Source organism: Calidris pugnax, unplaced genomic scaffold (genome assembly GCF_001431845.1).
Source record: "Calidris pugnax isolate Ruff unplaced genomic scaffold, ASM143184v1 scaffold32, whole genome shotgun sequence".
NCBI lineage: Eukaryota > Metazoa > Chordata > Aves > Charadriiformes > Scolopacidae > Calidris > Calidris pugnax.
In genome coordinates this window covers 3,665,754-4,242,469 of record NW_015090783.1, presented here as the reverse complement: position 1 = coordinate 4,242,469, position 576,716 = coordinate 3,665,754, and the positions used below count along the sequence as shown (strand labels likewise).

The 576,716-nt window shown below is 39.4% G+C and overlaps 5 protein-coding genes across 12 annotated transcripts in view; 2 read left to right on the top strand and 3 right to left on the bottom strand.

Moving 5' to 3' along the window:
* TMEM132D (transmembrane protein 132D) overlaps positions 1-150,673 on the top strand; it is a 297,592-nt gene extending 146,919 nt beyond the window's left edge. For both annotated transcript variants that reach the window (XM_014960817.1, XM_014960809.1), the window contains 6 exons: positions 51,791-51,974; positions 105,772-105,915; positions 141,701-141,906; positions 143,036-143,309; positions 144,729-144,920; positions 147,818-150,673. In XM_014960817.1, the coding sequence (XP_014816303.1) occupies positions 51,791-51,974; positions 105,772-105,915; positions 141,701-141,906; positions 143,036-143,309; positions 144,729-144,920; positions 147,818-148,999 (2,182 nt within the window). In that variant the 3' untranslated portion in view covers positions 149,000-150,673. The remainder of the gene's footprint in view (positions 1-51,790; positions 51,975-105,771; positions 105,916-141,700; positions 141,907-143,035; positions 143,310-144,728; positions 144,921-147,817) is intronic.
* A 23,914-nt stretch (positions 150,674-174,587) lies between these two features.
* Positions 174,588-296,949, bottom strand: GLT1D1 (glycosyltransferase 1 domain containing 1). Of its 7 annotated transcripts, none has more exons than XM_014962705.1 (16): positions 296,526-296,949; positions 265,587-265,627; positions 248,830-248,914; positions 239,500-239,625; positions 236,246-236,358; positions 225,387-225,535; positions 221,788-221,893; positions 216,496-216,547; positions 212,039-212,075; positions 211,563-211,619; positions 201,407-201,502; positions 200,271-200,320; positions 191,376-191,419; positions 189,780-189,900; positions 182,070-182,168; positions 174,588-175,166 (listed from the first exon to the last, which is right to left on the bottom strand). In XM_014962705.1, the coding sequence occupies exons 4-16, from the start codon at positions 239,542-239,544 to the stop codon at positions 175,020-175,022; spliced, it is 1,116 nt and encodes a 371-aa protein (XP_014818191.1). In that variant the 5' UTR covers positions 239,545-239,625; positions 248,830-248,914; positions 265,587-265,627; positions 296,526-296,949; the 3' UTR covers positions 174,588-175,019. The 7 variants fall into 7 exon arrangements, with proteins under 7 accessions (XP_014818191.1, XP_014818184.1, XP_014818200.1 ...); XM_014962698.1 differs by lacking the exon at positions 211,563-211,619 and adding an exon at positions 211,299-211,355; XM_014962714.1 differs by lacking the exons at positions 211,563-211,619; positions 236,246-236,358 and adding an exon at positions 211,299-211,355.
* SLC15A4 (solute carrier family 15 (oligopeptide transporter), member 4) lies at positions 237,251-263,508 on the top strand. The gene is made up of 8 exons (XM_014962685.1): positions 237,251-237,894; positions 245,912-246,207; positions 247,063-247,231; positions 248,314-248,391; positions 250,394-250,562; positions 253,523-253,678; positions 258,484-258,642; positions 262,074-263,508. Exons 1-8 carry the CDS (start codon positions 237,325-237,327, stop codon positions 262,220-262,222), a joined length of 1,746 nt encoding a protein of 581 aa, XP_014818171.1. The 5' UTR covers positions 237,251-237,324; the 3' UTR covers positions 262,223-263,508.
* Positions 296,950-302,161: 5,212 nt separating the features above from the next.
* LOC106898998 (transmembrane protein 132C-like) lies at positions 302,162-452,439 on the bottom strand. Its single transcript, XM_014960623.1, has 8 exons — positions 452,042-452,439; positions 395,108-395,254; positions 355,970-356,153; positions 330,633-330,776; positions 314,545-314,750; positions 313,847-314,120; positions 312,640-312,831; positions 302,162-303,822 (listed from the first exon to the last, which is right to left on the bottom strand). The coding sequence occupies exons 1-8, from the start codon at positions 452,389-452,391 to the stop codon at positions 302,623-302,625; spliced, it is 2,697 nt and encodes an 898-aa protein (XP_014816109.1). The 5' UTR covers positions 452,392-452,439; the 3' UTR covers positions 302,162-302,622.
* A 482-nt stretch (positions 452,440-452,921) lies between these two features.
* LOC106899280 (transmembrane protein 132C-like) lies at positions 452,922-513,193 on the bottom strand. The gene is made up of 2 exons (XM_014961038.1): positions 512,679-513,193; positions 452,922-453,877 (listed from the first exon to the last, which is right to left on the bottom strand). The coding sequence occupies exons 1-2, from the start codon at positions 512,752-512,754 to the stop codon at positions 452,922-452,924; spliced, it is 1,032 nt and encodes a 343-aa protein (XP_014816524.1). The 5' UTR covers positions 512,755-513,193.
* Positions 513,194-576,716: the final 63,523 nt, after the last annotated feature.

The following is a 576,716-nucleotide window of genomic DNA, read 5'->3' as shown; positions in this document are numbered from 1 at the left end:
CAATAGTTACTGTGATAGAGCAAAAAGTGGAGGTCTGGTGAATGAACCTGAGAAGTCCTGGGAAAAATTCTGATGATTCTTGTGCTCACATAACTAGAGACTACGTTATAATGCTTACATGGGAGAAGGCAGAGTTATATTATTTGGCATTTCAAGAAGTTCCCAAGATGCAAACTTGTCTGTGATGTGCTGGTAATTAAGCTTGTTTTCTTTGATATATACTACCTTCTATAAAATGAGGTTCTATAGCACAATATACAGCATGAATTTGCTAAAATGCCAGGAGTTGTCTAGAGGGAGTCTTCTGAAGATATCATAATTGCTCAGATTAAATGATCTGCCTCTGTAAAATCTGCAAGCAATAAATAATGTTACGCATTTAATCCCCTTTCATTGAGAGTTCTTGGCCTGCAGAACTGGGAATCAAATAGTTGGAGGGAAACAGTGTAAGCCTGAGTAATTTGCTGACAGAAGTCAGTGACAGAGAGGGCAGATCACTCACAGATACTCCGGGCTTTTGTCTTCTCTTCTCTCTTTCTCCCTGGCTGATATGCAGGTGTGTCATTTCTGCCACCTCTCTTGCAGAGTAGATGCCCTTCTTTCTGTGAAGTATTGAAGTAGCTACAGGACGTTTCCAACAGTCTGGATAACCTCATGCATATTTCACGTCTATTTTTACCCTGATGTTATCTAGGGTGATAAATATAATTTTAAACTTGAGGAGTAATAATTTCCCTTAAGAACCTTAAGGATTCGTCATCATCATGCTCGCTCTGTGTTTATGGCGCTTAGCCTCAAGGCTCAAAATAACAATTCCAGTGGGACAAAACCAGTTTGCTACCTATTACAAGAGAGACAGCAAGTAATCTGTCTATTAAAAATCTAACATTAAATGCAAAAGTGTGTCTTGTGAATGTATCTCTAAATGCACTGTTGATTTTCTTTTCCTTGGAGGAAATCTTGTAAGAAGTAATACTAATTACTGAGAGAGTTGGAAAGTGTGTGGATGACTTAAAATGTGAGCTGAATCTGAAAATATGCCTGTTGTTCTTGAGGCATGGGGATTCCCATTTTTTGGATGAAAAAGGTCATTGCGAGATACAGTGAAGTGTGCTTCCATCAGAGACATAGAAATTATACAGGTATTAAGTTAACAGAATTACGTAATATAGATTCTCATCCATATAAATCGTAAAGCTAATCCTAAGTAAAATCCTACTGCAAGTACAAGGCTGAAGTTCACTGGGTATTTGGTTATTTTATGGCTTCAACTCTTAATGTATAGATTTATTGATGACATGAACAAGCTAGGATTGCAATATTAAAGATGTATGGGTGGTTTATATGAACTGATGATACAGATATAACTCATTCTCTGATTATTTCACCTTGGTTATCTCTTGGCCTTTTAACCCCTTCTAATGGGGTAAGATAGGGCTGTTGCCTCAGCTTGATAGAGGGGCAGAGTGGACATGGGCTAAACTTTAAGGACAGTTCTGACACTAATGCACAACATCATCTATTAGGGTTTATACGCATGCAGTGAAATGGGGTTCCATAGCTAGGTTTAGGATGAGGTCCTTGTAAGTCAACACACTGAGCAGGGACCTGCACTGAGCCAGACATTGAGGCAATGCAAAAATCACAGATGCATTGTTTTTTGACCCACTGTAACTGCACAAGCCTTAGTAACTCGCCCTGGGTCATGCAGGAAGTGTGACAGAGCACGAGTTAAATGGAGATCTTCTCCTCATGTGTCAGCTAATCCCTTGAGAGTCAACTTGCACCAAAGGCTGCTTTCTTTTTTCTGCTCCGGAAAAACTTTCCATCCCAGGAATTTATAGAGTTCTCGGGTATTGGCAGTGTGTTTTACACCTCTTTTTGAAAAGTTTCTATTGAATTCCATGCCAATAGAAAAAATTGGGCTTTGTTAGGATAATAGGGTGCATTGTCTTTGTGGACATCATTGATTCCACCGTATGTGCACACATATGTATGTAAAAATTAGCAACAGGACGAAAACTGAGGTATAAGATTCTATAGGCGAAGCTGTCTGTGTGGTCACTGGATATTTTGGGTTACATGAAAGGAGTGTGTAAAGTGATTCATTCCTCCCCCTGTGTGGTAATCTGCAACAGCGAGCAGTGTTTCCACCTCTACCAACATAATCCATCTTCTGCAAATGTTTTCCAGCCTAAGGTGTAATCTGGAGTATAAATTTTTAGTGTTCGGTAAAGCTGTTTTAAAGTTCAATGCGCTTTCAATTCACACCTCTGTTAAAGTCTGAATCTTTCAATTTTAATTGCATCCTCATTGTGTAAGTTTATGAATCATGTGTTTTATGTATGATATTTTGACACGAAATTGAGCATGAGAGTGCATAGAAAAGATGTTAGGCAAAACTCCCTGTTAGAGTGTGTAGGAGAGGGCAACCAGGCTATCTCTTCTATGGCAAGTAAGGGAGCCAGGACAATTGGCTTGTTCGGTGATTCTTTGGAAAAGTATAGGAATCATTACACAGTACATTTCCTTTTGTTACTCGGATCCTTTTCCACGCAAGAAGTATGATTTTATATTAGGTACACTGCAAGTTTGAGTACTGACAGCTCTGCTCTTTTGCCTTTGATACAAGACCAGCCTGGTGATGATACAGTCACAATCCACTAGCGAATGTAACCATCTGGTAAAGAGCCCGCCTACCACTTACTCTGCACTCAAGTTGACGATACAAAGAGGAAGAAGGGATCAGTTGGTTGTGACGTCTCTGTGGTTGAAATTCATTGCCAGAGTGGTAGTTGAGGGATTGCCTGCACTTATGTAAATGTGTTAATATTATTCTTAGTTTCAGGGATTACCTGAAGCTAATATTCAAATGTGCAATTAGCTGGATGAATGACTACTGTCTCCATCCTTTCTTGACAAAACTTTTTTTTCCTGGCATATTGCAACAATGCGTGCCTGCCTTTTGCTCAGCTTTAGCTGAAATAGTTGTAGAATACCTTTGATCTTTACAAGATATTATATTTTTTTAAAGTCTTTATTCACTGGAATTGTTCCATAATCCTAGTTTTGTGAACTTCAGCGTGGAGACCTTGGAAAAGCAAAGTTATTCAATTTATGCTGCTGAAACTGAGACTATATTACTTTCATCTTCTATTTCTTACACTGCCTTTCTAAATCAACTGTAAAATCAATCCCAGAGCATCTGTTTCTGATACTTATATAATTCTCATTTCAGCTATACCTTAATGCACCAGACTCTCCATAGGTTTGTTTATAGTAGTCTTGGCAAGTGCAGATGTGCTCTTACCCTGTATTAAAGTTGAAGGCCATCATACCAAGAGAGACCAAGTAATATATGTCTATGTGGCACAGAGTAGTGCCTTGTGGAGATAAATGGGCCAATTTGACTGCAACGTGGTGCCACATGCTCATTCAGCAACTGCTCACTGAACAAGCAGCATCTTAGGAAATAGTAGTGTATTGTATTGTGCATGGTGTCTTACTGTGAGTGCAGAAGAATGTAAACTGCTGTGTGGAACTTCTTCATTTTTAGTGTATTTGAATCTTCCATTTAATCTTATACTAGAAAGAAAATAATTAGCTTGAATAATTTTCAATCCAATTAATCTATTCCTAAGTGGCAAATATTGTACCTGGAAACAGGTCGATTATGAAGTGTTTCCTCTGAGATGCATTTTCCTGTTAATTGTTGAAGCAATTAATTTCTTACAGACACATGCAGTTCTTTGTGTGAAGTAGTTAAGACAAGGACAGCACAAGGCTTAGAAGAGAACAAAGGATGACTATAATAATATATTAAGATTATTACAGAATTAATAAATACAATGTATGTACAACATGTTATGTATGTTGTACATACATTCTGCATTTGTCGACATCCATAACAGAGAAGCTTTCAAAAGTTTCAGAAATTAGGACATCTTAGAATTAATCTTTCATGCATATTCATTAAAACCAGTTTTACTTACATGAACACATGGTACTTTTTCCATAGGATTATGGGCAGAGAAGAGTCTGGCAGACAAACTCTGACAAGTCTCTATATGATGTGTTTTTCAAAATAACATCTCCCCCCTGCCCAAGACTTATAACTTGGAAATATGTGGGCAGATTTTTGAGGGGAAAACAAAGTGCAGTTTTGCAATTTGGATGCAAAATCTAAATTTTATCTAAATATCCAAATGATACCTCCTTTGCCCATTTTTAAGTCCTCTGTAAAAAGCGTAAGAAACAGCATAATGCTCTTCTATTTTTAAAATGTTTATTTCCAATTCTAAACATCTTTGAATATGAACAGACAGTGCTCCTAAACTCTACTGCACAAGGCTAAATGGCTACAATTTCAAGTTGGTTTTCCCAAAAAGTTTAAATCTAGCGACACCCCTGACATGAAAACTTATATCTGAGTAGCTTCATTTTTGGCAAGCTTGTCAGCTACTGAATGGGGGACTGGACAACAAATCATTTGGAAAGGTCTTTAAAACGTTTGTTGCTATCAAGTGCACAAATAATATATTCCCATACTGTTACTGGTATCTCTGTTCTATGTTAGAAGTACACATGCAGATTCAGTGCATACTGTCTATATTGCAATTCTTTTTCAGTTCTATTAGATTGAATCAGGTTTGATTTTATGCACATGCAATACCAAGAACTCAAAGAGAGGGGTTGTGGGTATATTCTACATTTGTTTTATATATTTTACTGAGATAAACCCCTGACTTAGTCCTTAAGAGTCTCAAAGAGAATTACAATGTCTTGATGAAAAATTACTATTTATTCAAAAATCAAGACTTTGTTCTCATAAATGACATGAAAATAAATCTTGTTTGCAGTGGCTCTAAGCAGCAAATGATCAAGGATTTAGCTGTCTCTAGTGCATGGGGCTAAGTGCACAGTTTCAGAAATGTAGTATTCCCATCCAGCCTTTGAGATGGTGGGAATCAGCAATTGTTTTGTAAAAGCAATATTTTTGCTCTTTACTTTAGGTTGCTAGTTTTGGCACTCTCATTATGCTTATGTAACTCTCCAGTAAAATATCTTCTCTTCAGGGGTTTAAGGGATTAATCTTTTTTATGAAAAGAAATGCTGCTTCTGCTTCTTGGATAAACCACAAATAAAGATTTTGCTCTACAGTTTTGATTGCAACTTGTAAACACATTGAGAAAGTCCTAATGAACTGCTAATGATAATCCAGATGCTTCTGTCAGAAACATAGAAATCATAGAATTATTAAGTTATAAAAGAATGCACAATTATCAGACAGGTGAAAACAACTCTTAGTTAGGGGAAATATTTACTGGCAAGCACAATCTGCTGGCCAGCTGGGGTGAAAAATGATGCTCTTGTCCCCCTTTCACTTGAGAGACTAAATATTTCTTTTTCCGTAAAAAAAAAATACAGTAAATGGAACTTTTGAAAAAGTGGAGAAGGAAGAATTGTGCTAGGGGCAGAGTAAAGAAAGCAAATATTTGGATGGAGACTAAGAGAAAAAGCAGTATGTTTATTATGATGATCATTACGATTCAAAGACAGGAAGGCCTAAATTACATTATTTGATTTGCAATTGGCTGCCTTTCCCACCGTTTCGGAGTTTTCCTTTTAGCTGAGGTGCCAAAGAGAAGGATTCCTGGGAACGAAGGCAGAGATGTAGCCATTCGCTCTCGTACTGAACAAGGCAAAATTGTGTGTGCTTGAGCCTTTATTTGGTTCTCTTCTTTCTGTATTTACCTTTTCTTCAGAGCTGTGTCACAGGTGGGGTGTCATCAGGGAAAACGTGTAGTGGGCGCTACCAAAGCATCACCAGAACACTGCCCAAGGATGGGATCATTCTGTGATTCCTGGCAGCACAGGGGAGAGTTAAGGTTCAGTACCACCACATGCATGAACCTCATGGTCGAGCGGTGAGGCACTAATCTTCCAGTAAAAGAAGACAGGCTGTTAAGACCTGCCTGCTAAACTAAAATCAGGGCAATTACTAGCTACAGTGTGGCATGCTGTAAGGAAGGTTAACCAGAGCTATTTCAAACCATGATCTCCTGAGGACAAGCAACCTGAAGGTTGTTGTTTAAACATCTGGCTGTGGGGCAACATTCCTAAATACCATTTTTCAGAGCAAGTTCTAAGTCGCTTGGGTGCTGTGGTTTTAAGTAGCAAAAATCTGTACTTAAATCCATCAGAAAAGTAGCTTTTTTGGTCTGTGAGTGTGCAGAACTCTCTTGTTCTAAAATTAGAAAGTCAATTTGTCTGTTAAGCCAAGGGAACAAGAAGCTCTACATGCCCTCTGAAATTAGCAATAAAACGAGCTGTATTGAACTCATCTATAGCTTAACACCTTCAGGGCAGTGGCTGAAACCAAGATAGACAATATTTCTCCAGGCTGTCACAGTTATTTTACAAGAGGAAAAGGAGGAGGGAGAGAAGAGACTTGCTTTGGTCTGATCTCTAAATGCAATAACCAGCTGAACTTTAAAAATCATCCAGAAGATTAAAGGACACTTCAAACAGTCTACTATGTTGAGTTTTAATTTATTCTGCTGAATATCTCTTCCTTAATTGTCACAAAACTAAGACATTAAAGCTAAGAGTCATGTGCTCTGTTAAAAGGTGCTGTTGCTTTAGAGGAAGGTGTTACTGGAGAAAAGGAATGAAGAGGGAGGTCTTTCATGTAGAATAGACCTAGAAAAAGGAATTGAGACAATAATTTAATGCTTTTGATTTTTGATTTTCTGTAGGTAGTACTTGGGAAGGATTTAACATTATTGTCGGTATGCAAGAATCTGTATCTTTTTTGTTATAGTAGAAGCGAGTGTCATAGCAAAGGGTGGTTCTGAGAAGTATTAAGTAGGTATGATGACACTGACCATAAGCAGCTTGAATTCCCACAGTCTTCAACAAAACTTGAGCCTAGAGATGTGAGGATTTGGAAAACTTCAGAAACTTTCAAGGAAAAAATGTGACGTAGTTGCAAAGAAGTGCAATTTGCTGCTTTTTTCCCCCCGAAGGCCTGGGTAGAAATTTGAAAAGAAATTAGTATGGCTGCATACCAAGCATTAGGAATTATTTCTATGACTAATAAATAATTCAAATTAAGTTGCATATATGTATGCATTATTAGGTGATTGCAATTTCAATATATTGCAGATTAAATTCAACTGAAATTTGTGCTGTGCTAACCACATCTCAGTGAATGTGCATAAAGATGTCAAGTTAATTTTTCAAGCTTTTTTCTCCTAAAATACGAGATTTTTTCTGTCACTACATTAGGTCTTAATTTACATACTGTTTCTGCTCTCTGTGTTTATTACTTTCTTTTTTGTTTATACGTCAACAATATTCATGCTTTCTATTTTTAACATAATATTCCTCCTAGTTTAAAAAGATGTCAACAGGCAAATATATATATTCAAGTACCTAAGCATGCTGTGCAGATCCTTTGCTAATAATAGGTGTATGATGTTTTTTTTTTCAAAGTAAAGAATTTATGCTTATTTATGTCAGAAATACAGTTAGCAGTACTATACATGTGCTAACTCAAAAAAAACATTTGTCATTTTTAATGAAGTAAATAAAGAAAATAACTGTAGCTAGGTCAATTTTTCCTGAATGTCATTGTTTTTCCTTTGAGGAAAAAAGGGGATTTTAGCCAGGTTTCTGGAGGAAATGAGCTTTCTGCTACCGTGCTGCCAGTGCATGTGTGTTTTAAATTTGACAGCAGCATAGCTGACTCAAAGATTGTTATATTCTTATATGTTTTATGAAAATATGCAGGCAGCAGAGGAAAAAGACATTAGAGACTCCCCAGGCAGCCGAATTCTTATCAATAGCCAATTATGGAAAAATCTTCAATAAGAGCTTGTACTTTCTTGGACACAAGAGTCAGTCAACCATGAGACAGAGCTCTATAGGAAACAAGCTTTTACTTGCTCCATCCTCATGGAGCTTCTTCTTTTTCATGCTTATGCAGTTTCCAGAAAATCTTGTCTTTGTAGTGCAGACCTGGCTTCAGTGCATAACAATTGTCAGTGTGTTGTAATGTTGAAAGGGCCCTTTGTCAAAAATAAGGTAGGCTGGATTTGTAGTTCAATAAAGGTTCCACTTTGATGTATCCTAAAAAGGGAGGAAGGGGGGAATTATCAACCTAAAATGCTGTACGTGCCTAACCAAAATATTAATGGTGTGAAGCTAGAAAACTAAAGCTGGGGTCTTGGATAGAAACAACAGTATAGCTTTTTTGTGTGAGTGTAGCCTATGACCTAGAATAACAGTAATTACATTGGTGTTTTAATTTAAGTGTTCCCAAATCTTCTAGGCTTTTTATCACCAGGATCCATCCCTGAGCCGGGTAAGCTCTGCTGGAATGCAGATAGTCTAGGGAATCCTACAGTTGGATTATCTTTACCAAGCACATCTGGGAAGGCTGGAGATGAGGAACTGGTAGATGAATAGTCATGGAAGCAACCACCAGATACCTGTGGGAACTCAGGGAGGCAGATGTCCATGGAGCTGCTACAGTGTGTTTTACAGTGGGTCCAGAGGTCCACTTCATCATCGCAGGCTCCACACAGACACAGCAAACTGTTTTGAGAAGTTGTCTCTTAGACAGTTGAGACCTGTGACCACAGGCCTGTGATGCCAGGCAGTGAGATACTCTGGGATGTGGAACTGGGAATAAGCTAAAAACCATGGCTTTGGAAGCCAGATGTAAAAATTCTCTTTCACTGGAATGCAAGGGAGACATTGCCATTGCTCTTGGCTCTCCTGTTCAGTGCCACCACAGGTTTGTTTGGAGGGCTGTGTTCTCCACTAGATGAGAACCTGTCTAACACTCCCAGTTCCAAGGGCTGAATCTACCTGGCTGCTTAACAAGGAGCTACAGCTGCATCCTGATCTGAATAACATCTTCAGTACTCTGTGCAGCTGCCCTTTGAATCCTCTCTGCATTTTTCCATTAATTAGATGTATTTATAAATACACGTCTCCTCGTAACACACTCAAAGCTGAGAGCTGATAAAATGTGGTTCGTTATATTCCTGCTGTGAAAAGGTAAAGGCCCAGTGAAAGCATTTTGCTATAAGGACAGCCACTGGCCTCAGCTGAAAGGTGTCCCAGCACATGTGCAAGGGTCACTCCAGGCACCCCTGGATGAAGGGCAGAGGAGCTGTACGGGGTTGGGATGAGCAGGGGCAGTTCCTCTGAGGTGAGGATGTTTCTTGCTTACACCTCCAGCTGGGGAATTAGTTTGCTTCTCCCTGGGTTTCTCAGGAAGATGCAAAGTGCAGCTGCCTCGGAGCATGGAAGCAGGTGCTGTATGTGGGGTTGGAGAAGCATTGGGCTGGCTAAATGCCTGCTGGGTGTAACAGCTGTGCTTGGTTCTGCTTCACAGGAAGGGAAAGGACTAGATAAGGCAGAATGAGCCCTTCGGAGGTTAATACTGTCTGAACCCCACAGTTCCACCTGAACTGGGATGAACGTAATGGTGTTCACTTTGAAGAGTATACAAGCATTAGCTGTGGCACGGAGGCACGCCTTGCTACCTCTCTTTGACTCCAAAATCTAAACTAGAAATTTTCTCAAGAGGAAGATGTCCCAGTATGGAAAATGGAAGTAAATTCTTCAAGGTTAAAAAGTTCTGTCTAAACTTTCACATTATTGCTCAGAAGAATTATTTTTGAAAGTTAATAAACCACATGCGTTCACCTCATATAGCTATTTCCCTCCCTAAACAAATTGCTTTTATTGTCAAAACTACAAATTGAGGCATTGTGATCAATACCGTCATTTTATGAGCTGTCAGTAAAGGGACTTGAAGATGCAGCTTTGCTTGATTGTCTAGGAATAAAGATTGATCAGCCCCGTTACTTCTTCTGTATAGATCCTCAGCTGATTCACATACAGTATACAAAGCACAGCACTAGCACCTCATCCCTCTTCAAAATCACATAGTCAATAGCTTTTCCTCTGTGCATTTCTGCAAGCACTTGAGTAGTACAACCCCAATTAATATGTTAAGAAGGGCAGAGAGGAGGAACATGTTTTGGTGTCGGGGTCTTTCCCTGACAGAAAAATGTGATTTTAATTCCAAACTTTTCTTGGTCCATTTCACAAAAAGCATGGAGCCAAAACTGTTAGCTTTTTCTCTTATGTGTTTTCGTTTATTGTTTTTTAAATGAAGACAAGAAGAAGAAGAATGCAAGATGATAACAAAGGACTGCTGGGCCACAGCAGCTGCTGGAGCTTGTGAGGCATTTTGGGACAGCCGTCAGTGTCGTGCTGTTCCCATTGCATCACTCAGAGGAGGCTGTTTTAAAGGAAAATGAAGTCCTTGTATACACCATTGTCAGAGAGTTTGCTGAACTTAATTTTATTTCCAATAAAAAAAAAGGAGTATTGGCTGAGCTGAGTTACTTTCATTGCATATATTCAGTTATGAAATATAGTTGCTATTTATAACATAGGTAAGTTAGCATGCTTGTGCATAATACAGCTCACACGGTGTCCACAACTTCTTTAGAGCTTAAGTTAGTTAAGAAATTATGTCTCAGCCACAGATTTGTAAACTGGGAGGGGTGGTGTGTGATAATCTTCCTGTTCTTTGTCTGTCTTATTAAAATTGTGAGCTCTTCAAGGCACAGATGTTTTATGACGTGATACTTGGATCTCGTAAAATAAGTGATTGATTTGTCTCTGTAGGTGCTACTCTCACCCAAAGAATCTGATCACCTGGGACTGGCTAAGTACGGATGAACGTTTAGGTAGATAAATAATAATTCACAAGGAAAACCAGAATGTTTAGGAAAGAAAACGACTGGTCAGATGTATAGGAGTAGTGCAGTGGGGTGTAGCACAGAATTTACTAGCAAAGAGTAGAGGAAAGGGCCTGGGACTGGGGCACTGGGCTTGGCTCTGCCGTGAGGATGTGGTGCTACAGCTGAGCTGAGCTAATGGCTGTGCCGACTCAAGGGGTGAGCACATTCCCTCCCCTCCTGCTTTTTCTTTGTGGCCTGACCTTACAGGGAGCTGCTTCAACCATCTAAACTGCCAGAAACCAACACTAGAGAAATATTAGAAATATTTTTAGTTCCCCAAAATGGCTTATTGAAAACCCCATGTGCATGCCAGAAGGAGGGGAGGAGCTGCAGGAGGTACCAAGAACAGCGAGTCAATGGGTATGGCCCTGCCAGCAGCGGCTGAAAGTTAGCAGCGTCACACTCGGCGTGACCTTAGACAAGTAATGATACATTCGTAGCTTAGTTTTATCACATGTAAGAGTGGGGACAATAATACTGTCTAGCTCCTAAGACTGAGGTGATAATATTAAGCATTACATGCTTAGTGTATATAAAAGCTTTTGAAGTCCTTGGATGGAAGGCTTATAAAACACAAATAGACAGATATAGTGGACGTCATTTTGTAGCAAATCTAACAGTCCTGCACTTAACTATTGGTTTTTACTGAATCTTTTCCTTAGGCACGTTAACTTTGCTTTTATAGTCTATCAGGAGGCACTGCATTTAGCTCTCCCCGTTCAAGGATCACTGACCTATAATCCTACTGAAATGGAGTGTAAAGCCCATGAAAATTTCACTGCATTTGCACTTAAGTGGCATATGGCCATGGTGTTAATTAAAAAAAAAGGGAAAAAAAGTGATAGTCCTCTAGTCTCCATGGAGACTAAGCATACTGAAAGGGATGGGAGCATAAAATATTTTCAATCTTAGGTTGAAAGGCAGAGATCAAAAGTTGTTCTGGTTAAAATGCTGTGCAGATGTCAACATGCCAAGCTGAATGATAAGGCGTTTTGCACAAATACTTTTCAAAATGGTTTGGATATGAGATGAAGAGGAAATTTCCTGTACCATTTCTAATGGGTTACTGGAATAGATCTTGATGTATATTGTCTGTGCCTTTGTCAAATTTCTACCAGAATGCATACACCAGAAAATATAATAGCCATCCTGGCAATAAGGAATTCTTGTTTTACAAGGTAACATTCAAATTCTTTTAGAGGATTATAAAAACCAAATAAAAGAAGATCCAGCAGAAATTGAGACGTTCCATGTGATTACGATGTCTGGCTTGTAAAGAAACCTATAAAATAAGCTTTCCCTTGCCTTAGGAATGGAAAATCGAGAAAGAGAACTACATGAAAAATATTTCCCAAAATGGAATAGCAAACTTGTTTTTGTTGATAGCTAGTAAATTTGGTTCAGTGCTATTTTTCAGTCATTTGGCAAACAGGAAGTCATATCTGGGGAGGGAAAAGATCATGTTACTGGTTAAATGTGGAATGGACGTCAGGAAAGAATCCACTTTGTAACTTTTTGTTCCCAGGTGAATATAAAAGAAACATATTGGTGACATCCAAATAGCATGTTTTGCACCACATTGGATTCTGCCATTGAAAAATCATTAATTTGACTTTTTCCATCTCAAATAGTCTCATCCTCTAGAATGATTGGCACATAATGTTTTAAGGTCAGAACTGTGACAGCTAAGTGGCTTGCTCTCCCTCTGAAAAGTAAACTGGTCCTTCTGTGAACAGCAGAACTTCAGAAACCTGGTTTGTTATGGATCTGTATCCTACATTTTTTCATCCTCATTTCCTTCTGCAGTGCTGCTAGTATTATACATTCCTAACATTCTTCTCCTTCCGAAATTCCTAGCTCCTTCTCATGTTTCCTCATTACAAGCAAAATAAGTGGGTAATATCTCTTGCTGAATTGGCACGGATGCTGTTGGGATGGGACTGACAGATAAATGAACTGACAATTTGCCTCCGTAAGATTATTTCCATGGGAAAAGCGGGTTAAAACAGAACAGAACCATCTGGCTGTTCTTGTTGCTTATGATTAGGAAAGTATATTGAGTCCTCTGTAGCTGCTAGTGGACAATGCTAGTTTCCTTTATTTTTTTTACCTATATGGGTCTGTTGCTACATGTTCTATAAATATGGCCAAAGATGTCTGTAAGTTTAGTAGACTGAGGGGAAAACAGAGAAGCAGAACTATTGGTTGTGATGTTTGTGCAGAAAAATCCTCCTTGCTGACTTTGGAGTACTCATTTATCGAACAAACATGGGAGGCAGTTGAGCATAAGCATGAAGGATTTTGTTGTCTTCTCTTTGGGTCTGTGAATTTGTGTGTCTTTTGGGTTTGTGAATTTGCTTGAACAAGGATTGCGAGACTGAATCTTATTACATTGCGATGGAGTTTTGTCAAAGATATAACCAAGCCAAGATTTCTTTATTAAATTATCTTGAGTATTATTTAAAAAAAAATAAAATCAAAAAAGGCCCTGCACTCTTGCTGCCTTTAGACTACAGCTGAACAATACATCTCTTTGGGAAGACAGGAAACAAAGAAAACACACACAAAATGCAAAAATATATTCAGTTCGGTATTGCTCTCTGCCTTGAAATTGGTTTCCTCTCTCAATAAACAACTGAACAGATGGAAAGGGTCTGAAACAAAGGGCAAACATTGCCTAACAAAAATGGCTAGTTCTTGTTATCTGGAGATTTTAAGTAAAAATAAATGAAAGACTGGCTTGCAACTTAATGAAATATGAATTTTTAAAAAAAATATGACATTTTTGAATTTTGTTTTATGAAATGTAGCAAACTTGAAATGAGAGAGGATATTTTATGATACAGCTGCTGGCACTACCAAAAATACAGATGGTTTTGATAACTGTTACAGTGTCTCAGCAGCCAATGCAGCTTTTTTCTTGTCGTGTTCTGTGGGGAAATTTATCTAATGGTCTGGTTTGCCTTGCCTGTTATTTTTGGTCCCTAGAGTCAAAACCAAGAGGTGATTCCCTAAGTGTCTTCATTTGCTTGGAATAATTAAGTAGCAAGCATTTTTGTCTGTCATGGATCCTGTTCTGTGTTTCTTTGACCCTGTAATTGCACTGGCATCGAGACATGGCTCAAATTTAGGGGCCAAGTTTTGCAAGCAACACTTTGGAAAGTAAGCCTTTATTTCCCAGAGGCTGAAGAAGTAAATCTACCTTTTTAATACCTTTTTATTTGTTAAGGTATTTATATTGAATCTGTTTATTCTTTCCTAACTCCCTTTAATAGAAAATAGACGTGTATTTAATTTAATAACAGCATCTGGGTCAAAGGAATTATTTCATGCCACCTCACAGTTAGTAGGAATTAAGATATTTAATTTTGAAGGCTATTGTGTATGCAGTGATTTCCCATTTCAAAAAGAATAATTAGTGCTATTGTTAAATTAATTGGGTTTATCTTTGGTCAGCTTTACATCCCAGAATGATTGAAGAAACAGAATAGTTTAAGTGTTTTCTTTACTTAATCATCACTATAGTAATGGCTGTTCAGTTTTGGCACACATAAAGTCTTTGGATCAATGATAGTCCAGTTGCTTTGATTTTTGTGATTAGCCTGATTTGAAAATGGGAACTGCATCTAGCATGCACCTGAAAAAATGTATATGCATTCAGCTTTTTTTGTGGCTTTAATCATACAGCCAAATTTTACTAAATTTAATTTAAACATTAAATATTGTTGCGTATAGGATAGATTCAAGTGGAATTTACTGTTAAAGTTAAAAACCCCAGGAAAACCTCGACTAGTTTATTATTTTTTTTTTAAATTGTGATTTTGGAATAGGAAAGAGTTGCCTACCCCTCCTCCCCCATCCCAAACCCCACCTAAACCACTGCTTCTGTGGAGATTAAGGCACAGAGCTTTTAAAAAATGCTTTACTGTGTTCACTTATAACATTAATTTGTTTGCCAAAGCTCTAGCTCTGACTGGGTGTTTAATTTTATTTAAAGGACAGTGTGAATAGCCTCCGGTGCTTAATTTAGAATTTATACAATTTCCCACTTCTCTTGGATAAATCCTAGTGAAGGAAACATCTTTTATAGGTAAGGAGAGTTGTGGTTTCCACTCCACTTGTAGTCATGTTTTATTTAGAACATTCTATTTCCTCTTCTCTTGGTGTAGTATCTAAATTCCTGGTCAGGCAATTAATTATATTAGATGCATTAGATTAAAACATTTTAACGTTTTTTGGTCAGAGGAACAACATTTAATGAATAAATTCAGTATACATCTTCTCACTGGGAGCTTTGTGCTCATTTTCTGCCGGTCCAAAATTGCAGGAGCTTTTGCAAGGTCTTGATGCAAATGTGCTGCTGCTGAAGGCACTTCCATTGTCACATTTCTATACATATTGGAAGCTCTTCAATGGCTCTGACGGTATATTTTTCTTGTTTTCTCCTGTTCCCTATCTGGTTTAAAGAACTTAGTACTGAATGAGCCACAATAAAATGTCAATTTGTAAAATGATATGTAAAGCACGTTGTGACTTACCGTGATGCTACTTATCCCTTGGGCAATAAGTTCACTCTCAGATCATCTCTTTTCTGGGGGCCACCAATAGCAGTTCCTTTGCCTTTTGGCTAGCAGAGTTGCATAGAAGGAACTAAACTACTTCTCTGCTGTGGAGAGTTGCTAAATGTCGTCTCAAGCAGTGGAGAGAAGCTGTACTCTTGAATCCGAGGGTTTGGGAATGCAGTTACCCAGCTGCATTGGAGTTTGGGAGTTCTTCGGGGAATGAGTGAAAGAGGAGGAAACAGAGGAGATAGGGAGATGTTACTGCTTTCGTTGCTTTGAAGAGAGTAAAATTTTATAAGAATTGAGGTGTTTATTATTTATTCCTTCTTCCCCCACCCCACTCCGCAACTGGCTTCCTGAAACAAGTAGCTCTCTCTAAAACCTAAGTAAAAAGAAGGATGTAACCCCGTGCTCTGGCACATGCCAGGGAACCGGGAATCAACACACCTGAGTTCCATTAGATGCTTTAGCCACTACCACTGCACATGATTGAGAAAAGTTATCACACAAATTAAAAAGCCGCATAATGAAAATGTGGGAGGGAGGATTAACCAGCAGTGACCTTTTTCTTGACAATGGGCATTGTCTCATTGCTCACACCTGAACAGAAATTTGAAACTTGCTTTGACTGGTCTGTTATATCCATATTGATTTTACAGTTTTCCTTACAATTAACAGATAAGGTGCTTTTCTACCTCCACTCAGCATGTTATTTATCCTTCCTAGACAAGGGTTATTACATGCTGTCTCTTTTTCAGGCAAAATCCAATAAATTTTCTGATCTCTGCTGTAAAACTGGGCCAAACGGATAGTGCAGAGGAGTCATCTGTCATGATTCCGTCTTAGTGTCTTGCAGGAAATGAGTAGCTAGGAAGAATATACCAAGGCTGAAAGATGGCATTTCCTTCTTTTAGCTTGACCTCAAAGAACCTGGTCTCAGCCAATAAAGTTTGTACGGTGAAATTCACAACTTCTTTCTCTCTGCCCAATTGTTTCATTTTAAAGAAACTGAAAACCCTACAAACTGTTTGGGATTCTGTTCTTTGTTTGAAATATTTTGTGGGCCTTTGGATGGAAAAACATATCACTTCAGCTAGCATTGCACCATTCATTTTGTTGCATTTCATTAGTATGCACATACTTAGTCCCCTCTTGATTACTCTTGCTGCAACACAAGAGGTGGTGGGAGACCAGTCAGTGAAACTAACATTCATCTTGTAGGCAATAGATAAAACTTTGGTAAAGCTAAAGAAATAAAAGTGAATGCCCTTCACAGAGCATCACAGACTGGTGTGGTTAGTCAAGAAGAGAGACTTCATTTTGCTCAAGTTTTAGAAGTGTGGATTTTGCATAATTACTATTCTCTTATCTTCACATCTTGACAACCTATTTCTATAAGGCTGACCTACAATGTACCTTATATCCCTTCCCTAGCTCCCCATTCCTGAAGTATTTATGTATAGTCTTAAATCTTACTGGCATCGGTAGGACTTGAACACTTCTTGAAATTCAGCGATGATACTTTCTTGAAATATTTATTTTAAATTAATCCATTTAAGGAGTGGATTTAAGAGCATGTTTTAAGTTTGGATTGGGGACAAATTGAAATAAGAACAAGTATGAGATGCGAGCTATGGTATCATGACTATGAGGACTTTATGTCAAGAGGTACTGATAAGGATCTCTAGCTAGAGTAGGTCATTGGACATCCGTTGCTTAATAGGATGACGCTAATTTACAGAAAAGGCTGGGTAAAATACCAGCTAAGTCAACAGGCTCCCCTAGATTTATGTATGCTTTGGATTGGACTGCAGCTGAGACTAGGGCCATTTGGGCAGGCAGCCTTGGAGCACTGAAATAATGTAGGGTCTTATAATAAAAAAGATAACGATTTTCTAAGGTGAGTAGTGATTTTGGTTGCATCAACTTTGTTTTTTCCAAATTAGGTACTGAACTGAGATCTGATTTTAAAAGATGCTTGAATGCTATCTTCTGGGGGCAGGGTGGTGGTGGAATAAAAAGTTCGGTCACAGTGTCCCTGGTCAGGCACATGAATCATTAGTTCCTTTAACAATCTTGACCAAACAGAATTGAAATCTTTCCCACTTTTCCGTGCTTTCTCCAGTTTCTCCTTTCATTGCTGTTCAGCAGTGGTGATACAGAACAGACAGAAGAAAATTTTCTCCCTATTTCTTATCTGGTTCCAGAGTGACCAATAGGAGATAAATCTGTCAAGTCTTAGACCAGACCACTATGGCAGACTTTCTCACTGAGGAATTAATACCTCTGGGATCACAGTAAGAAAGCGGATCAGTCAACTTCAAAGTTGCACAGTGACAGCTTTCTCAGCTCTTCTCAGAGGTTCCTGCTTGGCAGGTTACCTACAGCTGGTTCGAATTAGTGGACATAGGAGCTTTAAATGTATAAACATAGAAGCGGGGAAAAAAAAATCTTTTCCACAATTATTTAAAAACTAAGCAAGAAGAGATGTTGAATTGTGAAGGTCACCAGCACTGGCTGAAATCTTTGACAGCAATAGTTCCCCATCTCTGGGGATTAATGTATTTTAGATTCAAACTGATAGATAATGCTGCATTCAACATATTGGGGGTATTTGCAGTATTTTAATAGTAAGCTCAATAAGACAGGCATTTATTTCATAAAGAAAGTTTATGCCAGTCTGGTCTAACAGCCAAGTGAGCTGATTAAAGTTTGGCAGACCCTATTGACATTTTTAATAAAGAAATCACTACAGCAGCATTTTTCCTGCTTAAAGCAACAAGAGCAAGAGTAGTAAAGAAATAAAAGCTTTAGAGAGAGAAAGAAACTGTTGACAGCAGCTTTTAATCTCCTATGTTTAATCAGTAGTGCTCAGCTTTTGCCACCACTGTAACATATAAAACAATAATACTGGTAATATATTCATTATCCGTCATTTACTTGAGTGCCGGAAATTAGGAATGTGCAGAGGCTAATTCACACATAATGTTGAAAGAAGATGGACAGTCTATGGACAGTGCAATGCCACGGTTGCAATAAAATAATTCTATGGCAAATTTGTTCTAGACCTCCTAATTGGCCTATTGACTTAGATTTTCCAGTCTTATTCACGTTGCAGATTTCCCAGTGGGAGCTTCATAATTTGGATCCTTCATGTGTTAATTCCTGTGTAAACCATTGCTCAGAGTGTATTGCGCAAACCCTAATCCACAGCGGCTCTACAAAAATAGATCCTAACCTTAAAGCTTGCTTCTGAGCTCTGAAGGACCCCTGTCACCTCCAAGGTGACTAAACACAGGAATAGGAGGCCAGATATGAATACTGGAGTTGACTTTCACAATCTAGAGGTGAAAGGATACTTTATGTTCATACCTTTAGGTAAGTTAGACATCAAGGATCATTTAGTTAATCCATATTCTATTACAAGGAGAACTAGATTATTATATTAATTCTGAACCCATCTGAGGTTTTCCAGATATTTTATTACCGTGAGAAAAAAATTTACAAATCTTTAACAATAAAACATGCTTATCCAGAGTATTTTGATTGAATACTGTCATGATGTAAAGCCAATTGTTTACTTTGATAGCAAGGAAAGCATATAATATAGCAGAGGACTTGAATAACTCTCCAGTGGATCAGGAAATATGTCACCATGTGTTGCATCTGAAATTGTTTCTGAATTGTGGGCAGAGGATCTGTCTTGCATCTAGTTGAAATTCTGAAATGGAAACAGTTGATATCATAGGTTTATTTAAGTCTAAAAAGCAGAAATAAAGTGAAGATAAAAAACCAGCTAGCAGATTAAGTATACCTAAACAGATACTTTTACTATTGTAATTCCACCTTCAGTAACTGGTTTTTAGCACTGGACATTATTCAGTGTGATGATATTTAAAGGACCTAAAGTTTCAAAGGGGCTCAGAACCCATTGAATTAAAAGAGCTAAATATGAGTTTTAAAAGATATTCCCATGCCTGTTTTTATTGTTACCTACTTTGGGATAGCCATTGCTATGTTTATGTGGCTAACGAGGACATCTCATTTTGGCCACTTAGATTTTTAGAAGCTGTTTTTATGTTTTCTCTTAGATAGTTCTTCAGATTTTAAATGAATTCCTGGGAATGTTATGAAGTCATATCCTTATCCTCCTTAAAGCCTCACCTTAAACACTCTCCAAGCTCACTGCCAGCTTATGCAGCTTGTGGGTCTGTCTTAGACCCAGGCCTCTCACCCTGCCCTGTATCATCCCCCTGCTTCCCTCCATACCTGTGTACAGCCTTCCTCTGTTCTTTTATCATCCCATTGCAGGTTCCTGGGGCCTGGAAGCATCTGTTGCACTGCTTGCTACCCCACCTACTACAGTCTGGTGGCTGTATCATGTTCTGCATGACCTCTGCTGAAAAAAATTAATAATTAAGTATGTGAATGTCCACTACTACAGAACTGAGTTAAATATGTCACTTGGGCATCCTCCTGGGAGCACGTGTTGATGAGAATAATTTTATGAGCAACATTCATCAGATGCTTTGCACTGCTCCTAATTTTGCTGTAGAGAGTGACGGTATTTGATGTTAAATTTGGCTTTGGCTTTATTGTATTTATCCATCACTTATTAGGTCATCATTTTCCTTAAAATAAATGACATGAAAATGAAACACTGCAGAAGACAGACTAGGTTTTCAAATTATAGGAGTATTTATTGTCCCTTCCGTTCCATGTGTCTGTTTTCCCTTTACTCTAAAGCTGTATAGGGACCAAGGAAATGTGGAAAATAGCATATGAGTTCTCCAAAAGTCTGTCACCCACGTGATACTTATTACTTTCCAAGTGAACCCTTGGCTGTCTCTGCTGCTGCTGTATATTTATGATTGAAGAGTGCTTCAATCATTTCTAGGTAACTTCATAATAAAGTTGTTCTGACCAAATACTCTATATAATGGGCAAAGATTTATGTACCGCAGACGTGTATGCAGCAGACAGACAGAAGTAACCTTGAAAATCTTATCATTAAAATATATACCTTTTGGCAAATACCTATGCCAATAATGCTTAAAGAACTGGCAGATCTTATATTTGAAGTAATCTTTGCATATGCAGGTAGACCAATTTTCAGTGCCAGTGACTTCTTGCTTTGGATGAACTTTTGTACATGTGTTATGTGACAGTTTACATGAAAAAGTGATTTTTAATGTGTATGGTTTAGCACTCTCTAACACATCTCTTAGCTTGGAAATTGAGTTGTGTACAAAAGATGCAAAAATCAAATCTAAAAATATATCCAAGTGTCAGACGAAATTAAAATTCATGCTTCATTAAATGGGAACAGTACAAATAAAAGAGGTCTTGGTAGAAATAGAGATGCTTCCATTTAGCATTTTAGCAAACTGGGACTCTGGAGCCTCAAATCTCTTTATAAATGCCCATGGTGTTGAGTTAATGGCATTGAGCAGTAGGGTTAGCTCTTACTTTCAGTATAATTCCTAGTTTGCCAGAATACCTGATTTCACTTTTACAGCAGTCATTATCGCGGATCTTCAAACTGAATTTAGGCTTTATACATTCCCTTTATGTTGTATCATCCATCTTCTTCCTAAGAGTTAAAACATATGCCAGATGCTGTAGCACACCTGTGATTTGCAAACTGTTACTCTTGTGTGATATATAAAGTACAATTTTGGTCTGCCGGTGTGTATAATGTGAACATATACACAGCATCTGCATCTTCTGTGACTGGTTAGATTCAGTGTAAAAGTAGTGGCTTACACATACATGTCTGTGTTGAGTTTTTCTTACACTTTCATGTTTAGTACTCAGCCCTGCTTTAAAGAGGATTTCAGAGAAATAGCTTATTTTGTATCAAGTACTGAAAGCTTGTGCAGACTGGGAATCTTTGCTGTGGTCCCAACAGGTTCCTGAGCCCCGGAGCAGAAGTGCTGTAGCTAAATGTTCCACTCTGTCAATTTTGTGCTGTTTCAGCAGCGGAGATATCAGGAGGTCTGAGTACGTATCTGAGCTGAGGGCCATAGCTTCTTTAAAGTATAAAATCCAGCAGTGTGCTTTTTGAAATGGGCATGTTGACTTTTGACACAAAAGCATCGATTTCCTTCCTCCCCTTTGAGTTCAAGTTTTTACATTTCCTTGATTTCTGATATTTTGCAGATTTTTTTACAAATGAATGTGATGGTAGATAAGAGTAACTCAATGGTGAGAGTCAAAGACGAATGAGAGAGGAATACAGAGGAGGTTAGGAAAGGAAAAGGTGATAGGAGCATTCTGGCAGTGACATAAGGGACATCTGTACCAGATAACACAGGAAGAGATTTCAATCCTACAAGGGAATCATAAGGTTTTCTGTTCCTGTCTCTGTTACTTGCTAACCTTCACAACTCTGGTCAGAAGTCCATTAGTGTCTTTCCTTAAATCCGGGGGACTTTGGATCAAACCAGTTAACATAGTTCAACTGGAATACAAGTCCCAACTAAGCACAGCCAATGGAATGGACTTTCGACTTGGTGGTGGTAGCTCTCTGATTCCTCAGGAGAGCTTTGAGCCATGGTGTGGGCTTGGATGTACTTCATACCAAGTCTTTCTGTACCTGTTTATGCCACACGAGCCTGCCAGCTGCTGGGGTATAGGAGTTCTCTGTGAGGGGAGCTGCAAGGAACGATCATCTAAGGATTCTCTGTAAATTATAAACAGACTTGGAAAATTGGCTGTAAAATGTGGGAAAAGAAAATTGACTGTAAAAAGTGGTGACTGTAAGTGTCACCACTCTTCAGTGGTGAAAGGATATTTTAGCCCTCAGTGCATAGAGACGTCTGCTGGTGAGCAGGTGCTCTGGAGGCTGGAGAGCTTTCCTCTTCGACAACAGCTGTAATACCGTATTTTATTGCCTTGGTGAATTCCAATATGCATTGTCACTGTGCTTTGTGAAATATTGCAACTATCTGAGGCCAGGGCAAGTTTTCCACGGAAAATGATAATGTTCTTCTTGCTTTATTTTAATTAGTATTTTAGTGGAAGTGAGAAATTTGCTGATTTATGTAACTCTTTAAACCAGGGCAGGGCAGCAAACTTCAGAGTAATTTATTTCTTGACATATATATTGCAGTGATTTTGAACGTTTTTTGCAGCAGTTTGCAATCCTTTTCTGCAGAGCAAAATATTCACCTCAGACAGTGTAATTTCATGAAGTCATCACTGCTTTGTGAGCTTCATGGTTATTTGCTATTTTTGCAGCCTCATTTGGGAATTTTTACTATATGGCATCATGCAGACATGTTCATTTCTATCTTCTGTGCTGAGGTATTTATGCAGATTGTTTTAAGAATATGTTTTTAACCAGTTTAAGGAAAAAAGTCTTAATTTTAAATAATGATAATTATCTATGAGCTTTTTTCTGTATGCGAATATCTTCTATGAACAAAGATATAACTTGGCTTTTAGCAACTGGTAACAACAAAATATGAATCTTATCTAGTTTAGACCATTTCTAGACCACTGTATATTTTTCCTTACAAGTCATACTTCTAATACACTAATCAATCTAAATAGAAAAAGCAAATGGGTGTACTTTGTTGGGACATTGATCTAGAGCCTGAGAAAGCCAACAGACCTAAGTACAAATATATTCTACCGGCCAATACCACTCATAGTACTTCTGTGCTTAGAAGTTAAGTGAAACTCCAGGCATCTCCACTAAAGCCACTTGGAGAAGAATGTACTACTCTCTGCTCTATTGCCAAACTCTCAGGTACATCATCTTTATCTTAAAAGGTTTAACAGTTTTCCCTGAGCGCTGTTAATTCCTGTCCTTCGTACACATGCAGGGGAGTTAGGTGAAGGGTCTGCTTCTGTAGACAGGCAGACCGCCAGACTCCTGTCTGCAACTTCAGCAGCTTGAGTAACTATGTCTCTGCTAATACATACTGTCCATCCCACTGCTTGCACCTTGACACAGGCTGCCCAGGGAGGTTGTAGAGTCTCCTTCTCTGGAGATATTCAAAACCTACCTGGATGTGTTCCTGCCCAACCTGCTTTAGCTGAACCTGCTTCTGCAGCAGGATTGGACTAGATGATCTCCAAAGGTCACTTCCAACCCCTAGCATTCTGTGATTCTGTGACCCTGATAAATGAGGTATTAATATTTGAATAATAATTAAAAAAAAGTTACATATGTAGTTTGCAATGAACGTAAATTCTCATTGTCTTAACTAGACATTCAAATGCTCATGCTCAGCCATCTGCTTCAGCTTGGCCTCTCCTGACACTCCTTTAGCGTTTCTCACTGGGCTTTACTTACTCTTGTGGTTCTGTGTGGATGGAAACAGTTTTTATCATAAATCCTTTAAAAGATAAGGAGCTCAAAAGTGATCTTTATTAATTCCAAAGAAGATTGAAAACAGACAGCAAGTAAAGAAGGGCATGAGGGCATTTTACACATCATCAAAGCTGTGGCAGAGTGATGCTAAGGAATAGCTGATGAGAGAACATGGAAAATATTTAGTGTTCAGATACAATATTGGGTTTTAAACAGTCTTGAAATGTGAACGTCAGAGGAGGATCCAATTTCCCATGTCACTGTTGTTCTCATTGCAATAAAGATTTGGGGGCTCAACCAGGGACTTAATTGTGACGGACCCCTATGGGAAATAGAGACTAAGCTGGCTCAGTCCCAGATGGCATAATTGTCCCTTGAGATAAAAGGATACTTGAGTTAGTGCTGAATGTGTTAATGCTGAGACTAGAAACAGTGTAGGTATGTCAGTGCGATGCTAATTAATCTTTCTAGTTTCCCATTATGTATTTGCATTTCTGTTAAAACAGTGAGTCTCCCTTAATGTGGTTATCACCGTAACATCTTGGGCGGGTAGAGAGGTAGAAATGGGGAGATGAGGCCCAGAAAGACTCCATGATTTGTCCACTGTCACGGGAAATGTAGGATATATTGATTTATTAGCAGAATGATGTAGTGACTTAAAGACCTCGATATTGCTGATCTACAGATTCCTAGATTTAACTCCCCTTTTAAAACATTTCTGCTTTGAATAGTGAACCTCTAATATTAGCATTTCAGGAATCCATATTTATTGTTCAGTTCCTGGCTCTATTTTTATGGACAAAAACTGTTTTTGAAGTGTAAGGCAGTGGCCCCTACTACAGATAGAACTGAGAGGGATCTAATGAATAATATAATAGATTAATTTAAGCAATTATATTTTGAAATTGTAGACAAGAAATTAAGCATGTGATTTTAAATCAATTTTAAATGCAACATTCTAGAAAAAATATGCTTGTCGTTAGGGTGATGGAGACAGCAGAGACTAGTTAAAGGAAAATCTTGGTGTATCATAGAGTTGTTTGTTGCTCTGGAGTCTTCATCTTATATGCCCAATTGTCTCATTCTTCCATGATCCTTAGTGGGCTGCCACAAATGGGAAAACAGGAGGCATAGTTCCCTCTAGTGTACAGCTGCTGCAGGAGTTGAGCTGTAAACTGTTTTGCAGACTTCCTACCTGTTGTTTGTGAAAATGTGGTTATGTGGTACTCATTACATTTTCTAAAATTTGGCTTCAGCATCCTGTCCCCTCAATACATCAGCTGGTAGGAGCCTTCTCTGATGATGTCCTATTTCTATCATGATGGATTTTTACTGCTTACGAGGATAAATTTTCCCCAGTCTACCTCTGTTGGCTCTTATGAGTTTGGAAGATATTTGTCAATGCTTCCTTTCTCTCTCTCCTGTAATTGCAGTGTAACTGATGTTGGGCACTTTTTAATTTGCTTGTAGATTCTGGTAAAGACTGTATACATGGCACACTATTATTTCAGTATAGCTAAGATTTGTAGTAGTTACTAGTACAAATAATTTCACATTCTCACCTGGTAATGAGGATGCACTACTGGATCTGAATGCCTCCACACTTAGAGTATATTTCCCTGTGGCATTCATCTACCCCAGGAAATGAGAAACATTATTGTCCTTGTTTTAGAAGAGAGACTTGGATGTGTATTTTTATGATAGGAAACCTTCAGCAGTGTTGTAGGATTGAGAAATTCCCACTTCTTACCCAGCTGTTTGTATCCACACTGTGCTGGGACCAGCCTTTCTCCCCATGGTCCCGTTTCATGGACATACCGTGTTGAGCGCCCATTCAGTGAACTGACCCATGTTAAAAATAACCCTTTTTTGGCAACTTCCATTTTTGATTCACAAAGTAACAACTTTTATCATGACCCTATGCCTAGAGGCTCAGAGGAGCAGAAAGATTTTGGCCACAAGGTGCAGGACACACTAGGTTTGGCTGTGAGGTTGACCTAAATTTCCTCCCACCGATGCTTATCCCCAGGCTGCAGTCACGGTCCTCTCAGGATGGCTGGCACAACTCTGTGAGGCCGCAATGTGAAAGAAAAGGGGTACTGACAGTGATCATTTCAGTGAGCTGAGCTGAAAGGCAGCCCCAACATTGGCGTCTCTTGAAATGCCCCCCTGAGATGAGACAGACATTTAGGACTTCCAAGTCCTAGTCTAGAACACAATCACCAGCCTTACTGACTTAAGTAGGCTCAGCCTAGCTCCGGTGCGGTCACAGTCTTAGGCTTGTTACACACAACTCCAACATGAAAATGTGCTTAACCATAGGCATGTGTTTTTCCAAGAGGAGATAGGTTTAAGGATGTAATTTTAAACTGCTTTGTGCCTTAACCTCATCTTAAGTTGAAACTATTTACATGGCTTAAATACTTGCTTAAAATCTTTGCTGTCTTGGGGCTTTTCTGTGTAGCAAGCGGGAGAGAATTCGGCATCAGCTAATTTGTTGAAGTTGAGACGGGAGGTCCATGGCAGGACCTGGAGCAGAACCTGTTTCTGCTGAGTCAAATTCCTCTACTTAGACAAGGTTCCTCCTTCTTTATGGAGGCGAAAGCAAACTTAGCACCTTGTCACTGCAGAACGCTTACGATTCCTCTTTGCTGGCACATGAACAAGTCTAAAGAGTGAACACTTGACCTCCTTCCAGAGAGTGTTAACGGTAAAACTTTTTTTTCTACAGCCACAACAACAATTGGCATAGATTTGTAAGCACTTAGGCATCGCTTTGCCCTGGCAGTCGGTGAAGTCCTGCTGGGAAGCAGCAAATTCTTCTCTATTTGTCTTTTCCTTTTGGTTCCGCATCTGACCTGATTCTGGACATTAGCACCTGATGCCCACTTTGAACTGCAGAGGTTTCCTGCTGCCACTGTGTGGTGAGGGAGATACAGGTTAAGTGGACAGACTGCTTTGTCCCACTTGGCTTAAAAATGTGTCCAAAATTAAATCGCTGTATCAAAAAAACATTTTTTTGAAAGCTTAACTGTGCTTATGTAAAGGTTTTGCTTGTGTAAAATGTCATGAAAATCAAGTCTCCTATGGCATTACTGTGCTAAGAAAAGAGCGGTTTCTCATGTAGATTTGGCATTTCCTTGCTGTTCCTCCTGTGTAAAAAGAAAAAACAACCAAAAACCTCCATGAACAAACCCAAAACCCCAGTGTACTTTATTGAGGGCAGTACTATAAATTAAAAATACCTCTGCAACTTTAAGGCTCGTGGCTGGCAACCAGTTAACATTTTTTTGTGGTTCATGAGAAAGATTGGATCTCGGGTTGCAATTGTCTGTCTTAATACTCCACATTGTAGTAGGTATTAATGTGTAATTGCATTTTGGACGCAAAAATGAAGATGTAATTTACAGGGCTGTGTCATTTACTAATTTCTTGCTTAATGACAGTAGCCTGGGCTACTCTGACAGAAGGTACACACACTGCTGAGCGAGCTGCTCTTCTAACAGTGCCCTCATTATACAGAAACTCTGCAGAAGCCCAGCTATGAAGAAGGTTTCATTGAGGGTTTGTAAAAAGGTTGTGTGTAACCTGCTACCATCCTGGATTTTTACTGTCCATTTCAGTCTCCTGGCGATTGTTTTATAAGTTTCATTCTATGAGTAACCGAGAGCAGTGTCTCTTTTGGGGATATTTTCCTCAACAGTTAAGCACTGAGAATAATGTTCCCTCTGGGTAGTCTCAGCAGTCTGTTTGGGAGCATCACATTGCTTCCTTGCAGGGATATAGGAAAGAAAATAGTTGCACAGCAGGGAATGTGCCACATGTGATGGTGTTATTTCAAAAGAGGCTTGAGGAAGATTGATCTCGAGTTTCACCCACAAGGTGAAAGTAATTCCTCTTATAAAAGAAGGACAACTCCACAATAGGATTGCTCATAAAAGAATCTGCATTCCCTCTGTGTGTATGGGTGTGTCATGCTGCTTAATTGTCATTCAAAATTGAGCTTGCCCTGCTCATATCCTTTCACATAAGACGTTTATTAACTTAGTTTATTAAAGAGAGAGGGCATAGAAAAAATACGTGCCCCGTCCATTTACAACAAACCACCTGCAGGCTCGCATACCTACTGTGGAACTCCTGAGAACGCGTCCATTTACAACAAACCACCTGCAGGCTCACATACCTGCTGTGGGTCTCCTGAATAACAGATCCTGTCTTGGAGGAAGATCAACACCACTAACAAAAGCTTCTACTCTGTGGCAAATATCGCACTTATTTTTTCAGGATATGGCAAAAAGCCATCCTGGAGTGGAGCATGCCGTGGGACATCTTACGTGCCTAAATGTAATGTTGCTCTTTGCTGTTACATGAATTCTTCTCTATCATTCTTCAAACTATCAGACTATTTTTAAGATATTGCACTTAACAGTGAATTCCTTACCATCAGGAACTTTTACCTTGATATCAGTCCCCCTGGAAATGCTTGGAAAAAAACAACCCCCACATGTTCTGTGCCTAGAATGATTAAGTTTAGAAGCTCGGGGCTTTTGAAGGCCCCTGTATGTAACAGGACTGCCTTACAAAAGACATCTCAACATGAGGACTTTGTCCTCTGTGGAGAGGTTTTTGATTGCTCTCAGTGTTTGACAGGGAGAAGTGTCAGGGCACTGCAGGTTTTGGAGGAGCAGACTTTATCCAACAAAACAGAACTTCTGTGACTCATGCTCAGTATACACTGGTGTGACACAGAGCGCTCTGTAGGTACCTGTGCCTCACTGAGGTTTGACATCTATCCATACGGGGGGCAAATCTTGCAAGAACCTGTTGCAAACAACTGAACAGGTCACCAAATGTGCATAGACCAAGCAAAGGTCATGTCACATAAATGTGTCATGTGCTGGTATTTTCCTGGTTGCCATTTAGTTCATATAATTTATGGTGATGTTACATGTTGTGCTAGTAATAAAAAAATCATGCATTTTTATAGTAATAAGTGAATCTTAAAAGACACTTCAGCTCAGTGTTTGCAGTTTGACATAGGCTGAGAGGCCAAGACATCAGGCGCATTATGAGCTTTACACAGGGTGCCGTTTAGCACAGCACAGTTCAGCAATGTTTCACTATCCGTTAATAAAATCTGAAGGTTACACATTGTTTTCGTGATGTCAGTGACAATTTACCACCACAAATTATTGAAAGTGATAATTCAGTGGAGTGATTTATCTACAGTGTGCTCTTGTGTTCAGGGAGGGAGAGCGTAGCTCTCATGTTGTTTAGCTGCTGGCACAAAATGACTAGCAATTGTCAGAAAGCATTCATTTTTCTCTCTTGACATTTCCTCCTAGCAACATGTAGTATATACATTTCCTATAAATTATAAGGCCTTTTTTTTCCATTCCCCTTCAAATTCTTTGTGAGGCAACAGCAAAATATTAAGTACAGGGAAAAGTACGCACAAGCATGGAGCAGGCGTATGACCCCCAAGGCCGGCAGCGGAATTCCTTCTGCAAACCCCCAAGCAATGTTTCAAAGGCATTCAGATTTAACTCTCATCTGTTCTTACCAGCAGCTCTGAAGGGGATTAAAGAGCCTCTAAGAGTTTTGCAATAGCTCTTGAGAAGCTAAGAGCATACAAAAATCAAGCCTTGAAGCCGAAACAAATAGCATTTCTTATACCTGAATGGTTTTAGAATTGGTGTAATTTACAAGGGAAAAATAGAAAAGTGAAGGCAAGAATGTTAATAGATTTCACAGTATTTTTTAGCATGAAATTATATAAAAAATTGAAGTCAAAGGTGTTTATATGTTCATATATGTTCATGTATGTATGTATGTAAACCTTGCATTCTTTAAACTTGAGTGTGCAGCTGGTGATTTACGGAGTTGGGTAAGTGAAGGATGAGGTTTCAGCTTAAGGTTGTAATTTAAAATCAGTTCCAGATATCATTATTCTTTGCTTTCTAAGGTACCAATACTGTGTTGGGTGCTTTTAAAATATTCTGAACTATGAGGATGTCACAGATTGAAATCTAGACAGACAACTGAATTGGGTTTAGTGGGAAAGGGGAGGATTGGTACAGAGTTTATATATACAAGCTGAGTCACATTGTTTCACAGCATGGCAGAATAGTCTCTGAAAAAGACTTTGCTGAAGACAGGATAGGTCACTATACATTAGAGCTGTATGATGAGCACACTTTGTGGTTTAGCTACACCAGCCCCCGCAGCGGAAATTACTCAGAAATGGATTCCATTTTGTCAAGATAAATATTTGAGGTGGGCATGGGACAAGAAGATTTTAATAAATGTTGTAGCTGGATCCCAAATATATCCACCCATCCTTGCTAACAGTGTCACTAAAAATCAGTGCTATCTTTCAGCAGCTTTTCCATCATGAATGCAGCCTATTCTGCTGCAGAGTGTGTCCTAGAGGCTAAAGAAACCACCTGAGTATACTAGTCCTGGCAGGTGCACTTTCCTGGTCAGTTCTGGAATGTCTTTGACTATGTGTAGGGAGAATCTTCAGATAAAGCAGTATAAAGAGAATTCTCCAAATCACGTTTACCTATTCATGGTTTCACATGCCAGGCAGCCCCCAGCTACCCTGTCTGCTGTAGTAGAGATGACACTGTGTAGAAGAGAATGGGATCATCATAGCAGAGACCTTGGGTTGTTTTTTGGACTTTCTCAAGAGTAAATGGACTGTAGTGAGTAAAGGTTACCTGCAAGGGCACCATGTGTTGTGTATTATGAGCAATCTGTGTTGTGTCTTATGAGCAATCCAGAACTTAGTATTCCTGTTCCCCACAATCTTGTTACAGTCCAAAAACTTAGGTGCACTGTAAGCTTTTTGGGCAGCAACTGGCACTTTTCAACAGTATTGGATCTTTTAGCCTGTGATGAGCGTACAAAGAAGCTGTAAGGAAACTGCCACTGGACAGTATGCCTTGAGCATCTTCCAGGCTATGGCCTTACAAAAGTAGGTCATATACATGAACTGTATGTTTCCAGCTTACAGTCAGCCTCAGACTCCAGTCTGGCTCAGACTACAGTGGAAAATTATTTTGACGCTATAGATCTTCCTCATCAGCAACCTGTATAATGCAGAACTTTAGGATGTAGCAGCTGTATCCAGAAAAGTGGTAGCCTCAGAGAACAGTGGGTGTGTGTTGTTCTCTGAGTGCCCTTGAGTGCAGTAGGAAGAAATTCACTTCGCAAAGGCTTGGTCTAAGCTTGCCCCAAGGTACAATACAACAAGGGTTAAAGACAAAAGCATTCTGGAGGACAGAAAGGCTTACCAGATGGGATACTTACCCTCTAGAATTTCAGTTGAAATGTATCCCTGGTTCCTAGATGAAATAGGATTGCTTAAGTCGGCTCCACTCCTCAGACAGAAGAATTATCAAAGTTCTTATATAAAATTTATTTCTTTTTAGACTTTCTTTTGTATCTGCATGTCTGAATATGTTATTTCTTTTGACATCTTATGCTAGAGCTAACATTTTATCATTCCAGAAGAATCCAGTATTTTTAGGCTTTTGAACAAGGATTACTAGTTTGTGTTGTAAAAGGAACAAAGAAGAAGAAAAAACTCAACAGTCATACTCAACAGACTTCTCTCTAAGGAAGGGCCACCCAGCTGGAATGCTTGTGGCAGAACATCTGGTGGATAGGTTGATCCCAGCTTAAAACAGGGTCTGAAAACATTTCCAATGTTCGTGCTAGAAATTGAAAGACAGATACAAGATGAAAATACTACAATGATTATGGTAACTCCTCTGATGTTTCATTAAAACATTTTAAAGCATTGTCTTGATCTAAATGTTGAGGTCTCCTAACACCATCTTATTTCCTTTTTTCACACATACATAAGTGGTGGTTGCATAACACTTGGCTAACAATTTCTCTCACCTCTCACTGCACTAGACTTGAAGGAAATTGCTCTTTAAAATTGAAAGTGTCAAAGGTTGTAAAATCGCCCTCTGAAGGTCCTAATGCTCAGTAAGCCACTCAGCTCATGTACTGTATTTTGACCTCCTTTTTATGTATTTGTGATCCCGGATACAACAGCAGTTGAACCCTGCTGGAGCTGCTATCTCCTTTGTCTGAAGTCTGTGATCAAATACAAGTACTTTCTGCTGCATTATGAGCTTCTCATCGATACCATGTTTCTTTACCCTTTTTTCTTCCTTTAATATTCTACTCTGTCAAAATATTAAACCAACATTTATTTAGTGTAATTTATTTATGTCCATTTAAAATCAAGTTTTCCCTAAGTATGACTTGGTGTGCCTTTATCTGGGTTTATTTTTCTCTAAGCTATGTGTGTGGTTTTTTCAGCAGAAGCTAGCAGAAAACAGTTGTTTAGGCCACAAAGGGATTTTCTTGTCTGTTTTCACTAACTTTTCTATACTGTGCACTGGTAACTTGTGGAAGTTCCCAAACAGGGCTCTTAACATCATCATCAGAGGTTGTAAAGGAAGGCAACTTCCCATCTGCCTGTCCTGTGCAGTGTCACGCATTCTCTTTGTGAAAGAGATTTAATCCTTTCAAGTAGTGGTGCCACCTCAGCAGGTCAGTCTCATTCCAAATGTACTATGCACTCAGTGCTGACTGTGATATTTCAAATTGAGCTGGGTGGATATAGGAGATTTTCCCCCTCTTAGAGAAAAGGTTCTTGCTCGTTTTATGTGCTTTTAGTAGATACACCATCGGTTACACCTTGAATGGAAGTGTAGATACTATACAATAGCAGTATCCTGCATTTTGATCTGTTAAGCTATATATACAACTCGTAGCCTGAAGTCTTGGATGCTGGTGTATTTTATAGAAGTACTTGCTTAAAATCTAAGCCTTTTAAAAATCCTATTTGCCTGCTGTAGTAAGTACGCTTGAGTTGCAGATTTCAGTGGAAATTATCTTGATAGATAAGAGATCCAGGCAGAAGCACAGAAAATCAGCAGACTCTCTGGGCCACCTGAGTTCTTCATAGAATGGAGTGAAACTTGATTTTCTCCTGATTTCAGTCCAGATCTCTTGTCAACTATTGCAAGTAGTAATGAAGAACAAGGTGGTTTTATGCATTCTACAGTAATTTTTGAAGCTAGAGACAATTTCCTTTCTGTGTTCATGTAACATAAAGGGCCTTTTTTGAAACATTTGTTAGGAATTGGGAAGAAACATCACTATGTCAGTAAATGAACCAAGAGATCAGGAGACATGAGATAACAGCTGAGTACCTTAATAGCCAGCCTGCGGTATTAATTTCTGCTCTTCTTCCTGGTCTTTCAAGCTGTATCTATCCTACTTTCAGTTGATAGAGGTAAGTTGTGTCGGAGATTGTTGTGTTAACCCAGTCATATAGATATTTCAATCATCTAAGGCTGTAGAATGAAGAGTCCAGCTGATAGTTTCACCTTTCACGTTGTTTCCCAGCACCTACAGAGAGCCCTGCAGCATTTGGAAGTGCTGACTGGTTTTAGCACAAACCTGACAGAGTTTGGGAGCTTCAGGAAGGTTTCTGACTGTTCCTTCTTCCACTTGGACAAAAAGTTGCTGCAAAATTTTAGAAAAGCCTTCTGGTAGAAAAGACATCTCGAAAGGAGAGAAGAGTTGCTGGTAGGGGAAAGGATAATCTTACAAAGAAGTCACAATAGCTTTATGCCAGAATGCCTCCACTAATCTCCAGTGGGTCCCTTCCTCACTTAAAGCAGGCAGGAAAACTTCCAAAAACATTTTTTTTGAAGTAATGCATGTTTTTGCAAACTAATAGTTAATTAACATTCAGGTATTGAAGTAATGCATGTTTTTGCAAACTAATAATTAAGGACAGAAGATGAAGGGAGGAGATGTATGGAATTGTAATGATGTATGGTTTATGTCTGGAAATGACCCAAGGATATTGGGTCATAATATGAAGAACTGGATGGAATCACAGGCCTGAGACCTGCTTTTCCTTAGGGTGACAGTGTGCTCAAACCTCATCCCTAATGCCAGTGCAGCATGGTCTGATGGATATGACAATAGTCCAGGGAGTCAAGACTATTACAGTGGAAACTGCATCCTCGTTGAAATGGTAGATTTCCCATTTATTTCAGCCGAGGACTGGGGTTTACCTCTTTTTCTTCCTCATCTAGTAATCCGCTCTGGCACCTCTATTCCGTCGGATGGATTGCTGTGCAGGCTGCCAGCCCAGCAGCAGTTCAAGCTGATGGATCGGCACAGCACCACGCAGAGCTACTGGCCTCTGTCTCCAATATAAGAGAGGGGTACGAGTGAGGTGCCAGGCAGGGCTCCCTCCCGTGCCTGTGCTGCTTCTACCCCTGGAGACAGACCCTCACCAGTAGCTCAGGGTGTATGTGCTCCACTGCGGGCTGCAGAGCTCTCAAAAATCGTCTTACTCAAGTCGCTGCTTTCTGTGTTTTCTGGTTTCTGTAATGTGTGACATGCCTGTTGCTATCCCTGCATCTTCATAAAATTCTTTAAGATCTTTTAATAAAAGAGACTAGAGGACCTCAGTGTTGTGGTTATCATTACAACTATCAAAACATATTATCTAAAAACAAATTTCAAACTCATATGTCAAGGTCTGTAAACATACGGGTAGAATCTCAATTTTCTACATTATTGCTAACTTGTTTTTTTTCCCCTCTTTGTCTGTCTCCCCCCTCCAGTGTTTGAAATAAGAATTGCCTCTGCAAAATGCAGGGATAAGACTGCAGCTGGCATGTATGAAGATTTCTTTTGCTCCCACAGTGGGGTGTATAATTGACAGTAATGGCTGTAAAATCCAGAGCTCAGGGGCTAGGGTTTTTTTCAAGCCATCACTCTGGAAAATACAGGGTTTGATCAATGGCTGAGAATTTCAGACTGGTATTAATAAACACAGAATGTTAAAGATCTGCTTTAATAATAAATAATCTAATTCAGTTTATAATCCTAACTGTTGTTTAAAAAGAAATAAGAGTAATAATGAAAACAAATTACCCTTGATTTAAATATTAATCTTATATGGTAATTGTTCCTGAATAAATATTTCAGTTGCAGAGAGTGGATTGTATTGTCAAACATTGGAAACTGTGCTGTGACTGAATTCAGTGTCCTGTATTTACGTTTCGTAAAGAAGAGCTGAAACGCTTTGAAAGCTTTCTTCTGCTCTGCCTGTTCTGTGTGTGTCACTGCGTATTACGGCGTGCCGCCGTGAGTGATGTATGCTAACTGAAGGGAGGAAAGGACGGTGAATTGGCACAGACTCCTCGCTGGGGTTGCTTCAGCCAGATCAAAATGATATATATCTTCATAAAGCCAGCAGCATTCACAGCACTGGGGGCTTTGTATTGTCGAGGAATGTGAAGCACAGCTAAAAATTCGCTCTGTTGTAGTTTTAGGAGGAGCTGGCGTAGCTGATACTGGAAGTTAGTGCTACTAACCTAACCTACTTATAAAATTATGTGCTACTGAACTTTTCTTCTTTAAATAGAAAACTTAGGTCTCCGATCGTTTAGAAAACTGCATCATCAGATATTTCTTTTATTTTTATCATTTCTCTTTCCTTACCTAATCTTGTGAAACTTCACTGCATTGGTGCAGACCAGAATTACCACCTAAAATGTCCCCAGATTTGAAGGGCTTCAAAACAAACTAATGGAAGACTTAATATCTTTAAAATAAAGACTGACAAGAAGACCGTTTTTCCAGTGACATATTGTACATTTGAATGCAATGGAGTGAAATAATTTGGCTAGAAAAGAACTCAGTCTTTGAAATCTTAACTCTGTTTTTATGAACTACCATGGGCTTTGCAGCTCGTGGAGACTAGGAAGGTGTGATATAGAAAAACTGACCATTCTTCAAGGTAATCCTCTCTGATGGATGTACTGCAAACAAGCCTAATCTATTAATGTAAAAGGATGAGGTTCTGCTTTTGTAGCATCTCAGTGATGAAGACTTGTTTTTTTGAAAATCCTGATTTAGCCCTGAACTCTTCTTTCTGGCCTGTTATGAAGAATTTTCACTGACAAACTTCAAAGCCCTGAATAACTTGCACAGGGTCGCTCACCAAAGGAGTGACAGAGCCAGGCATCTCATGTGCTCTCAGTTCAGTGCTTTATGTCAACAGCAATGTTTCATGACTCTGAGGCTGCTCCTGTTGTATCCCTGCTTGGGAAGGGTCCCACTGCCATGGGATCCACTTAATTCAGTCTGCTTCTGGTGCTGAATTTCATCTGGAACTTCAGCAGTGATATAAGATAAGTGGAGGTTTCTCTTTCCATCAGCTATGTATTTGGCTGTATTTTGCGAGACAGATGAGAAGAGCAAAGGATAAGTAGATTTTCAACGTAGGACTTTCTGAAAATAGGAGCACACTTTAATTTACAGTCATCAGTACTGATGGAGCTGTCACTATTTTCATACCTGTGGGAGAAATGTCTGCTATGCAACTGGTAACTCCTTCAATTCTCTTCACAAATGGCTTCCAAGTTGTTTCTACTTCATCTTTTCTCCACACAATTCATCTGCCCACTTCTCACATTTATGTAAAAACTTCGGCATCAATCCTTGACTGTTTCGTATTTGACAATATTTTTTTCCTTAGCATTGATAAAATGTGCACCAGAGATTTAGATATGGATTTGCTCCTTCTTGTTTTATATGTCCACAAAATTTGCAAAACATGATGCTTCTTTTGTGAACAGTGGGAATTCTAGATTGTTAAATATGGAAATAAGAAATAGAGAAATAATTGGTAGCTCTTTTTCTTTTGGAATTGTCACAGAGAAATACGATGGATTCATGTTTTTACAAGACCAGAATTTACAGTTTCAGAATTACTGCTATTCATTTTGTGTCCTAGGCTGCTGTGATATAGAAAATACTCATATTGCCTTTTAAATTTACATTAGCCATGCTAATCATAGTATGCAACCCATCGGATACCGAGTGTACTCTACACTGAGAAGCTTAGTAGTGAAGAGAAAGACTCATCTGTTCATGATAACATCATGAGCTATAGTTTACTGCTTTCCTTATATCGTCAGGGTGTCTGGGAGCAAAAGTGTAGGTCATGCTCTTAATTATGTGGGAGACCTGTTTCAAGGGTTCTCTATTCCTACAGGGGTCATTTTCATGCAGCGTTGAACAAAGGTCAGGAGTAATTCTCTCCACGTATAATTTGGTGAATTTAGTGAGTTGTACTGGTGATTTTTCTGATAAATGAGAGCCTAGCTCAGCAGAGTATTAAAATTCATTCCTATTTAGCAAAGTACTTACACATATGCTTAACTTAATCTCAAATGAGATTGAGTCAGAGAAGACTCAAAGAGCTTGCTTCAGTGGTTTGCTGAGCACGGGTCAACTTCTGAACTGGAACTTTACAGAAAATCAGAGAGCTGTAGAAGTTAAGGCTTATTTCAGTGAGCAGCCAAAAGATAGAAGCCTGGTTTCTATGTGTTTGCTTCTTAGGAATGAATGGATGCATGGATTCTTAGGGAGTGTACTGCATCCTTTCTGTCAGAGGGATTAATCACTTGGTCTCTTCTCTTCTGCTGCTTCCTGCTTCCAAAAAGCCCAATAATTCTTAACCTCTGTCCTTCTGACTAGTTTTGTTGAAATTGGTCTAATGTTACTGGAGAGAATGACAGACATGCAGATATACTGATTGCATAATCCCTTTTTTATTAAGGAACTAGGCAAAAAAGGCTTGTTGCAGGCATATCTGCCACCGCAAAAAAAGTTCTTTCTAAGCATTTTATCCTATCTAATTTTAAACCATTTATCTGCCATTTCCTTTTGAGACTCTTCCACCGTCCCTTTGCTTTGAATTTGGTCCATATTTCCTGTTGTTTCTAATTATACTCTCCTGCCTACCTGCTTTAGCAATTTTCTCTCCTTGACACTTAAATCCTTGAAATATGTTGGAAAGTTAGCACTTTCTGTTTCTTCTGCCTTTTAAACCTCACCTACTGATTTTTTTTCAGAAAATCACCAACCTACCTTCTGCTCTTCTTGATGTTACTTCAAGTATTGCACATTCAGGCCCTCTGAAAATCTGGCAGATTATTTCTATTACTGTTTTTAGAAAAACTTGTCCATGTCCTTCAATCTTGTGGCTATTATTTGTACCTAATCTTGCTGTACAATGAAAGCATAACTAAAGTCAAGCGGCTTGAGTAAAGCAAAAGGAAAACCATGCCTAAAAAGCTGCTTATATTCATAGACTGTAGTGATAATTTTAGCAGTGCTATGTTTTAATTCTTCATGTCATTTAGTTGCTTTTATTACTCATAACAGCCGTCTGTTGGATTTTGCCACACATATTCCAAGAATCCTGCTAGTTATGAGGTTTGAAGTATGTGGTCTATCCGAATTTTCCATCTTGCTTGCTTGGAGGAGATATTTTAAGTCTATATTTCTTGATGATTGTGTGTTTCAATTAATACACCCTTGAGGATTTTCCGTTGCAGTGAAAGAATAGTAGTGTGTGTATTTGCAATGGTTTCATGTTAGCCTTGCAAAGAAAGAGAGTTTACTTTCAATTAAGATGTTAAAGACTCAAAATTGTACTTTGAAACTGTAATGCAGTAGAAGTAAGAGTATAAAAGAAAGAAAAGTCAATAATTCAAGCAATCTATTATTTAGGTGTCTGCCCTGCTTGTGTTTTGATACACAACTTTTTCACTTCTGATCTCATTGTCATCTTCTTGTGAAGCTCTGCTATTCATGGAGGGAAATCTGATTCAGAAATTTCTATAAGGGTGGCAAATTTTGCAGTGCCTCTGAGTAGAAATTGATCTTCTATTACTGCTTTTCCCCGTTATGTGAATGATTTATGAACCTGTTGAAACTATTAATGATTACTAGCATTACTGATTCATAATTATAATAATTCAGGTCTTTCTTACCTTACCTTCAGTTCAATAAAATCAGTATGTCTTTTTGAAAAGCTAGATGTACAGCTTTCAGCAGTCAGTTATAAAGACTTCTAAGTATGGTCCTGAGATTCTTATAGGTAGAAGCAATGCAATTTGTACTGCTGCCCAGCCCCCAGAGCTGGTGGTTGTTTCCCACAGAATTTTCTTTTAAGATCCCAGATTAGTATCTTCAAACATTTCAATAAAAGTGGCTTTAAAGCCCAAATTGCATTAGATGGAAGATTGCCACATAGTAAGGAAACTTTTGTGACGCGAGATGTCCATCGCATAAGCTGATGGCATGAGATCCTCACTCTCGTTAGGTGGTATTTCTTGTTCACACCGACATGTTTCCTGAGTATTTAATGAAGCATTTCCCTAATTCATGATATGTCTGTTTTTCTCTATCCTTCAGTTTTCCAGTGATTAGTTTGGTCATGTTATCATTTTCACTGAAAGGGTACTTTACTTTTGGAAATGGTAAACAGTTGTAGTTGCATTCTGACACAGTGTATTGAGATAAGGTAGTCAGAACCTGTCGTTTCTCAGCCTGCCTACTTAGGTCAATGAATATTTAAAGTCCTCTTAAGTTCATCTGTAGAAATGTAATTATTTTGTTTACAGCTATATTGGGGTAGGGAAGGAGTTGTTTGGCTGGAGGTGATTTGAGGACAGAGAAACACGAAAGGAATAATTTTGAATGAGGGAGCTATTAACAGCCATTACGTGTTTCCAGAAGGTCTGCAGAGTTACTTAATGTTTTTCTATGAGCACGTGTTGTAGGAAGTGGAGCTGCATTTGGCCATACTGTCCATTTCAATGTCTGCAGTATGCTATGGTCTGTTTTCTCTGAGCAACGGCACATAGAAGGCTTCAGTTCCAGCCAGGGTGGCTCCTCTGACTGCTTTAACCATTAGAATAATCAGGTTTGGAAGAGCCTTTCAGGGAAAAAGCGATTTAAAATCCCTAAGTACTTTTAAAATGGAGCTTGATAAGTTTATGAAGAGATTATATGATGTGGTGGTAGCAATAGCAGGTGACTTTCCATATAGACCAAGGTCTTGTCCAGACCAGCACATAAATGCAGCTCTGTCTTCCTTCCTGTGCTGAAAATTTTTCATCTAGAATGAACGTTCATAGCTTTCATATGGACAGCTGGTCTTTGTGTTTGCTTTAGCAGTCCCTGGACCATTTGCATAAATAAGATTAGGATTACTTAATAAACAATTGCTGATGGCCAGATAGAAAAGATAGACCTCATCAAAGGATGGTGACTGGTGCACTGATGTATATATCAGTGCAAGTTGTACCTGTTATCTATCCTGGGGTTAGTTTTCAGGTCTTGGTACACCTTCTGTTATAGAATTCTGTGCAGCATAATAGTCAGAGTCATAATGTGCCCTTGCTATTTTTTTCGTTGTAACTCCTCAGAGAGTACCCAAGGACTGCCCGGATATACATGTCCCCTTATATCTCACCAATCCTTCTGAGCTCAGGTGCACCTCAGCATCAGGCTCTGAGTGGTGAAAAGTCAAGTGCGTCAACACGGGATGTAATGAGACCCAAAATTATGACACTGCTTGACTTAATGGAACAGTTCATGTTAATGGGAACATGAGTTCTGTGAGCTTTTGAACTCACACAATTTTTAATGTCACAAGTACATCAAAAACTGTGATTTGATTTGACAGGGCCTAGGACTCAGCTGCAGACCTGTATCATCATCCTGTCTGTATGATTTCATCATGGCTATCAGATTATCCCAAGGTGTGCAGGGGGGAAACATCTGCTCAAATACTGAAACTGTACCAGGGCTGGAGCAGGGAAGGGATACTGTACCTTTATCATTACAGCCAAAGTAATTTAATGAGTGTACCTCTTAGCCTACCACGTCAAGGTTGAAATTTGTTGATAAAGCAAACCAAATGCACATACTGCAGTGATTTTCCGGAGATATCTGTTCCATACTGTCAACTTTAACATGTATAATATATGAAACAGAGGTCAGTATTTGCATACACACAGTCATCTCCAATTGATAAAAATTGGTAGGGAACAACATGGCTTTATGCATGTCCATATAATTCCCCAAATAGTTATATATTTTGCCAAACTTTTAATATTTATATTATCAATCAGATCTTAAGGCCCTTTCCTGTATTGTATGGGTTTTTTTCATGGGGGTCTTGTTTCCCCTTATAGTAGAGCAGATAACAAGGACATTGATGAAATAGATGCTGCACGTTAAGCAGTTGTTGTGCTGAAGCTCAAAAGTGCTGTGCAAGTATCAAATGGATTGTGAAGGTGAATGGATGAAAAGCAGAAGTGGCAGTTTTCCATTTCATGCTGGTGTTCAGATACTGTTCTGCTGTCGGATAGGCAGTCTTGGAAATAGCCTGGAAGAGCATGGTGTTTAATTTTCCAGTTTTAGTAAATGTAGCCTCTTGATCTCACCTTTCTTAGCATACATCCAGGTCCATTATTTTCACCACAAGAATTTTTTTGTGAAAGAAGCTTTCTTATCATTGCACATTAACACTGTCTTTCAATTAAACTTGGACATAGGCTGTAAAATCACTTGTGGTGGAAGAGAACAGAAGCCTAGCAGACATCAAGATGAATTTTAGTAATTTTGTCATGGCCAAGTTTCAAATCTTTAAGATCTGATGGAAGAGAAGACTCGGTTCTTATGCCTGAGTGTGTTCCTTACACGTGGGTGTTAGTATGAAGTGCAAGTTGAAGTGCTCAGGCTACCCCAGCATTTCCATAAGGTCACAAAGAAGACTCTAAACAATATGCCTCTTTGGAAAACCATGTGAGAAAATTTAAGCCGTTCAAACTTAATCCAATGCTGAAATTGGCCCTGCTTTGAGAAAGGCGTTAGACCAGATGGCTTTCAGAGGTCCCTTCCAACCAAGATTACTCTATAATTCTGTGCTTTAAAAGTGCATTTCAGCCTAAAGTTTTTTCAAAAAGCTGGTGGGAGGGGGGAGAAAAGCAATGTATATATTCTCTCTTCTTATTACTTAAAAATAAGAAAGAAAAGAGATTCTGGAAACTTATTTTATTTTAATATTAAGGAAGCTGGAAAGATTTTCTTTTTTTAATTCTAGACTTGGCAGATACTGAACATTTGGGTAAAGAAAACATCATTTCTTTTTTACTTGAAAAGAACTTTGCACTTTTGCAAGATGTACGAGTTCAGCAGAAATAGTTGCTGAATAGTTCACAGCAGAGGAAGTTCCTATAGTTGAGGATACTAATCTCAAATATTGAATATGCCTTGGCAGATCTCTCCAAAGAGGCCACTAATTTTGAAATATATTGAGGCCTTGAGTCTTGTGAAATGTAATGCTGGTTTTATATATAATTGCATTTTTTGAACCAGTGTGAACACTAATAAGCAAGTGATAAAAAAGGTATCTTGGAGACATGAATGGAGCTACCTGCTAAGATACTGGATCTTCCACTCTGGATTTAAGACTACAATTAAATTTAAGGAAAGTAAATTTACAAGTAAATTTAAGGGCAAATAATTTCAAAATCATTTTGTATTCCAAAGTTAAATGACCAAGATGGGCATCAAGGAGAGCAGCTGATGTCTGAAGCATGGATCATAAAGCAGCAAAATGCTGCATCTCTGAGGTGAATCAAAAAAAATAGTAACTTAGCCCGATAAAGTATCACTTTTAGAACTTTTAGACCAGTTTCTCAATGTTTTCAATCTGGTGATTCCTTGCTTGAGCCTTTTAAATGTATTACATTACTACAGCCATGGTAAGCTTATATAAGAGATTTATTGTGTATTTCAGAAGATGGGCAAGAACATGCAGTCATGAAAGGAAATAACAGGTGGAGTTACGGGAGGAAGATTTTTACTCTTCAGCCCTTCACAGCCCCTTTGATTGCTTCTACCCAGGACTATGATCGCTGCCTGGAAAATATGGTTGTAGGGCCTGTGATAGGCACTCTGTGTAAGATGGAATTTAGGCTGTTTATACTATTCTGCAAGTTCCCTTTTGCAGAGGGGTGGTTCTCACAAGACCAGAGTCAGTAGCTGGATTATCTCTTTGTTCAATTCAATTTTGCTTAACTGTAATTGGGCTAGTTTGACAGCAGAGTATTGAGTTAAATGTTAGACCCACCAAGTGCCTCCTGTGAAGACAGGCTGAGAGAGCTGGGGTTGTCCAGCCTGGAGAAGGCTCCGGGGAGACCTTATAGCGGCCTTTTGATATCTGAAGGAAGCCTATAGGAGAGCTGGAGAGGGACTCTTTGTCAGGAAGTGTGATGAAAGGACAAGGCGTAACAGTTTTAAACTGGAAGAAGGGAGATTTAGATTAGATACTAGAAAGAAATTCTTTCCTGTGAGGGTGGTGAGGCACTGGAACAGGTTGCCCAGGGAAGTCGTGGATGCCCCATCCCTGGAAGTGTTCAAGGCCAGGCTGGATGGGGCTTTTAGCAACCTGCTCTAGTGGGAGGTGTCCCTGCCCATGGCAGAGGGGCTGGAACTAGATGATCTTTAAGGCCCCTTCCAACCCAAACCATTCTATGATTCTATGACACATAGATCCATGGGAGCCAGGGACTTCCCTTGGGCTTGTGTGTGCTCATCATGGGAACAAAGCCCTGTCGCCTTTGTTAAACAAAATTCTTGAACTCAAGGGAAGCTTTCTTGTATAGTGCATATGCAGATAACTTCATCTGTATGGTTGCCTTTCAGAGATAAATAATTACTAAAAAAGGCTTAATCTGAATTCAGAAAGTCTAATCCCATATATATTTGTGCACAAATATAAATTCGCTGTTCATGTATATAAGGGGTTTTAGGTGGATAAATATTTGTAAGATGAGGAATTAATTTTGCTGCAGGGTAGCGTAGAGAGTACAGTGCTTGATCTCATGTTTTAATACGCTGGGTTTACTCAATAGCAAATATTTGAAGCACTGGCCCTGTAAATTTTTAGTATGAAAATACTGGATCTTGTTCCCTGCTGATCAGTGTTATGTTAGTGCAACTCCTCCCACTTAGCAAAAGATTTCTTTCATTTTCAGGAGACAGTGATAGTGAACTGATAGTGACAATGTTAACAGTCTGGGAAATATCTAAGACTTTTTGAGGAACACTCAAGACTGGTATTGATCTGAAGGTTTAGGTCTGGAGGTCATGATGTAAGAGTGAAATTCCTACAGTGCTGCAAGTCCTGGGCAAACCAAGGGTATGTAGTCAACACGTCACTTCCATGTGTACTGAAGTATTATTTAATTGAGGTCTTTATACTTGGTTTTCCTACCTGTAAAATAACTACTATGTTATCTTTCTTCTATTTTTTGCTCTTGTCAGTTAAGACAACAATCATCACTTTCTGCAATTGTCTCGCAGAGGGTAGTCTGAGCCTTAGATTAATCTTATAGAAACTTTACCAATTAATAACTATCATTTGCAGCTATATGCCTGGTTTGCTTTTTTGCAGTTTTATCACACTTAGATGTTATATTTATTGTTATTTTTATACTGAGGACAATAAAAAACAGCAGGTAGAGAAACCCAGATTGACAATGTATTTGCAGTGTTTTATTAGACTTGGTACTGTCAGTAAAACCATTTTCTTAGCCCTGCAATTCAATCCCACCTGCATAGTAACTGCGGTTTTTCTGCTGTTGCCTCATGATTGGGCTGCTTCAAAAGTACTCGATGTTTACTGACTACTGTGTTGAATAATTTATTGAATGATTATTAGACTGGATGTAATAAAGTCAGTGTTGATTTACCATTCCCTTAGCATAATGTGGTAAATGATCACTGGATTCACTATGTCAAGAGATGCTCAGAATGATGGTTCTGAACTGAAATGCTGGCTTGGTGGGAAATTACGTTTTAAATTTGTATTATATTAAAAGGCTTACTAATTATTACCCACTTTTGAATGGTTTATTTGGGAAAAGTGCTATTAACAGCTGGAAAATTGTATAGTAAATAATTTACTTGAAAATAGCAAAAAAAAAGTAAAATAAATAATTCAGCAAATATTTCTCGACCAGCACTGCTGATGTCATGCTCTATAGAGATGGATCAATTTTTAAAAATAACTTTATTACATGATTAGCAGACTCATTTTTTTGTGATTTTTCTTGCTAGTTGGTTCACTTCTTACACTGATTCCTGAAGAAAAATGACTTTTCAGCCTACCCATCGATGAATTTTTAATAGTAAGATGACAATGAATAAAATTAAATTTTAATGTACTGCTGTGTGTATCACCTTATCTTGATATATCAATGGTGAATAATGATCTTTGCAGTAATGTAGTAAGCTAGATTCTGCAGATATTGTGGTTTTTAGAATACCCTCTCTGACCTTGGGAAGGTCAGAGCCTGAAGCCACATGCCTCACTTTCCTTCTCCTTTTTGTTATTTCTTAGACCAGGAGCAGGGACTGATGTGCTGAGTATGTATATACTAGTTTGCTAGCAACATATGGTGCAGGTATTATTGCTCCATATTGTTTGGTTTTGTTTTAATAAAATTCTAACTTTTGGGGTAAACTCAGGGATTTTATTTTTAACTGCAAAGGAGGGGTGGAAATCCTGCTAGTCTTGCTGGCTGGATTCATACCTATGAAATGGATTTGGGAGATCAAGCATTGGATACATTCAGCACACATTCTGGAGTCGAGCCAGCTCCTCAGCTGGAGAAAGGCAATATCATGCTGTTAACTTGTTATGTTTAATGTCAAATCTTGCAATATTTGATTTTTATCTTAAATCCTATTTGTAGGAATAAAATAGTTCACTGAAATTCTGCAGTTTTTATCCCGTATAAAAGTTTTTCCAAAAAAAGAATGGAAAATATTAATTGATTGCACTCTAGCTCAGAAAGCAGAAGGATTCATTAAAATACAGAATGTCTCTTTGCTTGCAAGGTTATTTTGATGGCTTTTAGCTTGTTTTTTTTTTACATGTGACATTCATAAAAGGACCCCAACCCAGAGGCACAGAGCTTCCAAAGACTGCACATGAGTAGTGGAATGTTTTTCTCAGCTTTGTCTTCCTGTATTGTATTGAAGAGTTCAAACCCTGCCTGAAGCAGACAGGTTTGTGTGCGTTGTTTTAGGGTAGACCTGCACAGGAAACCTAAAGGTAGCGTGCTTTGATTGCTGAAGGTAAAAATAAAATACACAAAAAACATATAAAAAAGCGATTAAATGTGGATGTAAAGTTTACACCTATCATCACCTCTTGCAGAGGGACTTTTAAATCATCCCTGGCTGAATTGGAAGAAGTTATCAGTATTTCCAAGTGATGGCTTCTTGTGCAGTGATGAGCACCAAAGAAAAGCCCAAGTAAATTAGCCTACCATAACTCAAGGTTTTTCTCATTCTCTGCTTTTTATTCCTCAGATGTCAGTATTATGGTCTCCTTGTCAGTGATCCCACGTGTTTTGCTTACACATCCAATACACATAATTTCCAGGATGCTATCAAACATGCCAAGCACAAGTAGTTTATTGCATTGCAAGTACCTGTTTATGCAGAAGAGATGTCATCTCTATCTCCCTGGCAAATATGGAGAGGAATGCAAATGTGTCCCCTTGCCATAACAGTTTGACTCTCATATAAAAGCTTCTTATGACAAACAAAAAACCCTACAAATTTTGTTATGCTTTTTCCTGAAACCATACTTGTGGGTATTTGTTGAGAATTCAGCAAAGACTAGACAGGCAATCCTTTCTTGGTGAAGATAAACTAAAAGATTATCAGGATACTTTCTTGACTACTTTAAATATAGGTGGAAAGACTGACTCAACTGAGAAGGAAGTTTGAAACTGGGTTGGGGTTTTTTTGGGCTATTGTCTATACATATTGTCTATGTCTTCGTTTCCCATTCATCTGGATTTTTCAGGGTTTCTCACAAAGCACCCAGGTACTCTAAGCCTTCATTCTTTTTTTTTTTTTTTTATATTATGCTTCTCTTATCTACATTTCATAGAAGTTAATTTTCTACTTTTCTTTCTCTCACATCCTTCCGTAACAGGTCATTTTTCTTTTTCTCTCTGTGATTTTTTTTTTCTTAATTTCTTCTAATTTCCTTTTTCTCCCACCCAAAATCTATTCAGGTAGGAAGACACTGTGTTACTCAGTTGCATGCTCCCAATAGCATTGCAAAATGGATAAAGTCCACAGACTTGTGGCACTGCTGGGATATGCTGCTATAGAGGAGCATAAGTGTAATGCTTGTGTGCTATAGGGGAGCTCTAGGGTTGGAGAGAGATTCTCGAGTGGAAGGGAAGGAGGTACAAAAAAGCAAATATAACGAAGGAAAGGCTGATTCTCTATTGGTTCTTTGAAGTCCCTTTGACCTCCTCATGTTTGGTTAGGAAACAAGTACCCTTTAGTGATAATATTAGTAGTAATGGCTTGCAATTCCAAAAGGGATGGACACAAAAAGTTTGTAAAACTGCTCTTAGTGAAATTGTTTAAATTCTGAAGAAAATACCATAGAAAAAGCTTTTCAAAAAAACTATATCAAAAGTAAATTGTTTCAAAAACTGTGGAGTTCTATTACTAAATGGCAATGTTTTGTTTTCACTGCTCTTTGTTATGCCTTTATTCTACATCTCATATTTTTTAATATTATTTCCTACCACACAAAGAAGAAGTTATATTTAACACATATTGCCACTGTTGGCTCTGTGCGGTGGCACGACAGATGACAGCAAACCTTTTTGCAGCCCAACTGATAGAGCTGGAAATAGCTACCATGGTATTTTTATCTGGTATGACAACATAACATATTATCTTACTTTTACCCAAAGATTTTTACTTATTTTAAAAATCACTTCATTTCTGCAATAGTGGTTATACACCACTTTCTGTGTAATAAATCATCTTATACACTTTGCAGTGTATAAATCATCTTATCCCTGTTTTTATGGGAAAGTAATTTTTGGTTTAATTTTCTCTCCTGTAAAATGAGGATAATAACGGTTTTCACAAACTCGCTCAGGTCTCATGGGGTCAGCTGTGCTGTTGTTTCTCCTCTCTCATGATAGAAAGTTTTTCTAGTTATCCTTGGAAACGTTTTTTTTCCTTTTCTGAGCACAGCTGTTCCACCTCTCAGCCTGGCCTGTGCAGCATTTTAGGACACAGACTCTCTGCAAGAGATGTGCTGGAGACCTGGGTCTGTGTGTGGAGGTAGAACAGAATAAAGATTATCTTCTTCTTCTCTTCTCCCCAAGGCTCTTTCATTAACATTCCTGTGATACATCTTATTTAGCATATTCATGGCTTTAGGCTTCTTGTGTCCGTTATAGCCTTCTAAAGACAGTGGTAAAACTTTATATGTTGTATTATGAGAAACATTACATGCCCGGTCGTTTTAGTAGGTTCAGAGTGAATCTGGTTTTGTGAGCATTATATAAAGATCAAAGCCGATACCACAGTTAGTGAAATCAGGAATGGGATACTTGAATTGACTAACACTGCCAACATCCAGTAGCTATTCTTAGATTTACAGTCTCCTCTTGAAAATTGTGTCTTGTGGGGGCATATCATCCCTAGAGACCCAGAGGACTGGCTGGTTCTTTCTCTAAAGAAACTTGACCCAATGGTACAGGTGTTTGCAACAGGCCAAGGGCCTTGACACAAGCCTCTCGAGTTTAAATGGACTCTGAGGCCAAAAGGGCAGAAGAGAGATATTTTTTTAAAAAAATTGCCTCAGTCAGGGATGTGAGGAATGTGTCAGAAGCAGCAGGTGCATAATGGCTCTGTGGAGGTAGGAATTACTCCCCTGGAGACAGGACAGAGTTTCCCATTGTTCTTAATTTGTCAGAGCTGTTTGATCTTATGTTAGACAGGAAATAAGAGGCAGATTAAGAAATACAGTACAAATGTGCCTGTGTTGTCCTGGCTGACAGGAGAAAAGATCAGACTACTCCATTCTGATGAAGTTTTCTTTTTTTTGTGTCTTCCTTGTCTTCAGATTGGGCTGAGATCCTTTAAAAATGTGTGTACGCGGCACACAGCTCAGCAGGGCTCTGTTCACCAGGAGAGTTTATTGGCACCACAGTGAACTCCATTACAGTTTAACTCGCAACTATAAACAGCAAAACCCCATGAGAAGGATTTGAATCTAAATTAGCACCAAGAACTGTTTTGCTTTGACCACTCTTCAGCTCGGCTTGGATTGCTGTTGTGAACCTTTGGGTTTGTCTGTTCTAAACATTCAAATCGTGTAGCCTCCCATATTGTAGCTAACACTGTTGCTGCACTCTTGATAGTAATAATGGTTTTGGCGTTAGCAAAGACAAGCTGCCAAGAGGCTATTGCATTACAGTGAGCATAAAGTGTATGTCTACCTTGAGGAGGATTAGGCAGTGCATCATTTCAAGTAGGTGTGGCTGACTGCCCTATGGAAACATTCCTGTTGTACCAAGCAGCCTTGACTTTAAAAGAAAAGCCACACGTAATTTTATGTGACTGAACTCCGGTGATGAATACTACTTGTCAAAATTTCTCCATTTACATTTTTAAACTGTATTTTGTGAAGGGTAACTTTATGGCTTCTCTGGTGAAAGATTTCAGTTGCTAAATACTGCTTAGGGAGGCTGTAGATTGGGGACGCAGATCCATGTGCAAGTGGGGACTTGCACATGGAAGGATCATCATAGTGGGTGATGAGTAAAGTAATTAAACAAAAGTTCCTCACCTGGTGCAGGCAGCCTGGGTCTGATCGTACGTCATGCAATACTTTCACATTTTTTTAATACAACTTTAGCAGCAGTAATGACATTCTTATTGATTGTTGAGATGCTTTGTAATCTTGTCATTTGCAGGTGTTTAGTATTTCTAAGAGGAACTAGTTCAAATAATTTCTATCAAAATCGCATTTGGTAGTGAAGTGGGGAGGTTTTTTGCTACAAGAAAAGCTTAATTATGCTACCTGCTTTGAAGGAGAAATGAAAAGAAATATTTTCGTTCTTCTGGGATTACTCATCCCATATAGGAGCTGTAGTTCAAGAATATAAGGACCACAATCCATTTCTCTCTCCCCATCTTTTCCACTGCCTTTCACTCCCTCCTTTGTTTTCCTATGTCCTGATCACTTTCCTCCTTTTCTCCTAATCCCCAACATACCTGGAAAACATTAGGCTGATTGCCTTTTTTGACAATCATTAGGTTTTTCTATGGTATAGTGCCCTGTATATTCTGTGGTATTCTCCTCCTGTGCGGCAGTCCCTCTCTGCTGTTTCAGGACACATTTCTGGTGACAGCACCAATTCTGCAAAGCCAGTGACTGGTAGTAGCAGACACCAATGCAATAACAAAGACAGACACCCTGAATAGAATCACAAAACCAAGGTTCATTATATGAAGATTGAATTAGTTCTTTAAACACAGAAACTGTGATAGAACATACCATACAAAACAGGATCACTGCCAAGTATTTATAGGCAATGCATTGCCCATTCCTGCTCATACAATTAAGGTAACTGAGTTTCAATAGTCACAGCTGCATAAAGCAGCTTTCTGAGCCTACCTAGGTTGGCATGAAATAAGACTGTATTCGGTCCTAGTTTAGAAATTGTGCTCCTTTTTTTTTTTCCCTGACATGAAGAAATGAGAAATTGAACACAATGTGTTCGATTTTGGAAACACAGAGGCTCCTTTCAAATTCCATCCAGGATAGCAAGGACTCAAAACATCCATTAAAATCCAAACCTTAAAGATGATCAAATTAAACTCTTCAAGCAGTAACATTGGATAAAGCATTGGATTTAGCCAGCATGATAAAAATATCTGAGTACTTTGGGAAGAACCCTAAACTGGGGCTGTTGTCATAAGTGTTCTTCATAGAAAAAATATACCTAGTGTTAGCTCTTCTTCCACATCAGCTGGGAAAACCTGCTGTGTTTTAGGCGTGTCCTGGGATTCTCTAATCAGTTGCTGAAATGTTTCCTCTTTCTTCTAGCTGCACTCTCCAACATGAGTGGCTTGTGACACTTCAGTGTTGTGCCATTCTTTCTCCCCTTGAGTATTATCCCACTGAAAGAAATTCTGCTCTTTCCCCTCCACACAAATACTGAAGATCTGTTTGGCCTTCAGTGCTTCAGAAATAAAAGCACTGTCATTCTCAATGTCCCCTGGATTTCTGCACTGCTAAGAAATTCTGTGTTCCTCAACAACTTTACAGTAAATCAACTATTTTCTTGCCTACATAAATGCCACTGGATTATGGAGCTTGCCTCACAATGGAAACTTAACTGTATTGCTTTCTATACAATAGCTGATTTTATAACAAGCTTTGCAGGAATTTCACCAATGAACTCCTTTCCAATTTTCCCTCTTTACATTTCTATTTTAAGGTATTCACTTAAATGAACCATGTAACTTTAGGAAGGACAGCATGTAAAGACAAAGTAGACTTGATAAGGTATCAGTAACCCCAATGTTGCCATACTATCCTGAAGAATCACATCTAGTAACTCTTTGTTCTTTTCCAGTACTTTTTAAGGACCAAGGAACCTGGCAGGATTGGCCAATACTAAATAATGCAGTTTTGTAACTCTCTTCTCCTGCAACAAGATAAATTAGCTGTAAGTCATAGTTTAGCAAAGGACAAAAAGAGCTCTCAGACAGACATTCACAGTAAGGTAGCAGTATAGCCAAAAATTAATTTCAAGTTTCCCAAATCTCTGCTCCCTGCTGCCCTGGTTCATGAACTTTGACCTTTCTTCCATGCCTCCCTTTTTCAAAAAGCAGAAAATACTTCTAATACAGTGGTTTTCCATTTCAGGAAGTGATTCCTTTTAGATTTGCTCATGTGTTGCTTTAACAGGGAGGAAATACAATGTGCTTGTTAAGGGGTGAGCCTCATACTTAGGATTTTTTGTCTGTAGCTTTAGTTTTGCCTTGATTTGTTTTTGTTTCTCCACCTGTAAAGTGGATTGGTGCTTAGTGATCTGTGTTACTAAGCCACTTGAATGTATGGGAAATACCCTGAAATGTTAGGACAAGTACAAATGATTAATTCATTATTATATCCATCATCCTACCAAATCCTCTCTTTGGAAGAGCCTTAATCCAATGTTTTATTAATATAAAAGCAATTATATTGCTGGTTTATCAGTCATGTGAATGGAACCTTTCTTTTTCTCTCTTTCTTGCAGTGCGGATGGTTCTTCCTCTGAAATAATGCAGATTGATTTTGAAATTGAAGACCTAACTGACCTGCCTGGGACCCAGCTCATCACATGGCAGGTAGAATATCCTGGAGATACAACATCTGATCTAGGAATCTCCAAGATCTACGTAAGCCAGAAGGACCTGGTAGGAGTTCTCCCCTTGGCTATGGTAAGAAATTGTCTGGCATTCTGCAAGTTTTTAATATTGCTTTACAACTCCAGTGTGTGACAGATGCAAATAATCTGCTGAAAGGGGTAGGGAGACAGAAAGTTTCAGCACCTTGAGAAATTGATACTAACTCCTAAATTTTGCTTCATTCAGCGGTAAAACCACTTGAGGGGAAACCATAGCTTCCCAAGGAAGGCCCAGTCATGCTCTTTGACAATACACTCACTTCTTAGTGGCAGAAGTGGAGTTCATGGCATTCCCAGTATTCCAAACTCACTCCTCTTGTTGCATGCAATAGTATACTTGGACACTCAGTTCAACGTAGTGTACTTTTACATTTGGTCCAGTGTTTAAGGAATTCCTGAATCACAATTCTTTCAGTTTTTGAATTTTGGCTCCATAATAATTTGAGAGTGCAAAGAGAAATAAAAGTCATGGCGTGAGTTCTTAGTAATTTTTAATGACCTGGAGAACACAAAATAGAGTACATAGCCAAGTGTCTGGTCTACATAAATGCGTTCAAATGGGTTGCCTCACCAGCACAATGCAATCTATAGGGCCTGAAAAATACTTGATTCTTTAGTCTTGGTCGTACCCAAAAAACCTGTTAGATACCTAACTTCCAAGTGCAAACAGAAATTGTGTGCATTTCCTCTTCTATCCCCTTCACATTTCTTCATCTTTAGGGCTGAAGTATACTTGTCTATGGTCTGGCTGTGCCTCATTTTCATTCAAGATAATCTATTAGAAAATATTGACGCATTATTATTTAGCACTGAGAGAAAAACAAAAATCAATCTCAGAGCATTTAAAAAAATGTAACCTGTCTGTTTGCCTAGTGATAGCCAGTTAATTATGCCATTATTGAAAGCTGAAGGTGTTCTCCGTACTTCCAGACTCACAGAACTGGTACTAGCTATCGTTGTTATTTACCAACTTTAGAACTACTCAGATATTGTGATTCTTTATTTCACCAAAAATATTTGTTTTCTTCTGTAATGGCTCATGCTTTCATTACCAAGGTGTAGATCACAGTTGAAAAAGCGCTCTCTATCTGGAATTCTGGCCACTTAACGTCTCAGAGTTGTATATCTAGTCCTTTTGTTTTGCATGGCTATTTTAATGGGCTAGTTCCAATTATGGATGATCTCAACTGGCTTCTTGATAAGAGAAGAGGCTTTCAGGTATGCAGATGTGACCCTGATATGCAGTCACTGGAGTGTTGAGGGATAAGGCTGTAAAGGTGGTCTGATTTACATAATCTGAGATGTGGGGGGGTTTATTGACTCCATCCCTTAATGGAAAGATAACAGATTGCTTCTCTAATGGTTCCAGTGGCTACAGAAAACACTAGTTCTTCTCATACATGCCCATGATCATTTTAGTTTCAAGAGATACAATGGCAAAAAATAGTTTATAAGAACAGAGATAGATTCTCCTGCTAGTTGCTACAAATCAACTCACCCTCTTCATTTCCATTAAATGATGAAAAAAAGGCCCATTTTCCAGAAGCACAAAATTCTGTGTTCAAAGGTCACATGGAGTCTATAAAGTTATCAGTAGGTGGCAATTTATAAGGCAACAGGTGTTGGGATAATGGGTGAGAAAGAAAGCAAAGATAAATGACAGGGCTCCTCTAATTACTGAGAGACTGGGAATAGTTTTAACCTTCTTTGCATTTAAAGGAGTGTCAGGGAATAAACTCTGGAGTATCACAAATCTACAAATCTTTGTAGTACTTCACTTTGTGCTTAGGAAATATGATTCAGGTGCAGACCCTTCAAAACATGTAACTTAGTTTAGTTATGTACTTCACGTTTCCCAGTGATCTTAGCAAAGCCAGCTTGTAATTTACACATTTAAAATATAAAAAAATAAAAGAAATTATTCTTCCATTTAGGAAGAACCATAATGAAAACAAAGCGTTATATTATTTCTCTGTTTCTGGAGACTGGGTTTTATTTGGGCTAGTTTTGCTGGGCTTCTTAGAGAAACATGAAATTTCATATTTAGAAGCACCAAACAGAAATGCCGTTACAATTTCAATTACAGGTTAATTTTTCAAAAGAACAATTTTGCTGCTTTAACATCAGGCAGAGCTTTGTTTTCTTAATAGACTAGCATATACCACATCTGCACCATCTTTGTTTTCTGCAGTATTTTCTGCTAGCTATTATGGATTTGTAAATTGAAAAGCAGAAGTTCAGCAAATTTAGACCTTCCTGTTTTCTTTTTTTGAGTTAGAAAATGCTCCAAAGGAAAGACTTAACTGTATATATCAGTGTCAGGACATGCTGGAAATGCCTACCTTCTGCTGAAGTTATTAGAACATTTGCTGCACTCACCTTTCTCCAGTGCTTTTTTTTTTTCCTATGGCATATTAGCATTTCAGCTTCTGAGACCCCTGAAGGGCCATACACCAATAACAAAACAGCAACGCAGGTCACAGTAGAGCACTCAAGGATATTGATGAGAAAGCTGTAGGGTGTGTTTTATGGATGTGTGGGTACCATAAAGGCTGATATTTCTGACACTTTAATAACACCTTTTCTAATTTTAAAGTGTAACAGAACCTGTCTTGGTAAGCTGTGCATGGGACCCCAGTCATCCCTTGTTAGCAGAATGGGAATGCCATGGGAGAAGACATTTAATTTGAGAACATTGTAAGAACGTGTGAACACCTGTTTGGATATTTGCAATGCATGATCCTTTCCCTTAAGCCTGATGAAATACAGGCAAAGATGTTTATCCAGGGTTATAAAAAATTATTGACCTTTTACCATGATTGCTTTGCAGTGGCTTATTGCCACATTGCAATGTCTTGCCTTGCTGACAGAAACTAAAACATCCACCAAACCCTGTGGGACAAGCAGATTTTTGTGTGGTGTTATGTTCTTCACCAGCGCGGTTTCCACTGTAATTTGTGAATTTGTTGCATGGGCAGGCACTGTTCAAAACTCTCCCCATTTCCCTGACAGGTTTCCCACTGCAAAGTCTGTGTGTCCAGGTAGTGTGTGGCCAGGGAACTGTAGAAGAGGGTTCTTAAGAACATGTTGATTGGTACAGGAATTATAGAAACAGAGTGCTTTCTTCTGAATGGAGAATTCTGGACAAGGAATGCCAGAGGATTATTCCATGGTAATTACTGAAATCTTGGTACTTTGAAAAAAAAATTATCACAAGTAAATAGTGAAGAGGCAAAAACCTTCTATGTTATTCTTTGTTGTCAACTAACGTACATATTAATTCTCTTAAATGCCGTTCTCTTAACATTCACCTGTTATAGAGTATCCTTTGAGACAGAAACCCTAGCACCTCTTAAGACCTTTGAAACATGGTAAAAAAAGGCATATGGTCCATTTGTTCATTAACTGTCTTGAACATACTAAACTGCTGTGGTTCTTCTGAGTTGAGGACCTGCAATGTAGTGTGACAGCCAGTGAGACTAATATGCCTGAATCTTCTAGAATATGACATTATTTTTTGTTGGGATCCTAAAGAATCAGCTTTCGATTCCTCTTTGACTTCTTTCTGGTATTTATTCCCTATTTTATTTCACTCTCATTTTGTTAGGTGATAAATGGTACAGGTTTAATCCCTCAAATCGTACATTTGCTGCTATTGATTATTGTTGCTTTTTAAACATTCTGTCAGCTCTTTCATAATTGTGCTGTTCACCTTTTGTTGAACCTTAATGATTAGGTGAGGATGAGAGACAGATGAGCTCTGTAGCCATCTGTGTACATACAAGATAATCCCCACTGAGAAAGGCAGAGGGCAGATATGACATGCTAGTAAATGGATAAGTTGAAATCTGTTCTGTAAATAATAATAATAAAAATGGTAAATAATAAAATACTCGGGCTGCTTCTTAACTGAACTAGGTCTGAATCTGTAAATCACCTGTGTATATGCCCTAAACCTATTCTATCTGTGCCCTCCCTTTATTTAATAATTTGATAAGGAATCAGGACAAAACACCTATTTCATAAATCTCACAGGGGGATATGTTGGTCCCAGGGTTGATAAATCCATTATTAGAGTAGTCCTTTCACTAGAGAATACACAACGTTAACTTTACTTTTTTCTAGAATGCAGAAAAAAAAGAATGTATGCAGGATGCTCAGTGTCCCTTCAGAAACGTCTTCAAAAGGTTGCAGGTTCCTGACTTTCAATTTTTGATAAATTCTTGTTCCTCATAAGTGTTTTAAATTTCTAAATCAGCAAGTTAATAGTAGAGTCAGCCTGGCTCACACAAATGTAGCTACCCTGATATTTAAGGCATTATTACTTTTAAAGATATGAACGTGGGCCAGATGTTTCAGATGGTGGTAGGACATGAAACTGATGAAGAATCCAGGTGGTTAGATGATGAGCACCCTTGGTGAAGAAGAACTGTGAATCTGGATTGCCTTCTTGAGAGACTCCCCAGGTCCTTACAGGTGACCTGATCTTGCTGCCAGATATAATGGACTGCTTGTGTCATGTGTGCAACTAGGAAACAGCAGAAAAGTTTGGCTTTCTGGAGCAAGAATCCTTTGAGTGCTGCAGAGTCATCGTAACAGTGGCTGAGTAGCCCTAGATTGCCTCATACTAATCATGATATTAATATTTGAAAGTTGATAATTCAGCTTTCTTGCTCTCCAGAGAATCAAACTTGCTGGCAGGCAGGACAGCTTGCCTGGCACTAGGGCTGAATTAGCAGGTTTCACCTTACCGGGGACAGGCTCCTCAGCAGGACGGGCTCCCTTCAGTCTTTACCAAACTCTTGCTGAAGACACTGGGACAGCCCTGAGGTATGTCTATAATCTAGTCAGCATCAACCTAAGAAATAACCTTATTATTAGAGAACTGATATGGACAGTAAGAAAAGATGGGATTTGAAACTTGATTAACAGTATAGTGGTGAGGTTGCTGTCTGCTTGGCAGAGGCAAGAACTCCAAAAACAACCTTCCATCCCTCCGAGCCATATTTGAGCAGGCAAAGGTGGATGGTGAACAGTGAATTACAGACTTGTATCAGCAACTGAGCTTCCATTATCTCTCTGGTTTTGGCCCATTATTTATTATCCTCAAGCAGTGCAACATCGGCCTCCGAGACAGTCAAGTGACATGTAAGGCAGAGAAACATTTAAATCAAACGTAGAAAGAAACTCTGAGAAGAGACTCCTGATTTATAACAGGCTTAAACAGAGTCAGTGACCAAAGTCCAGCTCATTGCTTTGCAAGAAAAAGGTTGTAGTGAATGCAAAGAATTACACCTACTCATCTGACCCTGCTGAGGAGTCCCAACTTGACGAACCGTCCCTGTCCTCAGAAACGCCCTCAGCTCTGCTCTTGCCAAGGAAAGCTGCTTTGGTGGAGGTCAAACTGACCTATTTTTAAGCTGCAAATGAAAGTGGTTTAAACAAACTTAGATGAGCTGATAGGAAGAAAGATCACGTTATCCTTCATCTCAGACAACTTAAGAGGTTAGTAACCTCCAGGAAAGGGTCACTGGTAGCATTGGAGCAAAATAACCTTTTAAACCAGTGCTACCATTTTTGCAGTGTTTGTGTCACCACAGCTGCTATTGTATGAAACACAAGTGGAATTAATTTTTTTTTTTTTTACAAGGTCAGGTCAATAAACTAACTGTGAAATGTAAATGTTTTCTTTCTTAAACAAAAATATTTTATAATGCACAGCACATAACAAACTTCATATTTAAGGTGATATTTTGTTAAAAGATCTGTTTTGGTACATCCTAGCCCAGTTATCAAAGCAACATTGGCTGTAAACGCATTCTCTCACTGCAGATGAACATACTTTTGTCCTCAGACCCATTAGAGCTATTTTGGCTTGTGAGAAGTTATATTTATGGCAGTCATATTAAATAAATTGTATCCAAACCTGAACACCAGTTTAACATTATACCTTATAGATAATTTATTGTTTCAACTTGCTCCTGATGTTCTTTATAAAAATTTAATGAAAATGTTGACAGGAAATAAACTGTTCTACATACCATCAGCAGGGTAAATAGACCAAATAAATAAATAAAATCAATTGCTGAAGCAAAGAGGCTATCTATTATATAGGAAGCTTTTCTGCATTAAAATTATTTCTAATAATTACAGGAATCAGCTGTCATGGCAGTGCCAGTCACTGCTGGAATTTAAAAATGCTTAGGGTATTAATGCCCTTATAAATATATGTATCGGAAACATTTAATTTTTAGTTATGCTGTTTATGTTCTGTTAGAGACTGGATACGCAGCTCAGTCTGAGCTACCAGAGTGCTCAGAGCTGCACAAACAGCTGTGTTTAATTACAGCCTCACCCTGAAGAACTCAGAAGCCAAACAGAGAAGAACAATGATAAAAATATAAAGAAAAAATTGGTCCCTTCCTACAGAAGAGGGATGGGGAACACGCTGAAGTTCCTCTTGAAGTTAACCAGACTGCCTTCTCTTAGACCCAGGGTTTCAGCTTGGCTCTTCTTCCCCATTACAGAAGGTGTGATGGGTGGATCACACACCCTGGAGCACAGACCTAGTTGTGCAAGTGCCATCATTGTTGGAGCTTATGGTCCACGTGTAGCTGTAAAGATATGGCTTGGAGCTTATGGTCCACGTGTAGCTGTAAAGATGGCATGGCGGTCCCTGCCTCTTCCTTAGACTCTTAATTCTGCTCTGGTGCTTTGCAACTCCTCAGGCTGGCAGAGTGCTGCTGCTGCTTGCTTTTGGGAGCTGCTCAGGAGTCCATGCTGGGTACTGGAATAGGATATTGGAGGCTGTTACAGCTTTCTCTCTATTATCTACAATCTTAAACTGATGATTAGGATACTTTTGGATGCAACTAATGCTTTTCTGTGAGAAAGCCGAAATGTGAATCTACTGTGTGCATGATACAGATCAACAAATTGATTACAGAGAGGATCTGCTTTTGGCTGTGGCTGGTCTGGGTTCTGCCTGGTAGCTCAGAAGACAGGACCACATCAGTCAGAATCAGCTGCCCTACTCAAATCTAATGAGTGACTATTTCTAAACACTTCCACTAACAGTCAGCTTTATGAAAAAGAAAAGAATGTCTAGAGAGTAGTTAAAAGCTTTTACCTCCCTAATTCATAGCTTTTAAATTGCAGTTACAATATTCGGCAGGTTTTCAAATATTTAATTAAGACATTACCCATTTCTGAATAGGGACCTTTTAAATCAAAATGATTACTGAATCACAGATGAAATCTACTCATGGGAAAGGGAGAAACCTTTGGATTATTGTGATATTGCAAACATCCATTTTCTTTTTGTGACTATATCCTATTGCTTCCTGAAATTAGGTAGGGCAAGGTCCTACGATTTTATATTGTGAAACAGACTTCCCATTCTCCCAGTAACATCTCTTGGCACCTACCAGTTCTGATTTTAATTCATCTTTCTTGAAAATAGGTATTAAAGATAACTACAGGATACCAAATAATGTCCCTTGCCATTGTCTAAGTGTTTATGCCCTGGAAATGTTTTTTTTTCTCCATCTCAAATGATACATTTTGGTTCTTTTTCTTGGCAATTTTTGTTTGGTTGGTGAGGGGTTGTTTTGTACAATGGCAGACATTCATCCTGTGACTGAATTTTATATCCAGTTTTTTCTTATGCTCGGTTGTTTTAGGCTGAAAACATCTTACCTGATGGCTGAAATTCTTGCTGTCAGTCCCCATGCTTAAACTTTGTACTGTGTGTGACTACATTTCCTTCCACTTCTTTTTCTTGAATCCTTGGGTTTATCTGGTGCTTCTTATTTAATAGTTCAAACTCCTGTATTGACAATGCCTCCCAAACTGATACTGTTAGCAAATTTTAGTAGTATTCTGTTTCATCTTGTTCCAGGGTCATTATTGACAGCAATAATAAAACAAAAATGAAAATAAAAAAAATATCTGTCCCTAGGCTTCTTCTGGAATACTGTTGTATCAGGCTAATTCTGGAATATTGCTGTATCAGTTCAGAGGAACAGGTTGTCTTACTGTCAGTCTCACAGCTTGCCTGGATCCCAAAACCTGCTCTTTGAATTCTTTCTCTGCAGTTCAGGCAACTTCAACTAGAAGGATTTTGTATTCAAAAGCTTGTTAATCAGTCTTTATGCAATACATGAGTCAGATTAGATTCTGTTTCGCATTCTAATAACTGTAATGAGTCTATACAGCTAATAGGAGAAAATGTTTCGTCCAGTAAACATGTAATAATCTGTTATGCTTCAGAAACTAATTGAATCACAGGTATCTGAAGCTACAAGGCATTTTCCCCATATGTAGATGTCAATTATTTATGGTTTTTCAGAGCATGTGATATTGGCAGCTGTCTGTACCCAAACGATGAACCAGGCAGCTGAATAGTCCAGTTGAGTGTGACACTTCTGGTATTCCTATGTGACTGCTCAAGAAATGAGTATACTCAATTGCAAGGGGGCTAATGTATAGGGATCATTTTCCAATTAGAATTGCCTGTTAAAAAATGGCTTGGTTTGGTCTTCATCTTACTATTACTACTGCTGTGCTAAACGTTGGCCTTGCTCTGGCAGGCTTCTATTGTCGAACTACCAACAAACTGACGGATGTGGGAGTCACTAGCATGTAGCATTTTGTTTTGTATACAGAGAATGAAATGAGGAAATAATGCAAGCACTTGGCAATCAAAGATGCCTTATCTCCAGAATCCAATAAATGCCATATTCTCTGGATTTTTCCTTTCAGAATTAATGACAACCCTGGGGTTCTTAACATTTGAAATAACAAGCAATAGCTCTTTCCCTTTGCAATTAGGCATTTCGTTGACCTCTGGAGCATGCAATGAAACAGTAACTGTGTTCATTGTAACATCAATGCAGACGTTTTGCTCCTTAAATTCCCAAGCACTGAAAACCATCAAGCAGGTTTTCCAGTTTAATCCAATTCTTTTTCTGCCAAAGGTTACTACAGGCTCATGGAAAAAGATCTTGATGATGATGTTGTTGTTGTTGAAGAGGTTAGAAATCTTGTTTTTGTATCTGGAGCTGCAGTTGCCAGTGACTAATACTGTAATCACCTGTAATAATAGAAAGCAGCAGTCACCCAGTTTTTGTCTGAGTAGGGGAATGAGTAATGAGGGCTTGGACTGGCTGCTGGCAAAGCTGCTGATGGCCACACAATTTGATGTGGAACATTGAAAATTGAGTTCCCTAGAGAAGCAGGAACAAACACAAGGGTATTTTTCTTACGAATTAAAGCCTAAGAAAAATGGCTTTGCATAACAGCTGCTGTTTTTTCTTAAGTGCAAGTTACATATGTTTTTCTTGATTAGACGCGTGCAGTTGAGCTGGGTGGAAACAAGCCCAGTCCTTCAGCCCTGACAATCTTTCTGTGTAGCTCTGAAGCTGTGTGATGCTATGAAATGTCAAAGGACCAAAAAAATATGAGAGATCTGAACTTAGAACAAATTTCACCCAGAACTTGTCCCTGCTTCAATGGACACAAAATTTAGCAGTCCTGGCCTGTTTTCACACTGCTGTAAAGCCATTGATATTAAAAATGTTATGACTTTAAAAGGGAAATACTTTGGTGGTGAATCAAGTTTTCAGAATGAAGGTCTCATAAATATTTGAAATTTGATAATTTTTGTGTAGTCCAGTTTCAGCCAGCTGAAAGGGACCTCATTTTCAGTAGGAAAGTGCTTTGAGTGATTTTAAAGTCAGGATGTCTTAGGGTGTCTCATGTGGAATGCCCAGAATTACCAGTAATCGCTGGAAATATTGCACCACTTAATTAGGGTTATTTATCCAGTATCTTTATATTTTTATGTTAATCAGACTCAATTAATATTAAAGAAATGTCAAAGTTTTTTTGCTGAATTAAAAAAAAAAAAAAGCACCAACAAAACCCAGGAATAGTGTTTGCTTACTTTTATTGAAATACAGTCAGATTGGGTTTGTGGAAAACAGATCACTGCTTTCTGTTCCTCTTTTGTTTCAAGTCAAGTTTCACTCACGGGATATTCTAACACAATGTTGCCATACATCGTAGTAGTAAATATTGCAAAGCAATCCTTAATTCTGACTGCTAAATTGTTTTCACTGAAATTCAGAAGATCACAGAAAGTTTTTTCCTATGCTCATGTTTGGCAAATCTAGTCACATCAGGATTCAGAGTTTACACTGATTTAAGAACATTCCTTCAAATACATATTCCTTGAAGTGTCGTGTGTCACCTCCCTCTTTTTAATCGGAGAATCTTTCTAAAGAGTTTTTAGAGTCGCAGAGCAGCTGAAGTTGAAGAGAGCTCCAGCCATTAGATACCCCAATGCCCTGCTCAGAGACCCAGTTGCTCTGGGCTGTGTCTACTTGAGTCTTGAACATCTCCAAAGACGGAGATCCTACAGTCTCTCTGGGAAAACTGGTTCAGTATTTGATCACCATCACAGTAATTTGTTTTTCCATGTATCTGAATGGAATTTCTCATGCTCTAACTTGTGTCCTGTGCCTCTCATCCTATTGCCATATGAGCTTAAGAACAGTCTGGCTTCATCTTCTCTCTATCCTCTGATCGACTAGCTGTAGAAAGCAGTAAGGTCTCCTGTTTGCCTTCTCTTCTTAAGGCTGAACAGACCCAGCCCTCCCTGCCTCTCTGTGTACATCTTGTACTCCAGCTTGGGCCATACACTGGCCTTGCTCCAGTGTGTCAATATCCTTGGCTTGAGCTACAGCCTCCATTGGCTTCCCACCTCTTAATTGATGTGGTTATGGAAAGATTTTTCCCTTTTCGCATAATGAAAGGGAGGCTGCCTTAATTGGTTCCCTTCAGATTAGTGATTTGAATAAAACATAGCTGAAAAAGAAGTAGCAAATTTCTCCCTACTGAAATAGATCCACCACCACTGTGGTGCTGCTTGAGCAAAGCAGGCGGGGATCCCTCTTTTCAGCTTCTTGACATTATTTTTAGATGTGTCTTGTGATTTTTGAGGTACCATTTGGGGGTCAAGGGCTTCCCTTTTTTCTTTTTATTCTTTTTTTTTCTTTTGAGGATTAAAGCTTTTGAAATTATTTATTTACGAGCCATGAAAATCTCCCCAAAATGGATTTTAACAAGTGTGTAATTGGATAATTTGACAACTGGTAAGCTGAAGCCCCAGAGACCAGGAATTACACTTCACTACAGAATAGTTGTTCTTCATGTAGAATTAATTAGATTTCCTCTAGATTACAAGTAGTAAGAAGAGTAGTCAATTAAGAGAATTATTCTCTGACTCTTCCATCCTTCTTTTAATTGCCAGCCAGTGGTATTAAGAATTCCTTTTTCTGTGTGAGATGTCCTCAGGGGCAGGATGCCAGAAAGAGGATGCAGGACAATGGATTAAACACTGGCCCAGGATTCAAAAGAAATGACCGCTGGCTTTGTGTGTGACTTACTCCTCTTCTCCCCCAACCTGACTCCAAACTGGGTTAGTACAAATGCCTGGACTAGTTAAAAAGTGGAGGCAGAAGCCACGCCAGGCAGTGTGGCTCCTGAAATGACAGCTGCAGGAACAAATATTGGCAACAGCCTAAAAGATCTGGAGGGAAGCTTAAACTTTTGTCATGTGTGAACACGGACAGGGCATGGACAGCTGGACAGGGTGGAAAAGCATTCTGCTCTGGCCAGTCCTCTCCAAGAGCAGGGACCGGGACACACAGCTCTGGAGGAGTTGCCTTTGTGGTGATTTTGTTAGTTTTGGTTTTGTCATTGCTTCGGGGCTGTGCAGAATGAATTTGACAAGCTGGATTTATATGCAGGATGTTTCTGAACCGGAAAGTGTGTGTACAAGGAGATCTTTGGTCTTGTACCTCTTCTTTCTCCTTTCTTTCACACTGGCGGCTGGAGCGGCTTTCTCTGTGGGATAGCAAACAGCAAAGGAGGAGCTCAGAGGAGGAAATGATTTTGTTTAGAGAGGGAGGGATAAAACAGAGCAGACAACTGTGATTCAGATGGATGCCTGAGTCATATGTCCTATCTCCGGAGGCTCTTTCTGATATAAGGCGCCTTACACTGTGCCTAGGGAGAAATTTAGTCTGTGGACTGTGCAGAGGGATATTTTCAGGTGCTACTTAGTGTTGTCAGGAGGAGCAATATGAACACATGGCCTCCAGAAGAGTGGTCCTATTCATCTTGGAAGAAGGACAGTAGAGACTTGCCTAAAGGTAGATGACATGGACCCAAATCACACAGAATTAAGAACTCAGAATTTAATGTTTACTGAATGTGGAGAAAACAAATTTATAAGAGAACATTTTTTTCATTTTTATCGTGACCTTCAAAGAAGGGCTGAGGGAAAAAAGTGAAATAGGAAATTGTATAGCTGAGATTTTGGACTACCTGATGTTGTTTTATAATCACTGATGTCATTTCTAATTGTGAGAGTACAGAAAACCAACAACATCAAAATGTGAAGTGCTCATTTAAAAAAACTTGACATTTAAAGAGACTAAATTGTAGGCATATAAGAAATGTAAATGTGAAATAAATAAAAAATCTGGTTCTGTTTCATACCACTTACTAGTAGCCTATCATAAAATAACAGAATCACTACCCTGGAGTGGGATTCTGCAAAATTACTACCCTGGAGATACAGTAGTTACAGTTCAAAGTGACTTTTTTCTGCAAAGCTGAACTTCTATTTCCTAAACCCGTCAGCTCCAAACAGTCTGAAAGTAAGTATTTAAACCACTCTATACCTTGCATAAAAATCAGTCCTGACAATTTGAAAATAGATTGAAGGACTTTCAAATGTTTTGAACCAGCAGTAAAAAACAATAATTGTTAAAATATATAGAAAAGTAGTGCAGTTTCATGAAGAACAGTAATCTGCTATAGTGATAAGAATTTTCATTGTACCTCATACTAAAAATCCCAAATTCTGCTTGTAATATTTGTGAGGCAAATTACCTTTGAATTTAAAAATAATTCTCTCTGCTTCGGTGGAATAAAGGTGTGTTGTTTTCACATATGTATTTTCTCTTTGATCTTAAAAAGATGTCAGAAAGTGGAGTTAAGTTTCCTTGTCATAACTGCGTACAATCTAATATATGTATATAGCTCTTTGCTGATTTGGTGATAACAGGAACCTCTAAAAATAAAGTAAAAAGCTTAGACATGAGGGGAAAAACAAAGCATTTCAACATTTAAAACAGAGAGGAAAAAACCTGAACATATGTAAAAATATGTAAACGTATACATCTAATTTTGTCATAAACAAAACCAGAAATGAATAGACCTGTACCTGGCATCCAAGAAATCCAAACTTCAGGGACTCTGTTGAGCAGATGCAGTAAAAGCTAGTATCAAATTGTGTAGTTTAGGGGCATGGTTTGTTCTGTGGTCTGTTAAATGATTTATTAATTTCTTATTGTTAAAGCAGCAATTCTTAGCTTTCTGTCTGTCCCAGCCCCAGTCTCTGTTCCCCTGGCTTCTACAAAATGAGTGGAAGGTGTTTAGGAGAAAGAAAAAGTACAGTTCCAGTTATGTTCTTTTCTAAATATCATTTCCATATTAAACCAGGAAGATTTACCTAAAGAATGAGAAAGCATATTATTGGTTTTAGCCAGAATATATGGACTATTCTATGAGTTTGAAGATGTTTCCTTTCCTTGTTTCTGTTTTCCTTCCCATGTGTCTCCACAGCTTTATTAAATAGTATGCTTTCTGAGGCAGAGACTGCTTTAAATATATTATTTATGTGTAGTGTCCATAATAGCATGGCTCTGGTTTCAGTGGGCTATGCTGGGTTACAATATAATGCTAAGAATAATATATGAGCAAACTCAAGTAACGGAGATTGTCTGCATGCTCAGTTTTTGTAAGGAGACTTGAAGAAGTAATTTAGGACACTAAGTATGAGACCTGATGAACAGAACATGTCACTAGAATTCTGAGCAATAAACTTAGGGCGGTGGGGAAGCCAAAACCTTCAGTCCTCCAAAATAGTTTCAGCTTTTTCTCATTGTCTGACGTGGAAATGTGACGGTATCCAGCTTGACAATTGTTTCTATTTTGCTTTTGTTCTGGTTGCCCTTATCCTGGTCCAGCACAAGGCTGTTCTGTGTTGTCTGCTACTATCTGTACTATGAGAGGAAAACCTAATTTGATTAGTCGTCAGGCAGGAGTTTTACCTTTTTCATTTTAGGAGGGAGATCTGCCAAGTTAGCCTGGTTTTGTGACATTTCTATTTAAATGTGCAGTAAAATACAAAAAGAGAAAGGGTTTCCAGCCGGAAGAAGTGATTCTTCGTCCAGGGTAAACTTGGCCAAATTGGTAGAGGCAGAGGAAAGCAGTGGTTCTGCAGCGCAGCTGAGAATGAGCCTTAGAGAAACTGAGGTTTTGTTAACATCTGGGACTGTAAGTCATAAAGAACTGGGCTAATAACTGAAAAAGGTTGGGAAACCCCTGCACAAAATCTTTTCCTTTCACTTCCGTACATCCTGATAATCCAGATTAGCAAAACAGGAGGAAGCATCATCAGGGATCTCTTAGGAAATGTAGGAGGCAGATTTTACTGCCTTGTACATGTCTCTAATGGGGTTTCATAGTCTAGAAGACCTCAAAGATTAAGGTAAGAGGATATGCTTTTCTGTTTCTGGTGATAAAATTGCACAAGGACATCAATGAAGAATGTAATCTGCAGAGAAACACAGAAAATTCTAGAGTAAGGGAAAAATTGAAATTGTTTTCCTTGGATTTGCCATTTATTAGGGGCACTGAGGTTTCTGTCTGGAGCTCTACCACCTTTCCCTGTCCTGTTATAAGCAGAGTCTGAATAAAACAGAAACCAGCAGTCTTTGAGACCTTGAGATCTGACCTGATTTCATCACTGTAGTAAATTCCCTCCGGGCATTGTGCACCCTGATAGCCAGTTTTTTTCTGCTTTTATATTGCCAACAAACCACACCTTCATAGGATTGTTAGACTGAATGGTCCTGCATGCCCACACAAACAGCTGGGCAGTTGTTACCTCTGCAACGTCTGGCTTAACAAGAAGTGCTCTTGCTCCTTTGTCAGCTGGGTTTGATCTAGTACTGTCAAGAACAAGATCACCCACCTTGTTATCTCTGGTGTACAGCAGGTGGTTGTGCTCTGATCGTGTGCTCGTTTTCTATTCATATTCTTTTCAGATTTACAATTTCCGTGTTACTTTCTGGAGAGTCAGGTATGGAGGCACTTTAAACTTCAGTGAGTTCATAATAGTGTTTTGGTTCTCTTTCCAATAAGGACTCTGTTGAGCAGATCTTAATTGTAAGAATTCTTGCTGCTGAGATGTCTGAAAGCAGTTAGTAAACATGAATCCTTGAAAAAAAGACTTAACAACTAGCCAAGCTGTTTGTAGATCAGTAGCATGTTGTGGTAAGATGGCTGTAGATACACAAGCTATTTGTTTATGCCTATAAATGATTGTAGATTAACAAAGTGAAGGCTCTTTTTGATATTCCCCCAGGGTGAGAAGGCAGCTATGTCATTAAAAAGCAGTTTGGCTGTACGAACAGCCCCAGTTTCTGCTGGTAGAGCTATACTAGATCTTCTTGATACTTTTCATATTGTTGAGCAGCGTACTTGTCAGAAGGGCGTCGTGCAGGTCTCTACTTCATAGTCCTAATATTGGACAGTCTTAGAGAAAGTAACAACAAAATTATCCTTAAAATAACCAGAACATTTATATTCAGTCACAACAACTCCATAACATATAAAACTCAAATTACAAGTGACATGGATTTAATAGTGTAAAAAAAGCAGTATGCCATCTCTGAGAAACTACCTGAAACTTTTGATTGTCACAGGTTTTAACCAAGACCAATTAGATAATTTAAAAAATGGAAGGGAAAAGCACTGAGATAGAAGCATATCTTGATAGCATTAGGCTCTGAGTCAGAAGAAGGTAGTTTTAATTCTTTGACAGTGGCTTTCTAAGTGCATGTGAGTAATTCTATCAAAATGCAGTTGTTTCAAACCCAACTGACCCCTCTGTGCATCCACTTCCTCCCTTGTGTAACAAAGATACCATAGGAGGTTTCCTCCTCTCTACAGGAGCAGTACAACTTTTTGTCAAATAACATTTGTAAAGCAGTTTGAATTCCTCCAGTAGAAATTTTGCAAATGCTGAAAATGGGAGAATTTGGATGCTCTGATAAACTGAATATACTAATTGATTTATCTCTATCCTTTATCTTCCCACTGCCCTCTGCTGGATGGCTTATCTAACCTTCCCATGGGTGGAATTTCATCACACTTCAGTGCTTGCGGAACACCTGGGAATGTCTTCTTGGTTGATGTCTCTTACTTGTCTGTTTTGCAGTATTCCTGGTAGAGAAAAGGACGCCCAGTCATGCACTTTCAAAAGTCACTACAAGCACTTAAAAATATATATTTGCATAATTCCTTTAGTAATGGGAATTACTGCACAGAAAGGACTTAGGATGGTAGCAAGGAAAAGGAAAGGTGGGAATGCAACAGTAACTGAAGTATGCTCTGTTAACAAACTGACATTTTGAAGTATCTGCCACTGGGCTCTTATCTCCTCTCTTCTTTTTTTCTCCCCCACCCTGCTCCACCCCTCCCAGCCAGGTGGATTAATCAAGAGTTTCTTCATGGACAAATCGCTTAAAGAAACCATTTAACTTATTTCTTATTTTTAAAAATCTTAATACTAAGAAACATTAAAGAATGCTTGCAGCAAGTGCTTAGAGGATCTTAACAGAATCTAATGTTACATTTACTTAATAACTATATAGCAGACAGCACTTCTGTAATCTTTGGTACATCTTATGAATTTTAATGATGATTACGCTCGCAGTCTTTTAATTGTATTATAGGGTGGAATTCTTAGTATGACAGACTCTCTCTAATGCCAGGTAAACAGCTCTCGTACATGGTAAATGCTTTCTGACTCTTTCCTTTCTTTCCACTTGGGTATTGGCAAAACTCTGTGAAATGTGGCTACGCAGAAGTGAGCTGGCAGGGGAAAAGCTGTTTGGGAGATGGGATGAGAGAGCGCCAGCCTGGCACCTCAAGAAGCAGTTGGTAGCATTGGTAACCTCCCTCACCCCCAAATCTCAATCTAGTATGGGGGATCCTCAAAAGAATTTCCCATTCCTCTTTCCTATTTAAGACTAAAACCCACTTGAGAAATCTTCCCCCATTTTGCTGCATGTAGGTAGAAAAAGCTTCATGTGATTTTGGAGTATTTCTGGACACTGGTTAAGTGTAGTGAGATGCTGCCCTAAGCCATGGAAGATTTTGGATCAGCAGCTTTGGTCTGGGCTGCGGTTTCATGTTTCACTTCAGGCATTTGACAAATAACTTCAAATGTCAACTAAGAAAAACTCCTGTGGAAAACAAGTGTTAGTCCAGCTACATCTAATGCAAACACTTTACCTTGTCACTGTATCTTTGAGGGCTGTGAAAGAAGAAAACTGTCTGTTAATGGGCTCCATTTGGTTTATTTAAAGAAAGATAGATCTCTTGGGGTTCAAAGAGCAGCTTTTGTTTTCTTGCTGCTTCTTATGTCTGTCTGATTCTCTTTCCACATACACTTTCTACCTTTTGGTTGAAAGTCGAGAGAGAAAGCCATAGTGAACATTTCACACCTTGCCTGCATAAACAGTTCATATTGTTGGAAAAATCCCCACCACTGAGCAAATGTAATTATTTATGTAAGAAGAGATCCACAGGAGCTGTACTACTATGTGACTACAATTCTTTATATCTGCACAAATCACTTGCAGCTGCCCTCTTCTAAGCTGTTCACGAGGCATTAGAGGAAAGGATTGATTTTCAGATTTCACTGGAAAGAAATGAAAATGAGTTTATTAATAAAGGTATGAGTATAAGAGCTTGAAGCCATAGCCTATTGACTTGTTCTTCCACCTGAACGTATCTACAGGCAGAGACTATTGGCCTGCTTTGTGTCTCGCACTCGAGTCAGAATCATTCCCATTTCGTGTGTGTTTATGTGAAGAAAATGATGCCCCACTTCTGCCATGGATATCGGTGTAGAAGGGTACAAAAAGATCATCAGATGGGCTTCAAAATATATTAAAAATAATCTTCCATTTGTAAATTGTCTGGACTGAAGAAATGAATTGGAACAGACAGACAGTGTTTTGCACTTACCTGAACTCCCTCACGCACCTTTTCAGACCAGAGAGTGATTTGTTGCCTTTCTGCTCCAGCCACAGCAGAAGAGCTGAGCGTGTCTGCCTGTACCGCTCCAGGTGTTCAGGGAACACTCTCCAAGGAACTTGCCGAACCTGGGAAAGAGGGATTGCCTTACTTTGTGTTGCTTTATTCTTTTAATTTCTTGGTACTCTTGACTCTGCAGAAGAACCAGATGGGACTGTCTGTTAGGGCCCTGGGGGGGTACTAATAGGTTTTAATGGTCCTGATTGCTGTTACATGGGGCTCCCCTCAAACCCCTGCGCACAGAAGCCCCATTTCAGCTCAGCCTGAGTTAGTCAGTCAGAAAGAGCATTTAAGAATCATGGCATTTTGCATGGAACATGGAAGTTATAAATATATTTGGCTTTTTTTCCCTATCTGTAAGTGCTGTTTTCTTTAGCACTTTTAGACGATTGCATATCTTGATTTTTATAACCGCGGCTAACTTATCTGCAGTGAGCATCACTGAATCTGATGAAAGCTGCCGTTAAAGACATCTGAATGAGACATAATGACCACAGCTTTTCCATTGCCTTTGTCTGTAAAACTTAGTAAATGGATAAAATGTGGTTTCTGGTGTGCAAGAAAATTGTAGCTGTATAATTAGTAGAGGCTGAAAATGTTAGATGGAAGAAGAAAATTATTTTAAAAGATTGAAGTTGGTTATTTTTCTTCTCCTGGGAGTGTAATTTATGTTGTTTCTTGCTATTGGCATTCCATATGAAAACATGAATTTAGCTTCAAAACTGTCTGTATGTTTGTTGCAGTTATATTCCTATTTCTAAGACAAAACCAGGAGAAAAAGTAGTACTTAATATTTCTCTGAATTTTTCTGCAAAACACAAAAATTGTAATCTAACCTTGGCTTGAGGAAGGTAACATGAGGAGGGGAAGGGGATGGCCAAGGAAAGAAATGCATTTGCCTGTAGTGACTCTGAGAGACCTAGAGGGTACAGCAAAAGAAACCACAGTCACCTATCAGTGTCGGGCAGGTATATCCAGAGAGTGCTGGAGAGTAGAAAAGGGAATGAAAAGAAACTCGTGTGTGTATATATATATATATATCTATATATCTGTATATATATGAGTTACATCTTGGTAACTCTGGCTGTAATTGCTCATCAGAGGCAAAACTGTTGCTGGTGCATTGTCTGTTAAAATGCTTATACATTACTCATGCACTAGGGAGATATTTAACAGTCTTCCTCTCATACGGGTTTGAGTTTTACTGCTCCTGTTCTTGCCTGCTAAATATCTCAACATATAGATACTGTTATTGATTATTAGAGTATTTCTTCTAATTTCCTTAAAAATTTGGAATATGTGTTTTCAGTTATAAAACAAATTGTACTGCATGCATTATTTTTATTATCAGCTTTAGTTATGTTTTCAGGTGCTTGTACTCAGCAATGGCAACAGATCTTCTGGGACAGGCGTTTTGTAGATGAGGTTTCTATAAAAATAATTGTGGAATGTCATTAAAGGGTTATAATTACAGTTTGCCTGCAAAGAATTTGATTAGTGAAGCAGTGCAGAGTTTAACACAGCCAGTTGGTGTTGTTTGGCATATACAGAAGGGAATGAACGTATTGAAGACTCTTGAAGGGCATGAACTATGACCTGAAAACATCTTTATTTTAAAAAGCAGAAATGAACATGTGGAATGTTTCTCTTGAGCTTAACTGGAGAATAGATTGGAGGATTCAGAGCATCTGAAATCCATTTCTAGAGTATATCGATAAATACACTGTTCTTTTGGAGTCTTCTTAAATGGACCATATTGAAAGGCTGCACCAACAAAATCCTGCGCTTACGCAGGCAGAATAGGTAATTACACTCTGCAGTGCCTGTTTAAGGGCACAGGTACTCATTTCGCAAATACTAATGAGCCTATGCAAATGCTGGGTGCAAGGAAAAAAACCCAGCATCCTTTGAAAATTCATCCCTTTGGACCAAATTCTGTCCTTGAATATGCACACAGAATTCCCATTGACTTTAGTAGGCTGTACATGAATACATTTGACAGAATTTCATCTTTAGAATTCCCTTTCTTTTCCGCAGCTTCCTGCTTGGCTCTTGCGTTAAGTTTTTATTTTCTTTTGGTTTAACTAACCAAAATATTCCTGCATTGCTGCATTAAAATTAATTTTCTTGGGAACATTTACTGCTTAGTTTAAACTTATTATTCTTGAAAAACATTTAAATGAGATGCCTACCATAATAAAATTAATCAGTTTATTTTATTCATTGTGTATTCAGCAGGTAGCTGATACAATAGCTTTAGAAATTGTGCCATGTGTAGTTACAACTGAAAGGAACATTGTGTTTTTCAGAACATAGACATGGAGCATAGACAATCTGCTTAAAATCTCTAAACTCTAATCAGGAGCCACATATGTGAATTTGGGCACTAACCTTTTATTTTTGACCACTGGCTCTGTATATTAGATTCTATTCGGCTAATGAGAAATAGCCTAGTACTTGAGTGAAACAAATGAGCTGGAGCCAGCTGGTAGACTAAAAGAGATTGATTTTTTTAAACCACTGACTCCCACCAGTATGATTTGATGCTACCCCACCTCCAGCAAGGCTTGAGATCTTGTTAGACTTGTTCACTTTGATGAACATTTCAATCAACAACTGCTGCCTTACCGCTGCCAGTTCCAGTGTCTATCTCAAACCATCTTTTGTGTTTTGTAAGGTGACCAGCTAAGTGAGCTGGCCTGTTCTTCTATTAAGGGTATAGTGGGGTAAACAGAGGCCTTTCCTATGATGGATTAGGCTGTGAAGTTATTGTCTTACATTAATTTTCATCTATCTGTGAGATAAGCTAATCTTATTTTGCAAAGATGACCGTTTCTAATCACCTGTCTTTAAGGTGCATCATTTAAGCTCATAAAATTAGAGGACCTTTAATACAAAAACTATTTTTATTTTGCTATCAGTCCTGCCTCCCCTTTCAGTGTGAGGAGAGCAAAAAAGGAAAGGAGATGTTTCCCATCCCATTTTCAGCTAATATTTTAATACTTCCGTTGAAGAGTTACATTTTTGTGCATCCAGCCTGACTCATAAAAACAGCCCTTGCTTTGCTTTCTACTTTCCTGCTCACTGGTAAACTTTTATTTTACCTTCACCATTTGCTGTTTTCTTGTTGTCTTTTCTTGCTAAAACTAACCTTTGCTCTCGAATATAGGCAAAAAGGAAAATTTCAGGTGACATTCCCAAGTCCTTGGCTTTTTCAGTACCTGTTAGAAATTAACATAAATTTTGCCTATAGCCTATGAAATATGGCATGTCTGTAAGCGGTCTGCTTTTTCCCCCATATATGAAGTCAGATTTGAGCACTTAAAATAGAATCCAGATATCACTTGGTATGAAGGGATGTCCCATTCTATGGCATCTTCCTTCTGGTTTAGGTAAATGGCAAATCTCCTATCGATATCAGTAGTGCAGTGGTGGGTACTCCACCTGGTTTCCATAATAATATCTTTAACATTGGAATGAATATTTATGTGTCTATGTGCTTTTCAGAATGTTTATGTTGGAACAGCATGTAAACTGTTCCTTTGACACAAGCCTGTTTCTGATCGGAGTATTAAGAAAGCAGGTTGTTTAAATGCGTCAGTTATGATAAAAGTTCCTGCTATACAGCAAATATGGAAATGCCTCATTTATTTGCTGATGTCAGATTTTTAGGAATACCCGCGCTATATTGTTACCATCATTACAAAGCCTCAACTGGGAATAATCAGAGTGTCTCACTCTCTATGACAATTTTTGGAAAGCAGCTTGTGATTGACTATTTAATGAAGCAGAAAGTGGAGTTAGGTTTGCATTATAGGAGAATACTGAAATGAAATGAAATCTCATCCTCAAAAGGAAAAACCCTAACTTTCTAGCTCCTCTTCTTCAGATGTCTTCATTTAAATGCAAATAGCAGCTTCATCCACAATGAAATAAAAAAGCCTCTTTTTTTCCCTGGGAAACAATAATGAGGGTAAATTTAAGTCATTTCATTTTTGTAATAAGATAATCCTTTTCAATGCTCATGGTAATATTATGATAAAGGTTGATTTTAAAATTATTATTTTTGGATAGGAGAATGTATTTTTGGCTTTCTTAGAAGCAGGAATTCTGAATTCACTGTAACTCTGCCTAGGTGCTGCTCCTGGGGTCAGTAAATTCAGGGATCTGATCTAGATTGTATTGACCCTAGTGGGCAGATACTCCATAATATTATCTGCAACTAAATTTTGTCCTACCTGCACTTTTTCTGGCTGATAAAAATGACAGTATGGTACTTATGGGATTCCTTTGTGATATTTGTACACAAGCAGATTTCATCAGCCCAAGACTGGTTGCACTTGTCTAATTTATTGACTTTAGCTGCAGTAGAGGATGGCAATATGTCAAGATGACTATGAGGTTCTTGAACAACTGTTGTGGCTTATCATATACTTTCACTCAACATCTCACTGATTCTGGTCCAAGCTGTACTAAGGATGTCCAATTACTGCTAGTATGGACAAAAGAAAATTAGTTTGTCCGCTGTATTTTCTGACACTAAAGTTCTGTATCTTGTAATGCATGTTCCTTGTAACACTGACAGGGAGGGTGCACACCTGTTTATAGGCGTAGGTGCAGTGATTATATATCTGATAAACTGCTGTAGCATTTAGCTGTTAGCATGAGCATTTGACAACTTTATCTGTCAGTTCTCCTTAAAACATGTTACCTAAATCTTGTTATCTTTCCAAACTCTGAGCAGCTTCAAAGTACTTTCTCCTTAAAAAAATACAAGATAAAAAGTTTCTTTCTGTAGTATCTTAGTGGAGTGAAGTCCAATGTAGATAATATGCAGTGTTGGAAGGAAGTTAGATCTTATTTATAGAGGAAAATTAATATTATTATTATTATTAGCATAATACTCACAACTCAAAATCTTTCTATTTAGCCGTGAAAGGTTCAAAGGAATAGGGTACGGTAGCATACAGGTGTATGACAAGATCTACCCAGCACTCCAGAAATCAAAACGTACTTTTATTAATGTATCCTTTGTTTATAAAAAAGAAAATTATTAATGTAACTATTAATAGATATCAGAACACTTGTTGATATAGCTACTGAAAGAGAGTGGGCTCCCTGCTTATTTCAAGGGATTGACCAGACTTTACCCCTATGCGTTTGGGGGTATTTTTTGTTTAAGAATAAGCAAATGCCAGCCACTTTCTGTAACTGGTATTATGAGTATTTGTAGTATTAGTTCTAATAGTATGATTACTATCAGCTATACATATAGTGTTTATTTGGTTATATCAAGCCTTAGTTTCACTCTGAATACATGTCTTTAAGGATAGTTCATGTTCATGGCAGTAATCCCTGACTGCTTCTTCAGAGTGGTTTGAGTTCTCTGCCATGTGTTTTGAAGTCCCTCTAAGCACAGCAAGAGGGCAATAACATACAGTATGTCCAAGATGGTCATTGCAGTATTCTATAGAAGTATACTACCTGCATTTTGCTTTTCTTTCTATTGCATATTTTTACATTGTTAGACTTTAATTAGAACATTAAATACATAGTTTCCTTTTATGAAGCCAGAAGGATTTTCTTTGCAGTGAAAATGAGTGGTTCAATTACCCTCCTACTAATGGATAAAACGTAATTAACATTGTCTTGAGGCTAATTTTCATTTATGCTGCCATTCTTCGTAAGCTGAACATCATTCTCTGGAAAAAGTCAATGTGTCACTTTTATTAGCCCAGTTTGCACTTTAACACTAAGAAAATTAGTTCAAGATACATTAACGTACTTAACTTCAAATTCAATGAAATGATCCGATGACAGAAGATAACTCTAACATGTCCTTTATGAAGTCATGCAGTTTGGTTGTGGGTGGGCTTGATAAATGGGATAGTATTTACATGTGTGCACTTTGTGACAAGGACAGAATGTGAAAAGCATTTCCAAGCCAGCTGCTGTTCATAAACCTACCAAGGTTTACATCCTTTCACATGTGAACAGGAGCCAGAAAACCTTTTTTAGGTGGAATTTCTTTCCATCAGTTGTGTTATCTTCAAAGGCTACAGCTGTGCAATTGTATCTAACTTTTGAGGCATGAAAAATATCAACAATATCTGCTCTATCCTTGTAGCACAATTGCAGAACCATTTGCAATAGATTTTGGGGCATATTTTAGTGCTTTAGAAGCCCATAAGGAAAACCACTTCAGAAATACGGGCAGTGGACCAGAGCCTTAAATGATTTTTTTCTTCTCTGTAGGTTTTTAAGTAGCTAGTCTGTGCTGACATGAGAGAGACAACTGGGACTTCTCTGCTTTCACACTGGGATTTTACACTTAGGTGCTTGTTAGAAAGTACAACCCCACACTTAGTTCACATTTTCCATTGCCTGCTTTAATCCAAAAGCTCCCAGTTATAGTCCTCTCTGGGCCCCTAACCCAGTACCTCTTTTCCTTCCCTTTGTTTGGGTTTAGCACTAAGAGACTAGTTCCCTGCTACGGAAAATGCTATGATGTAAATAAGAAATATATATCTGTTGAATTACTGTTACAGATTCTTTCTAGCAATTATTCTGATTGCTGCTGCTGTTGACAGTGGTTCACCCACATCCTTAGCTAATTATTGGACACATTTCCCCATAAATGATGTTGTGGTGAGATGATGAACCTCCCTTCAATCAGTCCTCCCCAAGAACACACTCCCAAAAAAATGAGTGACATGGGAGACCTCTGAAATCTTCATCTTCTTCAGAAGTGACTGCTTGATGCTTGATTTTTTGTTCTGATTGCAAAAGTAACAATCTGACCCTGAAGCATGTATGTGGAAGTCAAGTTTTTTGCCATTGTTTTTCAGTTCTCACATAGCTCCCATGGACAAACCTTTAGCATCTGCAAATCCAAAACAATAATAACCGTGGTGATGAAGAGAGACTGCGGTGTGATTATAGTTTTGCTTTGCCCTCTATGGGGAGCACCTTTTTATAGCAATAACCTCTCTGTGTGACACTGTAAAAATAAGTGGGATAGGATGAAGGCATACCAGGTGTGCAGAGGGAGATAAACTCAAATAGTACTATATTATGACAGCAAAATCTACTGGTTCTTATAGAAAAACATGCCTTTAGAAGAGAGCAGACATTTCCGCAATGAAAAGCTCAGCATTTTTACTTCCATTTCCACCAGAGACTACAGAAGCAGGAGTGAGGACTGTAAGGCAGGTGCCCCAGATGTTCACCTTCCCCAGCCCTTGGCTTCAGCAGGGCTGAGTGACCCACTACAGGCATTATTCTAGCCCTATGGAAAGTCAGTGATTTGGGGAGAGGGGGTTGCCATTCTTTTAGGTACCCAAGATCAGGGTTTGGCATTAGATTCTGCAGAATATGGATGAAACCAGTCCAGTATTCAGAGTGAACTTACAACATGCCTTTGGTTTTGGCATTTAGGAATAGTTCTGTGTCCATCACCTGCCTCTAGTGTAAGAAAACCAAAAATAATCACAGAGCTATCATGAATGCAAAAATAATCGTTATTGCTAAACTGTTCTTTCTCAACATACTTTCAAGTCCATTTTGCCTTGGATAATTATCCCAGTGAATAAAGCCCGGAATCTCCAGGATGAGTTAAATCAGTCTTGGACCGGCTGATTGCCTGCTGTAATCAACCAAGGGTCTGATTTCAGGTTGCTTTATATAACAGTGAGATGCAAGTGGGTCATCACAGGTTAATCGGTGCGACAGTGATTAATAGTTGAATTAAATGTGAAAAGGCCAGGAAGGGTATATCTAACGCAATGCTTTTCTTCAGTTGCCTCCTCCTCAGGCTGTGTGGGAGCATGAATGCCTAAGTGGGTTTGTCCTTCAGTGTGGTCCCTACCATGGTTGAGGATAGCATCTTCAGTGACTTGGCAGTGGAAGGTAGAGCTATAGGATTCAACCAGATGAATCCAGTCTTTTTGGTGACCTATGTTTCAGTTTGGAAAACTGTCTTTCTCAGTATAGAGTGGACATGTTTGTGCCAAAGTCCTGTTGCAGGGACTCAGCAATTGACCCAGGGAATGGAGAGCACTTCTCTGTCTGTCCCAGCTCACAGTTCTGCTCTGAAGTCTGAGTTCTGCTCTGAATTAGAGGATGATTTGAGGATGAGTGAAAACCTTTCTGAGGATCCACTAGGCTGATGAGTGGGTGTGAGGTGTGGACTCAAATGCAACTGAGAAAACAGGATAGGAAACAAAGGCAAATTAAGACATACTTTTGGTAGCAGTGTATTATGGTACTAGCCTATCACCAGCACAGGTAGGGAGATGTGTATATGAAGACAAGTTCCTGCCTGGATTCAGGTTGCATCCATAGGTAAAACCCCAAGTAACCTGTAGGTGAGAAAAAGAAGAACACCTGGTAATGGACATTGTGAATCAGTAAAAGTAAAGTAAAGTAAAAGACAGATACCAAATCTTGTGCTCTGCAAGAGTAGTATAATGGAGGAGATGAAATCTCTCTGGCTGGTTTCACTGTGTGGAAGTAAAGCTTGTAGGTTCAGGAGCAGGGAAATGTTACAAACACATACGGTTGGGTCTCCATCTGGTTCCCATCTCGAGTCTTTGAAATTGCCACCTGCACCACATGGTGCCTTTCCGGGAGTAGTAGAAGAGTAACCCACAGATTTGCTGCCGTCCAAATCAGTAAGCCATAAAGGGTAACTTCTTAATTAAATTTTGGCAAAAAACACAATAGCCACTAGGTATGTGGCACAGAATAAAGCTTAAACACAGCTGCTTTATTTTAGCAAATTTTCAGTGGATCTAGCTGTTTAGGTTGAGCATGTGTTTTACTGAATTAGGCCTGAATGTATGACATCTATGAAGAAAAAGAGCAAAAGCACGTAACTCCAGAGATAAGACACAGTTTGCACCGAAGCACTGATTTTTCTTCCTCTTTTCTGAATTTGAATTTAGTTAGAAAAAGAAATATGTTCCTAAAAAAACCCAATCATTATGTCATTAAATATATATATATGCTAGTAACAAGGCTGTGAGAGGCCTGGTTGATAAAGTTAACATGAAAAGACACTTTCTTCTGTAATGCACAGCCTGGTCCTGTGTACAGATTGTGTTAAAAAACAGTTTCAAAAGACACGTTTGCTGCTCAGGACCCAATCTCAGCAGGAATGCTCAGCCCACCTGCCCATTATTGCTCTCATTAAATCTGTGTGCCCAGTCTCAGCATATTTAAAGCTCTGTTGGTATTTCAATTTAGTAACCATCACATGTAATACATTGGCCTCTTTCTTTGTATTGCACAGAGGTTATCAGTATGCTGTGGACACTATCATATTTTATGATATATCTAAGAAAACAACAGGGTTTAAATTTGATTGAACAGTTTTGACTGAGATGCTAGATTAGCATTTCAAATACTTTTTTTTGTACTAACCTCTTGGGTAAGCCCTAATTATTTAAAAGTAAAACGCGTTCAGAAATAGATGGCATCGCTAATTGAAACAGTCACAAATGAAAAAATAATGTACATGCTGCAAGTTAACCAAAACAATTTGACAGTCTGTGGGGACTATTACAGCAATCAGAGGTAGATTAACTATGGGGAGGAGCAGGGGAGATCAAGGAGTCTGTAGCAACATATACTAACTAGGATCCAAAACACATTTGTTACAAAATGTGTATGGGCTACTCAGTCTTTCTGTTATCTGATGTGTATTGTTATTGTACATTATTGGCATGCTACATAATTTCATAATTGTATTCCTCAAAAATTGCATTCTATTTTCCTCCTTTAAAAAAAAAAAAGGCAACGGTAATAATCAAAAGAAATTTAATATCTTTGGGCACTGAAATTCTGCTTGGTGCTTTCAAGGAGCTGAATTATTCTGAAACAGCCCTTCAAGCTGGAGTTTGAAAATTATCTGTTAAGTCGGCAAAGTAGTGTCTCAGACTAGTTTTAGGTCAGCTTTAGGACTGTTCTGTTCATCCCATTTTGCAGTAGGTTGCATTACTGGTTAGATATGGATCACCATAATCACTGAGGCACCAGTCAAGTGTCTGAAAGTCTCACCCTCCATTTCTTCCTCTTTTTCTTTTTTCCAGTAAGCATACAGGCCACAGTGGTTTTAGACATCTCATTTGAACTGCAGCTTGAATACAAAACATAGTCCATAATTCCTGCACTAGCTGGGAGCCAGGGCCATGAGGTATCTGTTTGAATACAGTTTGAAGTCTTCATTCACGCGAGCTGGAAGGTTTCTTACCTCTGTGATCTCCTTACTAATGATTTTCTCTTGATTCAAAAGGAAAATGTGACCAGTACTGATGAGGGAAATCATAATACTTATTCTATCCCAGGAACACCCAGAAGTTTAACTAATTATGGTTTATAAAACTGCTAAACAAACAGTGCAGAGTGAGCCCTATTTTGGATCTGTGCTAAATAAGTTGTTACAGGGTTCACAACTGAAATGAGAACTGTTAGATTCAGCAGCTCACAGCAGCTACATCCAGGGGTTGTCAGAGAAGGACAGTGCATCCCTTGGCAGGGAATTCAGCCAGCCCCACCTCCTGCCGCTCTCGATGTACAAAGTAGAGGGGTGACAACATCTTGGATCCAAAGGATCATTCTGGCCAAGCTCCAATTTATTAATTTCTTTCCCATTCTATAGATATCCTCTTTTCTTCAGGAGCTTTTTGCCCACTTCTGTGCTCCTGCTTTGGCTCTGCAAGTGCACTATTTCAAGCATGAGCCAAAAGCCATGGGAATAAAAGTAGAGCCAGGAGCTTTAGTAGCAGATTCCCTACAGCTGAAAACACCTTTCTGCCAAGTAGCAAACCAACATTGACAGCTCTGTATTTCAGAACTGAAGTTGTATTCTTCACAGTATTTTGGCTATTAGGAATTGTTAGAGATAAGGCAAAAAAATGTTATGGGCTGTACTGTTGAATTCTATCCATCCTAATGCAGTTTCAGAGCAAATCCCTCCATGTCATGTAAGTAGAGCATTAAAGGAAACAGCACTCAAGATGATGCTGTAAAATGTGGTTTAATACCACAATCATTTATTATGTTCATGTTGTATCTTTCATAATAATAATGAATTTGAAAGCAAATGTTTATGCAACATAAACCTAGCTTAAGGCAGACTTTAGAGTTTAGAAAGCTCAAAATGCTGCTCAGAATCTCTCATAGGCACTTACAAAACTTAAATTCTCAGTGTAGGATTTTTTTCAATGAAATGTCTTCCTTTTCCTCCTTTTCCTCTGCCTGGGTGACAACCCTTCCCTGAGGTGGGAGAGAGATGGATATTTTTATAGAATCATAGAACGGTTAGCATTGAAAGGGACCTTAAAGATCATTGAGTTCCAACCCCCCTGCCCTGGGCAGGGACACCTCCCACTAGACCAGGTTGCTCAAAGCCCCATCCAGCCTGGCCCTGAACACCTCCAGGGATGGAACACCCATATCTTCTCTGGGCAACTTGTTCCAGTGTCTCACCACCCTCTTCTTTCTCGTATCTAGTCTAAATTTCCCCTCTTTCAATTTAAAACCATTACCCCTTGTCCTGTCACTACATTCCCTGATCAAGAGTCCTCCCCATCTCTCCTGTAGGCCCCCTTTAGGGACTGAAAGGCCATTATAAGGTCTCCCTGGAGCCTTCTCTTCTCCAGGCTGAACAACCCCAACTCTCTCAGCCTGTCCTCATAGGAGAGGTGCTCCAGCCCTCTGATCATTTTCGTGGCCCTCCGCTGGACCTGTTCCAACAGGTCCATGTCATTCCTGTGTTGAGGACTCCAAAGCTGGACACAGTAATCCAGATGGGGTCTCACGAGAGTGGAGAAGAGGGGCAGAATCACCTCCCTCAACCTTTTGATGCAGCCCAGAATGTGAAGCTTTGCTTTTTGACCTCCCTGAAAACCTTAGGTTCTACCCATAAATCCCAAAGTACCCAGCAGTCTTCAGGCTGGTGTCTCTTTGGAAGTCTGAGTGGAGTTTTGGTGACTTTGCTTTAAGAGACTATATCTGTTGAAGGCTTTGATAGTCCTCTGTCTGCTCAGCAGTGCCTGCATTGCTACCAGATGGACATTCCCAGGGCCTCAGGTGGTGGGAGCCTTTTATAATACAGATTGCATTTGGCCAGAAGGAGAAAAATATATGAGGAATCTCTTAGTATCACTAGAGGGATTTGTCTTGCACATTTTGGTTTCTCCCTTTTCATGCATGCTGGAGCCATTTCTGTTTCTTTGCTTCTATAGCTCCAAGCTGAGCTCTGAAGTTGTTGCCATTCCCACTATCCAAAGCCATAATCTTTCTCCTCACTGAGGTGTCTTTAGTGTTGAATGTTGAGGACAGACTATGGGAGAGCAGTAGAATATCAGAGGAAGACACTGCAGTGGGCATTAGGGAAGCTTAGGTGCTGGTATAAAGTAGACTGTTTGAGACAGTATTCAAGCTCCTGTTGAATTTAAAGAGGTTGAATACTGGAGGTTCAGGAAAGGCGACCTTATTCTACTTTTCCATCATTATAAGGTGAGCCAAGACCTCCAACCAGTTGTGCAATCTACTGGTGGGTGTGTTCTCTGAGCCTGACCTATACATGATATAAATCTGTTGGTGCTGGTGTTAGAGAGCAGGCTGTAGTTTTTAGTATAGGTCTATAGTTTGGTAGCAATTTTGTTGATTCTTGTAGGGACCCTCACACATCCCTCTGCCAGTTTAGGAAATCACTGAAAGCAAAGTTTTACCCAGAATACATTGCAATTATAGAGTCTGAAAAAAATTCTGTGCCCCGTTGATCCATTTGTTGTATTCACAATACTTTGGTCCTTACTCGGGCAAGGCAGCCTACCTAGCAGAACATGACGGGTAGGATTTTTTCCTGAGTATCTCCTATGAGATCAGGACTACAATCTGCAGAGCACTTTGGGTTAGAAAGGAGCTGTATAAATTTAAAAATTCATGTGCTGCTTCCAACTCCCACTTGACTTCCTGGGGCTTCAGCAAAATTCTTCTGATGTTGGAGAGAAGTGAAGACAGAGAAGTTTCCCATGCAAATATTTGAGCTCTGGTGCTGAAAGTATATGTCACCATGAAGCTATATTGACAATTAGCAACCCCCCTGCCTCTCCCATATCAAGTCTTATTAAGCTGAATGGCAATGGATTATATTTTGTATAATGAGGCATGATCTATCCCAAGTATTTAGCATAATGGAAGAACAATAAATCATTCTCGAGTTGTCAGCATAAGACTTGGACGCTTAACATTAGGTAAATAAACAGTGCCTCATTATACTCAGGAGTTTGTGTGAAATCAGGAGGCAGGAATTGTATTATTGTGTTTCCAATGGTTGATAATTATTTTAAACCATTGGAGTGAATAGGTTGTAATTCATTTGTACTTCCCTTTTGTCTGCTGTTGAAGAAGACTTGAGAAATAGCCATGCTTGTAAGCACTGCTGTGTGCCTGGCACTGATAAATGTATCAAACTCTAGCATGACTTTATCTAGAAAACAGATTTTGATAGCTTGCTAGGATTTAGGTCATTGGATAATTCAGTGCAAACTGCAAATCTTAATGCTATTGACAAAAGACAGAGCACAAATAGGCAGCACTTTCTATAAATCTCAGACCTATAAGTAGCTCTTTTCACAGATTTATAGTAAATGTCCTTGAAAGCTATCAAAAGAAATGAACATCCTGGGTCTAGATTGACAGGTTGGCTTTTCAGATTCCTTGCATCCATGTTGCACTGTAAGGCGTGTTGTAAAAGACCTGCTCTATAATGGAGTGTGAATCTGTGCAGAATACAAACTTTCTAGGATTCAGATCTAACCTCCTTGTTCTCATTTCAGCTGGGAAAGAGTTAGTTTTCTTTCTAGTGATTGCTGTGAAAGGAATGTCAATAATACCTATTGAGTTTAGTTGTTGCTAGGTGATGTTTACACTATTCAAGGGCTGTTTCCAGCTTCCCATAGAAGCATAGACAGAAGATGGAATGGCCAATGAAATATTCCATATCACAGATGTCACGTTCAGTATGTAAATGGGGGTTGGCCAGGGGGCAGGGATTCACAATCGCTGCTCAGGACAGTGCTGATTCATGGGGCAGTGTGAATGACCTGTGTCATTATTATTATTTTTTTAATTACAGTTATTTTTTCTTGTCTGTTGTTTCTATTTATCTATCTTCATCTCAGCCGCAAGGTTTATCCCTCCCTTTCCCCTCCTTCTTTTTCCCCTCTTCTCCTACCCTTCTTGAGGCAGAGGCAGGGGATGGAAGGTGAGCGAACAGCTGCATGATTTGAGTTGCTGACTAGATTTCAACCATGACACCTTCTCTGGTATACAAGGAGAACTTCTCTGAAATTGCTAGGGTCACATGACTACCAGACTAATTTGTCTGGGACTTGAGTAAGTTCCTCCTACTCATCTTTTTAAATGTTAAAATATTAAAGTGAGAGGCTGAGATGGATTTCAGAAACCCAGGAGACTGATTGGTTTGTGTGGGGAAAACAGAGGAGACAAAGAAAATGGGGATTTCAAAAGGAGAGGGTAACATTATATGAAAGGATATATACTTTTCTGATACATGCATACATACCTTGTTTTTGTTTAGCTTTAATTAAACAAACAAACAAAAACAGGGGGAGAACTGTACTTCAAACAAAGATAAGCCAGCCGTGTCCCTCTTCTAGATAGTCACTTCCTAAACCATTCTCTCAGAGACTGGTCATCTTTTCCATGCTAGGAATAAATTTTAAATATTGTATATGATTTCAAAGTTTCTTTCCTTTTCTTTTCTAGAAATTCAGGTCCTGTCTTGCTTGAAACACTCTATGACAATAGAGAAGCAGCATATGTCACACCTAAATAGAGAGTGGAGACTGAGTGACAGACAGTGGTTGTGCTCAGACTAATCTAAATCCTGGTTTCTGACATGCTTTAGTTAACACTCATTTAATTCAACTGTGTAACATAGAGGAAAAAAAAATAAGTGTCAACCTCAGCACCCTACTCCACCAGCTGTAAAATTTCACAACACAGACATTATGTCTTTTGTCACTAAAACACATCCCTTGGGGTTTAGTGCCATTTTAATGAAAATCAAGAGGATGAATACCTTTGCATGACTTCAGGAGATAGGATTTAAGACCTGTGGATTTGTAAAGGGAGCTCTACTCATTAATCTAAAGTCTTAGATCTCTTACCTTAGCAGAGATAGAAGACTATACACATGAAGAAAAGCACTCTTAGTTTCAGAATTGGGCCTGTGTTTCCTTTGGAATTAATGAATTAAAGTACATCAGGGAAAACTGTTACTATAACAGTTACTATCCTCCCCAAAATGGGGAGCTCTGAAAATCCTACTCTATCAGTTCAGAAAACCCATACTGGAATCTTAACTTTAAAATGTGGCTCTGAACGTACAAAGGTGAGAAAGCATGTATGAGGGCTGTCACTTTTTTAGCAGTCTGGGCAGAAGCATCTGGGCTAGAAACATGAGTCAAGCACATCTTCGGGCACAGTCTGCTGATTCAAGAGTTTATAGGTTTTCTCCAACAGTAGCCGTCAAACAAGACCAGCAAAGCATGAAGTAGCTTTTTCTTCCCTTCTGCCTTTGTTCCAACATTTCTTAAAAAGCACAACTTTCAGGCAAATGCACTAAAGACCTTTATTTAAAATGTTAAAATAATAACATATATTTTTTAAAAATGCTGAAATGCCAGGACTTTAAAATTATTGTCAAAGAGAGTAATAACTGTTTATACTGTCAACTAATGAATCTATGCTCTCTTAAGTTTTCAACTAACTTTTAGCAGTAACTTTATATTCAATCCCTGGAGTTACACATCTGTGTATTATAGGAATTGCTCTAATATTTTGACAGATGGGGAAATCTGGGGATATAAGTACCAGTATTAATCATTCTGTCAGATTTAAAATCAATTCATGTATATTTTCTGCTTATTCTGTGATAGTGGAAAAGTTACCTGACTTGTGATGCATATTTCAGAACTGTTCATTTCACAGGAAAAAAATGATCAGAATAAGACTAGTAGGAGTGCTATGTATATATTGTCTATAATAGCTGTGCTCCTTGTGATCAAAGGCATAACTTCTCATTATGCAATTACATAGTATCATGATACTATGATCAAGAGATGGCAAGAATTTCATCAGATCTGAATAGGCAGGGTGATGACAAGGTGTTTATAGAAATTGATAGTCTGACCTTAAATTTTTCGGTTTTACCATGAGCGTGCTTGCTCTTTTCTTCTTCAAATGCTGTAATTTCATTTTCTGAGATTCTTTAATTCTTCGTCAGTCATCATTTACTTAGAGCTTGAAGGCAGAGTTCAGGTGTCACCTCTTAGTCAGGTGTAACTATGGTAACAAGGCAAGAATTTAGATTTGTGGTCTTCCAATGCCTAGGGTTAATAATGACCCCAATGTTGGCAGCACTTAATATCCCCAAGCAATTACAGAAGGAATTGAAGGAAAATGAAGGAAGATGAATGAGGATATTGATATTGATAATTCTGGACATCAGAGACCAGTTAGGAAAGAAATTAAGTCCTCCTGTGATACATGGGAAAGGCAGAAGTTCAAATTCCACTCTTTTCTGAAGATCAAACATGGACAGGACATGGCCTGGCCCCGTTTCCCTGCAAGGGCCCGATTTCAGCCTCCTTAGACCCCTCTTCTAGGAAAGGGAAGGGCTGGGCAATCATGAACCTAGTTTGGAGATGGCAATGTGCTGAGCTGGTGGTGAGCACTTGAGAGGACAGACATATCAGTGCTCAGGTGTCTTCTGATTTCACTGCAGGCTGCTCTTCTGAGGCAGCTTAGTCTGATTTAACTGCTCAGTGCCACCCTGGCCATCTTGGTCAGGAACCTCCATACCATTGCAGCCTGTCTGTTGGCTCAGCACTCATCAGACCTGAAATGGAGCCATTTCAGCTAAATCAGCAGAAAAGTAAACCCAATAAAACAAGCATAACTCTGCTGGCTTAGCAGGACCAAATGGTCAGCCCAGGGGCTGAGGAGCAGGAGAGGGGGAGGTCTGTGGCAGTCAGCATTTGCGTCCCCCAGGAAGGCCTGTTGTGTTCCTGTTTCACAGTCTAGTAACGTAAAACTCTGATCCCACTTCTGCAAGAGAAATTGCTCTCGGGCATCAGCTCTGCCTGTTCACTGCCATCCATCCTTGGCTCATGCTTCTCCTTTTTCCAGCAGGGATATCAGATTCATGGCTTCTTGTCTAAATCGCAAACCATGAGCTTTTAATCCCCCTGTCCTCTGAACTGCCACGGACCTGATGAAATATTCTTGACAGTGTGCTGGGGCTGGAGTCATGAACAAAATGCCCCATCTAACCTCCAGCATGATGCTGCTTAACTACAACTGTCACTTTTGCACATTGCAGCACATGGAAATATTTTGTGAGATTCATTCCACTTGCAGGGAAGCAAAGCTCAGCTTCAGCATTCATCATGGCCAGCTTTGGGAGATGTCCATGTCCAATATGAACATCGCCTCCTCTTTGAACAGCACTCTCTGAGACGGCGATAAATATACTACACCTGGATCTGATACAAAGTTCTGGTAGGATGTTAGCAGTATTAGTAGGCTTTAAATGCTTTGTCCTTCTGACTTAATTAGAACTAGATTGTATCAGTTCATTGTAAATGAGCTTCTTGCACTGATCTTTGTTTTCACTTTGGGTACAAACCAACTTTTGTCTAAAGCTGCTGTGTGTCTACTTGTAGTCTTTAGCAATCATAAATATATCTGTTCCTGCTTAAAGTCTCTGCACACCACCCACGCATGGCCTGGAGAAGACCAGATGATGATGTGAATATAGATTAAATTGGATTTTAAGAATTACTTTTCTGATTGCAATTTCTGGCCCTCCTGATGAAGTGGCCTGTCTGTTTTGTTTGTGTTATCAATGGGAATGCTTTGAAAATTGCTCTGGTGCTGAGGAGAGCAGGAGGAAAACATTGCTTTACGGTAAGCATTTTAAAGAATGTTTACACCCAGAGCATCAAATTAATTTCCCCGAAGAACAGGCTGAGCTGATCAAAACCAGAAATGATCATTGGTTTTGCACATATTTGAATACAAATAATTTCGTTTCAAAAAGTCTGTTAAATGCAGCAGCTTGTGATTATTTCCATATTTCCTCAAGCACAACCTAATTATTTTCTTAGGCTCCATTTTCTTAGTTTTGTTACTCATGGAATAAGCTGTAGAATCCTTTGCTCTGGGATGCAGGCAGGTGCAGAGGCAGCTCAGTGGCTGGGCAGAATCAGGGCACAGCTTGAGACCTGACAGTCCCAATCTTAGTTCATTGGGGTGCTAACCAGTGGAGGTAGAGCAGTAGCACATCATTCTTGTGTCTTCATTTTTAAATTTTTTTTTCTGCAAAGCTTTTGATTCTCAGTTGAAGTCCTGTGGGAATCCTGATGGAAAAATAGTTGAAAGCTTCAAAATCTCTAGAAATTCTGCCAGATATTTATGGAATCTCAGAAATTCTTTTGCATTTTTAAGAATTGACTACCACTGGCACCCATATACTTAGTTTTTCATATGTTTTGGGTTTTGTTGTGTGTTTGTTTGTTTTTTTTAATGTGTGCCACATCACAGTAGTTAGTGAATTGCATTACAGTTACCTAATATCCTACAAGGCCAGACAATTATGATCTTTTTGCTAATCACAGGCAATCGAGAAGCTTAGAATTCATAAATCTTCAGGCCTTTGAGGGCATATGTGGTTGAGGCAGGAGTCAGTGTCTAGGTTACCTCTCCTTCCTTTGGTTACACGCTTGATAATTGCTGCTCTGTTCCTTAAAATTGTTCTGAACCTTGTGTGTAAGAGAGGTGGTGTCATAAACAGCAAAATGGACTGGAGAATTTGAGCACATCAATTACAAAAATGTGAATTCATCTTTCCTGAAACCAAAATCTGTACCATTTAATGCAATTCAGACCAAAACCCCTCAGTATAATCCCAGTCCTCTGAAAGGCCTAACAATTATTACGGAAAACCTTCCAAATTAAGGAGAGCTGAATATAATGAACACAAAGGATGATGTGCCAGTTGGGTGCTTCTGCTCTGTACACTTGTCATTTAGCTAGCAGGTCAAACGGGAGAGCACTCAATTCTCTAAGACTCACCTTCATAAAAATGTTAGGTACTGAAAAAAACATTTAATTTGATTATAGGTAGCTTTACCAACTTCTTCCACTAAGCCATACGCTAATTAATAGGCTATTTTGTATCTTTTGAAGTCAAAGCAGGTATGTATGCATGCTAAAAATGGAAAACCCTTGAAGGACAGTTTTGGGGATTAGGCAGGGACTGTTCAGCTTCTGGCTGGAAGGATGGCAGCCTGTGGCAGAGCAGCTGTGTCGGGTGGTATCAGGCCCATCTGTGTTGGAGAGAGTGACACGTGCCTCTTATGTGAAGCCACCCTGGTTGTGCTGCAGTAGTGAAACAAGTTGTCAAATGGGAGATGGTCATTCCAGACGCAGTTCAGATCCTTGTTACTGGCCTGTTGTGACTGGGAGCACTAAGGGGTTGTGCTTGACCCCAGGATAAAAGGAGAGCTCCAGTTCGCTCTGCAAGCGGCTCTAGAAGTAGCAGTGAGGGGTGGCAGAGGTGCTACGGTCAGGCTGGGTGGCAGCTGGAGGACAATGCACAAAATAAAGGAGACTTCAAGGGATCCCTAAAACACAGAAAAAGTGTGGCTTCAAAAATCCATGTATTTGTCACAATGTGATAGCTTGCTAGATAGAGGTGCTGGCACTTTGCATTTTACATATTATGTCGCACGCTGTATCCAAACAATAATTTCAAGAGAGGTTCTAAATACTGTCAATATCCTCTCTCCATAGGCAAAGGTAAGTCTAATTACAAGGAAGTTAAAGTAGAAAAACCGACATTTTCAAAGCAAGGATCAAATTCTGATGTGAATGGTTCAAGTATGACACCTAAATTCATGTCCACACTCTGAATTATAATGAGCCTGATCACTGAAAATTCTCAGCACGCAATTCCCAGACAGCTCACTTGTATTGAATTTTAATGGAGTAAAGTCACTTAATTAGGTCTGTAAATATGGATTTAGGTGAGTAATGGTACACAAGTTTGAGAATGCTGTGCTTTGGTTTTCCAGTAGTCTTGCAACAAATGTGGGATGCTGCTGCAGCCAGCACGTGGCCTGGTCAAAAACTCATCTGCTCCCAAAGAGACGCAGTCAATATGTTATTGGTATTTTTTATCACAAAGCTTCTTGCAGGAGGGACTGCTTTTTGGCCAGAGGGAACAAAAATAAAGTCATCATACAGAAATCATTTTATCAGTGTAATTCATTATCTCAGCATAATCATAAAGTATTGTAGAGATAGCTATTCTAGATTTTCATTAGTGAGGAAGAGGGAATTAAGTTCTTGCCCCCAATTAAAGATGAAGCTCTGTACATGTCCTAACTTAAACCATGTCAGTAGTTTCAGTGAGGTAGCTGAAAAACAGGAGACTAATTATTGAAATGACCAAACAAATTAGTATCAGGTGAGTCACACGAATAAGAGGAGGTGATATGAGAGCAGTAGTACTAAGAGAATGGGGTTACTTGGCAGACAGCAGTGTTCAGGATACTGAAGACAGTATTTTTGTAGATAATTACGTAGAATAAATAAGCCTCATATGGAATCTGTTCACATGGTTGTGGAAAAGCGGGCTTTAAGGTCTGAGCATTAGAGTTTAATGTGAATGGAATCTCTAAACAGAGAGTTGACAGTGTTAACAAAGGTAATATTAGATTTGAATGAGAAACTTTGTATGGTTAATTAAAAATCAAAGACACAGTTACAATAGAAGTAATTATACAGGAGTATTAAATCAGTTGCAAGTCCAAGCCCATAAAAGAATTAATCAGGAATAATTTAATATTTGATATTGAGGGCTTATATTTTCCACTAATGCCAAAATCCATTCCATTAACCAATACAATTCTTCAAGTCTATCTATAAAACGAGTCCCTGAAAGCAGGACAATAGCTGAACAACACTGTGGCAAGGAGTTTTAATTCTGCCTTTTAACTAAAATTACAGTAAATAGAGTACTGTTTCTATCTAGAGAATCACACTGGCTAAGGCCAAAGATTTTTCTGATCCATTTGCCCATGTCCAAGAGTGGCTGATAGCAGATGCTGTGGAAATGATATAAAGGCAAAGCAAGTTGCTTTCAAGGGCATATAACTCAGCATGTTTGGGATCTAGAAGCATGATCTAGTTCTTTCTTCCCTTAATTTATGTAATTGCTCTTTAAATTGCAATGGAGGTCAATCCGTGCAAACATTCCTTTTTTCTGTGGCAATGAATTCATTATTTAGCTATATTATATGTAAAAAATTATATGTAAAATTTACATTATATGTAAAAAAATCATCTTGTGTTTCTTTGAGACCTGCCATCTGATAATTTTCCCCATTTCTTTTGTGGTGTGAAACTGTGAATCTCCTGTCTCTTCTCCCTTTCACCAGAGCACTGATCACCCCATGGATGTCTCTCATAGCCTCTCTCAGTCATCTTTTTCTTTCATCAACTTTTTACTCTTTTTGGAGCCCCTCTCAGTTGTCCTAGACATGAACAGCAAATAATCATGGAGGTTAGAGAGGGAAAGCAAAAAGGATTATTTACTTTTTGTGAAGAGGGAGTTGAAGTGCTGGGGGCTTTAGGGGAAATTCCTAATATAGAAAGAAGAAAGTCATAAAAGAAGTATAGAATGATGGGGAAATTGTGGTTACCATCTAACCACTGATAAGTTACCAACTCAGCTCAAACCAGATCTCACTGAAAGTCAATGTAAGCCATCACGCTAATTCTGATTCTTGAAAACAGGCTTTTGTTGAGCAAAACTGTCATTTTATCAAGGTAGGTCAGGAGCTTTGTGCAACGTTTGGCTGCAGGGACCCTAGCTTGTAGTAAATTTTGAACAAACAGGAAAACCTAGGCAAATAGAAGCAAAAGTCAGATTATTTCAATCCCATGTGTCTAGCGGCACCTTGAAGAAGAACCAAGCTTTTATTGCTGTCATCTAAAGATTTTCTTCTTCTTTTTTAGCCCAATAAATAAGCTTGTCACAAACCAGTACCGAGCCTACTGCAACCGTTTATCAACTCAGCTCCTGCAGGAGCAAATGTCTAGAGGCAGTCTGTATAGCTGGTAACAAGGTGATAAATGGTCGCACTAGGCTCAGTGTTGGCACCTGGAGGCAGTTATTTATCAGATAAAGCGCTTTATAAACTATCGATAAAAGGCTCCATACCTTCCCCTTGCTTCCTAACTCTAAACTTACCTCTGAACAAGTTATCTGGAAAAGGCTCATTCCTCAAGCATATCTTTCTTAATTGTCAAAATTTGCAAAAATGACTAGGACCTTGAGATGCTTTTAGGTGCATTTGGTTAAGGTTATGGACCATCATATCACAGCAAAGTAGAAGATCTGTTAGTTATCAGGTTCACACTCATTAAAATCAGTGAGAATTTTGCTGTTGAAGTCATCAGATCCAGTATGAGTCCCAGTCCTTTCTAGACATCTGACCTGGGAAACAGCCTCCTATGTAGTCATCTAATACTGCAAATAATAGCATTTGTTGTCAGTGTGAGTGTTCCAGCATAGAACTGTTTAGGTTCACAACTTCATAATCATTATAGAGTGATTAGTTCTAAATATATTGCTATATTCATATGATTTTTCTCAAATTTAAAATGAGAAGAAGCTGAAGAAAGAAAAGGAAGCTGTTACTTTTGCATTGAGATCAGAAGAATTATTGGATACAGATCTCTGTATCTCATCAGGTTAGGAAAATACTTCAAATGTCTTGAGTACAAAATATGTAATTTGATGTCAAGTGCAGATTTATTTCTTTGAGGACATTGGGCTGACACTAACATAAGTTCTCTACCAATCATTCCAGAAGGGTTAGACATTAAACAATTGTTGCAGAACATACAATATAATCTTAAAGGCATTGAATCTGCAGCGTACAGGATATTATTACAAAATCTTAAAGGCATTGAATCTGCAGCGTACATGTTCCCCAGGATATTATTACAAGACTCTTCATGTCTTTTTTCTAATGGCTTTTTGGATTCCCTGCTCTCAGCCTGCCACAACCAGCTTTACAAGTGTCCAACCGCTCTTTTTCTCTGTTATTAATTTTTTTCTATTGTAAAGCATTTCTGATCATTCTTCTATCTGTCTAACTGCTTCTTAAGTTTATTGCTTTTCTGTGGTGCTGTTAGGGATTTTATTTCCCAACTGGTATTACTTTTTAACTACTCATGTAAAGCTGTATCAGTTCAGATTCATGCAGAAAAAACAATTTGTCACAAATCTGCAAAGGCTAAATGATCAAAGCAGAGCTTGCAGGCTCACTACTTTCTTTCTCTGCCTATTTCATCAGACCTGAAAATATTCTATCTTCATTCAGATTCTTATACTGCCCTGTACTATAGCCTTATGTATGGCAGGGGAAAGATATGTAGGGTCAGTTTCTGGGTATATCTGCAAGATCAGCAAAGTTATATCTGCAAAGGATCTGGCAGTAGTTGTTGTCACAGACTAATCACACAGAAAAAAAAACAACAGAAAAAGTTCTAAACCAATAGTTTGGTTTAGAAATCCAGGCACGTAACTATCTTTATGGGCATGGGATTTCCAACTAGGGAGTTTTCCGGAAATAAAATTTTGATTGCTGTGTCATATGAAAAAAAAAAAAAAAAAGTGTCTAAATTTCCCTACCAAGACCAAATGCAAAGAGATGGATTTTGGGGCTCCTCAGCTGTAGAGGTGGCAGTGTTATCACCAAAGGTATGTGTGGATAAATGGCACTTACCTTCCTTTGTTCCTAGAAATGCAGTGTTAATACCCTTGTCAACACATGGTGTGACACAGCCAATGGATGAGTTTACCCATAGGGGCATGAGGGTACAGCTTCTGTAGCCACCACAGGCAGACACCAGCGTCCTTATTCAGTCACTGTCATGCATTTTTTTTTTCTAAGGACATACTGTGACCCAAATTCTGCCTTGGGCATCATGGTGTCCTCATGAAGGTCATGGTCACATGTCTCAGAGCAGACTTTGGCCCCATTTGCCATATGGGAGCTTGAACATCATATTTTTTCTGAATGTCCCTTTTATTTATTTTTGTGTTTCTGTTAAAAGTTCAAATGAAGAGCTAATTACTAACCCAGCAGAGCCCATTGGCTGCAGGCTTCCCTGCAGCTCTGCCGTTAGTCTGCTCATGAATGAATTTTTGGTTTTGAGGCAGGTTTCCAGAGCCCCTGTGATGGTCCCAATTTAGCTCAGGCTGCTTATGGCTTGACATTCCTAAATATGAATGTGCTACGAAAATTACAAGGCTAATCTGTGAGGAAACATTGGAATGGGCAACTTAGTCACCTCTCCTCTGTGCAGTGACCAGGAGAGCATGAGTTCTCTTGTTCCTTATGAACTACTTTCTTCTCTTTAGAAATGTGAAAAACTACTTTGGTCCCTGCTCTCTGGCTCTGCCATGGGAGCTTATATTAATCGCCACATTGGGGCAGAATTCATCCTTGCAAATATGCTTTTTTCTCATTGTCACTGGATCATTTTCTCCTTGTCTTCTCACCATGCTTGGTACATCATCCATGTTGCTATCAGGATTTTCCATGTGCAGCAGGGGAAAGGGGATGGCAGAGCTCCAGGGATTGCTCCTGGCTTTGCCAGTGGCTTGGTGTGGAGTTGGGCAGCTCTCCTAACCTTACTGCTTCTCAGCTTTCGCCTCTGGGAAACTGCAACGGGGATAGCAGAACTTTTAAAATTATGTGAAAATCAAGTCAGAGTGGATGAATGTGTTGGGATTGTTGTTACTATAGGCAGTGCTAAATGGCTTTCCTCTCTGAGGAATACTTTTTAGACATGGGGGGAACTGAATCTCTCTATATTTTTATAAGCACCATATATGCACTTTGATTTACAGGTTTTGCTGACAGATCTTGCTTGACCTCACAGGGTTAAACCAAAGTTGTCAGAGATGGGAGGAGAGGAACAAACATGTCTGTTCAAGACTTGCAACATCCTGTAGTCACTATGGCAGAGTTAATTTTAAAGAGGGTTGTAAAGTAAGTAGCTCTGCAGGTGCCATGGGAAAATGCACGGACGTGCTGGTGGAACAGGTGACTGGTGGGCATTAAAAGCTGGGAAAATTGTAGGAGATAATAGAGCAGCTTGGTAGAATGCAACATGGACTTTGAGGTGAAAATGAGGCATTTGCATTGTGTGCCTGGGTTATGGAGATCTTTAAGTCCAAAAGACTAAGTGGATGCTGTGGGTTTGGTGCTGGAGCTTAAGGCAGCGTTTGGCAAGTCAGCAGTGGAGGGGAGTCCTCTGTGGAGACCTGTAATAAGGAAGGCTGCATCTGTGCTTCTGCCCATGTCAGTGGGTTTCAGATGGGTCAGTGTAGACATGTGGCTGACAAAGGAAACATGAGTCACTGAGGCAAACTCATAGCAGTAGTTTGGTATGTGAAAATAATTGAATGTTTCACAGCAGGGCTTCAAAGTACAAACAAAACTCTGCATAAAGCCCTGGCAGACAGACCTTAGCAGATGCCTCATCACACATTACAAGATCATACTGAAGTTGTTTTCAGGTGTGAATTTGTTTGTTGATAAAACAACAGAAAAATCTAAACTTATTCAGAAAATAAAACACTGAGTCTCCTTTTGTTCCATCTGTTTTGCATATCTCGGAGGACTCTGACGGGGCCTGATTCCCACAGGGCCCAAGTCTGGGGAAGAAGTTTTTTCCAGAAACCTGTAGCATAAAGACACATCATTTATACCTCTGTGATAAGCACTTAGGAATATGTAGCTACTGTGATCATCGACTCGTTTATGCATTCCTGATCTATAGTATCAATAGTTGCGGTCAGCGCAGAAACAGGCTTCATCCCACATGTGATTATGTGGGAGGGAGAGAACAGTTAATGGAGTAGGAGAGAGAGCAGCATCTCACTGCTAGAACAACAGCTTCAATTAGCAGCTGTGCCCAGCATCCATCGCAATGTTTGCTACGTGTACTGTATTATACAGAAATTTAGCAAAGTGAAGTGGGACGGTACTTTTCCTGTATTTTCTTTAGGCAGCAGCTAACCTTTCCTGAGGTGGGAGTCCCCCTCCTTCCCTGTCCCCTTCCCCTGTTCTCTGCCTCAGGCTCCTTCCCACTCCCCGTCTCCCTCCCTTCCCAGCCTGAGCTCTCTTTCAGAGAGATTTGCTGGCTGTGACACTGCAGAAATGTGGTTTTTGCCAGAGCAGACAGTGAGGGCTGGGGCAGGAGGGAGGCATAGGGTGGCACAGAGCCCTGCCCCTGCCCGATCACCCACCCTGGGGACAGCCATGGCCGCAGAGAGGAGCAGAGTGTGCAGTATGCAGATACTGTCACTGTCTGGCTCTGGAAAACAGAGAGTGACAGAAAAAAAGCTGTCAAATTTCTCTGCTGGATATTTCTGCACTCCAAGGGTTGCTCTAATCTGCTCCCTGTCGGGCAGGCCCCAGGGAGCTGTGTGGCAGATGGGGAAACGGTGCCCTGGCTGGGTCCCTTACTGTTCCCTTTAGACCCCCGAGTGCACAGGGGTTAGCACAGTGTCGGAGGTGGGAAGACTCATGTGCAGCTCAGAATACAGCCTGGAAATGACAGCAGCAAGCTGTGAAAGAAAGAGAAGAAAAGAAAAAAACATATTAAACAAGGCTCGTGATTTGTTTTGGGATTTTTAATGCTTTCCTCCATGAAAGCGAAGCTGTTTCAGTTGCTTTGACCCCGGTTGTTCTGGCTCTGCTACACATCACACCAAATATTTACTCTGCTAAATTGCATTGCTAGAGTCTCATTGGCATCTTTTCTTTGAAGTGATATCCTAGAGTTTTCATTTTGTTGCTGGAAATCCCTACATCACATCCCATAGTCCACCCCTCACAGAGCCAAAACCCCTGCAGGCACCAAACTTCTGCATTAGGCTTCCTAACTGCAGGCCTGAGAATCAAAAGAGCCTTCACGCTGGCACATCAATCCAGGAGCTGAGATACTGACCCCATGTGTGAAATTTTGATTGGGTTTAGCTAATTTCGCATGACATGTCCCTACCAGTCTCCCCAGTCGCAGCAATTCAGCAGCATCAGACACAGTATATTCGTGTACCTTAGGCCAGATCTCCCAGTTCTGCTTCTCTGAAAGGTCTTCCTTTGACAATCAGACATGCCTTTCCCTCCTGCAATGATGTCTAAAAGTGCTGGCAGCCTGCTTGGGAAAAGCAAAGAAGAAATCCTCCCCAAGTTTGTTTGTTTGTTTGCTTTTAAGAGCAAACCTTGTTGATTATGAGCTAAAGCAGTCTGTCGAGAGACCAAAATCAAGTACGCACATGCAGCTTCATGGAGTTACAGTTTGGAGCCTGTGAATTAATTAGCAATTTCTCTGAAGAACTGCAGCCTGACGATTTGCAGACTTCATAGCTCTCTGACTTTGATAAACAGACAACGTACATGACAGTTTCCTGGGATCACGGTGTCCTGCTTAGCACTGCAAACCACCAACACACCAAAGGAAGACTTGCCAAAAGTAAGCTAACACAATTCCTAAATGTTAGACATCAAAGCATTAAAGGGACTTTGTCATTTTAAACCTGAGACAAATTAAAATTTGTGTTTACTCTATAGCTAGGAAAAAAGTGAACTCCCGGGAGAGGATTTGACTCCTCAGCTATTGGAGTGTAAAGGAGATCCAGTACAGCTTGGGGAGCTTATTGATAATGTTACAAACTGTCCCATTGCTAAATAGTTCATTATTCTCTCTAGATAGTCTTGTCTGTGTGCTGCCTGCTCCCAGAAATCCTTAGCGGAAAACACAGGCTTAAAATAACACCTTCTGCTCCGTGTAGTCAGTGTTAAAAACGTTAAAACCTTATGTGCCTTTATGCCAGCAGCAGGGCTGTAAGTAACAGTTAGCACTGAAAACAGAGGCAACATCCCATCACCCCTGCTTTGCTCTTGCATTTGTTGTGGGCTTGCCATGTTTCACCTTCAAGAAAACTGTTACCTATTGTTAGCTGGTTCAGTAGCTTAACCTCAGACCTGAACTGTGGACTGGACACTGCACAAATACCAAGAAAAAAAAAGATGCCTGGTTTGAGCGATTCCAGTCTAGATGCACGAGGCAGACAAAGGTAAGGAAAAGAGACACGACAGGCAAAGGCATTTTTCTCTCCCTCAGAGTGAGGTGATTTATTTCCTGGCTTTTTCATCACTTAAAGATGTGGAATTGCACCCCGTGATAATAGGCAGTGTCCACAAGCTGGGGTCGCCCAGTTGTAACAACATACAGATGTGAAACAAGGGAATTTCCCAGCCTGTCAGGCAGCCTAGCTTCACTGGGGCAGATGCAGTAGCACATGGATTTTGCTTCTAAGATGCATTTGTTTCCTTCTTGAGCTTTTTACTGAGCTTCACAGGCTGCGTAATGAGAGACCTCTCACTGCTGGTCATCCTATTAATGATCCCACATTCCTTTGTAACACTTACCTGTTATTTTGCTCCTTCTCTCCCTATTTACTACACATAGCACTTTGGGTATGTGTCTCGTATTTAGCTTTTCTCCCCCTCCGACTTAGCAATGATAGATTCTGTCTACACAGAGATGAAAGTTCGTTACTAAGAATATAAAGTAGCTAAAAGGCTTTGCAAAAGTTAACTCAGATTAAATATAATTAGGTATTTTTTCCTGAATGCCTCATGTGTGACAGTGGGAGGGGCAGACAGTTCCTGTGATCATCCCATGTTACTTTATTTCCCTACAGCAGCATCCAGTCATTGGCTGTTCTGTTTTTAACTGGAAAATTGTGATTACTGTGCTTTATGCTTTGTTTCACTGCTCTTCTTTGCCAAATCTGCTCACTCCACGAGCATTGATTCTGCCCCACTGGAGGGGGAGTGAGAGCGTGGCTGGAGGTGAGTCACCCCACCATTGCATAGCAGTCCAAACTTTTCAAGGATCACAGACTGAAAAAGAAAGAATGAAAAATATATTCAGACAGTGATTCTGCCACCCATTTCTTTCTAGCCAATGGGTTTGCAATCACATTTTGCTACTAAAAAATAATCCATTTTTCCCTCTCTAGCAGCTGTGTGGAAGACTAGGTGTCAGCAGGTAGATATATCCAGAGAAACATGCATTTAGGTTTCTGTTTATGCTCCTTTTTAACCCTGTGTCAGCACATCTGATTGTGGAGCTCTCTTGCCTGTACCAAGGAAAAAAGGAAACTGATTAAGTAGCAAGTGCTTAAATTAAACATGATTAACTTGCTTTTATATCCCTGTCCTCTCTCCCATTCCTAGTGACTTCAGTTTTCACTCTGTGCAAAGAAAGGTGCATATCTTAAAGCAAACAGCTAACTTGGAAGTTCATGGCATTCTTTTCACATTTTTGCTTTCAAATTTCACCATCATTTCTCATTCTTGCAGTATTTCAACTTGTACTTGCAACTCTTCTATTTATATTAAAGGCCTCACAAATTATTTTGTGTTATTTCTGGCCACAGTTGCTCTATTTCTTTGGACACAGAAGAGTTGCAGCTAATTTTTCTAATTTTTGTAGTGCATTCTAAAGGCTCAGAAACCACAGGGCAAATAAAGAAATCTGAATTCTATTTTATTTATTTAAAGCTTTCAGATGAGCTACTATGATATTTTAGGACTGAACTCAGGCTGTTCACAAGCTCAGAGCTGACAATAATGTGCTACAACTGAGAAAATTTGCTTTGGAGCATTTTCAGTTCCTCTGCACCACCATGTATCTAGCCCCACCAGCTGCTTCTAAAACTTGTACTTCAGCTGCCATAATCTTATCATTAAAGGTGGATTTAAGTTTTAAGAACCAACGGACAAACCTTTGTACTTATGACGAGAAGCTGGGAGATGACTCTGCATTTAAGGTGCAAGCTCAGCTTTACTCCAGCGTTGTGTACTAATCCGGCATAATCGAGTGTTAGATGATGTGAACTCACAGCAGCTCCTTTAGAGAGATGCATCCATTTGCTGTATTGTTCAGCTGCTGCTTTCTGACTTTTCAAATCCCTTCTATGTTGTTGTTTTTGTTTCCTATCCTTGCAGTGGAGGAAAAAAGCTGAATTTGACCATATCCATGAGGATGTCAAGCATTTAGACTTTATTGGTTTAGAAGCTTACTAAATTTAAACAGAAGCATTAACATGGCCTTAGGCTCTCTTGACAGTTATAAACTCTTCCTTGGGGGGATTTCTGTAATGCTTTCTAATCAGCTTAAGGAGTTAATTAAACAGCTGTCACTTAGCTTCTTAATTCTGAGACTTGATGCTAAATAAGATTTGAAATTAGTTATGCATGGCTGAAGCATGGATTCTCTGATATAAATAAGATGGCTGCTAGCTGAAGAGGAGGAAAATCTAGGCCTCTCTAAAATAAGTAGTGACAAGGTTCAAGGTGGTACCCTGGCTTAATGCTTTACAGGCTGATTAATAGACACAAAAAAAAAAAAAGAGGAAAATGGAGGATATTAATGAGTGCCAAATGGGACGGATTTTCAGGCAGCTATTCATTTCCATTTGGTGGCGTGCCCTGGACTTCAGGAGATTTCAGTGATCATTTTATTCTCTTCCCTATTGCAGCCCGTACATAGTAAACCCAAAAGCCAAGATACTTATTGAAAACAAAAAGGAACATGCTTGATTTTAAAAGTTAGATATTTAGCCTGCAAAAATATATTCCACTACTATAATAAAAAAATGTAAGTGGAGTTCTGCTGTACTTATAAGACATGTATTATAGTGTTGTGAGGACTTTTTAATACCTTTTTCCCTGTGTATTGTAGTAGAACAAGTACTTCTCCTGAAGGGTATGAGCTGCAGATCAGTCCAAGTTATTTTGAGGAAATATGTCTGCAGGTCTTTTTTGAAAACAAGCTGGTGCCTTGCTCGCTGCTGCTTGCAGTGTTATGAGGTTTGTGAGGGCTAACAGGGATTCAGTATTAAAATGATGAGTTGAATCATGGTAAAATGTTTTTGGAAAAGAATACTGACAGTTAGTACTAAACTTTTCTTTGTCACGCAAAGCTAAGCATGAGTTAGTTGTGTATTTATTTCTTTTAAAAGTCATTATTAATACAAACATTAGGAAATACTGTCTATACAGAGAGAACTAGGGGAAGAAAAAGAAATTCCTTAAGATTTATAACAATATTGTTAAAGTCCTTTCTTTCACCCCAGGAATTATAAGGTAAAAGATGTCTGAAGGGAAATTGAATTGCAGGGAAGCTACCAATTAAAATTGAAAAAACTAATAGGTATTCACTTCTGCATTTCTATTTAAATAGATGCTTACTGTGTACATCTTCTGAATATGTTTCTGCTGGAGAGCTTAATATGCTCAGTTATTTAATATAAATCTCCTCAGTAGGCAAAGAACACTCACTCTAGAATCTTCTTTAAAAGTATTACTATTTTTTTAACATGGTAGCAATTTCAGAGTAAAGATTACCTGATCTCCTATATCTATTGCATGGAGAAAAAAGGTTTTCTCTGATTATTGTTTCATTTTATTATTTGGGGGGTTCAGTGTATGTGAATTATAGACATATGCTACCTAAGAGAGAAAGTTCAGCATCTTTTTAATAGCTGCTCAGGGAATCAACTTTTAGCCATTAGAATATTTGGCTATAGTTTGCAAACACATAACTATTCCCATCCTGCAATGCCCTGACATCTTATCTCCTATAATCTATGTTAGTTATGGATAAAAAACATAATATTTCTTCAAAAGATTCCTTTATCACTTAAGCAGCAAAAAGCAACACTTTTAAATTAGTAACTATTTAGATTTATAGCTTTACATGCTGAGACTCAGAACTATAAATCTCTGTATAGCTAAATAGGTATCATGTTTGTTTCCTCCAAATGAAATAATTTTTATGTGCTTTCACCAGGGGAATATTAAGCCCTTTCTACCCATTAAATAAATGACTGAAGAAGCATTTTACTCTGCCCCTGCTGTGGAAATTGGTGTAAATGGTTATTATGCCTCTGTGTTCAAGGGGGAGATGCAAACCAGGTGCCTAAAGAAGTCATCCTCCGAGTCCATAGGTGTAGACATACTGAAAACTGCAGTTTCTGTTTTAGATATTTACAGAGTATCTGTTACTCCAGTGCAGCTTAGTGCAACTTCAGACCATTGACAGCTTGCTTTACCCTTCTTGTACTTCAGAAAGGCATTAGGAGGATTTGTTTTCCTGGGACAACAAGTAGTTGCTGATTAAAGGTCAGAAAACTGCCACCAACATTTGCATGAACTCCAGGCATTACTTCTAGCCCCCCGTCCCGTCCTGTCCCTCAGCTCCCTCATTTCTTTTGCAGAGAGAGGGGACAAAGATTGTTTTATGGCTAAGAATCAGCCATACTGTCACATGCTGCACATGGTGCTGCTATGGACTAAGCACAGTTCTGGAGGCACTTTGTTTCTGAACATAGATCTAGAATATAGATACAGACAAAAACTATAAAACTTTGAATCTGGGGTCTTAGATTTTGGATAGAGACAACATAGGAATTTGCTTCCTTACCTTAGAATTAGCTACAAATATGCTCATTTCATACTCATTTGAGTACTCTCATTAAAGTTATTGTGTTTATTCACACAATTAGGTTAAGTACAGATCTGTCAAGCAGTAGTCTCAAGGGAGAGCTCTGGGGCAGGACCTGAGACCATGTTACTGAGCTTTAAGCCAACTGAGACTCTGGACATGCAGAAATTCCCTGTGGATTACATGTGCTACGCACATGCTTTTAGAAGGCAGCTGAGAGGGAAAGCAGGATAGTGACAGTGAAACAGCTGTTGCACTCAGTAGCCTCTTTTGCATGTGTTTTCGTAAAGTGTCAGGTGCCAGGTAGAATATCCAAAGCCTTGGAAACACTTGGAAAATCAAGAAACTGGAAAGAAATTCATGAAGCTTGTGAGAATCATTCTCAGTTACTAACTCTTAGCGGGGGAAATTGCATTTGCCTTTGGTAAGCAGACCTCATTAATCACACTGTTTCAAAGGCTTGGTTATTAAGCTTCCCTTTGCTATATGAAATAATTGCAAGGGTCATACCATAGTGTATCAACTGGAGGAAAAAGGCCATTCCTGCTTGGAGGAGCAGGTCATTTCAGCTTGGTACAAGATGCAAGTAGCTAGGCTTGTGGGATGGCCTCAAATAGTTCCAGTGGAATGAGATTCATGCCCAAGTGTTTGCAAAATCAGGACCTAATGCCTGGATTTAGTAATTATTGTGGATGCTTAATAGCACTTTTCTGTCAAGCTGCCCCTATTTGCAGCTCTGTGGAGCCTATAGGAGGGTGGCAAAAGTATCTAAATAACCTGCATGCAGGAACTCTGCTGCAAAGCCCAGATGTGAAAAAAATGATAGAACCTGGAAACTTAATTGTAAATCTTTTTGAGATCTCAGTTGCCTGAATAATATATTCTCTACTGAGAACAAATGTGCACTCAAGACAGAAGGACCTTACAGTGCAGGCAGATATTCTCACCTTTGTATGAATTATAATTTCAAAATATCTGAAGGGCTTTTGTGCTGAGGGAGGGAGAGGATTTTCTTCTTAAGTTCTCTTTTTGTGAAATCCTATTTCACCCTCCCCTAAAGATCATGGTGAGGATGGGGAAACTTTAGCAAAGCAGCTATCAAAAGACCAGGAGATTTTTTTTTCTTTCTTTCTTTAAATATTGCTTTGAGTCTGAGTAAAGTGTCTCTGTTTCTTTAAGTAATAGGAAAAGGTCTTTTTGATCCAACTCCTTTAGATGAGAGAAATCCCAGCTTCTCTTCTTTAGCCCAAGAGGCAGTAGGGGGAGTCGTCATCTTCTGGTAACTTGGTTTCAATCTCCCACTTTGTTGTCTTCCACAAGTAAAATCAGGTCAGTCTCAGAGCTCATAGCGTGAGCTATTTAGATAATGAGAAGTTAGCACTTGGGGGGCTTTGGAAGTCTTTATATCACAAGAGCCAGCTAAAATCAAGAGCCTCTTGTTCTATGGGATAGTCTGTGATTTGCAGGCAGAGTTCTGAAAAGCTCAGAGGCCCTTCCAGGAACAAGCAGTGTCTTGCAATGAGAAGCAGAATTCAGACACCAATTTGCACTCTCTGTGTATCTTGGCACAAGGCAGTAATATCTGCCGTGTGAGACTGATGTGACACCCAGGTAACTGAGAGCGCTGTTTAGTCTCGTGCTCTTCATATAATCAGAACTCAGTGCTTTTAAATTAGAAGTGATACATCAAACAGAAGGAATGCATTTTGCAGTAATCATCATCATGACAGTGACATACCAGAGGCAGAGCTCATTTTGTTTAAAGAGCCCAGGCCCTTCTCAGCATCTTTCCTTTTTGGGAGAGAATGGTTTTGCATGAGCCTCATTAAAAGGTAAAGAAACAGTTGTGAGCAAGTGGTTGCTCACCACTACCCAACAAGAGCTAGGTCCCACAAAACCTGATGAGAGTCTGATTCCCCACAGTCCTGTGGTATGTACAGTCATTTATACAGGACCAGAATAGTGGCACTTTTAAACTAATTCCCTAGGAGGCAGAACAGGGCAAACCAGATCGTATCTGCCACGACAGGCAGTGCCCATTTTAGAGGCTGTGAATTGGGAGATGTAGATTGAGTCTATCAAGACTGCATCCCAAAGAGCAGCCTAAAGCCTGCCTCTAAGACTAGAGTTGCTTCCATACACGTGGCCAGCCTGAGTGTCCGACCACACATGCAGTCAGAGGCCATGCTAGAGCACACCCGGCATGCCAGATGGTTTCATGTGCTATCAAGTGGCTTTTGGAGCAGCTATTGTCCCTGTGCAGGCTGTCCACAGGCTGGAAGTTAGAAAGTGTGCATATTGCAGAAGACACCCTCCACTGTAGGGACTTGTAAAAGATCACCCAGGAGATTTGGGGAAAAGTAGGTTTCTGACCATCCTCAGTCCAAACTTGTTCCCTAACAATTATACAGTATTTCTTTGGTCTAAATGTTTACAGTATTTGTCCAGTAGTGTCATAGAATTTCAGTATTTGTAGGAAACATTTCAGAAAACAGTTTTGTGGGTAAAAGAGCAAGACTTAAGACATTATTTTTATGTTATCGTCAAGATCATTGGTGAGCTCCTCAGTATGGAGATTTCACTATCGCTGGATGTAAGGTACATCTTGTTTATGTGGTGCAGGGTCATTCCTCAGGTGTTAGGTTGCTCTGACACTTGATAAGCATTCATGAAATAGCAATTAGGGTATCACAAATATCTTAACAGCCCTGAATCAGAACTGGGAGTTTGGTTCCAGGATTGAAGGGAGGAAATTTGTCTTTCCTACATGCTGCACTTGGCATAGCCATTACAATTAAAGTAAAGCTGAATTTAGGTGGTACTAATGAATTAACAGCAAAATATATTAACCAAGGGGACATTTTTTGGTCTCTTAGGAAGCAGAGATCCTGAATACAGCTATTCTCACTGGGAAAACAGTGGCTGTCCCTGTCAAAGTGATCTCTGTGGAAGATGACGGGACTGTGACTGATCTTCTGGAGTCTGTGGAGTGCAGATCATCAGATGAAGATGTCATTAAGGTAGGATCATACTGCTCCATTACACAAAGGCAGAGGCCCTGCAAAACAGTGGTGTTCTCTAATGTGTCAAGTTCTTTCATCTTCCTAACTGTTCTACTGCTAGGAAACAAAGGTTTATTGTTGCTCTTACATATAGATTGGTTCAGTGGAGCAATAAAACAAACAGAAAATAGCACATTTTCTGTCCTTCATGTCAAATACTTGAAATTGTCTGTCATTTCCGACTTTCGAAGTATTTTTAGAGTCCGCTCTACCTTTGCCTTTTACTTTTCAGCTATATGGGCTGTGTAGGTTCAGGAATGTAGTCAGCTGATGTTCTAGAAAAGGAAGTAATTCCTCTGAAGTTGGTTTGCCACACTGGAACAGGAGGTGTATGACACAAAGTTTGGTCTCTTTTTGGTACTGACCCAGTAATGTATTGCGAACAACATCAGCTTTAAATCTGGAATTTTCTTTGGTCACAATTGCTATTAGGGAGCATGTTGGAAGGAAACATGTTGGCCACCAATTGTGGACTGGAAAATACTGGATAAGATGCTTGACCAGTGGATTTACCCTGTACAACAGCTCTATAGTCTAAACTTTCTTGAAAGATAAATGACAGGCAAGAATATACTTCTACTCTCAGGTTTGACTCAGTGTCCCCTGGTCAGTGGTGAGGAGGGAGCTTGCAGGAATGCCTTTAAGAGCCTTTTTATTACTGAAATGTTAGAGTCAGACTGGACACCCAAGAAAGCTTCTGATTCTTGAAGGCTGTCAGCTTGTACCAATATTACTACTAAAAGCTTGTAAGAAGTCCTGCATATTCCTGCTCAGCTTGGTTAATGGTTAACACATGTCAGTGGTACTGGAAGGACAGTCAGCAGTGGTGATTGTGGGAGATCGAGGAAGGTATTGCAGCATGGTGACAGAAATGTTGGCTTGTCTACAGCAGCTATTGTCTTTTCACAAACTCATCTGTGGTTGTCACTTGAGAAGAGGAAACGATAATAAAAGTTAAAATTGAATTTTTTTTTAACATAACCAGCTTGTCACAAAACGATTACAAATACTACAGGCCACCCCTCCAGCTGCTGGAAATCACTGTTATCCCATTAACTTTTGTGAACTGCACCATATTGAGGACTTGGCCTTTGTGAAATTTGCCTTAGCCTAAAGCTGACTGGAATGCTAAGCTTTCTCCCTGTAACGTTAGCTCATTTAATTTGGATTCAAACAGCTGAGGGTAGCGTTCAGCTCCAAAGCAAGCCTCCCTGGGCCCCATTAGCTGAAAAACACTCTTCCTAGTGGACATTTTTTGCCTTTATAGGCAAAGATTAGTGTAGGTATTTGGTTGTTACTGCTGTATGGGAAACTGTTGGAAGTTTGAGACATACCTGCAAGTTCAGTAACTTTATGTCACAGAGGGTGTGAGAACTTGGAGCAGGGTAATTAAAGAATAGAGCTGGGTATATGTATTAATGATCTCTCTTAGAATCATAGAATTTTCTAGCTTGGAAAGGACCTTTAAGATCATCTAGTCCAACCATCCAAACAGATTTTAATAAACAGATTTTTTTGAGCAACCTGGCCTAATGCGAAGTGTCCCTGCCAATGGCAGGGAGTTGGAACTCGATGATTTTTAAGGTCCCTTCCAACTCTAACCATTCTATGATTCTATGAATATTTTTTGGTCAAAAAAGCTGCAATTTTTACACTCATTGGACTTGTTTTAAGTAATTTCATCATGATAATTTATTATACACAAGATGAACCCAAGCAATTTCAAAGTCCAGCATTTTTTATATTTTCCTTTTAGAATCTACTCAGGATTTCTGTTTACCAGAATAACCACTATGTCAATATTTTCTGATTAAATGTGTCTTTCTGGCTGCCTTAACAGAGGCAATTTTTACTTCTGTGAAGCCCTTTTGAATCTGGTAAATCTGCCAAATACAGCAAACTGTTGGACTGAATCTAGGGTTAAAAACAGAAAGAAACTATTTGGCGTCCTTGTGTTGTGGACATTAATGGACTAAGTCTTCACTCATTAATTCACTCCTTAACTAAACTTTTAGTTTTTTCAGAGAACTGGAAAAATAGTTTGGAAGCAAATATATCATTTGGAAGATATTTTGAAAACCAGTTTTGTTTTCTGAAGTTTTAGTTCATTAGGATGATTTGGCATGTTCACTGGATATTTGTGTAATGGTTTTGTCTAATATAGATCTGCAGCAGTTTGTAGTATACAATATGCTCAGCTCTAACCCTGGCGAAGAGGTTAAATTGGTAGTAATGCTTAAGTGTATGTCTATTATTAATTGTAAGTACATGGATATACTAATAAAGGCTCGTGGGCTTAATATTATTCATATATACACCGTTGCACAATGATGCTAATGATAGGCCCTATGTCAAAACAGGAAATCACTAGTCAGAGATCAAGACTTTCGGGGCTTCTGCAAACATCCCCCTATAGCTCGCTCCTCCGCAGCAGGAAGGCAGGTTTCAGCAGCATTAAAATGGGTCACCAGTTTAAAGTGAGCTCTTAATTGAAAACGTGTCTCCGAGTTTCCAGTTTACCTGCTCTGTTTCAGACCAAGCCTTATTCACAGACATCTTATCTAATGAAGATAAAGATATATAATTACTGGCCAGCCTTCAGCATGCAACAGTAATTAGAGTTTCTGTTCTCTGGGCATTAGAGTAGTGAATATAAAATGGAAGAAAAAGTCTGCTTAAAATGCCCGTTGAAACATAAAGATTAAGATTACATTTCTTTGTGTCTTTACTGTTGCTGTTTTTCAATGCATCTGTCATATAGCATCTAACAGATTGATTATGTCTTCATGGCTTAGCTTTTATTCCTTTTTTTTTTGGTGTTGATTAATGATGAGTTTAAGTTCATTTTCCTTGCAGAACGAGGATACCTCATTCTTCTTTTAGTTTCAGGGGCCGCATTTATTACTCACTTCTTTCATCTGAGACTTCAAAGAGCTGGACCACATTCTGCACTGACTTGTTTTCTGCCAAACTGCATCTACTTGAACTTGGTCAAATAAGTCAGGACAAAATTTAGTCTGTTGAAATAATATTTTTATAGGAAAATGATTACCTGAAATAATTTGGTCCACCACGACATAGTAACCACACCAAAAAATGGAGGCATGTTATAGTTCTGTTTTGCAAAAGTGGAGTCTGAGACACAGAAAAGCTAATGTGAGAATTTCGAAGTGCTATAAAGAAGTTCTGATTATTGAAATAGATGGTAAAACTCCTACTGACATCATGGAAAAGAGACTGGTGAACAGCTTTCTTTTTTTTTTTGCTGAGTTGTTTCTATGGATCAATTTCTCAAGGTTATTTAAATCAAGAATGAGAGAGAGGAAAAATCAACAGCTTTTAACCTTTCATTTTGAAAAGACATTTCCATTTTAAAATGGCCATTTTTTCAGGGCTCAACAAAGCCTAAAAGTTTCCAAAGCAACACTTTCCAATGCTCTCATTTTCAATTTGATGAGTTAATTGAAAATCTGCATTTTGGTTGCCCTGAAATGAAAACACCTTTAGGTTCATTTTGTTTGATCAGTTGACTAAAAGTTCCAATATATTCTCAGTGCTGTCCAGAAGCTGCTTGCCAGAAGTCACACAGTGAATGGTGCCAACACTGGGAGCAGGATACAGTTTCTCTGGCTCTTTTGTATATTACACTGGGTATTTTGTAGACTACTCCATTCCAAATCTGTGTTATCCATAATTATGTGCTTGTCTAACAAAATGCCTTTAGCTCATTTCTTTCCAGAGCATCTTGTACTTTTCTTAGGTCTTAGGTAAGGATGCAAACAGGAGGACAGTCATACTAATTTTGTCTGTATTACAAGGAGACTCCCGGGGCAGAGGGAGTGAAAGGAGGGTTGTTACTACTGGTATCCTTTGCGTAACCAAGGATTTGTCACAGAGCTGTGGGGCTGTGTCCCCCGGGCAGAGGCTGTGCAGGGTGTTCCAATGTGGCCTCCTGCTCTGAATTCCCCTTTCCCAAAGCGGCAGGTTTATAACCAGTTCTGGCCATGGGGCAATCGCAGGACGTTTGTCCTTGTCCTCTGCAGAGTCTTGTCTTTCTGGCTTTGCGTGAGGAGCACAGTGGTAATGTTTTGTCCCTGCTTGCTGTTTGTCAAGTGGCTCTGGAGTTGCAGAGCCAGCCTGCTCCAGCCACAGCTACGTGGTAGGAAGTTACTGCTGGGCGAGCCAAGGGTCGGTAGCTGCTTTGGTCTGTATTAGAGGGCAATTTGTAAAATATTACTGCCGTCTCTCAGTAACACTAAGTATGGTTTTATCAGCAGCAAAATAACTTCATTTTAATCAAGTGACAGGTTTTGCAAAAAACCCTGAAGCATCAGAGTATTTAAAATAGCCTGAAGCAGACTTTTTAAAAACATTAAACTTTTCACAGCTGTTTCTCCTCTTCCTTACGCTGGTGCACTTCAGGGAAAAGTTGAATACTTCTAAAGTCAGTGGAGAGACAGCGTAAAAAATCAAAGGGAGAAGATAATCAGGACCAGAATTTTATCTGCTCCTTAGTTTAGCATTGGCAGTTCCAGTGCCGCAGATTTCACAACCATATTGCTAGTGGCAGTCCATTTGATATTCTTGTTACAACACATTCTTGGGTGCGTGTGCTTACACAAGTTTTCAGTTCCAGCTTTCAACTGGAAAAAAAATCCCCTCACGGCTACAGGTCAAAGGCGTGGGCTCCCAAAATGGAGGTACTACAAGGACACACAAAAACTTTAAAACCAGAGGGTACGAAGAATCCCAGTTTCCCCGTGATCTCTCGACTTTAAGGGTGATTTGTGATGTGTGTTGTGGCTTGATTGAGTCTAACAGCTCACCCCAGTCTAAAGGGGGAAGTCAAGTGTTCACCCTTCCCTGGTGAATTGGGGGGGGTGAAGGGTGGAAGGAGGAGAAAGCATCCTGCAGAGGAGGATGCAAAGCAAAGCAGCAGAGAGGGAAGAGTGAGGAAGAGCAAGCCCCTGCTTCAGAAGCAGTGATCTATTAAACTAACCAGAACGTGCAATACCATATTCAGGTGAGGTTGTCACATAGGTTTTGGTCTCTCAGGATTCAGAGGAACCAAATAGAAAGCAAAAGCAGATGTAATCACCATAGTTTGTTGAATGATATCAAAATAAATACTTTCCCATCAGCAAATGGGATTTTGTCTAGATTGAACATTTGCGAAGAATATGGTTGTATAGGGCTGAATTTTATAATGGGAAAATAAATCTCTGCCTTGAGGGTTGGGTGAAGATCAAGTTCAATCTGCCATGGTTTTCCACAATATAATGTGGTTTCTCTCACCAGCTGAACTGCCTTATTCCATCCCAAATAATTTTGATCTATCTTGAAACAAACATTTGATTTAAGTCAGCAAATGGATGTTTTTATTTTCTGCAATGTCTAAACATTTCATTTGATAGAAAATGATGAAATCATGTCCTGTCATTTCAACTCAGTTTCAGTATTCCTGACATCAGAATCTTTTTGAACTTTTCACCTTAGGATGAAGCAACTGTAAAAAAGAAAATACTTTTTTCTGATCTGCTCTAGTAACCAGGAGACAGGACACACTCAGAAAAATACACTATCAAAAGTAAAAGCTGTTATAATAACTGTTGAGTTCAGTCCACATGCTGTTAATGTTGATTATAAAGGAAGCGGGAACAATTTTAATTTCTCTCTGGTATGAAGAGCAGACATGGCAAAGATGAGTTCTGTATGTGGAACTGATATGAGTCCCACATCTCCCAGGAATCACCTGAAACTCACCTAAAGCTGTTGAAGTTACTGGATTTCTCTCTTTCCTATTCTGCCAATTTATCATTTTGATGTGAATCTTGAGAAATAACAAAGTTTATGTGGAGTTGTTTGCCTTTTTGTAACCATCTGTACTGAAGATCCCCATGCAACTGGGACAGTTCCTGTTGACTTTGGTTTCTTTGTATTTATCAAAGGCTATAAGCAAAACTTCTCTGGAACAGAAAAGTCCAAATAATTTCTGTATTGAGACTTCCTCAAAATTCTACAGAAGATATCAAGAAATCTGGCTCTTTTTACTTAATGGGAAAGAATATGTGTTCTTCTAGAGCCAGGGATGGTAATTTCTTTCTTTCTGTGGGTATTTCTGTTCCTTCTTGGGAAAGAATATGTCTATTTCCATAAAGAGAATAAGGAAAAAATCTAAAGAATATCCAAATAGTGATACCAAAGAGGATCTGAGTGAGGAATTATTTTGAATAATGGGGCAGAGATCATAGCTTCCCTTCTTATCAGCTGCTGATCTAAATTGTTTAGGAAGAGACGTAGAGTCAGCTAATAGTCAGCTGTGATTGTGAAAAGTAAGAAGAAATTATAATGACTGGATTTGCAGAACAGTTTTTTCTCACAGGTAGATAATTTTGAGTTTCAGTTTTTATATTTTGTTGGGTTTTTTTTTCCCTGGAGTCAGAGAAGAGTTTGTTTTTAAGAAAGTAACTTCGAAATTCTGTAAAAGGTTATTTAGTCTCAGAGCCTGAGTGTTTGCATGAGCTGACTGAGCAGATCTTGTCACTTGCTGAACCCAAAAGATGAATGTCCCTAATGTATGAAACAATTGCTAAGGTGCAATTCTGTGGCTGTTTAAAACTAACTAACATGGAGCTGCCATCCCTGCCTTTCTGCTGGACAGGAGTGCAGCTGAGTGAAAGTGAATCAATTTATATTTTTTTTTGGTGAATGAGCTGTCTGCGTGCTCAGCTCCCTCCTCCCCGGCTGAGTTCATTTCAGATGCTCAGCACTAGGAATGAAGTGACATCAGAGGGGAATCAGTAGCTGAGGGTGAGAGATGGCCAGGAGTGCTTCTTTCTATTGTATATTCACTTAAATGGCGTGTGAAATTTTGGCTTTGCACAGGCATTCCCATGCTGTCTCATCATTAGGCACCATCCATGGAAAAGGCTTATCCTGGTCTTGTGCCTGTGAATCCCCCCAGTGAGGATGCTCAGCAACTATCATGAAGATCTTCTAAGTGGCTCACCTGAGCATCAGAGTTGCACAGTGAAAGATACCCATGTAGGAATGTCAAAATCACCCTGCCTTTCAAAGGGGATTAGGGGCCTTACTTTTTTTAGCTGCTTTCAAAACCCAACTCATTGTATACTGAATCCCAGTACTGAGAAGTGCTCCATCATCTCAATGAAAAGAGATTGGTTGATCTCTAGAAAAAATGTGCCGAGGAAGTAAGGAACAGACAAGCTGAATACAAAGGGAAATTAGTTCTCTTCTTTCTTCCACCGGGCTAAGCCAGCAGGGCATTACTGAAGCACATGATGTTACACTGGTATAAATGACAACTAAATTGGGCTCAGATCATCCAATAACACCTGCCTCTAAAACAGGAACTTGCATTAATCATTATAAGTTGTGATTCTTTCTCTTTAGAACTTCCCTTTAGCTTTTAAACTCTTTGTGTTCTTCAGTTCCAGTCACTGTCTGCCACTTTCTTTTAGAAGATGTGGTATTTATAGCTCTTTGTGTATGCTCTAAGCCACCCTCCAGACTGTGACACAAAACTGTGTGTTGCTTTATTACTGTGCAGTAAAAAGTTAAAATATGCCATATAAATTATTGTCTTCTCAGCCCAATTTAGTGTTTTTCTGGACATATCAGATACAGCATAGCCACTAAATTACTTTGCTTTTGCTTATAATTTGCAGGAATGTCCACGTGTTGTATTAGCTATGGAAGGGATTGGTCTTATTAAAATAAAAATATACGTGACAAAATATTTTCACCTGCCTAAAACATGCTCAGATCCCATGACTGTATAATCAATATATTGATTAATATTAAATGAAGATTATGTTGGTGATCCAGAGTTAGTAGAGAAACTGCTGGTTAGATCAGAAATATCCTGAATATCAGCTATGGGATAGTTGGAGAACTCCTAGAGTTATCAGAGACAGTTGGAAGAACAAGGGGCTTATTTAGGACATACACATGTGAAGGAAAAAAAGAGGCTACAGGTGTTAGGAAGGCTGAGAGGTCAAAAGGACATAACGAGCCCAGAATTTGTAATCATTTCCAGTTCTGTCCTCTTCATTGATAACAAAGAAAGGAAGTATGCTCTAGTGGTTAAACCCGGGTTAGGATTTTAGGCATTGCAGATTCTAATAAAGGCTCAGTCTGCATACAATATATGATTTTTGATTTTTTCATTTTCTTTGCCTGTGCCTTAATAAGATCGGATAACAGTTGGATAACCCATTGGATGGATTTTCAGATGCTGCATTGAAATGCGCTGGTGAAAGCGTGGGATCTGGCATATTCTTTCAGTTGTGACATTGGTGTGCTATTGTGATCTTTGGCATGTCATTTATTTGATCTGTCTCAGCATAGACACATACAAAAGATACATAATGGTTCTGAATTACCTTGACAGATAAAGAGCATTAATACTAAATCCTTCAAAAATCCTTTGAGATCTTTACATAAAGTGTACTCTCTAAGCATCTTCATTATGATTGTTAATATACATAACCCTAACTGGGACAGAACACAGACTCTTTAGGAAGCACTCCTGTTAAATTTAACTTAATCACAGCACATAAAAATTACTGTCATGATAAAATATTGGCAGCTGAGTAAGGATTTAGAAAGATTTCCAGATTTCTTATGTAATAGAGTCTGTGCAGGTCTGCTGACTGAAGATGTCTTCCCTTTTACCCACCATCTGGACCATTTTGCATTACTCTATAGGACCTTGTTGAGGCAAGTATGTAACCCTTGTTCCCTGAAGCTTAAAAGGCAAGGAATTTGTGTATCAGGCCCTAAATGAATTGAGTTAGGCAAGGTAAGTTTCAGACCTTTGTGCCTGAAATGGAGTACTCTTCAAATTATTTTTCTGTTCTGTTTTAGGCAGGTAGTCATGCTCACTATTTACCAGACCAAGGGTTAATTACTAAGGAGAGAAGAAATGTAAACAGAAATGTAGAGGGTGAACAGTTGTCTTTGCTACCTTGGAGGGCGATACCTGAATTTCTGAGTGCTGAGCACTTCTAAATTCAGGAAGGAATCTTGGGGATCAATGTCCAGCTACAGCTGTAGTGGTGAGACATCTATATCCACAGAGCAGGTTTTCTTGTCTTTCTTCCCTTCTATATATGTGCAGGAAAACCAATCTGAGGACAGTGTATGGGAGGTGTCTGTTCACCTTTGGATATACTTCTTCCTCCAGTGCTTGACGCCATTAGCTGCTGTTGTCACTAACATTCAGCTAGTGATATCCAGCCCACTCATCATCTTAACTCAGCCTTAACCACTCCTCCTGCAGTTCTTCTGTAGTGGCTATCCAGCGTTTCCATGCTGTCTGTTGGTGCTGCTTTTGTTATTTTTTGTGCTTGCTGTGTCTTAAATATTTTTCTCTGTGTTTCTGCCTTCACCTATCCTTTGGGTTGTTAGTTTTTAACGTTCTTATATCAGTCCCATTGCTAATCTTTCCTGAAAGTTCCAGAAAATGAAACATCTAGTGGTATCCTAATGTCTCATAAACACCATAAGCTGCATGTCGAGATCCTGCAGTTCCTTATTTAAGATTTGCAGAAGTGCTCAACTTCCACTTAGGGAGCTAGCTGAACTTCAGCAGAGAAAATGTGTCCTATGAAGGGAAAATGAATTTTTTCTAGATATGTTTTTGGTGTGGCGTAATCAAATTTTAAAAAATGTAAAAATAAATAGCTCAGAATGAGGATGGTTTGGAGGCAGATGTTTTTGCATTGTCTCATTATGTCAAGTGCAGTGTAGTCCTGGCTTGTGCTCTGAGCTCTTCCCTGGTTTTGCATCATGATTTTTGGCTACCCATTTACTTGTTCTCTTTGTGATCACTTATAAAATTAACATAGTGCTTCTGAAGAATTTCCAAGAGCATGACAATATAAACAAGTAAAATACATCTGAAAAGTACTATGAGATGTCAGAATACAAGGAATTATCCAAGTCCAGTATATTATAAAAAACAATTACCTGTAACAGTTCTCAAGGTTTACACGTGGCGGGATCTGACCTATTGCCTTTTCTAAGATTGTAGCACAGGTGTTGTATTTGTTTGCTGGAGACATTACTACTATTATTTTTCCCACATCAGCCACCCATAGAAATGCTGAACAGCTTTCCTGGGCTTTTTTGTTTCAGCCTTATTTTGCAGCGTTGCCTTGTTTAACTGGTTATTAGATGATAAGCCTGATTTTTGAAGGTATTTAGGCATTCAAATCCAATTAATTTAATTGGGAATTAGAAACCTAAGCACTTACAAAAACTGGTCCTAATGGCTCTTCAATTTTAGTTAAAAGTATAACTGTGTATTTAGAGCAGGTGGGTATTATAGAAAGCTGGTATTTTCTCCCAACTTATATAATCTCTTCCATATAATAACTATTAAGAATAACCTGATTATTTGCAAGCAGGTAATGATTTTGCAACTGTAAAGGCGTTTTGTTTGAGTAAATTTAGGGCATCTTCCTTAGACTTCAGGATTTGTGTGCCTTCAGCAATTTCTTTTAGCATTTGTGAGCATGTGAAAAGCTGTTGTAGTGTTTGAGATTTTGTGCAAGACCCGGAGCTGATACCAAAATGAAACCTATGAATGTGACGTTCCATTACATGCTCCATTTCATTCTACTAAAAGCCAGAGAGGGGAAAGTGAAACTTCAGTAATGAAGGAAAGTATCATTTGCCCTGGTGACTAGTCATCTAAAGGCACAATACAATGTCTGTGTACTAAACTACATTTTATGCATTGTCTGTGAACATTAGGTTAATTGCACTTGAGTATCACTAAAATAAAAAATCAGGGCCAGTCTCACATGCACACGTACAATTTCTGCTAATGATTGGATCTCATTTCTGCCACTGACAATCCAGAGTTAACCCTGTGTAGTTAATGGGATTGTTCTGCAGTTTATTTGATGAAGAGAAGAGAAAGTCTAGTCCTTGTTGGGAATTTTTTTTTTTTCTAAGCACAAGTCTCACTGTCACTGGATGGTTTAGTTTGGCATTGGCTGGATGCTGAAAGCAAAGATCAGCCAAGAGCCATTTTTAGCTGCTTCGGTGCCATAGCCATAAGACAGCCCATGTTTCCTTGAAAGTTCTTCACACATTTAGATGATGCTGAGCTGAGTTTGAAGCTCGTAACAAATGTTGAAAGCAACGGTTTCCCTAGGGCTGAGAGTTTCATCACAAGGATTTCACACAGGCCTGCAGACGGGATAAGAAAGCCCCTCTGGCAATACAGTTGTATGTACTATACTAATTTTTGAAGACACCTTGACAAGTAGTATTCCAAATTCTGCCCTTTGTTCCCAGGTTAAACAATGTGTGTGTCTAATCTCATCTCCTTCTCTCTCTCCTCTAAGTAGATTAAGCTGGGCTGCATTCATTGATATTTATTTCTTTGGAGCTCAGGCTGCTAAGAAAGCTGTACATAGGTATGAGTAACCTCATCCTGTACTTTTTAGTATTCAGATCTGACAGTTATCATCTGGTCTCCAGCAGGGCTAATTACTGATAAGAGTTTTCTTTATGGGCTGGCTGGTTTGCTTGTTGCTGTTGAGGCTCTGAGAAACTGAGTGCATAAAATGAGACATTAAATGTCATAAAGTGTGCCCAACACAGAAAAACTATAGAAAAGATAAATCAGCAATTACTAGGGGAGGTGAATGAAGATGATCACAGAAGCACATTAGATGAGAACAGACTTCTTTCACTCAAAAGCACAGGAAACAAAGAAAGAAATAAACTGATACTGTGCTGGTGGAAGGGGGATCCACAGTGGAAAGGTCTTGGTCTCTCCCACTCAGTCATCAGCAAAAGATGTTATCTGCTTTACACACTGTCAAGGGTGAAATGATAAGCTCTTCACAAACTTCTAGTTTAAACAATTATGTTTAATCATGTACTTTTGCTAGAGGTTGGTATAATAGGTCAAGACGTTGTCAATCGTTTAGGGCCATAAGCTGCCCCTTATTTTACAGTGGATATCCCCAGATTTGGTAATAATTAGCTTTGTCTGATCTGTCATTTACTCTAGTTTTTTTTTAGTGAAGGATTAGAAAAACAACTTGATTGTAAGGCTGGAGCTTTCAATGTGATTTAAGGTCACAGAGCTTGTAGAGTCTAATAGGAGGTGAGCACTCAACTTCAGGTTTTATTGGAAAATGTAATTCAAGAGATGAGTTTAAGTGCATGATCAGGATGAAATCTGCACTATCCCTGGCAAGGTCTGACAGTAAGTAGGTGATGTCCACCTACCCAGAAAAACTCTCATCCACCAGCCAACTGCAGTAAGCAAGTATAGAAAATTCTGCTCAATCCTCAAACTTATTACTCAGCTATAATTACATTTTCCTTTTAAAAAGGCTTTACATACAAAGCCCTCTGTTGAGACCCACCTGGAATCTGAAGCACACAGTTGGAATTAAGAGAGGCACATTTAAGTCTTCTGGAACCTAATCCCTGTGTAGACCAGTTTGCTGCTAGCAGATTACATAGGTGCTTCAGGGCTACCCTAAGTTTTAATGAGTTTTAATGTGCTAAATCATAATGAGACCAGCACTCAGGCAGGTAGACCAGATCTGGGTGGCCAAGTTATACCTGAGTATATCTCTGAGGATACTTGGAGGTACTCCTTGCTCATCAAAGAAGGAAAATAAGATTAAAAAAATAAGGAAAAAAACCCACTGAAAATAATCTGATTCTGCCTGTAAAACAGAGATTAACGACTGAGAGTGGTTTTGCTACAAAGATATAAACCAGTATAAAATGAATGCCAACTTCCTAGGGGATGGGACACCACCGTGATCTCCCACTGTCTAATTGTCTGTTCCACTAAACACTTATCTAGCTAGCCTGGGGCTTTTTGGGGTTGCATCAAGTCTCTAATTTGTTAGAGTCATATTTTTCACTGAAAAATATTCCATGAAATGCAGGAAAGAGCAGTTTCTAATTAAACTCCTGCTTAAATCCATTATAACTTCTGAAGTCATTGGGACAGGATAAAAGAGTTGTAATGATCCCAATATGTAAATATAGATGTAAAGGTTTGTTTGGAGGGATAGAGGTTAGAGGCCAAATATCATGAAACCCAACACAAAGCTTCTTAGTTGAAATTGAATCAGTGCATTAGTTATCATGGATTTTCATAAAAATAAAGTAATAATGCACATTCATGTTTCAGTTCATAAATGTGAAGTGACAGCCTATGAGTTAGCCACTGAAATGATATTATAGACCCAAAAAAGAGAATAACAGAGAAAATTGAGAAAGCAGAAGAGAGCGTTGAAATAGAATTGGGCATTGGCATAAATATAGATCATGAAAGGGAGGTTGATTTAATGAAGGATATGAAAGTCAGAAACTCAGGATGTTAAAAAGATCATCATCTTGTCTGGTAAAAAATCCCTACGGCTACACAACTTTTAGCTGAAACAGCCAGATTTACTTAAAGTAGATGATCTTTAAAATCATGTGAGAAATAACATATTACAAGGGAACATGCTTCTGCAGAAGACACAGTCTATTAAGAAGTTGTGTAGAAAAGAAAGAAGCTTATGTTGATCCATTGGAAAATTATCTTTACTCATAAATTTTGTCAGAAGATTTACAAGTAGATACAGGAAAGAGAAATTGTTGTAATCCAAAGAGCCTAAATAGCAACATTTACATACTAGTCAGCTTTGAGAGTTTGGAAGAAAGTGCTCCTGGTGAAGTTAGTAGGCCAGGCTAATTCTGTGGATGGCATTTTGTACATAAAAAGCAGGTAGGACAGACACAGATGCCATGTGAGGAACTTCTCCATCTAAGTGTCTGCTAATGTGGAAAGATTTATTTTAGCTTGTGAAAGCCTTTCAGGATTCACACATACCCATCTATAAGTGCAAAGAAACTAAAATCTCCCTTGTCTGCACATGTCTGTGGGAAGAAGGCTCAAAGATCCAGATGAGACTGTGCTAAGATCTCCTTTCAATATCTGAGGGTGATAGAACAACTCTTTTTTTTTTTTTAGTACTGCTTTATGCACAAAAACATGGAAGCCAACAAGTGTAGCTTGGTCCCTAGCAGTCCTATAGGTGTGAATAACTACACACTGAGATTTTGCAACTATCACAGTTCTGTTGTAAATATCACATCTTTCATTTTCCTTCTCCCTCCATTTTATGGAGTCCTGCGTTTCAAACAAATTAAAAGGAAAGTATTAGGGACCCTTTTAACTTTTGTATCTCAGACCACTGAAGTATGTGTGTATGTACTCAGAGATAGGGTGAGACACGGCAGAGAAGAGCCCAGGGAGGAACCACATATCCTGTAATCAGCTTTTCTCTGTCTATAATGTGATTTTGCATGGTGAGGATCACCTCTGCTTCTGAAAACTAATCTGAATAATCTTAGCAGTTCTCTCATAGCATCTTCTTGAGGCAGACAACCCTGATTCACTGGAGAGCAAAATAGGGAATTTCATAACTCATGTAAAAATCTCACATGAAATAATTCTTGGAGACATTCAAAAGGCTTTGTGGAGCCCACCGAGTGCTCCCTCTTTCTCAGTCTTATGGGAATGGATGAGTGGCAATCATCAGATACATATAGCCTTTTTCATAGTAGGTCTTGAAGTTGAGTGCAACTGAGTGATGGCACAGGTGGGCTTCCAGCAGGAAAAGGGAGGAGAGGGACAGGACGCCAGCAAACCTTGCAATCTGCCACTTTGAAGCAGCAATGACAAGTGCATGATTAGTGAGCACAGGGATACTAAATGGGCCCAGTCTCTGCTCTGTTTTAAATAAAAATGGTAAGTTTATGAGCAGCTGGAATTGCGATACCAGGTTGAGCTCAGTACAATTACAGTTATATTTAGTCCTCGTCATCAGTTGTCCACTCAACCCACTGATGAGTGTGAAGGACAAAACCAAAGTGAGCTCCTGCCAGCTCTCTGGGCTGAGAGCTTGGCATTAATATGTACATTTTCCCAGGGAACTTCACATATAGTTAAGCTGTCCAGTTTGTTCATGTTGTGTGGAAACCAAGAGGAGAGGGTGCAGATGCCCAGCTGCTCCAGGTGCCCGCAATGTAGGCCAGGGTATGCTTATGCAGGGGACTTGTGCATTAGCATAAGTGAAGCACTAAAGACTGAGTATGTCTGGCACAGCATCGACACTAAATACATGAGTGTTGCTGGGTTTTGGCCATGAGGTCTTTATAAATGAGCAAGTGTATCTGTGAAATGCCAGAGAAGATCTGCCAGGCTGCACTGTCATATCACTTGCATGCCCTGTAAGTGAGTGAAATGCTTATGTGTCCACCTAACTCTTGAACTAGAAATTCCTGAAGAGCCTCACTATAAAAATGTCTCCACTCATCTTCCTGGGAATTTCTTAAACTTAAGAAAGTCATCTTAGCACCCTGCTAAAAGTAAGCAAAACAGCCCTGCTCTTTCATGTAGGTGTATTTGAGGGACTCAGACCTCTAACATAGTTTACAAATGTGGATGTTCATTGCTAAACTAAAAAGCACCAGCCTCATGAAATGCACTTTCTTTGCCAGCATTCTTTGCCAGCTTTCTTCCACCCCTCTAGCTGTACCTGCAAATGTAAGTGCTGAAGATCAGCTGGTGGTGTGGTAGTACTTCTGGAAGTACTGCTATTGGGAAAACAGTCTGCATCCCCTGGGCTGATGTGTATGGTCTGATTCTGAGCTTACTTAGACATGAGTGAGTCAATGCCTTGGGTTTGTTGTAAAAATTGATTGGTCTTAAGCTTGTGGCTGGGTATCTGTGTGATTTGTAGCAGAACGAGAGATGATCCAGGACTAAGGCTCCACCACCTGCCTCATACAAATAAATAACAATAACTGAATGTAAAGCACTGCTAATTCCCCTCTACACTCCCCTATGCCACATATGCTATTTTTGAGAGATCTTTTCTTTTAGAAGGTTCATTTGTGCTAGGTCATATGTGAGTAATAGCAGCTACTCTTTCAGGGAGCAGTGATGATGTAACAGGTCTCTAAGCACTGCAAGAGCCAGTGAATCTGCTGCTTGACAATTCTGTTACATGTTTTCATAGATGTTTCTTTGGAGGTGGGTATATCAGTCTTTGAAAGGAGATGCAGGTCTCTCCAGGGCACCGCAGAACTTGGTACACATCCTGGTGTTCAAAGTCCCTTTCTTATGCCTCTGAGTTTAGAAACTGGAATGAATTAGACAAACACAGAGTAGACACACATTCTTTGTGATGCAATCCTGATTTCCAGAGGGGAATTTTCAGCATTAACTAGCAGAATTTGATGTCCACTTCTGATCATTTGGGAACTCAACACCCAAGTCCTTCCAGTGTCCTTAAGAATCCCATCATTGTTACACAAATCTGGAGGATTTTGTTGACTGATTATAGACCATTCTTCAATTACAAGGCCAAATCCAGATTAAAAGAATTCATTATGGCTTCATCTATTTTCTTCTTCATGTCTTTGTTGCCTGCATCCAGAATGCATGCCTGGACCCGCTCTGCTTCTTCCAGCCTGTGCTGGGAGAAACAAGCTGCTGACTAGGGCAGTTCTTCCCTTATGTGTCCAGATGTCATCCTAGGCTTCAAATAGGAGTTTGCTGGAAGAGATCCAGCTGCTGAGTATGGAGTCCCACACCTGCTCATTCCTGTAGCTTCTGCACCCTGCTGTCTTCTCATGAAACACAACTTCACCCAGGCATCTTGATCAGTTATGCAACTTTATTAGCATCATCAATTCCTAAACACTGAGAACATGCAAGATGTGGCAATACAAGATGATGGCATACTTTCAGATGGAGTCTCTTTCCTGTATTCTGGGTATTCTTTCTTCTTGGTTGTTTAAAGATAGTTCAGATATCAAGGTTCAGGACTTACCCTGATTTAGCAGTAGATAGATACATGGCATGAGTGCTTGTAAGGATGGAAAGAGTGTGAAAGCATTTGGAAGATCAAAGCAGCATGACTCCCATTGGAGTCAGTGGGGAACAAGCAGCTACAATCTTACAAAATTCTTTCAAATTATCCTCCACCTTTGATTCCCCATCCTCACTGAAACCAGCTCCTGAAATGTTTTATTGAATGTGTTCCTCTTGTCATTTCTTTGAAAGTGAAAGGAAGCTCAGAGGAACTGTAGGCTTAGGTTAGCAGCAAGATCAACTGCTTTTCACTTGAAGGCCAAATGGCACCTGGACTGCACTGCCATGTAACCCCATTAGCTGCAATAGGGCTGACAGGTTGAGAGCTAGAGTACAATTTGGCTTTTTTTTGTTATGGTGAGAAAAGCACGTGTTTTTCTAATCTTATACTGACCCCAAGCATGTTTTAAGAACTGTATTTGCTTTGCTGACTGTTAGCCCCAAGCACATTGTAGCCTAAATTCTATATACCTGGTCTGTTGTCTTCTGCATTGTAAGAGCCTTAGACATAAGACAGACATTTGCTCTTACTATGTTTATTACTGTTTCTTTTAATACATTTATACTGTGATGGCACCACATCTTCCAACAGCACTGAGTGTCAATGACCAGGAGGTACAGTTCCCTATCAGAGATTGTCCTGTGACAATCTGAACAGCTAGGAACAAAACAGTAATGAATAAATGAAATGAACACAAAACAAAACCGTTTGTGAGGTCAAATGGCAGAGGTGAAATAGGAACTGCATCTCTTCGATCCTCACCTGGACTTCTATCCATTCCATGAGTATGTTTTCTGTTTCATATTTTTTTCTAAAATATGTCTGTAAGGAAATACTTTCTGGTCTGGTTTTCCTATTTATGCTAATTATCACTATTTTTATGGTTTGGTTGATTATTCTCAAACCTTAGAGTAATGAGCTTCATTTCTAGCCCCAGATAGCATTCCCCAGCACTTTGTGATCATGGGAAATCTATGTAAACATTTCATTCCTTCATTTGTACAATGAGGATAATATTATACTATCTAAATACGTATTTATATGGAAAAATACACACAGATACGTGCCCATATTTATGTCATAAACACTGAGACTTCACTATGATGTGCTGTACAAAGTGTAGTTGAGGATTAGATAATAGGAATAGTTCAAATATAAAATGTTTATCATCATCACCATTGTTGTTATTATTTTATTAGACTGCACAAGGAAAGAGACACGGAAATGAAACAGTATTGATCCATAGTAATTTAACTGGTCCTAAATTAGGCCTTTGTTTAGCTGTATTGGGAAAACAGGATTCTTTTGCTGCCATCTTTTTAATATGTTTTTTCCTTGAATTTTCTTGATTTAATTAAATGCAATCAATTTTCAGGCAATGGCTTGTCTTGCACATCAGAATACTTTGCAAAGTGACATAAATTATCACCAGTATTGCTATAAATACAGGTGAGAATAATATAGTTAGCATTTTATCACATCTTATAAGGAAAGAAGAAAGCATGAAATAACGTTTACTTTGTGCCCTACAACCTTATTTAGTTGCATTCTAGCAACATAAATTATGTCGCTACAAAGATTTTAGTTCACTCTAGGTCATCACAAAGGGTGCTGAACACTGTAGGCTGCTTTTGTGTCCCATCTAGAAGTTCAGAAGAGCTTTAAGGCTTTCACATGGGTTGCAGTGTTTTGTCTGTTAGCGTGCAAAATGTATTTTCTAGTACAAAAGGATATCCTTTTCTTTCGTGATCACTATTGAATCTGAGGAACAAAGATGAAATACCTGTTTCCCTTTTTACCCAGAAACCCCACATTTCTTGTGGCTAATATGCATGGACTACAGACAGGAGTTGTACATTGTGTATCTGAATATAGGGCTTAAAAATCACTGAAATCTTCAAACTGAGCTGAAAGGAAGAGTATGTCCAGCTATGGAAAACATTCCTGACAGCCATTTGTCTCAGCAGATCTTAAAAATTACTGCAGATGGTAATTCTGCCATCTTCTAGTCCTCAGTGATCCCGAGAGTTGGAAAGTTTCTGATCCTCTCCAGCTCAAATCCTTTTTTTCTCTGCTGTCACCAGGCTGATTTTTCCCTCCCCTGTATTTAATTGGTTTTACCCAACTTTATACTTTGCTCTTACCTTTCTTGAATTGCATCTATTTATTTCAGACAATTTTCTACACTATCAGGATCATTTTGAATTCTAATCCAGTTCTCCAAAGTATTTAAAACCCCTCCCAGCTTGGCATCATCTGCGAATTTAATGAAATTAATTAAATGAAAATTAAATGAAAGACTCCCATTGACTTCAAGGGGCACTGGAGTGAACCCAAACTGTCTTACATCTTTAAGAAGTGGTTCAAGTGAAATACACTTATTGCTTTACAGGCTGTTTTTATAAGGGGAAAAGACAGATGCATGCTGAATAATTCAGGGTTGTCGCCGCTGACTGAGAGAGATTTAACTAATTTGTCAAAATAATGACCTTTGTTCACGGTGGGGAGCAAGTGGTTTTGGATTATCTCTGTCCCCAGAGAGATGCTGGAGGAGCCTGGGTTTAGTTCAGCCCCACCGCAAGGGCCTGGTTCAGAGATGTAAAATGAAAGGTAAGCATTAGCAGCAGCGGTGTTTGCAGATGGTGGGAGGCATGTTAGAAGGATGATGATATTTTCCTTTAAGCCTGATGGAAACACCACTGCTGCTGAGTCTGTGGAATAAATTGGGAATATCAGGATCACTCCTGTCCTGTTCCTTGTGTATATGTGCATGCACACGTGTGTACACACACATGCACGCATCCCTTAATTCACTGCTGTTTCCTCATTGAAAGGAAACCACTAGGCATTGAGAGCTTGACATCTTCCTTAAATGAGTGCAGAGAAAGAATGTACCTAGCAGAGGGGGAAAGGACAGCCAGCCCTGCCTGGAGCTTGGTTGATAACCAGCGAACTGCAGAGAGGAGTTTGTTAAAAATAAGTGTCTCGGGCAGTGAGACCCCAGCCATGCCAATCTGATGCAACTCATGCAAGTGTGGTCACAAGTCTGACCTCAATGTGTCACAGCTTACCAGTGTGAGGGGTGACGAGCTCACCATCTGCCATTTTGCAATCCAGCATGAAAACTCATTTGTCTTCAATTGTCCTGAAATATGCAACTGGAGAAAGAGGAGGTTCTGTTAGTGGGTCAAGCGAGGACAGAAATACCCTTGTTGCTCAGCATCCTTGTACACAACTCTAGGGGGACAGATACTCTCTCCAGTTCCAAAACAAACTTTGCAGTGACTTTTACAACAAGTGTTGTTTGGAAAACATTCTCTGGCATTTCAGCCTGTCCGTGTTGGCTGATGCCAGCTTTCATCTGGCACTTGTGCATTATGGCTGCTGATATGCTGTTGGAGTACAATCCTGCTTATATATGCTTCTCTGCAAGTAATTTTTGGCTTAAAAAGGCATAGGTCTCTCTGAGAAATTTTTCATGCTTTGCTGTTGCAATTTTTTTCTCCAGTCACTGCAAGGTGTAGGCCAACTTTCCAGAACCTGCCATGAAAGCATGAGTTCGTGTATATTGCAACAGATTTTTCTTTTTTCTTCTAAGTGGTAATGTTGAATATTGGAACACTTGCCAGAGGAATAGAACTAGACTTTGCCTGTGCAAACTCAGTATCAGAAAGAGGACTGAATCTTTAAGACTCTTTGTAGTCATCCTATTACCAAGATGGAAATCTCTTTGTCCTTGTAGCTCTAACTTCTAAAGCCTGCCATTGCTAAACATATTTCATCTCCTTCTCCCTGTGTTTGAGTGACTGAAATGCAAAGCCCTTGCTCAGGATGGTGTCCAAGTTACACAAGTAATTTCAGCAGCATTTGGTCATTGTTCTATTAAGTACCAGCTGAGACATGGCTTCACTCAAGGAGTTGCCTGCAGATCTGTGTTTGAGGGACACTGAAGTCTGAGAGCACTGAAGATTTCAAACTCCTCTCCTTTCATCTTGACATTCTCTTCTCACTGCAGGGTCTTTTCATTCACTTCTCCTGTGTGGCTCCCACCTCCTTTAAGCCTGTGGAGGTCTAGTCTCATACTTGGCTTAGGTCAGATCAGTTCTCAGTGGTATCCCTAATTAAAATTTATGTATAACCCATTACTAATTGGAGAGAAATTAGAAGAGCAGGACACTTTTTATTTGAGGGCAGAAGTGCTGGGCTTTACAGTAGGATCAAAGCTTACCAGAGTCAAAGTCTGAGGTTTGGATTAAATGCTTGGCCAGAAATATTGCATCCTTAATGCTCCAAGCATTAAGGTTTTCCTATGAAGTAGAAAGTGCTATTGTCTCCACTTAGTGGATGGAAAGAGGCTCTACTAAAGGCTGGATCCTTCATCATCAAATTCAATGTGTTGCTGGAGGGCTCGACGTGACATGTCTGTGATGTCCGTGGCATGCCATGGCTTATGGCACAAAGCCAGCGAGTCTACTCAGTGCTGTAGTCTATGGAGGAAGGTATGGAGCTAATTTATGTGGGCACAGCACCAGGCGTATGTAACTCTATTGCTTTTAGTGCTCAACTGGTTAGATATGTTGTAAATCTCTATAGGTCTCCCAGCTTGAGGACTGGCATGCCCAGAGTCAATCCAGGTGCACCTTGCACACGTGCATTTGGGAAGACTTGGCAGAGGAGCCAACATAAGCAAGTCTCCCCAGTTCCATGTGACTGCCTTCACTACTCTCCTGTCTTCTTTCCTTTATGGCTGTTTTTGTCAAGAACACGGGCCAAACTTTATAATCCATTTGCAGAAGTCAAAATGTCATTTCTGAGTCTTCGGTAACCACCTGTCGCAGCAGCACAAGCAGCGTAATTAGAACTGACAATGCTTGTCTAGAGATTTCTTGGAAGCTGGAAAAATGAGAATGTTGTCAAAAAAATAGCAATGCTTCCAGTCTGCAATGCAGTGATGGAGATGAAAGATGAGTGATTCCAAGGAGGCAGAGAATGTATCAGCCCAGTACCTTTTTCTAAATAGTTTAGAAGTTCAAAATGGTCTATAAGGATTTGCATTTCTCTTATACCCTAAAGAAAATGTATTTTAAGCTGACTTCTCTATTTCTCTCTCTCTACTGGACCAAACGAACAGCAAGTTTAATAGCAGTCATGCTTAATGCGACAATAAGGGTGGTGATTTCTTTTGCATCAGTTGATGTGAAAGAATTCTTACATTTTATTCATTTTTTAGTAATTTTCCATAAAATTATGAAAACCCTTTAAAAGACGATCTTATTTTTTCTAACAGAGAAAAAATAGATTTAATTGGAGGCAGTGTTGAATCATACTGTGTTCTCAGTTCTAAGTAACAGATACAAATCTCAGAATATGAGATGAATGGTTTGTTGGTGGCCAACAACTTCAGTGGTCTTCAGTTCTCACATTTCAGGGCAGAAACTAGTTAGCTGTAGTGGTAGGGATTTCTCTTTAGGAGTTGTTTAAAAGATCTATTTGTAACAACTGTCATCGTGGCTGACACCTTGAGAATTGATCTAGGGACCTCCTGAGTTAGGAGCTCAGTCTGAAACAGGGGAGCTGCGTCCCGTAGCTTGCCCATCCGTGGGATCTTACACTCTCTGTGCGGCTGGGCGTGCGGAGGAGCTGCGATGCACGCTACCCAGCACATCATGCATGCTTCACTTCCATCCCACCCACACCCTCGAAACCGGCATATATGTAATAGTCATTTGAATTTGCTCGTGAAGTAGAACTCTCCTTTGCACTTGTACAATATATCAAAAAAGACCTGGTAAGGATAGATGAGAAATAACTGGAAGTGTGTCTCAGGGTAATGAAGAGAAAACCAGGAGTTCTTTAGAAAGACAGGCTTGTTAATGTAATTGTGATATACGTGATGGCAGTGTCAAATAAGAAAACTCAACGTAGCCAATGGAAATACTGTACCATGCAAACATTGCAGAGATTCAGACAACCCGATCCTTACATCTGCCTGTGCAATTATACTGTATGGTTATCACCCCAAAAGAAAAAGGTACCACGGCTACTGAAGCCACAAGAGGCCATGAAGGCAGCAGCAGTGTGTGTACCAACAGTAAAAGTGTGGTGCTTCCACACGTATGGGGGCAAGGGAACTCCTGGCTGCAAGACCAGGATCTGCCCCGGTTTTGAGTAACAGGGCACTGTGTTAGGAGGAGAGATCTGGGATTTTGGGATTCATTTCTTGGCTGGGTCACAAATGTTCTGTGAAGCCTTAGGCATGTGATTTGATCTCTGTGTGATTCAGCTCTTTATCTCAAACAGTAAATAAAAGTCTGTTTTCCTGCCTTGGCTAGGTGTCATAAGAGCTTTTTGAAGGGAACATCACTAGCTGGGTATCAGGGGTCTCACCTCCTCTGTGGCTATAAAGTGCTGCTACCACATGTTAATGAAACATTTTTAGGAGGAAGAAGTGTTTGGATTTGGTGATTATCAAAAAGGAATGATCTCCATGTTGCAGAAACCGTGCCTCACTGAGGAGTAACCTGTTGCAAGGCTGCGGCAAAGCAAGATGTGGGATCCTCAGTGGTGGATCTCTGGTACACTCAACCCCGAGCAGGGAGGGGGAGTTCAGAGGCTTGTTCATTTGGGACTAACCAAGGACTCGAGCATGTGTGAAAGAGAAATTTCCCCAATTAGAAAAGACTCAGTAAATAGTCGCTGTTAATAGTCCAGCTGTGCTACCAGCACAGCTCCAGCTTATGAGACAAGGACAAACCTTGGTCTCTGTGGGAGGACAAGCCCACAGCTTGCTAGAGTAAAAGGGACGTTTTGGGAGGCTGCACTCTCCCTGGGTGGCACAGATGAGAAGCCTTTTTTTCATGCAGGGAAATCTTTTCTTAAAAGGACATTTTTCTTTTGTGTAGAACAAGCAGCATTCGAGTAAAACATTTTATTTTATTTTTTAGCATTGATCTTCCAGCTGTATGTTTGTTGTTCTAGCGGGCAACTGAGAATGACACACATACTTTCTGTGGTCAGCATATGAGGGCATAAAACACATACCTGGTAAATTCATCCAAATATAGATTTGTTGCTTAATATAGTACAAAGCAGTGTAAAATCAATAAGTATTATGGTAGCCAATAGAAATATTTTTGGCCATTTGTGAATGAAAGAAATACAGTGAAAAAAATGTGATGCCTTCAACTGAATTGCTTACTGGATCCATTGCCTGTGGAACAGAAAGGAGTTGGCAGAGATTTTAATTTCCTATAGACAAGGGGAGTACAAAGTATCCTAGATATGACAATTGTATGCGTTGCACATCTAGTTTTACTGTCATGATAATTATAGACAAAATCAAAGTTACTGACTGCAGGTTAATGCTGCAGGTTGTTTAGTTTCACAGTCTGGGTCTGAAATCAATGTGTGGGTGTGCTGTCGGGAGCGCTCCAGCCCAGCCTGCTGGGAGCCGGGCACAGCGGGACTGCTCCACACCAGCACTGCCAGTGCTCCTTCACCTGCCCTGTTTGTATTTGGGAGACATTCAGCATCTCCTAAGGTCCATCAGCTGCCCTGGGAGAATATGGGAATTATTTGAAATACTTCACCTTCCTGTGCATTTGGGCAGGTCTGTACTGCCCACAGTTCTGCCCATTTTCCTCTTGACTTGCTCCCAAAACGGGGGTCTCACACACAGTCTGAGCAGCCCTTAGAACAGGATATTTCAGGCTGTGTGCATCTTGATGACCTTCCTCTCCCCAGCATTGCTTCACTGACTGGACCTGACAAATCTAGAAGACTGACTGTCCCCGTTATAGCGCAGTTTTAGTGTTTAGCCCATCCAATTTGTCACATTCTTCATCATCTCTGCTTCACTTGGAAGTCAGGTATTTATTATCCGGAGACAAATAAGCAGCCTTTGTCTCTCCCTTCTTTTCAGAAATGTGAAGCAAAGTTGTTGTATTGCCATTACTTCAGTTTAAGCTTTACTGGAAGGAGGGGAGAAATGCCCTTCTCAGCTTAGTGATAAAAAGCTTGGGGTCCTGGATGTGTTTATCATTCTTCTCCCGCCTTTGGATGGCTGCAGTGAGTGATACAGAATGCATGTAGTTTTCAAATCAAGAGAGAAATAGGAGGATGTAACTTAATTAACGTAGGCAAGAAAGTGTTGTCACATTCATTACAAACAATTGTGCCTTCTAAAATCTAAAGCACGAGGTGGTGGGTTGAGTCCAGCAGGTTTCTGGCTAGTCGTCAGACAGTACTTGCCTGTCTAAAGCTCTCCGACGTGACAGTGCTGACATTCCCGTGTCCTGCTGATTTAGAGGAGCAGACACTGAAGCCGTCTCGTTCTTTTGCTTATCCTGTGCTGGCAGGATCACTGCTCGCTGAATATCAAGAGCAGCAGGTGGGCAGGAAGTCGCCACCTTTCTTTTCCAGCTGGAAAGCAGGAATTGCAGCCTAGCCAACAGCGAATGAGGGATGGCCAGAGCAGCAACGGGAGTGGAGAACAGCAGGAGTGAATGAAGCCATTTGATTTCTGGTTGCATTGCCTGCTTGCCAGGGACACAGTTTCACCCGACGCCACATCCCACAGAACTGTCGTGCCCTCAGTGTGGCTGTGATCCACGGTGTTTCCTGGCACAAGTGGAAAAAAATGAAGGACTGTCTTTTAACTACAGATAAATTTTAAGCAACAGAAAGATGTACTTGTGTAATCCTAGCACCTGAGCTCTTTCTTGTTTCTTATAGATTAAGCTTTGCAAAATCCCTGTAAAACAAGGGAGATAGTATCCTCATTTTACAAATACATCAAAGGGAGATTAAAGCCCAGATTCTTGAAGAGATTTAGCCACCAAGCTCCCCTTGAGTTCAGTGGGAGTTAACACTTCAATATCCTCGAGAAAATGGATCTCAATAAATTACACACAGTCATCTAATAAGTGTGTGATGGAGTTGGGAATCAATCCCAGACTTTCAGAAAGGTTGTTCTGTGCCTTTACGTTCATTCCTGCAAATGAGAGTAGCACTATTCACTCCAGATTTCATGTGATTGGATTTTAATTGAGCAGTTTCGTTGTGATGGTTTTGTTTTGATTTGTGGCCCCAGTTGATTACAGCTTATTGGGGAAAATTCGGCAGGATACATTCTGTCAGAATGTGTAGTTCTGTAACAACTTCATGAAATTATGCTACTTTCCCTGGAATTTCATCTCTGACAGAAAAAGGAAGAAAAGGATGCTAGCAGGTTCCCGTTGTGTCAAAGAAACATCTTGTTTTGACATTTCCAAAATGAAATGTTTTGATTTTTCATTTTAAAATAACTTTTTCCTTGATGTTACAGTATTTTTACATAATTTTAATCATTTGAAATTGAAATGAAACAGTATTTCATGACCCAAAAGTGAAATCAAATGTAGGTGTCTTGAAAGCCCTCCTGAAATGGAGCATCCATCCTCCAGGCAGCTCTACTGATGGTCCCGTGAGAGCGGGGGCTGCTCAGCACCAGGAACTCATGGCTCCCAGGTGACTCCTGGCTGTCCTGAGCACAGTGGCTCAGTGGGGACAAGGAAAAAGCCCTGTACAGACTGCAGGGAGCCCTTAGGCAGGTGCTAAATCATGGGTGAGGCCAGTGTGTACAGGGGTTTCTGTGCAAATCCACTGCATGAATTTCACTGTTCTTAGGAGTGGAAACGGGTGCAAAAGCAACACGGAAGGGAGAAATCCACTGAAATCTTGCATGCCAGATCTTTATTTAACAAAACAAAAGGTGATTCCTGATGAGAGACTTTTAATGAGGGGATTTTTCCGTTAGTAGCAGCAACACACTGCAAACATTGTGTCAGATCCATAATGTTCACAAAGGAAGTATTAAACTTGCAACTAGAATTGGATGGTTGCCCAGAATTCTAAGTCCTTTTAAAATGTGCTGTTGAATATTTCACTCAGGTATATTTTGCTGAGAATAATATATTGATGTTTGCCACAAAGCTATAGAACAAGCTAAAAAAATTCTTAGAAATTAATTGGTATCAGAGTTCTCTAAATCAGTATGCTCTTACAATGTGCATCAGGTGGATTAGTGCAGTAAAAATATTTTTCACTTGTACAGGTCTCTGCTAATATCTCTTTATTGCTGAACTGCCTCTGGAGTCGTGCTAGGTGTGCTTCCATCATGACACTATGGAGACGCCTGGCAGGAAACAAGCTCTTAAGATGCTTAGAAACTAAGGGAGATGTTTCTATCTGGTAAAAAAGCAGTATTTTTTGGTGTCATGCTGCTATAGGAAAACCACTGCAGAAATGTGTGGATGCTTTGAAGGTGTGGACCTTCAAAGTTCAGAGCACCCTCTGGTTTTTCTGAATCTGGAAAGTTCAGATGTGTCACTTGACATCTCCTCTAAAAAAGCCACAACCTTTCTGCACAGAGTGGAGGACCAGGTATAAAGGTCTTGGAAGGTATGATGCCTTGTGAATAGAGCTCATCATTTACTAATATATTTTCAGATTTTTGCAGATACTTTAATTCTCATAGTCAAAACTCAAAATATTTTAAATGAAGACCTTATGCAGTGTAAATCCCCCAGATGGGGAAAGCTGTCAAGGTGATGCTAGATTTAAAATATGTCTGGAATCCAGTCACTAGGGTTCAAGCCAAGCCTTTCTCATTTCAGCAGTTGTGGAGCAGCCTGGCCTGGGACACTTGCCCTGCTGAATGTGCAAGTCGCTGAGTAACTGAGGAACAGGGAGAGCATCCCTAAACTTGATGTGATACCCATTTGCCTTTATTTTTTCTTTCTGGGGAAAAAAAGCAATCTTTCTTTTCTCTGCCACACAGGAGGTGCTTTAATTATTCCTCAAGAGCAGCTGTTCAGTAGTTGTTCCTAATTCCAGCAGCATCTAGGGTGGTTAACAGATCTGCTGCTGCCATCAGATCTGAGGACAGTGATTTCTTACCCTCAGGGTCCTCACAGCATCCCAGACTAGGACAGGTCCCTTCTCAAGACGTATAGTGGGCTTAGGGCTGATCTACCCCCTGTGCTGCTTCTTCATTGCAGTCATTTATCCCTGCCTTGCATAATTTCAGGCTGGATTCAGTTATCACAGTAACGAATCTCACTCCAACACTGTGGGTTAAGCATGGGTGATTAAAGGTGACTCCGCCTCCCCTGAGTCATTTATAAATGACTTATAGAGCTAATAATGGCCTCATCCTTTTGTACCTTGGTACACAGCTTGTGTTCAGGAGTCTTTTATGGCTCAAATGAGCTGCTTTTGCTTATTTATTTCCCTCCTCATTCATTTTTAATGGCTATAAGAGACTCCCCCATTCTTCTTCTGGCAGCAATGATTTAGGCAGGACTCATTAACATAACTTACGTTACTAAATATCGCCATTTATGCTGGTAGACCAAGGAAAATGTGTGCAGTGCAAAATCAGAAGAGATCCCATAAGCTTGCCAAGGTGGCAGGGCTGTGTTTGAAGTGTATATTATAAATGGAGAGTGCTTGTATGGGGGAAGGATCACTTACAGAAGCATGGATTTGGGACAGATTTCCAGAGTGTTTCCAAAATACCGATTTTATGTGGAAATACCAGAGACTTACTTTCCTAATTGGCCACCCTTGAAATGTCTAAACCAGAACTGCTCTAGGTACATCTTATTTTCAAAGACTTATTAGCTGTGACTTTGTAAGAATTCCAACAGAATTACTGTAGCAGAAAACCAGTTTCCTGTGAGAGTTTTACCGTTATCCCATGGGAATTTAATAATGATAATGAGGTGGGGAAGGGCTGTTACAGCTATTTCTGAGAGCTAACAGTGAAATGCTGAATACCTCTTCTGGGATTTATGATGTTTATTCCCCTTTTCTTCCCTCCTTTCCTCCCTCCCTCCCTCCCATTAGATTTTTGGATTCTATTCAGCCCAAAGCTAACATGGAGTTTGTGGGAGCAAAGGAATAGTCAGCCACACAAATTCATATTTACTGTAGACAGCCTCTGCAAAAGGGTAATGGGAGGAGCAGTAAAATCCTTTTAGGAAAGGGATGGGAACAATGTTCACTGGAGAATTGGATGCAGGAGGCCAGTCTGATAAGGAACGTGTGGGATTTGTGAGTGGGCTTATTGCTTCTCTCCATGTTTTTACCAGGCTGGCTGAAGTCCTGCTACTAGAAGGCTTCATAGAGTTTAGCCTTTTCTTTCACGGATAGTCTAGCAACCTGTGAGATAAAATAAGATAAATTAATAAAAACTAATTTCCCTTGCTTGTGATCACACCTGTAGAGCATACAGAATGTGGGGTGTTTCAAAGGACAGCACTGACTTTTTTTGAAGTAACGTAGGCTTTTTCAGTAAATGTAAAAAAAAAAATCGTGCCTTGGACCAGCAATATCCCCTTCCTTTTCTGATCAATATTTGTTTGCCAAGGAAACAGTCCTGTGCTAAATTGGCACAGCAGCATCATTTTCACAATTGCAAGGCTACCAGCTGAGTTTTGGGCACAGTTTTGGGGTACCCAGTGTACGGAGCTGCACGTGGGGCTGAGGAATGCGTATTTACAGCGTGGATTTTGTGGTAGGTGACTTAACTCTATTCCCATTTCTGACAATAGGACCGGGGTTTTGAATTAAATGCAATACTGAGCACGTTTGAAATGTTCCACTCCGCACATTTTGTAGCACTGATGATTGAACTCGACATCCAGCTTGCCAGAAGCCACGTGTTTGGTATGTACATGGCGCACTTAGAAATCTAATTCCTAATTCTGAGCTGTGTTGGCAATAAGGCACCTCTGACCTCTGCTGCCCTGGCGCGCGGAGATTAGATGTGTGTGTGTGTGACTCAGAGGAAGCTGTCTTAGTTGTTCACCAATGTAAGAAAAAGAGGTGGAACTGCAGGAGCCAACCGAAACCCAAAGCACTTTTATAACCTACCAAGTTCATGCCCCAAAAAAGCCATTCAGACCCCAGTTCCCTCAAGAGATAAAAGTCCCCTGCATTGAGAGAATTTCTGGAGCATCTTGTGAGCACTAAGTACAGCCTCCCTTAATTAATGGAAGGCAGCTCAGCGTAGTTGTGTGAAAAGCTCCTGTGACACAAAGCCCAGAAAGACTTTAGCAAGAGAGCACAGCACCAGAAGGGTTTAATGGCATTATAATGTCCTTGAATTACAGTGGCCACAACACAGAGATGTATTCCAGCAGTACATTAGCAGTAAAAGAAAATCTACTCTTTCTCTCTTGAGCCCGTGTCACCTTTGCTGAAAACTGGAGTTGCCATCCCTGAGATATCAAAACTCAAAGGCAGGAGAAAAAGATAAGGAGATATGGGTGGAAGTCCTTAGATTTTGTAAAAAAAGCCAAATCAGTTTTCCCCACAAATCGCCCACCTTTTTCTAGCCCCTTTGTACTACCTATTGCATTTTATAACGTGGTTAGTAGTTTTCTGAAATCTGTCTGTTTTGGGACCGAGCTCTTGCAACCTCATAATTCCCTTAATAACTGTCGAGAAGCTGTTTGTTGATTTAGCACAGACCCTCTCTTTCACTCGCACACTCACACACGTATCCGAGGGTATGTGCAGTCGCTCCATTCATGCGTTTAATAAAGTTGAACCGCAGCCATTTCTGCTGTGTGTGCCGAGGCGTGTAAGGCAAGAACTGTAGTACTGGGAGGAGGGCTGGTAGTTAAAGGCTGTTTATAAGAATTAACGCTAAAGAAAAGGAGCTGCTTGACAGGCTTGAATTGAAATCCATTACAGATTGAAAAGGAGACATGCAGGGTCAGAGAAGGCAGTGGCAGCAGAAGCTTCTCTGGAACGTGGAGAAACCGTGCGAGGGGGGACCCGGTGACTCCCTGTGCTGTGTCAGCCGTGGGGACTGCCCAGAGGCTGCCAGCTGCTGAGCTGCATTTGACGGGTCTTTGCTCATGTGCATATTTGTCCTGTAGAGGCTCGGCTGAGTCCGATCAAGCTCATTTCACAAAATGTTCACTCATTTCCAACAAACAGCTTAGAAAACTCAGTCTCAAAAGAGATAGAGAAACCTCAATTTTTCTTCTTTCTCCACAACTTTTTAGTGTTTCTCTTGTGCTGGAAGATGAATAGTTCGGATGTGTCTGCAGTAACACGGGCATGGCTAATCTGCCTTTCTATTGATGACCTGTTTCTGAATGTCCTGGCCTGATTTATGAAAATGTACTGTACTTTGCACCGTGTTTTGATGTTGCTCTGTTAGGACTGCATGCAAACTGCAGCAGAACAGTGATGCTTATTCATTCAAAGAGTGAAGGGCTGGCTGGGAACTGAATGAGCTCATAGTTGTTGCTATCTTCACTTACAGAAAAGGAAACAGGAGAAAGTGGGTATCCCAAGCCTAGTTATTCTTTTCCTGATCATCAGTTTATTTTATAAATCATAATATTGAAATCACAAGGGTCATGGTATTTATGTAACCATTCACATATGAGGGTTTTAGGGTAGGTTCTTAGTTTAACTCTCCTTTCTGTAATAACCCCTGATAAAGTTGGAACTGAGATTGTTTGCCTGCTGAATTTTCTTTTGTTATTGTTTGAGCATTAGTGAATTTTAAATCTGAGAGTCTGATTCCCATCTCTTACTGGCATAATTCAGCAGTTACCTCTATTGCCTGGGAGAGTCTCAGCCTTGCTCCAGCCCCTGTTTGCTGAACTGCTCTTCCACACACACAGAGACATAAAAATAACAGCAAAATCCAATTGGTGCTGTCTAGGTGTGCTTAAAAGCCACTGCCGAGAGGGAAGCCTTACCCCAGGTGGGAGGATGCTTGCTAGAAGCCCTGATGCAAGTGCAGAGGAGAGGACATGCAGGGGAGGTAGGAGAGGTCTGCTGGGGAGCAGGGCTTCAGGGTGGAACCCGACAGAGCTCTGCTCTGCAGAGGACACTGCGGTGGTTGGAAACAGCCCTCAAGTGTGATTTCTGTGCTGTGAGGCACAGAGGTTTACCTGTTACCTTAAATCAAGGTAATAGGAAACAAGGAAATGGTTTCAGTCCTAGGTTGATCACTCGTGGGGACATTTAATTGCCTAATGTGTTAATTAGCTAAGATTCACGAATATGAGGTGTTGCTAGCTGAAGCAGAGGTGGTGAGGAAGCCCTGTTAAAGAAAATCCATGTCTTCAGGCTGTTCACTTACACATGAGGTCCCGCCTGCAGAGCACAAAGACAAGTGGAGGACCTCAGGGCAATCAGCTCCCAGGCTGAATGTTTTCCTTGGGGCCAGTTTGGCTTCAGCTTTGATCTGTTGCCACTCAGGTGGAAATCAGCGCTTTGGGACTCAGCCTGTTTTATTTCTTGCTGGCATCCCAGGGAAAAGAGGAAAGGTAGAAAGCAGCAGACAAAGCTTATTAGCATTTGACGGGTCTTTGCTCATGTGCATATTTGTCCTGTAGAGGCTCGGCTGAGTCCGATCAAGCTCATTTCACAAAATGTTCACTCATTTCCAACAAACAGCTTAGAAAACTCAGTCTCAAAAGAGATAGAGAAACCTCAATTTTTCTTCTTTCTCCACAACTTTTTAGTGTTTCTCTTGTGCTGGAAGATGAATAGTTCGGATGTGTCTGCAGTAACACGGGCATGGCTAATCTGCCTTTCTATTGATGACCTGTTTCTGAATGTCCTGGCCTGATTTATGAAAATGTACTGTACTTTGCACCGTGTTTTGATGTTGCTCTGTTAGGACTGCATGCAAACTGCAGCAGAACAGTGATGCTTATTCATTCAAAGAGTGAAGGGCTGGCTGGGAACTGAATGAGCTCATAGTTGTTGCTATCTTCACTTACAGAAAAGGAAACAGGAGAAAGTGGGTATCCCAAGCCTAGTTATTCTTTTCCTGATCATCAGTTTATTTTATAAATCATAATATTGAAATCACAAGGGTCATGGTATTTATGTAACCATTCACATATGAGGGTTTTAGGGTAGGTTCTTAGTTTAACTCTCCTTTCTGTAATAACCCCTGATAAAGTTGGAACTGAGATTGTTTGCCTGCTGAATTTTCTTTTGTTATTGTTTGAGCATTAGTGAATTTTAAATCTGAGAGTCTGATTCCCATCTCTTACTGGCATAATTCAGCAGTTACCTCTATTGCCTGGGAGAGTCTCAGCCTTGCTCCAGCCCCTGTTTGCTGAACTGCTCTTCCACACACACAGAGACATAAAAATAACAGCAAAATCCAATTGGTGCTGTCTAGGTGTGCTTAAAAGCCACTGCCGAGAGGGAAGCCTTACCCCAGGTGGGAGGATGCTTGCTAGAAGCCCTGATGCAAGTGCAGAGGAGAGGACATGCAGGGGAGGTAGGAGAGGTCTGCTGGGGAGCAGGGCTTCAGGGTGGAACCCGACAGAGCTCTGCTCTGCAGAGGACACTGCGGTGGTTGGAAACAGCCCTCAAGTGTGATTTCTGTGCTGTGAGGCACAGAGGTTTACCTGTTACCTTAAATCAAGGTAATAGGAAACAAGGAAATGGTTTCAGTCCTAGGTTGATCACTCGTGGGGACATTTAATTGCCTAATGTGTTAATTAGCTAAGATTCACGAATATGAGGTGTTGCTAGCTGAAGCAGAGGTGGTGAGGAAGCCCTGTTAAAGAAAATCCATGTCTTCAGGCTGTTCACTTACACATGAGGTCCCGCCTGCAGAGCACAAAGACAAGTGGAGGACCTCAGGGCAATCAGCTCCCAGGCTGAATGTTTTCCTTGGGGCCAGTTTGGCTTCAGCTTTGATCTGTTGCCACTCAGGTGGAAATCAGCGCTTTGGGACTCAGCCTGTTTTATTTCTTGCTGGCATCCCAGGGAAAAGAGGAAAGGTAGAAAGCAGCAGACAAAGCTTATTAGCACATAGGAGAGTTGTCTGGTTTGAGAACAGCATTTAAAATACAAAAAGGCAACAGGGGTAAGTGTAGTGCCAGCAAGGAACAGATAAATTCTACAGAAGGAAGGTAGCCCATGAGGTGAGAGAAGGAGCACAGGTACCAGGCACTGCCTGAAGGGCTTCTGGCTTCCCACCTGTCAGACTGGCTATTAGATGTTGCAGGTTGTAAGTACAATGTAGTTCTTGCCCCGATAATATTACACTTACATTAGTGTGCCTTCTGCAAGGATGCAAGAATAACTTCTGCTCTCTTGCTGCTGCCAAGATATGCTGCTCCCAGGAGGTGAATGTGCTTATGCCTCCAGCCTTCCCTGTAGCCAGTTCTGCAGGCTCACATGAAGCTTCTCCCGGAGTTTTGCAGAGTCTCATCTTCCTCAGCTCAGGCTGGTTTGGGCCAGCGTTCGGTAAAGTGGGTATTACACCAGTGACACAAGCCCCAGCCAGAGCCAAGGCTCAGCTGTGCTTGGCTCCCTGCTGGGAGGTCCTTCCCTTGCGTTGCACACCCCCAAGCTTTTGAGGCTCTTTTAGCCAGCAGCTAGGTTTTCTTGCTGTGCAGCACAATGAGATTGGATCCTGATAGGAGCCATTAAGAGCTGCTGTAAAACATGCTAACATGAGAATATCCCAAAAACCAAGAATTCTGCCTATAAATAAACTCCTCAGTTTCCTGCTGAAACCAATGGCAACTATAAGATTTTGACCTTAAAACAGGCATTGCTTACAACAGAGGCATTGCGAGAATCATGATAACCTTTTTTGGTACATTACCTAAGCTCAGACAAGCAAGGATGGAAATAGATTTGCTATGGATCTGTCTGTAAGGGGGGTTGTTGTTGTTTAAAGATAATAATATTAGGAATGCAAATTATCTTATAGAAGCTGGTGATATTTAAATACGTTTTAAATTCATTTAGCATTTAAACAGAGAAGTATAAAATGGCATTAAATTCAGATGAGGATGAGACTATGCATTCTGGAGTCAGAAATATTAAATACATCTGCAGAATGGAATAGAAGGTCTGCCTGGTAATGGATTGTGGAAAGAGTTCAGGGTTTTAATAGATCATTCCTTCAGATCATCAGCACGGTAAAGTGGTAGTTAATAAATTATTTGACGTGTACATTTACTCATATATTTTAACTATCTGTAATGAACAGGTCCTGTCAGCTCACCTAGATCCTTGCAATAGCTGCTAAATCGCTTGAGTGAGATTTAGTAACTCTCAGCAATATTGATGTCCAGAGCTGCAGGTAGTAAATAAAGTGACATCAGGACTAGCTTGAGCAGAACATTGTGCAAGACCTTGTCAGGCTTGCAGCAGAGAAGAAGCTGTTTGGCCCCAACGAATACCACTGGCATCAGTGAGCTCTTGCTTATGATTAGTTTTTGGTTAATATGACCACCTCATGCCCCGGCATCTGTAATGGGACTCCTCAAGAACTCTTTGTCCCAGTTTGGGGTTGACTAGAGAAATTTTTCCCCTACTCAGTTCTGTTTACCGGCTGTTACCTGTTTCTCCCCACAGGTATGTGATTTTCCTGGGACTGCACACAGAGGAGGATGATAGTACAGTCTGACTGAACGTTGGGGAGAGGAGAAGAATCCTCTCCTGGTGCCATTACACTAGGGCTGTCCTAGTGTTGGGTTGGAATTAAGAACAGAAAGAAGCTGTTCTTTTATCTTAGATTATACTGGAAATGTTTATAACGGAAAAAGCCTGCCTGTTAAAATGATGCCAAATTATACAGCCTATTAAGGACACACCAGGCACCTTTCTTGTTATTCCTAGTTGTCCTCTGAACTTGGAGATAGTTTAAACCTACATCCTTTCTCTTCCTCCCACTCACTCCAGCATCTGATGTACTTCATAATTTGTGAAGAGACTCATTAATTTTTTTTTCTTTCTCCTTTTTTCAGGTTTCTGACAGATGTGACTATGTCTTTGTCAATGGGAAGGAAATGAAAGGCAAAGTGAATGTCATAGTTAATTTTACTTACCAGCATCTGAGTGCCCCTTTGGAAATGACAGTTTGGGTTCCTCGTCTCCCGCTGCAGATAGAGGTTTCTGACACAGAACTAAATCAGATCAAGGGGTGGAGAGTCCCCATCATCTCTAATAAGAGGTAGGTTTCAGTAGAGGATGTTCATTCTGGGCTGTGCACTTGCCAAAGACCTGTCAGGGCCAGTGGATCTGAACATGCTTTTTGGCCTTAATGCAATTCTGGTGTAAACTTGAAGGTCACCAGACATTTATTCAATAGGCTCCTGCACTGGACTTATGAGGAAAATGGAAACTTGAGGTTGTATGATCTTACACTGGAAATCATTTTCCTTTTATAGCGCTAGTGACTGAGATGGAAAGAGCCAGTTGGTCAAGTGAGGCAGTCAGCCATGAGGCAGTAGGAAGACATCAACAAGTACCAGCTCTGGCAAGGCTGGTCAGTCTGCAGCCTGGTTCACAGGTCCTGCCAGTTAATTTTTAATTTGTTAATGGTCACAATTAGTAGATATCATATCACTGTAAGGTCGGTGGCACTGATCAGTGTCCCAAAGTCAGGATACTGATGCGCTAGGGCTTTAGAGAAAACATCCATGCACACAGGTCAGTGGCATGGGAAAGACAGGAGAGAGGGTGGATCCTAGGCAGATCTGGACTGTTTGTATCTGTTGTCAGTGTCATTGTGAACCAGAAGAACAAACTGATAAAGTAGATACTTGCTATTCCCACCTACCTATGAAGACATAATTTATTACCATGTTTCTGTTGGTATCATAGCAAAGAGATGGGGGTTTTGGTGGAGACGTGATTTCAACCTACAGAAAGGAATGTGTATGTGGATGCAGACAGAGGAGATCTCCATGGCAACACAAAGATGTTTATGGGAAGATCCAGAAAGAAAAAAGTGTGAAGGTCCTGAAAGTAAGAAATTACATGGAAAATAATGAGAGATATTTGGAAAGGACAGTGTGGTAGCAAAGCTAGCAGACCAGTTGGTGATTTCAGCAGCTGTTTGGGACGTCTAGGCAGCCTGAAGGTCTCAGTTTTGAACAAGGGAAATGGGATAAAAGTGGGGGAACATGGCTGATTTCAGAGATGCACAGAAGGAAGCAGCTTCAGCAAAACCATGGAAGGGGACAAAAAGCCCCTTGTTCCAGCGACTACTCTGCAGTCCTCTGTCAGCAATAACTCTCCTGTTGCAAGCTTTCCCAACACCAGTTTCAACTAATTTTTGATTCTTGATGTCCTACCAGACCAGCCAGAGACAGCGATGATGAAGAAGAGGATGAACGTAAGGGAAGAGGTTGCGCCCTTCAGTACCAACATGCAATGGTGCGAGTTCTCACGCAGTTTGTAGCTGAAGCCTCAGACCCTGGTGGCCAGCTGAGCTATTTACTGGGTTCTGACTGGCAGATTGACATTACCGACCTGGTGAGTGACTTCATGCAGGTGGAGGAGCCAAGGATCGCTAAGCTGCAGGATGGACAGGTTTTGATTGGGCAGGAGCTTGGAATGACAACAATTCAGGTAGGGAAAATGAATTACTTTTTCTTTTCCTCCATTAACCCACCATCTTGGGAAACGAGGTGTTGATGAGGTGTACAGCAACAGAAATTGGAGCTATGAATTTCTGAACGGAGCAGAACTGCAGTAAGGACTGGAAGACACAGAAGAGATGGTTTTCTTGTCTTATCTTGTGCCCTGAAGTAATGTAGATTGCAGTTTTAGTAAATTTAGTCTAACCTGTGTCCTTGGAGGTGGTTTCTGATTATTTTTTCCTAAGGGTTTTTTTGAACCGGGAGCCAGTATATGGGCTCTCATAAGGCATGAGGCTGGTGAAACAGCTTAGTCTTCTCAAAGCCTGCACTGTCAGAGCAAAGGGTAAAGTGCCTCAGTGTCCTCGCTCTGAAGTAACTCACCTAAACCTATGCATTGAGTCATTGGCAGCTTTTCACATGTAGTTCTTCCTGCCATGCAGAGAAATACTGGACTAGAAAATGGGGTCCCAGAAGAAAAGAGAAAAAAAGAATTCATCCAGTGGTACTACAAAGTAGAAAACATGTTAACAAGCATTGGCAAAACAATCTAGCTCTCCAAACATGCTCATCATCCCAAACTGTCAAACCACTGAACAACAACCATGCCTGTCAATAACATAGGTTGTCAGGGCTGGAGAAACAGGATTAGAGATTCTGAGTTTGCAAAATCTGTACAAATTTTCTGAATGACTTTCTAAAACTCTGGGACTTACCATGCTCCAACAAATGCACATGAAACTGTGGAAAGAAAAATTCAAGCGAAAAAAGCTGAGAGCAAGTTATGTTTAAAGAATACCTCTTACAAACTGCTTCCAAAGTGCTCTGTATCCTATATGGATCATTAAATTCAACTTGATTGCTAATGAGCATCTTTCGATGTCATGTACCAGTACACTGACCTCCGTGCACATTTTTTTAACCAAAACAAGCGTTTCCTGTCGATTTTGTATGCAGTAGCATGAGTGTTTATTGTAGCAATTCATTAGCTTGCTTTCTATAGGATAGAAATAAATGCCAATTATTTTATCGATTTTATATAAATCTACAGACTGCATGTTACCTGTGATAGCATATATATCATGATCATTAATAAAATAATTGTATTTAATATAAAGATTACATTTTCAAATAGTTAATACATCTGAAACGTGGTTATTGTAGCATAGAGGTGAATAGTGTAGCTGATTAGAATTACATGGGTAAAAGATGTTATAAGCACCATGTTATTGCAGAAGAGTTATAAAATGTGACTAGCCATTTTTTAATCAGATTTTAATAGTGTCTGTCTGCTAAGAGTAATTCTGCCATTAGCATAAATATTGCTTATCTGTGTTACAGTAGCTCCATGTAGCCATTTTGCTTAGTGCTATGCAAAATGGCTGATGCTAACTTTGTTTTTTCTTTTCAGATATTGTCCCCCCTTTCGGATGCTATCTTGGCTGAGAAGACAGTGACAGTTCTGGATGAGAAAGTGACAATAACTGACCTGGGAGTGCAGCTGGTGACTGGATTGTCGCTTTCTCTGCAGCTCAGTCCGGGAAGCAACAAGGCCATCTTTGCTACAGCAGTAGCACAAGAGCTGCTCCAATCTCCAAAGCAGGTACTATTGCCCACATGTGTTGTGTTTTGGAAGGACACCACTCTGATTCACTGTAGCCGACATTATAAGCTGATGGAATCAAGCAGATTTTTATTCATAGTATGCTACAAAAACATTTTCCTTATAGTCACTGTTTTCTGAAGGCCACCAGGTGCCCTAACAGAAAAACAAAGATCTCACAAAAATGGCACTTGTACACAACCCCAGTCAACAAACAGGCATACTCCATCTGTTGTGGCTGCATCCCATAAATAACACTTGCAGCTCAATGATGTGTCATATTAAGCAATAACTGTCCCCTTACACCCCCCACTTTCTGTCCCATCCAGCACTTACTAGATCAGAGGAGATATTGCCAGCTAGATTGCCGAGTTCAGCCTTCCACCACAGACAACCAAACCAACCCTTTAAGCACATCTTTAAAAGAGAAAGTGTTTTGCATAGTGCCAAACTCTTCTTCCTTTAGTTACTTTCTGTTAGTGTTTCTGTGAACACCCCTTTCATTCTGATTCATTACTAGAATATGAATCAGCATCATTGACTCATTTCCTGATTCATGATTTCATAAAATAGTTTTTGTTTCCCTGTTATTCTTAGTCCCTGTATTAGGGAACCAAGAGTTATCAAGGGCTTTTGGACTTTGCTATGTCCTTGTCAGTCCCTGCTTGATATTTGTCCTTGTGCTTCTGTCTACATTTGAAATTTAAACTTTTTTTCCAATTCAAATCCATCAACATGGGACTTACATCACGGATGCACTGGGCCCTTAACACTTAGAGATGTTCTGAGCTTTAAAGGTAAATGATCATGACATGCACGTTTGAAATCTGGCTAACTGCTGAGGTGCTTTAATGCATCATATGGTGTTATCCTTGGGATGCATGACGAGAAATAATGCAGAACTACTGTCTTTATAGGGTGATAAAAATCAGGCTCCTATAGTATTCCAGGAGTTAAGAAAACAATGCCAGGCAGCTAGAAATAAGGCCAGTGAGCTAATCCATTGCTGACATGGGGAGTTAAAAAAACTACCTTGAAATCAGCCCCAAAGCTGGGATTGATGGCATTTAGTCCCAATATGCTGCTCAGCACTGACCTTTCAGATCCCAGAAACAGAGTTTAGATGGGTCCCTCTTTGGATGCAGGGATACAGTCAGAGCAACACTGAGTTGGTATTAAACCAGCAAGGAAGATGTGCGCCCTTCGCCCTTCAAGGACTGACTCCCTTTTGAAAGTCATCTGATTCCTTCCATTGCTTAGTACATGATTTTCAGAGCACAATCCCTATAAGCAAAGCAAGGCAAAATTATTAAATGATTATGCAGGTTTAAGCAACACAGTGGGAGGATGAGAGCTGATGACATAAATTCTATGCGGCCTTCAAGAAACATCCAAAGATTAATAAACACAAAGCCAGGATTTATAACAGTGTCAGCAAAGTCTTAGGGCTCTGTCCTGAAATAGAGACAGAAGCAAATCTCCCATTGAAGCACGGGGAGCTTTACTGCTGTAAGGATTTCACAATCAGGCCAGTAGATTATGCATGATACAATCCCAAAAGGCTCGAAGCTTATTCTCCGTGATCTGAACAGGTGAATGACTATGTGCTAGAAACAATTTGAAAGATAATGGTAGATATATATTCTCTGTATATATGTTGAGTTAGAACATAAAGACCATCTGTTTGAAAAACAGCTTGTTTAAAGAAACAAGACTTTTATAATCACACTATCAGCAAGTAGGGTTATTAATCTTTTGGTTGGGTGTTTGTCTGTCTGTCAGGCTCTCCATCAGAGCAGGATGATACCAACTCTGACTAGACAAGAGCTCATGACATTTTAGGCACCAAAGAATCCACTCATCAAGCCAGGAGTCTTTCTGGTGTGAATTCTCCAGTGTCTGATAAGGTGTATCTCACCTGAAACAGAGCCAGTCAGACCATCAGAAGCAGGAATTAGATTCCAGGAGAGGAATCTGAATTTTGTCTGTAAATGATTTACGTGTGGATGCCAAGTTTTTTTCAGGTAGCACTGCAATTTTTAATAGCTGTTTGAGAGCCCTTAGAGGGCCTGATTTTCAGAAATTGATGTTTCTGAAATATAAGAATAGAATATAAGAAGCACATGTTTTCTGAAATATAAGAATACTTTAAAATGTTTCAAGTTATAAACCAAAAGTCAAGGTTCCCAGGAAAGCTGCACCATTACACATGTGCAAGTATAAAATTAGTACTCAGGTCTGACCTATTTGCATTCCATAAGCCTCCATGTACTCTGATGTATACAGTCTGCATTGCTGTGACACAAGATTAAACTTCATTATTGTCTTGCTTTTAATTGCTAACAAGCATGAAAATTACCCTGACTATTTCCTAAAGAAGAAACTGATTGTTTTCCTTTGCTTGTACAAAACACTTGCTTGATTTGAGAGACAAAAATCAAGGACTGAAGGTATGGAGCCATGTATGAAACTACTTGCTGTATTAGATATTTTTTAACATGTGTTGTGTGTAACGAGAGGAGACTTTGTATTTTAAGCAGTTTAGAAATAGTGTAATTTTTTTTCATTTAAATATATAACAGTAAATGATCTCAGTCGCTGGTAATGCTTTCTGACATGCAATTTATTACGGTGCTGAAGTAGATTCTGCAGAGCCCAGGGGATACAGCTCCTTTAAGCACCTTTGGGGAAACAAATCTTATTATCAATGAATGTTTTAAACTAGTATTTCTTTTCACATCTTGGCAAGGTATTAATTTTATTGCTTTCCCTTTTTATTTCTTTTCTGGTTATAAACGGTATATGGATCTTGCGAGGAGGAGGGAATAGACCAGGGCAGAACATATTTCCCTCGATGTTTCTTTTGAGTGCGCATTTATTTGTTTTATATGTTATAGGAAGCAGCCATCAGCTGCTGGATCCAGTTCAGTGATGGATCTGTCATGCCTCTGGATATTTATGACTCCAAAGACTTCTCCTTGTCAGCTACATCTCTGGATGAGAAGGTGGTCTCTATTCACCATGACCCCAAATTCAGGTGGCCTGTGATTGCTGCTGAGACAGAAGGCCAGGGGACTCTGGTGAAGGTAGAGATGGTGATCAGTGAATCATGCCAGAAATCCAAAAGGAAGAGCATCCTAGCTGTTGGAAGTGGTAGCATTAAAGTCAAGTTTGGGCAGAGTGATGCCAACCCTAACATCAGTGACAGTAAGTACAGGGGTGCTGGTGTCCACATAGAAAATCATGCCAGTGACCGGCGTCAGAAAACCACTTTGCAGGAAAGAGCTGGCCTCGATGGCCGATACTACAGCTCCTCAATGGGCCAAGAGCAAGGCAGAGGGACCACTACCCAAAGGTCTATTTTAAGTAAAAAAGAAGACAGAGAAAGCCTCCTGGATGATGACAGTCACCTGCAGAACATCCCAATAGACTTCACAAGCTTCCCTGCACAGGTAGATCTGCCAAGAAACAATGGAGACTTGGAAGAGAATGACCTAGTCCAGACCCCTAGGGGACTCAGCGATCTGGAGATAGGAATGTATGCTCTTCTGGGAGTCTTTTGCCTGGCAATTCTGGTCTTCCTTATCAATTGTGTCACTTTTGCTTTAAAGTACAGAAACAAACAAGTTCCCTTTGAAGAGCAAGAAGGCATGAGCCACTCTCATGACTGGGTTGGGCTGAGCAACAGGACAGAACTTCTGGAGAATCACATAAATTTCTCATCCCAACAAGATGAACATATCACAGCCATTGACAGAGGAGTGGACTATGAAGAGAGCAAATATCTCCTCAACACAAATGTGGCCAAAAATATTAATGGACAGTCTTTCAGGTCTACTGAGTCCACATACACTGAAGGAAAAGAACAGAAAAGTGAACCAACTGCTTCTCCTACCTCTAAGAGGAAACGGGTTAAATTCACCACTTTTACCACCATCTCCTCTGATGATGGGTGTCCAACTGTCAACTCAATCTTGATGAGTAGTGAGGATGACATTAAATGGGTCTGCCAGGATATGGACCTGGGGGAGTGCAAAGAACTTAAAAACTATATGGAGAGATTACATGAAAATGTGTAATGAAACACAAAAGACTTGTTTGGTTGGTTGTTTGTTTTTCACTCACCTTCTGCCTTTAATTTTGGGTAGTGGGGCAAAATGTTGTATTGATAACAAGAATCAGCTGGTGGATAATAACTCAATGGAGCCCCAAGAAGCCACCCAAAAGCAGCTGGGAGAGCAGAGATCCTGGACAGCTCTTAAAATCCTTCTCTGTGCTCAGAGTGAGAGATGTGTGTGGTTTTTTGATGCATGGTAACATGAAAAAAACTTAGCAAAATAATATGGTCTCATTCTCTGAGCTTTCCCAGGAAATCAATAAATATAACAAACTCCAGTGCAGTTTGGATATTACAAAGTTCACACAGCTCTACTGTTCAATATTGCAAGCTTTGGTTAAAAGCAAAAAATTGGTCTCAGAATAAATAGATCCATGAAGAGAGCATGTCATTCAAGCCACATGCAGAGAATATCCATCCAGTAACATTAATTTAAAGCTGAGAAAAACCAACAGTGTGAGCAAAGCAGCTCCCAGAGCTGAAGTTATGAGTTTCCAAAGAATCTGGAGGGGGAAAAGGAGTAACTGGGCTGTTTACAAACCAGCATGTTTGCCTCCCAAGTACTGAGAATGGATACACACATACAGTTAAAACTGAAACTCTCTTTTTAAGTAGATGCCAAGATAATAAACTTTGCCAGCCAATTTTCAGTATTTCTTAATTTGTAAAATAGGAGAAGATATGATCTATACTCAGAATATCACTCATATAAAGGAAGATCTGTTTTGGAAAGTTTGAGAGAACAAGCTATTTTTAAAAGCCCACTTTATTTGATTGTCCTGTTTCAAATTTATATTCCCAGCCATTTCCCTGGAGCGCTCCCCGTCTGGTATCCTGAGGGCACTTACTGGCATCAGGCAGCTTTGGAAGCGTGTGGCTTCTTCCTTCCCTTCCGTGCACACTCGCTTCTCCACAATGTGCTCTTGCCAAGCACAGGCACTGCTGATACCACGCTGGTACTTGCTTTACATGCTGTCATTTACCAAAGTTGGCCACTCTCTCTTGGGTAAGTGTAATTTGTGCTGAACTTAGACACCAACAGCAGCTGCTTCTTTGTCCATCCCCTTCCCTGGGAGAGGTCAGGTTGTTCAGTTCCTTCTGCTCATGCATCTTCAGAACCCTGCTCAGCACGTTTAGAGGGCACTCGCAGGTCACAGAGGAGTGCTGCACATTCAACATTGAAACCTGAACAGCTAAACTCAGAAGATAACATTTGTTTCTCCTAGAGGTGATGACTATCTTTTGTTTTCCTCTGATAAGGATGTACATATGATAGGATTTCAGTGATTACCCTTTGAATCCAATGTGCCCTCCAACCCTAAAACCGTGACATTTTTTGTGAGGTCCAAAAGCAGTCTCCAATGACCAGTGGCAAAGTGCCAAAGCGCTAACTAAAATCCAGCTTATATTTCAAGTTTTCCTTTATTTTCCAGAATGAGTTCTTGCCCTTCTTTTATTATTAAGTCTCTTTCTGTCATTGAATCTAGGTTGCTCAGTTTAATACACACGCTCCCTCCCACAAACACTTAGATTGAATCCCTCTATATTTAGAATGTACTGTAGATTGTAAGAATGTAATATATATATATTTATAAACATGCCAACTGTGAATAAAATTTGCATTTTAGTGGCTTCATCTTTTTTCCTACTCTGAATGCCTCTTTCCTTTCACTGTCAGAACGTTTACCCTAAAAGAGACTGGCAGCAATATGGAGACTTGTCCTTTGATGAAACGGTGAATTAAGGCTCTTGGCACAACCTAGTCACAAAGTTTTACACTGTGCGATGCTGGGGGGAGAAGATCAACAACATGCTATGCTACAAATGTATTTGCACCAAGTCACCCTTCCAAGATTTAAACTGTTTGCAAATAAATCCACGTGCATATTTCTAGCTTGAAAGCCTGATATGTGAGTTTCTGATTTTGGTGTGATTGGGAAGATCCACGTTTGGTTAAATGCCTTTGAAGACACTTCTAAAAGAGTAAGTTGGTGTAAATAGGGCAAATGTGCCCAAGACTTTGGAGATAAATACTTGCACATCAGATGGTCTTTGCTTTCTTTCAGCATCTCTCATCAAGGCCTGGATTGTCAGTCCTGTGCAAGCTCAAGGACAAAGTGCAGCAGCGAGGACAGCAGAGAGCAGGGCTCAGACTAGCTCTGGATGAGCGCTCAGGTGAGGGAACCAGCCATGGTGCCGTAGCAAAGCACTGCAGCCTCCCAGCAGGTTCAGCAGTGTTCTAGCCCACAGTCCTATCTCCAATTCTGGAGCTATTTTGGGTGCTTTTTGCACATCACTACATCCTGTCCTCAGAGATGTACCCTTAGTAATGCGGAGGTCAGGGTAAAAGTGGTCAAACCTCAGCTAGCAGTCTGTGCCCATGAGATGTGTGCACGCAGGCAGGGTTGCCTTGGAAAAACATCACTGCATGGCCAGTCTGTCTCCTTCAGAAAGAGCAGGTACAGGCCACGCTGGGAACAGGCTGTCAGAATTGCTTTGCCAATGAGCTGCTATGGTAAATCCAGATTTCTGCCTTAGCTGCCTCTGGGGAACATGAAGAACTAACAGGAAGTTCATCTGGTAGCACAAGCCTCTGAAATGTTCTCCTGGAACAAAACAGCCGCCAGCTACAATGCTAAGGATACTGACGTTCAGATTTATGCCTTTCTGCTTGCTCAGAGGTCCCTGCTGTCTCTAACAGCTGTAGCTTCTTATCATCCATAGGGCAATACTATAAATAATACCTAGTATTTAGAGTGTTCTTTGCCCACAGATCTCAAAGGGCTCTGAGCAAGGTGGATTCCTTATTGACATGGAGAACACCAAGGTTAAGTGATTTGCCCAAGGTAACATAGGAAATCTATGGCAGAACTAGGAAGAGACATCACTCCCCCCACACCCTTAAATGTATCAGTCACTGAGCAGGATCCTGAGCTCTGCTCAAGGAGAAGCCAGAGTGGGTTGTGGCCATCTCTATGCAAGTAAGCACTCTTAATTAATCTGCTAATAGCAGAACAAATCAGCTTCCTATAGAGATTTTTGTATGTATGTATGTATCTGTCTGTTGTGAGCGGGGGGATGATGGGAGGGACTTTGTGTACCTTCACTTTTCCCACAGCACAGGACCCAGACTTTTAAGTGAGAGCTTCTGCCCTGTGAAGCATCTCAAGGGGTAAAGCTTATGTTTCAGACAGTCAGATGCAAATCCTATTTGGCATATGAAGGGGGCTAAATTCTGCTCCCCATCATAAAAACAGTGGTGGTTTTTAGATGCTGCATACACATAATGATTTGCAGCTGTGGTTCCAATTGGCATTTTCTTGAGCCTGATAAAGAGCCCTGCTGATAGCAAGCAGTCTCCTGTGAGCTTTATTAATTACCTTTTTTTTTTTTTCCAGTTGCCTCCTTATTTTCATGCTTGAGTCTTTTCATGTGAGTAGCTAGGCTGATAGACTGAAACAGGCCTGTTAACAAAAGAAAATGTATCTGATGCAGTTTGGCTCTTTTTAGAGACATTATGCATAAATACAATCAGGAGTAGAAACTTGATCGTCATATAAATCAGGTAAGCTGATTCTTTACTATCTTCCTTCATTTTAAAAGCTTCCCCTTCAGCAGTCTTAAATATATAGTAGTGTAGACCAAGCTGCGTTGATGCACCAGTAAATTAAAAGTCTGAGCAATGCAGCTAAATAATTGGTTTAGAACAAGAGTTCTATAGAGGTAAGTGACTTGAAAAACCAGGATAAGTATTAAATCGATGTGCAGCCTTCAATAAGTATCTCTAGAAACTACTTTCACACCTCGTTTCCATAATGAATGAGATGTAAATGAAATGAGCACACTAGAGACACACTAGTTCAGCTCTGAGTATGTTCAGCTTCTCCAAGCCTGTCCGCTCTCATTCCCATGTGGTCTCTGGGGCTGCTTCATTGTGGAAGACCCTTAGCAAGAGCTAAAGGACTCGTGTACTACAACTTAGAAGAGTCTTTAGCATGTGTCACTTAGGAGGCAGTGTCGGTTGGACTCACCTGTGTATTGATCAAACAAAGTCCAGTAAGCATCACTGAGGAATTAACACAGGCAAGGACCTATCGCTGCCAAATGTTGTGTTTAGAAAATACCTCGAGCTTTTAAAAAAAATTCTCAGAGATTAATTTATTTAGTCCTTGAAAGCCCAGGAACTCTGTCACATATTTCTGTATGTTTCTTGTGGTACCGTATCCTATCCATGCACAGCGTTAGAGCACTGCAGTGACACAACTTATTGCCTATAGAACAATGCCTACCATGTAAAATCAGTAATAACAAGATAATGTACCTATTTGAGGCAGGAGAGGCTTGTGTCCTGCAGGAGTGGCTTGTGTCCTGCAAGAGAGTTGGTGCCATGGTGCCAGCCTGAGCTCCCCACACAGGGGTAGCAGGACTAACTGTTCTTCACTGCCATGTCTTGTCTTCTGGGGACAGGTAGGAGATCAAGAGAGCATGAAAATAAGTTAGGATATCACTTGCAAAGTGCCGAGGAGGTAGGATTTGTGTTCTGCTTCCTGTTCATTTCTCTCTGAAAACACACAGGAGAGGCTGCTTATGCACTTAACACCAGGTAGATGTTTAAGCACCTTTCTGAATGGGTGTTTGGTCTCCAACAGTCATCATCTTCCTCATGCATAAATAATGCCTCTTTTCTGTGGAATTAGTGAGTGTTACTGTGCTGCTTGGCTTCTTGGTGAAAGCTCTAATAAATGAAGTTCAAAAGTGGCAGCAATAAGGACCTGAGAAGACCAGAGCACCTGGTACATCATGCCCATAATCAGGAGTGTTAGAAGGGCCAAGGTTACAAGAGTCAAGCAAGTATGCCTGAAACTGGATCATTTTCTACCTTTTTGCTGATTTGATATGAAGACCTCTGTCAACAAATCCTTCATTATGCAGGCTCCCTGCTCAGGCTCTGTGAGGAACAGCAAATTAAGCAGCCCACGTATGTAATATTAATGGCCAGAGAAGCAGCACTGCTACTCTGTTTGTATGTACTGCCAATGCTCATGAAGAAATTCCTGTCATATTGTAAAGATGGCTGGTAGATTACACACGACAAGTTCCTGCATCTATCTCCTTAAAACAGCCCCCGGAGCCTGGAGGGACGCATCGGTACTGAACCACATTTGTTTGCACCATCTATGAGAACTCATTTTCTCCTTGTTTCAGTGGGTGCAAATGAGGCCTCCTGTTGCATTTTCCCCTTCTGCAATCACAAACGTTTCTCTAAGGCTGGTTGATGCTGTGCCAGCACACTGATGGTGGCTGGATATTAGTTATGTGGAACCTGAGTTCTGTGGCACCTGATGGATCTCAAACTGATATTTCCAACACCAGAAAATTGCAGCTTTGAAGTGTTACAGGGACTTCACTTATTATGTTCAGACCTTTGTTCCTAGTAATTAAATTAGAGCTTCCTACAGTCAGTTACCATATTAATGACCTAAAAACCAATCCAAAGAGCTTCATTGCTCAGCTCCAATGATAGGAAACTGCAAAGATGACTAAGAGTCCCATTTTCAACATTTTACTGTGCTCAGTAAGCATAGATGAATAGATTGGAGGAGAAATAATGATAGGAATAAGGGGACTATACTCTCTATGAGCACTGTTTAGCTTAGCACTCACTGGATGTGTCCAGCCGCCTTCAGCAGAAGCATGGGTCCAGTGGTAGGTACAGATTTTCACTACAGCTTATCCCCCATCTGTTCCTGCATGTTTGTATCTCAGCCTGCTTACACAGTGCCAGGAGTTGGTCCTGGGAGCCCCAGCTGCATCCCTGCCTGGCGATGCTCAGCAGCCAAGCACAGACTAACCTCCTTTCAGGGAGCCATCAAAATCAGAAGTTTCTCTGAGCAGCTCACCCCTTCTTCCACACTTGTGCCATGCCATGAGGCCCCACTGCAGAACTGACAGGTATCACCACCTACCTCTGCCCGTGTGAGCATTCAGGGCTGCCCAAGATCTTGGATATCTCACTGGGTATTAATAGAGAAGTGTGGCCTTAACAGCAGGCAATAGACTGGGCCCCAGGAGCTTCATTTATTCTCAAAGCACTGATTATTCAGGTGCCTCTTCTTTCTCTGTTGCACCTTCGGGATTGTTTGCTTAGATGAAAGTCTGCAGGACTGTGCCCTGCCCGCACTGCTGCACAGCTAGGCCATGGTCTTTGCTGGAACGTGATGTTGCTGCTGCCCCAGGTGCTCCTGGCATGCTCCCCAGCAGGATGAGCCCTACCCATGTGCTCTGTTCCCAGTGTGATCCTCCCACCAGTACGGATGTATCTCATGCCTCCCTGTTTCTCCAGTAAATCCTTTGATTGACTGCGGACACCCATCTTCCATCCTGTTGTCATCAAGCCAAAAACTCAGATCACTCTGCTCCTCTCTGCCATTAATAACCTCTTACGGCTTTCTTTCGTCAGTCCTTCTTCTCAGGCCTAATCAATAGCTTTGCTCTTAGCGTTTGGCATTCCCTTCTGTTCTGCCACTCAGGATACCAAGGTCAAATCAGTCCCTTTTCTATTTTTCCCTTAAATAAATAGTATCAGGCTGCCATGTCTTAACACAAAATATTTTGTAATATTGAAAAATCCCAAGTATCGATCAGATCTAGTTCTGTACCTAGCTCTCTGCTCAGCCTTGGCTGTAGCCTTAATACAGCACTCAATAACGTGTCTCTTGCGAGCCCAATTCATACAGCTGAAGAGGCATTTTTGGCAGGCTCTGTGCAAGCTCAGAAAATTTTTTTTTTTTTTTTCATTGCACCACATAGACCTCACACAATCACGCCAGCCCCTGAAGAGCAATAGGATTTTAATCGTCTCTTCTAATTGTTTTGTCCCCTGGTCTAGTACAGAGCTGGTGTGCCCCACTCCTAAAGCACCAGTGATGAAGGACTGTAATTGAAGAGGATGCTCTTCTAACCCAATTTTAATATGATTTGTGATGCTACTGGGGATGGTTGCTGCAAAGCAGCAGCAAAGAGGGAGGACAGACAGACAAGCTAAGCATCATTACTCAAATCAGGCCTTAAACCAGGGAGAAATTTGAGGGTTTTTGGAACAGGAGCCATGCCAGAGTGCAGAAAAAATTGCCAACAGCTAAATTGTGCCACTTTGTAGCTCCAAAAAAAAATCCATCATCCTCACCTCCTTCAGAGTCACACCCTTACATCTTGAAAGCCTGGTTCAGCTTCTCACCCCCCCAGCAATGGCCTGGGCTATAAACAGCCTCCCCCGTGTTTGGGGTGGGCTCAGAAGCTCTGTAGGGGATGGAAAAAGAGAAGGCAGTAGAGAGGGGGAGAAAGGAGCAGAAGGGGATGTAGTGAAGATGAGACATGGGGGTCATTTTGTAGCCTGACCTGTTGGGAAGGGGGACAGTAATAAACACTGCCATTTCTGGGCTGTGTGAGCTGTAAGCAGCCTATCTGTGTTCTGTGGAGTGCCCAGCCTACCCTTGAAAGCAGACACGAGCTGTGAGAAGTGTTGCAGGGTTTGCAGGGAGCCCAGTGTCCCCAGCACAGTCCTCACCTGCCTCCTGCCTGCCCCTGCAGAGCTCCCACTGTCACAGTAAATGTACTCAGTGAAAAGGTGCTGGTTTAATTTCAAGGTCCCAGTCTGCTACTGGAGAGGGCTGGTGCTTGGGTGTGTTTAACGTGGCTGCAAAGCACAAATCTGTGAGGGAAATGCCCCACTCATTAGCGTTACCTGCTGCTTTGGCTTTGGATGGAAGCAAGTGGTGGGAGATTGTAATTTTCTATTATAAAGCAACAGGAAGCCTTAAACAATACATATTCATGTATTTCTCTGACTGTGTATATACATATATGTATGCCTTATGTATATGCGACGTAGACTTATGCTGTCCTCTTTTTTAGCCTTAATTCATCATTTGCTTACTACAACTTCCCCATCCCCCATTTTAATATTTTCACTTACCGTACTTTGAAGAGCTAGAAATAGCTTGTCAGATTGAGACAGCTCTTGAGAAGTTTAATTTTCCTAATGCTTGTTGGAAATCCCCTTTCTGAATCTGCAGGAATATTAAGGTTCTTAGCATGAGCTGTGCAGAGAGGGAATTTGCAAGTAAAGCTGTCAGTGAATTGCAATTGGGTTAGGAGAGCCTTGATGGACAGCACTGATGGGTGCAGGATCTGTCTCCCAAGGAGGGAAGGACTCTTGCCGAGCCTGCTGTGGGGGGCAGAGCTGGGAGGGGGTGGGTAGGTGCCAACAGCTTATTTTCTCTCTGCCAGCCCTACAGGGAACATCGGTAGTCAGACAAAATGAGAGCAGAGGCACAGGCAGCGTTTACAAGCAGAGGTAACGGTTGTAAATGGCTTTTGCTGCTGATTCCCCACCTGGATTTCTAATGTCCCTGTTCCTGGCTGTCACAGCTGGTAGGAACTTGTTGCGCCCTGACTCCTGGTTGCCAGTGCTCCTGCCAGGGTGGTCTCTGGGGAAAGGTGCTGCAGTGTCCCTGGCTGTGCCCCTGAGCCCATACGGGGATGGCTGGGAAGCCTCTTTCTGTGCCAAGACTAAAAAGCGTGGGGACAGGGCTAAAAGAAGCTTGAAGAAAAGCCATAGTGACAGCCGTGTGCATTACCTGAGTGTTCAGTGCCATTCCCAGAAAGGTAGTACTAGTGTGAAGGAGTCTTCATATAAAGAGAGGAAATAAAAAGGTATTTTGCAAAGAGACAGAGAATAGCAAGTGTCCCCTAGCTATTGGCAGTGGCAGAAAAGCACAGAAGGGGTAACCTGTCAGTGTCTGAACCCTTGTGCTTGGTTCTGTGTCCAAATATAGGTCCCTTTTCTGCACAAAACAAGGAGATACGAATAAGCAGCCACATTTGCAAAAGCAGGACCCTAGCAAGGACCCCTGCTGCCACGCTGAGCTCTGGGGTCTCTGCTGATTGCAGCAAACCCAGAAGTCCCTCAAACCCAACCCAGTGCAGGTCCAGGGCTGAAGGTAAGGCCAGTTGTGTCTGCTGCTGGAGCCAGGCCCAGACCAGACTGCAGATGGGAGCGTTGCAGGGGCAGGCCTGGTGTTCTAGCTTGGGGCCATTTCTGCTGCATGCTATTGCATATATTTTTAATAAAAGGCAGATAATTTGTGAGTGGAAGTGCCAAGCAAGTGTCTTCCTCCTAGCAGGAGGCCGGCAGCTCTGTTTGCTGATGGCTGTCACCAAGCTACTCAAAAGCACCATGGCTCACACAGCAGTTCAAAGATGTAGGCGTGCAATCGGCCTGTTGTCCTCTGTCCTAAGTGGAAGCAAAATAGTTAAGTGAGATCAGAAACGCTGATAATTCCTCCTCCTCCTCTTTTACCACCTGCTATTTTCTTCCTGAGTATCTGGACTCAAAGAATTACTGAAATTAAATATAGCAATTCAGGCTGGCCATTGTTCCCTGCTCTGTAATGTGCTGGAGGGGCACCTTTGTATTCATCCATCCATCCCCATCTCCTCAGATGTGCTGCTCACACAATAGTTATTGTTGTAGAAGGGACCTGGAATGAGCTCTTGCATTATTCACTTCATTTATTTTGATACAATATTTGGAGCCACTTCATTAAATTCTCTTACAATGTCCTGTCATATTTTTTTTTCCATCTCCTTGCCAATGCCTGGCTCATACAGATAATATAACAGCAACAATATAGGGTGTGGGGAGGTGGGGCAATAGACTTGTATTCTATAAAAGGGGCTAGCTATGAATCATTTAACTTGACTTACTGATCTCAGGATTCACTTCCTTACTCCTTCCCCTCCAAAAAGAGTACATCTAGCTTGAAACTCATCATTTGCAGGTAGCAGTAAATACTCAGGACAATTAAGTCTTGAACAAAGCAAAAACTGTGTCTCCAGATTAGGTTTTGCAACCACACATGCTTTTCATTTTAAATATGTAATTAAGCTTATTTGAGTAATGGAGCTAGTTCTGTGTTTACCTAAGATGTGTAAACAGATATTAGGTTTCACCTATTTGTTCTTTTATTTATCTTTGCTGTTCATCATCCAAAGCCAAAATACCCAAGGAAAGGTATGTACTTGTCTGGACTGGAAAATAAATAGTAATCTGGAGGTAATTCTAGATCTCAATGAATTAGAAACAACTAGCTATAATTTTGCTGCTGGAAAATATGCTTTCTTGGAGTGTCCCTGGCAGTAAAGAGCTGCAGCAGAGGAGTCAGACTCTGAATGCCGGTAGCAATTAAGCCAGTAGGTCTCAAGCAGGAGCCACAGAGATGAGGAAACCATAGGCCATAGGAATTGCAAATATACTTACCAACCCTTGTGACAACTAATGTAAACATGAGGCTGAAATGACTAATTGTGGTGATGGGAGAGGTAAAGACTTGATTATGTATTATTTTCTGTGATAGTAGCACTAATAAAAGCTTGTCATTTCCATAGTATGTTTTTGGCACTGCAGAGAAGACTCTGGCCACTGCGACACCCAAGAGCTGGGGGTGCCCGCTCTCCTCCCAGCCTTTTATTGCAGCCTTTCTGCAGCAGCATAAATTTCCTCCTGTGACGGATGAGAGCCGCTGAGCCAAAGGCAGCCAAAACTCTTTTTCATCCTAATTGCTCTGCGGCCCGTTCTTCCTTCAAAAAGTGCCTTTGCTGAAATATTGCAGCGACCATAAATTTTGTATGTATTGAAAGGGTAGCATGATTATTTGGCTGTTTAGACTATATTTGCCCCTAAATGCAGAGCACGGTTGATATCTGAACCTTGTGTGTTGAATCATTGATTGCATTTAGTCAGGAGGCTGGGACAGCTTTTTGGAATCAAGTTATTAACAGCAACTTCCTTTTAAAGGTTATTGCTAATTATTTGCCGTCTTGGTGGTGCCAGGTTTTTCCAGTCTGGCAGGAAGGGCTTGGGGCTTGCCGTTTTCCTAGAGTCTCCTGGAAGTTGTGCCCGCTGCCTGGCACCGGTGGTTCAATGGCCACTGGCAGCTCCAGTTGGGGATGGCTCAGGGACGACAGCTCCGATGACAGAACAGAGAACCTCTCTTGCAAGGGCTGGAGAGGAGGACCCTGGTCACCTTTGGACCTCTAACTACAATGTGGCACATACAATATATGAAAGCATCTTAGGATTTCTCTTCCAGTTTTTTTGGAGGATCTCCTCATTGAGATGTTTCAGCATCTTGGGCTGTGTGTTTGGGGGAATGTGACGTGATCACAGTTGCTTTTGCCAAGAGAGAGCAAGGAGCAAGGCAGTAATAATTTCCACCTCTTTTTTGTTCTTCCTCCAACCACATTGGGTGCTATCAGAGCTGAGCTCTTCAGCTGCATGAGGCACCAAATGTGAAAGGCAGGGCTGGCCCAGGTGTTGTTACAGCTAAGTGAAGCAGGGGGAGTTTCAGCTCATAAAGTTTTCATTTACTGTGTGGTTAGTTCTGGGGTTTTTAAAAATTTTTTGCTTATGGAAATGAATATTCAATATAAAACAAAATGCTTTGGTTTTGGGAATGTCTTACGAGAATTTTTGGAGAGTTGGGGGTTTTTTTTTGCCTTTTAAATAACCTTAATTAGGTAAAGCTGGACTCAAAAGGCTTCATTTGCAACTGTTCAAATTAACTTTTTCTGGTGGAAATAATAGAGGTGGGTGATTAAAATTACTATTTTATGCTTTTTCGGTAAGTAAATTAATCATCCACATGTTAGTTTACTTCAATTTAAATTACCATAGAGGGACTAGGAAAGGGCTAATAAGGCACACAGCCTGCGCCCCCAGCCTCCAAAGGCAGCCCGATTTCCAATGGGCAATTTGTTATGTTAATAGACTGACATTAAAATATTTGGTGTGGAAGAGAAGAAAGAACACTTCACTGGTTGCAGCATAAACCAGTTTTTGAGTCATTCATAATCTTTATGTAGAAGTCAATTAAAGATCATACTGGAAAGCAGAGGTTCATGGGGCAAAAGTCTGCTCCTGATTTATCTGTCATATAAACACTGTTTCTCAGCGAAGTCTGTACAGGGTGATGTTCCACGGAGCTTTTTTCTGTGGTGACAATTATTTTAATTACTCTAGTGACAGGTGAATTCTTTACTAGTTTTTTCGTGTATACAATATTACTATATAGTGGCTACTTGTTTTTTTAAAGCCTTGTGAGCCGTATCGTGGCTGGCGTCACTTTGCAGCTAAGCCTTCCCGCAGGCTGCCCGGCACTGCCCGCCCACCCCTTTCCAGGCAAGACTTAGAGATGCCTGATGGGACAAACGGGAGGGAATCACAATGTCACGGGCATATACCCTGCTCCCCAGCAGTACTTATCACTGCAGCAAGGAAACAAACCAGCCCCCCAGGTAAACACAGCCCAGGTTTGAGGCCGTGAGTGCCAGCGCAGTGAGGAAGGTGTCAGCTCCCCACTGATCAATCTGTTTTCTTACACATTTTTGCTTGGACTCCCTGGTCCTCCTGAGCTGGTGCAGCTGCAGACGCTGTTTTCATCCTCACTGAGCTGTGATCCTGCTGATTTGTGCCTGGAGCATCTTTAACCTGTGTGCTCCGAACCGCCACCACCGCAGCAAACGGCTGATCCCACAGCCCCCCACCCCTGAGCCCCCCTCAATAATGGGCCTGGTGTGGCACAGAGAGGAGAGTGGGGTTGATTGTTCTCCGGGTTGGGTGGTGAGAGCCGAGCAGGGGAGGAGCCCTTGGGCTGGGCCAGGCAGTGTGGGGGGCACAGCCAGCCCCCATCCCAGGGCAGGGCTGTCTGCGGGGTTGTGAGGATGGGGGGAATGCAGCCAGGCAGCACTGGCAATACCTTTTCCTGCTAATTATTCTTTTAATTACAAATGCTTGATTTGGTTGCAAGGAGTGTGGGGGGCACAGCCAGCCCCCATCCCAGGGCAGGGCTGTCTGCGGGGTTGTGAGGATGGGGGGAATGCAGCCAGGCAGCACTGGCAATACCTTTTCCTGCTAATTATTCTTTTAATTACAAATGCTTGATTTGGTTGCAAGGCAGTTTGATTTTGGGAATATTCTCTTCCTATTATTACAGCAAAGTGCAAGGCTTTCAACTGGTCTCTTGCCCAGCAAACACCATTTTATTAAGTCTGTCTTCTTTTTTTTTAACGACTACCAAGGCATTAGGTGGGTTAGTCCTTTTTTACCTCTCAAGCCATAGCATTAATCGCTGCTGGTGGTGCCCTCTAACTCTGTGCTGATCTCCACAATCAAAAGTAGCTTTTATTACTGTGTCCTTTTGATAAGTTTTGTTTTAGTCTACTTGGCATCAGATGTTTTCTAGCAAAGAGTTGAGGTTGTTAAACAGGCTTAAAAGGCCTCTGGCAGCACCCCTGTGCGTTATCTCTGCTGTGGATCCAGTTTCCAAAGATGCAGAGCAAGGCTGTGCACCGTCTGCTGTGCACTGTGTCCATCCGTCACAGATGGACAGGGTTTGTGTTCTTAAAACCCATCTGAGAGGTAATTCCCTTCTTGGTTTTGGAGCTGCAACATTCAGGTTAGCAGCCATGCACCGATGAACTGGAGAGAGAACTTGGTCCCAAGCAGCTGCCTGGAAAGTGGAGCTCATGAACATGCATGGAGTGAGGAGCTGGCTGACAGCCTGTGCTGCTGGGGCTGGAGCTCGGCCAGAGGTGGAGTGGGTGTCCAGTCCTTCAACACCTCCTGAAGCCCATCTCCTCAACAGACCTGTCTGGTCTGTGTGGCTGTGCTGTATTTTTCTGTGTCTAACAGGTATTGGGCAGCAAAAAGGAGTTAGAAATGAAACATTTTCAGAAGTGTGGGACTTGATCTTCCTCTTTGCTCCAGCCATCACCTCCCAGTCACGCTGGCTCAGGAACTGGAGAGGATTCAGAGAGGGGAATGATTAAAAGACAGGAAAACATCTCAGAGAGAGAGAGAGTCAAAGAGCATGGTCTATGCTGTGTATCAAAGGGAGTTTATGTGGTGCTTTGATCACAATGTGTAAGTACTTACGTGGTGAACATAAATTTGAACAGACTCTTCAATCCATAGGCAAAGACATGACCGTCAGGGTATGAAGCTGGAGCTGTACAAACGCAGAGCAGGAACAAGTTTCTTATGGTCAAGTTACCAAGGATTGCAACAGGTTCATTGCTGGTGTTTTTAGATGATTTTCTGGAAGCAATGTTCTGGTTCAGGTGCTGCCATGAGGCTGGACGTAGGAAGTCAGGTCTCTGCTCTCCAGGAGTTTGAATTAGATGACCACGGTGGTTTCTTGTAGTCTCAAAAAAATAATCTGTCAGGCTCTGGGTAAGGCTGACTGTAGAAAAAAAGGCAAAAAATAATGTCCTCAGCTCTTTTTCAGCTCTAATTCCTTTGAATAGGACCTATGTTATATCTAAGGCACACTGAGGACTGTTTTTAATCTAATGCAAGTGCACGGACTGCAGTCACGTTATTTCTCATTTCGCTGAGGTTAACTGAGAATACGTTTCAAACAGTATATTGCTCATTGCCCATGAAAAGCCCTGACATGGAGTTCACTGAAGTACGCTGCCCACAGACTTCAGTGAGTGCTAAATCCTTCAGCACTAAATTCTAATTTTAGTTACCCCAGAGCACATCCGAACGGTGCTACCTGCAGCACTCGCTGGTTTTCAGCATCACCGTGTTCGAGCAGCTCAGACTTCCCTGCTACTCTTGCCTCGCAGGGTTCCCATGAAATAGGGGCAGTCGTCTCCTGCACGAGCTTGGCCACACCAGGCAGTCTGTGCTGCAGCCAAGAACTGAACTCACATCTCACAAACACTAGTCCGGAGTCATAAAAGTGGGCTTATTCTTTATTTTGGAGTAAACAGCAAAAATTCTTTAGTTTGGAGTAAACCACTCCAGTCTGGCCATAGTTCTTTTTATATAGCATTGCTATGTATTAGCTTTCCTGCTAAATGGCTTGTTTTTCAGAATATTCCATTAGCCTTTGTTCTGTTGGTGGCTTCTACTTGGTAGTAGGGATAGAAACTCATACTGCCATCTTCTGCTTTTAATCTGAGTCAAGCGGTGGGGATGAAATTGCGTGTTTTGAATAATTCTGTGTGTTTTCTCATTAGAATACTGAGCCACAGCCTTAACCTTCCCAGTAGTTCCTGGCAGTTACAGCTGAGTTATTTGATTAAAATATTATTTTTACCAGCTACTTGAAAGTACTGCAGCAATCTGATTTATTCTCATTGTTAGTGCTTGTTTGTTTAGTCTTTCAGACGAAATGAACTTACCATTCATTTAGTGCTAATGCCAGGAGAACTATTGTATTCAAAAATAATGGAGCATAATATGCTGCAAAACATGGATATTTTGCTCACACAGTTGCATATATACACAATGGAAATAATTCAGTGGCTTAGGGTGCTAATCTGCTTCCTCTGTGAATGGGTAGTTGCAGCTTTTGTATCAGCCCACAGTCATCCCCCGCACCACAGAAGCGGGTGGTGTATCCAAGGCCAGAAATGGAGCCTTTTGCTCCAGGTTTTCGTGCCGAGTGTTGTCACAAATAAATGAGAGTGCACTTGTCACAACAGTCTTGAAAGATACAGAGGAACTAAAGAGATGGAACACTTAAAAATCTTCATGTTTAAAGCAGTAGTTAGTGTTGAGGCCCTCACAAAGGTCTGATTTCAGAGATGTACCGTGCGGCCAATATTCTTAATGAAGTCGGTGGGAGATGGGGTTTCCACTGGAAATCAGGCCCTGGCACTTTGAAGCAAAGAAACACACAAAAGCTGCTTGTGCCCTGCCATCTATTTGGTATTCTGCATTCCCCAACTCCGAACTCAAGGTCTAAGCCATTAACGTCCTTCCAGAATGTCTTTGCAGGGCTTATTCTCTTTAAGAATTTTTTTTTTTTACATTTTGTAACAAGATACTGCCAGTTGACATATGTTGCTGAACATGTAGTTTTCACTTGTTGTATGGATGCTCAGTCACACTTAAAATTTAATGTAATTGAATTTTAACACTACCATAACAAAATCTGACTTTTCTTGTTAAAAGTAAAACCTCACTGATTTCAGACTACTGCACAGGAGGTTCTAACCCTGGAATATGTTTCAGGGAAAACTGGCAATAAACAAAGGGGAAAGCATCACCAGCTTATCCTCATTATTGCATTGACATTAAGGGGCTCATCTATTTTTGTCCCTTCCAACAGGTGAAGCAACATGGTTCTATTTAAAATCATGTTTATCCTGCTCAATCCTTAATGGTTCAAAGTTAAAGTCCAGAGGTATAATATGACTTATTTTGTCTTATTTTCTAAAGCAGAGATGCTACACAAATCTCTCTCACCGGTGCAGCCCAAATATTCTCCTGTGTGCCGGAACTTGGTTTTAATCCCTCCCCATACACATGAGGGTGTACCCGATTTTCCTGTTCTGGGCAGATCCCTACTTCAGCTGTAAACTCTTCTGACATTTCTGACGGAGATAATTACAGTGCTCTGGGGGACTTTTGGCCTTACCAAAAATAGATGGGAACAGGGAGACATGCATTTACAGGCAAAACTAAGATACCGGGGAGAACAGCATCTCTATTGTATGACAGCTTCTGAAAGAGCATCATGAAAGTGCCTGTTCATCTCCAGGATTTCAGTCTTTTTTTGCTTCTTGGGATTAAATTTCTGTCTTTCTGGAAATCTTCCAATATCAAGGCACATTAATGGAAGTCCTTGCATGAACATGTTGTTTGTGTGACAACTGTAGTGGAGCAGGAATGCATTTTACATCAGGTGATCCAGTCTGACACCTCAAGAAGATCCCAATAAACGTGTACTGACTCTTACACCCCTGCAGCATGCAAAGCTAAGGATGGATACAGGTTGCTGTGGGATTTGAGATCAAGCCATCATGTTTTCTTTGCTTAAAGTAGAAACTTGGTTTGCTCGGATTCAGGAAACAAGCTTTTCTTCAATTAATAGTTACCTGTTGTTAATTTTTATAACCCAATCATTGCGTTTCCTTCCCCAAATGTTATAGCAAAAATTGGTGCATTTATTAATAGTTTTAAATGTATATAAATACAGAAAAATTAGTAACAAAGAAACAAATTACAGTTGATGGGAAAAATGCAAGTTGGGCTGTAGCTCCAGCCTGGGGAATGCTCCTGTGGCTCGTGCTGTGCAGCTGCATTGGCTGGGTGGACACACGGCGTTGAGTCAGCACGGCTGTACCCCGTGTCACACACCCGCCCCGTCTAGAGCAGGAGAAACTGTGAGGTGTTTGCAGCTGGTGTCTCTGCTGTCTAAAGGTGCAGAGATGACAGTAACCCTGCACAGCCCACATGCAGGATTTTGGTTTGGCCTGGAGAGTTTACAAGGATTGATTGAGAGCTCCCTTGTTCCCAGTATATCTTTGTCAGAAGGCGTACCTGAATTTAGGGTGGAATTTATCTGACTGAGATGTGGTGTCAGAAAGGTCTTGCCCTCCTTTCAATGGAGACAAATACCTTCAGTTCATACCTTCATCCTCACCAAAGGCTGCGTTGATGAACTATCATTTTGATGAGGTCTGGACTCTCCACTGACTGTAAAGGAAATCTCGACGGATAGTTTTCTATATTTATGAAATCCTCACATGAAGGTGAGATTAATCTTGCTAACCGTATATTAGTTTGGAGGAAATAATTTCCTAACTATTTGTCTTCAGAAATTTGCCTGCTGAGGATTAATATCTCTTCCACGGGTCCAAGATTCTGCCCACTTGTTTTTTTGCAGGCAGGATAAGTGCTTGTTCCCTCTCTCTCTCCAGCAGAACTGCCGTGTGTGTCCATCACTGACGCCAATTGCAATCTGCCACTGCCCCTTCTTGCCAGACTGGCTCAGACATGTCACCCTCATTTGTTCTTTGCCTCCAAAGTTCATATTCAGGAATTTTCCCTCTTCTGAGGTAGGTCAGTGTTGCATGAAACCTTCCCATTTTCCCCTGAGCTGCCCTTAGACTCTACAGATGCCAGCTGAACCTCTGCACATCTCCGTTACATGGCTTTTAATGTACTGGTTCAATTAACTGCCTGGGGCTGGGACTGGAGACATGAAACGACACATAAATAGGAGTCATCCACAAGAATTAATGACTGCTGCTCAAAAGCCACAGACCTGAGCATCAATTTTTCCTGTTTAAAAATGGGATTTATCTTTACAGGTATTCACAGCAGCATGAGGTAGGAGTGTAGTGACAATAGAGACTGAGTCTCTTAAACTGGTCCTTCCATTTAAAGCCTGATGAAGCTGGGATCTTCATCTTACAGTGCTGAATGACGAAGCTTTGTTTCAATGGGATGAAAGCAGTTGGGCTCAGCAGTCTCAGCCTGGTTCTCATTAACAAGTATTTGCATTCAGCCCCAACAAAAATCCCACCAGTGTGGTTCACTGGGCTGCGGGGAGATCACAGTCCAGGGCCAGATGATTTATTCTAGTTCAGTGAATTACTTGCTGTGTGATATATTCCCTTCCACGCAGTATTTCAATCCCCCAATCTGCTCCGTTGTCTCCTGATAGAACGTTTAGAACAATATTGCATTGCAGTGGCAAAACTCAAGTGAGTACTTCAACAATATTAGCAGGCTGGAGCTTCTGCAGTGACCTGTGGAGGCATCTGCGGCCATCAGTTGTCAGGAGATCGTGGCCTCAAAGAACAAAGAGTCTAAAAGGCACCTTTTAAGAAAGGGAAAAAAAAAAAGTGCTTGGTTTGCAGCCTCACCTGCTGGAGAAGGGAATTCTAATTCTTAAAATTGGTCTTCTCCTTATCCTCAAAACAAATGCAAACTTCTTGAAAGACATCAATACTAATCCTTCAAAACATCCCCTGCTTAGCCGAGAGAGGGGTTGAAGATACAGCTCTTCTTTTATTTCTGCTTTGGCTGACTTTCCCGTTTCATTTATCGTTCTCCCCTGTTATGTCCACTGCTCCCACCTCTCAGCAGCACAAAGTGCCCTGTGCTCTGGGCCACTGCTGCAAAGGGCGTCCCACAGCTGAGCCAGGTGAGGTGACTCAGTCTTGCTGCTGAGCTGCCTCTTGGCAAAACCGGAGCTTGGCAGTTGGTGGGATAAAAGGACAGATGTAGCTTCAGTGTGAACAGTGTTACCTTAACAATGATGGCTGGGAGACTTCCCCCCGTGCAAGCTTAAACACATCCTGATGTTTTATTCAAACAAATGACACGCAGGGACAAATGTTTTAAGAGTGGAGGGGACAGAAAAATAATCTCATTAAGCTACAGAAAAGTAACTAAAAGTGGTGGAAGATGCAGTAGGTAACTAGACGCATAATACTCCAGGGACACCTCGCAGCATTTCCCAAGGCTACGACAGTAAGAGAGGTAATTGGTAAGAAACAGTAAATACAAAACCGAAGATGAGCTACAGGCTTTGTGAAAGACTTTAAACCTGTTCTGAATAGAATCATTACTAGGGTCGTACTGAGATCAAAAAGAGAGTGAAATGGTATTAAAAGATGATGAATATTCAGAACATGTAATACTAATGTTCTCCTATTTCAGAAAATGGGTATTAAATTTCCCCATTGCTCTTACTTTGCTATACTTTCATACAGAAAAAGATGCACCTTTTTTGCCTGACTTGCAGTGCAGTCTGTAAATAGCTTTATTGTCCCTAATACTTGGCCAAGACAAACTTCTCTTAAACAACATGACAAAGTGTGAGCTAGCCTTTAATACCTTTAGTCATGTCAGATAGCACCTTGTAATCCAACAGCTGCTGATGCTGTGCAAGGAGCAAGAGGTAATGCCACCATGGGGTCAGTCTGGCTCTCTGATTTCAGCAGTTGACTTCTAAATAGGGACAGGAGTGCTAGTATTTTGTACCGGTATTTGAGAGCATTACTACTTCATTAGAGTGTGTTACCTTTACAGCCTCACCTTGCTCTTCAAATAACTGTTGTTGTTGCTGAATTACACCAGGTACGTAAACAGGGATTGTGGAGCAAATAATCCCTGCCATTAGTATTGATTATTTTCTACTGCAGCCCAGGAGACCGTTGTGCTAAATGCCATGCACCTGGGCCGCTGCCTCCTCCCACCTCAAAAGCTCCCAGCCCGAGTGCCAGAGCAGGGCTGAGCACTGCATTTGGATGACTCAGGTATGTACTGCAAGGTGTGAATGTTTGTATATGTTAAGCAGGAATTTATGTACATTTTTAATGTGATTTTAGGTGACTTATTGCTTAAGCATATTTCTAAAAGAAAAAAAAGTTAGGAAAGAAGCTAGGAGGCTGTAAGAGACAGCAAAAGCCATGCTCAAGCATATAATCTTTTGATATATTACTCAAGTTAAATTAAAGATTCCGTAACTCATTGCACTTCATTAAAGCCACTAAAATAACAGTGCAATATTTCAATGGTGGGGGTTAGTTTTTGAAGCAGTATAGGGACAGTTACTTTCAGTGCCTGATGTAACTTGATTGAATCAGACAAATGGAATAAGTGACCTCTATCTAGCAAGGTCATAGTTACAGCTGGACTTCTGTCTTAAGAAGCTTTGTGCTGAAGCACACAAGACTGGATGCTGCAATGTAAGAAGCATACTAAAATACCATAAAAGAGGTGCTGCGACTTGCTTCTGGAGTAGGAAGGGTTAAAGGGTGCTGTAGGGGTGTCTTACGTGCTCTTCCAGGTCAGGTGTCCACAACTGTGATATCTCAGTAACCAGATGTTCTCTGCTGTTCTTATTAAAATGTATTGTTTAATTTTAAACAAATGTTTCAAATTAGCTTAATGGTAATGCTCTAGGGGAAATGAATTTCTAGAATAATTTTTCAGGCATTGGACAAAACAAATGCTGGCCTACATTTTTGGAAAGATGAGAGATTTCAAGTGCCCTCAATATTTAATACCTAAAATTAGATGTCATAGGAATGATGATATAGTTACTTGATGAAAATACGGTTCATTTAAAGAGGATTAAATTGCACATAAAAATTATCCACCCTTCTAGACAATGTAGATTGTTTTTAAAAACTAGAAATCCCGGTTTTATCTTACAGTTTGCTCTTCTCTTGGTGACCATGAATCTTTTGTTTTATGGTAGATCCTTTACTCTAGAATTTTAAATGCAATTAAGACTTTGGAAGATCAAGCCTTTCCTCTGGCTATGTCAGGCAGAATTAAAGGTCCATGGCATCTAGGAACGTTGGGACGCGTGTGAGGATATACGAGGGAATTGCAGCTCAGGCTGTAGAGACCTGCTCTTATACGGGGTTTAAGTTTCAAACATTAAAGCAATTGGGTTTGGCTAACCAGCCAGAGGAGGGTGGAAGCAGAAATAAATTCTGAAGTGATGAAATTACTTTGGACAACTTAATGAAAAAAAGTGCTCAGATCCCACTGAGCCATTAAATGATTGATTTCCACATGGAAGCACCCATCTCCTCTGACAAGCCTTTGACAAAACTGTTTCTTTATTTTCACATGGAATGGTTCTTGACCAAAAGATTAAAAAGACTAAGGGGAGAAAGGGACAGAATGGGTTATGAGCCCAATAGTCAGGATTAAAATATGTTGAAAAAGAAGTCTGATGTACTTGTGCATTCATTAAACATACAGGTAGCATTTTCAGATGTTTGGATTGCTTAATACTCAAGCTAACTTGATGGTAAATGATTGGCTGAAGGACCAAAAATACTTTTAAGTCTTCCAATATATAATTTAACATTTTCTTTTCATAGTTGTCTTTAAGTCCTGATCTGTCAAGAAACTTAAAAGCAAAACATCAAAGGTAGTTTCTCCAAGATCACCAAGCAACTACCTCTTGCTTATTTGGAGCTCTGAGGCTCTGTTAGAACTTAAAATCACAATGTTAGTATCAGACTGCAACTGGCACCCAAAGGGCTCTGAATTCCAAAGTGACATCCCAAAGGGCTCTGTGTTAAGCTGGTGACTCAGCCAAGGAACCAAAGCGATCGTGGCTGAACATGCAGGAGTCCTGCAAACCTTGGCAGCCCTGGTAACTGTCATAACAGCCGACTTTTGCCATGTGCAAAAGCTGCATTTAAAATGTTAATGCTCTAAATGCAACATCCCGTTTGGAAAAAAGTCTCATCAGATATAGCCTTTTCTAAACTATTGAGAGAATGTTTATCCTTACAGCCATAGCCATACTCTGGTTCCTTCCTCCGCTGCTTTTTGTTTCATTCATAACTTCTGAAGTCTGAAATACTTTAAATATTTCTAAAATGAGCTGTAATGATTCCAAAGAGAAAAGTTTAACTTTGGGGTTTTTTTAAATCCTTAGATAGATATATCTAAATCCTTTCCCCAATTCTATCAGTCTACATCATTTCCCTCCACGCACATTGCATAGCCCACCCCTGAGGCGTGCTGGTTATTGGGAAAATAAGCTAATTCCGATCAGTAGGATCTGTTTTCCAAAGGCTGGGGTTCAGCGCCAGCTGTTGATTGTGCTTTTGGCAAAGGAGAAGAGTCTGCTGAATTCTGTGTTCACTCTCGGAAGCGACGATCCCCTTGCTTCCTACGGCACCCCTTTGTAAGGGGTAAGAGTGGCTGCCTGTTAGTGCTCTCCCGGTGGGCAGGAGCAGAGGGGAGTGTGGTGCTGGCTCCTCTTGCTGGGGAGAACACCAGAGCCAAGACTGCAGAGGTGGGAGCTGGTAAAGCTTTACTGGTTTAAGCCAACAGTAACGTTTTGCCCAGGAGCAGACAAAAACGGGAGGACCTAACTCCCTATCAGTGTTCTTAGGGCAGACACTGGTTAAGGCTGTAACAAGAATGTAGAAACTCGCTCTAAAAATTGGAGTATGTATGCTTTAGAGCTAATTAAAATGAAATCCTAATTCAGGAAGCGCTCATTGCACACACCACAGGCCCTAGCTGGGTTTTGCCACACACTACCAAATTGTCTCCACTTCTGAAGTAATCGTGCCAAGAAAGGAAACGGCATAGTAGTACCCATTGTCCAGGTCCACTGCTTTCATTCAGTTCCTGTGGATTCAATGGCAGAATTAATTGCACAATAAAATGCATGTAATTGGATTAATTAACAGTACATTTCAAGGTCTTGAAATACAGAATTAGCCACGGGGTAAATGCACAATGCAGGTTTTTCCTGCAAACAGAACAAATGCTATTTTTCGAGCTGTATCTTTATCTCATTGAGGTGTGCCTTGCTTAAAAAGCTGCTAGGATAGAAATGGGGCATTGAAGGGGGAAGATAAATACTATAATTAGGGCTGCAGGACAACAAAAGGCTTATTCTTAAATATAAAAACATTTGAGTGAAGTTGCTTGAAAGATAATTGTACCTAAAATTGCTTGCATGAGGTCTCATATTTTCTTCACAAGGACTTACAAGACTCATTGAATATTTATGGGCCCGGAACATAAGACTGGATGAAATTTAAAACATAAATTCAATAGCAATTTATTATGATGAAATTCCCTAGCAGTTGTCCCAACCTTTCAGCCTTAATAGACAGGCTTCATGTTGCAGAACACAAGCCCATGTGATAAATGATATCAAAGCTGAGTGCCCTTGATTGATGAATGCTGCCTCAGTTGATGACTGTAAAACAGCCCCAAGGGCTGATCTCGCTACTATTTTAGTTGTTTTCATATTTTTTTTTTCTTAATGCATATATTGCAGAAGGATTGTTTGTGCTTCTGGTATTGTTATCACATGCAAATGAGCATGCTGTTTCCCAGATGCAGATTTTGTATTTATAGATTAAATACAGCCTGAAAAATCGTATGTTAATTACATTCTGAGGGTATAGCAGAATTTCTCACTTGAACATGTTTTGTTTTGCTGGAAATAGCGCAAATTCCAGATCAATGTATTTAGTTGCTTGAAGCTTGGTAGTAAATATATCGTGCTTTAGAAAAGGCTTCCTAATCGTTACTATTACTAATCATTTACCATTAGCTCAATGCTTAGACTTCTATCCCACATTATGTGCTTGTTTATTTGTTTTTAATAATCTGTATTTCTCAAAAGACAACCAATAGTATAGGAAGGGGGGTACGGCAATGGCTAAGGATGAAAGCCAAACCAGCAGATTCTCAGCGATACGCTGGCACAGGAGAGCTGTGAGAAGATGTTTTGAGAGGAACAGGACTCCCTGTAGTCGCCTCAGCTATAAATGGGGTTTTTTCCTATTTCCTATAAAGGTCCCATACTACATACGTCATGCTGAAAATCCAGGTTGTAGGGGTTCTTCCTGTGGTATATAATTTTCTGTGGCCAAAAAAGACACCACAATCCCCTGAGAGGCCTCACTTCTCACTGTAATGCAGGTGGCTCAAGGACTATGGCTCCTCCTGAGGTAGCAGGGAAAACCCAACAGGCTGGTTACGTTGCAGCTTTAGAAACTGTTCAGAGGTAGATGTTGGCTGGTGGCTTTTATGCTTAGAACTAGCGCAGATGTACTTACGTCCCAGCACGTCAAAGGACATGCCAGAAATAATTAGGAAAAATGTGCTCAACAGGGAATGTAGCAATTCTTGGATTTCAAATCAGGCCAGTTTTGCCCTTGAGGATCGTGTTATGGAAGGCGATGCTGAGCAGAAGCCCGTTACAATAAAAGGGGGGAAATTTAGGAGAAGTCAATATATGACATTCAAATTACTTTCTTGTTTACTGTCCCAACAGTTGCAAAAGATCAAAAATAAAGAGGAAAGCTTAAAACACACAGTGAACTTCATGATGACAGAAAAGTCTGACACAATGGCCATTCAAATCAATAGAAAACATCTCACTGGTTCTCACTGGGGCAGGATCAAGTCTATACAAAGCACATAGTTTCCTAATAACAAGCAGTTAAAAATAGGACCCTCTCTTTTTTTTTTTTTTTTTTTTTTTTTTTCTTTTTTATTTTCTATAAATGTAAGTCCTTTGACTAATTATTGATTCAAAGATATGTCCATAATCACTGACCTGGAAGGAATTATGAGTATGGACTTCAAGCACAGATGAGTCTCACTTTTAAATAGCCTGCTACCCTATATTACAATATATTCTGAAAGCCACAAACGAGAATGAACAGTACCAAAATACATGGTAAATTGAAAATACCTTTCCCCACCCACCCCCTTTATCCCTTTTTACAGCTTTTAGTAAATAAGTAAATCACAGAGGTACCAAAGAAACTGGCAAACTAAGAGGTAGTTTCCATAACAAAGTGTCTCTGCCTGCAAGAAGGTCTTGCTGCTGCGGGCAGCGCTCTGCAGTCCTGGAATCTGAAGCCACGGCCGTCAGGTGCTGTGCTGACCTTCTGGCTCCAGTCCCAGGACCCAAGAGAAAATGCAGGATAGAACCGTTTGGCCATATCAGCTTACCTGGGCGATACAAAACATGCCCTATACTCCACACCTTCCCCAAGTATCAACATTCCATTTGCTTTTTTGGCCCCCCCTTATCATTATGTAGTCAACAGATATGTTGATCTTTCACTCTTAAGAAAGCTTTCATCTTAATAATTTTATACTCTGTTTGTTTACATAACTAATCTTGGCTTTATGAACATATATGTGCATGTCACATGGACCTGAATACATTCAGATTGCTATAATTGGAAAGAAAAGTGCTACTGCAGTTTGGTTAAGATGCAACATGATCAGAACATTTGATGCAAGCTCTATGTGGTGAAGTGCTCCACTGAGTACAAGAAATCATCCTCCCTTTGAGGCCTTACAACAACAAAAATTTTGTGTCTGCTCAAGGAGTATATTTCTCTTATGTGATCGTACAAAATGATACCGGTCTGAGATGAACTGGTGCACTAGAGACAGTGTGCTGAATTAGATAAAGCTGACAGGTTGAAGTGGCAGGCAACTCCTGTGATGTTGGTATGTTTGAATAGAATAATAATGTATGTCTTACTATCTCTTCTAAAAAGAAACCAAGAGAAACACAAATCTAATTACATATCCATCATTAAAGTGCTCTACACAGACTGCTGGGTATCAACCACAGTGTTGCACTTCACTGGAGTCTTAGGACAAGATCCTGATAGGCTTTTCTTTCACTTTCCCATGAGTGATGTTTCTTCACGTAGTCTTTGGCCCTTGTTACAATTTCTCTTTCCATAATGGGGTCATTCATCAAACTCTTGGACAGCACAACAAACTCCTAAAAAAGATAAAGAAAAGAATAAATTAGAAGTTCCTCGAAGTTCTAATGATACTGAAATAGCTTGTACCGATATCTTGATTTTGGTAAAGCACTTCAGCTGTGAGCCAATATGTGAAGCTGTTCAAAGTAATTTTTCAAGGTCGAGTACCATAGTTTATTTATAAACAATGATCAATAAATAATTATTTTATCTATTATTTTATGCAGCCCACCAACTAAGAAGTTTAAAATCAAAGACAATCCCAAGAGTGTTAAGACAAATATGAACAACAAATTTAATGACACAGAAAGTGTTTGCCTACCCAGGTGTTAGAAAACCAGGCTGGTTATAAATTAAATAATTCTCCTGGTCTCCTGCATGGAGGACAACTGACATCGGATGTCTGATCTCAGCTAAACTTATATCTCATTGCTACTTTGACACCTTTAGTTAATTTTATGGTAAGACTAAAAATTTCACTATGTAACTATAGTCACAGTATAAAGGTAAGAGCAGGCATGCAGCAACAAGCTCTTCCAGAGTAGTTGCATCTGGGCAGTTGTGTTAGCTCAACAAGCTCTGCAAAAAAAGTCATATATTAATTTCCTTTAAATTTACTGGGTAAGATAGTAGACCTCACAGATTACAACTATCCCTTTGCCTGCTCCTCTGCCACTCTAATTTAGTTCTATGGAAGAGAAATTGTGAACTTCAAACATGTGAAAGGCGATTTGATGTCTGAACTAATCTATTCTGAGCAGCTGGTCTAATTTTCTATCAAGAGACAACTTCCAATACTTCAGCTTGATTACAAATGTGCTCAGATCGTTGCAAAATAATGTCTTGGTTCAGCTCAAAAAAGCAGATAGCTATTGTGTCAATGGAAAACCAAGGTAATGCACTACTACACAATTGGTAGTGAAGATCACTGCATGGGGACGTGGGGGACAAAAAGGATGGGAGGAGGAGATAAATTTTTACACAATCTGGCAGCTGGGAAAGGAAATACCATAAATAAGACCAGAGTTCATATCAACACTAGGTTAACTACCAAACTATACTTAAGAGCCTAAGTACGCAGTGTATATAAATACATACACAGATAGAAAATCTTTGGTTACCACAGAATCAATGTTGCTGTTGTAATGCAAGTGATGGCTATGCATAATAGATAATTATAACGTGACCCCTGGGAAACACTGGTATGTGAAATCACATTGTACATGTTATATCACTCCTTTGCCACTCACTGACAAGACAAACTATCAATATATGCATTACTACCATGAAATTTAAATAGTCAGAAATGCACATCAGTTTTGTTGGAAAGGTCTGTAACTACGTAATAGAACAAAATGATTTTCATACATGCATATTAACAATAACCTCTTATTTTACATAAAATCAGTAATGCTTGTAATCTTTGCTCTGTCCACACAGCACTGAAAGAACAGCCTCTGGCATAGCCTTGAGGGCCACATGCTTTGTACCCAGTCTGCTTTCCTTCCACAACTACCTTGCATTCGGGTACATGCTAATGTAACTAGTGTAGTCAGTTCCTTACTTGGGACCCATGTGCTCTGAAGAGGTGTTATCTGGTTGCCTGGAAGAGAGTCCCTAAAGAAGACAGGTGAGGCTGGGCTAGAGAGAACCCTGAGGCTGAATCTATCAGACACTCAGACACAGCCAATGACTCCAACTTTAGAGACGTGGCCTTTTCCTTCCTCCATATCTGCCAAGAATACAGAAAAGGGAAGGTGGGAAAGTCTTGTGTGACTTATGCTGGCTTCATCCAATTGCCTGCATAATCACAGTAATAAATACTGTTCACACTGAACTACATTCCAACTTTAATTTTATGCTCCTGTGGAGGATTTTATTTAAAGTAATGTTTAAAAATAATTTATGTAAATTACCTAAGAACAGAAGCAGCAATGTAACATTTCTTGACAGGTAGTCCTATTAGCATTCTTTTAAAACGTGGATATAGAGGACAAAAACTTGGAAACATGTAAATGATAGAAGAAATTAGATCCTTATTCACAGTTACAATACTTAATGCTGGGGATAATTTCAGGAAAATGCCAACCTGAGTCCAAAGCTTAAAAGCTGAGAAACTGCAGGAGGGAGAAAGAGCAAATGGAAAAATACCAGGAGACAGAGAATAAGGACTTCTCAGCTTTATCCCTACTTCTTCTACTAATCAAATGTGACCACCTACAAGTCACTTGCAATCTGACTGGAAGCCAATGGGAAGATTCGCTATGACTTATCTGGGTTTTGCCTCATACCCTTTGAGCAGCTGGCTTAGCTTGTTTTCAGTTTTTGATGCTCAGCTTTAGATAGCAATAACTTCATTTTTCAGGTGTCTCCCTTAACTACAACTGACTTGCATTTCAGTTACAGTTTTGTGGTAAGTCTGAAGCAAGAGCTTGCAGAATGCAGACGTTCAGAACTCAGAGCTCTTTCAGAAAATCGAGCATTAAGTTTTTCTGTTCTAGAAGCCTATGATATACAAACTACTTCTGGTTGCTAACATGTCTGTTTAACTGCTGTTATGCTGTATTTGTACCCTCACACATTTGTACCCTCACACATTATGTTGTAGAAATGAAATAAGCTTCACTTTTGGTGAAAGAGTGACAAAATTCACAAATATTCAATTATCAAACATAAGGGTAGGCACTTCAGCAGCCAAATGAAGGAGGTGCTAACTTACTAGTTGAGGAACACCCATATTTCTAATAAGCCTTTTATTCACATACAGAAATGGGTATAATTACTATACATGGGATAGAAAAACACAGTGTAAAAGTTGAACATCAGTAGTTAGCCACAACCCAGAAAAAATGGGGGAGATCATCTTAATCAGCATTCAGAACTGATATTACACGTGCCCTTTTTATGGGTAGTATTTCACTCCAAACACAGGCCTTTTTCAACAGCATCATACACTTTTCTCCTGGTAAATTGACCAATCATCTTTAAAGTAAATGTCAGCTTCCCTATATAGTACCTAAAAGAAATTCTGTGTAATATTTTTCAGAGACCAGAAATACAGGTATGTGGGAGAAAAAGCTAGAAAATGAGAGCACTGACTAAAAAGAATGAATATTCCTTCAGCCACCACAAGAACTACACCAGTGTCACAGCTCACACACAATGAAAATAAGATGCATGGTTAATATATTATTTATATAACGAAAGTTGAGTCTGCCATTATACCATTTCATATCAGCTTCAGCAGATAAAAGTACATGATTTTTAAACAACAGAGAATGACCCCAGGGAAGGCAAATGACAGATGTATATTTAGAATTGCAACAGATCTACCTAGTGGCAGGCAATGCTCAGAAGTCAGCTGGCACATCTGTGTACTTCACAGGGCAATGGGCCAGCATTTCTAGGGGACTATGAACAGTCATTGCTGGCACTGCCAAAAATTGCAAATTAGTTTATCCAGTGTGAAGGTTCAAAGGTCTAAAAACTTCAGCAATATTCTGGCTTGAAGCCCTACTAGAAAGGGCATTGCCCTGTGTTTGGCAGAGCAGACCAATGTACAATCAACATATTGCTGCCTGTTCTCAGCTGAGTTGCGCTTCCCTCCTACCACTTCAGAAGTTTGGCTGCTACCAGTAGTCTTCCCAGGTCCTGCTTGCCCTCAAACTCTGTTTATGCTTGCTCTCGCTTTTGCTGACTTTGAAGTTTATTCACCTCCTTCTGTTTTTTTTTTTTTGCGCCTTCTGTGAGATTTTACAGATGCTGAACAAAATTTTGAAACTTAGGATGCTGAATAACTCTTTGTGTCTTCCTTTTTAAGTCGGTTTTGCGTTATTTATTGCCCAATAGCTGCTGGCTATTCTTATCTCTCACTTATCATTTTTTTCTTTCAGGTCCCATTAACTCAGTGTCAAATATTCCATAAACTTGCAAATTCAAGTAGTGGCAGGATCAAACCATGATTTAAAAGTAATGTGCACAGATGATGTAGTATCAAGGACAAAACGTTTCTTAGCTTTCACTTTTACATTAACTGGTTCCATCTGAGTGCTGTCTGCAGTGACTGGCAAGGCTTCCACTTCCAGTTCTGAAGCCTCAGCCTATGTGCAAATGGTTAATGATGACTACAATTATGCACAAAATTTCCTACTTTCCTGTAAGCCACAAAAGCTCACTTTCAGCAAGAATAAAAGAAGAAAACCAACAGCATTCACAATTTAAAACTATTCTCATTGTGTAATGGTCAATTTATATCCCTCTAATTTAGCTTTCAAAAGATAAGATAGGCTGCAGACCAGACGCAATTGCTCGTATCTAAGCTAAACATGTTGTAAAGCTTTCCCTCCCCAGATCAGTAGCAACTTGAAAATAAGCAATGCTTTCTACTCTTGCCCTATGATACAGTCTGTATTATCACAACCAGATAGGATCCACTGAACTTTTAGCAATAAACATTTCTTTGACATTTTCTTAAAAAATCTTTGGTGGCCCAGATTCTTCAAGACAGAGACAAACTTCCCCAAGCAGCTGAATACAATACTAATCTCCCTGTATGATTAAAAGCATTTTCCCTAACTAGCCTGATGTAACTGGGGTTACAGCAGAAAATAGTTTACCAGATATCTAAGATGTGAAAGCACTCAGAGTAACAAAAAACCCAGAAAACCTCTTACCAGAACAAATGCTTTCCCATCCCTATTGTCAGATTGAATCTTCTAAGGCAGTATTCAAAGTGCCATGGGCAGACTGTTCCTTCCTCCAACAATGAGAATATGAGGAATACCTTGAACTGTATGTGTTCAAACTTAATTGCATTTCTTTGGTCTCAACCTCTGATAGACTGTGTACAGTGGTTTAAAAACTGTATTTGATATGGTTTGGGAGATAAGGAACAAGAGTAAATGGTTATCTTTGAAACCGTGAGTGATGATGATTGGCATTCTGAGCTCATCGCTGCAAGAAGTAGTTTTTCAACAACTCTACAGTGGGATTAGAGTATTATCCTGCAAACAAATATTTTCCTGACCCATCTGCAAATTGTGATAGTTTGACACCAGTGACAGTATAAAATGGCTTCTATCAATCACATGAGATACGATTGCTGTTTTACAGAGGAAGCAGGGATATTACTTGCCTTTCTAAAATAGGGTACCTGCACAAACATTAGTGATTCCAGTACAAATATCACCTAGGAGCATGATAGTTAATATGGTAATGCAAGTTAACATCTTCACTTAAAAAATACTATGGACTGCTGAGATAGAATAACAGCAAAAAGGGGGGTCAACAAGCAGCAGCAGAATAGGGGGGTTTCTGATGTTTGGCACAGCACATTGGAGAGAAGGAAGCTCAGGAAGAAAGAGTTTATATAAACTAAGATTATAACGTTCTGGACATATTTACAGCCTATGATGCTATTTCTGATATAAAACCAAGTCCTCAGCCATTTGTACAGAGTCACTGATACTGGGAACTACTTCTGTGCTTAAATTTGCACTTTCCTCTAAGTGAGGAAATAGATAGCATATTTTTAATTCATCTTCAAAAAAAAAAGAAAAGAAAACTGATCTTATTTGATTCCAGATGAACACTTGGAATGTTGGATGCTTGGAGATCACAGAAGAGACTTCTTACAAGGATGTGTGATGAAGCTAATTGGGTCTGGTATGAATAATGTATTTGAATTCCAAGCCAAATGTAACCAGCATGTTGAAGGAAACAACAGAATGTATCAGAATTAATATCAGGAGAGCCATCAGTCTGCGTGTTCAACATGATCCTTGAAGTTTTGAAGAAGCATATGAAAGTCAATGGGCTTTTTGCAGGGAATACATGTACAAATAATTTTATAAATAGCTTTATATCTCAGCCTCCACTAGCCTGGAAGTACCTCATTTCCAAAGGATATTGCAGTAAGAGGGAATACTTCCACAGCAAAATAAATTCCAGAAGTTAACAACTTTTTTTTTTTTGGAAGCAATGAATATACCAGGAAAAAAAAAAAAAAAAAGAAAGAAACAAAACCATGAGCTGCAAGAATTTTTCTATTAAAAAAGCCTCCAAAACTAACCCAGATAATTCACCTTCCTGAAACACAGCTTAATAGGATGCATTAATCACACATTCCTCAAAGTAAATAAATGAGATACATTTTCAATTTACAAAATTATCGAATGGACTGTTCTAGCAAGGGGTTTTTAATCTTGAGTTGGACAAAAACCACTATGGGATCTGTGTTTGAAAGTCATCCACAACATGTACAATTATGTAACAGCAAAGCCATAATACAGGAAAATAAACGGAAATTAAAATTTCCAGCATTTAAATATGGGTAGCGTTCCCTCTCTCCCCACTTACTTATCTTCACAGAAACTCCATTCTAACACTTTGATTAATTTTATTCAATAATTATTTTCTGTCCGAGAAATATCTCGGACCTAGTAATGCTTTATATTAACACTTACTGCTAGAAATTATAGATAAAGTATTATCTAAAACTTCAGTTTCATAGTTCTCTTTCAGTTAGCTACTGCTTGCCTAATAGGAGTTCATATTTCAGTTAGTACTTGAAAGGAAATACGACGTGTGCATAGCATCTCTTCCAGGGTTTGCTTGTGGAACCTCCAAACTGAGGTGCCACAGGTCGCTGAGCAGGGAGCCCCACTCAGATGGCAGGCTCTGAAGCAGCACAGGCTGGAGAAACATTCAGCAAGGCTGACACCTAGTAAAAGTTTAGCGAACTGCAAAGTGAATGAGAACAGCAGAGTTTCAAGAAAGGCAGTCAAACACCCAGGTTTTTAGAAGAATCTGAGAAAAATTGCTGAGAGTAAAAGCCAAGTTTCCAGACAGACACAAGCATGTAATGGAAAATGAACCTAACCTTTGGAAGGGAAAGGTTTAAGAATTTGTTGTTTTCTTACCTGGGGATCTGAAAATAGCAGTCCTGTTTCCTTATGTTTTATTATTGCTGCATTTCCAGGAATGTTTCTTGCCAGCACTGGAATATCTAAATCCATTGCCTAGAGCAATATAGACAAAGGAAACAATAGTTTATTAGGACGAAGGGATTATGAGATGTTAATGATTACAATTTTAAAATGAGAAGCAGAAACAACAAACCAAACTTCTTTCCAATCTCTCCAATTTTTTAGTTGAAAAACACTAAGTGTTCTCCCATATGGAACTTCTCTGAAATATTTTGTTTATATTTTTCTTAGTCTTGTAACTTTGAACATACTATCAGAAGCAATCAATCCAGAAAGTCAATGGATAGCTGGTTTCATCCTTTATATTTCCACCTCAAAGTATGCAGTTTGTTTGCCATTGGAAACTCCTGACCTATGGCAGGCTTTAAGAGGATAAAATTAAGGTTCAGATCAAAGGTTGGCATTGTAACTCCTACTGTTATTGCGCACAGAGGAGAAGATTAGTTCATAGCACAAAAAGCCAATTCTCCCCAACAAAGTATCTGTTCTCTTGTTCCATTAAAATGCACTTTTTGCAGATTTTCTACAACACGTGCAGAACTGGAGACGTGGGCAGCTCAATGAAGGTGAAGGCGACTGTGAAACCACCAGGCTCTTTCTCCTTAGTTCTGATTCCTATAGGTCATATAGGACTCTGGAAAGAGTTTTTCTTTTGGCAGCATCTGTTACTGTAGCCTGTCTTGGACTTTGAGTGTTTGGGGATTGGGGGGAAGTATGCACTGATGCAGCTTCTGCCTGAGCTATACCAAGGAGGGGAGAGAAAAGGTTATGCTTTCAAAATGCATTACGCTTTCAAAACGTTATCTACAGAGCTATTGGTACGGGACTCCTCAGAGACCAAGGAATACATCTGAAGAAGTAGGATTTGATTCCACAGAAATTATTGGCTGGTTGGTTGATGTTTTTATTCATTTATTTATATGTGCATGTGTGTGTGCATGTATGTATATTAGATAAAAAAAGGAAAGGAAGTGTGTCTGAACATGGTAGTATTTCAGGTTGCCTGCAGAATCGGGAGCAGAGTACAGCATCTGATTCATTCAAAGCTAGTAAACCATTTCCAAGAGACCTAACACGTGGTAACTTTTAAAAAAACAGCTTAGATTTTGAAGTAACTAGTGTGCAAACCCTGGCCACTCAATTCATGTGCCATTCATGCATATCCTGATCTGAAAATTTAATTACTATTGATGAATTTGGAAGTCTTGAGATGCACTGACTGTAAAATCAGAAAAACTCATATTGTACAATTATCTCAGTATCAAACAAGAGAAAGAAATTCCTTCCCCCAAATCTTCATGTTTCACATCACTATGTTTCATAGTGATTCCCTGTCACTTCAGAGAGAATGCGTTTTTAATTACTGTCATTACACTCTCGGATGGGAAGCAATTTTGCTGCAGTCTACATAGCAGGAGAACAAAACTCCAAGGAGAAAACCATGCTTTTTTATAGTTTGGAAAAAACTGAAGACAAAAATACCTGGCTGATAATGCACAGAACCAATTACGCTTCGAACAGTGAGGGACTGCTGTGATTTAGCAATGTGTCTTAATAGCTTAAAATGTCAAAGAGAAACCCTGTTTAAATCACCACTGCAGATGAATTTACACTGGACATAGAAATTCTACAGACCTTCTGGCACAAACATCTGCTTTGCAGTAGTTAGCTCTAAAAATAATAGTAACCCTTAACGAAATAACCTGTTCTACACATTGTATCAGAAACTGTTGGGTCAGCTGGAGGCAATTCAGACAAATAGGTTAATGAAGTGAACACAAATCAGAATAAATAAATGGGAAGTATAAAAATGAATTTTTCTAAGTGTCCAAAGTTGAGATACAGCTTTTTCTAAAATAAAAAAGTCATTTTGGTGAGAAAAAAAATACAGTTTTCATCATCCACAAATTATTTTGTCATTTACTCTGATTTCACTGTTAAAAGAAGAAATCTGTTTTCCAAAGGTAGGTTTACAAAAACGTATGATAACAGTATGTACTTACCAACACAGCAAAGTTCATAGAACTTCAAAGTTCACCCAGGAAATGAGAGATACCAGTGCCCCAAGCTGCCTGACTGGTTTTGAGTCTGCAGGTGGAGGAAGTTCCTTTTGGCTCTAATTACCCAAATATTGTCCTAACAACAGCATTCCCACAGAAGCATCAACATCTCAAAGAGAGACAGAATTTCTGATTCAGCTCTTTTTCAGCCCTTCCTATTGACAGGCTTAAATGCCCTTGTGTTCACTCTGCTGGCTGTTGACCTCATTCAAACACGTTCAGTGAACAGGGAATGAAGATATTTTACTTGAACTTCAGAACTGAAAATCAAGAGCTTGATAGTGGCAGTGAAGTGTGTCAGCATTCATTGTCACCTGCCTATGGCCCTCTCCTCACCCCTTTGCATTTCTCCTTTAAAAAACCAAAACTGTAAGAGTATTTCAGGTCTGGCTTCTTTCCAAACAAGCGATTGTCCATTCAAGGGAAAGAGCACCATTAAAAAAAAAAGAAAAAAAGAAAGAATCAAAAAAGAAAACACACAAAACACAGCACAACCACCCCAGGACTGGCAGTTGAAGTACTACTATTTCCACAACTAGTTAGCTGGAAGACAAAGAGGAGTTTGAATACCAGCATGGCAGAGGCAGTGAGCAGTGGACACTGTGCCACTGGACTACACATCAATAGTGATCGTCAAATCTGTGGGTGAGTGCCCTGTGCCAGTTCTGTGCTGACTGACCCTAACGGTGTGGTTCCAGAGGCTGGCAGAGTATTGCTGTACTGCAGTTGGGATTGGACTGTAGCACACATTTAAAAAAAAAATAAAAATTATCACGAGATATGTTCATTCACTTCTATTTCTGAATGCTACATAGTTGATGACTCATTGAAGTTGATCACTAAGTTTATGTTTCATTTTCTGTAATTTCTGAACTCTAAAGAGAAAGACATTTGTTCTGTCTCATAGAGTTGGAGAGCAGTAACTGCTACATAAGAAAACTTTCAGGTCCCAAAACACATAGGTACCAATGAATTATAGCTACTGAAAGACAGAACAGATGGCCAAATACATAAGATGAGGGGCTGGCTTTATACCAGCCAGCCTTAAACAAATGGATTTGGCTGTAAATAATTACTACATGAAGAGGCTTAGAATTTAATTTAGATACTTAGTCTATTTTTAAGCAGTAAAAAGAATCATTTGCATTGTTGAAAATATGTATAAATTATTGACCTAGGTTCCACAAATAATAGCATAAAATAACATTTTAGTCCATTGGCCATCTGTTTTGTTACATTATTCTGACTGTGAATGTGTTTTAATGCTATTTTAGAAGGATGCAGGGTGTAAATTTCAGCTTTGGAAGCATATTACACAATAAGCATTTCTAACCAGCAGTATAGGGCTTATAGAGTAAATACAGGTTTTATTTACTATTTTGTCTTCCTGATTGTCCCTCATTTTCTTCCTCCAAGCCTATGCATCTTTTGTTGCCCCCTCTTCAATTTTACTGCTCTACAACATCCTTTCTAGGCCTGTACTTCAAATGTTGTCTAAGACTGGATTTTGCCATACAGCAAAACAGAGTCTGTCCATCTCCCTTTTTAATGGTGAATTTTTTTAATTGGCTTTTGTTCTTTGTAAAAGCAAAAATATCTAATGATTTTTACAACAGTTGGGATACTATTGAGAGCACAAAGTACTGTGACGGAATGGTGCTGGAGTCAAAACCTTTTTCTTTCCAATTATATAGAGAACGCACTAATTTTTCCAGTAGCAATGCCTGTGTCACCATCACACACCCAGGAACATACGGAACTCCTGAGCTTTCTGAGGAAGAGACATATTTAAAATGCTTGTTATAATGCTTGTTTTCTCTTTTTCAAATGCTAAACAGAAAATAGATCTGATACGGCAAAATCTCTGAGATATCAGTACTAGATGATATTGGTCATTAGTTATGGTTTCTAGTTCTTTCATACTTTAAGGCAGGTGGAAACAGATATGATTATATATTTATCTCATTTACCTATTATATATTTATCTCATACTAAAATACTGTTTACAGATTCATGACTTTATTAAATTTTGAACTTTCAAGAGAATGGAAGTTGCATTTCCAAAATCAAGCAAGATGCTTTCTCCAGCCTAGGACCAAAAGATTTCTATACGTAGTTTTTCGCCTTATTAATTTAACAAGATCTCAACAGATGGCCCTTCCTACTGCTGGCCATCTCAAGGAGGGACTTGATTAGATTGACACTTCCTCTGAGAGAGATTTTTCAGTAGGATATTTTATAAGCATGTCATCAAATCCCACTGTACAATTGTCTAGTAAACAGACATAACATTCCAAAACCCTTATAACTTTAGAAGAATTCAAACAGGTGTGAGGTAGTAAAAAGGGCAAGCTTCACGTAGTTTCTCAAGAGATAACTAAACACCTAATTCTGCTTCTAGAAAATCCTAACTCAGCTGGGACCGGAGCTGTTGTCTCACAACACCTGTGCCATGTTTATTAGTCTTTCCTTCCTATAATGCGAGATTTCTGTTTGCACCTGTAATTGGTAACTCATTTGCTTGTAACCAGCAGGCACCTGACCTAGCATGCTCAGGTTTCTGAAAGTGTGCCAGCTCTCTTTATCGCTGTTACACCACCTCTGTGATAAACTCCAGGTTATGAGTCACCAGTTCAGAGATGAGGCTTTCCTTCCTCCGCTATGCAACAACAAGGCAGGACTGAGCCTGGTGAAAACAAATGGATTACGTATCTGGTTATAGATTTATTTTTTCTCCCTGTGAAGAGAATCTCTCTGCAGGAGATCATAGTTTCCAAACAGGAATATTTCGCTTTTTTAGTTCTCTATAATAATTCTTAGATAACTGTATAGAGTAGGTGCAGCACCGTAACACCTACACAAAAGGAGAGCAGCCACGGGCTCCCATCTCACTCACCAGTAGCCCCGTGCTTCTCACTGAACGGGACTGTGAGAGCAAAGCTCCACAGCAGCACTGTCCCTGGGCGAGCAGTTCAAGAGGCAGCACCACAGCACAAGTGTCTTATCGGAGAAACTACGGGAGGTATTTCAGGTAGCTGCTCACGTCCCGGTGTACCAGGATAAAATGAAACATGTAATGGTAAAATGTGAAGTCTGACAGCTCAAAACCTCATGTGTTTTCTCATCTGCTGATTCTCCCCTTGTACTGTAACTTCTGGTAGAAAAGCAAGGTAGGAAGTGAGGGTTCCAGGAAGAAATATTCCACTTAGGAATATTTAAGACTACATCTTATTTTCAACACATGATTATACATGGGCACAAACCAAAGCTGGCCATTAGGTTTAAAATTATTCCACCAATGTAATAACAGAAGAAAGGAGAACAAGATCTTTTCTTCTTTCTTTCATGAAAAAGTTCTCATGTACAAGGAAGTAGCCAACAGCCTACCAGAGGTTAAGTCTTACACTTAGAAGAGAGAATTTAATTTTTCCACTACGGTCATTTGCCAGTTTATTTTAGCATGTTTAGTTGTCAAACTCAGATTAAGACAGATTAAGATTTAAAGGTAGATTAAATGCTGATTAACTTTGTTTTTAGCAGTGTCTTCAGTAGAATTAAATGTATCAATCAGACCAGCCTAGGACATGACATACAAAGCTGCATGTAAGATAAAAAAGCAATACTAACTAATCTACTATATATATAAAAATACATATATATGTAAATAAATTCAGCATGAAAAATTGAAATACTTCTTGATGATTCATCCTAATATATACTTTTTTCTAATGTAAGAAAAACATCAAAATGGAGGAAGCTAACTTTGCAAGTGTATATAAAGACATCCTGCATAGAATGCTGGGATAGTCTTCTAATTTTTAGAGACAGAAGAGAAATACAACAGGAAGTTTTTACTATTCTGTTCGTGTAGCAATTTTCAGTGAGAAAAACAATTGTTGGAGGAGGTTCTTTTTTTTTTTTTTGAGAGAGAGATCTGGGTATGACCTAGGAATAAATTACTTAACATAACTGTGTAGCAGAAACTTAAAGGGACAGCTTTCCACCACAGGTGGTATTTGACTATTTAATAGCCCTGTAGGATAACTGAGAAGTTCAGACACACAGAGAAGAACGCTGCAAAAAAACTTTCCTTGTTGAGTCAGTTTATAGTTATCAAATTTAAACTTATCAAAATTGTAACGTCAAAAGAGAAGAGAAAAAAAATCAATAATTCCTAAAGCAGGAATTCAATGTTACCACTGAAGTAAACTAGCATTATCTTTCTGCTTTGAGTTCCCACATATTTGTTAAGACACTGAAAAGATTACTCCCTCTCCTGATAAAAGCTAAGAAAAACACCTTTTAACTGCTCAAATCTGATGGGAAAATTTTGGTGAAAACTATATCAATTTTCTCATCACTCCAGAGTTTGCATAATGATTTGTACCCAGCACACTTGCACTTCTGTTGCAGATGCTGTGTCTCTTAATGGTCTTTTCTGGTTTGCCTTTTTTCCCCGTCTCTAACTCACTGACACTCTCAGGAAATAATTCACATTGATTTTTGGTCAACTGTCATGCGAGTAGTCCTAAAGGGAACGTTTAACTGGTCAGGAGGAGGTGACAGTTACTTAACTTTTACTTCTCTGTGTCACTGACTTAATTGTGGCTGCATTGGTACACTCCATTTCATCTCAACTACTGAACGTACAAAATTTGTCTATCCTGCCACACTGACATCTTTGGAAATGTCACAGTCTGTAGTAATTGTTGTTTATAGAGTATTGTTGCTGTGAAACAGCATCTGGTTCCACCTCTGAGCACTGGCATTTTAGAAAGAAAACACTTACTTGCTATCTTACCAGCACCTAACTTTCATAATTCTTACAGTGCTCACTTAGTTCTTTAGTTTGAAGGATTTTCAGCTGTTTGGAAGAAAAGCATGCTGGAAATGCAACGTGATTACTCATTAGAAACAGACATAGGAGAGTCTTTAACACAAATCATGTCATAGTTTCTATGATCTTCTGAGATCATCACGAGTTGCCAAATAAAATGGAATAGTAAAAGGTGTCTGCCCAGAGAACTTACATTTCAAGTACATTTATTTTTTTCCTAGAAGGCATTTGATATAAGCAGTGTCCTACTTTGACAGGTATGAAATAAACCTGGTTATTAATTTTCAATACTCATGGCAAAAAAATTAACCAAGTATGTCATTCATTCATTAATCATTTCAGAATTAAATATCCAAATACAGCTCTTAGATTGCTTTTTGAAAGGATGTAAAAATAAATGAAAGTCTATTCTAGCAGCATTATAAGGAAGTGAATGTTGAATCAAGAATAGTGACAACCCCAATAAATCAGAATGATTCTTATATCTCAGGTCTGTATTGTTAATTTAACAAGATTGATAAAATTACATTCTGTCCTTCAAAAAATAAATAGACAAAGCATAAAAATCTGTCAGTTCAAGGGAAGGAAACCTTAATTACTAACACTTGCAAAAAGAAATATTTTAGTTTTGTCTCCACCAGCTTTGAAACATGGACATAAAATGTTGACACACGTTTCCAGTGATAAAAGGTGATTTCAGATTCACTGTAACCTCACTGAAAACCCTTACCGCTAAGATGCAATTACCTCCAGAATTGCAGCAGACATCCCCTCTGAAATGGAGCTATTCACCACAGCAAAGCACCTTTTCATAACAGCGTGAAGATCATCTTGTGGTATCTCCTGTAATAAATGTACTCCAGGTGCCCTAGAAATAAAATGCACACAAATAGGGCATCTCCTAAGAATGTGCTCTCACAATTCTTCTTAAAACTTAGGGCTATGATGGAAGGTGGTCAGAGTAATTCAGGCACAGTTTTGATGCTAACAATCTCTTGCCCATGGGCAAGCTACCTCACCATGTTCTCATTAGCTTTCTACCTATAAATGTGGTTATAAACTCCATAGAGTATGCATTGCTGTCTGCCACTTCATTATCTGTTGTTCTGAAGTTTTGTAGTTGATCACTAAGCACCGTGCTTTGTTAACCACAATCAGTCTCATAAATGAAGGAGCCGAGTTCAGTGGATAGGAGTGCAATTTTGCCCTAAATAATTTGTGTAATACAGGGAAGATGCATGCAGAGATTTATGAAAAACAGTTTAAACACTTAGGGAAGTGGAGAGGTATCATCAGAATGGTCAACTGCAGGAGATGCTGACTCTTCAGGTGATGGCTTTTGGGGAATGGAATGCAGTTCTGAAAGATCTCTTCTGCTTCCCCTTTTATTATAAGCACTCTTCTGTTCCTGAAGAGTTACATGCCGTCTTCTTCCTCAGATTAACAACAGTCAATCAAATCCAGGGTGAAGGGTGGAAAAATAAGGTAATTAGGTGTTCAGTCTCAGATGAAGTGAGTGAGATCTTTAAGATTGGTGGCCATTTTTGAAAAGCCAGCATCTACTCCGCTTGATGAGTCTGCTCCCGCCTCTTCAACCTCAACGTGAGATTACTAAGCCAGATGGAAACACAAGTGCATTTGACATCAAGACCAGCTCCCTGTCAACTAGAATTTGCTTTTCTGATTGTGTAGTAACATCCAGCTTCTGTAGAGATAAATAATTATATCAACTGGAGTATAAATGTATGATTACAGGAGTCATGTTTCCCCTGATAGAAAACAAAAAACATTATCTCTTGCTCAAAAAATGGAATTGCAAACTACATATTTTATGCAGATTCTATTATCAGATATTATCAATCAGAGATAATACATTTTTTCTTTCCCAGGCAGAGAATTCTAAGTTCTGCAGACACACAAAAACCCCTCATTTCTCTAACATTTATAGCCTTCAATCAGGAAGGCTATAAACTAGGGACAGAAAAAAGCTATACAGGGTTATCTTGTCCATCTACTCATTTAACCACCAACAGCAAGCATGCAAATCCAGGATGAGAGAAAGAATGAAAAGACCCAAAAGAATAATAAATATAAATCACACTAAATCAGATGTGATTTACGGCAAAACATGAAGAGATCTTCTGGTTATTCTAAAATTTAAAATGTGCAGAATACCTAGTCTCAGAATGCCAAATAATCAGTACACATTTGTTGGTCATAGAGAGAGCTGTGCATGTAAGTGCATTGGTATATACAAAAGAGCATTTACAGACATGATTTAAAAGCTGGTCAGCCAAATGCTTTCACTTGGAGCAGATAAAAGGCTTAATATTAACTTCTTACCTTTTAATTTTTTCTTTAATTTCACTTGCAAAAAGTGGATCAACCTAGAAAGGAATATAAACACAGATATATGGCTCTACTTCAGCACTATGGCATATGTTTGAAATACCCAGAAAAGAAAAATAAACTGTAGCATATTTTTTTACTAAAATATTTACATGCGTTAATGTGCTGAGCCTTAAAATCAAACCACAGACCTGTAGCTTGGTAGTTACATTTGACCCTTCAGACCAAGGCTCTGGTGAGTGATTGGCACTTGGAATGCCCAGCTGGAGAGTGAGCACAGAGCAGAGCATGAATTGACTACTCCACTCTAAACCTTTAAGTGACTGCTCTAATGCAGCATAGCTCTGGGCTACTGTCAGAAGGGGAGGTTCCATTTCTTCTTCCCTGACATCCCTCTGGCTGCAGGTTCTAATTACAGCTGGATCGATTTAACATGAATGACTGTTTTCAGATGACTCTGCTAAGGCTAACGTGATTCAAATGACCAATTTGACAACTTACGGTCTGAGTGAGGAGCAATGCACTGAGGTGCCAAGCAATTGTCTGTCCCTTCGTGTATGGAGTAACCAGTGTGGGGAAGGAAAGTTAGTTTAGTTAACACAGGCTTTAGTTAACACAGGAAGCAACGTAAATTGAGACAGTCAGAGAGAGGTTATGTACTGACAGAAACATTAGTTTGAAAACCAATGAACACAAAATTCTAAAATATAGTCTATCATGAAGGTATGCCAGAGGTATTAAAAAATTGTCCAAGCTCAGCAAATAACTCCAGCAGGTTTATTTACAAAGCTTAACTACGTCTGCTATTTTCATTTAACATGATTAAAAGAAATAAACAGAACTTGGAGATCTTTAACTAGACATGAAGAACAGAACTAGACTTTTTTTTATTAAGGTTGAATGACTGTATTAGATTAATTTATGGTAGCTTGCACAGGATGCAACAGTTTTAAGTACTGGGAATAACCTAGTATTATTTTTTTTAATGTATGTTAATATTTTGGGTTTTGTGGGGTTTTTCATATTAAGAGATAGAGAACACTCACAAAGCACTTTAGAAAACTCTTTTGGAAAAAAGTCAGGATTTATTTTATAACTATGACTGAGTACTTTGAACACAAGATTAATTATTTCATGAAAACAGGGTTTCATAAATTAAAAGATGCAAGCGAATCACTCTTGCACTAAGGGATCAATTTGTACTGAATGCGAGAAATAAATGGCTTGCTCAACTCAACTACTTATGAAAGTAGTTTTGGTAACAGCAGGGGGAGGAACAAGTGCCCTTTCCTGAAGCACCACCTGATCCTGACAACAGACTATGATCCATATCCATACACTAAATGAGTATGTCATGTCACAGGTTCCTTGGGTATTTCATACTGAACTTCACAATTGCTATTTCTATATAAATATATTTTTGGCTTTTCCCCTAAAGTACTATTTTGATGCTGAGTTCCTCTCATGAGGAACTATACCATTTCCATTAAAATCAATGGAGTATTTGTAAGTGATTTAATGAGCAGTGAGATATGGTCTTTTGCTCTTCTGCCTTTAGAAGGATGAGAAAAACTACAGCCTACGACTCATAAAATTTGTAAGATATTAATTTCTATCCCATCTACATCTGTGGAAGCCAAGAAATTGCCATCCGCCTCATAAACAGAACAATCCTTTATGCTGTATTCTTCTAGTGGTAGATATTCCAAGAAGCCTGGACTGAACATGAGAATTCAGTTAAATTATTACTTTCAGGATGGGTGTAGCAATGACTTAGAGAAGTGATCCCCCTGAGCTACATTTAGGAACTTGAGGGGGCACAGTTATCTAACCACAGGCTCAATGTAACAGAAATTAGATACAACATAAGCTGTTCAGTAAGTTGGAAATGCACTTAAAAGACGTGAATGCTTCCAAAGCCAACTGACTATGGCAGGATGCCTAGGAATTTAGCAGTCTCAGAAAAAGCTACTGAAAAGAAAAGAATGTTACTTCCACCCAAAATGTCTCCATGATTGAGTTCTTCTACAGGTGGAGTATTTGTTTTCAGAGTATATTTTGTTACCTCTCAACATAGCAGGCAAATATTATCATCAGTTACCTATAATCTTTTGTTAAAAAATCACCCATCCAGAGGAATAGCCTTTGGAAAACTGCAAATTTCATCAATTTAGCAGAAATCAGAGGAAAGCAGCTTGCGTTGTATGAACAGTTTCTATCAGAACAGATGAGATGAGATGACACATGGAAAGAGAAGTGGCCACATTGCAAGGAACTACACCTCACAGGACCAGATATGCCATTAAGGAAGTTCTACTCTGCTGACAGGCAAAGAAACATCTGAGACATGTTTGACAATGCAGAAAGTCACAGATCAAATGATGGACAAAAATGAAGATGCCTGTTAAACACAGGGTCTACCATGACCAAAATCTAGAAAATCTTCTATAAACACATTACATTAAATTGCTGTCATATAAAAATTAACTCGGAGAGAAGCAATGGTCCAGAAACATCTTCATTATAACATTGGGACTCCTGTGGCCCTCGACTTTGTGGGTAAAAAGAGGTCTTTGTACATTTAAAGTTGTCAGAATATCACCCTGAGTACTAAAGAGTGAAAAGCTGTATCTGCAAGCACATGCAATATGGATAGGAAGAATTTTCTCAATTGCTCAGGTTTGTGTAGTTTTGACAGCATCGCTGTGAAAGGAATCAGCTTTACTCACAGCAGCAGGTGACCCCACATTACAATTTTTATCTGATCGATTGTTGGATAGGCTCAGCAAGACCAAGCTTCCCCTACAACTGAAAACACAACTGCTGTCTGCAATGCAACACAATCTGCCTGCAGCAAATGCACCAAAAATATAAGATCCTTGGGAACAGACTAAATTTAGCCATTCTGTATCATCTTTTCCATAAAGTAAATGCTTAAGGAAATTCAATGTCTTCTGGCTTAACGTGTAGCTCTACTGCTGCAATTTAGGACAAATAATAACTCATAAAAAATACAGTTTTAATTCAGCTGAAACAAGTTGGCAATTAGGATCTGAATTAACAAAACTTCAGGTCTAAAAGAAAAACATATAACATTTTAAAGACACTTTGGAACAGCTCATTTCACCATTTCTAAAAAAAAGTTTCATTTTCAGGGACTTTTTTTTGAAGAACAAGCAAACAAAGGATTACAAGAATTGTAAGCTTAATAGAAGCAGTAGCTCTTACCTTTCAAGAAATATGTCAGTGAGTAGGACACTTATTCAGGATGTAGCTGGCAGAATTTCATATTCCTCAGCAGGCTAAAGAATTTGAAATTGTATCTTTGTCTCCTATCTGATTTTCCTAATTATTGTGCTCTAGGATATTCTGGACCAGGTTATTAGACTTCCTGTAGCTGCCTAGTTTAGTTGTGTCAACAGCTGTTTCATTTTAGAACTAGCCCAGAAAACATACAGTAGGTAACAGCCATCCATTATGAAGAGATGGGCTACGTGACCCTATAGATCCCTCCATCTTGTGGAGGCAATTATGCAAAGCTGTCTCAATGGGCATGGCAGAGGTTGGACAGAGGACAAAATAGCTGTCAATGGAAAGCAGCATCGTTACAAACACAGCAACATTCTGTACTGCCTACAAGTACAATTAAGAATTACGCAGAGAGCACAACGTGGGCTTCAAGAGGTTACCCAACAGCTGGACACAAGTTTTGGGGCCTTAACTTTTTTAGAGTTTCATAAGCTTCTATTCTTGGAATACAGAGCTGCTGAAAATTAGCTATTCTTTTGAATTTCATTATAAAAATGAACAAAAGGAAAACTGGAAGAGGACCCAATCCTTCAACATTACTTAGATTGAAGCATTTGAGATAATCATGCATAGCAAATGCAGTCAAAAGGTTACAATCTTGTAGAAGCAAAGCAGGAAATAGTGTGTGGGCTTTTGTTTTTTGTATTCTTAATGAATATAATCCTACTGTGTTGGTTTTTAAATATTCACAATAAATGTGACTTGTTTCATAGACAATGGCACTGATTTTCTTAAGATTTTGTGGTTTGAGAAATAACATGAATAAGAAGAGTACAGCTAAATACTAATACAGCTGAAATTTATTTTCATGCTTTAGCAGTATTTTAGTACTATGGGAGAAATATGTTTTTAAATGGTTTAAGGAGGTTCAGTCCTTGATCCCGCCTATGTACTGCCACAGGGTTATTTCTGGTAGCTTACTGTAAAGATGTTAGCTTATGAAAAAGTGAAACAAATTTAAAAAGACGACTGAAATGTTTAAAATCCTCACTGGAGGCAGCAAGTGCATCTTTTGCTTCTAAAGCACAGCTTCATTACACCTGCTCTAGATTTGCTTTCCACACCAGTTCACTTTCAAATCATTTTGTGTATCAGTGTGGAAAAAAATGCAGATAAAATAGAAATGTAAAAACAGCTTTTTAAAATAAAATCCTATGTCCTCAAATTTACAAAGAAAAAAACTGAATGAGAAAATAGAAAAATAGTTATTTGCCCATTCAGATTCTATTTATTTTCTTATAAAACAGACTGTCTGCAAGTTTTCAGGCTTGTGTGAAGAGGAATCAGATGCAACAGAGGCACACAAACACATTACCCAGATGAAACAGTGAAGCTTTTAGTACCTTTTTGGCATCAGCAAGAGTCTGTTTCATAGGACACAGCTGCCTCCTCATAACTTTTCCACTGGTTAGATTAAGGCTACAGGCTGCCTTTTCAAGACTTCTGCTGCTATGGATATACACGTAGCACAACTGATTTCTTTTCAAAAAGACCTGCAATTAGTTTTGTTAGTTTAGCATGAAGTATGTTCCCTTGACAAAGGTACCGTACTAGAAGCAGCAGCAGCAGGACAGTCTCCCTGCAGCTCCGCCTGGTCCCTGTGCAGTGCTGTGAGAAGCTCTGGGAATGCATTTTCAGGGACTTTTTTTTGAAGAACAAGCAAACAAAGGATTACAAGAATTGTAAGCTTAATAGAAGCAGTAGCTCTTACCTTTCAAGAAATATGTCAGTGAGTAGGACACTTATTCAGGATGTAGCTGGCAGAATTTCATATTCCTCAGCAGGCTAAAGAATTTGAAATTGTATCTTTGTCTCCTATCTGATTTTCCTAATTATTGTGCTCTAGGATATTCTGGACCAGGTTATTAGACTTCCTGTAGCTGCCTAGTTTAGTTGTGTCAACAGCTGTTTCATTTTAGAACTAGCCCAGAAAACATACAGTAGGTAACAGCCATCCATTATGAAGAGATGGGCTACGTGACCCTATAGATCCCTCCATCTTGTGGAGGCAATTATGCAAAGCTGTCTCAATGGGCATGGCAGAGGTTGGACAGAGGACAAAATAGCTGTCAATGGAAAGCAGCATCGTTACAAACACAGCAACATTCTGTACTGCCTACAAGTACAATTAAGAATTACGCAGAGAGCACAACGTGGGCTTCAAGAGGTTACCCAACAGCTGGACACAAGTTTTGGGGCCTTAACTTTTTTAGAGTTTCATAAGCTTCTATTCTTGGAATACAGAGCTGCTGAAAATTAGCTATTCTTTTGAATTTCATTATAAAAATGAACAAAAGGAAAACTGGAAGAGGACCCAATCCTTCAAATGAACAAAAGGAAAACTGGAAGAGGACCCAATCCTTACAATCCCATTACTTAGATTGAAGCATTTGAGATAATCATGCATAGCAAATGCAGTCAAAAGGTTACAATCTTGTAGAAGCAAAGCAGGAAATAGTGTGTGGGCTTTTGTTTTTTGTATTCTTAATGAATATAATCCTACTGTGTTGGTTTTTAAATATTCACAATAAATGTGACTTGTTTCATAGACAATGGCACTGATTTTCTTAAGATTTTGTGGTTTGAGAAATAACATGAATAAGAAGAGTACAGCTAAATACTAATACAGCTGAAATTTATTTTCATGCTTTAGCAGTATTTTAGTACTATGGGAGAAATATGTTTTTAAATGGTTTAAGGAGGTTCAGTCCTTGATCCCGCCTATGTACTGCCACAGGGTTATTTCTGGTAGCTTACTGTAAAGATGTTAGCTTATGAAAAAGTGAAACAAATTTAAAAAGACGACTGAAATGTTTAAAATCCTCACTGGAGGCAGCAAGTGCATCTTTTGCTTCTAAAGCACAGCTTCATTACACCTGCTCTAGATTTGCTTTCCACACCAGTTCACTTTCAAATCATTTTGTGTATCAGTGTGGAAAAAAATGCAGATAAAATAGAAATGTAAAAACAGCTTTTTAAAATAAAATCCTATGTCCTCAAATTTACAAAGAAAAAAACTGAATGAGAAAATAGAAAAATAGTTATTTGCCCATTCAGATTCTATTTATTTTCTTATAAAACAGACTGTCTGCAAGTTTTCAGGCTTGTGTGAAGAGGAATCAGATGCAACAGAGGCACACAAACACATTACCCAGATGAAACAGTGAAGCTTTTAGTACCTTTTTGGCATCAGCAAGAGTCTGTTTCATAGGACACAGCTGCCTCCTCATAACTTTTCCACTGGTTAGATTAAGGCTACAGGCTGCCTTTTCAAGACTTCTGCTGCTATGGATATACACGTAGCACAACTGATTTCTTTTCAAAAAGACCTGCAATTAGTTTTGTTAGTTTAGCATGAAGTATGTTCCCTTGACAAAGGTACCGTACTAGAAGCAGCAGCAGCAGGACAGTCTCCCTGCAGCTCCGCCTGGTCCCTGTGCAGTGCTGTGAGAAGCTCTGGGAATGAACCTCATTTTGTACAGGATTAGAAACACTTTGGTGGCTCAGAGTCATCTTTTCCCCTCTCCCTCACCATTTTAGAGTGCAGTCACTACTGTTGAGGATCTGGCCACGGGAAATATTGTGCTAGCAAATATTTAGGTAAGGGTATTGGTTAGACCAAGATTTGGGAAATATTTATCTTTCTCTTATGGTTCTGAAATTAACCATGCATTTTGTGGTTTTGCAGTTTTTCAGCACTGTACTTAATAGAAATCATAAGAACATTTATAGGTTTGTGGATTGATCCTTTCCAATGGCCTCCATTTCTGCAGGTGAAATCAGACAGATCTCAAAGTGGAAACAATGGTAGATATTCAAACATGAATAAGAGACCATCAGAAACTGGCAGAAAATCTCTGCAACACTTCACTCCCTTTTACGCATTCAGAACAGACTCAGACTTGGCTAACATGGTGCATGCCTCCCTCTTCAGAGTTTAGTCTTGTTACTTTCTCAGAAATCATGCTACTTGATTTAAAAATGGGGTGGGGTTAGGAGGGTTCAATAGTTTTTCTTGTTTCATGCTTCATAAGCCCACATGTTCAAACCTTTCTCCACAACTAGAAGAAGATTATTTCTTAATAATGACTGTGATAGCTTTGATTTTAAACTCTTTCAAGGAGCTGGAGTTTCATGAAAAGCAAACCATTGCAGAGAAACTCATGACATTTTGAGAGGGCAACCGAATTGTACGTTTTCTCTAAAGATAGTTACCAATGAGAGAAGAGCTGCCATCTGACTGACTGACCCTGCTGTAAAGAGAGAGAATTAGAAGTTGTAACTTCCAAATTTGTTAAAGAGATTCTTTATGACTTTAGGGGGGGAAATGAAATTTCTCATTAATATTGGCCAGCACTTTTACTAAAATACCTATAATTGTTTTGGAAGGAATGATACCAACTCTAAGCTTGATCTGAAATGTGGACATATAAGGACAAATCAGTTTCTGATTTTATTTATTTTAGTCTCCTTCTCTCTCAGGTATCTGTATCCCAGGCTTTAGTGCACTCAGACTCTAAATGTGTGACAGACTTCACCGAATTTATTTGTCAGCTCAAGCTCTGTCCTTGCTGTCTGGTATCAGACAGAAACCTGACATCATTTTGCACTTGCTGACAACTGTTAATTTTGCACAAATTGAGACTACCAGAAATGGCATCAAAATCTAAATTAGATGGAACAAAGACACAATCCTTCACGTGAACAAAAGATAAGAACAAGGATAACAAGCATCTGATATCACTTCCACAGTATTAAAAATTCTTATTAACAATACTTACTAAAAAAATTCACCTAGTTTGCAACTGTTGCCTTTTAAGATATTTACTAATTATTCATGCAGAAGTAGGCACTTCTAGTATTTTATTTGCATTAGTGACTGCTGATTCTCTAAAAAATTTTGCACTATCCCACAGGTATAAAAACCAGAAGCCAGTCTTAAAATCCAAATATGTTTATACTTTTTATCTTCAAAAGTTGAATGAGTAGTGAAATGAAACCCTAAAAATTTTGCTCTAAGAGACCATAGTAGATGAAAAGCATTATCAAGTCATGTGCTTGAGCTAAGCATAAAATTATAGTAATCCAGCTGCAAATGCCCTTTATAAAACTAGCCCAAGCCTCCTAAACAACAACAAAATAATAATCGGTATATGTAAAACAAATCTTTGGTTGCTGTACACAGTTTTAGTTCTATTGCTAACAGTTTGCATTAATAAAAACCTAACTGAATAGAGGCGGGCTACCTCAGAGCACTTTCCTCTCAGGAAAACCCTCTTACCTACTTTCCCTTTTGCAATGCAAAAGCTGAGCACACGCTGAGTGAAGAGGCCTTTCAGCTGACAGAAGAACCCTGAATTTTGGAAGTCGGAGCACTGGAATGGCTTCCACCTCCACAGTTCAGACCTGTTGTGAACAGCCTTTGTAACAGCTAGGATCGTACCCTATCTCTGTAATAGCTAGAAGTCCTCAGACTTAGGTTCAGTTTGGAATAAATTAGTGCAGTATCTCGGATGTGAATAAACAGAAGTATTTAGGAATAAACATACAAATAAAATAAAAAATATAACAACAACTTACTGCAGGTCCAATTATGACCAGATGAACACTGGGATCCTTTCTGTGCCAGTCTAAAACAGAAGAGGAACATCTTTTTTTATTAATCAAAACTATTAATTTTTTATTTAATTTAATTCTTTCTCTGAAATCAATATAAAGGGCTGCATAAATGAGGAAGAATTAGGCAAATACTGTATTACTACTAAAAAAACTAAATGTGTGCCAGATTTCATACCCAGTCTTCACATTACTCAGAATTCAAACGATTAGCATATCTGAAAGTTAGTATTTAGCATTTCTGCTTCATGCAATCTCTTATGATTCAAGGGCTATTTAACTAAGCTCAGATATTAATTTTGAATAGTCTCAGGAGAACAATACTCTATAGAATGCACTGGCTCTGGCCACTAAGACAAAATGAATTTTTCCTGCTATGTAAAGAAATGTGTGGGAGCAACTACAACCATTACAATTAATACTTACTTATTGTGTGCGTAAGAGAAATCTGCCACTCTTCCAATACCCAAATAGAACAAAACCAGTTACATGACTTTAATAAACTACATTTGTTACTAAGTGTCACAAGGTGGTAAAGGCTTAGAAAAGCAAACTGTATAGTGAAGCCTAAATTTCCAACTTGGAATATCTGAACCTTTTACAGACACGCACACAGAATCTGGCAAAACATTCACCTACGCGACTACAAGAAAACTTCAGCCTAGTTTACAGTGCTAATCCATAACGATGGGTGGTAAAATTTTCTTGTAACTTCAATGATATTAATTAGCACACATGCAAATTGGTGTAATAGCCACAAGACAGTACGATAAAGAAAGTTATTTTGAAGTAGGTGAGCTCTTCTTTTGCCTTCCATTAATACTGAATGTAACAGCAAAATAGTTTTTCCAGCAAGTAAAATCATCAAATATTGCTTTGATTTTAAAGCTATGTTATTCTCAGCAGGCTGGAAAAGATGCAGAACAGAAATAATGCATTGAACAGATCAATGGCTACATGAACATTTCTTAACAAAAATGTAAATATATTATGAAGTTTTCTGCAATGAATAAATCAGCTTATGCCAAACTTAGAAACATTAGAAGAAATTCATCTGAATCCAGGGACAAAACAAGGGTATTCAAATAGCAGGTACCTACCTGAAAATACATTTACTAAATACAGAGGATCTTTGACTCTTCGAAGACCGCATATCAAAAGAAACACGTGTAAACTGTCTGTTTCTGTAGGAATGTCTGTAACAAATAATTTTTAAAAGTCTGAATGCAGATTTAAAAAGCTGAACACTCCAAATTATTTCATAAATGAATATATACAGTGGTTAAAGCACAACAGGGTGGATTCTGAAAAATTTCCATTATTGTTCCCTCTGTTTCTTGCTCTCACATCAGTCCTCAAATCAACTCAGTGGAGAACTTAATCATGCACATCATTTTATAGGGCACAGGAGTTTATTTGCAGAGGCAGTGAAAGTGCAGGATTTGGGGAAATAGCAGGTAGTTGGCATTCTTGAACACCAGAACCCAGCTTGGACTGATGGTGCAACTACACAAATCAGTGTTTCTCAATTTTTCTCTCCATAAAAAAAAAAAGAAAAGATGCATCCATATTATAACACCTGTGTCAAGGATATTGCCAGGGATTAGAGCTCTTGATCTGACACTTTTTCTTATAAAAGATCAGGTAAATGCCCCACAGTTACCTACCCCTAATATGCCAGGACTGCTACAGAATAATTAACTAGAAGTTAAATTATTGCAAAGGATTTATTTTAACCTTGCTAAGAAACACAAATGAAAAATAATTTGAGAAAAAATCTCAACATGGAAGTTTTTAACACTGAAAATTTCTCTTGCAAATACATAGCAACAACCCATAAAGAATAATTTTGTAGGCTATATTAGAAAAAAGATCTGATGTATGGTATTGCAGTTGCCATTGGCTTTATGGCAGCACAATTAATTCAGAACATACTAATGGAGAAGGGTCACTGTGTGATGAACTTTGGTAAAATGTGTTTATGATAAAACAACGTAATTCACAAATTGCTGAACAAACACACATAACAACAACATAATTTAATAAACACTAGAGAGGTTGAAATGTTCACATTTGATTTACTGCCCTGAACAAATCAGTTTGCTGTCCTTCAGTTCACCTATTTATTGAGCTCATGGCAAGGATGGATGACATGTATTATCTAACACCAGGCAGTTCAACAAGGAGCATCAAACTGCTGCTCTTCAGCAGCTGGCTGTTTGTGGGACATTAATGCACGGGTCCCACACCAGGGTATGTCACATACCTGCCAGGAGGACTGTGCTGCATGGTCACAACAACTTGTCTGTGGGATTTAAGATTAACAGAGGAAGGCAGCAGGATAGTTGTGGTGGCACAGTGATCTGCTGCTGCTCAGCACCACAGAGCACCCTCCTTTGAGGCCTCCCCTTACCTTCCACTCTCCACCAGCTGCAGAAAAAACTCAGCTGTTTATACATCATCACTGACTTCCTGCAATTTGTAATTTAAGATCATCCAAATTTGGTACCAGTTTACAGTTCTTCACAGTGTTGTATAACTATGCAGGGTCTGGTCCAGGTCCTGGATGGAATATGCCAGGAATATCTCCCTTCACATTGAGGAACTGAATTGACATGTGCTCTGCATCAAACTTTTACTTTGTCAGGGAGGGAGAATCAAAAGAGTGGTGATTCATGCTATAGTCAAGTGCTATTGCTTTGAAAACTAAAATCCAGTTCTGGGACTTTTAAATACGCCCTGTCACAGGATTCACAGAATCATCTAGGTTGGAAGGGACCTTTAAGATCATCAAGTCCAACCATTAACCTAACGCTGCCAAAACCACCACTTAACCATGTTCCTCAGCACCATGTCTACCTGTCTTTTAAGTACCTCCAGGGATGGTGACTCAACCACTTCCCTGGGCAGCCTGTTCCAATGCTTGATAACCCTTTCCGTGAAGAAATTTTTTCTAATATCCATCCTAAACCTCCTCTGGTGCAACTTGAGGCCATTTCCTCTTGTCCTATCACTTGTTACTTGGGAGAAGAGATGGACCTCCACCTCACTAGAGTCTCCTTTCAGGGAGCTGTAGAGAGCGATAAGGTCTCCCCTCACTACTGAGTCTGTTTCATTTAACTTAAACAGCTTCAGCTGTCAAGAGTGGTTGCAGCAGACACGGTAAGTAATATTTTACTGGTTATTGGACCAACAAATAATTTGTTATTTATAATACACAAACATTTGGATTGAAAAAGCCATTCTTCTTGTGCAATTGGCCATTAATACTGTTTGCTTTTAAGACGTGGCAGTGGTTTCAATTCATGACATAAATTCACACAAAACAAATTACTAGAAAGTGTCAGCAAAAATTCAGAATGCATTTTAACTATCCATATGGCACAAATATTCATTTTAAATTAAGAACTCCCACCTATCAATGTTCATCTCTGGGTATTTTGGAACAAACTTAAAGTTAGCGCGGAAAGCTCAGACGGCAGTGAGAAGTCAGGTCTCCCCATTCTGACATAGAGATTATAGAATTGCAGCACTCCTGCTGTGACATTACCCTAATCGGCATTAGTTATGCTTGAAATAACTGCTTCTTTTTATCTCTTAGCATCTTATTGTTTCAATCTTACAGCTTGCAGTCTTCTCATTTTATTAGATAAGGGTTTAAAGTGCTCTGACAATGAAAAGCACTAACAGACCAATTCTGGACAGTCCTGACTGCCGTTGTGCTCCTTGTAGGAAAACCTTAACTCGAAAGAGAAACAGGAAACTGGCCCCACAGACAGTAATTGTACTCTGTAATTTGGATTTTGCCATTTAGTCCGTGTGGCATTTAAAAGTACTTCTCCCAAGAATCACATCAATAACAATCTAATTATTTCACTAGTGAAATTACCTAAAATAATATTTATCAATGAAAACAGCCTGCTTATTTGAACTTTATTATTTTGAAAAGACATTCATAACATTGAACTCTCGTGGCAGACTATCCCCTTCATGCAAGTTTACAAAGCCCTACTTGTCTATGATGAATTTTTTTGCACTTTTCTCTGAAATAGCAGATATAGGTAAACTGGACTACAGACTGGATCCTACATAGCATCTCTAAAAGCTGTCATAGAATGGATAGTCTAAAAAGGATTTGCCTCTGCCATTCAATTTAGCAAACTGAGAATCAGTAGTAGTTTTGTTTTCTTGTATACTGTAGATCTTAGCCATCACCCAATTCATTTTTTACAGGCAGACCTTCCCCACTCAAGCCAGTAAGAAGCATTGAAAGGCATTCCTGAGAAGATTGCTTTACCAGCATGTCACTGCCACTGTTTAGTGCTGGGAGTTTCCTCTCTGTCTACTTAAGATCAGACTTCAGTAGCACATGTGTACCTTGTTAGCTTTCTGCTCCTTCACTGAAAATGGTTAAATTCACATATCAAGATGATGCCTGCATCAGTGTTTTCCCACCTGTTGCTTTCTCAAGCCTTGCTAGCACCCCTGCTGTGTAAAAAAAACCAAAAAAATAAAAAGGGTAGCCATTTGTACAATAAATGGCTATCATTTTAGTATGCTTTGTCCTCACAAGAACGCTGAAAAAGGGAACATATTAGGAAAATAACTGCAATAGCCACATTTACCAGCTACAGCCATCGGCTGGGTGAATATTTATGTTTGAAAGATGACATTTTTTTTTTTGTTTTCCTTGAGCTTAAGCATGACTTTCAGTATGTGAATTTTTGCTACCATTCTGCCTTTCCCGGACAGGCTACTTAATCTGTAAAAAGATACTACTGCCTCACGTGACTCAGTCTGAAATGTAAATACATCAATATGTCACAATCAGCTGATTTGCTCTTTTGATACATTCACTGTGTCACTCTCTTGTTTGAACGACATGCAAACACCCAAATAACAAAAAAATGCTTGTCTGTTTCTCCCCATTTCTGTTAGCGTTACAAAAGCAAAGATTTGAAGCAACACACTGTGCTTCATTATCCCTTAGCTCTGTATCCTTCTGTTTGCTTTGCAAAGAGAATGCAAAATGGAAAGATCTGTATATAATCACTGGCAATAATAAAAAGACTGCAATGTCCACGTTTTCCAGCCATCCTTCAAAATGACTACACACTAAATGCAAGTCAAGTCTTGCCACTGTAATCAATGTCTCCTTCAGCGTCAAAAATAATTGTTTAATGTCAGTAAGAGATGCTCCCTAAAACATGTGCTGTCAGTATTTGTCTATGGCTGTAGTCTGATTTGTTACATTGGCTTTATCTATGAAAAACAGCTGCACATTGGCTACAGCTAGTCTTGAGCCTGCTTAGCAGGTCACTTGTTTAGCAAGATGTGAGAGGTCAAAACAAGAACAGTGATTGACAGGATTATGAAAAACTCATTCCCCTCCTCAGCTTGACAGTATGCTGTCCTGATATGGCACACAGGACCACGGGGATGGTAACAAATGAGCTGCAGGTGAGCTGAAATGAGACAGACACAGTGAAAGATTAAGACTGACACGGAACTCCCACCGTGATGCAACTCCTTTTCCATGATGGAGCAGAGGTGGTATTCTGCTGCTCAAAATTGAAACACTGCAATGTAGCACCAGCACTTAAAGTGGAATTGCATGATCAAAAGGGTATCCAACTGCTGTGCCAGCGTATTTGTTGACAGTATTGGAACCTGGCACAAAATATATTGGCTAATAGATGAAAAGTGATTAATACTCAGGATTCATGTTCTCCTGCTGGCTGTGATTCTGAGTCATGGCGTGGCCTAGAGAAAGTTTGTCAAATCTAGACTTATCCATTCGTCTGCAAGCAGGTTTAATAATTGCTTGACATGAAGCAATGGCACTGGGTTTAACTTTTGGTAAACTGTTTTGAGGTCTTCAGTTGCAAGACAGAATGAGAAAAAGTGGAAAACATTTTCATAATGCAACACTGGAAACAAGCAGTTTATTATTTAAGATTTCATTGGTTCCTAGTTTGTTCCTTATCTGAAACTGTGTAACTGTCTCATCAACTATTTTACTATTATGAACACTATGACAGTTTACACTTCGGCCTTTATAAAAATCTGTACTTAGATGCCAGGATAGAAAACATGAGCTCAGACAACTAACACAAAAGCCTAAATCATTTCTGAAGCATCAGTAAGGATATTTTCCTATGAAAAGGAAGAATGAGTAGAAGTGTTGCCTAAACAGATATTGAAAGAGCAGATTTGCTTACCTCCATCCCTCTTGGCACTATCAGGAAAAAAGTTTAGCAATCATAGATGTACAGTAAAAATAAATAAATTTCTGCAAATCTTTAATCTTACTGAAAAGCTGCAGGCCTCTAAGTGAATGAGTAATATCAAACATTAGTTTGCTGAGAGGTAAAGCAGCAGTTTGAGAACATCTTATGTGAGCCATTTTCTCACCACTTGCTCAAATAAAGAAAATCAAAATCTTTTTCGTATTAAAAAGCCTTCATAGTGCTTCTGTAGCATGTTTTTGAAATCTCTAGAGAGGACAAAGATATAATAAGGAACAATGTGATTTGTCATTCGAAGTTATTATTTTGGACCTGAACCAACAACCTCACAAAGCCAAAGTTCTTAAAATGTGTTCATTCCTTTACAACTTAAAATCCAATTTGTACTAGAGGTTAAATATATTTTATCAACTATATCAATATTGGACTTATAGGTTACAATTTAGTATAAAAAGATTGTTCATTAAGAAAAAAAAACAGTCTGCCATCAAAACATTTCTTACTAATATTAGATAATCAAAGATTTTAAGATTCATTTTCCAACCGCTGATTTAAAGTTCCTGGTTGTGTTCTGTAGACCTTTAGAGAAAAATATCAATTCCATATTATTTGGGCTTAGCCATCCATTTTTGGTTTTGCTCAGAAACAAAATATAAGCTATGACAAGATGGTGAGGGTGAATAACCTTTCTCATTTTTCTTTCTGTTCACTTTGAACCACAGCAGGTCTTCTACTCCTCTTGAAAATTGTTCATCTATCCATCTCCTGTGCATCTGAAAGTATTAACTGATATCCTAGAAAAGGAAATCCATAGGTTTATTGCTGAGATTTCAGTCTCTAAGACAGTTATTTTATTTTCTTGAGTTTGAAACATAGACAGATTTGTCTAACCCTGATGTGTATTTTTGATATTCTAAGTCTTTCAATCTGTAGCTATTCTTTACATTCATCTCCTTACACACAGAAGAAATACCATACTTTAGCTCTTTCAGTCTCTTGGCATCAAGAGTTTGATTTTGTGTCTCTTTCACAAGTCAACTGTTAAATACAAGCTGCTCAGACCAGCTAAGTTTTCCAGCTTGTTTGCCATGCCAGTGTCCTACTGCAGTAGAGCTTCAATGTGCCATCTTACTTTATACTGACTCTGAAGTTTCTGTAATTGAAGTCACTGATGACATAGAACTTTGACAATTATTAGCCCAATTAGATCTTATTTCAGCAACATCTTAACCACCTGCAGATTTCAAACAATTATTAATGCTTTATGAAGTCGAGCTTTTATCTTACAAAGCAATTTGTTTCTTAGAAATTAAGGGGAAGTAGAGGTAATAACTATATCCAAAGTGTTTATACTGCTATTCACTTTCAACAGTGAATAATTGCTGGAGTGGCTGACATGTCTGTGAAGACAACAGAATAAACCTGTTAACTTCCAAGGGCAGGCTACTCATCCAGAAAAAATTTGACTACAAAATTCTCCAGCAATCCTTTTTTCTCGTTTCTCATTATTTCTAACAGATTGTACAACAGAAAACCTCTATGCTTTCATATCTGTTCAGGAACACAATTTATTGCTGCTATCATATCATTATTTCTATGGTCAACTATATATCTCCACAAACTTTTACTATTTAATTTTTCTTATGTGGGTCTTTTTTCCAGCATAGCTTTGGGAGAATATAATGCCTCTGTAAAACCCTGTCTGTGTCATGACAGGTTACGTAAACTTTTCAAGCTCTGAAAATAGCTGTGCTATGAAGCAGAAATTATCCGAGAGTAGAAAAATCGAACTACAAAAGTATATTTGATAGTGCAATAAGCATCTGATCTTATGACTCTATGTCACCCTCCAGAAAAACAGTTTTTTGTCTTATCTGCTGGGTAAACAAGCTTTCTCAGTTTATTAATATAGACTTTGTTAGTTATCTACATCTTCTAATCACATGATGTTGAAGTGTTTATTAGGGTTTACATCTTACAAGCTTCAGCCACATTCCACTGAAATCAAAAGGAGCCTTTCATCGCAGTATAATGACATCAAGCCTGCCTGTGATCTGAAGTAGGTGTGCTCCACCCTTGAGCTAAGTTGTTAGAGATCAGTCTCATTTTTCGCATTTACTTAGACTGTCTTGTCGGTTTCTGTCAATCAATTCACAGCAAAAGTCTGAACTCTCATTGTCTTTCTCAAGTCTATAGATAGGCATCTAAAATTACTAACAAACTGATATGCTGTATATAGATTCCTGTATTATAAGGTCAGAGAAAAACATTGTGATCATCTGATCTGACCTCCAGACTGACACAGGCTGTAATACTTCCCCAAATAGTTGGAGTTACTAAATATACTAAAAACATTGTCTTCTTGATATCTGTGTTGAAATCCACACTTGGTTCAGCATTTTGGTTTGACTACTGTTGCTTACAGTCTCTCATCCTCATAAGGCAAACTCTGTGAAGCTGACTGTAAGCAGAATGCAAATTAACTTTAAAAGCTATTTGTAGATTTAGCCAATAAATGTCTTAACAGCCAGCCACTGAAAATACGGCAGCAAGGAGCTAGCACACTAATGCTACACAAACATCACCTCTGCAACACCCAGGTCTGCTGCTGAGAGCACGGAAAAAACACTGTCATGATTTTTGTAACGAGGTTGTACCGCACCCATAATAACAACAACAAAAAACCTTTCACAGCACTGCTTCAGTTTGTATTAGCAATTGCTATTTATGTTAGCGATCCAAACTATCAAATGAAATGTACGAAAAGCTGGGATTCCTTAGCTTTTGGCTTAATACCATTCACGTTTCGAGGCTGGGGGAAAGTCTCCCACAGTAAAACGTATTTGATGCATTCTGCTACTTACTTAAATCTACCATTAAATTCTTCTTGAAGCCATTACACTGATTTAAAGAGACTAGTTATGTACTGGTGTTATACTTAACACGACTCAAATGTTAAGGTTTTTCTATGACTGAAAAAAAAAAGTACAAAGAATATTCATTAGAAGTCTGTTCTATGAAAAAAAGGTCTTCAAATATTCTGAAGAGCTTTTTTCATTTTAAAGAATAGCTTGACAATGTATGGCCTGATCACCAAGGATGTTTAACACCTTTATTATAATTTGCATTGTAAGGCATGTGCTTTTCTTTACACTCAGTCCTGGGAATTCTCAATTTAACGAATGTTCAAGGATATTACTACAGGCAAGAGTTATCTGGAGAAATATTTTCCACAAGATCATTAAATGCCTTTAGACATGGAATAGAACTTCATGGAAAAAAGTGTTTAAAAAAAAAAAGATCATAAATGCCATGAGGTGAACAAGATTGCACAGCTTTATCTGCATAAAATCTAGTGATATTTTCAAGTGCACTTCATTGTGCAAGCCCACGCTATCAAAATCGTATTCTTCTGAGCAAAACTGCCTTCTGTTTTTGATAGTCTCCTACTGATTACTTCATTTTAGTAGAATTTTAAAGATTTTGAAACTACAAATCCCCAGAAAAATAATTCATTGGGAACTCCTAATTAGTCTGTGGTAAGTGCAAAGGTACAGCCAAAAAACCTGCCTCCATGTGCATTATTAAAAGAAGTGGAAATTATAGGCTGCTACCAGAGATGGTCATAGACACAAGACTGGTAAGAGAAATGAGATGAAATGGTCATAAAAAACAATACTGAATAATCTGATGCCAGTTTTCAAGTTATTATTTAACAGGCACAGATGTTAGAGTCACATTTTAGTTTGCTTTTCATGTACATTATGAATTATTTTACACTTTTGCATTAGTACACATTAGGCAAAAAACTGTCTCTAATATATTAGATGAAATGCGCTTTAGGGGGAGCTTCCCCCTCCTCAATCTGTTGACTGCTCTTTTAATCATAAAATGGTTGGACATGAGAGACTCAGTCAACACTAAGGCTGTGCTAGCAAGTGACAAATCATTTCACTTCAGAAAATTATTAATCTTAGTGGTGCTGTGCTTGTGTGCCATGATTTACTGAGAACAAAATAATCTCACAATGCTCAATTTAAAATTGGACACCAGTTTTGAATAATGGCATGCATTTACTGATGTGATAAAGCAATTGACTAGTAAGAACTCATTTGTAACAGAGGGAACAGCTGCACTATCAGAGATCAGGCTGATGAATATAATACTGAAATATTTTTACCATAGTAAAATGCCTACAAATTCTTCTTTTGGGGAAAGGCAGCTGGGGCAATTAAAGCATCTCCAAGATCAGGTGACTTTACATTAGGTCATCTGCCTTACATGCCATTACTTTGGTGAAAACAGAGACAGGCTCTAGATCAAGACCAAATAATGAAACATCAACACATATTTCCTTTCTTCACCACTTCTTCACCTCACCTGCTCTTCTGCAAAAGACATCCACAGTTACTATCACACGGCTGTAAAGTACAGCACGTGCAGCTGGTGGTGCTTTGGTCTAACCTACCTTCTCAAGGACACTGACCCATATGTCATGACCATCTTATCTTTTGGTGCAATTCAGCCCTGAACAGACCAGAAATCCAGAGGCACTCTCGGTAGTTTAGTAACCAGACTAATCTGATCAATATTCTGCCTGAATCTAATACTAGAGCTTTTTGGTTTTCATATTATTAATTCATTTTATTACATAATGAGTTAACATTCACATTCTAAATTTCTTTTGCCATTGACATCTACTAAGAATAAATATAGTGAATACAGAAAAAAAAGCAAGTTTTACCTGCATTTTGTAGAAATCTATACCAGTCAAATGTCTCACTGGGGGTAGTCTTAATTCCTGTGTTGAAAAAAAAAAAAAAAAAAAAAAAAAAACAGACTAATCTGATCAATATTCTGCCTGAATCTAATACTAGAGCTTTTTGGTTTTCATATTATTAATTCATTTTATTACATAATGAGTTAACATTCACATTCTAAATTTCTTTTGCCATTGACATCTACTAAGAATAAATATAGTGAATACAGAAAAAAAAGCAAGTTTTACCTGCATTTTGTAGAAATCTATACCAGTCAAATGTCTCACTGGGGGTAGTCTTAATTCCTGTGTTGAAAAAAAAAAAAAAAAAAAGAAATAAAACATGTTTCATTGGTCCCTGGATCCCCTCAAAGCATTTAAAGGAATTTGGAGTTTCAGAGAATAATCATTCAGCATCAAAACTTCCATATGCTTTGGAGAAAGCTCGGTGTTACCTTAGATGTTACCATATCTTTCCGATTCCTATTGTAAGACATCCAGGAAATTTTTTTTTTAAAAGCACCAAATGTGTTGAAAGTCTAGGCTAAGAGGCCGAAATACCACCTCAATTAATGTCAATGGCAAAAAGCTCAACTTCAGTGGAGCCAGGACTTCAAACCCCATACCCATTCCCAGGGTAAAGAAGACAGATACATAAACATACAGGTACTGAACATGTGATTCAAATAAATTGAATGCCTTAGTCGACATTTTAAAACTCTCACCTTGTGTTTGAACATATATTTTCTTCCTAGCATCTGGCTTTAAAGAGAAGAAGAAGAAAAGTAACTTTCCTAGTTCACCATAAAAAGTCTCTTCAATCTGCAAAAACCCAACTAGTATAATAAAATGCACAACAGCAGGATTTTCTGTCGACTATTAAAAATGAAAACAAACTATTAGAAAGATAGATGTAAGTAACACCAAAAGCCAACAGTCACCAATGTAAATTACATTTACTAGGAGCATTTACAGTATCAATGAATCAATTTTGCAATTAACACAATTACCAAGTTAGTACAAACATATTTTTTAGTTTATTTCTGTATCCTTTCTTATAATCATTAACCCGCTTATTGCATGGGAAATTGAAATATTTCCCTAGAATAGAAAGATTTTCAACTACAGAACAGCCTTAATTCAAAAAAAAATGTTAGTTTTGAAAGAAAAATTATATCTGGTTTTGAAACTACAATCTACATTTATCCATAATAGAATTTTTAAACACATCAGGCATGAAACAAACTACATTTACCTCTAACCTTTTCTAAAATTGCTGTCAAATATATGTAGACTTGTCTATATAGGAAAAATGGACAGTAGCACCTATTTCAGAATATTTCCAAATAAAAATTGCATAAGAAATTATTTAGTAAAATTACACAGTAAAAGAGGTAATGATCACATTTCCAAAGTTACTCCTGAAGTACTGCTAAGCTAGTTATTTAAGTTAGGTAATTAAGCAAGCAATTTCTTATTTCAGTATCTTTCTTACTCCAATCACGAATTGTAGAGTACATTTTTTTTTTCACAAAAACATCAAAATAGTCTTAAGATCTTTCCACATTGAAAAAAACCCCCAAAACTAACAAACCAACAACACTCCCCAGTAAAAAAAGCAGAACTTTTTGAGCTCAAAGGTTTTGTGCAAAGCTTTGAGTTCAGCTGTAGTTGTTCCTAAAGCACTGGCTGCAATGCCTGTAAAGGAGTAAGCTAAGGGAGGTATTACTCAGCTGGTGTAATCTCCAATAGGTTTGCTCAATATAACCTTGAATGTTTCAGTTTGAAATTATAACCTTTCAAGCAGTTCCACTAATGCGATTGCTTAATTTAGCATCATAGCCTCCAGAAATGACCAACCTTCTTTAGAGCACCAGTCTTTGCTATCTTGAGACTACATTTTGCCTCCTTTTCGGTGCCAATTTCATTCCGTAGCGAGGCACAGTCCTTGCAGGCTGCGACTCTCCGAGTCACTATTCGCCTGACATCGCTCTTTCTAAAGTGCAGATGGAGAAAGTTCCCCTATCACTCCTATGTGACTGTCCCTCCAGTCCACTGCTCAGTTCTAACTGTCTATTTTAGTTGTTGAAAATGAAATGGAAAAAGAAATGGACAGAAAAGAGGTCATAAAAAAGTGAACAGTCATCAAGAAGAGTTTCACAGATGGGAAGGAGGTGGTTTCTCATCAGAGTGTACTAACAAAGTCACAAAAACTACATGAGCAAACAGCAAATCCACACATAAATGAAGGGGAAGCAGGGAGAATAACTCTGATTATGCTAGAGTAGAAGACTAAGGATATTCTAGGGACTTTATCTTTCAAAAGCCCTATGAACTTTAGTGTTCAAAGCATTTAAAAATAAGATAAAAACTGTTTAATAGGTTATTACATTTCTTGGTCTTTTTCTTACCTATGAATAAGTAGCATTTTGAATTATATTGGATCTTTCAATCCTAAAAAAGCCTGGCAAACAATGAGACAGCATTGCAAGCTGGAGGCCAACTTCAGAATTTAAATTGGCAGGACAAGTGGGATTGCTGAAATTCAGCACTAGGACATAGATGCAACAAAACAGAAGGGGGCAAAGAGCAGGTGGAGCAGAGGGCAGCTTAAGCCAGCCTTGCCTCCATACCTGCCGTGCTGTAGAGTTCTGCCTCAAACACTGGTGGGTGAAGATAGGCTTTTAGTTCCCTAAAACCACTAAGTTTCAAAAATAAGCTTAAGTTAAGCATCTGGTTTCATGCTCTGCTGGACCTTTAATGGCTTACGGTGAGTAAATATAATCCTGCCAGGGCTTGGATCATCAAGAAGAAAATAGCAGGAACACTGTGTAACGAGGCGTACAGATGTATTCACACTTTATAGATCAATTTTCTGTTATGTTCTTTATTTTAAATGGTCTTGAGGAGAATGGAAAAATGAAATTCAATGCTCATAAAACTGGTTTAGGTAATTCTTATGCACCAATTTTACACTACTGAAATAAAACACTGACCGTAAGCACAAGATCTTTACAGTATTTCAAACTCACTTGGAATACAGATTATTACGAATGCTGTATTGTGTACTTCATAATTAAAGATAAATTATCCAATGCAATAGAAAAGAATTTGTTGGAAGATACAGCCCTAGAGCACAGTGCAATTACTTACATGTTCATTATTTAAATTCTTAATTGACTGTCTCAGTAATAAAGCACGTTAGAAGAATAATGCAGTTCACATTAATGTGAGTTAATATGTAAAGAGTGTTAATATTCTATGACCTAGCTATGTAAAGATATATTCATGTTCTTCACTGAAAGTAAATGTGCTGCATTTCCTCTCACCCTTTATATGAAGTTACAGCTGGAAAAAACCCCAGCATTTAAGACACAGGTTAGCAGGTGGGATTTCACCTTAGGACTTCACAGACTTGCCTCCAATTTTCTGCCTTCACCAAAACACTGAGTGTGTCTCATAGGCCTGGAGCACAAAGGTGTTGAGGTAAAATCAAAGTTAAGTACTTAAAAACATTAGAGGTGCTGACTTCAAAGAGATTTCAAAGTTTGTTTCTCCTCCTTATACTCTGTTACTTTTGTCCTTTTCTTTCATAAGATCTGTGACAGAACCTGCCCCCTTTCAGGTTTACCCATCATGAAGTTCACTGTAGTAACTATTAAAACCAAGTTATATTTCTAATGTAAATACCAGCTCCTATGTCTGCTTATGTATCCTATTAATGCAAATAGATTAAAAAAAAAAAAAAAATCAATCCATGTTGAAACAAAGTATTGAATATTACATTGATCTGTTGTGCAAGCTCCACCTCTAAAGTGATTTTTTTAGTCAAGGGTGTATTAATGATTGTATTATAATGCAAATTAGAATTGAAGAAATACCAAGAAGCTAGTTTCTGCTTCTTGCATTTATTGTTCAACTTTAGCTGATGTTTCACAAGCTGAGGTGAGTGGAGCAGCTGGAAGAGGGGGGATCCTGCCTCGGTCTTTTTATCCCAGTGTGTCGCCCCTTACTGTCCACCAAATAGTTACTGCTTACCCTTTGCTGGATCTGGTGCTCAATGCAGCTCTCTGCAATCCAGCATAAGTCCACCAACAAGTTAGCCTGAAATCTAACCTTGCATGGAAAATCAGCTGGGCCATCAAGCTGGATCAGCAACAAGCCCTGCTTCCTGGTGTGGAGCTTTCCACAGGTTACCAGTGCAGCCTGACACTATCCAAAAGCGCTCTCTGGACTCAAACAACTGGCAGCTCTTTATTGTCTTACATTGCTCTTTGGAAACTGGGACTGAGGACTGTCTACTTCAAGGATTTGTCTCAGTTTTCTCCACTGGCAGTCTGCCATCAACTCAACCACCTAAGGGTTGACTCAGTCTATTTTCAAACAGAAGCATCAGATACTAAAAATAATTGCACTGAATGCCTGAAGTAGACTTGCAATACAGCAAATGCAATGGTACCCACTAAATAAAGAGAAAGAGAACTGCCAGTTCTCTGCTGGCAAAATATCTCCTTAAAATACTTTGCCAAATACATTTAACCACTATACTGTTGGATTAAAATAATTTTATTCAGTATTTTTCCATATATCGTTCAGCACATTGTGGTTTGTTTTATTTTCAGGAGGTGAGATGAGTTTTAAGAAAGTTAAGTACTATTTATGTGCTACATATCCCTCAAGGCCTAGTCACAGGTCTGTATATCACATATTGCTGGGCTTAGCATAACTTCAATTTTTAGCTCCACCGTTCACCTTAAGAAGTTAATTCTATTTCCGCTGTTGACAAAACAAGTATTTTCAAATTATTCTTCCAAATTCTTTATTGTAAGTAAAGGTGTTTAGTGGAATTTTGGTAACATAAAGTTTATTAAATGATGCAAAAAGAAACAATATATGCATATGGCATCAGGAGAGACTCGATAACAACAGCAATGATTAGTTTTAAATGTTACAGAAGCACTTCCTAAACTGCTGTATACTCTTTTCAAATACTAAACAGCTTTTAAATGCCAGATCTATTTGACCTGTCGAAATACATAAATATTAAAAGCTTTCTCTGAAAGTAAAAAGAGGAATAGAGAATATGAAGATTATTAAAATTCTCTAGCATTATTTAGAATACATTTTAGGAGAATACATACTTGATAATACTATAAGCATCACCATCATCATGTAAACATACCCACTCTGCTGCTGCCAGCTCCTTCATTTTCATCGTGAAAGCCACTGCAAACCTAGTTAAATGGACAAAAATAGTTGGGATCATCTGCTTAAAGTGTTTAAATATAAAACCAGAAAAGTACTTCAGAAAAAAAAAAAATCTTTATAAGAACAAAGAGCAGAGGCTTATAAAAATGATTATAGATGTAAAGACAGAAAGCAGGCTTTCTATTTGTTTTAGCAGAAAATACTGGTAAAAAAATGGTATCTCTTCAGGCTTTACAACTTAGAGCTCTTGGGGAGTTAAAGTAAGGATTTTTTTTAAAGTAAGATAAAATGCAATAATGGCAACATCCGCCCATTTATCTAGATTAATATATACAGCTGCAGTAGTGAATTAGCATTTCCTGCTTCTACATCACTGTAAGTTGTAATAGCCCTCTTCACAGCCAGAATGGTAGGTAAGAACAGATCTCAAGTCCAGTTAATTTCATACTATCGTTATTTGACAATACCCAGTCCCACTATTGGCAACTCATTGCAACCGAGTTTAAGTCAAATAAGCAGATGGATTTTTTTTAAACCTTTCCCCAATGTTCTCTCCTTATTTCTAAGTAGTCAAAGCTGTCAATAAGAAATAAACATCTGAGAGACCAAAATGTTACTCGCCAGGAAAAATATAAAAATTAAATAAACTAAAAAGGAAGAAAGATGATCCAGTGACTAGGCTTTAACTCTGGAATCTCACAGACTTAGGACACTCAGCTCTGTATCTCTGAATGCTCGGCATCTGCAGTGGAGATGAAATTTGCAGTCCTGAGTTAGATACCTGATATTCTTTTTTAATAAACAGGGAGGAGTTAGCTGTCCAGAAATTAGATTTACCACAGTCACTGTTTCAGGCAAAGTAACTGCTACACCGGCAGACATAATACTGAAAGGCACTTTGACTGTTTTCTAGTTAAGACTTTTTCTTAGGAGAATGAACTGTAGAATAGTATATAAACACCATCTACTCCTCCTCTGTAACATATATAAATCATAAAGCCAAAGTAAGAACAAGCAAACAAAAGTGTACTTGAATAACAATGGCTATTTTTCGTCTGGGAGGGAGAAGACAATTCTATTCCCAAACTTACTTCCACCTTTTCTCTTACGGCTATTTATAACAGCTCATCTGGACTTCTGCTTACGTGCCTTTGAGAAATGGATGTAGTACACGATCATTCCACATAACAGAAGAGTTATGTCAGAGACCATTTAAAGCAGCACTGACATGAACAGCTTTCATTTTTGGGCATCTCATTACTGAGAGACTTCAGCCACAGAAGTCTGATTTCCAGATGTAGCATATAAACAAGTTATTCTTACTGGGAGTTTGGTGTAATACCAAGAAGTCATATGAGATATTTTTATGGAGTTAGAGTTAATAAAGAATCCCTGTTCAGAAGAGATCTTAAGAACATACTGGGCTTTAATGTAGTTTTTAAGTTGTGATGAAATATAAACACATGCTTTGACTGTTTTCAAATGGAACTTTAGTGTTAACTAGAACAACAAATGGCACTATTTCTGAAGGCTATCAGTCCTGTGGAATAGAAATGCTTGAATGCCTTCTTCATGTGAAACATAATGTGTCTGCTCACAAAGTCCTCTTTTTTCAATTGCTTTTATAGATATTGAATATAAAACAGAGGTTATCACATAGTACACTTATGATTCAGTGTTTCTTTTTCATAGAATTAATGTAATGTTTCTGTCCTGAGCCAACCCTATGACTTCTCAATGGTTAGAAGTGAAACACATTGCTAAGTCACAGCCAGAATAGTGCTTTTCATTTAGACATTATGCTATAATTTGAGGACATGAAATCATAATCATTCATTAAAAGTTACATAAATGCTGAATTACAACTCCTGCTTTCTTTTGCTGAAACAAACCTTATTCCCATACACTTGTTTTGTAGTATCTGCTTTATGGTACTACAATGAATTTCACATATACAACTTGACAGCTTTAAGGTTATTAAAGCCTTTGCAAATGCTTGTTTTGTCAAGTTGCACATGCTACCCTTCCCGGTTTTTGCAATTATACTTTCAATACATCACATTAACAAGCAGAAAAAACTGTTGCTCCTAAGTCTACAAAATACTGTTCAACAGAAAAAAACACCCTAGAGGAGTACAACCACCATTTAGAGGAATGCGATTAAAAATGAAACACTCATTAGAAAGCTAGACAGTGTTCAATACTGTGCTTTATGGAATGTGGTGGTATATTGTACTAGACAAGTAATCTACAATTCATGGTAGTTTCTGCTTAGAACCCTGCAATCAATAAAGAAAAAAAAAATCAATGTTTCTTTTAATAACTATGCAATGAATAATACTAGCGATAATATTGAAGAGATCCTGTAGCAGAGAAAATATTATGAACTGCATAAGGGTGCAGTAATGCATTTTGAAAGATCATAGGAAATCCAAGCTATTAAACTACACTTCAAGATCCTAACTTAATTATTATTCAAAAAAACATTCAGTAAAGCACAGATTTTGCATACGCTATATCAGGTATATTTGTGACAAATCGTATTTTAAATACAGAACTGGATCAAATGGACACACTCAGAGATTCTGTTTTTATATAATTTTCATTTTGCACAGTGCAGAAATTTAACCGGCACATTATATTTTTTCTCTTCCTTCAACCTGTTTAAAGAATAACTTGTGATTATTTGATAACAAAAGTAAACAAGTATATAAATTTTCTCTTGAAGGGGGCTGTTAAGTTGCTTTTCAACTACAAGTCACACTAAGACATAAGAACATGCCCTAATGATTTTTCAATCATTTTGATTAAGTACTGTCTTTAAAATCTCTTTACCTACCACATTTTATAGGGTACTATTGACAGAACAGCCTATCTATGCCAGCATTAAGTTAGCTAATAATAGCTAGAACGTACAGTGGTGTTAGCAAAGATAAAACTATGAAATATAAGCCTGCTGCAGCTTCTGCGTGTTATTTCCTCATTGCTGACATGAGTCAAAATCCATACTGCCATATCTGACCCAGTGTAGTTATCCATCTCAGCCGGAATGCCGGGATGAGGATACCCTGAGCAAGCTCTGTTCAGCAAGTATTTCAGCTCTGCTTAAGTATGCAAGCAGTACCACTGGATTTGGTTAAGATGTTCCAGATGCTTAAATTTTATCACACCTAGTACAGTCAGGGACCCCTTTTGCTTACGCAGAGCTCAATTCTGGAGTGATGACTCTTCAGGGTACTCAAGTCACCAGTCACAGTATAGTTCAATGAGGCTGAGTGACCTGCTGTAGCAGCTTACTGTCATTAAAAAAAAAAAAAAAAAAAATCCTTCCACAAGCTGACTTTTCTTATTAAAGTGGTAGAAAACTAACCCAGGGGTGGGAAAAAAAGGACAATTTTACACCATCTAGTGAGTTAAACTTGCTCAGAAAGCAGTCCAACCCTGGTACAAGGAAGGATGGGTCACACAGACAAAAGCAAGAGAAAGGAGAAGACGAAGGGAGGTAGCAGTAGAACCATCCCTGCTATCATTGAGCTATTACACTGACTGCACACAAAGTGACAGCCTTAGCCTCTATCTTGATAAGACTTAGGCTATCTATTAAATTAATTTCATCCATTGGAGGATTTACATCCATAAAATGGTTTAATTTCCAATAAGAAAAGGGTTTATTGGCCCACCATGGACGTGAGCAAACACTGCTGAATAGGCCTCTGGATCAGGCAGAAGTAAGCTTCTCTTCTGGGACCTTGAAACAACGAGAAATGCTGCAAAAAGCTTTTGGTTTTTTAGTTATTTTCTCTGATTTCTGATCAGCTCTAGAATTACATTTGATGACTACACTGACATGTCACTGGAACCTTTCTGGACTTTAAAACACCCTGAATCTACTCTCTTGTCAATTCACCTAAAGAAATGAGAGAATTTGCTTAAAGACTTTTTTTCAGTCTCTGGTTCTTTGTTCATGTATCTAGAGAAAGGATCACATTAGCAGGAAAAAAGAACAAAAGCTCTTTATTCTGGAGTCAGCTGCTTTTCAATCAACCACTGTATCAACAACCTAAATGCAAGGCCTCTGAGAACAGGTTTGATTCTGTGATGCAACACAATGCCAATTATTTCTGGTTGTTGTTTCTCTTAAGTCAAACTGCTGAGCACCTTGGTCTGTATGTGCAGATAGCACTTAATGCATAAAATATGTTAGTTCCAATACAAAATATTTTTTAAGTTTGAATACAAATAACATAAACCAGAATCTATTAAGAAACAGAGGTTTTGAAAGAATACAACTCGGAGCAACATTTAGTACTTCTGGCACAGGGCCTTTGCAAACAGGATCCAACCTTGTTTTGGTTAATAATATTACTACAGCTAAGATTGAATAAGAATACTCAAACCTCCACCGCTAACAAAGATTTGCTATTGACATAACCATACCTCCGCCACTAAATCACCATTAACCACCTCCACTACTAAAGATTCACTATTTCAATACCAAATATCAGTCATTTCATGGTCAGGATAGTTCTGTACAAATGAGGTTTGTATGGATATTGTTGAAGATACTTAGATGTACATTTCTTTACCCGATTCTCTGCAAACACAAACAGTCTAAAATAATTTTAATAAGAAATTAAAATTTGATTGCATAAAATTGTGTCCATTCCAAACACGCCAAATAAACCACAGTCAAGTTGCTACAGCCTACAGTTATACTAGCCATCAAAGGCTCTACCCATAAAGTAGATCATTCTATAGAGCCGTATGCTGCCAAATCCCAGGTTAAGTGTTCTGGCTATTATTCCCATTTCTTTTACCTGCCTTAGAATTTTATATCCTCATCACATGCATAGTTCTATTATTCTAGAAAACAGTTATGATTCAGTAGACAAAGAACAGGATTAGTTAGCAAGAGAATAGACTTCACTAGCTCTTAGTGGGATTTGAGTTTGAAAATTCACAGCCCAAGAGACCAAGTTTCAGCAGTCCTTCTGCCAACTCCTACATGGACAAATACAATGAAAGGATTGTAACATATAAAATGAATAGACTGCATACAGACCATATTTTATGAAGAAAATCTTTTACTTCCATTACTGAATCATAAAATAATATGTAGAGATCATAGGGATTTCAAGTAGTCTATCATTTGTCTGATGGCCTACACATCTCCCAGTGATTCCAATCATTTATGGAACATTTCCTAAAAGATCTGCCATTACAAAAATGCAATTTCCTGTCATAAACCTTCCAGACATGCTTTTACCTGGCTTCTTCTAGCACTGCTCCCATTACCCGACGTTTCTCTTTACATTTGATATCTTCATTTACATCTGTCCCACCAAAGATGATTCCAAAAGGAATTCTGCTATCTGCAAAGCAATGACTATGATGAGAAGTTGGGCAACGTGTCAAGGTAATGACTAGAAGGGGACATTAAGAGTGAAAAAGTATATTGATAATACTGTATCATATATGTAAGCAAAAGCCTTTGAAAAAGGAGCCTGGAGAAACTTGAATTTTTATGGGTTTGGCACTGAAAATCCCATAAAGTAACTATGCAATTTCACAGCATGTCAGTCTGTTGTGTAGCTATGAGATTTTCTTTGCCTTTTCCATGCTTTATAAAACCAATCAATTAGTTTCTACACTTGGCAGCCCACCAAACGGCATATATATTTTAAATGTTATTCACATTTTAATAAGATGCATTACTGCAAAGTTTGGTCCCAGGTATCTGGTCTCAGCCACTCATTTGCTACCCCCTCAGGCATTCCAATAGAGTGATTTGGGTGACCATCCTGCAAAGCTGGTTACGGAAATTATTTTGGGTTTTTTTTTTGTTTGGTTTTATTTTTTTTTTAAAAATTGACTTCCAAAGCCAAATTTACTGCTACAAAAAATGTAGATAGACTCACACCATCGGACAAGGTCACTGAATTAAATAAGGCTGTATAGGTGAACCTACAATAGAACCGTTGTTTCACCTAATTCCATTCCAAGAGATGGATCTGTGTTTATAATAGGTTGTTCCAAGATCTTCTGTGATCACCCAAGTTATGAAAGTTGTTTTAGGATGCCTTGCAGTGCTCAGAACAGCAAGAGCAGAGGAAGGCATGTTGGCTGTGGGACAGTCTGTGCACAAGACCTCATCAACATTCAAATTGTAGACTATCAACAAAAGCATATGTATCCTATGCTGTGGTGCCTGCAGTCTGGTAAACGCCTAGTTTTGACACACAGTACTACAATAAATTCATCTTTGCATAGGGGTAAAGCCACCAAAACAGGGTCGAATAGCACTTCCACACTAACAGCAGCTGGACTTAAATGGACAAGGCCAAAGGCTACGTTGATGAAAATACAAAAGCCAATAGTAGTGTAAGATTCCTTTCTAATAGCATTTCTTTGCTTGGAGTCAGGTTATTTTTAGTAACTGACAAGTCACCAGCAATGTTCTCCCCTTAAACTAATCAAGATAGCAGACAATAATGTTTACTGTTGATTGTTTCAGCACTGAAAGCGATTAAGTGGTCAGTTTTACACCACATTAAGCTAACAAATAACAGACTCAAGGTGGCTAATTACTACAAGCAGAACATAGTTTTAAATTCCAAATGGGACTGCAGTTTTTCAAAAGAAACAATTTCCAGTAAAGCAGTCTAAAAATCCTGCCATTAAGGTAACCAATTTTGTGGATTTTGCAGATTTCTGTTAGCTGCAACAGATGAAACCAAGGTTTCCTCTGACTGTGAAGACAAATAAGCAGTTAGGCTGCATTGCCACTACACACTGTGTATCAAGAAAACATGCATTGTTTTTTTCCCTTTTGCTGTCAGATGGAAGGGGAGAGGGATCAAGGACTCAGTAGACAACACTGTCCTCAGCACTGGACCACAGAGCAGGACACAGGAGGTTACTGTGTTGATGGAGGTTCTTCCTTTTGGGAGATAATATAACTGACCTTGAACGTTCATGGCTGTGGAAACTATTGGTGATCCTTTCTGTAGCGATCCAGAGTCTTAGGGGTGGGGCAAATTATTGGTTAATCAAAATTCATGGTTAAAACCAAGCAAATTAGACAATGTTAAAAAAAATGGGGAACGAAATAAATATGTTGATAAAGATAGAAAACATAGTGTACATTTCCCATTTATATTTGAAAATTAAGTGAGCTGTAAGATAAGGATTTATTAGCATTGCTAATTTGCTCACTAATACATGAAAGAACAAACAGAAAGAATTTAAGATTAATTGCCATTCTGGCTAAGTTACTTAAAGACTTTCTTCAGCATTTTTAGATAGTGTATTCTAATGTTTGTGAAGAGAATTAATGTGCACTATCAAAGCACTAATCTTCAAGAGACTGGCTTTCTGTAATACAATATAAAATATGTATTGCCCTTCTAACAAATAAAAAAAAGTAAATAATATGTCATCTATTACATGTGTTGATCATATATCCCCAAAAAAAGTTTCCAAGATGAAGCCCAAAAGATGGTTATAGGGTAATAATGGTAGTATGACTGTAATGACTAAATTTTTTAAGGTATTTCTTAATATAGGGTTTGGAAATATTAAATGTTACAAGAATCAGGAATGTCCTTCGAATCACTTTTTTTCCTTCAAGAAGTCTACAATAACTTTTACATTTTGACTAGGATCATCCCAGCAATCATACTACTTACTGTCATGCTTTTCACAAATTTCTGGTTTATTTGTCTTTCAGTTATTGCGGATGCTTTTTGGAACAGTGTGACTGACTGACTTAAATTATTGAACTTATGTAAATCATTGAAGTATCAGGCTTTGTAGATTTGTGGAATTTTGAAAATCTAATAGCAACAGCATTCAGGCAAGGCTATGCAAGTCAAAACACCAATAAAGTTTTACAGTAAAAATTTAAAATCCAACATTACTTTTTTTTTTTTTAAAAAAAAAAAAAAAAAGAGAGTCTAGGTCTTGTCGCAAAAACAATCATCTCTACATTCCGACAAGAGAAGTCTTAATACACGTTAGCAGAGATCATCTTACAGAATTACTTTTCTACTCTAGGATCCCTATTGAAATCAGAGCTCCATTGTAGATAGACAAGCACAGCAGACAATAATTCAGGCTTTCTGAGCAAATTGTGGGGGGACTTCTGAAGTCTGAAAACTAGCACAACGCAACTTATACTGAGATCTGATGAAAGTATCAAATTATGTACCTTTGTCCAAGTGAGTAGATTTGTATAATATGAATGTGATCTCAAACACGGATACACACTTGCAATTTCAGTAGGTGATAGTGTCCGTAATTTTGAAAGCCAGTGCTTCTGGTGTATCATTAATGGCAGGCTAAAATTTTGTTCTACATGGCTAGATACAATAGAAAATTTTATTATTTGTCTGATAACATCCTGTCTGCTACAGTTTAGCTGACATGAATGACACCTCAAAGCTATTTCATGTCCAAAAAACCCTGACTCATTTTTGAGCAGAAAAATCAAATTAGCCTCTCTGCTTTCTTCTTTTTGACCTCAGCTATACTTAGCCAAGCCATTGTCCTCTGAAAGAACACATTTGCTGAAAGTATCTTAACGTTAATATAATGCTCTTATCTTAATGTAGTTAAAGTACTTAATTATGAAATGGACTATGTGCTTTAAAAGTACGTTTATTTAGTTCTCTCCTCTCTGGATCAGATCTCCCACTGAGAAAGATTTTCAGCATTTCTGAACATCTGTTGAAGTTGATAAACAGAATAACTATATTACATGTGGGTTTATACATTTATAGCCATTTATTACTGTTTGTATTCATTCTCTTCTCTTTCAGTACCTTTTTAAGAGGTATTTTTATTGCAAAATAGAAAAGGGATTACCTTGCAGAAGTCTGCCTGCTTTATAAAGATGAATGGCCAGGGCTGCATCAAATTTGTCTGTGGAGGTTAGATTTGCAATTTCAGCTGGACTTTCATACATTAAAGCATCTTTAAGAACACAAATATGACCGGCAGCATGTAGATGATTCCTTCATTGTCGGAACAAATAGAAAAAGAAAAAATAAGAAGATACTATTAATGTTATAGGCATGCCAGTACATTAAATAAGCTTAATCAAAATGTTTTTCCTTAATTTTCACTCCAACATTCATCTTTACACTAATTTTGTTCAAGAAACCATGGAGCTATCTACAAGGGCAGGGGGGAGCGTTCCCTGAAAATATTTGTTACCTTCACCATTGTAAAGCCACAGTCAGATTTCCAAGCAACATAAACTGCATCCATTTTAAGGCCCAAGCCCACAAATTATAAACACCACCTTTGGGAATCAGCAGAACTGAAGCATAATCAGCATCTCTCTAGACTGAGCTTCAGCTCAATACACGGAAAAGATTCCTTTCGAATTGAGTGTGTTAGACCTTGGTCTTAGAGATTCTGAGATTCTTGCTCTGGAGAACGGCCACCAAGTGGAAGAAAACACAAATATGTCCAGCTAATCAATACTATTAAAAATACAGAACATAGAAATAAATGTTTGCAGGGGCAAAAAAATTAATACGTAGTTTTCTATTTGATTGTGAGTTCAATTGCTTCTTGTCTTAGTTTACCCATTTGTAAAACAGGCACAGGATAATTGAAGTATAAGAAAAAACTACACAAAAGAAATTACACAAACACTTTCACAGTCTTTAAAAAAACCCAAAAACTCAATTGCTAAAAAGAAAAAAACCAAACCAAATCTCCCCTTATTCTAGTGTCAGCTTACCCATTCATCTTTATATACAGTGGTTCCTCACATTAAAACATTGATTAAAAGACTGCCAAAGTCAAGAAACTGATTGATTACAGGAGGCTTTACTTTAGGCATTTCAGTGAGCTTTGTTTTAGACTTTCCTTTTATACTCTAGGCTCATAATTTCTCCCACTGAAGCTAGAATCAGCTATCAATGTTTCCAAAACACATACAGGTGAAAATCCATGTTTTGATAGAAACTAGCACATGCTATCTGCTGACATGTAGTGTTTACATTTTCAATATTATAAAAAGACCACAAGAATGTTTTCTGCTTATTACATATTGTTCCAGTTGATTTATTTCTCATTGCGTATTAATCGTTCTGGCATTAAAATCCTGCTAACTCAATAGCTTCTTGGATAATGTCAGCTCTTTCCTTTCTTGATCATTTCATATCCTCTCAAGGAATGTAATTCCTGCAGAAGTTAGTCATTACTGCAGAAATTAGTGCTAAAAATGTTGTAAAATGTCTGGAGGCCTTGAAAGGAATGTATTAGCACCATATCAGATAGAGCTCCATTGGCACAACATATGGTGCTGTATTTCTTCCTTAGTCTAAAAAGAAACTCATTTCACTTTTAACTTCACCATTTGAAACAAGACCAATAAATTATAATAAGTACTAATAAATTATAAAATACATCCAGATTGCAAGTTCCTTATTTACACTGTTGAGCAATTATTTACATCATTTGTCCCATGAACTTATACCGAGTACCTGCTTGCCTTTTGAAAGAGACTCTCAATTTATATCTAAATAATGATGCCCAAATCTCACAGCTGTGGAACGAAAATCTCTCGGGCAAATACTTGGGATGCTCGTGAAGGCATTCCATAATTTCACAGGTGCTCATTAAATAGTCTACAAGAATTTTTTTTCCCCATCAGTATTCCAATTACCATAAATCACTATCATGTACAAGCAGTATGTTTGCATATTACAATTAATTTGAAAATAACTCTCTCAGGACATCTGGAATCAGGAAATTCAGCTAGGAATTTTGATCTAAAGCATCTTTCTAAAATATACTGGGAATTAATACTTTTTCTTTCCTCCTCAACTTCCACAGCTCCAAATCTCACAGCTGAATGACAGCTGTTTCTGCAGTAAATAGAGAGGGAACTCCCTCAAGTGTTCCAAAGGCTCATAAATTGTGGATTACCTCTATAACTTCATTTTTTTTTCTACTCATAATGACTCAGGAGCATGTAAAGATTTTGCATACAGCTTAAGAAGGAAAAATTACAAACGTATTCCTAGAATAATTCAAGTTCCCAGATGTAAAGAGTCCTTAATCCCATAAACATAGCATTGAGTTCAATATGATTAGTCACAGGCTTCAGATTATGCATCTATGGAAATATATGTGCATAGAAGCAGAGTTATTGGGTAGTATTTAAGTACTGAAATTTACAGTGATATTTTCATATTTTTCTAAATGAGTTTTCATCTTTATAACCAAAAAAAAAAAGCAGGCTATGATTTTCACACATATGCGGTTATCAAGAAACATGGTAAGAGGGTGCTGCAAAGCTATTGCAGGAGATTTTTTTTGAAGGCTGATCTGTCTGTGAAGTCACAGATGTCCCTGAATAGAGCCAAGACAGAAGAGACACATTTCCCATATCTTTTTTCCTCCTGGCAACTCTGTATTCACATTATTTTGCCATTTCATAAACAAATACTTTCTGAATGAAAAATAAAAATGAACACGTCTCCTGCTGTCTGTGAATCTAAGACAACACTGAAAATGCTAAACCTCAAGGCTGCATTTTCTATCAGTTTTGTATGTGTAGATAAATTTCCAAGGAGTGTCTTAACAACCAGTGACTATTGCTTAGAATCAGAATTTTCCTTGCTCTGCCATATCTTTCCCTTCTACCAAAACTCTCATGGAAGCCAATGCTGCTACTTGGGGAGAATAATATTTCTCAAATGGTGGTTGGCTGTCAGTTTCCAGATTTTGAGTGATTTGGTAGGAAGTAACCAAATAGGGAGAACTTCAGTCATTCATTAGGTTTGAAAGACCATTTCCTAGAGTACATTGTATTAGTAACTGCCTACACTGTAATATTTATACACATCTGAATATTGGACAAAATATTTCCCAGCCCCACTGATTTTAGTATTCAGGGAATTAATTTTTTTTTATTATATTTTTTACACTCTTTGGAAATCATGAGGCTTATAAGTGAAACTTGTAAGTGTCTGCTCTGGATGCAGAGAGACATTGCTAAAAGGTACAACCTTTTTCTGACACACATTTTCACTTTATTAAAGATTTCTATAGAAATACTTTTTTCTCTAACAACTGTAAAATACCAGGTGATGTTTTATAACGTTTCATTTTTTATTTCCTACATTACTGATTACAACTTCTCACTTATCCTGGCTAGCAGTCTTCCCTCCTTCAACCTCAATCTGCAGTTCACAGGTCTTCAAATACAGAAACAGTTTTATACTTCCAAACACGGCAGGACTGAAGCTAAGACACAAGCGAGTGAGAAGTATGCTTAGTGCTAAAGTGCTATAGATTTCAAACTTGCTTTATTTTCTGTGATGTCTTCCTCTCAAAACCATTTGTGTTCTAATTTTCAACTGATATTTCAATAGAATTAATGGCAGACAAAGAATGACTTCCAAAAAGTTCCTGTTAGGTAGATACACTGACACATCTTGAACGACACAAAATAGGCTTCATCCAAAAATATTAATTATCTCTTTCCCTAGCCTGTCTATTCTGTAAAGAGGCTATGCATCAACTACTGAAAAATCTACACAGCACAATTCAAAGGTTATTAAGTGAGCAGACCCACTTCCTTTTCTGAAACTCAGCCAGAGCTGAATACTTGCAATTCCCACTGAAGTGGATAGAATTACAAGACTAATGCTTGATCTTCTCTGTTTTCTTTGTAAATTATCTTATTTTTTTTCATACTTGATGAAGCAAAGTGTTCATTTTATTTCTCTCTCAAACTTCTCCCTTAAATAACACAGAAAATTGTGTTGGCATGAACCAAGCATGAATAAAATCCACTGTGAATAAGAAATTAAAACTGTGAGCAAAAATGGGGAGAGAATCCTGTCTCTACATTCTGAAGTCAGTAACTGTCCTTTGGAAGGACAAAATAACTCTGCAAAGTTTAATCCTGCCTTATAAAACCAACGGGGGTAGGTAAAAGGACCTCTTATGATCTATCATGAGGAGAAGAGGATCTCCTGCTGTAGGAGCACTCTTCTGTGTGATTTTAGTGTTAGGCGATAGGGTAAGACTAAACAGAAGAAAAGTTGGAGCCCAGAATTACTCCAATAAATGTCTAAGGTGAAAAATAATTGTAAAGAGGAATGATTAGCATTATTGAATTTGTGGGTTTAATTCTCTTGCAGTTGATTACCTGGAGATTTACAGAAGGGCTCTCCCAACCGTCCCATTTCAAACAAGAATTGAAACACCCTCTCCCTCTCCAAGAGATATTTACATATTGGCAAAATACTTCATCTAAATCTTTCTAATGAACCAATTAATTCAAGATTTCTATTGCTCCTTACTACCAATACAAGATGAACAGAACATTTCAAGGGGCAAAGAAGATTCATTTATTCTCTTTCCTAACACCCTCTTTGATCTCATTTCTAAGGCTGAAGAATGTCAGCTGAACCAAAGACTTTTGCTTAGTGTTTTATTCTCTACTCACTGCTCATATTTTCTTAAGGTGATTATACACACCAATACAAATAAAGCCCACAGCAACGCATTACATCACTTGTTTTAGCAAGCTGACTTCTAGCCAAATTAGAATCTGGTATCTTTGTTACCAGTTACTATAAACTCAGGAAATGAATATCTTATTTATGAAAAGATGAAGCAGTTATAGGAACAGCTGTAATATCATAACCATAGTATAACCAGTGATAATAAGCCATAAAACTAATCTATGCTGGCAAGCGTCCAACCGGGACATAATTTCATTGCTTCATTTATACTTAACCAAAAGTTGCCATGGCTCAATACAAAAAAAAAAAAGATCGAACAAATAAATTCATAAGCATGTACGCAGATACCCCTGAGGCCAAATAGTAATTGGAATATATATTTTCTGTGCATTAACACATATGCTATAAAGGTTACCATATGCACTTAACCTCAGGTATGGCAGATTAGTGTGAGAAGTGACATGCTCAAGCCTTTGGCCATACATGTAGATTTTTAATTTTTTTTTAAATGGCATAAAGTCTTAAGAAAACCAATATCAGAGGGAAGTATCTGCATAGGATGGTTATAGTGATAGCTGTCCCCCAATTAGCCTTTTAGTCAGGAAGATGGATTTAATTGATAGCTAATACTCTTTACTTTGTTTCCTGATCAGACTTTTTTTTCCCCAAACAGGCTCATTTATATTATTACTAAAAATAACATTTACAGTAGGTGATAAGACAGCGACTGAACATGACATAAGTTACTGACTCTCAAACACTATTTCTGTTAGAAGCCCTTATCCACCTTTATTGTGAACATGAATTAAATTGATCTTTCACTACTTATCTTCTTTCTCTTTGAAGGTCTGTGTGCATGAGAAAGCAGTATCCACTTTGTAGGCCTATAAAGGAACAGGATGCTAAACCAAGTTTGGCGTACTCTACACAGATCGCTGCAGATGTGTTCACATAGCTGAAAACGATTGCGTTAACGTGGTAGTATATTAAACCATCTGTCAACTGAGCTGTTGCAACTCACCGCGTCTACGTCCTCTTTCACACTACAACACATTGGCTCAGGCCACTGTGCACGAGTCAGAGCTGGAGAAGACTACCCAAAATTGCTGGTCACCGTGACTCATGTAAAGGCACCTTGCTAAACCACTGTGTCTTGATGCAGGGTGCTCACGTGATCACAATCAATCCCAGTGTAGTCAAAAGACAATTTTAAATAATATGTGGACATTTGTTTGTCTAGCTTATTCAGGCTTAGTTTAACTAGAAATAATGCAAAACCAGCTTTCCACTGGATTACCTCTGCATGACTCCACAGTCTAAATATTTGTCTGACTTCCCTCATTTTGACATGGAAGATGAAGGTAAGTGAATATTTAATTTGTAAAGGTAGAAGAAATAATTTTATGGAGGAAGAATAAGCATAGACATCCCCAAGAATAAGTAGGTTTGTATTATCCAGTGAGAGCTAAAAATTAAAGATTAAAGTAAATGCAGAATGCCACACAAACCACCACACATGACCTCTGTGCTGACATGTGCAGGTAAAAAAATCTGTATTAAAAACATAAGAACACATTTATCTCAACATTTTATCAATATATATTCTTTTAAAACACAGAAAACTTCAGCTTTCTCTGATCTTTATGCTCTATTTGCTTTACATCTTCAGTGCCTGGGTGACTGACACGAGGCAGCAGGTATGTTCCACCATTGCCTCATACACAATACGGTCGCCCTGCACAAATCTGAGGCTGAACTTGGTATGACACGAGTAGTGTGAAAACTTAAACAATGTCAGAGGACTATTTCTATGTATAACATATAATATGCAGATCAAGGTCAGGGAAAACTTTTAATAGCAGAAGAGATCAATCATAAGAAACAACCTAAACTGTGGATGACTCTGATGGGTAAGAAGCAACCAAGTCCTCATTTTGGGCCTCAAGAGGACAAACACATCAAGAAATTGTTTCATTTTTACAGTTACTTTTTTTTTTTTTTTCTAAACAGAGCTCACACGCACAGCCAGGCCCTCAGCGATGCTGTCAGCCACATCCTTTTTCCACGTTTCATCGAAAAAGTTAAATGGGGACATTAAGAATATTATGCGTTGACGCAGTTCGGTTTGTCCAAACAGTTTCAAAGCCCCACCGACTCATAATGCCCGGGAGAGCTGCATCTGGCACTCCCACGGCAAGGGTGCCCGCTCCGGGTTACGGGGACGGCTCCTCACCGCGGACCTGCCTGCGCCCGCTGCTCTCCGCATCCTCCCCTCATCTCGCTCTGGGGGTTCCCCTGCTCCCCAGCAGCACGGAGGAAGGGGGACACGTTGCCAGCGGGTTACCCCCCTCCCCGACACGGGCTCGGCCCCACCACAGCCAGCAGGCCCCGGCCTCCCGGCAAGCGGCGGATCCCCCCCGCCCCGGCTCTGTCAGGGAGGGCCCGTCTCGGCGCTCGGCCGCCGTCCCCTCACACACCCCCAGCGCCGGCCATCCACGCGGCTGCTGCGGCGGCAGCGACACCGCCTCCGTGCGCCGGCGGGGGCAGTGAATGGCGGACGGCCCCCCGCCAAACCCTCTCCCATCCCCGCGGCACCGGCCCCACCGCCGAGCCCCCTCTGCCCGCCGGGGAGGGCTGCGGCGGCCTCGGCGTGAGGGGAGAGGGAGGCCGGTCCCGCCTCCCCGCCGGTGAGGCGAGGATGCCGCGGCATAAAGCGGGAGGGGGTCGGGGGCCACTCACTGTATCCTGGCGGCGGTGGTCGCGTTGCCGGTCTGCGCTCGGAGGCACGCCAGCAAGAGCAGCCTCATAGCGGCCCCTCCTGTCACCTCAGTGAGGGGCAGCGCCGCCGCCGCCGCCTCCTTCACCTGCCCGGCGGCCCGGGCGCGGCCCCGCCGCCTCCCGGAAAGGGCGGCGCGGGAGGAGCGGGCCCGCCACCTGCCGCCGCCCCGGGAGGGCCCACCCCGCCGGGCCCCGCGAGGGCTGAGCGCAGCCCGAAGGGCGGCAGGGCCTGTGGGGTCAGGGGAGGGTCGCGCCCTTGCCAGGTGTTTCTGATCAGAGGGCACTTAATTACAGAGTAAAGCCACCGGTGTTGTGCCAGCAGGTGTGGGTCCCTTCCCCCCGCCGCGAAATAGCGCGATTTGTTTCCTTCAAGCAGCCACAAAGACGGCGTGCTCAAAGGATGGCCTAGGAGAAGAGCATCAGGGGAAAGCCGTCGTCGGCTACCATCTCCTGAGGCAGTTCTTCAGCTGCACCGTGGTCCACCATGTGTCTCCCAAGATGGAGGTCATTCATAATCAGTGCAGGAATGGAGAAAAAACTAATTGCGGATAAGATGCCAACAACCAGAAGAACCAGAGGAATGTGCTAGTCCAAAGAACAAGGCAACAGTACGGTCAAAGACCACACTAAATATCATGAAACAGAGCCAAAGGTGTGTAAGAGCAGGCAAAAGCTCTGGTGAAGCACCAAAGCCTCCACAGCAGCAGGCAGAACCCAAAGACACAACAAAGCAGGGGAAAAAAAAAAAAAAAAAAAAAAAAAAAACAAAACAGTTTTTTTGGCAGGAGTTTTACAAGCGAACAGGTGGGAGGACGTACAAGGCCAAACATGATCATTAGAAAACTTTGTCCGGGAAAAAAAAAAAAAAAAAAAAAGGAAGAATCCAAACTCAGGGCTAAGAAAACTGTATCCCAAACTACCAAGCCAGAGCTCAGGATAAACCCCAATTATAATCAGGAACACCATGAGCAGCTAAGATCAGATGGGTGGGGCAGCAGGCAGTAAAGCTGAGTGGCCAGTTTAGGGAGTCTGTTGGGAGATTGATAGGGGCCAGGTGGCTGACTGCAGATATCCACGGCCTTGAAGTTGATTCAACATTTCTGAAAACATCGAGAACACATGCAGGACTTTTGTGGCCATGAGACAGATGAGAAGGAGAGCTTGATCTAACAGAAAACTCACTTCTTTGCTTGTATACTCATAAGCAAAGTATATTGCTTTTTAAGTATATTGTATACTGGTCTGGTTCCCTGATGTAATTCACCACAGGGCCTCACGGAAGCTTATGTTTCCCCAAGATTGTAGAAGACAGGGAAAGATGGTCTGTAAACTGCAGTGCCTGTTTATCATGGCTTAAATTACTCTTCAAGTCTCAGTGTCAGGCAGGGGGAAAAATATGCCACATACAGAGAAAGGCTCTTAAATTCAGTAATTTTTAAAACAGTAGTTCTTCAAATAGCTTATGTGGATCTCTGAGGATGACATGTATTCAGGAATTGAAGGTTTAGAAGTGATAAAGATATATATTGGAGCATATTCTGGCAAATTGTAAGCATTTCGGTACACTGGTTCACGTTTTGCTAATGGGTCTTCAGGCTGCAGAGCTATGTTCAACTGCCTGCATCTCACCAAGTCATCACTTAGAAATAATTCAGCATGTTGTTCAGACCATCTTAAACTCCATCCAAACTCAAAAAGATGGCTACAACTTAGAAGAGCAATAAATCTTGCACAAACTCTAAAAATAGCATAAATGCTAATTTAAGGGTAGGAAGGACCAAGCTGTTTTCATCATCATTTTAGAAAGTGTTTCTGGCATGAAATCCCAGCCTCATTGAAATTTAGAGGGCTTTTGTCAATCTGAATTCAGCCTCGAAGTTTGTTTCACTGTAAGTGGCCTATATGAAGCATATTTTGGCTTTTGAGAGCGCTTACCACCCTCAAACCAAGCACCAGTCACCTCCGTTAGTCACTGCTGCCCAGCTGTCAGTCTAACAGTCCTGCCACAGAACCTTATGCAGCTGCCTTTCAGTTTCCTGACACATTGCTACTCTACATCCATTCCCAACAGACCCTCCTGCTGGTTCCAAGCCCTCCTGCACACAGCTCATCCAGCTGCATTGCACCAAGAAAGGCTGGCAGCGTGTGAGCCAACCAAAAAACAGGCCTCGCCCGCCCTGTTGCTGCAGCCCTGTACCTAAAACAGCCTCCAAATCCAAAACAGGGACATTCCCCAGGTGCGCAGCCTAAAGCAGGATACATGACGATGTTCAGAAAGTCATGTTTTTGGCTAAAAGGAAGCCGCAGTTTTGGTATCTGCATGAGATACCTAATTACAAATAACTCGGCTGTTGTAATTTTTCACCGCTGCTAGCTCTAAAACCAGACAACAGCTATCCAGCACATTTAGTGTATCACACAAAAAAGACAAAAATGCAAACATCAAAGTAAGACAAGGCCTGCTCCATGAGACAAATAAGAAAACTTAACCAGTCATCTGGGAAATAAAGATGAGACAAAGGAAACATTCAGAGACGTCTTAACATTTTATTGCTATTTATGGTAACTCTGGATTTTGTGCTTTATAGGCCTTGACTGAAAAAATAAAAAAATCTAGAAGTCTTTGCAGCATCAAGCAGTGTTGTGTCTTTGAAAACACATACATGCACAATTGTATCACTGTATAGACACAGGTGCATTCATTGTATCCAAAGAAAGGGTCATTGGTGTATCTTAATGAAGAAGTTTTAAATATAGTGTAGCTAAGTGTTCTTTTGGAGGAAAATTTTAAAAATCACCTTCCTGAAACTGCTATTCTTCCAGAAAGAATGTTAGGCTTATAACAGTAGCTTTCGAATTTTAGTGAGAGTACCTACTTCTCAATACCTGAAGACTGAATTAACATTTTATAACGTACATTTCAGATACTATTCAGCATTGCTAGGTGTTGGTAACAGTTGCTGGGTGGGCCAATGTAAAAATCTCACCCCACTCACAAAGGTAAGTTTTGAAGGGCCCAGAATGTGATATCCACATATATTAAAACACACAATAACACAGTGTGGTTAATTACTTTGTAGTCTCTAGCAAATACTACTAACCCCCTTAGGAAATGTAATCACAACTGATATGATATACTGTATTAAGCTGGGCAAAGCTGAAATGTAATTTTTTAAATTACAGAAAGAGTCATGTTACAGTAGTTCACAAAGAGATCTCTGTACAGCTAGTTGCTTTTTCCTCATTGTCCTTTGCCATGAAATGTAACTAGTTAGGAGAGCAAATACATTTAACGAGTCATTTTTATGGCACATGTTATTTACAAAGGCCCATTATTAAATAGATGTATTTACTTTTACAAGCATCACATGCTCAATTACCAACGCTGTTCCAAAAATTTTAAGTCATACCTGAACGTTGGGTGTAACCATATGATGTCAACCAATTTACCTTTTCCATTGAAAACACACAACCAGAAGTATCTTTCCCACTTTGTTCTGGCCAAAAAATATGACTTTGAGATCTGTTGTTGAAGGCAATTCCATACTGTCCACAACCTTTACCTGATGGTGGAACAAAAGAACATCTTAGGGCTCCAAACCTGCAACCACTCATGTGTGCTTCCTCATTTTAATCGTGCACTTTGTCCCACTCAAATCAGAGCCTTCACTCCCCACAGGCACTGGTGAGGCATTGTCACTGCAGGGACCCCTCAGAGCGACCAACCCCACCCCAAGCAGCACCCATCCAGCCGCGCTCTCTCTCCCACCCGGGTGGGTGACGGTGCAGCCCCCAGGCCTGCCCGCTGCCTGTACCAGGGGCTGGGTGACACCCACACACAGAGTCACCCCACACCCCCGTGTTTTTCTGCAGAGTGGGCATTTGACAGGCACAGTCCTCGCTTTTGCTTTTCCGACTGAGAAGCAAAGAAGGGAAACAAATCACACTTTAATTTCGCTGTTATTGCTGAATAAACCTAAGGGGAAAGGGAGGGCTCTCACGGAAGCCACGCTGAACCCGTGTGGTTCATAAAGTCGCACAGCTCCAGTTAATACCCGAGCTGTAACTCCCAGCCTGAAGTAACGCACGAAATAACCACTTTCCCTACTGCAGGCTCCTCTCCCGCCCCCTTTACCCCGCCTGGCACCCTCGTGGACTCCGCGAGGGAAAACCCGCGGGGGAAACCTGCCGCCTCCCTTCCCCGGTTAAAGCTCCACACACCGGGACGTGTAACCCACTCACGGCTCGGCCCCGGCGCTGAGGAGACGCCCCGCGGCCGGCCCTCCTCAGGATCCCCTCACAGCCGGTAGCTCCGCGCGGACCCACCCCACCGCTTCCGGTCCGCAGCGCCCCGCCCCGCCTCAGCCGCCGCTCGCTTGTAGCCCAGCAGCCCACATGACGGCGGAGCGACGGCGGCCTCAGCCAATGGTGAGGCGCCGTCCCCCGAGTGGGCGGGCCGGGCCGGACCGGGCCCCGCCGCCCGACCGCGGGCAAGTTTCCTCAGGGCGGGCCGGGAAGGAGGCACCGCCATGGAGGAGGCCGAGCCGAGCGAGCGCAGCCCTTTGCTGAGCAGCGTAGAGCGCGGGAGGGCAGCCAGCAACGCTTTCCACGGGCGGCGGCTGGCCTGCGCTGCCGTGCTGCTGGCCGAGCTGCTGGAGCGAGTGGCCTTCTACGGCATCACCTCCAACCTGGTGCTCTTCCTCAACGGGCCTCCCTATGGCTGGGAGGGTGCCCAGGCCAGCCAGGCCCTGCTGCTTTTCATGGGCATCACCTACCTGGTGTCACCTTTCGGCGGCTGGTTGGCTGATGCCCTCCTGGGCAAGTTTGGCACCATCCTGCTCAGCATGGCACTCTACCTGCTGGGCATGCTGGCCTTCCCTGTCATCGCTGCGCCGCACACCCGCCAGGGCCTCTGCGGGGACATCCCCTTGTTCCCTGTAGAGAACTGCTCCTCTCCGGTGGCCAACACCACTATGGCACCTTGCTCCCAGGTGGGAGCCATCCGCTACTGTGCCACCGCCACCTTCGTTGGACTGGTCCTCGTGGGGCTGGGCGTCGGGTCGGTCAAGGCTAACATCACCCCTTTTGGGGCAGATCAGGTCAAGTATTATTTGGCAGCTGCCAAATCGTTTGTGGGTGTTGATTTGAACCAGGGGATGGCTGTCAGTCACGCAGAGGGGCTTGCTTTGGTGGGATGGACAGTGCACCTACTGATTCACATCTCTGTAGGTGTTAAGTCTCGGAATCAGATCATCCGGCTTTGTTGCCTGTGTAATGCAAGCTGTTAAGTTGTACTCTGATATAATTTTGGTGTCTGTGTCATGTCTGATCTCTTAAAATCCTTGGTTTCCTAGTAGCCCTGCCTTAGGTGTGGTACCCGATGTGGCTAAGCCATCACCATCTCGAGAAGTTGGGTTGAATATTTAATAGACGCTAAGTGATTGTTAATTACCTTCCATTGTGGAGTTTGTATGCAGTTAATTTGACCTCAGAGCTCATCAGGTGAAATATCTGATACACATTTAGCTTTGTCAAAGATAGCACGGTCCTTCTAGGACTGTGGTCAGAGGTCTTTATAACCCTGTGATAAATGAAGGATAGAGAACAAATAGGTTTTTATGTTTTAGGTATTCGCTGTGTACTACACTGTTCCTTTGAGTGATGTTTTTGTGCAGGCCAATGTTGCATTGGATGATGGGTAGGAAGGTGCTCTCAACATGGTAAACATATTACCTGGGCTGTTATCATCAGGACATGTCCTGTCAAGTGACCTTACTCAGATCCACTTCAGTGATATCATTCATTGGATCATCATTGCAGAACGAAGTGGCTTTACAGAAAATATTTGAGAGAGAGCTCATAGTTCAATATCAACTGGAATGCGCTGTTGCATGTATTTTTTTACAGTCTTACACTAAGTTAGTATGCTGACTGCGGATGTTGAATTATATCATTTCTGCTTTACAAATTGAGAATTTCAGCTGATTAGATACCGGGCAGCTTTTCTAACTAAAGTGATCTTGGTGACAACGCGAGGAAAATATCTCTGAGCCAGTAGCATGTCTGTGTACTGGCCCATTGAGTTCTGGTTAGTGCAGGTATCAGAAATGCCATGAAATTCTTTGTGAGAGGTAGGATCTACCACAATATCTTTGCCAATCATACATCTGTTCTCTGTTGTGCGGTTTACATTTGTCATTCTTTGGCATTTCATATATTATAAATTCTGGAGTTCTGGGTGAAAGGCAGTATATAAATGTAAAACATTATTCTAGCCTAGGATTGTGCGTCTCCAGTGTATTGGTTCTATTTAAGCCAGCATGAGCCCATCAGGTGAAATAGCTTTAATATGACTTTATCTTGTAAGGTGTTTTTCAAAACTGACTGCTTATCCCCAGAACACTTTATGAACATTAAATGTAAGAGATAAATAATGGCAGGAGCAGAGCAAAAGAATAACCATTGCCAATGGAAGTGTAGCTGTTGTAGCTGGATTTTCAAAGGTCTTCCCCCCAGGATTTCATGGAAAGCAGTTTTTTGGCTAGGCTTGCAGATAATTCACAGTGATTTATGTAGGGTGAAGCAAAAGAAACACTGCTTTCTGGTTCATAATAATCAGCAGAGCTCTGCTGAGGACTGAATTTTTCCCTTTCTCTGTTTTTCTGCCTTATCTATTGTTAAACATATTACAGCATACCACTTACCTTGTTGTGCAGTTTTGGGCCCTCTTGGGTGCTTTCTCCCTGCATAGGAATGTAGCAAACTGCCGGGTAGATGGATATATATTGCTGAGAATAAAGTCTGTCTCCCAGAGTCTCATTTTTTGGAGGCTAGAATACAATGCAAACATGTTTTGGCTGGATGTGTGCTGATAAGATTTGTCCTCTTTCCCTTGGATACCAAACAAAGGAAAATACAACTTGTATATCATGCACTTTAGCTGACATGAACCACCTTTCAGATATTGTTTATTACATTTCATTGCAGATCTCTTAAAAATTACCATGTAGATTTTTCAGTTTTAACACATGATCTACAATTTGGGTGGAGAACCAAATAACAATGAGGGGGGGGTTATTTAGAAGAAAAGAATCACTTTGTGGAAAATTGGAAACTAAATTCTAATACTTATTTTCCTCAGAAGTTAAAAAGGATGTAGTTTCTTAATTTCTGTTAAATTGATGCTTTTAGAAGTGCTGTTACAAGTGACTAAGTAGACGCAGTATAGAGTAACTTTTGCCAGTCAGCTTAGCAAAAACCAGTTACTGCAAACTAGGTATAGACCAGCTTTAATTAACTGTGTTTATATGTGTTTTTCTAGAAGTTGCAGATTGATGCATCATAGAGGTCTAAATCTGAACTGATGGTTCTCAGAATAGTGTTTATAATCATGTGATATGTATAACCTGGCACTTTCCAGTTCCCCTTTCAAGTGCGAGTGTTTTGCAGTCACTTCCTGTTCTGTGTAGCAGTTTGTGACTTTCTGCAGTTAGGAAAGAATATGACTATCCCTAATTATTGTGAAAGTTTGTTTAGCTTCAACATTGAAGGCAACATTAGTAGTTGACTAGTATCTAGTGCTAATCTAGACTAGATTTAGTATCAGCTCTAATCATTGTTCTAATCATAGATTAATCTGTTTTGGGGTTATGGTGATTAGAGATACTAGTTTTAACCCACAGTATATCTTTCTGAATTGCCATCAGAGTCATTAAATTTATCTGTCCGTAACCTGCCAAAAATGTTCTAGCTTTGTTAAAACCATTGTTGTTACTGTAGGATCACCAGAGGCAGGACACTATTGGAAATTGCTGGTGTAAAGGTGGCTTTAGAGTTATTTTCAATCTTATTTATTTATTTGTAGAACCTTGATTTTCCAGCCTCTGGGGAAAGATGGGGGACCACGTATAAAGAATTGAAAGTCATTAACTAGCTGCAAGTTACTTTGTTGTTGAACTTCTCAGGAGACTGTGGACGTCTAAGACTCTGCAGATAACAGTTTGAAAACTGAAGTTATGGCATTCACATCAGCAGTACTAGTTGTTTCTGTTTCCGACAGAAAGAGAACAGGTAGAACACCAGTGAGAGGATTTGAAATGTGGTTTGGCCACATTTTAGTATAAAAATTTGAAATTATGTGGCAACTAAGTAGTGCTGTATAGCTCTGTTACTGAGCTCTCTCCAGATGCTCTCAAAGAATAGCTGGTGTCTGTACTGATGGATTAGAAGGTCAGAATCCTGTAGGCATAAATTTGACTACAGAAAACTGTTGTCATTGCGCTTTCTATTGTAGGCTAAGAAGGGCAAGCTTCTACATTTTCATCCTTGCTCTGTTGTGTGGCTGTTCACATAGTTGGCTGGGATAAGTTTGGGGTTTTTTGTTGCATTCGTCACTTGTGACTGTCAGTTGATTGCAGAAACAAATGAAAACTGCTAATGTCAGTAACTTCTAAATAATCTTCTTTTTCCTTTTATGTGAGTCAAATAGGAGGTCATAGCTTTGGATCAGTCATGATGTGAAGAGGGAGAGAGGGAAGACTATGACATACTGGAACTCTGAAACGTTGGGGTTTAGGAAATACTTGAGATCACGAGCAGATGATGTCAGAAATCAGATGTCAGTGGAATGCTAGGCACTATATAGGCATTAGCTGTGGCAAAAATAAGAAATCGTGTGCATAACCATTTCTTTGAAACTGACGTAGCTGTAGAGAGCTAGGGAATTACTTTGTGACAAAGCAAAACATCTAAACACAGGAGCTATGGAGAAGCAGTGATGCTTTTACAGATTCCTGGCTCTTTACCTAAAAATCAGGAGAATCTAATAGATTCTTAATACTTGAGCTATGTAATATTTTTGGTTTCAAGCTGTATGAACCACTTTGGTTAGTACCTGGATCTCCTAAGAAAGATGTTGGTATTGAAAAATCCAGGGGAGGGATAATTCCACAAGTGATCATCTTTCTTCTGAGACAGGAAGCCTAAGTATTAACCTTAGGGACAGCTGTGCTGTGGAAGTTGCTGTCGCTGAGGTATTTCTAATGACTTTTCATAAGATGTTGTAACCAAGGATCTAGTTACTCTTTCTCTCTTTCTTTGTTTCAGTTGTGTTTAAAATTGTGTTCTGATCGTAAGATGTTAACCTTATATCCTAAATGAGTTTAGGGAATTGCAGTGCAGTTACACAGCTGGTGTGTCCTCTGCTGAAAGTGGCTGTAAATAACCTAATGATTACACAATTCTCATAACATAATGTTCCGGGCACTTAGGATTCTTTATCATGAAAACTGTGGTCGTAGTTACATCTTATCTGACCATAATCAGTCTGATATGTGTTTTGTATTAGAAATTTTGATTTTGAGAACTATTTCTTTACTGTAGGTTCCAGTTACAAAACTCAGAATGTCACTGCTTTTCCTTCTGCATTTGCATTAACTATACGTAAAAGATAGGTGTCAGATATATCAAGAAAACACCTTTTGGACTGTAGAAAAAGCACGTGTTAGGTTAGATTTTCTTTTGCAAAAGTTATGTTAGATGTCTTGAAAGGAGCAAGTTTATTTTATTTCCTCTTTAGAGGCCCACCTGAATGCCAGCAGCATTGGCGTGGCCAATGACCGACAGAGCAGCTGTGGCCAGAAGGTTTAGAATCGCTCATTTCCTAAATTTCTCTGTTGGTGGGGATTTTTGATGTGGGTTTTTGTTTATTTTTTCGAGGGGAGGTTTGGAATTGTTGGTTTGGGTTTTGTGTGGGTTTTTTTTTAATTTTTCCCTATAGTTTAAAAGAGGAACATGGTGAATTTAAGGTGACATTTTTCATACCTTTTTAGGCACTACTACTGTTTTTAAGCTGTTTTGTTGAGATGGGGACAAAATCTTTTAAACATAGTTATTTTGACTTTTAGTGCAGGGATGTGGGACCCTTAGATCACAGGACAGATTCGATCCAGGACCCACACCATACTTGTGCCATTTACGTGCATCATTTTCCTGCTGCAGTTCACGGTGGGATGCTAAGAATATAATGAAGTTGGTGGTGCTGGTACCACAAGGAGAGTGCTGCTGTGCTTGAGCACAGATGAAATTGAGCAGAGGGAGTGATAGATTTTTCTTTCTGCTTGGGTGACTGAAAATAATGCAAACATAAGGGGGAAAAGGAGAATTCCTGCAGTTTTGTGAAAAATAATTGTCCTTGATAAAAGTAAAATAATAAAATTCTAACATGGTTTTCTTCTTCTTAGTCCCTTATTAAAATGTAGTATCCACTTATGAAGAGAATGAACCAATCTATTTTGTGCTGTCACACAGCTCAAGTAATAGTCAGCACGGGAAACTTTGAGTAGTCTGCTGTAAATGTTATAAAGCTAATATTTTGGGCAACCAATTTGATGTTTGAAAGGAACTACAAGGATTGCCTTTTCAGTCTACCATGTTTTCTGGTTTTGATAAGACACTGCATCTTCATACTTCTTCTACTTTGTCAAGGTATTCTACCAGCTAGTTCAATATGATTTTTAAGTTCATATAATCATAGAATGGTTAGAGTTGGAAGGGACCTTAAAGATCATTGAGTTCCAACTCCCTGCCATGGGCGGGGACACCTCCCACCAGACCAGGTTGCTCAAACCCCCTCCAGCCTGGTCTTGAACACTTCCAGGGATGGGGCATCCACAACTTCTCTAGGCAACCTGTTCCAGTGTCTCACCACCCTCACAGTAAAGAATTTCTTTCTTGTATCTAATCTAAATCTCCTCTCTTTCAATTTAATAGCATTACCCCTCATCCTATCACTACATTCCCTGATAAAGAGTCCCTCCCCATCTCTCCTATAGGCCCCCTTCAGGTACTGGAAGTTATTAATGTTTGTTAATAAAATGCCATAGTGCATTTCAGACATGGCTGGGATGTGATTTTTAGTGCATATATATACTTTGATAAGGAATAGAAAATGGATTATTTTCATTTTAAGTGTGTGGCGTGGCTGTCTCTTAAGCATTGCATTCCTTTTTGGTCACTCTGTTTCAAAAAGGATACTGGAGGTGGGGAAGGAAGTTTCAGGGAAGAGCCACAGACATAGTAGTTTCTATGCAAGGAAATCATGAAACAGCCTACAACGTCCTATCTCAGAAAAAGCAGGTAGAAGGAAGATCTGACAGTGGTTTGTGGAAATAATGGGTAGAGAGGCAGAAATGGAACAGGGAGGGATAAAGCTCAGCTGCCTTCTGTTGTTTCCTGGACCTAGGTAAAATGAGTGAGGCTAGTGCAGGGCAGGTTCAAAATAGACAAATGGAGATGGTTCTTCCCACTGTGTAATTATCTGGGGAACTCTTTGCCACAGGATATTATGGATTCTAAAAGCTGACCTGGGTTCAGAGGCAGGCTGGACAAGTTCACGGAGAGGAGTTATGCTGTGGTTATGAAGTAGTTAGAAGCCATCCTAGGTTCAGGAAGTTTCTCAGGAGCTAGTGGTTGGAGGCTGGGATAATACTTGATAGAAGCATCATGCTGTGCTTTCTCTGTTCTTACCTTTATCAAAGTTTGCTTTCATCTCCCAGCTTTTCTTTGCATAGACGTGAGCAAAGTCATTTGTAAGAGGGAGGATGGGAAGTCATCTTCCTTGCAGAAAGTATAAGAGAACTGGGTCTTTATGATGAAGAAATGGAAACTTCATAAAATAGATTATGAACTCTTTAAATAGGTTGGAGCACTGCGCTTAGAATATAATTGTTGGCTAATATCCTGCTGCCATTTAGAAGGAATTCCTAGCTTGATACACTACTGCAGGTGATGACTGTTAAAATTAGGAAATGAGTACCAAGTTGTAACTGGAAATGGAGAATTTCTTGGGTTTTGGCTCCAAGATTGTATTTGATGTGCTACCAGACCTACCTGAATGCCTAACAATGCTATTAACTATGCACAGGAATAGTTAATTTCTTTGGTTAGGCTTGGTTAAATGATATGGATGGGTTTTTACACCACTGAGAAACCTGAAGCTGTAAATCAGAACTGACAATGTTAAAAACTTATTTCAAGATATGGCTTGCTTTTCACATTGCAAACTAAACACGGATCTGTTGAAGATCTGGCAAACGGGGAAAGAAAACTTGCAATTAGAAATAAAAAACAACTGACTCGGCAAGACTGGTGCATGGCCCTGACTTCCCAGTCACTCTTAATGGCCTCTCAGTCATAAAACATTGACAAGTACGGTATTATGGATTCCTCTACAGACTAGTTGATCTTTTTAATGTGTTTCAAATTTTAACTTGCATAATTTTTTTAACATCACATCTTATGAGTGATGCTTGGTTCCTGTGACTTAATTACAAAACATGGGGTGACTAATGGTAGGCAATAAAGAGTGATGGTGAAAACTGTACAGGATAATTCTATAAACCAAGGATGTCTTCACTGGGGAGACACTGAGAGCTTCAAGCAGAAAAATAGCACTATGAATGGTGCTGACTTAATAGAGGGATAAATGTTTACTGGGGCCTTGAGAAACATCGGGTACCCCCAATTTATTCATTTTTTTTTAAACATTAGAATGGCAAGTCTTCAGTTTATGTTCTGATAAGAGGCATTAGGACTGTGTTAAAATTTAAATTTGTGCTTTAATTACCACCTAGTCACCTGAGGCTTAGAAGATGGAATATGGTTAAGTGTTACATGTATACAATTGGAAGAAGGAGGTGTTGTGATACTACTAATACATGAACTTATAGGTAGCTTACCTTTTTTTACTAAAAAATTAGTTATTTCAACTTCTGTGTGGACTATGAGACACTAACCTGAGTGAGTTTGTCTAGAGAAATGACCAAATGAGAGACAGTGCTGTAGAAATAACAACAGCCTGTATGGGAAAACTATGTAGTTTAGTATTGTATGACTTTTCTCTCCCTATGCTGAACTTCTAGAAGGTCACTGATATAATGGGGTGGCTCAGTAAGATGTCATTTCATCAAATACCATGCTGAGGCCAAAACACTTAAATCATTTTAGTACCACTTTAAATTAAACCTAAACTCTTCAGTGCATTGAACTTGATTGACTTCTAATAAACAGGCTTCATTTTCTTCAGAAATTGAATGACTTGTTTTTAATTTCTTCCAGGTCAAAGATCGGGGCCCAGAAGCCACAAGAAGATTTTTTAATTGGTTTTATTGGAGCATTAATTTGGGAGCTATTCTCTCTCTGGGAGGCATTGCATACATTCAACAGAATGTGAGCTTTGTTATTGGATATAGTATCCCAACCGTTTGCATTGGGATTTCATTCATGGTTTTCTTATGTGGTCAGAGTTTCTTCATCACAAAACCACCTGATGGTAGTGCCTTCACAGACATGTTTAAAATTCTCGCATATTCTTGTTGCTCAAGAAAGAGACATGTGGAACGTTCAACTAATAGGTTTGTAATGAGCTCTTTTGTATAGTCTGAATTCAAATGAAACAGCCTAAGAGTTGGAACTAGTTGGTTCAAACTAGCTGGCAGTAAGTCACACTAGAGAGTACACTAGAACATGCAGTTTTGCTTTGAGAACTCGAACTGAAAAATTGGGGTCCTGGAGGTAACTTCTGGGATGAGAAAAGCACATTTTGAGATCACTGAATTTCCACATTGCAACATCAAGTCTTGCTTGCTATGTCTTGAATGCTATGTCTTGTCAGTTTGGAGTTTCTGAAACTGTAACATAACCTAAGTATGCTGCTTTTAAGCATCAGTTAACTTTCTTCTCTGCTTAGATATGTTTATGGGATGCCTTCTGATTAGAAAAACACTATCATCTGCATTTAATGTTGTAAGTGGTTTGATGGGCAGCCAAAATGTGTGCTGGCTTTTTGCTTTCCAGGTGGTAACACCACTCTCAAGAGAAGCCCATGGAATAGTGGTGGCTGAATTTAGTCACTGATGATAAGAGATGTCAGGTACCTCCTCTGCATCAGGCCATATTCAGATTGCAAAACAATTCAATGAATTAGGACAACCTATATTTTGTGATACTGTTTCTTAATTTCTCCATATTGCAGTGCCAGTTATTTATGCATGGTGGGGGGAGGATGGGAAAAGAAGTCTTTGTAATGGAAGTTTTCAGCTTTTGCTTTCACCTGCTAATGATCTATTCTGGCCTAGTAGTTTTGCTGTTAAGAGTAACTTATTATGAAAATGGCTAAGCTTTTTGTAAAGAAAAGAAATGCCACAAGATTGCCATTTAAGTCAGTTCTTCTTGTTATTTAACTAAACATTTGAAATTCTTTTCAAAAGCGAAGGCCAGGGAGTACTTCAGCAACCTCACAAGCAAAGCCTGTTTGAGATGGCCAAGATGTCTCGTGGGGGCCCATTCAGAGAAGACAAAGTAGAAGATGTGAAAGCTCTTGTCAAGATTATCCCTGTCTTTTTGGCTTTAATACCTTACTGGACAGTGTATTTTCAAGTGAGTAGTTCCATATGATTTCTATTACAGGTCTAAACCCCATAATTTCTAATGTAAGAACCCTAACTTCCACTTCTCCCAGTGCATTTCAAAGGTATTGGGGCTCTAGCTTCACATTGCAGGTCTGAATATTAACCCCTCAGAGCAGTTACCTGGAGGAAAGACACAAAAGCTTTTTTGGGGAAACTGTTCTATAAGGTTAATGTACAGCTAGTATTCAGTAGCTCTGATTCTAGAGAAGATGAATATTGAAGAGGAATTTTTAGAACTCTGGTATTGACTGTTTGACTTGACCCATGTTTTAATGTTAACTACTTTTATTTCACACCCCTGGGGTTAAAAATAATTTTAATAATACTATGTTAGCAAAAATACTAATGTGTGATGCCAGCTTCTTCTGACATTTTTTATTTGCTAGAAAAATTTTTGTGGAAAGCTGTATTAGCTTACCAGTATGCCAAAGTATCTAATTTCACATTTTTCTGAGGACTTTTTCATAAATATGAAACTTATCCTGTCACTGAGAGATGAAAAATGGCTACTAAGAATACTTTCAAATAATATTTTGACTTAATAATAAAAAATAAAATAATTAAAACAATAGAACTAACAGATGTACAAATTAATATATCTTAAATATTGCACCCTGTTTCATCTTGCAGTTGATTCAGATAGTTCAGGGTAAATGGCCGAGATTTCATTTTAATTAATATCTTTCTAGTTTTCTGTCTTAGTGAGATGAATTAGGAAATATGTTTGAGGGGGAAAGAAAAGCAGAAATTGTTCTTAAAGTCACGTGAATGATTCTTTGTGCTCTTAGTAAAATTAAATGTCGGGGTTGGAACACTGCAAGCTTTTTTTAAGAAGAGTTCTTTTTGTTTTGCTATATTAGCACTTCACCTCTGTATTTTGACTTAATAATAAAAAATAAAATAAAATCATTAAAACAATAGAACTAACAGACGTACAAATTAATATATCTTAAATATAATATAATCTTTGTTAATTATTAAAAAAGTAAAAATATTTTGCTCTCAGTACTCCTTGTCCAAGTAATCTCAACTCATCTTTCCTAACACTAGATGCAGACAACTTACGTATTGCAAAGTCTCCATCTGAAAATTCCTGAAATATCAAATGACACCAACTCTATTCATACGGTAAGTAGGACAAAACATGTGAAAAGTATGTTTTCTTTAGTTGAGATGCAAAATAGGTAAGTATGGTACAAAAATTCCAGGAAGTTAAGGTAGTGACTAAAGAGAATTGATGGCCACAGACATTAGGCATTTAGAAGCACGATGCATCATACAGAGATTTTGGCATATCTACCCATATATCAAATTCACATCATCCTGTTTTGAATGTATTCAGATAATTTTCACTGCTTTAATTAAGTGTCTTTATCCTTCAGCAGAAGGATCTTTGAAGAAATCTTATAAATCTCTATGCCCTAAGTTTTCAAAGTTGTAAGTAGTACAGAAGCATTCCTACAAACTCAGTAGGAATACCCATACTTAACCGAACATTAGCATTAGCAAATTTGGAATCTGAGATACATTTGTAACTTCATACAGCTTAATCAATATTCACCTTACCTTGAATCAGTTTAGTGTATTGAAGGAAGTTGTTCAATCAATATTTTTCAAGAAAGGCTGGCGTCACGTAATTGCAGAGGTGGTACTGAGAAATAAAAATAAAAAGTATGAATGTAACCATATCTGTATCTGAAACACAGAGATCAAGCAGTGCTTGTATTTTGGGTGAAAGAGACAGTGTGATGCATAGTATAGTATCATACTGTTCTAAACACAATTTTAAGAAATATCCCCAAACCAGAACATTTTAATAAATACCCCTGTACTGTCTTGGTTGGTTAGCTCAGAACAGATGCTAAATATTATTAAACTTGGTAGAAATTGTCTCATTCATACAGATGGGATTCTTATTGTCATTACGGAATATTGCAAATGAGAAAGGATGCATGTTTTGCACAATATTCTTTGTTCATTTGACAAGTGTAATTTAATTTTAAATGAATTTTGTATTACATTAGTAAAACTCCATTTCTACTGTTCTGTGGCATGTTTCTGAAAGTTCTAAGCCTAATAATAGAGGATCTGCAGAACCTGGCTATTAAATACTTTTCATGAGTGAAATAGGAAAAAAGTGTAATTCTGCCAGACTAGACTGTATCACTGGAAGCACAATAACAGTGCCTATTTAATGGCAGTAAATCACTTCCTGACCTGTGTGCGATTAATATTAGACTTTTAAAATAACGCTTTTAAAAATGTATCTTGAGATGTTTTGAGTTTTGTTTACTAGATTTGGGTGGCACAATCAATCATTCCTCAGACAGGTATTCTATGACTAAAAGAATCTTAATAGCAGAAAAGCTCCCTAAGGACAGTGATTTTTTTTTTCCATTAAACATATTTCAGGATGTATACAGAAAAATTCAGATATTGCAATAATGTTAATGGCGATCTCATCTTTCAAAAGGAATTAATAGTTTTACTTGTATAGTTAACTTTTAACAAAAATTAATTCAGAGTAAGGACCTAAAATATGAGCCCTCTGAAACTTAGAAATCATAAAAAAAAAAACCAACATCCTTTGCAACGAGTCTTTGCTATATTCTGCATTTTGTTTTCTTAGAGTACTCTCTTCATCTGCCCAGTAATTTCTTACTCCTCATTTTCCTTGGAACTATGTGCAGTGTTATTTGCTTTTGCATAAAGAACCTTTTTGCTCTGAACACTTGATGTTCTTCAGTTCCAGTGGAAAGCTCCTATCCCCTCCACCCCCCAAAAAATCCCACAAACCAACACCCATCTCAGCACAGTTGGAGGTGCATCTTGAAAGTCAGAATATGCAATACTGTTGGAGTTACTATGGTGAGAAACCGTTTGTGCTTCTGAGCTAACAGAATTATGAACTGCTAAATTAAATGAAAACCTGAATAGCTGAGTGTTTCTTAGTGTTTCACTAAAAGCTGAGTGAGCTTTTACACACTCTTATTTTCGCAGTGTCTATCAGTGCACTGTGGTTTGTTTTGGATCACAGTGTTTCACAGAAAATGTTTTTTCCTTTGTTAAATAACAGTAAATATCAGTCCTTAAGAATGAAATTGCCAACTTAAGTCATCTATCCTTTCAGTTTCCAGCAGCCTGGTTGACTATGTTTGATGCAGTGCTTATTCTGATCCTAATACCTTTAAAAGATAAATTGGTGGACCCCATTTTAAAAAGGAATGGCTTGCTCCCGTCCTCACTGAAGAGGATTGCGGTTGGCATGTTCTTTGTAATGTGTTCTGCGTTTGCTGCAGGTAAGAAAAGCAACTTTGAGATCTACTTTTATGGGTATTTATTCAGCTACTGAGAACGGCATTCAGAATCAACCCTTCTGAATCTTTAATTCAAGATTATTCTGAAGGTTTTTCATGGGATAGTTAGAATGCAACTGCCTGGATCCATTTCCCACAATGGAAGAGATTTTATCCAAAAACTTACTAAACTGTTTGGAATGTTTGTGATAAAATTGGACCACTTTTCCTGCCTGAAACAGCATTCAAGTATGCCTTTTAAAACCAGCTTTTTAGTTAAGGTTTCCACATACAATGTTACTGTTTAGTATGCTTGTTTTCTGACCATATTTTCTCAACAAATGTCTCAGGTTCATGATCAGGTTTTGGGTTGCCTGAACAAAGCATCCAGCATTTGCATATAAGGCTTGTTAGTTCTCCTAAAATAAACTTGACGGTACTGTGGAAGTCCATGTTATATGATTTATTAACCATTTATCTTGAAGCTGAAAATTTATTTATCCTGAAAAAAAAATTAGGTCGGAAATAAGTATGTTCCATTATATAGTCTGGCTTCCAATTATTTAAAAAGTGAAATTTTACCTAAAATTCTTTCCCTTTATCTGAAATAATAAAGTTAGGATATGGCTGAACAAGAGTTTCCTCCCACTTTGGGTTTTTTCTCCCCTACCTTAATGTTCCTTAATGTTTGGGAATTACTGTAGTGTAAAATAGCTTAGCCATAGAGTGAAAGGAAAAAGATGGCAACTCTGTTCAAACCATAAATCAGCTGCTTTTGAAATGATTTAAAGTTGTTAAGCACTGCTGATGTGGAACTGAACAGCTCTGAGCAATGCTTCATAGAACCTATAGCCTTCACCTACTATCACTGTAATGAACATATTGATAAAGCATTATAGCATTAAATAAATTAATTTCAGCACTTGTACTCTCCTATATTTTAGAGAAAGAGACACTTTATACGGCTATTAAGATTTCTCTCAATGAGAGAGATAATTACCTTATTAGGCCAAGGTCACTTTGTATGTGCACAAGTAAAGTTCTTAAAGCAAAGTCATTTAAACTTAAAATAGGAATGTTTCTCTTATTCCATGTTACTTAGGACACTGCTACCAGCAAAAGATGATAATGTAAAACAGTTAAATGTCAGTTCTTTAAATAGAACCTGCTGGCTCACATATAAGTGAATTCAAAACCAGCAATATCTGTGCTTATTAGTACTGAGGAAAAAGGCATTTTGAACTATGATAGCTGAGTTGGTGAATAGTTTCATGTAGCAGAATTCTTAAAAATTTCAAATGCCTTGTTTTCTATTCACCTACAAATATAGTGCATTATTTTGTTGGTTTGATCCTTCCCTAACTTTTCCACAATAGAAAGGAGAAGGTGAATTCTTTGGGTGGTTACCTGCGATTTGGTTGGAAAGTTTAACGTTTTGAAGTAACCTAACATCCTGCCATCATAATATGAATTTAAGACAAATTTAGGGCATAGGAAACTGTTTATTTCTAGCAGGATGGAAAGCTTCCATCATGGTTTATGTGTTTCATAAAATTTTTATTTTCTTATTAAGTGATATTTATAGAAGCTATATTTTAATATTCTTAAAATACAACGTTACTTCCAACCATTTCTGCCTTAGAGAGAGATACTGATTAAATTCTTAAATGAATGAAGATGTTAATATCTTAACTTCTGATGTTGGAAGTATCTTAATGATTTGTTTGTGCCATATGTCCATTTTAACTTATCTAACTGGCATTAGTTCTGGACACTATTTAGGCTGCCTATTAGATTGTTTAGATTATTTTAAATATCTTATAAACTGTGTGAGAATACAACTGATTAGATTTAATGAACATCTGCTGTGCTTCATGCATTTTATCGTAAATTCTGAGCAGCAGTATTTAAGGTTATTCAGCTGGAAAATCTACTTCATTTATAGAGTTTAAACAATTACAGCAAGAAGTTAAGATTCTTTTAACTACTAAAACTGTACGATTAAACTTGAAGCTTGTCTATCAAAGTCTAAGAAAGAATCAATACATTCTAGATTCTGAAATACTCGGATTTGAATATAAATTTATAGCAAAGTTTGGTGTATGGTAGTTATGCTCCTGTGTGCCTAAATGCCTCCTAAATCTGCTTATGTTGGGAAGAGTATCAAACACATTAAGGATCACTAAATGTTTTGAGGTGCAATAATTTTTTGTTAAATATATATGAATGAAATTACTGAGTTCTTGGCTGACATTTTATGTAACAGTGAGGCAAATCCTTTAATCTGGGCAACTCCAACAAAACCCAACAGCTGTATTTGATATTCACTCTCTACTCTAAACTGTTGTGTTGAGCAAGCTTAAAAATGTTGTATTTTGCACTATCATGTCTGTTTTTCTTTCTACATGAGGTGCTTTCTATGCAGTGTACTACTTGTAAATCAAGCTCTAATGAGCTTTTGGATCTCTTGGGATAATAAGTGTCATATAAATGTCATGATCATATTAGTAGATGGTTTTCATAGTTCTACAGGACTAGTGTAGCCATTTTGATATGCAGAATGGTTTCTAATTTATTAATTTTATGGTGGCAGATGCAATGGTTCAACACAGTAAAGTAGTAGTTTGTGAAAACGAGATTGTCTTTAAAAAAAACCCCAATATCATTTGTATGAGAAAGCTCTCCATTTGGAAAAGGGTTAAGTATTTGTATGATTATTGCTACTGAATAAGAATATAATCACTAATTTTATGGTGGAAGAACTGTATGTCTTGAAATAACAATAGCAAAAGTAGTCCTGTTTTATATATTAATTTTATATATTTTATATATTTATAATATTATAAAATATTTCTATTTTATAATTTGTAATTGCAATGCAGGATTGAATCCTAATTTAATTCTTAAAATGAAGAAATGGTATTTGCATCTTAGGTCAATCTTTTTCCCCCCCCTCCATGTAGGAATTCTGGAAAGCAACAGACTGAAAATTGTAAAGGTTAAAACAATTAATCAGACAATTGGAAATGTTACATACCATGCTGCAGATTTGCCAATATGGTGGCAGATTCCTCAATATGTGCTTATTGGATTCAGTGAAATATTTGCAAGTATAGCAGGTAAGAGTCTTTGTGTGTATCAATTCTGCTTTAATATCTATGGATATGAATGATGGATTCTTAGAAAAGAAATACTTACTTCTCAAATGATTATAAATAAGCTCTAATGTTCCCAGATAAAATATTGTATTATATAACTTAATATAAGTGGCAAAGCACACAATCACCTTTCACATTTGAAAATTGGCTATATAAGAATATGTTTTCAAGACTGAATTTCAAGCAGATCAACATCTAAATATTTGCATGTCATCCTGTTTTTGCTGGATATTTGCAACCCCTAATGGAAAACAATACCCACTTTCAATATTGTATTTTCAATAATAGTTTTAATGCAGTTTTGTTTCCTCTGAATCTTCCTCTGTGTTGCAAATAAAATCTGTGCATTGTCATTTTTTGGCTTAAAAACTGAGCTAACAGTTTAGAAAGTCAACGAGCAAGTGCAAACACCTTTCTGAGGGAAAAAGTAGGAAATAAACCATCTTTAGAAAGATTTATCACCAGTTTATATTCATTTTGCTTGAGTTTTTACATCTCTGAAAGAAGACAAGTTATGTGACAATCTAAACTAGGTTTTTTGCAAATATTAATAATGAAGTACCTATTTTTCATACATTTCTATCTGCTTATAGATCATTTTTTCTATAGTTTTAGTAATTCAATGTGATACCAGGCAAACTGAAACATTTCAAATCTTGCCTTTCTTGAACAAATGCAAGAGATATTACATTTCTTAATACTGTTCTGTGTGATGCAGTGGACAGCTGTGTGATCATATTGATTTTTAAGCTGAAAGTGAAGTGGGAGGAGAGGGTGAATAGGAGTATAAAATCTTATTTTCTGCTCTGTTTCGTATACGTGCAGTGCTCATTAGCAGGAAGAAAGCACAGGCAATTTATCTATTGTCACTGTGGTATGCCTAACACTGGTTTACTATGATTAAACAAGTGAAATGCTACTGTGAATCAGCGTTTAGGTATCTAGTGCTTGGGAGCAATGCTTAGTTACCAGTAACAGAAACATTTCATGATCATAGAAGTAGCTATTCTAATACAACTTAAATAGAATTGCAGATCTACCTGATGTAACATATTAGAACTCCTTCAATGACTTGATTTAAAAATCATTTAGTATTTGCTTAACTATAGTTACTCATTAATGTGATGAAATACTATTTTAGAATATTGAACTTTGAAGATCATCCATTCCAGCTGGCATTACATACAGCTCTTTTTCTTCAATTCCTTATGACAGGATTTCCTGGTTTCATTTCCCCTGTGGGAGGTTACTTTCATTCCTCACGCTAGGCAGGCACAGTGGGTTAAAATGAGATTCTGTAATTCTGTAAGATCTTGCTGGCGGTAGCCCCAGCTGTCACATGGCCCATTTGTTCCCCTCTTAGTGGAAGAGAGAATTTCTACTCCATCTAGTTTCTGGTTACGTTGTTAGGAAATAAAACAAGGTGGTTGGATTGGTTAGCAAGTAGAAGAAAATGTTGGTTTGGGTGGATTTTTTTTTTATCTGCTCGTTTGCTGTAAGCTTTTATTCCAGCTGCCTGGCCTGGGATTTCATGGAAAGAATGGAAGAATTGCACATATCCCTCACATATTAAACTCTACCATAGTTATTTAGTATTTTGGAGGAATTATTTTTACATATAGCTTTGTCTTATGTGTAGTTGTAATTTTGCAGTATATATGTAACCTTTGCTAGAGGACATATCTGCTGCCCTATATTACAGTACATTTTGTTATGTGTGAACAGTAACCAGCACAAATCCTAACACACAAACATCTGAAGATGGAAGTCTTCTTTAATTGAGTTACTTATTAAAACTAAGGCTGTATTTTTATCAAAAGAGTAAAATGAGTTAGTTACCTTTAGTTACAATTTTAGGGATTGTTCCAATTAAATCTGAACTCAGATAAACAGAAATGCAAGTGTTCATGCAAAAATAAATAATTTTTTTCCTTCTTACAAATTCTTGTTTCTCTGTCAGGCACTGTTACTAGTCTGTGGGTGTTCACAAGAAATAAAATAACAAACCTGTCTGCAGCTTGTGGAAAGGTCAAGGACTTGATGCATTCTTTGTTGAACTCCAAACTGAGTGTTGGCTTTTTCAATTGCTTTAGTGGACTTCTTCATGAGAAGTCAAGTCTTTAAGGCTTACACTGTTCTTACATGAATCCTTGGCTGTTCTGCACTTGCTGGATCTGTACCAACAGCTTTATAACTTCAAAAACTGTTGGGCAATGTTAGGAAAAATGCAAAGGCTTCTTTTTCTTTGAACCAGAAATTCTATGTAGATATTAATTCCTTCATGTATTACACTTTCATGTGATTTGTTTTACGAAGAGTTTTTTTTCATACCTCTGAATGTTATCTACACTGAATTCTTAGTATCTTTAAGAAAGCCTCTCAAGACTTAGTAAGAGTATACTTAACCGGTTTGGTATTAGAAGTTGATAAAGGCATCTATTGTGCTATGAAATTCAGCTTTAAAATAAGCAAAGCGTTAATGGTTCTAAAACTATAGTGATTTGGAAATGTTTATTGTGAACAAAAAGGGACTAAATATCATAAGAGTAGAAACATAGGTTTGTTTTTTTGTTTACTGTAAAACTGAGCATATTCTTATTAAGCCACATTAGTTACACTTGAGGTACCTTTAAAAAGGTGACACACATTGCATTTATCTTTTGTATTATTCTGTCAATCCTCTTAAAGCACCCTTATTTAACTCAGAATCATAATCTCACTTGACAACACCAACTAGAGGGTTTAATTTCAAAACTGCTTGTTTGAGGTAGCATGAAATTGTTATCAATGGCTGCCAGCAGGCAAAAATATCTCTGAAGGCAAAGAAAAGATTTTATATTTTTTATGGCAGATTAAATATTAGGGTTGCTGGAAACATTATTCAAGTTTAGAAACGTGCCTTAATTCGTTGCAAAAAGTGCATGGTGTTACACCCATTTTGGTTTTTGTTTTGAGTCCTAAGATCTTTTTCCAGCAGTAACACTTGCATTCAGCATATCTGTAAAATGAACAAGAGAAGAAAGGGGCCAGATCCTTTACATGTTATATGCTTGAGCTAAACTTGTACAGAATGTACAAAAGCCTGGTGACCAAAATGTGACTGATGCTTTGGAGACTTGTGGTAGCTATGATAACTTAACAAGAGGTTAAAAACCAAGCTATTATATCCCGAGAGCAGTGTACCTTTTTTTTTTTTTTTCTGAAGTGAGATTGGCTAGATAAATACTCCTTGAAAAAGCTGAATTATTATCCTAGTGGCATAGCCTAGGAAAAAATTTTGAGTTTTTAATTCTCAAAATAAATATAATTTTGCCTCCCCGTCCCCATCTGCAGATGTCTTTCCATCTCTGTAGCTATTCTCTCGTTACAGTTTGAATTTACAGGAACCCACACAGCTGAGTTGCACGAAGAATGTTTCAGTTCCCCTCTAAAATCACAGACAGGTCGCTGTTGGCCCATTCTAACATGTTTTGCAAAGGAAAAGAGAAGCAGTGTGTTGGTTATCAGAGATTTCCCAGGTGGCAGTGCAGAATGCTGTTAGATCAGTGAGAACATATAGTTCTGTTTCTTTTACAAGAAAAAAGTTACTTCCTCACAACAGGCAAATTGACCTATCTGGCCTGAAGTGTTAAGCCTTTTCTTGAAAAGAAATGCCACTGTATTTCTATTAAACACTGTCTGGAGTAGCAGAAGTCACATACCAGTAATGGTGAAAATAAAGCGTACCTTTATTATGCAAGACATAATATTTGTGCCATTTTTGGGTCTACAATGCTCTCTTTGCCAAGAAAAATGTTAGGTGAGGTAGCGTTAATTTTCAGTATGAAGCAGACTGTTTTGAAACAAGCATTTCACCTGTCAGAGAAAAAGCTCTGCAAAGAATGCATTTGACTGTCTCTTGTGATTAATCCTATTTGATTTTTGACAGGAGTATTATTCTAAAAGGAGAATTAATCATGGGCATTAATCTTTGCAAGGCAGAGCCTAACCCACTGTGTTCTGTTGGTACTAAAATTCAGTAGCACAGATTTTCAAATTCATGTAACAGTTTTTTCTTGGATTTATTGTTTGAAATTTGAGTGAGGATAGTTTAAAGTTGAAGTCCCATTTTATAAGCCTTAAAAAGAATAGGCCAGCAAGCGATGAGCTCGGAGAATTCTAGATCAAAATTAAATTAAAACTAATTACTGCCTTTCCAGCTGCAATTAATTTCTCTGTCTGCACATTCAGAGATACAGACACAGAGCCTGTGTGAAATAAATGTTCATGGTCAATGCAAGAGTGACCTTCAGTTCCCGAGTACTTTGTTCTCAGCAGGGAATGCCATGTGCTTTGTAAATACTGCACAACAGAGAGGCAATGTAGAAACAAGTGAAATGGGGAACAGGGAACTTGCCAGCTTAGAGTTAGTTTAATAAATTTCTGTGAGGATAATTTTAGACAGGAAAATGAATACGCTGCCTCAGAAGATTTCTTGATTTTACGCATGTAATATTAATAAGATCAAAGCGCGTGTCTCAAATGTTGTCCATTTAATGGGTTGATATATTGATGACCTTTAAGAGGGTTCATAAAGCAATTAGAGGGAACTGGGAACTGATAGGGATTCACTACCTGAATTCCCTATCTCCTGAAATCCAAGGCTAATTTTAGGTCTTTAACATACCAGAAGTAATATACATTTGTAACTTCTATAACACTAAATTAGAGTGAACCACTGTTTCTTAGATCTTCCAATAGATATTTTTTTTAATCTTTTAATACAGGTCTAGAATTTGCATACTCAGCTGCTCCCAAATCTATGCAGAGTGCTATTATGGGGCTGTTTTTTTTCTTTTCGGGGATTGGATCATTTGTTGGCTCTGGATTGTTGGCACTGGTGTCTATTAAAGAAATTGGCTGGATGAGTAATCACACAGATTTTGGTAAGTTATTTTCAGTGTATTCATAGTCTATAAAGTAGAAGACTTCCTTCAGAAGCAGTTAAGTGTAAAGCATGTGGAACTGTCAAATCTTAGCACAGTTATTATTTTAAAAATATAAATTTGTCTACTGTTTTGTTAAGGCAAAGTTTAATCATGCATGTAAGTATGAAGTAATGTGACTATGCAAAATGATACATTGACTTCACGAAAGCATGGGAAACACGCATGTACTATTTTGCCTTTGTAAGGCCTGTCAATTACCTGCTCAGCTATTACTCAATTTCATCACTAGAAATTACTTATAATTTTTTTTATTTTAATAGAAAATATTTGAATTATGTGTGGAAGAAGAATATATTCGCTATTAAGTACTGAAATTACTTTCTGCAGTTATGGGGAGTAAAACATACATATCTCTCTCTAGTGATTATTCAGCTTCCTAGTTTCAAGAGACTTCATCAAAATTATCACAAGTTAATTTTGCATTTCTGTCTGCTCAGTATTTATACTCTTAAAAAAAAGTCCAACCTGTCATCTGCTTTGTCTTGCCAGTTGAAGTTAAAAATAATTATTGGCACCAGTAGGTGGCACCTTGGGAATTTCAGAAAATCATACCATCATCAGTGGGCTAATTAGTTCCAACAGAAGGAGCATGAAAAGTTCTTAAAACGTATGCTAGACCTACTATGTATATATGGCTCAAAAGTGCAGCCTAAACTTACTTTAAATTTGGTATGAGAACATTTGCCATTTAAGCTTGATTTGCATGCTACCAAAAAGTAATGTTGTCTGGAACAATACGTGTGTCACAAGTTGTCATCTTTAGTTTCTAAGTTGTTTTTTAAAAAACTGCAAAACATGACAAACAGCCTTAACTTTATGTAAGTGTCCTCACCAATTGAAAAATTAATCTAATTGAGACTTTTTTCCCCCCAGTCAATTTCAAAACTAGAACAGCATTTTTTCCTGCAATTCTATTTAGAGATAATTCAGTTGATAAGGGCTCAATAAGAGGATAATAATTTTATACAAATTATATACAAATTAATATATGTGATATTTGATGGTGTTTTTTTAGCCTCTTGCCTTTGTTTTCTGAAGCAGCCTAAGAGAAGGCAGTGCCTAATATTCTCTCAGTATAATATTTAGGTTGTGCTAAATATATCCAGAGTTGGCTAGAACCAGAAGATGTTACCTTTCATGACTCATTGGTCATCTGTTTTGAATAGGCTCCTCAGCTTAGTGGATTGTCCCCTGGACAGCTGTCAGAACTGGATAGTTCTGCCTTTCTTAGTCCAAAGACTTGATACACAATGGAGCCTTCTCCGCAGCAATACGGCTGGCTCAAGGTTGAAGCGCCCAGTGGGTGATTTTGATTTGTAGCATCTACAGTAGCTGCTGTTTTAACTGTTACTGTTTAACTCAGTAACTGTTTATAACTCTATTTTCATTTTGTATAACATTATTGAAATTTAACAAATTCATATCTAAAATTTACTCAGGTCTTCCAGGGTAGGAATTATAAGGAGGAGTCCTTATGAATGAATGAGTTCTGAATTTTTCATTAAGTGCTGTGTAATAACTATAGGCACATGTGTGCAGCAAGTTTCTGCTATTTACACTAACTCATGTTATCATTTGAGGTAACTCACTGCCTCTGCAAAATCCACTGAGAAAGTTCAGTCTCTGCTGACACTTCAGTGTTGATTGCTGCCATTGAAATGACTGTTATCTCTCTGACAAAAACTGAGATTTCATGGGTTTAATATCCCATCTCATAAAGGATAATTACTACTCCTTAAACACTTCTGCTCTTGAAATGGAGATTCACATGTATATTGTATTTTAAATGTCAAGGAAAGACTCTGTTTAATTTTATTGCATTTTATTATAAGTTACTTTAATTGAATTTTAAGTTTCAGTAATTAAAATAATTTAATTTGAACATTTGTGGGCATGCTGCATGAACAGCTTGTTAGGATCGATGTATACTTCCCTACTTTTACTCTCTCTAACCTTTTTGATAATCATAATGGTCCAATTGGCTGTGGCTCATGTGGCATGTTGGAAATGAGCCACAATATATTGTTCTTGGAAGTACAGCAATAGTTAGTGGACATTTCTTAATAGAGGAATAATGTTTTAGCAATGAGCTTCCTTAAGTTAACATTATTTAGTATGGTAAAAATCACTAATTTGTAACAACTTTGAGGGAGTGTCAAAGGTGAATTGAACAAAAAAAGAAACTAAATATAGTTTCATGAATCTCAAGTTTTTTGCAAAAGAAGGCTGAGAGAAAGTCTCAGTAATTGCTTTCTTTATATCTACAGAGTTGCCAAACTCCTTCCTTAATAAAATTAATTTATTAATTCTTTTTATTTTATCTTTGACTTAGCAAACTAGGGAGGTACAGGCCTCCAGATGCAGACAGACCATATAGCATTAAGCAGGGCTGAAAAGGCTGCTGGAGAGGACTCTCTAGTATATATAGTACCAAAACAAATAGTCATACTTTCACTTGTTTCAATTAAGCTGTAAAACATAAGAGACCTTCTTTTTTTTTCTCTTGACTAAAGCCTTGTCACTTTACTGTATTTTCCAGGGTCCTTAAAAGCATATCTAGTGAAGATGGTAAAGTCTTTAAGTTACCAGCCTGTGTGAGTGTAGCTTTGCTTCGATCTTGAATGCTGTGTTTACTGGGAGCTGTCTTTGAACAATTTACAGTCCAGGGCTCTATTTGCAGAAATCTCTTTTTCAAGTTCATTTAGGGGCTGCAGCACTGGGATGATTTCTTTTTTTCTTGCTTTTGAAATGAGTCGTTTCCTCAAAAATTGATACGTGATCTCTATTACTTACGTTACGAAGAAAGTAAATCATATATGAAAATACACACTGAGGTTTTTGGCTGTTTTATCTGAAGTCAGCAAAGCATTGCAATTTTGCAGTGTAAGAAACCAGACTTAGAAGGAAAATAAAAAAAGGAGTCAGGGAGCCAAGTGGGCAGGGGGGAAGAAAGGAAGATTATTAGCCTTTTAAAATTATGTTGACTTCTATGAAGCTTGCCTACCGCTATATGTGAGCAATCTTTGTTTTCAGAAAATTCTTACAGCAGTAGGAGGAGCTTCCAGCAATTTTTTGTAAGAAAGAAATCATGCAGTAACAGCACACGAGCTTCTTCAGGGACATTACTTGGCTTAAGGCATTGAAGCACAAAAGAAAGCAATCCTTGTACTGTGTGCATCTTCCTCAGAAGTTCCATCTTTTGCTCTAGATAATTAAAAATTCAGCTATGCTGTTGGATGGAAATGTGATTTGTTTTGGTTTTGCCCATGTTTTGAGGAAAAGTCTTTGCTACTTAAGCTTGAAGGGATTGACATTTTTATTTGTATAATCTTTATTAATGTTTATTTTTTCTCCCAAATTCTTTTTAGGTAATATTAATGGCTGCCAATTAAACTATTACTTTTTTTTGCTGGCTGCTATCCAAGGAGCAACCCTCTTGCTTTTCCTTATTGTTTCTGTGAAATACGATTATCAGAAATCGAAGATTAATGAAGTGGCTGCCAACGGGAGGATCTGATATCTGTTACAGAGCAGACTTCGTTACAGCAGCACACAGTGAAGTGGCAGCGCACCCTGAGCCTGCAAGATCCTGTGTTTTCTCCAGTGAGACTTTTTCTAGACTTGCATGTTACAAGGGTTCTGGCCCCTGCCCCTCCTCGTGTAACGTAGGTAAGTGCCTTATGTTGGTGGGGCTTGTTTCTTGCACTACGTCCTGGCAGAGGACAAACACAAATCTTGGAAGTGTATTAACTCTAGGCATTCAAGTTGCTCTTTGTTAATCGTGAGATGTTTACTTAACTCTTGAAAGTTGGGACACTTATACTTGGAAACCGAGTATAACGAGTCACATGTGACATGGATTATTGCTGATTGAAAAACTCTGGTTAACGAAGAACAGTGGATCTAGAGAAACTCTCAACATTCTCAAGCCTACATTGAGGACACAGGAAATAAAATATTTTACAGAAACCTCAAGTAGTGGTTACAAGAATAAATTTCCAATCCTAAGAGTCATTTTGGGCGTAGAAACAGAGAAAAATTAAACTGCAGATTAGCTCAGATTAAAAAGAAATTTAGTTTTATAATTGACCTTTCACTGGCAGCATCTCAAGGATTTAAGTCCAAACTTGCACTCCAGAGTATCCAATACTGAAGACTGAATTGTATGTCACAGTAGCTTGTTGTGTAGCTACTGTAAGTTCTGATGCAAAATGAACACCTGTTGGGACTGAGATGATTTTACTTCGAAATGCTTTTATTATTGAATCTGCATTAGATGTATTAGGACAACATGGAAACATACATCTTTTGACAAAGGACTGTTCAGTCTAACGCTGTTACTTCCCTAAGGAATATTCTAAATATTTGCAGAAAGAAAACTGAGATTGAATTCTCAGAAGATGAATACGCAATAACAATTTAGAAGCCTTTCAGCCAGTTCATTCAGTCTTGTGTCTTACTTCTAGCTAACATGCTACAGGGTTTGTATCTTTCAGCAACACATTCCTCTAGCAGAGCAAATGGTTTTATGTTCAGCCTCTGGAATTTTAATGATTCTAACAATTGTACTTAAGATTGTGTGCAGGCTGGTATGGAAGATGCAAGGAATTATGCAGAAAGAAAATAAAAACTCAACTTTTTATTAATGTGTTGAATTTTTACAGTTTCCTTTGCATTTAGATTGTTAAAATGTCCTCCTTTTGTACATGGACATCTTTTTAATGAGTTTACAAAATAAAATGAACTTCCATGCTGTGACTTTTGACCCTTTGTTTCTAGGTGAATAAAATTATACTACAAAAATTTTGTTCTTTAGCTTTTATTTCCTAAAGATACAGTGGAGTCCTATTAGATTCTAAATGTACACCGGCATCCTATTAGTTTTGTCAGATGATATAGCCGTATGCAAACTGTCCTGTCTTTGCCAAGATAAATCAGTGGAGATGCTTCAGCTACTGCATTACTTAGTAAGAATTAAAATTAGAATAACTAAAGAAAATAATTAAGCAAAATCTCATATGAGTAGAAGCTAGTTTCCTTTTATAACTTTGTTTTAAAAGCTCCATATGCTATCTTTCTGGAATATTCTATTTAAAATGAGCTAAAAAAGCCTAATATTAAAATGATATAAGCTGCATAAGGAACATATAGGGACCAAATAATTTCTTTTTTGAATGTATGCTGTTTCAGTCATGTACTGCTGATATGGGGCTCAATCTGTAGTGTTTCATGCTTATTTCATTAATTTCCAAAGCATATATAGTCACAGGAGAGAACGGGGTTGTGCCTGCTAAGTAGTATTCTACTAGATTTATGAAGATTTTGCTTTTAGAAGTTTTTCTTCTTCTGAAGGACTAGTACTATTCTCAGAACCTCCAAGAGGAGTGTGCTTCTGGTCATCAGCTTTGGTGTCTGTATTTACCCCCTCGCTGGTAAGTGAACTTAATTAATTTCACTTTCCCAACCCCCCAAAATCTAAAATTTTTCAACAGCATTCATAGATTTCCCATCTGTATGGGGTCTGTCAATTATAGTTAAAACTGAGTTTAATGAAGAGTGGAGAGTAACCTGCAGATTACCACATAATCTAGGTATCTTAACAGGAACTGTGACATCTGTGTAGGCAAGCTTTAGTGAAACTATTATCTAAGGAAAAAGATAGTAAATAAATACTAGGTTCCCATACTCAATATTTAGGCCAATGTCTTTTACCCCGTTATAAGCATACAGAAAATGTCTGCACATTTCTGTAGGGCTGTAGTTGTTCTAACATTCTGGAGATGAGACTGAACATGCAATCACTTGTATAATTTAATTTTTATTTGGAATGACTTGGCTGAGCTCCAGGCACAAGTAATTATGACCATTTATGAAGATTAATCTGACACTTCTTATCAAAGGGATAAGGCCTTTCTGTGACTCAAAGGCTTAGCTGATTCTTCCTCTCAGTCTTATCTTTCAGTGTTTCCACTCCAGTCACAGAAATAAGACTAATCAATTATCTTTGTGACTGAGCACTGTACCTCATTAATGAAATACCTTGAAGTGTACAGTTTGAATTTTGTTACATTCACTTGTTAGATTGTTCCAGTGCAATAGAAAGATCTGACAGGAGTCCCCTCAATGGGTGTTTCTAAGCCTCCAACTTTCCAGGTGTCTTAAATTCAAAGCACAACACTGAAAAGTAAGTATTTGCTTAACATGAGACCAGGTATCCGATCAAAGTTCAGTACTTTTACTTGTAAAGAATTATGAAAAGAATAAGTGTGTACCTTACAATGCCTATGCAAGCTATAATCTATGTATGCAGAATAGCTGTCTGGAAACCAGTGTTTCATTTGAGATTATAAAGTGAATGCATTTGTGATATAATTGTGGAGGAAGTCCTGCTTTCTTGTGTCTTGGTGGCCGCAGTCTATACCGAATATCCCTCCTCAGAAAAGGGGAGTAATATTTTCAATTATTCAGCTTATGCAAACCTCTGGAGTGAGTTTAATTACAGTAGTTGAGGCATCCATCAGTATTTCCTTTAAAAGTCTGTAGTCAACACTGAGGTTTGTGTTTTGAGTATTTCTGTTGTGGTTTTTTTAATAACAAAAGTTGCTCAGGGCTGGCACTTTCAGCTTCACAATAAACCTGTATTAAAAGATGTGTGGAGTTCTTAACATTTTTTTGTGTCTGAAATTGCTTTTTGAAAAATGTTATCCTAGTGATTTTGTTTATATGCAGGGCAGGTTATGTTAGTGCAGACAAGCCCTCTAGGGAAACAGATTGCAGTGCTTTCCATTTGAATAGTCAATAGTTTGAGATGCAAATTCATTTCTGAGGAAGAAGAATTCATAGACCAACACTCAGTGGTGCTGGTGGAATAAAGCACATACCTGAGAGCGTGGTACCTGCTGGCCCCAGAGGAAGGATGTAACTGCAGTGAAAGAATAGAAAAGAGAACAAAGGTCAGAAGCTGTTAAATGATAAGTATGTAAATAGACACTTTGCTCCAGGTAGCACTAAGTTCAGAATAGCAATGAACAATTCTTTCAGCCAAGATCGCCTAGTGACAGTATAATCTGGCCTTTGGCTGTTTTTTCATGTCATGTACACAATATGGTTTAATAGGCCTTTCCATCTTATAATTAATTTTTCCATTACAGTATTCACAGCATAGATGTGTAAGTCTGTAAAGAATAGTTGTCAAAACCTAGTTACATAGTAATTGGATCCACTTACAGTGGTTTTCAAATGAGCCTTACTACGTGACTAGTAATCTCTAAGGTTTGGACTTAAAAAATCGTAAAGGAGGATGAAAAACATTACAGTTCTACTTGTGCAGAATCGGGAATTAATTACAATCCATCCCACTGCCTTCGGTCTGTCAGTGCCTGTAGAATGCTTGGAAAAGGAGGTAAAATAACCTAGTGTATTGAGGAATGATTAGAACAGAAAGAGTTAGGAAGTTTAAGTGGCCACTTTGTGCCCTGAAGGATGAAAGCTTACTTTTCTTTCCATTCTTTGATTAATTCTATACTCCCTTATATGTATTTTTATTATCTCTTTTAAACATGCTTCCTTTATCAGCACATTTGCCTACAGTGAATAAGTTCAGATGTACCTAACGTTAATGGATGTCCTTCAGTGAAGGAATGCCTGTGCTCAGCTGAGCTGGCACTGCATTTTCTGTAGCCAGTCCTGAGCTGGCTGGATACGGATTGGAAGAACTACAGCACAGGTAGGTATGGACAATCCTAGGCTGGCTCTGCTGCTTCAGAGCAGGTGACAGCACATGTCATCAGCATCCAGCCAGCAGCCTCGGAGCTGCCCTACAGAAACTGCAGGCACAGCGATAGCGCAGCGCAGACATACTCCAATCCTGTATTCCTCCTGTCGTGCATAGCTACCTACAGTATTATACTGATAAGACTTCTCATCCCCCTTACTAGGAAGTGTTAGTCAGTAATGAGATTTAGAGATATAACAGAGTCCATACATCACTTTTGACAGGGAACAGAACACTTTAATGAACAAGGGAAAACAAGGTAAATATTGCTTAGGCTTTTGAAGATGGAACTTCAAACAGATAACATGCTTTCTGAAAGCTGTGAAATATACTCGACTATCTCTGCACATCTAATGCTGTACATCACAATCTGTTCCCATCTATTCCATCACCTTTTCAAGAGTTGTTTTATCTTGGGTCTGAACTCTCAGGAAACTCTAAGGTCTTGAGTCATTCTGTCTGCTGTAGCTACAGAAACTGGTTAATACCATGCATCAACACAAAATGACAATAGCACATTTAAGTAATAGTAACTATTAACTTGATCATAATGACAAATGGCTTTGTTGTCAGGTAAGATGCTATACACCAGTCTGCAAACTAAACATCTCTGGAGAGCAGTGTTCTGCTCAGCATTAGGATGAAGGGGTTGAGGAAGAAGATGCTAAGGACTGGTGTCTGACTTAGGCAGATTGCTGTGTGATATTTAAGATATGGGGAAGGGTTCCCATTAATTAATCTCATATTGTAAAATTTGTCAAAGTGATCCAGAGTTAAAGCACGACTTCCTAAAGTTGTCTGGCAAATTAATATCCTGCACAGGAAAAATCTGGATTAAGTTCCCAGGGTGAAATAATTAAGACGACACGTTGGCAGACTTTGATCCTGCTCACAGCTAGGCAGAGGATAATGCAATTGCAGTAATTCTGGAGCCAAGGAACACGAGTGAGAGCCGAGTGATGCCTGTGAAGTGCAACTTCACATTTAAACACTTATTCTTTCCTTTGAAAGAGGCCCCAAGCATTCAATAAGCTCTGTCCTCTCAATTCTGGACACACTGCCACCTGTGGGGAGAAGTGTAGGAGTCAGTCAAAGGACAGCATAAAGCAGATGTACAGATGCACAACTTCACATATTATGACAGATATGAGACTTCTTTTTCTAGCTTTGTCCATACATTTGGGGCAGCTGCTTTTCTGTCACAGTAGAAGATTGTCCAAAGCTAGGGATGACTGCAGAAGACTTGCTTGGCTATCTTATTTGGAGGTTTAAAAGGTAAAGCTATGCTAACAAAGCATTTCTATTAGCGACAAGGGATTACACCATACAATGAGCAGAACTCTGAATTTTAAGGCATTTTTGTAGTGTAGAGAAGCCAAACAGATACTAAAAATCTAGAGAAGCACTTAAGTCCTGTTTCAACAGACTTGAGTCTTAGTAGTTCAACCTTCACAATTTTTCTTCTCTTTACTGTCTTACAGTAGCCTACACTTCAGTTGTGTAGGGATCTAATATCATTTACAGCTACTAACTTAACTCAGGAACCACAGAGGGCAAAGCCTGTCAGTGATGCTGTTACAGGCTTTCAAAAGTTTAATAATTTCAAAAGTTACATTGTGCATGCTCACAAGCATAATTTCTAAATTCCAACTCATCAAATTTGATGATCTCTAATATTATGAAATTGTTCTACATGATACAAAACTGTCCAAATTCAAGTACTTATAAAAGCATGAAGTGCTACAATAATTTAAAATAGCTGTACGCTTTGCAAAGCACTCTCATATTGCTGGAACACTTCAAATATTTTTATAAGGATGTCAAACTGGAATGTGGTCAAATAGCCTTTTGAAGTAAAAGCGGAAGACATCAAAACACACTCCACAGAATGTGAGAAGCACTTAGAGCATCTTGAAAAATAGTACTTTCAGCTCATCTCCAGCTTGCAGCTTTCTGAAGCAAAAGTCTCTATGTTGATGCAGTTAAAGCAAGAGATTTGTCCCTCAGGGATGTGTTCCAGAGTTCAGGTCCTGATCCTGCAAACGATTGCTTCATTTTTTATAGTAGGGGTACTTGTGACCCCCAAAGCCCAGCATATTCTGTGGCTTCCTAGAGGCTCACATTCAGAGTCAGCATTACCTGCCCAACACAGTGAACCCAACTGAGCAGAGAAGAAAACATGCTCTCAAGCTCCAAACAACACAGCCTGGTATCTCCTGCTGTAGTGAAAGAAAATCACATCCTCTGCAGATCCTACATTGTCCCAATTCTTACAAATTTCCATATCCAAGAAAGCAGCTGGCTTTCAGTGGAAATCTGCCTACTCTTAGCTGTCACCTAAATATGTGATCTTACCTCTGTATGTCCACACGTGTAGTGGGCCTGCCTATGCACACACCAGAAAAGTCCTAAGAAACTTTGCGTGATTTCTCAGCAGCTAATATATGCCAAATCCAGTAGCTTTATTTTCATGTTTCTTGGAAAAGATGGGTAATTTGGGGTTCAAAATAATTTTGTTTAGTTTTGCACATATGAGTAAGCCTCAACAGGAGCTGCCTGTAATTAAAATTGTGCTATTGCATCACTCAGTCCTGCAGACTATGAAGTGGGAAAATATGCCGTGATAACATCCTCCTTCAATTTCCTCTTTAATTTTTGGTACAATAGATGTATTTTCTTCTGCCTTCTGAAGAAGAGACTAATGCATCCCTTAAGTTAATAAAATGATATGGGGTCATTCTTATCGAAAGAAAGTTAAACATCTGCTGTGTCTATTGCAGTATATTAAACAATATTTTATTATTCTCACTTCCCTGACCTGATTCGTGTCCCTGGCAGGCGAGAGCCCTATTGTCTGCTTTTCATATGCATGTAGCAATTTAAAATGTGCCTGTGAAATAACATTCAGAGCTGCAGACTGGCTGCAGATAGCAGCAGTCAAGGACAGGGGGCTTTCACAGTTCCTAGCTGTCCCTGTGTGTGCCCACACAGCTCCTGAGCCCTCCCTACTCCCCACCCTGCAAAAGGGTGGGTGGAAATTGCTTCAGGGGACATTGTGCCTTGCTAAGGAAGAGGAGCCCTTATGGTGACCAGCAGTGTTGGAGAAGAAGACACAGCCTTCAGCTGCTGCAAACAGCATCAGTCCTTTGAAGAGCTCCAGCATTAGCAATCCTCCGCGTAGAGCGATGGCGCTGCCTACAAAGGTCCTACCTTCTCACTTTGCTTGGAGTTTTCCCACTCCACCAGCAGAGATCAGCTAAGGGCTCAGCAAGAAAGGAACTTCTGTGTGTGTGCTGAGCATGATGCTAGTCTAGCAAGAGAGAGCATCTGGCCACAGAAGGACATCTGGGTTATAGTACACTGTGAGACAGAGCACTGAGACAGGACTCACCAGAACAACGTGGGCTCCCAAGAGACCCACGGTGGTGGGATGTTTAAAGCAAACCTAGATTAGCAGAGAGCCAGACCCACTCTCAGGGAGGAGGATGCTATAGCAATTATGAATGAGAAGCACGTGGTACTGGTTTGAGTCTTACGTAACTCAGGTTTACACAGTAGAAGACAGATTGTTTGTTTAAAAGGGTTTTTTGCAGATTGGAAACCAAGACTGGTTATTACTGCTGAAACCCATGCAGATGTCAAATGCTAGATAGTAAGGAGCAGAGGCATCATCTCCATCACAGGAGTGCAGCTTGCAGTCTCTGGCTGCTGTAGCCAGAACTCATGAGTTTCCTCAACATACAGGGAAGGGAAGGGAAAAAGAAAAAGAGTTTTGGGATGAGGAAGCTGTTTTAGGGTGGGTTCTATGAGGTGTTTTTTTTTTAATGTGGGAAATGGAGTAGTGTTGGAGAAATATGGTAATTTGCTTTCCCTTTAGCTTTGTTGAAATTACAGCAGTTTTGGTATTGCTTCATATCTACTGAAGGGAAGAACATGGGGAGGAGGAAAGCAGATGAACATTTTTAGTCATTTTTCATCCAGTTCTGATGGAGCCTGGGAGCTCAGGGACAGGCATGAAAGAAAAACACTTCACTTCATATTAACATTTCCTTACGCCCACTTAAGAGCCTGGTATGCCAGCAAAAAAACAAAACTAGAGCATCCGTGGGAAGAGAACACAAACCCGATGTGAGCGTAGCCAGAGCTGTGCTCAAGTGCAATTTACAGAAGGGAGGAAAAGACCGGCTGAGGCATTTGCCCAGCTCCAGCTATTTTATAGAGATGTTTGCCCTTAGTTGCCAGAATTTAAAATAGATTTGTTTATAGTGAGCATAGTAAAGTGACTATCTACTGAGAGGCTGACAGTTACAATTAAGCCATCATTGTTGGCATGAGATACAAATTGAAATAGACAGCAGATTCAAACGGTATTAGAAAACTCCCATTCATTTCACTACTGCTTTTTAAGTAAAGTCAACTAAATTCTATTGACGTATGAACTGAAATAAAATAACACCTACCCAGGCCAACACCTTGTCATTGGGCAAATCTGCCTTTGGACTCTGATTCTTGTGCCAGCAGTGGCATTATTTCAGGCTGAGCCTCCCATCCCCTCTATGGAGGAGGAAAGATGGGAGGACCATGGGTCTGAGGTCCTGCTGGTGGCTCTGCACGTGGCTGGCACCCCGTGGGCCTTCAACAGGGTGCGAGAGAGATTTAACTTATTGCCACCGATTCTTAATTGCTGAATTTGAACTTGATGTGGTGACCCAGCAGGCTGCTGCTGCAGAGCTCTGACTGCTATGCAGGAAAACCAGCCCAGGCTGCCTGCAGCCATACCCCAGCCATTGCTTCCAGCCCGTTCCAAGCAGCGCCAAGGGATGAAGCATTTCAGGACAGAAAGGGCATTTCATTGCCCTTTCCCTCATCCATCCCCACATTTTTAGGTCCATCACAGTTGCTCACAATTAAAAGGTAACTCATATTTATAGCCTTTCTCAGAATCAGCCTCTCTGTGAGTTCACCCTTTATTGCTGTGATGCCTATAAAAGCAAAATTGGCAAACAGTTCAGCTGTCTTTTGCGTGAAGTGGCATTGCTTCCCTCTTCCCCGGCACTCTCTCATCTTTCTATAAGCCAAGTGTGCGTCTAGAGAGAGATAAAAGACACTTCAGTTGAGGATTTCTGCTTGTTCAGTGCTCAGCATGTTCCTGACTTATCTGTTCAGGATCTCCTTAAAACAATAATGTTGCTGATGGAGTAGTTTCAAGCCTGAGACTGACCAGAACTGCTGCTTTATTTGCATTTTGTCTTGTTTCCAGTTTATCAGAGTCCTACGTGTTTGAGTGACAGCAAGTGGCCTTGTCCCCCCGTACCACTGTGGTACAATTGCAAAAAAGCTTGTGCTCGGCATAAGCTAAATATTCCCCTTCTTCCCCCAATTCCCACTGCAGAATGGCCTCAATCTACTCACACACATCTTGCAACTTCTCCATAATGAGCCACTGAGCAATTCACCACTCACCTCCACTCTAATTCAGAATGTAACTATTTTCCCACTGCCTCTGTCCCAGTGCCCTGGAAGGGCATTGCCCCAGGTGCAGCCCTACAGGGAATTCCAGCAACACCCATTTCTTTACTTAATAGCACAAGGCCTTTCTTCAGCCCAACTTTTTGCTCCCTTCTACTGTTACTCTTGCTGTCACCATGGAAATAGTGCTGTAACTACTGAAATTAGAGACTTTGTGTTATTAGCATGGATTGAGGAAGTTACTCCACAAGCCACAGAGAGGTTTACTGAGAACACAAGCTGCGTGGAGCCTGGGGGGCTCTCAAACTGCAGCAGCATCTGGAGGCCACCGCTGCACCTGGGGGGAGCAGAAGGGATGGGGAAGACCTCAGTTTGATACCTGACATGGTATTGAATGACCTTGACTTTTTCAAGGTCAAGTAACAAGTTCATGGCAATTATCCGTGCCTCAGCTCCCCTCATTTGTATAATGAGTTTAGTGATTCTGATTTATCTGACAGGCATTTTGAGGCTCTCTTCAATTCATTAATGTGTTAATGTACCTTGAGAGTCTTTGTTTTAAGGGATTAAACCAAGAATTAGAATAGAATCAACATCTTGTCAGATTCAAGACTTCTTCATGTAAACTGTAATCACAGGCTTAGGTAATTATTGTGTTTCTTTTCCAAGGGTGGGAAAATAAGAGACAAGTAAATAATTAGCATAGCCACATGTGAAATTCTTCCAGCAAGTAAAGCTTTTTCAAGCACTTGTTGGAAACCAAAGCTTAACCATGGACCACAGCACCTCACTAGCCACCAGAACCTCTTCTACACTCTATTCTCATCCAAAACCAGTGCACAGATGTCTGCATTCTCCAGTCCACAGCTTACAACTGCTTATTACACCACATACACAACCGATGGTGCTGAGTGTACATAACGCATCGGGTGCATCTCAGCCACTAGAATTTCAACCTTCAGCTGCAAAGACACAAGACTGAGTATCTAGTACTGGAGTATTGTACAGGTTAGTAGTTTAGAAATAGGAATAAGCCCACGGTGACACACGTCACTTTTTAGGCTTTCCACCCCAAACAGCCAAGTCCAGAGAACACGTGCTCTGAATAACTCTCTCTGTGCCAGGGAACCCAGTCCAAAACCCTCCACATAGCCCATGCATCAGTGGCCCTTGGCCAGATTTGGTGGGGGAAAATCTTCACCTCTATGAATGAGCATAAGTCAAAGTCAGTCTGGGTGTTATCTTCTCCTGACACTCAGTACACTCTCCCCCTTATGAATTGCATATTTATGTTCCCTTTCTGGTACCACTTCAGTAAACCCTGTGCGATGATCTGCATTTGTGTCATTCTTCCCAACCACCAAGCCTATTACAATTAATGCATTCTGACGAGCCAGCCAGCAGGGAGAGACTGTGACTGCCATCCTGCTCACATTTAGCACTCACCCTCCTCTTACAGGAATTGCCTTTTGAGCCTGCAAGGATCCAGCTCCAAGCACTTCACTGGGTTAGGTGAGCCCACCCTCTCCTGGTGGCAGCAATGGTGATGTCTGCTGGCTTTTGCAGGGAACTCTGTCTGTATTTTGGATGCTTCAGGCTCTCTAGAAAAGCCAGCTATAGGACATCTTCTGGTTTTGTTTGTTTGTGTCAGGGCTTTCTTTGAACTTCAATCCTGGATGCTACAAACACCCCTCACCTAAACACCTGGGAGAGCAGCACCCCACTGGTAGGTGGCCAGAAGGGATCAACTGCCATAAGAAGTGCAGCGTCTTCAGGGGGCTCCTGAACTGCTCCCAAGTAGTTCAATCTTCCTCTCCTTGCTGTCTTTCAGTGATAAGGAGGGGATTCAGCTTTCCCTTAATCATCATACTTAAATTACAGACTTGCACAGATTACACTATCCTACCTATTCCATGTCCCAGAGTCAAAACACTGCTTTCTGCATGGCTGCACCATTCAACAAGCAAAGGCAGCTTCTTCTCTCAGGAGAAATGCAAGAAAAAAAACCTGTGTAAGAGTCACTGCTATCAGTCCACTATCTGTACATTAGGAAGCATTTGAAGGAAATATGTTCTCCCTTTCCCCAGTTGTTTCCACCTAAATCCTTCACTAACACCATAGTGAAATTTTCCAGCTGGGAAATCAAACTTCATTTTCCCCCAGGGCAACTCAGGTGATAGCTGCTTAGCCACTAGCAAATTTTATTATACCAAGAGGTATTCTCCTTTTGTTTTCCATCAAACTGATTTTCCAGCTCTGCTCTGTATCAGTCAATACATTTGCTTCTCTATTTCTTGCTTGTCAGCTATGCTATGCTGTACTTCGTGTGGAGCTGTGAGAATGGTGAAGCAGAGCTGAGTGCTGCTGTCAACTGAATGGACTAGGACAAAGCAAAAACTCATGGAACTAAGACACAAAAATGCATGTGTTAAAATATTAAAATTCTTCTGGGCTTTGGGTGTGCTTTCAGAGTTTATGGTCATCTAGAGGCAACAATGCATTAGATTGGAAGGCTATTTTATTGAATAATATTGAAAAGGTTGTTGGCAAAAAAAAAATAAAGGTCAGGGGACTATTGAGCTCCATCAGTGGCACAAGTACAGTTCAACCAACTTAGTCACTCCTAGTATCCTGGAATTTTTAACTGATCCAATGCATAGAGGTAAAGTGATAGCTGAATGCTTTTCCCCCAACTAAAACAGAGCCTAGACTTCACCTGTGCTTACTCCACTTGCACCATTCATAGCCATGATGCTGCAATCACAGACTGTATTACAAGGAAACCAAAGACAAATGGCCTGATGGGGGACACTTGTGCAAATCTGGGGGTCACAGGAAACCTGCTGTGGGCACATTACCGTCGCTGTTAATTATCAGGTACGGACGTTCCGAAGTGGAGGCCTAAACTGCTCTCTTTTAGGAAGAAATTAATTTAAACATTCAAAAGCATCAGCCTACACCCCTGCTAACATGAGATCAGATCTTCTCTGCATTTTGCCTACCTATCATTGCTTTCTGTGCACTGAGGGGTAAGGCTTGAGAGCAGAGGTGAGGATACAAGCACAGTGAAACCTAAGTTGGCACGGAATTAGCACACATTAGCAGAGCACCACCTCTTCTAAGCAGGTAACAGCACTTGGTGGGGCAGCTTAGCAAGGCTCAGGTCCCACACCACACTCCCCTACCCCCAGCCCCATCACCGTCTTCAAGGCTAAATTTGGGAATGAAGCATCCCGTTGTGCTTGACCCGGTACAAGCACATAACCTAAGCAGTCACTTCTCATCCAGACAGGCACATCAGACAGCAAACATCATATCTACACCCCATGTGCAGAACCCAAGGCGGCAAATAACTTGTCTGGATCACCTAGGAAGCTTGGAGGAAGATGGGCAATCCAAGTCAGCTCTCCCAGACACCTGCTTAGTGCTCCCTGCCCTCCCTTCTTCTGCCCCACACCCTCAAGCCTGGGGCCTCCTTAACTCTGAATTCACCTCTCAGAGCTCAGCCCCATGAACACTGAAGGAGGGACAGGTTACTCACAGGGCTGCTGGCTGCTCTGCCATCTATTTGCTTTTTATTATCTCTGAGGAGCTGAAAGCCTCCCAGAGCTGAGATTTTTCAGGACACTTCATTTTCATAGTGACTCTCTTAAAGGCAAAAGCCTCACCAGGGAGCATCCCTGAATACAGAGGACAAACAGCGGGCTTGCTCTGCCCGCTCTGTGTGTAAGCATCACTCAGGCTGCTGGTTTTTTCTTGGTACTGTCCAAACACTGACTGTGCTCAAGTGCCACTAAAATAACATTCAGTGCTTGTGCAATCACTTCAGGCCATGGAAGCTCTCTGAGAGAATAAATATTTTGCTGGAGTGCTGCTTAAAAAAAAAAAAACAAAACAAAACCTACCACAGCACTTTGAGAAGAGTGTTATTGTCCCACAGTTAGTTTTTGAGAGGGATTTGAAGACATGAAGCATGGGCTAGCTTACAAATAATCTTAGGTAGGATGAAGGGAAGGAGGAAAGCAAGGGAGGAACTCCACAGTGCTATAGTTTGGCATCTCAGAGGGGCTGAGCAGCCTACACTGGGGCAGGGGACACCTGACAAGAGCTAAATGCAAATAGCTGGCTCCCTGTATGGAGCAGCAGGATGAAGCCCAGACAGAAGATGCTCCCAGAAGGGCAGGATGTTGTACAGACTGTGCTTACACACAGTCCTGAAAGAGTCTGGATTAGAGGGAACACGAGGGGAGAGAAGAGGGAGCACCAAAGCCAGATGCCCTCTCTGGGGCTGCAGTCCCCCTGCCCACTCTGCTCACAGCCAGTCTCCCAGGAAGGGAGAATTTCAGGGGCCAGAGCAAACCCAAAACCCCTGCATGTTTCCAGAAACAAGCAACTTCTGATGCAGTGAGCAGGGCTAGTGCCACCAAGACCATCCAAGCAACTTCTTCCCTGGCACTGGAAAAAATCTGATGCACAGTGTCCCAGGCTGCTGCATCTTTCAGAATATTTTTGTTAAAAGATGAGTTTTGAAGAAAACTTTAAAGCAAAGCATGAAATTCTGCTGCTCCTGAGGCTCTCTAGGGCTAGAGTCCTTCCCTCTGATGGAGCAGTAGGAGAGGTGAAATGACACAGATAATGAAGAGCAGGAAGATAAATAATAAGGAATGGGAAAGCGAATGAGAGAAATAACTCTTCCATTGTTAGAACAGTGCTAGTGGCAGCTTTATAGCAACTTATCATTTCTATTTAAAGCCTGGTTTGGGGGCTATAATCTCTCAGCTGTTTTCTGTACCATCTGGCTGAAATTTAGCATAAAATTTGTTATCTCAGAGGTAAATGAATTCTTTTCCCTTTATCAAAATTGCAGTATTTGGGCAAGGAAACCAAGATATAGAGAATCACATTCAGGAGCATTTTGATCAGCTAAGGGCAATCCTCCCTTTAAAAATAGCTTGTTGGGATAATCTGATCATGGGAATGACATCTAATTCCTCTGCAGTATTCTTCCGCATTGTCTCTATATGCTCCATGCTTATGTCCACACGTACACAAGTCTTTTGGAGCCTCAGGGCCAGGTGCACTGAAACAGCCCCCCAGGAAATTCCAGGACAGTCCCATATGCAGAAGGGCACCCTCCCATTTCCCCTCAGCCACTTGCCAGGGCTCACAAGCAAAAGCCCTGTGGTCAAAGCCCCGGCCTGGCCAGTGTGAGAAGACAGCACAGCTAGGGCTTCTGGAAAGAAGTATCCCATGGGCACCTCTGCAAAATCCATCACCTTAAAGCTACTGAAGCCACGTGCAGCCTGGCACTGCCTGCTCCTACCTCCCAGCTTCAGCTTCGGCCTAAGTTTGGTATGTGCCCCTGGTCCTGTCACTTCACCCCTCTCACTCCACTCGTTTCATTGTCTTTCGACAAATACTCAGAGATGCCCGAGAGGGAGAGCTGTGCTCCACCGCTGCCACATGCTGCTGGACTTGGCAAGAGTGGATGACATACTCAAACATCACTTCTTGCTCCATTTCCAGGCCACCACGCTTGGGAGACCGTGCACGCCCTGGAGGGAGCACAGGCTGGTTACAAGCAGCCCTGGGTCACGACTCTCAGAAGTCAGTGGCTTCTCACGTGCTCTTTCCCCATCTGTTAACCTGAATAAGGGCTTCTGCCCGTCCTGGCCAACTAACAGGGACAGGAGTTACCATCTACCCGTTTTCCCCCACCAAGCCTATTAGCTCCCATTTCACAGGCTGGGGATGCTCTAGCTTCATTTCTATGTTTCACAGCTGAATATTTATTCTTCCCTTAAAGCCTAGACAATTACTTTCTAATTCCTTTTACTTAAATCTGATTACTTCCATGCTCTGTGCTGCTTTGCCCCATTGTCATCTTCAGCCATCCTTTGAGTTAAAGGTGTAGAGCTTTATCTGCTGAAAGAAGTCTCTATTTTCCAGTCTGGACTTCAATTATGCAGCAAATAATACAGCTCAGTGGAGGAAGGTTGTTGGAATAATTTGTAACTTTTATACAAACTGATAATAAAAATTTAGCTCCTTGATGTATTTTTCTCCCTTAAACTGTAGTTATGTTTCCTTCAACAGATAAATGCAAGATAAATTCAATTACAGCATAATTTCTCCCAGGATGAATAACCTTTAAATCAGCTCTGATCTCAAAACACATTATGAGATAACATACTGTCCATTACCTTGTTGAAATTGGGGCTATGGCAGTGCCTAGAGTTGTCAGTACGAATATCAAATTATTTATGTTCCTCTTTGCATCCTTGAATACCAAATAAGCTCAGGAACACTGACAGCAAGAAGCCCTATTTAAACACTGACTTTTAGCGGAGGCAAGAGGTGCTTGCTTGACAGCTCTTGAAATTGCAGTGCACTATTAATCACGGAGATGTGCAGCGGCACAGTGAGCTCCTACTCTGCTGTCCCCTTGCCAAGAGTTTCCCCTCCTCTTGGGGAACAGTTCAGAAATGAAAGCTCAGTGAAGTCTTCCACTTGGCTGGCTGTGTTGCTGCTGCTCAGAGCTGGTGCTAAATAAAAGGGGAGCCACTGTAACATTTGGAGTGGGTACTGTGGGTTTGAGCCGTTAATCAGGAGCAGTCCAGAGGTGCATGCCTTTCCCCATCACCCTAGTCACAAGATTTACGAGTTCTTTACCCTCCTCTTCCCTTTTACAAGCCTGAATATTTTAGCACCGCTGTTGTCTGCTTTTGTCAAAGCAGTATTCAGTACAGAAGCAACATACCTTAATGTAATCCCTGCCCAAGGTTAGCAGTGTCACTCGCTGGAGTTTGAGTGCTCGAGGAAAGCAGCAATGACTCTATGCACCATCTAAACCCGCTGTGCTCTATGCCATGACATTTCCTTCCTGCAAATCAAGTTAACTCTATATTAAATGTGACAAAGCTTAAGCTGGTCCAACTTGCTGAGAGCAAATAATCCGATGTGATTTTTAAGTGCAGACTTGGGACAGGGAGGGGATTTTTTTTAATTTTTTTTTAACTTTTATACAAAAGGGTAAGTCCAGCTTCACTTGGGAAACCAATAGAGAAGGGTCCTGCTCAAGCTAGAAATCTGCCCGGTCATATTCTGCAAAGCACCCTCTGTACAGGCAGCCTGAGACCTCTCTTCTGAAAAGCCACCCTCCAACCGGTACATTTAAAAAAAATAATCTAAAGCCATAGGCTTGAAATAGGGCTGGGGGATAAAAACCTATGTCGAAACAACAGGTGCGTTTAAGAATGATCTTAGTTTAAAGAAGAGGAAGTTTAGTAGTTTATTCCACATTGGAAAAGGCAAACCAAGCAGTGAACCTATAGCGGACTGGATGGCAGGAGGATGAAGTAGTTTTTGATTCACACTTGGCCAGCCACCTAACTATTCAGTTTGGTCAGTGAGTGAAAAACAAAACTGAATTACTAATACAACCGTACCAACAAGCTGTAGAACACACTGGAGCTTTAGAAAGAAGCTTTTTAGCTCTCTAGCAGTCGTTTTCTTTCCTAATTTTTAAGGCCATCAGCATGTCAAGCAGAAAATTCAGTCAGCTGTAGAGAGCTGTAATTACCAAGACTGTTTACAAGAAGCTTTGATGGCAACAAGCCTCTTGTGCAGGAACAAGTTTACCATTGAAACAATTTGAGTGTCAAAGTCTCCAACTCAAGTGCCTGGATGGCTTGTTACTACCTAATGAAACGATGGGGGCAGAGCAAAAGGTGCTGTTAGAGCTGCTCGAGGCAAATAAGCGTGAAAGAGAGAAGCCTTGAGCAAGGAGCACGGATCACCAGCTTCTTCAAACCTCACGGGAGCCTGAAGCACTGGCAGAGAGATGAGCACCCAGGTCCCTGCTTCCCGACGCCGGCAGTGTTCCCTGGACAGCGAGCGGGCAGCCAGCCACGAGAGCTCCCCCGAGTTCAGCAGAGGCCAAGAGATACTCTGAGCTTGTCAGCATCTGATCTCAGCGAAGGCTGCTGCCCATTGTGGCAGGCACGGGGAGGGAAAAAAAACAAACCACAAACCAACAACAAACCATGGACTGGGCAGAACAAGGGTTAGTGCATACAGGAAAGGCTGGGAGGGGAACGGGGAAGGGCAGGGGTCAGTTGGGAGAAAACTGCTTTAATTATTTCACCTGTTGTCTGGGCACTGTTTAACAGAAGTGCCTGTAAGCTCTTAGTCCTGGTTTTGTTGTTATAATTTGCATTTTATTCTGTTGAATACTTTATGACAAAAATACACTGCCTGGCCCTGAGTTGTACTGAATTCCCAGGAGGTTATTTGAATGAATAAGGTTGCCTCACATTTAATGGTCCTAGATGCCCACTACATATTTTTTTTTAAAGACACAACCTAGACTTGAATTAAAATACAAACACGCCACCCGACTGAGGAAACTGCAGAGTCAATATGCCTGGGGAGGCTGGGACCCACACTCTGTCAGAGAGCACTGGGCAGCAGCTCTCTTCTTGTCCTCCCCAAGGCCCTAGACAAGCACTAAACAAGGCTCTGCTTCGCCCAGTACTAGGCAGCCTTCTGCAAGCCACTAGAAATCTGCTTTCTATCTCCTATAGGACAGAGCTACCTGCAAAATCAAAGCCTTGGATTTAATTCAATACACATATCTGATGCCACTTACAGGGGGAATACAGGATGCTCTCAGATGAGAAGCAGCTTTCTCCAAAGCAGGAGCTGAACTTTACAGTACAAAATGCTCCTCCTGGTCACAAACCAGCAAAGGGCCCACGTTTATCACTGGGATTTAGATGGCCCCATTTGACAAGCCTATGCTAAGCGACTCCGCAAATCACATTATGTTTATCTGCCTTTGTTTTCCTCCAGCCAAGGCAAGTCACTTTGTAAAAACAACAGCTGTTAGTCACAACCTTCCAGTCCCAGGGAGTCAGCATAACTTATGAAATAAGACTGCCGGGTGTGATTTACCAAAGAGGGAAAACCATTTAAATTTACTTGACATAACCAACAATAATCATTCCCTCCGTCTGAATTTTATTAATATCTGTGCATTGCTGGTGATGATGTATGAAGGAGATAGAAGATGATGCTTCGAAGCTGGGAAATGAGGCTGGCCCTGCGGGGCTGAGTAAATATCTGTGTCAGAGCAACACACACGTACAACAGAAGGTGTCATTTTTATGGCACCATGAAGCCTCTGTGACAGAAAGCAGAATTATTGTGGCAGTAATCTTTCTGAAGACAACTCTCAGGTGGGGAGGAGAAGGGAGAGGTCTTCCGATTAGATGAAGTTGTTCAGCATCTGAACCTGGGAGTATTTCACAGTGAAAATTCATTTGGTAGGTACCGCCTGCACATCCTGTAAATTCATTTTCCTCAAGGTCAGCTATAGGAACCCAAACATGTTTTCACAGCGAGAGGCAGCATTGCTCAAGGCATATGGAGACAACACAGGGACCAGGCAAACACCCTTACCCTGGAGCAGCTCTGGACCATCTGCTGCTGAGGAAAGTAATTTGGTCCCTTAGCCTCAGTTTCCCTTCATTTTAAAGGGGACAAACGTTCAGATTTACGTTATTTAAACTTTTTCAGTGTTTTAAAGCACTTAATACAAGTGTTTCTGGCTAGCAGAAATTGAAACTCAAGACTAAGCTGAGCATGACACAAGGCTACAACCCTGGAGATACAAAAGTCCGCAGCAAAGGCAAAGCCTGGTCTCGGGTAACGCATCTGCTGTCCCTTCACTGTGGCAGAGCTCCCACAACTGCCAGAGGGAGCCAAGCGTGAACAAGACTGGGAACGGGAGGTGGGAATCAGCAGTGGGTCACACCAGCCAAGCCAAAACTCTCCTGACCTTGGTGGGACCGAGCCAGAGTAGTCCCGTGTAGCTCTGTCCCATTTGCAGGGGTGACCCTGCACGGCCAGGCACAGGCTGTGTTCAGAGGGCGGTGGGTAGGCACAGACAGGGACAGACATTCAGCATTTTACACTCTCCCTTGTTACCTCCACCGTTCAGATGCACGGCTTCGGCTGCTCCGTTTTCAACTCGAGAGCACGGCAGCTCACACCAGGCAAAGCGGCAGTCTCTTAGACGATATGTTCTGCCCAACTAATTATAAGGCTTTTGCATCCGTGGCTGGCTGAGCAATACATAGACACTCTTTGGTATAAAGTAGGAGACCAAACTGAAGCAGGGTCAGAGTTGACAGACCCGTATCCCTGCCTGCCCTCCATGATACCTCTTTTCTTCTGAGAAGGTCAGTCCTATGATTAAGGCTTCACAGAGAGGTACAGATTCTTCCTGAAGCCACAGGAAAGTGACTTCCACTAACATCCGACGACTTGTTAAAGACCTTTAAAATCTGCAGAGGAGGAAAACATGATCAAAACCCCTTTCTACTTCTCTGTGCTTTGTTTTATTATTAGAAGCAGCAGGGGAGCTGCCTGCCTCCCCCCTCAAGCTTTCCCCACTTCTGCAACAACCTCTCTGGGAAAAGCTTTCCTCCCATGCGCACCCCTAACCATCCACCAGCATCCTTTCCAAGGAGGTGGCTCCCGGGTACAGCAGTCACACTAGGCTAGAACAACACGAGCTGGAGCTGCCCAAGGACTTTACAAGTGCATTCACTGCCGGAAATATCAGAGATCCCAAAAGGCTAAACAAAAATAATAATAAAAAAAATAACAGAGCAATAAAACCAGAATCAACCCTAAAGCATTTCACCTGCATTCATCTCTCCAGAAACTTACTCTGTCATTCTAGCCACTTACTACACATTGCAGAGTTCCAAAGCCTTCAGTTTCACAAAACCCAGAACTTTCCCAAACAGCTTTTGTTTTATTCAAAGTTTTGGTTTGAGGCAGGTATTTTTCATTCACAAAGACTTTAAATGCAAGCCAAACCAGATTAAAGAAGGCACTTAGTGAGGAAGCTTCACCAAGGAGAATTATACCTTTAGACAAACTGCAGCTTTACTTCTATTACCTAATGCACCACAAGTGATTTAAGACAGACAGTGTGGAACTTCCAGAACAGAAATTAATTTACTTTATGATAGCAGATTGCTCTACGATTCTTTTCAGAAAGCACTTGCACAATAATTAAGCTAATACCTACATGATCAACAACACACCATCTATTTCTTCCATAAATTTGTTTCTCCTTTAACTGCCAATATTTGCCATCTTCACTTTGCAATTATTTATAACAGAAAATGAAACAAATCCCAGTATAGTATTTGTGTATATACATATAAACAGAAGTTGTGGCAACAAACTGTAGAACAAAGCTTTCAGCAGCAGATTTACCTCGGGGTCTAAGTATTTGACTTTTCATTTTCTGTATGATTACTAAATGCAACAGAATCTTTCTCCAAAAGCAGCCCTCCCTCTACACATACAGAGTTCTGCTGCTATGTTTTCCCAAGCTTTCTGCTGTTAGGAGCAAGGAAAGAGGGAACCCCACTATGCTGCTACATGTTCACGTTCAGGCTTCCCTTTGATAGCCTGAGCAGTAAAGACAACAGCAAACTTTGGTATTTATCGTACATGATGACAAAAATCATTGCCTAGTTAAATAAATAATAGTATACACCCACAAAAGTCATATGGAAGACTGATGGAAGACTCCGCAGATTTACCAAAACACCACAAGGCAGTTTTGTAGTTGTAACAATCCTCAAGTTGGAAAAAAAAGATTTCTCATTTTTTTTAACTAAATATGGAAGTGATGGGTGATTTAGGACTCTAATTTCTGCCTGCAAGAGTGATTGAAACCACATTCTAATAATACTTTATATACAACAATAAGGACAGAGCAAGATTCCCAAATAATTCTTGAGAAAATTATGGAATTTAGAAATATGACTTAAAGGCTTTTTTTTTTTTGGAACATGGGCCCCAGGATCACTTTAGATTATTACCTTATCTTACATGATGCATGATTTTCTCCCTGAACTAACAGATCTTGTTTTATGTGCAGTGCAGATGCACTTAGCATATGCCACCCTTTGAGCTCAGTCACATTAGGCATGCACGTAGCAGGGCCCTAGAAGAGGCAGACTGGTTTTATTTACACTGCTGCAAGCTTTCTGAACGCAGCCGAGATGTGGAGTTACGACCCTGTGGGAAAGTAATTACAGGCAGTGTCCAGGGCAGAGAGACACAGAAGAGACCGACAGAGCGACAACCGCAGTTGAACAGAGCCCGGTGAGAGCAGAGGGAAGGAGCCAGACAAATCTATCAGTGCCCAGGCCCAGCCTCTGTGTTCCATTATCTGCAGGCACTGGCTGAGTTATCCTGCCTACAGCGAGGCCCTTTCATACACCCCAAGAGGTGCTGCAGACAAGATCAAGCCGAAAGCTGAGTATGGGGACAGAAAGGCATAATGAGCTTCAAAAAGTAACCAAATGTCACAAGAACTGTCACCGAGGCTGGAAGTCAAAGGCAGGTTTCATGGGGATGCGTCAGAGAGGCTGCAGACAGCACTGGCCCTGCTGGGACTTCTACCCAAATGGCATTCAGGATCTCAATTTTTTGGCCAACAAAAAAAGCCAAATCCCAGAAGTTTTTAAGGGAAGAAAGAGAATAAAAATCTAAAAGTATTCAGAGCAGAGTCAGGAAGAAGAAGAAAAAGAAAAGATACCTTAGCAGCTGGGGCACAGATGAGACGATGGACATGCACGAAGTCAAGAACAGGAGATGCAGCTGAGGAGTATCAGAAGCTGCAATCAAACTTCAGAAGACTAATCACAATTCAGTCTTTCTGAAAAGGTCATGGTATTTCTTTTTCTCCCTAACCCCCAAGTTCTAATTAGCCTCTTTTTCGTATCTTCCCTTATCTTTCTCTGTAACACAGCAACTCATTTGCTTTTTCCAAAGTTTGTTACGTATGGACCATGAAGGCTGGAATGCTGCTAGAGGTTCAGTATCAAAAGAAAGCAAAGTACCCACCCAGATACTTGGATTATTTGTAGGAAAATCATTGCACACATTTCAGGACACAGTCACATATGCTCTTAAAATAAATAAATAAATAAATCCATCCGTTAGACCAAATGGATGTTTAAGAAGGAGTAAGTGGCTGTGAACCTGCAGGGGAGTCACGGGTCATCAGCAACACGGTTAAAGCTTCAGCTGTAATGACAGAGCGAAGTCCTCTGCTTTCGATCACTTTTGCTCTTCTACCAAGTAGAAAACTGGTAGAAGCTCATGCTTTTTTCTAGCCTAAAGATGACACGTCCTTGATAACACAAGGATTTGTTTTTACCATTACTTCAGTTTTTAAGTTGTATTTCAATCTGCTAAAAATTTAGCAGAAGAGCCAACTGTTTCCACCTTACTCCTGGAGCTCACCAGCGTCCAGATATAATTGGTATCTGCGTTACTTCTGTGGAGCCTGAGGACAGCTTCTTCTCCTCAAGGATCACAAGAGAGCTCCCTACGCCCAAACCTTCAGAGGCAGCAGAACTACCCCAGATCAACCCAAGAAACGCATAAGAAAAGCCAATACAAGACACTCCAATAAGATGGCACATTGCAGCTTGACGACTGTGCAATCCATTAAGAGCTTGCTAAATTGTGGGAAGTGCATAAGCATAAAGGGAACCCTGAGGTGTACAATCAGAGGCAGACTCCTTGATGAATTAAGAGAAAACAAGATCTACATTTCAGCTGTCATCCTGACACAGTGGTTTGGAGAGCCAGGGACTCCCAGGGACTTCGCCACATCAGGATCCTCCAACTAGCAATTGGGCCTCTTGCAAGCTTGGGGAGCCATTTCAGTCTGCTGGGGCTTTTCAGTGCTGCCTCTGAGCACTCCTGAGAGGGCAAAGGATGGATTTGCGTTGAGGCATGTATTTATATGTATGTATTTAGGCTATTTATAGGAGAAACAGAGAGGATAACTATACACACTAAGAAGAAAACTGTAGCAGAACTAGAAGTGAATCCACTCCAAGGCTGTTCCCCACCCACTGGCACGCAAGACCACCTTACCCTTGGTAGAATCCAAGACAGAAATCTGGACTCTGGCAGTGTTTAGCTAAACCAAGCAGTGATTAAAAAAAATAATAAATTGACGTTCACAGACACACATTAACTTTGCAAGAGGCTGAACTGGTTACTCAGATAGATTACCCTTCTTAAGATTCTTCAGTGGGCGTGCTTGGATCTGGAGAGGATTTCCAGAATCATAATTGGGAATTTAATGCCTTTTCTGGCTTAAACCAACCCCCTTTGTCCTTCACAGGTCCCAGCCTCACCAGCTACTCATTTAAATGAGCCACTTGACCTGTCTTTACTTCGTAATCAAGAGCAACGCACAGGAATCACAATGAACCAAGGCTGCTCACTCACCTCCCATAATTTTGTTTAGCTCAGTAGTGTGAGAAAAGGAAATCCGTGGAATCAGCATTAGCAAGGCTAAGTCTGAGGCTGTAGCTTGTTGTTCTGTTTTCTTAACTTCAGCCTCAGAAGAATGGTTTCCAGATAGGAAAATTAAAGCACTCAACATCATCACAATGGGATTATTTCCCCAAGAGCTGAAGGAAGGATAAAAGGAAAAAAAATAATAAGAGAATCATTAATATTTGGGTGTAAGCACAATGGAAGCATCTGCTGATAAATGATGAGGGAGAGAAGTGTGGATCTGGCAATTTTGGGGCTGTAAATACTGCATGGCTGTGCTCACCCAAGTGGCCAAAGACAAGCTCTGGATGGACTTCACAGTTCCTTTATTGCCCTGATATGAAAGGATCAACTTATTCGCCTTAACTACAACTCTGATTGATGCTGAAGGGGAAAAAGATAGATTTTATTGTACTTGCAAAGCAAAAGTAATTCTCTTCCACTGCTCACAAACTTTATGAGCTTTTACCTTAAGGAAAGCCTGCATGTATGGACCATAATGCAAGAATGGAAAGGAATAACAAGGTGTTAGGGGGTTTGCTGACGAAAAGAAAAGGCATCTGTGTTAGAACTTTTTATTGCTTACTCTGCAAGATGGCAGCTGAAAGGATCAGTTACTCCTGGAGCATTCCCCAGGAAAGCATTTGGTATGAAAGTTGGTACCACATCTCCTAGATTGCTCACAGCTATGGATCAAAGAGGAGAACTGACGCTCTGCTGCTGAGCAGGGTGTGCATCCTTCACATTCCGATCTCTATTGTCATGGAAAAAAACCCACCTGCTGCTATAGTCATGCCCCAGCCACCGCTTCAGGATCCACTCCACTGCATGTTTAAAACATGGCAGTAGGAGATTTTGTATGGAAATCTATGCACAATACCAAACCCTCATTTCCCAAGCACTATATAAGTTTTTCCTTTAACTGCTTCCCTTCAGTCCTGCCCTAGCAGGATGGTACAGAGCTGCCTTTGTCACTTTGTCAGGAGTGCTCACAGTGCAGCAAGGCACAACACAGCCATGTGCTATTTATTCCGATTCTTGAGGGGGGAGATCAGGTGTATGAAGGGAAGGAGATAGCCTGCAGCCTCCTCTTCTGCTATAGTTAAAGTTACCTTGGGTCATGCTCACAGGTGGAAGCACAACCAGAGCAGGGCACTCCTGGGAAGGGACTTGAACAGCTTGGGAGAAAAGAGGAAGGTTGGAGGTGGCATATCCTCAGCATGAACTTACTTTGCTATAGCTTTATCTATGGATAGAAATATGACTGAAGAGATCCAATTTACAATGAGGTATCATGCAGAATAGCCTACACCACAACATAAGTGAGGAGAAGCAGCATAGTAACCCTGGGGCAAGAGGACCCACATGGCCACTGGTAACTCACCAAGGACCTCGCATGCTGTTGAATCCCAGCCCTATTTCTCTCCTTGTTTATGACTCACGTTCTCCGTCAGGTATGGACACACAGAGAGGCCACAGCCTGAGAACTGTTGCTCGCAAAATTATTTGCACTCTGCAGAGATCATTGGCAACTAACAAGCTTTTCTGATGTTCTTTACATCAAAGAGTGATACAGAAAGCAGAGATAACAGTTTTACAGGTTTCTCCCTCCCTGACCTCTCCCTAAAAGTAATTTTTCTACTGACAAGACACACTGTGAAGTTGGTATTGTTTCCATTCCAGCTCCACCCTAGGTATGAGACATCTCTGTCATAATTACACTTTTCATCTTCATTTTTGAATTGTTATTCATTCAGAAAAACACTCAATTTCTGCCCCCACAAGTTCAATTATTCCAGGATGTCCCGAAGCTAGTATGTCTGTTATATTCAAGATGGAGCTATAAAGACTGATGTCACTGTATCTGTATTTCAGACAGAGGAACGGCACTGCAGTGGAACTGTGCTACCCGAGGGCAGATCCCTCTCCCCAGGAGCTACACAGCAATGCTAGAATTGTGCAACAAAACCCAGAGTCTCTCAACAGAGCTTACAAGTCACTTACCAAGATAAGTGTTTTCAGCAGTGACTTCTTGTTTGTAAGAAAAATAAAAAACAACACACCAAAGTATTTTCCTCAGTCACAGATCCCTTTTAGACATCAGGGTGTAGCTGCTTACAGAACCTTAGGCTATATTGATTATACAGAACCCTGTCAGCTCTAGATCTGCATGTGCATAAACTATTACCCAATAGATTACAACCGAGCAGATAGGACTCCAAAACATCTCGCATGCCATACTTTGAGTGCCATCTTCTGGCAAATAGCACAGCATGCCTGCATTTGTATAGAGTGCAGTCTTACAATGCTGATGACATCTTGACATCGGTTAAGTGGCTGATCACCCCTTGCAATCTTGGCCAAGATTTCTGCTTAGGTGCACACTCGGTAGTTTCCCTTTATTCTATCAGGTTAGCACTTACGTTCCTGAGAAATGCCTTCTTGGCTATTTAGAAATACACCGGCTCCTGGTCTTCCCCACCATCAGCCTGGTTTTAATTAACCTTGAAATCTTAGAGCTATCTTCTTATAATAGATGCATTAGAATTTTTCTTCATAAACATCATAATGACGAAATCTCTGGATGGAAGCCCAGGACAGGCAGTGCCTAGTCCTAAGGGGCACTGAACAATGCCAAATGAGTCCAGCTCTTTCAGCCTGAAGATCTTCTGCCAGGTAATTGCTAATATTTCTGCTAGATGGAGAGCTTAAAGAGATGAGCTCAAGGATCAAGATTTTCTGGAGCTGAATCTTCCTGTCTCAGAACTGGGTACCTGGTGTGATTTTAACTGTTTTCTACTAGATCACATCCTTGAATCCAGGAACAACAAGTTCCCATTTAAACGAAAGCATTTAGGCACCTATTAGTAAAAGACTTCACATCTAAATCACCCCCCTCTTCTGTAGCATTCAGCAGTGTTGCTAATTCAAATTTCATTTAATAGCCCAAGGCTGAAGAGAGGCATTTCCTACAGCTTCACATTAAGGAGGGATCTGCAAAAGCCTTCAAATTGCATTTTTAACCATTGTGTCACCAATATCTGAGGGAGATTCAGGATTTTCTAATTCTTGCAGATTAGCAATGCTGTATGGAACTGAACTAATTAAACTTGTCTAATTAAGCCACTGGGCTCTAATGGGAAATTGCTAGCAAGCATATTTACATATTTTAGAACCAAAATAGTACCAAGCCTTGTTCAACCACCCACTTCTGTTTAAACACACAAACGCAGCTGTTTATGTGCCACCTCCATGTGACTGCTTTTCCCCAGGGTGATTCCTGAATTACCTGTAAGCGAATTCCCACTTTCCAGTAAGGTTCTGTTTTAAATTTCATTATTACTTTGGTTATCTTGTTTTGATCTTCCTACTAAGGGGCCACAGATTTATTTCCAAATCTAGTGATCACTTCTCCACTTAGTGCAAGGAAATTCTCTAGTCCACACAGACACAAAGTGGACAAATTTGCAGACAGAATTTTAAGTGAATTTATTCAGAAGAGCAAGACGACTTTTCTAATAACTCCAAAACACAAGTTACGACATTACCTGCATTAGTTTCCTAATTTAAGACAGGAAGCAACTGTTGTTAGAAAGGTGCTTGATGAGAGAAGAGACAAATGGGCTAATTAAGTGAATACTTTTTCTTAAAATGACTTCTCAGCATATGGAGATTTTTATGTCCATTACCTCAGCTAGAAGGCTGACATCAAGCTTCCTGGCTGGCCTCTCCCTCTCTGCCCTCATGCTGCTATCAGAGTATTTCTGAAAGAACATATGCTTACTGCTAACTGAGCAGGTTTTGTGAAGTAAAAAGGTCATTTATTACTGCCTTCACTGTGCCATGGATGGATCAGGCTGGCAATGCAGGATACTGCTTTGCACAGCGTGTGAGCCGGCACAGGCAGGACACAGGAACCACCACAAAACCACAGATGAAATGCACTGAGTAAATTTATTTTCATTACCTCATGAACCAGGGGATGTCCAAAGCAGCACCTGGGCAGAGGCACAAAAGAGGGCACCGAGCTCAGTCCTTGCCAGGGAGTGTTACCCAACCTGCTGTTCTCACCTGTGTATCAGGGGTTCACACAAGTGGAGTTCACCACTGGGCTTTGATCCTCCCCACAGCAGGGCAGGAATCTCAACCACGTTCAATAGAGTGCCTCCGAGTCCATCACAGGTCTATGCTCTCCAGGCACAAATGTTCTACTTGCCAAACACACACGACTAAACAACAACTAGTATGCTATGGGTCTTTCTACAGCCCAGCTGCAAGTCACTTGAGCACGTTTATAATCCTCTTTGCCAATCTTCCATTATTTTCCACACACAGACACCTGTCTAGAAGCAGGGGAGGTAAGAAATAGTAACCTCATCTTTCCCCAAACTTCTCCAAGCGTTATGATGATATCTCAAGACGTCACAGAGCATGACGATCTCTGGCCCTCCTCTGTACATATCCCCTTCTGCTATGAAAGGGTCTGTAGTAGAGACTGGCATCCACGTGGTTAGTAGCAGTACCCTTTCTCAACCACAGAGGGTCTAAAGAGAAATAGATTGCCTGCAACTCAATCACTGTCTCCAGAGCAAGACTGCTAGAAGATTCAGTAGCACTGAAGGTTCAAGAGCAGGACTGAGAGAAGAGAACACGACCCAGGGAGGCCATGCCACAGACATTGATAATTTCACGCAAGATATACGTGCAAATCAATTTTCTGCATTTGTCTGCACTGAGGTGGGATCCTCCCTGGGAAGGATTTAATTTAATGTCCCATCTGCACCTAGTTCCTACATGCTTATGCCCTCACCAGCTGAAGGACTGTACTGGCCAAAGCACTGGTTTATATCATCAATTGAAAGGACTTGGCTTCTCCATATGTTTTTCCAATGAGACCCACACAGAGCAATTCCTCTTAGCATCAACCCTATCATTGAATTTGATTACCTGCTGGTTTAATTTGGTGAATTGTTAATTTGAATTCTCTGATTTATGGATTCAGTTTTAATAGCAGCCTTTGATTGCTGCACAGCGTGTGAGCCGGCACAGGCAGGACACAGGAACCACCACAAAACCACAGATGAAATGCACTGAGTAAATTTATTTTCATTACCTCATGAACCAGGGGATGTCCAAAGCAGCACCTGGGCAGAGGCACAAAAGAGGGCACCGAGCTCAGTCCTTGCCAGGGAGTGTTACCCAACCTGCTGTTCTCACCTGTGTATCAGGGGTTCACACAAGTGGAGTTCACCACTGGGCTTTGATCCTCCCCACAGCAGGGCAGGAATCTCAACCACGTTCAATAGAGTGCCTCCGAGTCCATCACAGGTCTATGCTCTCCAGGCACAAATGTTCTACTTGCCAAACACACACGACTAAACAACAACTAGTATGCTATGGGTCTTTCTACAGCCCAGCTGCAAGTCACTTGAGCACGTTTATAATCCTCTTTGCCAATCTTCCATTATTTTCCACACACAGACACCTGTCTAGAAGCAGGGGAGGTAAGAAATAGTAACCTCATCTTTCCCCAAACTTCTCCAAGCGTTATGATGATATCTCAAGACGTCACAGAGCATGACGATCTCTGGCCCTCCTCTGTACATATCCCCTTCTGCTATGAAAGGGTCTGTAGTAGAGACTGGCATCCACGTGGTTAGTAGCAGTACCCTTTCTCAACCACAGAGGGTCTAAAGAGAAATAGATTGCCTGCAACTCAATCACTGTCTCCAGAGCAAGACTGCTAGAAGATTCAGTAGCACTGAAGGTTCAAGAGCAGGACTGAGAGAAGAGAACACGACCCAGGGAGGCCATGCCACAGACATTGATAATTTCACGCAAGATATACGTGCAAATCAATTTTCTGCATTTGTCTGCACTGAGGTGGGATCCTCCCTGGGAAGGATTTAATTTAATGTCCCATCTGCACCTAGTTCCTACATGCTTATGCCCTCACCAGCTGAAGGACTGTACTGGCCAAAGCACTGGTTTATATCATCAATTGAAAGGACTTGGCTTCTCCATATGTTTTTCCAATGAGACCCACACAGAGCAATTCCTCTTAGCATCAACCCTATCATTGAATTTGATTACCTGCTGGTTTAATTTGGTGAATTGTTAATTTGAATTCTCTGATTTATGGATTCAGTTTTAATAGCAGCCTTTGATTGCTGCATTATTCCATTCTGGTAGTTTAGTGAAATTGTACTGGATTAGTTTAGCAATATGCCTATTTCATTTTATATTTATTTGCTCATCTTTTTAATAAAACCTGTAAGTACATAGGACTGGTTATTTTATCAAAGCATAGCCTGCTTCATAAATCCAAAGCTATGCACAATTTAAACTGGGTTATTAAAAATACTGAACTAAAATTAGACATGACAAAAGCTTGGAAGAAATACTGGCCTCCTCTCCTCCTTCTGCCCTTTCCACATACGCTTTCACTGTCTCCTCCCCATCACTCCCCAGTAGCTTGTGCAGCTGGGAATATAACCTGCCACAGGTCCACACAATATATGTCAACATACATACACACTATTTAAACACTGTGTAGCTGACCATACCCTATCATTGCCATGGCCCCACAGGTCCCCCATCCCTGAAGCTGCAGTAGCAGCTCACCACTCCCCATGGCAATCCTGGGGTCACTGAAAAACTCCAGGACACCCCTACACCTGCTATGGTGAACAGAATGGCACTGAGAAGAGGCACTGAGCATCTGCATTTCCAGCTACCTCAGTTTAAATAGATTTTTTTAGCCCAGCTTGTTCCTATTTGAGATAGAGGGGAAAAGACTTGAAGGAAAAAAACATAGTAAGCATGCCTCTGTCTTTAGCTTTCTCTAAACAGAAAAATTGTGTTTTGATCTGCTCGTTTTACAGGTAGCAGCTGAAGAAATATGAGCTCTACTACAGCAATTACTTCATGGACAGATGATGCTACTGGAAGGACTGCCAGGAAGGCACCTGAAACATGAAGCATTCTCTAAAAGTCTGACTTAGAACAGGTCTGTACTCAGAGACCTGTGCAAACATGAAACTCTGTGAAACTTAATGGGAAACGCTACACTTCGTAACCATTCATTGCTATGACAAACCACAGCGGTCGCTCACAACTGCACATTATCACAGGTGATAATTCACTCCAGCCACTTCTACAGTGACACACTTGTAATTCTTATCTAAATGTTTAATTCCTTCCTACTTGAGATGAGCCGCGTATCTCATTAGCACATCTAGGAATCTTCCCTTCAGCCACAAGTGTCAAGCCAATGCCAGCTTGTACCATCAGAGTCCACAGGTTTTATTCAGAGAGCAGGAACCAGGAGTGTCTCGCAGGGAGCTGAAGTTAGAGCCAGGACTCCCAGGCTCCCTTATTTCCTCAGAGCCACTCGCAACTCACGCAGCAGTGAAACTCTCACTCACACCTACTCGACTGTAGCTACCTGGGTCCCATTGGCACTACCCGAGGGAAAGCACAGGTCTACAAATAACACCACCTGTGATCATCAGAACTCTGCAGAAGCATAGAGAACAGCACTCCTTGTACGGGGGAAAACATCTGGATTTATATCAGTTGTTTCTTCCCAGTTAGGGACAAATCCCTTTTGCTCTGCATTTGGGAGAAACTTCCATTCTATTCTGCTTGGTGGGTTTCCAAAAAGCCCTGAAGTTGTCAGTTATCTGACTTGCTCGTTTCCCTGTTCCCCCCAACATGATCTTGCATTTTATTTTTGTAATTATAGGCTTTAAAATAGTAAGACACAATGCTCTACAAAGCAGGGAAGATATTCTTGGAGCACTTTAAAAAAAAGTGTGTAAAACTCATGCCATGCTGATGGATGTGGTTTGACTAACCTAGAGGCATGATGGAAAAAGTAAATGCAGATCCCAAAATGCAGGGGTGGAGTGGAAGAATGGGAAATGGTGACTTGATTTGCCAAAGTGTTTCTGTTAAAGAATATTAATCTTTCAGACAATCCATGAAAAGGCCCTGTAGCAATATCATATTAAATTAATAGAGTCTCATCATTATGGTAACCTCAGCTCAGTTTTATAAGACGTATAGTGTCATCATAACCAAAGAAGAGTCCCCAGATAATTCTGCTCCTATAGCAATCACTACTAAATGACACTGAAGTGACAATCGTTAGCTATGCAGCATTTTGGGTCCTGTCTGTCTCAAGTGGGGCTTTCTGCCTGCAGTGCAGCTGTCCAGCTGGAGCCTTATAAGATGTATAATGCTCATTGGGAACCAAAATCTTCCCCGTCACCAGAAAACATATAATTCTGAGCTGGCTATCACATACAGCCAGACTATCAATTATACAGACAGTGTTTACCAACAGTTCTGTTCATCATACAGTTCCTCAGGTGTTAGCATGGATTGTCAGAGTGGACGCTCTGGTACCTGCTGTGGTGCTACCACTCCATGTAGCCAGGTAACGTAGCCATCCTAATCCTCAGGGGGATCATGTAGATCTTACCCCTAAACCAGGAAAATTATTACTCCAAAAAGGAAAGACCACAACAGTCAGGGAAATTATATATATGTTACAGAAAGCAAAATAAGAAAGCAATCCTAGCCTTTATACAACGTAAGTCTTTATCTTTCTTCTCATGGGACTTTGCTCTCATTCTTTAGTTCTGCAACACAAACAGTCCACATTTCTTTTCACCTTCCCTCTCTCCAAAATCCACAGGACATCTGAATAATATGAATTTGTGCCAGTGGCTTTTCATTTAGTATTGCTACAAGTTACATCAGCAATCTCAGGAAGCTAGATGGCAGCTTAAAATATCCAACAGTGAAATAAATAAGCAGGGAATGAGCAGAGTTTGATAATGGCCGACGGCAGAACAGACGTTTCTCAGCCAGATGACCCTCTTCCACTAGGCCATGTGCAAGACGGTGGCAAAACTACCAAAAGCCTTCTGTAAGATTTCCCTCCTATCCTGTATTTTTAGCCAGACAGAAGCATCGAGATAATTATGGTGCTGCAATCTGTTCGTGAAGGATTCCAACCTAAATTGTAGCTTCCAGGAATTCAGTTTCTACTCATGTTATTTGAATTCAGGGGATCAAATGTGACCCTTGCAGTGTGAAGCTCAGAAGGGCTGAGAAGCGACTCCAGCATCCAGAGCACAGAGGTACTTCAGCGTCCCCAGCACTCACCGTAGCCCTGCCAGATAGCCATACAGCATGCTGGAAACTACCTGAAAAACCTTCAGATACAGGCTCGAGGTGGGGGTGGGTGGGTGTATAGAGTTACCAACCATCTCTAAACATGCTACTGCACCTCCTGAAAGATGCAAGATCAGCTGCAACATGCCTGAGAGGGCACAAAGCAACCCCTGCCGCAGCCAAGGGGACGGTTAGTACAGGGCACCTTTGCAACTGGATATAGCTCAGCTGAACACCAGACACATTGTCTCCAGGAGGCTTGTGGCTGGTTTTCACGTCCTCACTCCACACAAAGAGCTTTAATCCCTCCCTAGCATAGGCATAAAAAGAATGAGTTTGTCCAAAATAAGTAATCAAGAGGGAGAGTTATTTGGTAATTTGCATCATTATCTCTGCCCGCTGCTGCATCTTTGCTGACAGCTTATTTTTAAGCACTGAAATCCAGCTTAGGAATCTTTCAAAACAGAGCAGCACTCTTGTTGCTACTTGGTCTTCAGGCTACGCACAAAGGAAAAAAGAAATGTACGTGCAAGCACTGGGGGTCACCGTCCTATTTCCAACCCAGCAAGCTTGGAGCAGCACCATGAACACACTGCATCTCTGCTTCCCGAAAGCGAGAGCCTTTTCCAGGTCATGTCTCAAATTTAATCAACATCAAAGTATTTCTAGAAGCTGAGGGCAAGCCAGCATGCTCACTAGTTGAGGGAATATAGACTTCCTAGCAGTTAAGCTACATCAGAAGGATTCAGGATCCAGCATCCGATCCAGGATATACCACACTGGCTTTGCACTATGAGGTGTTCCCATACACACATACTGGAATATTGCATTTTATTCCATTACCAGTGGCCTTCCCCTTGCCAAAGGTAAGGCATGAGCAACACACAGCTGCGCTTACTGACTCCCAAGGTTGGGACACCTAAGCAAGCAAGAAGGTTTCTCCTTCCCTCCAAACACAACCCAGGAATAAATAAACACCAAACAAAGCAGGACTCACTTTTTCATGGAGGTCTGTTCTGTGCCAGCAGCCTCAAAGCAACAGGAAAGCTTCGCTTCTTTTCTCCCCTTCACGCACTCCTTCCTCCTGCAACCAGCATTCCCATCCCATGGCTGCACAACTCCACCAGCAGCACAGCTTTCACACAGTGCTCAACCTTCATCAGCCACAACCCAAATGCTCCTCTCTCCCCTGGCAGACTGGGTTCCTCGTTACTGCCAGCACCAGGTGATTTCACTAATTGCCTCCCCCCAGCAGACAGGCCCAGCCCCCACACAGGTACAGCTGGGTGCCCGGGCCTTGACAAGGGGGAAGGTGTTCACCTGGCACTGTCTCATCTGAGAAAACAGGGCCCCTTGAGCCTGCTCACATTTTTATCCTTTAACAACAATTGGAAGCCACCGAGCTTCTCAGATGAAAGGCTCTCCTCTAAGTGCAAATTATTATTAATGAATTTCCATCCTGGCTCCTTGACAGAAAAATGTACCTTGCAGCGTGTTATCTTTGCAACCATGCACCCCTGGCACCCAGAGATTCCCTCATCTGGCAAGTACGGCACATTGCCAAGAGAGATGTTCAGAGCAGCTCTCTGTGCCCGATCCCAGTGCCTTTGTAACTGCAGCACAGCAAAGCTTAAGAAATGTAAATCCTGGCATTTGACCCAATGTGAATTTCTCAAATAAATGATATTTCACAGCCCGGTGGTTTCCTCCCTGCTGAGATGATCATTTACGGTGGCTCACTCAGAATTGGGCTTTGACAGAATTTTTGGTCAGTGGAAGATAAATTGAAAAATTTCAGTATCTGCCTGTCTCTGAAGCACTATGTTCTGTAGCTTCAGAAAAATTAAATGCGAAGGCAGGGCTGAGTTTTTCCTTGTTTTTAATTCCCTCTGTTGTCTCTTCAAACAGGGCCTGTCTTCCTTAGCAAAGACCATGCAATTTTGAAGACACGCTCCTGTTCATCCATGAGTTACAGGAGTCAAAATCAATGGTCTCTTCTAAGCTTCCTCTGGGCTTAAGACCTACAAAGAGCACAAAAAAGCACAGTGCCAGGATTTCCAGGAAAGCAATCAAGCACCTCTACAGCTCAGCCAGACCAGACCTAGACAGCAGGTAGGTACAGCAGCAGGAGACACTCTCCCTGCTTTGTTTGAGGGAACATCCTGAAGAGCCAGGCTGGCGGGGCCTAGTAAAGGAAATACCACGACACATGAAACAGTTCCTGCTCCTGAGGAAGACAGCAGGCTGTGCTAGGAGAGGCATTGCCCCCATCCCACCCAAGTCTCCAGAGTACTCCTGGTAGCCTTATCTCTTCCAACTTTCATGGCAGGGGCAATCAAACCCCTCATTTTGGGAAGCACACAAATTCAGTTTATCATGTGGCAAAGCAGCTTTAAAACTCTGCCCAAACAGTCAGGGACTTCTCATATATATTAAATCAAAAGTCCAGGCTCCTGGCTGCTGCCAATTAACATGGCTCTACCAGATGGCTTCAATAGAGACACAAAGATTTACAGCAGGTGTGGATCTAGACAGAAATGCTGTAGCTGTGACTAACAGAATAGTTGGAGCAGGGCCTTGGGAGTGGAGAGTGTTCCCAAGTCCTCCCTCGCAACCACCACAGGCCTTGCATCATGAGCCCCTGTTGTTAAACACGTCATACCCTCTCTGAACACATTTTCCACATTCTGACTACTGTAATATATGGTACGGAACCTGGAGCAGTGGTTCTTCTTCTTCACTATAGTACGATGTCACGTTACGATAGGCAGTACGTCAGGTGGCTTCCTCTTACAGCTTTAAAACCCCACCATGTTGGCAATGTGGAGATTAGCTGAAGTCCATTAGTTGATAACTCAGGAACTAAAAGACATCAATAATAGGCATGTGTTAGTAAAAAAACATCAGAGAAAACCATTTTATGTGCTTCAGGGATGTGATGTTGCCATTTAATTTGCTTTGGAAACATGGCTGCACTGACTGCCCCCGAGTCCTGCTAAAGAACCTGCTGCTTAAGCCTCTCCTTCTGGCCATGTGTGCGCTCAAGTTGGCAGTTGTACGTTATTATCAGCATTTGCAAAGTGATTATTATGGCACAGACAAGATAAAGACTAAGTCAGAACTGTAACAAATGTCCATGGTAATCTGCAGCGTGCGTAAAATGCCGTATGTGTTTGTGAATGGCAAGTGTCCAACCCAGTGCTAGAGGCTGCAGTCAATGGACTCTACGTGTGCAAGCCTCTCAAACCACTCACTTCAGAGGGACTCTGCAGCCATTATTTATTCTAATTTAAATATAATGACAAAATACTGTCACTGAGAAGTGACACATGGCTAATCGTCAATGAAATCTTGCCACAATGATCGCCGCTGTATATTAAAATTAATTTTTCCAAAAGGCAGTCATTTCAAACAAACTGCCTAAGTCTGAATCAACAGACAACATAGAACTATACTTGCAGTCAATAAATAAAAAGCAAAAAATGGTGACTATTTCAATGAATATTGAAACAATGAATAAGCTATAACTTTCCTATTCACAACAGAAGAGTTCTTCTCCTCCTTGGGAATGTTGAATCCAATCTGAGTTGCATTAGTTACATAGCTGTTTTTGAAAAGGAATTGCAAAATAGTTTCTCATGGGAAACTTCGACTTTTCCATCCTTTTAATTTCAATGAAGACACATTTTAATTTCTTGAATAAAGCACTTGAGCTGTTGAAGAGGAGGTGAATTAGGAATGTTTTCATTCACTGTGGAATACTTTCCCTCGACAATGCGGTGAGACAGCAAGACCAAGGAAGACATACACACGTCATTGTGAAAATACAGAGCAAAATGAATTCTGCTCATAAGGTTTTCTCTCAGTAGCCAACTGTTTATGTTAGATACTCTTTCCTCTTCTGATCCTATAAAGCCTCAGCAAAGAGCAAAGTCAGGGTGCATGGACTAGAAACAGTGATTTAGTAATTAGCCCTTTCCCCTCCAGCCAGTGCTGTACCAGTACTCGTGTTCAGGAGCACTGGGTTACTGGAGATGCCATTCTTCATACTTGCTGTAACAGGGGCTAGTCAGCACAGTAACAGCCTTCTTAAAAATGCAATTTGAACAATAATATTCTGTGCTACCATGGTGTATATTTTGCTCCATACTATCTTTCTTGTTCCTCCACTGTTGTGTTTTGCAGTTCTGTGCTGTAAATGCCTTTTTCACCTCAGAGACACCTGTGTTTTCCCAGGAAGATATACTGATCCCTGAGGTGTGGCTGATGCATCACTGTGCTTAGCTTGTAAAGTAGCTTGGGGTCCTTTGGGATACAGGGTGCTTTGTATATGTCAGTTGTGATTCAGTGAAACTTGCTTCCATCTGAACCTACTGTATCAATCAGAGAAGCAACATAATTAATTATGACTGGGCTGCACACATCAGAAGCAAGAGTCCTGGAGTTGTTCATGCTGATGATAGGCATGAAGATGAACAAGATGAATAGTGACATGGCCATGAACTGTGCCTGACTGCTGTCTTCTCCTGCCATCCATCATCATCCCCACATGTTGGGTGGGAAGGGGAAGCAGTTCACAAAAGAAGGGTCAGAGCAGTGAAAAACTTTCATACATCTCTATTCTCCTCTCTTCAGAAAGCAGCTTACATTTTGTTGCAGCTGTTAGGCAGTGGATGCAGTACTTCAACACAGAATCCACAGGAGCCCCCTCCCCATAGAAAAAAAAGAGGTTATTTTGTCAAGCCATGTAAAGCATTTTAATTACAATTTGTATAACATGTATAAATAAATATTACATTCTTTCAGTCTACAATGTATACTAGGCATATCTTGTTAAAACGTCCATCTATGTTACTGGGTGGCAGGATTGATTTTTGTCCAAGCAAAAAAACCAAACTACTGAGTTTAGTAATAAAAAAAAAAAAAGAAATACACAGGTAAAGACAGGACAATGTAAGTGCTTCCAGCTAACAGTCAGGACATAATACTGTTTTCCAAAAGGCTGGATATACCATCTTCCTTGCAGTTACGAAAGGTTTTGGATGACAGTGGTTTGCTCATTGTATAGATTTTGATCTGCATCCTCCATTCATGTAAACTGGCACTGAGTCAACACAGTTCTTCCAGTTTACACAATGAATCCATGACTCTGGTTTGTATTCGCTTCAGATTAATTATTGGTTTTGTATTTTTTATTCAAAACATCAGCTCTACATCTAATCTAAAATTTTCAGTCTTAGCTGGTCCAATGGCAAAAAAAAAAAAAAAAAAAAGTATTTTATTGCAGTGTATTACAGGTCAGAGAACTACTTAACTATGATGCTTTAACTAAAAGAAGTTACAATCTTATTGAAGTCACAGAAAAAAATATATATAGCTAAATTTATCGTTTGTAATAAGCAAACTCCAATGTGATACTAAGTCATTTCTGAAATAAAAATAGTTCCATAGATTAGGTTTTCAACTACTCCAAGTAATTGCCCCAAGAAAATGTCTACTTTTTGCAACGTTTCATTAGTGCAAGGAAATGTAAGTAGAACAACCAAGATCTCTAAGGTTTAACTTCAAAACCGCTACATCAATCATCATGATACTTAAATTTAGACACATACATACCCAGGAACATATGCATTAACTACTTCATACACATTCTAATTGTCTAGGAGACAATTCAATTTACACGTGACCAAGCAGAGAGATTCTTTTGATAGATTTATTTCACAGAAAAATAAAACTATAAAACTATATTAACACAAGCAACTTTTGCAGTCACAAATGAAAAAAAAAAAAAAAAAAAAATCTATAAAATAGCTCCAGATATTTCTTGATCTTGTTTCAACAATATTTCCCTCCCTCCCAACAGTCTGTCCAGAGGCCAGCTCTTCCACTACAAGGAAATAAAAGCGTGGGGACAATCAATGTCTTTCTGTCCATTCTTCTCGTAGCTTTCTGAGCTTGATGAGAGCTGGTGACATTAGAATAAACAGAAAATTATTGAATGAAATTATGAACTAAAAAAACCCCCAAATCCAGGCTCTACACATTTGGCCTGTGATGGTCTCAGTTCCAGGTACAGTGAAAATGCACCAGTGGGGCACCCCCATCGGTTGTTATTTCTAAAAGCTAACATAAAACAGCACCTTCTTCCCTTAGTGAAAGATGGGAACTTTGGTTGTGGAAATGTCAAACAAACAGCTAAATAAACAATCCAAACCTGAAAGTAAAATGAATACTTCTTCCAAACAGAACATATTTCTAGCTAGGGTGAAACAACGGAGGCTTAGGCTTTCAGAAGAGACACCACATGGAAATTATTAGTCAATACTTATCCCCTGAATTCTTTAAATGACAGGAGATTATTTATAGCTAACTTACAAACAAAATGTTCTTGGTCCACTGTGAACTTAGTGAATTGAAAAATTTCCTGGCTTTAAGATATTTAAAAGAAAAATGAAAGGGAAAATTATTCCGTTTCAACTTACAAAGTTGACACAGGACAAACAGAAAAGTAAAAATAAAAATACCAGGTAATTTCCTCCTTCTCCATATGTAATGCCAAAGACACATCTTCATTTCAAATGAAGGGATAAAAAGAAACAGCTTGAGTAACAATCTAAAAAATCACCTTGTGGGTCATATGTCCATAATTGTGATGTTTTATTAGAAACACAGATAAGTTATTGTTTGTCTCCTGCTTATTCTTTTCATGCTCCTATATTCTCTCTTTTCTTTTTACAAATATTTTTGGTACTTTGAAATACTACTATCATTATTATTTGTATGACCCATAAAACAAATTTTCACAACCTCATCTTGCCCAGTTCATCATAATGGTCATACCATTTCCTTGTTCCTTTCTGCTATTTATATTCCACTTTCTAAATCCATGAGTAGCTGAATAACTGCTGGAAAAACAAAACAAAGTGAAAAACAAAAATAAACCATCGACAGTTTGGCAAATTTCTTTCCCTGATTATAAAAACTGCCTCATCATTTCTCCTGGTGGTTCCTTCCCCTCCCCCTCTTCTGTCCCAATATATACTGTAGAACTGAAGGCATCAAGGTGTGGTTAAACCCAAAAAACCAGCAAGGAGCTACACTTTGTCTTTGAACTTTTCCATGTAGTTTCGTATCTCTTTGGAGTCCCCCAGGTCCATATCCTGGCACACCCACTTAATGTCATCGTCATTGCTACTTAGGATTGAGTTGACAGTAGGACAACCATCGTCGGGTGGGATGGTAGTGAATGTCGTGAATTTTACCCGCTTCCGTTTAGATGTCGGTGAATGTAAAGGTTCAGATTTCTGTTCCTTTCCAAGCTTGCCCCCTGAGTCAGCACACCTGTGAACCTGGCTCTGAATATTCTTCTGAGCACTGCCATCGAGAAGCTGGTTGCTCTCCTCACAACCCGACCCTCGGTCAATAATCGTTGTGTGCTCATCCTGCTGAGGTGATCCATCTGCTGTGTTCTCCAGAAGTTCTGCTTCATTTCCCAGCCAGACCCAGTCATGAGAATGGGTCATGGTGGCCTGTCCTTCCACCAGAACCTGTTTGTGACGATACTTCAGTGCAAATGTTGCACAGTTTATAAGGAAGACTAGAATTGCCAGGCAGAAGACCCCTAGCAGAGCGTACATCCCGATCTCCAAATCGCTAAGGCCCCTAGGTGTCTGTACCAGGTCATTTTCCTCCATACCCGCGTTGCCTTTTGGGAGGTCTACTTGAGCAGGGAAGTTGGTGAAGTCTATAGGAATGTTCTGCAGCTGGCTATCGTCTGAGATTTTGCCACCATCCAGCCTATTGTTTTTAATTACTTTATTTTTTATTACGGATTTTGCTGTTGTGCTGACTTTCCTGATGGCGCCTTCCTCTCGCTCTGCTGAAGAGCTACCATAGTATCGTCCATCCTGGCCATACCGTTCCTGATCCGACACTTTGTGCCGCCGGTCACTAGCGTGGTTTTCAATCTCATCAGCATCATAATCTCCACCTGTATCAGAGTCTGCATCGTTCTGGCCAAACTTGACTTTGATGTTGCCATTCCCCACAGCCAGGACACTTTTCCTCTTGGACTTTTGACAGGCTTCAGAAATCATCATGTCCACCTTGATTAAAGTGCCCTGACCTTCACCTTCTGCTGCCACAACTGGCCATTTTAAGGCAGCGTCCTGGTGGATCGAGACAACAGCTTCATCTAATGATACAGCAGAAAGGGAGAAGTCCTTAGAGTCATAAATGTCCAGCGGAGTAACAGAGCTGTCACTGAACTGAATCCAGGTGCTTACTACAGCTTCCTGAAAGGAGAGGGATATGGTTAAAGACAGGGTCTTAAATAAAACAGCTCAACCCATTGCAGCTCATCAATCTCTCAGCTCTGAACAGCTGCTGGAGGAAATGGAAGACAATGGCTCTGTACTGCATTTAAAGCAAACCAAGCTTCAACTGATGGGGCAGAAAATTGGTCACATTTTTCACTGAAGGTTCCACTGTTATCCTTCCTGCAAATGTTTTGCAAAAGAACATATAAAATAATTTATATGGGATGTCTGTAATATCAAAGTACCCATTAACAAGCTACAATTTACATGATTTATAAAGAAAGTCATTCCTGTCATACAAGACCTGAAAGAGACAAACCAGAAAAATTACCAGAGGCACTTGACAGAACACTTATTTTTCTCATGTTCCCCATGCACAGGTGTCACAGGGAGCTGTCAAATTAAACAAGGCATAAATATCTTAGCAGGAATAAAGAGCTACCACAATATCTTGGAAATGGTTGGGAGCAGAAGATTCACCAGAAAGAAAATGACTAACGGAACAATTGCCATTTTGTTGGAGAAAGGTTTGTTTTAAGTAAAACACACTTTATGCTTGAGATAATTAAAAAGTCCATCACATTTCTGTGTCAAGGAGAGGAGGATGGGGATTCTGGTATGTTCTCTACAATAAAAATACAAATGGCCTGGATTTAATTGGACTGTCTTTGTTCTCTGCAGGTAGCACTGTTAGAAGTCATCATTAGAAGCAAACACAAAGCTAGAGGTCAGCTCTCTGCCATTTGAAATCCCATCCAGATGATATAGATATTTACTTCTCCACGTCTCAGTAGCTTTCTTTGCAGGAGATTTCTTTATTTTTTCATTTGCTCTATGTCTTGCCTGTTTAGCCAGCAGACGTGCAGGCAGATTGCCGGAGTGCAACTTCACACAAAACTGAAGTTCTTTTCTTCCCAGACTTAAACCGCAGATGGCCCTAATAACTTTACACTTGGGTACATCAGAACAACTGGGCTGAAAATCACCATCGGGAAAAAACATTGCCACCCTGTTAATGTCCAGTCATAATACAAATTTACAACCTAATATGGTTTTCAATTGGCTACAATTTGTTACGCTATGGTTATAAACAAAGGGAATTGCTACCCTTCTAGTTAAATTTAAAGCTTTTCAATGAAAACAGCAAGGGGCATTTAGCTGTGCAGAAGGTTGGACTATACTGAATATTTGATTTCCAAAGTGCTATCAGCAAGTTCTTGAGGGACTGAAAGAAGAAAAATTAGTTGTGGCACAACAGGAAAGAAGGCAAAGTTCTTGATGGCTCAAACACACTTCAAACAGCTGAAACAGAGCCAGGGTAGCTCAGAAGCTGGGAAGGTTGAACTGTGTAAGAAAATTAAAACAGCTGATCTTTCATTAGAGAAACAACCCTGAAATGGCTGAACAGACAGAAACATAAAGCTGCAGGGCACAGCTTAAATTTATATCATAGAAATCTATAGTAGAGCAAACCCAGGTCTGGGAAAGTAAAGGGTTTGGTTTTTTTAATGGATATGTGTTGAGAGAAAAAGATACATCTCCTCTGGCAATTCAACACCCTGTTGCCTTCCTTATCTCTAAAACAGCAGGACAGCCTCGTGTACCATTGGGGACGTGTGTAAGATACACTTAGTTTTCATCAACCTATGGAATGCAAAAACACCAGCATCATTTCCAGCATATAATACGACAAGCTTGACACCGTCTGCCAGTGGCGCTCTTGTTTGGAGAGCGGAATGAGAAAATAAGTGCAGAATTTTGTACAGTTAAGCTTGGAAATTACAAGGCTTGTGCTTCCTCCCACCTCTGCTGGGGACTTTCATAGTTCCACATCTCTACAAAAGGATTTGCATTACTAAATCCTCTGGCAGTGCTTAATAGCCAAACACAGCACCCCAGGCATTGCAGAGCACCAGGTCTGATTATGGCCCTTACTATGCAAGTAGGTTTTATTCGTGGTAGAACAGCAGCTCTGAGGGATCTGAGGTCTCCATTCCGGCACTGGAAAGGAACACGACGAGCCATATATTCTTCTTTTCTGTCTTCTTCATGCTATCCATATCCTTATTTGATTTTCTTATCCTGACTCCTTTCTGCTTTAACAGCCCACAAGTTGAGGTAGACAACATGGAAGAATTCAGCCCAGATGGCTAGAATTTGACAAAGTTGTAAACAACTTCAAAACAACTTTTATTCTTTATGCTATTTATCCACTATGCTGCATTCCTGGTTTTATGAAGCAGAGATAGAGAAAAATGAAATGGCAGTCAGCTGAAATTTGCAGGCACATATGTGATTTACTATAGATAATAGAGGTGTGCAATAGCTTAGCCATTCTTTTCAACCTGCATTGAGGTTTTTTATTTCCAAGAACTAATTTTTCACAACACAACATTGTCATGCTTATACTACAGACAGTATTAATTAAACGGGAAAGAAAACAAATGAGATAAAGAGGGACAGAATCTCAAATCCTGCCAAAGTATACTGTATCAGCCCAAATATTCTATTTGGCAAGAGATCATCTCCTCTCATTCACTGCTGAAGGCAGAGGAAGGAAGTGAATCTCCCAAATGATTATAAATTCTGAAAAGCTAAAATAAAAAAAAAAAAGAAGAAAGAAAAAAGAAATGATTTAATACCATGTCCTTCAAAGAGCTGTTTCTGCAAATCCTATGTACCGCATCAATAAATCCCCTCTGAATCTCTGACAAGGACCTCCAATTACTATCAGCAGATGAAGATGGATCGGAGCCTTCTTACCTGCAAAGTTGCTGCCCGTTGTCTGATGTCCTCAACACTGAGGTGACAAATGCTTGTATTCATTAATTATCAAGCATAAACAAATAGTTTGAGGGATTATCTGGCCCTCCAGTCTCTTTTGCCTCCACTGTTCCTCTCTCTTTCACATGCACACACACACACGTACTCAGCTGCACTCTCAGAACAAATGAACCACGACTACACATTAGTGCCAGTGTCTTCTAGAGAACAGGATGATTTATATGGTGACTATGATGATGTGAAGTGAGTCAGATAATGTACATTAGATCATGTTAATGACAGCAAAATCCAGTCCAGAGGGGATGATGAAACTGCTTCCCACAAACACTGTTGATTATCAAATATCATGCTTTCTCTAAGTACATAAAAAACTTTCCTTATCAAGACACATTTTGTCTATATTTTCCCTTGTGCCTTTGCTGTTCTCTTCCTCCATTCCAGGTACAACCTACACACTGGCCCAGCATATTGGCCAGTTCTTCTTGGTCTGCTGCTGTCCAAGCACCTTTTCTGGCCTTGAATTCCATTGCTACTTACCAGTCCAAAGATGCCACTTGATAAATCTTCTTGGATAAACTTGCACCTTGCTTTTTGTTAGCAGTTTTATCTCCCTTGTTATACACGTGTTATGTTAGGCGGTTAAAACAAAGGGGCAATTACCAGAAGTAACATGGCACTAATGGAAACCAATAGTCCCCACAGAGCTCTGTATTGCCTGACCTGGAATACTTCAAACCTGCCATACAAGTCACCACAAACACTATGGTTTGCTGGCTATGTCTGTTCTACCTAGATAAAACAAGGAGGCAACTTGAATGCAGGAAGCAGAGCTGGTTTGGAAGCTCAATACAAAGCCCATCGTATGGGGCTATATGATCTAATGAGTCCCACTGTGCTGGGACTTGCATGAGTTGCCTGTGAAAATCTGGGAGCCCTCTAAAGCATTTGATAGCCTGCTTATCTGTGGACAAGGTTCCACTGAGCCCATCTGTAGCATCACAGTCAGTGATTACAGAGTGTCCTTCAATACCTCCTCCAAAAAGCTGGGGTCAGCTTGGTTCCAGAGCATGCTACCTTGTATTCTGAGCCCTTTTAATGGTCTTTATTCACTAAAGCACAAATAAAAATATAAAAATAAAGCCCTCGATTGCTGGGGTCAGCTGCAATAGTCCTGAAGTAAGGCAGGACACCACAGGAAAGAAACGGATGGCTGGATGGCTCTGCAGAAAACAAATACATCCCTCTCTCAAATGAAGGCAAGGGAATACTGCTCTTAGCTTCTATTAGACCAGCTCTGATTGTTCTGTCTGGGGACTTGAATGCTGAAATGGGTTTCCCTAGCAATTTTATCACATGAAATATCAAAGTATTACATGTGCATTTATTTTTAAGCTTGTGGGTTGTGTAGTAAAAATTGGGCTTGATCATTATAATGTGGAAATGAAAGGTAGCCAAGACTCAGATCTTAATTCAAACCATGCATTCCCCTGCCGTGTACTTCTTTCCCTCCCTTTTGTCCAATCTGCTAACGTGACACTTCTTTCCACTGAGAATTTGCTTGTATTTGCAATGGAAGAGTTCAGATTCTTATCTAACAATACATCCTTTCTCCCTTTCCCATGCTGCTTAATTCCCTTGTCATACTTGTGAGCCATTATATTGCTCTGTCAGTTTAAAGAGGATATAAATACAATTTACGTGTAATTTATACTGCTAGAACGGGGTAATGAATCCATGCCATAAAAATACTCCTAATATCTGTTATTTAACTGTGAGATGTCAGTGAACTCCCAGAACTAGTTTGCATGAAGGACATAAGATAAAGCAGGACAGTATTGTGTCAATCCAAAAGGCAGGGACATACAAACAGCTCTAGCTTGTCACCCTGATTCAGGTGGTGCTGAGCACCCTCACCTCCTATCAGAGTGAGAGCTGACAGCTCGGAGGACACTCCCTGAGGTTACAGATGACCTCACAGGGTTAGGTCTTGTCACTGATGTGAACAGGAGCTACACATGTGAAAGAGATTAACTTGGCCTTTACAAAGTCTTAACGTTGCTCTTTTTTCCCTAAGAAAAAGTCTGCAGTTTTCTAGTAGCCAGAGAGATAAATTAATACACACAGCTATTTATGAAAAGCTTTCTCCTTCTTTTATTTTATCCACTCTCCAACTTCAGTTCATTAGACCACATGCAATATCCTACAGTGATGAAAAAAGCTATGATATGACTAAGTTTCCCTGCAGAGCCAGCTGAAATTTAAGAGTCCTTGAAGCTCGCTCAGTTCAGAAAACACTTAAACACTGCAGGTTTTCTTTTATTTACCTTTTAGAGAAGCCTTTAAGATGGCAGTGTTGACTTTAACAACCATCAGCAAGCCAAATGGCACATGTTTCCTACCTGAGCAGATGGACACTAAAAATAGACTGTTCACAGCTACAGCTTCCAAGTTTTTGCAAGATATTTCACCTTTGATACTTAAAAGTTGACCAACATGCATTTATTTTTAGGCACCTAAATAATTTATCCACTTTTCAGTGCCAATGAGCTCCCCATTGATTTAAAGAAACAGGAAGTATGGGCTCAGCATCCCTCAAGGTCACCTCAGGTAATTAGTTGCCCAAATACAGATAAAGGTATCTAACTTAAGGCATCCAAGAAAAAAAAAAAAGCTTATCCTCTTTAGATTGCTAAGTATTTGGAGAAACCGCCAACTTTTCAGGACTTGATGTTTTGGCTGCTGTGTGCTACTTACGCAGACATGGTATGGTCATTATAATTAAGGAACTAATCTAGTAATTATATTCATTGAAAGACAGTTGCAACAAAAATAATAGTTTCATTCCTATGATAGTGGAAGATCTGTAATGGCACACTCTGTATAATGCTTTATGCCATCCATTGCACTATACAGATGTCCTGTTTAATCTGCTGGGGACATCACTGTGCCTGCCAGAGTACCAGTTACCCAAGGACATTTGCTAATCTATGCTGAAACTTGGCTATGGAAGGTGCTAAAGTGGAGCCAAGGAAAACACTTGACTAAGAACACATTGACTGTTTTTTCCATATAACAATGTTGAGACATGCACAATCACTCCTGAGAAAAATAAAACCTTCAGCTATCTTGACTGTTATTTTGTTTTTCAGTTGCATCAGTAAAGTTTGCATGAGTTATTTGGGCCTTTTTGTAAATTTGTTTGAAAGGAAAAAAACACACTTCAATAATGAAGTCCTTGCAACATCCAAGTATGTGCTTAGTTCTGGGCTGCCCTTTTGGAAAAAAACCCTCTTTCAAAAGGGCTTGATTTTCAGAAAATACTCAGTAATTCCCTTCTAAAATTTGAGCTCAGTAAGGATCTCAGCTGGTATTACTCCAAATCATGAGTCACTTCTTGCAAAATTTAGCCACAAGCATTCCTTCATTTGCGTTAATTCTTCTAAGGGCAAGTGTCTTAAATGTTATATCTTCCATTCAGACTGCAAATGAAAGGAAAGATGGATGGGACTCTGTAGGGCACTCCTGTGCTAAGAATATTTCCTTCAATGTATTGTCTGGTGTGAAGTCTACTCCTGTCTTATTTTTTTGGTGATGCAAATACCAAGTCCCTGAGGTCTCTTTTCAACAGCCCTTCCTTGGGCAAGCCCTGTCTACAGGCTGAGGAGGATTTAAGCCTGAGAACAAATGAGTGGCTTTACAGTAAAGCAGGATGTGAACTGCACAGTATGTGGGATTAGCTCAGGCCCCTGGGACGAAGGCACTGCCAAAGTGTCCCTGTACCTATGCACTGTGCCCAGGTTCCACAGTGACCTGGCATGACCAGGATGAGGACTGCAAACACCCACAGTGCTTGAGGAATGGACCCTCACAAATTCCCCACAGTGAGGGGTGATGCTCCCAGCAAAGCCTTCAGTTGGGAAGCCGGCAGGACACTGCTCTTACTCCTGGTTGAAGAGGAGGTGGTGGGAAGACAAGCAGAAGGGATGGGCAGGCTCCAGACTAGAGGAGCTGGGAGGAGAAGCAGAGACTGAAGTGGGACTCCACAAGAACACGCTGCTCTGTGTTTGCATGAAACTGGGACAGAAGACGCTGTGCATAGGAGTGGGAAAAACTGACAAACTTGTGATTGCTACTAAGCAACCAGATTTCCCTGGGTGTTCCAGATCCTGCTGTAGAGAAGGTTTTCCACTGCCTTCTAATAAAGTCTAGGTCCCTTTTTTTTTCTCAGATGGAGTCTGGAGAAGAAACAACAGATTTTAAACTGCTTTTACTGAGAAAAATTGCTTGATTTTCTCCTGCCTCCTGTTTTACCAGTCAGTACCTTCAGTGAACATGATGCAGTAGCGCTATCTGTAGGACCAGGAAGAGGACAGGAGGGACAGCATCATCCCACGCTGCCCAGCAGTACCAGAAGCAGAAGCCATTGCTCTGAATGACAGCCTGATCTGTCCAGTCACTTCTGTGTCAGAAACGTGCCACTGAGGAAATGGAAATTGTCTCGCAAAAGAACATCAGCTTCAACAAAATATTTCACTAAAATTGTTCCATAACACAGATGCTGTGAAAAATAATTTCAAAACAAATCACGTTTACACATTTTTACTCTTTTCCATTATTTCATAACTTGCCAATTGTAGTGACATATAATGACACATCATATCATATTGCCATGCCATAACACAATGGGAGATGTCACGTTGTGCACTACTAAAATGCCCTGTCATAATCTGCCATAACCTGATGTTGATAAATATCTTTGCATACTCAGGACACATCACCTATAAATCTGAGAAGCTGACAATATATCTGTGCAACCTTTCCAGATTCACAAGCTCTTTTATCTGCAATCAAAGCCATGATTCTTCCAAGATACTGCAGGACAAATGGTGCTCTGTCCTACATAACAGAATTGGGTTAGACATGCTTTAGCTTTTGCTTTTACAGTCTTTGTCTGAAGACAATATGTCAGACATGGTTTCTAAGCCCCGGAGAAGGGTATAAATGGGTTAATTACATAAGGTTCTTATGTTTACAGGATGCAGTAAATGGAACAGATGGGCAGCATGTCCTTCTAGCTTGGACATTTTCCTGTCACTAAGTTATAAAACAATCTAAATTATTTTTATGTTCCAGAAAATTAGGTAGCAATAATCATGAAAATGGGCCATAAAACTTGACTTGAGACCTCTCCCTATCTGTGTGAGATGAAATACAGCTTCTGTGAGAAGAGTAGCTGTGGACAGAGTTAATTGCATGGTCCCCAGTCCCCCTCTTCAAATGAGCAGACTAAAAGAGCAATGAACACACAACTTGTTCCACTGCTACGGACCCTTGTTTTTAGTCTGTTCCAGAGCAACTATTTGCCTTGGTGTGGTCGTACTTTCCAGTCTTCTTTTCCAAGCGGGTTGTGACCTGAAACATACTGCTTCAAAGACCCCCTTTACAGAGATGGAAATCTGATGACTTAAATTATGTAGGAACAATGCAGTGATACCCTAATGAACTGAATGGTGAACCCCCTAAAATCCACTGAAAATAAAAGGAGAGAGGAGCCTGGCAGTCTTCTGTGACTGTATTTGGCTATCTTCTGCCTCTATTTTATAGCTCTTCAAAATACTAAACTGTTGTGACACACAGAGCTTGGTGCTCTCTGGCATGGAAAACAAGGGCATGCTCATATAGCAAACAAGGATCACTGTCCAAAGACAGCCTGTGTTGTGAAAATAACAGATGTTGCACCATTTCAAGAAAGGGTATTAAAAATTTAAATAATATAAACTTCAGTGTAGTCAGAACTTTTACTGCAGATGTAGTCCATATTTGAAGGGAAGAAATGAAAAGACAATTTCAGAGTACCTCTAGAGGAAAGCAATTGACACGGACACGTACTACACCAATACTTTAAAGCCTAACTTCTAAACTTGTTATGAATTGTCATTCACACTTCACATGGAGAAAATACTGCCCCATCCTAAAAGGCAACAATAGTAAATATGGAGGGTACACTACCTGCTTAGGAGTATGAAGCAGCTCTTGGGCAACGGTTGTAGCCACAATAGCCCGACTACTTGCAGCGCTTGGCTGAAGAAAGAGTGAAAGCCCAGCCACCAGCTGCACTCCAAGGTCTGTTATGGTCACTTTGTCATCTAACACAGTCACTGTCTTCTCTGCCAGGATGGAGTCAGACAGAGGAGACAAAACCTTTGGAGAAACACAAAAGAATCAACTTAGGAAAAGGCCGATCAATTAAAATGACCTTTCTTAAGGTCATCATCCCTTCTTGTCTCCAAAGCTTTATGCATAGAAATGAAATGGCAGAGCACACTGAAAAAGCAGTCTGATTTCATTAGCTGGCTCGGAAAAACATTCAGTAGAGAGGTTACAGCTAAGAACATCCAATACTGAGAGCTGTACTCTCTCAGTTGTGTTCTTCCCTGTTATTCTGTGTCCAGTATGGATGAGCTCATCACATTTACTTCCCAACCATTTCAAAGAGAGGTGAGCAACATCTAGGATTTATCCTTCACTTCTTTGCCTAGAAATTCTCATTTCTCTATCTTTTCTGTATCTGATGGAACATCAAGGTAGTAGGATAACCTTCCTTTTAATGAAACTAAGGGCCATACTGCTATCTTTAGGGAACTAAGGATAGCTAGTTCACGCACATACTGTCTTCTCCACCTTCCCCATCTCATATCTACAGCTGAGATCAGCGATTTTTTCATTTGTGCATTGGCTTAGTAAGGATTCAGCTGGGACAGAACTGGGATATGGTGTTGGCTGCTTGTGCCTCTCAGCGTCATTAACCAGGTTGGGTTTTTTCCCCCCTGAATTAATGTTTAAAAAAGTCAAAAGAAACTTGACACAATCTAAAGATCTCTGTCTCAAAAAGTCAAAATGGGGCGCATCAGCTGACTGGTGGTAGCCTGCATCCACATTGGGCAAGAACTCTGACTTCTCACTGAACCTGGAAGTGCTGCCTCTCCTAAACATCTCTGAAGGCTCTATGGCTTCCAGCTCTTGGCCATGCTGCATGCCTCGGACCACATCTGGCTTGCGTCAATGTTGTTGCATTAATGCTGTGTGTGACACTCTAGAAGGTTGCCAGAATGTAATGAGAAATTATCATGCTTCAAGACAGCAGACAATTGCTATTTATGCCCCCACACAGGTTCCCTATGAGAATGGCAGAATGTGGTAGTTTAGAGCACAGTACCTGCATCGTTGTCATTCCTACTTCCCGACCGATCAAAATCCTGCCTTCCTGCAGCTTGGCAATGTGAGGATCCTCCAGTTTCATAAAATCCATCACCAGGTCCGTAATGTCAAACTGCCAATCTGAGCCCAGTAAGTAGTTCAGCTGACCCCAAGGGCTAGAATCCTCAGCTACAAATTGGGTGAGGACTCGCACCATAGCATGCTGGTACTGCAGAGTGCATCCTCTTCCTTTCCGTTCATCTTCATCCTCATCATCACTGTCTCTGGTTGGTCTTTTTTCATAAGAAATTGAAACATAAAGAAATGTTTTCAAGAACATTAGTGAAAACCTTAGAATGCTAACCCCCTTAAATAGCAGCCCTCCCTTCTATTTTGTTGGATCAATGGTGATTCATGGCTACCTAGCATGGGGACAGCCTGAACAACAGCAACACTCTAAGTGGTTCCTACTAAAGCACCAGACCATGCTCTGTTGCACAGGACAGACACACGCACAGAAGAAAAATTCCCACAACTTTAAAAAGCTTTATTATATCTGCAGATAACGGGTGCAAAGCTGGGGATTACAGTACTGCTGTTCCTCAGGGAAAGATGCTGCCTTTTGGGTGCAGGTGCTGCAGCTGTTCTTGCTGAGAGTTAAAATAAACTCCATTCATTTTACAAAAATATCCAAAAAAATTAGCAACTCAAACCCACCTTTTGTTGGAAACAACAGGGACTCGCCAGCCTTTGATCTGGCTCAGTTCTGTGTCCGAAATGTCAATTTGAAGAGGCAGGCGTGGAACCCAGACTGTGATTTGCAGAGGAGCACTCAGATACTGATACGTGAAGTTCACAAGTGCATTCACCTTGCCTTTCATTTCTTTGCCATTGACAAAAACATAGTCACATCTGTCAGAAACCTAAGGGGGAAGAAGAGAGAGAGAAAAAAGAAAAGGTAATCACTGCAACAAAATGAGCTCAAAGAGTAACCCTGGCATCTCAGAAACAAAAACAAACAAAAAAGGCTCCCTTCTCTTTATGAATGTTAATGATGGCCTTTTACAATGGCAGCAGCTGAACACAAAAATCCATTGGCTCAGGAGGCATAATTATGCTGGAGATGCCTGAAGACTGCGTACTATTTATGAAGCTGGTGGTTGACTTTTGGTTTGTTATGCAGTGAGCCACCAGCTGATCGCAGTGCTGTGGAATTCATAATGAGCAAGGCTCCTTCACAGCTTGGTCAAGAGAAACCCAACAAACCAAAACAGGTCTCAATGGAGGCAAGCAGCAAATCAAAGCTCTACCTCGATGAGCACATTCATCAGGGGGTGATGCTGCTTTCAGTCTTCAAGACAAAGCTGGCTCTGGAGTGGATTTCATCCACCGAAGAGTAACAGAAGCCTACTCATTTCCTCCACAATAAACATTATCTGTTTATAAATGTTTACATTTTGATTAAAGCTGTAAAGTACTTCTAAACACTGCAGTGGATTTATCATTAACATGTAAATGCTGTCCTGAAATATAAGCATGCATTATCATAGTCATGTAAGAGTTATATCACTAATCACTTCTTTAATCAATGTTGTAATTTACAGACCATTGAGTTTTCTCATTTATTACGTTACTGAGTACTAGTGATAAAATCACTCCTGAATATATAAATCATTAAGAGGGATGCAGATAGTATGAAGTGACTCCATGTGATAAAGTCATTGTCATATCTATTCCTAAAGGTGTCATAAATGTCTAGGGAAATCCTGTGGCACATTAATCATACATTAAGTGGCTAGCAATGGGAGCTGTTACCTTACTAAATGAGCTGCCATGTCTGCAGAAATTAACAGTAAACCCAGCAGATCTCTTCAACTCCTCTTCCTGCTCCCATCCCGTCAGAATTCTGTTTCATCACCCATAATGAGTATCATTAGTGGTGGCAATGTGTCTCCCCACCTGAACATATATTTATATTATCATCTGTTCCTTTTTATCCCCACTCCCATTCCGGACACCATTTTATTCAAATGAAGATTATCAGCTAGAAATGCTGATGGCCCCAGTCTAATCAAACAGATGGGTGTCCTCTGTGACCACAGACACAGGAGCTAAACTGTTCCCAGTTTGATATACACATCCCATTTGTATCCTCTCTCAGGTTTAGGCACTGCTCACACTCTGGTAAAATATTTGATGGTGAGATTGCAAAAGGAAATTTCAGAGAACACAATACAAATATTTCTATGACTCATTCCCTAAGTGGGTTACCCTGTAACTGGGCTCTGTTGACTGAAAACAGTACAAAGTACTACCATACCTGACCCATCTGTCTGTTTAGGCTTCTCTCTCAGACCATTGAATATAGGTTTAAAAGTCTGAAGGTGGCAGAAATGTCTTCATTTTCTCACTATGAATGGCATGCCCTATTTTTACATGTATTAAATTGAATGGCAATACAGAAAAGGATTTAGTTCACACTAGGCTGTTTCAGAGTGACTATTTGATCTAATCTAAAAGTACTATGCAGCAGAGCTGCATAATATAACATATAATACCATGCAGTGATTCAGAACTCTTCCCTAGATGGGCTGCTCTTGCTTTCTATGGTGCCATTGCATCATCTTCACCCAGGGAGAGGAAGCATCATGAAAATGTTTCTCATGAAAACAACTCTAACTGCACAGGTGAGCAAGGGCTACATGTCAGGAGTCACCACCTTGGCTTCCTGAGCACAGAGACATTCCTGCCCGGAGCAGTACCCAGCTGCTAGGACATACTGGGAGCATTCAGCTCCCGTATTTGAGCTACTGATGTGTGGCAGAAATGTCTTCATTTTCTCACTATGAATGGCATGCCCTATTTTTACATGTATTAAATTGAATGGCAATACAGAAAAGGATTTAGTTCACACTAGGCTGTTTCAGAGTGACTATTTGATCTAATCTAAAAGTACTATGCAGCAGAGCTGCATAATATAACATATAATACCATGCAGTGATTCAGAACTCTTCCCTAGATGGGCTGCTCTTGCTTTCTATGGTGCCATTGCATCATCTTCACCCAGGGAGAGGAAGCATCATGAAAATGTTTCTCATGAAAACAACTCTAACTGCACAGGTGAGCAAGGGCTACATGTCAGGAGTCACCACCTTGGCTTCCTGAGCACAGAGACATTCCTGCCCGGAGCAGTACCCAGCTGCTAGGACATACTGGGAGCATTCAGCTCCTGTATTTGAGCTACTGATGTCTAACACAAGCCCGTTATCTCGCTGCTGTCTCAGCTGCATGGAAACTGGAATGGCCAGTGGGTGACTCCCCCCTCTCAATGTCTGGCCGTGTTATTACACCTCTCCCTACAGCTGCCCGTGTCTCTCCACCAGAGATGGAGACCCTGCAAAATATCTTAGACCAGATACCTAATTCTAGATGGCTGAAGTTAAAAGGAGTACACATCTAAACAATACACCGCATACAAATGTTACCTATGGCACAACCTGATGTTCAGGACACAAGGAAGTCCTGGCTTACACAGACTCTAACTTCTGTCTCTCTCAGTAGCCTCAGGAAAGCCAATTCGACTCTTTCTGTCCATTTTCCCCACTTCCCCATTTTCCATTCTTCAGCCCTGTATTCCCTCAAGAAGAACCTTTTGGCAGCCTTGTCAATAAGATTTAATTCTGCTTGAAGGAGAAGCCATTGCCACCCTGAAACTGGTTCCATCCTCTTAATTTCTACGGACTTGATCTCCAAGACAAACGAATGAACTTTCTTAGTGGTACAAGTTGCTTGTTTATGCACAGAGTAAACCACATGCACGTGCTGATAAAAGATTTCTGATAACATGCTCAGTTTCAGACTGACCAGGTCTGGTTTAGATGTACGATGTAATATTATCTAAAGCCCAATGTTGTCAGTAGCAGAACAAATGCGACTGCCAAGGAAAAAACACAATAACAATAGTAGCAAAACTGCAATTCCTAAATGGTTCTGGGCTGAGATCCAATCTCCATCTGTATTTGTAAAGCTGCTATATGCCTTCATGGGTATGCGACAAACAAATGGCTAAACAAATATACACAGCATTCTAAGGAGGTGGCTGTTGTAGCTACCACACAGCCTTTAAAATTGCTACAGGACAATATTTATTACTGGACATGCATCAGCAATAGTGGCAGATCTTTATGAGCTGCATTGAGAAAAACATTACTCTTTTCACAAAGTACAAGCATTGCTAATGTCCTTACACATGCTCTTTATTCTGTTCCTGTATTACTGATAAAGAGGTAGCACACAGAAAGTACAGGAGGAGAAAAGCTTATACTGGATTGTATTACTGTATGCATTTTAACTATTGTGCTTTCAGGTATCCATTCTTGAAACAACATTGATTGTTTTTGACAAAGAAAGGCAACAGACTTCCCAACTAGTGCTGTACAGGAGATGAAAGGGAGAAGGGAACAGTATCTCTGTGTATAATTCACAATATGTGTGTGCTCTCCGGATGTACGGGATTAAGGATCCTTTTCAAGAAACATTCAATTAAAGCTATTCCATAGTCTACAGCTCCTGTAAGCAACACACCTCAGCTAAGCTTAGCTATAGCAGGCTAAGCACAATGAGAGCAAGTGGGCTTGCTTCCCTTGCCCTTGTCTCACACAGTGTCACTTAAAAAATAAAAAAAAAAGGATTTCTCAGCCTCTGAGAACAAATCCAGACGTACTGATTCTGCTACAGTTTACAACATCAGCAAGCCATGTGTAAGGTCTGATTTGCTAAGCAGACACCTCTCACAAAAAAGGGTAGGGGTTATATGGTGCAACAACAGACCCCCCTAGCTCAGATTAACTGAGATGGAAATAATATCACAGTCAACGTGGTTTTGGAGTTATTCAAAGTAGACTTGGTAAAACTGTTTTGATCTTTTCACATGTGGGGTTAAGAGAGATGGAAACACAAGACTGGCATGGACAACCTAAACCACTGTTGCATGGAATCACAGAGGAAGAATGGAAAGGAGATGAAAAAGAGTAATAAATTAAACTGGATCATATTAGAATTCAAATTCTTTTTAATTAAAAGAGTATATTTGTTTAAGCATTTTTCATAGATAAAAGTATCTCTCTGTTTCCCTCCAGGGTTTGCAATGCTCCTGGAAGGTCACTGAACAGTACAATGACTGGCTCTCATCTGTGAGTCCTGCCCACAGGACCTTAAGGAAGTTCCTAATAGAGGCTGGAGACTCTGTGCGCAGCCCTCTGTCTCTCATCTCCTGTAGTATTTATGCTTTTACTATGAAAGCATTTTTCCCCTGAAAGTGCTTTTTATCTTTGGAATCAGAAGTGAGAGAGGATGAAGGGAAAGCGTGCTTAGCCACCACCTTTAAGTGATAGGTTTTTTTGTTTTTTTTTCCCATTCTGCGTAGCAGATCAGCAAGAAGTTTTCCATTTTAAAGAGCTTTCTGATGCTACTTCAGCAGTTTCTTTCATTATTAAGCTGCATTCAGCTACTTCCCCACTTTTTTTTCCCTATTTTTCTAACTTCTCTCTCCAGATTAAAACTAAAATAAAGAAGCTAGACAGCAAAAGGCAGGGCTAAGCACAATTCTCTAGAGATTTCTTCTTTGTCTTTCTTCTTTCTGGCATTATATTTTTGTAGCTCTTTGTAACAAAGGCCACTGCCTTTCCAAATGACTTGGATAGATTCTCTCTGGAACAAATCACATTTTATTGAGCTGACAGAGAAAACTACTGCTTGGAAATCAAGAGAGAGTCAGTCCTGAATCACTACCTATGGCACTATGTGACTTTGTGATCTGGGGAGCGAATGTACCTTTCCACCTGGCAATGCACAGTACCTGCAGTGAATATTAAGGAGATTCCTAGTACCATTACCAGTCAAATGCAAATCCTCTGCATCTTCTTTACTTACTCCTTTCAGATTAAGGTCTTGATCCCACCATGACCTCTGTATTGCAGAACTGCAAGAAGGGAGCATGAGCTGCTTCAAGTCACCATGAAGGATGTGACAATGTACTGCAATGGACTGTACAGCCATAAAGGGGCTGTTGACACTTCTGTAAGAATACTCCTGTTTTGCTGGGTTAAATGCGGCTACAGATGTCTCCAAAAATCTCCATTCAATTACTGGCAGCGGCAGATAGTTTACAAAAGACAAATTTCATGTCAAATGTAAACTAAGGCTGTCTTTCAAAAGATGGGGAACTCAAAAATTGTTATGTTTCATATCTGTTATATACAGGAGTGGAAAGAATGACTATAAGACCTAAAAATAAATAAGCGGTGCCGACTCTCTGAGTCTAGTCTGAGCTTCCTTATTCCCCTGGTGGTTTTCCACCTTTGGAGACATCAGCTCATACCAACAGGTCTCTGAAGGACAGTTCTGAAGGACAAAAAGATTAGTTTTTAATATGGCAATCCTGTCAAGTTTATGAACACTGCAAATTTGTCAGGCATTATCTAGGTAGAATCCCTAATTATACACCCTGAGTATAAAAGACTTTAAAAAGTCTCAGACCTTTAAGACTGAACAGAAATGAGGAGATACGATAATGGTAGATGTCCTGCTTGTATTCATCAGGTTAAGCATCTTGTATTTTTGTGTGTAAACTCATTTACCCATTTCTGTTATACTAATGTAAATGTTGCTAAGATATTCAAAGGTTACATAAATGTTTAAATATTTATGAAAGCACTTGTATAAACAAAAAGATTTTTCTAGTATCTGTTAAAGGAATCTCAATTTCACTGAAAAAAACCCCAGGATAATTAGTAAAGAATAGTGATGCTCAGCACTTTCTAAATATACGATACTCCTTGTATTTCAGCTCAGTATCATCACTCTTACATATCAGAAGGGCAATTGAAGCTCATGCAGGTTACGCCTTGTGCACAAAGTCATTCATTCCATTAAGGAATACAGAGCACCAGAATGACTTAACCACTGAATATACTGACACTTACATACTATCATATAGAAAATAATAGACAGTGACAATAGTTCCACAAGCTTTTTTTGGATAATCCTTTAGAATTTTGTAATATCCATGTCCCTGCTATAGAATTTCTTCAAAGATACTTTTTTAACAACATTCTCTGTAGCAAGGGAATTATCTTCTATTAAATTCCAGAGGTTTTGAGAGAGACTCTATATGGTTCTCTAGCCTTGATTCCAATTAAACACTATGGTTTTATATATAAAGGAAATACTAAACTACATGAACATTAGGTGACTGTAACTGCTTCATAAGAAGGATTTCAATGCCTGGCTGCATATTCCTGAATAATCAATAACCTACTACTGGAAAACGGAAGCTGTCTCAAGGCCCATACCATTCATTTTTTCATGTTAAGCTATTTAAGTGTGATAAGAGTTAAAGATTCAGACTTGAGTTCTTCCATGATCTCTGGAATGATATTTACAGCTTTGTGACACTGCTAGAGGAGCCTGTAAAATGGAAGTATCCATTATAGGAGCTGCTAATTGCTAGTGTAACTTGACTTGCCAGAGCCACCCCTCATTCCCACTGACTACTGTGCTCAGTGACTTGGAAAGTGAAGCCAAAAGCTCCCCTCACAGGGCGAGCACAAAGGTAAATACAGTAACACAGACTTAACACTGGTAAGACTGTCATCTTAATAAATGAAAGGCCTGATTTTTTCACATTACATGCAAGAATAACCCTGAGAGTTGGTTTTACCTACGACCCATCAAAAGAAAAAGAATGAGCTTGTTTCTTGAATTAGTTGAGGAATAATTACTCCCAGTCTGGAAGCAGTGATGAGGGAGCAGGGCAGGTATTACACTTTAATACCCGATTTAAGCCTCATTCTGCCTCTCTTAGAACGAACTGTCTGCAGTTTTTGATGGATAACAGGGTTTGTGCGTTGGTGTTGTTTGTGCTTGTAAACAGCTGCCACATTCCAAATGCGGTTTCAGTCCCTGCGATCAGTCCTCAGGCAAAGTTCCCAGCAACCCACACTAATAACACGGGGATCGAGCCCAGAGCATCAAAGTAGAGGAGAACTCTGTAAAATCAGGGCCACAGTTTAGAAGCAATTTGGACTCTCTCTGCTGAGAAGGGTCTGCATGTTCAGTATCAGCAGCCAGATTAGCAAAACTAAGTAGAAAACCCCCAAAGCTAGAGAGCATTTCTTAGGGAAAAGGCTGTACATTATCTAATCTCATTACAAAGATTTTGCTGGCAGCTTTGCAGAGCAGAAGCAATACATTTAACTAACTGAATATCATTCACTACGACAGAACTGAGAGAGTAAAAGGGGCACAAAATGCCAGCTGAGACTGGAGGGCATATATTTGCTCCCAAATGACCAGCTTTTGAAGCTGAACTGTAGCTGCGCTGAGCCACAGGAGCTCTCTGCAGCTAGCATTATCACGTAAAACAAAATCTGTCTTGTTTTGTGCACTCTCGAGTCAAGTAATTTCTGAAAATGGGGCTGAACAGAGAGTTTGGCTCTTACTCACTAGGGATAGGCCAGACTATATACGGCCCCAAATATCTTGCATGGGAAAGCAGGATCACAGGGTGAATGCAGGGAATTTTAATTCCATCTACATACTGTGGACAGTAGTTGCACATTTGAGAACATCACAATGCTTGTAATTTTCTAACTTAATATGTGTCTACAACATACAAATTCACAATGTGGAAATTACAGCTATTGGCAGAAAAGAAGATGAGAAGTGAACCACTTATTCTCACTGTCTTACTTAGAAAGGTCTGGAGAAAACTGCTTTATCTCCCCATCGTCTCTATACCTGTCACAAGACTAATGTTATTTCTCACATTTACTTTTCTGGTCTTGATCTTGCAGCTTTGAAGTTGATTTTGAAGCACTTTCTGTGGAACTTGAGGCACTGTTATTGCCATTCCGCTTTGATTTTTCATTTGGGATGTATAGGTTCTCCATACTGACATCACTAACGCAGGCAGTGAGGTGGGTGAAGGCATGAGAAGAGAGGGAAAGCAGTCTGCAAGGATATGGTTTAAAAGTTTCTTTAGCTGCCCTTGACATTTTTGCATACTATGTGATGGCAAGGTATTTACAACTTCTATTGCGGAATTTAAGTATCTCGGACCATGTCAATTTCGAGTTTCAATTTCCACAGAGGCTGACTGCTTGGGGAGTAGTGGTATACATTAATGATATAACATCTTCTCTGAAAGCTCCATGTATTGCTGGATATATGCAGTTATTTGCATCTGACAGAAGTGTGTGGTAGAGATTCATTTTTCTAAAGCTCCTCTGAAGTTTTTCCACTCTACTGATGTATATTGATCCCAGTAAATCATAGTACTATGAAAAGTATGGAGGAGGGCAAGAAGGCAGACTTTCTATTTGCAATTCTGTTCAGAATATAACATAACATATTAGATTTGCCAGAAGAAAAACCTAGAAAGTCACAGGGCTTCAGAACAGCAAAACAATGGAATTTCCATGCTGTGACTTTCCTGTTTTTAAAGCTTTTCTGTTTCACAGATCACAGGAACTCATAGTATCAGAAGAAAAAAGATGAGCCATCAGAGAAACATGCTACGGGGTTTGGACTCACAAAGAGATACAGCTTCTGCTTTTGAGGGCTTCCAAGGCTATATTAGGGTGTGGGGAGTAGGAACGGTATTTGCAGTTCATCAGCTACCAAACATAAACTTCAGGAAGGTCATTTGTGGTGGACCTTGTGGGTATTTGCACCATGCAGTGGATGTGACAGAGATCCCACGCTCGCTGTGTGTGTGTTCCTATAGCCCTGTGCTGAGACCCTAGCACAGACCCCAAAAGCAGCATATCTGTGTTGGCACTCAGCGCATTGTCACATGGACTGAGCTTTCAGCTTCTGATCCTGGAGCTAACCAAGGGAAGGCTTGCAAGCCTAAAAATGAAACTCAAGCACCTTAGGAGAGGCAGTCCAACTTTTGTAAGCTCCTTCCAGATGGTTACACAACAACTTATTATTTTTTTTAAATAAGAGCACTGCTACAATTTGTGTGGGCTGACGTATCTGAAAGAGGCATCAACCCTCCACGAGTAGCTGCCCTGCAAATTACAGCGGAGGAGGACAGGCAGTAGCTGCTGTTGTTCAGATTGACCCCTCCATGCTTTCACTGAATCTTGCAGGACTGCCAGAAAATCACAGTAGAGAGCATTACATTAAAGTGACTGCACAGAATATGGCCTGTCTGTTATTAGACCACACTGGATTCCTGGAAACCCTATCTGGTGTGACTTTTAATTTCTCCCTTTGTTTTACAGGGTTGAGTTAGGAATGAGCCCTGTTTTAACCAGTTTATCCATCTACTCATTATTCAGCATGCTCAGCTCTACAACAGTTGTATGGGGCTAACAAACTCCAAATACAGTTTTATTTGACCTAAGTAAAAAATAAGCAATAAATCGATTGCATTACATTCACTGTAAGAGCTTTATATTGGAAGTTAGCGTTCTTCCTCAATCAAAAAAGCTAGTAGGAACAACCAGTCCTTTCTAGTCAGCCCCTTGTTTTTATTTTCTCCTATAACCTACACTAAAAACATAATGCGAAGCCCTAAATCCTGAGTCTTGAAGGTTTTGCAACAAAACCCTATATGAGGAACGTATGTGCATGCTGAGGTGCAGAAATGCAACGCAAGTTTGGATGCTTACCCTGCTGTATGATGCAGCAGGAGTTGAAAGGTATGAGGGAAAATGTAACATGCCCATGACGTGCCAGGTTTTCTAATGGGATGAAATCTTCTAAAACTGTGCTTCTCCTTGAAATCACCATCTGCATCACACTTCATCACAAGCCACTACATCATTATCTGCCTCCAGATGCTGCTGGTAAGAAAGCACAGGGAAGAAACCTTACATGCCACGGGAAGCTTTGTTTTGAGCAGACAGCTTTCCTCTGACAGATACTTTTGAGATTCCTCATTTTTATATTTTGGCAATATCTGCTATAATGTTTCACTGAACCAAGTACAATTATTGCCAAGCTATGTCTAGGACCAGACGCACTGATTCTCTACGAGATCAGTTCTGCAATGCTCATGGTTTAACACTGTAATTTCAATAGGAAACGGACCAGATCTTGATTTAGCTCTGCGGAGAGCAACACACCAGATATTTAGGCTCCTCCTCAACAATCTTGAACACTTCCATACCCTTTGACACTGCAGTGCACCAGTTAAGGACAGTCACCCCCCGACTCCCATACATCTTCATACAGGTTTTGACGGATCAATGTATTTTGGCACTAGCACTTCCTTTAACATAACACTTCACACCCTTCCATCACAGCAATGTTTCTCTCATCGCCTGTCCTCATCTCACCATTCCCTGGGCACCTGTTTTGCTCTCTTTTGGTTGAATGTCTGAGAAGTTGAAGGGGATCCAGGAACCAGCTGAGCCCTTACAGTGAGTAGAGCAGGTTGCAGAAGCTGGTGCTGCAGCAGGACACTATCCCTCATCAGTCCACCAGCTCTCTCACTAACGAGTATCAGCCTTGCTCATGCGTGAATAACCACACTTTTCCAGGTATGGTTTTCCTTACTGGCAGAAGCCTGCTTTTGAATTACAAACCCTGGCACCCAGCCCCTTTGCTCAGAGAGCAAATGACCACATTGCCCCAGTCACTGATTGGGGTCAGAGTATCTTTCTATTTGGTGCCTAAACAATGTGATGAAAGGGCATCCATTGATCTCACTTCTGTTATGACATTTTTTTCTGGAATAGCGATGGTACTATGACAAAACATTAAGGAGCCTGAGGGACTGTCCCCATACCATTAAAATTTCAGGGTGAGCTTTGCTGATGGCTTTAATGAGTGCAGCACTTTAATGAGCACAGGACTGAGGCTTAAGAGTTTGATTCTTTAATAGCTGCCTGTAGCTCAGCCACTCATTCAATGCAACTGCATTCAACCCATTCAACCTACTGGCAGAAAAATGTACAACTTAACTTTTGATAAAAATATCTATGGATGCTGCTAACTAGTGGTTCCTCTGCCTATCAAAGTGAAAACAATGCAAAGTATCATCTAAGTAATGAAGTGCTGATGACTTTTCCTTAGTAAACAGGGTATTGTGGTATGGTTCCAGATACAAAATTTAAAAAATAAATTACTACAATTAGTACACATTTATTTATCTTTCATGAAAATGTCCATCTGTCAACTTCCTTACTGGCAAACTGAGACGTTCCTGCATCATGTATTACACAGCATCCAGACTGGCCCTTAATCTGAATAGATTCACAAATGGCCAGCAGACATTTCAACATGACTTTGCGTCTATTTAGTAAGAATTAATTTCATTTCATTTCATAAACTGTTTCTACCACAAATGGCAAAATCTCTGAAACATTTTTGAATCCTAAACGATTATTTCATGAGTATATTCCCTTATGTCAGCAATATTCACAGTAAAGTTACTCGTGTGTAAATGGATTGTGCCTTTAAACAAGATCTGTAACCTTGACATGTGTCTGTAAGTCCCATCACGATTGCTTTGAAAGTGTTGATACCAGCATTAGTTTTAGACTTTTCTAGCTATTAAGCTAGAGTTCAGCCACAAAACCCCCTAGCCAGATTTTCAGCCCCCAACAGTTCAGTGTTGCTTTGATCTGGAATTTTGTTTCAAGCTACGGTGATAAGGGACAGACAGCTGTGACACCCTGTCCTGGATTTTAGTTCCCAACTGAAATTTCTAACATTCCTGCAGTGGCCTTTACCTGCAGTTAATGTCATCCTCTGCTCATCATTACCAATGAAACCAAGAGCCCACTGCTCATTAACGACTACTGAGGGACATCTTAAAGGGAAGATCCATGTTTCTGTTTCCAGTGACAACTACAGCAGCTGTATGTGTGGACTAATGTTACCTGAATATATCTCAAAGCTATTAATGCCATTTAAAAATAAAAAGAAATTAGTAAATAAGATCTTTAGAGTATGGTTCAAGGCTAATATGCTGAGACTAGTATCAAGCTTTTAATCTACTAAATATAAATAACAGCAATACAATAAGAATATAATACCACATATACAGCACGCCCTCATGTAGCAATGGGAGAAAACCAAAACACAAACAACAAAAAATAAAAGCAAAATAAAAACCCAAGATGCTTACAGTAGCTTCTGAAATATACATAGCACTGAAGATTTTTGAACTCAGGTTATTTTAATGGAAAAAAATATCCTCAAGTTTGTAAGCATTATCAAGAGTTTTCAATCTGGAAATGTCACAAGATATTGCAAGTCTCTGGAAATTCTGCTCTTCTTCAGTGTGACACTGCATCGGTTCTAGCAGCCAGGTGAGCTGGGAACCTGGAGCAGTATTTGCTCTTGCACAACCCATACAAAAGCACCTGCAAAAGCAGCCGCATTCCGCTTGAATTTCCAGGAGATGAAAAGGAGCCTACGCATGCAACTGCAATTACTATTAATGCATCCAGATATATGGATCCTATTGGTAAATTCCAGCTTAGCAAAGTAAAATTTGGCTGTTGCTTGATCTTTAGTGTGGCGATAAATTTTGTGTCCACTTTTAAAAGGTTGGACACTGCGTGAAGGTCTAGAGCATTCAAAGACTTTTAAAGTTCATGAAATCAACCGTAAATTTGGAAGTAAAGAGTTGAAACTATGAGACAATAAAAAAAATAAAAGGAGTAGTTGTCAGCAGATTAAGACAGGACACAAACTGCACTCAGCTGCCTCATGACCATGCTTATCATTGGGGAAACTATTACCTGTTCCTTGCAGATATATCTTAGGCTTAGATTTCCAGTGGGCTCTGTTACTGAGAATAATGTAATTGCCAAACTGAAGGCACTTGTAAAAATAAATATAAATAAGCTTTTATCTGATGGCCATTCAAATTGCTGGGCAGAAATACTACCTCTAGACTCTTTACATAACCATACAAATGGACAGTTGTTTATTTGATGACTAAATATTGCAAACCAGATGCTAATAGGCTCTGTTCGTCTTCAACTTCTAGCCTAATTCTGTATCTTTCCCTGAACCCAAAGTTATCAGAAATCCCCCACAACTGAAATAAAAGAAAAATATCTCTGTGAACCTCTAGATGTTAATGCGTCTAAGTATTAAATAGCTCTCATCAACAACTCTTTTTTTTTTTTCCCCTTAGTTTTTGGGTTAAATTAACCTACGGACTTTCATACCTGTAAATATGTTTTGATTCTGCTATGACAGGGATGCTTGGGAACATGAACTGTAAACACAAGCACACATTCTTTGTCACAGATACTGTGATCGTTTCCCAGCAGATAAAATTTATGATGGCTGGACTCCTTTTTTTTTCTAAACAGAAAGGTTACTCACAACAAGGTCTCTAAAACAGCATTTTACAGAGGAAGATGATCTACCCAAAGAATTTAACATAAAAGCTTGATGGCGAATTTCAGAATGAATTAAGGATGAAAGGCCTTTGTGCTCCATTTGAAGCTGAGTGCTTTTTAAAATCAGAACCAACACGAACATGTCCATTTGACTTGAACCTCAAACTTCACTTCACCATCTAAAGAAATTTCCTGGAAACTGGAACATTCTAGCTTTGAAAAAAAAAAGCTCTTTTTCATTTATGATGAGATAATAAAACTGTTTTGTTCAAAGCATTTCACTGAACTCTTAACTAGCTGTATGTTTTATAGCAGCACTCATGTCACAGATGCATCCCTCTAGAGACTCTGCACATATTTCTAAATACACAGAAGATAGTTTCTCTATTCATCTGAGCAATTTCAAAACATTTCTGAAGAGAAAGAAATTACACCTGAAAAATTTCTCTAGTCGATTCCAATAAACACTGCATGTAGCCTCCAGTTATTTGTTTCTCTTCAGCTTCAGAGTGGGTAGACACAGAGGCTTCTAGAAGCCACTTAAAAATGTTCTGATAGTGCAAATGGGCTCCATTTTAAGGAACTCTTTTAGTGGAGATAAATTATTTCTGTAGAAAATAAGAGAAGAGCACAGCAGGGTCCCAAGTGCTAATCAAAGGACATAGTGCTTCAAGAAAACATTCTTTCCAAACAAATTGTTGGAGAACTGCAATAGTGCAGCCTGCACCGCAATTACTGCAAGAACACTCTTTTTCTTTTTTTTTGTAAGATTTAGGAATTTAATTTCTCCTTGATCAATATGTTCCAAATCTGTAAAAACCAGAAGATATTTTTGCAGAGGGATTTTAATTTGGGAAATCATTGTGCTATCATTTTCTATGCATCATGTTATGATGCATAACAAATGCCCACCAGTTATATATTTTTTTTCCCTGACCTGAGTCTTCCTCCGAATGGAAGAAGTAACACCGGTCATTATTGCTGTTGGCAAAAAGAAATCCCCATGGGGCTGGCAGAATTTGGTGAAATTTTGTAAGCTGTTAAAGCACGATGGCTAATCTGGATGATCAGAGTAATCTTTTTCTGAATTTATTTCTTCGATTTCTGAATGCCACCTTGCATTTTTTCTTACTTAGGAATGTGGTTTCCAGAAAACTTACAATCAGGATGATCTCTTAATTAAATTCCAGCTTTTACTTTGATTTGTAGTTAGGTTGCTACCTTTGGAAAAATGTTAACAGGAATTCTTTGAGATTAAAAACTCTAAAGCATTTGATATATGGGAGCACTTCAAGCTCCAGCAAACTGAAGAGATTTGTTTGGCTCTGAAGAATCCACTGAAAGCAGAAAGCTTTCTGTAAAAGTCTTCTATAATGATTTCATTAGTTCAAAGTATGACTATTTTTCCCACCTACTTGCTTACTGGTATAATAAATGCTTTTACATAAATTCTGCAAACTGTTGGATCCTGCAAGTTCACAGGAGTTTTATTGCTTTCCATGAACCCACAAACTGAACTGACTGTAATACATAACGCTGTGGGATTACTATTTGTATACTCTACATCCAAGAGAGCTGATTGCATATTAAAGACACCTAAAGAGTACCATCACAAAGCCCACTGTGCAATATGCTGTAAAAAACACATAATATAACTAAACCTCTATTCAAAAGAGCTTATGGACCAAGGGTAAAATCACCCTTGCTCAAAGACCATGCACCATGAATGTCCCGTGTGGAAAGTGCAACGGGATTCATACAGAGCATTGTCTTTTACTGACTCCCTGCACAGCTGTGAACTGTCTTCAGGGCTTCCACTACATATTCACAGCAGAAATAGCTGTGTTGCCTTAAGACAATACTACCCCACTGGTGTTTGTTACTGTGCAACATTAAGCTGCTGGTGCTAAACTGATGGACCAGTCATGTGAATGCTTTCTAGCCGCTTCTGTGCAACATCAAGTTGTTAATTCAAAACAGCTCTCAGCAGAATGTGAAGTCGACCAGGATGACTTTGCATTGCAGTTGCTGGGGAACACTCATCCAATCCATTCCACTGATGCAGCTGTGAGGTGATAATCACAGCTGGAAAGGTGATAAGAAACATCTGGAGAGGCAGTACTAACAGCAGAGCTGATTTTGCAGTGAATGAACTCTGTGCACAGAGGACTTGAGGTAACATTACCAGGACATTTTAAAATTAGGACACAAATAAAAATTGTAACACTGAAATTCTACAGAAACTCAGTGGGGTGGCTCTACTGTTGCACCTAACTCCTTCTTTCCTTAAAAATCCCCCTTCTTATGCTTTTCAAACATTAGTACAATTAATTTGCAGCAGCAGATTTAGCAGTTGCTCCCAGGCTATTATCCTTTTGTGTATAAAAAGTCATAAATTTCAGAAGCTAATACATGGCATGAACTTACTTTAATGACGTCTTCATCAGAGGATTTGCACTCAACAGATTCAGAGATGTCTGTCACAGCACTGTTCTCCTCAATGGAGACCACTTTGATGGGCACTGCCACTGTTTTTCCCGTGAGAATTGCGGTGTTCAGAATTTCCGTATCCTGTACACAAAACAAAGCACAGGGCTGCTCAGAGACAGCGAAAGGGATTTCCAAGAGGCAAGTAACAGCTCTTTAATTGGACTTACACTCACGAAAGGTGCATTAGTTGTCAGTGGCTAATGATCTCATCTCAGTCTCAAACAGGTGCAATTTGGTAAAAGCTAGTAAAACCCCAATCATATTTTAGCTGCTAAATAAACACAGTCAGCTGCATTGCACACTGCTAAATACCGAGCAATGTGAGTGCAGCTAAATTCAGTCCAGGCAGGCACACATCACAGCTAGCTTCCACTTTTTCAGTATGTGGGGCTTTTCCCAATATTTCCCTTTCAAAACACAAGTTCAGAGTTTTTACTAAATTGGATTTGATGGGCAGTGTTTGGGACAGGATATAAGAGTCTCAAAAGTGAAAATACTGTTCTTTGAGTCTTAGTCCATTGCAAGGATGGGGCCTCTCTGTGAACTTTGTATCTGGAACTGTTTCAAGATTATTTAATTTCCTTTGATAAGGCCAAAGAAGCAATGTAAAAAATCCAGGAGGAGTTAGTGATTCTATAAGGCCAAAGAAGCAATGTAAAAAATCCAGTGATTAGTGATTCTGTTAACTGCAGGGAAAATAACAAGGAAATGTGAAGTTTGAACTTGGGTTGTGGCATAGAAAAGATTTTGAATGCATTATTGACCAAGCTAACTCTTCTAATTCCTGAACCATTTCAGCATTGCTGCATTCCCAAGATTCCCATGCAGGAATAACTTTGAAGTTTTCTCCAAATTCTCAACTTTGAGTTCTATATAGTGAATAAAATATACAGCAAAATCCTTATCACCAAAGTCATGAGAACTGAAGCCACTGATGTCAATGGCAGCAAAACGGGGCACTGATACCATTGCTACTGCTTTCAATTCAAGTTTAGTGAGTTTGAAATCTAGGTCAGATTTTCTTTTCATCTTGCAAGTTGTTATTTCCCAGGTTCTCCTAAGAGATCCCATCAAACTTAAACAACACTGACAAAAAAAGGACTGTTGACTTTTATAGAAAACTAAGAACCCTAAATAATTTCTATGGCATATATGAAAACAAAGCTACCCAAACACAGTAAATCGGAGCCAAATTTATAAATAACATTATTAGGAAATCTAAGGCTATTCTCAGGAACTCCTGACTTTCAAAGGCAGAGAGCACCCCCAGCTGTCCCCCATACAAATTCTCCTGAGTACCTGGCATTTTTGAGCACTGTATTGAAATGCATGGCTTTCGGAGCTTAACTTCCATCATCCAAACTTGAAAATTTTGTTCCAGAAGTATTTATTTCCATGTACTGGCATTTTGATAAGTCCAGAAACAGATGCAAAGGAGCAGATCTCATTTGTGAAAAATCCTAAGTAACAAACCCAACTATTCCTCTATCTGCAGACTGCCAAAGCAACAAGCATTAAATAACCCACACAGGTTCACCAAAAAGCGAGTTCAACATATTTTCTGCTGGGTATTTGGCTACTGCAAGTGCTGCATGTCCTGTGAAATTAATCTTTTGCCTCGATCCCTTAAAGCCTTATTTTTTGTGACTCTCAATGTTAAACACTGCAAACTAAGGTCTCCAGGGCAAAGGAGCAGCAAAAGAGTTTGTGGAAACAACAGGACATCTTTTCAGGCTATCTCAGCTCTGCTTTGAAATGATTCTACTCAGATCCAGTTTTTCCTTAGCAACTGATATGTATTAGCAATAGAGAAATCTAATTTAAAGGGACAGATTCAGAGGAAGAGAAATCCCATAGAGCAACGAGTTTCAGATACAAAACATACTCTGTGGCTTGGGGATTTACCCATACTTGCATTTAATGGTAACTTATGAAGTTAAAGACAAATCAGAAAATCATATATACACAAAATAAACAAAGAAATAAGCCCTGCACAACTGCCAAGAACATAAAACAAAGACCTGATCACGCAATGAGGTGAAACTTCTGTGCCACAAGCAGCAGAGTAAATTCAGCATCGGGTTAAACTTGCAACAAAGTGCCTGGGAGGCACTAGAATTTCCTCCAGCTCAGCTTTGTTCATGCCTGCAGCGCTGAGGACTCAGTGGCCTCAACATGAAGTCAAATATTAGGAAAAATAGTAGAGAAGATAAGTGGGAAGCCCAGGAGACAAAACCACAGGCACCCAGATCTGCATGAGGATCCTGTGTTCCTGATTCCCCAGCCCTGCATAGCACCAGGAAAAGACCAGCTGCTTGGTCTGCTCTGGCATCCCCCTGAGGGATGGTGAGACTGCCAGCAGAATCGTGCTAAACCATGTTTGCTGCACCACCAGCCAAGGCCGCAGCTAAGCTCTGAGCCTACACCACAGCACCGCCAGAACACTAGAGGACAGGATTAAAATGCAGTATTGGAAATAGGGTTTAAAAAAATGGGATGCAATAAAGATAAATGACAATTGCTACTTTTCTGTAGGAAAAACTAATCCCATAAATATAGGATTCACCTGTAAGATGTGAGGTATTCCTACTCAGCACAAGCAAGGCCTCAGCTAAAGGACTATGTCTGATTTTGAGAGCCATGCTGCCAAGAAAAACTTTCTCAAGTGAAAAGAAAAAAGACAAGGAGAATAAATCAAAGACTAGAAAATAAGACTGATGAGGAATGACTGAAAGAACTGGGATTGGTTAGCCTAGAAAAGATTATGGGGACATGATTACTGTCTCCATATACACAAAAGTCTTCCAAAAATGAGGAAGAATAAAGTATTTCCCATGTTCATTGACGGGGTCGGAGGTAGTGGACTTAAACCACAACAAGGAAGGTTTGTTTGACATTAAGGCAACCTTTATTACAAAAGTAATAGATAGATAGATAGAGAATAAATAGAATAGGTAACCCGGGGCAGAAGCAAAAGCACAGTCTAGCCTAAAAGATCTTTGAAGAACAGGTTATACATCATTGAGAAACAACATAGGTTCTTTGAGTCAGGTAGAAGAGGAAAGAGAGCAGATGACCTCCTGTGGTTCCTTCCAATCCTGTATTTTAGCAGTCTCCATTTTTTCAAAATTGAATGGTAACACAATAATCTATACATCTTATCTTCGAAATAACCCTATTCTGCTTCACCCATCCCAAATAATATGATCCTTCTTCACTGGACAAAAGAGAAAAAAAATAAAATAAAAAATAAAACAGAAAAGCCTGACAGGAAAATGTGACTGATATTCCTGCTTTCTGCACTACATAAGGCAGAACTGATGTACCAATTGTTAAGTAATAATCTGTCACTTCTGTTTCTCTCTTTCCAATAGGTCATTATTGGTGTATCTGAATTCTAAGTGGCCTTGATATAAAGCCATTATTACAAAGGTCGAAAAACCTTTTGAAATTTCCCAAGACCTTTCTGGAGAGAAGACAGAAAATTTGCCTACTGGCACATTACCAGCAATTAGAAACCTCAATCTTCTGCCCTTTGCTAATGGTTTCATTAAAGGAAGCAGTGTGCATCTGAATGAATTTATTTTGATTAATTACTTCAGAAATGCATCTGGCCCCAAAATTGTAAAAGGCGTCATTGGTCATGATAAAGGGCTACTGAAATTTTACATCCCTTCTCTGTCGTCCAGTATGAACTTCAGGAATTTCAAATTCATTATGTGTACAAAGGAGATGGAAACATATTGTATATATTATCTAATGGCTTCATAAATAGTACCACTACAATCATTAGATATCCTTAGCATTGGGAAGCAACTGGTAGCCACCCAGTTACTGCACTGAGCAGTGATGGAAATCTTCATTATTTCATCTCCACTGAAAGCAGTCATAACTCATTGGTATTACACAGAGTAAGAAATACTGAAGTATAAGCAATTAACGTATCACATACTATGTTAAAAGCAGTTTCAAAATCTGCCACTTCCCTCACTCTGTCTGTAAGTGCCCTTTGTATTCAACTGTGATATTAAAAAAAAAACAAACCAAAACCAAAGAACCAAGCCTTGATTTTATTGTCTTTTTGTTTAGAACTAAAATAGAATTCCATATCCCTGTATATGGAATAGCCTTATGGCACAACTTCTGCCTCCTGTGTGTTTCCTTTATATTGCTGCAATAAACCCAAAGGCTTTAATGAAACAGAGAATTGACCCATTGTCTGCAGCCGTACACAAGCTGTTAGGCAGAAATTCTAAATAATGTATGAAAGGATCCATGGTCCAAGACTCCTCAAAAGCTGAACTGAAACTCATAAAAATAAAAGGAGCTGAAATAGAACTCTGTCTGTCTGTTTGTTCCGCAATACTGAGCATTCTGAACATGCACCACAGACAAGGGGGCTCTGATTCAGCACCCGAACCTGTTTCCCTTGCATTCTGCCACCTCCTCTAATACCCTTGATTAACCATGGATAAGCAGAAATAGTAGTTGAATCTTTAAGATTATGTCAAGCAACATTAAGAAAACAATTGTTCTCACATCAGAATAGGAAATACAGTAGCTGGTATAGGTGGTGATTTTTATGTTTTATTCTTAAATGCAATATACTATTCTGTTTGCAAGCTAATTTGGGAGTATACAAACAAGATTACTAAGAAATCTTTAGAGAGACTAAGAACTCACTTAAAATGTAGGTGCTTTTCAAAATCACAATATCTTGGCCATTTCCACATTCTTTAATTTTTAAAATCCCCCCAAAGAACTAATCTACTTTCTGTGCAGGCAGCAACTAAAGTTGTAAAATCAAATTTATTTTGTGTGGCAAAAGACTGAAAGCATCAGATAGCAGTGTTTGGACTTGTTCCCAATAAATTCAAAAATGGGGAAAGTAGCATAAAGTAAATTGAAAAAGCAGGAAAAGGATGAGTTACATGTAAGCATCAACATCCAGGTTGGAAAGAAAAATTCTGTATTATAAACTCTAAAAAAGCAAGGGTTGTCATTTCCAAAGTCAAAATGGAGAACTACACATATAATTCTCATGTACACAGAAGGGATATTTGAGCTCTGAACATCTTTGTAAGCCTCAAAGTGTCTTCGCAGCACAATGACCAAATCCCAACAACATCTGACTCTGACACTGCAGAGAAAGATTTGGTTTTCTTGTAGAAGAATTACCTACAAACTCCCAATTAGGATGGTTCTTTCCTGTTACCAGGGCATCCCCTCAATGAATTCAGCTTATGAAGGAAATCATTACTATTTAAATATATTTAATTAACAAACAGTAGCATTAAGGAACATTTTTTTCTTGCTCTTATAATGGTTAGAGGAAGACTCTAGAGGTTAGACATAAGGCTCGAATCAAAAGAGATATTCAAAAGCAAATACTTTAATCGTATGCATAATAAATTACTTTTTAAATGCATTGATAAGTTTTCACTTCAAGCTAGCTCTTGTATACAGAGCAGAGTAAATGGCTTTACTCAACACAGCATTTTCATTATCCACTAACAAAACATCTGCTCTTTCCCAGCCCATGCAAAACCTATGCAGCAAGTATGGTATGAGATATTCATAGAATCAGCAATTCTACCAGAATCAGCAACTTTTACCATTCATCCACCTTCCTCAGATAAATGAAGAGGGCTAGGTGGCTTTCCCACCTCTTTATAGTTAAGCACTTGATAAGTTGTGACTCAAGTGCAACTAGTTAGGATCAAGAGGCACTCCCATTCATTCCCATGCATTCTTGATTAGGGAAAAAAAAAAAAAAAAAGAAGATTTAATCAAGAAGCCCAAAAGCTAGAATTGGCAAGTAGTATCAGCCTAGTGGTTTGGAACTCCTCTGTGTGTGCCTGTACCAAGTTACCACAGTTACAAATCTTGATACTACATTTGAGTAGATCAGGGAAAGAATTAATTGGCATTTCAAAGAAAAATGGTGAGATTGGAGTCAGGCAGGGAGTCAGACACTAGATTATATCACACTGAGACATAAGTTCAGTGAGACGACTACACAGAATTTGATGCTCTACAGGAAGTCTCCGAGCTTTCCTGGTTGGAGCCAATGTTAAGATTCAAAGTACCATAAACTTTTGTTCATACTCTTGGTCTTGGTTGCATCAGGGTTAATTTGGATAAAGTCCACAAGCAGTAGGACTGGTCTAAACATTTTCTTTCACAGCTGCACTCATCATGCTACTTCACAGAAACCTCAGCAGAACTGGTATTCAGAAAAATCACTACAGTTTTAGAAAGGGAAAGTAACATTCAAAAAGCTTATGTATTCCAGCCAGAGCTGAGAAGGAGCTCTGTGTGCTCATGTGTGCTCACATTTGGTCATTTGAAGTTAGGTAACACTATGGTTGACTCTGCAGGAATCTCACATTTTATTCCATCCCTGTTTCAGTTAGGGAACTTCCACTTATGTCAGTGGGAGCTCTGTGCAAGGAGCAAAAATACAGAATACAAGCCTTAGTTGCTTGAATTTAGCTGAAGAGCAAACCTTATGTTCATCCAACCTCTCAATTGTAAGAAGGCAAGCATTCAGCCATGACTAATTTAGGAACTAATTCAACATTAAATTGCAGCAGAATGAGGAAGCAAAGTGACAGCTGTTTAATTAAACCCTAAATCTGATTAGATGGTGTTATCAAGAGAAATCCGTGGGAGCCTGAGGTCATGAGAATGGTCCTGTTTACAGGCTGAAAATTCTGTAAGTGGAATCTCATAGAATGATGTTAATTGTAGCTTACCATTAAGATTTCTCCTTCACACAAACATACGACCTCATGAGTAACAAACCTTGCTGTAGACCTGAAGGAGTGACACAGGAAAGCCAATTATCTTTTAATTTATAAGGACATTTTATTGAAGAAATTTCTGGAAAAGAAGCAGTTGAGTACTGTCTACCTTAAAATCAAAGCAGTATTTGTCTTATGGAAAAAGGACAGGAGCAGCAAGCCCTTGCATGCTTTTGACAGCACTTGAATCAGTGGAGACAATGCCTAAGCAGGAGAGCTCCAGGAGCTGTACTGTGCTTCCAACTATTTTCAACCCATCACCTTTGATGAACCGTGACACCTTGGCAACACATTTACAAGAGAAGAAGATTGAGATGTGGGAGATACAAAGTAAACTCCACATACACCAGTTGCAAACACCATAAATAGTCTACTGATGAGCACTAAGTGATGCATCACAAGTTTCCAGGGCATCCTAGTTAGCGTGATGCACAGAGCTGTACTGCACTGCAGACAATCGTTACCCTGATCTGAGAGTCTGCTAACAAAACGGTTGTAGATTTGAGTTATTAATACTACTAAGATTACAGCTGATTAACAAAATAACATTGTTAGGCAGCAGACTGTTTATGTACATAATCCCATGATTAAAAGTAAATTACACATTGTGCTTTCTGCCAACCAGATTCTCTGCCATTCCACATTCACAGACAGTATATACAAGAAGGGAAAGAAGCTGATCTTCTGTTTTTAAATTCTCAGCACACACTTCAGAAGAACAGGAGTGTTTCTATGGGCCAAAGAGTTTGCATATGATTGAGGACCTCCCCAAGGCAAATTCACCTCGTGGCAGGCAGGAAGGGCAAATTTTGTTTGTTGGACTTTGGTTTGCTCTTTTCTTTCACTTGATTCCAATCCTATTGGCCCATCACATGTAAATGTTTCATTCATCAGTTTATAACAGGAGGACTTTTACTTCATGAGTAATATCACATTGCAAAAGAAATGAGGTAATGCCGTTAAAGCTGTAAAATCAAAGGGGTGAAACCTGTTTACTTAATAGCACCCCTCAGTATTCAAACATGCATCCAGAGGGATGGTTACTCCATGACTCTGAAGCCCACAGTGCTAAAGAAAATGTAAACTAATGAACAAATTAAAAGTGCTGAAAAATTAGGCCATTCAAAATCTACATAAGAAACAGACTTATTCAATAAAAGTTGCCATTTTCCCAGTCTCTTTCTGATGACAACAGCAGAACAAATGATCTCAAAGTTTCTTTTGGATGCTAATTTTTTTCGACACACGACAACACTGTAAAATATCTTCTCTTTGTGAAATCTTTGTTAAATGGCCAACAATGTACATGGCACAAAAATTAAGGACAATACCTGCCCTGAAGAACAAATAATGCAGAAGTCAAACACAGATAAAACATCACCCACGGGAAGACCCAAAGGTGGACACTGGCATTGTTCTGTCCCTAGCACAGACACCATTCGTTTGAAGAGCTTGATCAATGTGGTATCTGTGGGTCTCCAGGAGTCTTAAAGAAGGTAAATGGAGGAAACGTGGAAACATGGACATAAGGAAAGGATTCAAACTCGTATTTTTCACCTCCCAGAAGAGTGGCTTTGTCATCAGTAAAGGCCACCAGTGCATAGGCTAGGCTGGGGCCCCTCACCCATTTCTCCTGGGGCTGGACCACTACAAGGAAAACAGTGGCAGATTCCTGGGGCCAGAAGGAGAGAAAGCAAATGGCACTCAGCTGGGATGGGAAAGTCTCCGGTCCAGCACAATCTTCCCTGTATTTTTTGCGAACCATGTAATTTATGACAAAGATCTGAGTGTCTTCTCAAAATGGGAACTCAGTGTTCTGCAAATGCAATGTCTTTTTAATCAATGATCTTGTCTCTGTTTACAGTCTCCATATTGAGATAAATCTTAATTAGTGGCCCCCTACATTAGCAACAGACCGTTCCATTTTCTTCCCTGCTTGTACAGTTTTCAAATACTCTGCTAGTGGAATTTTTAGTGCTGATAAATTATGCTCTGCAGAAAGAAAAGGGGAATGTAGAATATATTAACAGACAGGGATGCAGAAAAATATCTTTGGATTCTTGGATGACTAATCCACACTTTCTTTGCAGCGAATCTACCCTGTTAGCATTCGAACGTGCAAAGGGAACATAGCCAATGATTACATTGATTTAGCAGATAAAGGCTGTATTGCTAAATGTAATTCTATCATCACTTAAAAGTGAGCATCTCTTTTTAACAGTAAGAAGAGACTGAAGCAACTGAACAGAATTAACCATGACTTTAATTGCTATGTTCTGTTTACAGTTAGTGATGTAAAATGATGGAAAAATGTTATAAAGCCATTACTCAGGTCTGTGTATCAGTACGAAGGCCACATTGACTTCCATCAGGTACAGAGGCCTGACGCCACCCAGATTATTATAACGACAGGATCTCACTTCTTATTGCTTGTAATTTTGAATAAAAAAGTAAAATTTTATCAATGTAAACTGTTTCCATGTGCAAAGTCCATAAACAGTATTCTGGCTAGCAGAAAAACATGCAATAGACACTGTCTGCTTTATAAGGATGAACCCTCCAAAAAAGGACAGTGAGAAACATTTTGCTTCAAGCTGCAGGCTAATGAATGCCCTTTCTTCAGAGCTTATGGAAACAGCAGTTACACTAGCTGACGCGGTAGCTTCCTGAGATCTGTTAAAGAGGGATACCCAGGATCTGTCTCTTCATTTCCAATGTGTTTGAAACTAGGGGAGATGAAGAAACCTTATTAGCCAGTAGGTCCAGGAAGTTATAACGCTTGTGAAGGTCCTGTCACTTGTGAACAACTGAGAATCAAATTCAGATTTCTTTTAACAAATTTGTTTCAGTAAATATTTACTATATTGTAATTTTTATACTAAGTTTATCATACGCAGCTCACAATGCCAACTCAGAACTCAACAGTTTGTCACCAGAACTGAGACTAAGCAAGAAATCTTATTTCCTCTCCCTTTTATAATCAGAATCTAAGCGCTTCTATTAATATTTCTACCAGTAAAGTTCCACCATCTGAATATCAATGTTATTTGTATTTATTATTTGTATAGAAGTAATCCCATTCTGACTCCACATGATAGCTGGATGTCAATATGCAGAGCAGTGACTATAATAAGAGACTGTTTCTACACCAAGGAAGAAAAAAGAGCAACCAGATCAACTGATTCTCAGCACATCTTGGTGAATAACTGATTTTTGCTGTTTTCTGAACAGAGCTAGGAATGAGAAAAATCATTCACACACCACCTGACACAGTTTGATTTTGGTTTCTTGCTGAATAAAATACTCCAAAAATATTGAAGTGTTCTAGTTTTCTTTCCATTTTATCTTCCAATAATATTTGGGGAAATACATAGCCCCAGTGTTACATTAAAATGAAACGAACCCAAAAAATCAAGTTACTTTTATTTATAAAGTATGGACCCTCAAATACTACTTAGGCTGAATGGGTCTTGATTTGATCCTTTATGGTTCTTTAAATTTTTTTTTTTAGACATAAAACCCTTGTTTTGTGTTATTTTAAAACTTGTTTTTACCTAACATAAAGCAAGGTGGACTGAGAAACATCTGGTCCTTTTCCCTCAAAGAGCACGGATTCAGTTAAAACAATGATTACTGACTCCTTGGAGAACCTGCACCCTTGGAGGAGCTTAGAAGATCCAAATACCTAAATTGTGAGGGATCAAATTATTTACCAAATATGTTGGGGAGGCATTCCCACCAACAGACCTTTCGCAAGGGAAGAGATGTCAGACAGACTCCCCCAAGACCACAGACCACCAGTCTCCAGAATTCCTTCCTTCCACTTGCCACAAGAACTGTTACACTGCTTGAATTGGGCAAAGAGTAACATGCTTAGCTCACACATGACAATGGATTACACTTGCATTTGAAACTTCTTTTAATGAATCAAGTCCTCAAGAAATAACTTCAAACCTTCCCTACCACCCTAAATTACTCTGACAAGATGATCTCATTAGATAATCTAACGCCCTAGGTGATGGAAAATGCAAATTAATAAGGACATGAAATAAAATCAACTGAACATTTTCATGCTTTATTATGTCTTTCTTTACCATCTTAACAGCTGTTAATGTGCATAGTTTGTCTTTTTAAAGTGTCTACCATAATCAATGTGTATCAAACAGTGACTGAGCCTCTGGCTGGGGGCCTCTCTATTTTGTAGGAGCTGTGACACTAAATTCAATTAGGTGCAGCCCACTAAAAAAACAACTACACTAAAGCTGTCTCTATTTCCCGTTGACTAGAACAGATATGTCAGGATCCAGCGGCCAAGATGTATTTTCAAAGAAAGATGGTATTTCCTGCTGTGTGGAGGAAGAGTCTGTAACTGAAAATGACTTCAAAGGAAACAATTCTGGAACCACTTAAAACGTAAAATAAGTTTTAAGGACAACTGCAGAAGATGGGAAGCAGAAGTGCACATTTCATCTTTCTATAACCACTTAAAATATAGAATAAGCACATAATGGTGAGTGGAGAAGATGTGAAGCAGAAGCCCACATTTTCTTTCTCTATACTTAGATGTAAGTGAAACAAAAAACCTGATTTTTTAAAAGATACGTATGTGTAACACAGGAAACTACCTGCTCCTCTTTGTGAAATTTCATTCCTTACTTTCAGTATTTTGCTAAATTGACTTAGAAATGAAAGCACTTACATAGAAAACACATTACCTGGAAAGAAAAAGTTGTAGTTATGGGTTGAAATGTGAGTGATTACCTGAGATATTCCAACTCCAGCATCATTATCAACTATTTTGAGCATAGAAAATGCAAACAGATGAAAAGCTGTGAAGTGACAGGTTAAAAGCCATTATTCAGAGACTGACATACTTGAGAACCTTCACTGCCGTTGTTTCAGAGCATTGCTATTTATGGCTATAAGTATAAATCCAGATACTTATGAATACACTTACACCTGATGAATACAAGCAATAAACCTCTCCTAAGTTCTGTTGAAAACTTATGTTTTTATATATTTATGCAGTGCGTAAGTTATAAATATTTCATCTAAAGTAGACATACGACAACGTCTATAATAAGTATTCATACATATTATTTTTTATCTAACAAGCACTCTTAGAAGTGTAGCCACGTACTTGAAAAATAGAGTGGAGAGAAACATATTAAGAGCGTTAGTTCAGTAACTGCAGCTACTTACAACATTCACAGGAAAGAATAAATATTTGTTACAGATTCCAAAAGCTACGCCAATAAAATGGCGGCAGAAACTGCAACATATTCTACCCTTTCTAATCACAAAAATAGCTTTTCATTTACTCAAGTATCTAAGGAATAATTGTCTGAGAAAGCCTTCAGCTATGATGAACACCTCTCATGTTTTCTCCATTGCTGAATGGTCCTATTAAGTTTATCACAGATGGGAGTGTGAATATTGGTAAAGTCTGAATGGGAAAGAAAGGCAATAGCCACCTGGTGATCTTATAATGGAATAGTTCATGGATGCTTAAGCAGCCATGGATGGAGCTATACAATAACTTCTTGCTGAAATAATTTCATGGCTTACAGTTCTCTTTTGTTGCAAAAAGACTAATATGTGGAATTTGTCCATTTAAGGGTATTTTCCGGGCTCAAGAACCGTCAGTCATTTACTTTCCTTTTTCAAGAGTCTAAGGAAGTTATTTGGAAATGGACCCCCAGTTAAATTGGGTTTGCTCCACCATTAAGCAGAACCAGCACAGCTCTGATGATGTCTCCAGCCTGTGACAACCGTGGGAATATAGCTGGCAGTAAAAAGGCAATTTTCATTAGCAATTTGAAATTCTTCCCATGTTCATTTCAATTAAACCTGCGGCCCTGTTATATAGCTGACTACATATCTATAATAATATTGCTGTAATAGCTGTAATCAATAGACAGTTGGAGATTGAAAATATACAAGCATATTAGGACACATGCACGAATGCACACACAATTACACACTACATGTATATATGTGAGTAATCTATATGCACACACCTATAACGGAAATAAGATTATAAGGAATTTCATGTTAAGAGAAGCCACATATTTGATTATAGGCAGATAAAGGCTGTACTTTTCATTTTACATATAAACACATTTCAATCCCAGATATTTCTTACTGTAAATATTTTGCAAACATAATTTTTTATAACCTGACCCCACTGAAATCAACAGTGATTTTGCCAGTGGCTTCAGTAAAGGTGAGGTCCATTCTATCAAGCATTATGGAGTAAACCCTAAAGAGTCCTCTCTAATGTGCTTTTCTTTAATCAGGCCCAGGCACTTCTATAAACCTCTGCTGACTTCCACCTAAAGGACTGGGGTCCTACTCCTCAGACAAAACTGATTGATTAGCTGTTATGCTAATAAGGTATGACAGATACACACGTTTTTCCACCACTTAGTGATGAACTGGATCATAACAATACTTGTGTTGTTGTGAGTTTATCCCTTAACATGTTGCAGATGTTCACTGTGGTCAATACGAAACCAGCATCGTCACTGACACGGGTGGAGTCTGTAGAGACATGGAGTACAACAGCAGCCCAACGTCATGCTGGGCAGCAAGAATGAAAATCTTAACATGGTTTCTGAATGATGGGAGTTAAGAAAAGCTTGAAGAAGCCTTTCAGCGAGGGCCTGATGTTTACGAATACTTATGTGCACATTTTATTTGCTTCAGTTTGTAGTGGTGTATTGTTCAGCACTAAGCGGAAAAGCTGTCAAGGAGGTATAGTTTGAGAAACTAAACTATACACTGAAGATATCCACATAGTAACAGACAGAAAAAGAAGCCATTTTTGGCAACATGCTTCACAACAGATTCAATTCACAATTTGCAGCTCTGGGAAAAGATTGAAGTCCCTAAGAACAGAGTGCCATTTCCATATTCTTAGGTATCACGCCTGGCCTCCAGATGCTCTTCCATAAGGGCACAGGTGTCCTGTGGGTCCTGTGTCGTACCTGGTAGTCCTGCATGGATGGCTCAGACTCTATGGCATCTTTAATCGTATTACACATTTATGTGTAGGCACCTAGATGACCTCCTTTCTTCTCCTGAATTAACATGTGCAAGTTAATTTTCCAATCTGCCTTTGTGCTTCTGCTCCCCATTTACAGAGGGGCTACTGCCCTTACTCCGTTTATTTACAGTGGAAGTAGAAACTCTTTTACAGTCAATGAAAATACGGTGCCTGCTATCACCCACTCCTGGAATTTCAGGTAGAGCCCCCAGATTCTACTGAGTATGAATCACGTTTTATATATTGCTACAAGCCATGCTGATGATGAATAAACTGTTCAGTTCAGAAAATTGAGGTAAAATCTTATTTAGCCTGATTGTTTCAAGGGAAGGGCAGAGTACTGATCCCAGTGTGGGGTGGCAGGTGGGGTGAAGCAATTTTATGCGCTTTATGGACTTCAAGGATTAAGTCTCAAGGACAATTTCTTGTTTTAAGTAACTGGGGTACTGCATGATACATGGTTGATTTTTATGGCCGCTGTGGAGGGTTGTGAAGTTGCTTTATTTGTGTAGATTAATATGTCATGCATTATTAATGAATTACTTTCTCCTTCTAATAGGCAGTGTTCATTTTCTACAAGTTCCTTAAGCTCCTCAATTTTTGGCTGTGGAGTGCACATGAGCACTTGGCTCAAGTTTGTGGATGTCAGAACTCTATTTAAACCACAACAGAAGTGAAGGCGGCAGCTTCTGCTAAATTATTTCAATTTAATTTAGCCTATTTTGAAATCAGCAAGAGGACTACTTGTTTTTTTCTTATTTTAGCTGTTCAGTTTTAATTTTAGGTAAGCAAAATTCGTAACCAAGACACAATGGAGATTCTTATGAAACTGCTATGAAATAGTAGTAATAAAAATGCAGAAAATAGCCATTAGTATTTCCTATCCTTGCCCCTAGATTATTTTTCCTTTTCAAATAGCATACTGATTTCACTGACTTCATAGCGGGTCCACATAAGCAAAGCACATAGAGGGCAGGAACAAGATTATTGCATTAATGAGAGTAGATACTGTACAGACATCAGAAACTTACTACAGTTAAAAAGACATGAGTGACACTGGAAAATTAAATTATTGATCAGATAGATGTCTAACAGACTAGCGGGCCTTATAATACATAGGAACTACACCCAGCATATATATAGAGGGAGGCAAAGTATATAAAGTGTGTATAATCACAGATGCACTTATTTCCTCCCTACTCAAGCAAAAACATGTTTTACCTTTAGGGGCTGGTTTGCAAGACCATGCTGGCCAGAGGAGCATCCTTGAAATAGGTTGCTATGACCATTGTGTAAGTCAGTGATATGAAGGACAAAGGGATCAAATCCCTTTGTTTAAAGCAGTACTTTATTTGTTAGCATAACCTGGAGCAACCACGGTGACCATTATCTTTATCTGAGCATCTCACTGCAACTTACAACACTGAAAGAGGCTTGAAAAAAAGACTTGTGTGCTTGAAAGCTTGGCCGATTTTTCTAACGCTGCTGGATGGCCTACTAAAAGACATTACCTCCAGCCACAAACCTTGCTTCACTTATACTTTTACTCTTCAGGACTAGAACAATATTGCCAGTACTGAGTGGGGGAGCCTGGCATTGATGTTTGAGTAGGGAATTTTCCTTTATAAAGAATCAGCAGTATAGAATGATCCTGTAAGCCACGTACTTACATTGTAACCTAGGAAATATTAACTACTGTGTCCATTTTAAAGATGAGTAAACTGCTGTGGACCTGAGTGTTGCCAAAGATCCAACAGAGGCAGAAACCAACTCCAGGCATGTGGCTCCCAGTCCATCAGACAATTCCTACTTTTGCGTATCAATGTCTTGTAGAGCTTAATGAGTAGTCCATAATTTGAATGAGGTAAGAGCAGTGAAGAGGAATTACTGAGTCTTGAATGACTTATTTATTACCACACCACGCTCACTCCTGAAGCTTCCAGGCATTCTTAAAACATATGCCGCAGGATACCTCGTGCCAGCTGGCAGCTCCGCTCTTAGTCACTGCTTTTCAATGCCTGCAATTGACATTTTGTCCCAGCTCCAGAATCTAAAACATAGTCTTCTCAATTGGCTCAAGTGAAGCTTCAAGCCATATAAAAACTTCTTGCTATTGGCACACAGGCACGTAGCAGCCTATACAAAATGATTCCAAAGTACATCCAGGTCTTAGACTGATCGCTTTGGTTTCTGCTGCTGACATAATACATGCAGCAGGAGGCCTTCTACCTTCTGTTAGCTCTCCAAAATGAGAACTCAAGATCACAAAGAGGTTATAGCAAGCCTTTTGGATTTCATTCAATTGTGCACTGTTTCAGAAAACAAAAGGAAGAGAATTCACCTTTAAATCAGACAAGATGATTTCCCCACATGCTCTTTCCCCAGCTACATCCTGGTAAAATCTGGTTTATGCAAATAAAAATAAAAGTGTTATGCCAAGGTAAAAAATTTCCACATTAAGGAAAAAAAAAAAGAGATAAAGTAGTTCTCTCTGGAATGGCATATTGAGAGTAAAATTCAATAATGAACCTGAAGGTTTGAACTGACAGAAGTAGTTTGGAGGTAGAAGGTACAGATAAATGGGCTATGCTGCAGAAGCACACTATACGCAGGCACATTATGTGGTGCAGTAACACACTGGTGTGTTTTTCAGTACTGAATTTACAGCCTAATGTTTCCCTCTACCATTTTCTCAAACTCCCCAGTGAACTTGAATTATATTTTTTTATACTTATTTAGTTTAATCAAAATACTCATTTCAGAACCTCCAGAACTTGCACAGCTCTGGTCCTATAGGGCCTCAGAGAGCAGAGTCCGGCACAGTCACTAATCCTGATAGTGACAGTCAGCATTCAATATTCAACTACTGTAATTAATGAAACTGCGCTGTTGCTATTTTTCACTAATAGAGGATTTCCAAAAGCAAATTGCAGCAATAAATTACATCATTACAGCCTATATTATTGTTCTGTGAGGTAACAAATCTTGCAGAAAGACAATCAGCTTTGCTAGAAAAAAAAAATACGAAGGACAAATCAGATGACTAGGACCTGATTAAAATTAATGTCAGTGTTACTTTTTTTCCCATTTGCTTGCTGAAATCCCCTCTCTCACCAGCGTGCTGGCTTGCTGATGCTCATGCTACGGTAGTGGTGCTTTAAATATTAGGCATGATTTGTTTCTGGGGGGAAAACCAATGTTGATAGTTTCACTGTCCATGAGGATTGACACTGCCAGGCCCTGCAGTTCACCACACCACAGCAATGGGGCCACTGCCAGAGTGTAGAAGTTTTGGCTTGTTAATTCATTTAGCATATGTGCTTCTGTCTGGAGGCTCGGACCTTGGAGGAGGACCTTTGCATACAGCACCTCTAGCTTAGCAAAGCAGGTTTTGTTAGTAGCCCAAGCTTTGGTGAGGTCTTGGTAGCCTTTTGATACTGGGATTATGAACAGATCAAATCCCATCGCTTGCGGCTCCTTATGGCAGCTGCTGCCCAGGCACAGAGAAAGAGCCAGAAGCACGGTGCTCGTCTCTCTTCCCAGGACTGTACTGAACCCTGTCCTTTTAGCATTATCTCCCTCAAGCAGAACTGCTGAGTTTGAAGCACAGATTCCTAATGAATTCCACGACAAACATCCTCAGTGAGGACAGTCTGGCTGGATAATGAACTGTAAACTGAAAGCAGAGTAAGGCAAACACGCATCTAATAGCAAACTGAAGGTGAAAAGTTGCTGAGTTTTTTAATACTTGGGATAGTTCATTATAACACTAAGGCTTATAAAAGTCCTGGTGATTTTTTTCTCCTTGTTCACTCATTATCTTCCATTATAGTAAAGCATCTCCTTGTTGTCTAGATAGTCTCACTGTCCAAGCTGGAGCACCTCAGGACCTCATTAATTAGATTCCAGCCTAAACAATTCACAATTCTGCTAGGTATTTCACCTGATTGTGAAGAACGAGGTATTCCCCAGAAATATTAAAACTCTTTTTACAGATCAAAATAATCATTAGAAGTTGCCAATTAAGAGAAACTTTTCCTATTTTTCCTAATGGGTCACAGCTAACCCACTTCATGATCAAGCTGGCTGAGCAAAGGTACCTGGTCTCTCTGGCAGTCCCTGTTCAGCCTGGCATCTCTTTTAAGTGACAACATGAGAAGGTGGAGACCATTTACTATCCAGGGTAAAATGCAAATGTCTGTTGTCTGGAATAAGTTTGGACAGTGCCTGGACTTGTATTTATCAGTTAAGTCAAGACAACCGATTGTCAGCTATAGCTAAGGAGAGTGCACTAGTTTATGTGAAAACTACTGCATGAATTTCCATAGGAGAGGGCATAATCTAGCAATTGAGACTGCTGAGTTCAATTCCCCTTCCAGCTCTGCCAGCACCTCATGAACAACCTCATGCAATGTTCTTCTGTCTCCCCGGCCATTTCTTTCAACTCCTTCACAGCAGAAGTGCAGAGCTGCAGGAGATTCAGGCACAGCATTTGCCTCCCATCACTGGCCATGGGTGAACTCTGGTCAAAGTCTGAATTGCTTAACAACACACTGCAGTCTTACAAATTAGTAATTTCTCCGCCTTTAAATTCCAGTTCTGTTTCAGCTGCAAACTTTTGCAGAATATCAGCCTCTGAAATTGGTCTCCTGCTCTTGCTGAGAAGCACGTCTCTGCCCTCCTGCATCTGATCTGGCAGTGAAGGCAGCAGGGGAGGGCACACAGGGTGAATACAGTCCTTAGCAGCTACAGCATCAAAACACACAGCCCTGGAATGTCCTTCTAAATCACTTATCATCTGGGTCCAGAGCTCCTTTTCTGCTGGCTCATTATTATGGCTCCACATGGTCTCTGCTCACATGTGTGTGGCAGCTGTGAAGTTGCCTTTGTGGTTATGTTAAACAATCAGAATTTTAATCAGCTATCATTTCAAATATAAACTGTTATTTAAGATGTCTTCTGATGGAGCAGTGACACAAACCTGGGCAGTCCCAAAATCCTGCCCAATGAATCACAAGAACAAAAGAATTTCCAGACTTCACCTTATAGAATGCAGTGCCATGAACCAATAACAAAATTATCTGCAGCAGAACGTGGACTCGACTCAGGCTAACTTGCAATGTTGAGAATCAGTACAGAAGCACGTGGGCATCTCCATGAAGCCCTGCACTGTGCCATGCTGTCAGAAGAAAGCCCAGAACAGTACTCTTCTACCATGGCCAAGCAATTGGCATCAAGCATGGACTGGCTGGGGAATCTTGAAACCCTGTGCCTGCTGTGTTGGGCAAGAGTGTGATCCTACTTCCCAGTGTCAGCTGTGCTGTCCCTCCTTTCCCATTCATGGAGCTCACTTTCATCCAACCTTGAATACCACCTTGACTTTCACCAGCTTGGCTTGTGGACTGAGAATTTTCTAAAGGATTCTGACTTGTCTGTGCAGCATTTAGTGCTGTGAGACACTCCTCTTTGAGGGGAGCATTTCGGTATTACCACATCAAGCACCTGATAATTGAGTCGCTGGCTGTCTCACTGCACATACTCGGTGTTCTGCAGTTTTTTATCAAGGCTGAGAAGCATACATATTAAGCCTTATATTGATATCTCTCTAATAGAGCAAAGAAACTCAAAAGTTCTCTATATGGCAGACATCTGTTACAGAATACTTGAAAAATCTGGAAGCTAGCTGACCTCATCTCTCCTCAGCATTTTAAAACTCTCAAAGTAATCCATTCAATAGCATTGTCAGATATAAGGGAAGCTGGAAGAGGAAATTATACATACTGTTGTGTGGCATAGAAAATGACATACAACTCGACCCAATGGAAAAATTAATTCCAGCCAGCTGAGATAGCCTTATTGATCCATTCTCATTTCCTGCAAAAGGTAGGACTGAATGTGATTGTAGCAAAGAAAAGGAAAACAGAAGCTAGAGGCAAAAGTGCGGGGCTTGAAATGATGACTTGGACTTAAAAAGGCACTGCTAAATTGAGCCATTTTGAATTCTTTATGTTGTCTGTATCTTCTGACCAATTTAAGATCAATGAACAACAGTTCATCCTTTTTTGCTTTTGTTTCCTGATGGGCAGACAACAAAAAAGCCAATTCTTAACAGATAAGATTAATCGATATGCATTGCTAGTCACAGCTCAACGCACTATGTGACACGGTCAATTTACAAGCAGGTATTCGGGCTCCTGGGTTCATCTGGTATAAATATAGAGCAATGACACAAACTTTAGTGAAATTATATCCACCATAAATCTAAAGGAAGGAATGCTCTTCTCATTTAGACAATTGTAACCTGCCATGATGGTAATTGTAGGCATATAAGTGATCTCGATTAGTGCTTCTCCCTTAACATCCGAAGATTTTAACTGTGATCTTTCACGCAGAGCACTCAGTCTTGTAATTGCACTCTAAAAACTCTTGACTTCATGGTATTATTTAGGGCTTCACAGCTGATTTAGATTGTCCCAGTTAGTACTACTAATAGTAATAGGATAGTTTTACATCAAATAAATTACCTTCAACTCACACTGTTTATTTGATGTGATTCATAATTAAATTATCTGAGACGGTACCTGTCAGCTGAAAAGTTTGATACATAGATTATCTGTTCATTTGTTTGTGATAAGCAAATCAGGGAATGGATGTTTTTATATAGCCTCAGATTTTATCTTCTGGAAAGCTCCTCTGTGCCTGGTGCCCCAGGCTTCATTCAAGACTGAAAGATTAACAGGAGCGAGAATTCTGCACTTCTGTGACCTTGAAACAGATAGAGCTTTATGGTGTGAAGTCACAGACTGCAGGGATGAAAACTCTACTTATTTAGATCCATATTTTAAAATGGTATTACAGGGACTTCATTACAATGAAATACCTTAAAAAATCTTTACCTTAGGGAATGGCATACATAAATGTGTATATAAAACAAACATTGCTTTGGGTGTTAAATTTTCCATCATCTGTGTTTTAATGGAAAGCAAGTTAACAAGCATACATAAAAATGTCAAAAAGTGTTTCTGGCTGAGTCACAGCTCTGCATCTTAGATATCCGTTCACTTCTGCAACAGAACTGTCAATACATTGAGTTCTGAATATAAAGAAAGGTGCATGCAAACCAAGCACTCCCTAATGAAACAACATCAGTAGAGAGGCAAGATGCGTAGAGACAGACCATATCTTTTATTAGACCCACTGATACAGCTGGGGAGAAACGATGAACTTCTGAGCATGTGAGGTGTGAAACAGCAAGAAATGCCCGAGAGCCGTTCCAACTTTGATTAACTCACAAGCAGTTATCAATGGATTATAGAGCCTGATGAATTAAAGATGAAAGACCCACTGAAAACTTACTATTAGTGTTATTTTAAAGAGGAAATATACATGGATGAGCAAGTTACATGGCTGCCCATGGCGACAAACATCTTTTGGGGGTAAATTCAGACTAGAACTCTCAGATTAGACTCCAGACATCATGTCTATGCTTCAGCACTTTAAATCTCTGAATTTCATGCAAGTCACAGTTAGACATGAACTAATTCAGAGACAGTTTATGCTGCTACTGAAGGACTACTACTTGAGTTTCGTATATAGGAACACAGATGGTCTTGCATAAATATTAAACCATTGATTTGCCAATCTACCTCCCAGGAAGGAGTTCTCCTTTAGCACTGATTTGCCTTACTGGCACCAAACAATGAACTTCTACACAGGTCTTCTACCTTGCTCTAGCCCAAAGCAAAATTTAATGGTATTAAAAATACGTATTATCCATTTAAAGTATCAAAAGAAATCTCACTAAATTTCATAAAACATGGTCCCATGTTGAACACAAACATACGGATTCCTTCCGTGGGATTTGTGTGTGCACGTGTGCATGCTACAAATGTGAATGATTTTGATTTTGTTTCCTAACCTTGTCAAGTGGTAAAAGCAATATAGTTGGCTGCATTTGCTGATGACAGGATAGAAATTTGAGGAAAATGCACACCTTATTTGTCAAGTTCTGAGGTTACTTGTAATTAATTGAGGACGTTTTCAAAAGCAGTTTAGTAGATAATTAATTAAGCTTCTACGAAAGCACTTCCCTAATTGATCCTGCAACAATTAACATAAAATCAGAAATGCTGGAACAGGGGTCAACATAGACAGTAGATGTTCTCTACTAGAAGATTAAATCTTTGGGGTAGATTGTTCCTGTCAGCAGGCAGTGGGATATATTTCCTGAAAGCAACAGAATCAGTTAGAAATACAGTTTCCTAACTTTTCTGTCTCATTTTTCTCTCTAAATACCTTGAAGGGTGAAACGTCCCCCAAAATTACTCAGATTGATTAACTTCTGATCTCAGGAAAAAAATATACTTACCTCAAATTTATATCTCATTTTTTTTCTGGGAAAAAGTTAGTATGCATATTTTCAGCCCAGTAGTTTTGATATTTCTTGCTCCTTTTATTTCACTGTAGTGTTCACTGCAGCAGCATCACTGTGATGTTGTTTCTTATTTCTATACACTATTTAGCCCCGTAGTTAGGCACAAAGAACATGGACTGAACTAAGCCCCTCCCTTTCGACTGTATGATGAATTTCCATTGATTTTTCAGCAATTGTATCCTACCACTTGCTCCACTGAGCCAAGTCCTATAAGGCTCTTTTAAAATTCCAGGTTCAGTTCTTACTGACAATGCCAATTCTTTAATCTCTTTCATTCCAAAATACTGTAGCAACACAATTGCACGAACCTTTTGAAGGCCCACTTGTTTTTCATCTCACTACTTTTTCTGTAACATAATCAGGCATAGGCCAATAAAGGATACATTATCTTTCTTGCTTTATAAGTGAGACATGAGACATGCTTTACTCCATGAGTCTGAGACAACCTTTATGTTATATTTAAACCACGCAAAAGTTTGCTGAATTTGTCCCCAAAGGACTGATTAGGCCTGTCAGACCAACGGCAGAGACTCAATCAGATCCCACATCCTAATCCAGTAGAGCATCTTTGGGCAGCTCCTTCTTTCCCTTTTTCTGGCCACCTTTAAAAATTCGGAATGACAGATTTTACTTCCGATGTTAGCAGTTTTGCTGGAGGAACACTCCATGCTTAAATCAAGAAAATCTACTTTACTCTCTAGAGGATTATGAAACACACTTGCTGATAAACATTGAGATCTAATTTCTGTGTGCAGTAGCAGTAACGCGCTGTTGCTTTACAGTGTGTAGTTGAGATTAAAAGCACGGTGTGACTTCTCAGCAGATACAGTATCACCCTCCGTCTTTTCAGTGTGACTCTTGTTTCTGAACAGGAGAACTGCCAGGTAATCAGCTCAGCCAGAGATTAATGCCTAAATGAAGAAAGCACCCTGGCTGGATATGCAGTGTCAGCTAACAGAAAACTCTGAAAATTCCCTTTATCTACTAATATCCTGCTAGCAAAGCCAATTTTGCATTGGTATCCCATCCAACCGGATTCTGTTAACACAGTATATTTTGGCTCCAGCCAAGTGTTATCACAAGGTACAGAAATGAGATAACCAAACACAAGAAAGCTTTGCAAGGAGAAAGGTTTAATGATTTCATTGTTTGAACCCTTTGCACAACCCAGAGTGCCTAAAGGTACATCTGTTGGGAATAACAGATCTTACCTTATGTGATTCATACAACACTAAATTAATTCATTTAGACCTCCGGTTCTTAAAGTAACCCATCAACAAGGTCAATGAACTTGTCATTTACAAGTCTGCAAGTAAATCTTGAACTGTCTATGCATGTGCAAAGACATTAGACCCTGATATGTGATATTAAAAAAAGTATCTTGATTCCCTCATATATGGAATACAGAGAAGAAGCTGATTAAATTTTTCAAGAAAAGAACAAGATGTTAAGTCTGCCCATAAACAAATGTCTGTCATTTGGTTCTGGAAGGCATCTATAATAAAAATAAATAAAATCTGACCACAAAAGCATTCCTTACACACACTTCCAAGTATTTAGAAGACAGATGTTCAAATGCGTATTCTCTGTTCAACTCCACAGGTAATGAGGACAATTATTTCCCTCTCAGATCTGGAATGCAGCACGCACTTTCTGCTGACTTAACAGACTTTGGATCAGGAAATTGCTGGGCATGACCTCATTTGATATGAGCAGCAGTTTTGCTCTTCAAAGGGGAAGAATATATTGAAGACTAGGACTTCCAGGAAATAATACTCATCTAATTATCTGCTGCAAACCACTGAACATTGTTCAAAGAAATGACTGCTGGAATGTCACCACCAAGATTATGTACAGGAGAGGCAAAATTCACAAGTGGGATGAATGTGTCTAACTCCTTCCAAATCCTGAGCTCTAACATTGATTAATGGTAGCACATGCAGTTCCTCTATTAATTGCCACTTGGTCCTGTTCTAGGTAGCTGGCAACTTTGTGCTTTTCCCTTTCCTGAGGTTCAGCAGGATTCCCAAAACAAACGCTCAGTGCCTACTTCTCCTGTGAGCGTAGAAAAAGTCCTCAGCATGTGCCTAAATCCCACAGAAAATAAAAAGTGTACCTAAAACCAGTGCAGCTGAAATGCTGGAGACTGATGAAATTCCTTGTTTGCTTGACTTGGAGCAGGAATTTAATCCTAGGTTGTTCACTTGCAGGAGGGAGCCATAATGGCTAAGTCTCAGTTCTCCCACTGTCCCAGCCTTGCTTTGCAGAAGTAACTGCATCTTCACTGGGCCAGAGGAAGAGAAGGAGACCCTGCTTCCACAAATCTCATTTGTGAAACAGGCAACGGGTATGATTTCATGGGGAGGTAGGCAGCCCACAACTGGTGCTACAACACTAAGCAGAGCGAGTAGATTTTAACCCAAGGAATTTTTCTACATGAAAGTTTATACTTAATTTTCCTTAAATCTATCATTGAGGCTATTATTATTTTCTGCTTCTTCTTTGAAACCACATGTTCTTACACTGGGAAACAGCCAGTGAAATTAGTATCAGCCTCAGCCTACTAAGTTCCAAGTAACTTATGCTTTAGCAGAAGGTGCTCGAGGCCCTCTAAAGTTGCTCTACAGTTTGCAACTTCAAGCCATGTAACAGCAATTAGAAATGGGAAGGTACATCTACTTGGCTTTGTGTTACCAGCTGGTAGCCTGGAGGGAACCATGCGTGATGGAAATTCAGGATTTAAAGCCTGAGAGAGATTTTTAAAGTGGCAGCATATGTTTCCTCTGTGGTAAGTTTATAAGAACTGAAATTGTGATGTGTACAGACCATTAAAGGAGGGCATGATTTAAGCAAGTAGCCCTATACCGCTCTAACACGGGGAGGCAGGGGGGAGAGCACTCCTTTGCAAGTCTATCTGAGGCCTGGTATATGTGTTCTCAGACCACATACAGATCAGATGGAGCAATAGGCTGAAGTAGTTTCTTACCATCGCCAATGGAACAATTCCAACAAGATCCTTCTGGCAGATGAAGATTTCAGACAAGGTTATGTCCGTTGTCCCCTTCCGAGGGTATTCCACCTGCCAGGTGATGGGCTGGGTTCCAGAAAGGCTGCTGAAACTGGCTATTTCAAAGTTCATCTGCACGACCTCATTGAATAAACTGTTACTTCTGAAAAGAGGAAAACAGGGAAAGAGAAGAACTATTACTTTTGCTGAAGAAGGCAAATGAAGTGAATCATATTAGCTACTGGAAAATGCAGCTATTTATATGCAGATATAACACAAGGCTTTTTTCAATCTATAACTTTTTCAGAGCATACAAACTGGAATTATTCAAAATGGGTCAGTTGCTCTTACTATGAACACTGTGTGGAGGGATAAAATCCAGGATAAGGCAAAATATACTTATTCCATTACATGTTTTTTATGATTTTGCAAGTATGATTCAACCCTACTGCAAGATGGATTTGACCTCGATCAACCAAAGTTAAGTCCAGTGCAGCTCATGAAGACTGAAGAATTAGCGTAGCCAAAAAGAAAACCAAGATTCATTGTGTACATCCACCATCAAAATCACATAAATCCTTAGCAATGAAAATCAGCGTAACTGAAGTTCACATACGCTGCATGGAAGCCATTAAAAAAATTAACATGATTAAATGGCAAATTGACAAGATTAGTTTAAACTTAGAGGTACAGTCTGGAAATTAAAAACCCAGGTAGCTGAGACCAAATAGAAAGAACAAAGCTATGGCAGGTAAAATACACTACGAAGTCAGGAGGCATAAGTTAATTTGAATAACAAATATGAAAAGATGTGCTGAAATTCTTTCCCTTCCATTAAATTTCTTTAACTACATCAGAAATAAAGAGAATATATGAAAGGAATTTGCCAGATGATCTGCTAGTTTAATTATTTTTAAAAAGTATGAATTGTTTGCATCAGAAATTATATATTAACTTTTCTGGAACTTTACAAATGTGTTTCTACAGTGTAAAAAATCTTAATATTTCACAGAATATTACTTCAATCTAACCCTACACTGTAATAATTTTAAAATGAAGAGAAAGACAGGCATCTTCCCAGCTTCAGTAACCCAATCCCAGCTTCATCACACCTGTGGATGCATTCATCACATAACAGCTTCAATTTTTCCTCTTTTTTTATGTACAATACACGAAGGCCCATTTCTGAGAAAATCCATCAAGAACTGATCATGTACAAAGCACTTATGTTCTCAAGTGCTAGACTTTCTTTTTACCTCTGAACAGAAATCACCACTTTTTATTACTTAAGACATATTCTGTGCTTTACTTTGCATGATTACTTTGAAAGCAAATGCATTCCCCTGATAATTATTATTTTGATCATGGGTTTTCATTTGGATGGCTTACTCTGAAAAGTCTTAATACTGCCTAATGCTTTAAATTTATTTCCTTGCTGTTTTCTTGCTGTGTCAAAGTAGAGACATTGTAACACTTCTGCAATAGTGGTAGACTTCCTCCATGCATTTAAAGAGTGATTTTGTGTAGTAATGCGATAGATGGATGGCTTTAGCAATTCATAACTCAAGACCAGCCTATTCCCATTTGAAGAGTTCCTACTAAATAAATCTTACAGCTTGTAAATACAAGGCAACTCTGATAACTGTAGTTTACACGCTTCTGGGAGATCTCAAAATGAATACATACTGGATTGAACTTTGTAATTTATTTGAAAGCATGATTATATGCAAAGATACCTGAATCACCTGAGCTACAGCGTTCATTTAGCTGCTAAAGGCACCATTATGCCTTAGATTAATGACACCTGAAATGCCATTATTTTCACCATTTCTAGATCTGATGCTTAGTAACTGACAGAGAAAAAGTTTTTACATGTGATTGACTATCTCAGTGCTTCCACTTACGCTAAATAGAGAATAAATTTTTGCACACATCAAAGCTGTTCTAAGAGATAATATATGTCAGGAAAGTTTTCCTGATCAAGAAGTCTACACTTCTCTAAATAGCCTCTGAGCAGATGTGTAGCTTTACAACAAAGGCCTCACCACCCTACTGGTAGGATCAGAGAGCTCCAGGTGGGAAGCTGCAGGTGGGAAAGAGCTTGTTTCCAGCCAGCCTGCTGATTCCTGATGCACTGACTTAGGTGAGGGATGATCACCTCCTTACAGCTCACAGCTCTTGATTCACAACACCTCATTTTGTCCTTCAGACAATTTCTAAGAGTTGCCTGGTGTTCTGCTCATGAACTGTCCATAATGTTTACCTGCAGCGCACACTCAAGCCTGGCTTTGAGCTACCCTGGGGAAATACCCAGAACAAAATCTTTGGGTATCCTGTTTCTACGTAGCATTTCGTGGCTCACTTAACTGCAGCGTGGACAGACCACAGCCTGCTGTACCTGGCAATATCCAGTTATCCACACATCCTTGTAATGATGTCCTATGATTGAAAACAGGCAGTATGAGGTGACCACATCTTTTCTACATGATTCCTGAAGCATGAACCTTAGTCCAGACTGGCTACAGTTAGCATGCACACAAGTTAACGTGTGTACATCTTTTGGATAATATATTTCAAGTCCATGATGCTCAATGACTTTGATTACCACAACTGAAGAAAATGTCAACGTTTTTTCATCTATTATGCACACATACACACACATCTGGGGAGCTGCATGGCAAACTACACAACTGTAACCACACTTGACTGCTATGGCCTCACTTGCATTCTCAGCAGTATTATCTTCACTGGAGCCACAAGCAACAGCCTGTATCTCTAAGAAGCACTAAACTCCACCATAAACAAGTCTGATATAAAATGACCTCCTTCTTCCCAAATGTAGAATTATCAGAATCACTTTTCCACCACTGACATTTACATCTGCCACCGTGTGATCTTCTAGGACTAAAATGAGGGACTTACTGTCCGTGTGCTACTTACATACCATCTGTTGCAGTGGAGTTTGAGGGTCATATACTCCTAAATCTCTTCTCTGTTCCACTGTAGATGTAGCTGTCTCAATTGTGCATGAGGACTAAAGGAGAGGCTACGTGACACACACAAGGTCATATGGGAGACTGGGACAGGGTAAGGAACTGATCTGTGTTTTTCCAAATCTCTTGTTAACCACTGGACCATCATTCTGGTATTGATGGAAATGGGAACCGTGGCACTTGAATCTAGTCTTAAATGGTATCCAGTGTATGCATCTTAAATTTCAACATTATTCTGTACATGAGGCATGTTTTTGATAATTCATGAGCTATTCTGTGAAAGAAATCACTGCTATCACCTTTTACAACACTGCTTCAAAACCACCTGCTTAATTTGGATTTCCAGTTCTCACCAAGCATTTGATACCACTTGTTGAGCTATTTCAGCCAAGTATCTTCTTGACCCATGAGAAAAATATGCTGCTTCTTCCTCGGGTATCAATTGTAGTGGTGGAGAGATACAAAAAATGGTACCAAAATTCTTTTACAGAATTCTGTAAAGCATTGCTAAAATATTTCTTCTGTAAAATGTGTGATACAAAAATGTCTTAAAATTGCATGATATAAGATAAAGGTTTTAGTGGCGCTTTTTCAGGATGACCTGCATAATTATTTCAATGCCTGCATTTCTGAGTAATGCTCCCATCTCTCTCCACAGCGATAAAGCCTTTATACAGTGTCACATTATCATCAGTTTCCTCCTTCTCTCTTCATACAGAAGAAACAGAGAGATGATCAACAGCTGGGAAAGCATCCACTTGAAAAAAAATATGCCTTCAGAGATGTGTAACGGCTGAGAAAAAAACTTCTCATGAAGCACATTTAATGTTCAGAGCTTGTTCACTGACTGAAACAGCAATTCCTTAATATCTAACATTTAGAACTGCTCAGCAGCCGGAACAGCAAGTAATTATAAAACTTTTCTGAAGTACACAGCACGTAGTGATTACAAATGAAGCTTCATGAAGGCAGGGCTTCTAAGGAATTGCTCTGGGGTGGATATATGAGTCTAATTTGATGGGATTGAGACTTCCCCTGGGTCAGTTCACTCCTTGGATTTATTTTAATTTTTAAATATGCTAATCATTCAGGGCTAGATTGGACCACATGCTCGCACGGGGGAGTAAGAACTCCCTTTGATCTGCTAAACAGCCACTCCTGCTCTGGGTCTGAGCACACAGGCGTCAGTGAGGAGCACCAAACCCAGAGTTACTCCTTTGCTGGAGCAGATGGGCAATGATTAGGTGCTACTTACTGGTTACAGCAGCTGAGCTAGCAAGTTAGTGATGGAGCCAGTAATTTACTACCGGCACAGGCTAGCAGTAAATTGCTACCCCAGGAGAATGAGGAACTGTGCTGCAGAGCTGTGGGAATGTTCTGAGGAGCAGTTTTAGAAAAAGAAGGTGGAACAGAAATATTCTGTAAATGGAAAGCTAATAAAAAATGCAAAAAAGGCAAAACAGAAGTGACATAAGGAGACACTGCCACGGAACTCAAACCAGAGCTTGCTAACTATATGGACAGAAAACACATTTTTTATATCAGCTAGTGTTAATTTAACCAGGAATTTTTATTTCAGAATATTTTTGAGTACAATATTAAGCATTCCTTTGCAACTACTTATTGCTCATTCAAACCCTCAGTGCCCTGAGAGATATTTACCCTTGGAAGGAAATTTTTCTTATATAGATACCTAGGACTGGCTGTATCAAAAGCTGTACTTGACTGTATCTTCAACATAGGGGATTTAAAACATGGTATCGTTTATACACAACCCTCACGTAAGCCCAATGGATAGATCCATAAGGTGGGTAATACCACAGATGCTAGAATGCAAAATAGAAGCTGTTTCTCTGCAGAGGTCTAGTAAGGGGTGGAATTATGTTAAATCTTTCAATGTTGAAATGGCTTGTACTGGCCACGTGTGGCCAGGGCTCAGCCGAGCCCAGGAATAGTGAATCACAGGCCCAGTGCTGCAAAACCTTTCACAGGGTGCAGCGGGAGAAGGCAGGCAGATAATTACTAAGAAAAGCAGAGCAGAGATCTCAGTTGATGTAAGATCCATAAACAAACGGAAATCTTTGTTGAATGCCTGTCTACATGTGTGGACCAGGAGTCTCTAATGAGAGATTTCAAAGTGTTGGGTTATTGCTCTGAGTAATAGAGCAGTTTCGACTCTTAAATGAGTGAATCTTAGGACTGCTATGGGCTAAATCAATAATTTCGATTTATTACAGTGGCTCTCAAAAGAGAAATTTTAAAAAGCCTAGATTAAAAACATTTTTAGTCATCCTTTATTCCAACAGATTTGTACTGAAAGTGCCTAGGGATCCAAGAATACTTCGACCTCCTGAAAATTTAGCAACTCCCTCTTTAATGCTATCTAGTTTGACAGTGACATCTTAATGCAAGATCAGCACTTACAAAATGACATAAAAAATTGAAAAGCGTACAAACCCCATTATCCCTCAGTTACATTGTACATCTTAATCTTCACTAAAATTAATGTATTGAAGTATGTTACTACCATGTACAGAGATAAACTCTCATCAAAAGCCAGTAGCCAAACTGGACTCCAGAACAATCTGTACTTCAGCCCACCTAAATGTATACAGCAATGCCTCTTTTCATCTAATGGGGTACAGGGCATATGTTCCTCGATTCCTGCTATTTTCAATTTTTTGCTCCTCCTGCACCTTTTCCTAGCCATATTTGTCCATCTTCAATGGACAGCATATGTCACAGCAATTTAAGAAAAATAAAAAGCTAAACACAGAGATTAGAACCTGATCTGGAAAGTGTGACTGATGATAACTTCAAAGATGATTAAATTATGTGGGCAGCTCTTACACATCAATTTGCTTACATAGTCAGCACTCAATGCTAACAAAGGGTGGGTCACCAGCAATCCAGATTGCTTTGAGTCAGACACCTATGAGCTAAATGTAATATCCATGACTGGGACCTTGAGCCACCCATTTCCCTTCTGAAAGACTTGATCAAATGGAGTACAAATGCTTAATGTAAGTTTCTTTCAGCAGGTTCTTAATAAGAGTTGTTACAAAGGTAATGCCTTTGAAAAACTGTGGAAAAGATGTGGTAATTAAAGAAGAATGCCAACTACTGGAGACAAAATGCAGTCTGAATTTCTTATTTTGCAGTATTAGCCTAGTTTTCATCTTTAAACCATAAAACCAGCAGAGGAGAAAGCAAAGGATGATCTATTTTGGCAATTAACAGTGAGAGAGGGCATAATTTCATGGAAAACTACCACATTAAAAGTATTATGAAGGTCTTCAAAGGAAAATATCCAAGATATAACTTAGAAAACTCTCAAGCAACATAACATAATATACATGTATATCTTCAAAAGGATGTTATAATGCTGTACTTGATTTCTTCATACAGTCCAGATGGGAGTTAGATTAGTTAATAAGGTTTCTTAGCTTTCTTGTCATAAAATGTGATATAAAACATAGCTTTTTGATTAAGGTATTGGACTGAGACAGAAAATCTCATTTCACTTCCTAGCTCTTCCACAGCATCCTTTAATGACCTCAGGCAAGACATGAAGATACAGATCCTTACAGCTAAAATAAAATCAATAGGAATTAGGCATCATGGAGCTTTAAAAAAAACCTCTGGTGTCTGTCTGCTACTTTAGGCACCTGAATACGGTACCTTGATCACGTTGGTCCTGAGCCACAGGATCTCAGCTGAGTTCAACAACATGCACACAGAAAAGAGTCAGAAGATCACTCATGGTTCAACTGCTACATTATGCTGAGAGGTCCCCCTTGCAAGGGAAATTCTTAGCTGATAAAATATGCACTGTCTGGGCGGCATAAGGTAGAGAGCGCCTGAGGTGTGACCTTCCTGTGCCTTTACTTCCCAGTTGAACAAGGTGAATAATAATGTTTTCTTGTAGTCAAAAAATAAATGAAGAGTATGCGGTTGTCTATCTGGCGCCTCTGTATAAGCCTTGCCCCAGATGCTAATCTCAGTGATGTTAACTGCTACCCTAGAAAAAACAGCAAAAGTCATGCTGCTAATTAGAGTACAGAAAACCAGAAATGCTCCTCTCTCAGACAGGCAGAAAGCTGAGCGATCACTAAAGGAGGGAGACCTGACTGGGGATCACAATAACTCACTAATTTCTTCCTTCTATACAGAGCACTTTTTTAGAGTCACTAATCACCCATAAATGCTGCAGTCAAGATAGCAGGCTCATTAGTCTTCTCCGATACTACATCACATCCAGGCACAAGGTAGATGAGATTGATTTTTCCCTTTTCCCAAAGGAAGCAGGTGTGTGACCCTCTGTTTCAGACTGGTGCCATCATATAAAGACTATGTGCAGATCCCAGTACTGAGCTACCGTCATCTCCCACCTTTATTACATTTTCCATTCATTTTGCGCAAGATATTAGTCTGCTAATGTCTTCATTATAATTTCAGATACCAAAATACATAGGCAGATTGGTCAAGAAATAAGCTTTCACAGTGATTCATCATCTCTTCCTGACTCTGAGAAGGACATTTTCTACTTAGTATTCATTCAGCACTGGAATCTCTCCAGAATGACTGTAAGCAAGCAGTATTTTCCTCTTCTGGAGACAGCAAATATGTAAGCACTAAAAATCTTCCAATGGACATCACTGGAAAAAAGACCCTGAGCAGAGATTTTCAGAGACTCACTCCAAACCCAGTGCTTTCAGATGGAGAAAGGAAGTTGGAATCATTCCGATCATCAGCATTAGATTATATGGCTCTTGGAGCCTGCTAAAAGCAGCAAGATGAGATCAAATACACAAAAGCATGTTTCATTATACGCTGTTAATTGCTTTCTTCAGTAGCTTGGAAGCAGCCAGTGAAACATACTCAGAGACAGGAGAACACCTTGGAAAAAACAGCCTGTATAATGGATTTTCTGATTACAAATATCTTGCATGTGTGTTTTATTCTATTTATAACCAAAGATACACCCCAAATTGATACAGAACAAGGTACTCCGTTTACTAAATCCACGTGTGAGTTGGACTCAGCCTCCTCTCAGTCCCCACTTGTGTCTGTCATACTTGCAGAAACTACAATGCAGAATGACTCAAGAGACAAGTCACCAAGTTCTTGAGCACACACCCCCAGGTGCCAAACTAGTATTCTCTGAGGAGATATAAAAAAACATCAAGGTACCCACAATCAGCAATGAGATTTTGAAAATACGATCAAAATGGCACAGAGACATAGAAGGGTCTGGTTACTGAAGTAGCCCCAAGCAGGCTACCCCTTCCAGCGAAGATGTGTCACTTGCCGTTGACCCGATCAGTTGATTTCTTTACTAGCGGGTTACTGATACTGGACTGTACCAGACACTTGTGGTCTGTTACACCCTCAAATGACACAGAGATCAAAGAAAGGGATGCAGCCTAACTGCTGATTGCTATGTGTAACATCCCTCCAGGTATTGCTCATGTAGATCTAAGTGTATCAGGCATTTGCACCTGTTTTGAAACAAAGTGAAGATGAAACTGCATTATGAATCAGGTGGCAAGAAAAATCATATTTATATGTACCTGAATATGTAAATCAGATGTTTTTACTGTGGGTTTTCTTTACTGCTCAGTTAGCTATCTGCTTTGGGCTAGGCTTGAAACTCCAAAAATATTCGCGCATAAGGATCACCGTTCCTTTTCAACAGGGTAGCTGCACTGGCCTGCAGGAAAACCACCTAGAAAGCTAGCCATTCATCAGGCGTGTAAAATTGATAAAACATCTGCATTTTGTAGAGGCAATGAATGTAAAGAAAGCACACATTTAATGGCATAGTAAAAAGGGAAAAAACATGTAACTAAGTCTTGAATATTATAGTGAAACAATGAAGGAAATAACCCAAGGGTGAATTAAAGTAGTTTTCAAACTTGCTGGCCATAAACAAAGTTCACGGGGCAATGAAAAGTCAAGCTGGTGGGTGACAGCCCCATGCTCTCTCCTACATTCCATTTGGGCACAATTGCAGCTTCGCAAGTTCAAGTGCACAAAGAAGGTAAAGGGATTTTTCAGATCAGAGGCAATGATCAACAACTGCTTGGCGGCAGCTATCTGAAGAGACCTCCAATTTAGCTGAAGAGTTTTTCTAGGTGTCTGTGTAGCTGCCTGAATAGAGAGTAAAGGATCTTGAAATGAGCTGCGTCCTTTGAGAAATAAGCTCAACAGCTGCAATTTCATCACAGAGCAAACTCAGTTTGTGCAGAGTCCCTTGGCCTAGAAGCTGCAGGGAATTGCATAATACTGTGTACAATCTAGAGCTCGAGAATATCAGCCTGGGGAAGGTGGAGAAGTAGTTTTATTTCTAGAAAGTCAATATATTTTTGCAAGCTTTACAAAGGAGCAGTCTGCAGCAGGAATATACTCCTTTTCTGCAATCTCAGCTCATATCTCCCCTTATTAGTATTTGTAGAATATATTATATACTCTATTAATCCTACTATTTTATTGCAAATTCTCTTTAATGTTGTAGCTGTTCACATGATATTTACTATGTTAAAGCAAAATAAAATTCGGGTAAAGCAAAATCCCAAACTAGTGTAGGGAAAAGATAGTCCGAGCAGTACAGTAGGATAAATATTGAGCTCAGCTGAAACTCCATGTAAATGGGAATGACACCAGTGAAAACTGACAGGAGAGCAGAGTCAGGTATAGTGGTCTAATTTGGATCTACTGATTATTTGCAGGTATACTTACACCTTAGGACACTCTCCTGGGTAATTGTAAAGACTGGTCCACTCTGAATGCATATGTCCAAAAGTTATCATCACAATGCTGAGTAATACTATGTAGTTCTTTCACAATCTCTCTAGACTGCAACTAGGCAGTGTGATCTTGCAAGGTCAGACTGGCAAAGGAACACTTTACCATCTCTCGGCAGAGCTTTGCTGCAGTGCATTGACAGTTTATCGCATAAAACTGTGACAAGCACTATAAACCCGAGGCTGTGCGTGGAGAAGTGTGAAGGACAGGAGGGTGGGGGGAGTTTTGTAACTGTTGCTCACATTAAGCCTTCCATCCCTCAATTCACTATTTTTGGCATCGTCAGACTGGCCTTTACATGGTGACCAAAAAAAAAAAAAAAAAAGAAAAAGAAAAGTTTAGATCCCCAGAAAGGACACACATTTAATATCCCTCAATGTACATTATGCATGCAGTTCACCAAATCTGTCCTCAAAAGATATGAAAGGAAAAAACAAACCCAACCCAAAGTCAGAAAAGTGTAGGATAAGGTGCACAATGACATTAATCAAACAACTCCAGTGAGATGGGGAAACCGTAAAGCAGCGCATCCGGCACTGAGTAACATCCAAACACCCCATCACTAAGAGGGAAGTTTCCTAAAGTAAGGTAGAGGCAATATAGGTTAGACAGAAATAAAAAGGGAAGTTTTAGCTTCTTCTCTATATCTCTTTCTTTCCCCTGAAGGTGTAAAGAAGGAGAGGAAGTTGCAGGAGCATCTTAGACAAAGAATCTCCATTTTGAGTTCACAGTGAAAAATCCCAAAATGCCAGCAGTGGTTGCCAGATGTTTTATTCCACTTTCTCTTCTCCTTCCCTGTCTGTTTTCTCTTTCTTTTGCCCTTGCCTTTCTTTCTACATGTTTAAAACAAAAATGTCTGATGGAGAGAGGTGATGCTAGTGAATACCCTAGGGAAATTAGACAAAAATGTGACCAGCTTCTTCAGTCTGCAGTTATGAACCAGCTCTTATTCAAATTTACAAAAATCACGGACCCCAGGGCTTTCAACATTTGTAGCTCTGGAAGTCTGATGGACAAACCTTTGTTTTACAGTTCATAAAGCAGAGCTTAACAACGCTGCCTTCTTAATACCATCCACAGCTCACACTCACTGTAAATTTAATAAGAAGCTTATTAAAAGTGGAACCAACATAAATATTGGAGGTAGATCCATTACCTTTCATGACACAGTTATTTGGTGGCTAACTCCCGTAGTTCACTTCTACTGCTCAAGGATAATAAAAGGAAAAATGTCCCCATGACATTCAATGGCAGAAATGTCATTGCTGAAGTGCCTATGATGTGCAATTAACATTTTTAAGGAGTCATTTAAAAGGATACTGTCAAGGCTGATAGATCTGAGATTACACCAACTATCTATGTTTGGATTTCTGCATAATTCAGCATCTCCCCAGCAAATTCACCCTTTCACTTCTGGATATTTATATGTTTCTTTCTTTTTATGTCTACTGTATTGGGGGTACTATATCTACTTACATTGACTTCTTACCCATTGCAACATTATAATGTTGTGTTACAATTGCAATCATCAGAGTTTCTGTCCAAAAAGTTGTAATTTTTTTTAATGTTCTGCTCTCCTCAAGCAAGTTGTAATTTTCACAATAAAAAATATTTTGTTTTGGAGCAAAAAAAGTAAGTTACGGGGCAAAAGCAGCTCAGTGCTAGGGTGGAGTTAAAAAAAGGCAAAGTCATTCTATATTACTCATGAAGACATTGTCATCCGCAGGATGGAGTCTTCAGGTCTAGACTTGGCGCGTTTGCGTGGAGAAAAGAAGCCTTGTATCTTTCTTTCTTGGCAGTTGTATCTGACACTTCTGCTTAATAGAATGAAAAAGCAGGAAAATACAGAAGATATTTGCTATAGTAGAAAAACTATCTTTAGGCAAAATGTTCATCAAAGTTTCTAGGAGATGCCAGCTACTTTTTAAAGATTTCAATGGATGACGACTGAATGTTTGTATTTGCAGCTAAAATGTTTCTTCTAAGAGCTGATAGCGGACATCAGTTTTCAGGCAGAGTGCAGACGTTCCTGTCTGACTGTCAGGCACATGAAGAGCAATGTGTCCTCAATATTTCAAGAAGACAAATGAAGGAGACACGATCCTAATGTTAAATGGCCTGTGAGAAAGCAAGTGCCTACTCGACTGACAAAACACTTACAGATAAACTCCAACAGCAACTTTGAAGTGATGACTCTGACATCTCTGGTTCTGTCCAAATCTGTTTTTTCCCTATAGCACCTCAATTAGAAAATAGCTATGTCTCATTTGTTGGGAAAACTCGGTTTTAAATTTGCTAAATCAGGCCCTGATTCAAAGCAAGAAAACCCAATGGATTTCGATGAGGCTTCTGAGAGATGTCATGCTTTACAGAGGTGACTTTCCAATGCTAGGAAAAAATTTTCATCTTAGCTTGACCCCTAGGAAGAGCACAGGAATGCTAGGGGGAACCATAGGCTGCAAAATATCAGAATACTCTTTAAACAACAGCAACTTTTTTTACTGCAGAAAGTAATAAACAAGAGTCTAGCACAGAATCTTTCTATGCACCATATAGTTACGCATTTGTCTTACAGCCCAAAGCAAAGATTTAAACATCTACTGTGATTTTTTCCCAAGCAACCATTACTGCATTTTTACACCCTTCTTTCTATGCCTTTCTGCACTAGGTGAATCAAAATAGGTTTCTGTGTAGTTATACAAATGACATTTAGGGGACACCATCAAAAAGAAGGAAAAAAGATTCTACAGAACAACCCTTCCCTTTGTTATTGAAATCTTCAACAGCATTACTCTCCACTCCTGTTCTTGCTGATGTCTGACACTTTGCTTGATCAGACAGGTGGAATTAGACTGATGAAAGTCCAGCTTCCAAGGCTCTGAAGAAATACAAAGCCAATAGCAAAAGCTGATCTGCACACACAGCGTATGCCTATGGGATTAGTGGTGCAACACTCAGTGAGATGAGAAAGAGCACTAAGAAGCAGAAGTAATCACGTTCACATGGAATCACAAGTTTAAGACAATGCACAAGTTTAAGACAATGCACCTGTGACAACACATTGTCTTATGAACTCATAATCTGTCATCAGCAGGCTGATGGAGCACAGGTCGGAAATAGCTATTTGGGATGCATGGGAAGAAGTAGTGGAAATTAACGATTTGCAGTCATGATGGGTGAAATTCACAACTGTGTGAATTTGTCCTACGCAAATCCATGTATCAGAGCTGAACTCTGAGAGTCAGACTGCAGACAAGGAGAATGTCTGCTGACTCACTCCTGATCCACAGTTAGGCTTCCTTCTCCTGCTTCAATTTAACCAGTAGATAAGTAAGTCCAATTAGTTTAACTTCAAAACTAAAATTAATGGTTATCTTCTCTCTAAGTGAACATGGAACAGGAAAAGAGTAGAAATTCAGTCCTACAGGGAAACCCTCACAAAAGTATACATTACCAGATTTACAGCCCTCTTCTCTGGGAAGGTGCCTGCAGGATGTGATGAAGCTGGAAGAGATCTGCAGAGGTGAGAGTGCCACGTACTCAAGTTCTTTACCAGTTTCTAAGAGTGAAGTTTTTTTTCAAGGAACTGTCCACATCCCACTCTGCACTTTACACTACGGATGGTCTGATACGTTGTGAGTTTCATATTTCCTTCATTTTGTAAACAAGATTTGATTCGGATCAGTAGTAACTACTTGCTAGTGATCTTTCTACTAAATATTAGATCTTAAATCCTATCAATTTGTCTATCAGCCACCTCTTGGCCTCATCTCCCCTGTAACACTACCTCAACTACTTTTGCAGAAAGCAAAAGCTTGATGCCAGCAGAGACTTAAAAAAAATGACAGATGTCATTAACAATCTCCTCCTTAATCCCAGGTCTGAGGACCTGTCCTTAGGAGTGCAAATGACCATGGAACTGTGGACTGTCAAGGTGCCACTGCTCAACTGGGCCCCAGCAGTTAACCTTGCTGTGCAGGTCAACTGGGGTAATTCAATTGCATTTACACCTTCATGGGTACGTTAAGAAGTCTTCTTATGCTTGTTAATTGCTCCTGTATGAGAACACCAGCAGAATAGACTCCACAGCTGTGTGAATGCCAGATAAGAGACAATTCTTAAAGACAACCATTAGACGTCTGTCAGCCCAAGCTGTGCAATACTCTCATCTCAACTGCCAATGGGAAAATGCACTTATAGCTGTATGCAGAGAAAATCCAAGAACGCTGTCATGGATTCTTATTTGATAAAGCAGGCTTGCAGGAGCAATATGAAAAAAAAAGGTTAAAAGGGGGAAAGATGACAGCCAACTAGACTGGGTGGTCCTGGAAATTAACAGCACAAATATAAAGGAGTTTACCCCTTCCAGCCTCTTCCCAGCTATGGATCCTTAATTTAGTTTGACTTTCCTGGGGTAGTAATCTGTCAGATGCATCCCCTTCAGAGCAAGATTATAAAAGGAGTGAATCATGGACACATTATTATTCCCCTCAGCATGCGGCACTTTTTCTTTAAATACAGAAATCATAGTATGCAGGAAATGATCCATCTATTAAAATTTGTGTCAACATCTCTCAAAGCTCTTGAAGCTGTACAGTGAATACTGCTAACCATTCTCCTGTGTCTGAAAAATCAGTATGATGACAACACTGAAATATGTTGCACGCGACACTTTGGTCCTGACCTTACTTTCACTCAAGTCAATTGTCGTTCTGCTTTTGATTTTGATGGGAGTGGGGCCACGGTTCCATTGTCACCTCTTTGTACCCTCAGGCGCCCTCTTCAGCAGCACTGTCAGCTTAGAGAAGCTAGGGCAATTTCAAAGTATTTTCTGATGCCCAAGGCAAACCAAGAGATGACCTTTTCCACCAGCAGAGAGCTGCATACAGGCTGCTATTGAATATTCCACCAACTGTAATGCTCTGCTCCCAGAGATGGCCTGGCTGCACTGCATATGAGATGGGTTTTCCTTCTGCTGTCCCTTTTCTCACCCTAATTCAATGAACTGGGGCGACAGTCTGATTCTCCTCTGTTCTGCACCTTTGTAATTACCTCCATCTGAGACAGGACCTATGCTTTAGCATCACTTAGCAGAGTATTCAACATCAGGCTCCAAAGGACTGGACAAAAAGCAGTAATCCTTTCTTTACCTGGGGATGATTTCAACAGACAGATTTGAGGCATGCACATGGCTGAGTGATTGTTCATGCTTTGCCATGGAAAGTAAACAGATCGTGCTCTAATATTTTTGGTCACAAAATAAGAAAATAGTTGCAGCTGAAGGGACCTGAATCATTCAGGTTACCTGAAATCAATATGGTGCTGTGAATATCACAACAGAAACATCGGGCACTGTTGTTTCAATGGAGTTCATGCTAAAATCCCTGAGCAAAAACTTTCACTTTCAGAGATTTTAAATTCTGGCTAATGCAGAGATAAGATCCCTGTAGTGCAGTTTGACATTAACAGTTGAATTTCCAGGGGCGTTCAACTCTGCTGCTCTGGTGAGGGAGCAGTGCTAAACCAACATGGTACATACAGAACTGCCAAATACGGGTTACATATCACTGCAAATATCCTACTGTTGCTGACTGCAGAATACACAGTTTGTACCAGAAAGAAATAGGTTAATGTATCCTGGATGGGATGGTTTTCAGAGTCTGTTATACATTCTAAATATGTTCATATCTACATGACATTCAATCCACAATATTTTCTCAATAATTTTCAGTAGCACTGCCAACTCTTCCAAGAATTACATTCCACTAGGAAGTTAGCTTTTATTTTTACAGATAGGATGTCTGTGCTACCCAGTGCCTTCTATATAGAGCCTTGGCCTTTATGACTAATTTAAAGGGTTTCCCAAGCAGATGGAGCGTATTGATTATTGAAAAAGGGATTTACAGGAATACTGAGCTCCAAATATTCAATAGAAAGAAAAAATTGTGTCTAAGACAATATTAGGAAATAATAGGTGCTCTAGGCTATCAGAGATTGTCTCTTCATCTTCAGCGGATGTCACGTAGTGTAAATTGACATTATTTCCTGACATCAGGGGATTCTTATTCAATTCCCCTTACTGAAGATCTGGTTCAGAGAATCAAAATGTCTTGCTGGAATAGACAGAGAAAGGGAAGAGAAAAACCAGAGAATATCTTAGCTGGTTGTATTAAGTTATCGTACAGTACTTCCATTACTTCCACTATGCCAACAGATAAAAAAAAGGCTTCTGGAATTATTGGTATAATTTACTGGCAAGCACAAAAGCATCTGTGACAAGCCAAAGAACCAAGAACATTGAATTTGTGAATGAACATTGTATGTATGTGTATGTATACATATATATACAGTGGGAAGTAATAGACACGTAAGAAAACATGTTGGATGGGCTGAATTTGTTTTAAATTACACATACTTCCCTTCCCCATTCTCAGTTCTCAAACTACACATCAGATTTATGTTACCCTTAGCTAGCCAAGATCTACCGTCAGCCCCCTATGATATTAACCACACAACCTGGTTCCTTTCCATGCAGGGGAACGTTGCCAAAGGGGATTCAGATCAAATCTTCTACTCACAGATACATTCTCCTTGCTCACTTGCTGCCCCTTTCTCTCTCCCTACTTCAGAGCTCTGGTGTCTGGCCCTGGGTGAAGCATCAGGCATCTCCGTTAGCTGCATGCTCTTGGCTTAAAGAAGTAGCACGTGGTCTAGTGTTAAGAGTCTGTGTCAAAGCCCTTTCTGGGGTCATGGACTAACTGTATGATCTCACACCAGTCATTTGTCTTGCCTGTCCTTCTATTAAGCCTGTCAAGAGAATTGGCTCAATAGAAGTAAAACAGGAGCTCCTTAAAAATGTATTGGCACATCTGAGTTGAACTTTTTTTGGATGGAGAAGCTATAAAAAATGACTCTGCAGTGAACTTTGAAATATCAATTTGTTAAAAAGGCAGTGATTTCCCTTCCTGAACAGCACTTTTCATGGTGTGAAGCCTTACAAAGGGAAAACAAATGTTTAGAAACATTTTCAGAAGCATTTATATGAAGGACTGAGTGACGAGAAATGTTTCAAAATGATTAAGGCTCCCTAAATATCTGTTCTCCAGCAAGCCTAAGTTACAACTCAAATCCTGGCAATATATTTATCAATATTTTCATTCCCATCTGCATTTCCTGACATTTATGCCAAAACAAAATTCTGTAAAAGGTCATAACAGACCTCAAGTGTTATTAAGTGTAGGATCTAACAAACAAAACAAACGACCTTCATTCACACTTGCCTGATCGTTCCGTGACCTCACAGACAATAGATCCTCACCAATTCCTCAGACTCAAAGAAATATCCATCTTGGGTGAAATCATCCATATGCAGAGAGTCAGCAGAAGCTTTAAATGCCTCTAACATACTTCAAAGTAGGACTGAATTATGGCTTAGACTCTTTGTAACTATTCTCCTTCCTTTCTTTTTACAGTATTTCACTGAACGCTGGCACACCATTCTGCTAACTGGTATATTACATAGTAAAAGATGGTTTCACATACCTGGAGACTTTGTGGCCCACACAGGCAAAACAAACCAGAAAAAGAGCGAAAGGCTGCTTATTAGTTCCATTTATAAATGGAAAAATGAGGCCCAGAGAAAATAAGGTGACTTGTTCCAGATCACAGTAAATACCTGCAGCAGTTAGAAACTGGACTTAGCCACCCTTTCAGTGCAGGGGCTCCCTCTCCCTTCCACACCCCCGAGCAGCACTTGGAAAGGTAACTCAGGAAATCTGTGGGCGATGTGCAAACCGAAGCTCTATTTTCTAAATCACTGTTTGGTGTGGATTTGCTGCAAGACTATCCTTGTACTTCCTTTTCCGTAAGTACATTTAATTTCATTTCTCCCACACTGCATCTCAGACTTTTGGGGAATTTCATAATACCACACCAAAAGCTCCCAACAGCAGCCAGAATTGCTTTTATTGCTGTTTAACACAGTATTGAATTTAAATGGCTAATGTATATGCCTCTCTCACACATGAACACAAACTGCCGCATAGCGAAACTTTAATTTATCAAATTAAAATGCACTATAGCACGAACTTATTGTATCACTGCTCATAAATGTTTTTATGCATTTGATTTTTTTTGGTCTTTTATGGTTTTGGCAGTAGATGGAAAGCAATCAAGGTTCCATTTGAAGCAGCCTTGTAAGCAATTCTCATTTAACAGAAGACAATGAAAAATTAATCTAAAATGAGTGTAACTAAGTTTTCATAGAAACAACAGAACCACTCAGACATTATCATCTTCAACAGCTGTTTACTGTCTTCATTTACAAAATTACCTGTCAAATTTTACTATTTCCTCCAAGTAAAAGAAAAAAGCCAACCCAAGTGCCTCTCTGAGTTAATAAAATGCTCCACATGTAACAGGGATATTAAGGATCCCTTTCTTGCAATCATAATACTTAGCAGGGATGATTGAGGTGAAGTAATGTTCAACACTCCCTCTCCTGCAGGTTTCAATTCTGTACTTTTAACTACAGGAAAAAAAGTAAAATGCAGCTGATTGGTAAAAGCCTGGGTATTTTCCTCTTTCTCCTTCTCTACGGAACATCTGTCTCCTCTTTTCAATGGGCAAAGCAACATTCATCATTCCTGGAAAGTTGTTTACTACAAAACAATCACAACTTTCTCAACATAAAATGGAAACATTTGAAGGAACTACACAAAGGGATAATAGCAGAACAGAGTATTTTTCTGGTGGAAAGCTTTATCATCTGGGGATGCATCTCCCAGTATCAACTTGTTTCACTGATGAATTTGGTCTGAAGAATTTGTTTAGCTGGAAGAAGACCTGCAGATGGTTAACAGCAGGCAATGTCCATGACAGAAAGGACACCAAATAAACATCAGAAGGAAACCGAAGGGTTCAGGGAACGTGGTGGTCTGATCCCCTGGCACAGAACTCAGCAGGGGATGGGTCAACCTTCTGATAACTGCAGAAGTGGTTGCTTACCCAGCAACAACAAAGTCAGCAGCTTAGCATCTCAGGAAAGAGAGGAAGACAGAAGTAAGAAGACAGATACAAAATGGCTGAATTAATTGTCCCCCATATGCATGTTCCCAGGCTGCATGCTCTCAAAGGCTGTCTCAAGTGCTGTTGCTGTGCCTGACTCTGGATTTAGGAGATGGGAAGGAGTTAATTACTGAAGGGCAGCTACAGGAGTGGGATGCACAGCTCCTGTTGACTTCCCTAATGGTGGTAAAATGTGCAAATCCTGTGGACTGTAGCTGAATTTAAATTACAATGATTACAAAATATAAAGCCCGAAAAAGAGGATTTATACATGAGCAGATTTAGCTGAGACACAGACTCCCTCAAGACCTACATTTTGTTTACATGCAAAGTAGACTATGCCTCGTGAATGACTTTAAATCCTGATGACAATTATTTATATATCTATCCACCCTCCTAACATGGTTCTGAACCATAATTCCTGCTGCTAAATGCCTTGGGGGATATCTACTAGTTACAGGTTCATCCCTATTTTCTGGCCACTGTCCAGCAAACCACTTTCAATGTGTAAACAGTCCTGCTGCCTTCAATGGGTCTACTCATGTGACGCATAAGACCATAAGAACATGTTGCTTATATAGATGATACATATCAACAACAATAGCAATACCTTTCTCTGACTGCTTTCGGACAGAATTTTTTATGCACAGCTCTTGGGAGTACAGTACTATTGGTCTATTTTATGATCTGCGAGCTGGGGAATAGATAAATGAAGTGATTTGCCCAAGGTCATATGGGAGTTCAACGGAGAAATGGGGACACAAACAATAAGCACATCAGAGCTCTGCCTACTTATGTGTGCGAGGCTTTGAGTGCTTTGACATTGTTATAAAGGAAATCAGTGAGGTTATACAGTGGGAATCAACTCTTTTAAAAACTATTTGCATCTACCATCATGCTAACCAGTCCAGTTCCACCTTATCCATCTTAAGTGCGATGAGTGTTTAATTCATGTTAAAGCTAAGAAATCACAAAACAAAGGCTTTTATACACTCCTGACCCAGCTGCAGGAATAAACTTGAACACTTCCCACGTTCTAAATTCCATAACAACAATCAATATACAGTTATTTATAATGCATTAAAAAAAACACCCATGCAGTATCACCTTTAAACAAAAACTACTAGCTTAAAAGGTTTTAAATTCTGAAAGTGGGAAATATTTCTTGAGTCAGAGAAATGGCGATACACCCAATAAAGCCCTCACAGCTTCCAACAAAAAGCTTTCTATCCACAGTCATATCCATATGGATTTTACATTCTCTCTCTATTATACCTTTCAAAGACTTTGTATATGGTCAAGCTGACTGGTGTAGGAAATGTTAACAGGAAAAACTGCTACAATCTGTACACAGTAAAACAAACCAGAGGTAGACTCAGTCTGCCATTCTGTCTGGCTTCCACTGGCATGTTGCTGTAATAAACCACGGCAATTTGTATCCATGTCATCTGGATCCAGGAGCAAGAGTGAGCACTGGTTGCAATTTGCCAACTGAATTTTTGTCATAAAAAATGCAATGGCATCAAAATAGAGCTGCTTCCATCAAGCATTACAAGTATGAAAAAAATGTAGTGCTCACAATTATATGGACTCCCAGATTTTATTGTCCTTCTGGTCAAAGAATATCACAGGGAAGGACCAGTAAGAAGTTGCTGCTGTTCCTTATGTCTTTGATCAACAAACTCTCTACAGCCTCAAAGCTCTCAAAGCAGCCACTTTTCAGCAGCATCAAATTCACTCTCAAATCGAAAAGGAAGGAAGGTGACATAATCCTGAAAAGTGATGGAGACCTTCCCAAATAAAATTGGGTATTGAAACATTAGGAAGATGGGCCAGGGCACCAAGTGCCTCACTATGAGCCTCCCCTGATGCTAAATGCCTGGAGATGGCTGTTCAAAGTGCATTGTGTGCTCTTTCCCTAGACAAGCCAGTTCCTTCAAGGCACGAAATTAAAGCAGTGATGGATGGACTACTCTGCTGTTTATTTGGCCCAGTTTCACAATGTGGCAGTGAGGAACTGTTGAGCTCCAGTTAAAACAAAGGAGGTACAATAAAAAGTTTCTACGAACATCCTTTTTGAGCTTAAAGGAAGACTTTATTATTGCTAAGTCACATAGGAGAAAATGAAAGATGGGAATGAAAACTGTCACCTGCTTACACTAGAAAGGAACAAGAACAAACATGACTATCGATTTCACATTAACGTTGCTATTTTCAGCTGTCTCCCTGCTTGCTGTTCCCCCTCCTGCCTCAGACGGTGTGGACACCAGCCAGGGCACTATGGGCAGTCAGCAGAGGAATGATCCCCTGCTCCCAAAGCGTCTTCAGCACACCCCTGCTTCCCCATGGGTTCCTTGGGGCAGCTCTGGATCTCCTGCATCTCCTTTCTCACTTTCTCCATTGGAATGGCACACTTATTTCTTTGCACTTCCCCTGCTTTGACCCATACAGCTCCCTGACTATCACACAACTCATGCATGTTGCTACTACTTGTCCTAAGCTAGATTTCAAAACCATCTATTCTTTTATGTCCTCTACTCCTCAATCTCAAGTCTTCTGTCTTCTGTTTTCAAGCTCAAAATAGAGCTCTTGTCTTAATGTCAAGTTCTTCCCAAATCACTCTTGCTATCCCTCCCATGCTACAGCACTGCTCAAACGCTGGCGTACTCTACCCATGCTGGTCTATAGCCATATCTGCCTCTCCTGCTCACGTTCAGCTTGAATCGGCAGCAGAAACAGCTTCCCCAGTGCCCCATGCCTCCATGCACATTCTCAGAATCTATAGACCCATTTGCAATAGGAGGTTCCCAGTATATATGCTTCCTTTTTACATCTCACTTTTCTACCCCATTTTAAGAAAGACTATTTGTTTGCAGCTTCTGTTGTCAGAAGTCTGGTTGGGATGGCAAGTGAAATTTTTGGAAGTACCATAGTTCCACTTTCAAAAGTGATGGGGTAGCTCTGGGGTTTTCAAAAGCACAAGTTCCTTTCAAACTTTAGTTGCTTTCAAACACATCTGCTTTCTCCCAGGCAGTGGGAATTTGAGGCCCCAGAGCTTCTGAAAATTCCAATAGGTGTCAGACTGTTGAAATAACTTCTTTTTTAAATTTAGGTACTACAAACTATAGTCATCAAAGTATTTATGCATTGCTTCACTTGGCACTGCAAAGCCTAAGTGAAACAGATGGCCAACTCAGGCTTCCAAAAGTGACTCAGATACTCAGGAGCCCAACTCACATAGGAAGTCAATACCAGTTAATCTTCTAAATGTCAAATGGCACTTTTGAAAATAGTACTTTCCATTACCAATAAGGACCTGAAACTTTGTGCTTTTTAAATGTTTGCTTTGTACCAAGTAATACCCAAGGCTCAACCTGTCTGCCTTTTCATGTTCAAAGGACAAGTGAATACCTGAGTAATGCAGTCCTTACAGGCAGGTCACCAGCAAATCAGCCAGCTCTGCAGCACTAGAGATTTCTTCCTGTAGAGGGCATTTTTAGGCAATAAGCTTAAGACTTGGGGAGAGAGGGGGAGCTAAAGAATGTATATACCTCAAATTAGTAGCACAGCCTTCCCTTGCTTGCCATAGCTGTAGCAATGAAGTGCAGAGACTGCAATGACCCCACATAAGAACAAAGTTCTTATCTTTGGGAGCTTAATCAATGTTCTGCAGAAATTTAAGCCAAATAAAGAAGGGGTGGGTTAGACAAGCCTGGATGGTCTTAATGACAATGGATCATTAATATATGGGCATTGTTGAGGCTCCTTCTGAATCCCCTGTGACATACATCCCAGCTCTTCTACAGCACAACACTCCCAGAGCATGGACAGCTTTCTGGTCATCATTATACAGTGGGAGGTACCACGTCTCAGAAGAGGTTGAAACACTAGGAATTAAGAAATGTTTGGATGCTATCCCACAATGCAGCACTTAGGAGAAAGTGCACTGGGTTTAAAGTAAATGTTATGGATACAAGATATTAACCATTTCTCCCTTCAGACACTATGGACCCTGAGACTGGCACAGGCCAAAGCTCTGCTTGTGATGGAGAGTTCCCATCAGCCATTAGATGATCTAAAGGTCACCTGAGCAACTTCCAGTACATTTATGCTGCAAATGGGTAATTAATCCAATCAATGTCCTCCCCAGAAATTGACTGAAGCTAGAGGGTGGATCGAGCTGAGTGTATTTGGTATTTTTAACCTGGAATGTCAAGCAGAGGAATAATGGCCATTATCTCCAGTATATATCTTAGAAGAGGGAGAAGTTAGGGAGGTGATTTCTACCCACATCAGTAAGTCTAAGACAGAGTAAAAAGACAGATGCATGTGGAAACTGGTTTGCAGAAGAGACTTGAGGGAAGTCAGTCCTACAAAGCCTTGAAGGTTAACTATACACACTTCTGGGAAACTCTGGAAAAGCCTGCAAGTTCCAGACTTGCAAATGTAAGTTTTCTGGTCTCATCGCAGTTTATTTCATTTTCAATGGAAAGAGATTTGGGTTTGGATACATACATTCCCTTGTACAAATGTCAAAATACTGTCATTGACTGATGGCAATACGGAAACTTTCTGAATCTGTTTCCACAGCCTAGTGGGCGGAAATGCACAAAAGGATGCCAACACCATAAATGGTACTCAGTAAACTACAAAGTTACATCTTTAAAGTATAAGTCTAAGTTATCTAATAACTTATATCTCTATTCCTTACTTAGCACTATGCTGTTTTCAGTACAAACAAAGGACTTTATGGTATTAGCCCCAAGGAGAAATGTGACTTCCCTTAAAAAATACCTACCATTATAGTTATGGATTTCTTTCCAAGAGTACCAATGGATTCCTTTCCATTCAGCACCTTCTTTTAAAATTTAAATTACACCTAGTTAGCAAAGAGAGAATGACTCTTGGAATATTTTTCCTGCATCTAATAATCTGCTCACACCGCACACAGGGGGTGTCCCCGGGTCCCTGTGGTACCTCAGCCAGGCTCAAGTCTTACGAGGAGAGGCTGAGGGAGCTGGGGTTGTTCAGTCTGGGGAAGAGGAGACTGAGGGGCGACCTTATCGCTCTGTACAAGTACCTGAAAGGAGGCTGTAGAGAGACGGGGGTCGGTCTCTTCTCCCAAGTTACAGATGATAGGACAAGGGGCAATGGCTTCAAATTATGCCAGGGGAAATTCAGGTTAGATATTAGGAAACATTTCTTTACTGAAAGGGTTGTCAGGCATTGGAATGGGCTGCCCAGGGACGTGGTGGAGTCACCATCCCTGGAGGTATTTAAGAAACGTGTAGACATGGTTCTTCAGGGCATGCTCTAGTGCCCAAGATTATTGTTTCGGAATTTCGCAAGGGTCCCAGGTGCCCGGGCGTGTTCAGGTTGGCGATTAGGCACCATTTCTTTACTGCAAGGGTTGTCAGGCATTGGAATGCACTGCCCAGGGAGGTGGTGGAGTCACCATCCCTGGAGGTATTTAAGACACATGTAACCGTGGCTCTTCAGGGCATGCTCTGGTGCCCAAGATTATTGGTTTGTGGTGGGATGCTGTGTGGGTGGGTGATGGCTTTTGGTTTGGTTGTTGTTGTTGTGTGTTTAGGGGGTGGGTGTTTTTTTTTTTTTTTTTTTTTGTGGTTGGACTCGATGATCTCTGAGGTCCCTTCCAACCACCACAATTCTGTGATTCTGTAATAATCACTTCCATTCACTTAAACTATCTTTTTCCCTACGGAGGATTATTGTCATTAAACTACTCAGAGTGTGGCAACAATTGAGAGGTTTTGGCTATTGGAGTCAGAAGCATTAAGATTTGAGAAAGAGCAATACAGAGGCATGGAAGACAGAAGCTGAAATGCTCACATAACCTACACTTGATTTTCATTTGAGACAGAAAACTTTTAAAGGCTCAGGAGAGATTTGGTCGGGACAAGCACCTCTTCGCTTCTATCCTACTCATATTTAGAGAGTTCTTCTCCTCCCTTCAGTCCTGCCAAGCCTGACCACTTGCTGACCCAGCTAATTAGCCCCGCTGATTCTTTTTTTTCTTCAAATCCTCACTGCTGAGATGAGGTACACGGGGTCTGGTGACTTAGTGCACAGTTCAGTGCTAATCTGTAGAGCACCTTAAGCTCTGAACTGTAGAAAAGCCTTGGGATATGAAGACCCGAGTTCTGTGCTCTCAGTGTTTAGTGCATGATTTGCACAGTGAGAAGCAAGTAATGTGGGCAGACTCCATGAGCTTCTCATGAGCTCCACAATGAATGTTTCAGAGCTTTCTGTTCCTTGTCCTTGTCCCTCACAATCATTCATGCTCATCCTCTCTCACATAGGTGTCTCACATGGGAATTTTTGCTGTTAGACTCTGGTAAGAAAACAGCATTTAGCCACCAAAAAGTTGGAAACAAAAAGATGTCTACAAGGACCACAATTCTGCTTTGTACGTGTGAAATGAGGGAGCTAAGCTGCTGGGAAGAGGCAGATGTCCCCCAGTGAAGCACAGATCAGTCTGGGGTCCTACAGAAACAAGCTGGTGACCATCAGTAGCTGATAGCTCTTGAACTTCAGGGGCAAGAACCTTCGTACTTCAGTGCCTATCTCTTTCTCTGCTTAAGATGAAAAAACTGGCAACGACTATAAAAAAAAAAAAAGGGTTTATACGCTTTCCTGAAACTGTCTTCAGGGATATCTGGAATAGTTCTAATAACATCCTAAAGAGAGGATTAAATCTCAACAATTACTGACTTATTATATGTATAGATGTTTAAATAGCAGCATTTCTAAATCTTGTAGGGTACATACTGTAAAACTTTCCTGTAAAGAATTTGGAAAGAAAGTAATCCTCAACCCCTCTTTAACATCTTCATTGGAACAAAAGATCTTTCTGTACACTCTTTGACATTACTCAGGAAACAGCAAATTATCTGATTCAATTGGCTCATGAGTAAAATAGCATGCAGGAATTAACTCTTTAGAAGCTAAATCCTCCTATGAGAAGATTTATTATAAGAAAGAATATTAAATATATAATAAAATAAGAAATACAAGAAATTAAATTAAAAATAGGGAATTATTAGAAAATACATTAAAAACACAAGATTAAAAAGAAAAAATATTCTTAAATATAAAAAAAATTCTCATGCAGAGTTGAGCTACTCAGTAGTCATTAACATTATAAAGGGATGAAGTCTCCAACAATCTAAGTAATCTAAACAGTTAAGGCACCCACAACAGTCCACAAAGACATGGCTTCAAAGTAGTCAGGATTAATGGTCTTGCTTCCTGGCAAAATGAACTCATGCTTGTATATATGTGAATAATTTTACAGAATGCAGGAACAGCTACAATAAAGCCTGACAAATACTTCAGTCAACTCTTCACTCCAAATAGACTAAGGTTTTATCTTGAGAGAGTGTCACTGAAACCAACTCTTCTCTCTCCATCTAAAGTGCACGGGGAACTCAAAACTGGAGCCACAGAAATTGATGAATACAAATGATTTACTACACTTAGATAGTTAAAGCACTTCTTCATCCAATGGATGGGTCAAACTACAGGGCCTGGAAGCACTCTCACTTGTGTGTCCGTGCATGTCCATGCTGCATCCTTGCTCCACTTGAGTCACTGTGTGACCCAAGTGCAAATCTTTCCTTCCCCTGCATTGAAGTTTTATGGGGAGTGAGCCAGGCCACAGGGCTGGAGTTCATAATGTGCTCCAGCCAGTTATCTCATCTTGCTCGTGAGACCCTGGCAAGAGCTGTATGTGTTTTCTTAAAAGAAGAACCATGTGGGTTCAGATATCTCAAGCAGGAATAAAACACTGGACTCCCACAGCTAGCTAATGATCTCCCCACGGGAGCTGCTCCCAGTGCCTGCTTGGTGCACACTGAGGGTAGAACGAGAAGCCTGATTTTTCTTCAATCCACAGCTAGATTTGCAGAACTGTAGAAAAGAGGAATATTCTTTCTAGCAACCTAGGAAATTACTTGAGAACTTGGCAAAGGAACAAACAGATCACTGGCATGATAACAATTTGACATTCTAAGCCTTGTAAATACAAATAAAAATATATGTATGGTCACAGACAAATGTTAAAGCTCCAAAGACGAAAGACACGCTGCTATATTATTCACATGAGGGGATATGGCCGCAAACCCTTCCCCCTTCCAGGACCCATAATTCCAAACTAAGACTTGATTAATACTGTGAAAGAACTCAACACTTAATGCAAATCTCCTCAGTGGCTGGGAAAGGGGGTATAATTACACAGAAAACCAACTAGTCCTATAAAAGACAGACTAGAGAAATCTCTGCCAGGGTATTTGACAGGATGTAAGGACACGCCAAGGCCCAAATCCAGACTGGAAGATGTAATGCACATCCTGCAGTAGATGTTGTCATTATACCAGGAATCAGTAACAAATTTCATCCCAAACCTTTAGTTAGTAAGGAGGGTAAAAGCAGAATATAATGAAGTGGTAAAGGTTCTTAAAAAAAGAAACCACATCTTTTCAAATTCAGTTGTTGAGGTGTAGCACTCAAAGCAAAGCCAGTGAAATCAGTATTTCTCTGGGAGTGGATAATAGCGAAGTTCACACTTTTAAAACATTTATAAAGAGTCTACTTACGCACAACATGGTCAGCAGGGTCTGTAAAAAACACTGCCCTCAAATGTCCTGGGTTCTGCTCTAAATGGAAGTCTGTTCTGTGACTCTGGGTATCTTCTGAGGTTGTTTTTTTTTAACAAACCCGCACATTGAATTTATATGTGATCCACAGTGAACCACAACAAATCTCTACTGGTTTGCATCACTGAAGGATGTGGCAATTATATGATGTTTGATGACTACGTGTTTCATCTCACCTCAGCAATTCTACCAGCCCCAGGAATACTGAAAAGAGCAGGAGAGGCTGCCTGTCAAAATAATTCATGCAGCTTTGATTAACAGAACATGACAACAATCCCCTTCTCGGATGGTTCTGGGAGTAATGTTAGCAAAAGCTGAGTTTCCAGCCAATTCTTAGTGATCAAGTTCCCTACACTTACCATGACATTTCTAGGTTAACTTTTCTAAGTAAGAGTACTGTTGGGAACGGCTTGTATTTACTATGTGTTTAAATAGTGTTCATCTGGAATGCATAGGAGTTTACTAGCTCCTTGTGACAAAATCACAGCAGGTATATCCAAACTGTGGAACTATGCAAGTATAGACAGCCAAAGAGATATCCAGCTATAAACAAGTTCTGTCTTTAAATACTCCTTTCCAGACAGTCTCATTAAATTTCCGAACATTTCTCAAGATAAAAATTGACAAATAGCATCTCCAAGTGGAGAGCCTCATCATCCTATTACACTTTTTCAGACATGACAAAAATGCCATAAGAAATGATAATCACACACAATTAAAACCTCTGAAGCTAGCTGAACAGCTGCTAAACTAACCAGAGTGATTATCTTCCTTTGGGGATTGTCAGTGGTACTTGCTGAGCTCTGATTTGGTTGAAATCTAAGAGTTATTATGAAATATTTCATGCAGATCATATAGATCAGAAATTTCTTTTGCTTAGTACATTCCAGTGAACATTGCCACACAGAAGCTGTAAACTATTTTGGGGAAAAGAACAGATATAAACATTGAAATTCTTGTTAGTTGGTCTATCAGTAACGCTTTGTTTGACAGGGCACCTTGCTTTCAAGCTATCTGATGGCATTGCTAAATATGTCAGTCTCATTAAAAATAGTCGAAATAGGAATGAATTCAGTGGCTGAGGTCACTCAAGTACTCTGGCAGAGTCATTATTGAATTTCTACTAGTGTGATTACAAAGAGTGCACACTCAGTCCATTAATTTGCAGCACGGAAACCAAAAATCAATAGGGTGCTACTGAAAACTCCTTTTGTGATAATTACCATCATGTATGCAGGTATACATATGGAAGGGGAGCATGTAAGCTGCTGTTCGCAGCCTTGAACAGGAAAGAGATTATCTAATTTTCTGAGCTGTATGTCAGAAAGAAAGAAGGAGAGAACAGTAAAAAATTAGTCTAAGCTTGGGGTGAAATTCAGACTGTAAAGGAAATTCTTCCATTTGCTTCAATGAAGCTAAGGTTCCTTTCCTGGAAAGTTAACTGGAGCTGAAATTCCTAGCAAGTCATCAAGAATTCAGTGTTGATCTCTCCAAAAAAGCTCTCTACAAGCATCTCAGTTTCCGTTAATGAACTTGCTTGCCCATGAAGTTACTAGCGTGTTGACAAGGTAATAACAGGAAACGTGTATGAGTTCTTTGTGAATGACAATGAGACAAACCAGTACACGTTGTTTCAGCAGATCTACACTGATTTATACCAGTCATTGATGCTCCTCATTTTGACCCTTCAAAGTAATAAGAACTCATCACAGATTTTTCCAGGGAAAAGTACTGAATTTCTCTGCTTAAGGAAAACTGCATTCAAAAAACATTGGCAGCTTTTGTATAATACTGCTACTCTCATTTCATTTTTCATTCTTAATTTTGAAAGTATTACAACAGACTATGCTTACAGATTGTAATCATCCAATATCATCTACTGAAAGAAACAGAACCCAGGGTTCTTCTTTAGCCAGAATTTGATGGATCATAACCAATTATTTTTTTTTTTTTGTGAACTCTCAGACATCTACTATATTTCAAAAGAGCAACTCACCTCCACCTTGTTCAATTGCCAGGAAATACACGGTATCCTCCAAACACTTCCTATGTTCCCTCCGGCCCACCAGTTCATGTAACAAAAACCAATTCTAACCAGGTGATTTGTACAAGCACTTGACACAGTAAGACAAATTCTACACTGATTTACACTTAAGGGACTGTGGCTGCACAGATTTGGGAAAAAAAAAAAACAAACCAAAACCAAAACGTTGCCTTTAAAATGTCAGTACTTGCTGATTTTCACCATGAAGTGATAGTGAAGAAAAATAACATCTTTCTTCATTCCCAGAATGTGAAATACCAGAGGTCTCCCTGCAGCCTGAATTGTAGATAAATTATGACTTGCAAATGATGACTTATAGAAGCCAATAGAGTAACTACTCTTTCTTGTATAAGTCAATTATGTGTGGAGAACTGCAATGATCTTTTATGCAAGCTAGTTTTTCAGACTACCTGAGTTGCTTTGTCTGCAACAAGCAAAGATTTTTCCTTTCTAAGCAGATACTATCTCTACCTACTATCTAAAACATGCAGGGTGAATTGAATGGAATCCATCATAATAGAATGTGAGAAGTCCTTGGTTTTGCTGAGTTGTGTTATGTCCAGCTTGAATTACATGAACTGTTGTTTGCTAACAGTGCTCATATGCTGTAAAGTGTTTGCAGAACAATAACGATGATGCTTCATTCAGTCTGAAGCACTGGTAATGTGACCCCACAGTATTTATGCAATAAATTAGTATCATCCCCTTATCAGACTGCAAAAGTTTCAAACATGCTTCACACCAGGAAATGGATCCATTCAACTACTTTCAGGCAGAGACACAAAATTAAATAGGTGACTATTTAAGTATTAAGAGTAGGAGCCTTGTGATAGGCGAGGACCCTGCTGCATATTTGTCATAATATGTACAAATAATGAACACGCTGCCTGCTTCAGCAAGCCTACCAGTATGGCAGAAAAGAGACAGCAGATGGATAGAGACAGCCAAGAGCACACAGAAATACTGAAAGAGATACTAGAGAGCTGTAGGAAGAGCAGCCCAGCTATAGCAAACATTTTTCTAAGAAGATAACTGAAGGACAGTATGGTTTTCTAAGCCACATAAAACCAGTGTCTCAAAGAGGCAAACACACTGGGACTGATGCACTAACAGCACCTCTCAGATCAGGTCTTAAAACTGTCCGAGTCCAGCACCTCATGCTGGTTTGGCATTCAAACCAGTATGTTTGTAATCACAGAACTGAATACCGCAAATGAGTTTAAAAAAAACCATCTTACGATCTTGTAAACTTGATCCTGGTTTAAATTACAAAAGTGAGAATCAGTAGGTTAATTTCATTCAACTCAGCAGAGCTAAACCAATGTAAAATTGGTGCTAATGAGACAACAGTTACATCTGCCAGCTGTTTAGGAAAACTCAACTTCCTCTATAAACCCTGTATCAAACATGAGTGATTTTAAATGATAATTTTAATGTGCTTATAAAATTATTTTTTCATTACAACTACCTCCAACTGAAGAATATGTGACGGATGTAATAGCAGAGGCTAATGAAATACATTTAAACTCATTTTGAATTTTAAAGAGAGAAAAAAAAATGCAGTCTGCAAAAAATGCCTTGGGTACATCCTTACGTTATTTAGGTCTGGTGAGAGGTAGAACAACAGAGGACAGCTGATGTGGTCTCTGAATGAAGACGGCAGCCAGAGTAGTGTTTAACCATCCATCACTGCAGGTATACAAGTAACATCACTTAATTACATACACAGGTCAACTGGGAATGGAACTTAATGACCTGAACCACAGTGACAGCCAGGAATGGTGAGTGGAGGAGAGCTCTGCCAAGAGCGGGGAGTAGGAGCCCAGAGCACCAGCAACATTGAGTCAGCTGTGACCGTGATCTGCTGGTTTTCTTACCAACCTTGCCTAACTTGTAAGACTTACAACAAAGACTATACAATAATTTTCCACCTGTCTCACAGAGCAGTCACCATTATTGTATACTAACAAAAGAAATAAACTGAGATTTTTTTCTTGACTTTAAATAGCCACTAAGTCACCAAACTAAAGTAACTTTGAGCGTAGAAGCAAATCTCAGTAAGCCAGTGCAGAAACAAACAGTTCTCCTGTCTAATATATTATGCTTTGCCTAAGGAAATGTAAAGGTCTCAGATAAGGTGATCCCTTACCACTGTCAGTTGGTTCGATGCTACTGATCTGACAAAGGCGTGAGTCAGGAAAAATGTTTAAAATCATCTAATTCTCTTTTATGAGATTGTAGCCTATTTTCCAGAGGTCTCTCCTGACCAATTTTAAGCATCTTGAGTTCAGAGGAGTTTTTTTTATTACAAAATTCCTCAAGCAGCAATGGTATAGAGAGTTTACGTGTGTAAGAAACATATTTCAATTTGCTCCGCTGAATACTAACAAAGATCTTATTCACTTTATTCTAGCAAGGTTTGGCTTTTGGCGCTTTTTCCTACATTTTCTTCATTCTTTATTGCCTGACTGATTTATTTCCTCTGCTGTGAACATTACAGAGGAAAGCAGAGTTGCTTGGCAGCATGATGTGGTATTGCTGAACTCAGCTGTTTATGGCTTTCAGCAGATGTTTCTGCTTCAAAGACAGTGTGAGAAAAAATACACATGCTCAAATTCCTCCCCCCAATTCTGCATCTTTTGTCTCTCATCTTACACTGCCTCCAAATCACAAGGAAGGCTGCATTACAATAGCTGCTGAAACACCCGATCCATGCCAACCGTCACTGAAAAATAAGAGCTGACCTCACCCCAAATTAGAACTCATGATTTAAAGTGCAAAGAGAAAAAATTAACAGAATTATCAGTCCATGAATGTGCTGCATCAGGAGATTTCACAGATAATCTAGCTATGAATTACAGCTTATTAAAATGGAAAGCAACTGGGATTGCTGTGTGCAAGAGGCAAGAACACAGCAGCTTTCGGCAGAAGATGTGAGTGGGACAGCCCAGCCTTTCCTATGGCATATTCCGGGAGCTCTGCAAAACACACACTCAGACATAAGTCAAAGACTGAAAAGTAAACTGTATGTTTTCTAGTCGCTGTCTGAGAAATGATTACTTTGTCAGATATCACAAAAGAATCTCACCCTGGACATCAGGAACTACAGTTATTATAGAACCTCACTATCTGTTTGGAATGGATATAAAGATGTTGTCCCGTTATTCCACGATTGCATGTGGAATTTAATACAATTTAATATGTGTGGGGCTCTGCTCTATTTACATAATAATGAACTAAAACAATATACTCAACCTGTTGGGAAAGCAGGGAAGACACTGACGGCAAGAAAGACAGCTTTCTCAGCAAGACTGGGTTATTGCATGCATTGGCTAAGCCTCCAGCATTTGGTTTTGATAAGCATGTAAAAAGCTTTTCCAAACTGTACAGATTTGCTGAGAAAACAAATGTGATGCTTTCATTTGGCAAGAAATATGTGAAGAATGACCCTTCTCTTGGTGCCTTAGCCCTTCTTCTTCCCAATAGACCCAGGAACTCCAAAGCAGACCCAAAAAAAAAGAAAAAAAAACCAAAACAATTATTGGAACTGGGCTGGAACTTCTGTAGAGATCATAGATAGATCTCATTTCATGCATTTTGTTATCTCATCTCTATTAATTAATTTCATTTCTTGGAGAGAAAACTCATGGGAATGCCTTACTCCTTGGCTAATGCTATGTTAAGTTATCTACAAAGAACAATGTAGTATTTTTTGAATGGTCAGGACTGAGTCTAACAGTGGGTCTGTTGAAATCCAACATGAAAATTCATCTCAATAATGCCTAACAACAAGCTTTCAAAAACTTCATCTTAGATTATAGTATCTTGCTTTGAATTTCAAACAGAAGAGAGAATTTTGCAACATACCTGATAAGAAAGAAAATACTTTCCATTTAGTATCTGGCATAATACTTGCGCAGACCCTGCTGGTTTTCTGACTCAGCCTTTATCTGTTAGAAAGCTGGTATTTATGCTGATGATAAGTCAAACACAAATTTCTATTGAAATGACTGACTGCTAATAGTGTTGTTATTTACTTGGATTATGGTAGGGCCAACACTCGAGTTATGGATCAGGGCCTCAACCTGCTAGATGAAAACTAGACAGACGTATGTTGTTGCCATGACAATTGCTACAGTTATCTCAGATTTGACCCTTCTGATCTTTCATTGCTGGAAGTATTGAAAAGAAAGGGTCCTTCAGGCTCAGTGAGAGTCCTTGTCCAGGAGGGCTCCCATGGAATTCGCTTTTCCTTAATGCGAGTGAGGGCTGCCTATTAAGTCGAAACCACTCAGGATTCATCAGGTTCCACAAATTGCCCCCTCACACAAGTCCCCAGTAAGACAGCAAGGCATAAGAAACAAAAACTCCCTCTCAAGACAGTTAGTGCAGACACTTGCTTAGACACTACGGCAGCCAGAGAGAGCCAAGCAACAGCAACAGAGCATCCGCCTCCTTCCTGCAGGCAGCCTACTCCTCAAAGAGACACCAAAGACATTCCTCATCCTTCCTCCCTCCCCAGATCAGGGCTTTGATAAACACTCCTGACATTCAAAGCAGCAAAAGAGGAGCCATATGAAAGACCCCTTTGGGAAGCAACCTTCTAACCCTAGTCTTCTGTGCCCTAGAAAAGATATTGTTACAAGGCACAGCTGGCTGATCCTCCACCATATGTGCAGATGTCCAGTGTATCTTTGGCACCTAAACCGTACGCTGGAGACATCTGTGCCCTAATTTGACCTGAAGCAGGCGTCCTAACATAAAAAGAAATCTTAAAATGCAAATACAGCAGTCAGAGATAAATTATTTGGGAAATCAGATGAGAAAGGGTGGAGGGAAAGGATCTTTAAAGCAGTGGGTAAAGGCTTAGCTGTATTATTCCCAACGCTGTTATTGACAGCTACACGCAGACATTCCCACGTGTCATTTTAAGCAGACAGATGCACATCACAGGAATGACTTGCCTTGGAAGCTCTGAGGGTTGCACTGGTAATTTGCCAGCAGCCTAAAAGACTGCACCTAATTTGCACCAAAATATGCATGTTGCTTAAAACAAAATACTCAGGAGGCCATAATGCTTGTTCATACGTGACTTTCTCATAAATGAATGGAAATTGTGTCTCTTTTGGGGTTCAATGGTATAAGAAATCTACTGCTGATGTCTTCCTCCCAAAGTATCTCTACCGTTTGTACAAATCAGTTTTGCAGACACAGATATGACCTCCTGAAGATGTATACAATTTCCCAAGCATCTACTACTACAGCAGGGGCATGTGGCATCTCAGCTTTGATCTTGCCTCAATTATCAGGCAGAAGGATAAAAAACTGTAATGAAAAAATCCTGACCCATGAGCACCAAATTTCTGAGTCCTTGTGAAAACCGGTGTCCTTTGTTCAGGTTGCACGGTTTTGAGGTCAGCAGGCACCACAGCCACTCTGCGGAGCTCTACAAACCACTCTGACCCAAAACTGCCAGGGGAAGATGACCCAGATTCTAAAAAAATTAATAACACCCTACTTATAATGTGTGAATATTCTTCCCTGTGTCCATATACTGGGCACAGACTGACTGTCTTCAGGTATAGCCAGCCACACACCCTGCATGGCTTACAGTTTTCCAAGTCCGAGGCATGTTGTACATACACACTTTACTTTGATTTTTCAGTCACAAGAGAATTCACTTCACTGACATCCCTTGGCAGCATATGGTGCTGCCAGACAGAGGAGGGACCTGCACAGAATTGTAATGGTTTTCTTGCCTTCCTCCATGCCCCAATGATACGAGACACAACCTGGTAACATCATTAGCTGTTTCCATGTGAATGCAATGATACCCAGACAGTGTTAAAAAAAACCCACAAACAACTTTAAAAAAAGTGTGTGCGTGTGGAATAAGTGATTGTGACACAGTCTGAAACATAAACGTAACATCTGGAAGCACTCTTCCCGAGTCTGCCTCTTTATCAGACAGATGGCTGGAGAGCTGTAAGCCCACGGGCCTCTCAAAAGGTTCAAGGCCAAGAGGATAAAGTGCTACATCACAGCAGTTTTCCATTATGTCAGTTTTTCTAAATGTCTCTAAATGTTCTCCCACACTCGGTTTCTCTACCCGATCAACACAAATCGAAAGCCCTGGGTGACTCCATTCCTTCAGAAACGAAGTACAACATCCACAGGCAGAAACATCAGCCCAAGAACAGGCTGAAAGCAGCTTGTTCCAGCCCACCTCCAGGTCAGAAGAACAAGAGGAGTTAGGCCTAGATTAGCCCCAGTCACTGCTCCTTAGTTCTTGACGCCGCAGCTATAGGACTAAGAAATTTCCCTAATCCTCCTTGCTCCTACCCTTAATCCATCTTTCTTATCCCCACAACTGACAGCACACCAGCTGGGAGGTATGCTATTAAAAAAAAAAAAAAAAAAAAAAAGGCGAAAATTACTTAGGTTAAAAATAACCCTTGCCCTGTCTTGGAAGAGCTCTTGTACCCTGTGGTGGCAATCCAGAACAAACTACACAGCAAATACGAGCCCTTTCACTGAAGCTGTTCTCAGGGTAGATGTCATCATAGATCAACCACACAAACCTTTATGCTGGAACCAAACAGAAGCAATACTAAGGTATGGAAATGGTTATAACAGTAACCAAAAATATCTCTTCCTCTACCCTGTGGACACATTTCAAACCTACCAGCTTTCCTTCAGAAATAAGAAACAACAAGGGAAAACACGTGACCAAGCAGTTGTTTTCACTAATCAACACTGTTGTTATCCTCATCAATAGCTACTTGAATCTCAGCACAAATTGCATTATGAGGCACACAAACATTGCTGATTTCAAGCTGTTTTCAGTTACTTGCCACAGTGGTAAAGCCTTTATGAATAAATCTAAGTTAAGAAGCTATGGCTCTTGGCTTTAGCAGCATAAATTCAAAGAGAATAAATATTACTTTAAAACCGTGACCCACTTAAATTCTCAAAATTTACTGGTAAACAATTATGGATGTGATATATCCTTTTTTTTTATTATTTTCATAATTTGAAAGGTACAATAGCTGCTAAGCGGTGTTGCATTCAGATATAAACTGCTTGTTTTGAAGTGCTTACAACATAATTATACCAATACACTAATGATAGTAGAAATACGCAAGAAAAGCAATGTGGCAATGAAAATTAGCAGTTTTATTGAGCATGGGCATTTCTTTCTTAGGATACGAAGGGGAAAGAGTGCAATGGTTCTCCATGGTGCATCAGGGAGCGGATAGAGAAAGGCCAGAATTTCCTGTTCATGTACTAAACAACTCAAGACATCACTCTCCCCATTACAACCAGAACAAATCCTGGATGCAGTTTTACCTGGCTACCACAAAATAGTTTGTTAGGAGGAGGCACTCCAGTGTGCTGAGAATCTATTATGAATTTAAGTAATATTCTGACTTCACAACCGACTAGGGACATGTGACAATACAAGGGGAAAGCCAAACTAATCCCGTTGTTTGCAACAGAGGAAAAAGGCACAACCATAGAAGATGCTTCATTCTCCTTTCCTGCTGGCTGATTCTCCGAGCTATACTAGAAAAAGATGGCCATGTAAAGAAAATAACATACTATCATCTTCTTGACAAGCTGTGTGGATATTCATAAAGCATTGAAGAACTACAAACTTCCATTGACTTGCTTTTCAGAAGCTCTTTATAAAGACAGTGGAAAACGCCTCTCTTTGCTTAAATTAACTCTGCATATTTTTGAGTTGTCTGAGTTTGCTGCAAGAGAAGACTAGTTTGTGTTGATGCTGGAACTCCAGAACAGTACCTCACGTCTACACTGATCTTGCCACACCAACTGCACATCACCCAAATGAACTGCACTGTTAAACTAGCCTGAAAAAGCTGGTGGCAGCACAGAAAGATCCCATTAGGGACTTGCAATTCTCGACCAAATTAAATTAGCTTAATAGAATATTTGTGCTCTGTGCATTGGGATCCAAGTGACACCAGAAACTCAGTAACTGTAACGCCCACTACATCGTATGTTCTCCCAGTGGGATCTCAGTACACACCTGCCCACGTTTCTCTATCCAGCTCTTCCTTGTACACAAACATTTCATTCAATCCCAGGTTCATCATGCCTTCAGGAGACAGGGACTATTTACATACGCAAATGAAAAAGGATTAATTAAAACATTGAACTTAATTTCCATAATTAGTGCTAAAAATATTTTTATGGGTTAATTAGACTTTATGCAAATTGAATTGAGAAGATTTAATTTGGGGTTTGATAACCTGACTATTATAGTTCCACAGTTGCAAATACATTCAGAGTTATAGGCTGTTCTAAAGCATGTCCTCTCTTGCAAACTCTTGTTTTTTACTTCTGGCAAGCTCAATTGATATATTTTAACTTCCCCTCCCCCAAACCCTCCACTGAAAATCTCACTAACTGCAATGATATCAAGTGTGAATACATTAAATCAAACGACAAGAGAAATTTCCGCACTTGACAGAAGTCTAATATTTCCCAGGCACTCTGACTGGGCACAGAATACAAATCTTAAAATCTGCTCAGTTTTCTCTGCCTGAAGTACAAACCAAGCGCATGGAAAGCAATAACCAACCCACCATCCACCAAAGATTTTATGATACTCTTCAATGAGCCTAGGTTTGAGGCTAATAATAAGCACAGAGCAAGGGAAGCATCGCTCGGATCTGTACAATGAAAAAGCTCTGCGTGGACTAATGTACAGCAGTGCTCTGAGAATTCATTAAGATGATACCCAGCAAAAGCAAAATAATTTCCACTGAAAGCGGCAATATACGACTTTACTATGCGTTACAGAAGACAATCATACTTACTGAAAAAGCACTGCTTTTATGTTTGTGAAACAACCAGACCAAGTCCCAGTAAAAACACATTAAAGAGGAAAGCAGGCACTGGCAGCTTCATACCAGTGCTCCCTGGAGTGCACTGCTCTGCCTCTGACAGTTACCAGTGTATGGCTTAGCACAGGGACCCCCAGTCCTGGAAGATGTAAGTTTGCAGAAGGGGATTCTTCTGTATTACATGCAAGACACTAAATACTGAAAGGTTTGAATTATCCTATACCTACACATGAAAGTTACAGCAGTTCACCATGGAAGAAGTCATTGCTTGCTTGATGAACCAAGCACACAGGCTGCGCTATGTTCAGAGAAACAAGGTCAAAACTATCAAGCCAAAAAATTACGCTCAGTGAAAACCTTTACAGTTAAGGATATTCATATTCATGGCAAAAAGACGTTCCCTTCTCCTCCCCCCCCCCCAACATAGGCCTATTCTATTCATTTTTTTAATTTAAACTGATGAATTTTATTACCTGGAAACTGAGATGTCCTGTTATAGGCCAGCAGATGGTACCACAGCTAACGTGTCTCCAGATTTCCAGGCTACAGGTTTAATAGCTATGAGTAGTGTTAATATGAGGCCTAAGTCTCTCAACCAGTGAACGGTATCATCAATATAAATGAGTTTAATGTGCCGAAAATATGAGGTTTCATACCTGTTCCTTGAACTTGGTGCTATCCTCTGACAAATAACTGTTGTGGTCGAATGCTTTCCACCATTCCCCACTTCTTGTTTCACATCCCACTGCCGGGGGTCACTTGTCTTTGCACTGAGAATGTTCACACCTTTCTTCACCTTTGCCCTGTTGGAAACAGTAATTGTAAAAAGTTTACAAGAGAGTCATGCAGGATTGTGATCTTCCAAATGTAGCTCAGGCATAGAAATCTCATTGTATCGGTTTTAAGCTAAGTATTAGATATGTTTCTAATCCATCAGTAAATAAGAAAACGGTATCATGAACACAAATCTAAAGCAACATATCGCTTTTATTGGACAGAACCAGCTAACTGGGTGCCTTTATCTGTTCTGCCAACAGCAGGCTGGAGTTATGATTAGGACTGAACCTGTAGGAAGACCCACACTCAAGGTTCTTTTCTCTATTGGAGCAATAATTTTTCCCAAATAGAAATTTGTCCCAACACAGAAGACTCAGAAAGGTTCTGGTCATCTGTATCAAGACAAACTGGTGCTTCATCATTGCACAGAGGAATACTTCACTAGAGATTTTTAAATACCCCATTTTTAATCTATATTATATTCTTCTAGATATCGGCGGACAGGTTGTTGCTCTTCTACCTGACAATTCCCTCTTTGTGACAGATTCCAAAGGAAATTTGTTTAAAATCTCCATCTTGGAGAGAATACAGCTGTTGGTTAAGAGAAGACTTTGTAACTCAGAGATGTTCTTACAAGATGCAGGTTTCTGCCACTGTTAGTTGTTACATACCGTGGGAAAGTTAACTGCATTTATTTAGTGATGCTAATAGCATCAGCAATAACTCTCTGGAGGGTTAATTAAATGGCACTTGCTTCCTTAAGGAGCATTTGTATAAAGAACGCCCAGCAAATATGCTATTTGGGCACAGGAATGAGAAATAGAGATCCTTATACAGACTTTCTACTCAAAGGACACTGAGGGACAAAATTCCACCAGCACCGGGCTGACACAAGACAATGTGTATGTGAGGTACAAGATGCCAGTTAGAAGTACATGGCTCTAGGAGTAGCTTGGCCTCAGCATGGGATGGAGAAGCCAAAGGGCTGCTTAACTTCACACCACCAGAGTACGTTCGTCATGGCCTCTACTCAGCAGGAACTGCCTTCGCCATAACAAACAGGCTAAAGCATGGTGAAAATTCGTATTTTTCTAAAATACTTATGCCACACAAAATATTAGCTATTGAGCAGAAATCAGCATCTAACAAGATGTTGATATCTTCTTGGCATTTATGAGGACTCACTCTCTAAGTTCCTTGGAAAAACTCATCTTTTTGCATCTTTAGACACTAAAACTATTTAAAAACGTAGTGATGAATGATTGAGAGTACTTATCTTCTTGTTGCAGTTTTTCAACAGTGAGAAAAAACACAATTAATTTAAGGCACTGAAAAAGAAAACTTTTTTTTCTCAGTATAAAGGCATAAGTGCTTAATTCTCTCATTTGTAACATGAAACACCATGGAGCTTCACAGATTACAGTCTTGCTCTAGTAAAGCCAGCACAAACCTGATGCATCTCTAATGCCTTCAGCTGAATTACTCAGAAATGAAAACAGAAAAAGTAAAGGGAGAATCAAATCCATTACTGAAGGTTTATTAAAACTCTAAGTCCCATTAAGTTTTCCAGCATATTACAGTTCAAATAAATGAACAATAAATAAGCATTTCATTTATAAGTAAACACTACCACCAACCTTGAAATCTGTATAAATCCATCAGTATGTTTTTGGTAGTGTGTATTTTAGGAGATGTTTGGACATATTTTAGAATACTCTTATTTAGCAACTGGAGAGAAGTAAAAAAAGATCGTTTAGATACTTTGTTCAGCTGTTCCCTGAGATGGGCTCCGAAATGGCATAACGTCAGCCAAAATGAGGGTCCTCATGTTTGGATTTTCAACAGAATTACAACTTTGTCAGCAGCTGCAAATTGCTCTTTCCACCATGTAGCTTGACATAGTCAATACCTGGGCTCCTGTTAATTAGGATGGACATTTTGTATGGCCAAGGTTAGTGGTAAAATATACTGCCAGAGGACGAAAGACCACGGCTACAATGCCATTTTGTTAATTAACTACAGTATGGGGCATTAAGTTGAGTGGTTTTCACATATGCCATTATATAAAGCCCATTAAAACAAAAAAAAAAATTCCATCCCAGGGTAAAGTAGGTTATGTTTAGTGAGAAAAATCAATGTTGTGATTGCACTTAGCACTGGAATTAGGGTATGAACACCCAGAAGATTGAACTTCCTAAATAAATATGCAGAAGCACAATTTGCAACTCTCCCCCTAAAAAGGGCATTGAGTTTTATATAACAAGGTCAATGGATGAATCAGAATTAAGTCAGACAGTACTGAGCCCCATACATTTTTAAATGCAGTCTGTATGCATATGCTACAAATGTCTTCACTTAAATTTTTATTTACTTAGTTTTTGAGTGCTAGCAAGGAAAAGTCTATTTAATTCCTTACCAAAGATTCTTTGACCTTGCTGTGTGCTTGTGATTAAATATTAATTTTTTAAATCAATAGTGTCAACTTTGTACATAAAAATTTGTAAGTTATACTACCTCAATAAACCCTGAGACCGAGGACCTGGAGGCCAAATTGCCTGACAGTCTCCTGTACTTACCCACCTAACCTATGCAGTATATATACATTTACCATGTTTACTTAAGGGAGGCAGGTACAGTGACAAGAGACAGAGATGACAAACAGCTGAAATACGCCAGGTTTCCTTAGAGTGTGGTTCCTCACTCCAACTGGAAAATTCTCCCCTTTGCCATGTCTGCATATTCACGAGTAGATGGTCGTCCTCACACAGAGGCTTTTCTGCACAGCTCTACAACCTGCAAGTATCCACCACCCATAGCTTACCAGCTTGGACTTCCACCCAAAGTGGAGTCAAAATCTTCCCCTCCACCTTTATTCAAGACAAGTGTTGTATTTACTGTGGGTGTCACTAAATTGCCCCGTCACTTCAGCTGCGTGCTCTCCAGGGCAGCAGTAATTAAACCAAGGCCCCAAGTCTGCTGTCCAGTAAGAAATCACCTTTTCCTTCTCCTGCATCTAAACACAGACCCTGCTAAGAAAGGCACCTACATACGCATGTGATCTAAATGATTCTATGATTCTATGAAACCTATGGGCAGAAGCTCTTTTATTTCAGTTTCATTGTCTATGTGCTGAAAGATAAGCACAGTTTTTGATCTTTTGACAAAAGCAGACCTTACAATGGAAAAATGAAAGAAAGACCATCATCAAGAATGGTGCAGAATACCAGAGGTCAGCTTCAATCCCAAAATGGATAGAGGACTCCATCTGAATGGGTTTTTGAAGCTTTATGAACACATGGTAGCCAGAACAGTGAAAGGCTTTCTTGCTTGAACTTCTAAGGTTATTAATTCATAGCACAGGAAATCTCTGCCTCAGCTTTGTCTCAAAATAACTCTCTCTTTAAATCTCTCAAATGGAGAATTAAAACATTTTACTGGCATGCAGAACAAACAACATCTCAGACATTACAGAAAAAGTCTCCAGCAGCTTACCTAAAATCATTACTTAATTTTGTCAAGATCAATTAAAAATATTTACTTACACAATCTCACAGCAAATGCATTTGCACAAATGTGCAATTCCCAAGCAAATATTTCATTTCCAAATTGAAGCTTTTAGTTATATACAAAGATTTCCATTTAGCATCTTATCTTCTTAACATGTCAGACTTAGAAATGATGCTTCAAATTAATACATTCTGATCAACTACAGATGAAAATCTAGCTGTTCCATTTCACTGTCTTCAAATTACAAGGAATCTCAGCAGTATTTAGACATAACACCATACAGCTAATAAAGAGTAACTGAAAAGCAATTGAATCAGCAATAGCTAGAGCTGAAGATGTGACTTACGATTTCAGGAGCTCAAATTATAGTTTCCCATTTAAATTTAAATTTTAATCTTGCATAACTGCTATGGCCATGGAAGGGTTCTGCCACCTGCAGCAGTGCTATAGAGAGGGCAGACTGCTGAGTACTCTACACAGTTCTTCACATGCTGTATGATTTTGCTGATGTATGCTAATTCTAGAGAGCATCACCTCTCTTGTTCCAGAGAAAGTCATCCTCAAAGTACAGATCCAATCGGGGCTGCATTGCCTGGGTGTGCTGTGATACAGATAAGTAATCTATCAGCAAAGGGAAGAGTCTGAAGTTATGGGTAGAGTAACACTACAAAGAAGCTGATTAGGAGTCCCTGGCTGTACAGGTCCGCAAGTCCCTTTAGGCTGGCACTAACACTGGGCTGACTCACTGGCAAGCTCAGCTGGTAGCATTAATCAGGGGATAATTTAGCTTCCTGGATGGCTCACTGCAAGATCAGATAAGCAGCAATGTGCCAGGGAAGTGCAGAAGGACAAGCAAGGAATGGAGGGGGGGCCAGAGCAATACCTTCAGCAGCACCCCACCCTTACCTGGGGGGAGCAGCATCGTCACACTGCACTCCAGCAGGAACTTTACACAGCAGCTTGGGTAGACAAGGCTGCGCTAAAGAATAAAGAGCTAAATCAATATTAAATTCTGACAACCTGTGAGTTTCATAATATCCGGAATAGTTTTCCAGACACTAAACCTTCTGGTTCCTGTTAGACTGTTTGTTTTCTGAGGGTTATACTTAGCTCTGCATCTTCTGTGCTCTTCATAAATGCCATGCTATTCTCAGCATGCTGTACTTTGATCTGAGCGCAGTCTGATTTTAGATCAGTGACCACTGCTTTGTACAGACAGGCTCTTCAGCTCACATCTGTTGTCCAAGCTGCTGTCCCGGAAGACTTTTCTTTAGGAAGTATTTGAAACATAAATATTAGAGACAGATGCAGGTTCAGTCTAACCGGGGGGATTGGCTCATCTGTAAGGTAGTCCCTGGGTCACACAAGCCGAGCGTGGGCATGCCTTACCTCATCATGCTGGTGCTAAATCCTCAGCATTTCCACGCATAAATCCTCCTCTGTTTATATTTGTCAAGTTGGTGTTTCAACTTAACAAATACTGACCCCTTTTGGTCAGTCTTCTCTGGAGCCTCACTGTTTCTTGCCATTCTTTGTTTATCCTCCTTTAGTTACCCAGACTAGTAAAAGCCCTTGACATTACTGACTGTAAAGGTCACATTGTAAGAAATTATTTTACTGTATCTCCTGAAACCAAGGGACCCTCTCCTGGTGGCCCGTTTCTGGGCTGCACTTTACAGTAAGCCTCTAACCTTCCCGAGTTCTGCCAAAAAAATTTCAACTTCTTCCTGCCATGATTTAAGTTCACTCCTTTCCTTCTTTGTTCCCAGAGTAAATCAGGAGATTAAAGCCAGCTGCAGGAACCCATAAAACCCAGGCAGGAGACTAACCACAGCAATTAAGCAAGATTTGTTTTATTAAGTAAATCTTTTTCCTTTCATCTTTCTATGTGAAATGAGTTGCTAGATCTCACCAGAGCTCTGAATGAACAGGACAGACATCTGCCTGGCAAAACAATATTCACCAAAAGCCTCGTTGCTGGCCTTATTTGAGAAGCCAAAAGCAGAACAGAAGAATATGACCTGGTTAACCATGTCGACCTTTCAAATGTGCTCCTTTAATTTGCAAAATACACGAACAGAGTAACTGTGATTAAGTGGCTACAGCTCTGCTTTGGGAATATGGGGGATCAGGTATCAGCTCCAGGCTTCCGGCACGATTCCGCACAAGCCACAGGAGCCCTGTTTGCCTCCCTCCTACCCAGCAAGGAGCCTTCCACCTCTGCTTCAGGTGGCCACCTCTTTGCTATATAGGTTTTCATTTACAAGCCATATACAGAGGTAAGCAGCAAAAGAAAGCCTCATCTCAACTGGGGAATTTAGCTACTAAATTTATTAGGTAATAAATTACTGCCAGTAGTAGTGTTTCAGATTTGGTTCCCATTAAGAAGGCTAGTTCAAAGGGCCATCCATGCAAGAATTTTGTTTTCTTTGATTTCTAGACTTACAACATGGGTTAATTATCAGCAAAAGCGAAGATCTTTCTCCTCAGAGCATCCTTTCTCCTTCAGGCATTTTCTTTCTCATGGAGTATTCAGAAAAGGCCTTCAGGAAACAGCTTTTGTTAAAAAAAAGGTAAACATCCTTTAAAATGTCAAACCAGCTAATCTCTAAGTATTTAGTCCTTGCTCTTCACTCCTTCCCCTTTTCCTTTCACTTCTTAGAATGTTGGCCTATTTGAAACAACCTCAAAAAAATGCCATGTCAAAACAAAAAAGATTGAAATATTTTACTTTGAAAATGCAGTAATCAAATCCTTAAGAATTTCCCAACCAGAATGCTTAAGCTTTTTGAATATAGGTGCAATTCTGTGAGCAGCTCAGGCAGATTTCAGTGTTTCTGAAACCTCCTCTGTCAGCTGAATTGGACTAAATTCAGCTTCCCCAAAGCTGCGTATTTTGGTGACTTCACTGTCCATTCAAATTACATAAACTCCTTCCCTTGTCAGTGATTCAAAATTGGTCAGGGGCTGTTCTTTTGTAGTGTTTCTTACATAATTGAAATTCCTTGAGACCCTAGGAAAATCAGCTGTCTTTAATTTCAATGGGAATAGGTGCTTCATATCCCTTAGGAAGCTTTGAAGAGCTCAGCTGCAAGGCATGAGGTGGGTGCTGTCAGCTGTATTTTTTTTATTTTTTTTTTTCCAAAAAAGAAATCCAATATGCTTTGGGGTGTTCCACTGAGAAGAGTTCTTCAGTTTGGGGCAATTTCTGTGGTTAACTCTTTGTTAGCATGACCAGTCCTCTTGTGGTGTCAGGTATCCCATTATTTATTTTAAAAGAAAAGGAAAAAGAGACGATTTCTGTGATGCTTGGATACTACTATTTAAGGCACAGAGATGGTAATTTAACCTCCTAATATATCTCATGGCAAAACTGCTTTCTCCAGCACTGAATGTTAATAGCACTAGTTAAGCGATTATGGGAAAGGTAGGAAGGAAAAAAAATAATATAAATAAAAGCAGGAGGGAACTACACAACACAGAGAATCTGGATTTGTCTTCCAAGCTGAGAGGAAACCCAATCTCAATTTACAACCTGCTAACATCATGCCTCCATCGAAGATAAACACTGTAAACTCCTGACATTCACAGGAGCTGTCACGGAGCTGCTACTGCATTTAACTCCAGCTCATCCTGCTTTCAGAGAAACAATCCCATTTTAGCCCAGATATTTCTGAAGGGTTCACAAATCCACTGGTCGGGTTGACTATTTAAACCCAAAGCAGGCTCACAGGCACTCAAAGCATAAAGGAGCTCTGCAATGGTTACCAGAAGCTCTACCTGCCCTCTGCCGTGGCTAATTGCATTCATGGGACCACTTACATGGCAAAACCACTGTTAAGGTGCTCAAATTATCAGAGCAGTAACAAGATAGGAAACAAGATGGTCCAAGGTAAAAGCAAGCAAAATCATGCATCAAATAAGTCCAGTTCAGCATATACCTTCTTAACTCCCCAATTCATAGCATCAAGAATTTCTTTGGACAAAGCACTTGTCACTAACTCCCACAAGTTTATGTGAAGTATTGCCAGGTTTAGATTTTGTTTTTTTAAGTCTCAGCTCCCAAAGCCACTTGGAAGGCATCCATCACAGCTATTAAGAAATGAGGAAGAGGGAAAACAAAAAGCAGAAGAATAAGTGTTTTCAATAACGAGAACTCCATATTTGTTCTTTTCGTAATCCTTAATGTTTTTGTAACACTTGAGGTTGGCATCCCAGAATGCAAAAATCCATTCCCACTAGGAAGGACAAGATCCCCTTGTGATAGACACTGTCCAGGTATGGTGCAGAAAGCCCTCCTTCTCCTCAGTTACAATATACATATTAAGCTGCAGATGGCAACATATAATCTGGGAGCATAAAAACACAAGGGAAAAGACTGCTTTTTCCAACTGCCTTTTCATTGCCCTTTACCTGTTATTCATGCAATCAGCAAAAAATCTGGGTTCACAAAAACTGTAAGGAACACACTTACTGAGAAGACCAAAGTCTTAGAGTGCCTGAGAGGTTTTTGCAGCACTGCTTTAAAACCGTTGTGCTCCTCATGCCAAGCATTTCAGATGCTTAATCTTTACTGAGTAGGGAACAGTCTGAGTCTGCAGTTTTCTTGTGACTTTCCATTTCCTTAAAGACTGAATGAGTAGAAAGGTTCTTTTACAATTTGACACTCAAAATAACCAATGGGTACAAGTCAAAGATCCATCTCCTGGACTCCGCAAAGAACTGAAAGTTGATGCATAATCACATTTAGGTAAAGTCCCTGAAAAGTCTTTGCTACGGGATCAGTATCTGAGTGAACACTCATTTATAAATTCTTTATATGAGGAAACATTGGCCACCGTGTTGTCTGCTCTGCTGTCTTGAAAAGTGAGTTGCAATTCTCATCTGTCTCACACCAACACATGCCAGCAGAAAGAGGCAGGAGAGACAGAGATGTGCGTTCACTAAACAAAAAACCTACCAGGTTGGATCCAGAGTGCAGATTCAGCTACACATGCTAAATAAAAAATCATCATCTCCACAGATCTATTTTTTTAGGACTAGAGACTCTTTTAGATAAGCAAATGCTCTGAGATTATATTCCTTACTACATGCAGTTTCTATTATTACCAAAAAAAAAATCTCTAAGCTGCATATATGTGACATTCCCCCAGCTGGCAGAGCAAAAGCAGTGCTGAGGAAAATACTTACTGTTTGCAGTGGTTATTAGGATTATTACTTAGACCCCAAGTGACTTTCTGAAGTAATCTTCCCGTGCAGTCCCTTTGTGGTTTTAATCCCATCCGCACTCCCCCTTCAGCAGCTGTTATGAATACAATTTTGCCATCAGCCATGCAGCTATAAGGGTTGCGTTTCCTTTTCCCTTAGAGAAATACAATATTGCTGAGATCAACTGCTAGAAAGAGGAAGGGGCAGGTGTCTTTAAAACATCAAGAAAGAGAGGAGCCATTCAGTCAAATAATTGTTTCAAATGTTACGTACTATACTAGGTATTTGTAGAAGTGATGAAAGAACAGACTGATTATCAGGTGGTTCATCCCCAAGATGCAGCACTGTCTCTTTTGTACTCCAATTAGTCTAACTTAAGCTGACTCAAGGATGGAGCATTTTACCATTGCCCCGGAGAGAACTCCCTCCAGACAGCAGGGAGTTTGCTGACTCTGCGGGTGCTACAATAACATGTGCTCCATCCTTTTAGTCCTGCCTCCTCTCCCTCGCTCTTTGAAGTACTGAGCAGCACAACCCAGGGGCAAACTTTTGGCACAGATGACTGCCAAAACTGCAATCAACAAAGCAGAAAGACTGCTAAGACAGATAACTGTAGAACAAAACAAGAATTAGGGCAATGTGTTTCCTTTATATCCCTCGTACCATGATTCCAATATTTGGTAGCAGTTCTTGTGGTGCTCATCACAATCCTCACACTTGCACACAGTCACTTTAAGGCACATTAACAAGGCTGCTATTCTGGACATTGTTTCAGAACAAGCACACCTTGTGTTGTAATCTGCATGCAGGAGTGTGGTAGAAATGCTACAAGATGGTCTAAGGGGATACAGACAGAACTGCTAGCTTTTATGTTTGAATTGAGTCTTAATCTAGTAAATGCTGGCAGTGATCTGTACTACAGCCTCCAAATTGGGTTCTTTCATGCTTTAAGTTTACCCAGCAATAGCACAAATCCTTGTGCCCTGAGGCAGTTGCTGGTAGTTTGTGTATTTAGGTACAGATCTGAAGCCCCTGAGACTGCACTAAGTCAGCAAAAATACTCCTGCTGACCTCAGGGGCCTTGGATCAGATGCATAAAGCACACATGGGTTTCCATGGGGTCACCACCTGGCCTGTCAGAGCCAGTGGGCACTGTCAGCAGGCAGGGCACGTGATGGACCTCATGTGGCTCCGGAGCCAGAAAGCAACACTAATAAATTACGGATGGGACGTGGCTGAGGGAGTTCAAGCAATGTAGTAAACTACTCTCATCCTCCTGCAGCTTCTTTTGTAATTTAAACCAATATTTCTCTTTTTTTTTCAGAAGTGACTGAGTAGACAGACAGATTTTCTAATAATTAAGAAATACTTCAAAACCTGGTGGGTTTTACCTTATATGTGCATGTACACACTTGTCCACATACACATACAGAGCTTCTCATACACAAAGTTTTCTTGTTTTTCTCCACTTCATCTTTTCCGTGTCTGTACCTCCATGTTTGCGTTCTCTTGGCTTTGTATACCTCTGCATTTCCTCTTGTAACTCTCCTTTTCCACTACTGTCAAATTTATTTTCACCTTCCTCTTTAATCTAGAAATTTGACTAAACCAGCCTAGTCACCACTGAGTTACAGCTCAAATTCCAACCCATCCATCCCTGCTCTCCTTTAGTGGCATTGAAAAGGCACCCTGAATCCAGTCCTAGATCTTCAGCTTCTTATTTGTCTGACCTCAGTTTGCAGTTGTGTCACATCACAGTGCCAAGGCATTTCTTTTATTTCATTCTCCAAAAGAAATGTAATGCCAAAAAAAAAAAATTATACAGTTGTTTTCAATAAGCATGGACTCACAGCCAATTCACTGAGACTCCCAAATGATAAAAACACAGACAATGAGGATGCTCTTTGGGAAGTTTTCGTGTCCAAAAGCGTTTGCTAAGTTAAATGAAAAATTTCTCTCAACTCCTACACTATTTCTTAGGGGAGAAACTACGACTCCACCTCATGATTACGCCTGCTGTCCCTCTTAATCAGTTACCTGCTCCTCTTCGGGACACCCTGTTTCTGGCTTTGGGATACACTGTCAGAAAGCTGAATTGTCTTGGCTGGATTTAAATAGCCTTGACTAATGTATTCCAACAAAGAGAGCCCCTTAAAGTCTTTCCACATTAGGTAAGTGGTGTCCAATTCTTGTTACAGAAAACCAAGAATAAATATCAACTCTAAGAGAACTGAGCCTGTCCAGCTGTAGGACTGTTACACCAAAGGATTAGATACAAGAGCTCAGGCAGCAATTCACTTGGAAGTTGCTTTCCCTTTTGCACGTTTGGTTTGTCTTACTCCAGGCTCAAGTATCTAATTGTAACAGCAATTACCGCTGTAGAGGATCTCAACCAACTCTGCCTTCCCTGCCCACAGAGGGCTGTCAAAGCCATCTTTAATTTCAGACTATCAAAGAAAGGGCTTTTCCTATAGAAACTCACCAGAAAGAAAGAAAGGGAATAAGAACTGCAATCAGACAAAAGCATGACTTGACACTTTTTAAAACAAGGAGCTGTTTGCCCTTTTCAAAAGGCTGAGAAGTTTTTGCATGGAGATGGGGTTGCCTTAGGAGTGAGCGGGCAGATGTCTATGCATTAGAAACCACAAGCCTTCTCTCTAGTGCTGTACAGTTACAGGACCAGGTCTTACCTTTAATTTGCCATGCCCATTTAGGCCACCAATATTATCTCACCAACGATTGTTGGACGTGCCCAAGGGCAATGGTTCCCTTGGGCTATCATCAGCCATTTCACCTTTCAAGGACCCTTTTTTCTTTTTTCTTTTTTTTTTTTTTTATTGAGGCTGAGCCTGCACTGGAGGACAACTGTGGACTCTTGAAGCCATAATGAAGAGAGTGAAGTCTTGAGAGGTCAACAAACTGCTGAGTTCCTTTGACATATTGCAGGAATCAGCAGGAAGATTCTGGGATGTATCAAAAGAAAACCAGCTGTCGGTGAAAGCCAGAGGCAACAGCTTGTTCCGGGATGCAGATATTAAGGTCATGATACACTTAAAAAAAGAAAGAAACACCCACAAGATAAAATAGATCAATACATTTGTAACTCTCATGTTTATTACTTCTCTTTGTGAGGATTACAAATCTGCATAAATCACATTCCCTTTATCATCTCCTGGGGAGTCTTTTTTTCCCCTTGATGACTCTCCCCAAAAGTCATTTCAATTCATCCAACTGCAGCCAGCTACTAACTGCAGGGATGAAAATCATTTTGTTTCAGCTTGATGCAGCAGAAAAGCACTAGACCTAAATAGCATATGACAGGGCAGAACACAAGCACCTGATTTAGGGTTGCACAGGCTTCAGCAGCAACAAAGGTTTTGCTTTCTGAAAATGCTGAAGCAGCTACTCTCAACACTGTCTGTATCAGACTAATAACATTCAAAATGAAACTTTGGGTAAACAAGCCCATGCATGGATAGGTGAACACACACGCAGAGCATCCTCTGCAATCAGATCACAGAACCTCAATGGTGCCCTCCTAAATTCTCCAACATGCCATGCAATTTCTGTTTATAGTTAAAGCCACCTCTAGAGACAAGAGTCTTCAGCTGTGGACATAAGGTTGGAAATGTCACGAGTACATTATAATGGTTCAAACCGCAGTCACTAAACAAAAAGAGCACTAATATATATATCATTACACATCCTCCTGCCTCTCTCTTCTAATTTGGGGGCGCCTGATTGATCACTTTCAGATGCTCAGGACTGGCAAAGTTGCCGCACGTTCTTTTTTGGGCCAAAGACCAAAGAAAAGCAGTGTGGGCTTGCAGTGATCCTCCACTCCATTTCCATGCTACTCTCCAGAGTACTTCTAGAAATAGATGAGAAAAACTTGGTCTTCAGGCCTCTTCTTGTTACAGTAACAACCAGGCTGTCATTGTGAGGGATGTTTTAGTGCTGGCCCCCATCTTACCACAAAGCTGATGAGGTTGCTCAGCAGCTGCGGAGGGTGGTTACTGGGCTTGCACATTACATATGCCAGTCTGTTTCATGACTTAGAAAACCTCTACCCGTCTCCTAAGCCATGCACTTCCTTATTTGAAAGGCCTTAGATAAAACCGCTAAGAGTTATGGGGTATACAACAACCAAGGATATCGAGAAATGACAAGTACAAAGAGAGGAAAATGAATAATATACAGAAGAGGCCATTATTCTATGTACTGAGGGAAAGTGTTTCTGCTCCTTACAAAAGGAAGGATTTATCTTCCCCTGATCAGAGGTGACAAAGCTAGAATGTTAATGCTAGAAAAACACAGGGAGGGCAGGAAGAAGGCTGCCAGCAATTTCACTTTGATTTCATCAGCCAGTCACGCAATTATACATTTTTTTTTTGTGTGAGCAGCAGACACTTTCACACTTGGAGCATCCCAGGGGAGAGACAAATTACTAAGTCTCAGAGACCTTTCTACAAAATTTGACACATATTTCAGTCAAGCAAGACATCGATGTTCTCGATCTCCTGTCCTTTAGGCCTGACACAGCTCATGTTACTGACTTTAAAGGGGACAAGACTGGTCATCAGGTACTAAGTCTTCTCTCGGTGACATAAGTTTCATGCAGACATAATTCAGGGCCAGCTCTGATTCTACCTTGCTGTGGGTGATAATCAGATCAGGCAATTACAGTACCTTCTCTCCATCTATCACTAGGTCTTCTACTCCTCTGCTCCATTCCATGTGTCCCTGTAAACTTGCAGCTGAGGATGCTTATTAGCCCTTAGTAATTTCTACTATGTCAGAAAATATCACATAAATGCAATTATAGTACTTCTATGCCAAAGCTAGCTCATATGCACCCACTCTATGCTCTGCTTTAACGCTCACAGTGCTGAGTTCAATATAAATGCAACCATGTCAGTGTGAGCAATTTCCAGTTAACACAGAGGTGATGACACAACCCAAACAAGACCAGAGATTGGACCATATCATTATTATTAGCAGAAATTGCAGCCTCAGGAGAAAGAAGGGAAAAATTCACACCATAAACTACCAGAAGAGCCCTGATTTTGTTTGGATCAAACTACTCAAGGTCCAGGCATTACCTATCTGCACATGGAGCTGCAAATGTTATCACAATCCCATAGACCTGTTGTTTCTGTCATTGACAGGGAAGGTGGGTGCTAATAGTCAGCATGGAGAATCCCAAGGCTGAATAAATATTAACAGCACAGTTGCATCACATGGAGCAAAGCTCCCATGCAATTAATATGCAGAAAGTGTGCCAACCTTGCAATAAGCCAATATGGCAATGCTGTGATACTGAACTCTTCACAGTAGTACACCGGTCTACAAGATAATTTGTGACTTCATTTTATGTCATGTTCTGGTTGGCCATTCTCCCCCTTTATATGATATTTTAAGGCCATCCTTTCAGCATATAAAAAGTAGCAAAAGAAGAGGAGAAGGACTATTTCAAATGTTTAATTATTGCTACTGAAAAGTAGTACTGGAAAGTACTGAAAAATCTCGCAAAATTAACACTTGGTATGTATGGACCTTCCCTAGCACCACGTAGATGTATCAGAGATACAGGGGTGGACTGCAGCATCGGCTGCTTCATCAGCTGGCTGAAATACAGCTACTACAGTCTGCTTTTAGTTGTCATCTAATTTAGTCTTTCACTACCAACCTGCCCTCTGAATCCAATTTTACTAATTTTTAAGAACCTTTGCCCTCCTAATCCTATTCTATTACTGGTTTTAAAAAAGATTTTGCTGCAAGTCATTCACAGAACAAACACCACTGCCACTTGCTTCTACTCCTTTCCCCCACCAAAATGATGACTTTCCACATTGCCCCCTGAAAACTCTTTGGTACTTTGTAATTTCTTGAAAATAAATGCTTATTTTTGCCTTTTCGTGCACCCCTTCTGGTTGGAATTTCCCAAAGCAAGGATGGCATTTGGAAGACCAATGACCTATTTTTTATTTTTTATTTATACCTCTGCTATTCACAAAGCTTAAGGCCCCAGGATGAACGCATCTTCCCCAGTGCATGCTGGATCCTCTACTGGCTGATGACATTTGTCTAAAGCTTCTGGTAAAAACAAGGACTGTGAGCTGAGCTGCAGTAATAGCAAGGGTAATGCGAGGTTCACAAAGGCAATAAATCCATCATGTGAACAGTAGTGGGGAGATTTACTTTTTAGTGATAAGGCAGAGAGTTGAGAACTGGGAGGTTATGAAAACTTTACTGGATGGGAGAGGGGTTTAAAAGAACAAAATTGGTGTATTTATACATTTGTATTAATATTTTTACAAATGGAGCTGAATGAGGGAAGAAGAGCAGGAAAACAGTCTTTTTATTTCCTTAGCTGAATACTCGTAGTGTATTTTAATTATAAGGATTTTCCCTCTGAATACATATTAAATAAGGCTTTTGCAGTAGCAGTAAATAACGTGAACCTCACAAAAATATGAAGTCACCTTGCAGCGGCAGAATGAAGCACGTGAGCTGATCTGTGCCTTCTTTATTATGATTTCCATATGAGAATGAAAAGGCTGCTTTCACAGACAAGGCTGAGGCCTACGGGCACACAGTCTGAAAAATAACACCACCTTTTCATTTGTAATCTGAATAAATTTAATGTAGAAGCTATTGATGGAAAATGAACTTAGAACCTCACATTTCTATTTTTTCCAGGGTAGAACTGCACTTTAAGTCACAGGCTTTTTTAATGGAATAAGTGCATTTGTCTCTTGCAGGCCTGAAAAATAAAGCACTGAGAAGTAACATATGGAATATGCCTTGGGCAAGAGATTTTCTTCTGGTATTGCTGTTTTTCTAATAAAATTGAAATCATGGCATGAGTGCACATGTCCCTGTAAAGTGTTTCCCAGAGGGTGGCCTAAAATAGAGGCACCCAAAAACCACAGACATTTTTTTATAATATTCCTAATCTCAACTGTGCAAAACACAATGATCTGGGATCCCTAAACTCATGAGATGTGGAGGAGGTTTTTCATTTCCTTCCTTGTTCTCCGCTTTTGAGTCTGTCCTTTCAAGTCAAATACTTGGGAAAACTTCTCCGTTTCCTCTGTAAACGTAAGGGCTCAAAACTTCATTTTATAATGGAAAGTTGCAATTCTCCTGCCATCCCACAACGGCAGCAGGGGATGCGCCTATAAAAATAATCACTGAGATTGAAATTCCTTAGGAAATTGTGCAAGTTATCAACACCGATGTTAAAAAGCATGGCGGGTGCAAACTTACAATTCTACAAATTCAACTGAGCTTGTTTCCAGGCATATTAAATAACTGTGCGGGGGTGTCAGACTGGTTCTCTGGCTAGTATCACTGCACAGACAGACAAGCAGACCCCAACACAGACACACCCATCTCAGAGAGCCTGTATCATTTTAAAGCTTCCCACTAGCACATCTTAGGCCTTTGAACCTCTGCTCTAAAATTCCAAGATAGAGAGCTCTCGATATCTCTTCTGCTGTAGGCAGTTCTCTGCCTTAATTTCCCCGTGTTCCTATAGGTAGAGTTTCGCTACGTGACCTCAGAGCTGCGTTGCAGTCTTTCAGTCAGCATTAGGAAAGAGCTTCAGGGCAGAGGAGTGATAAGCATTGTAAGTACAAGGACTACAGAAAAGCCTTAGGCACTGAGATTACCTTTACTTTTGAACATCTCTGATGCAAGGTCCCAGACAAGCAACATGGTTGTCTTATGCTCAGTAAAAATTTATATTCTTTCGTTCTCATCCTAGTATCTAGCTAAGCCTAAAACTGAACAACCTGGATTTTTTTTATTTTTTCCAGTGAGAAGGTCGTGATATTCAAGAGGACTTTTCCTCTAGCTAAGCCTAAAACTGAACAACCTGGAATTTTTTTATGTTTTCCAGTGAGAAGGTCGTGACATTCAAGAGGACTTTTCCTCTTGAAAACAGCAGTGCAATAGTTCTACCTGGCTGAGAAATGACCAAGCCAACAGTTTAACCTCCATTGAGTCTATTTTGATTTCAAACTCTCACTGTCAACAGCTCCAGAGGAAAGTCCTTTCTAGTTTCTTGTTGCACACTCCCAGAGTGGCTGATTGAAAACACAGGCAAGGAGAGGACTGGGAGTCTCTGAAATGCTACAGAACAGGAGTGTTTTGCAACAGTCTGATACAACGTGAAACCACTTAGAACTGCAATACACATCACTCTCTCTTATTTTAGTTCTTCCATTACACACAGTGATGCACAGGCACTAGAGATATATATTGTCTCTGTATTTTTCCCCACAAAAATTGAGAAGAAATCAAATGGATAACTTTCCGGCTTCAGTCTTCTCTGGGAATCAAGTTATCACATGAAACAAACTTAAGTGGAGTTATTTCTTCCAAGCCAATGAGTTAACAGTTCATGGTTTGGCTTAAGAAGATGGGGTAGGAAGCGTAATCTGAATAGCAACCAAAGGAAGAGGCCCAGAACATCTTTCACATGTGTTGAACAGAGCCGTATCTCTCATGATGTGTTCCTAATTCAGACCCAAGCTGTGCCAGCAGCTTTGGGCACACAGCTATGCCACAGCGTGACTCAAGAAAATGGTATCACGGGCCACAGCAGTGCCTGAGCAATGCCAGAAATTTGGCATATCTGTGCAGATGTGCCGTACCACACAGGACAGGGCATTATTCCTAGGTACAGTGTTGAGTTGATACAAGAGTTTAGTTTTCAAGTTCTGAAAGCCTGCATAAAAGTGTAGGGAGCAGAGACAGCAAGGGCTAGAGAGGCAAAAATCGTCCACTCCAAGGTAAGCGGAAAAGACAGAGGTTTGGAACTGTTCAGTCCCCCAGAAAAAAAAAAGCAAGGTTTCATGAAGAAACACCAGATATTCTATCCTGTCATACTGACAATAGTTAAGAAAATCTCATCTAGCACCAGTGAAATCCACGTATCACCTAATGCTGAGAAAGAGTACTTGTCTGTGCTGATGTACCTGTAACAGACCAACTTAACTAATGAGCAAAAAAGCTGGGACGGGGTTTTCACTCCTAAAGATTTCAAAACTCCTGGTTCTAATCAAATACAGAAAAGTGGGGGGGGGTTGCCTTCTTTTCACTGGTTCTAATAAAATACAGAAAAGTAATTTTTTTTTTTCCTTCTTTTCACTGTTAGCATCAGATTTCTGAAGAAATAGCTAGCATGGAACCTATTAGATGATTCCCATACATTACTAAGCCTCAGGAGCTTGTGTTTATACCATATGTGTATGTGGTGTATGTGGTACCTTCTGTAGAATAGTCAGCACCAGGAAACATGTCTTGGGAATTGCAAAGTACAAAAAATTTCTTTTCTGTAAATGTTTTGGCAGCAAAAAACGTTTTGCATAAACTCCAGATTCCATGGGTACGTATCAGTATGTGAAAGGACATGTGCAGTTCTTCTGAATCTGAAGCAGAAATATAAATAATGACATGGAAGAGACAATGAACAACAAAATTTAACAAGCCAAGTTGCAATTAATGTCCTGTACCCTTAGGAGAATTCAGGTAATGAATCTGATTTTACACTTCATGTTTTCAACAATGTCTGCAGAGATAAAGTAATGGAATGTCCATTACCCTGGCTAAGATTGACATATTCTCATAAAATGCTTTGTGAATGTATAAATAGCAGTGAACAAGGAAAAATCAAGAACATATAGCACGTATAAAATGTCCATAGATACCTCATTTTTTCTATTCAGCAGGAAGCAGCAATGCAAGCAGAGAACTGGAGGGTACATTAAGAGGCATTTGTGCACTTCAGCATTTCTGTCTTACCTGAAGGTGCTTGATAAATCCAATGCATATAAATAAAAAGGAGAGGGAATGGAGTACAGGTGAACCTTCGTGCTGATGCTGACTTTTCACTGCTAGGGTTCTAATTCAAATATGGTCCATATTAATATTATTTATAGATCATTATCAAAGGTGTAGCATTTGCAGGCAGGAAAAGCATTTTTGTTTATGATCCAAGACATGCTACCACTGTTCTGTAGAGGGCAGGCAGCTCAAAAAGGTTCAATGACTTACCCAAGGTCACATACTGACTAAATTGAAAATAAAGGAACAGAACACGTAACACCTGATTTCCTTTCACATGCTGTCTTTTACACCATGAAATCTAATGTTATCAAGTGACTGGTTTGTATATTTGAGTTGGGTTTCTGTCCACTTACAGCAGGAAATATCTCCTGTTTATTGGACTCTCCAAGTAAAGGTCAAAGAGCAAATAAATGATAGAGTTAAAGCAAGACCACTCCACTTCAGCTACGAAATGCCTGGGTGAGATACTACTGATAAGGCTTTCCTTCATCGTACTCCACAGCCATGTAAACAGATAAGAGATTCCAGGTCAGAGGCATTTCCCAAACCAAATGTGCAATCCCAGACACAAACAAATAGTGAAAGCTGAACTTTCTGATAGCTCTATCAGTCCAGAATATTTACTGATATTTTTTTTTGTTACAACTGATACTGACATGGTAATTTTCTTTCTTATTCTGCAGGTTATTCCATTTATGAAACTGTCAGTCCTTCATGACACCTGCAGCAACTTTTATAAGATGGAGATCAAATTTTTTTAGTGTGCCAACATAAAATCTTCTGTGAATGTAGGTGGATGATGTGGCATTTCCAAAAAAGCTTTAGAAATTGTGCAATCATTTCCCCTCCCCATTTCAGGATGGGATAAGCTTAATGAATGGTACAGAATTGCTCTAGAATAAGCCTAGCTCGTTTCTGATGAGCCTTTAATTCAACTAGAGTGACATTCACTCCCTCTCACACCACCAACCTGAAGCCTATTCACCATTTAAGTCTTTAGAATAGGATTAGTGGATTTAAGTAGCACAGAAGCTTTGCATTTTCCATCTAGTTTCTTAATGAATTTTTGCATTAATAGGAGTGAGCGTTAGAGCCAAGCATACAAGCTTCTCAACAGGGCTGTTGAGCTGACAGTTCCAACCACAGAACATGCATGACCTCCTCAACATTGAGCAGCAAAATGTTGTTTGCTTTTGTGCTGATACAGGATTTGAACTGAGATGCACAGAAGTGAAAACAAAGTAAAGAATTTTTCCTATTACTTTATTATTATAAGGGATTTTCTAGCTTGCTGGTTTTTGAGTTGGTCTCAAAGCCAGTCTTGAATAGCCTACTACATATTATCCTTTAAATAGATCTAAGTTAGAAGCAGTTCTTGACAGTCTCAGCAACCCAGATCTCATAAACAAAGTTATTTAAGAGACAAAAGTGAACAGCCCACATTAATTAGCAGCTATTTACTCCTTTTAATAAGCACATACATAAAAATGAAAACTGGAAGTCACCCCATCATCACAAACCATGTTAATCTCAGATACCCCTTTACACAAAAGTTTACTAACTATATTTCTTGGCACTTTATGTGTGCATGTAGGCGAGCTTTTATCCAAGGATCTGAACACAGTGTACAAGCATTAGCTAATTAGATTTCTTGCAACTACTATAATATCAGAAGTGCTTAGAAGAGAGATAAAAGTAGGGTTAAACCACAGAACCAGGTCTCATGAGACCTGCATATCAGATGGAGCTCTGCTACAGGCTGCCTGCACAACCGCTGGACTTTTACCACATATCAGCTCCATCACAGCATTTTTTCCAGCTCTGGCAGGTAGGTTTTCTCTTCTGTAGCACTACATGCCCAGAGGCACCAGTCACAATCAAAACACTAAATAAACTAGTAGGAGGAGAACTTTCTACCCACACATCAAGATGACCATTCCAGAAGACACAGAGTCCTACACCATGCTCGGAGAGACGAACTGCTTTGTCTAACTTGCTGAAGTCTGCAGGAGCAATGCAAACTGAACCCCTATTTCCTATGTCCTTGACTGCCAACGTCAAAAAGTCCAGAATGCCTTGGATTTGGCACACATACATAAATTACCTGTGCAAGTACATCCTACCTAAGTCTGGTACAGACATATCTGTTGTGGAAAATCTGCACATACAGAATAACTGTTTATCTGGGGTGCATGAAAAGCTATTAGGAGCCACCTCTTGCTGTTCATACAACTATATCTCCTAGAGAGCTGCTTACTGCTTGAGTGGGAGTAGAACAGCAAAGAAAGTAGTAGGTATATGTAAACCTGTAAAAACAGTAGCCTTCCACTCCTGACTAGTAGAGATGAATTGTAAACCTAATCCCTTAAGTGCAGCGTCAGTTTATCATCATTATTTTGAATTTGTAGTGCTAGGAAATACTCTTTTAGGAGCTAAAATGTAAGTAAAAACTAATCTCATTAATTTGTAATTAACTGAAGACAAGACGTCAAAAAAGGAGTGAAAGAAAGGGGCAGTTAGGAATGGAACTACGCTGTCCTAGTTCTATTCTTTAACTTCATATAACATTTGAGAAGAAAGAAGAATTGATGCAATATGAGCATAAGCAGTTCTAGTCTCCAAACCAGACATACGCCTGCCTCTCATTAGAGTTCCTGGGAGATGTAAGCAAGCATCTGTCAAGAGAGCCAGACTCTATGAAAAAGTAGTGATATAAAATCCCAGATCACTTCAGAGAGGCAATAAAAACAATATGGAAAATTTATAACAATCCGGTGTAATTGTTCAAAGGTAACTGCTTCAAGGACTCTTATGAGGCTTGTAAAGGTTTTTCAACTGATAAAAAAGGTACACCGTTTTTAAGATGGGATAATTTAAAGCACTATTCAGCACAGCTTTGCAGGAAAATAGGATACTGATGATTGTGCTGCTAATATAAATTTAAAGAGAGAACATTCTTGCTAATAAGATATTATTACATTTATTTTTGCACAAAGCATTTTAAAACAGAAAATCCATTCAAGCCCTTTAAAATGCAATAGTTAAAAACCAAAAAAGAAGTTTGCAGGTTCTAGACTGACAGCTTTGTTTGGCTGGGTGCAAGAAGATATCTACTGTCTCAATCTATGACATTTTCAGAGCTTTAAGCAAGAAAGGTACAACATCTGTACTGATCTGGGTACTGCTTGGCATGTTTATAGTTCAGGAACGCTCATCTTTGATCACACAAGTCAGGGAACTACATTTGGTAGCTGGAACTGGGGACTATGGACAATGTGGTCTAGTCCTTTCTCTGCTATTTACTCACCCTAAGTTGTTTAACCTTTTTATGCATTGCTCTATCCTCTAAGTAGAACAGGCATGAATGTAATTTTAAATACCATACAGGTTACCTGCTAAGGCTTAAAAGAACACATTTAATTTTAAATCAAAAGTCACTATAATATCGCCTAACAAAAATCTGAAAATTATCACTGTTTGCAAAGAGTCCAGCCTGTTCTGCACTCTACTATATTCTTGGAAACTGTATTATTAGCTGAAAAGTAGTTTTACAGGTCTATTTTATAGGTTATATATTAAATAATTCCTAGCTTCAGGAGATTTAAATTTAAGATATTATTTTTCCCTTGAAAGTATTAATTTCCCTCTGTATACTTTCTTAGTCTATTCAATTACTTCAGAATTTTTCTTTGTTATTAACAATGCATCATTTAGCCTCATTTTTGTTTTAATCATAACAGAATCAGGCTAGGTGTATATGCCTTCATCTGATAAATGTCTTGCTTCAATATCTGAATATATAAATAGGAGCAGAAACCAGCACAACAACTACTTACATTCAAAAAGTAGTAGTAAATATTGTGTGGTAAAATATCCCTCACTGGGAAGGAACATCAATATTGTAGGCATAAAACATACAATGGGTCTTTTACAGCATGTTTATTTGCAATAATATAGTTGTCACGTTTACTTGTTTATGCCTCCTTTGAATTTTCTGAAATTACTGCTAGAAAATGTTAAAGCCAAAAAGGTAATTACAATCACCAAACCTTGCCATCAATGATTCAAAGAAATGGAGCAAACCTGTAAATTATAACAGCTTAAATCAAGCTCGGGCCATGAAGAGTAGCATAAGCTACAATTATACTCCTTGGCCAAGCCACAAATGATGGGGAAGCGTGACAGTTGCTCTCTGCAAATCAGCCAGTGCTCTGCAAATTAGGTGTCAAGGTGTGCCCAAATTTTGGTGAGCCTTCCACAGCATCATTTGCTGCCTAGTGAGCAAGGACCAAGAATGATGTACAGGGGGTGTTATGCGTAGGCACCGGTGCCAGCTTTGGGAATAGGCATGATGAATAAAAAAATTATGCAGGTGCACATTCACCAGGAAAATTGAGGGAGCCTTTGTCTCTCCATCAGCACAAGCTACTGATGTGGTCATGGCTACGCAGTTATCGCTTCATCAGGAATGCAAGCCCTGATGCACGGGCCTGCTCGTACCAGTATACTGGGAACCAGAATTCCTCTGACAGATTAAGTCCCCGATAGCTAAAGACCAAGATCCCAAGGGGCTTTACAGGGAGACAAAAGCCTGTAATTTTTCTACTGCAAAGTAGGGCTTTTATGTGCTGGAAATGTTGGGTTTTAGACTGATCTACTTAAAATTAGAAACACAGAAAGCCAGAGAAAAGACACTGACATCATTAAATCTTTATAGGTACCTTAAAATTCTATCGACAAGAAGTCATAGAGATTTTAAAAAAAATAATGATGGAAAAGTGGTAGCCAACAGTTAGTGCATCATAGCTGAAAAGCAAAAAAGGCTGAAAATTATTTGCAGAAGTTGCTGGTAATTCCTGGTCTGACTTTACTTGCTGATCTACTTTTTATACTAATTGGCAAAAGAAAAGATGATGCATTAAGATAGATAGTACTTAAGTGATCCATATTTTATTCTAGTTAGCTTTATGCTCTCTTATTGATTTTCTACCTCTACACTCGCATTCCCCTTCAACCTTCCCCACATCTCCCTTCTCATTACTATTCTTTCTGTAGCATCACAGAACAATACAGGATAAGGGACCTTGGGAGACATCTAGTCCAGTCCCCTCCTCAAAGCAGAGTCAACACTGAACTCAGACTAGGGTGCTCAGGGCTGCTGGGTTTTGAAATTCTCCAAGGACAGAAATTCTACAACCTCTCTGGACCCCCTTTTCAATCCTCCTTCTTCTCCAGGCAACACAAGCCCAGGGGGTGTTACGCTCTCCTCTCGGGGTCTACCAGCACAGGAAATTTATTTTCAGTACCCTCCAGCAATACCCACACTTCCTTTCCTCATCTATTCTGGTCTTCTGCTTTAATTGCTATAGTAAGTATGAAGACACAGCAACGTAGCTGAATGAGAAAAACTCAGTGACACTATGAACAGGAAATCCTGATGAGGATACTTTACCTGCTTACGTGCATCTGAAATCCAGCAGCATACTGGTTTGAAAAATTTGAAATAAGTCTAGAAGCAGCACTATAATGAATGCCTTGTCCGCACACAAGACATCTGACCATAGACTATGTTTGAAAAGTGAGCACTGAGGTTGAGATCAGCTTTTTGACTCTGTCTAGATGAATCATTGTGTTGTCCATTTCTGAAATGAAATCAACCAATAGCATATCAACGCTGTCTTCCAAACATCAACTGAAATATTTGAGTATCCCTGGGAAGGCAATTTTTTCTTGACTCACCACTTGGCCATCTAACCTTGAAATGCTAGATGTTGTAAATATGATGTACTGCCGCTATAAAAGTGGGGGAAAGTGTCTGAAATTCAAAATCGGAAGGCAGTGGGAAGAAGACTGTGTCCCCCCCTCACCTTACTGCTATATCATTCTGATATTTAAAAATAAAATCCCAAAACATGATCTTGCATTCCAGAAAGTCATTTGTACCTATCTGAAACTGCCCAAGTCAATATATAATGCCACTCTCCCAGTACACAGTACATTTCACATCCCCTTTGCCTGGATGTAAAAGCATTAGCAAAAACTTGCTGCAATCAATGGCCATCCTGTCGATTGTGGTAGTCTTTGGAGTGACAAAGATGTTTTAAAGGGCACAAGATCCTCTTGATACACCTGAGAGAAGCAAGATTCAGCAGTTTGGGATTCTTCTTTCACATTTTGTTTCAACATGGTATTGCAGCACAATCAATAGACCTAGTGCAGACTTCATTTGCCAGCAGCTCACCTCTCAGAACAGTAAGAAATCTGTGCAGCTTCTGTTCTGAGCCTTTCTTCCCTCGCTGAAAGTTCAATGCCTTAACAAGATATGTATGAAATCAGAGAACAGCTAATGGTGCTACACTTGTACTCTTGATATTTTAAGTCGCTGAGGCTACATAAACAGAAATGGCTACACATCTGTAAATGTAGCATGTTGGTTTTCTGTGTCTTTAAAGAGCATCTTCAAAATAAATCATGGTTAGAACTTTTTCCTTGAAAGCCTTTACATAGCCCTTAAAGTAAGTCTTTAAAAAATATTCTGTCAATCATTCTGCATTCCACTGACTAAATGGTAACATACATCTATGAAGAGAGTTTGATCTCATAACAGAAACAGATCTTAGTGCTTTTTTATATTATTTTTAAGATTAGGGTTAGCAATGAAGGAGTTTGAACTAAGCTATTAACTAGTGTGCATCATATCCTCAGAGTGTCAGAATTCTCAATGTAACATCCTTTAATAGTGAAAGGAAAACTTTTATCTTCCCAAGAGTATTTTCTAAGGAACTAACAGATTGTTTTGTTAAAGTGCCAGGTGTCATTCAATACACAGACACTCTCTAACAAATGAAGATTTAACTGGTCCAATCCAGAGCAACTCATTATCTGATTCTAGATATCCTTTGCTTATGCATTTCTTTGTGATTCACTTTTTTCTGTTAGTAAACTCTTAATAAAAACATTAATACTCACTTCCATTAAATGCTTTAAGAAGAACAGACTCAAATCAGTGTGACAGGAAGGACACGTGTTGGTACTTAGGCGATTTCTGATCTTGATTCCAGCCTCTCTGTCACAGGCCCCTGAGACCCTACAAGATCTTCACTGCAGAACAGTTACTACTTCAGGTGTTATCAGCCCCGGGTGTTTGTTACCACCCCAGTACTGGACACTGAGTGCTCTTCTGTAGGATCTTGAGGAAACCGAAATCACCAGGTGCTTCTAATGCTAGCTCTATAATTGCTCTCTTCTGAAATGGAAGCCACCAATGAACTACAAAAAAAGACATTAATTTACCTTCCCATAACACCTCAGTTAAGTGGAGAGAACAATGGAAGAAAAATGGGCATACCTGACTGAAGAATGACTAATGATGAGCTACTAAAAAGCCGTATGTGGCAATTCAGAGCAAAAGACAGAGAGGCCAACTGGGGGGTACATTATTCTGTAGCACACTAACAGGTGAAGAGGCATTCTCCTATCTAAACCTCAAATTCAGCATAGTAGAGGAAATACAGTAAAAGGGAGAATATAGTAAACCCCTCATCTCCTCAGGAGTACAAGGCAACCTTCTTGAAAAAAATACTTTCTATAAAAGAAAATGAGTTATTCTCAGTGGTGCTTAATTTGCAGTTGTAGCAGCTGCTGCTCAGGGCCATGACTGTTGCTTTGATGATAATTTAGGAGGAGATTTTGTCATTTTCTGTAGTAGATTTAAGATTATGGATAGTATTGCCAAGTTACAGTGATGAGTATTTCGTAATATCTGGTGTCTCCCTCAACACACTAGAAGCACCATATGAATATACCAGAATACTGGCTGTAATTTTGAAAATGCATTTCTAAACCTTGTAGTTGAGCAGACAGTGCTTGAGCATGTAAAATTCACATGTTCCAAAGATAAACCCAAATCCAAATACACATTATTAAAAAATTATCCTCAAGCTGATTTCATGATTTTGGGGCTCTGGAACTTTGTTCTGAAATGCTTGAAATAGGCATTAATGTATCATACTCCGAATGGGAGTCAGATGAGGGTAAGTAGAAGGACTGCAGAAGTGAAACACTACATCCTGGCATGGTAGAAGAAAATGTTGTTTCAAGTATCTACAGAATTGCCAAGGTTTCTTCCTACTGAGGAAACCCAAAGATTCCAAACAACAGTGCCTTTATGAGATTCAAATGTTCCTGCATTTTCCTTACATAATCTATATATTCTCCTGTTCAATTACTGCCTCTTCCTTCCCTCCACTGCTCTGTTATCATGAACAGCTGAATGCTGGAAGTAAAGAAGGGAAGCCAACAGAGTTTTTTAGAATATGGTTTTATTTTAAACTGTTTGCTTTAGGATATCCACAGAGATTCAAAACCCTTTAAAAGAGTCCTTGGAGAACACCGCAGACAATCTGAATTTGCACAACTGCACTTTCAGTTAACCTCATTAATACAAAATTTTCTCAGTGGAAACAGTAGAAGCTGACACAGAAATTTATGGAATTTCAGAAAAAAAAAATCCATTCTGCTACTAATTAAAGATTCTTTCTACAAAGCACAGAGGAAAAACTAGATGAATCAGAACAAAAAGGGAAAGTTTCAACCGCCCTACCTGAAACGCAGAACACACCCCTCCTTTATTGCCAGAAATAGTTAGGTTTCTAATCTTCTTATGCTTCTCGCCCCCACCCCCAAAACTGTCTATAAATCATTCTGTAATGTCAGGAGGGGCTATAAATTCCAGCAAGTTCTTCAGGACAGAGTCTGTCTTTCAGTGTGCAAAGACTGTCTGGCACCCCTAAGGTTCAATATTTCTATGAGTAATTTTCATGTAATGAAAGACATTAAGGAACTGATAGCCATTTGTTAATGATGCTTTAAGAGGAGTCTGAATAATCTTACTTGAAAACCAAAACATGCAACACCAGCCAAAGCAGAGCTTCTAACACTGTTTAGCCCTACTTTAAGGGTAAGCTGTTACGGCTGTTTGAAATAATAGGTCTCTAAAGACAAAATATAGTTTCAGTGCTGCTCCAGGTGTCGTGTATAAAATGTTCTTCCAGTGCTGCAGCCCCGACTGTGACTTCGGTTTTGCTCTTGCTTATCACCTGGCATACCCGGCTCTCAAGTCCTATAGCTCTTACAGATTACAGCATTTTCACTACTCCCTGGCACACCAGAACTATGACAGACTATTGTATAAAACCTGGATAGTTTCCAACTAACAAATAAACTGTAATGGCTATGGTTAGCTGCAATAAGCAGAATTTTCAAAATTTATTGAAAAGGAAAGGTTACTTGATTGGTTTACTCCCAACTGTCCTCTTTGTTCAACTCTGCTTCTTTATCCTCTTTTTTTACTTTCTTTGCTTTTTATACTAGTCTGTAATCACAGATATGTCAGGCATAAAATGGCTGGAATCTTCCCTGCAGATAAAGAACAAGAACTGTTTGACTGAACATGGGTTGGTCAAATGTATGATAGTGTCCTGACCCTCCCAGACAGAGCCACAAGTCAATGCTCAGACACCCACAAAAATGGAAAGATAATCAAAGGAGCCTGTGGGTCATTCCCAGAACAGGATAAGCCATCTATTACAACACTGGTCTGCTAGAATGCCAGCCTGCATATGTTTGCAAAGCTTGTTGGAAACCACATGCTGCTGCAAAAAGGAACAGAAGAATCCCTTCTAAAATACATTACTCCTTTACTATAAGGTTTCCTTATGAGTTACGGATTTTTCCCTATACGCTTAAAAGTTGAGGAACAAAGAGAAAGCTTAGTGGAAAACGGTTTACCAAATAGAACGGCCCGTGTGTCAGAGCACAAGAGGTAGCAGGAAAGCCAATATGAATTTATGAAAGTTTGTTTTACTGCCATAGTTCATGATGGTGTCAAATCCAGGAAGAGCAACTGCATTCTCTAATCCTTGGCCTAATTCCAAAGTAGCAACAACAAATTAGCCATAACAGTGTCTTTATATGGCTCTTATCACTGCAATCATCAATAGATTCAGTCCCACACCAGTCTCATTAAATAGTTTAGTACTGTCATGTTAACAGACAAACCCATGAAGTTTAAATGGACTCGAGGGATTTGTTCATTGTAACAGAGAATTCAGTAGCAAAACAGGAAAATAAGATAAGCTGCCAAATTTCAGGCAGGTACCAGATGACTGCCTCACTCCATCTCCGAGTCCAGCCAAGAGGACAGAGGGACTGCACATCTTCCACAGAGCTGTAACCGCCACCAGTGCTGCGTAAGGTAGCTGGGAGGGAAAAAACCCAACTTTTTTTCCCCTGCCTGCACACACAGCCAGATAACAGCACCATCAAAGGAGACAGAACAGCAGAATCAATCCACATTATTTCATCTCGACTTGTGCTCCAATGCTGAGACCCATAAACCGGCAGAACTGACTGCTTATGCTGCTCTATCCAGCCCGCGAATGGGAATTTCTGATACTGGATCCAAAATTAAAGTAAAACTGCTTAACCTCTGTATTTTACTACCTGACCTTCAAAGGTGATAAAAGCGTATTTTTTTTCCCTTGAAAAGAAATAAAGCCATTAGGGAGCCAGGAAGTGCTTTATCTTCATCTCATGACTCTCGTCCAAAAGCTTGCATTTCGCTTTTCTTTCTCATTTGTGCCAGTTTGGTAATGTGATTAAGGGATGGTTATTACTGGCTCAAACATGGCCACTACATAAACAGCAGAAGCTTGCCCTATCTTCCAGAAGAAGAAAATCCATGTGAAAGGAATATATAAGTAAAATGGCTTTGGTCTGAAGACTCAAAGGGAAGCTTTAAAGAGATTTTATGTCTTTATGTGGCAACATAACAGCACTGAAGTAAAAGCATTTAGATTTTTTTAATGAGTAAATATCAAGACAATTTCCTTACAGACTAATTGCGTGGTGTCATCTTTAACGTGATTCATGTACAAAAGCAGTTTATTTCATGATAGGTGGTATATTGTACAGTTACGTGTTATAAAAGCAGGTATTAATGCCTTCAATAACTACATCTTCCATTTAATTAAAAGTGTGTGATTGTGTAGGGGAAAGTAGAAGGGTTTCAACTTCCATTGAGTTTAACAGTGAAAAATCACCTGCTTTGAGGAATTCTAGAGTGTTCTTTAGATTTGACCGCAATATATTATGCAACACACATACACCACGAGTTCTGCGATGTCTGGTCCTCACGAACAATAGCTACTCTTGCTCACTTCTAAAGCCGTACTTTTTGGACAGAATAAGTTCATCAGTCCCCAAGAGCAGCAGAGCAAACCACATCCATGTGGCTGCAATTTGCCATTGGGTATAAAGAAGCGTGGCTTTGCTGAAAGCAAGATTTCATTTACTAGTTTATGCATTTGTCTGTTGAACATCTTAATCTCTAATGCCCGCAGAAAGTTTTGAGGCAATGTCTAACTTAGCATTTCTATACCCCACCTCATCATAACAAGTTAGTAGCCATTAATTTTAGGGATTCTTTGTCTTGCTAGGAAGAGAATATTTCAACCAGAATACACACATTGCATCTACTGATGTTTCTACTTACTGCTGCTTCTTTTTGGTTTTGCTTGACTCCAGGTCTTAGGAGATTTTGTGGCACCACCTAGGACACAAATTTTGATTTGCTGTTTTGCTGGGAGAGGTTACAAAGATGCAGGTTTTATCACTTGACTTTTCCATCTCTTCTATGTTTAGACTATCTATACTGCTACAATCTCGAATGCTGAATGCTCTCTGCAGCTGCATAATGTATCACAGATGCACAGTAAGCTGCTCTCTATATAGCACCATTGTGTCACAGCACGGTGCAGTGCATAGGAAGCTATTCCTGGATACGATACACCAACTTCTTGTGTGACATTGGACGAGGCCTCTTAACCTCTCTGTTCTTCATCCTTCTCCTCCAAAATGCTGATGATAATATAAACCCACTTGATTGCAAAGAACTTTGAAATCAAAGGAGGAAATTTCAAAAGAAATGCTATTTATTTCTCTATCAAAACATGCGCATCTGGGATGAAAGAAGACACTGCTTTCCATATTGCTGTCTCCATCCAGCACTGAGATCATGGTTTTTTCCACCTCGATTTTTTCTCTAGCTCTCTCACTTTCTCTGTCTCTCCCAGCCTTACTGTGGACTTTGACATTTGGCATTAACATTTTTCAAAGAGCTGTATGAACATCTGGTTTAAAATCTGGAGCTTCAGTAAACACTGGAACTTTACCTTTCAAACCAATCTCTTAATTTAATCCAGAACCTGCTATACTTATCTGTATTCATTGCTAATATGTCCCTTTCACAAAAGCCTCACCCAAAGCTCTTTAAAATTTGTAATATGACAGGATGCACAAAGAAAGCAGAATCTGCCCTTCAAGGCTCTGACACTGAAGAATAAAATTTTGACCTGGATGCACAGTGATTAAGTTGGACGATCATGAAAAAGAAACACTTCTGCTTACTGTGACTTCTCTCTGTCCTGAGAATGGTACCGACCCCATAAACAGTAAATAATACTTCAAAGCCCACTTAAGCCAAGGAAATCTGACCATTTGAATGACTACCCTGCGTTCTAAATGGAGCTCTTGACTGAAGAGGAACCTGTCAAAGATTTACCATTTTTCCCCAATTTATACAAACTATCACCTATCAGCACTCTGTAAGACATTACTCAGGTATTCAAAATAATAAAAAAAGGATTATGTGGCTGTGGCTGCATACAAGTATCAGATAACCAAATTAGGCAGGTAAAAGATATAATATCTCCCTACTTCGCAACTCCATCAATATTTAAGAAGATGGACAACTACATGAAAATAATTCTTAGAAGTCACTGGGATTTGTAAGTGAAAGTATGAGAAAATAAAAGAAAACATGCTCAGTAATGATAAAGAAATGGAGTAACTATTTTCAGACATTATCAATAAGAATCCAGCATAGCCAGTGATTTCTGCCCCAAATTATATCTGCAGGTCATCATCAAGGTATCATGCACGCTTCAGTCTAGTTCTATGATAAACATGAAATGGAGCAGACTTTGTTGACTATTTTCAAGATCTTGGTTATCTTGTCTTCAAGGACAGCTGATTTCCACCACACTTGAAAACTTACTGTTTTCTGGCAACAGGATGTGAGTTGGAAACAAACTCAGTGCGTAAGACTCTTATGGTCTGGGAAAGCAGAAATACAACTGCGGGAACAGCACTTGCCCCAGTAGGTTACTTTAAATTGCAAAAAGAACTCACAGCATTTTTAAAGGGTATTAAAAAGTAAAAGTTCAGAAATAGAACTTAATGAGTAATTGATCTGGGGTTTTCTGGGCAGACTAAACTAACAAAGGCAAAAATTATTACTGTCAACATAGAATGGGCTTGGGTTGTTTACCACAACGCAGGAAAAAAATGTTATTGCATGAAGTGATTTTATTTTTTTTTCCATAAACTGAAAGGCTCCATTACATTTTCAGGTTGTTCAGCTCTATCTTAAATTAAAATTTGACATATTAATTTCTTTGGCTGCCTCAAAGTTGTACTCTTCACTGAACACATCATTTTGCCAAGAATTTCAGCCAAACTCAGCTCCTAATAATCCTGAGCTATAAACCCCACAACAATGAAGTTTTTTCCATTATTGGAAAGAGGGAGCAATATAGCATTTTGTAGAAATAGTATTAGAGGCAAGAGCAGAGCTGTTTATAGAATTGCAGCTACAGAAAGGATTTTGAGAAGATAAAAGATCTGAAGGAATCAAATACAATATGACATTAAAACACTACATCTGAAAAGGCGCAACAAAGAGTTTTTAAACGACCAAAGCTAGTGCAGCTTTAGATTGCATGTCACCTAAAAATCAGCCTCTATCATGAGAATTGGACATTTTTAAGTACTTAGAGGAAAAAGCCTCTCTCCTGGTGCACTCTGTACTTCCATCATATACGGTAGAGCCCTCATTTATCTACTCAAATGGACCAACCATATCTCATTATATTCATGAGACTCGTAAGGCAGAGAGAGTTCAGACTTCTTCTAAATTTGCTGTTCTCATTTACAATGCCAGCCTCCATTTTTTTGCTTCTGTAGTAGACCATGAACTGTCCTAGGAATAGTATTGCAAAATGATAAATACTTGAATCTGGTATTATGTATCACTCTTTGCTACAAACAGAGTACTTTTCTGTGATTGTGAAATACATTGCTCGCAATCTAGCAGACATGGTCATTTGTTCAGTTCAAAGCTGTTAACAGAATATTCATACTTCATATCTTTTATGTTGATGGTGTATGGACTAATCAAATTTTCACCTTATCTGTGCCCTGTGAAACAAAACTAGTCTTTAGACACATCAATTTCCAACCAAGATTTTTCCAACCTGAAAACATCAGATTCACAGGCCAAACACTTTGATTGTCACTATGTTGTCATAACATACTGAATTATTTTTGTTTCTATTTTGATCACATGACTAATCATAGACTGACTGTTACAGGGTGAATGTTGGCAAAATCCAACCCAAAATTATTTTGCTGGCCTATAATTAGAAGAATTCGTGGTAACACACAGGCTGGTCTCTTGCACATCTGTCATTTTTTCCCCCATGAATTTCTACCTGCTTGTGTATTGCTGGTTTTTGCAACAGCATTTCAGAGCATTTTCCTACTTGAAGGAAAATGGGGAGTTTTCAAACAACTTCTAACTGAGCAATGGGAATAATGTTTCTAGCCAGGGGGCAACACTGACAATTTGGGGCATGGTACAAAATTCTATTGCTCACAGAAAGAAAGTAATTTTTGCAATGAGTGAGAAAAAGACAGTCCTGACTGACTTTTTCATCTATCATCATCATTCCAGTAAAGATATAGAAGCAGGTTTCAGTACTGAGCTCACATGTTTGAGTAACAATTTTGCAAGATAAATTATTACAAAATACTTGCCAAGTCTAAGAAAAGACCGGTTATCTGTAGTGACTGTGCACCTAGGATACCTAATCTGAGAAACTATAAAGGGGCATGATGTACAGCTGCTCTTGTTAGAGTGTCATACATTGGTCATAAAAAGACAGACTTCCAAAAATCACAGTAAAACCTACCTAGATTTTAAAAGGCATTAAGACAGCTAAAATATAGAAAGATCCAGCTCTAAGAAGAGAAAGACACTCCTTTCATGTTGGATATCTTATAACTTCTCTTCAGGCATCTCAAAACTGATCTGAAAAACTGATCCAAAGTTAATTAATGAAAAGAATCTGCATTTGAGTTTTTCAACACCGTATTCAGCTTCTTGGGGAACAGATGCATTTTCATCATGTTTTAATAAAAACTGGCATTGGAAGGGACAGCTTAGGGTTTCCTCATACAGCAGTTGAGTCTGGCAACACTTCCTCAGAGAATGAAAAATGGAAGTTACTTACTCTATCCAGTGGTAAGAACAGGAAAAAAGGTTTAAATAATGGAAAATTACATTTTACCTCCTTAGTTTTCCAACTTCGTCTATTCCATATGGCACAGGGGAATAAATATAAGAGGTATAATCATTCATGATCCAATACTTCAAAGACTTTGAAAAAGTACCTACAAACTGCAACGTGGGAAAAAGAGACGAGGGAAGAGATGCTACAATGCTAGATTACCTTTAAGCATGTCTGATTTTAAAGAAGAAATAAATGTGCCTAAACTATCCTCTGAGAGCACGGGTATCTCTACTTCACAATTTCTCACACATCAGTGATCAGGAAGCTCTGTTGGGAACCTTGCTACCTCTGACCCTGTACCTTCCCTACGACATCACGTTAAAAATACGTAAGCCTAAGTGTAGGGTAGTATTACATGCCTTTCTCTCTTATTCTGCTATTTGTACTACAGATTTTTAAGAATGCTTTTACCGCTTGGGAAGAGAAGTAGGAAGGGGCCAGCAATGTAATTTAATGTGGTTCCTTCTCTGAGTGGCATAATCACTCCTCTTTTGTTACTATGAAATCACTGCACAGAGAAACTGTGCGTGGGCAGCCAATTAAAATGTCAATAAAAGTAAATACATTTAAAGAGGTCATGTCCATGCATTATGCAATGAGTGGAAAAAAAAAGGCTTATATTTGTATCATGCTAATTAAATTGACATGGTTATTGCAAATCATTTTGTTTCACCTGGAGCTGTAATTAAGTGACACCACTTAATGGGAAGGAACCAGTGCTGATTGATCATGCTGCTGTAAGTAAAGCTCCTCTGACAATGAAAGATGTTTCTGTTTACATCTCTCATCATTTCACATTCCCAAATGCCAATGTCTTTCCAGTGAGGTAAACACTGTTTTAAAAATAAAACATTATGAGCATCTGTAATTTTGGGCAGGCTTTAACCTAGCTTTTCACTAGCTATTTTGCATGCTAAAAAAAAAAATAACATTGAAATAATCTACAGCACTATGTCTCCTAAAGATAGATTTTATGAAGTAAAGCAGTAAAGTAATCAACACAGAAAAATAAAGTTTTAATTGCTTTTCCAGTATGACTTATTTAATCTGGACATATTAGGCCAAATTCTGTTCCCTTTCAGAGTGATTTTTAAGGGAGATTTAAAGTGGACATAGAAATCAGTTTGACCCCAAAACTTTCAAAAGAAGTCAGAAATTCAGAACTATTTGCATTAAATGCTTATATGACATACAGGGACAAGACAGAGCGTGCTACTAACAAAGCTCAATGTTACTATTTCTTTCTACTCCAATTTCTTTGCTCTAAGCTACAGTCTTTCACCTGAACACAGAACACACACCAAGTTTATTTTAAGGTGCAGCAACAGCTTCTGCTGACATCTCCTGCCACTATGTGGAAGTGTGATGGATGGCAGTAAGATGAAGTATAAATGAGGCTTCAAAGGATTTTGCCGGCATCAGCCACACCAACCATATGTCCCTAATTTGCATAGCCAAACTTGGCAGAATTCTTTTATTACGGTTCATTTTGTGGTCTCTGCAGATCCCATAAATATTTTCCTACATAGAGAAGCCTTGCCACATTAATTATAATAGGATTGCTTTGCTAGGCAAATGGGAACACTGCCAGGATCTAATAATTTGGCATCTTGGTGCATAATATTCAGAACAACTCAAATACGAAATGTAGCTGGAATGCCTACTGGATCTTTCAAGTGCACCAACAAATTTGGATCTCCAAGGATTTTTTTATGCTTTCAAACTTGAAAGTGAATTCAGTGCTTTTAGAAAAGAAGGATAAATAGAAAAGCTCTGAGCCAGGGACACTGTTGGCAGGGTCTGTGAAAACTCTTTCACCCATTTCTGTGAGAAAGATACTATTTTTATCCTGGGCCGTTCTTGAAAAAAAGACCATCCTTCAGGTTTACTGTGTAATGCAGTCAGAACAAGACTGAGAAAGGAGTCTGACAGATTTTAAATTATTATGGAAATCATATTTCCTTAGCAAAAATCTAAGTATGTCTGGAGAGAAGTCTCACTAGAAAAGGCGCATTACAATACTTCACCCTCTTTATTATTGCTCCTAGAGGTAGCTCAGAATCTCCTTGTATCTTTATGTTAGCAGGAACGAATTGTCTTAAATCTGCCTTTAGCTGAAAGGCTGAAAACAAATACTGACTGCTGACAAAATGAAATTGTTATGATTGTTATGACATCAAGATGCATGTATCTGAAGTATAGTGGATGAAGATGAGACTCAGCTCTAAAGAACCCTAAAAGTGAAGTCACTCTTAGGAGGAAAACTGATGTCCATTGCTCAGGGTAATAAAAATCTCAAATACAGCTAATAGCTGTACTCTTTTGGACTCTTGAGAGCTCAGGAGACTTCAAGACCTGTATAAACCAAAATCCAGCACTCACAAAGTTCAATACAGAAGATCAAACTCTATTTGACATGAGATCTGCACGCAAACATTACCTCCATGGCAGACTACTGCATCTTTCAGCTCCAGTTTAGCACCAGCTGTGAGGAAAATATTTAAAGAATATATACGCTCCCTTCTGGGTAAAGCAGCCCAGCAGTAGCAGGGACTTTGATCTCAATGTGTGTTAAACACAATCTGTGCACATTTACTCCCTTATCACTCACTCCAAATCATGGATATAGTCCTGTAAAAATAACAAAGACAAAATTAGATTTTAGGACATACAATGCACCGAGAGCCCCACTGTGGATGAATACCTTGTTTCACTTGATTAGGAGTCATTTAATATCTGCTTACAACAAGGCACTGTCAAAAAGTCAGAACAGCAAAATTCAGTCACTTCATTACCAGAGGTGGGTAACCAACGTTCTCACAGGACAGACAGACGGCTGTCTTGAGATCTGTCACTGGCACTACATACTAATAAGTGCTTGCAACCATCCATCTTCATAGGCAGATCTGTCTGCAAATCACTAAGCAAACTGGCAAACATCCAAAGCCTCTGCTCTTTCTCTCCTTCCCTTTTTTTGGGGCCAGAAAGGAAACAATGCCAAGACAACGTTGGCAATTCTCCCTGTGTTTGTCACTACTATCTCTTGTTTCAGCCATTAAAAGTAACACAACATGCAATACAAAGGCAAGAAGAGCATCTGCATGGAGGGGAAAGCAAATGCTTTGACCCATAAGCCCTGTTTTTTACCTAAATCTAGTCCCAAGTGCTAGACAGTATGTTCAGAGAAGATCCAGAAGTGAGGTCTGAGAAACAGGTAACAGCCTTTTATGTACTTACATTAAGAGTCTGCTTTTGGTGCTTCTAAAAAATATATACGTATGTATTTGTATACAAGTATATACATATACATTTATTTCAATAAGCACCAAGGTAAGAAAAATACAGACCAGGAGACTGAAACCATCCTACTGGAGGCTAGAGGCTATTATTCCAGCTATGGCCATCTTTTTGCAGCCAAGGCTTTGAAAAGTTTGTATCAATTGTGTTGCCTGTAATCCCTTGATGACAGTCACAATCAGTGTTTTAAATGCACTTAACTTGATTAGGTCTCAGTGGATTGTTCGCATTTCCAACTATCATATGCTTAGGAAGAGTGGAATATAAGCCTGGCAAGCTCTCAGGCACTCTTTTATTGATCCCGACTCTCACATCCTGAAGGTGGTGAAGCTCCCACTGACATCACAGAGCTCTTTGCCCCAGTGAGAGAGCAGTGTGTCATATGTTTATTTAAAAACAAACAAAGTGATATGAATCAAAGAGAGCAGTGGGAGTTCAGCACCAGTTTTGAGGGGGGGGGGGGGGGGGGCGGGGGGTTGGTCTCTTCTCCCAAGTCACAGGTGACAGGACAAGATAAAATTGCCTCAAGTTGTGCCAGGGGAGGTTCAGATTTGATATTAGGGAAAAATTTTACACTGAAAGGGTTATTAAGCATTGGAATGGGCTGCCCAGGGAAGTGGCTGAGGTACCATCTCTGGAGGTATTCAAAAGGCAGGTTGACATAGTGCTTAGTGATGTGGTTTAGTGATGGGGTTTTTTATCAGAGTTAGGTTGATGGTTGGACTAGATGATCTTAAAGGTCCCTTCCAACCTAGACAATTCTATGATTCCTGGGTGTTTATAATAGGGGGGGGGGGGGGGCGAGAAAAGGCTTTATTGCAGCCCAGGGAAGGCACTGGAACCAGAATGGTTTAGTGAATAGAGCCTGATTTTACTTTACTCTTTCCCACTTACAAATTCCAACTTTTTCAGTGGCTTTTTTAGAAATCACAGCCAGAAGGGATTCCTGACTTACTACTACCCAAATGTTTTCTGTAATAGCCAACCAGTTTTAACAATGACTTTCAGTAACTACAAACCTCAGGTGTTTCAGGTCCCATATAGAAAGCTTTTATAGTACAGCCTATCACCAGTGCCCTACTCCTACAGACCTTTCCACTTACAGCATAACCATTGAAGAAAATTTCTTTTAATCACCTTGTCCTCCTTTCTCTTTCTAAAAAAGCAGTAACAACATTTTTTTTAAATTAATAATCCCATTTTAAGCTTAAAATACAGCCAATAGGAGAAAACAAAACAAAACAAAAAAACTACTAGAGGCAGGAGTTAGAAGTCACACAGCTGAAACTAATAGAGACCATATTTAGGTAAGTATGTGTATTTAAGTGTTTCAGGTTTAGGATAAGATCCCCTTTGCCAAAAATGTGGCAGCTATATTTTCTAGTCTCCATGGGAAATGTTATAAAGAATCAAAAGCAAACAAATTTTCCTTTCAAATAAACTTGACCCGTATGTTTTAGACATATGTTTCCCTTTGAATCCTTGTCCTTCTTTGATGGTGCTACATACTTTTCCCCCTTTAAGAGCAAATACTTTGTTGTTATAGCAATAGTTTCCCACAATTCTACCATGAGGGCCTCCCTGGTTTGTGAAGCCAGGGCTCAAAAGCCATCTCCACTCCTTGCACAGAGGTCCTCCAGGCAGGATGCCCCAAGCCCCTTCTATAGCTCTGCATACAAACTTTAGCTATTACACCACCATCATAGCAATTGCAAAAAAAAAAAAAAAAAAAAAATCCTAGTCACATATAACTCAGTATAGAGGGAAACAAGATTCACTTCTGAATTACCTATGACCACTTGCACTTTTCTCTTTTCTTGCACGCTCATTGATGCATTTTTTCCCCTTTTTTTCCCCAACCTCTTTGTGTGGAATTAGCTCTAGCCCATCCTTTAGCTAGGATGAGAATTTTTTAAGCTATCTGAAAAAAAAAAAAAAAAAAAATCTTGTCTTACTGTAGCTTACACAAAACTTCTGGGTTGCTAATATTCTTCTCATTTTAGAATTGAGCCACACCCAAATTAACCCATTGGCCAACAAGTTGCCAAAGCACCATACTAGACTGTCCAGCAGGACTGAACATAAAACTTCCAAATCCAGAATAAGGAAATTACAAGTAAAAGGATTTTAACCCTTTGCTTGTGAGCAACAGCGAATTTAGACTTCGCTATGAGGCCCACCCACCACAGGGAGATAAAGGCTTACTCCAGTGTACTCCAGAACTGTAATTGTTTATTCCATGTATTTTCTGCTAATATACTTACCGACCTCCACCACTGTAAAATTAATAAGTTATGGTGGTGCTTCCTCCAACTTCTATACCAGATATCTCTCTTTTCTGCTCAGCCTCACTCTTTGTACTTCTGCCCTCATTAGCACTCCTCCGCAGGGAGTCTGGCACTTCAGAAGTTACTTTTCTTTCTGGACAGGCTTGGTTTAATTATCTGTTTTTAACAGTATGACTAATTGCTGAAAGAGGAAACTGTGATAATCAGGAGTTGGAATGTGGTGTTACAGGCTAGGAGTCTTTAGCACAAGTACTCAATTGTTGACCTGATAGTGTCAATGGAGGCTTTGGCAGAGATTTAAGTTGCCACAGGATCAGATTTTGGATCAATTAAGATTTGTGCCATTAACTGTAACCTTTATATAGCATTTACATGCATCGGTAGCTGAATGTTACAGTAATATCACAACACCCAAAAAAATCTTGGGTCAGAAATGGGGGAGGCTGTTAGTCTGAAATAACTCCTGCTAATACCTGTAGTAAGAATTTATCACTGATTGCAACATGACTAACGCAGAGCATATGGTGAAAGCGATTTTTACAAAGAACAAAGATGATTACATTTAATGAAAAGCAGTTTTTCTCCTCCAACACTTTAGCTGTTTAGAGTTTTATCAATGTGGAAAGCTCACACCTGGGAATTTCATGGTTTCTAAAGTGAACAAGTATATCATGTGAAAAATATTTCTGGATGAAACTCCTTGTTACAACAGGAATTTTCAATGAAGTCTAGAAGAAAACATGTTCTGATGAGGGGAATCAAAATAATGTGAATTACAAATTCATTATGAAAACAAAGGAGTGTTTGCATTAATAAAAAAGTTGTAATGGGGCAAAAAAGGTCCCAGACAGGATCCAAGTCCCACCACACCTGACACTGTACAAACACATCCCCAAACATTTTTCTCCTGACACTGCTCTCCTAGATAACACTCATGGAAGAAAAAGGTACCAGTCAGTCTGCTTTGCAGGTTGTAACAGATAGTTCTCAGGAAAATTTCACCTTGCAAAATAAATGAGCATGGATATCTAAAACGAGTTACACGTGTCATCTAAAAGCTAAACTTATTACATTTCTTTTACTGAACAGAGGCTACAAGAGAAATCTACCTTGCACTTAATATCTCACTCTTCTAGTTTCTTCTCACTTTTCCATCTTCCATCTATCTATCTATACACAGACACAGAGGAAATAAATTTCTCTCCCATTCAACCACTGCACAGGGACTCAGAAATCGCTCTGAGATTGGTGAATGCATAAGCAGTGTCCAGAAGACCACAGCTGAGGAAGTCACTACGACCAGCCCTCTTCCCAGCATCTCTGCTGACCCTAGGAGGGTCACTCAGAGCAGGAGAAACTCCTGGTACCATCAAGATGCAGACTGGCTAGCCGAACACTTTCCTTCCCATCTAGTTACACTATAATCTTGAGAAACAGCATTCCTTGGAATGACAATACCCTCAGCCCGACAGATTGGTATTAAATATAAACACTGGCCCTGGAAAAAATGAACATCAGCTTTTGTTAAATCTGCTAGATCTGTCCTCTGCTTGTACATTCTTACTTGAGGCTCAACACTTGTTAAAGTGTTTTATACTTAAGCTATAATTTATATAATATGTAAAATAGTCCAATTTAATGTATATATTTCAGACATATTCTGTTCATATTGTATACAGAAATATCTTAACATTAGGCTTACTCACCAGTCATATACTCTTTGGCTTTAATGAATTTTCATTCAATATGCAAACAAAACCAGAAAACCCCACGAAAACCTCACTGATAAATGTGCCTGTTCACAGGGCTTTCACCAGCTGAGTTCAGAATGACAAATGAAAGACTTCAGATCCATTTTTTGTTTTCAATAAAAATCTTGTTTAACAGTGTCATGAATATTCATGTTTTTGGCAGAGCTCCAGGTTAGGCAAGAAGAGCTAAATCAAATAAGAAAACAACAGTCCACTTGGCTCTACAAAAGGATGCACTACATTTTGTATGCTAAACTGTGCACTTAAAAAAAAAGGTACAAATCAAACTTTGCTGTAACTGTGCTCAAAGGGAAATATATTCACCCGACACCAAAAGCAATCTCTTAGTATGAAAAATCATGATGCTCAGCAGTGGTTACCAAGTGATCCAAAGTCCACTGGCATCAATAATGTGTCATATATTTACATCACAGGAGTGCAAAGGTTAAGGAGCTGCTGGTTTGCAGCTGCTGCCCATGGTGGCAGAGATGACCCAAAGCAGCAGCTTTTGGAGGCCCTTTGGCTAAAGCAGGTGCGTTGCCTCCAGCAGTGCTGCAGAGTGGTCTGAAAGGTGCTGCCTGCAGACCTCCAGCTCCTCTCCCCGGTGCAAAGGGGACAGGCTTATAAATTGCGCTTTCTCAGAGGCAATCTAGCAGCTGTCCGTGGTGGCCTCAACCAGTCCTTGTATTTAGGTAGGTCAAGGACTGGATTTGCAACTAAAGCTTGGGCAACGACAGAAGCCCTAGCTAGCACATTTTTTTCTCTCTTAAGTCTTTATATACTTGCACGGAAGAGTCACAACCCATCTCAGAAGGAGCAGGTTCAGTGTTACAGTCCCAGTAGCCTAATGGACACAAGAGATGTGGAAGAACCAACTGAGTGACAAAAGCCTGCAGTCTCACCTCGTGGCTCTGGGGCTGGCATCTTGCTCCATGATATACTCCTTTAATCATGTAGTACCAACTTGCACCAAGGGAGCATACTTTATATAAAATATATTTGTGTAATAAACACATAACATATTCACTTCATTACAATAAAAGCTAAAAGAGACAACTTGCCTAGAAGACTATTATATTAGAGAAGTCAGAGTCATTCTCACCATTATGATTTTCAAGCCTGACCACATGAAAATTTAATATACAAACACTGGAACTGTGATAACAGCCTGTCCCCTCTCATCACACGCTGGAAAGATATTATTACTCCTGTATAACACAGCCCAGGTGGTAACATATCCAATGCAAGTCTCACATTGTGTTTAATCAGACAAGAGAAATTACAGCTCCAATCTCCGTATTTCTCTCTCCAGTGAAAATGTAAGGAGTGGAAGGTGCAGATAAAGCAAAAAACACCTGAATAGGTTGCTTAAAGGGAAAGAAAGACTTAGCCAAGCAGTTTGGTGTTCATGCAATATAAATCTCAAGTTCTAGCACAACCAACACTTATTCACTTATATAAATTTACTCATATCAGAATATAAAGGTTAATTGAAATGATCCCATCAGGATCTGCACAAGAAGCATACTAAAATTTAAACACAGGAATTAAGGTTCAATTTGGGAAAAGCTGGAAAGCATCATCCTGTCTCTTAGAGTCCAGAAGAAAGCATGCATATTACAACTGCTGTTTCCCAATCTCTCTTCTACATATCCACATCTGACAGATACGCTTTGCAATGACATCATACTTGTGCCTATAAGAAAATCTGTTCTAAATCTATTTCACAGCAGGGCTGGGGCCCTGGCAAACGCTGTTCAGGGACTTGTGATATGTCTACCTTGAGCACATGCGACAGGCGGCAAGCGAAGCCGTCTGCTGGGTTTGAGTGGTCAGAAGGCAGCAGCAAACACTCTTTGCTGGGGTAGCAGAGCAAAACCAGCTTTCTGCACACATATACAGACTCAATGGAGGCAGAAGATGAGCAGTCTCTTGCCAAATCAGTAATTAATGGAGTAATATGGATTGACTGTGACAAGGAGGAAATCAAGGCTACTGTAGTGGAAAGAATAATGCAGAAACTGTAGACTAAGAACAGGAAGTTTCATGGTGATGAAGAGATGTGCCTGGAGCTTGATTCAGCCCAGGGTTTAATCACCTATCCATACACTTGAGCCGGGCACCTCTACCCTATACTATATGGGCATCTTTGTTCTGGATCGCCTCTTTCTAAAGCATTTGAAAACAGCATGAAACAGCACTCCAAAGTTGCCTCCCATCTGGTAAGTATGATTATGCAAGGCTCTTTACACAGATGAGCAATCTGTGCTCACAGAACCTGCCCCAAAATTGTTACAACTGTCCACATTAATCTGCCTTGATGATATAAGGATTTCCGGACTCAAACATTGCAGATTCACTTTTAATCACATCTGACAATTAAGATGTTTAGAGCAGAAAAAAAGGAAAAAAAACCCACAAGTTTTACTATTAGTCACAATCAGCTTTACCTACCAGGTCAGGAATGCTCATTTGGGATCTTACAAGAAACACTTCTCTAAGGGTGTTTTAAGCTTTAGGCAACACACTAGAAAGATGTAAGAAGCATAAATCACCAGACTATAGAATTCCCTACCAAAATCAATAGATTGTAATTTTCTCCAAAATGCTTATCCGGAATTAATTCCCACACAAGGCTCTTTTGTGCTATGAATGAAGGAGCTCCAAAACAGGGCAAAGAATTTTGCCAATTTTTTTCAGATTGTAAGTATATTCTCAGACTCAGTTAAACTCATTTTGTGTTTCTTATTTTTCTTTTTTAATATTTACAGAAAAGAGAAATAAACAATAAAAACAGTTATCCACTGAACAAACACTTGAGTACATGTATATTTCAGAGTGGCAACTGTGATTTTTAGTATGACCGATTCATTTTCTTATGTTTGTAAAGACTCAATTACTACAATCCTCTTGCATTTCCCCCCCCCTCCTCTTTCATGTTTCTGTCTCTGAATCAATTGAGTGTCTGGCAAAAAGGCAAATCATAGAGCCAATGTAAATAGCCCAGGGGGCCCTTCAAGCACCATTTAAACAATTATCAAAGTAACATTCCTTATCCATTGAGACTTCTTTTGAGCAGAGAAGGACACACGGATGTTCACTTGCTCTTGCCATGAATCTGTTAAATTTCCTCCTTGAATAGCTAGGACTTAAATAAAAAGACATAATAGAAATGAACAGCAGTGGGATATGTGGAGGCGGATATAATTATGCAACTCAACAGGACAATCATTGCCTTTCTGAACAATCAGAGCTTCCTAGAACAAGAAGTTCTTGACCATTTCCCATTCCCAGGAATCGCTCTTACATCCAGCCGAGATCTAGCCATGACTCACTCCCATTTAGCGCTATGAGAACAAGAGAGTTCTTGTGGCTCTTTCTATTGAGCCCTCTTACCTAATACACCAAGTGTACAACGTTAGGCAAGGCACCCCCAAAAATGACACCTTCTGGTATTAGCTTTATTAAAATGGAAGAAAGGAGCACTATCACCAAACCGGAATAATCAGTAATACTTAAAACCTAGCTAACTATATGATTCGTTTACTTTAAAATAACTCTGCAGAAATAGGAAAGTATCATCTGATTCATAACAAGTGGGTAAGCAATTAGACCCCTTTCAACAGTATTCATTGCAGCACACAGCACATTCCCATCTGCAGGATTAAAAAGCATTTCATAAAGCATGATCTTGACTTTGAGTTACTGCACATGTTTAACTCCAGCCAGAGCACATACAGCTAAACACATGCATAGTCTTTTTGCAGAACCGTCGCTTAGAGCTTCAATCCTGCAAACACTTCAGTCCACACGCCGCATTTTTAATGTCATCACTCCCAATAGAATGGTCTATCAGATTAAAGTGTGCTTGATTTTAGTGCAAGGTGGCACAGTCATTCCCTCATGGGAAATCCCCATAATAGTTAATAGAGATGAACCTAAGAGGGCTGTAAAGATGTTTAATGAGGTTCCATATGAATCACCCTACAAGCATATAGAATATAATACAGAACATGTAAGCCCCTTGTAGATAAAAAATAGATTTATTTATTTATTAATTACTCTAAACCAAAAAGATAATTGCTACATTTATCAGATAATTGTGACAGAGAACGGAGAAAACCCTAGAAAACACTTGCAGAATTTTTCCAACCGCATTTTTTCCTTCTAAGAAGAGCCAGACCCAGCAGCTCTCCCCTGTGGGGGTGGCACAGGGTCTGCTGGGTGTCAGGGTTCAAAGGAAATCACCTCCCTTTCTGCAAAGGGGGAACTGTAACACTTCATTCTGCATTTGTATCACTCTGCACAGGTTTTGAAGGAAAGCAGCCTGAAGAGAACTGAGTAGCAGAGCCTCATGGAGGTGACTGGGGCTACAAGAATTTCATAAAGATTTTCATGACAGATTGGGGATTTTTTTAGGCAACAAAATAGAAGTACTAACACAGGAAAAGAACTGTTACTCCCATCATTAGTGTTCAGAAAAGGGATAGGAGGGATTTTGAATAACTGCCAAGAGTTCATGCGATCAATTCAACTTTAAAATGGAGCTGTTTAAGAGCAAAAATGAAGTTAGCGTGCCTTATCTGCTGTTAGATCCCATTTCCCTTTAGCACTCACCAACACACAGTCAGGGATTATTTCCACCCTGACGTATTTGAAATCTAATTAAACATGGATAGGAGTAAAAACAGAGTTGAAGTAGTTGACATAAAAGTATACGTGTGCTGAAAGGTGAAACCAGTTATGTCCCAGGGCACCAGACTTTCAGTTTATTGCTCTCTATCCACTACAATCATGATATATTTGCACAGCTATGGCATCCATTAGGGGTACATGGTGAATAAAAACAACACATTACAGTGGATTTTATGTCAATGTTTACTTTGAGTAAGAAATAAAAAGAGTTGTTACCATAGTAATGGACAAAGCACCCATCGCCTGAGATGCTATGAAAATTAAAGAATGCAAACTATAGATGACAGGACAGCCATACTTTAACAACATAAGGAGAGATGAAGCATATTAATTTCTGAAAAACTAGTCAGGATTTCTTTAAAGATCTTTCAGAAAATATTAACCAGCTGTCACTGCCTATAGCCAGCCAATAAAAATCTTCTCTCAACTATGTCAATATTTCTGTCCAGTGTTAATTACAACAGCATTGGCTCAGAGAAGAGAAAAATTCTTAAGCAGTACCCTGGAATCTTAGAAAATGGAGACTACACATCATCTTCACATTTCTGTGCAGGTTAGACTGCTACCTGCAATATCCTTTCTAGGGCTTTGAACAGCTTAAGATACTAACACCTCACCACGAAAGTTGCTGGGGAACTGCTCTGAAGCTCAATGTCACCTAGCTCAGACCCTAATGGACCTAAGCCACAGGGTCAGTTGTTACTTCCCTTCAGAGACTGTTGTGAAGCTGAGCTCATTAGGCCCGGAATCATCCCTTTCAAATGTCACCATGAGCACAGCAGTACCTACCAGTAGATCAAAGTCCAGTGTTAATGTTCCAAGTCACTGACTTCAATGCTACTGCAACGTTACCCGCAAGGTTGTGCGACCCTCCTGACACTACAGCTGACTTGTGTAACACCGCTTGGTCTGTGCTCTTGTTTTCAGCCTGAGCCTCTCCCTGCAGACCAGCTTTCTCCTCTTCACAGTGTACTGAGCAGACAAATGAATTAAAACTTTAACATCATCTTTTTATCATTTTCTGTCCCAGAAAACAATACTACAATACACGTAAGTGTATCATGTCCACCATCTCATCATAAAACCAACAGCAACTAAGTACATACAAAAAACCAAAAAGATTTGGTCATTCCCTTCTGTTGGAAAACTGTAATCAGGCTGCTATGGAAGAGAAATGCAGTAGCTGGTGCTAGTGTAGCCTTTCACGAATGTCTCAAATCCAGAGGGATAAAAAGCAGCCTGAAGCCTGTGAATATTCTCATTACTTTCAACAGGACTAAATTTGGGTACGTTCCTAAGTGACAGGCTCCTACCGTTGGTTGGTGTTTCCTTTCCATAGGAAGAACTCTCTATGTAATCAGGGCTTTTTCTAAGCTAGACATCACCTCAAGCAGAAAAATATTTTTCTTGCTACTGGTGGTATTTCTATGACCTGCTGAGACCAGGCACACCAAGTGACTCAGTAGCTCCATCAATTAGCATCACAGCACCTAATTTTTAAAAGCCATAGCAAAGCTCAGAGTCCTGAGTAAGCAGCCACGTAATCCATAACAAAATTTAGTTTCCTCAAAACAGGATCCACAAACGTCCAATACAGCAAATAAGGATCCCCCTTAAGCTGGTCCACAGCAACATTTGTGCCTTAATGATCACCTGTAAGGCTCAACTGCCTTCCCCAGCACTCATGGGGCAAATGAAAGACTAAGTGTGACTTTATGGTCTAGTATGTCAGGAACTCTTTTATCTGTGAATCCAAGCTGTGATTCGTGATCCACAGCTATTTGTATGTTCTGTTTAACAACTAATCAGGGAGGTTGAGGAATCAAGCTCTAGACTTTGGTGTGCAAGTACCACATATTCCCTTTAATGAGCCTGTCTCTTTTGTACAAAGAGCTCAGTCTCATAGCACTTTGGAAATCAAGGCTTACATCTTAGAGCCAGAGCTTGTACGAAAAAGCAAATCTTTTTAAGCAGCCTGACAGCTGATAATGCAGAGGGCTATGTCTGAAACGCTTCCCCCCCATTTTTCTTTTTTCCTAAGATATGCGCTATTTTTCAAGTCTCCTTCTCTCTAGCCTTGCTGATCTAAGCAGCATTATGAAAACCTAAAATGATGTTGTTGGAGATGATTAGACTGTTAGTGCAAATTAACCCCCTGGCAGCTTTGCTAATAGAGACATTTTGTAACACACCAGGAACCAGACAAACAAACAAAAAAGATGCTGAATTTCTTTTTAAGCCGGTCTCATCTAAACTATAAATCAGCTTTTTTGTGCACTGAAAGTCTATAAAAATGCAATTTTCCTTTCAAAAGAATACTACACACAACAGCACACACCTCTCTGAAGGGGCAGCACATACAGGGCAGGGTTAGATTTCAAGAAAGTACAGAGCATCTCAAGGGGATCCCAAGGGAAACAGTGATAAAAATTGGAGTAAAACACTCTATACCGTATAGGAAAGCTCAGCATTCTGGGGAAATTACCTCTTAAGTGCAGAGTAGCACTTCCCACCATGCCCAAGCCTCCTGTGGAAGTTTTAACTGTAAAGTGCCATAAGAACATATAAACAATGTAAGTTTTTTGTGCATGTGCTGTCAGGAGTGAGGAGCAGTACTCTGCCACAACAGAAACTTCGATCAATCTGACAGTTTCTGTCTTAAATAATGACCCCCACAAGCAACAATAAAACAACATAGAAAAAACCATCAGGTTTTACAGTTCTGCTGAGCCAGGTATCTACTCTTGGGTTACTCCCCATACTTCCACCCCATCCCAAATGCTTCCCCCTGCAAGCCCTGAGCTATGACTTGCTGACATCCCTCCCAGTATCATTCCAGCAAGTCACTACTGCTTTCACAGTTTCAACAGATGCACTGGGTTTTAAAGCCTTGTCATACAATTTTTCTCAGGGATATGTATTTCTATTCAGACCTATGGGCTCACACACTTCCTTGCTTACAGTGGCCTTGGAACCCAACAGCTTGTCAGATAATCACACTGAAGGTTCCCAGGAGATTCCCTAATGCATCAGACCACAGCCTTTTTCAGACAGCCAGAAAACATTATCTTGGTTCAACTAAAATTCACTCCCAGTAGTATGAAATTTCCCTCCCTACTGCTGGTTTGGGAAGACTGGAGTTTATATGGTATGATCTTTTAACGAGCCACCATTGTTTCTAATTAGGCAAGTAACCAAGTATTTAATTAACTGTTGTAACTTGAGTCACACAAGTGGCTAATAGTCTAAACAGAAATTAAGTAGAGGTGCCTTATCTCATCTTTAAGCAGCCTGGCACATGTACAGGCTTTTTGGAAAGGTCAGGAAGAGCAGAAGGTAGCGGGAAACATGCTGCACCTCAGAACGGTGGCTCAAAGCAAAAGGAAAGGAGCCAGAGGCACCAGTGTGGATTCAGCAACACGCGCTGCAGAGAATTTGGAAAAGCAGCCAGGAATGACTTCACTAGTTTGCTCAAACTATAAGGGATGGGAAGGGAAATTACTTACAAGAGCGGATTTTAGCAAGATGGCTCAATATAAAGTTTTTGAAACCCAGATATGCCCCTGCATTTGCCAAAAGTTAACCAAAACCTGCAGCTCCAGCTCTTGAAGCAGCATCAATAGCTAGCAATTCCCTGGCTGACTGCTGATACAACAATTTTAATATTTTTGTTTTCTCCCCTACAATGGCCCCTATCAATTCCTTCCAGTTTCCCAATCAGCTTACTAGGGAAAGTCTTCAAACATAGAAGTCTGAAGCACAAAAGTCCAAATGCGTTTTATAGTTGAGTTATATAAAGTTATTATATAAACTACATATATAGTTCAGGTTTGTCTACACTCAACTGATTGGATTTTATGTCTTAGTCAAGGGTCAGGGAAGGATGCCCGTTTTCTCTTTTCTACGTAGTTTCAATTTCAAGTTAATAATCAGTTCCTTGTTAAACTTCACCAAACCTGACACACTGCTACCACAAACTCAAGCCCTTCACTCGTTCTGGTGAGAAGCACCTTATCGCAATCTCTGCTTAAAGGACATCCTCACCCAGCTTAGCATTTTTGAGAATGAGCCATCTGTTTGAAGGACCCAGCTGTATCTGCTATGACACCGATGTCCATGAAAAGTGCCTGCTAAGGTCTAATGAAATTAAACTAACCAGAGTGTGAAACCATTCTCTCAAAATAGCATTGACACATTCTCTTCTTTGAGTAAGTATTTTTTACATCACAAAGGCTTTTTAAAGTTATATTGGGAAATATTTACCCTTTTACTGTTAGTCTGTCATATTCTCTAGTAAGTGACAATTAGTAGTGCTTTAGCAGACTATGTCCTCCTTGCTTACTGAAGCAGAATATAAAAAAAGATAGCACATGATTGCTATGAATTTTTAACCATGAATTTACTTTGGAGAAATCTTAACAAAGCACTTGCAAGGTGCTGTTACACTTTGTGACTTGCAAAACCACAATCCTCACAGTGTATCAACTTTTGTATGATCTACTGTCGTTTGTACTATGTAATACATAGATGTCCTGTGGGGATCAGAGGCTTGCTATACTGAATGATGCACACAGAGCACAGCCCAGTCTCTTCCCTGAATTGTGTACAGTACAAAAAAGCAATCTGAGGAGGTGAAGATGTAAACAGGGGTAAAATGATATGTCTAAAGTAACACAGTAAGTCCTGAACAGAAGGCAGGAGGAGAATTCAGGTCTCTTGAGTCATTAGTCTTTGACTCATAATAAGGACTAGACCAGTACCTTTCTTTCATTAATCTTCTCCACTGTAGATTTGTAGCTGAATTGTTGCTAATCATTCTACAGAAGGAAAAACCAAATAAAAAATAATCAATAAGTAGTAAAGTTTCATAATGCTAAACACTAGGCAATGAAATATATACAATCTTCATCAATGAAACTGCTTCAAGCTGTAATTCACAGTTCTGAACACTTCTGCAAACCACCTCTGGCCTTACAGGTCTTAACTGGGAAACTGCTTTGATGGGCTGGAAGACTGGGGAAGAGTTTCTCCGGTTTCTCTGAACCCTGATTAAAAGTTCAAAAGCAAGTGAATTGCTTTTATTCTTCAGTCTTAACTTAATAATTGACTTCATTGAAAAAGAGATGCAAAGAAAAATGTGAGCAGAGTACTTTGAAAGATCTTAGTCAGCAAGTTTGCATTTTGTTTATTCAACACGGAAACATGAATGAAGAAACTGTATCTCAGGTGAGAACAAAGAACGGTTTGCTACCCAGAGTGCCCAAGATACAGACCTTTCTTTATACAGTGTAAGAATTAATCTCTTCTAGTTTTATCTGGGCCTCAAAATATAAGATCTATGTCTAAAGAAAAGTCTAAGGCATTATAAAAGTCTTTCAGAGACTATATCTGTGTTATTTTTTTAAACTCATGCAATAGGTAAAGCTGCGGGTATAAATTTTGAAGACGAGACCTTCTTTTCAATTGAAAATGGAACATGAAACAATGAGACAGAAGAAATGAGGCTAAAGGCTTCAGATTCCTCTCCCTTCAGATGTTGACTGAAATGCTTTTGTGCGGTGAAATCACTTTTAAATATTTAAGTAATGCAAAGCTGCATAGGAAATGAAAAATGTTTTGTTGCGATTCACATCTGGAGACACACACGCACACCCAGAAGAGCATCCTACCAAATAATTCTGTCTCTCTTCATTTCACTCTGAGCTGCATTAGTTTTAAAATATGAAGCAGTATAAAAAACTCACATTCTTCATTTCACAGTTGGAAATCAGCATTCCATTTACTGGGGAAAAAAGGTACTTGGGATAATACATCCCAAATGATGGGTTAATACAAAATGCAGAGTAAACTCAGCCCCGGTTTTGGTCTTATATTCTCTGGTTAACTTTGGCTTGAGTTAGTCATTACATCACTTGGATTTGCAGTGACACCACCATACTGCAGCACTACAAAATGATAAACCAATAATTAAACACAGGTAAATTTCAGGATACTAAAGGTTATTTCATCGTAAGGTAAGATTAAAATATCAGTATCTAAAATTAAACAGTAATTGCTTGAAAGTGTTACTACTTTTGTTTTGCTTAAATACAGTGGATAGAAGAGCTGAGGGCAGTGCCAAGCACAGACAGCTCCTCTGAGTGGTTACTCCCCAGGGAGTCTCAAATAGGTCTTCCATGCAAAACAGGCACTGTTTGTGCTGGAGATCCCCCTTTTCCATGACCAGTTTCTCCAAAATGGCTATTTATAACCAGATCACAATCTAGACTTCGAAATACTTAGATTTACAAGCCAGGAGTACACTGATGTTGTGATCATAACTACTTTTTCTAGCTCTGGGTATTCTGTAGCGCTGCTCTGTGTATGCATCTTCATCTAGGTTTTCAGCTGTTCCCAATGCTACCTAGCACAGCACTGCTGTCAATACTCATTAGGAGCTGACATATAAAGCTGCCTCAGCTGATGAGTTTAATAGCTTTCTTCACTGCATTTATCCTTTATCCTTCTCCCAATCGGTAGATTTATTATCACTACTAATTATCCATTGTCTTGGGTTGATTTGCTTGCTGGACAAAGGTAATTCAGTAACACTGTTTACAACCTACATCCCTTCAGATACAATGAGCTGCACTGCAAAATCTGTAATAAGAAGCCTGAGGGGGAAAAAAGTACCACTGCTTTCCACTTCTTTTCTCTAATCAGGACAGATAACAACTTCATCCCCTTTCTCTTTACTTATCCTGCTCAATACCTCCTGTAAATCGGGTTATCTGGTGGTTCAGCACCTTCTAGAGCGAGTTAGAGATTAGCTGCTGCCCAGCTGAGTAACATAAAACACTTAGTACTTCCACACCTTTTGCTTTGGCCCTGTGCTGTACAGTGCTCTGCTAGATCAAATGTGGCATGTCACACCATGAAAACCAGATGAAGGATCCTTTAATAGCGTAGTGGCTGGAAAAGCATTTAGAGCTAAAGAACAAACACAGCAAGGCACACCGGCCAACCTTTTCAAAGTTGCCTAATACATTCAGCTCACCAATTCCCCAGGACTACAAATAGAAATCAAGTGCCAAGTTTCCTACTTACTTTCAAATATCTCAGCATACACATGTAGCTACATATTGCTTTCTGCAAGTTAACCTCACAAGAATGGTTATTCTTTTTCCCCCTATTTGTAGCCTGCTGGGTGTGATGGCAGTTCATAAAAGCAGTCAAAACAGGGTCTTGCCCTAAGGATGTTGCTTTCTAATCCTTACAGAGAATATACCCAAAATGATGACTCAGATTAGAAAAGCTTGTATACACAGTAATCGGTAAAGCAACAATCAATCATGGTAGCTCTGCTGAAGCCCGCGGTGTTAATTTGTAACAGCTCTGGCAAGTGCACAGGAGACTTAAATGATCTCTATTTAAATATTGCTGGTTTTTTGCTTTCCTGTCCTATAGTGATGCTACTTCTGTTCATAGTTTACCCAACTGCTAAAGGTAACACTGATTTTCCTTACTGAGACATCAGCAGTAAGTGCAATTCCTCTCTTTGGAGCCTAGAAGTCCTTTCCAATGGCAGAAACGCAGTGCAGTATTTTCTTCCCCCTTCTCTATTTCTTAAGTTCTTTTATCAAGATTTTCCCATTCATATTACATATAAATTGTATGGCAAACCTGAAATCCCTTCCATCAGAGGAATTAAAAGTCTCTTGGAACCAGACTGAAACAGGGTTCTCACTCTTGAGAGTCACGCTGACCAACTGTTTGCATTTTCTACTTTGCATTAGAAAACGCCTGTAAAGACTTACCAGAGGTGACACAGCAGGACAGAAACAGGCCTGTGAACAGAAGCTGTATTCTATAAACTATTGGTATCATTAGAACCACTTTCATGATAGTCCCGTGCTGACTAGATGCAAGAGAGGAAGATCTGTTGTTTATTCAGACAGTGCTCCCACTGCGTTAATGTACTACCATGCATAATTCGCTTCACTCCCTGTCATATTACTCATTCTCTTTGACTTTACCAGTGTTCTTGTGCTGATAAATTTATAGATACAGTAATAGGATTCTGAATTAAGACACAATTTAAGAACAGAGTTTCAATTGCAATGATTTGTGGATATGAGGTCATTTAGACCAGTCTACTTTCCTTTTGCCAGAGAAGATTTGTAGCTATTATTTTCCCTCCCTAAAGCAATGATCACATGCTGTTTGCTTCAGCACTGGGTGTTGCAATACCTCAATGAATAATATACAAGAAGCAGAAAATAAACAAATCCACTATGCCTGGGGATAATGCATGGCGTGGTTTTCTTTAGGTTGATTAAATGTGAATGAATGTCATAGGATGTAGGGATTGCTCTGCCAGGAACCCATGAGTATGAGAGCATACAGCTCTCTATCTAACCAGGCAAGTGGCCACAGAGAAGGTTAAAGAAGCCCCCAGGCAGACCCAGCATATGTGCTGGCTACTCCCTGGATGCTGTATTCATTTGGCCTTTTTCCTGCAAGATACAAGCACTTTATAGATTCCTGAGTCAAATTCCATACTCTTTCACACCTAGGAAGTTTCATCAAAGAATGGATTTCCACCACAGAACCAGGAAGCTTAACTTGGCTTTGCCAGCCTTTCACCAGTACTCCACCACTAAAACCACAGAAGAAGTCTTTGAGGTTGACAGAACAGGCCACACAGTTCATGCCTCAGGAGACAGTCCCACACAACTTTCACCTGTGGGTATCAGCTGTCCCTTCCTACTGCAGTGTGAGGAAAACAGTTAAGACAATTTCCTTTTCTTTTACATGGAATGACCCTCCTGTAAAGCAAAGCTTCCATCTGATGCCGTAATAACTGCACAGATCAGCACTGTTGGTGCTTTTCAAAGATACTTTTCAAAACCAAGACTGTTTTGGAGTATCTCCCATTACTTTTCTGGCTTTTGGTGGTGGAGAGGAGGCAGCACACTGAACAGTGCTGATTTTTAAGAATGTAAGTCAGCCCAACGCTACATACATCTCCAGACAACGACCACAAGGAAGCAGAAGCCATTTTTAAATATTGGTTTCTTCAGCCTCTTCTGTTCTTGTATCTGGTTCAAAGTAATTTTAAGCAAAAACCACAAATCCTCTTTTCATCAAAAGGGTGTTTCAGCAAGAGAACATGGTCTGAACTCTGCATTTGTGATAACACAGAACAACCAACATACCAATGAATGTCAGACTATTCACTTCAAATGAATCAGTCACCTGTTCTCAAAACCAAAGCAAATCCATTTTGTCCATAACCGCAAGTCACACATGCAACTACTGACATCCCACATTACCATTTCTATCTATTGCACCTCTCAGCATGCAAATGATATCCTTGCCTAGGCGGTCAGAATAATTTCTGAGCAAAGAAATACATCATCAGATTTCAACAAGCTTGTTTATCTTCAACTCACTTTTCAGGAAAATAAAGGCTGTGAAACAGAGCTTCAAAGGGTGATCTCCTCTCCCATCCACCCAGCAAACACCCAGTTCATTGCCTTTGGATTTCTTCTTTCACCACAGCTATGCTCATTATGTGAGAAGTATTCCGTTTCTACTATTTTACGAAAAAGAATTTTTTCAATAAGAGATAAGCAACACCATCAGAAAAGACTTCTATAACGGAGGTTTCACTCAGTAAACAGGTGTCTGGGAGATTATCTCAGCAACTTAACCAAAGCTGCAAACATCAGCACGGTTCTGGGATGACTAAAATCCCTCTTTTTTAAAATAAAAGCCTTTTATCTGCCAAGCGACACTTCCTGTTCTAAAGGCTATTCTCCTCGGTAGTCGTCAACTATGTATTAATCTAATTCATATAAGCCTTAGAAATAAATACTTTCATGTGCAGAATCTTTTGGGAAACTCTGATTCCCTGAGGCTTTAAAGAGCAATTGTTGCTTATCACCGTGGAAATTTCCCTTGAATTTAAAGCCTGGTAACCAGGAAAAAAAAAAGATACATCAAATATTTCAGTGATTAACAAGTTTCCCAGTCTTTGTCACTCTCAAAGGATTTTCATCTGATCAGTAGGGAAACCGCTGAAGAAGAAAATAAAAGGAAAGCGATCTGACCCAGTAAGGCATTTCTCGTCTTCCCAGGTCCTGTATTTGCCACTCCTGTCCAAAATAATGGCACTCACTTCTAACATTCCTTTCCAATCAACATCATAAAACACATTAGGCCTTATTTTAAAGGGTATACGTGTTGGCAAAGACAAACGCTACTTAACTGCAAGTAGATAGTTAAACCCCTCCCTAAAGAGCTCTCATAACAAAACCACTCTGTGTGGGAGAGGCAAAGCACTGCCAGAACACTTAAAGCAAAGCAGGTAATTGAAGTTTTGCTACGTTTTAACTCCATGCATGTGCAATAAAAACCTGATTTTAAAAGCTCTGTAAAACAGAGAACTTTTCTGGTGCCTTAGTGTCTGTCATTGCACAGAAATGGCCCCACTAAAGCAGTGAATTGTCATATATTGTACATTGTTGCATAATGTGGGCATGTGATGAACAGCATGGCATGCGTGTTAAAAGCCTCCTAGTGACAGAGGCTTTCAATCCTCTTCAGAGCATTCAAGGAGGAAAGGAATGTATTTCAGTGACTAGGAGCAACCTTCAGTGTGGATTAACTTCAAATAAGTTGAGATTTACCCCACGTCCCCAACATCTTTGTGTGCTATCTCATTAGAAACATGCAGAAACAGCCTACCGTACCTGAGTATGAACTGATCCACCGTAGAATTGTTGGCAATTGTCACATAAACATTCACAACCTCTCCTTGTTTGACAGGCTTTGAGGGCAACCAGACAACAATATTACTATCCAGCCGTAGCTCCGTTAGCTGAGAAGTCTCCTGGCCACGATAGAGGCTGACGGATCCAATCCTCTGTAAGTGGGACACGGTTTCATCCATGCCATCTTTTCCTGGCCGAATAGCATTTCCCTTCCTTATATCCTCGGCAGTACACTCTCCCTTCTCGTCTCCTGGTTGGATAGTATAGTAAAGCTCAACAGGGCTCCCTTCAAACTGATCTGGTGGCTTCTTACGGCCCGTGACGACCATCGGCGGGTTAAACCAGCTTGGCAGGAGCTCCAGCTCTGCCACACACAACCCCAAATCCCCTTTTAGCTTATTTTAAAGGGTATACGTGTTGGCAAAGACAAACGCTACTTAACTGCAAGTAGATAGTTAAACCCCTCCCTAAAGAGCTCTCATAACAAAACCACTCTGTGTGGGAGAGGCAAAGCACTGCCAGAACACTTAAAGCAAAGCAGGTAATTGAAGTTTTGCTACGTTTTAACTCCATGCATGTGCAATAAAAACCTGATTTTAAAAGCTCTGTAAAACAGAGAACTTTTCTGGTGCCTTAGTGTCTGTCATTGCACAGAAATGGCCCCACTAAAGCAGTGAATTGTCATATATTGTACATTGTTGCATAATGTGGGCATGTGATGAACAGCATGGCATGCGTGTTAAAAGCCTCCTAGTGACAGAGGCTTTCAATCCTCTTCAGAGCATTCAAGGAGGAAAGGAATGTATTTCAGTGACTAGGAGCAACCTTCAGTGTGGATTAACTTCAAATAAGTTGAGATTTACCCCACGTCCCCAACATCTTTGTGTGCTATCTCATTAGAAACATGCAGAAACAGCCTACCGTACCTGAGTATGAACTGATCCACCGTAGAATTGTTGGCAATTGTCACATAAACATTCACAACCTCTCCTTGTTTGACAGGCTTTGAGGGCAACCAGACAACAATATTACTATCCAGCCGTAGCTCCGTTAGCTGAGAAGTCTCCTGGCCACGATAGAGGCTGACGGATCCAATCCTCTGTAAGTGGGACACGGTTTCATCCATGCCATCTTTTCCTGGCCGAATAGCATTTCCCTTCCTTATATCCTCGGCAGTACACTCTCCCTTCTCGTCTCCTGGTTGGATAGTATAGTAAAGCTCAACAGGGCTCCCTTCAAACTGATCTGGTGGCTTCTTACGGCCCGTGACGACCATCGGCGGGTTAAACCAGCTTGGCAGGAGCTCCAGCTCTGCCACACACAACCCCAAATCCCCTTTTAGCCTGCAGCTGCCTCTGACTTCCCGCGTCTCTCGGAAGGCAAACACCCGCAGGCAGGGCAGCCGTTCCGTGGTGCTATAGTCATCCCAGTCCCTGCCCACGATGTAGAACAGGACCTGGACTTTGGGCTTGCTCAGGTAAATTTTGTCGCTCATTATGTAGGCCTTAAGCTTCCAGTTATAAGTAAACTTGTTGGCAGATCCAAAAAAGTTTGAATTTAACATTAGGTCCTGGGGCACAACTTGCTCAACAGAAAAAGGTCCATAGCTGGCATTTAATATTGGTGGTCTCTTGGCTTTATATGGGAAGAACGACTCCACCCTGGACTGCAAACTGGAATTTCTCATGAAGTCCTGGTTGGCTTCTTTGAGAAAGAAAGATGTCTCAGCACTGAAGATCCGGTAGCTCACAGGTAGGTACGTTGGTAATGAAGAAAACCTCTGGTTATTGTCCAAGACCCCTCGACACTCTGTCACTAATAAAAGAAAAGGTGATGCGAGTTAGATCAAATCTGCTTACGGATTCAAAGGGACATTTACTATAACTTTAGTGGAGCTATGTGGTAAGTTAGGGACAAGCATTAATTCTTGCCAAAAGTATTTAAGTGTGGCTATGTGTTTACATGCAGTTTATTCTTTTTTTTTTTTGCATTACATTCACAAAAGAAAAGAAAATGCAGGCCTTAATGCCACCTTGCATTTATCTATGATAAACACTGTCACATGTGCACACATACATACACAGGTGATGTACAAAGGGTTGTATGCAGCACAATCAATTATTCACACTCCCTGAGGGAGTAGGAAGAGGAAGGTTAACAGAGCAAAAGCAATGCTTGTTTCAGTAGCCACTTTATGTGGCTCAACTGAACTGCAGCAATGCTTTGCTAATGCAGGGCAAACATATGAAGTACTCATTGAATACTTTGACTATCACCTGGATAAGAAATAAATAGGTTACTTGTCATTCCTATGCAATGTCTCACCTCCCTAACAAAACTTTAAAAATTTCACAACTGAAAGTTAAAGCTATCCAAAAGCAATTCCATAAGTAAACAGGGTGCCTTTTAAACCACATTATCTGATCACCTTCCCCACTCTTTCCCTGGTCATACCATCCCCTTCTAAACTTCCCATCCACTTAGAAACCTCTCTCCTGTCTTTCCAATCTTTCTGTTCAGTTACAGCATGCAGAAGGTATTCAGTACTTTGGTACGGTCCACTGAACCACAGCCCCTGAAGGGCTGCTAATCACTGCCCCTGGAGGAACACTGGCCAGGAGATCAAAGATAGTTTCTGTTCTACAGCCAAAGAGAGAAATTGCTTTTCTAAGACACACGCACCCCATTTCACTCTCTTCCTCCATCAAGAAACTTTGCTCTTGTATTACTATTCCTAGCACTATGGTCTACACCTCTATAATTTCGTATCGACATAGTGCTTCAGCTTTCCAAGTTATTTCTAAGTTATTTAAAGACAGATGCACGTCACAGGCTAGAAATATTTCAACAAGTGCTAATATACAAGAAGCATACAGAGAGAAATTAGTGCATACTGGCCAATTCTAAGTTTCAGTTGAATATCAGATTCCTTTTGACCTAAACATCGCTTTCCTTTTAGAAAGTTTAACAACATATAATGTTGAAAGACAAAAAATATTACCTAATTAGGGTAGATAACAATAGAGGTTAGTTAAAATACATGTGGATTACATAATGCTACTCACAACCTCTCTTCCTAAGTCATACTGAAGACATTAACTATAGGTTCAGAAGGTAAATGAATGACAATGCATCTAGTGCTAGACTGTCTTTAGTATTTTAAAACAGACCTTGCCCTCAGACCTCTGTCAGTTCCAGTGTCTTTTGGGAATCCCACCAGGGTCAGGATTTAAGGTTCTGTGTAAGGTAAGGGCAATATATAATACACAGATTCATCTGAAACTCAGGAACACCTAAAAATCTCTAAAACCCCCTACACACAGACAGATTCTTTTATCAGCTTTCTCACAAAGGTCTGCAGCTTGAGGATTTTGCAAATTATAGATTCACTGCCCTTTTAGCATGGCTGGCTGCTAGCACGTTAATTATGCAGTCAAATTTAATTAAATGTTTTCAAGTAATAAATAATCAATATCTGTCATTATACCAAATGACTACTGCTGACAGACAACTTTACTACAACCCTGTTAAGCGGGCACATAGTGCTACTCAGGGCTGGAAAAGCAAACAGCTTTGGAAGGCAGGTGTTAGGCAATTAAGAAAAAAGGAAAGAAACAAAACATGCAGGAGAGAGGAAAACAGAGCTTTCAAAGGACGGCAGCCATAAATTTGATATAAGGAATTAAGATGTGTTCGCTCATGTTTAATTCATGCATCACTACTGGATGGTAGAATTAGTTCTCATAAACGAGCAAACTGCCATGACTGGACAAAAATTAAAATGAAAAAATTAGAAGGCAAAAAGAGAAAAAGGAAAAGGAAAAGCTAAGAGGGTGCTCAATGAAAACACCAGCATGTAGTAGTGAATTATCAGCACAACACCTTTTCTGTCAAGTAGATTCTATATTTAAAATATAACATCAGTTTAGCAGCTACACTGTTAAATCCTGCAAGTCTCCAATGCTTGGCATACATTTTAATTCTGGTAGAAAGGAATCTACAAATGCCACCTCCTGGGTGGATTGATTTCCCCTTAGCTGAATCAAAATACCAGTCTGTTAGGGTTACATCCTGAAGTGCTGTAACAATGAAATAAGGAATCCAAAGAAGATCCACTTTAGATTATAGACTTTTCAAGAAAACAGCAAAGCCTACACATTTCTTCTCATCCAGAAGCAGAACAGGAACCTGGTTTACTGAAACAGGAGCGATTTGGTCTCACTTTCCCCTCTAAATCTCTTCATCTGCCCCGGATGAGCCTGCTAATATTTGGTCAGCTTCCTACAGCCCTGCAAAGAGCATTCATTGACATTTACATGACAGATATCACCATTCTTTTAAAAACACTTGGTTTGCTACACAAGAAGTCAGCTTCTTACTGGTCAGTTTGCCTACTGAATTTGACTTAATGAATCATTAGAACTTTTTTATTAGACATCCTCCTGTCTCAGACCAAGAGCCTTGTAATATTAGAGGGCAGCAAGCTCTAAGTAAAGAAAGCACATAAGCACTTCCTTGAATGTAAGCATTAACTGACTTAAGCACATAGGTACATTTTGCTGAAGTGTTTCCATGATTGGAGATACTCTGGATTTGGCACTATTGCTACTGAGGGAATTCCTTTGGCTTTGCTAGATCTGCAGAAAACAGAAATAAACTCAGCAGGCTGCAGAGAAAAGTGAAATCCTCTGATTTCAGAGGGCTGTTGATCAAGATCTATGTTTGAAACTTAACAGCTGTCTTTCTGCAGTTCTGAGGACTTTTGTTGTAGCACGTTACCCTAGGAGAGACAGTGGTGTCATTTTTGCAGGCAGTCCATTCATCCTGGATTAGTCACATGGACGAGTTATGTAGGACCTGGCCCAATACTAAGGAAAACAGCCACGCAACTTCCACTTTAATAAGCTGAAGACAAACAGCAAAACCTATGTGGTCAGACTGACAGCAAAAAGAAGAAAAAGCTTTGCTTTTTTATTGTAGTCTAAAGATTTTTTTCGTACTGTACATAATGGAGTGCTATATTTCTATAGTGATGGCCGTACAATTTATTAAAGCACTTTAAGCCTTTTACTGATAAAACTGGTAGTTAAAATTGTCCATTTTATTTTAGAATCTCAACCATGTGTATCAGCAACTGCAGGCCATCGTTTAAGGGATTTGTTCTATACTCTTCATCTCTACCCAATAACCTTCATGTCCTGGTATAATTAATTACCAATGTTTCCAGAGAACGTTTTTGTATGCTTAATCAGCTCAGCTACAAAATCCTTTGATTTATCAGAGAATCTATTTAAACAAGATGTCAAGGTTTTCCTGAGTTTCATATCACAAGTTATTATTTTAAATAATCATTAAGCATAAGATTACCTTGTCTACCTGAAAAATAAAGAAACTGCCTGTTAGCAGAAAAAAAGAAAAAAAAGAAGCCATGTCTGTCAGTGCTCTCAGGTGCCGTGGAACAGTTTTCTCCATTTTAAACTTTTTTTCTGCTCAATCACTGAAACACATTTCCAGAGGTTCATGTCAAAGCAAAGTGTAAATTTAAGTGGTTTATCCCTATGACAGTACCAGTTGTGGGAGCAATATTTTACTGCCAGTTCAGCAGTTTATGTGGGCACAAGTGCATCAGTAAAATGGAACTGGGTCTCCGTGATAGGAGCACTACCAGCTTGTTTATACAAATATAACTGACTCAGATCATGGAACTGGAACTTCCTCAAACAGTTTAGCTAAAGGGTGTAAATATCCTAAGAAAACGCTGGATGGGATGCTTCATCTAGGAGTCCTGATCCTTAAAGAAAGCTGCTTGTTGACCTTCCAATTGGGTTCTAATTAAGTGAAACTCCCATTTCACGAGGGCTTTTACAAACTGAAATGGAAACCAAGAACACAGGTATGGGTGAGCACGGAAATGCAGAAACACGGTTTCTGTCCTGAAGACTAACTCTGATTAGAGCAGGCCTGACTCACAAGTAGGCAGTAAGTGCTTTACCCTGCTATATTATCAAACAAGAGTTACAACTTGTCAGGAGATGAAGTCCAGCATGGAAAAGATTAGGAACCATCAAACAAAGCTAGTATTAGCCAAGAACAAAAGTTAAGGCTTACAAGTAATTACTCCTCCTTCATAACAGCCTGGTGACTTTTTAATCCTTCTTCTGGCATCATATACTGCTGCAGCACTTCATCTGAACCCAAATAGGCATCTGTTAAGCACATCACCGGCTCCAGCGTGACAGTCCAGCTCAAATTCCTTTAACCTAGCAAGTTCATTTCTGGAGCTGGATATGAAATGGCGAATTCTGATCTCTATTATTATTTCTTCTATTCCAGTGAAAGAGGAATTTTCTTTGGTGGGGATTTCATATGGAGCTGGAGCCTTGGGTGCTGGATTCACTGGAACAGTCATAAAAGCTTAATATTTTTAAGCCATTCTTTTATGGGGTTGGTTTGAAACAACTTTCTTTTGGACTGGGAATTAAGGGTTTCGATTGTGGGTGGGAGATTACTGGCCAATGGCCATGTATCTTCACTGACTGATGTTTGATGAGCCTTCAAGGCACTGAGCCTTCAAGGAAACCATCTGCCTGTCCCCTCAGCCAGAAGGCTTCTAGCCAGGGAAAGCCAGTGAGATGCAGAAGACATCTGCCTATGCAAAGGAGTAACATGAGCTTTCTCTGCACCTTATACGACCCTCACAAAGGCACATTTATAATTAATCCTTCCAGGAAACAAACAATATGAAAAGTGGTAGGCAAATCTTTATCCCTGTTGTCTTCTCCCATTACCCTCGCACATCAGTACAGCTGAAGCTTCCACCAAGAATTCTGTAAGGAAGGATCTTCTTCATTTTTACAACAGCTTTACCCACCACCTTGTTCCTCTATTCCTAAACGTAGCTATGCTGTACCAATATTGATTTTTTTTCCCAATTTTCATGCCGCTAGAGTTGTAAGAAAAAAACCCTAATAATTTACACCACCACCACCTCCTAAAATTCTGCAAACCCTGTAAATATTATCTCTCTTCTTTACATAGACTCCTCTTCCCATGCTGCCTCTAGACCCAGAGAGGCTAACTGTACTGTAAGTGCATTATACAAACCATCCTCTCATAGAAATCTCCACCTTTGAATTCTGTTCTGTGACTCCACCTTCAACTACAAACCCATCCCACTCTTGCATAGCAAATCACATTTGTAGGAAATAGAGAGTAAAAGTAGAAACGATGCACTTAAATCAGCACAGATGTTTCCTTCACCACATCAACAACTATGTTTTCTAGTTTATCTTCCCTCAATTTTCTGTACTGACACCACATTTAGTGACTTTAGAGTGTACAAAATCTTTGTAGTGAGTATTTGCTTAGAACTAGAGCTCAGTAAATACTACAAGAAATAAGTGTTTGAATATTAATTTAGACTTCAGAACAACCTTAGCTGTACTCTCATCCCCTCCAAGTTCCTTCTTTCTAACGTCTAGAAAAAGGAATTTTGCTGTTAGAAAGGCTGGGTGGAACTTTAAGCCAAACAAGCTCAAATTCAGAACGCATTTTCAACTGCGAAGTTGAAGTTGATTAACCATTGCAACACATTATGGAAGGGAGCAATTGCTTGTCTTTGTCTTTACGTCAAAACTGGATTCCTTTCTGAAAAGTGCTTTTCTCTCAGCACAAGTTACTGCTTAACTACAGGGATCACTGGAGCCTCATACCCCTTTCTGGCCTATAATCTATTGTTCTATGACTATTCCAAAACAGTAAAATTGGAAAACCTACAGGACAGGGTAAGGGCAGAAGCCACATTTTCTATTTCTCATGCTTGCCCACCAGGTATGCTTTCTCATCCAATGAGAGAACAGAGAGACTCTGACTAATTGCACATAGGTAATGTCAAGTGTCAAATGCTTATGGTGAGTGCCTAAGACCAATTTGTGAAGTTAAAAAAAAACTGTGGAAACAAATATGTCAAAGAAACCCATATAGCAAAATTTTGGGGGAAATTGCAGCCTATTCTCAAACACTCTGTGAGCTCCCAGTGAGGCCAATTTTGTCAAATAAATGCTTGCTAACTGCATTATTTTCTCAGTTCTTTTTAGAATCCAGGTTTCATTAAACTGAGACTTGAAGTCCAAGGGTAAGTTTGGAACTCCAGTGTTTTACTGATTGACCTGGGATGATGTATTCCTCTTCACATATATGGGAGCACACACCCTTGGCTATCAATTAGACTTATTTTAGGCACAGATGCAGATGAAACCTTATTTAGTCAAGATCAGAGTTCAATTAAACCACATCCACATAAAGATTACCAGGAAACACTATAATCAGTTATTTTGAGCAAATTTCCTTTTTCATTTCAGTGGAACAGGTTAACTTACTTCATTCAGTATATTGTTAATAAAAATCTGCAATAATATTCTATTAAATAGGCTTGTCTCACATACTGAGAGTATATCTTTAATGAAGTTATACTTTCTATCTTACTGCAGCCAAAATCTTCACTAAATCTCTACTGACATTTGTGGATTTAGTACAGAAGTGAACACTTTCCTGATTCTTCTCCAGCAGAGGTAGAACATGCGCATTTCAGAACTGTCAGGAAAATGATAAAAGTACCTAAAACAATGAACAAAGTTACACCAGGAACTTCTGCACTTTTTAAAAATATAGAAACAAAGGGACGGTCACTGAAACTAAATGATGGGAATTCAAAGTGAATTAAAAAAAAAAAAGTTTCATACAGCGTGTGATTAGATGAGAGAGTTTATTGCCAGAGAGGAGGGCACAGAGGCCAAGAACTTATCCTGACTTAAACTGACAATTTGAATGTTTGGAAAGATATGCAGACCATCTAGCATCATGTCATTAGCTACATGTAAAACTCCTTGTATTTATCTATTAAAAACGAGGATTAGACCTCTGCATTATAAAGCATTATCCAACATCTGTCAGGTTGTTCCATTTTCCCCAAGATTACTGACACAACAGGCATGTGTCTGTCAATGACAAATAGCTGTTTTGTGATATACAGGCTTTTCACAAACAGAAAAGAGAATCTTTAAAGCCTAATTTGGAAACACAATGAAAACTTTCAGAAAATTGCACATTAGAAACCCATTTCCAATCTTTAAATGACAGCCTACAAGCTCCAATTTTTAATGGTTGCAGTTCTATATATCTCACCTTTTTGACTGCAGGAATTCCAAAATATCCTTTCATTGCAAACCTATCTTCTCTATCACCCTCAGTTCATATAACTGAGACGTGTTACTCAAAGACTGTCTGACATTCAGGACTGAAATCTATAAACTGTTTTCTCAGACTGGTTGATGACCTTAAAAGTCTGTAAAACAACAGTGTATATGCAAAGGTCAGTGAAGGTTTCAGAAATCACTCCCACTCCCAGAGCTGACATTACCGATTGTCTGTACTGCAGAGGCCATCTGATATATTTAAGCCAGTTTACTGTTTAGAATCAAAGGTAAATATCTGGAAGCCGAATTTCCATTAATGAAAGCTTTTGTTAAGACATAAGGTTTGGAAAACTTCTATATAGACACCATTCAAGTACTCAGACGTTTTTCCCCTTGCCAGAAGCTGCAAATGTCAGTGTCCTGTGAGCAACATACAGTAGATAAAATGTCATATGATGGCCTTTCGTTCCAATGCTGTTTGTCTCATTGTGGTAAACTCCACGGATTCTGCATTCACTCATTGTGTCAGCACTAAAAGTCCAAAGCAAATAACACTTAAGCTGATTTTGTCTGATAGCTGTAGAGAAGAGAAGAAGGATTTAGGGTGCCAGGTTCATTCCCAGCTCCACTGAAAACATATGGTAGCCATAGGATACCTCTGCAACCCAGTTTCTCTGTTGATGAAATGAGAGAAGCTATCACTAAGTTTGATTGACTTGTAATTAAAAGCTACATTGAGTTCATTAGACAAAGTGGGAAAAAATAACCCAGTGGAATTCACAAAGCAGAAAACAAGTAAAAAAATCCTGACTGTATTTTACAACGTAACCAGTAACATTTCAGAGATCTCAAAGTTTGTCTCCCAATGAAGACACTCTGCTGAAGAGGTCTAATTTTCAAGGGAGTACAATTATGGGAAAACCAAAGGACGTCTCACATTTAGCCCTACAAGATGGCTCACAAAAACCCCCATAAAATTTTAAACCTTGGCCAGAATATCACAATGATCAGTTACATGAATATCACCGTTACATTCTTTTTTCTGTTTTTTATTAATGAAGTGTCATAAATACAGGAACATGTAAGATGAAAATTACAAACATGAAACAAATCGTTCTGGCCTTGGCAATGTATCAATTCCTTCTCCTGTGTCTCTTTCTCTAGTTTTTAATAGCACTGTGCTTTCCTCTGCTGTTTAAGCTTTTGTTAGATGCTGATAGGCACTCACTCCTCTGTTTAGACATCAAATTGCTTTACACAGGCTCCTTGTTTAAAGAGATTAGGGTCCTAGAGCCTAATGGTGCAATTTGTTCAGCACTCCCCACTGCCACAAAAATCAACAAGAACCAAGGGTACAAATCTCAGTGTGAGTAGCGCTCAGATCTGTGCAGGATGGAGCTTTCAGCTACATAGGTGTAGAAAGCACACTCAGTAGGAAAAAGGGAGAATAGTTTCTCTTGTAAACAGGTACATTTCGAGAAGTTAAACAAAAATAAAGCCAACCAATGACATAAACACCAGGACTTCATATGACGTTAGTATCAAAAGGCCCACACTGAGATTCAGTCTCCATTGTGCTCTGCATTACACAAGTATAAGAGATATTACTCAAAGTGCTAGGTATAACCTGACAGCAAATAATTCCAAGGCTGAAAATGAAAAAAGGATTTCTTACAATCAGATCCAAACCAGACTTTCCCTAGGGTCAATAATGTACTTTTAGCATACATCTTGACACGTTCATAACTGGTATCTCACGTTTCAGGGCCTGTATTCTCAGGGTCCTGGACTCTGCCATGAAATAAACCCCTTCCAGATCTACCATCCCACTTCAGCAGTTAAATACACAACAGATGGAAGAATTTTTCCCACCATCTAGATAAGGAACTGAGGTACTGTAACTAAATTGAGTTTTCCAGGAGTTTCTATCAAAACTAAGCATAGAAGTCAGACATCTTTAGACTCGTTTGATGTTGTTATCCACAAATCCAATCCTTCCATTTCCAAACCTTCTTTATGCATAGACTGATAAGCATTTCTAGAAGCAGCGTGATTTTTTTAGAGGCTGGCCAATTTAAACTTGCTCCTGCAAGCTGCCAATAATCTCATGTATGCTGATAGGAACACTTTGCAGCAACAGGAATTCTTGACCTGTGAAAAGAGTTGCGGATTTGGGTGTCACATCTGAGAAAAATATACAATCTTGAAAACAATTCTAAGATACACCATGAAGCCCCTTGTCACTGAAAACACAGAAATAAGTTTTTAGCACTATTTGTTATTCAGTAACACAAACGCCCTATGTTTTGAAGGCAACCTGAGTTACCTTCAGATCCAATAAAGTACCAACTGCCCCATGGATTCTCTGAGGCTTTGGTTACATGGCTGAGAGTTTTCTGTGCCCCACACTATGCATCAGCAACCCTTAGATACTGTTGACACAGCAAAACCCCTCCTGGATAGCAGTTCCATTTCTTCAAATAACACTTTCCTTAGACCTTTCACCATAAGGAGAACATTTACACAACATCACTGATAACTAACTGAAGGGGTATTTGACTTGGATTAGTGGTAGTTTTAAACAACTGCCTTCAATAAAATTTCAGCTTCCTATCTTATGGTCTTGGGGGAGTTTTACTTTTCAGAGAAAGAAAAATGTTTTTGCAAAAACTATTTCCATGGTCCTACCCAGTACTTCTTGTACAATCCCTTGTTACATTTGTCACACGGAAAAGATTTTGATGACTGCCTAAGGTAGCACCCCACTGCACAGCAATCGTGCTGGTTTGCATTCTGGGGAGATATAACACAGCAAATGACAGACAAATCCACCCAGCTGCATGTGGCACGCAAAGCAGGAGACAGTGGCATTACACTGCACGTGTATCAGGTGAAAGCATCAAAGCAAGACAACTTAAGAAGGTAATACGATGTAAGAGTCTTACCATTAATGTATGAAACTTGGCAAGACAAGGTAGCAAATGCTTCCAAGATTAGCCACTAGTCTGTCAATTTTTCTGAGTGGTAACTGAGTGCCTCAATCTCTGCTACCTGGCATCTCCAGGAAACTATACAAATTTGGTATAAAACATCTAATTTGTGGAAAAAAAGACCATGGAAGTACTGACTTACATTAGCTTTAATGTTGCAGAATTACACCCTTAGAAGAGCTTCAGCATTGGTATAAATCAATAAAGTTCCATAGGAGTCAGAAAAACTCCTACATGCTACACTAGCAGTGCCCCAGCTCCAAATATATTTTTTTTCTAATTGCTTCCTGAAAAAAAGGGTTGTTATTTATATGACCATTTAATATAAGACCAAAGACAGACACTTATCCTTCTTCACTCTCTCTTCCTCCATGGAGGAATTTGGAACAGCAACAGACATAACGCATGCACATTTTAGTACTCGCATGCATGCAGTGACTTAAAACATGCCAGAATATCCCAATATCCTGCCTACAACCCCACTAATCATCTCTATTTCAGAAATGCAATGAGGATTTATGAGGAGATTAATTGAGAAACAAGGCTGAGGGGGTGGGGTATAGCTTTGCCCGTTCGGGAAATGAACTCAACATCACCTTTAACCTCCAAGTAATTCTTTGTCACAGAGCACAAAGCAACTCATCATACCAGAACAGCAGCAGGACAGAAGCCAAGCAGAAATCTATCTGGTTAAACACCTTCTTTCCCAGGGATTAATTAAAAGAGATGGTTAAAGCACTGGTGTTATTATAGTAATAGCACCTCTAAGGGCTGACTTTAAGGTGATCTCCTAAATGGTGACCTAGCTGCTGCTGCTATCAGAGCAACGGCTAGTGGATACTGGGGTGAGCAGCCACCCCCAAACCTTAAATTGCTGTTTGTCTCCAATATCCTGTCCTGACCCAAAAGCTTTGAGGCAGCATCCCAGCTCTCTGCAGCAGCCACTGGGTGGCCCATCTGGTCACTACTGGTACTGAGGGGCAGAAGGGGGAAGGAAGAAGGTCCTTAAGCCCCAGTCTCTGCATCACCTGAACTTCAGCCATTCTGTAATCTTTGCTCTCCACTTTACCTGCAACAGAGAAGTGAGTGGGTGAAGAAATGAGAGGAAGAGCAAAGCACTACACTGGTTATGATGTTAGTACTGAGTATGGAAAAATTAAGACTACAAGAATGAGATCCAGAAGAAGGAATCCTCTAGACGGACACAAACAGACCTGACAGAATGCTAAATCATAGTGAGGAAATGGAGAAGAATAATTATGTACATGTGTGTTTAATTCTGTTTTTATTGGTTAAGGTAGAGGATGATTTAGAAGTCCCTCTCTAAAGTCTCCTTTATTTGCTCTAATTGTCTTGCTATAATCTTGAAAGGGTCAAACCAAAACACACCATCTGTGCCATACCTGAGGAAAGCATCTGGGAGAAGACACATCTGGCAATTCCAGTTTTGAAACTAGAATGCAGAAGCTAACGAGACCAAATTTTTCTTTCCAAGACAAAGTTTGTACCAAAGGAATGCATTCAGAAGCCAAAAAACAAGCCATGCCTAAGATGAAGATATCTTACAAGAACCTGAATCCAGAATACAAAGCAGAGCAGTCTTCAAGAAGGAATGCTGGACTGCATTATGGAAGGAGGCAAAGATGGCCTTCAAACCTCTGAAGGTACAATAAAACAAATATGTATTTTCTGGGGCTGGTAGAAAACGGAATCCTTTTCTAAGAATCCTACCGTACTGTTGCTTCTCAAGTGTCCTTAAAGTCATTGGCAAAGACAGATGATGATGATAGATGCAAGTGTGTTATGCTGAGTGCCACAAAACCGCACAGAGCAAATGACTTGTACCATCTTTCTAAGAGGTTGAACGTGTCATGCTCCTAAAGTGCTGTTGCTCAAGAATCAGTGAGGCCTCCCTGCAAATCAATGAAATAGAGCCTCGCTATACATTCTGCAAGCACTATTTTTGTCCTTTCCTAATATAACTTCCAAACCTTCCTCCTCCCCATGTCCCTGCCACAGATCCCTAATTCACACAGCTAAAAACACAGAGTGCCTCCTACAATTTTTTCCAACAGGTGCAGTCCTTAAAGATAAAATTAATTTTACCCTTTCTTTGAAAATTATCTTCATTCAGCCTGGCTCCTAAGGGAAATTAGTGAGTGCTTGCTGAATATGTTTACATAAGATCTCAGGATTTATGCTATTAAGCATTAGGAGTGTATTAATCTGCCCTCTAAGGGACAGAGAAGCTGATGTGGCTGCCTAAAGATGTCTCAATACAACGAGTGCCATCCACTCGCTACTGGCAGCATCGGCTGCACTAACACACTGTTGGCTTTGCAGCAGGCAACCACTTCGGCTCTGGTGACAAAGAGACAGCAGCAGAGGATGGTGTTACAGCTGAATAAAAGCCACCGATTTAATCAGAAGTGTTCAGGGCTCTGTTGTCAGTGAGATGCCATGAGACCAAGACATACTCCAAATCCAAGAGGCCGCAAGACCCTGGCTTTGAGCACAGCTTTCAACGTGCCCTACAGTGGCCCTGAGCCACCACACTTGGTTGTCTCTACTGTCAGCAGACATGACTCTGTGCTAATACAGAGGAGGGAGGCCTCTTGCACTTCTACACTAATAAAGAAACAAGCCTGTCGAATGCTTCTGTATAACCACACGTATTTTCTCATGTTGATCTATACTGGACCCCAATTGCTCATTCCCAGGCAGTGTTTCTCAGAAAAGTCACTCTGCCCTAGGGATTTCATCATTGACTGGAAATTCAAATTCCTCCTGGACTCCACTACCACAGCTTGGCCTATACCATCTGATAAAGGCTTGTTTGGGGAAAAATTCTTTTGCTAGGTTTTATTTACATAAAAGAAATAATATAGTTCTTTATGTAACAATAATAGTATGTATCATCATAATGAAATATATACTTGTGCAAGCATACATGCAATAAAAATACAGTTCATTTCTAGATGATAAACTGTAAATCCAACTCTTGAACTAACTCTCACACTGACTGGTCATATCACGTCTGAGTGAGGAAAAAGCCAGATACCTTCTCCCTGTTGTAACTTTACTGAAGCCAGATGTCTTACATCAAAAAAGACTGTAGTCTAGCACGGCTATTGGATCAAGACAATAGGATTTCAGCAATGATTAAAGATTCCTGTGGCTTCTGGGCACGAAGGAACAAAGGAAACCCTTCTGTTGGAAGAGGGGATAGATAAAATTCACTGCTGCCTCCACATTTGCAGCTTTGTCTCTTTCATTAGTTAACAAAAGAAAAGACTCAGATTAATTAAAAGAAAAAGGAAACTATTACTATACTGACCAGTTTACAATGCCTATCCTGCAGTTCCTTTTGACTCCAGGGAAAGCTAGCCAGCTAAAGCAGAATGGTAAGAGAGCCATTATGTCGTGCAAATTCAAGAACCAAAACTTTAATTAGAATTATTTTTGCTTTTGATAAAGAAATAAGGCCAATGCCACCCTGAATTCCCAGAGTACTGTATTAACACTCGTCAGCCGTAGGGCTTTTGGACTGCTTTTTTTTTTTCTTTTATAAGCCCACTTAAACATGTCCACATTTCAGTTTGCTAAAGGTGTTTAGCCACATATGAACTCCATTCATGACCAGTTTTAGTAAGTGTCACATGTTGTAACCCAAGCAGGCAGTTGTGCTAGTTTGCTGGAGATCCTCATTCAAAAAAAGGAAGAGAAAAAGAGTAGTTTTAGAGATGCTGTAAATACCAAACTGCTCACTATGAAAACTAATGCATTGTACATTCTCTACAGAAAGACAAGGCTTGCAAGTGGGGTAGGGGGTAAGAGGGAAGCCTGTTTACACCAGGCTCCTCTGAGCTAACAACTTATTTGTCATGTTTTACTTTAGAGGCAGTATCATGCATTTGAATTAAAAGACATAAACATCTTACACTCTTGATGGATACAGAGCAGACTATGTCAAACTCCTGCCCTGTGAGCTGCATAGTAAAGAGCAGAACAAGTCTCTTCTTGGTATAAATTTAAAGAGAAGATCTACAATATGGAGAAATCTTCAAAGGCCAGTCAGGTTTCCAGTCTAACAACCCTGCCAAGTGTTCCTTTAATCCTTTATTTACCAGTAAGTCTGCTGCTCTGTTCAGCAGGCTTTTACTGGTATTGGGTTTCAGCTTGAAACCCAAAAGCTGTAAGCATATGCTGTGTAGCCCTAATGAGAAACTCAATCTATTAATGGGCAGACCTTCTCCACAGGACCAGGTCTTGGCAACATGAGTCAGTTCCTGAACTTTCACCTCCCACTTGGCAGCATACCAGACTAACTCCACATCTCTCAGCTGGCTTACATTATCAGCTCATTATTAACATACATCAGGGCCAGATCTCTTTTACATGCACCCAGCAAACAGGAAACTACACAAGGGGAGGGCTCCTCATTTCTGTCTGACACTGGAGCTCATAAAAATGACTAATTAGAACCAGCTATAGTGGAGGCACTCTGCAGATTTGCTCTCATGTTCTCTGTGCACCCTAGTCCTGACTTGGGATAAACACCATGAAATGCTATGGTAGTCCATGGCTGGCTGCAGTGATCAGGCATCCCTCCCCTCTGCCACAGTATCTTACAGTTCTTATCACTGAGCACTTGTGTGAGGCAGAGATGTGCTATTCTCCTTATTTTACAGTAAAGAAGTCATTACACAGGCAGAATAACTAACCTGTCTAACGTCACACAAACTCTATAGCAAAGAATGCTGGGTTTCTTGAAATCAGTTCCTCTGCACGGACTCCCCCGCACAGTAAAGAGAACTGTGGGAACACTTCACAGCCTATTTAAAAAAAAGAATGGTGTATATTTTAGATGTACACGCTTGCATGCATTCAGAGACCTAGGTTCAGAGTTTCACATTGAAGCGGCCTGCAAACTACTAGTAACGTACACACCACACTTTGGGAAAGCATTATAGGGAGTCTTTCATGGTGAGAGTTGTCTCTAATCAAGTATGGAAGATGACTCTCTTACACAGTAAGCATTATCCTTAATGACATGCTACTATTTCTTATCAGTTGTACCACTGGTTTTTTTTCCCCTCCTTACACGATTAGTATTCCTTACTTTTTTTCTCTTATCCCCTCTCTTTAACCTGTCATAATTGTGCCCACAAGATTTGTCAAAACAAAAAAGAATCCCTCTCCTCCAGCTGCCTGGTTCAAATCTGATCCAAGCCCGGCAGTAACCATAAATTGCATCAACTTGGTAACTGTTTCCGTATCATCTGAGCACAGATGCCAGCACACAATCACTGCCTGCTTTAGAAAATGTAAATGGAGACACACACAGGGAGCAAGAAAGGTCAGAAAAGTCTCCTCAGGTCAGAAGGGGGGGGGGAGTATTAGTAGCATGGATTAAACCAGTGCTGTTGCACAGCTTTCTGTACCTGTAGTCATCTTAGATTAAGGTACATACCCTCTTAATGCAGAGAGCTGCCACCTGTTTTCAAACAAAGCTTCAAGAAAACCAGCCTTAACACCAATCAATATAAGATCTGGCAAAATCTAAGAGCCTACACAAGCCTCTAATTTTCTTTGGCTGCTCAAAAGGTAGCAATTTATATTCCTTTTTCAAAATTAGTCAGTTAGTATTATTTTTTCAGAGCTCTTTTCACAACTTGCCTCCCGTTCAGGCTGAATTTATGCACAGATGCGCAAAGCCAAAAAACTGTTCTCATTTAATCCACAGAAGAACAGGTAAAGAGCAAATATATTCCACACAGGTTCTTGTCTTGCTGCTTCAACTTCCCATAGCTTGGCAGTAGGCACAATGAACTTAGTAGCTGCCAAATGACCTGCTGTTCCAAGAGATTTTTGTTAGCTCTGTTCCTCTGAAAGTTTTCATGCTGGTAACTAGGCAAGAACTAAACCAAAATATTCTTATAGGACCAAGATGTTTCAAATTCAAAAGAGCTGGAAATGGATTTTAACTATTTCGAATGCACCATCTTTTCCAAAACTGTAGTTCAGAAACCTGCAGTGATCAAAAACTAGGTGACTCTGGGGAAGCACTGCTGATCAGAAATACAGAATGCTTCATATCAACTGGTCAAGAGTAAAGGGACCAGCCTCTTTATTTTGTCTTAAATACCTGCATGGGCAGCCTGATTTCAGAGATGCTAAGATCCCTCAAGTCTCAGCAAAATTAGCCCCATTAAGAAACAAATCACAGTCTGGTGCCTATATATGGATTTTGCAATTTTACTTCAGGTAACCCAATTAGAAAAACACTGGTTCTTTTCCTTTCCTAAATGCTTTCAAATTAATGAAAAAATCCAAGTAGCAATGACTGAACAAAACTTGGTACTTGATGGAATACGCATGCAAATCTGCTGAGATTCAATTTTAAGTAGAAGCAAACTGAAACGAAATGTTTACTGCTCAGCATTTCAAAGCTCCACACCAATCTTACCCTGAATTTAAAAGTTTTAGAGGCACTGATGCTACTTTTCGTTAGCATATATGATGTTTTCAGTTTAAAAACTATAAACACTGCTTTTTGCTGAATAAGCTACCAAATATCATTATTAAAACTATCTGTCCTAACACCAAAGCCAAATATGGCAAACAAAGTGCTGACTCACTGCTGTCCTGGTATCCTTATCTCCTCAGTCTATCTTAGACCTTCCCGTTGCGCATTCAGTTCTGACACTGAAATGGCAAACAGAGAGCTGGTTTTGAAGCCAAGAATCTGTCCTGCCCTGGCTATCAGCCAGCAGAGAAGCCCTTTGTGTAACTCAATCAGAAACTTCCCTGCAACCCCAAGGTTGCCTCTCCAGCAGACCACATGGCAAAAAGAGTTGGTCCACCTCCATACCTCTAAATCAGACACATCTTTCATCAACTATCTGAGAGCAAGTACTGGCACAACGGTTAACCCTTCTCCCACCACTATTCGCAACTTCCATCAAGGGCTTCCTGCACTGTTAGATATTGCGAAGCAGTGCTGTGTAACGACCGCTTGTACAGGGTAATCTTACAGGAACCAACACCTTTCTACCTACTCGGTCAAGCCCCTGGCAGAGAGGGTCAACTTGGTCAGAGAAAAAACACTCCAACAGTCATTTAGTATCTGATCTCCATTAACTAAATTGTAAGACGACTACTGCTAACACATTCAAGAAAGCAACCTAAAAAGATAATAAACAATTATTTATTTCATACACTGTATTCTTTTTAGTGGTTGGAAATCTAAGGAAAAACTTATATGTAAGTCTGAAGTGCACAGATCTTATTGAATAAGTCCATATTGCCTAGTTAAGTATGCTACTGATTTCTAAAAGATTAATGGCCAATTGTCAAAGCTACCTGCAAACTTCCAATACTTATAGACAAACTGGAGCTGCACTTCCTGAAAACTTCTACCAACTTCAACCATGCACAGCATAGACCTCTGGACATTCCCTCCATCTAGAGCACAGAAGGAAATCTGGTTCCTGCAAATGCTGTAACAAATAATCTATGTGCTTGGAATGACAGGAATAGATCTACTGAATATTTTCTGGCTGCAATTTCAGGACCAGCTCTTAGCTATCACATAAACCAGTATCTGAATCTGATGTAGGCTAGGAACATTTCCTAAGATCTGAAGGTTTTCTCTTCCCTTTAATAAAAACAACCCTCCCAATTTTCCTTCAAGCTTATATACTTGAATTACCTATCTCCTTAAACAGCAACAAGCCATAACCACAACAGATTTATGAAATATTAGCGGTCCTATTAATGTAAATAAATGTTTTTCTGAAAGCAATTTTAAAGTTACTAATACAACAGCATAAATAAGCCTCCTTGATGGAATATTAGTATATCTTGGCAGGAATCCATTTCATGATATAGTAAAGTAGGGAACTTCTTGGACATACTTAATTCTTGGAACTGGCAAATAACAGCATGAACAACTTTGTCCTGTTAAATCTCCTTCTGCTCTACATTTTCCATTCATTTCCTTCCAGCCTCAACACTATCACCAACTCAAAGAGCTTCAACTGAACCATAACAAACCTCACAACAAAAAACCTCAGGAACTAAAGAAGATAAATGTTCCTTTGGCTTTTTAAAACTTCTGCAGTTCTCATTAGAAATGCTGTCGATTGAAACAAATCTTTAAAGATGAGCATAGTCTAATGTTTAGAGCATACTGTAAATTGGCTTACCTAGATTTCATTCCTACGTGTCTAGATTATTCACTAGGATACTAGATACTGATTGTTTTCAGTCTCATCTAAGGAGTAACTATTTGGAGTCAGGATCTTATTCTTCAGAGAAAGCAGGATGAATCTCTTACCACTATTGACACACAGCAAATAACAAATTTCCTGCTAACATGAGATAATACTCATCCTAGCCATAGCTCCTTCATGCTTTCAGCATGCTGCAGGAGAGACTAGATACACACACACCCCACTTTTACTTTTTCAGTCCTTCAGAACAGCTAACTGGAAAAAAAAAAAAAAAAAAGAAATGCATTCTCAGCAGGAAATCATCAGATCTAAACATTTCACCCAGTTAATCTTTCTTTCTAAGTCCCCTTAAATCCCACATTTTACATACAAATCCTTATTCCCATCTCCCACAATTCCCTTGCCTCTACTATGAAAGCATCCTGAAACACTTGGGGGAGCAAAGCGTAACAGTTGATCAAAATCATGATTAAACCAGCATGTTTCCACAGTAGGTTTAGGTCTGTCTAGGTTTTTGTAACTACAGATACAAGATGGATACTGGGTGTGTCAGACGTTACCAGATGGCACATATAATAGCAAAGGAAAAGAGTTCAAGCAAAAAGACAATTGCTTCAGGAAAAAAGTAAGCTTGCTCCATGAGCAAAGAGAATGAACTTGCAGCACATCTCTTCTTTTGCAGTGTGCCTGCGAGGCTGGAAAAGACACTCTTCTAATGGATAACATTTATTTATTTCTGTTACAGTATGTCTGCCAAAGAAGTTCCATGAAATATGAGTTAAGTATTTCCTTACTTAGGCATCTGAAACGTAAATGATCATAGAACCTTACCACTATATACTAAAAAATGATTGAAGATTTAACTGCTAGGATGCCAAAGCTAAAATTCTATATAGTACTCCAACGTGCTAAAACTTAAACTATATAGAAAGTGAAGGAATATGACCTGCTTTCCAGAACCAATTCCAGATTTAATACATATGGCAAAATTGCAGATCCATTCTAGAACAGTAAAGATAGAGTTTTCTTTTTTGTGGGTTTTTCATTATTTACATCATCTGTCCAAGCTCTACATACAGCTATTGTTGGAATAAATATATTGGTATGTCTGTATCTCCACAAAAAGGAAGAACTCTGAAATAAACACATCCTTTATTTATTTATTTATTCACAATTACTGTTAACCTTGCTGTTTAAATTCCAGTTATTCCCATTTTAATATTAGATACAGTCAGCTACACTTAAACACAGACCCGATGCAAACACCTGTTACACTTCAGCATCACTTCCCTTCCCAGTGGAAGTCAATATCCTTTCCATAGTTTCACAGACAGTGAAAACTGAAAAAAAAATGAAAATTTGCCCAACTCATGGAAGCAACAAGACCAAAACCTAACAAAAGCATAGGATGGAAGGACTGACAGAGCAGCTGCCCAAGACTTGAGACATCAGGAAGAAAAATACTGGTTTGAACAGTTTTTCCAGTTATGTGAAAAACTATTATATTCATACATATCAAAAGAAATTCACTTATTTTATGTGTACCACAAGGAAATCTTTAGATAGTCCTAAACAACAGGAAAGTCAACAACTAAATTTAAAATAAAAGTCATACCCCAGTCATTTACCGAATTTCCCCATTTCTTCCTTTAAAGATGTCTGAGATTATTGCTGCTCTATTTCTTGCCCCCACCAGAAATTTACCTAAATCCTGGCTTCTAGGTATGTAATCACTGCACGTTAATGTGCCAGTGAAACAGAAAGCTGTTCTGGTGTTAAATTCCCTAGTTACCCAGATAACTGCTTTCTCTGTTCGTTTGCTAGTTGCTAGGAATCTGAAGGTTCAGTGGTAATTGCAGTGGTTAAGGCTTCAGTGTTATTGGATATGAACCAAAGTCTCTGAAGTGCAGCAGGAGGTGCAGACTGTCTTAGTATATTCAATGCTTGCACTGAGAGTTTCCTCCCATCATTAATGGTTTTAGTTTTGTTGTTTTTTTTAAATAGCAAAGTGTTTGCATTGAAATTTTTAAGTGATCCCGGAAAACAAAACGGTCTCTCGCTTCAGTATGACACACTCAGGAGATCTGGAGAAAAGAAATACCTTTGAACTGAAGGATTAGAAGGAAAATAGCATAACACATCATTAATTTTACTGCTTATTTTTGGTTACTTGTATTACACCAGATCGAAATAGAAAAACTAGTCTCTCTACAGACTTCTAAGAGCCAAACAGACAATGTTGTGTTTACATTCAGAGTGTTCACAATAGCTTTTTGCCTTTTTTCTTTTTATTTAAGTAAAATCACTCCTAGCATAGCTTAGGAATCTCTAGATTTGCTCTAGAAAACCAAAAGAAAATATTAGAATCCTGAGAACCTCATAACACCTGAAGAAACATAATGAGACAGGTACTACCCACATAAAAATGAAATTATAGTTTTTGACACAGTCAAAAACATGCTATAGAACATAAAACTGAATATTCAAAATTACATATAAAAACTTTGCCAAAAGGATTATAAGGAAAAAAGTTACAAGATTGATAAATTAGAAAGTGCAAGAAATTGATCTATGTGGAATCTTAATTTCCTCAAACTGAATAGTGTTCAGTTTTCAAAACGTAAAATTCAGCCAGAGACAGACAACTGGTGAAGAAAGTTTTAGTTCCAATTATGATGTATTCACAGACAACAGAAAAAAAGGCCTAATAATAAGAAATACCAGGCAGCCTCAACTCTAGATGGCGTTGCCAGCTCCTCTTAGATTTCATTAGCTTGCTCCAAGGTATCAAACTCGCTGTAATTTAGACTGATACAGTCTTACTGCATACAAAAAGAAATACTTCTACTGTATTGATTGGAAAACTAGAGAAGTCTGTGTTTAGTAATTCTAAAAGTGACTGATTAGTTAAAAAGTATGTACTTGTTTTGTTCAGAACTACTATTACATTCCCAAAGAACTGAACATTCATTAACTATTAGAAACTATTTCTATAGGTCTGCGGAGAATAATCATGACAGTAGGCACGAACTGTGAATGTCTGTAATTCATACTGCATTGAGTAGGCACAGGTAAAACCGTATCATTTCACTTCCCTAATTACATGATTCACACATGTTAAAACCATGAGTGAACTGCAAATTCCTCAAAGAGCCTATTTGCCTGTTTCATTCTGTGACTGAGTTGATTCACCCAGACAGGAATCCCAAAATATTATGATTCCCTATATATTTAACCAACACAGCTGCTGAACAATAAGCCTGATTTACTTCTCATCTATACTTCTAGCAAGGTGATGTCTTTTAGGAGGTACAGTTATCTATCTCATCTTCTCAAGGGCCATAACATTCAATTTCTGGTGATGCTGCTACAATGAAGGAAAGAAATGTACTGAAGGAGAAAAAATGGAGACCTCCACGATAGTGAAGGCTGGGAGCTTGAGACCTCTGGCAGCAGGAGAAAGGTCTCTCTTCACCTGCCAGTCAGGTTCAGTGCTCTGGTGGCAGAAGAGGAGCCGAGAAGTCTGTGCAGCGAAACATCAGAGCTGGCTACACCCAAACCACGCAGGAGCACTGGGTATAGTGGGAGACTATCTGCTGGAGGACAGAGGCCTCCATTTGTCAACCTGATCTGCTATCTAGAGAAATTTGCTGCTTGCAAGGGATGCTGTGGAAGAATCGCTGATGGCTCTTTGGCTTTCAGGCAATTACCCTGTGCTGCCCTTTCCCACAGGCACCCATTGCTAATAGAGACCTAGAGCATACCAAGTATAAATACACAGCAGAGAACCTAGAGCATACCAAGTATAAATACACAGCTTTAGGAATGAGGGCCAGGGCATAGAAGCAGAGACCAGTTTGGGTTGGAAGGAACCTTTAAAGGTTATGTAGTCCAAACCCCCTGCAATGAGCAGGGACACCTTCACTAGATGAGGTTTCTCAGAGCCCCATCCAACCTGAGGGTCAAAGTGATTTTTCTCCTTGATATCGCTGAAGTGTCGCCAGCAGGTTGAAGGAGGCAATTCTCAGCACTAGTGAGACCACACCTGAACTAATGCGTCCAGTTCTGTGTTCTCCAGTAGATAACAGATATAGACACACTGCAACAAGACCAGCAAAGGACCACTAAAATGATTAAGGGACCGGAGCATCTGACATACAGTGACTACTGCTTCTAGGCACTGCGTTCTGGCCACTTCTCTGCAATGAGTAGATATCATTTGATTTCCTCACAAAGCAACTTGAGGGTCACATCACTACCCAAAGCTCTCTACTCCTCACTTCTAAAATGAACAGTAGCATCAGTACAGACTCCCCACGAGCTGGCTGACTGCTAGAACTGCTGGTCGCTGAACAGGGAAGCTTCCAGTAGGAAGACTGGTACATAAGGGGAAAAGCTGGATGCAGTTTCAGTACTAAGAATCAGTTAGTGAGTGTTTATAGCACTCAGAACTCCTAGGCAAGTCAGAGAAGTATATAACATAACGGTGCCCTTAAGTCATAAAATTTAAGAAGTAGATATGGAAAAGAAAATGTAAATATTCTTTCAGTGTGGCCATGACATTCATTGTTTTGAATTTATTACTGTTCTGCTGCCACAATTCTTTATTGTTGAGAATCAATTCAGTAACAGAAATAGCTCCTACAACCAGCCAGAATTGATACACATACTTTGCCTGTGTTTCCAGGGCAGATGCCAGGAAAGGTCTGGCTGCCTTATGATCTCACAAATGACATCTCTCTAACTTCCAGAGGGAAGAGACAAATCATGCACAAGTAATCTTGGTCATACTCACCTGAGCGGCCAGGTATCTGATGACCTTCTCTGTCCATCTGGAGTGAAGTTTTGCAATTCTCTCCACTGCACAACGGTGCCTTTGATACCACATTAAGATGCTGCTTAAGTCTACTTCTGTGACAACTCTTTATTTCAAATGATTGTTTATGAAATTTAATAGCAGCAGTTCATTCCTGGGTGATGGTGTCTTTGACACAGAACACTTAAAGTGAAATGTGAGTGGCATTTTAGTATGGCTCCTGTAGTAAATATGATAGCATCCCTGGCTAATTAAAGTGCAGATGAGCTGTCATCAGGTCTGTATGAGCTAATTGGCCTTCTCAGGGACCAAAATTAAAGTTATGACACATCTAGGGTGCAATCATGCAGACATTAGCTTGCATTACTACACTTGGAGTGTAGTTGCAGCCAGCACCCACAGGCAGAATTCAGAAACTTAACCTACAGGGCTCTAGAAATTTGGTCATTTCTTTCCATGTTTACTTGAAGGCTGAGCTCTTTCAAAAATCTGGCCTCAGGGCCAGATTCAGCCTGTGCCGTAAACTTCCTCTTTTGCAGTTGGAACTTGATGTAAATGATTTTTTCTTCATACTGACCAAGCAACTGACAGACAAGGAGACTCCTCACTATAAATAAAGAATCTAAAGTACAGACAGGATTTTTTTTTCCCCTAACCTTTCTATTTCTAATCTTACTTGATTTTGCCATATCGCTATTAATTTACTGGTTTAAACAAAGTAACATGAAACATACTGTAAATTCTTTGTTCAGACCTAAAGTCCAAACCTGAAACCTTTTCCTTAGAAGCAGCTTTGTTACTCAAGTTTGGTAAAAAATTTGCAATTTTTTTTTCTTCCTAATCTAGATGAGAAGCATAAAACCATCTACATGAGGAAAAGGTGGGGTGGGGTGTGGAAGGGAAAGGAAGGGGGAAATCCCTCCAGTACCAATAATCAGATCCCAATCAGTAGTAAAGTATGAAGAACCAGCTGCAACAGAATATAACTGTAAAATGGTCAGGTTCTTATACAGACTCATTTTAAAAAGTGCTCAACTCTTCCTTTTTTGGCTTGCTCCTTTCTGCGAGTATGAGTCTCTCACAGATTATATCCATAAGAATATCACTAAATCACTGCTGTGATTGTTCAGGATCTGGGCAAATATAGGAATTTCGGAGAGATTATAGACATGAAGATAGATAACTGCTGAACAAACTTATATTTACATTAGTTTCTTGATTACGAGCTACTTTTAACAAAAAAAAAAAAAAAAAGAAAAAACCAAACTGTCTAATTTAAGCACAGTTTCCCTTGATTTGGGTGCTTACAGGATATACCAAGTCAGAGAGAGCCACACTGATGCCTGACTGCGGGTGCGAGCCTTTGTAAGCAGTATTGAATGTCACCTATTTGCTGGTACTTTCAGTGAAAGTTTAATACATCCATCCACAGCTAAATCCACTTGGCTAGATTCATTCATTTACTTTTAGTTTTGCCTTTAAGCATCTCTCTAGACATCTGAAAAGAAAGAGATAAAGCAATTACTTGATTTCATCCTTAGGATTTTAGCTCTCAGCCTCGGCATGGTGCCTCTTTAGTGCTTGATTAGTGTCTAAATTCTCCACAGATTAAAGAGGGTTGTCTTCTTTCTCAGTGCATTATACACATAGAAAAGAAAAGAAAAGAAAAATCAAAGGGGTCCAAACTTCAGCGGGTGTAAATCAGCTCAGTTTCTTTCAGCTCTGGAGAGGCTGTGCCAATTTACACATGGTAAAGATCTATCTCAAAATATTTTTCAAGCAGATATATACGTTTAAGTATGCTATAAAACCTTAGCTATGATTTTAGAGTCTGAATTAATTCCATAATAAATAGCCTCTTTTAAAGACGTAAATATGCTCTCATCAAGTCAGCTTCTAGAATAAACTCTGCAGGATGTTTTGAATCTGTGCCCCAGAGATCATTGACTATAAATTGGAAGAAGAGAAATGGTTTGCTCAATACATGAAGTAGGGCTGAGCACAGAAAAATAATTAGAGAAAGCTACTGTTGTAGTTCTCCGGTTTATTTCCGTCTGAAAGTCCTTGAATAATGATCCAAAACACACCACTAGTGATTACTGTTTCGCAGTGATTAATCAGCTGCAAAGTCGTCGTCTTTTTTCTTCTTCATCATTTCCCCAAGAACATAGAAGGAAGACATGCAGTGGCTTTTTGAAATGAAGCATTTTGTTCAGCTGCTCTGTATGAATCCAGCATGGGGGCCATACATTCCAGACTTCAAGCCCTTCTTTCTGTTCTGAAATTCTTAATCTGTGAATTATTTGTACAAATGGGGATTAAAAAGAATTTACCCTCTTTCCCCCAATCTCTTCAGAGTCTGCATTTTTCAGAGAGCTTTCACATCTGTGACAAAAACCCTCAAAATCCCCACCTCAAAACACCAGCATTTAGTACCCTGTCCACTAGTCAGTCATATATTAAACAGACAAGAACAAAGTTAATGCCAAAAAGCAAGAAATCCAGACCTGAACCTTACGAGTAAAAATACAGGATGTAGATTTCAAGAATAAAAGAAGTCTGAAAAATCTTTTCCAGCTCCACAGTGCAATGCTACATGATGTTTATCATTCTAACACTAATGGCTGCAGTTAACACATTGCAACTGGGAATCAGTAGTAGCCTGATGTTCAAGATCTCAGCCTTTGATGCGCCGGTCAAACAGACCTTGGATTTCTTTCTACATTTGCAAACCGCCTTTACAGAGGACTGTTTGGTACTGTAATCACTCAGTCCTTTAGGTCATTCCCAGGTGGGACCAGAATTACATGGCCCACAGAAAAACTCCCCCTCACGCCTGGAAATATAAAAACAACAAAGGTATAATCGATAGATAAAAAGAAAAACAAGGAAACCCAAGGATTTTAAAATATATTCATAAAATAACTGGAGTTCTAGTTCAGCAGCTCTGTCAGAGTATACTACTTCATAGGGGGGAGGGAGGTGAGAAAGACATTCACTTTAGAACACCCACATTAACTGCCTTAAAAATATTCAGAGGTGTTGTATATTGTTATTTGAAAGGCCCACTTCAGCTTACTACTCACATCCCGGAAAGTGTGATGAAAAACTGCAAAAGAAAAGTCTTCTGGTCAGCTGTTGACAGGGTTTTGTTTTATTTTAAGACAGACACATAAAAATCATAGCGAACCTCTGTGCTTCCCTCCCTTCCTAACATAACTTGACCAGAGAATTCAAAGGGGTCAGACCACACAAACACATGAATCACATTTGATCCTGGTTTATGTAAGTCAATGGAGTCATACCACAGATGGCCTTTAAATCTGCTCTGACCTGAAGGACTGATCAAATATACTGGTTAAAGTACACTGGATATTTTTTCACCACTGTCACCATAATATTTTAATCTTGAACGTGCTTAGTTTCAAAGCACCCTTATGAGACTATATTATCCCTTCTTGTATCAGGTGAACACAGACATGATTTGCCCAAGGTTACACAGCTTGTGGTGACAGAGCATGGGAATTATCTACATCTTCTTATCTTACCTATCTCTGCTGGCATTACATTTGTAAATGTAAAATTAGTTTTTCTTACTCATAGTAGTGAACCCTTACTTATAAAAATTGCTCACTGGCATCATACAGACTTATCTGAAGATCGTGAATGTGAGTCTACAGACAGGCTCGATAGCACAGAATTTCTTACAGTCTGAACACATGAGTCCATAGGCACTTACAGCTTTTATTTAATATAATCTTAGGAAGGACTGTAATTAGAATCTTGGATTCCAGTTTTTAATTACTCATTTTAGGACAAAGAAAACAGAAGTAGTATTAATGAGGTAAAAATGTTGAAACATCATGAAACTCAGCCAAAATGAGAACTAACCTAAGAAAGATCAGTGATTGAATGCCATTTAAATTCAAAGCCACAAACTCAGATCAGATGCCTTTATACCTTAAGGGCAGTCCTTAAGGTTGGGAATTTGTGATGAAACTTGAAACCGGGGAAAGTCCTATACGCCATTGCCAACACAGTCAATAGGAAAAAACCACAGAAACTATTGTGCATTTTAAATAGAAACAATATTGTGGTTCTAGAGCTGTATCAGAATCCATCCTTTTAGAAAGGAAAGCCCATGTGGAAGCTCCTAACCAAAAAAAAAAAAAAAAAAAAAAAGGAAAAAAAAGAGAGGATGAAGGGAACTGAACAAATCTGATGAGAGAAAATAAATTCAATAACAGAACAAAATTGTTTTGGTGTCACTCCCCCCCAGTTTTAGGCATAAGGGCAGATCCGTCAGCTTTCAGTAGGCACTAGGTGATTATTTCTGCTAGTCCCCTTGGTAAATTCCATCCCTCTCTTCTCTACAGTTTCATCTACTTAGGCTCCAAATGAATTACACTAAAGTTTTTACCTTCTTTAATGTAATTACTGAAGAGATTATACATTCTTGAATTCCCTCCCCCCCATTTTCTATTTCATTAAAAGTATGAAAAAAATAATAAAATACTCAGTTTAGTTTTCCCTTTTTTTAAATCTACATCTTTCTCTTTCCTCCCTGCACTCAGCAATGGGAAACAGATTCAGACAGCCTTAAAACACTATCTCAGCAACAAAGCATGCAATGTGCTCCATCTCATCTCTCCACTCCAACTGAGTTTACAGCAGTGGGTGGTTTTCAAACCTAACATTTGATCAAAATGAAAAACCGGGCATTCCTTTCACCCTATGACAGGCAGGCTGATATAAATCACAGCCTTCCCAGCAAGGGTTCTTCCACAGACAATGAGTTGTGGCAGTGTCTCAAAGCTCAGCCCTGGCCATTGTAAGAGAAAGTTTCAGGTTTTTAAAGCAGGCCTGGGCTTTTTACAACAGCACTAAAACCAAAAGAGAGAGAAAATTTATGGTATGGTTCTTTGAGGGGTGAAGAAGGTGTTCCCCCCTTCAGAAGCTGTATTTTCAGTGCATTGCTCTGGGTAGGTTTGTGCCAGTTTCTGCTTTTATTACTTGTATTTCAACAGCACCAAAATCTCCAAATCTGGGCAGCCACACAGCTTTTTACACACACACACACACACATATATATATATATATACACATATCCACACACTTACAGGGGAAGTCAGAGTTCATGCATTGCTCCTTCATTGTTTTATCAGTAAAAAGAACTGTTTATTAGTCACCACCTCCAGAAAAAGCTCTCAGATCTGTCTGCTCAAGGAGAGAACTTTAACAAAGACACCCTCCAGTTCTGATTTAGTAATATGGACAGCGTAGGTAAGCCTTAAGTAGGAGCTATTAAATTCATGTGTGTGTGTGCACAACACTACATTATCTGATCAAAGCAGAGCTGATAGCATACACAGTACCATCACTTTTCCTTGCTAACCCAGTAACCTATTAGAAATGCCCTCCAGTCTCAACAATTTTAAGCCTTGACTTCAAAAGATCAGCTTATCCTTCAGGGCTAAGCTGACTGACAGGTGGGGGTGAGGAAGAAATCCAGTCCCCTCCCTCCAGCCGGATCATATAGAGTTGCACAATTGGCTAGGCACGTTAGGGGGTTTCTTCTGCATTCCTCTGAGACGTTTGAAAAAGGCCACCTCCAGAGCTCAGACACTGTATTTGATGGACCACTCATCTGTTCCTCTATCCCAGCTTTGTGTAACAATAGCTAAGTTTACATGAAGGCTGTACCATGAAGAGGCAAGAAGTTGGTGCTATTGTAGACTCTAGCTATTATATTATGCAAGAGGGCTGCAGCAGTCTAACTGCCTTTAGAGACCTACATACCTGCCAGAGGTGGAGGATGTAAGTGGGATTTGAGCAGCACTGTATTCATCAGCTGGTCCCACTTAAACAGATGCTTCCTCAAATCCTTGGGGAATCCAGCAATATTTGAAAGGATGTCTATCCTAAAAAGCCACTGCGCTGCAGAACAGTGAGCATTAATAGCAGTAAGAGTACAATGAATATAATGAATGCAGATTAAAAGAGGATCGAAGAAAAGGCAGACAGCTTAAGAACATGCACTGAGGAAAGAGGCGGCAATGGGAGTAAGAAAATTACAGTACACAGAGAATAGGGAAAAAAAAGATGAGATGCACGTAATCTCAGTGCAGAGAGCTTTTAGAGGTATCCACTGACATTCACATGGAGAGGCACTCAGAGATGTTCCCCTTGGGGTGTATGTACCTGTGAATAAAAGGTGAAGAACTACTGCAACAGACACTATGGTACAACTGCCTATCACCCTTACCCCCAGAAGGAGAGTCATAAGCTTTATGCTCTATAGCTTTGTAATGCAAGATGACATAAACCACACCTGGTCAGAGTTATTTTTTAAGAAGCACACAAATACCCACCACCAAGAGGCTCTAATTGTACTTTTCCCACACATACTCTTCTGAAAAAGGAGGAATATTAGGACAGGGCAAGAATCTCATGGAGCTGGAGACTTCCGTGCACCAAGTCACTCATCAACTTCAGCTGTGTGTCAGTTCTGTGAAGTCCCAGTGTTAACTAATGCAGAAATATTAGCACAAGTCTTGGAGCAGCAAGCTCAGTGTCCTGCAATCACAGGCAGCTGTTAGTCTACAGTTATTCTAATGGTCCACAGAACATCATTCACATGTCACTGCACATCACCAGACATGTCTAATAAATGACTTTTCATATATGAAAAATAATCATAATGAGCCAAAGGAGGAAACCAGGAAAATAACAGAGACATGTGACAAAAGCAGCTTTTTCAATTTAAATCCTGCAATTCTAAGTATTTTAAAACTTAAGCAACAAATATGCCAGGGTCCCTGAAAATTCATTGTAATGAGGTAAAAAAAGAAACAATACTTTTCTGTACTCAGATTTAACTATATTTAAAAATAAGATTTGCTCTCTTATATCAACACCACGTCAATACAATCTGGTGTGTGAACTGATGCCAATACACAGGGCCAGATCCTCAGCTGATTTACATCCCTAACTTTAAATAACAATGCATGAATGGACAAAGTGCCTGTTTTATAGCATCCTCCCTTTCAGCTTTTCCCTTGTCTCAGTTCATTTCCCCGTGGCATGCTTTGTTCTTAAAGCAGTCTTAGCCACTCATACATCAAAATATTTAATCAACATTTCTTAGTCAGAAAATAATCCTGCTTTAGACTGATTCAGTGGGAAACTCTGCAGTGGATTCAACATAAAAAAGGGTCAGAATGCATTTCCGAGGGTGCTTTAGAAAAATCAATGCTGACATGTTTTTAATGAAAATCAATAAGTGACATTAGATAATGAAACAAACATCTAGCGACATTGCAGGCAGGCCATTTAGGCAATGAGTTTTGAAAGCAACCAGTGAGGTTAGTGCTTGAGCATGCAAGTAACATGTCTTTAAATAAAGTACTACTTTTTCTTTTTTTTTTTTTTTTTTTAAAATGAGAATTTCAAACTCTGTTTCCTGTGAACAATGACTCAAGGGCTTACAATTTCCCTTCTCCCTGTTCCCTCACTCCCCCCCAACTCCAAGTAAATCAGCCTTAGGAACCAGTGTCACGGTTCCTCTAACACTGTCTCTCCATTGGGAACCACTGACCCGTGGAGCCGCCGCGAATGCTTTGACAAGCTGCGGTGCAGCCTCAGCAGGGGAGAGAGATCCATTAAAAGCTGAAGTTGTGAAACTCTTTAGAAGGGGCCTGTCCCTTCTCAGAGTAATTAATTCTTTGACTGCCACACTGAGATGCAATGAATGAACACATACTCTCAGGAGTAACAACTATGCTAATGGGGAGAAGCTGTGCAGACAAAGAATACAAGTGCTCACTTCAATTGGGTTAGACTCTCTATATGTAAACCAACGGTGCTATACACATGCCCGAAAATCAACAAAACTCAGAAGAAACCTACCTCATAGACCAATATTTGCAATGGATATTAGTTTACGCTCCCATATTCTTTATCTGGATCCTGTGGTGGCCACCAATAATGCTTTCACACAACTGATAAGAATATTTCAGCAGTTTGTAACCTATAAAGAACATTCCCAAAGATTTGGATGTAGGCCCACGCAAAGTCCCTCCCTGTCACAAGGATGGTTATCTCCGTGGGACTACAACATAGGCACCTCTCCATCAAAATACAGCGTACAGACTGACCTGCTGATTGAAGCAATGTGCTCAAAGAGCATTGCTCTGGTCACTGTAGAGCTCATAAAAGCATATAAGTGCAACAGAATTGGTCTCATGTGTGCTTTTCATGCAAGAGAGGAAGGATTCCATTTATTTAGGCTCTGTACATTTGATTAGGGTTCGAATAAGTCATTCTTAATTCCACAGTCTCTGAACTCAGTCAATATCCTCCTAGGTCTAACCGTACCCATGCAAAACTGCATGTTCTGTTTGCAAATTTCAAGTTAATGCTAAAATTAAAAAAAAAATAAAAAATAAAAAAAAATCAACTTGGTAGCAGAAAATAAATCAATTTGAGGAAACGAACATGCAAAAGTTACTGATCACAACACAGAAACAAGTGTTCATATGTTCATTATTAGATGATCTACCAAGGAACTGGTGGCTGCAAGAATAAATCTTTGCACCTAGAGATACACAGCAAACCCTCACTTCTGTGCTAGTTCTGTGTGTCACTCAGTTAAAAAATAAAATAAAAAAACCCTAAACTGTAAAAAATAAACCGCTGTAGTCAATTCCACTGTTTTAAATACCACTGTTCCAAAACTAACAAGGAAACAAAAAAAAATTCCCTAAAGTGTACAAAGTATTCACACTTCCCATGAAAGTTAGCAAACTGTGGAAACCCAAGCACAAATGTAGGATGCATTGTAAGTTTCAATGAAATCTAGCAATATTTGAAGACAGATTTGGAACAAAAGCCTACCCATGGAGTCAACAAGACGACTGCAAGATTCATTACAAAGTCAGACATGGTGTTTTGGCTTCTGGCTGGACAGAAGGCTGTAGCATTAACACATGGTTCATTACAACAGAATTAGAGCCTGGTTATTCAGTACTGCAGAAATTAGGGATGGTACACATCAAACGGATTTTCCCATGAAAATACAGGGCCTCCAGTCCAGCCCTAGAAAATCACTAATTATGGTGCAGAACCTATTTACATTCACAGAATACAACTTCTGTTTGGCAGTTCTTTGTCTTGATTTTTTTCATTGAAAGGATTTCAAAGTCATCTTCATGAAAAGATGTGACTGAATATTTTTTTATATTACAGAAATTTAAACAGAATTAAGATATAAAAAACACACAGTAATAAGAATGAATTTACTATTTTCTCTTAACAAGTGTACAATGGTATTTTATTAGTAGGAGAAATTACTTTGCACCTCATAAGCAGTGACTGTTACATTGAATTACTGTTGCAATTCAGATAGTTACATGTAATCAATCAAAGAAGATTTTAAGTCCTTGCTATTTAATGGCTAATTCCTCAAAACGGAAAAATATGTGAGCTCATGCAATTAATGTTCTACAGAATGAAAGTAATGAAGATGTTACAAAATAAGTAAATATTTGAAAGTAAAGTAACCCAAAGATCTTGGGCAAAAATGAGAGCTTCCTTAGTATTAATAAAATACTTTCAAAATATTTCTATGAGTAATGTATTCTGTACTGATTTCTACTGAAATCATGGTAAAAATGCGCTTATGCAGTTTTCTTTGTTAGACTGAAATCTCATTTAGCAAGTTAGGATGCATTTGAAGATTTTTTTTACTGAAAATAGGTTCAGGTCACCAAAAGCGGAAAATTGTATGAATGTCTCATTTTTCTAAGCACTATTTATAGCTGATTACAATATTTAAATACCAGCAATGAAGGAAGGCTTCTTCCACTAAAAAAATGCATTAAAAATACCAAGCTTTTAAGCATCTTCCTTATTAACAGTCTTTTATATAATATCAGATTCTCAATTGGTATAAGTCAAAGGGCTCCTTCAATATTAACAGAGATACCATATTTTTTCCTCCAGCTAAACTTCCGTGGCATTTTAATTATACACAAGGTTTTATAAAAGATACAGATAAATGAGGCCATGTCTCTTATTCTACATTCCCTTCTGAAAAGAATTAAATCATGTTTTTGATGCCACTAGAGCTGAATTTTTTGCATTTCAGTTTCCAGTGAACACATAAGTCCATATCTGTGTGCCACCCTCCTTTGCTTTCAAATTCTCATCCGCCTCCTGCTCCCCATTGACTAATGTGAGCTGGCCTGGGTCCTCACTGACAAAAGCAGGATAAAAAAGCGATAAGGGATACAAATACAGGTGTTTCGATGATTCCCATGTGAAAGTATCAGGAGTTTTCTTCAAGCTTATGAGCTTTTAAAGAGGGTGAGCAGGGGGTAATTGCTGAGAGATGGTTAATAGTATAGAAAACAATATGAAAGGAAGCAATGTGGGAGGAGCTGCGAAGAAGTGGACTCAAACCCAACATATACGCCTTAACCTTTCCAAATTCATCCACATACAGGTATTAACATGAAGGCATAACCGCACTGGAATAAAGAAATATGCTTATGGAATAAAGAATAAATAATCTGTTTACAATTTTAAGTGACACATCAATGAAAAATACTTGTTATTACAGTTATTGTCACTGATTGTTTCTCTTTTACATGGGCTGCTTTATCCAGTGGCCACTTGGTCAGTTCTCTTCTTGACACTTGCTAAACTAATCTGATTAACTAAATTAATCCCCAAAAGCAGCTAGCACATTTTCTAAATGGCTGGCTAGCTGAAAGGTTTCCCCTGCCTTATTGCTACAGCTGACTCAGCTGGATGGATGGCCGACTCTCCCCAGAGGACAGCCAAATGTATGGCTTTATAGCCCTCATTCCCCTGGCAATCTGTCATTGAGTTCAAAAGCAACCTTCCAATTCCTCATCCTACTGGTTATAAACCAGTCCACCATTTAGCAAACAAACCTGAAGTATCATCCTTGCCACCTTTCAACATATGAACTCATGCATGCCAAGTCAGTCAGACATACAAACAGCTCACAAAATTTTTTCACATATGTATTTACACACATTCATATTTTGAATACGTACACACAAAGAATTTTTTGCAGAAAGGGAAGGCGCAAAAGGGAAAAGTCAGGAACACAGTCTGAGTGTGTATTTTTAGCATTAAAAAATGCCAAAGTAAACAAATTAATGTACTGGTTTCTCTAACATAATGCATCTTGATTATAGTAAAAGAAAATGAAGTCTCATCCTCTAACAAAAGAAAGAGAATAATGACTTCTATAATAAATTTACTCATTCCAACACAACACTTAAAGAAAGCATGCTCAGTCAATTTTTGGTTTAGGTTTTATCTTCAAGTACCAGGTGGGGAACAGCCAGATTATCGTAGAACTTACTCTGAAGCATCACTTGGATCCAGCCTCTCTCTCACATTCTGACCCTCTCTGGATCCAGGATTCCTGAGGTCAGACACCCCTCAAAGCTCGCAACCCATCAATATCAACTCCAAAGCTCTACAGACTCATTATCAGCATCACAAGCTCTACCATTTGCCAACTTGGTGATATATTCCAAGTGATTTTATTAAGCAGTAACAAATATTTAATTGCCTGAGAGCAATAAAAGTAAAATTTTAACTTGGGCAGGGGGAGGCAGAAGTCTTAAAAGATTTTCCCTCTTCCCTCCTTCTCCTGAATAACATGATTCCATTTCATAAAAGATCAAAAGGACCTTATATGTCAACGTGTACTAATGAAAGCATAATGAAAAAGTCGAGTCAGTTCCGCAGTTACTGTGAGGGAACAGAAATGAATTCCACAAAGGAAAAACTGAAAGCAATCAGATTCACTTTCTGCACAGTTGGGAGAAACACAATGCTCTTCCTTAAGAAAAAAGGATTAAAAAAACAACTTAAATTTGCTTTCTTCAGAACCATCAATCCACTTGAATGAATAGAGCCCACCTTTCAACTATAAATTGGCAGAAGTAGTGAATCATCACAGCAAATGCATGCCCTTCAAAGCTACCATAAAAAAGTCCTATAGTCTTTTCAGAAGTAGATCTCCCTCCACATCTTCAATAATAAACATACTCCTTTATCCACTGCACACTAATGCCCTTGTTTGCTTACTGTGGCTGGACAGAGGTCATAAAGAAACACATTGCAAACTAGATGCACAGCTTATATCCTGTCTCAGAACTACAGTTATTAGATCAATTTTACTTGCAAGTGACATTTGAGAGAATCCTCCGAGACAACATCCTGCATCATGTATCTGGCCGTATCACACCATACATCAGTTCCACAGTTGAATGTATCAGAGCAGTCGATTCTCAATGAAAGCATCTCTACACTAACTACTGAGTACGTCCAACAAAGAGCCCTTCTAAACAATTCCCCCAGCGCTCTTTTAAGGGCTTTCTGTACTTGGCAATTTGGTGAGAGGATACTCAGCCTCTCTCCAGATCACACTAGCAGGATACAAAGCCCTGGCTCACATGGCATGAAAACACCTGTCAAAAAGGGCTGGCTGAGCAGCAAAAGGCAAATAGCTGGACTGTTTGGCTGCTACTAACAGAATTAGCATGAAGCAATTCACCCAACCTCCTCACTCTCCTGAGTCACCATGTGGAAGAACCATTAAGAAAAATACATCCATTGATCAATTAAACAGTCTTCACTGAGAGTGACTGATACCTTGTCTGGGGTGTACAGGATTTGCCAAAAGTGTTACCGAGTCCAGTCATGCTGGCAAGCAACCCTAATACCTTCATACAGCAAGGTACTGAAAACCAAGGAATATAGACTTTCCTTAGAACTGCATCAAAGCACGTTCCTTGATGCATAAACTTCTCAAAGGGGAGTTGAAGGTCAGGGGAATAACTAGAATCCATTTAGCATAGATGAAACCCTCAGCTTAGCTACACATGTAACTGTGAAAAGCGCTCACTAACAAAATACTCCAAGGGAAAGGAGTAGACCAAGTCAGTCCTTCACACACTGAATTCAGACTTCAGTAACAAATGCATTAAACCTCGGACTCTAAAAATTAAACCCCAGTCTGAGTGAGCTTCTCACTTTGAATAGATCCTAGTTACACCACCATCACAGATGGCAAATAGGATCATGATAAGAATAGCATTCAGCAGTCATTTTTAAATCACAGCGCTGAAACACTTTTACCACAAACTGTGACACACCAACCCTCTTCTCATAGTTTGTATCATAAGCCATGTACCTAGTAAAGACTTAGAAGGAACTGGCATATGATCAAGTGCTTGGAGTAGGAGCTTGGTTTGAGAATCAGCAGTAGGTAGACATAAAAATAAAATTTCCATTCCCTACACAACTGTTACTATATGTCATACACAAGCAAAAAAGCTATTCACGTAAACATAAGTTTCTGTAAGCAGCTACCAAATCATTTTAACCATAATGTAGATTTTGACCTTCAGCTGGTGGCAGATATCTCAGCAGCATGGATCAGACTCCCCCATTTGTTTCTCTTGTCTTGCCCCACGCAAAGCTGTCCCATGCTCAGCTACAGGAAGGATCACTGCCCATGACAAAGCGCTCTCAGCATATGAGGTTACCACCATTACTGCAGGTACCCATATCAAAAAAAGGAGTTATAATGGCATCTTAAACAGGGATATGGAAGAGGAGAAAAGAGATTCTGCCAGGAGAGGAATGGAGCTAGGAGGGACGATGATTATTTCCGATAAAGTGGGTTAGCCAGCTGAAGTGCAGTAGTGAAGCTCCTATTCCAAGCTGCTGGAGGTGAGGGGATCTGTTACTTCAGGGACATCCATAAGAACACTGGCAACGAAGAGGGATTAATGTGCTGTACACCACTTGGACTGACTCCTCCCCCTTAAATTAATTTCATTCAGAAGTGAAAAATCCAGAGATACGCATGGGTACAAGTAAGTGCAGAAGAGAGCCTTAAATATTTTGTCTTCTCTGAAGTTTTCACACTAATCATTTAAGCCAACCCGACATCTTAAAAATCTATGGAATTATCCAAAGCATTTCTGTTAAGCTAGTTGTAAGGATACAATCAGTTCCTCTCCCGCCCCAACATCATGCAAAGCGACTTGGGCAGCAGTTAATAAATCTAAGACCTGTGATAGATTTCATCTTCCACAGGAAAAAAAAAGCTGGAGAGGAAACTGAAAAATAAGATAGGATCTGAAGAAAATCTATTCATTGATCAGGGGAATGAGTGTACTAAATTCAGCTGGCAAACAGCACCCTGGCAAAGAAATCGGAGACAACTTCAGAGTATACTGTCACAACTTTGTCTTGTATTATATTAACTAACTCAGTGAGAAGCACAGCCTGTTTTTATATACACCCATCCAGCACTGCAGTAGTTAAGACTTTTGAGATCCAATTTTTTGATCCACTCAAAACAGTCCTATCTGCTGCAAATCCAGACTCAGATTCTAAAATTTCTCAATGCCAAAAATGTGTCAAATGACTAGTTCATCTGTAATTGGCATAACATAGTGGAGAAATCACCAAGTTCCATAACAGAGGCAGTCTCAAAAAGGGAAAGATGGTCACTTTCTTGTCATCAATCTCTCCAAAACAACTTATAGTAATCCCGCATCTAAAAAAAAAAAATAAAAATTTAGAAGCCATAAAACAAAGAACAAAGCAGCCTTTCCCGTATACTAGAAGATTAGACAAATTCAGGGACAGATTTGTTGAAGAGTAGAAGGGGTTAAAAATCTGTAAAGAATGAAAAGAAGACTAAAAAGCACTACTGCAGTTAATGTTAAAAACACTAATTTCAGTCCATTTGTGCATTCAGAGGCATTCTGGTTCAAATTTTTTTCACTGAAACCAGATGTCTTCACTGATCATCAGAATGCATATACTAGAGCATAATCAGCTTGTCCTGAGCACAAGCTACATCACACTGTGTGGCTAAAATCATCTGAAGAAATTAGAGAATCTCAGAGAGGAAGCAGCCTAACGCATAATTTGATGATTACTCAGAAACACAGCTTTCAATGTTGAAAGGAGAGGGGGGAAATGGAAAAAGACAAGAGTAGTTACAAATCTTGAGTATTATATGAGTATGAACACAACTGGGAAAAAAACGTACATAATCAAGAGACAAAAAGCTTCACAGGGAATTAATGCTATCTAGTTTCTCTGTCATTGCATATAATCAAATAGATGTTATAATACTGAAACAGCATGTTACAGAGACAGCTGTAATAATTAGGGCTTTAACAAGCTCTAACACAAAACACTACAACATGGCAGTGTCATGATCGTCTTCACTCAAGCTGTCCAACTGAGAAGGGAGGTTGTGCTTATATTAGCTTATATTAGCACACCACTTATCTAGTTTCTAAAAGCAGAATTAAAACCTTCTGCCATGTGCTGACACCTGGCTGCTGTCCAAACTTGTACTTCTTTTAGTATTATCACTGAAAAATGGAAGGCTTAAGCAAAACTGGAGGGAGATGGGAAGATTGTTGCCCATTACTGTCAGTTCATTCCATGTGCCCACCCCTACAGCCTTCAGGAGACAGTAACCCTCTAGAAATCATATGTCAAGAAAAATTAAGTTTACTAAATTGACCAATTTAGGCTATTGTTCCCCTTATTTTGTCCCCAAAAGCTTATCAGAACATCAATTCTGTGCAAGCAGCCTGGATGTAAATTAAATCTCAATGATGAATTTTCTGAGTCTGCAATATGTTGTAGAGATGTTGGTTATGCACAAAACATTATTTCCTGACTCCAGAAAACAAGACGAGCATTTTCTGGAAATTTGAGTCCCATACATATGCTTTGCATCAAGTTTCTAACATTGCTTCCCAACAACTGACTCCTGCAACTCTACTTCAACATTATTCCTGGCACAGAAACATACTGTTCTTCTCTGTCCCAGTATCCCAGCTCACCTAGGCTAGGCTGACTGCACTAGCTCAGTAACAAGTAATGGTTTCTAGCTCCAGTAGCTTTTTTTTTTTTTTTTTTAAACTTAACCACAGCATACCTGCTTCACTGCAAAATCCTCTTTTCCCTATATTTCCAGAAATGTGGGAAATAAAGCAGTAGAATTACTATTTAACTAGTTTGTAAGCCTCTCTATCATCCCTGCTTTCCACATTCCAGAAGTTCCTTGAACCTTGCCAGAGCATCAGTGTTTTGCACGCTAAGCCTCACTGGATGACTGAAACATGAATATGGTGATTTGTTCATCAATTTGCATACATATCCAATAAGGTTAATGTAAGAAAAGTAACGAACAAAAAACATAGCATCCCATAAAAGAACGAGTGAATAAAAGATTGAGCAGGCAGGGTCATGTATCTCAGCAAAGCTTCCTACCTGTTTATTAATTGAGACACAGCTTTTCAGAAACCTTATAGAAACAGGGGTTCTCATTTATTCAACACGAGCACAATCTAACTGCTAAAGACCTCTACCTGGGAGAAAGTATTTTGATGTCAAGACAAATAAAAAAAATTTAAAAATATAACCCAAAGAAATGGAAAGAGGGAAACAGTTTGAAGGCAATAGAAGAGATTATGACATGCTAAGGTAGTATTTTTCTTAAACACATAATGGTCCTAGACCAAAGGGAAGAATCTCTCTCACTCTCAGTTCTGCGCTGTCTGACCTGCTGGATAACTTATTTCATTTGCAGTGTCCATTCACATACCCTTAGAGATTCAAAAAAAGTGCAGGACCTCTTCCCATCAGGAATGTTATTCATGGAGAAAAGAAGGATAACAACAGCTAGGACTTACAGTTTATCAATCTTTTGACACTCAGAAAGTAAGCTTGAACTATGCTACTTTTATCTAATCCCACCCTTTCTCTCACTGGGTCTATCTAGTGCATGGGGGTAAAGTATTTTACTACCTGACTGACAGCCCACTGCTCCGTAAGCTACAAGGCTATTAAAAGGCATATTCCAGAAGGAATGTAAACAGAGCCATAGCAAAATATTCAGCAATCACTTATATCAGCATTCCTAAAAATAAGGAAACACTCTGCAGAACTTCCTTTCCCCCCTCCATTGATTTTTATATTAAAAATAAAATCCAGTCAAAGTGAACAATGATAAGACCATGAACGTTCTCATTTTCTTCTAAGCATTCAATTTGCTAACGCATTTTAGCTAAAATTCCTGCTTAGTCACGCCTGACACAATCTAGTCTTTTAGGCAAACATTCCCTCCATTCTATGTGCTGTGGCTGCCAGCCAGTTTTCAGTTGATGTACCCAGTGTTTTTCTGCTTGTGTCCAAGCACAGTGAGATCTCTTAAACCTGCTCTCACACAGCAGTTTTATCCTTGCATATGCTCTCCATTTATAAACAAAGCATATGCATATCTATGTATAGGCAGGTCTAAATACGTGCACATTAATTTTAGAGATATCAAGCAGAAAAACACCAGATCCTCCAACTCGGGCTATATACAGGAAATATAACAATTGTATGTCCTGAAACAAATAAATCTTTCTGCAAACAGCAAACAAACATTATTCTTCATCCTGGAATTCAAGCTTTGTTGCAGGTTGATTTTAATTAAAGACTTTGTCTCTATGGAAAAATTCCAATAGAAAAATACAATAATGATTTCCATTAGAAAAAACAAAACAAACCACATCCCAAACCCAACCAAAACCAAACAACTTTCAAGACTTCTACAAAAGGGAAATGAAAAAAAGGGACAGACCCAAACCTTCCAATTAGATGTCAGACTCAGAAATTCTGTCACTGAAACTACTGGTCAGTAGCATTTCCTTCTAAGGTAAATTTAAAATCCAGTGAGCTGTGTCTAAGATCACAGACAAGATTTTTGTCAAACAAAAGCAGAAAAGATGCCCCATGTGCTGGGGTCCACTAACTGATCACCATTGTCACTATCCTGCCTAATTTAGCAAACTACTCAGTCATGATATTAAGGGCAAGAGCTGGCTAAATTCAGAAAGAAAGAAAAAGAAGAAATAAAAATTTTTCCTGTTACCTGGAATAGTGTTCTTTGGATGGTGGATGGCAAAAAGGCTTCAAAAAATTTCTGCCACATCCATATGGGCAGGTGGGACTTGGAAACCAAGAGAAGAATGTTGAAGTCATCCGACTGGCTCCCAACTGATGCTGAGGTGAAACTCTTCTGCTCTTGGTAGGTAGCAGGTAATTCCACTAGAGTCAAGCAAAGCTGGGAAAGAACTTCTCAGCCCTTCAGGCCACCAGTAACCTCTTCTACTCCTGGTTCAACATAGCTAATGCCCTGTCCTTCTCAATACTTGGGAAAATCATTCGATTTTAGTTCTCTTCCTGTGCTATTCTTAGGTTTCTGATGCCTAAAGCTGCAAGGATATCAAGTTTCCTTAGGTTGAAAGAGCACTCTGAATGTCTCCGAACGTTCAATCCTTCTCTTCTAAGAGCAGGAAGTTCTTTCGTCAATTGTGCCTGTTGAAGGCTTTTCCAGAAATGTGGCAGAATAGCCCCCGCTCTGGAAACTGTTAATTGCTCTCCAAAATGCAATTAATTTCTGAGTGATTGTTTTAAGACAGTTGGTCCGTTGCCTCAGCTCTAATTACTTTTCTCATGTCAATTAATTAAAACCATGCTAAATGAAATACCAGTTTTTATTTAAAGTTTAGGGGGGGAAAAAAAATCATGGGACACAATTAGATGTTACCAGACGTGATCTCAGCAGGTTTTCAATTATTCTATGTATAATAAGTCCCTAATTCAATACAAAGCTGTAATTAAGAATGTAATTAACTTGTGGCATTCTACTGATGTCATACACCACAAGAACACATAATGAGCTACAGTTTTTAGTGCAGAGTCCTTAATGGATTGGTCTGTTTCATTCAGAATGAATTAGGTACATAAAAATAATTTACTATGGGAACTTGGCCAACATAATGGCCACATTTGAAAAACAAGCAAAGTATAAAACCAAAGCAAATAAACTTTGTCCTGTCATGGACAATCTGGCCAGAACCCAAATCTGCACCTGGTGCCAGTGGCATGGAACTGGTGGAATTGACCTTCATAGCTAATAGAGAGCTCAACTGGCTGTGTCTACGCAGCTCTTGAGAACAGTTCTAGGGACTGGTAAGAAGCACAGCATGTCTGCAGATGCATCTACTTATAATCTGGATGCGGCCAGCCTGTCTGAATAGGAATAGCAGCAAATTAAGCTGCCTGATGTTATGTTGGTGATATACTGAGCTGTTCTGTGTACACAGCAGAGTCCCATGTGCTTTGCAGATCATCTTGCAGACTTGAATGAAGCAGAGCTTCTGGGTTCACTGTCTGCATTAAAATTCCAGATTTCAGTCTGGGTCTTATACCATCATGCATCCAATCTCTGTGCTGTCACACCACTCACTAAACTTATGAGAAACCCTCCAGGTCACTTCTGCTTACTAAAGAAAAACTTGTGCTTCTGAAACACAGAATGCACTGCTGTTCTGCTTAAATCAGAGATTTCTGATCTCAGTTACAATTATTTGAACGCCATTATTTAATCAGATTTTTTTTTTTTAATAGATGACACTTAAGGGGGGAAAAAAGTGAGAGAGTAAGATAAGTTCTTAAAAGGAAGTCTGACTAACTTCTTTGTAGGAACCTAGAAAAAAGTTTAAATGTAGACCTAAAAACATGCATCAGATTTAAAACTGGGAGAAGTTCTTGTAGTATTCCTAATCACACAGGTCAGCACCATTCTTTACCTTGAACATGCTCAGCCTTTTCTGCAATGTGTTGAATCCTCATTCCCTGACAGCTGCAATGAACTTTTAAGGGATTCTACAGCATTTGAAATCTGATTGGGAACAAAAGATTTCTTCTGCATGCAGTGTGACACAATGTAATGAAATCAAGTAGGAAATGATAAATGCCTGCACAGATTAATTTCATTAAATCTATGCATTTAACTTAGGTTTTCCTTCACCACCTCCTATAATCAAGGAAGAAGCATTGATGCTTCCAGAAAAAGTCAGGAGTCAGATCACAGATGGCCTGAATCACTATCCAGTGTTGTCTTTCAGACATCGAACTTTGTCCTCTTCCTCCAAAATAAGGTAGCTCCTAAATAACATAACTCAGCCAGTAACTACAATCAGGCAGAAAGAATCCACTCACCTGCTCAAAGATAACCAAGAATTATTGCGGAACAGCGGCATTAATTGAACTTAGAATTATTTCATCCCAGCCACTGCACTGTATTAGCTGCAAGTCCAATACCAAGATCAAGCCTTGAGCTGCAGCTTTGACACCTCTGTTGCCACAGAGTCCAATTCCAGTCAATTCTAGCTTCTCAGGCTACACCCATGAGAAACTATTATCATTTTTCTTGCAGGTCAGTAAAGTTACATAGGTGAGAGACAAAGTTTTACTTGTTATTTGTGTACAATTTCTGCTGCTCTAGCTCACCTGAAAGCTACTGAGAGCCATCTTATAAAAGTGGTCCTAAATCAGAGATACTTCTGAAACAACTCAAAGCACATACAGCAAGTCATAAAGGTGGCCACTTGACTCGTTTATAGGGAAACATAACTTTGATTTTCTTTTTTTCCCCCTACACTCTGTTCAAAGCCCTAATGAAAAGAAGCCAAAAAGTCACAGGTGGTTTTTCTATGACCCCTATGGTAGGTAAATTTTCAAAACACTCTACTCCAAGCTGGTTGCATTGCCAGTCCACTGCCATCCCCTACAGATGGGCCAGGCATTCTAACATCCTTCCGCTGAACTCTTCACTTCCATTTTCTTTTGTTTCCTCATAACTTCATTCTCCTGTGATAAACTGTCAGCTACTGAAACGGAAACACACATTGACCTATCCTACACCAGGACATTAATCACTTGAATGTCACTAATATAAAAATATTCTTGACTTCATCCACCCACAAAGAATTTTTTCTATAAGTAGTTATCACATACACACATGTTCAAAAGTTACCTAAGAAACATCTTTTTGTTTCCTAAAATATCATTCCAATAAACCTGATCCAGATGCTGACTTTATACATTTTGCTAATGCTATCAGTTTTTAATCAAAATGGAACTGATTGAATTAACAGCCTTAATTAACAGTAAAGGTTCTTTGAATCACAAGATGTCTCTTTCAGATCAAAGCGGCACAGAAAGAGTCTGAGTTCAAATCTATTCCCATGTATCCAGGGTCTTTCTTTAGGATTCTTACTCTTTTTCCACAGCTCAAGATGTTGGCACTTCATGAATCAATCTCAAAGGATATTAAAAGCAGCAGGAATAGCCTACAATGAGCCAGAAGGTTCCTTCACAAAAAAAGAATGTTAAGTTTGCCAAGGAAAGCACTAAAAAAAGTAATAAGGAAATCCAGACTTAAACTTAATTCATCCCCACATACATATGCATTAAGACACAGCCTTTAATGACATATTATTTCTTCCAGAGAACTTCTGCCTAAGGCTGACAGAATGGACAGCTGCTCACCATTTTTTATCATTATGTATAATCCTACATGTTAATTTAAAACACAGTATTTAAGTGTTGCACCAAATTATTAAAATTCTGAAAAACTTTTTATGCAGCTTGTCATGGTACTACACAGAACACTTCAGAAATATAAATACATTTACTTACACAACACTTTCCCGAAACAGAATTTTCTATAATTTTAAAAGGGTGAACTGCAGCAGAGCAAAATTAGTAACTACACTCTCAGAAGCATCTGCTAATACAGATGCCCAATATAGAAAACCTGTGGCCTGATTTTCTGAAAAATACAGCATTACTGGTAAGTTCTGATCAAATCTCTTGCTTACGTTAGGGACAGCTATATATATAAAAAAAGAAAGCATAACAAAAATCTGCTTTTTTTTTTTTTCAAGCATAGCACTAACTCTGTGGCAGGAACATAATTCTTCAGAGTGTTACTAAACCCCTTTCTATCCTTCTACAATTTTTTCTCCTTCCATAAGATACAAGTTAACCTGCAAACTTATCCAGCATGTCTAGTTATAGCAAGCAAAGATAAAGGAGGGATTCAGAAAATGGAGTCCTGAATGCTGAGGGAAGTTTGAGAGCCTAATGTAAGATACTTAGAACCAGACACCCCCTGCCTAATTTCCTTCGGCAGTTTGCATTTGACTCATGGACAATCTTGTGGTCTTTGAAGGGTTACTATAAATATGTTCTAGGATGCTGTCACCAACACTGAGTATGAGAAATAGTGACAGTCACAGAAGTTGTCTGTACTCAAAAATGCCAAAGCTCCTCTCTGCACAGATTCAGAAGTTAAACCCATGCTAAGCCTGCTATATCTACACACCTTCCAGCTTCTGTAACAAATGAAGCAGAAGTCCACAGACAATAACCTCCTTCAGTACAAAAACTGGGATGTTTTCCCAGGAAGCTATCCATCCTGTGTACGAAATGAGACAGCAGTCCCGTAGATAACCACCTGTTCCTTAACCCTTGTCATGCCCTGAGATTGCTTCCTCCTTTTCTGCATGAACCAGAACAGAGGAAGAAGGCATTCTGAGAGCATGCAAGAGCCTCTGTGGCTCCGAAGCTTTTGCCCTGGAAACTGGGCCCATGATGGCTTATGATAGTTAAAGAGAAACATACCCAAGAAAATCCGTATGCAGCTCTGGTATCCGAGATGCAGTGCATTCTACAAAGACAAGATTCTCAGAATAATGCTCCTGCCACCCTCCCAGTTCTGCATTAAGAATAGCCTAGACCCAATTTTCAGACTTGGAAGTCTGGCAACTTTGAATAGATTTTTCATGGAATTAGACCAAAAGCTGTACAGCTTCAAAAATATTTCTATCCCCTTTTTTATATGCCCTTTTTAATGCAGGAGCATGTTTGCAGGAGTTATCTGCAGTCATGAATCTTACTTAGTAAAAATGAATGCTAGCATTCATACATCATCATCACTTCAGAAAGAGAGATTAAGGAAAACACCATCTATCTTTGCCTCTAACACTGAAAATTACAGGATTTGACCCAACTAGTGCTGCTCATGGAAATGATTCTAGCTGGCTAGAACTCAGGATTTCTAGCTGGCTTTGTTTTCAGAAACAACTAAACCACTTCACAGAAACTTTCCCAAATCAGTCAGAAAATATGTAGCATGGAAAACTTCAGCTAAAACTGTTACAGCTTGAGAAAGTCACATTTTAAAGGGGTGAAAAGTGTATAGTGAAAAAATTTTAACAGTTAATCTAGATGCTATTTTCTGATATACAGATATCTGCCACTTTTTAGATAGAAAACTGTGATTAGACTCATTTTTTACACTATCAATTCACACAAACAACAAAAAAAAGCAAAACCAAAACACAAACCCCCAATTTTACTGCATAACATTAATTCAGCAGGAAATATCACATATGCAATGAATTAGACCACAGACCTTTCATCTCAAACTGCTTTGAAATGTTGCTTAGTAAACCCACTAGAGTTCATTTTTCCAATGAAGAAAGATTTATTCACTAAGTCTTTCACATTGTGAGTATACCATGTGGTTCGGATTTTCTGTTTCTTCAAAACAGTTTCCCAAAAGCTCACACTGTTTGATTTCATTTTCAGTTAAGAGGAGCTAAAATCTGAATTCTCGTGAGACAAACTCAAAATTGCAAGGCATGCAGGGGGTCTGTACTTATGTAGAGTGCTATTTACTTCTGTGACATGTTAGTATAGAATTTAAATTTCAATATAAGCCCTAGTACATTTCTTCAAAGATTATTAGAAATTAACCAAATCATAGGCTGGCAACCCACAACTGACTTTCTAAGAGGGTAGAAGGCTGGATGACATATATATTAGAATAACAGGTTTGGATAACCAAATCCACAGAGCACAGGTACTAGAAAAGGGAGTTTTCCAGCTACATCCTTTATAATTTAACACACAGAAATACTAACTGGCGTGTTACATTATTTTTCAAGTTTGGGGGATTTTCTGTTGTATGTGTGCAACTTCAATCACATAGCCCAGATTCATCCTACGTAACTGAGGCATCTAAACCTGGACCTTACTCGTTCAAGACTTTGATCATGGAAGAATAAAGGCCCTTTTGGAGTCAAAACACCACATGAGTCTGAACCACACACTGGAAGCATTTCTTACTCTTCTGTGATGAGAGGAACACAGAGTAGAAGAAGAATTTGTGCAAAACTATTTTGCCTTTGAATGTCCTCTGCATCAAATCGGGTTCCCTTTATAGGAAGGGAAATGGCACAGTAAAATAAAGTAGACTGAAGACAGTCTATCAAGCAACCATGAGTTGTTAGGTATATATAGAGCGATATATATGTGGGTAGAAATCTTGATGAATGGCAAGAAATAAGTAGTACCACGAATTCACTTGCAATAGGTAGGGCATGACAGAGTGCCCAAAGAGCAGAATTTGCTTCCTTAGGGAACAGCTAGAACTTGATCAGCTAACAGCTTATGACAGTGTCTTGGCAGTTATTCACGTACAGGTTCTAATGCTAAAATCTAATCTTCGATTTCAGAAAAGTCTACGGTCATAAAACAATGAACTACAAAAAGTCAAGGGAAACTAATAAGCACTGGTGACCCAAGGCTTCAATTTGACATACTCTTACTAGATGAGAAATGAAGAGAGTAGGCACAAGAGCCATAAAGTACAAAAAAAGGTCAGAATATTTCTAAAGTTTAAGCGGGTTTGGACCACTCTTAGTTTGATTCAATATACAAAGTTAAAAGATTTATTTCAGGGTCTAGGTAAGGATCAAAAATTTTATAGGCACTCAGAACTGTAGATTCAACTCCAACTTTACACATCTGTGCTATACTGACAAAAGAGAATCCTTTTCCTCTCCCCAAATAAAACAAACCTAAATAATATAAGTACTCTTCAAATAAACTATTTGCATTTTGTGACTTTCCTAAACAATACTGCCTAAAGGCATGATTTTTACCTCAAATCAGTTCTGACATTACTGCACTACATGATTGCATTTAAATGTCATCTGATGATTCCTATTTAAAGTGCCACAGTTTCATCACTACAGCTAATTTCATTCTAAATGAATTTTCAGAACCAAGACTAAAGTTCAATGGAAGCCGGAAGCTTTGAGGACTTGTGAAGCTTTGAGCCTGAAATATAGCGATATCCAACTTTAATGCGTGAAATAGCCAAGGCAACACCATGGTTCTTTGAATACTGTACAATGTAATAAAGCAAGACCTTCCAGATGGACATTGCACTACAGGTGTTTCCAGATCAGCATTTGTCTTTCAAGACCAGTCAGCACCCTCCTTTCATCTCCAGACTGCTTGTGATACTCCAAAAGAAAAAAGAGAATATACTAATTCCATTATGTCACACACAATTGGAAATATTCCTTCTACTAGTTTGCTGACACTCTGAAACACAACACATTAGCTTAAGGAATCAATATGGAATACAACTAATGTGCATCTCCAGTGAACTGCAGAATACCATCATGCAATACTGGTCTGGTATCAGAGTGGTCTTCTCCCTGGGTAAAAATGAAATGGTAATAATTCACATTATTATCTAATCAGTTGCAGATGTTATTGTGAAAAGAACTTGCAATTTTACCCCAAAGACAAAAATACTTTTTCTACCCACATTATGATAACAAAAAGGTCATGAAGTGCTATAGTCATTCCCATTTTACAGATGAACATATTAAAACTGAGAGGTTACCTGAGCATTCACATTTGCACGTACAGCTGGAGAGAGAATTAAAGAAAACAGGGAACCCTACTTACAATTTCTTGCCTTACCCATTAAAAAAATCACTTTTCTCATTGAGATGGAATGACAAGAGGACATGTTAAACAAATATATGGGGAGAGAGTTCTCTATTTCTGAATTCTTTTAACAGATCACCTTCTGAAATTGTCAATGGGATGATTATGAAGCGCAAAGGCATTTAAAACAGTATGAGCTTAATAGCATCTCTCATAAAAGACTGTCTTCTTGAACACCTATAGAAGATGGAAACTATAACTATTATTCACTCTTCCAAATAAAACACAATTTATTTTTTTTAATAGTAAGCTTTGTCATCTAAAAGACTAAGATCTGAAAATATACAATAAAGATATACCAAGATAAGACATAAGAGACCCATTCAAGAATACTCACAAACTCACATAATGTCACATCAGCTTTTCAAAGAGGTGCAGACTTTACACTTCTGTTAAGCATGTGCAGCTCCCTTTGGCTATTGGGTGCCAAAGCATGTCATGTAGAAATTCACTGAACAAGCATTCTGTAGCACAGATGCTGTGTCCAGAAAGTGTGGAGCTGCTTCTAGTTGTGCTACCCATGCTCCGTATGACTCAAATCCAAATTCCAAATTACAGCTACACACAAAGAGAAGCATCTCTTTTCCATCTAAACAGTTCAACGGAGCACACCCAGAGCTTCGAAACACATCATCAAGTTTCAAGTACACACAAGAAGAGCAAAGCAGATAAGAAAGAAATTCTAAATTAAAATCATCATTAAAAATGTGAAAATGTGAGAAATGACAACCTAAAGTTACTAGGAAGCATGACGAAGTGTAATACAAATTGTTCCTCTACAAGTTTTTACATAAATCTGTTGCAAACCCAAAACTGTCATGAGTTTTCAGGCTAATACTATTCACAAGCAGGTACCCACCCTCACTAAGGGGCAGCCAAATTCATTCTCCCTCTTCCTGATGTTCAGATCATCAAAAATTAACAGATACTGAGAAATCAATACTATATTACCTTATCCACAGTAGATAGTTATTGAATTTGCTACTCTTTATTTCATGCCAGCAGAGTAATAGGTCATTTGATTCTACAGAGCAGAAACAAATATTCTGGCTCTTTCTACAGAGATATGAAATGAAAAAGAAAAAACCATCAAGTTGTGCAAAAATGAATCGTGTTTAAAAGAATGGTGATGGATAAAGCGTAATTACTTTGTCCACCAGCACATAGACACCACCAACTGAACAAATACTGGAGAACAGAACATGTAACAAACTTCAGGCCACTGCTCAGTTAGGTTTCGCTGCCTCACCACAAGTCTAATGGCATTGTACAATGACTGACAGAGTAATTCAGCTGCAGACAACGAGAATTAAAATCAGGAATTAATGATTAATTTAATTTAAAAAAAAAAAAACATACTCCAGTAGCTATGTATTTCTATACAGTTTTTGTTCAAGCCTGAACCCCTTTTTCCATCAATATATGACCAAAATCCGTATATGCCCCTCAATATATTTCTGCTCATTTTATCACTGCAGTTCTAGCCCCAGCTTCATGAGATGTTCCCTTACACAACCTTGACCTTTCCTCAGTGTTTCTCTCCCAAGGTTCTCATCTTTCTGCAAACCCTCATCCACACTTTTTCCTCTACGCCACCTTCCATAGTCATTCTTCCCCCATTTCGTCTTCTTCCTCCTTACCCAGAAAGCCTGAGTCTCCCTCTTACCTGTTCCCAAACCGATTCTTGTCTCTGACAACATTCATGCTACACTTTCCTGCACTATTCTCCTTCTGCCGATTTCACTCCCCACCTTAAGCTCCAGCTTTGTCCTGTCTTTACTCCAATAAGGCAGTTTCGTCTTCCAGAAATCCCCCCTGCAGCTAGGAAAGGGGATGGAGGATAGAGAGCAAAAGCATGGACACTGTCTCTATCCACAGCTCTTACTCTTTGTCCAGGTCAGTCTTCTGCAGTGAAGATCTGTAATTGCAAGGAAAGTAGAGCTCACCTGCTACGGTATATGCCCGGTGCATAGCAATTTTCATCTAATTTAGCTGTAAGGACACATCGAGTCTTTCCTTGTCATAAGCGAATTCATTCTTTCAAATGTTGCTAACTTGACATCACATCAAATCAACCCTGGACTGTTTTCTCAGCAATCTCACAAGTCTCCCTTTGGCAAGTTTTATCAGGGTATCACTGCTTCTCAAAGAAGAGGTCAGCAACTATTTTTAAACAAAGGAAAATCCAGTTTCCCTCTCCTCCACTAGCTCTGTTCTTGTAAACCACTGAACTCTTGGCTGAAGTTTTGGAAAAGAAAAAAAAAAAAGTATTCAATCTGAGGCAGATGCTTGGCGTGGCACATTTCAGCTGAAACAGTTAATAGTTGGGGAATTCATAAGAAACTAAAACCAAACTCTTTTAATGGCAATTCTAATACGAAGCAGTCCTACCAGTCCTGTGCAAGGAAAGTCAGGAGTTTGGGCTTTTTTTCTGTTGAGGGGGTGGTGATGGTGTATATTTGCCTCAGTTTGAGTTTAGGAAAATAGTTTTGTCTTAAGCATCAAAAGAGGCATTCTACCCGCATGAGGAATGGCGATACCTTAAGTCTGACTTCCATTTGATCAAAATGATACAGAATCAGCAAAATGAGAAAAAACATCCAATACAGAAATCAAAGCTGCATCATTTGCCTCTCGCATTCCCTAACCTCCCAGTGTTTAATATCCTGAATTGGATATATACTGTAAGCAGCTCCCATAACAATTTTTTTCTTTTTTTAAACTACAGTGTCCCACGAAGAAATTAAAGCCATACCACTGCAAGCGCAAGGCTGCAGTACTCGTTTAAGCTGTCCTTCCCCCACTGGGCCCATCCTCTTTTTTGCTTATACAAGCAGTAAACTGATCCCAAGGTGATACAAACTTACCCTTTATAAAAAAAAAAAAAAAAAAAAAAAAAAAAAGAAAAAAAAAAGGTATTTTCTAAACCACCCCTTGTTATAACATTTTTTCTACTTCTAGGCAAACTTTATTCTTTTGTTAAAAAAAAAAAAAAAAAAAAAAAGGAAAAAAGAAAAAAAGAAGGTATTTTATGTGCTTTATCTCCCTGAAGCAGCTTACAGAGGAATTAGAGGCATGCCAGAGTTGGCACAAAAAGAGGGTTGCTCAGTTTGGGAGAGGGCAGAAACCTGGCAGCATCAGTTTACATTGGCTCAAGCTGGTAAGGAACTGCACCCTCAGGCAAGACAACTGGTTGGAAAATGGAATTTCACAAGGACAGAAACTAACATTTTGAAGTTAACTTTCATTCTCAATTAGAAGAAAAGTTGTTACGTAAAGTCAAAATGCTTCTCCAAAGTCATTTGCAATGACAAATCTTTTCATATCACTTACAAAGAGGAGGTTCATTTTTTACCATCAAGACAATATTACAGAAAAATAATAATGACATGCTCTATAGATCACTATGCTATTATCAGTTTGTATTTAATTGCATTTACTAGAAGTCAAAATGATGAAATAAAAAATACTACATTATTTAGTAAATTTTAGATGCAAGCACAATTTTTAAAGTAAACTGTTTTGTAAATTATATCAGTTTCAAAAATATTTTTCAATGAAGAACTGCTCAGTTGAAAAAATTTATCAAGCAGAAAAATACAGCAATTACAGCAGTAATACAACATTAGAAACATTGGTAGATACATTTCAAAACCTATTGTACTTTGCAGTTGACCAGCAGAATCTGGGGCCAACCACCTCATCAGTATCATGGAATATCAGCTTACCTTTTATTTACTTAAGATTTCCTCTTCACACACACAGAAACAGACTTTCACATGTGCTCAGGAGACCACTAAGTCTTTTTTTTCCAAGCCAAAAGTACAAACATTTTTTCAAAGTCTTTTTTCACAATTAAGCAAGCGTCCCACCCTTTACATTTCTACTTAACTTCAAAATTTTCATATAAATGTCAAATTCCTAACCACTGTTTTGGGCTTAGCATTTGCTTTTTGCATCATATTGAAAGGGGCAATTCACTTAACTCCCCTTGCAGCAGGTTTGTTTCATGATCCTGCAGAAGAACATGTAGCTACACAGCACCAAACACAGAAATTCTGGTAGCAACAGACATTAATACATTTATGATAAAAACATTAATTTCACATTATCCTTCTACAAAATTAGAGAAACCTTATAACAGTTGTAGAAAAAATAGAAAATTTTGTATTATATATATTTCTATTACACAAGAAAAAAAAGAGTTAACAAAAAAAGTGTTTGACCTTACACACAACACTTTTAACACCAGCGGATGGCAAAATCAGATCAAATTCTTACTGCAGTATACAATAAAAGAAGTGTCCACTTAAGGAGGCTTGTCTAGCTGTTTATATCTGTCAAGCTGTTAAAACTGCACAGTTGTAAGAGAATGCTTTTGATAATGACAGTGGAACTATGATTAGTATGATCTGTTTTATTCAAGCAAAAGAAGTGCCAGAAAAGGTTGTCTCCAAGCTCAAAGTTACTGACCCAAGATGTCAGTGATGCAACAGTAAGACATTAGCACATTTCTTAAGTGTAGTGGCAAAGAACCACTTAGTCAAGACGTACTTCCCTAAAGAAAAGTTCACCTAATTGACCAGTGCTGCAAAGATGCCTGTAATTTTAGTGATGGGGATGACACTTTGTTTATGGAATTCAAGCTCAACAGATTAATATGCTTTAGAATAGCAAAGAAAATAGAAGAGCAGACTCACTGGGCCATTTCACTAGATACAGTTGAAAAGAAAAATGGTGACCTGAGGCTGTGTATTGACCCAAAAAAATGTGAACAAATAGATAAAGAGAGAGCATTTCCATTTGCTAACTAAAACAGACACAGGCACTACTGGACTGAAATTATTTCCAAAGCTAGATGCATCCGCAGGCTTTTACCAGATACCTCTAAGTGAGGAGACTGCAGAAGCTATGAACTTTCAATGCACCATTTGTCCGTCCCTGTTTCAAAGGGGTCACATCTGTCACTAGAGCCTGAGCCAGTCCACAGAACACAAAACAGTACAACTGCTTGAAGAGCTGAACACTGTGAAACTGTTTTGCTAGGGTACTGAGTCTGTAAGGAAGACTGAATTAAATATAAAGGACTCAGGCCTGTAAGAGCAAGTCAGGACAAGAGTTTGAACTAGACAAAAGCAAGTTTTCTGGCCAGAAAGTTATTGCTTATCACTATGAAGAACACAGCACTCAAATTTCAGCCAAACACCTTAAGTTAAAACCTTATAGCATCATAAAATATTGTATATACCTGTATTTGTATCACTGTAGAGTTTAGATATTAAGCAAATAAAAAGGTCCCACTGGACAAGGTGGCCAAACCAGGATTGCCTTTCACCAATGAAATGACAATCACAGTGGATGAGAGACAGGGAGAGAATGAAGAAAATGACTGATGAAAACAGCAAGACAGTGGTATTCCTGACACAGAGGCAAGGTCTGATTCTTGCTACACAGCTTTCCTTTCACTAAATCCACTTTCCTCTTTAGTATCAAATCTACCGAGTACACAGTAAGTGTCTCCTTTGAATGGATGGACAAGTATTATTTTATGTCACCCACAATATGTGTTTGCATTTTCTTACATTCTCATTTTAGCTTTTTTAACATCCATATTAGATGATTTTCAATTACTATCTTTACACACTTAAGTTCTTTCAGCTTGTTGCCATTTCACTTTTACATCTTTTATCATAATATGCTTTTTGTCTCTCTCAAAACAGCTAGGACACATCTTGTGGAGCCTGCCAGATGTGACCTGCTGCCAAAATCTCAGTCTGACAGCACAAACTTGCAGCATATGAGTAAATCAAAGGCTTACCAAAGCCTTGAAGAAAATTGGATTCAGCACAACAAATCTCTGACACCTCTTCAATGGCATGATCTTACTCGGAACATTTCAAACTTTCATTTACTTATTTGTCTCTTGACTAACTGTCTTGAATAGGCATGACCCTAACCACAGTTACGAATAACAGCTCAGAGAGATTTACTGCAAAAGACCACTACCTTGAAAACTCTACCCAGGAAAGTCTGTATACCAACACTTCTAGCAAATTTCCCATTATTCATAGAGTTTCTTGCTATTCCTTACAAACCACCTTTCCAGTGGTGCTGAACTACTGCTTTGTCAGTAGAGTTTGAAAAGAAAACCACAGAACTAAATCCCAATTCTCAATAAACTCCCCATCCTTTTTCCTCAATGAACACAGTTTGTCAATACTTACTAATATTTAGCCATTTAAGAAAACATAATGATGTGCTGTTTATTACTTCATTTCATACAAAAACTGAGTTCCCCAATTCAAGAGTATTTTACTAGGCAAGGACAGTGTCTAATAAACTTTAAGATCCACTACCAAATATGAAAACAAAGTAAATTGGAATATTAATAACACTGTCTTCATTTTGAAAGTGTTATATCCAATAGAGAGATTAGCAACTTCTAAAACTGCATGCAGTTATAATTTAACATAATGCAAGTCCCTGCTGTGCTCTTAGCTAGCACTAACACGATGAAATTAAGAAGAAAAAAAAAATTAGGAAGTTTTCCATAACACTAGGCTATGCCATGCTACAGAACTTTCAAAATAAGATATAAAAATACCTCACTGTGCTTGAATAATTTAAAGTCAGAATGAAACACTATTCAAAATAAAGAGCCTCAATAACTAAAAAAAGACATATTGCATTGCGGCGGTATAAAGTAGAGCAGAACCAAAGGAGGTGCTATATGAACCTATACATGCACAACTGTGTCTGTATCTGTGTTCAAACACTACTTAAGTACCTAAAATTGTGGTAACTCCATGCACCTTTAACATTTGCTCATGTTAAATACTTCTCTTGTGTAAATCAATCAATCCTCTAGCTGTGCATCCTTAAATCCTGTTTTAGGACTTAGAAGATTCTGTATTTCCAGTTTCTATGATTCTTGTTCACAGCTAATAGGAAATTGAGGCTTCCCACTTATCTATGCATCACAATGTAAAACTGTACGCTTGTATTCACATTTATGCTCCGATTCAAGAAAACAATTTAAAAAAATAATAATCTTACTTCAAGCTCATGAATACCTCCTATTGGCTATAAAGAGGCTTAAGCACATGCATTAGCACTTTGCTGAAAAGAGGTCATTTCCTGAAAGGAATATATATACACTTGGGATTTACTTATGTAAATATGATTTCACACACATACTCTCCACCTAGGGAGCAGGCATCCAATAAATGGTATGTAAAACATGTGCCCGTACCTAAATGCAAGAATACTTTTACACACTGACTTTTTATACATCCTGGTCTAACTAGAGGCATGGCTTAAATTAAATGCCAGGCTTCTTTCTTGAGTTTGAATGAATTAACATCATTGGCCAGATAATAACCACAGCATAATGGCATGCTGAAGCCTAAGGCAACATTTCAGGAGAATTTTCTTAGAAATTCAGGCCTGATAGGAGATGCTAATGAGTTCAGAGAAGTAAATATAGCTCTTTAAATAGCAAATGACAACTTGTCTATAATAGTAAGTTTCTCAGCACATTTACAAACGTTTTCGCTTGTGAGCTATAAAGTGACTTTCATTTAGTTGGACTTTAGCTCTCAAGAACAATCACTATCCTAACACGCCAACAAAGAGAGTGCAAATACACAAGGGGAGTGCAAATGAAATGCTTGTTAAGGCCTCACAATGAAACCATACAAACACCTTATTTAATAAGTTTAATTAACCGGCTCTTTTCTAAATCATACTGTGCCCAGCAATGCCAAGAGGCAAATTCCCTGCTCAGAAGCTCTGCTTTTCTTCCCTGAAGAAAAGTAATATTCTCTCTTTTATTCTTGAAGAGCACAGCCCAGAAACCCCCAGCAGCTGCTGCTCGCAGTGGGTAGCTGTGGCACCACTACTGACTTTTTTACAGCATGGCTGAGTCAACCCTGACCCAGGTTCCAGCAGAGAGAAAAACAGCTTAACGAGGTTGGGTTGTTTATAACCTCTCACTGTAGCACTTTCTCCTACCTTTAAGAAGCAAAACCTACTTATTTGTCTTAAGAAAATATTTTCAGACAGAAAATGCCCATATATCAGTGCCTAAATATATTAAGTTTAATGCAGACACTTATTGGAGAGGATGCATTTGTGACTGTCAAAGCTGCATGGCAGAAGAGACACACTGCCCCAGAAAAATGCCAGAGCCTCTTTACAAGTCTTAATCTCGTGCAGTCTCTGAAGGTGAGCATTAGGCTAATATAACTCTCAGCTCCAGGCTGCAGCAATCAAAACAGAAACCTGTATTTTAGATTCTTCACATCAGCACTTTCAGAGCGTGTCGAGTCACTGGGATGTCCATTAATTTTAATGTACTATATTAAAATGACCGGCATTAAGAGGCCATACAATTTTCTGCCAAGTACTTTATTTTCCCTACCGATCAGGGTGGGAGAAGTCCCTTTATAAATTCCTACTGATCCCACCTTTGCTTTAGCCTTGAGATACTTCCGTGTATCTCACAGATGCCTCTACAATGAACTACCCTGGGAGAGAGGTTGGCAGGACTGGTCCAAACCAAACAGGAGTCTTTTGCTAGTAATCTTATGTCAGTCAAACAGCACCACTAATACCAACAGGACAAAAGGCAAAATTATTTTTTTATTTGTAGGGATGGCAACAAGAACATGAATTGCAGAGAGCTTAACAAGTTTCTGTCTGTCTCCCCACAAACAAGGAGAAGGATACGTTTTTAGAAAACATCCACAACTATCACAGTCTGAGCAAGAAAACAAGAAGTGTTGAGACATGGCAGTCACCTACTATTCTGCACAGAAACCCCTGTTTGGATCATGCACAATTTGCATTCGTGAATCACTTCAGAGACGATTTGCCTTTGTCAAAGGGACTCTGATCACGTAAGTTCATCAATGAGAAAAAACAGCAGATCATCCAAATGACCTCTATGCTAAGACAAACCTGTTCCTCAACTATCCCTTTAATCAAGGCAACAAGCATCTTGTCCAGTCCAGGTAATAAGGCTTCTATCCAGCTCTAGAGCTACCACTGCACAACTCCAATATAATTTAAAAACACTAACATTGCACTCCCTGGTGACTCCTATAGCTTTCATTGCTGCCCATACTCTGCTCCAAGCTGGGACTAGGACACCCTCTCCTGCAGAGATGATCCCCTTAGCACAACGCAATAATTTAGATGCATTTGTAAACACCATCATCGTCGAGGCAGAGAGAAAGAAAACTTTCTCATTTTAGTCAGATGCAAGCTTTCCTACCATTGAAACAAGCAAGACAGAAAAAAAAAAAAAGGGGGGGGGGAGGTGTGAGATTTTAACAGAGCAGAAAGAGACAGAATTTAGAGGATAAGGTAAGAAAGAGCAAGGGGAAAAACAAGGACTAAATTAGTCAGCAAGCTGCTACGGCAGAAAACAAGACGCTTGCTTCGGAAGGAGTTCAAGTCGCTGCAAACCAGCCCAGCACCGTCTGCAGGCGATCAACTGGTGCCTCCAGGAGAGAGGACCAGCCGGCTCCCCCCGCAGCCCCGCCAGCGCCCGGCGACAAGTGCCTCCCCGCTTACCTCCGCAGAGCAGGGCTCCGAGGAGCAGGCTGACAGCCGGGCAGCGGGGCCCGCCGCCGGGGGCAGCCCCCGCCATGCCGAGGAGACGGGGACACGTCCCGGGCGCGGCTCCGGGAGGCTCCGCCGACGCCGCTAGCTCTCCCCGCCCGCCGCACGCTGCGGGCGCTCCATCGCCGAGCCCGGCCGGCACACCTCGCTCCGGAGCGCCGCTCAGCCCCGCGGCGGGCTGCTGCCCATTGCCGGCTCCGCTCCTTCCCCTCAGCCTCACGTCCTCCCGTTAGCGCCGGCGGGCAGCGCCCATGGCGGACGGAGGTTGACGGGCGCCCCGGCACCGCCGCCGCTCCCCGGGCAAAACTTTTCAAGCGGGCGAGCAAAGGGCGGGGAAGGTCCCGGACCCGGGAGCCGGCGGGGCTCGGTCGTCCCCCCCGGCCGCTGGCTGGCTCTCTCCCCCGCTAAACCCGAGCGCCCTCCGCTGCGGCTCCGGCCGACCCGGCTTCCCCTGCCTTTATCGCGGGGCCGCCGGCAGCCGCGCGCAGACACACTTTTCCCTCAGAGGAGGGAGGGAGTGGGGGGAGATGGGAGGGGGGAGACCGTTGGGCTCGAGCCGGCGGCCGTTGGCGCTCGCGGCGGGGGAGGGGGGCGGGGGGAGCCCTACCTACGGCCGCCCTCAGCGCGAGGCGGGAGGCTCTGAGGGGAAGGAGACCCCCGGGGCGGCGGCTGAGGGGAGGGCTGCCCGGCACCCGGCGGGGTAAAGGAGGGGGGGCTGCGCCCGGTGTCGGTCCCCCCGGTGCTGAGTTCCCCCCGCGGGAGGAGGCGGATGAGGTGAGACGGCGGCTCAGGGAGCCCGGGCTGCGAAGGGAGGAAAGACTTTTGCCCAGCTGCCATGGCAGGAGAGGGGAGGCGCGAGCTGGCCAGGCTGGGGGCCGCGGGTGGCCATGAGGGAGGGGGCACAGGAGCCAAGGGAGCTCGGGCGCGGCTGCGCCCAGGGAGTGTAGAAATTCCCCTCCGACATGAGGGACCATCACCGACCACCCCACCCCATCTCTGCACTCCTGTTTTCTCAAGTCCTGCTGTAAAGCAACACGTATTAAAAATAGAAAACCAAAAGAAAAGGGTCTTTATCGTGCACTTATGCTTCCCTCCAAAGAGAGAGAATCCCAAGGCAAGCCCTAAAACAAAGAGAGCAACTTGACCCACCTGGATCTCACCCAGCTCCAGCCCTGTCGTTGCCTCCTCATCCTCTTGGTTTTTGCTTTTCCTTCTGCACATCTCTTCAGTTCTATCTTCTAAACATAATTCACAGGCCATATTTTTATTCCTTTAATTTGATGCTTTATCTTGGATATCCCGGATAACTTCAGCTGGCATATCTTCCTCTTTCTTGTGGCAAAAAAATGGAAATTTTTTTAGCCCAACAGTAAACAAATTGTAATAATTTTTGCTACAGCTGTAGCATATAGCAAGTAAGATACAATTAAGTAGGAAGTATTGAGTATTTGAAGTATTTAGCATAAGAAGCATTGAGTAAAAAAAAATCACCTAAGGAGGGAAACAACACCCCCCCACTCTATGACAAAACAATGCCTTAAAATGGTTTGGGTTTGTTTTTTTTTTTTTTTTTACAACCTGCTGCTTTTATCCTGAGAAATTAGGCTTTGATCCTTCAGGCAAATACTCACAGTAGTCTATGGCTGGCTAATCAACCAAAATCAGTGAGGTTCTCTTCATCTGTGGTCAACTGAAACTGAACAACACTGAAACAGGTGTCAAAGTTTACCGTTAGATATTACCCTAAATAAAATGAGTAAAACATATTTTTCCTGATTCCAAAAAGCCTATTGTTCATACAAGACACTATTCGCAGTTTGATAAACCAAGTCAAGAAAGACTACCTTAACATGGAGATTTCTGATGAGGAACTGCAGAGAACTTTTCAGGAGTATGCTTTGTACTGTCATGATTTACATGATTTTATTGTCAGTAGCAGCTAATTCAAATGTGGAAAAAGCATAAAGAGGGTATCATATGGATGCAATTTTAACATTTTTTCTCACAAAAATGTAAAGAAACATTTCTCAGTGAAAAACTCATTCAAAAATGTGTAACAGCTTTAGTCTCTTCTGCTTGATTGTCAATTCTGCTAGACATTGCAAATACTTGTTAGATGAGTTTAAATATAGGAATCCAGCAGTCAACAGTAAAATACAGCAGCTAACAAACATTTATATCTTGCACTTGAATTTGTAGATAATATATGTATACAGTTCAACTGATTTGGAGAGAAAGCGGATACAGAGAAGACAATTGCTATTTTGTTCCTAGGCAACTTTTACTAAGGGACCAAAACCCAATCCTATCATCATTCATAAACTAACAGCATTTGTCTTCTTTGAATTGTGAAGAAAATTTCAATATGATGTAAATTAGATGGGGCATGAGATTATTTGGAAATACTGACAAATAGGATATGTCCTGTTTATCAAATCCTAACTGGAGTGTATATGCTATTTGCATAACATACTCTGAAGAAAGTTTTGGAAGTTGCACATAGAACCCATTGGCAGAGGATAAGAGGTAGAAGTCAGAGAACAAGGTGATAAATGTGGTAAAGAAGTCTAGGATAGGTTCGATACAGCCATTCTTATTCCTCTAAAATTTGATTTCTTGTAATTGTAGGTACAATATTTCAGTAGAAGCTATGCCTAAGATAATTTGTTTAAGCTAGCATTTTCAAAGGAAATCAAAGGAGTTAAATACACAAATCACACTCAAATTCAAAGAGCCTGTCTTAATTTATTTCTTGATGTATTTATAATGAAAGTATGCGTTGCTGTGAGCAATTTATAACAACAGTACAATTAAGACCAAGCACAACAACAGAGAAGGGAGGTGTTTGAAGGCAAGGGAGAGTATATATGGAGTCCTGAAAAGAAAACCATAACACTGAGATTAAAAAATATAGAAAATGTCATTATCTGCCTTTGATACAGTCCAAATTATGTCACTGAACATGTAAGTGAAGGCATTCTGTATATGTTAAATCACATGAAATCCTGAATCTGTTTGGATTTTTAGAATGTTTTATTGCTCTAGAGTGGGTTTGTATGTTTGAAGTTAGATTCTGACATTTTATTCATGTTGATTATTATGCAACTCTCTATTATCTAGTTGAAGTAAGCAGGTTAATTTGCACAAACTATATAGCGTGAATGGATATGAACTTAGTCCTAAGAGTTCCATTCCATTCTCACTAAAGTTTATGGAAATTTCATCCCCAAGTCCAGGTCTTATTTTGTCAAAGGGTTACTCAAGTGAGTAAGGAGAATTGGTTAGGTATTTTTGTTTCCAGTGGTTTTTGCCACTAGCTTAGACCTAGGCTTCAGCACATCCTAGTAATGATGTGTCAAGGTATTTGTCTTCAATAGGGAATTAATAGTCTGAACTTAATTTTGAGTAGTATGTAACTTTATTTTGCGTAGATTTTATCATGGGTTTTTTTGTTTTCTACTTGTAGTAAATATTTCAGTAACACATACTTCTAATGTATTTATACAACTGTTTCTCTGACAGAATCTCAGGAATTTAAGTTCTGAAGTCTTTATGGGCTCTTGTGACTTTTAAAAAGAAAAGCTGAAATTTTCAGTCTTACATGTAGCATATTCCCTGCAGTAAGTGTAAGGAAATAAGTAACATGATCAGAAACACATAGAGTGACTGTGGGCCAAAGTCGACGACTTAGGATCAGTCAGCCTCCTAAAATTTTCTAAAGTACTGTACTGAAAATGCAACCTGCACTGAGGTCTCTCGTAACCCCTGCTTTATGGTTTGCCAACCACAGTGCTGAAGTCACATGCCAATTCACTGACCCAATGCTAAAAAATGAAAGCAGAAAAAAAATTCTGTCAAATCAAATCTCACATCGCTATATGCAGATAGCAATTGCTAGCGCAACTTTCCAACCTGTGTGCAGGCATTGAGGTATTTTGTACAATTTGTATTTTGTTGATGGAAAAGTGTATCAGAAGGAATGATCTGATAGAACTTTAGAAAACAGATGTTGGGATTGTGATGTTGCCAGCAGTTTAGCACTCATGGCCTAAGTGAGTATAATAGACATTGTAGCCTGTAATCTTGATTTTAATCACTCTGTAATGAAAACTAGCCTTTGACCACTACTCTGTAATTTTGCCAGAAACATAGATTGTCCTTGATACATGTAAGTGGTTTTCGATGTGATCATTTAGCACTGCCTATGTCTGCTACTTGAAGGCCCATTTAACTTGTTCTCTGTTTTAGTTTGCCATGTATTGTTATCCTTGGCACTTTATCATACAAATGACTGTCTTTCAGTGTGACCTTAAACAAGTTGTCTACTCTATCCCTCAATGTCTTTATATATACGATGGGGTAATGACACCAAATAGTTTCATCAAGTGCATGCACACATATAGGAAAAAACCTACATATATATTCTACCATTCTTTAAAATTAATAGGACTAGGTGAATAAACAGCTTTCTCATTTAATGTATGCATCTTTATTCAATTATTTGTAATTATTCAGAATTACACTTTTCTTAACTTATTTTCTTTAAATACAGAATTTTAAATCCTTGGAATGTGATTGTGGCCAGTTGACTGCAAGTGTGCATACCGAAATTGCATTCTGTATTGTCCCACGTAAACAAGATTCCAACAGAAAGAAAGGGAGAGTGTTGCACCCCAAATTCTGCAAGAGATCTGAAGTCACATAAAGGAATAGGGTGAAAAAATGTTCAGCATTCCATTTTATCCCATCCTTGTACCTGGGTGCATTATCATCTCTCTTCTGTCTTCCGTGCTTTGTTTAGCAGTTAGGAGTATTGCCATTTAAAGTGATTTTATTATACTTCAGTGTCAGCATTTATCCTTGAAATAGAGATATAACTTGTATCTTTTACTGTTATTCATTTGTGCTGCATGCAGACAGCATGGCATGGGTTTATGTTCAGTACATCTGAAATGTATTTTTCTACCATACTGCCTGGCATTGTCATCTTTTTGGCTGATAAAAGTTTTTCACAAGGACTTAAGATCACAAGATACTATTATTTACAAAAGGAACCAGCTCCCCTAGTCACTGCGATCTTTCCTAGTTATTTTGAATGTAGGCAATGAACACAATATGTTTCTGTTGCATGGATCAAAAATTTGGGGTGCCATGGGTACATAGCCTTGAGTTCTAGATTTGAAGATACAGCTTTTAAATTTATTTAGTTATTTATTATTTTTTTATTTAAGTCACTGATACCAAAGGGATTAAATATGTGGCCTTCTGTCCTACCCTTCAACACTGCTACTGAAATGAGGTAAATTTTGGTAACAATGGAGACAAAATGCCATTGTGGCATGTGGCTAACTCATTTTTCAGTATTTATTGTCTGGCTTTGTTCACAGACAGTTTAGTGAAAGGGAAGCATCTTTCCTCTGACTTGTCCCTTCGCAAATTTATCAGTGAGAAGCTTCATGGAAACAGGTCCAGAAAAGTTACTACAAGGTAAAGGGCTTCTCATTTAAAATGGGACATCGGATAAAAAGCATATAAAGATCTGTGAATCTTTTAAACATTTTAATTTCTGATTGCGAAGACTTCACCTGACACGCCAACTTTAGAAGTCATGACATTAGCTACATGCAATTTAATTTTCTGCATGTATAGAAAAAAATTGCTCTATATTCATGCTAAAGTTTTTCCAGAATTTTCAATAACTGAAATTTTTGAAGAATCTCATCTTTTTTCCTCAATGTACTAAGAATCTCTATAATAATACTAGTGATAACTGAGCCAGCCCAAAGGTTGACCTAGCTTGTTTCTGACAGTGGCCAAAACCGGATGCCTTAGGAATAGCACAAGAGGGCAAGTGTGCAGTGACAGTCCTTTCCCAGGCTCTGAAGATACAAAGCTCAGATAATTCCTGAGCCAACAATTGTATCTTTGTCTTTGATGGACTTCTCTCCCCTGAATTTCTCCACTTGTTTTTGAACTAATTTTGTTTTTGAGCACCCACAAATCTGGTATCTATTCTGAGGCGAAATACTGGTGCTTTTACACATAAATAATGATGTCATGATCCTTATTTTTTTTAAATTCCAAAACTGTGATAACTATATTTCAATGATCAGATTTTCAAGATGTCCATACTTGTAGTAAATATTCAAATTACCAATAACATTGGGGACTATTAGCTTCCAGAGACATAAAATGCAAATACAACTTTATCATTTGCTGAAAGCAAATGTGAGCAGAATTTGAACAGAGCCATGACTAAGTATTTGTTTTGATACAGCAAACACGTACTGAAATCCCTGGCAGTATTTTTTTCATCTGTACTATTTCTTCTCTTTGCTTCTTTGTTTTATCCAAGTATTATAACCTAAGACTACATACTCTTGGGAAGGACCATGATGTACTAATTATGATCTCTAGATTCTATTGCAATAGCAGTCTATAAACCAATAATGCCTGTGTCTTATAAAGCATTTTTCATGTGTATATATTATAGTATTTACATATATGACTAACCTTTGGAACAATTAATCCACGAGTATTTCTGATCCCTCTTAGTCCTTCTCTTTTATTTGTATACATAAAGTGAAATAAATCAAGATATCTTAATAAGCTTTACATATCTATACCATGAATCACTCTAGTGTGTTTTCTGCAGTGTGAATGAGTTGTCTTAATATGTACCTACTTATACGTGTAGACATGTAGCCAACATGTAGACACGGCTCTTCAGGGCATGCTCTAGTGCCCAAGATTATTGTTTTGTGGGTGGGTGTGATGTGGTGGGGTGTTGTGGTTTTTGTTTTGTTGTTGGTTTTATTTTTTTGTTGTTGGTTTTATTTTTTTGTTTGGTTGGTTTTTTTGTTGTTGGTGGTTTTTTTTGGTTTTGGGGTGGTTTTTTTTGAGGTTGGACTTGATGATCTCAGAGGTCCCTTCCAACCATGGTGATCTGTGATTCTGTGATTTAAGAAACAAAAGCTCTGTCAGATACAATACATTTCAAAGATGTTTGTCAATTTACTAGTTCGTGTTTTGATTTGCTTGAAGTCAAGGCTTTGAAATACTCAGATGCGTTGCAGGTTGCGCTCTGGAAAAGGATAGCCACTTCAAAGCGCTGTGCCCGGGATAAATTGCTAATCCAGTCCAACCCCTTGACACTTAGCCTGAGTTCAACCATTACTTTGAACACGTGGTAACAATTACCAGACTCTGAAGTTGTATTCAAGGTGCCAGCTCTGTTGTGACTGGGCATGTGAGTGGTCATATTAATACCGTATTCTGGGACAATTCTAAGGGAGGTGACAGCGCCGGAGCAGGCGCTAAGAGCAGTCTCTTTAAGGTGGATTTCAGCCCTAAGTCCTGAGCGCTGTGCCCGGAGGTGGGGTGGCGGGGAGCTGTCCCGTTCCGCGCGGGCTGTGCCGGGGGAGCGGTGCCGTTCGCAGTGCGCGCAGTGCCCCCTCGCGCCGCAGCCCGGGGAAGAGCGGCAGCACGAGGTGGGGGCTCCCCGCCGCATCTGGAACTCAAGAGCACTATCAAAGCGCCAAGTCTCATTAATGCGGCGTACAGATAAACAATATTCGGATCGTTCTCTGATCATGATGGATTATTTGGTCATAACAAGCATATTATCCTTGCTTAATGAGTGGAACATGCCGTTTCTTCCTAGCCATTGTCAGTCTTTGATGCGGTACAATTAGCAGAGGTTCTCATTTAATTACCTAGCATAATAGGACCTGAAATGCTGAAATTCAATCTTTCATATAACTGCTGCTTTTCAACAGTCCCCTAGGCTAATTAGGATAATGTTCCAACCTAATGCATATTATTTATAAAGAAAACATTGCAAAATAAATACAGTCTTACAGAAGTATAATACTTCAAATTGCTTTAGGAGCTGTTTGATTACTGTGGCCAATAAGTGTTGTAAATTGGTGAAGATGCAATTAAATACTCCTAGTTAAAAATTAATAATAATCTAGTGAGGAGTAGGAACTTTTGGATGTTACTTCTGCCTGGGTTTTTTTCCCAATCAAATGAAGAAAACTGACAAAAGATTTGTAACATTTTAGATACACCTGTCTTTTTAATAATAAGAATGCTGACTCTTGCCTGTGTTAGGACAGATTAAAAATCAAAACAAACAACAGAACTAGGGAAGTATTAAAAAAACAGCTTAGGCATCTAGTGGATTAAGATAGCCATCTAAGCAGGTGTTGAGGAACATGCACGTGCTGCAGATCCCACAGACTTTCTTCTATATTTTGATTTGCATGTTAACTTTAAAGAACTTTCTCATCATGATTTATAGAATAAATCTATGACTTATGACCATCTCCAGAATATTAAAAACTTTCAAATCCTCTTCACTGTACAGCATTCACTGTTCAGCCTTTTTAGTATATATTAATTAATTACTAGGCATGAAATGGGCTAGAAAGTTCTTCCACCAGGGCATTCCAGTTCTCTGCAGAAACACCGAAATCACCTCAGATATGACTCTTATATCTCAGGGGCTTGTGTTAGATGTCCTCCAGAGGTATCTTTCAGTCTAAACTATTCTGTGATTCTATCTCATGGTTTACGTGAACCTGAAAATCACCAAGTTAATTTATTGAGAAGAAGAAGAAAAAGAAAAGAGTGATAACTGTCCATGCTGAGCTCTCAGTAAATACCTCTTCAGACTCATTTACATGAACACCAGGGCAGAAACAGGAGGAACCTGGTTGTATTTTGATTTGCAAGTGTCATCAATACCATAAAGATCACTGGCATTGAGGACAGATGGTTAAAGTGAGGGAAAAACTTAATACAAAAAGGTTTAGAGAAGCAGGTTGTTGGATCAATGGACGACAATCGTCCCTGAACATTTCTTGCAGAAACCACCATCACTGTCACTGTAATGAGACTTTTAATTAAAAATGAAAGGCAATATGACTCTACAGATGTGCCACACACTATTTATTATGTTCTCATTAAATATTTGTGGTCTGAAGACCACAGTTCAGCAGCCTCTGACATCCACAGAGTTAGGATGTACACTTTCATAACATCCCCTGAGATCAATAGAAACTCATGAGGGAGTGTGTAAGTCTGTTTGCACTTCCCTCCTTAGTAGCAGATACATCAGACTTTGTGGTTACGAAAAGCAGCTCAATTTCCTGAAGTGATGGGTTTTATTTAGATTGAGCAGATCAAGGCAGAAAACTCTCCACATAACTTCTGTCAGTACTCACTGGTTTTTTGAACGTCTTTGCCAACAGGAATTAGTAGAATAGAAACTTGAAGGTGCCCAAAGAGAAATAGATTGAACTTCTAGCTCTACGGCTAATCTTTGATGTTACAGGCTGCATTCATTCAGCAAATTGTAAGACTTCTAACTGGTAGTTTAATAGGGCCAATGTGTGAAGAAGATACACTTGTTTAATCCTTGAATGTCAAAGATAAATCACACTATCAGAACAGGAAGACTTTTGTCTGTGGTACCAAGATGGAAATTTGGCATTTTAGGCTGAGAATTGTCTTTTCATTGAACTGTTGCTCACACATTTAATGCCAGAAATAGAAACAGATTGCACATGAAGTCATTTTTGTCTGCTAACCCCAAAAGCAGCTTTATAAAGACTCATGGATGAGCTTTTTTAAGCTTCCTTGATTTTACTGTCTGCTCAAAAATCTAGACTTAAGGCTTGCATAATGACATGTAATATCAGGAATGTTGTTCCCTGTTCTCTCTCCCCTCCTGCCCCCAAGTTCATGAAGTAGGAATTGTCCAAATTTCTATGACTGTGTTGGAACAGCATGTATTAACCTAAATTAAAACTGCTTAATGAGACAACCTTACATTTTGCCTACGTTGCCAACAGAAGTAGCTACAGGATAAGAACAGTTAATAGTTAAATTATAGTCTGCAGTAGAGATGATTAAATGGTATAAATAATGAACAATAATGTAAAGTTATATCAAGAATTTCATTAATTTTTTAATTAATTCAAGGCCAAAGCGATATTCAATACAATTGCAAGACAGCAAGGTTAAAATTGCCCTTATGAATAGGGACAATGTCTGTGGAACTCCTTACCACAGATGCCATTAGGGGAAGAGATTAGTAGTATTAAAAACATAGAGGAGATTTATATTGACATTATCTGAAATTATAACAGTAGCATTTTCAGAAATTTTATAAGCCCTCATTCATCAGAATATTAGCCACCTTTTAATGAAATAAATTAAGAAAGTCTAGTTTTTGGGAAATTATCTTTTAACAATATGCAACTATTGCTCATGCCTTACTTTGAAGCAGACACAAGATAGTATAGCAGAAGAACTTCTGTGTCAAGAACTTCCTACATTTCATAATAACTGAAAAAATATCTCATTAAAATTAACCAAAAAAAAGATAATTTCCTGGCTTTTAAAAGCTAATTTAATTTGTAAATCTAACATTTAATTGAATCAGTAGTCCACTGCATTAATCTGAATCCCTTGCTGCAGCTGCTTCTAAGAACATTGAACACGCAAGAGCTTTTGCTGATGTTATTATGAGGCTTCATTTAAAATTATGTGTGACAGCATAGTAAAATACTTTGATTTTATTGTCAATATAATAGATTTTTTATTATTATTAAAAGTTTGGTTTATTGTTATTTTTAGTATCTATTTTATCATATCTATAATAATACATATTATATATTATTATTTATTATTTTAGTAGTCTTTTATTATTGACTCATTATCAACCTACAAGTTGACATAGCATGTTTGTCCTTGGAGGAGTACAAACCTCTATTTGGTAATTCTTGGACTCAAAAGCTTGCAATCAGCAGGGTAGGAATTGGACTTCTCTGTAATTTTCTTCTAAGAAGGTGTGTGTTGTGCTTTCAAAATCTACAATCAGTGTTCTGATTTGTCCAAAACAGAGTAACTTTCATTGAGAGGAAATAAAATCAACTACGTACTCTTTGCCTGTCTACAAATAACATGCCGGACTTTTGCTCTCTCTGTTCTGTGGGATGTTTTTGCTTGGCAGAACAGACAGAAGACATTTTTAATGCCTCTTTCTTTCTCCTTAGAAGGTAGCAGTCTCAAACTTTCTCTCCAAAATGTCTATAAAATCCACTTCCTGCCTTACAAGGACAGTAGCAGGCCTGAAGTGTTCACTGTCTTCTAGCATATCAGTTAGCTGAGATTTGTGTATTGCAAAAGGTTGCTCTGTTCTTTCCTTCTGATTTGTGACAATGATTTAAACATCATGTTCTGCTGAATTTCCTATGCTCACTGCTCGGATGAGTAAACCAAACCAGGCATTGATCTTGTCGGTTTATTGCTTTGTCCACCATCCTTAGCTACCCAAGTTCTATTAATTTCGAAGGTCTGATGAAAAGAAAGCTTCAAAAAATATTTCAGCACCTCAGTTCCATTTAGGTACCAAATTAAAAGAACTTGGACTTTAGTTTCTCTGTGAAACAGTGCTTTACATTACAGGAAGTCATAGCTTTTCCTTATCCTATCAGACACTGCAGAGACTCTGTTGTGTATCTTGCAGGTACTGTAGCAGTTAGGGATAGTTAAAAATACCAGATGAAGAAACAGTGGGAAGAGAGCATGGTTACCTTTAATTTTCTTCCAGTTTCATTTCTGAGCCTTAGCAATTGTCAACACTAGAGAGTGTAATTTCAAAATTCTGCACATGCGTTGTTCCAAGATCACAATTCAGTCACGTTGTGAAGTAAGTTTCATTTAATGCAGATTGAATCTGAAGGGCTAGGAATATCAGAACTGTATTTCAATGAACAAATTTAATGTATTTGATATTAACAGAAAAGAAAAAAAAATCCACTGCTTAAGCTATCAGTATGTAGTCTGAGCATTTAGATAACTGCTTAATATAACTAACACCAGTCCCATGAAATAGCTATATGAGAGAAAGTAAATTTTATTTGGTTTAATTTATGATAGTGAAAAGTGCCTATACCTTTTAAGATATTCTGACTGAGGTTAATATTACCTACAGTGCCTTATTAAGAAGCTTAATGGCAATTCAAAGTGAGATGCTATTCAGACTCAATGGTAGCTAAGTACTTTCTTTAGGTCAGATTTTAATTGGCTCCAACTGTGGCAAAAAATGGTGGAGGAGTATAAAGAGAAAGGAAGAATTTTTATGCATTGATTCAGTGATCAGACAGAGCAATATTTTAAAGTGGAAAAGAAAATACATAAGTTTCCACTGGACATTGTAGTAGGTGGTGAGGTATCTGTAGGGGAACAAGTGTCTCAGCTGTATACAAGCTGTATGAATAAAGGGGAGACTAATGAAGCCTGCAGCAACTGGTGTTCCTTCATGGCAGGAAGATTATGACACTCTCCTGAATTTCATACTTACAGAATTACAGTATTATCTAAGGCAAAGGATGCTTATTCGAAGTATGTCTTTAATTTATCTGCATTAGAGGTTTTTAATGTGTACAGTACTAAGCCTTTCCTCTGTGAGATCCTGACACGCACTGACGCTGCTGAGCAGGCTGGCTCTAAGCAGAGTAACTGCCTTGAACAACGGATTGCTGGTGGCTGGAGGTGCAGTAAAAGACCCAGACTGGCCACCTGCTTTGGTTATACCATATAGCTGTTGCTACAGCAGGGGAAAAGCTCGGGCTGGGTGAGTGGTGGAAACTGGTCCCAGGAAAGATGGCAGAAGGGTTGACTCCTCCTTGCAGCTGCAGCAATCACTGTTTTCTTACATGTTGCAGAACAGCAAGTCTTACACCCCACAGCTTTGTTTCCCACCATATTTCTGTACCAACTTCATGGCCTTTCTTTACCTCCTCACTGCACGTCCCTCCTGGTTCCCTTCCACTCAGGTTGGTGTTCAATGGCCCCCCACTAAAATGATTCAGCTCACATGAGCAGTAGAAAAAAAAGCTGATAAAGAAAATGCAAATACTTTTCTGCTTGGTTGGCAAATTAAATCAGTGCAGTGAAGATTCATCTAAAGCACCATAGCCAGTGCAAGGGAGATACAGCTGTTAGCGGGCAGATGAGAAGGCAGAAGCAGAGAAGGGAAGAAGAAACAGGTCTGTCCCTTTCAGGTACAGCAAGTTGTTAAGCTGCCTCAGAAGTACCTTAGAACTGTACCCCAGGGCACAAGGAAAGGTCAAAGGAGTCCTTTCTGCAACTGTTACAATGGACTAATATAACTGTTGGCAGCAGTGTTTCAGCAGTTCACAAATACAGAAAGAGAGTAAATTGTTAGGATATTAATTGTCAGGTTTTTTCATAGTTCCTGTTTTTTTCTAATTTCAGAGTTAAGTGAGAGAAATGTTTTCATCTATCCTAATTGGATTCAGAACAGTAGCTGAAATGAGAGAAGTTTCCTCTTAGGAGAGATCTTTTTACTGTGCATTCCAGGTGCCTGTTCATTTCTCTTTTGATCATGTGAATGCTTTACTTCAACTTTCATAAACAAACATTTGCCTTAGATAATATAAAGAAGCCTTCGAGTATTATGAAAGCACATTCCAGCACTACAGAGCACTGTGAATGGGCACATTTACAAGGTCAAGCATTCTTGCCAAAAGACCAAAGAGACATATATTATTTAAACAGAGAAACAAAGGGTGAAAGGGCTCAGGCCATTGAAAAGGCTATTGTCTCTCTTTCAAGGGACTGTGGAGTTTAGTTTATGAAACAGAAATCAGATCAGATGGAGTTCGAGCCAGATGGCTTTGCCACCTGACAAGGTTAGGCGATCTGTCTGACCTTGTTAGGAACCCAGAGTGAGTGGTAAATAATGCCCACTTGCCACTTGCTCCTAAAAAGGTTTTTAAACAATAGTGAAAACCTAACATGTCAATTATGGAGCTTACACCGCTAGAACTAATGGGAGGATAATTTTACTGACCTGATATGCTTATTCCATTATTACCATGAATCGCACGGCAGAGGGCCCTGTAGCATAGCTGCAGATAAAAAATGTTATTTTATAAAGCTACGTTCATTTTCTGATGCTGAGATAGTTGTTTTAAGCAACTGGAGGCTTGCCTGCGTTTGTCCATATGCAGTTGTTTTCTGTCATGTCAGAAGTACCAGCCATAAGTAAAATGATGAGTAAATGCAGTTTTATTATACTAAAATTCATTACTCAGTTGAAAAAATAATATTTATTCACTGAGGGATTTCAAAAAAGGAATGGCTTCTCTAATAATTAGTGTAATCTTTTACACTGATACAGAATATATGTAGTGTCTTCAAAATCAGAGTAGTGATATTATTCTATCTTAGCCCACAGTCTAAAAAGATACAAAAAGGATAGGATTTTTGGAGTAACACAGCGGCAAATCAAAAGCAGGCTGAAACAGCTAGCAAAATATTTTTACAAAAAAGCTGTGCAGGTTTCCTGTTTGTGTTAGCATCTAAGTTTGTGGTTTATCTCCTAACTATGATGCATTATTTTGATGCACTCAACACTGCACTGTCTGATTCACTGCATGTAATTGTATACACAGGCTTAGCTCTAATGCCTTCAGTGTCATCTCTATGAATTTATATTAAAGAAACATGGAAAACTTCCATATTCATCTGGAAAGAATGTATTGCATCAATAGATACAGATGTGATCTTGCATCCTGATAAAGTTTGTAAAGATGCATTAAGAAAAAAACTATAATTAAAAGTCAACAAGAACAAATGCATTGTATCCAAAGAGCTCTTGCACATGGAGTATGTCGAAAGATCTGAAAATAATGGTCCTGATAACTCTGCTACTACAGGACAAAGTAAAAATGAAGCTGTCATTGTAATATTGAATATCTTTTTGATACAGTAAGTGTTAGACATCATTATAAATGAAGTGAATCGTTACAGTCTTTGGATAGAGGGGGAAAGGACAGAAGCAATTTCATTGTTGCATTAACAGATTATTTAAAATCTTTGTACTGATACATTTCCACTCTTAAAGATGCTGGTTAGAGATCTAAGAAAATTAGATTACTAATAGGTTAGTATCTATAATCTGTGAGTAGGTATGGTAGAAATGTTACTAAATTTTACTGGCTTCTGTTATTTTCTTGAATTATATTTAATGGTCCTGATCAATACTGAGGTCCCACTTTAACTGGCAGTTGGCAAGCTGAGTTTACAGTCTAATTAAAAAATGTAAAAAGTAGAAGAGAAACAGGGAAGTAAAGTAACTTCTACAAGATCACATAGTGTGTCAGATAAAACTGGTGAGAAACCCAATGCCTATTTCTAAGTGCAAGGATGCAGCCAAAAGTCTGGCTTGCATCCTTGGAGCTAAGATGAATAGAGATCTGAAAATATGTAGTGTTGTTCTTGGGGAATGTGAGATTATGATTATTTACTAGTTTTAGACTAGAAATGGCTTCTTGTGTGCTGTTCTCTTCACTATTGGATAATAAATTTCTTTGTCAGACCTTTAGAAAAGCAGTGGTTGCTGAAGAAAAGTCTTCAAATAATGAATTGTGAAATTTTGTTTGATAAGGACTGAAGAGGCCTAAAGGGTTGGGGACAGAATTCATTTAATAGATGGAAGACTTTTAGTTGACTTTCAAAACAGTAGATCAGGTCTGTAACCGAGGCATCAAAATTCATCTCTTCCATAGAGTGAATGCATATCTAAGTTGATGTGCATCTGGATTCTAATATACTTTCATTATGCAAATTTAAATAGCAAGATGTATGGAAATAGATTCTAGGCTATTATTTGTTAAACCTTTGCTCATAACGCTGCAGCTTAGCTGCTTTTATACAGAACTACAGCTGTAGAGAGTCCAGAAGAATTCAGCAATCAGATAACATAAGAACAGTGATTTCCAAAACATTGATGTTAATGCCCGTTTTACTAATTTTCTTCCCTTGTGTCTTCCACTAGCAAGAGCAGCAGTAGGCTCAGACTGGATTCCTTTCCCCATCTTCAGAGAAAGTGAGACTGGTAAAAACAGTATGACCATCCCTTCCCATTTTTCAAAAGCCAAAGTTGTCATTGATTGGTGGAGAACAAATACACAGCAAGAACTGTGTGGGAAGCTGGTGGATTCAGTTGTCCATTTCATATTGGTATATGGTATAGCAGCATGTTGGGCAGTAGTATTCCTCTGTGCTTTTATCAACATGTTGGCTCTTCTAGAATCAGAAGGATCTCTTCCAGATGAAACAAACAAATATAGTACTTCAGTACTTGGTTTTTAAGCCTGGTACCTTTATTGTCAGCTCCTAAATGGATTTTTTCTGATATGGACAGTCATTATAGGTCAGCAGTATCTGTGCAAAGTGCACCACAGTAAAAAAAATTTTTTTTTTCATTGTACTACATGGACCTTGGATGAGTTACACAGAAAAATTATACTCCCAGGAAATTCCACATAGAGAAAAAATGTTTCTGACCTCTGTATTATCTTTGTGTTGTCCATGGAAACCTTTCTGCAAGTGGTTATGTGCTAAGAAATGCTTTGCAGATATGGCAGCATTGGTATTACCTGAAGCTTCTTGTCACTCTAAAAAAGACATCTAATTTTGTAATACAGAAATTCCTTTCTTAAAAAGTCAGTAATTGCCAGAGACATTGATAATGTCTGAGATACCACTGTCATCGGTTATTCTGAGCACAGTGTTATTTATTTCATAGCATACTGAGAGCTCACAAGCTAACAGCTCAGGCAAATCACTGAAAGTACAAGCTTAAAGATCTCCCGTGCCTTCTGATTCTATCCTACAGCTGTCCACGCATGGTGAGCACCGGTAAATTATTGTGTGCAGAGTACAATGACATTGGTGGTGTGTGAACAAGAAAAGAAACACTTAAAAATTGTGTGCTGACTTGAAAAATATACCTTAGCCATCAGGAAAGAGGCTTGTGATCCTTTTACTTCAAAGACATGATGATAAATCTCACTTTTTAAGGATTACACATAAGTATCTTATGGATACAAGGGACAACAGGTCAGGGAATTAAAAAAAAAAAGAGCAAAATAAAGAATTACTGTTATGAGTCATTAAACAAAATTCTAGTTATGTTTTATGTACTGTTGAATAAAGAGCTCATTGTTATTTATTGAAGTATCATCATTACCTGATAAACCATGTTAGAAGAGGATGGATTTATTATTGTTCCCGTACAACTAAAAGGTTAACACCTTTCTGACTGCAAAATAATACACTTTCAGCTAATGGGAGCATTTAGCATTTAACAAAGCTGTGAAAAAATGTCCTTGATATTTATAAATAGACCAATACATTTTTCTAGGGCCAGCTCCTAAAATCTTCAGACACTGATGTGAGATTTGAAGCTTTTCTCAATTAGCTTCTCGAGTATTCTACTTGCAAATAATAATATATTAAAAGATCAAACAAAAAGAATAAGCTCATATTGTTTTAGAATTTCTTTTGCTAGAATGATAAACAGTTCAAGTTGAAAAATCCACACTCTATTCCTACAGTTTTTTCTGTTACTACTTTTTAAAGTAACAAATGGTATGTGAGGTGTCGTGGCAATGATGCAACTACTAGTGATACTCTCTAGAGAATCACTGAGTGTCGGGGGTTTTTTATTTACTATGACTTAACGTCATTCTAATAAAAAAATGGCTGATGAAGAGGTCAATAAGCCATTTTCGAAATGTTCAACTGTCTCTCAGTTAGTGGGGATGTTCACTTAAATCCAACAGCATCACCTTGTACTACTGTTATAGGCATAACACAATGATCTCAGTGAATGGACTACAGGGACTGAGTTTTATCATAAGCAAGATATAAAAAAATCTGTAATAGCAACTGTAAAGAGTAAAAGAAAATATTCATGACATAGCTATTTTATTTACATCTTCTGGGTAAGAACACTGAGATACCCAGGTTTGTTCAGGGCCATGAGACTTCCTACTCTTATTAATTCAATAGCAATAGGTGTATCTCCTGGTGCTGAAATCCTTAACCTAAAATTATTCATCCTTAGATCAGAATTCAGTTATCAGAAGTGATCAGTATCACTTCTGTTGCACTGTCTTGGCCAATCAGTGTTGTCCACCAATGCATAGCAGCTTCTGAGGTACATCAAGTAGTCTCTCAAAAATTCTGTTTCTTTCCTCCTGTAAAACAGTCAACAAATTTCCTACAAGATGGATATAAGTGCCTGTGTCTCCTGCAAAATGAGTTCATGTGCAGAACAATGAAAATACAGTTCTAAACGTGAAATGCTTGAACATCAACAGTTCCCAAATCAGTATTTTTGTTTCTTTTAATGGAAATTAGTTAGATATAGTGAGTATTTCCCAGTTAGTAGAGCACATGTTGATGGAATACAGATTTCTCCCAATAGATGTGCAAGAGTTTAAGAAGTAAATGTGAGGAAATAGGCATATTCTTTCTGTACAAGAAAGAAAGAAGGGAAAGAAGCACTATCTGGAAGGATTTTTACTGTCCTTCAAGTTTAAAAAGAGAAAGGTACATTACTTGAGCCTTTTCTTCTGCAGCCTTCTTTAGAGACTTAAAAGATGAAAGTAGGATCTCTTTTGAACATGAAAATCGTCAAGCTAAACACAATTGTTTGGGATTTAGTAAAAGAATTTAATGAACTCTTACTGGTATGTTTCTCATATATCTTCATTTGAAGCACTTGCAATATACCCTAATATATCCAGTAAAAGTACTACACGTGTTCAAAGGAAACTGCTTTCCACTTTGTACTTTTTTTATGTAAATTAAATTGCCTGAGCCATTAACACATTGGAGAAAACATTGGAGAAGATATTTTTAAGTAAGTTGCAAATATTACTTCATTACCATAGGCGTTTCACTGAAGCCTTTTAGTCATTTAGGCGTTTGGATACTCTGTATTTATGTCCTGGTGTTTAAAATTCTATTCTCTGTTATGAAGAAGCATGTTTCCTGGGGACTGTACATTTTTCTATTACTTCAACAGTATTTTCCATAAATAAAACAAGTATATATTTGCTGAAGGTAGAGCTAACACCTGATACAGATAATGCATTAAGTATGACATGATAAGATGTCCAGTTGGAGGGAGCTAATTAAATGTGGGAGAACCTTAACTGAATCAAAAAGGTGAGAAAACACTACAAACTAAACATTAGCTACTGTTTGGATGTTCACACTGTAGAAATGTGTGAAAAAGGTGAGAAAACACTACAAACTAAACATTAGCTACTGTTTGGATGTTCACACTGTAGAAATGATGGTATGGTTCTATTTTCTTTTCTGTAGGGCCTTATATAACTACCACCATGACAATAGTTAGGTAGGTTTTTCCACTGTGTCAAGGGAAATAACTGAATGTCACATATAAGCTATTCTGTCCCTCTTCCTTTCCAGTCAGGGATCATGGAAATCTGTGAAAAAAATGTTGGTTTATGTCAGCTGAATGGACCCAGAAATATGTTTATATACAATTAATGTAAAGTTATCTTTAGATATGACCCGGAAATGGAAATTAGTCCTATAAACAAAATTCACACTTGTCCCAAAACAAGGGAAGAGTACAGAAAACGTTATTTAGGTGCCTAGTGAAATCAACGAGTTGAGACATTTTATTTACATACTATAAGAAAGTTTGGCCCTGTGATTTGCTAATCCCTCAGGGGTTTCTGATACAGTCTCAGAACAAAGATATTACATTTGATGGAAACCCTGCTGAGAAGAGATGTCAGTTAGGTGTAGGGGGAACACCAGTGAGACTAAAAAGCTGTTTGGGGGAAGAAAGAAGCTTGCCAAGTAGTTATCTTCTTTTGGAGAGGCATGAAGCCCATGATGAATTAAGAGTGTTCTATACAATTGAGGTAGTCCTCTGCTTAAAATCCTAGTGATTTCCCTTTCCTTAGGCAGTAAAATACATTACTTTTTTCTGAAGCTGTTTTTATAAGAGAGACGTTCTGCTGGAGTTATTCCCTGTAGGAAGTCGATATTCTGTCTTCTTTACCTAGCACCAGAGAGCGTCTTGAATCTTGAACTCAGCCACTGTAGAAATTTCAAACAGTTGTTGCATAACTAACATGCATGATCCATAGAGGGAAGAAAACATGTCAGAACTAAGATTGTGTGATAAACTAAAACTGTCATTTGGGGACAGAGTGAAAAGTAAATTTAGTGAAATCAGAAAGTCATTTTCTTCATGACTAGCCACCATGATGATGACAGTAATTTGCAATTCACTCAGCCCTCTGTCCGAGCCTGATATACAGGGAAGGACACATTCATCAAAAAAGGAGAATGTCTAATCAATTCATGCTATGTTCCACACTTGATGTAATGTTTTAACATTATGGTGCAACATAGTCACACCCACCCATATAGTAATTAGTGAATATATTTACCACAGTGGCAGCTATAAAAAGTCAATGGACCTCAATGTGCAATAGAAGCAGAGGCATATATAAAATTTTCCAGAAAGAGGACTGATACAGAACTTGTTGAAGGTACTGGCAAAATTACCTTGATTTGAAGTTAAATAAAGTTTAGTATATGATTCTAATAGAGAAAATGTTTATGCCTATTCCTAGTATCAATGGACATGACCTCAAAATGCATTACAAAGATTACTAAATTGGTATCTAATTTTCTAGATGGGAAATCTCTTTCACAAGCAGTGATGTAATTCCATCTCTGTTTATTTTTCTGCAGGAATGAACCCTTGATTGGAGATATTTGAAGAGATATCTGCCTAGTGATGACAGAGGTATTCCATTCTATTATGTACACCTTTTGGCTACTGTGTAATAGCACTATATCAGCTCCAATACAAGAAGTAATAGCTAATCAGGGTTTTCACTCCTGCACTAATCACTAGAATGAGAAACAAGAAAAGCGAGAACCAGGAGTCCACAACAGGTCTTTGGCTGGCTTTGAATTTTTAGCGCTAAGTAAACAGCTCACAAATCCCATCTATGTTTAGACAACTTTAGGAAAAGACATTAAGGCAGAAGTTTTAGAAGTGAATTGCTAACTTCTTTGAAGCTGATGCCTCCTGATGTAGTAACATAGAAAACTTTTTGTTGTTTCTGCCATAAAAAAAACCTCATTGCAAAACGTTCACAGTATCCTGTCTCAAATTCATTAGATATGGAGCACTGCCTACCCTGACTTTGCATTTTTTAAGTCAATAACCTACACTTTCAAAATGTTTACAAACCATCTGGCTCATATTTAATTTTAATTAGGCTGAATCTGTGAAAATAACTCATGTTTCCTGTAATTAAATTATCTAGAACAACAACAGTGACAAAATATCAGATCTTGTTATAGATATACTAATGCCTTCTTCACACCTAAAGATAACATTGCAAATTGCTGTAGTTGCTTAGAGGTTTTGGATGGTGTTTTCAGAGTACCTTAACGTTGTCTTAAATTTTCTTCCATGGACTTGCTGGGAATTTTACAGTTGATTTTAAGTGGAGTAGAGGGAAGGCAGGTGGTGCTCAAATGTTTTAAAATTCAGCTATTATCCTTGTTCTTTCTGAGTCAAATATGTGTTCCCTGTGGCTGTTTTGCTGACCTGCTTGGGTTTTCCAGTATGAGAAGTTTACCTGGAAAGGACTGTGTACACTCTTCACAACTGGAAGTCCAAGAAAAGGACTCACTAGAATTCCTGATCCTGATTTAACAGAAATATTGGGATTTTTGGAGGAAATTTACTAATAGAGGATTTATATATGATTATGGTTTTATGAGAATCTTAAAATGTTTTAAGAGGGACCACAGAATTTGACCACACACACATATATATGTAGAGATAAGAAAACAAAAGGGTCCTACTCTGGTCTTCTAGCTCAAATGCATGCATCTGCCTAATCTCAGACGTAGTAAGCGCTCCCACTTACCTATCTGATTTCATCATTTCAGAGAGAAGATGAAACAGGTGTTGGGGAAAAAAAGAAAATATGTTTTTCTTATCAGGAATACATTTTGTGTATTAAACTGGTTCGTTCCTGTTAAAAGTATTTCCCTATTTCCCTATTCAATTCAATATTGCTTCCTGCCTGCATGGAGAGAGTTAAATCAAAGCAGACTATAAAGGGGTTGTTAAAGGACCAAAGAGGAAATGTAAAACAATGACACAGATAAGAATAGCTTCAGATACATGGCTTCAAAGTAGTTAAGATAATAATGGCTGGGTCATCACTTGGAGAAAAGCTAATGAGCTGGCTCCATCCAGGCAAGAATGGGTACTCTTCCCAAGGCTAAGTGGGTGATCAAAGAAGCCTAAAACCTCAAAGAACTGGGAAAGGGAGGGAGCTTTGGGTGAGCCAAGAGAGGTTTCCCAGAATGTGTCAATTACAGAGCTGACAGGCTGGGAAGACTCACAGACAGAAAGAATGTGCTGCAAGCAATGTAGGCTGTTCCCCCTGAGAGGGAGGCTAATCTGGATTTATGTAAATTATAGTGTGTGGAAGTTTAGACTGGGAACATGCATATAAAAGAAAACTTTTTTTTTTTTTTTTTTGCATTAACACCTGGGCCTGCAATCTTTGATTCTTTGAATTAGCGAACAAATATTATTTTGCTATTAAATAACTGTGGTCTGGATCTTTCTAATTAGCCTCTCTAGCAAAACTCCAACTAATGGCCAGTTGAACATATTGAAGTAATCCTGATAGTTACCCAGGAACTGTTACCCAGCTACAAAAGGGCATATTGCCAAACTTCTGCTTAGGAAAGTAACAAACTTGGGCCTGACACCACTGTAAGGACATAACCTTGAGAAGGGACAACATTCAATAACCATGAGGCTTTCAAACAGTAAGGGACAAAAATGTGCCATGAATTTCTAAGCAGATCTTCTATGAATGAGAAACAGTTCTATAGTAAGGGCTGGTGATAGCCCAACATTGACGTACGGGTATGTATTGTTAGGCACACGCACTTCATTTGTTCAAGATACTTAACATTTTTCATGGGAATTTTTATCTCACATTCACTGCATCTTTTAAAGTAACTAAGACACAGGTGAAGATGAAAGATTATTGTGAGCTTCTCATCTAATGCTGGATGACAACCATGGCAGGATCAGTGAATGTAGCAAGGATGTGGGTATTCAATGGGCCATTTCAGCAAAGCACTGTTAACTAAATTTCACAAATACCTTCAACTAGAAAGGGGCAAATAGTGTCATTTGAAGAGAAAGAAATTTCTCTAGAGAATTGTTTATTTTATCAGACTACAGGGAAGAACTGGGGCACTTGGAAGATCTCTGTGTGGTAAAAATCCCTCACTTTGTGCTACCAACATACCTTTCAGGGGATCATCCAAGTTCTTTCCAGTTTAGCACTGAGAGCAGTGCACACTAAACTACAATCTTATGGTGCCGAAATGCAATAATGCCATGACAATGCCTGATGAAATATGCAGCTGCTCTCTCCGTGTTCTCTTTTTGAGAATCCAGTACAGTTTGTTGATACAGAATAGCACTTCGATGGAGACTTGCCAACACAGCACATGGTGCAAGAGATACAAATGAGTGTTGAAGGACATCAAAAAGAAGAAAAAAACCTGTTAGATTTGTTATGCTATTGCTTGTATGCTTTTAGGCTTTGTTCATACATAACCTAGTTTAAAAAATCCCGAGTATTACTATTATAATTACACAGCCAATCTGAGATCAGATAAAATAAACATCAGTGATTTAGTCATTATTACATGATTTTTTGTGTTGTAGTTGAATCTACTGAATTATGCCATTATAGAAGCATGTGTTTTCCCCGATACAAGACCTTCCTTCTACAGATCACTGTCTCTCACTGAAAGCTTTTTGTGAGTGGCAGTGACTCTGACTTAACGCATCTTTTTTCTAAGTAGGTTCTTCTCTATCATGGAATTTTTTTAGTATTGTCATTCAAAGCTTCCGTAGAGATAATATTTTTAATAGCCTATTCTATTTTAGCTCCAGAGCCCATGCCTCAATTCTATTAGAAAATGGTCTGCAGACTCACTAGGGTATAAGAATCTGATTAGAAAACTTGGTGCACTGTCTTTTTAGAAAGTATCTTTGTGTTATCCATAGTGGAGGAAAATGAACTGTGGTGAAGTTATAATACACAAAACTAATTCGAAATTCCAATGACTACTCACTTATATAAATGACTATCCCTAGAGAGAAGAATTGAGCAAACTGGTTGTAGATAGTCTTATGATAATATCTTTATATTCCTGCAATGCCTTTCTTGCCAAGATATTTTACAAGTAGATGCAACCCAAGGGTTGTAGAAATAAAAATTATTCTAGCCCAAGTAACACTGCTTTCAGTGTGACAGTAAACCCTAATGAAGGACAGGGAGAAAAGATTATCTTTATTTTGTGAACTTGCAGTAGGAATTAGACAGGGAAGGTAAGGATATTGGACAAAGCAGTGAGGTTTTCACATCTTCCTTAACAAGGTGCTATGAAGAATTTGTTGACCATAAACGATTTGGGTTTTGTTCTATGTCTCACCCAGAAGACTTCTTATTGCAGCACAGCACCCACAACAACCCCTCTAGCCTCGGGGATGTTTTTGTAGGGAAACCATGCAAAGCAGGAGGAAGGCAACAAGGACTTGCATGTTAGACTTCAAGAGATGGTGTGAGGAAGACACGTGTCTCACTGTCCTTTATGTGAGGGAAGATTTTTGATGTACAGATGACCCCATTGTTCATTTGTGTTTTGTATTTTACAAGAATGTTCAGAAAATCCAGATGTGAATCCCTTGCTAACTGATGTGTAATTAAGGTATGAATCTATCACTAGTTGCTGCAAAATAAGAGCCCGATATAGTCTTAGCCTAATATAACATAAAAGATCTACTGACACTTGTGACAGGGTGACCATCAGAATACAGTATAGCAAACTGGAAGAAAACTGTGTACAAGAATCTCTTGTCCTCAATATTTAAATTTATCAAGTAACAAAAAAGTTAGATCAAAATACACATTCCTCTAGAATATCATTTCCATGGAACTCACTCCTCCTAGAAAGAGAAGATATGTGCTATTTTCAGTCTTACCCCCTTGCTTGCTAGAGTGATTTTTTTAATGTTTCTTTCTGCCACCTTTCCTTCCACAGTTCCATTTGTTCCCTCCCATATTCAGGAGCACTGAAATATCTTCTGTTTGGGAAGTCAGGACTCAGTTTTTCCTTCTGATTTTTTCTCAGATATTAGCACAGATTTGACATTGCTTATCCTAAAGTCACATTTCTCGTTGACTGACGAGTATAGTTATAAAGAGACAGCAATTGGATTGAATCAATTCTTTGCTCTGGGAAGTAATGCCCATTGTCTTAGATTGTGACCTTCTGTGCTAATTTCTGAGATAAAGTGAAATAAAAGGTTTACAATTCTGTATTCTAATCACACCTTATAAAATCTTGGGAAGACCTAATTATAATGGAATTACCATTGATTTACTAAAAAACCCTCAATCTATTGTATTATTGTACTGTCCGAAAAGTATTAAAAAGATGGCCTCTGTATTACAACACTTTTAAATGCTGACATGTCAGTCTTCATCACTATGTGTAGAAGCAATGGGCTGAGTAAATCGGTGGCTGAATAACAACTTGTTTAATAATCTTTTGTCAACTGTAGTATCTCATCTGGAGGGTTATCATAATAAAGACAGTAATTGTTTCTTCAAAGTAGCCATTAGAGGATTCTGTAACTGCTACCATTCTAATTAGAGCATTCAAGATTAATTTCAGGAATAAGCATTCCCTAAGAGTTCACTCACAGGAGACACTCATTTAGAAAGAAGTAAAGTTGTTGTCCGTATTTATAAAGGCTGGTCCGCATTAGATGGGATACTATACACACTCAATAAGCAGAATACTAGAGCAAATAGAGATGAATAAAGTGCTGAACTCACTTTTCCAAGGTCATTGGTCTGTCTGGGAACTGACAAATTATTTCCTTAGCATTGACTCATGTCCAGTTCACTAAAATCTGCTGCATTTAGATGTGTATCCTTTGAGGACAATACTTCTTTATATTTTGAGAATGCAAAGACTGCAGGTGTACCTCTGGGAAAGAGCCAAGCATGAGAGTGGGTGACAGGCAGCTTTTCCAGATGTACCTGGTATAGGCTGATCAAAAACCTGTTTAACGTATTAAGACTGGTTTGTACAGTTTCCTGGTTTTTCTCATGCAGCTCAAATTTGAATGCAGGCAAAAGGATATAAATTACCCTCCTTTTGCAAGCAAAGCAATGCCTAAATTCATCAGATGTGGACAAGTGTGAGATCACAGGGAACGAAGCAAATGGCATCATTTGTTTGTTGTGCAGAGTTGGGACAGAGTAGCAGAAATGAAAGGACATGACTGTTTCGTACTGTGGTGGTTTCTGTGTGCTAACTTCTTTCATCTGCTACACTTACCATAACTATAAAATCACTGAGAAACACCAGATGGTGCTATTGTAAATGGTCTTGCTACTTTTGATGACCTGCTGATATGGCATTTTGCTTTTGGAGAAATGCTTATGGTCAGCTGCAATGCATTCATTTTTGGAAGCTGAATATATACCACCAGCAATAGTCTGCTTTGTACTAATCAGTGACAGAACACTTCTTAACTGGAGCAATGGCCTACGAGCCCATATGAAATTCCTGACTTCCAATGATTCCAATTAATTTAAGGCAAGCCAAGATCCATGTTTTGGTCTGAAGCTCAGTGAAAGAGACCTTTCTGTTTCGCCAGAAATACACCACCTGGTATGATTCAAGATAATGTAATATGCCCAGAAATCAAAGTGAATTCCAAAAGCTGCAAAGTTGGTTACCTTCTACTAGTTGAGCAAGTAATCTAAATGTTTTTATTGTTTTAGGACTCTGAAGACATTGTATAAACCATCGTTTTAAAGTCAACATGCAAAGCATTTGAGCAACTTGTGACTGCTCTTAAGACCTGGTGTGCTTCTTTCACACTGCAAATCGCTGGAATACAATAAATACTATCCACTGAGGAATAAATACTTTTATATCAACTGTACAAGCTAAGTACATAGTGATCCTCTTCAGAGTGCTGGCAAATTGTGCTTTCTTATGCATGAAGATGTTCATATTACTACTCACTGTACTGCACATTTAAAACAGCCTTATTCATCTTGATAGCTCTCAATTTTCATCTTAAATGCAGAAGACATAAACACTAGTACTACCTTAAATTTCTACATGTGCTGTGCTGATATTCTGTCAGGTCCCATTTCCTGAATATTCATCCCTCTCTTGATGTGTGAAATTTGACATTTCCGAAGGTCTTATTTTTGATTCCCAAACTCCTCTATGACCGAAGTTCTCACAGTATTGTCTTCTGCTTGTAACATGGTGTTGATTCTTCCAGTTTTTGGTGGATCCATTAAAATCCTTCTTTGGCTTCTTTCTTGCTTACTTACATCCCTGCAACCGGATACCACTCTAGAACATTCACTAAGATAATCTATCAGCTGAAGAGGACAGTGGCAAAAGTACTACAGTGTACCTCCCTAGAACTGTTATCTTCTGATAGGTGAACGGGAAAGGAAGACTCTCCATAGCATGTGTTTTTATTTCAGCTTCTTCCTGTTCTAGCAATGGAAATATCTTCTTCCTGTGAACTTTTTTTTTTTTTTTTAAACCATGAAATGAGCCGTAGGTTGGAAAAAATCTAAAATTTCAGAAGTACTGAAAAACAACACTATCATAGTGTTATGTAACTTTTTTCTACTGTCTGATCTCACAGGACAGCAGGAAATAGGAAATATAGTTGAAGATGATTCATCACATTCCCAAAACAGATGTTCCTCAATTTGAAACGTATCATCTCAGCCAGGCAAATAGAACTATGGTAGATGTCAGATGCAGTTACATTTGCCTGACAGATATGCCACGCTTTGGAATAACATTACTGCTAATGATAGCCTACTGTTGATGTGTAGTTCTTTGTTTTGTTGTTGATGTAGAGCAGTCAGGTCTGCTTGGTGTATCCATTAGCAATAAAGCTTTGTGTGCGTGTGTGGTATTGCTAAATTGAATTATAATGCAAAACACAGACGGCATCCTCACTTCATTTTTCAAGCATTGCCTGTGCAGTTTCAAAAACAACAGTTAATAAAGCAAGTTACTCTCCTCCATGGAGTTAAACCACCTGATTTATTTCCCTTTAGGATAGCAACTTCCTGCGATTGACCTTTGAGCGGAGTTGGAGTTACATCCCCACGCAACAGGACAGCCTTTGTGTGTGGCTACATCCCCGTCTGATGGCTGGTGCCAATACTAATTGTACTAGGGCCAGAAGCCACTGTCATCTCTTAGAGCTGTAAAGATGCCTTGCTCAGGGTATAAAATGATAAAGTGCTGATCTCCACATGCTCCTTTACAAAATGCTAGTGTGCATATTTCATCAATGGGATTATATTTCTACTCTAAAATAAAAAGCCTTTATCATTAAATTAAGGTAGCTATTTTCACAGCAAGCAACAGAGTAGATGTAAAAGCGTGGGTGCTGGACAACTACACGGATGCTAAGATTCACCAGGACAAGTGTCCAAAACTGGAGGGAGTTTAAACCCAAGATTGAATATATATACTGGAAAATGCTCTAATAGTGGTTTTATGCCATTGCCCTCCATGGTAACAAATTCTGTAGGAGTGCACATAACTGAAGTTAGAGAAGTGACAAATTAGGAAATTCTGGCTTTATTTAAGATTGTTTACTTGCAAGGCAATACTAAAAGGGGGTTTTTTTGGTAGTAGTTCTCTATAGGAATACTTGTAAATCTTCCTGGGAGATGCCTTTAAAAAATGTCCACTGCAGTAGGAGGTAAGAGGATGGGAATGCAGTTAAAAAAGAAAGAATTCCGTTTTTCAAGAACTTACATAGTTAAACATCGCATGTTGAACATTGCAATCATTCGGTCATTCACCATTGGAGATAATGCAGATTTATGCTAGCTAGCAAAATTGACTCTTACTGTGGATGAGCAGTATATAGAATATAAAGGTGACTGACAGCCAGAGAAAATTAAAAGGACACGTATATTGTCAAACTGCTTTCTTTAGCAGCAGATAACTGCATTAAGAGTAGCCTAGAGGCATGGGTAGGCTTGTTTTGATTAAGCAAAGCAATTTGCTCTCTATCTTACATAGGGCTCTAATCACTTGTAACTGCAAATAGACTGATTTGTTGAGGGACTGTCAGCTTCAAAATCAGCTTTTGGAAGCAGAGGAGTTGCCACTTGTAAGATGCACCTTCTCTAGTGTGCACACATACATGTGCCTTCCAGCTAATATACTGAATGAATTAAAGCAGAACAGAGAAACTTGAATAGTGTTGTATTTTCATGGGAGGACCTATATGTTCAGTTCTTCATAACATCTGAAATGAAAATGACTCAATGTTCCTGTAAACGTTAAAGTCTCATGAAAGACTTTAAATAGGGTTAAAATGAAGCTGAGAGGATAAAAAATTAATATTTTTTTTTTCTCACCATAAAAGGAACTTCAATACATCGAGGAATAAAATTTGAAAACGGCTGCTTCACAGTTTAACATAAACAATTCCGGTGATGAAAGCACAATATGGGGATAATTATCTGTTCAAATAAATCTGCTTGATGCTAATGAGCATTTGAACAATCCATTAAGCAGCCATTTTTTTCTGTGCAGTTTTCTTTGGTAAGCAAAAATGACACATCCAAAACTTTTATTAAGTATACAGTTTCCTCTCTGTATCTTCCCATCTTTTACAGAGATCCTTTTTCCAAGAAGGCACTGCTTCTCCAGCAGAAGGGATACGGAACTTATTCCCATGTAACAGCTTCACACAGTGACAGCTGCTGGAGCTGAAAATCAGTTAAGAAATGACCCTGTGCTTCACACTGGTGTTGCAGTTTGCGGATGTAGTAGTGGGGGAGACACTGCAGAGCTCTTCTGTGGAGATTTTATCCTGCTGAATGAAGCAGTCCTGTATGTGCAGGAATTTAACTAGTTAGCAGGAATCTCACAATCAATGGATCTCTGTCTCTTCCTTCAACCAGTCCTGCTCTACTCTGGTTTTTACTAACTTGCCCTCTTACACAGTCAGTGAATTCTTTCTCAGAAAATGTCCACAGCCACAAAAGTAAAAGCTGCAAATCCAAAAAGTATTGTCCAGGCTGTGAAACAAGAGTGTGAGAGCTGAGAAGAGAATAATTTCTCATGGGGGTGATATTAAAATAGAGTAACCAAAAAAATCCAGAATTCATAGGAAATCAATAGGATTTAAATAGTGTTTAACTACATATTGCAAATATTAGGCTATTTCATTCAGTTTGTCCATCTTCCAGATAATTGTCTTTGAAACTCTCAGTTTCAGAATGTGTGGCAATAGGGATTGATTGCTCGGAAATTTGTGCCCAGAGTTCTATTTTTTTCTCTTTTCTTCAGACAAAACAGATATTTTAACCAAGCAGTCAAAGACAGAGAAACGGTAACACATTATTCAAGGAACCAGTTGCATAGGGGTATGATAGAAAGTGTGGCAAGAATTCATATAACATCCAAAGTCCCTAATAAATTGCTATGAATATTAAGCATACAGTAATTAGAACTGGACCAAACATGATTTCTTAGCCAGGAGAGGGCTGAATTAATAGTTGTGCCTTACTAGATCTAGTATATAGCGTTTCATCCTTATTCAGGATAGGGATTTGCTCACCATATGCATAGCATACAGTGTCACCTTGATTACATGCAAAACTGTACAGGTGCTGGGTTCCTGCATTGAAGGATACAAGTTTGTCTGCAGTGTCTCTATATATACTGTTCCCAGCTAATCCTTTGTAAGGCAAGGATTTTCTTCTTGGTGTAGAAAGAATAGGTTTAGGTTAAATTGTAAAGCAACTTTCAAAAATGATGTTAATGTCCTTAGTTTGAAAAAGCCCTTTCCTTATGCAAATCCCAAGTGCTAAATGCTTGCTTTGGCCTCTACTTGTTTCTAATACTGCATGTTATTCCACAAAAAAACATGGCTGTAGTACCTGCTATTGAATTAGGAGATGGTGAACTATTAACTGTTCAGTCTTCCTTCTTTCTAGTCACCTGAGACTGTTGTTGTAAGAAACTTTGGAAAATGATTTATTAATTCACCATATGTGACTTCGAAAGAATGGAAAAATTAGTTCCAAGATTATCAGTGCAATTAATACAATTTCCATGAGCACCTGATGTGGAAAGTAAAAACCCTAGTACGAGAGCAACTCATAACTAATTTTTTTGGGCAGTAAGAGAAGATCTGAGGCTAAAGATCATAAAAGCAGCTATAGGCATACTGGAGGACACATAAGAAGAGGCATGGATTTTAGTTAATCAAGGATTGTAAAGGGGATGGTGTTAATGGGAACATGATAAAGGTTCAAAATGGAAAGGGGTGGGTGGAAGCATGCTGTGTCTATTTTTATACACAAGTGACAAAAAAAATGCCAGGGCTGTTGTGTTCCTTTCAAGAGCAGAAGGGTTATCAGTTCCTTTAGAGAGGATGATTGCCGCAGGCAGTTATGCAGCTGGCTGCCAAGAGAGTTGGCAAGCAGGAATGGTGACATCTCACCCTAAGTTTGCTGCTTTTATTTATTTTTCCAAACAATGTTCTAAATTAGAGGCAGTATTCAGGCACTGTTTGTGTGCATGCAGCATTACGAACAGAGTGGCTTCTCTGACTTCAGTGAAGTTCTACCAGCAGAGTGGTAGAGGGTAAGGAGAATTGAGCATGCAGTATTATTCTCAGAGTATTATTTTTTATATTAGATTTTCCCCTAATTTTCTTATTGTCAGCTCACATTTCTTCTCCATTATTAAAAAAAAAAAAAAATAAAAAAATTTGAATCATAGAAGTATTTCCCCTTTTCTTAGCTTCATCATTTCAACTTGGGTTTTTACTGGAATAGAAGACACTGTGCAGCAAACTCTGGAAGAAGTTCTTTGACCGGAGGGAATTTCTTGTGCATCTGATGAAATTTAGCTCATTTCACTTCTCTGTGCTGTAGTTTTCCCATCAGTAAAAAAGCCAGAATATTTCCTATTTCCTTGTCAAAGGACAGCTGTAAGATTAGATTTAAGTTTTTAGAAGGCACACTGGGCATCTTATGATTGCATACACTTATTACTTCACTAAATTGATCACTAATATAAATATTCTTAGGAAAACAGGCTTCTTAGGAAAATCCCAGACTTAACACATGTTTAGGTTTATTAAATAACTTAGCATAAGTATTTTGGGGGCCATATTCCATTACTGCTACTGGTCTTGGGCAATATCCATATTCAATATGTTCTTTTCTAGTATTTCACAGAACATTTATGTCTTTTTTTTTTTTTTTTACAATACCTAACGTGCTCAAAATTTCTTAGAAAATAATGTTTCCAGCATGCATGTATCTTTCTGAATACTAATGATTTTTCTGATGTGTCCTTCAGGTTAAGGAGTAATTTTAGTCATTGATAAACACTATTTAGTTGAGTAGATAAAAAAATTCTTTCCAGAAAATTATTCATGTGTCCACTTCTGCTTATTGATCTGTAGTAAATAAATAATAAGGATGTTTTATTTGATTGAATGCTTGTAACTACTGCCGTTTATGTTCTAGTTCTTGGGCACAACTTAAGCAGTCATATATGTAGACTTCATGAAGCCTTTTTTAAAAAGTACTCTTCTGGGAGCAACACAATTCAGCAGTTCCACTTCCCTGAATAGTACGTGACATCTTTCAAATGAATTCAGATGAGATTATGGTAGCAAAATCACCCCTTTGATGCTCAAGAGGTGCAGATAGGAGTGCCAGCTCTGGCCTGGAAGCTGTAGAATGACATTTGTGCAGTGCCATTCCTGGCTGATGAGCAGGCAGGGTGTATGAGCTTAGGCAGAACAGTAATCCACCCAGTGTACTCCACAGCTGATACTGGTATCTGTACCTTTCTCCCCTGCGTTATCCCTTTTCTTGCTTTTGTGTTTCTGTAGGCAAAGCCATGGCTTCCTCTCATCTCTTCAGCCTTACTGAAGAAGTGAATAAGCCATGTGACACTGGGTTCTGTGTAGTAAAAAGGCAGTGTGTGCCTCCTCATGTCTGTAATTCCCCACCAAAGGCCTGCCAGTAGTCTAACCAACAGAGGGGTTTGTAACTAATTGATGGGGGATTGGGTTTGTCTCTCAAGTCACACTGGGTTGGAGTAACATGCCTTGACTGATTTCTGTACTATCAGCTTGGGATACAGGTGGAAGAATTCATGTGTGTCTATATAGATGCATAGAGATATTTTTTCACTCCATTTTGAAAGTTATCATAGGACATAAATACACAGTCCATGCAGAGGCTGAATTTCACTGTGTACAGTTTTGCTTTGTATTAGCTACTGCAAAGGGATATATTAAGAACCTTGAAACTATATCCAGCTTAATCGAATTCCCAAAGAGAGAATGTTAAAAGCTCTTATAGCTTAGCAGATGAAGCTTTTTCCTCTTCCTGGTTAAGGCAGAACAGGGCTCCAGTGGTCTAATGTATTTAGAATTGGATATAGATTTTTAAGAATTGGATATAGATTTTTAAAAGAAGCTCAGAAGATTTAATTCTTGCCATCTACTTGGTTGTTAGGAGCCATTTATTACAAAAGAGAGATAAAAGAATTTTATTTGAACTCTGAATTAATTTAAAAAGGCATTTTTTTCCCGTACATGAGGAAAAAACCCCAACATTAGCTTGTTTCACACTTACATTCGAGGAAATTTTCTTCATGAAGACTCAAACATTGAAATTGCCTATGCTGTAATAATTTTGGGTTACACAGAAACCTCCCTTGCTATAACAAATAATGAACGCATAAAATGGAAAAATACTTTAAAGCCATTTCTCTAAAAAACTAGCAAAATCTTAATAACAATTTAAAAATCTGTTAAGGTAAGTTTTTCAGATCTGGAAGTGCATGCTGTAAACAATTTTTCTCAATATCTTGCCCTGGAAATTGAATTTGCTATTATTAAACATAGTGAGAGATGCTTGTTAAAATTAGACTAAAAATAGACTTTCAGTATGCTATTGCACTGGTATTTTTAGGTCTAAAAAGTATTTATTCCCCCCGCCAATTGCTACTTCACATTAATTAATTTTCAGTGGCAACTTCATTTATCTTTCATGGCTTGATTCCAAAGAAATTCTATTGTGAAAGATTTTGGATGTTCTTTTTTCAATTGCTACAGTGTGGAAAAAAAAAGTTTTGCTCTAAAAAGAACAATGCATTTGTTGATCAGCTGTTCCTTATTTGTCAGAAAAAAAGAAAAATACAAAGAACTGAGGCCAACTTTTTATTAGGAAGGTAGACATACTCCAAGCACAGCAGGTGTTTTTTATTGCCTTTTTATGGCAGAATAAATGACCAGGTGAGAGTCAATGTGATCATACTATTGTAAATCCCAGTTTTATTTGGACTGTGTTTGCATGGTTAAAAGTTAATAATAATATTAACTTGTTCCTTGGCTAATTTAATAAATACACTTGAGGCTAATAATTTCTGAGAAATCCCATTTAAAGGGAAAAATTGTGGCTATTGTGTAGGACCCTGAGTATCAACATACCAAAGAAAGTTTGAGTCCATCTAGTCTGATTTCCAGTAGCCAGCCAAACTCTGCTGATATGAAATCACTCAACTCTTTTACAACAGGACGAATCCAAACCTGTTGTTTGAAACTAGGAAAACTACAGACATCACTGAATACCGGTATCAGTGGGTATAGTTCTGTTCATTTCAGTAGCAGAGGATCTAGAGCAACATCTGTCTATAGTTTTGCATAAATATGACCAAGAATATAACCATAGTAATCAGATGCAGTAGTAAGAGGTGGTGTGGTAGTGAATGGCGGGTGTTGAAAGGTGTGTACAGTTACATAGTATTTCACCCTGAATAAAACCTCTTCCCATTCATAGTCATTGATCAGCTTAGTCCTGAAATGTGTAGGTTCCTGTTGCCACCTTACCCTAGCAGATTTAACCTCAAATTTTATTTCTATTTACATTTTAATGCTTTCATACATCTATCACTTGCATTTATAGCACTCAAACACCAGGGAATATAATGCTGACAAACAGAAAAACTACTTCATATTTTTCATATTGCGCTGTAATATAGGGGGTCCAGTAAATGGCCAAATCTGCACTGTGGTTGAATAGGAACTGTTCAAATATAGTCAAGAAGTGTCCTTATCTGAAAGGTTTCAAGTTAAGGTAGAGTTTCAGTTTGATAAGGATAAATATTGGTCTCTTAATTCCTGAATGTGGCTGTAAGCATAGCAAATTACTCAAAAACTGGGGCTATTCGCTGTGATAGTCATTGCTTTATTTGTGGTATTCTTGGTGCTACTGGGCTGTATGGAGAAATAAAAGTTCAGATGGAATTTGCTGGTGTCTCTTCCTTCCCTTGGGCTGCAGTTGAGGTGTTCATCTCATTGCAAAGCATCTGCCTCAAAGTTAGTTCCTTGGAATCCATAGGGCTCTTGAAGTGTATTTAAATTAGTATGTTTTACATGAGCAGTGGAGGTAGTGGGAAGGCACAGAGAAGGCAATGTGAGTGGTTATCCTGAGGGTGCTAGGTGGTACTGAGTTCTTACCTGGTGTCCATGGAATTCATAGAAAGCTTTTTGAAAATGAGGGAGGAAATCATATGCTAGCATGTCCTTTTCAGGAAGGAGAGCATTAGATTAGCAATTCCTGATGCAGTCAAAGGCTGGGGAAAATCTTAGAAGTGCTTGCTCTGAAGTGTTGACAGCTAAATGTAATAATAAAGGACTAGACTGAAATGCTTCACAGCCTTCCGCCTCCCATTGCTGTTATGTGGGACGTTGGAGCACTTTATGATTTGGTGGCCTATATTCTACATTTTATCTAATGACTGGAAAGAAGAACCATTTTTTGGTATTGCCTTTGTCAAGCTGTCAGAGGATCTAACACCAGCTGCTAACGGACAGTTCACTAGAATATCTTAGGTGCAAGGGGTGAAGTTATTTCTCCACACTTAATTCCCCTTCTCCCAACCCCCAGAAGCTATAATCCTCAGTTTTGATCAGATGGCTCTTGATAAGTTGTCAGTACTTCTGCCAGTCAGAGGAGGTCAATGAGGATACATGAGGGAGAGAGAGAGAAGCATTGGTGATATATGTGTCAAAAGTCTTACTCTAGGGTCTGCACTGGGTGAATGGCTTCTGTATTTATTTATTTTTTTAAATATTCCTCCCTGCAAGGAGTCTTATCCCTTAGTCTAGGAGTTTGAGAACAAGAAAGAGAATTTAATAGCTCCTGGCTTTTAATCTCAAGGCTGGCACAGAATTGTAATGTGACCTAGAGCAAATTACTTAAACTCTCAACATCAAATTCTCCTCTATTTCTGCTCTTTGCAACCTCTATGTTATTATATTGAGAATGCAATTTGTTTGTAATTCTCTAGCATGTAATCCCAAAATCAGTGTTTGTCTTCCTCATAAGTATTTTGCAATGAAAGATTCCTTTTCTGGTTGTTCCAAAAGTCTATATTTCAAAGTTCTACCAGTGGGGAAGTACTGCAGACTATATCCATCCTAAGACTTTGGCCTTCACTATTTCTGGTGGTATCATGAATGGAAATACAGACATAATTATAGACTTATAGGGAAAGAGATTGCTTATATCCTTATGTCCTATATGGAAAGAAAAAGGTCTGCTGTCTTGACACAGGCATTCTGCTTTTCCTTTAATTTCTTGCTCTTGTTGGTTTGTCCATTTTCCAGGCATCAGATGCTGTCTTGAATCTCTCATTCTCCTGAACAAAGGCAATGGTGACAGTTCTCATGTCCATCAGAGAGAGGAGGAGCAAGGGAGAGGCAGTCTCCTTCTGGTGAGTCATAAGGCTGCTTTCTCTTCTTTGCTTTTAAGCATTTAATTCTAAAGGTGAAAGATCTGCCCCGGTGCTTGAGAGAGACACTTTTCATCTCCTGTTACAAGTCCTATAGCTCTATCAGAATGTCACAGCTCAACAGCCCCACGGCATAATGTGGGGACACAAGCAGATTGTGCTAGAGCAACTGCATTGTTAACTGTGATGCCCATGTTTTCAGGCTGTCAGGAGCAGCTACTGCTCTCTTTAAGCCTCTGTGTCTGATGCCAATTGTGAGAAACTTAGAGACCAAGAATAATGGATATAGGCCACTTGCCTCTAAGACTTGCCTCTACAAGACCAAATGGTCCTTTAAAAGATAAAATTTGTGCTTCCAAACACAACTCCGTGCCTCCAAGATCTAGGATGCAAGTGCTTTAGGCCTTAATTGGTTCTGGAAATAAAAGGTGCAAGAAAGACATTTTTGTTTTATGAATGGACGCTCATGGATATGTCAGGGTTCAAGGGGTCACTGAAAGGTGAGGGCTAAGGGGACTGTTATCAGCCTGTGCCAGGAAACAACTTGAAGCACTCAGGACAGTGCAATGTCCTAGTACACAGAGAAATGAATGACAGACACCAATATATTTACTGAATTTCATTTCAAATTAAAAAGAGGAGATACAACTAGAGACTGTGGGTTGAATGGTCTATGTCAGTATATCTGCCATTGTAGATTAATAAACATTGCTGGTTTTGTTATTATATTTAAATGGGGTATGATCAGTTTCCTGGGAAATGCCTGAGTTAAATTGACATGTAGGGTCTAGCACAACTGATGCTTGAGACTTGTGGGAGCAACAATTTCCAGTATGTAGTTGTCTGGCTCAAGTGCTGCATGCAACGGTGCCTGTGCATTAAGACTTTACACAGTCACCCCCTTGCACCTAACCAGGCTTGATTGTTTAAAAAATAGTGAAGTTGGCTATTCTGAACCACAGAAACTGGTGATTCTCCTTAGGATTTTGTCCAAAGTAATGAGATCAAAACATTGGATTGGTTAAATGGAAGGCTGTTATGCTGATGACTTTTACTAAGTCATATTTCTTCTTCTTCTGAATAAATTGACAACAACTTGAGAAATTCTATTGGGACTTCAGTTGCATTTCTGAAGTACCTCCTAAAAATTCTGACGAAGCTCAGGCTTTCTTTTTTCTGATTTTCCCAGAAGAAAAATGACAATATCTGCAGCCTGTTTTTTTCATGAAGTATAATTTTCTCTCACTTTTTCATTGCATGCTGCTATTTAAGTCTCCCATTCTATGTTTCTGGTGCAGAGGACTTTAGGACTAACACTTGCTCCTACTCTTAGGCAAATATGACTTTTCCAAGCTGAAATATTTTAATAATGATACAAAGTTGGGGATTTTTTAATAGTATATTCACTTGCAGGCCAAGTGGTTAAAAAAATGGATAATACCAGAGCCTCTTACTGCTTAGGAGGAATTTTGTTTCGCTCTCCTTTTTCTACTAACCTTGAACATGATATTTTTGACCCTTGTTATCCTCTATAATTATCTTCTCTTTTTCCAGTTCATCAATAGAAGATTTAGCCATTGCACTTTTTGTCCTCAGAATGTCTTTGAAAGAATACCACTAGGCTTCCTCCTCCCCACACTACTGATTGTAGCCCACTTCCAAATTACTAATTTGTTTGCAGTATCTAATCTGTTGATATGGCATCTTGTGGTACTCTAAAATCTTTTACTGGTACGAATGGGAACACTGCTCACGACAGGGGCTCTTGGCTTTGTTGGAAATGTTTGTGCTGCAGCTGCAATGGCCCAGATCCATTTCGTTCTTCCATTTGTTCTAGCTGAAAGTTGTTTGTTGTACTAGGCTCCTTTGGAACTCTGAGTTGAGTGACCATAGAGCTGGCAGAGAGATCATACCTGACAGCCTTCTCAATCAGTGCAAATCATTCAACAGTGACTGGATTTTGCTATTCTTTGTCATACACATGCTGACTTCAATAAGCTTCAAAACTGTTTATTTTGCTGCCAAAGAAACTATCCATCCTTTCTGCAAAAGGATCTTATTTAATGTACATAGAAGCTAGAAAGGAGAGGGATGAGCTCATATAGATGAGCAGAAGATTCTTAATTACTGCAGGTATGGATATTGAACAGTGGGTTACCTGTAGGAAAACAAAGCAAAGTTGCCAGAGAGATTGTTCCACACTGTGTTCAGTACATACGAGTTGTTTGTGCAAAGCTAAGCACCGAGTGATTAAAGACCAAAATGTTAGCTTGTTACCCATTCAAAAACTAGGATTGATCCATAATACTAGCGTTACAGCTAGAATTGGTCAATAATCTCAGGACATAAATTTTACAATATAAATTCACATTACAATTAATTGACATGATTTATGAATTCATGCTGAGTTTGTCAAATTGCCTCAGCTAAAAGATTCATCAAGTCAAATAATTTTCATTTCAAAAGTTTTGATAGAAACGAGACTTGTATATTTCCCCATATTTTTAAACAACCTTTTTCTATTTTTTTCCAGATGCATCTGATTATTTTAAAACTGGTTAATGCCTTACCAGGCCATTTTTTAATGGGAAGGGTGGTGGATTTTTTGCAGTGTATCTGTTTAGGCAGAGAAATAAAATAACCAAACCAAACCGAAACAAGTTATACACACAGCTTGGCTTACTGAGCTGTAAAGACATGTAGGTGGAGCTTACTCTATAACTAGCAGGAGCTAGTTGCAGGGTTTGAAATACCACTGCAAATTCTTTCCCAGAATTTGCAAGTACTGTTGTACATAGCTTAGTATGTCTAAGAGAAAGCCCCTGTTTTGGGATACTTTCAGTCCAAATGGACAAGGTAAATGATGAAATGGAGACAGTGAGAAGATGTGACATATGGACAACAGGAGAGGCATTACAGAAAAGGGCAAGGAGCAAACAGAAAAAGACATTTAGTTGAACAACATAACATGCTATAGATATTGCTGGAGAGCATGCAGAGGAGGAGGTGCAGCCCTTTATTTCCCTTCACTGTCACTTATGAAACACCGTATGGTTGGGAATGGTACTCCTGGCTCCTTAGACCAGGTAAAAAATGTGGAAAGGTCATAAGAAAATATGTGGAAAGGAAAGCAAAAGACTTTCTCCTTTGAAAGATGCTGAGCAACTGGGGACTAAACCTGGAATTTTCTCTTGTGTTGTTTTGTGATGGGAGCAAGGTGTAAATTCAAGCTTGCCTACCATGTACTCGCTGTACCTGCTCCCCCTTTTTTAGCCTTTTAGACCTAAATATTAACAACTTGGTAGGTCGGGTGCTTCCAGGTGTCTCTACTGTAACAATGAATTCAACTTGTAAAAACAACCATGTTGCCTAAATCAGGACAAAAATTGATTGAAATAACCATCTAGGATCTGCAATTGCCTGCAAAGAAGAATTGGCTGTGATCATAATCAACAAATGGCAAAAATGTTCCTTTGTTGTTCATTTGGGGGGGGGGGGTTGTTGCTGCTGCTGTTGTTACAACCTGTAAGAGAAATGACCTTTAGTTTTCCAGCTATCAAATCAGAGACCTGAAGGTCCCATGACTCTTCTCAGCTAAGTGAGCATTCAGGAGGACTTTCCTTTAACAAGGGTTAAATGGTAACTCCTCTTTCAGATGTGGATTGGAGGGAAGAGTTTGTAAGAGGTTTTAAGCCCATGTACTGTCTCTGGTTTATGCAGGCTTTTAATATGGCTATATAACCACTTGCCCCCTCCATCAAATAAACTCAGATCTATGTCTCCCAATGCCCTTTGTAGTGGAAAACATGGTGAGACAAGGAGTACAAGGCATTTACTCAAGCACCCAATGGCATATCATAGAATTGTGGAACCATATCCTGAGGATCTGGCTCTTCTTGCAGAATCAGTGCAATGTTCTGCTTTTCTGAAAGCTGTGCAAAGCTTGAGGTGTACTGAGGTGCCCCATACATGCCAGCCACGGGAGAAGAGAAATTTTTCCAATCCGTTATCACTGAAAGGAGAGGTTAGTACAGCTCAGGAGTATTTAAGGAGTACAGGCGCATTTAAAGAGACAGGTAAGAGAGGTGAAGGGCAAAGGGAGAGAATATATCTTGGGGTATTTTCTTCCTCACATATCCTTAAAAAAGGGATAGGAAAGAGAAGATTGACTCAACAAAGTTTAGCAAAGTGGCACACTGCTCCTGCGGTAGCCAAGGTTGCTATTTCAATGCTTACACTGGTAGATCAGGAGAAGAATAATTACCTCTACACATTGTACATCTCTTGATCTGCCAAGCAGGAACAAGAATCCTCAGAGCATTTATCCCCAAGGGAAGACATGAATAAGAAAGACAACTGCAGTTGGCTCTGCTTCCTTTAGCATTTTGTTTCCAACTTCTTGCTGCACCAGCAAGTGTCACTATGGTCTTTGCTATATAGCAGCAGAGACGAGAATGTGAGTTTTGGAGCAGGAAAGGGGAAAAAAAACCCAAACATGATTATGAGTGTGGTTTTGCCACACCTCTACCTGGAGTCAGTAACCCTTAGTTACAATCTTCCTATGTTTTCAATGGCAAGGTGACCTGAAATTATTTGTTAAATCTTTCACTCTGGAGACTTTTTAATGGTAGGATCACATGGCAAAATCTAATTGTTTTTCTTTCTTTTGTTCTTCTGGGAATGATTGCTGATTTTAATAATCACAGTTTCATTTTCAAGATAGTATATTTGCTAAACCAAATTTTCAAGTTCAGCTTGTCAGATTTTCATATTTGGGACTGGAAGTTCATTGGGTATATTGCTAGTTCTCTAGATAAGAATTAGAAAATGAAATATTGATTAATTTAAAAAAAGGAGTGAAATGAAATCTGTGACTATAATTTTATTTCTCCTCTGCTGTTTCAGTGTTGCTGAATATTTTGGCACCATTTTCAATATATTTGATGTTAGATGGGGAAGTGTGAAAATGGAAATGCATTGGGGAAATGGAAAAACACCAATATTCCTGTTACTGAAACAAAACTAAATTATTATGACAAATATTATCATGAATATGGAAAGGAATCAAGATTGTGTTTTCTTCTCCAACTGCCTAGCCGCAATTTCATGTTCCATAAAAAGGAAATTCAGTAGCATGCCCGTGACATTGAAATGTTAAGCTCCGAAACCAATTTTGTCTTCAGGAGACATACAGCTCATTAAAAATATTAAAATACATTTCTCCCTTCCCTACCTAAATATTTATTTTTAACCCTTTGTACCTAGCTGGTTTAGTTCATCACAAAATCCTAGAAATTGCACCTAAGATGCCTATTCATTCCTATATGTGCAGGATTGATGCTGTGGGTGAAATTCTTACCTTGGTGAAAAGAAGGTGATAACTCCCCATGGTTTCTCACTGAGCAGGGATTCCCCACTTTATTTCTTAGCTGTGTGCCTTGCAGCTTTTTCTAAATCTTCTTGGGTGTTGTATGAGGTATGGAAAGGTAGGTATAAAGGAAGGGAGGGATGCCAGCTGGGGTAACATATTATACAGTGGCTTTGCAAGAGGAATGACTAGCTCAGAGCAGTCACCCACTCTGCAGTGAAGTTTTGGATATAGAAACCAAGAAACTGAACTCACTCCTGTATTTGGAATTGCCATAGCATTTTGTCCAGAGAAGTCTGACCAGAGCATGAGATTTGGCTTTCAGGCTGTCAGCATTTCAGGGAAATGGAAAATGGAAATGGAAATGCACGAATGCATGCATTCCTCCTTTTAATTCCTTGTTGCTTGCTATAGCCATGAACTGGTGCAATCTTGCCTTTGCTAAGTAGACTACAGAGTAACATTGACAACAGGAAGAATGACTAACTTCAGCGAGGAGAATTAGAATTGTTTGACCTTTCATAGTCTCTTTTCATCAGCTATACAGAAAAGAATATCATAGCTCAAAGCTCTTGTTCCCTCAGGTTTCTTTCACTTTAATAACATTCCTGCATGATGTAATAAAAGCCTCTTTTTTGGTGAGCTCTTTTTTCTCCCTATATTTCTTGAGTTCAGAGACCATCATCAGAACAACTAATAAAAATCTCAGAGTATGCTGGAAGAAGCAGTATTTTTGTCTTAGCCACAGAGTTTCCTATTTCCATTGTATTCATAATAATGTGTCTCATAAGATGTCTGATCTGACTTTATAGATTTAGAAGTTCAGCTATTTAGGTAGCTTTGGAGAAACATCTTGAGTAATCCTCTATATTTCCAAACTCTGCTCATTACTACACTAAACTTACAAGCTATGCTAAGCCATGGAGTGATGTTTCTCCTGCCAATGAAATACCAAAATGTAAACATTGGCATTAATTTCTCCTGCATAAAAGTGTTTTGTTGCAGTGCTTATTCTGCTTGCTAAGCAGTTTGTTATTGTCCATCAGTCAATGTGCCAACGAATCCATCAATTCAAAGTAATGAAGAATGTTATTAATAATTAATTTGATTTTAAACACTTTCCCTTAGAGATGGAAAAGTAGAGCACTGTCATCTGGAGCAGAATAAGGGAAAGGAAATTTCCTATACATTTTCAGCAAACTTTCTACACCTTTTGTAGATGGTGGCTGTCATTTTTAAAGTGTCACAACAATGAGAAAGCTCTTGACTTTTGTTTCCCAGAGTGTTTACTGGTTCAAAGCAGGAGTTAGAGACAGGAATAATTTTGTTCTCCAATGTTTGTGAAGGTAACTGGTCTCGGATTAAAAAAAAAAGTTGTCTGTGATATAATTAGAAGTCTCTATATTTAACCAATATTTGAAAAGTAAAGAACACTATAGTCAGCTACTGGTTTTGAAAAACAAGCCCCAGGTCAGGATTTGGGATATTGGATGTGGAAATTGCATTTCTTAAGCCAAGGCAATAGTTTAATGTTGTATGTCATCCACATTGACAGTGACTTCTTAGGGAGGATCTTTATATGTGTATATATATAAGTTTATATATACTTTTTAGTTCATAACTTTTATCCCTTATTTCAAATATACATAGTTCTCACTGCTCATGAAGAAAATTCAGGCTGTTCTTTGATATCTGCTTTGTGACAGAGAGATATGGAGATGGACTTAAGGAAAAATTCAAAGACGACATATGAAATCTTCTTTTACATGGTGGAGGAGTTAATCTGAAAGAAAATTTTCTTTCTGCCCTTTTTATAAGCTTGTTCCTCTTGTAATAGAATGGGTTGTTGTTATAAAAAGCTGTTCATGTATAACAAGCAGAAAGAAGCATGTATTAATTGACTTAATGGAATTTATGGAATTAATTTACTCAGGAGGTTATCAAATTTTGTCTACTTGTCCTATTAGGGAAAAAACTTGTTAAAATTAAAAGTGTTAACAGAGAAGATCTCCAAATGGATTTGTTGTTTAAGTCTTCCTCCCCTCCCCAATAGGTAGACATTTGCTCACTGCCCCCTGCAACTTTGCATGCTTCAGTACTATTTGTGCTCATGCTTTGAAAGAGAGGAGAGAAAATGATTAGGCTCTGTCTAACCCCTGAAATTGCAGTGATTTTGACCTCGTTTCTTTCAGAGCAATTCTAAATTGATATGAGCTAAGCTGAAGGACCTGACCTTTTGAATGGTGTAACTAAATGTGTTTAAAAACCCAACTTAGGCTACAGTGGCACTTTTCCCTCAAGACACAAAGTCAGTACTTCTAGGTATAGCATGACTTCTGGATCACAGAGCTTATTTGACTACCCTGTTCCCGATGTGGCATATTTTTCTGTGTTAAAGGCTTGCTGTCCATTATGGGTTGCAGGTCAAAGGAGTGTCAGAGCATTTCTGATTTTTTTACCACTGTATTTCCATACGTATGGCATGTGACCTTTAAAAAGCTGCAGAAAATGAAGCAGTGTTCATCAACTATTCTGTTCTCACTGTACAGTTTGGGTAACTGCTTAGTGACTTATCCTGCCCTTTCTAGGACCTCCAAGCTCTTTGCTGGCTGTGATGGGTGTACAGGACGTATTTCCCAGCATGCCATGCTCCCATGGTGAGGTCTTAATTAAGGTGGAGAAGGCAAAGAGAGAGAAGGGAGATTAGTGGTCCTTTCTCTCTTTGAAATAACTCTGAGATTGGGTCCAAAATTCTGGTTAGCTGGCAAGCACAAACTCGAACATGCTGCCTGCCAGATCTGTCCAGCTGTATGTGTGCCACCTGCTGATCCATGTGCCATACGGCCAGGCTGCCATTTACATTGCCGATAGTGTATTGAGATGTATAATAGGGTATAGTAGCCAGCCACAAAGTTAGGAAACTTTTCTTTCCTCTAGTCACAGAGTTTCCTTCACTGGTTGACTTTTTTGCTTTATTTGTGGTACATTCTTCCCTTTTCTCAGAGCCCTCACTTTACAGCACTAAGAAACAGCTATTCATGTGACTATTTGGAAGTCTTTAGATGGTTCGGAGCATACTGGAATAGTTTCCTAAAATCTGGCTTCATGTATCTGGAGGAGGGGGACTGTTTTGACACATCTGTCTTGCACATATTCGTCATAGGCTAACATACAAAAGGTACCGACACTCAAAAAAGCAAAGATGTTAACACAGCTGACACTTCCCTTGACTCACAACGTGAGCAAATGTCTGTCAACAGACAGAACATGTGAAAACAAACCAAATCTCATAGGGGCCTGGAGTGCTTAAATCCTTATTACTGGTAAACTGTAGTGATAGAGAAACATTGTACTAAAATTAAAAAAGTATTCTTGTGAGATGCAAGCATTATAACATTACTCCAGAGTGTAATAGCAAATGTGGCTTCATAGCTGGAACCCCTTTTACTTACAAATTGATACATCTTAACATATTTTAATCATTTTTCATATATAAGGCAGTATTATGCCGTTGGGTTCTTAGAAATCTCTGTAATAAAGATACTAGCAGCTCATAAAGTCTCGCTAAACACTTCTGTATTAGATAAGAGTTATTTCATATTTTAAACAGATAAATAGGCACAGCATGCCTAAGTGACTTGTATAAGATCATAAATCATGTCAGCTGCTTCCGCGGCAGCTACTATGGCAAGTCCTCTCTTTCCAAAACAGATGACACTGATAGACTTTCATAACAGTAGTACATTCTTTTTTTTTAACCCCAAGCCCAAAGAGTGTGGAGTAAATCTACTGTTTAACTGTGTTTGTTCCTTTTAACTAATGCTCAGAGGACTATGTCACATATAGTAAATTACCGGAAGAAGAAATCTCCACCAAGGTAACAGGTGCCAAATAAAATATATTAGTCAATAAAAAAACTATTAGAAACCAAGCCCTTTTAATGTGATTTACAGTAGGCTGAAGTTACAAAACAGCAAATGGAAGGAAAGAAAATTACACCAGGAGTGGTAAAGCGGACCACTATTTTATGGTATATATTGGAAAATGAAGGAAAAACTATAAGTAGGTATTGGCCATGGCCTGTTAGCATTCATTCCCAGAGGAAATAGTCTGGCGTTTGAAAGGGTAAACACCAATGAGGCAGGGAGACTTATTTATTGTAGTCAAAGGCTCCAATATAGAGGCGGTTTTTTCATTACCTTACTCTGCCTTCCACTGCACTGAATCATCAGAAGGATTTTTTGTGGAGTAAGTTACTGTTTGATGAACCGGGGGATTAAGGAGAGGAGGTGTGATCAATTAATAATTCTTGACAGGACAAATTAGCAGTGCCTAACAGATGACTGCTCTTTAGAAGTTGCTGCTTATATTGAAGGAGCTAAACTCGATACAGGGTGGTCGCTTGCTGGAGCACAAGACCACCCTTAAGAAAACAGGGGTTCTCTTTGCACCTGAACTGACGAGTGACGGTGATAATGCCATTGTGCCTCAGCTTTCCCACCCGAGGAATGGGAAATGTTGTAATCCCCTTGGTGAAGTGAGAGTCAGTGCAAAAAGTTAAGTAATAGGTAGGTATCTTTAAAGAATGGAAACATCATTACTTTTTTCAAAATCCGTAATAAATCCAAACAAAGAATGCTAGTGTTGACAAAAGAGATTTCTACTGCTATGAAACAAAGGCTATTTGCACAATAGCTTAGAAGCAGGAAATCTCCCAGAGGTGATGCTGATAAAGCATGTGCATAAGTAGCATGTTAGTTTTGCTTCTCATCTGTGGCAGATCTTAGTCTCTTCATAAATTCACACTTACAAAGAAAAGAAATGAGAAGGCTGCATTGAAAAAAAAATTGTCTAAACTATGTTCTGTGGTTATATGTGGAGGTTAGAGGGTGACAGGAGAAAAGGAAAGCAAAAACCTTGTCAGATTTAAACAGCCCACTTCGTACTCTTGGAAAAGCAAGTGTCTTGCATTTTGAATTAGTGCCATGCTACTTGAATAAGAAGATAGTATGGTTTGCTGCAAAGGAAGGCAGCACAAAATAAGTGATCTATATATTGAGCTGCTTTTCTCATTTACATGCTGTGTCATTGTATAGTGTAGTAAAATACTGCTAGAGGTAAAGTTTTGTAATTAAGTGATTATTTTACACACATCTGCTTTGCAGCATCTGTATTACATTACATGACTGATATCCTGATGGCTTGAATTTATATTAAAATATTTTAGTGCCAGATTGGTGTTAGTATATTAGAGGTTTGGAGATAAAAATTGTTCTCATACATGTTTATCTTAAAATCTGCTAAACCTAATCAGTTTATTTTTGAGAAGAGCTGTCACTCGGCACAATTACACTAAAAATAAAAGAAAAACATAAAGATGTTTCCTATTGAAATATATGGACAATGGAACAATACTTCATCTGCGATTTGATGTTTTTTCTCCTGGCTGCTGCCTTAGCTGAGTTTCACGCTGCTCTTCATGAGCCAGTGGGACTTAAAAACATGGAACAGTTGCCTCAACTGCTGAGCAGAGAGGATGCTCTAAGAGCCATAGTCTGCTGCCAAGCTAAAGTCAAACAGTTCTATGGTGGCAGAATGACAGCTTCTCTGGTCCAGCAGGGATTGCCTGTGTGGGATGGAGGAGGAACTGCCACCTTCGCTGAGTGGTGGTAATGCAGGTGCTGGAAAACAGGGTGACAATGGCAGATGGCAGTTTTTTAGAGGCACTTAGTAATAGCTGATGCTGTGGAGCTGCATGCATCACAGCCTAAATTCAGGACAGCAATTGTGTCTGTTAGAGTTCCAGTCTTTACAGGATGAAGTAGTGGAGGAAGGAGAGGAAGAAGAAAGTAGAGGGGAAAGGAGTCTGGGGATAAATATGGAATGGGGAAGATAAAGTAATCACTGATCAACACTGCGGTTCTGTCCTGATACCTCAATCTGTTTAATGCCTGGTTCTGCATGACTGTGAAGCTTCCTTGGGAGATAGTGAGGGTTCTTAGGTCTCACTGGTATTAAAGTCTGTCCCAGAAAGCTGTTTGTTTCATTCCTGGATCAGGGACTCCAGACACTGAGATACTTAAAAATGTCCCTTCTTAACGTCAATATCATCTTATTACAATATCAATGATAAATTCCCTTGGCATTCTTACATAGAGGAGAAGCTCTTCAGAAGTTTCAAGTATTCTCTAAGCAACCTCCTTTTTCTCCAGAAAGGATCTTATACATGCCTTACAGTATTTGACTTTTTTTCAGTCTGTAAATCTTTGACATTTTTACTGCTAAGGTACAGAAATATAAATTATGGTTAAAAAACATAATTCCCTTTTCCTTAAATGTCACTACCTTCCATAGCATACTCTGTTTGCCAAGGGACTGAGTGCTATTCTTGATAGCATTAGGGATGTTTTTCAAATGCCAGGTTCAACTGGTTGTATGGGTTCTTATGGCCCTTCTTTCATACATAAGGAAATCTCATTATCTATGCATAGAATAAGAGGGTATTATAAGCCACTCTCCATTCTCAAGATATTTGCCTTTGTCATAGGAACTTAAAGTTGTCATAGGGACTTAAAGTGTCAATTTAAAGTGGACAGTATATGTTGCTTTGGTTTTTTTCATATTTAGGCTACATCTATAACATGAGAGACAAATCCTAAAATAGTGTAGTTACTGGACAGACTTGGGAGGTGGAATGAGAGATGATTTTGCCACAATCCCTCTGATTAATGTCACATAAATGAAGCTAAAACCTTCATCTCCCCTGTATTAGACTTATGTCCCTGAGCTTTTAGTCATGCTGGTGCCATGACTGTGTGTGTTTTGGCTAGAAATTTCATCCTGGATCTGAGAAAGTTAAAATTGTGGTTGATCCTGTGAAAGGTACACATTTAGTGAAATCTCTGAGGTTCAAAAAAAGTCTGTCTTGCTCTATATAACAATACTATAGGATATTATTTAGTATATGGAATGAATCTGTGACTCCATGAATAAGAGCTCATTCATTTTGAAAAAGCATTGCTGGACCTTACCTCACCAGTCTTTTTTCAGTGGTGCCCAGTGACACGACAAGAGGAAATGGGCACAAACTTGAACATAGAAAGTTCCATCTAAACAGGAGGAACTTCCTTACTTTGAGGGTGGCAGAGCCCTGGAACTGGTGGCCCAGAGAGGTGGTGGAGTCTCCATCTCTGGAGACATTCAGAACCTGCCTGGACATGTTCCTGTGCAACCTGCTCTAGGTGGACATGCTCTGGCAGGGGGGTTGGACCAGATGGTCTCCAGAGGTCCCTTCCAACTCCATATCATTCTGTCATTCTGTGAAAAGAAAAGCCAGGTCTCCTCTGTGACTGCTAGTAGTGAATGCAGACTATGTTGTCATGTAAAAAGAGACTCGTGAGAGTGAGAGCTGACAGCTGACACCTGGTCTTCCTACCATCCCCAAGAGTAGCAAGGTGCAGGAACTTCACTCATTAACTTCAAAAGAATGTATCAAAAGTATGTGGAAGACAGGTTATTGAAGTGGAAGACGATGTACCCATTATGCTGTGAAACTGAATGATGAATTTAAAAGTCTGACAAGCAAAGTGAGTATAATATCTGAAATATTTTTAGACCAAAATTGTCTTGGGAAACCAATTTTGAAAAGTGGAATAATATGCCTCTTAGAAAGTTCAATTAGATTCATAACCTTTAGCATCATAAACTACTTATTCCCTATAGTTCAAATTTCATATATTGCACCAATTTGCAAAGCTGTGTTTCGTGATACAGTGGGAAAACAATATGCAAAATATTTTATGATTGTGAAGGAAGCTTGAGGTGATGTTAAAATAAAGTGTAAATGGAATGAAAGAGATTGTTGCCATATGATTTTTTTAGCTGGTCACAAATCCCAGTAGAGGCGGCAGAACTGAATACCAAAGTACCATTTATTTTAATGGAAGCATTTTCTTCAACTTGCTCCAACTTTTCTTGATTATTTCTTAGTGCTGTACCTACTTCCTGATCCCAAAGGAGTGGAGGGTTAGTTTTGTGGATAGATCTGCTAAGCCAATTTGGGAAATGGGAATTTGATACCTACCTCTTGCTCAAATTCAGTTTTCTTTTCCTGAGAAGACATGCAAAATTGACATCTGGTCAATAATAATATCTGGTTAGGTAGGATATAATATAAACTGCTTACAGATTTGACAGAGTCAGAAGGGACCTCTAGAGATCATGTAGTCCAACTCCCCAGCTAAGCAGGATTGCCTAGAGCACATTACTCAGGACTGCACCAAGACGGGTCTTAAAAATCTCCAGAGAAGGGGACTCCACAATCTCCCTGGGCAGCCTGTTCCAGTGCTCTGTCACCCTCACTGTAAAGAAGTTCTTCCTCATTTTTGAGTGGAACTTCCCATGTTCCAACTTGTGCCCGTTGCCCCTCGTCCTGTCACTGGAAACCACTGAAAAGAGTCCGGCTCCATCATCCTTCAACCCACCCTTTAGGAACTTGTGAACATAGATGAGGTCTCCCCTCAGTCTTCTCTTCTTGAGGCTCAAGAGCCCCAGCTCTTTGAGCCTTTTTCCCTTAATCATCTTGGTTGCTCTACGCTGGACTCTCTCCAGTAGTTCCCTGTCTCTCTTGAACTGGGGGGCCCAGAACTGGAGGCAGTATTCCAGTTGTGGCCTCACCAGTGCAGGGTAGAGGGAGAGAATGACCTCCCTCGACCTACTGGCCACACTTCTCCTTATGCAGCCCAGGATTCCATTGGCCCTCTTGGTGACAAGGGCACATTGCGGGCTCATGGAGATCCTGCCATCCACCAGGACTCCCAGACCCTTTTCCTCTGTCGTACTTCCCAGAAGATCCACCCCTAACCTATATTGATGCCTGGCGTTCTTCCTCCCCAGGTGCAGGACCTTACATTTGCCCTTGTTGAACCTCATTATGTTCTTCTCTGCTCAACTCTCCAGCCTGTCCAGGTCACGCTGGATGGCAGCACAGCCCTCTGGAGTGTCGGCCAGCCCTGATCATAAGAGATTGAGGATTGTAGATTTAAGTGTGATGGGACTTTTTTCAGAAATGCTTCAAACCTGAGACATTCTTGGTATTTTTGCATGTGCCCATACGAGGATAATAAACAGGACAGCAAGTCAGGAGGCAGAGCTGCCTGTGTATCTCCAGCCGGGAAAGACCTTTTGGAAAACCCAGAAGAGCCATAGGCAGGGATTGAACAGTGAAGAAAGTGAGTCTTTGTGTCTGGAATTCATTTGGTTGCCCAGGGTGCATTCACTGTGAATATGACTCAGTAATTCTGAAGAAAAGTCAGGATGAAGCATAGGAACATGGGGAATACTGGGGAAGTTTGAGATTCTGCAGAGCGGATGAGCAATGAAATAAAATAAATCATGGGGCACGGCAATTGCTTTGCTTTTGCCATTAATGGAACAAAGAATTTATATCCGGTAAATCAAATACATTGCACAAAACATGGACGGTAAAACTTGCTGTCTCAAACAGCTAATTGATGTGAAAATTACACCTGGATTTTGTCAAGAACTACTGCCTTGGTTTTGATATAGGGACAATAACTTTCATGTATCTGAGGAAGCAAATAAATACAGAAAGGACATTTGGGCACCTAAAGAATGGTAAAACAATGGGACTATCAGGACAATTTGGAGTTCAGTCTGTCTCTTCTTAAAAGCACTGTGAAGATTGCAGGCCAGATCTTCATCTGCTTGAAAACGAATCAGAGGTTACACAGCCTGATTATCAGCAAAGCATCTAACTCGCCTTTCATCGCTTACCTGACCTGGAGCTACAAAGGATTGTATAAATACATGCAACAAAGTATAATACTTGCAAATAACTCTTGGGAGCTCTGTCTCAGTGATTTTGGCAATTTATTGACTGCTGTTATAAAGAAAACCCAGCAATCACCCTCACCTCCAGCTTTGATATACTCCTTTCATCTTCAGATAGAATAAAGTGTGATATAGCAAGTGTTTATACACTGCTGGCATTTCCCATTAGAAATGATAAAAGGAGGATTGAAAAATATTGCAGTATCTTATTGGAGCTGCTGCCATTGTTTGCCCAGAATGAGAAACTGGGTAGCAACTCTGCTTGACAAGTAGGATCAAATTCCCTTGGACTATTGCTGTCAGAGGGGGTCCAGTCTAAGCATTTCCCTTCATTTTGCTCTGTGCTGCATTAGCTCTTACATTTCTGCTCTCTGTCGCAGCAGTCTGTTGGCTAGTCTTGGGTCTTACACTCTAAAAAGCAGTCTTTATGAGGTCTTACACTATATAAATAGGCCGGTTACCTCAGTCTTCTCATTGCCAAGTCTGGCATAAACTGTGTAGATGCCATCACCAGCACTATAACCTCATAATCCAGCAGGATCCCGGAAAGTATGAAGGTGCCACTGCTATGTGATGCATTTAGTAGTAATCCAAGTGATGTGTTGATGTACAGATGCAAGATAGAACTGGAAGGAAACAGAACTCCATGGCAAAAATTGGTCTTTATCTGCCCTGCATTATGCTATGAAAAATCCAGCCTTGCAGCCAAATTGGATACAATTCAAAGATAGTTTAAATGAGCCAGCTCTCTGTTGGTGCTGGCTGAGGAAACTATTGAAGTATTATCTGTACCGGCAGTATAGCAAGAATGAAAAAAAAATAAATTGCATTTGCAAGCTGTGATAGCCTTAGTGGTGCATGACAACATTGCCTTAGAGCAAAAAACCATAGAAAACACAATGAAATAGTATAACCTTAGAATGATAAACTTTCAAAATAAAGGAAAATCTTTTTGAGTATGCTAAAGTACTTTTTTTTGAAGGAATTGAAGGGATCAATATTGTTCCTTTGAAAACTTTTTCATTGAAAACCTCTTCTTTGGGGAAGAAAAATTAACTTTAGATGGCTTTGAATTCACCATGGCTCTAGTTGAAAGTAGGTTGAATAGTAGCAGTAGGTTCCAGCTGCTTTCTCAATTCTGGAATAGCAAAAAATGGTTTTAAGTAAGCTATTACTGTTCTAGAGATACACAGTTGGAATGACTAGGGGATTTTGGAGCTTTAGACAATGGAGGCTGTAGATAGTGGGCCTTATTGTATATCTTCTACTGATTCTTAGACTTGCTTGCCATACCCAAGATATTTCTACTGAAAGAGAAAAGCATTCTAAACTGCTTTTTAAGAACAATATGAGACTTAAATAACTTTCAGAAATTGTGAGGATTACCTATGTTTTCAAGTTCCCTTTGAAAAAAATCTACGTGTGAATTGCTAAGTAACATAAATCACTTTAACTGAATTGCAGACTGACATGATATATTTAATATTTATAATGATCTTTATTAGGAAAATGCATCAAATAGTTTTAAGAGATATTTTACATTGTATTTTCATTTCTGACAAAGTTCAGAGGTGTGATTTTGATACACTTAGAAAGGAATTAAAAATATCAGGCAAGTGTACCAGACCCTTGAGAATTCAAATATAAATTCATGAATTAAGATTACAAGGGATTAAGCAGGTTATCCAGATTACGTTTCTAATACAAAGTCATTTCATTAATATAAAAGCTTCTTTCAACTCTGAAATGATTTACTAACATGTTTGCATGGCAAGCTGCTGATTCTTTCTTAGTCTGTTTTAGCAATGTCATCACACGTTGTAAAAGCCTGGGAGAAAGGCAGATATCTAAACATAGAATGTCTAACAGGTAGGAGCATTAACAATGTAATTCTTGCAGGACTACCACAAAACTGGAACATTTTGTGGCATTCTCCCTTCCCATCCACTGACCTCTCCTGTGCATTGTAGACACTTCAGAGCATCCCATCAGAATAGAGTTCACATCTGGCTGGAGAGGGAAGGCACTTGAGTTCCATCTGAATTTCTACTGGCAGCGGTGTAAGGGCATACACTGCTGGAGGGTTATTTTCCAGTCTCCAGAGGACAGTGACATACACATGTACTCTCCAGGAAGGCAGATATCAGAGGCATGCTCATATAATTCACATCTACAGAGCTGAGTATTTACTTTAAAGGACTCTATATGGCACATTGAGGTTGTGCTAAAAATGAGAATGATTGTTGTTAATTTTCTATTGTTTAGCTTTAAAGTTGTTCTCTTACCTGCCTTGCATTCTGCAGATTTATGGACAACAATGTTGCAGTATGTATTACCACAAAATACTACAAAATAAATTGCAATCCAGGCACGCAAGCTCGAAGCAGGGATAAGCAGTTCTAACCCAGTGACCCATATCTCAAAAGCAGGTTGTATTGTCATGTATAAACAATCTTTTCCACCTCCCGCTTATGTCCCAAAAATGGTGAAACCTCAAAGCTCAGTGAGTGGCTCTCTTCCATCCTTATTTTGTCACAGACTATCTGACCATGCTGGAATGTTCTTCATTTCAAACTGCTCCACAGGTGAATGCATTCTAAAATAGTATTTATAAGAGTCTTTTGAAAATTACCATTTGGTGTATCTACAGTACGTAGCAACTGCAGTAAATTCTGACAACCACTTAGCAGGGATTATACATAACTACTTGAAATGAGTTTTCATTGCCATCTGTTCTCTGAACAAGAAGAACTGGTGGCTGCTACAATATGTATAGAGCTGCTTACTGCTTGGAACTCTGCATGGTTGACTAGGCAACTTCAGCTGGTACCTCAGAAGTACCACAGAGCTGTCAGGAGCTGATATTGCAATCAATGGTAAATGTTTTCACTCTTATTACATACTGCCTTTATGGTAGATTGGCTCCCAACATTAATAAAACATGGTATCTAAGTGCAAGAATTAATTCAGTGCAAGAGCTATTTGAGGATGTCAGGCAATTAGTCACCCTTCTCTTCAGCTGAAAAGATTCAACTCAATTTCCTATTGATAGATTGCTGCCAGGAATGCCAAATCAATAATGTAAAGCATTATGGGATTATAACAAAAGGCACAGTGCTTAATAAAAGCAATATCATTGTGGATTTTGTTATAATCCCCTTCTGTGGACTTGGTCTTTTGAGATGTGACATCCTGTTTGTACAAAAATGATAGCAAAAATGGTTACTCCTTCAGATTGCTCAACTGGAGAGAATTGATTCAATTCACCCAGATCAGAAACCTCAAGTTTCCCGTGCACCTCAGTTAGTTTAAGAGCTGTACAAAACAAGACATTTAAACTGGGCATGGAGAGAATATTATCATTCTCGTTATGTATTTCTAGCATGATAGTATCCAGGCATCCAAACAAATAGGAAGACAGAATCACCCTGGCCCAAAGAGTACACTGGAGTACCGCTAGCCTTCACCTAAAGATTGTCAGAATCAATCCAACATAATTAACAGCTCTGTGTCTAACATGCAGTATAACATTGCATGCAATGATTTCCTGAAGCCCAGTATATATTATTATATATAATCCAAAGAGTTCATTTGATAGCTGATCTCCAGTATTGTCCTTTCAGAGGAAGTTCCACACAATGGGTAGGAACAGCAAAACTTGCTGAAGCCAGAAGGTTCTTTGGATCAGGTTTTCCTTGTTGTTAATGATTATTTGTAGCACTTCAGTTCCTGTAATTTTTTACTTTTATAACCTAAATTTCAAGTTTAAAAAAAAAAACGTGGCAGATGCGAGGGTAGCAATTCTGAAATCCAAATAACAGTAAAAAAAATATGTATTTTTGCTAGCAGGCATACATGAAAGTGAGAATCCAAAGAGCCTCTCATGCAGTTGCCTGTTAATTAAAAAAAGCCACAGAGTTTCTCTATTACATGTTATTACACTGAACCAGGAGTAACACTGGAACATGAACAGTGCCTAAGAGAGGCCAAATTCTTTTTTCCAAGAGGAAGACTAGTTCCATGTTAGAGGCCACACATAACCCTAGTTCTAGGCTTGGCTCTTTATCAGATTTCCTAAATTACTGTGGGCAATTCAGCTAATTCTCTAAGCATGAACTGCCCATCAGTAAAATCCAAATCTGCACTTCAAGTGAGGGTTATGAGGATAATTATGATGAAACTGGAAATGCAAGTGTGCCTAGACAGATAACTACAATTGTCTACCACAGCTGAAGCGGCTTGGAGGTTATGCAATCTGTCCCAAAAAGAGTTAGTACAGACAACGTCCCAGTAACAGGTCTGCAGGGAGAAAAAGTCAAAAAGAATATCCTTAGGAAAGGTGGCAAAAAATTCTGAAATAGTATATGTATATAATTTGGGCAAAATATGAGATATGATCCCTTTAGGCTTTGCACATCTGGATTTAAGCCTAAACCCCGACAGTCTCTTTGCAATGTCTGTTTAAAAATTATATTTGGCGCCAAATGTCAGGGCACTGAGTGCACTAATACAGGTCTTAATTGCCCAGACCAGACTCACCTGGGCCTTCCACCCACACACTCTGCCTATGGACCAGGAGCTCCATTTAAGCTCAGGCCTGAGTCTTCAGTCTTTCTGTGAGACTATACCCTGGTTGTAAGGATGTTCCTTGTGTTGCAATCTTTCATGGCTCCTGGATTTCCCTCCCATAAAAGCCCTGCTCTTGCCTCTTTGTGATACTGGATCTGGTATGTTATATACATAAAATGTAGCTCTATTAAATTAATCAAATGTAATCAAGTCAATTGAGCTATTCTAGATATGCATCAAGATCCAGCTTTGTATTGTATTATATGTCAGTTTAAAATCTTGAAGTCGCTAGTGGTTCCTTCCGAGAATGCTGTCAAGCAAGTTGTATTGGAATCTATTCTACCATACTGAGATAAACCAGATGTTATCTAATGTGACATTATGAGTATTACAAAGGTGTTTAGCAATGTATGTGCATGTGATGTATGTGCATAACTCCATTAGCACTAATGGGAGTTAATGGGTATAGCCTACTAGAAGAGAAGAGGCTATTTCTCTAAGTGTCAGAGACTAATAAAAATGACATTTCAATTTGGATGTCCAACCTTCAATTTAGGCAGCAAGTGCTTCTTATGAATCTTTTGACAGCTATGGTGCCATAATTAACTTCAGGCTCAAATGGAATTGTTTATGCTATTTCAATAGCTTATTTGCATTATTTAAGACCTCCCTTTCCTTCTGTGACTTTAGGGGGAACTTATCCACTTGCATTTAGAAGTTTTGTTTTGTTGGTCTACTGTATTACAGTCACGTATGTATCAGCTTAAAGGCTTGATTCTCTTAACTGACATATTTACCTAATTTTTTTATTTGATTTTTTTAAACAAAATATTTTAATCATGATTGATGGATTAGTTTTCTTGCCCCTTGGCAGCACAACCTGGATTCAGTTCATGACAATTGTCAGTGAGGAGATTTGGGCTCACTGTCATAATCAACAGATTTGTTTAACAAATGCAGTGGCTGCTGAAAGCAGTGCTCAGCCACTGTGAGCTCTAAGGGCTGTAAGAAGACCCAAATTATTTGATGGCAGTAGAGCTAGACAGATGTTACTGAGGGCAAGAACTAATTTGCATAAACTTGACTTTCAGATGTCAAAGTGTAGAGCTAACAGTTTCAATCAAACCAACTGGAAACTGCTGGTGGGTGCCAAAGATGGCATGGCACTGTCCCAAACAGAGATCCTGAAGATTTGGCTGTTCTTCCCCACTGTCATGCTGCATGCTGAGGAGACCTGGGATAATGTTGATTATTGCAACACAAATCTACCACATCAGTATTCAACATTACGATCTCCCAAACCTGTCCATTCAGCATAATGGAGAAGCAACCATTAATTCATGAAATCTCTCTGAATTTCATCATGGTCACTGTGGTCACTTTACTCTGTGGCATACTAAAGAGTCTTGGGTCCACATGTATGCATCCTGCCTGTATCCCTACTGCAAGGCAAGGTGCTCTGGATGTGTCTTGCATCCTGATTCCAGAGTTGTTGGAACCTTCATGGAGTAAACCCCAGCCTTCTCTCTGTCTGCATGCCCTGACTCGCCTTTCTAAGGAGTCCAGGGCAAGGAGGAAGGTAGTGCACATCTGGATCTCAGGTGAATCTCATTCAGGTGAATGACTGGTTTACTACTTGAGAGCTTTACACCGAAATACTTCTCGGGTAATTTATTTTTTAAAATTCCTGAGCAGTCCTCTTAAAGGATATTGCCTTGTCAGAAAAAAATGAAGGTTTATTAACAATCAAAGAGGATTGCACGTATCCGATTTAATTCTAGTTGATGTTTCTCTGACCTTTGCTGATTTTGTTTACCTAACAGACTTCTGTGAAATGCCAGTTCTTACATTTAACACCATTTGTATGAGCCATTCAGCTAATGAGAGTGCTTGGTGTGTGATTGTATTGTTGAATTGCAGCTGCCATTCAGACAACAGAAATATCATTTTTCGAACTGGATATGTGGCCTGAGGTAGCTAATATATTTTGTGGTGCACTTTATGGATTTGATTATTTTAGCATTCATGACAGTAATTTTTAATCACTTTGATTATGATTATTTTAGCACTCATGATGTTAATTTTTCAGAGCATCCTCAGTAAAACATATCAGGGTAACTATTCTAAGGTTCTAAATGTTGTCATTTCTGTAAGAGAGAACAGCTCTCGAAATATCAGTTCTGCCTTGAGATTCCCCCTCAGGAATTTGGACAGTCCTTGAACTTACAGAGGGTTATTTAAGGAGAATAGTTAAGATCTTTGTTCTTTGTGTCCAGCTATGAGTGTGTCCCTGCTACTCTCATTACCTACATACTGAGCAGTGCTATCATCTCTGGATAGTTCCAATGAATATCAGTGAGCTTCTTGAGGAGTAAAATATTATTTAACATTATGGCTTTCAGAAAGTTCATCGATCACCATTACGATATACCTGGAGAACTGCATTAGACAGTCCTTTCTCTTAGTTAGACATTTCTGTTGAAGTTTGACTTTTTTTTTTTTTTAATGCACAGTGCTCTTGGTTGAGAAGACAGAGCTTTGCAGGCAGAAGCCTTGCATCTTTTAGTTTGATGGAGGTACTTACATAGATGAATGTTTGACTCAGATGGTGTTCGTGAAACTGATAGTTATATATGGAGATTTGGGCTCAGTTAACTTTTGCATCCTAATTGGGAGTGACTGAGGATGTTTCAAACTGGGGTTAAAGACTAAGATTTTAACCTGTGTCATAAATTCACCATCATGATGCAGCTACTGGAATAGCTGTTAGAGAGAGAAGGCAGGACTAAAATGAAAGAGAACATGTTCAAGAGTTGCCATGTGTTGCATGTTGTTCCTACCATCGTTCTCAGCTGTTGTCCATTTCAATGAGGATGTTAGGGGCTAAAGTATTTCTCAGAGTGGATATAGGGGTTATAATCTAATTCTTAAAAGTTTTTTTATGTCTGATGTATTTGAACACAGATTTCCAATTATGATATCAGATACATAGGGCTAGAGCAGTGGTTGATGTAAGTCAGTGTAGCTCAGTTAATTATGGACGGAATGGAATTTTATTTTATATTAGCACGATACTTTGTACAAAAGAGTGAATCCAGCTGTGAGAGTAGTCAGATTCAATCAAGCAATATGGTTGCTGTTTCTCCAGTCTAAGTAAATAAAAGAATAAAAAAAATCTAAATATTCAACTGCAGTTGAACATGATGGCATGTATTATGAAGACATTGTGCCTTTCATTAGTCTGTGTTAATATATATGCAGAAATCAATCAACTTAAATATGATTTGCTGTTGTTTTTAGAACAAGCAGTTAAAGGTCTCTCCCTTTTCTTCTGGTAAGTAATGTAAATGAGCAGAATATTAAATCCTACACTATATCCATTAGGAAATCAAGCAGTTAAACAAGTATGAGTGGTTTAATCCTCAGAGCGGTTTAAAAGCTTTTCCATTATGTTATTAACTACACATTAGCAAAGAATAATGCTTAATGAAAAAAGCCTTCAGTATCCCAAAATACACAAATCTGCGTAACATAAAAATGTTGGCATGGCTTCAAAATGTTATTGAGTGATAGCTGCTTTACAAAAAGTCTATAGGACCTCATTAATGAAACAGTCAGAAGCTATGAGATCTTTTATTACATGGGGTTGGCAAGGTAGGAGGAATAGCTAATTGTGATCAAATAATGCCAGGTAACTTCAGTAATGCTGATTTTTTTTTTTAATAATTTTTTATTTTGTAAAATCCATAGTGATTTTTTAAATACACCCCTACACATACATCTCCATTAAAAGACCACTCTGTAGGAGGAGGATGGTTGCAGTTTTCTTTTTTGAAATGAATGTTAGCAGAAATTTGAACCTGACTTTTTCCCATGTTGTGGGTACATGTTCTACTCAGTCTGTCCATTGTAGAATGAGATTTTCCAGACCACCTAAAGAAGTAGCCTACCTTTTACTATCTCCAGCAAATGTATAGAGGACAACTTCAGGGGAAAAAGACACTATAGAAATGGTTTTCCTCTCAATTCAGTTTTGCAGATATCAGATTTTTAGATAGATGGTAGAAGTTGAAGGCTGTGTAAAAACCATTATTCTTGATTACTATACATGGCCCAACCCATCATTCTGCACCTCGTTCATCAATCTTTATTCTCCATTGCATATCCTGCATCCGTTCCTCCCCTCCACCTACTTCCCACTCTCATGGCTGGCAAGAGAAACTAGTGTTTCATATTAAAAATACCATCCTTGTGGAGAAATGTTTGAATGCACTTCTAGACATGTGCTTTTTTTTTTTCTTCACAGAATTAAGGCATGAAAAAGGATAATAAATGTTAAGCAAAGTTAAAAACAGACTTAGAGAGAATTAAAAGACAGAAATGTAAGATTAGGTTAAACTCACACTTAGAGGGATTAAGAGACTTTCATTTGTCCTTTGATCTCATTTGTGTTGCTGTAAAGATCTTCAGGGTCAATGCTATGGAGGATTATCACTGTTCTAAATTATTGTTCGGATTTGCAGTAATGGATTACATGCAGAAAAATGGTCTACCATGGAAATTGCGAAGATACCCTACTCATTTCAGCCTCCCATTTTACACTGAGGCTGCAAATCCCAGCAAACGCTCTCCACTTAATTAGCCTTTAAGAGAAAGCTACCACACTATGAGAACAGAAGTAATTGTTTTCTGCTTAGCTTACATGGTGGGCAAAAGCTATGTTATCTGGTTTCATTGCACATGAACGGGGTATAATCCAAGGTTTATAGAGCAGGTGTAAAATTTCTGGATAAATGTAACCAGTGTATCTGGCTGCCTTTTATGACCATTGCTCTGACCAATTTCACCTGTGAGACAGAGGAACTTCAACATGTTTCTCACAGGAAAAAAGCTGACAGTGGGTTGTGTCCTGGCCTGCTGTGAACTGACAAATGTCTCAGAGTCACTTACAACAGCTTTCCATCTGGCCCAGCTTTGATGGCCACAAATTATTATAGAAATACTCCATTATTTACAGAAGTGACTTCTAGGTACACAGGACAACTGAGTCTAGGAAGTCATCTTTTTCAGTCTTCTATCACTATGCTGATTTCCTCTTCTTTCTTATTTTTTTAAAGATTTCTGCCAAAATTTTCCTCACCTTTTACCTTAAATGCATGTGTATGCAATATGTAATGCTAATTATCTAGCCTTAACCTCCTTTTTATTATGATTGTATTCCCGCCTTTTTTTTTTTTTTTTTTTTTTTTAAAGCTCAGAAAACCATGTGATATTCTCTAACCACTGAGCAGGCTTATTTAACAGCATACATTTCACATTTTCAGGCCATGAAGCCATAAATTTAAATCCCTGGCAGGATCAACTTGCCCTTCATATTTCAGAGGTAGAGAAATTGAATTCCATGCAGTTTAGTGTGCAAGTCATTTGGATGAGACCTTATTAAGCGAAGGTCCTGGTGGTTTTGTGTAGATATTACATCTGGCTCCCCTCTAGCCCCCCCCCCCCTCTTTTCTTTTTTTCTTTCTATTTTTTTTTTTTTCCCCCTTTTTTTTTTTTTTTTTTTTTTTTGATAATAGCTCAGAAAACCATGTGATATTCTCTAACCACTGAGCAGGCTTATTTAACAGCATACATTTCACATTTTCAGGCCATGAAGCCATAAATTTAAATCCCTGGCAGGATCAACTTGCCCTTCATATTTCAGAGGTAGAGAAATTGAATTCCATGCAGTTTAGTGTGCAAGTCATTTGGATGAGACCTTATTAAGCGAAGGTCCTGGTGGTTTTGTGTAGATATTACAGATTCTATAACCCTTTCCATCAAGGTGGAGGTTTGCTTTAGAGCAGACCTCAGCCAAATATTCATTCCTTGTCAGACAGAGTGCCATGTCAAATGGTTACTTTCCTTTCACCCTAAAAGTGGTGTAATTTATAATGCCTGAATAATGATGTGGGTTTCTTTTAGAGGGTAGCTCCTATAACTCTATCATCCCTGCAAAGACTTAGTGACCTGCTTAATTTTATACATTGCCAGAACTCCCAAAGTGACTAGTCTCTCTGATTTCATGTTCTCTCTGAACCATTGCAAAGAATTAAAATCGGTAGCTCCTGTGGTTGCCATATTAATACGTAACTAAATTGCAGTAAAATACAGGAAGATGCACTGACTGAATGAAAACTGTATGAGAGTATTCCTATGATTCTGTAAGTACAGGGCAGACCAGCAGGAACTAAAATTAATAAGTGAAAACAAAGGTGACATCAGGTTGGCAGGCTGAGTGCTTGCAACTGGGAGCAGTCACGCTCAGTGGGATTACTTGACAATAGCTAAGGCTTGTATTTCTGTTAGCAGGATCATGATGAGTCAGTACAGTGTGGTCTAACAGGAGTCACATTTTTAAAAATTTTTTTTAAAGAAGAAGGTGAAATAGACCATGTAGAATAAAATTAGACCTGTTTCTAAAATGGTCAGATATTACCTGTACATGGTAACAGTAACCAACTGTATAGTGTTGCTTTATCTACAAAAAAGGTGAAATAGGATATTCTCTGAACAGCTAGTGGGGGCTTTGATGCCTGTTGTTTGAGTTGAGATAAGCAGGTGTAATATCTACTGATCATCTCGTGAGTCAACAGGAATAAAGGGAGCTCTGCAACTCATCCTGGATGCTTAGCAGATTTGGGGAAAGGTAGCATGATTCTAATCAGTTTAATGTAATTAACAACAACCGGCATAAAATACACAAATCTTTTGTCCTCTCTTTTTAACACAAGTGAAGCTGTATTTTATATGTAAGCCACGAAAAGACAGGGATGACTAAAATTATTGCCAGTCTTTTCAGTAAGTAATCAATTTTATTCTTTGAGCATAGTGGTATGTTTATGAAAATGTATATTTATTTTTTTTTAAATATGCCATGAAAACTGTATCCTATAAAGCACAGTTCTTTAGTACTTACTGTCACAATTAATGCCGTGGAATTCAATATTTTGTCACAAGGACACAGGAAGTGGTGGAGTATTTCTCAACTATTCCCTGGAGTATCTATGTGAGGAATTAAGGTGCCTAGGGATACAATTCATGCCTTTCCTTCCCCGTTGTTTCTAGGAGGTTATGTTTGCAGTCATGACAGTGTCCTAGGCTCAGCTTTATTCGGGCTAGTATACTGTATATCTAGATTCCAAATTCTCCTTGCAATTAAGAGATGTGGGGCGTGTATGTGGGATTTTTTTTCTTTACAGAAACGTGCAGGCCAGATCACACTGTAGCCCAGATGAAGTAGAGACTGCACTGGATATTTTTGCGTTCCACTTTTGTGTCCCTCCTAGCTGCACTAC

Excerpts from the sequence above, each read along its gene's own strand:
- SLC15A4 (XM_014962685.1), top strand. The coding sequence starts at position 237,325 with ATGGAGGAGGCCGAGCCGAGCGAGCGCAGCCCTTTGCTGAGCAGCGTA. Across the intron at positions 246,208-247,062 it reads GTGGAACGTTCAACTAATAG|CGAAGGCCAGGGAGTACTTC; the intron begins GTTTGTAATGAG and ends TCTTTTCAAAAG. Across the intron at positions 248,392-250,393 it reads ACACCAACTCTATTCATACG|TTTCCAGCAGCCTGGTTGAC; the intron begins GTAAGTAGGACA and ends CTATCCTTTCAG.
- GLT1D1 (XM_014962705.1), bottom strand. The coding sequence starts at position 239,544 with ATGCAGGGAGAAAGCACCCAAGAGGGCCCAAAACTGCACAACAAG. Across the intron at positions 216,548-221,787 it reads GCAGTGCTAGAAGAAGCCAG|GTTTGCAGTGGCTTTCACGA; the intron begins GTAAAAGCATGT and ends CCATTTAACTAG. Across the intron at positions 191,420-200,270 it reads TGGTCATAATTGGACCTGCA|GTTGATCCACTTTTTGCAAG; the intron begins GTAAGTTGTTGT and ends ATTCCTTTCTAG.
- LOC106898998 (XM_014960623.1), bottom strand. The coding sequence starts at position 452,391 with ATGGTCGTCACGGGCCGTAAGAAGCCACCAGATCAGTTTGAAGGGAGC. Across the intron at positions 395,255-452,041 it reads GTGGATCAGTTCATACTCAG|GGCAAAGGTGAAGAAAGGTG; the intron begins GTACGGTAGGCT and ends TGTTTCCAACAG. Across the intron at positions 314,751-330,632 it reads CTGATGAAGACGTCATTAAA|GTTTCTGACAGATGTGACTA; the intron begins GTAAGTTCATGC and ends CTTCCCCCTTAG.
- LOC106899280 (XM_014961038.1), bottom strand. The coding sequence starts at position 512,754 with ATGGCGGGGGCTGCCCCCGGCGGCGGGCCCCGCTGCCCGGCTGTCAGC. Across the intron at positions 453,878-512,678 it reads CGGAGCCCTGCTCTGCGGAG|TGACAGAGTGTCGAGGGGTC; the intron begins GTAAGCGGGGAG and ends TTCTTTTATTAG.